Below are 458,429 nucleotides of genomic sequence, written 5' to 3' on the forward strand. Positions count from 1 at the left end.
CCCAGAGTGGAAGCTAAATCGGTTCCTCTCCGGTCCTGAAACGTGTCGGCAGCTTTTCCTTCGAGCCTCTAGCACGTGCGCTTACTAACAAGGAGGCCTGCAAAACTGCTCCTTGGGTCTGATTATGTTTCAAGCTTATTCTTCTGCTGTTTTGTTTTAGTTTTTCTCTTTATACTTATGGGGAAGGAAAAAGTAAATGTACGCATAGATCCTGAAAGATCATGACTCAATGAAAGCGCAAAAGATTTATGTCTACCCAACATCGTATGCCGTGAATGCTCCTTTAAGCAGCATTTTTCTGCAAAAAAACACACACAAAGAAAAAAGAAAAGTTTGCTCTAAACCCCCTCCACCTCTACAAAAAAAATTGTTTCTTAATCTCTACTATGTTGTAAGACAAGCCCGTGCATCTTGTGAGTCTTAAATAAAATTTAACTGGTGACTATGATGATGACATAGAAGAACTAAGGTTAGGGTCCATCGAGATTATGTTTGTATGCTCAGCATTAGCTCTGTTTATTCTCTGCAAACACTTCTCAATCTATGCTCTTTAATCCCACATAATTATAGGCAGAAGGAATACGAGTGGTCAGCTACAGAAACTCCCCTTTTTCCTTGCTCTCACCTATAATGGACTCTGCCAAGTTTTGGAAAAGCAGAGAATACTAAAAAAGGAAAATTAAAGAAAAATGGGGTAAAGAATCCCCTGTGCTGAACTTCAGTTCTTTTCCTACTCCCACCCCTCTTCCTCCCCCTGAGTCTTATCTTCCACAACTTCTTACTATCCTATGGTGGCAAGTGGGAAGGTGGAGGGTAGAGAACCATGGGGTAAGAGCAAGGCTTCCTTCCCGCCTCGACTTCCCCAGTCCAGCAGCAGAGGAGAGGGCGAAGGCAGGGAGACCACAGCCAGCCACCCCTACGGAGCTCCCCTTCCCCATCACCGCAAGGCGTGGCCTGTCTCCAGCCCATGTAAACCAGACATTGGCCCAAGAAGCACCCTTCCACTTCTGCCATCCCTCCCCTGCAGTCTGTGCCTACACATGCTTCAAAATCCAGCTCAAAACCACAGCTCTCAACTCCCTCCTTGATCTTCCCAGCTGGAAAGAGGCATCTTCTCATGCCAGTTGGTACTTTGGTCAATTCTACTGGTGTGAGGTGGCCCTGGTTGGACGTGTTTTATACCTCCCATTTCCCCTACCAGACCGTGTGGGCTCTGAGAACCAGGAACCAGGCCTCACTTCCCTGCACACCAAGGTGTGACGGTTACAACGTGAAACTTACAAGGCTTGGCTTATACCTACTTTGTAAGAAATGAATCTACTATTGTCCATTTTGCACAAAAGTGTGTGTTTTCACACCGTGTGGATGCAATGCCAAGGTTAAGGGTTTGGGCTTGTTCTGAGGCTATAATTAACACTCGTATGGACCTTCTGTGCACCTTTCAAAAAGACAACCATGGTAAAGCGGAGTCCCTGCGAGAGCCTTCAGGGAGGCTGACATGAAAGATTACCGCTCCATCAATACGTGATGGTTCAGATATAACCAATCATCCCTGACAGTGCCTGAAGCCAGAAACATTAGGAGTATTCATTTTAATTCAGCTTGAAACACTTGATCAGGGCAGAAAGATTTATATAATCACACTTAAGTTCCACACTTCCAGGTGACTAATACATTGTTTTATTTAAAAACCAGGAATTAACCAAGTGGCAACTAAACTTTATTTCAATTAAGAAACTGTCCCGGGTCTTGTTTTACCTTGCACGTCAACTGCACGCAGGCAGAAGTCCAAAGGTACTAAGCTTATAAAGTTCAAGTCTGATTACACGTTGTGACAACACACATTGCAGATAAATTCTTAAAGCTCTCGTTAAGAAATAAACTCAGAGAAGGGAAGAGGTTGTTTCCTTTTAAAATTATAACAAAAATTGATGTGTAAACAAAAAGTATACCTGGTTTTTATCAACACACACACAAAAAATCATGTTCTAAAATAATGTTATCTTTTGCAGATCAAAAAGGCCCTGACACCCTCCTTCTAAGCTATTAACAGACTAAAAGTCATAAAGGTTGGAAAGGTTGACTCGAACAAAGTCTCCTACACCAACCAGTGCTCCGACAGGAATATCTGCAAAATCTCATCGGGGGAGTTCAGTGATCTGGCAATGGCTCCTTCTGAATGGTTCATTCAGGAAGCAAATAATCCTTTATCTTTGCAACAGAATTCTTCCTGTAAGTCCTGTGACTCATCCTCCCACAGCCTGAATTCTGCCCATTATACACCGTATTCTTGCCCAGCACACTCCCCACACATTCTACTCCTTTCCTATTCAAGCCTCTCCGAGCACAGGATGTATCAGCTAAAGACCAGACTGTCCTGTGCAGCTACTAAGTTAATGCACAGAATGTAAACTGGATACAAGATAAAGCAAACCCCCTCATTCTATAAAACACTAAAGGAAAGATTCTTAAAATGGTAAAGGCAGTAAAGACAACCAGAATAACCAGACAGTTGTTTACAAAGTTAGCAGTCTACATAGCACAGTCCACTTCACAAAAACAAGAGACGAGACAGTTTTGACTCTTTTCTATATCTTATGTGGCCTATGACTTTGACTCGATGCTTGCTTCATTTCCATGAAGGACTGGTCTTAATTTAGGGTTAAACATCCTACATTGCCTTCCCAGAAAACCGTAGCCCAAGACATGGCATAAAAACTTCCTTCATGATCCTGCTGACTTTGTCTCCTGTATCCACTAAATACCTTGGTGGAAAGATCATTATTTTGCCTTTTTCCACTGTCAGCATGTTTAGACGAGAAATTGCTTTTTCTCTCTCTGTGAGAATCCCAAGTACTCTGAGAGTTTCTGTACTGTGCCTAAGTCACTGGAGAATACTGCTTTAGTGCTACAACTCAACAGAATTCATGGCAACAGGCTGTGCTGGGGTAACTTCCTGAAGATGAAAGTCAAACTCCAGTCACTTCCACCTGGCAACTACTGTGGCTTTCTTGGGGGTGGAGGGAAAGGCGGACATCTGTAACACTTTCAACAATAAAGATAAATGAAAAAAAGGGAGAGGGAAAATGTGCTATGGATGTTCGTGGCATAAAAATACTAATTCTGGCTTAAAGTTTGTGAGTTGGGTAGGAAGCAGATCAGAGGAAGTAGCTCAAAAGAGTAGGCATTTGAAACATAAGTAGATTCAGGCAAGAAACAGAAAAGCAGAAATGGATAAAGGAGATTTCAAACAGTGAAGGAAAGTGTATGAAAATCGAGAGACAGGAACGTGTAGACGGTAGTTGTAGTACCAAGAGTCTAGGGTACAACAAAGGAGAGTGGAGGAAAGAAAGGCAGAGAGGAGGTTTGGAACAGCGTGGAAGATCTTAAATGCCGGGGAGAGACCAGCTTCCACTGGGCAGGCTGCAGAGAACAGGAGCGGAGTGCTGAGCAGGGGAGCCACGGGGTTGTGCTTCGGGAAGGCAGATCTGGGAGAACAAACTGGAAGAAAGAGAACCGGGAGGCAAGAGAGGACTTCAGAAGACAGGAGCAGCTCAAAAGGGAGAGCAGAGCAGCTACCTGGGAGAGGGCAGCCAGGAGGGACAAATGAAGGTCTTATATTTGACAGGGCAGAATGTGATCCTATCTGGCCTCAATATTTCATATCTTACCAAAATAATGAAAAGTAAAGCACATTCATTATTCAGAAACATGACTGAAGTAATATGAAGTACGGTTACCATGCTAATAAACTAAAATAATTTACTCAACACAAAACGTATTTTTTCCAATCTGTTATATTTCTATGGTCCAGGCCAATTTTTCCCAATTTTTTTGTTTGTATCTGACTTGGTTCAACTTGACACATATTTCTCTGAGGCTAGGGAAATTTCTATAAATCCAAAGGCCAAGCACAAAATAGGACATGATACCTGTTAAGCATTCAAAGGAATTTTCCTTTCCAAATTAAACAGTTTTGTTAATACTGACAAAAATTCAGATGGCTGATTATACTGGTAAGAATTCTGATTATAGATTTCTTAAAGGGGTATACAATTTTATTATTCCCTTGACAACTCTGTTTTATATCCAAAGAACAATTATTACAGAAACCACTCAGTTTATTCCTCAGTTGAGTATAATTTTATTAAAAGAACACCATTAACTCTAAAGCACTGGAAATATGCCTAGAACATACCTCAATTATTCTGAAAGTAGTATGCTATAGAGCAAGAGTCAGCAAACTTTTGCCTGTGAAGGTCCAGGGAGCAAATATTTAGGTTCTGTGGGCCATGCAGTCTACCAAGTGATGCAACTACTCAGTTCTGCTACTGTAGCAGGAGTAGCCACAGTCAGTAAGTAAATGAATGAGTATGGCTGTGTTCCAATAAAACTTTATTTACAAAGGAGTGGTGGCCACATGTGGCCCTTGGACTATAGTTTGCTGACCCCTGCCCTAGCAGATAGCCCAGCTGTGGCAAACTGGTGTTGTCATTGTTCTTCAGTCTTCAATGTGCAAGCTGATGAAGTGAGGAAAAAAAATTACTTTGAGAAAATGGGTTCCAATGAAAATTTCCACTGCCAGTGGAGTGATACACGGGAAAACAACATAGAGAAGTTCGAAGGAAGTGATGGATTCAAGGAGACAAGACACGTTTTGGGTAAATGAAAAAAAGAGTGTAGAGTTTGTGATCCCTTACATCACTGCTAAGAGAGTCCAACAGATATTCTCAGTGGAAATATGAAAATGTGACTCATAAAACCATTTCAGGAAGTTTTCCAACGAATGCCAAAAAATACTCATTAATTGAGAGAAGACTTCAAGGAAAGCTTAACTTATTAAATAAAAATATCTTTAAGAAATGCATGAATCTTGACAGAATATTCATGTGAGAGAAAGCCAGGGAATTTGGAAATTTGCGCAAGTTTCAGATCATACCTTCCTCATGAATTCTGATGATCACACTGTATTTACTTAATAGAGCAGGGGGGAAAGTAACTAATATTATCATCAAAGCTTACCAATCTATATTTAAATCTTTAAAAGAGTTATGACAAGAACTATCTTAAGTCAATTACATCAGCTTAATAATGCTACCACTAACTTACCATTGAAAGCGACTCACCAGCCCTGCGGTCCTGTGTGAGTTACTCTGTGCCTCGGGTTCCTCGTGGGTAAAATCAGCTCTTTGAAGGGGATGTCTGAGGATTAAGCGAGTTAACCCATGTTAAGTGTGCGGAGCAGCCCCAGCACACAGGAAGCCTCAGAGGCATCAAGCTGCTGCTGCTCGAGTCTTTGCTCCCAGCCGGCTTTACTGAACACGCCTCCTTTGTCCTTTTAAGCCTTTCTCCCTCTCGGTTTCCCCAGGGTGGCCCTGTCTCACTCTGAAGGTTTCAACCTACCATTGCTAGAGACTGCTAAATCTCTCTCTCCAATGCTGACTTCTCTTTCGGACTACATTTCCAACTGTCTACTGGACATTTCTACTGGAACATAGCACGGGCACCTGAAGCTCAGAGAGCCCAAAAATCAAGCCCGGCATCTTTCTACCCTTGCCTCCTTCCTACCCTTGTGTCCTGTTTGAGTTAATGGCAACTTTATCTATCCTGAAACCAAACTAGAAACTACAATTACTTTTAACCATTCCATTTGCAGCCTTCCCATTCAACTCGCCCTCTCATTGCTGTCTCACAAATATCTTTCCTAGACATTATTCTCTTTTTGCCATCTCGCGATCTCTGGCTTAGATTACTGATATCTAGTCCCTGATGTCTCTACTCACAATCATTTTCTTGTCCAAGCCATCTGCCATTATCATCAGAGTCATCTTTCTTAAAACATATATTTGATTGTTGTTCTTTGTTCTCCGTTATTCTCTGCTGCTTGGAGGAAAGGGGACTATGGGCCTATCAGTGAGCTACAGAGCCCCGGGAGCCCTCTGAAATTGGATACAAAAAAATTGTGCATGTCCTTAATCAAGAACTGGTCAAGGAACACTGGGGGGACAATCTTAAAACTGCGCAGCAGGGTATGATCTGCATTCTTGATTGCATCTCAGTCACTCTCGTCTTCCACCCTGTTTCAGATACAGTGAACATCCTATTTTCCTCCAAACACACACACTGAATGCCATTTTACCTCTGAGCCTCTGCATGTGCTGTTCCTTTTAGCTGGAATGCTTTTTCCTGCCTGTCAAACACTGGAGAGTCCTTTAAATCCTAGCTCAGGTCTCAAATGTCACCTTTGTGAAGCTTTACTCAAGTGGACAACTATGTGTGGACAACAAAAGATGCTAAATAGATTTCTGGTGTCTGGATATCATAACACTGTCCTGACATTTCTTAGCTTCAAAGCTTCACACTGTAAAAAATAAATAGCCTTAAATACTTAGGCACATATTGTGTTTTCTTAAGTCTAGAGACATCCTTATTGGTGTCCCTGAATTTTAATGAGGTTAAGAGTAAACACTCTGGAGCCTAAATGCCTAGGTTTGAATCCTGGCTTGGCCAAGTACCAGTAATGGGATTCTGGGCAAGGTACATAGCTTCTCAACGCCTGTTTTGTGAACTGTAAAGATGGAGATAGTAACAAAATAGTCCTTTTAGAATTAATTTGAGGATTAAATGAGTTTATATATATGCACTATGTAAGTGCTTACTATTATTATAATTATTTATTGAAACCAATGACCACGACTAGAGGTTCCAAGGCATAATCACAAAGCAAAACTATCTGACCCTGCCACATAAGTCTCAAGCTTTAGTTAATGGAGTTAACTAGCTAGAGAATACTAACAAGGATGACCCTTTTCACTAATGCTTCTATCAATTTAAAATTGTTTCAAGTCTATCTGATAAAATTCAGATTTTTCTATTAGCCTCCAATAGCTAAAAATATCAGCTCAGACTATTTCCAAGGCACACCATAGGGTACATTAAAAAATCCCTTTGACTAGAAAAAATACAGAGATGCCTGGGAGGAAAATCAATGAGCCACCTCACTGCCTACCAAATGCCCAATAAAGAGGGAAAATGCTAAATAGGAAACTGGGAAGACAGATAAAGAAGCTTAATGACTCAGCTTTCAAACAAACAAGCTTATGTGCCAGGGAAATGGGGTACTGGGCATTTTAGCACCACCCACCTGGCCAAAAACAGAGGCTGTGATACGTAGATCCTAACATCACCGAACCAAAGGAGGAATCAAAATAAGTGCGTGATGTAGTGATGCAGCTGACTTTCATCTGAGTGATAGGGTTATGCGATATTTTTGGCAATGGCTCTGTGGAAAATTTGCAGCCAAAAAACAGCCATTTGACCAAGACCACAAACACTGCAGATGTGTAACAGTATTATTTGTTTTGCAGCAAAATGCCAAAAGGATCACTTTACTCTTTATTAATAAACACACTTAATAATCAGACCTTAAGTTAAAACACTTGTGTTAATAGAATTTAAAAGAATCAAGCCCAAATTCCTTATCCTAGTATTAAAGGTCCTCCATAATCTAACCCCAATTAACTTTCCAACTTTATCTTTCACGATAGGCTTCTTGAAACCTTCAACCAAGCAAACTTGCAGTTCTCCCTGACATACCCGCTCTGCCTACCCTGTGTGTTTCCTCCTCTAGCTATGGCACTCTTCCTGTTACATCTCCAGAGTCGAAATCCCATCCTTCCTTCAAGACCCTGTGTGGATGACATGGAGTTCTTCCCTATGGCTCAGCTAGAAGTAATTCTCCAGGCTCTTAACTTCCATAACCCTTGCTCGGCACCTCTTGGACTTTGCTCAGTCCATTTTGCTCTGAGATTTTGACACGTGTCTTTTCTTCCCTAGACTGGACTCTCTTTAGAGGCAATATCCACAACAGCTCCATCTCTGTAAGCGCGACTGCACCATGGGCATATCAGTACGTGGCAGGCCTCACGCTTTTCACTGAAGTGTGCAAGACGAATGCTGAAGTGCGCTAGAGCTCATTGTGCCTGATCACAGAAAGCAAACGGACAGGAACGTGCGCTCAGACAAGCTTCACTGAAGAAAGGCTTCAGTAAAAAAGATATGCAACAAGGCTTGTTTTCTTGTGGAGCAAGTTGAGATGAGAATTTTCATGCTACTTCCAGGGCGAGGAAACCACCACTTCCATTTACCATGCAGTGATCTGCCAACAACTGCTGACAGTGGTGCATTAAAAGCTTCCCCCCCACTCATGTAACTGATAATACACTTCCAAGTTAGAGACATCATAAGATAGCTGGTGCTGTGTTTCCCCTACTGCAGGCTCAAAACACTGCTCACCTCTGGGCTTTGGGATAGAGTTCTCAAGACCTGTGTCTATAGTGATCATTTCAATCACCATGTCTACTAGGCCTTAAACTCTATCCAAGGACCAAAATGCAAAAATCGGAGAATTTAGCTTATATCAGAGCCCACAAGTGCCAAGAGAGGGAAAGATGAACAGAAGAACCCCTAAACCCTGGCATCCTGAGACTGCTTAGGCAGAAGTTTGCTCCTCCGAGGCCACTTGGGTGGCATGAATTGAAGTGCTTACTGGTCACAAAGGAGAGGCTGACTTCACTCAGGGGTGAAGCTCCCAGGCTGTGCTGATCAGCATGTTCTCCCCAGACCACTGGGCAGCTGCCCATGGTTTGCAGCCCCATGTTCACAGATGGCATTTCTCTGCCAACTCAGTTCATAAACTTACATAAATGAGTTTTAATACACAGTCCTAAACATAAGTAATTTTCGTAAGCCCTACATCTTGAAAGAATAGATGACTAAAGTCCTACACCCAGATGAAAGAACACTCTTACGGGGATGTCTTAACTCAACACCATGTGCTAATGGGAAATTTTCTGGTGAGTGCTCTACCTGATAGGGCTTTTATTATCAATGACAACTGGAACATCCAGTCTCCAATGTCATACTGCTCGTGTTGCTTGGATTACTGGAATGGCAACTGAATCCTTAGAGCAGGGAGCAGGAGACTAAATGTTTAACTTACCCATCTTTAAAATAAATATTTATGTTCTTTCAAAGTACAAACATGCCTGCCACATGCAAATTGAGGTCAAAATAATATTAACAATTTTTTTTTTTTTTTAATTTATCTTTACGGTTGAAAGTATTACAGATTTCCTCCTTTTTTCCCCCCAATTGACCCCCTCCTCCCCACTCCCGACCCTTCCCCAGGCCTTCACTACACTATTGTCTGTGTCCATGCGTTATGCACATATGCATATTAATTCTTTAATGTCTTCCCACACCCCTCCCCCCTTTCCCTCTGAGATTCAACAGTCTGTTGCATGCTTCCATGTCTCTGGATCTCTTTTGTCAGTTTATTTTGTTCATTACATTCCACATATAAGTAAAATCATGTGATATTTGTCTTAAATTAGGTAAACATTGTCATTGGCACTGCCATAAATGACAGAATGTTTTGAAATGATAAAATAGACCCTAAACAAGTATAAGGTGGTATAATATGAATTTCTTCATATATGAATTAACTGAACAACTGACCTAATTTCTCTTTGTCAGTCTCTTTTACCTCCTGTGCTACTTGGATGGAATTATTCCAAGTGGCCCCATTTCTTAGGCCTCTGCTGTATCAATTCAGCTCGATTTCTATTTGGTATCCACATTGACTTACTTGTTTGCTCATTAGATCACCAGAAATTTTGACAACTAAATCAGGCATATTAGCATTCTTATGACTAAAGCTTCCTGTATTTTGATGGTATTGACAGTAAAATTGGAATATATTTTAAAATGTTGAGACAGTGAACAATGCCATCCATTATAATTCCAAAGTGGTCTTCTAGAAATTTAATTTGATGTCATACACTGATCAAAAAATGGATGGGGGAAACGGGCAGAGGATGTTATCACACAGGGGCAATTTCCGTGACACTGAGTGCTTCCTTTGCACAAGTGGAAGCCTGTGTTACCATGGAAAGAGCATGGGCCCCGGAGTTAACAGGCTTGGTTCAAATCCCAGCACTAAGGTTTTCTGGCTATGAAACTCTGGGCAGTTACTCAGCTTATCTAATCTTCAATTCCCTCATCTGAAAAATGGGGATTTGGCTAATGAACCCAGTTCAAGATGCTTTGGAGATTACCTGGTACAGCACATACCACCTGACAGGTGCTCAGGTGGTGATTATTCAAAAAGGTTTTTTAATTCACAAGTTTTCAGACTTTGGAATTATTCTTTAGTTCTCGAGCACATACACATAGTGTATGTAAATTTACAGACATGACTGAGTAGGATGTTTGGCTGCCAATGTACAGGCTTTCTGATACAGATCAATTAATTGAGCCTACATTTAAGAATTGTGTACTTTATGTATGTTTTACTTTTTTAACAAGCAAGCAAAAAACACACACACTCATATTTACTTTAAAACAATTAGTGTTTCCTAGCCTTGAATCCCCCCTCCCTCCCTCCCTTCCTATGAATGCCTACCACTATGCTAAACATTACAAACACGTCATACATGGGCTTCATTGTTAAGGAGTTTGGATGCTAGTGCAGAAAATCACTTATTCGGCAGCACTATTAATTTGGCAATAAATCATATACCACCTTCTGACATCTCACAGGTACTTTTCTTCAATTACTTGACATTTTATATTTTGTTTAAACTTACAGCTGGTCTAAGTTAAAATGTAAATTTTAACATTTGCTTGTTGCAAATCTTCCTGTACACTTAAATGCCTAGCACGGTGTCTTATACACAGCAAGTGCTTGATGATTTCCTGTTTATTAGCCTATCACACCACAGTACTTCTCTTGGCCTCAGGTTTCCTGGCCAATGTTCTTTTCTCCAGGTTTTCACTTTTCTCTTCCACTTATGAAGTCTGCAAATTGATAAAACACAAGACAGTACACAGCTATACATATACTATATCCAGCAAAGGAGTCCAGTAGGTAGCCTATGCTAGTCTATGTTTTCTTTCATTAACCCTCTCATCCTATAATAAAGCTTAAGAATATGGAAGAGGTAAATTGGGGAAAGTAAAGAGATAATTGACAGATGCATGTCATTGAGGAGGAAATGATAAACCTTGCTTTGATAGCTTGAGATGTACTGGCAAAAACAAAAATAGCCACACCTCCCCGGCTTCCCCTTCCAATAGAGCTCAAGGCCCTGCCGACGCCGTATGTAACAACATGTCCAGAAAATACCCTTGAGAATGACACGAAAGGTGCCTTGCATATTCGTCTCCCCAGGATTTTTTTAAAATGTGACTTTTCTGAGTGTCACTAATTTAAAAGTGCCAGGAAAAAGCATGAGCCCCACAATCAAATGTAATTAACAACAGTTAAAAACTGTTCTCACAAAAAGGGCAAGAACTGTGAATTAATTGCTTGTTTTGTAATTTTCTGCTCTGTGGTCTTGTTATATATAGCAGGTCTCAGGTGATTCATGAAGCTACCAGTATCACCTGAAGTCACGATACTGCACCTTGAAGTCTTGGCCTCCTTCCATGTGCTAAGGCTTCATCTTCACTGTCCCGCTGACCTGCAGCACCCCAGTGAGGGTGCCTCCTGCCCCCTCGCAAGAGCCATGCCCACATTAGAGAAGAGCAAGCTGGTCGACCACAGCCCTGCAGCTTCCCTGGAGAAAAGCGCTGACTTAACAGGACCGGTTTCTGACTGGTTCTCTCAGTGCTTTGCAAAGGAAAAAACCCAAATGCTGCAGGGCTTCACCTGCGGTCCTCTTCCAAGATACCTGCCCACATGAGGTATTGTCTTGGGGCAATCACCCAAAGTCATGCTCTAAGTTGTGACAGGTCAGTGTTATGTGCCTGCTGATTTCATATGCTGAAGCCCTACCCTCACCCTCCACCCCCTAATGTAACTGTATTTGGAGATAGAACATTAAAGTTAAGATCAGTAGTAGAAATGTGACAAAATGATGACAAAGTGCTCTTTTGACCAAAAAGGAGTACCAGACTGAGGGGCTTGTGGGCAGTAAAGTCTGTCTTGTTTTCCCACACCAAATTTTTCACTTCTAGACAAAAAGGCCCTTTCCAAGAATAACTTCAAAGTGAGACAACAGCTGAAGGTGGGTCAAGCAAAGTAGAAATTTGCTAAATACAAAATTCTCCACTTGAACAGCTACGATCTGTTTTCTGATCTCATGTTACATAAATCACTTCTCATCAAGCCCCCCCCAGCCATTGCCTTACTGCTGAAGCCAGTGACTATTAATTAAGCTTCACCTTCTTGAATCTCTTCTCAACTCAGACATGTTCAAAAGTAGCAGGAAAAACACACCATATATTTCAAGATCCCTTTAAAGTCCTATTTTCTATGATTTCATAATTATTCCCATAGCTCCTCCTATAGTATCTTACAGTCCTTAGTTATTCACCCCATATTTATCATTTTTTAGTAAATCTTCAATTTGAATTGAAATTTCAATATGAACTCATGGAGCATTTTACTTAAAGGTAAGATTTCCTAACTTCATTCCCTGAAAAGGCCTAGAAATACTGAATAGCCAAGCTGGAGTCACCACCTTTACTGTTCATATTGTGTAAGGAAACATTATTTGCATTAAAAGGAACTACAGCTCCTTGAAGAAATGGCTGATTCCAGGTCTGGAAACAAAAAAAAGACAATGAACAGGGAACAAAGACTAGTAGGACCATGTTATAAATAAATAGAAAGATAAATAGATGATTGATTGATACATGCACGCATACATACATACATACATACATACCATATGTACAATTCAGAAGCCAATTAGAAGAGGCTTCCCTAGCCAAAAAACAATTTGATCAGCAAGTAGAACAGCAATTTCAACCAGTGTGCCATAAGAATTTTTAAAACATGCAATACCTGGCTATTAAGTAGGGGAAATGACCTCTTTGCCCTTAGATTGTCCAATAAAAAATTACACCAGCCAACACAGCAATAGCCAACTGGTGTGAATGAATCAAAATTATACCTATTTTTTGTCAGATTGGCAAAAAATATATTTTTCGGTGTGCCACAGAATTTTAGTAATTAGTTTATGTGTGTCATGAGATGAAAAAGGTTGAAAATCTCTGAAATAGCATAATGAATGCAAATGAACTGAAACATATCAAATGTGTTTAAATCAGTACGTTCATGATTATCTTTAAAAAAATAATAATTGGCCACCTTTGGAGGAGGCCAGCTAACCATCTCATTTTGAAACTGGCAAGTAAAGGGAAAGATGCAGCATTTATCCCACTTCTCTATGACAAGCTATACCTTACGGTAATTGAGGCCTTGATACTGAAAAGTTTCTCTTTAGAGAAGCATTCCACCTAACTCTTGAAGAATAATAGAATTAAGAGATTACCATTCTGTATCTCCTAATGAATGAACCCAATCTTGGCAAAGATCGACTCCTAATGAATGAACCCAATCTTGGCAAAGATCGATCGCTGCTATGATTACCAGAAGCTAGTCATGTCTTCAAAGTTTTATGTGAGGAAACAAATCATCCAGTATTTACTCAAACTTAACACTACAGCAAAGGGAATAAAGTCAAAGCTAATTTTACCTTTTGGGTTCTCCTCTTTCCAATCAGTTAAAGAAGTAATTCAACAACATCAGGGTGTAAACTTTGTTTAGGAAAGGAATTGCTGCCTGTCAGAGGAGTCAGAGGCACCTACGAATTAGTGCATCCTTGGCTTCACTGCTCTACTTATGAGCCTTTCCTATATACATTCTTGCACATTTCTTCCCTAAAATCAAAGTAAGCATAATTCTGCCCCTTTTGGGTCTGTGTTGTCCTTCTCTAACCTAAAATAGAGATAACTCAGTTAAAGAATTCAAAGAAAATTCCCTACAGAAGAAAAACACATTTGAATCTAATTCTACTGTTGAGTCCTCACTGATTTCTTTTAAATGAAATGAAATGCAAGCTCTGGGTACAGTAATTTAACCACTATTTTGATCATTTCTCTTCTACTTAATTAGCAAAATTGAACCATTAAGTAATCGCATTAAAAATGACTAGACAGGTAAATGGCTTTCTGAATCTTAAAATTATCAATACTTGACCTTATAAAAGATCAGCACAACCTCAAATGGAGTTTGATCAAAAGGTCTCCAAAAACATATAGCAGATGCATCAGGGGAAATCAAGAGGATGTAAGGGGTCAGGATGCATCCCTAACAAGCAAATGACTCAGCTAGCTACAGGAAAATGACTTCATGGTGCTGCACCTCTTCCAACCACCAGCCTTCCAACCAGCATCGTCTGTCACTGAAGAGAATGATGGATCCTGCTTACGTAAAGAAAAACTGCTCCTCTCTCCATGTGAGCTCAAGCAATGATGAGATGAGGCCTGAGCCTGGATTTTCTCAGGGTATCACTCAGGGAATCACTTTTCTGTCACCATGAAATGGTGATACAGCTCCAGTTTCAACATAGCACTGAACTTTGGGTCAAACTACTAGAGCTTCATGGCCATGCTGCTGAACAAAAGAAGCCAGACTCAGAGATTCCACTCCTATGAAGACTACAGGAACAAGCAAACTGATTTCAGGTGAAAAAAATCAGAACAGTCCCAGGAGGGGTGCATGGGAGGATTTTCTGAGAGATGGCATTATCGTGATGGGGTGTAAGTAACACAGGTATACCCACTGGTCCAAGCTTTATAGCTAAGACTAGTGCTTTTCAGTGTGCGTAAACATAAAAAAAAAAGAATAAAAACCCTGTAAAAACCACCTGGTAAAGGTATAGGTGATATAAGAGGGCAGAATACTGCGTGGCCGTGTTAAACAGTGGTTAGAGCGATGGCTCGCACACCGAAGGGTCATGGGTTTGGTTCCGTCAAGGGCACATACCTGAGTTGCAGGTTCAATTCCCGGCCCCAGTTGGGGCTTGTGTGGGAGACAACCAATCGACGTGATCTATGTTTCTCTCTCCCCTCCCTCCCTTCCACTGTCTCTAAAAAGCAATGGAAAAAATATCCTCGGGTAAGGGTTAACAAAAAAAATTTTATTTTAAAAGGGGGAAGACAGAAAAAAAAATCACTTCGCTATTCTTTTGGATTAATCTTACTTATCTTTAAATAATAGGTGTGTGCACCAAGTGCCTACCTGCAGCATTCCAGCTCTTTACAAGCCAGTTTAGGGGCCGCGTTCCATTCGGCTCCCCATCCTGCAGGCAGCTCTGCACGCAGCGGCCCGGCACCCTCTGGCACGCTCCTCCGCCGGCGGCCTCGAGCGCCTGTACGTTTTGTTCCGCATGACTTCCCTAAAGAGCACCAGCCAACCCTGCTGACTGCTGGGTTTCAGGATGGCCCGAGGAAAACCATCTGAACTGCTGTTTATGAAATTACTAAGTAAAAATACAATTGGAACTGCTCACTTCTTACCCCTTTCTTATGGTAGAGCCCATTACACAACACTGCAGCGAAAGGGCTGGTCCCTTCAAGAAAAATCAAGGCTTCCTGCTAAAACCCCCATCCCAGCTATCACTGTGGTAGTAAAACCTTCACAATCGAATTAAATTATATTCTAAGTTTACATTTCCCCTACAGTCTAACATCTCCTATCCACGAAATAGGTCTTTGCTCTGAGAGGCTATGCTGCTCTCTCTAAACACCAACTCTCTGGGTTTTTTCCTCTTAGCACATCACAGAGCTGTACAGCTTTTCTGCCATCAAAAAGGAAAGCTTCCCTATGCTCCTAAAACCACATTAACTGCCCATGTGGTCCACGGAGTCAGGGGGCTGAGCTTAGACTACTTATCCCAGACTCTGCCCCCTCTTGTAGCAGAGACAGACATCAAGGTCAAACCACAGGATGTTGTGAACACCAAGGCTTGAATGGATTCCAAGGATTTTGGACCAGATGATTTCTTCCAAGGTCATTTTTAACTCTAAAGTTCCATCATTCAGAAGGAAACACTAAAAAGTGAGAGAACTGAGGAATTTGGTGAGAAAAGGGAGTTTGAAAGGAAGAGCCACAGGATTTTAGACTGAATCATTTCTCTGTCACCCCATCACCACCACCACCACCACCACCAAATCAGTTCACTTTATCAAGTCTGTTCCCCCTTTCCTCTAAACTCAGGCCCTGATGTCACACTGTGATAGGAAGGAAATGAAAGTAAGCGGCTGGGTAATTGGTAAGTAAACTTCAAGACAACCTCCACAGTATCCAACCCCCCACTCAATTGAGCAAAACCTTTACAGAGTCCCAGCCAATGGAGGGCAACGGTGTCATTACCAGAGAGCTACCTCCTTGAAAACTTCTGTTCCAGAGAGCACCAGCGAGTAAACAGTATAAAAGAGCAGGCCCCAAAGCTTTTCAGTTACTTGAGGGCATTGTTTAGAAATACTGATTCAGAGCCCAGGATGGGCCTTAAGCCCATCCCAGTACTACTGGTTCAGACTCTCTAGCAGAAGCCTGGAAATTAACATCATTAACAAGCTTCCCAAGTGGGTACTAGGATTTCTAAACTTGTTGCCACCGCAGCTGGGCTTTCTCAGTTCATCTTGTGTGCTTCTAGTTGGGTTGCCATATAAAACACAGGACATTCAGTTAAATTTGAATGTCAAATAAACAAGGAGTCTTTCAGTATAAATATGTCTCAAATACTGCATTTACTACTATACTTTTATTCTGAACATGATATTTTTAAATCTGAAATCCAAATTTAACTTGGCATCCTATATTTTTATTTACTAAGTATGGAAACTTGCAGCCCGACCTCCATCACGAGATAAAATTAACATGCACAGAACGAGCACACGAACTGTTATACCTCACTTTTGATTCACTAGTTCTGAACTGAACACACTGAATACATAGCATGTAGATAACACAGCAAATTATGAAAATGAGTATGATGATATTATGGGGATAACCTCAGTTTTCCCAACTGTGAAATGGAAAAGGTTGGACAGGATCTAAAATTCCATTAAATCACTGAATTATTAACAAACCTGTACCCACATCAAATTTAATCTTGAATGTCTGAAATTTTCACGTTTCCTGGGAGTTTCCTCACAAAAGAAAATGTCCAACCAACTCAATTTGTCATCCAATTTTACTTCTTCAGAAGCAATTCCTGAAACCTAAGCTCCCACAACTCATTAACGGTGACAACTTGTACTGAATGCAGTGGGTTGAACATTTTCCAATACTTGCCACCTAGATTCTGTCCACAGTCCACTCTATCAGAAACGTTCAGGGGCTGCAGAGAAACCAGTGGTTTCACACTGATCACACCAGGGGCCATGATCACATGAGGTGATCCTTAATGAACTGTTTAGCTAATGCTCATATTATTTTAGTGGAAGACCCTGAATTATTCTAAGACAGAGTTGGGCCATGATCTCATCAAGCCAGGAATGAAGAACAGCAGACATCTAATCCATGCTGACCAAAGATAGCCTCGAAGTATTAGCATTAACTATAAGTAATGGGGACAGGATTTATGTCTCTACTTATCTAGATGTGGTTCTATTCAAATGGGCTCATGTAACCAATGTTGTTATCTGTGATACAGACGGCATCTAACTCAGCTACATTTGAACAAAAACCACTGAGTTCCTCTCTAAAACCTGAGGTTAGGCACTGACCACATGGAGCAAAAGTCTATTTTTTTTTGTTTCATCCAAATCATCTTCCCTGATTTAAATGTTTTGATTTGGGCACTTATGCTAATTTCCATCAGCAAATCTTGAGCTCTCTGCTCATTTTGTAATAAAAATTCTACTGGACGACCGCCATACCTATTTATTTATATCCTGCCTATGGCTGCTTTCATACCACCACAGCAGAGTTGAGTAGTTGGTGACAGGCCACATGGCTTATGACCCCCTAAATATTTATAATCTGGCCCTTCAGAGAGAAAGTTTGCCAATCCCTGCTAGAAATTACTAAACACCATTTTTAAAAAGGAGAAACAAACTGATAACATTTAAGTCTCTATACCTTTTTGGCAACAATTATTAAAAATGGATGGTGGGCCCGGCCGGGCGTGGCTCAGCAGTTGAGCGTAGACCTAGGATCCAGGCGATCAGTGTTCGATTCCCGGTCAGGGCACATGCCCAGGTTGTGGGCTCAATCAATGACTCTCTCATCATTGATGTTTCTATCTCCCTCTTTCCCTCTCCTTTCCTCTCTCTGAAATCAATAAAGATATATTTAAAAAAAAATTAAAAAATGGATGGTGGCTTTCCACCCAGTAACTAGCAACCAACAACTGGGCCCTTGTGATCTCCAAGTGCCCAGGAGCATTTGTGATGCAGTAGCTCACAGCCAAGCGAAGTTTCAACAGAACTCCACTCTCCTGCCTCAGATATTCTTAAGAATCCAAAGGAAAAACACACAAGCATGGAAACATGAGAAAGCCCATTTCTTTCTGCACAGAGCCCAGCATTTCAGAAGGCGAAATCACACGACAAGCATGTTTTCAGGATGGTTGCTGCCACCATTATTTGTAGTCTGACCAGGAAAATGCAGGAAAGCAAGAATAGAGAAATTGTCTCCATTTGTCACCGGTGCGTCTGAGGGCACTGTCACTGGTACGGGAACGCAGAATTTAAAACATAGTTGTACTGCCTCACCGCTTTAGGCGTGATCAGAAAGAACCACCGTCTTTAAAACTGAAACTAACGTGAGCCTTAAAAGACGCCCACATAGGTGCCGTGGAGGACAGATTAGATTGCCGGAATGACATGCTAGTTTCGGAGAGGGGCTAGCTGAACACTGCCTCCTCTGCAGTGATCAAGCATGGAGGGTCCCCTACTCTGCTCCTGGAAAGCCCTCGTAAGCAGAAACGGCACACTCAACAGTTAATGAAATTTTATGCCATAGAAAATTAAACGCCCGATATTCCTCTAGTTGAAAGGAGGTGGAAGAAAAAAAACCCATAGTAACTGTTGCTAAGTTTGACTTTACAATATTGACAGAGTAGATGGCTTACTAAATAAAAACTTTTAAGAACTGGGTCTAATTCAATCCTTCAACCCCCATTAGGGATCACAGCAGGGTCTCCCACTGGGACAGGAGGAGAGCTGCGGCTCTTTCTACCCTCCACTGATTCTTACTCTTCCATCATGTATCGTCTTCTACTCCCTTGTTTGCCTTGCCCCTTGCCTGAAGTCCTTAGGCTCCTGGACAAACACAGATAATCAAATACACATCCACACCCCTGGAGAGCAGAAAAAACGTCCCAGCTCATCTCACATCCAGGTGCAGCCAGAGCTCAATATGTTTGCTTTCTTTTTTATTTAAATATTTGATGAATGTTTACTATGTGCCAGGGATCATGCTTAGGGTTAAGGTTCAAAGGTGAATAAAACTGCCACAGCCACAGCCTTCTGAGGGCACTGAGTGCAGGGTGGGGGTAGATATCAGATCAATAATCCCACAGGCTAAGATTATATTATAAATGAGTCTAAGTCTAAGGCTATAAGTCTATAAATGGTGTTCAGCTCTGTGAAGGTGAAGACCAGGTGTCTGAGAATGTCGGGAAGAAGAACCCTCATATATATCACAGGATCTACTCTGCCTCAGTGACAGAGGGGACCTAGAGGGTATTGTGCTAAGTGAAATAGGTCAGACAAAAAAAGACAAATACCATATGACTTCCCTTACATGTGAAATTTAAAGAAGAAAACAAACAAACAAAATTCAAACAGACATACAGAGAATAGACTGGTGGTCGCCAGAGGGGAGGTAGGGTTGGGCGAAAAGGGTGAAGGGAGCAAGAAGTAACTCTTACAGAACAGTCACAGAAATGTAAACTACAGCATAGGGAACAGAGTCAATGATATCATGATAACTATGTATGGGGCCAGGTGGGTACTTGAAATATCACGGGGATATGACTGTCTAACCACTATGCTGTACATCTGAAACTAATACAGAATAATATTCAATATAAACTGTAATTAAAAATAAAAATAAAATGAAATGAAACCAGAAAGAGGAGCAGAAGTTATTTATGTGTAGAACAGAGCTGAGGAGTACTTCAGGCAGAAGAAACAGCAGGTGCAGAAGCTCTGAAGAAGAGAAAGGGTGGGCCAGTCAAAAGAGGTGAGGTGAGGCTGGGAGGCAAAGCAGAGCCTCCGAAATCAGACAGGGATTTTTACTCCTTCTGACCACAGTGGGAGGCTGTGAACAGGGGTGTGAAGGATTAGATCTGCATTTCTAAAAGACCACTCTGTGAGGACTCCTCCTGAGGGGCAGGAACAGAAGCACACACAGGTTAGTTGTTGTTGAGGCAGGAAAGGAGGGTGGCCAGGCTTGGGGGGAAGGGTGCAGGAGGAGTGCAGAACAGTGGCATTCAAGATCTATTTGGAAGGCTGGAGATACTGACAAATGAGGGAGAAAGAGGCACCAAGGATGTGTCCCAATTTTCTGGTCTGAGTTTCTGGGAGATGGCGTACCATTTACCAAGATAAGTACTTTGGGAAGACACCATAGGGTAAAGCATCAAGAATTCTGTTTTATAAACGACACAGCATATCTGTAACGAGCAGAGTAAGATTTGCCAGCTATGTAAGCTTCTGTGCCTCTGTTTTCATCATCTGTAACCTGGGAATTATGGTAGAATTTATGTGGCTGTTGTGATAAAATAAGATAATGCATGAAAAACACCTGTCATGATTCCTAGCACACAATGATCTCAATAAAATGTTAGCAGCTATGGTTATTATTCTGCACTTGAAGTTTGAAATGTCTATTGGAGACCTTAGTGAAGATGTCCAGTAGGCAGGCAGATAACCCAGCTCTGTGGCTCTCTCCTGCTGGAAAGGAAGCGAGGCTGAGAAATGTTCAGGGTTTGAGTATGCTGCTACGAGATTATGAATCAAACATCAGTGTCTGCGTTTCAACAGCATATAGAAGGCACCCGAAGTTGTGGAAAACAGAAGAATTTTATGCAAAAATGAGCCCTGAAGAAGAAAAACTGAGAGGTCAAGGAATGAGTCCATAGAGAGTTCCTTAAATTCAAACAAGAAACAAAGATGAAAAGTCAAAGGAAACTAAATAGACATAGAAAAGTTTTGCCAAGTTTATTTCTATTTCTTCAAACAGAAAAATGGGGTAATCAATCTTAAAAGGAGAGTCAGTAACTCCTTATGTATCAGAGGTGTATACAAAGATATATTTGCAAGAATACAGTAATACTATCCTAGCAAAAATGACCTAAAGCAACCTAAATCAACAACAGCAGGCTGATTAGATAAAGTATGGCACATGCATCTAAAGGAATAAATTTATAGCTGTTAAACATCATTCCATAAATGATTTATCAGAAAAATGTTCAGATTTTATTAGTATGTCCAAAAATTAGGCTACAAACTAGCACATACAATATAATATTCTGTTTAAAAAATTATATATAGAGTAGAAAGAAACCACCATGGCAAACAATACCAGAAAATTAACAATAGTTAATTCTGGATAATATGATTTCAGGTGATTTTTTTCTTTCTTTGTACTTTTTTGTTTTTTAAATGTTGGGGACTCAAATCCCCAAACAGAAAGCTCAGGAGAAAGACCGAGACTGAAGACTTGATATGTCTCCATCCTTCTGCTCAGAGCAGGAGGAACCAACACTACTGTTTGCACAGAGTGGTATTTCCTGACCCTCCCTCAGTGAAACAGAACCCTGGTCCCTACCCCTGGCTGTCCTTTTCTAACATCGAAACTAACATCAGGGTTACACATCAGATTACATTCTTTGTTGATCTCCAACAATATGCATGAATAGAGTATCACACACAAAAATTTCATTTCATTGTAAAATAAAGCCACGCAATCATTCAGTTTGGAAATATTTATATACCGTCCCACCATGACCAGACCTGAAAGGTCTTTCAAAGAAACATTAAACATTTTCAGAGGACTTTCACTTCCCCAGAGTACCTTTAAAATGTATCAAGAAAATTTATATCACCCATGTGCTAAATCACAGATAAGCTTCCCAATAGGGGAGATAAGCAAAAGAGCAGGGTCTTTTGCTGATATCCTGGTACTTCGCATCTGTGCAACTTTGGCCAAGTCCTTTAGCTTTTCTGCGTCCTGGTTTTCTCATTTAAAGTGGGAGAGTATAACCTTCCATTGCAGGAGCTTTTAGAAGGACAACGGTGGCGGCATGAATCCAGTCTCTATATACATCCTTCCCCAAAAGACCACAAAATCAACAGGAGGGCAAATTTCACAAGCCCCAAGCCATTCAGCATTCTCAGGGACAGAGAATACCACAACCGTCAGGCTACCTCCGAGTGGAGAAACAAACGCCAATTTCCAAAAGAGCCCCTGAAACTCCACCAAGGGGGAAACGCCAATGGGCAGCAGGACAGAGGCCCAGAGGGATTTGGATGCAGCACAGACAAACCACCCCCAAGGGCAAGCCCTGCACTAAGTGCCCACATCTCACACACACCTGAGGCCCACCTGGCCGTTCTCGGCACAAGCTACGGTGGAAGGGCTCGAAGGTGAAAGGCCGGAGGCCTCGGAGCAGCGCTGCTTCGGGAGCGGAGGCGGTAGGAGGGAACCGGGTGGAGGGGGGAAACAGGGTACCGCAGGGACGAGACAGACAGAGAGAGACAGAGAGAGACAGACAGAGAGAGACAGAGAGAGACAGAGACAGAGAGAGACAGAGAGACAGAGAGACAGAGAGAGACAGAGAGACAGAGAGAGAGGAGCCACACCGGGCCCTGCCACTAGAGAAGCTGCACCTCACTGCTCTGACAGAAGCGCCAGCCCTTGAACTAGGAAAAACACCCCCGAAATGCCTAGAAATAGAAAGATCAGAAAACCAAACAACTGCTGAGAATTCTCCCACCAAAACACCACGGAGCGAAAGAAAACGGTGATGCCACACTCCACGCTGAATTAAATGCCCTCACACAAGCTGTCGGGGAATTAAAAAACATCCAGAATCAGTAATATAAAAAGTAACATCTAAGTGGGCAAGGGAAAAATGCAATCAACACAGAAAATTAAGGAAAATACCAAAGTACCTCTTCTTCCAAACTGAAGAATACGTTATGAGGTGCCCAAGAGAAAATAGAGTTAAGATGAAATTCAATAAGGAGCATAGAAGAAAAGTAGAAAAACAACAAAAAGCAGGAAATAGTAAAGAGCTGGATGGAGGTGTTGGGGAAATGGTGAGAAGCTGAGTATAAGACAGCACAGGGGCAGGTCAGAGATCAAGCTGACAAGCAAGACGGGAACCAGATTTATTCATCCCACAGATAATTTTATTTATTTACTTACTTACTTACTTATTTATTTATTTATTAAATATATCTTTACTGATTTTAGAGAGAGGAAGGGAGAGGGAGAGAGAGAGACAGAAACATCAATGATGAGAGAGTCATTGATCGGCTGCCTCCTGCACGCCCCATGCTGGGGATCGAGCCCGCAACCCGGGCATGTGCCCTGACAGGGAATTGAACCCTGATCTCCTGGATCCTAGGTCGATGCTCAACCGCTGAGCCACGCGGGTTGGGCCCGCATATATTTTTAAGTGTCTCCTGCACGCAGGGCCCTGGTGACTGTGAATGGAACTGGCTCTTGCCCTGCAGGGGAGACAAATGGGAGTCAGGGACCTTTAATCAGGAGAGTGATACAATCAGATCAAATTGAAAGGAAGGTAACTCTAGAAGGGAAATGAAAGACTTTGTGGAGTGAGGCAAGACTGAAAGGGAAGCTAATTAGGAGGTCATAATAAATCATTCTGAGATAAAAGCATCAAGGTTTCCTGGTGACCCCATATGAAGACGACACCAAGGCTTCTATTTTGGGAAACTGGAAAATGACTCCAACATAGACGGAAAGAATTTCTGCTCCGTTTTAGGCATGGTGTGGTATGACAGATAGAGCCTGGAGCCTCGGGAGAGTGTGGGAACTGGAGGCCTTGGACGTGGTTATCTTTCTGATGACAGGGCAGCTACGGCCCACGGGTACTTCAGTTCTCGCGCCCCAGAGCAGCATGTGCAACTCGGGGGGTTTCAAGAGAAGGCACCCAGAAGCCACCGAGGCGACCTTCTGGAAATGTGGCTGGTCCACAGAGGACTGCACGGAGACCCAGGAGAGTCAGGGCCGACAACAGGAGCTCAGGCACCGCTGCCGATCTTACCGATGAGCAGTGTCAGGTCGAGGACTGCACGGCGTTCATAAAGGAGATTCGGGAAAGGCTCCCACGGGGAAGGGAAGGAAGGAGACAGAGAAAGGAAACGGGTAGCATGTGGCACAGAAGGGAAGTTGGATCAAGGGACAAACGGAGTGGAGACAGGTGAGAATGAGAGCCGCAGAAACATGGAAAGAAGATGACGGAGTAAGGAAGGGGCCGGGTCTGGACAGAGGCCACGAGGTCAGCTCTCAGGGTCTCTCATAAAACTGTGACTGGGGAGTACAGGGGCTGTGTATGGGGTGCCATGGGCCAGCATCCCAGCGGCACATGAACACCTTTCCTTCCTTTGAAATCCTATAGGGTGCACTCCTAGGCTGGGGGCTTAGCGTCCAACACCAGGCTTCGTGTGCCACTTCTACCACCTACACCCTTTTGAACACATCATAACTCACCGGAAGCTCAGTTTTGTCATCAGTAAGTTAGGTGTAACAATACCAGCCACACGCATCTCCACTTAACTTGCTTCATGGGGGGAGGCCCAGAACACATAGTATGTATAAAGATGCACCTTGAAGACCAAACAGCCCTATGCATAAACCCTGGATCTAACTATTCCACATGTACTTGCTTCTCACTACAGGTAGTGTCTGTTCAGCCTGTGTGCATCCCACACAAGGTCTAGCACAGTATTCTGCACAGGTGCTTACCACACACCGACTTGGACTGAGCGCCAGCCTCCTCTTCACGAAAGGCACGTGGCTGGATTGTGTCATATGTCCCACACCACAACACGGCGAAACCATCATACTTAAGCCCGCGCTGGGTTCCCTGCCTGTTTTTAGTAAGACTCCTAGCAAACAACAGAGCCCAACACTTTGTAACAGCATTTTCAAATTAGCAGAAGTGCAATTATGAAAAGGTTGCCATATGTTTGAGTCAATGATTTTTTTTTTTTTAATTAAGTAAAAACCAGGAAGAAAATATGTCGCAAGTGCACTCGGGCACTGGATCTAGAAAAGGCATCTAGAGAAAATCAACCACCACATCCCGGCTGAGCAACGAGGCAGGCACTCCCCAGAGAGCCCCCATGCAGTCAAAACCTACTAGCGGTGGACGACAAGCTTGAGCTCTGCCAAATCATCAACTACAAAGCTGCTGCAGTCAAATCCATCCTGTCATTTCGCACGTGCATCCCTGTTACCCCCAAAACAGAGCATACTTTGCGAAACTACACTTTACTATGGCTGCCACAGCCTTACCCACTCAATCAAAACCTTTTTATTACAGCGATAATATGGCATCTGTATCTTAGCGCTTTGTCAGGGGAAATAACACATGTGGGGAAAATACATTTTTCTTCACTCCCAAAGCAGCAAATTATTTTTGCTCTTCTGCATGGTACAGTGAAGCTCATACATTTTAAAGCACCTAGATAAGTTCTTTTTTGCCATGTGAGGCAAGTCTCAGTAGTGATTTAAAATTAAATTGTTAACCAAGTGTCAGGCACCACGAAATAAGCATAAGTGGTGGTCTCTCTCTGAACACAAACACCAGGATATGCAGAATCCCATGGACCTCCTAAAGCATAGAGTAGTAGCACCAACTACTGAATGTCCTCAATTCAAGAAAGCTACTACCTTTAACACTCAAGGTGGAAAGGTAGAAATGTGATATTATTAATATTCTCTTTTTATAAAAAGACATTTATTCACTCATGCAATATACTATGTGTCAGATACAGTGCTAAGAATTGGGGTTATGGTGTAAAACCAAGAAGAGTTGTCCTTGCTCTCATGGACTTATGGTCTAAGGAGAGAGACAAAAAAATTAAATAAAGAATTAAGCATATGATTACGAATATCAAACGCTAGAAGGAAAAGGGCATGGTATGAGAAAAAACCAAGACAGAGATCTAACTTAACTGGAGAGGAGGAGACAGCTTCTCAGAGAAACTAGGTTAAGCCAAGACTGAAGAGACACTCCAGACAGAGGCAATGGCATGTGCAAAGGGTCTGAGGCTAGAAAGAGCTGGGGCATATCGAGGACCTGTACAAAGACCAGCGGCTTGTGAGCAGATGTGCAAGCGAGAGGGCATGAAATGAGATGGTGGTTGTACGCAGGAGGCAGATAATTCAGAGCCAAATAAAGGATGTGGGTTGGGTTGGGTTTTCATTTTGTAAGTGCAATGGGAAGTGGTGAAAAGACTTTAAACAGAGCAGCAACAGGACTGGATTGAAAGAATGGATGGAGGAGCACAAGAAATGGGAAAGCTATGGCAACGGGAATGAGAGAACAGGATGAGTCTGGGACATATCTTGGAGATGAAAGGACAGGACTGTTCAGTGTGGGTGGGGGAATGTGGTGAGGGAGAGAGGCGTCAAAGGTGATCTGGGCTTCTGACTGGGGCAACTGACTGAATGGAGAAAGGTGTCTCATACAAAGACAGGAACACAGCAGGAGGAGCAGCTTAGTCGCTAAGGAAGGGGTCGAAGATTGCCGTTGAGACCTCCAGATCACCCCACGGTCTTTTCCCATGCTAAAGAGCACGCGAGAGAGATGGGGATTCAGGTCCTAAGAATGGTAAACAGAGCTCACTCTCAAGTATAGTGATTTACATCCTGAGAAAGCAGAGAGGTCTTTGTAATAAGCAACTACACAGGGTTATAGATTTTATAAACTGTTATGTTATCAAGTACATATATCTTTACAAATGATATCCTTATATAAATGCATTAGTAATATATATTATATATATTAATATAATTTTAATGGTCTTATAAATGGATTTTCTGTAAGAAAATACAAGCACATTTTTGAAGGTTTTATGTATACATATATTGTGTGCATTTTTTTCATAGCTCTCTTGTAAAAAGTCTTAAAATTATAACTTTTTTAATGTTTAAAACAGGGCTTAGATGATTAAGCCGGTTCATCTACCATTTCTTTGATAAAAACGTAAGGCATCAATGCTATCTGCATCAGGGCCAACTCACAGTATTTTGAAAAGCACCAGGGACTCCTAGTCTGTATCTGATCCCTGGGTTGAATTTTATTTTTCTAACCAAATTGCCATGATTCAAAATTCTTAGTTCATTCAAAACTTCCACTGGTATGAGTAAGAGCAAAAACTGCAGAAGCAGGCTCACCACGCTGGCTTTCTGGCAGGGCGGCATTTAGCACCGGCGAGACTGCCAAATAAAGAGATGACGTCACCCACATCTGCTGATTCACCAGGAAAGGGGGGAAACAGGAGCGGGAGAGAGTGAAGCCAAGAGAGATGTGGGAATTCTGATTACATTTTACTGGAAAGTGGCTGCTGAGCTAGACAACTGCTCAAAAAGGTTACTGCAGCCAGTAAAGAAAGAAAAGGTAGCTACTTTGTGAATGTGATCAGAAGAGTCACAGAATATTGGTTAAGCCAGCAAGTTAAAGGCGGACTTTTAGCTGTCAAAGACTGAGACCGACTGTTCCCTTTTCTTTTTCTGAATGTACATTTTCCATGTCTAACCCACTTAAAAACATAGCTTCTCAATCACACTTTCACAAGATATACTTTAAAATCATCTTAAAGCCACTCTTGTCCAATGCAATCCTGTTCACTTGACACAACTTTATAAGACATCTTTTGAAAAGTCACAAAATAAATCTTTTTAAATGGCCAATATACAATATGTGGCAACATAATTTCTAGAATAAAAAATGTATCTAATGCTATATGTGCTTAACTGCCTGGAAGCATAAATTTCTACCATAAATATGCATCCATGCAGAGAGCCTTTAGTACAATTATGGTATCAAATAAAAATGAACTAAATATTTAATCATAAGCCATACCATTTCACAGAACTCAATCCCTAAAGTGAAAAGCAAAAAAAATGAATGTCATCTATTGTTACCACATCATTTATTCAATAATTATTTCTTGACTACCTACTATGTATAAGTAATTGTGTGAGACACAATGGGAACGGTGGCTGATTACTGAGTCAAAAGTAGAACACTGTCTGGGAAGGATAAATAGGCCCATGGGGACAATTAGCAATGATATTTGTATAAAAATAATAATAGCAATGATGAATAATAGCTTTTATTAAGTGATTATTATGTGACTTTCTCAACTAAGCTCTTTTTAAATTATTTTTAATTGTGGTAAAATACACATAACGTAAAATTTACTATCTAAATCGCTATTAAATACTGTGCATAACTCAGTGGCATTAAGTACCTTCACAGTGTTGTACAACCATCTACCTTCAGAACTCTTTTCATGGTGCAAAACTAAAACTCTGCACTCACTGAACAATAACTCCCCATCCCCTCTCCCTGACAAACTCCTGACAACCACAATCCTACTTGAAAATTATGATTTCGTAAGTAGCCAACAATACAGTTTTATTTGAATCTACATGTTTACAGGGCGTCTTTTTCAACTAAAACATTAAAAAGAAGACTCAAAATAAACTGTACTTACATTGCTGTATAACAAAGTATGAACTCTGGATTTTTAAAAATTAAGCATATTAAATTATTAATAATATTTTTAAGAGAAAAAGTTTTGACTTAAATTTTTAAATATCAATTTAATCTTTGTAAAATTTATATTTCATATGTATTATAATACTATTGTACAAGTATAAAGTTTATTAATAAATATCCTATTTTGGATATAACATGCCCAAAAGCTTTGTACTGAAATGGTGTAAAATGTTTGGGGAAACGATAGGAAGGACTGTGGTCCCATTAATGGGAGTCCATGAAGGAGGAAAAGTGAAGAGTTTGTTTTTGAATATGTTAAAGTAGCATGAGTGTAAAGTAGAAGATCAAGTGGAGATACACAAAAGGCAAACGGATATGTAAGCTGAGACATGGAATCTGTATTTAGGAGTCATGTACATAGTGGTGACCAGAGGCATGAGAAGCGATGAGAACCATGAAAGAGCACACAGCAGAGGCCCACACAGAGGGAGTCCCTACATTTAGAAAGTATAGAAAAAAGTTGATCTAAAACACACAGACGGAGAGAGAGGAAGAGACCCAAAAGAATACGATGGATACCATAAAATGAGGCCACAGTGTCAAAAGTTGCAGAAAATTAAGGAGCTGAGAAAAGGCCAGTTCCTGGCTTTGGCTGCCAGGAGGTCACTCTGGTCCCCTGAAGGCATTTCGGTAATGGGCAGTGTCAGAAGCCCATTCAGGACTGACTGAACTGTGAGGCAGTGGAGACAAGGAGTGTGAGTGGTCCCCAGGGAAGCCTGTGATGATGGGAATGAGAAGAAAAGTAGGATGGTGACAGATGGAATGGCTTGGTTGAAAGAAGAATTTCTAAGGTAGTTTGTTGTCAACTGGGGGCAATTCTGCCCCGTGAAAGGCAATTCTGGGAACGGAAAATGACTGTCACAATTGCAGAGTGCCACTGCGTCCAGTGAGTAAAGGCTACCATTGCCGCTAAACATCTTGCAATACACAGAACAGCCCCCACAACAAAGAACTATCCAGGGCACGATGACAGCAGTGCCCCAAATATCAACAGTCAACAGTTGAGAAATCCTATTCTAACAGATCAGAAAGATCTGAGCATTTTCATATGGTGAGAATTACCAAATTAAGTTATAAAAGGGAAGAATGTAACGACAAATCAGGCTCTCACAAGCCTGGGGAGATATATGATTAGGGGCAGAAGCAGGTGGCTCAGTGTTGGAAAAGAAAAGACATTTTCAAGTTGTTTAAAACTGGAGAAATGAAAGTAGAGACAATAAACAATGCAGAGAACTGGAGATCAAAAGGAAGAAAACTGAAGGAACTCATATCTGATGGCCTGGATCTCCTTAGAGAAGAAAGCAGCAAAAAGAGATGAGGAAGGAAGCAGAGATGTGGAGGCAGAAGTAGGATCTTCAGAAGAGAAGACTCTTGGAATAGCCCCTGTGGAGGCGGAATCAATTAGAGGAACAGGAAAGGTTTACTGAGTACCCATGAGGGCCCAGCCGGGGAAAAAATAAATCAACTCAGTTTCCTGAATATCAACAGCAATAAAGAAATTTATCTTTGGAGCACAAGGTAAGAGAATACATTAGGGTTTTCTCAAGGTCCAGGTTGGCCAGATGGATCAGAGGAAGGCAAGATAAGAAAATCTAAAGAGTCCTGCTGAATCAGCTTACTTGAGGTCCAGACTAAGGCAATGAAACCAAAACCAGATGAAGTGCGAAGACAGGAAGGAGGCTGGGTGCCACAGGAGGGGCAAAGATGAAGATGAGTAGGAGGAAGAATGAAGGGGAGAGTCGTAGGATGCTAAGGTCAAAGACGGAAAGCTCTCAAATCTTGCAGGATACCTTATTTCAAGTTATGACAAGGGCCAAGACAGCCTGTAAATGGCTGTGGACTAGCGATTTTCAGCTGGGTGCCACAAGAAACATTGACCTCTTTTCCCTTAGATTGTCAAATAAAAAAAATGACAACAGTCAACATAATAGCTGTCCAGTGTGAATGCCCTGTCTTGAACCATAAATATATGTCATATAATAGAGCTGCATCTTTTTGGTCACATTGCATAAGGTTGCATCTGATTGGTTAATTCTTGGTACCAGAAATCCTTACAGACAAGTTAGGCACTTGATTTTTTTAAAAGTCACTTTGGAGCAAAAAGAGTAGGTAATTACTATTTATTATTCTTGTAAATCAATCAAAATTATACATATTTTTTTGGTGTGATCGGCAAAAAATGTATTTTTTGGTGTGTCACAGAATTTTAGTCATTAGTTTATGTGTGCCAGGAGATGAAAAAGGTTGAAAATCACTGCTGTAGGCTAATTCTGACATCCAAGGGGGCCAGCATCCTGGATTTCACCATCCTTGATACATTCCTACTAGCATCAGTCTTTGGAGACGACTTATCAGTATGTCTCTGTTTACTTATGCCCATCACACTGTCACTAGACCACCTTATATATATCTCAGAGCACATGTCTGTGACGTGGCCATTTAAAGTTGGTGGAGCCCTGGCTGGCATGGCTCAGCAGTTGAGCACTGACCTGTGATCCAGGAGATTGCAGTTCGATTCCCGATCAGCGCCACATGCCTGGGTTGTGGGCTGGAACCCCAGTAGGGGGCACACAGGAGGCAGCAGGTCAATGTTACCCTCTTACATTGATGTTTCTCTCTCTCTCCCTCTCCTTTCCTCTGTCTCTAAAATCAGTAATAAAATAAAATAAATTTTTAAGAAACATTTAAAGTTGGTGGAGACTGTGCCACCAGCGCTAGGTGGCCTACATGGAAGTTATGCCTGACATCAAACTCTCCTGAGAGTTGCACATGTAGAAAGATGGTATCACAATAGAGTAACAGATAATATTCATTATTACAGGATGGCTATCATGACCCACAGCTACCGCTATTCTCTACTGTGGTAATAAGTGAATACAACTTTACAACCAAGGCAAAATTAGCTTTCCTTTTGAACTCTAAAGATACAAACACCATTAAGCACTATTCCCTAAACTTATCATTTTCTTCCAAGATCAAGATCTAAGAAACACAATTTTATGTCATCATCGTTTTCACTACCTTTTAGCACAGGCCTGTTCCAGCATGTCCCATCACCCTTTTTTTTTTTTTTTAAATATGTCTTTATTGATTTCAGAGAGAGGATGGGAGAGGGAGGAAGAGAAACAGAAACATCAATAATGAGAGAGTCATTGATCAGCTGCACCCCCCCCAACTACAACCCCCGCAACCCGGACATGTGCCCCGACCGGGAATTGAACCGTGATCTCCTGGATCACAGATCGATGCTCAACCGCTGAGCCATGCCCTGCTGGGTTGTCCCATCATCTTAAAGGGACAATTTCACTTTTAAAGAACTGCAGCAGCTAAAATTGATTGAGTAGAGCAAATGACTCAGGAGAACACATGAAATGAGAATTTAACTTGTAAAAAAATAAGTAAAAGTAGACTCCCTTTACAAAAATGATTATAAAATTGAGACATTCTAAAATTGACATTTTAATAAGTGTCCTAATTACATTTCAAAATCAAATGAAATATCCAGATATGAGACTGTCATTTTTCAGAGGGCTATTAAAGACAAACAAGGAATACTTCTTCATGTTAATGGAAAAATACTTTAAAAATGTAAAAAGAGCAACCAAACATCAAGTGCCATGAATTTCTCTGCAAATAGAGATTATATCAAATTATCTGCAATGAAGGAAAAAGGTACAAACCAGACTGAAAAGAAACAATCCCAAGATTATTTATATATAGTAACTAAACCCCTTTCCCCAAAATATTATATAATTAAGTAATTTCAGGCATCAGGGCCAATGTCTGGCCTTTTTGACAGATAATCTATAAATAATTAGGAGGGTTCTTATTCTACTACATCTAATTGGTCTAGAAAAATAACATCTAACTAATAACCCCGTTACTAAAGACCTTCTGTGTACAGCAGCAGAGAGTATCCAGACAGGCAGCTATTCTGGTTTCAGCAGAGAGGTTTGTGTAGAAGTTATCCACACGTTTGATAATACAAGTGGCAGGAATGAGAGGCGACGCAGACAAGGTGGAACGAGAAGAGAAGGAGCCAAGGCCAACCGCTCTGAACCAGTGGTTCTTTGATTTTAGGGAGCTTCTTAAATTATACAGACTATGAAACCCCATCCCCAAGTATCTGATTCATAATGTTTGGAGTGGGGCCCAAGCAAATGGGTTTTGTAATAAACACTTCAGACGACTGCAAAGCAGGTGTTACGCGAACCAGCTTTTGAGAAACACAACACTAGGCCATATAAAGAAAAACAATGATAAATTAAACCTTATCAAAATTAAAGACTATTACTCTACCAAAGATCCCACAAAGAGGATGAAAATACAAGTTTATAGGCAAAGAAGATAGCTGCACATCTGAATAAACTCTGTGGACTGTACCAATGTCACTTTCCTGGTTTACCTTTGAACTACAGTTATTATGCAAGATGTTCCCTTTGAGGGAAACTGAGTGGAAGGTACATGGGATCTCCCTCTATACTTTTTTTGCAAACTCCTGTGAACCTAGAATTATCTCAAAACAAAAAGTTTTAAAAAATGACTACCTGTCTATTTGGCTACCAACTATATTAATAGTAAGCCAGTAGATTGTTCTATACCTGAAATATTATTTATTTAAAAGGGCTGAAGTTCAGCAAAAGTTGACAATTCACAATTTATGAAATTGTTAACAATGTTAACCTGAATTGGACAGGCATTCTCTCCAACTCCGTATTAATTCAGACATAAGAGCAAAAGTCAGTATTGTTGTCATCGTTATCACTATTTCACTTCCCAAAGTAATGTTATGACGTGTACCATAGAGACTGAATAAATGATATGACTTGAGACACATTATAATTAACATTCAGAACTGTTACAAAAATATTTCCATTTTTCTACTATCAATGTAATATTGAGTAGGCATTAGTTTTTAAGATGATATAATTAGTATTATTTTAAAGCTAAATTAATAAGTTATAAAGAAAAGGAGAAAAACTGACACTATTACTCTCAGTATAGAAAGTCTGCCAGCAAGAGTATTTTAAGTGTCTCTGGAATTGTGCCTACTGTGAATAATAATACTAACTAACTGCTATTGCTTATAAGAGAATTACTATGTGCTATATACTATGTTAAGCTTATCATAAGTGTATCTTCTTACTTAATACAACAAAACCTGAGGTAGGTATTGTTACGAAAGATGGGAAAATAGGGAGATTAAATAACTTGCACAGCCAATCTCTTATGATGCCAAAACTCATGCTATAACTACTGGACATCCAACTGGAACCCCTGTCACTGCTTCCACATGCCATCACCACTTTACATATGCCAGTGAAAATCAGAAAGTGTGAAATAATAAAGCCAAGGCTAAACTCTAGGTTGCAAAGTAAATCAAATTGTATCCACCTGTTGTGGTGAGATTGCAAACTGTCTTCTTTATACGTTCTCCAATTTTTCCTTTCAGTAACAGAATTCCACCACCCCACCTCCACACGTTTTAGCTTGGCTGATGATCACCCAGCTAGTCTACAATTCCCAGCCTCTCTTGCAGCTAGGTAATGGCCACTTAGCTCTACTCAATGGGATCTGAGAAGGATGCATGAAATTTCAGGTCACTGCCCTTAAAAAAAAATAGCAATTGCTTGATCGCTCTACCCTCCTTCCTCTGTCTTCAACCTTCCTACAGGTAGGATGCAGAAGTGGTTCTCAACAGCCAGCCTCTACCCTGCAGATGAGGAAAATACCGTAAGTAATGCTAGAGCAGCATGGTAGACAGAGCCTTGGCTTCTGAATAACCTCTACTGCAGCAGTTCTCAAACTTTAGTGTGCATCAGAATCGCCCGATGACTAACTAAAACAAGACTGTTAAACCCACCTGCAGAGTTTGTGATTCACAATTTGCATTTCTAACAAATTCCCAGGTAATATCATTACTGTTGGTCCCATTGGGGACGAAGGGAGAGCATATCTTGATAACTAATAAACTAGACCTGTACTTTCGTTAAGGTGGTCACTAGCCAGATGTGGTTACTGAGCACTTAAAAGGTGGCTAGTAAGACTGAGGAACTGAATTTTTATATTTAGTCTATAATTAATTTAAACACCAATACTTGATTCAGCTAATGGAAAATTTTTAAGTATGTCTGGAACATCTTGGGTATGTGAAACTACTTATTTGAACAGTAAATTTTATGAAATCTAAATACAGAGGAGTGTTTCTGATGAAATTTCAGTGTCCAAGTAGAGGAGTGCTATAAGTGTAAAATACATATCAGATTTCAAAGACTGATAAGAGAAAAAGAATATAAAAGTTATCATTAATAATTTTATACTGATTATACAGGAGGGGGGAAGTGGGGAAAAGTTGGTTTACAGTTGTAATACAAATAAACATACAATAATATTAATAATACAATAACTAATAAATAATAATACAAGAATAAACTGTTTCACTGTAAACCTACGTTTGCCCACCCGTTAGAATAACATTTTGACTACACTGAGTTGTATGAAATTTATTAAAATTCATTTCATTCATTTCTTTTTCCTTTTTTAATGTGGCCACTAGGAAATTTAATATTTGGCTCACATTATATTTTTATCACATTATATTGTTATGAATGATAGAAAGAAAGTGGGAAGAGATCTCGTTTGGGAACTTAATTTTGTTTGAAGTCTCTTTGTAGTAACAGCCCAGCCTGTACCCTGACTGTCCTCCTATGCAAAATGTACAATTTCCAGATTCATGGTAGTAAATGCATTATTCTACTCCTGTTCCCTTTGCACTCATCCTAATTCTCCTTTCTTGTTTTATTCAACCTCGACTGCACAGAATTGGATTAATCACAATCTCTGACAGGAGACACCTTCACATCTCTGGGCCAGGCATGCTGCCCTCACTCACTCATTCTTCTACTGCTATAATGAGCGACCGTGAACCCATCACCTAACACGAAACTTAGACTCTGGCAAGAACATCTACCCAAATGGCCTCCCGGTCGCATCTTCCTGGTTCCCACTGCCTAAGGTACCAACCAACCTGGATCCTGTACTAAACGTTCCACTGCCTTCCTTTCTATATATTAACATCTCATCTATACGTATTCCTAAAAGCTACATTATGATTTTAGTTGCTTCTAAACTTATAGAAAATGACACATATATAATATGTTTAAATTTTTAAATTTTATATTAATAAAACTCATCTATGTTGCAGTTCTTTCATTATACTTTATTTTGATTGTAGCCTGTGCCACTGGGTGAATGTATTGCAGTTCATTCACCTTCTCTCTTGCCCACCGACATTTGGGGGTTTCCCAGTTTTTGATGTTGTGTATGGTGCAACCATAAACAATTCTGTACATATTTCCTGGTACATATGTGCAAGATTTTCTTGCACATGTATAATGAGAAGTAAAACGTTGGAAATATGACCAGTTAACTAAGAGATAATGCCAGAACCATTCTCCAAGGTAGTTCTGCCAGTTTACTAGCAGAGTAGGAGATCCTCTGGGTCTCCATCTGCCTTAGCACTTGATATTAACAGACTTCTCAGTGTTTCCAATCGAATGATGTAAAATAGCATCTCACTGTAACCCCAAGTTGTGTTTCCCTCCCATCACAAATGATGTTGAAAGCTTTTGATGTATTTCCTGGCCATAAGTGGGTCCTTGTCTGTATCTATAAAATACCCATTCATATCCTTTGCCCATTTTTCTAGTTGGTTGCTGATGCTTTTCTTCTGGATTGGTAGTGCTCTTTTGTATAAACTATTAATTCCTTTCTATTTTGTGTGCCTAGTATAATGGACCTCATGTACCCATCACCCAGTTTCAAAAATGATCAATTCATGGCTAATCTTGTTTCATTTATGTTCCTATTTCCCCTCTATTTCCACAAATTATATTGAAGAAAATCTCAGAACTCATATAACTTCAAGAAAGTTTCTTTAGATAAACAAAATTCTTAATTTTAATGTAGTCCAATTTGTTAATCTTTCTTTTATATTAGGTGGGGTTTTTTTGTATCTTAAGAAATCTCCTCTGCTCTGCCAGGCGTGGCTCAGTGGTTGAGCGTCAACCTAGGATCCAGGCTGTTGGGGGTTCGATTCCCGGTTGGGGCACATGCCCGGGTTGTGGGCTTGATCCCCAGTTGGGGGCGTGAAGGGGGCAGCTGATCAATGACTCTCTCATCACTGATGTTTCTCTCTCTCTCTCTCCCTCTCCTTTGCTCTCTCTGAAATCAATAAAGATATATTAAAAAAAAAAAAAAAAAAAGAATCTCCTTTGAAGACTAAAAGCCTAAAAAAATACCTGAGAAAATCCTATCCTACCCCCATCCTAAAAGTCTTAAAGTTTTCTTTTTGACATTTAAGATTTCTATCCTTCTGATATTTTAAAATATGGTATGAAGTAAGGGTCTGTTTTCATCTTTTCTCCTACTGATAACCATTTATTTTCAGCTCCATTCACTGAATAGCCCTTCCTTTCCCTACTGATCTGACATACAGATCAGTGTGTACAGGAATGTATTGTGGACCAAATTGTGTTCTCCCAAAATTCTTATATTAAAACCCTAACCCACAATGTAGCTCTCCTTAGATATAGGGCCTTTAGGAAGGTAACTAAAGTTAAGTGAAAAGAAAGAAAGAGTTAAATGAGATCATAAAGGTCTGGCCAGAACCCCATAAGACTAGTGTCCTCATAAGAAGAAACACCGGGGGGAACAAACATAGAGAAAAGGCCATGTGGAAACTGAGGGCAGGTGAGCACTGTACACAACAGCTGCAAGCCAAGGAGAGTCCTCACCAGAAACCAACCCTGACATCACCTTGATCTCGACTTCCAGCCTCCAGAACTGTGAGACAATACATTTGTTTAAGCCACCCAGTCTGTGCTATTCTGTTACGGCAACCCTAGCACACTAATATGGCATGTTTCTGGGTTTTTTATTATATTTCACTGGTTTATTTACCTGTCCCAATGCCAGTACACTAAACTTCTCTAACTTCATAACGAACCTTGATAGATAGGAGGGCAAGTCCCTCCTCCTTCTTCTGATCTCATAAATATTTTAAGGTGAAATTCAGATATAACTTATTCTATAATAGAACATCTCTTACCTGCTCTTCTCGGTATACCTGTGACGTTTGATTGGCATCACAATGCTATACAGTTTTAGATTGTTCCCCATACATGTTCCAGGGTCTCATACTTAGTATAAGGACCACTAAACATGTTGGTCACAGAGGAAATACTCAATGAAACTGTGACTTTATGGCTAATAACGAGAGCAGAAGTGTGTGGCCACTCACAGCGCCTAAGTTTTAGCTGGCAGGGAGCTAAGATTCGTGACTCTTCCCTTCTTTTCAATATAAAATAACAGTGCAGAGGACCCAGCACTGGAGATAGAGGATTAACTGTTTCATTATGAAAATTCGCTATGGAAGTAAAAAATTTATCCTGAAAAAGTCTACGAAACAGTCATTCCATCATTTACTAAGACAGTTTTACTGCATGCCAAGCACTAGGTTAAATGCTGGCGAGACCAAGACAAATAAAAGGAAGTTCATCACTGGAAGGACCTGAAGTCTAGAGCGGGAGACACACATGTAAAGAAATAACAGCAACTGCAGAATATGCACTAGACTCAGTGGAGCACAGACAGGACTGATCAATTGGGAAAATCATAACCCTGACTGGTGTCCCTGTTCTGCTACTCAGCTCCTCTAATGGGCATTGCTTTATAAATCACTTCTCTTCCAAATGCTTCCAAAGGACAAGGAGAGCCTTAGAGACAGAGGAACATTTGCACACTTTGCTGGTAATTCTCCATTCAGCCCTCCCCACCCCAGGCCCATTATCCAACCTTCTTTGACCTTCTCTCACTAAAATCTGCATCTCTCCTGTACCTGGTTTGAGATCTGCAAAAAGAGGGTCTTAAGAGGAGCTCTGGTGATTTCAAGAGTAAGTAACACACTTTTTCTTTTAATGTGACAACAAGTTAAGCACCTGACCGAGAGCTTTGAGGGCAGAGAACGCCAGCTCACTGAAATCCCCACACAGGCTTTCATCCCAGGGCTACACATGCCTTTCTGCTCAAGCCTGCATCCTCCTTATCTGAGCAGCTAAAACACTGCCACCTGTCATAACACAACCATCCTGCTATAGAGCTTTTGTTTAAAAAACAAAACAAAACCAAAAAAACTGACTTTATCTACATTAGTTTCAAATCTGTAACAGCTCTGGGTCATGGAAACAACAAGTAAAAGCATGGCCTATAATTCTGAGTGGCATCATTCTGATTCTGGAAGAATCACTGGTGATTTACTTAGACTACAATGGAGAGTTCAAGGAAAAAAGTGTTAGGCCCTAGCCCGGGTTTCTCAGTGGTCAGAGCATCGGCCTGTGCACCTAAGTGTCGTGGGTTCGATTTCCAGTCAAGGGCACGTACCTGGGCTGCAGGTTCCATCTCATGTAGGAGGTCTCTCTCACATCGATGTTTCTTCCCCACCCCCACTAAAAATCAATGGGAAAAATATCCTCAGGTGAGGACTGACCAAAAATCAAAACAAAACAAGCCATGTTAGTTCCTTAGAGCAGAGCTGATCGAACACATTTCACAGGCAAATCTGTTTCAGTGAAAAAAATATTTTTGTTGTATTCTGAGAAATCTCCCCCATTCCTTTTGCCTCCCCAGATATTCATTTATTGGCCATGGATTTTTTTTTCCTAAACATAACTTTTCAGTCTTCATTCTTGGTGCCTTTCTGTTCATTCTGTGCTACAGTGTTTTCTGATGAATGAAAAAACCAAACCAAACCAATTATTCATATTTATTACTCTGATTTCTATCATTGACTTGAGTACACCCTTCTTCCTTCCCACATCGCTTATCCCATTCTCTTTATTTCCTTTCCCTTCATTCTCTCCCCTCCCTGAGTTAATGGTCATACCAGGGCGTAACTCCCTTTCCTGCAACAGGAGCTGGGTCCTAAACCGACAAATGTACTTCCAATGCTCCTCTCCCAGCAGAGATCCTCTCCTCAGCCGTGGCATTCCCACAGGGACTTGGGTTATCCTTGGGGCATTTGATTAGAAGTAAGTGAAGCTGCCTAGGCAACGGCCCCAAACTGTCCTAGGACGCTTGGCAAGCGTGTTTTACGCAGCCTGATGTGAAGGTCACACTAGCCAACCCTGTGACAGTTAAAGGCGCAGTCTCTGTGCAGTCAGCCAAGGGCTCAGAGAACATCCATCAAGATGAGCCCAGTAACATTTGCATAATCATAAAATTGTCACACTCCCAAAGCCATAAGGACCCATGTGAACAGACTATTTCAAAGAGCCAACGATACCAGCTTTGAAAAGGAGTAACAACCATAGGTGAGTGTGCTGAAGTCATGAAAAAAAGAACACTAAAAACCAAGCAGACAGAAGCCAATCACTTAGCTGGTGCAAACACTTCAGCTACTCGGTTTTCTCAGATGATTCACAAACAGTTCTATCCTGAGGCAAGGCAATAAACTGGAGGGCCTGGAAGAAGTCACTCCATGCCCTTTTGCTTTCCACAATTTCCTTGGATGAGAGGGGTTTAAAACATCATTCTCAAACAGCAAGACCCAATACTGAAAAACATGCTCACCCATACCCACTAAATTAATGTTACATTTGACTAAATTTCAATCGAGATTCCAATCTAGTGGGAAAAACATCTATAATGCAGAGAAGAAATCCATGTCCCTCAGGCATGACGTGCCCTCACAAAACAATAAGCCTAAACACAGAGGAATAAGCCTACAGAGAAATGGGAGAAGAACACAAAACTAGCCAATTTACCACAAAAATTCAAATGGGTGACACAGTACAGAGAGATGCGCAGCCTGAAAAACAAAGATGCAACTTAAGACAATGAGAAACTATTGTTCACATAACACATTGATAAAGAGTCAGAATGAACTTCTAGGGAAGTAATCTCAGAACAAGTCTCCCAAGCCTTCAACATATGTTCTGCTTTGATCTAATAGATTCAACGTTTAAGAGTTTACCTTAAGTATATAATCAAGCAAGTGCCCAATCATGCGTACAAAGATGTTCCTCACAATATCGCTTATTATAGCAAAAATTCAGGACACAACGTATGTGTGCAGCCAATCTCTGCAGCCATTCTAAAGGGTGATATAAATATATAGTCACTAACATGGAAACATGATTCAAATACTTTCTCTGGTTGGGTCAAGGGGTAAGGAAAGATTCAGGTTTATAAAGTAGCAAAGGTCTATTTTTGTGAAAGGTAAAGAAACAATTTATAGAAATATAAATCCTGGGGAAAGAAATCTGGGTATTGAACACCAAATGTTTATTTCTAGAGAGTGGGATTATGTGTGATTTTTCTTTTTCGAGGCAGATTCTACCTTACTTTTTGTGTGTGCCATGAACAAATACTACTTCCCATAACCACATTTAGTTTCGAAATGTTAAAAGGAATTTTAATTAGCTTCCATGCATTCCAAGATTGTTTTACTTTTTTTCTTCCATCAAACTTTAGCTTTAGGCCAAGATTATTAAATCTCTTTGCAAAATCTGAGTCTCTGTGAATTAGAGTATAAAAAGCCGTTAAACATCTATGGATTTTAGGTAAGTGGATAGATGAGAGATTAAAATGACGTCACCAGTATCAGTTCCTGGAAGCGAGGCCGGTTACCTGGGAAACTGCAGCCTAGGGTTGCTCCCTGACATAATCACACAATCAGGACTTGCTGGAGTTGGATGAAACATGCTGCACATCACCCCTAGGTACAGTCTCCACAAGGGCGACTTCTTTAGCGGATGCCTTCCCTGTCTTCCCTCCATTCCCAATGCGTACCATAGAAAAAGAGAGAGAAAAGCCGACAATGCAACAGAAGATGTGCTGAGTCTCAGTGCACAAAACTCCATGGTGGTTTACTCCAGGGGGATGGTTTAAATGCTGTGCCTGTGATGGGTCACTTGAAGTTTTGGTCTGGGCTCAGGACAGCAAAACCAGGCACTTACACCTTTTCTGCCAAGTAAAAGTATCTAAAGCTGACTATTTTGTGTATCATAGACTGTGAAACTAGCCCTCCTTCCCACACCAGAAAATAAGGCTGGGTGATTGATTCAATTATCCAGTGAGTATTACTCACTGATCAAAGTCACACCTCTGCTGACTGAATCTGCATGTCTATAAAAATAGACTACACTGACTGATGGACGGTGCTAACTTTTATCCTCAAGCCTGAGGATCAGCTAATATCATTGTGGGGATATTTAGAAGTGTATTACTTGGAAAAGATGAGTGAAAATTTTAGAACACCGCCCCCTCAACAAACAGGTTTAGGAACAAATAATCTGTAATTTAACTCATATTTCACCATAATCATACTCGATAGCTTCTTCTACACTGCAGGTTGCTTCCCTTTAATTTACCCACTAATAACATACTCATTTACTAAAGGCTGTGAATTTACTTTACAACCTATTCCTTCACGTGGTACTGCATGCTTATCAGGTGTTTCCTGGAGATGTTTCCACCCTACGCTAAAATAACTGACAACCCATGCCCACCTGAATGTAACCAATGCCCCCAAATTATTTTTATTCAGGTTTATATTTCTTCTTTTTCTTTTTCATTTCTCTCTCTCTTCTTAAGGCGTATGCTAAGTGGCCACCTCTAGGTTGTGCACAATCGAGACTTCCAGAGACTATTTTGTGGTGGTTAGATTTACAGTCCATATAAATAGTCTAGTTGAAAGAGCCAAGCCTCAGAATGGAGGGGAGACAAAGAGGCGCTTTACCGCAGAGCGATCCTTGAGAGGCCTCGCTGGACTCGAGAGTCAATTACCTCCGAGCAACGCCCATCACAGGGGTGGCCGGCTTAATGGACACAGTCCAGCTATCCCACGAGGGCCATTCTTTTGACATGCTCTCACTGCTCAGCCACACTCCAGCAACATCCTGCTATACGCAGCGTCTCGGCAACGTGCGGAAAATCCAGACTCGATAGGAAAAGCCCGCTTCGGGAGGCAACCCTGGTACCAGCAACAGTGACAGAACCACCAGCGACAGAGTAAGGAGGCTGCGCACACGGCTCAGCGATGCAGCTTCTGTAATATATTCCACTTCCCCAAGAAAACTACATTTTCATTCCTGCACTTTTACTTATAAAATAGAATACAGACATGCACCTAGGAGATACAGTTTAGAAACGAAGATTTCAAATCTCAGTTAGAAGCTTGCTCATTTTTCAACTTAAAAAAAAAAAAGGTGGAAGATCCACTTCGCATTAATCCAAGGTAGCCCATTAGCACACTCGAACTTGGCTCCTCAAGCCTCGGCCAGACCTGTTTTCAAACCCTGGCTTTTGGTTAAGCGTGTGCCCGGGTGCCATGGCGCAGCAGTCGCTCCAGCGGGACCGTGTGGGAGCAGAGTCCCTGCGATCAGCTCGTCAACTGTACCGCATGACTTGTCCTCTGCCCGATACCTCTAGCCCCTTTCCTAGGCACTCAAAATCTGAGAACTTTCCAAATTAACTTCTTTCTCACGTTTCTGAAACCTCCAGAATACTAACAGGAAGAATGTCCTGAATGTGTTGCCTTGAAATGGCACTGCCCAGATGGCACTGGGGTGATGGGTGAAGGTGGTTAATTAAAACCACCCATCCTGCTAGGATCTCTTGACCACAGTTCAGCATATTGAAGACAACATGTCACCAGGTCACTAATTGCTCCTGACACGTGAGGTTTACCACTGGAACCTCTGAATATGAACTGGGTCTCGGATCTAATAGCACGTAATTAGTTCCTGTTACACTCCAGAAGGAAACTCTTTCCGGAAAGGGGTCCGATGGGATGGCTTTCAGCCATGTGCGCTGATTATAAGTAATTACTTGCCAAGAACCAGCCATTCAAATGCTGACACATGATTCAGGTGCCCCCTTTCCACTGCCACGGTAATAAGCAATAAAAGACTTGCTCTCTGTAGCTTCTTATTGATACTCATCTAAATGTCATCCTTGGCCCCTAGCGCACCTCGACTGTATGGAACTGATGCCCTTGTGCTATACAGTCTGTTTGAAACACCGCAAGTTTTGAAATTCACCTTGGATTATGAAACTTGGGTTTGCCCCCTACCAGTTTTGATTTTGGGTACGCTGTTCAACATCTGTGCTTCACTTCCCAATTCTGTAAAATGGGGATACAAACATCTACTCTAACATGCTGTTGTGAGGATTAAAGGTGGGTGTAGATAATACACTCAATACAATTCTCAACCCATGGTGAGAATTCCATAAACAGTAGCTATTAATGAAACTTCATTTGTTACCAACAGTCTACTGCTAAGTCTCTAATTCAGATTGGCCTCTCTCCTGAATAAAGGGGAATTAGAAACGTAGCATTGTATCTAGAATCCTTGAGGCTACAACAAAAAGGAAAGAAAGTCAAGGGAGCGGGCAGGGAACCAGACTGCAAAAGGGGGAGAGGAGGGGCAGAGGCAGAGGGGATAGAAAGACACAAGCAACACCTCTACAAGAGGGGCAAAATAAGGTCTGATAAAAGAAGGGGAGAGACAAAGAGAGGAAAGAAAAGCCAGTAAAAGAGAAAGAAGGTGAGAGAAGCATGCAAGAGGAGGAGATGCCAGGTGGGAGGGGCTATAATCAAGATGCGAAAGAGGAAAGATGAGAAACACGGGAAAAGGCACTTCCATTCGCAAACCACACCACTTCTATTAAGATCCTGGAAATAAGATCACACATCCCCATGCACCACTTGGTCAACAGCCTGCATTTCATTAGCATTCTCCCTTTTTCAAAAATGTTTCCATATTTCTCATTTTGCCCTAAGAAGGACCCACAGGACAGGCAGATACTGTTACCCTGAATTTACATTTGAGGGCAAAGAACCAAGACGCTGACTTGTCTACAGATGCATCACTTAGCTATTTCCTACTTTTAAGATCTTTAACATCCTTCAGTCCTCTTCTTTAAAAGCACATAATGGTTGGCCTCTCACAGCAGGAACAAAGTCTATTCTGTTCTAGCCAAACCAAAGGGAAATCAAAGTTAGTTTGGATTTCAGAAAAGCACTTGCACTTAAAAATAACAAAAACAAAAAAACTTTATTTTGAAACAATTTTGAACTTACAGATAAATCACCAGAACAGTACAAAGAACACTCATATCGCCTTCACCCAAAAACTTTCCTGAAGTTTTTCCAAATATCCCAATGATTTCTTTTATAGCAAAAAGATCCAATCCAGATCACTCACTGTGTTCCCCATCTGTCTCTGTCTCCTTCAGTGCAAAACAGTTCCGAGGTCCTTCCTTAAGTTTCAGAACCATTTCAGAGTAAACTGTGGATGTGAGGCCCTTCACTCCTGTATGTTCCAGTATGTATTTCCCAAAACAAGGCCACTCACTTCCATAACCACCATAATTCTCCTTCAATCTGGAACAGTTCCTCTGTCTGTCCCTGTCTCTCTCATTCTTAACAGTTTTAAAGAGTCGAAACTTTTTATTCTCTAGGAGACCTGGGTTACCCTCAATTCGGGTCCATCTGATGTTTCCTCATGACCAGACTCAGGCCATGCATTCCTGACAAGAAGACCTCAAGCCCTGGCTGATGTGGCTGAGTTGGCTGAGCATCATCCCATGCACCAAAATGTTGCCAGTCTGATTCCCAGTCAGGCACATGTCCAGGTTGCAGGCTCGATCCCTGGTCAGGGTGCATGCAGAAAGCAGTAGATTGATGTTTCTCTCTCTCCCCCCCTCTCCCTTTCTCTCTAAAGATCAATAAAAACATATTAAAAAAACAGAAGACCCCAAAAAGGGTGCTGTGCTCCTCTCAGGGCATCACGGCAGGAGGCACAGGATGCTGGATCATCCCATCACTGATGGTGTTAACTTTAATCACCTCTGAAGACTGTGACTGCCAGTCTTCACCAGAAAGTCACCATTTCCTCCCTTGTAATTAGTGAGTATTTTGTGGAAAAATACTATGAGACTATGCTAATATCCTGGTTTTCATCAAACCTGCCCCCACTTATTGACAGATCCTTCCTTTGTCAACCATTATTGTGATGTTCGCCAAATGGTGATTTTTCTATTTTCTCCCCTCCATCTACATTTATTGGTTGGCATTCTCCTGCAAGAAAGAGCTTTCTCTCCCCATTCCCATTTATTTATTTATCAATGTAGGTTCATTGAATCTTATTTCATTTAATGGCTTATAAAAACATTACCATCATTATTTATTCTGATCCTCCAATTTTCCTATATTCGGTCGGTGAGAGCCCCTTGTACTTGCTTTTTTACAAAGCAGGTTTGGTGGATACAACTTCATGTACCAAGAGGAATGCTCAAGGCCAAAACTCTGCATTTTCAATTTGCTTTGGGAGTTGTGAGATAACACAAAGAAATCAGCATGAATGTTTACTTTTTTTTTCTTTCCAAATATCTACCAGCTGACATTCATCTTTAATTATAAATAGATTTTCTCTTTGAATCAACTGTTGGGTACTTTTCAAAATGGATGGAATACTTATATTATCCTTATAAAAGACGGAAGACTTAAAAAAGAATCTTTAACACCAAGCCTGTTCCTCAAACGTCTCCTTTAGTTGAAGACATTCCTTAGTAGATTTCATACAGGCTAGAAGTCATACCAGCATCTCAACCAACATGAGATAATGTGTGTAAAACACCAGACCCAGAACAGATGCTCGGTAAGTGACAACTGTTAGCTTTTGTCCTTTCTCCTGCCCCAGCACTAAACATCTATCCACTCCCTCCTCTGGTACCACCCACTTCCATTCCAGCCTTGTCATCATTGCATCTTTCAAACAATAAACCTCGAAGTCATCTTTAAATCCTTGCTCTCCCTCACTCAACGGATACACTTTGCTAATGCTAGAATCCGGCCCCTAGTTCAGACTCCTGCCACTGACACTCTCTCCTCGCACTTCACCTTCTCCACCAGATTCCTCTTCCTAAATAACAGAATACGATGCCCCCAACAAGAGGACCTCTTCTCTCTCTGCAGAGTAACACTGAATCCCCAAGCTTGGCGCTCAGAGCCATTCACGCTCTGGCACCGAACAATGTCTCCTTCACATTTTATACTGCAGCCTCACTGAACTACGTGCCTGCAGTTATTGTGTACTTATCTCTCTACTTAAATCCACTGCAGGCCTCCAAATAAGGGAAAGTATACTGCTTCATCTTGTATCTCCACTGCCCAGCTCTGTGCTCAGCAAATGTTTGCTGTTCTAATAAAAAGGCACCTGTGGAAGACACAGTTATCCACTTATTAGAATCACTCCATATAAAAAGAGCCAATTTTCCTAGACTTTTATTACTGATTATAGTCAGTTACACATTTGTTTTGGATAATAGAGTAATGAGATTATTTAGCAGACTTCAGCAGAACTGACTTAAAAAACTCTTTAAAATAGACATTATTTCCATAGCTAACAAGAAGCCCACTGAATAAAATATTTAATTATCATTCTCAATCCTGGCCATGCGAAGTTTTCCGGTATTTTAACGGTTAATTTTGCTTTTAAACTGCTGTTTTGCATCAACTGTTTATTTGATGGTTTATTTAACTTGATGTGTTGACTTGGCTAAAGACTACACTCTCCAATTTTTCAAACACTAATCTGGGTGTTGCCATGAAGGTATTTTGTAGATGTGATTAAAGTCCATAATCAGTTGTGATGATCCTAGATAATCTGGGCAGGCATGATTCAATCAGTTGGCATGCCTGAAGAGGGGCTGGGGCTTCCCCTGCAGAAGAAATCCTACCTGTGAACAGCAGCTTTGCCCTCTGCCCAAGAGTTCCAACCTGCTTGCCCTTCCTGACAGATTTCATCCTTGCCTATCCAACCCCCTCAATCATGTAAGCTGATTCCTGCAATAAATCTTTTCTCTCCTACTGGTTCTGTTTCTCTGATAGAACCCTGAGCAGGACAATCTGCTTCCAGAATAAAGGGGGGAAGAGGGTGCAAGAGCTGAACAGTTAACAAGATCTAAATAAGGCTTTTACAGTATTGCTTCATTGTGGAGTGGGAAGTATTCAATCCTAGAACATCAGACAGCCCATATCAAACATAAGCACAAATACACGTAGCATATGCGACGGCTTCTGTCCACCTGCATTCATTATACATTCATTCGGCAGATACTTGTTTTGAAAGGCACTGGGGTAAGAGGAGTGAGCCAGACAGGCATGGTCCCCGCTCTCAGAGAATTTACAGGCTAGTAGGAGAATCAGGCCTCAAAACAGTAATTATACAAATATTGACTTAATTATAATTATGCTGACTGCTAGGAAGTACAGGATGCTGATGGCATATTCAATAGGGGAATCTAACCAACTAGGGAGGGCTTTTGGAAATGTCTCTGGGGAACAATACTGAAGCTAAGACTAGAAGGGTAAGTAGGCACTAGTAGCCTGGCAGAGCATAAGAGGAAGAGCATGTCAGGCCCAGGGAACCAACTATACAAAGGCTTTATGCAAGGAAGGATCTAGATGAATTCAAGCACCTGAAAGATGGCCAACGCGTCTGAGCTGCTGTGAATTAGAGATGAAGAGCATACAAGATCAAATGGCTGCACTGATGAAAGACACTGACCTCCAGCAGTGGGTTATCACTGCATACTTTACAGTAGATAGTGGTGGGATCAGATTTGTGCTTCAATTCTTTTCTAGCACCTGTGTATAACTTAGGAGGCGGCAAACTGGATTTGGGGGGAGCAGTTATGAGGCTTTTGCTATAGAACAGGAAGGAGACAATGGGGGGCAGGGACAAGGGCAGTGTGATAGGGATGGAGACAAATGGTTGCAAAAGAATCAACAGCACATGGAGTTGCACTGGACTGTCTGCCAAGGTCAGGAGCCAGGGCAGGTGAGAGAAGATCAAGGTTCTGTTTGGGGGAAGCACACATTTGCAATTCCTAAAATATTCACATGGAAATGGGCATCTGGAATTCAGAAGATACCTGGTCCAGATAAATCAATGTGCGGTTTGCTAAGAGAGTCAGAACTTGATGAGGTCAAATAGGGAAGGAGTATAGAGTGAGAAGACCTAGGACGGAGCCCTGGGAGCACTACTTTAAGTGGGTGGAAGTGAGCCTAAAGAGGAGCCATGTTCATAGAGTGAAAATTCATTTACATAAAATACTTTTCCATGAGCTGGTTCAGCCTCCAAGCTCAAAAAGCGTGCACATTTTCACTGAAAAGGAAAAAATTAAGTGTAAGGGTAACAACTTAGGGAAAACCCAATCTGAACAGACATGAATAACTTCCAGTAAGGGTGTTTTATACAATGGATACCGCCTCACTGGTTACTGCTTGTGACAGTTACTCAGTCTTGGGGTCAAACTGTACTTTCCAAAGTCACTTCTTATTAACACTAATGGCTTGGCCCTTTATGTGTAATTAGTTCAGGCAATTAGTTGTAAGGCTCACAACTGAACACATTACTTTAATCTTTTGAAAATCGCTGTATGTCACATTATTCTAAGAGTGCCTCACTTGAAAGAAAACACTGAACCGATAGGAAGCACTAATTTAAAAAGCTCTAAGAAGAGTGCCCCAGCCCCCAAAAGAATCACACAAATTAGTGCAGGCTCAGTAACCAAAAGAATTTAGGCTCCAGGAAAGGACATATTTAAATTAAAATCGCACTTCCTCAGACTAGGAATGCTTCTTGCCGTAATTCTCCCCATTAGTACAATACAAGATATTCAGAGAAAGCTCTACAATGTGCTGAGGTCCAGAGGGCAATTTGTAAGGTGGCCTTATTAGAGTTTATAAAACAGGCCCAGCAGAGGCCCAGAGATCACGCAGTCACCACAGCATGACGCACAAGTGGGAGCTTAATGAATATTTGATGATGACATTTTTCCTCCTTCGCCTGTTGTTACAAGGCAGCCCCCAACTACCCATGGGACTTGTGCCCAAAAGTTGGTTTTTCAAGTCTACTACTTGAAACTTGGAACATATTTTTCCTTAAAAATTGGGTTAGAAATGGTGGAGTCCAGGCTATGTGCAAAACCATCACTACGCTAAATGAAATAAGCTAGGCAGAGAAAGACAAATCTCACATGATCTCACTTATATGTGGAATCCAAAGAACATAATAAGCTGATGAACAAAGTAGATTCAGTGACACAGAAGCATGGAACAGACTGACAAATCTCAGAGGGAAGGTGAGGGGGTGTGGGTGGGGGGGGAAAGATTAACCAAAAAATTGACATGCATATATGCATAACCCATGGACACAGACAATAGTGTGGTGAAGGCCTGGGGCAGGGAGTGGGTGCGGGGTAGAAGGGGTCATTGGGGAGAAAAGGGGACATCCGTAATATTTTCAACAATGAAGATAAATTAAAAAACAAACCCATCATAGAGTTAAACTAGAGTTAAACTATAAACAACCATTTATAACAATGCTTTTGTGAAAAAATACACTGAGCACAGTTTAGCATTCCAAGGTTATGTTTCCTCGGCAGCAGTCCCAGAATGGACCAAGATGCCACTCTTCCTAGCAGGAGCAAAAGGACTCATCTGGCTCCAAGCCGGGAATCTGGGCAAAGGGGTAACAGAAGCAGCAGTTGGGAGGCAGGGCCAGAGGCTGAGACATGACAGACCCAAATCCCAAGATAAAGATGTGGGTAGTATTTCAAAGTGGGGAAGGTAAATGCTTAGGCCTGGCAGGGCTGTTGAGATAGAGGAGGATTAGGGATTCCCTACCAAAATGACATCAGACTGTGTTAGGAAGGAACTAGCAAGAACTGAAATCAATCACATTCTGATAGGAGCCCTGAGGGGAAAGGTGATTCTGGGACCAGAGACAACTTGAAAGGTGAGTCCCATGCAAGGTGAGATATTAATGGAAGACTAAGGTCCTTGTGCCTTCAGAACACACTGTTAGCCAAAGCTCTGAACCTGTATCAGAAATATACAGCTACTCTCCTATTTGTGCACATGCAGTTCCAATCTTCCCAGGATTGACTAGGTGGGTCAGGACCCCCCTGTTTTGTATCTTGGTCTATCCATGTAGTCACACCCCATTTGGAGTTGGTAGCTTGGGTGCTGATGACCAACCATCTTGACCCCAGTTCTTGCCTTGGGCTCTATCTATCCCAGGAGAGAAAGAGTGATTATTTATATATCCAATGACATGAGTTGTATTGTGTCTACAGTAGTCTCTCAAAATTGATATCCAAACTTGAAAAGCCATGAAGCCATAATATTTAAAAGATGGCAATCAATTAATATCCTTAGGTTGAATCACCTAATAGTAAGACAATAGTCTGTACCAATGCAGAAGAAGGTCTTATAAGTTCTTGTTAACTTTTTTATTTTTAAATTTACCTACAGCTTTTATTTTTAATACAGTTTCATCTTTCAGAATACATACAACAATAATATGAAAAGGGACAATAAGGAAAAAGGCTTATTATGTCTTAAAAAGCCTTTTATTTACTAGGTAAGAAAAATGGCAGCTGGGCCTATAGCGTTCAGGCGGAAGCTTGGGAGATGATTCTCTCTGAAATCTGCCCTGATCAACAGGAAAACCCTGAAGATAACACTGAGGCAGTGCGGCCAGGCTTCCTCACGGAACTGGCTCTGTCCGTGAAGGCCTCCGTTTAAGAGCCACACTTGAGTGCTGGAAGCTTTCGAATCAGTTCCCTGGGGTCCTTAAACAGAAATAAACAATCAAGGATCACCAGATATCGAGAGAAAATCTCTAACATGAAAGACAACCCAAAACAAGCAACTGTAAGGGAAGCCCGTGGAGGAAACAGGTTATACAGGGAACAAAAAGCATCAATATCCTTAGAGGGGTATGAGAAGATACTGTACCCATAAAGCAGGAAAGGAACGGTCTAAAAAAAAAGTAAATTCAGACAAGAAAAACTCTAGAGAAGGGCTGGAAAATAAGGCTGAGGAAATCTCCCAGAAAGTATTGCAAGAGGATTAAAAATGAAGAAATATGAGAAAAGAGAACCAGTCAATCCCGGAAGCCCACTACTCGAATAAAAATAATTCCAGAAGAAGAGAACTGAGAAAAGGGAAGGCAGAAAATCATGAACAAAAATAAAGATGTTTCAAAGCTTAAGGATCTGAATTTTCCAGACTGAACTGACTCACCAAATACGCAGACAAATTCGATTTTAAAAGAGAAAATACTACTGGGGACCAGACAGAATGCAAACTTGGATTAGATTCAAAGAAGGAGGTTTTATAAGAGCTTTGGCCCTCTTAATAGAGACACTGGAGGCTAGGGGACAGTGGACTTATGCCTTGAATATTCTGAAGAAAATTTATTTCCAATCTAGAATTTTATTCCGAGTCAAATCGTTAATCAAGGATGAGAATAATATAAAAATATTTATAGGCATTTAAGGTCTCAAAAACTTTGCCTTGGGAAGCTAATGAAGGCTGTGATACATTAAAGAGAAATGGAGGCGGGGGAAATTAGAATAAAAATTTTTTTAAAGCCTGGATTAATGCAAAGGAGAAGAGAGAGGAAAGAAAAAAGACACAAAAACTGATCTAATCCCAAATATATCGGTAATCATGTAAACTGTAAATGGGTTAAATACTCAAACTAACAGACAAAGGGTTTCAGACTAAAAAGAAAATTTTCTACTGGTTACAAGTGACAAAATTTGAATACAGAAAAGTTGAAAGTAAAAACCTGGATAAAGAAAGATGGCTTAGCAAGAGTAATATACAAAATAAACTTGAAGGCAAAATCATTAACAGAGATTTTTAAAAACTATTTCACACTGATAAAGAGGTCAATCCACCAGAAAGATAGCATAATCATAAAATGTATGCATCCAATAATATCACTTTAAATTTAGAAAGAAAAAATTGATCAAACTTAAAAGGAGAAATTGACTAATCCTTAAGTCTGGTGGGAGATTTTCTTTTTTTAACAGTTGAGAAGGCAGATGAAAAATGTTTTCTTTCCTTTTTTTTAGTTTTCAGTTGTTTTTTTAGGAGAGAAAGGAAGGGAGAGGGAAAGAGAAGGACAAACATCGATCTGCTGTCTCTTGCATACTCCTACTCAGATCCCGCCCGAAACCCAGGCATGTGCACCCTGCCCTGACCTGGAATCGAACCGGCAACCTTTTGGTGCACGGGACAATGCTCAACCCACTGAGCCACACCGGCCAGGGCTGTAATGGGAGATCTTAACATAACTCTGTAAGAGCTGAAAAACAAGCAGACACATTTACTAAGAATATATACCTGCACATTGCAATTAAACTTGTATCCTTTTAGTGCCAGATTTGACTGTCTTCATAGTTTTGGAAATAGTTCCTCATATTGTACCTATTAAATCTTTTGGGAGAGAAAAAAAAAGAAGGGAGAGATAGAGGGAGGAGAGACAGAGAGACAGACAGAGGGGAACTCCTGGATGACATAAAGGAGGAACCATATTGACAGATATGCTCTGAGCACAGAGAGCAGCTCATCCAGAGAGGTAAAATCCAGCACACCTGGGGTTCTACAGAGGACTTCCCCTACATTCCCGTGGCATCCAGATGTTCACTAATGTGCCTCTATCGGCATCTCCTGATGGCAGGTGTATTTGTAGCTGGAAAAACCGACGGTGGCAGGCTGAAAAATGGACCCTTACAGATAAGTCCACTTGCTAATCCCCAGAACTTGTGACTATTACCTTACACACCAAAAAAAGAATATTACCTTATATGGCAAAAATATGTAAGTTAAGAAGACTGAGAAGAGGTGCTTATCCTGAATTATCTGGGTGGGCCCTAAATGTAACGTATCCTTAAAAGAGAGAGGCAGAGGGAGTTCTATCACAGGCAGAAAAGGGGAAGACAGACGGACACGGCAGAAAGGGCAATGTGGCTGCAAGGCAGGGACAACCAAAGAAGGCCAGCAAGTCAGGAAGCTGGAAGAGACGAGGAATGGAGTCTCCCCTTGGGCCTCTGGAAGTAGACTGGCCCTGCCAGCCCCACGATTTCAGCCTAATAAAACTGATTCTGAACTTCTGATCTACAGTACTATGGGAGAATAAATTTGTGTTGTTTTAAGCCACCAAGTTCGTGGTCATTTGTTATAGGAGTCTTAGGAAATACCACCCGCTGTGCCAGAGCACACAGGTGCACAAGCCACCACTTAGATCACTTTCTCATTTAAAGAAAAACCCAACTCCTATAAAGGAGACTCGGTAAAGCAGTTACTAAAACCTTTGATAAATGAACTAAATCCTTTTGTAAGTGGCTCAACATGAATGCATTTCCTAACCTTCTCCTCACCTTGAAAAGCAAGGGAAGAGTAACAATATCACCAAATACATAGGTTACGCTACCATGGCTTCATGGTTTTGTGCTCTGACTTTTGGTGCCATTCGTCTCCTATATAGAGAGGAAAACTATCAAGCGGTGCCTCTGATTTTCACATGCTGCTTGTGGACTCAGTCTCATTGCTATTTTCTACTTCATAATCCCTGACCACACAGTATTACATAATCTGAGTTCTCCCTTTCCTCTGAGTTAACATAACACACAAAAGCTTTTTACCATATAAGAATCCAAGGAGGATCCTTTTTTGTTTCTTTCTACCTATTGGAAAACACTTTCATCCTTCACACATGACAATAAGATGCTAACTTTCTGAAAATAAGATGAATCCTAACAGCATGGCCGTCATATATTGTATTAATGAAATAACTGTGGAAAAATCAGGTGCATAATCTGATTAACCAGCATATTGAACAGGCTTGAATAGCTGAAGGGTACATACTAATTCAATTGTGACTGATTTCAACAGTTCGAAATGTAACTTTAAAAGATGGCAGAATTGCCCTGGTTAGTGTGGCTCAGTTGGTTGGAGTGTTGTCCTGTACACTGAAAGGTTAAGGTTCAATCCCTAGTCAGGGCACATACCTAACTTGCAGGTTCAATCCCCAGGAGGGCGTGTATAGGAGGTAACCAATCAATGTTTCTCTCTCACATCGATGTTTCTCTCGGAAAAAAAATCAATAAACATATCCTCAGGTGATGATTAAAAAATAATAATAAAAGATGGCAGAATCAATACTTCTTTGCCCAGCTTTTGATACTTCTACAGCCAAGAGCCAAATGCTTCTAAAGTATGACAAATGATGGTTCTAATTAAAACTGATCAAACACTTAGCTGTGCTGCTTAGTGGTATAATGCCCTTAAGAGGATTAGACAAACAATTCTGGACAGACACAAAGCCATCGTGTTTGTTAATGAATTTCAGAGAGAAAAAATAAAACAGTCTGGTGTTTAAGTAAGTGACTACAAGTAACTTCTCACTGGTTCGGTGACTTAAGAATGACTTGGATCTATGTATTAGAAATAACTTCTCCTTGCTCTGCTGCTTGTGTTTTTGCTCTCTGCCAGTGTTTTTGATGAAAAGAACTTTAATACTGCCTATTTTATCAATGTTTTCCTTTCTGATGACACTCCTTAGGTCTCGTTTAAAAATCTTTGCTTATTTTGTTTTACCTTTTCTGATCTACAATCAATCTGGAACTGTTATTAGAGATCTAGGACAAATTAGAAGATCAGGTAAAATTCTGGGGGCTTCTTTCTCCCACGTCACTTTCACTGTCATCATCCAGGGCTAACTCCAGGCTCCCCCCGTTTCTTTTAAGGCCATTATAACCATTGTCAACACCACAGAGATCTTGAGGCCTCTGAAACACTTTTCCTTCCAACTCATCAGCCTTCATCTTTGACTACTTCCTTTCTTGATCTAGTTCATCGTGAGCTGTCCCGGCAACCTCTCCCTTTTTATCACTCTCAATTTTTCAGCCATTTGCTCTGCACAATCTCAGTAATGGCAAGAAAGTAGTAAGGACCAACTGGTTTTGAAGCTACAGAGAACTGGGTTTGTAGTCTGATTGTACAATTTACAAGCTATAGGACTCTGGAAGTCACTTGACATTTCTATTTTCTCATCTGTGACACTGAGAAGGTCCAGGGCTGAGGGGAAGGGGAAAATGGGGTGAGGCTGGAGAAGGATTATCAATAACAATGCCCCTTGGATCTATTGTGGGGATGCGAAGTAATGTATGTCAAGACCGAGGCACAGAGCAGGCACTAAACAAACAAACAAGTAACAGCTAAAAAAGAGCAACCAATCAGTTAAACCACTGAGTTGCTCTGAACATTACTGGAGAAACTCTTGCCATCTCAGCCAGTCTTTCCCATTCACCACTTTACCTATGCCAACATTTACTGCAACCCCTCCAGGCCCCTTTTTCACTCCTCAGGCTCCTCACTTTCAACAGATCCCTGGGGCAATTCTACTGCTGGCCAAGATGAAATAACAAGGATCACATTTACCTTCTCATCTGAAACAACCAAGAAGTGGACAAAACATAAGAAGAAATGGTTTTCAAGACACTATCAGGCAACAGAAACAGTGATCTCTCAAAGATGGAAAAGTGAGGTGAGTCCTAAGATTGTACCAACACACTTCCTTGAGTTTCCACTGGAGGCACAGGGAGTGGTAGCCAAGCAGGGACCAGCAGGCTCCCAAGTTGAGGATCCAAGACGACCAAGGCAGCCATAGCTGAAAAGAAACAAGAGAGCTTCACAGAGAGAGAATTCCGGAGATATGCAGAGAATTCCCCTCAAGAATTCAGTTTTGTCCTGCTCACAGGTGTAAAGAAACTAGAGGCTGGAGAAAGAGCCATCAGAAAGGTTAGGGATTACAGTGCAATGTCCTCACACACAAAGAATCAAGAACAGTGCCTACGTGCGGCCCCCCACGCCTGGAGCACCTCATTTTACTTGGAAGACACTGGAGAGAGTACACAGAAGAATCCTGCCCAGTCCTGAGGAATAATTAGCCCTAAATTAAAGAGCCCTACCTAAAGTATCTTAAAGCAAGACCTCAAAGAATGTAACTAGTTCCTAGTATAACACAGAACAAAGCTCAAGAATATTTATAGGAATATTAAAATATCCAGTACCCAACAAGGTAAAATTCACAATATTTGGCATCCAATAAAAAATTGCCAGGTGTACCAAGAAGCACGAAAATTTGACTTATATTAAGGAGATTAATCAATCATTCCTAACTCACAGCTGATACAAATATTAGAATTAGGACATTAAAAGTTAAAATTGCATTCTGTATGTTCAAAAGTTAAATAGAGAAATGGAAGATATTTCAAAAGACCCCAAAAACCTAGAGATGAAAACTACAAGATCTGAGATGAAAAATACACTACATGGGATTAATATTTTAGACATTGCCAAAGTAAAGATGATTAAATGTGAAGATGGCAACAGTAACTATACATATTGAAACAGAAAGAAAAAAGAGTTGTTGTTTTTAATGAACAGAGTAAAAGTGAGCTATAAGACAACTTCACAGAGTCTAATAATATACTGATAAACAGAGTCGCCCAAAGGAAAGGAAAGGAAAGGAAAGTGAAGAAGGGATAGGAAAGAAAAATTCTTGAAGAAGTCATGGCAGAAAATTTTCAAATTCTTCAAAACTAAAACCTCACAGATCCAAGAAGCTCAATGACCCCCAAGCACAAGAGACATGAAGAAAGCCCATAATGGCACATCCTAATTGAATTGCTCAAAACCGGTGATAAAGAGAAACTCTTTAAAGCAGCCAGAGGGAGGAAAAGACACAGTATGTACAAAAATAAAAATGACAGCTGATTTCTCATTGGAAACAATTTAAGTGGGAAGCAACATCTTTAAAGTTTAAAAGAAAACAATACTATCTCCTCAGATTTTTATATCCACTGAAAAGAGCTTTCAAAACTGAAGGCATAGCAAAGATATTTTCAGACACACAAACACTGAAAGAATCCATCACCATCAGACACAAGAAATGCTGGCCCCCATGTCAAGAGAGCCCACAGCACAGTGGCTCTGAGGTGGGCACAGTGCCTTGGTGCCTCACACACACCTGGGCTTGCCAGGCCAGAGAACAGCTAAGGGTTCTGAATGAAAAAGGGGCTATGCAATAAACCTGACGAGCTCAAGGGGGACAAAAGATCCCTGACAAACTCGGTGACCAAAAGTAACCAACCAGGATGGTCTGATCACAAACTCGTACCTGGGCAGGTGCCAGGACTATAGATAGCTTCCTTAGCAAAGGTCAGTCTTTTCCTTAAGTGAGCTCTGTCCATTGCTCTTATGTATCCAAGATAACATACCTTTGAAATGCCAGAGTAATTTCCTTTTCCTACCCCTGGAAGGCACAACTGCAGACATCAGAGCACAGACCAGGAGCCCCTCACTGTTATCTTGTTCCCCAAATACCAACTCTATGTGCTGTAAACGTTAATTATTAACTATCCTGTACCCACCAATGTAAAAATGGTATGTTTCTCCATTTTGCCTTTTATCCAATTCTAGAGATTTCCCTGCTTTGCTTTCTCCCGCCCCCTTAATCTACTACCAATGGATTTCATGTAACTCTCCTAATATCTCCTCCTTTGATTCTACTGTATAAAATAAGCTGCAAAACTGCCCTGTTGAGATTTTGCTTCACGGCAATTGTCATCAATGTGTCTCAAATAAACTCATAAAAATTCTCAAAAAATAAAAATAAAAATAAAGTAACACCACTGGTCCCATCACTATTTTCTCTACATCTGTACAAATATTTGCAAATCAACCCTAATGTGTACCATGTACCAGGCCAGGATAACTTAATAGCCAGCACAGGATGGTCAGTACAAGTCTGGCTTGGCTTGGACACCTCACTCAACCTCTCAGAACCTCAGTTTCCTCATCTACAAAATGAGAGAGGTAGGCCAGATGATTTTTAAGATCTTCAGTGATTCAGTAATGCTGAAAAGGCTCATGTGCTAGTTAAGTCTTCATGTACTGAAACACTAAGAATAGACAATGACAGATACCTCTGGCAACTGTTAGCCACAAAATATTCTCAAAGTAATCGGAGCCATCCTTGTGAAGAATGGCCATTCTTTCCCTCATTATCATTCTGATTCTATGAAAATCAGCTGACTGCCAACTTCGACCTCATAACACTGCCTGGCTATATATATTTTTAATTGAGGTAACACTGGTTTATAACATTATGTAAGTTTCAGCAGTACAACACTATAATTCGACACTGGTACACATTACAGCATGCTCTCCAGCAAAGGTCGTCTGTCACCATTCAATTGACCCCTTTTACCCATTTTGCCCTTCCCCCACCCCCAATATTTTCTTTCAATACAATGGTAACCATATTTAACTATCTTAAAATCAGAAAGATGATTTTAATCTTAATTCTCAATAAAATAACAACACACAACTCTAACATATAATTTTAGGAATATTTTTCTAACAGCTTTCTGGAATTCCTAAAGAAAATCCATCTATTTTAGAAAGGAAATTCCAAAAAATTATGAAAAATAGCATAAAATTATCAAGTAACACCTCCCCCCACAAGACACAGTAATATATTCTGCCACAAAGCACCTTTAGGGGCAATATTATCATCTGAGTTGCACATTTAAACTAAAACTTGGGAGCAGATGTATGCGCTCGCTAATTTATCAGGGACAATATTCTACCCTCACCCTCAAAAAGAGGTTACTAATTTCCTGTCTTAAGTACAGTCATCACACCTATGCCAACAGAGGAGACAGGAAGAAAGTTATCATGATTTGTGGGTTGTTTAAAAATATCTGAAAAGACAGAACCTTACTTGCATTTAACTGGTAAGATATTGCTTTGCAGAGAAGGGTCCAATGGACTGTTTTATTTTTATTTGTTTTTAAATATATCTTTTATTGATTTCAGAGAGAGGAAAGGAGAGGGGGAGAGAGAGATAGAAACATCAGTGATGAGAGAGTCTTTGATCAGCTGCCTAGCCCGCAACCCGGGCATGTGCCCTGACCGGGAATCGAACCCCGAGCGCCTGGGTCCTAGGTCAACACTCAACCGCTGAGCCACGCCCGGCCGGGCTGAACTGTTTTAAACAAACAAAAAGAAGCAACTATAAAGCTCCAGCATCTCCAACTTAAAGAAATGAATTTTAACCTTTGTTTACTTTACTCCTGACTTTGAAAAATCTAATCCTTCAACCTCGTCATTTCACATTATGTGTCCTTCTTGAAAAGAATAATTAGGCATTCTTCTCAGAGTTTCTAAAAATATTTCTTACACAGAGAAACAAATAACTGTCAGTTAGCTACCCTATAATGGGGATATAATGGACATTTGAAACTCGAAGTAAAACACTGCTTTCCCAAGTGTTTTCCTTTAAAGCTCAAGGGAAAACTCAAGTTTTTTTCTTTAGTGATCCCAAAGATTAGAGCATAAATACAAACTAAAGAAACCTATGATTAGCATTTATAATAGCAAACATTGTACAGTGTAATTTTATATGAATCAATTAACAAAAATTATATATTCAACAACATTTACTGAATGGCCACTATGTACAAGGCTATGTGATGTGGGAGTTAAAAAGATGAATAGATAGAGCTTTCTACTGCTATGAAAAGCCCTTTTAATAGCATTAGTTTTGGGGATTTAACAAGTGAAAATAAAAAACAACCCTTAATGGTTATCAGTCCCACTGAGCCTCCCCATGATATCTGAGCAGTCACTCAAAGGCAGCTAAAGGTTGAAGACTCAATATTTCAGCGTGCCAGGGAACCACAGAATATAGCCCCAAACCCAGGCAGTAAAATCAGTCTGCATTCTTCTAAAAAGACCCAGAAAAATACTGAGCAGCAAATACACAAGCATCGTTAGGAGCAATTCAACAGAAAGAAGTGTGGGAAAGGGGTAATGACTGGGGGTTGGGGTAGAACAGCAGAGGGAAAAGAATGTTTATTTTTATTTGTTTAAAGCAGAATTTCCACATAAAGCTAAAAATTAAAAGGCCGCCTGTACAAACTAACACATGGTAGCTCTCATTTGATTTTAGAAAACTGGGTTTTATGTTTGTTTCTTTTCATCACCAATTGGGATTAATAATTTAGTTGTATTTAATCTGCCAGATAGTAGTTATACACTGAAGACAGAAAAACCACAGCATCCAACCCAAAATCCAAAGTGTCCAATGGACACATGCTATATCCAATTTTCTCTCAGAAAATTAAAAAAATTCATAAATTATCACTAATAGTCACTAAACATCAGTGATGTACAATTCCAGGTGCATTAGACAAAATTAAATTTATAAGAAGTCTTTCATTTAAATATTTAGACACTACCTTAAAAACTAAGAGCCAATTACATTCTCTATGGCTATTTCAGTTGTCACATATTCGATGCTACTACTCCGATAGCAGCGATGACATCCCCAGTAGCACTGCTGACATTGGTTAGTTTTTACTTTGGGCCAGAAGAACACAGAACTCGACACAACAATCTGAAAGTTAGGCCCCAATATCATCCCCATATTACAGTTAAGGAAATCACTTTGGCAAGTACTTAACCTCTGTGTGCCTCAGTTTTCTCGTCTCTAAAATGGAGCTAATAATAGTACCTAACAGCATTATTGTTAGGAATAAATGAGTTAATTCAAATAAAGTGCTTAACACACACAGTACACTGCACATGCATGAGCTATCACTGTCTGCATTTTCACAATTCATAGGCAATTCATTTTTTTTTCTTTTAATCTTCACCCAAGGATATGCTTAGAGAGACGAAGGGAGGGAGGCAAACAGACAGACATCAACCGGTTGCCTTCCGTATATTCCCTGACAGGGAACTGAACCGGCAGCCTTTCAGTGCACAGTACATCGCTCAACCAACTGAGCCTCTGCAGCCAGGCCATAGGCAATTCTTTTTACTAAGCTCTCTCATACATTCCTAGTGGGAGTAAAAAATGATTTTTTTAAAATGTCTAAATAGGCTGTTAAAGGATGCATGACAAAGGCCTGAAAGCGTTCATGTCCCTTAATCCTTAATCTAGCCACTCTAGTGAATAATCAGAGTTGTACACAAAGATCTCTACCCGAAGCCACTCATCAGGTTATTGATAATGCCAAAAAGCCACCTAGGCAACTAGACTTAAGTAAAACATGGCACACACATAAAACGGAATATTCTGCACCTACTAAAAATTAAATTTAATTATGCAGACAGTAAAAAGATCAAGGTTGCCAGGGGTTGGGGGAGGGAGGGAGGAATAGGTGGAGCACAGAGGATTTTTAGGGCAGTAAAACTACTCTGTATGATACTATAATGGTGGATACATGTTGTTATATATCTGTCAAAACCCATGAAATGTACACCACCAGCAGTGAACCATAATGTAAACTATCAACTGTGGTTCAGTGTAGGTTTGTGGATTGTAACAAATGTTCCACTCTGGTGTGGAGTGTTGATAGCGGAGGCTGGGCTTGTTTGGGGGAAGAGGATATATGGGAAATCTCTGTACTTTCTGCTCAATTTTGCTATGAACCTAAAAATGCTCTAAAAAGTAAAATCTACTTAACAAAGTTTAGGAGAATAATCAATGACACAAGAAATAGTGACGATATATTGCTGAGTAAAAGAAAGCAATTTGTAAAGAGTTGAAGGGGTTAAAATTTAGCTTCTAGACACAGTGTCAATCATTTTAAAATACACTTTTTTGGGGTGGTGAACACACAATACAATATACAGATGATGTATTATAGAATTGTATGCCTGAAACCTATATAGTTTTATTAACTGATGTCACCCAAAAATTCAATTAAAAAATAAAATTATATTATAGAATTGAAAAATACGCTTCTCTGTATTTGCAAATTTTCCTACAATGAACTTGTATTACTTTCAATACAAGCAAAATTTTTAAGACTTTCCTTTAAAATATCACCCAGTTTTCAATTCAGTTACTGAAAAAAGGCATATATATTAAATAAGAAACAATTGCTGACCTGAATGACACTTCTAACATCTCCATAACCCTAAAAAAATACCTCACCAATTACTTAAAATGCGGTATCTTTGAGATCTTATGCATTTATTCCAAATACTTATAGGTCACCCATCCTAGTATCTAAGGTAGAAACTGAGAATTGGGAGATCAACAACAACAAATAAATACATAAGGAAGATGTTCTCAGATTGGGATGCATTTGGCGGGGGTGTGGACATACTTCAGTGGAGGGCTGCCGAAGGCCTTGCTGACTTTCGAGATGACACAGGAAAGGTGAGGAGGAGCCCATTAGGCAAAGCTGTGGGAAGACTATTCTGAAGAAAGAAAAAGAACAAGTGCCACAGCCCTGCAAAGGGAATAACCCAGGTTTATTTCAGCAAGGAGGCCAGTGTGGCTGGTCATCAGTGAAAGCTGGGTGTTCAACTCTGCATCTAAAATGCCTTGAGGTTACTAAACAACTTTATCTAAAATAGTTGGTTAAGAATCCAGGCTTTGGGACCAGACAGGCTGAGTTCGAATCCAGCTTGGTCACTTCCTACAGGTGGATTGTGAGCTGGTCACCTCCCCTCTGGACCATGGCCTCCTCATCTGTAAAATGGGAGTAACAGTATCCACTGCAAGAGCATCTGGGAGGCTTTAAATGAGAGGATGATCATCTCGAATGTTTAGGAGAAAACTGGGAAGACAAAAAATGCTAAATGAATGGTAGCTGGTCTTGTAAGTGATCTTTAAGGAATTTTAAAAAAACCATCTCCCAGAAATTTCACTGTGTTTGAATCACATCAACGTAAACATATATATATAGACGATATCCTACCTGACCTGATGCTTTTTCAGTTATATGTCATGTTCAGAAATTCTATTACATATTATTTTGTCAAGAAAAGCCAATGAATCCCCAGCCCAATCTCTCTGGCCCCAAGGAAGACGAGGGGGGAATGCTTTTCATGGTCTCACCTTGACTTTCTTTAATATTTAGGATGACAGCCCATTTTTCCTAGAAATTCTTTCCTCTCTTGACTTGGGGACATGATTCTACGTCTTTTGCCCATTTATCTAACTATTCCTTCTCTACCTCAGGTATCTCCTGTTCTTCCCATTTCCTAAAAATGTCCTCAGTTCCTAAATTTTTACCCATGTGGCGCCCCTCTTATCCACCATACCTCCTCCGATGCTTCCTGGCTTCCAGAGGCACTTACGGTGCTAAATCACACTCTTGATGTGACACCTTGTTATACTTTGTATTATACTAAATTATGTCTTATCTCCCCTACTGGATGGGTAAGTTCTTGAGAGCAGGATTGACAGTTTAATCATCTTTCTTTCTCCCTTAAGACCTAACAAAATCTCTTGAACACAGTCATTGCTATAAGTAACTAAGTGGATAAGCATATAAAATGCTTTTAACAGATTATTAACATTAAAACAGAGCCTTACAAACACTGTTGGAAATTTTCTTATCTCTCTCAAATTAAGCTTATGATTTGTAACGGGGCATAAGAGATATTGACTGTATTTACATTTTACATGAGTTTTCAAATTATGAAAACTAATATATCAATTTTCTATTAGTATGCTAAGAATAATAACAGCTAGCACTTAATACAGCACTTACTATATGACCATTCTAAGAAGTGTAGATGCATTAAATCACTCTACCCTCCCAACAACCCTTTGTTCTAGGTACTATTTTTATATTTTTCATTTCATGAATGAGGTAACTAAGGCAGAGAAGAGTTAAAAGACTTACTCAAGTCACACAGCTGGACAAGGTGAAGCTAAGATCTGAACCCAGGCAGCCTTGGCCTCAGTTAGCTTATAATCCCAAACCTTACCTAAACAGTCATTCACTATAAAAATCTAATTCTACATAAGCATTTTTGAACTTATTTAGAACTTTTTATGGAAACTTGCTATTTACAAGTAATATATTTTTCTGTACTATAAATAATTATATCTGTATTAACTACATCAAAATTCTGGCTGAAGTACACATATATAATTTATTAATGCATATTTCATAATGTCAGTTCTGCATTAAATATTACAATATTTTAAGCTACTTTATCCTACTTCTGTATGCTTAAAGGTGTTACCAGTCTAACATGGAATCTTCTTGACTAACAATCTTGGGAAATTTATATTTCCATATAGATTTTTTGTATTCTGTATTGATTTTTTTTAAGATTTTTTAAATTGATTTTTAGAGAGAGAGAAGAAGGGGGAGAGAGTGAGAAAAACTAAAAATATTTATAAATCTGTAACATAAGTCATACTAATGCTACTTAGCATTAGGTGGGACAGAGGACAACCACAATGATGTTATAATCTTGTTGAAAATGGCAATTTAATATATGATGTTAGGTTTCTAAAGGCCTTATTTAGCCTTAATTTCTTACCACTAGAAAATAATCTCTACTATTACAAAGTCTGCTTAATTCTCAGATGTTGTTATACTTAAAGCTTTTAGGTTAATAAACCAAATATCGTGATTGAGAATTCTACTATTAAAATATAAAGTGAACTTTTAATCAACAAAATTCTTAAAATGTGATTAGCCATTGCCAGTAGGCCTGATTTCTCAGTAATTATTATTATTATTATTATTATTATTATTATTATTATTATTTTGCAGCCAAGAAAATCAGGATTTATTAAGGAAATGGTGCCATGCCCAGAGTCACGGGTAGCTAATGCTTCAAGACCTGGCTCCTCAGCAATTAATTTTTGAGAAAAAATTATTTCAGTCTTTGCCTGACCAGAAGTAAAAAGATCCAAGAGTGCTCAAAAGTAAAATCCCATCAACTCGAACTATAAATGTAATCTCAAACCAGACATTTTTTTGCCCTCTTTAAGAGTATAAAGTTAATGTGCATATCTTAGATGTCAACAGGCTCATCCCCCAGGTCCCTGCACTTGCTGGTCGCTCAGCCAGGGAAGGATCTACACCCAGATTTTCTTGTTTTCACAGCCTGCCCCTTCCTATCATTCAGGCTTAACTCAAATGTCTCCACCTAGCAAGACCTTGCGTGGCCAGTCCGCCCAAAGCAGCCCACTGTTATGGGTTGAATTGTGTCTCCCAAAAAGATACGTTGAACTCCTAACCCCCAAAATCTCAGAATGTGAGATTGTTGCAAGGTAATTAGTTCAGATGAGGTCACACTGGAGTAGGGTCAGCCTTTAATCCACTGTGACTGGTGTCTTTGCATGACAGGGACACAAACAGACACAGTCTCGAAGGCGAAAGCCATGTGAAGGAGGCAGAGGCCGGAGTTACACTACCACAAGCCAGTGAATTCCTGGGACTGCAGAAGGCAGAAGAGGCAGGGAAGGGCCCGTCTTGATTTTTGATTTCTGGCCCCTGGCATGTGAGAGAACACATTCCCACCGTTTCACGCCACCCAGTTCACGGTACTTTGTTCCCGCAGCCCTAGGAAACTACCATACCCACCACTACCACCCACTGCTCTTGCCCCATCAGTCACTTACTGCTGTCCTAGTTCTTAATATCCAAAACTGCAATGTGCTTTTACTGACTGTCTCCTTTCACTAGAAGGGCAGTTCTATGAGAGCAGGGTGCTTTTCTCATCTCAAAGCACAGAGCCTGGAATATAGTAGATGCCCAAGAAATACTCTGTGCAATAAATGAACGATCCTGAGAATGATAATCAGGCTAAAGAATATCAGAACGAGAATTCATTTCCAATATTTGGAGCAACTATTAACTCTCCTATAATCTAGTAACAAAGTCCAATGCCAGGTTTACCCAGCACTGAGACGTCGTACCATCTAAATGACCTGGCCCTGTCTAGACAGGGAACCTCTGAGCTAAAGGAAAGCAGCTTCAGCAGAATGCATTCCTCACTCACCACTTCAAAGATGTGGCTGAAATCAAATTACTTTTTCAACCAATGTTTTCTGTGTGTCGGGAGAGATGGCTCAACTCGTGGAAATACTGAAGTCCGACGGCTAATGAAAGGAGAAAGCAAAAGACCTTCAAGGAAAACAAGCCAGTTAAAAGTGACAAGAAAAGACTCCCGAGTTACTCGGTAAAGGAGCAGTCCGCGCCGTCCCACAGCCAACGCCATCTCAGGGAAGGAAGCTAGGCAATAAGGGGCGCTCTTAGCCGGAGTCACTGGCAGCACTGCAGGGGGCTCTCTGGTGTTGGGGTCTCTAAGAGCAATGTTTAAAGTGAAGTTATATAAATGTTATATAAAACATTCTGGAGAGATTTCCACTTTTTTAAAAGCTTTGCCGTTACAGGGGAAAGGTTCACGTTTAATAGGGATACGTGTCACCTCTGGGGAATATTTCTCTCTTGGAAAATGTCAGAAAAAAGAGGTGCTGCAGAGCAGGGAAGTGCGCCCTGAGGGAAGCAACCAGATGTCCAACAGAGTGGCTCTCAGGAGCTTTAAGGACAGAAAGAGACAGCAAAGAGGCCTGGCCCTGAGACAGGGAGGAAACACAGAGCAGGCAACCGCAGGAGGGCCCGCGGTGGGACAGGGGAAGGAGACGCTGCAGGGTTGGCAGGGACAGGGACTGCGGGAGAGGGGGTTCAGGAAGGGTGAGGTGTGGTGGTGCTAAAAGGGAGAAGTGGGCAAGAGAGGGGGTGCAGAGCGATGGCAGGGCAATGGGGGCTGACAGGGAACAAAAAGCCACCTGGTGGGGAGAGCAGAGGGCAGCTCCCTGGGAAGCAGCCAGAGATGGGCTGACCTTGGTGACTAATGCCTGCTTTACCCCAAACTGGTCAGAAATTAGGATTTCTACTTACATGCCACAGACAGTACAATATACTAATTCTGAAAGAACCGAAATGTTGACCATTAAAAACAACTAAATGTAATAAAACTGTAATTTTGTTTTTGATGTCCAAGACACTTCCGAATTTTATTGCACAACAAGGTGGGTTAGCAAGAAATCAGTTATTGCTGGACAAGTCAAAAGCAAAATGTAGTCATTTGGGTTTACTGGTGATTTGTATTCTAGGTAAATGGAAGTTTAATGTAACAATTAATAATTGTACTTCCTGTTTCTGAGGATTAAGTTAAAGAACTCGTTTAAACAACTCAATTTAGCAATGAGGCTCCCAGAGGTCACAGGGTGGCTGCTTAGTAAGTGGAGAGGCTGGGGACAGAACTTGAGGAGACATGATCCCTACTCCAGGGCTCTTCCTGTCAAATCCATACTGCTTCTCTGAAAAAAAGTGCATTGTGACAAAAAGGGCCACAAGATAGTAGCTATTTTCACAGCAGGATGTATGGAAAAAAAGAAGTGTGCGGTAAGAAGGAGCAGTTTAGCACAACACTGTTACCACATGTATTTAACATATGCTACCAAATCTCTTAAAGAAATGCAGTCAAATGTTTACTCGTGTCAGATTAAACCTGCTCCCCAAATACCATCGACATTAGATATACTAGTTCAGGATCAAATGCATCCTGAAATTTCAACAGCCCCGGCAAGTTAGGGGAAGGTTTTTCTAGGTATTTCCACACACCCTCCACAAAGCCAAGCTCCCAAAGGTCATTCCAGGGCTTCCTGTGTGGAGCTCCTCTGACCTTCCCCCGGCCGCCTCTATCAGCCTTTGCTCCTCACATCAGCCCCATACCTGAAGCTTCCCAGGGCACCCGCTCCGAGGCTGCTGCCTAGCCTCCCAATTTCCAATCAAGTTGTTGGAAAAAGAAAATTGCCACTAAAATATCAGAGCTTGCCAGAGAAAAGGAATGTATAGTATTTACTTGATTCATTCACTAGGATACATATTTAACCCTAACTTCACACCAGAAGTTAAAAGAAAGAGACTGACGTAACATTTTCCTCTGGATACTTTATTTCTGATTTACAACTACCAATTCCTAACGAAGGGCTATGTCTATTAATTTTGCATAAATATATATTAATGGTGGTAATTGAACTATTTTTATTTCTTTTTAGGAAAATTATTTTGCAGCATGACATTTCTGATCGTCACCAAGTCCTTCCTTTTCTTCAGTATAATTCATGTAACTCATGCTTATTAAGTTCATATCAGCAAGTACTTCTTTTTCCAAAAGTTATAACTTACCAACTATTAAGTTGCTAACTCAGCTTTCTCTTACTTTTTTTTTTTTAATTTTTATTTTAGAGAGAGAGAGGAAGGGAGGGAGGGAGGGAGGGAGGGAGGGAGGGAGGGAGGGAGGGAGGGAGGGAGGGAGGGAGGGAGGGAAAGAGAGAGAAACATCGATTTGTTGTTCCACTTACTTACCCGTTCATTGGTTGCTTGGTGTATGTGCCCTGACCCGGAGAGCCAACCCGCAACCTTGGCGTACCGGGATGATGCTCTCACCAAACAAGCTGCCCAGCCAGAGCTGTCCTACTATTCTATACCTTAATATTGGGTTCCCCTTTGTGGGCTCTAGGAGGACAAGGGCACCATGAAATAATCACTCTTATGAAAGCATGTGTTTAAAAGTAGAATACCATAAAAAGTTTTAGAAGTTATTATAAAAATATTATAAACAGCTATTTCAAGGGATGAATGGGGATAATCTCATTGATGAGAGGAGGGCAGAAGAGATCAGCAATTCCCAGAATGGACTCCCAAAACCAAGGCAACTTTTTAAAAATGCAGATTCCTGGACATCTTACCAAAACTCAGGGGTAGCAGAGGATCTCAAGGCTGTGACCCACAAAACAACATGTTTTTCTATTTTATCACTGCAAGTTGCATCTGATGGAGTTGGAGTACCAATTAATACTATCTCCATTTCTGTGTTCTCCCAGCCTCAGGCGTCTGCCACCACCTTTTTCAAAGTCTGGCCTCCCTGAACTCTCACCCCTACCCAGGTGAGTTCTAATCAATGTCCCTTGGGTCTCCCTCCCAGTTAAGATCAGTTAGCTGTGGGCACAGTGGCAAGGGCAGGGCACCTGCAAAGAACCAAAGAGTGCCAACTCCGTCCCAAAGGGCAACCGCTTCCATCTTCCCTCCTCCTTGAACTCTAGACTGTCAGGGTAGTAAAGGTGAGTCTTTACGGCAACTGCCATGGACCTAAAGTTGCAAAGGAATGCTACTGGTTACAACTACTCAACATTCTTCATCAGTACACATGAGCGTCAAGAAATTTAAAAATTATCTTGGTTTGAATAGATAAGTTGATATACTTAAAAATTCAAACAGTGGTAAAGGGTGAACTAAGTAAGTGTCCTTCCCATCCCCACTCCAACCACCAGTTCTCTTTACCAGAGGCAATTACTATTACCAGTTTCTTGGGTCACCTTCCGGAGACACTCTTAACAGTGACAAGTGAGACACAGACCTACAAACTCATATTAAACCCCAATGGCCATACATTACTCTGCACCTTGACTTGTTCCCTTATAATACCTTGGAGATCATTCCACATCAGCAAATATAGAATGATCTCATTCCTTTCAAAAGCTACCTAGTTTCATTTCTGCTAGTAATTTATTTAAGCAATCACGTATTGACGGATATTTAGCTCTCTAAATCTTCTGTCATTACAGACAATGCTGCAATGGATTCTTTGTACAAATTCATTTTGTGATGTACAAGTGGATCTGTAGAAAAACTTCTCAGATTTCCTGAGATGAGAAGGTAGGTAAATTTTTAATTTTGGCAATATTTCCAAACTGCTACATAGAGGCTAGACCATTTTGTACCCTTACCAACAATGCTTGAGCTTGCCAGTCTCCCCCAAAATGTTGCCACTATAAGGAATTAACAAACATCAAAATCTTTGCCAATTTAATAGACTAAATCAATGATTTTCAAACTTTTTCATCTCGTGGCACACATAAACTAAAATTCTGTGGCACACCAAAAATATAATTTTCGCCAATCTGACAAAAAAAAAAGGTATGAAAACCACTGGACTAAATAGTTTAAAATTACATTTCTCTTATTCTGAGTTGAGCATTTGTAATTCCTTTTCTGTGACCTGTCTGTTCCCTGCCTTTGCCCTTTTTCTATTAGATTAGCAGTCATTTTTCTTATTGATACACAGGAGGTCTCTGGATAGTAAAGAGTTACTCCTTATTTGTGACATGTTATAGAAGGCTTTTTGCTGGTGATGTTTATCTTCTGCCCGTTCTACATACTCTCTTTTCTTAAGTGGAGTTTAATTGATCAATCTCTTACCCAGTGCCTTCTGTATTCTTTAAGATTTTTTCAAAGCTTTTCATTTAAAGTGTAGAGACAGCCCCCTTCTCTAATATCTGACCTCCATACGCCTTCAGATCTATACTTTCATTTCCTCTGTTGGCAGTGTTTGAAGCGAGGCTGGAAGACAAGCTGGGATATGCCCACCAACCTCCCGTCCTGACCGTCCGAGTCCCGCGGACCCTGCCCTCCCCTCCTCCCTTGCTTTCCTCACGGAGTTTCCCGTGGACCCTACATTTGCTCGGCCTACCTTGGAGATCACACTCTTTTTACAGTTCTTGCCTCAATTACAAGTTTACTGAGATCAAAAAGAATTTCATTAATGTCTTTTCATAACATGCCGTTCAAACTGTGCTACTTTTTCTATTTCAGGGAAATCACACAATAGAAATTTTTCGGATTGTTGCCTATGGTGCGAGAATAGGCAAAAACTTGTCTAGCTGCTCCTGAGGAACAGAAACCAAAAATGTTATCTTAATTTAAAATAAAATCAGACTTTAGACTTTATCTCCAGAAATGATTTTTGTAACAAAACATTTTTATTTTAATGTTCTTCTAAATACTTTTTTCTTCAAACTTTAGCAGTTGATAACTTCAGTAGTTTACTTGTGGCAACATTATATTATGTATAAAAAATATCAAGGTAACTTCTTCAAATTTATGATAAAACTTAAGCACTGGTTTAGGAGATGTGAAATAAAGCCATTGCTAGAAATTGAGGCCAGGTTTATTTTAGGTTTGATTTTTGAAAAGAAGATTCTAAAAATACAGTGCTGTTGTTGTCCCCCCTTTTCCACGCTCTTTCTAAAAGGTAGGCAGGTCTGCCTCAAGAGCTGCAGTGAAAACTGCCTGGCTAGGAGGCAAGATAAAGAAGTAAGAGTTAATGTTCTATTTCTGACTCAACTCCCTCTGCACTTTGATTTTCCTCTCATATTAGTATATGGAAAACAGTAACAAAGAAAAAGAGATAGGAAAGTATATAGCACCAGATAATTTTTCTCTATCCTACCCTGGCTGTTGAGTTAAAAGTCATAGCTATGGGTATCGAAATAGCAAAGACCACAAAATTTTAAATACTGATATTTGCCATGTTTATTCCTCTCATAATACCCTTGAAAATAAAAGTGTTCCTCTAAAAACCTAGGGAAATTTAAAAATATATGTATGATTTTCACTTTCGACACCAGCCACTCAAGAAGGAAAACGATAGAAAGAAAGATTCAAATCCCACTGGGGAGGTTGCTATGGAGTGACTTTCCCATTCACCCACCTGTATTTAGGGAAGAGCTTTATTTCCTGTTACCACCAACAGAAGCAAACTGCTTGGCATACATCTCCTAGCGATATTTGTACATGGGCTAGCGCCTCACTGGAGAAGTCTCTGAGCCTCAGTTTTCCCACATGGAAAATGGATGAGGTTGGAATATAAGATTTTTTAAACCCCTTGCAGCTCTAACATCATGTGAATGTAATATAAAGGTCATTCAAGTATCAGCACATTGAGCAAATATGAGTATCTCCACTGTTTGGTATTTTCTGCATATATTTCATAAACTGACATATAGATTTTCATAAACAGAGAAACAAAACCCACCATATATAAAGATCATTTTTGTGTCTCAATCACGAATTAGTTGTACTTGTTCTCGTGACACTGGTGAAATATAGTCAAATGACAATCTGCCCATATTTTACTTAAATGTTTTTCACTTATTTAAACTTATTTTTACTTATATAAACTTACTTAAATGTATTTTAAATTTAAGAGTTAAGTTAAATACTTAACACTGTCTCTGACCCAGTTATCCCTTCGATAGTCCTGGATAAGCTACTTGGGTTAGCTTCCTTTCTAGCTCTGCCCTTTGTCAGCTTACCATATAGATTTTGAGATACTGGCCCTATCAGAAGGAATTCCTTTTTTAGTTTTCTTCGAATGGAGAACTCACATTGCAATCTGCAGCTTCCTAACTAGGGGCCCTGACTTGGATCCCCCCCAGTATCAACCAGTTCCCCAGATGTCTTCATGAGCCCTTCGAGCTGCTCACAGTTGGACAGTTTCACGTGGCTTTCTCCACTCTCTTCATTTCGTTTCCTCTGAGATCCTCCTCTTGCAAGGCTGCTCACCCTCCCCGCAGGTCTCCACCATGAGCTCTTGGCAACTCATGCCTGTACATGGGGACTGCTCCCTTACCCCTCAGCTGTCACCTTGTGGGTCTTTTGGAACAGTAGCCTGTTCTGCCTTCTGATGACCCTGTATTATCCTTATTTTCATTTTCCTTAGAACTTTAAAATTATCACTGATCCATGTATGACCCTCTTTTTTTTTTTTAATATAATGATTACCTATGAACTTACCACCAAACCTGAGTACTGTATCATTCCCAGTAACTTACACTCACCTATGTGTTCTTCCCCATGATATCCTTCTGGTCCTCCCAAAAGATAACTGTTAACCTAAGTTTAAAGTTCATCATTCTCTCTCTTTTTTTTTTTTTTTTTTTTGAAGTGTGTTTCAACACACATATAAATGCTTAATTGTATTTGATGATTTGTGTTTGCTTGTTTCCCTGGCTCATGTAAATTAGTACAATTATGGAAAATAATTTGGTTAAGTTAAATATTCGCACATCCCACAAATCAAAAACTCTTTACCTAGGTATTTGGCCAAGAGAAACACTTGCACATGTGCCCAGGAAACCTGAATGATCAGAGCAGCACTCATCACAATATTTTTTAATTTTTAAAAAAAGGGCCATTGGCAGAACAGGGAAATATTTTGTGTTATAACCACATAATGGATGAATCTTAATGACATAATGTTGAAGGAGGAAAAACAAACTTTAAAAAAGGGTTATAATTATTACTTAAACTTAGCAGTAAAAAAAGAATCCTTATTTTGAGAATTCATACCTACCTTGTCCTCCCAAACTAGAGGACAGACTCTTGAGGGCAGGGACTTTTTTTTTTATTCTTATGTGTATCTCCCACATGCCTAGACCAGTGTCTTGAACAGATGGTGCTCAATAAGTAATTATCCACTAAATGATTACTGAAGGCTACCTAACCCAGGCATTTTAATAAAATTTAAATCCTGTCCTTCATCCAAGAGGGTCATGAATAAAATTGCATAAAACTTTTATTTACTTATACATTAGCCTTAATTCTGTTTCTGCAGTGGTAGTTCAGCTCTCAGACCACAAACATTTCATCCTGGAAGGACTTTACCTTTCCTCTTGGAGTAAAGTTGACATACAGGTAAAGCAATCTAAGGACAAGAAAACTTATACGATCCTGTGAAAGTCCAACAGAATCATATTATACTACAACCAAGGGACATCTGATAAACCAGCATAATTGAAACTGAGATGTCCCAGAAGGAATGCATCCACTGAATGTATAATTGAGTTATCTCATCAAAATGGAAAATCTGAGCAAAAACAGGGTTTTTAGACTTTCTAAAAGCAAAAATTTAATTTCAAAATATTTTGTTTCTACTTTGAGGAAAAAAATTATTTTAAGAGGAAAACACATGAAATTTGGGATAAAATAATATGAATAATATTCCACCAATCAGGGCCTTCCTTATAACCCAATGAGGGCTATAACCCAGTATCGACTCTGTAGGTGATTATAGCCCGAAATACGCTGCAGCTTTCCTTCGACCTTGGGAACTCTGCTCACTCTGAGTTACTGTGAGGTCTTCTGTTTCATTTATTATTAGTCTTTGTATCTGCAATGCTGTAGCACTGGATAGGAATATCAACACTGTGAGCTTGCAGGACCTAAAACTAGAAATGCTTCCAAAAACAAAGTGGGGGTGGGGGTGGATTATAGCCAAGAGGAAAACAAAGTTCAGGATATTAAGATGGGATATTTTAAAATTTTACCTTTGAAGAAAGACCACGTTTAATTAGTCGTGTGATATATTACCATCCATTTGCATGCAGTTTTTAAATTTAAGAAAAGACATTCAAGAAAAATTATTTTATTTGGAAAAATATCACAACTGAATACGACATACAGTTTGCTAAAGCTAGTGCAGCAACTGAAAAAATGACAATTCTAATAGAGAAAATGGCTAGAGGACTTTTGCACCCAGGAGAAAGACAGGATCTGGCAACCTAGTGGGTTCACTTAGTTTCCTGTCATTGGCTTCACGTCCATTATGTAACGCTTTCCCCCGCTTTAGGTCTCTACGTTTAAGCTACCGCTCAGGTACATCACAGCACTGCCACAAAATCAGTACAGGTCGTAACTTTAAAATAAATAATAAATAATAAATAAATAAATAAATAAATAAATAAATAAATAAATAAATAAATAAATAAATAAGCAAGCTTAAAAGGAGTCGTGCGGGTGTGTCTTATATTGAAGGAGAGGCTTTTTTAAAAATCTGCCGCTGTCGCCCATCTCCCCCAGGCCCCGGCGGCTCCGCCCGCGGGCGGCGGCTGGCCGGCTGCGGGCGGCGCGTCCGGACCGCAATGTAGCGGTGCCCCGGCCCGAGCGGGCAGGCGCGCTCGGCCCCGGCCCGGTGCGGGCGCGGGCCGCGGGGACGGCCGCGGGGCGCCTGCAAAGGGTGGGCCGGGGGCCCGGGCGGGCAGAGCGCGGGGCCCGCGCACAGTGCCCCCGACGCACAACTTCGCGGCCGCTCCTCCCGGCCCCGCTCCCCGCAGGTGCGGCGGCGTCAGCGGGGGCGGCGCGGGCGCCCTCCCGCTCACAATTACATCAGTCCCTGCGCCAGCCCCGGCTCCGGCCCCCAGCAGCCTGGGGGAGCCCGCGCCGGGGCCGCGGCCCGAACCCGCGGCAGGAATTCCCCGACCCCGAGGGGGAGGGGCGGGGGGCGGCGAGCGGGGCCCGTCACCCAGACGCCCCCTCCCACCTCGGCCCGGGCTGGACGAGCGTCGCCAGCGCGGCCGCCGGGGTTATGGGGTCACGGAGCCCCCGGAGGACTGCGATGCTTCAGGGCCCCAGAGCCGAGCTGCCCACCCGCGCGCATCAGGGTCGTGGCCCTCCGGGCGCGCACAATGCCCCCGGACCTCGGGGCGGGCACCTTCACATCCGCTCCAGGATCCCCCGCGCTGCCAGGACACCTACCTGGAAGGCGGGCGCGGGCGCGGGCGGCGGGCGGCGGGCGGCTGGGGCGCGGAGCCGCGGTCCCGGCACCGGCGGCGGCGGTGGCGCTGCGCCTCCCGTGGTCCGCGGCGCCGCAGCCCCTCCTCTCCCGCGGGCGGGGCGCGCTGGCGGGGCGGCGCTCCGGGCTCCCCGCCCCCGGCTGGCTGCCGGCCGGGCGCGAGTGGATCCGGGGGGCACCCCTCGCAGCGCCGCGGGAACGCGGGGCGCCGAGCCCGCAGAGCGCGCTTCCCCACGCCTGGGTGCACCCTCGTCCGGCCCCGTGGAACCTCAGGTCCCGGAGGTCGCCGCCGTGGAGATCCGGACCGGGGGTCCCGGGGCCTAAGCGCCGCGGAAGCGCCCCGCCCTCGCAGGCCGGCGGGGGGACCGGCCGGGCTCGCGGCGCGAGCGCGGGTCCCGAGGGCCAGCCCGCGGCCTCTCCCGGGCGCGGCCCAGCCCGTCCCACGCCGTCCCTCGGGGGAGCCCTAAGCCCGCCCGGCTGCACCCGCCCCCGCCGCCCCGGCCGCCCCCGCCGCCCCCGACTCTGGGGCAAAAACTTTCCCGCCGAGACGCACTCGGGCTCCGCGGAGAGAGGAGCGGAGGCTTCGGGACCATCTCGCCGCAGACCCCGTCCCCTCGGACTCCCGCCCTAAACCCCTCCCAGCCCCCCGCGGCGGAGGAATCTGAGGGCAAATTTGGGGGAAAGAAGGCGGTAATTTAAATAGTTGCACAGACTTTTTTTTTCCTGTAAAAGGCTGAGGAAACCTCAGAAGTGTCTCAAGGCCCTTCTGCCATGACCCCGAGGGCGGGGGCGGGGGCGGAGAGTCCGGAGAACGCTGGTGGCCCCCGGAATTAGTGCAGAAACGGCTCTGGGGGTGCTCTGGGGGCTCTCGGGTCCATTGGAGAGCGGGGGGGTGCCTTCAAACACTGAGGATACTGCTACCCACTGGGGCAACTGCGGTGTCATTTCGCTGCTTCCTAGGCTGATAAATCTAATTTGCTATGAAACATAGTCAACTGTGTGCACTTTTTCTCACACGCAATTTCTCTTGGATCTCCAATCCCACCTTTTAAATTAGCTTCTTCCATCTTAACGAGCAACGTTCTCGTATCCTCTTGGCATAAAATCATAGATGCTGGGCCCTGCGACATGTGGCGGCTTCACCTTAACTGTCTCGCATATAACGTCACCTACGCTTTTTCAAATATATGTGAATGCTCTTGTGATTAATAAAATACTGTTCATTTAGAAGTACAACAAAGTCTGAAGTAGGCTTTGATAATGTCTTTTCTGAATTGATACTTTCATGAGTGAGTCCACAGTTCGTTTGCTTGCTTGTATTACTATGAGTCCTTCTACTGTCAGTGGTTGGGAAATGCTCGAGCAAATGACACTCGGAAGCATCACGCTGCCCTTGGTTTATGCTCTCAAAGCTGGTGCTAAGATGGGGTGAGGTTGATCAAACTCTTAAGATTGCACCATAATACCGAAGCCGTTCATTTGATGTAGGGACGTCTTGCCTGACATACACGATAAACAGAGGTTATGTGCTGTTGCTGAGTGCGTAATAACAAAAGCAGCAGCGGTATGTATCGCCGCACCAGCTACATGTGGCGTTATTTAGATACAACATTGCAAGTTCTTTTTCTCATTTTATCGTGTGGCCACTTTGTGAAATACGCAGGCAGGATTTTTCATTTGACAGTAAGAGGAAACCGAGGCGCTGAGAGGTCATGACCTGCTCGTAGTCACACTGACAACTGGAAGTTCTGCAGCTCTGTTCTCAGCCTCAAGCACTTTCCCATCCCCGGCACAAGGTCCGCTGCCCTAGAGACCTGGGCAGGAGTATGAACGGAGGCCCCCATACCACATAAATTTATATTCAAAAGTTGTAAGTCAAACAGACAGTTTAATAAAATATGTCCTAGTCTCCCACCTCGACAGCTGTATCTTTGCAATGACCTGGAAAGTATTCAGAATTTCCAAACCCGTACAGCTCTAAGCAGATGACTCAGCAGTGCAGGGAGATTGGGAACCAGCTCCTGCCCGGGTCCTCTTCTCTCCCACTTACAGCTCTAACCCATGAGATGAGGGTCTTCGTGCTCACACAGAGACAACCCAGCCCCACATCTAAACTCTGTCTACGCCTCCCTCAAATAGCTGCCCTTGGCACCAGAGTCCAGGTAATCCAGAGTGTGGTATAGTAGAGGGCAAAGGATTCTGGTGGGCATGCCACCTGGGTCCCACACATGTCTTGCCTGAAGGGAGGAGGTGTGTGGCTGGGAGAGGACCAGAAAGGACCTTTAAAGCGCAGGGCCCACAGCAATGGCTCCCTCATCTGACACGAGAACAGTTCTGGTCTGTACTTACATTTACTGTTTTAACATCAGCATTGCCTGGGAAGAAAAATTATAAACCAGTTGCCCCATAAATAGAAAACCTCACAACTTTCCTACTTTGCTATTAAACTGAATTCCATCATTACAGAACTGTAAAAATATTCAAGTCACTCTTTATATCCCGACTTCCAAAATGACAACAAAAAACTATTGCTTAAAATTGATTTGGAAAAATAAACAGTAATAGTTAAATTCTTCAACATGGGATAGAGAGGAAATTGCCAAAAGTAATTCATAAAATATAGATTTTTTTCCTCCAAAACCTAATTCACAGACTAAGCAGATGAAGACCAATTTCCCTCTAGGGAGGTGAGCCTTTGACATCTGAAGAATAAATGAATGTAAATGAGTAAAACAATATACCATACCCTCCAAGCTTTTATTAAAGAAGAGGTCCAGAAATAAGTGTCAAGGTAGGAAAGGGTCCTGCATCTCTCACCTTCCTTAGGTTTTCTCATTTTGATTCCCCTCACCTATCCACACCTGACCCCAGGCCCAAACATAAAGTGCTTTTCTTTAGTTCCATTTAGCAGAGCTGCACAGTTTCCAAAATATCTTCACTAAACAGTAAGGTCAAAGTAAGTGGATAAATTAGAGAAAAATACAAATAATTTAAATGTAGCCTCACTTTCAGAATATGGTTTCTGGTTCTGAGTTAACTGACTGCATTTTAAGACCCATAAGTTATAATTTGCCAGGTAGCTCACACAAGCTCTTTCCCCGAGGGCTTCCTGCTGTCTTGGCTGGGGGCTTCTGCCTCCCATCTCATCCTCCCAGCTCTCCCGGAGAATTTCATCATCCCTTTGGTGCTGTCCTGTGGGTGAGCACTATAAACCCAGATTCACATTCCCAGGTTCCTTTTGACCTCTCACAGAGGCCCTGTCTTTCAGTTGGAAAGAAAAGTCTCTTACCAAACTAATTGTGAAGATTTTGTTGATTGATAAATAAACTTCAGTGATCACCTCCCTCCAAAGTCAGAAGAGACCTTTCTCCCTTCCCCAAATACAGGGCAATGAGCCCATCCATTATCAGTTACCCATAAGGATATATTGACCACAGAGCAATGTGCAGGCATCATCAGAACATTAGCGTAGCCCAAATGAGCAGTGGCTAAAAATGGTCAGAAAGAAATTCTCTGAATTACTGTAGCCAGGGAGAATGTTTAATATTACTATGAAGATAGTGCAACAACCTTTTTTGACCCATCAGGATCTGCTTTTAAAGTGGAATACAATTTGGAACTGCTCTTATCAATACAGTAGCCACTAGTCACATGTGGCTATTGAAATCTTAACTGGTAGTACTTAAAGTTAAATAAAATTTAAAACTGAGTTCCACCGGCCACATTTCAATGCCCAACAGCCACATGGGGCTCATGGCTACACTATTGGACAGCACCAAATAGACCATTTCCATCATTACAAGTTCTGTGGGACAACACTGATGCAGAAGGCATCTGGAAAAGAAATAGAATTGAAAACATTTTTCCTGTTACCACCGTCCAGGGTACAATATGAAACACTCAGGAGCAAGATAAAAATGGCAGGGCTCACGGATAGAAAAGGGAGCTTTTTGCGTTTAGTACCTAACAAGTTTTAGGGCATTTTCAACATTTTTGGGAGGAAGCACCACCTATTTAACAATCAATGGACAGAAAAGAAGTTTATGCTGAAGGGGAATTTTAAGGTGCATAAATGGAGAGTAAGACTAAACATCGTGATGAGTGAAGCATAGTCCCAATGCAGCCAATTCAGGTGGAAAAGAGAAGAGAAAAAGAGAGGGAGACTAGACCAGAACAGATATTGTCACAGTACCCATATCTGGCTAAGACATTTTGCCAGTTCTTCAGGGAGAAAAAATTGTAAATTAATATTAAAACCTCAGTACATGCCTTTCTGTCTAGGAAGTTGATTCCTTTGAGGACCGGTTATCACTAGTCATATTTTGGTTACTACTGACCATTTCTCCCCTGTGTACTTGATAAACCTGTTGCTGCAGGATTATGGTCAGGCACAAGTCCACTCCAGACATAGATTGCTCGTTTTTAAAAAATATATCTTTATTGATTTCAGAGAGAGGAAGGGAGAGGGAGAGAGAAAGATAGAAACATCAACGATGAGAGAGTCATCGATCGGCTGCAGCCCGCAACCTGGGCATGTGCCCTGACTGGGAATCGAACCCCAATCTCCTGGATCCTAGGTCGATGCTCAACCGCTGAGCCACGCCCGGCTGGGCTAGATTGCTCTTGATGAAGGACTCAGAGCTTGATTCAATGTAAGAAGCAGGGTGGTATATATACATTGTTTTTTAAAAATTGTTATGAGTTTGAGCCAAACTGAGGACATATGCCATAGAGCAAGATTTCAAATGCTTTTTAAAAATTTTTCTTAAATAATGAAATAAAGAATTATACACAGGCACACATACACACAATCTGTTTTGAAGCCCCACTCCCCAGTGACATTGCATGTTTCATAATATACCTTGAATGTTCATGTATCTTCCAGTCCTCCACCCTCAATTATAGGTAGAATTCAGCAAAACTATTTCAGGACTATGTTGAAGTGAAAATAAAAATTCGATTTACATCAGTCTGGGTGCCACTGGGAGATAAGCAGAGTTTGATTAAGATGAGAAAAATATCAATGTGCACCTGACACAAGGATGCGTAGCCAACAGAGCCAACACAATACCCACTGCATCCGTCCCACCATTTTCTCACTATCCATTAATACCCTCCTGCTCTTCATGGTCCTTTTTGTCCAGTTTACATTACAGGGTCCACCACTATAATTCTCCGATAAAGTATCTTTGATTCCTGCACTGCTTTCTCTGATTGCCTAAACTCAAACCGGGTAAGAACCCAACTACCCCACCTTCGTTTGTCTTGCATCTGAGCAGCTGAATATTGATGGAGAAAATTACACACTGGCCTTCACTCTACCTTAATCCTCAAAAGTGCCCTACGTTCACACCATCATACTACTTTTCCTGGAGCTTTATTTTTCGCTCTCAAAAATACTATTTCATGCTTTCTTCTCCATCCTCAATCGGCCACCTCATACCACTTCCAAACTCTCAGCTGATGATCCTGCTTCATTCTTTGCTGAGAAAATAGAAGCCATCAAACAGGAACTTCTTGCTTTGCACCTGTACCCATCTACAAACCTGGATTCCTCTTGTCTCAGAGGCCAGTGCCCAATGTGTGTTCTGGATCACAGAGGCTCTAGTCAACCTCAAGGACTTTGCTCCTAGAGTTATCCCCTCTCTCCCCCAAGTTATCAACCACTCCCTTTCTCTGGGATCATTTCCAATAATATACAGACATGATCTGGCGTTGTACATTCTAAGAAACCTTCCTTGATTTCATCATCATCTCTCCAGCTACTGTGCATTTCTCTGTTTGCTTTCATGGCAAAATATTTCTACCTTCTCACTTCCTATTCCCTCTTCAATCTGACTCTTCAATCTGGCTTCTGTCCTACAGTCCACCCAAACTGCTCTTATTAGGTGCCAAAGGTTGTTCTTAGTAACTTCCACGTGGCCAAATCCAATGCACACCTTTCTATCTACATCTTACTTTATCTTTTAGCTGCATTTGACAAGTTTACCACTTCTTCCTTGAAACGGTCTATTCTCTTTCTTGATTTCTAGATCACACTCTCATGATTTTGCTTCTATCTCTCTGACTCACTTCCTCATGGTTCCACATCCACCAACTTCTAAATGTTGGGGCTCTCTAAGCTTTCATCCAGGGCCCCGATGCTTCTCTTCTCTAGGTAATCTTCTTTGAGCGATAGGCATTGTTTTCCAACTTCCTACCTAACATGTTCATTTAAATATTTCACAGGCATTTCAAATTTAACATATACAACACTGATTTCAATGATCTTTATCTTATCAAACCTCTAGGGTTTCCTATGTTGGTGAATGATACTACATTCCATTTAATGGCTTACGTTATACATCTCACTTCTCATATGTAATTAATCAAGTACTGTTGTTTTTACCTTCAAAATATATGTAAGATGTCAATGTGAAGTTGCCACTTCTCTCTTCTGTTACTGGAAATTATTCAAAAACAACAAAAAGTATGAAAAAAACATAGGAAGAAAGAAAAAAAGGAAGAAGAGAAAAATAGGAAGGAAACTAACAAGTTATATATTTTATTCAACTAAGAAAACAGCTAAAATCCCAAACCACAAAACAAGTGGAATGGTTCTGTCAAAGCAGGGAGATCATGCAGGACTGCACTCAGTGAGAACAATACAAGCCTTCCTACTTGGCAGAAGAAATACACAAGAAAAAATATCAAAGGAAACTGACTACTAGTGACATATTTTTAAAACAGGAAACAATGACAAAAACATGAAAACACTGAGACCAAATATATCTATTAAGTCAATGAATGTAAATGAACTAAGCTCACTTATTAAAAGTACATTTCAATGTATCACAAAGCAAATGCAGGGCCAAATTCAAGGGACAGACCTAAAACAAAGCGGTTCGGTAAGAGCAAAAAGAAAAGGATGGTCCAGAGTACATTAACCAAAGGCAAATACAATGAAGCAGAGACTGCGATCTCATGCCAGGCAAGATCGGGTGCAGGCTAAAAATTATCCAATAAAAAATATGGGCTCTTTATAACATTCAAGGGTACAAGTCGCTAGGAGAATATGAATAACTTACATCTATTATCAAATAAAATAGCATTGACATTGATAAAGCAAAAATAGAAGGTGACGCAAAAAGAAATGGAAACACATTGGTGGTGGGAGATTAATCACTTCAGTCCACAACAGATCAAGACGACAAAAAATAACTAAAGTTACAGCACAGCTAAATAATATCCTGAATAAGATAGTCCTTATTGTTAAAACAGATGACATATCTTAAAGTGTCCAGGTATATGCCCTGACTGGGAATCGAACCCCGATCGCCTGGATCCTAGGCCGATGCTCAACCGCTGAGCCACGCCCTGCCAGGCAGCGCTGAAAATCTTTAAAACACTGTTTTAGAGGTACTAACTAATGCAATTAGAAAAAAAAAAGAGATTAGATGGGGTACAATTATCCTAATTTGTGGGTAGTATCACTGTATATTTGGAAAATCAAAAAAAATCTTACAAACAATAAGAGAATACAATAAAATTGTTAGTTACAAAATTACTAGATAGCATTGAACACATATATCACTCTCCCTAAACCACATAGAGTGGCAAATGAATGGAGTTATATGATTGTTATAGGCCAAAGGGGCCCCATGCCTGCAGTTAGGAGGTAAATCCCTCAACAGCATGGGGTAGTTTCCCCCAAAAGAAAACCTAGGTGCTGTTTGAAGGGAGAGGAGGAATGGGTGCTGGCCGGGTAAGCAATAACCAAATGTCCACTCAACCAAAGGAGGATTAAACATTTTAGTTCCTAACATTAGGATCTGCTGTTAATCTCCTTTCATAAAATAAGACAATAACAAATAGGACAGTGGTTACTAAACAAAGGTTTTAAAAGAGAAGCTAGCAAGGGTAGAAGAGTGCTGGTTTTTGTTTGTTTTTTTCTAGCAATAGTTAAAATGAAGTAATGGTATCTCAAATCCTGATAAGTCATAAAATGCTGTGGTAGCCCTCACATTTCCTTGCCTTCTCTCTCTTATTCTTTATTTTCTTTTTTGGCACGTACATGTATCCAGATGAGTTGTCTGAGAAGGAGAAATAAATTCATCTGGGTGTATGTGTATTTAGGGCTTCTGAGACACACTGTAACATAAGGAATGTTAAATATCTGCATGCTCAAATCTATGTACGAGGTCAGTAACTTTTTTATATACATCATTTGGCTTATTGTAGATTATTGGATCCCAAAGGCCTTACTCATCAACAGGATACTCATACATTCCAATTACTCTCATTCTTCTCAAATGGTTTAAAATAATATTTTTTAAAGCCTAACTAAGCTATCTCTTATCCCTTTTATCCCAGATGGCTTTAACAATAGTAGTGATTGTATTGACTATGCATTCATGGCTTTTAAATACAAAAATTTCACAATTGCCTTTAGAAGTATACTTTGGAGAAGCATTTTTTTAACAAGTTACTTCAATTATCTGAGATATATTGGGAATTGCTTCTTCAGAATGGATTATTCTTCACTAGATTAAAATTCAGTAGCTGTTTAAGTTAGATGAAAAATAGAACCTTTATGAGCCACAACCAACTTGACTGAATTACAGTAATACAGCAGGGAGAGATGACAGGTGTGTCATTTGTGTGTGGGAAGAACATGGAAGCATGTTTTGATGTATTTCATTGTGACATTTGTCTCTAGCAAGTACTGCTGGAGGTGGAATGAATATTAAAAGTTCTTTCTGCCCCCCTTAGCTTTATTGAGATATAATTGACATATAACATTGCCAATGTACAGTGTGATGATTTGATATATGCGTCTATTGTGAAATGATTACCACAGTGAGGTTAGTTAATACATCCATCACCTCACCTGGTTTGTGTATGTGTGCGTGTTTATAAGAAAGAGAACTTTTAAGATCTACTCTCTTAGTAATTTCCAAATATATGACACAGTCTGTTAACTGTAGTTACCATTTAAAAGTTCTATTAAGCACTTTTAAAGAAAAAAGGACTACAAGAAATCTTGCCTTTATAGTAATAATTAAGGAAAATGAAGTAAACATTAAGTTGTGAAATATACTGTAACTACTGCTTGAATTTTACTGACTCAAACTTTAAATTACAAATATGTAAGTTTCATAAAAACATGTCTTTTTATATTTTATAATGTAGCTAATGCATATACCAATTTAATAAATTAAAATTACTATAATACTGTTTCAAATACAGAATATGAAAATTATTGTACACCATAACACATGACTCAGACTCAGATTAAATAAATTTTTTATTTTTAAATGATCTAAAATACTATTTCTTGTCACTTAACCCTCTCAAAAACTACATAACAAAGAATAGACAATGAAAAATACATTTGGCTTAAACTAAAATAAGACTATTTAAAAATAATCAATTATATTTTTGAATAGTTGATATAAGCACTTCATAATATCCAAAATGTAAAAAAAAACATAGAGTGAAAAATAGATTCCTTTTCCTGCTGCCAAGAATCTAGCTCCCTCCCTGGAGTAACTACTGGTATCAGTTAGTTTCTTGTGTCTTTAAAGATTTTTTTCAATATGCAAAGAAACTAGTATATGGATAGAATCTGTATATCACTATATACATGTTCTATACTGAAGGGTTTTTTATTGAACAATAAATTGTCCTCTTGGAGAATGTTTCAGATTAATGCCTATAGAAATACTATATTCCTTTTTAATAAACTTGCATAGCATTCCACTGAATGGTTGCACCATAATTTATTTAATCGGTTCCTGTATTAGTCAGGGTTCTCCACAGACACAGAACAATTGGGTGAGTATATATATTCAGAAAGAGATTTACTTTAAGGGATTGGCTCATGTGGTTATGGAAGCTGGCAAGTTCAACAGCTGCAGGGTGGGCTAGAAGGCTGGAGACCCAGGGAAGAACTGATGCTGTAGTTCAAGTTCAAAGGCCATCAGGCTGGAGACCAGGGAAGAGCCAATGTTGCATTTCAAGTCCAAAAGCCATCAGAATTCCCTCTTGTTCAAGCGGGATTAGTCTTTGTTCTATTCAGGTCTTCAGTTATTGGATGAGAACAACCCACATATGGAAGAAAATCTGCTTTACTCAAAGTCCACTGATTTAATGTTAATCTCATCCAAAAACACCCTCACGGAAACATCCAGAATAATGTTTCACCAAATATCTGGGCAGCCAAGTTGACATATAAAATTAATTACCACAGTTCTGTAACAATAGCTATTTAGTTTGTTTGCAACATTTGGCTAATATAATGCATATCCTAATACATAAATCATTTCACAGACATGCCAGTATATCTATAAGATAAATTCTGAGAAGTGGAATTGCTAGGTTTGTGGGTGTATGCTTTTAAAATGTTGATAAATATTGCCAAATTGTCTTCCAAAGTGTCTGTACTAATTTATACTCACAAAAGTTGAGAGTGTCAATTTCCCCAATTCTTTCCACACAGCATGTTAGGAAACCTGTTGATCTCTGCTATTTGGCTGCTTGTAACATTAGCCAGGTAACTAGTGAGAAGGCATTCTGTGCACTTTAACAGGGATGGCATTCCTCAGCATGCACACAAATTCAGGATGTACATGGTAGTGTTATCACAGTAATGATAGAATGGAATGGAATGTAGAATGCAAAATGCAATTTTAGTATTAGCATTAATGCTAAGAGTTTAGAAATAACCTTCATTCTGTATTTATTATTAAGAATCTGGTAGGGGCACTTAAAGTTCTCAGTTATATTTACTTGAGGCATATTTATAAATCTGGATATTTAGTAAAGTTCTCAGGATATGTCCCTTTTTAACATCAAAGCTCCAAGATTAAAACTGAAGGAGGGAACAGGTTTGACAGGCATTTGGAAAGTAAATAATTAGATTTGGAGGTGATGGGGGAGGAAAAGAGATTGAATGCCCTCCATTCTCTCACCTTCTGGCTCTGAAGATTGGTAAGAACCCAGTCTGTGAAGGGCTCATTTCAAAGAAAGACCGGGTGCAGACAGATTTAGATTCTTCATATTGTCCTGTGAGTACCTAGACTGTTGTCTCCAGTGGAGATTCAGAGCACGGGAGGTCCCTGTAGCAGAAACGTGGTGCCTCCTGGCATTCTGGCCTCTAGAACTCCTGTTTCCTGATGCTTTTCTCTATTCAAGTACATTTACCCATAATGAAAGTAAGAACTCAAAAGTTAAAATCTTCCTTCCTTCCTTCCCTCCTTCCTCACTTTTCTTCCTTTCCTCTCTCCCCATCTTTTTCCTTCTTTTGTTCTTTTCATTCTTCTTTTATTCCACACACATTTCCTGAGGGCCCTTATAAGCTGCAAGATGTGTTAGGTCCCGATCACACCAAGATGAGTGAGATGCAAAAGTCACAGTTCTCTGAGGAACTGACAGTTGCAAAGGGAAAAGTATAAATCAATAATTTCTCAACTCCTTCCATTTTCATTTCTAGCTTTGCTGAAGCCGCTGGAAAATGCTGTTTTAGTAGCTTATAATTTGAAATATAGAAGTATAAATCATAACACAATGAACATATTTTCAACAACAATGACAAATGTTCAAAGCTGGCCGCCCTATCACAACTCTTTCATTATATGTTACTGTAGGCATTTCTACCCAGTTTCACCTGAGAGAGATCTGGTCAGTGATTAGCATGACATCCTAAGCAAAACAGATACAGTTATAAGATTTAGGACTTCAATGATCACTTATAAAGTATGAATAATTAAATCAATAAATAATATTGACTACTGTATTGTTTCTCCCTCTAAGCTGGCTATTTATCCTTTATCTGGGAAGGCATCATCATATTATCCTGTATTTTAACACATTGTTCCTCCAAAATCTCATGCTCATTTTGCCTAATATTTAGAGGTGGTACAATTCCTAATAATACTATAACCAACATGATCTGGAACTGAATGGGGCTATCAAGACAACCTGAGTTATTTTCCCCTTCCGTTACGGGCCCTCTGTGAGACGTTGGCGTAGATGTTCTCTGCACCTTTTTCCATCAGTTAATTTAGAACAAGCATCATCACTGTTTCATGACTTTGAAGGTCTAGGATCTCAGAATCAGGGGTTAAATATTTTAATATATTTTTAAAGAAGGAATGTTAAAGAAGTTTATTTCTGATACACAGAAGAATATTAAGAATATTAACATTTAAAAAATTACTTTAGCGGTGAACAAGACAATGGAAATTTCCTTGTCATAAAATTAAATTTTGTGTCATTCTTTTTTGAAGAAGTAAAACATATTAATGCATTACATTTAAATGTAACTTGTATATGACAATAGCAATAGATGAATTGCCATTTCACTTAACAATAAACGAAATAATTTGGTTTCCTACTATGGAGTTTTTAAATCATGATACTTAAAAAACAGTCTCTTATTTTCTTAGTTACTAAAAGCTCTGTTTATCAGAACACGTACTTTCTGTTCAGAGAAACAGATGGTATGTAATATTTGACCTTCTCAGAGAAGACAGAATTGAAAAGTATGTGAACAAGAGTATAAGCATATGAATTTCAAAATGTTGCAGGTGAATAGACAATTTCTAGTTAAAAACTCTTAAACTAGAGCACACCTCTCATCAAATACTAGGCCTCGTTTTAGACAATGGGTCCGCAAGAAGACAGGCAGCTGGGCATGGAGGAAATCCCTCATCAGAGTAGTCCTCCCTTCTCTTCTGCACCCCCTGTGGAGAAGAGGAGGGAAATAGGACAGCAGGGGGTGAAGAAGTAAAACTCGAGCTGTCAAGGTTTCCACTGTGCAGTAGGCACAACGGTTAAGGCTTCTTCTTGTGTAGACAGACACACCCCGGGGGTTACCCAGCTCCGCAATTCTCCAAATGGCCATATTTGTCCCACTCAGCCCATCATTAACTTGAGGGATTGGTCATTCTCTCCGTGGTCTGACTGGGAGGTGCCATTCTATTACACAGTAACCCCCACCTCGAAAAAAGACATGCATATGACTCAAGAAGATTTAATTATACCCTTTGGGCTATGATGATTGGTCCAAGGGGTGAGTTTATGGTTTAGTCTATTCCAATCTGTGTCCTTCCCTGACATTTTTCAAGTTGGGGCCAAAAGGGAAGCATTTCTATTGCTGTTTGGTTGCGAAGCTATGAAGCTGAGCTTGGATCCATCAGAGGCCAAGTTTCTAGCTCATATAGGACACTGGTTATCATGGTGGAGCCATTAGCTACAATTTTCACACCTACTCGAAAAAATAAGGGCACACATGGAATGACTGAAAAAATGACCTATAAAGGACAATTTTAAAAACAGAAAAGATAATTAGGCAAACACAAACCAACAACTTAATGTCTCTGTTTAGACAAGACCTTGAAACTAAGTTTCAACATTAAAATATTTTATTGCAATAAAGAAAAAAAATGAAATAAGGGTATTTGCTTTAAAAAACAAATAGCATAACACATTTATATAACTTGAACAGTTAAAAATATTTAGTGATATCCAAGACTACCTAAGTTGTCAGAATTTAAAAGTTCACAGTCCTAAAATAATTTTCTTAACCTAAACATTGACTTGTATTGCCCAGGTGTACTAAAAATAGATGTTAAGAAACGAAATAGAGCTAACTTATGTCACTGAGAATTAAGTCTCACTCTGTTTCCTCAATAATCTGTCAATACTTGGAATAAACGATTTATAGCAATTTTTCAAATAGAAGTGGTTCCAAAAACTAGTTTTGGCTAGGATATTTCCCAAGGCTTATTATAAGAGAACTTTAAGTGATGTGTAAATGGGAAGAGAATTGCCTACATGGACAGTTCAGTAGGGTACCAAGAACATCCACCTTACTAATGCCAACAGGTTCATTACCTTCCTTCCGCCATTCTGTGGGAGTGCTGAGCTACAGGAAGCCTGAAAAAAATAAGATTCTTTCTACTGCAAACTCTTTAAGGGAATGGCACGTTAAGTCCTGACACCTCAGAGGGTCAGGACTTGCCTTCCCAAGACAGACTCTGGGTTCTACCTTTGTTCTTCCTGTTTCCATTCACTTAATCTCTCTATGTCATGCTAGCTGATAAACAGAGGTAGAGTAGGCAAAAGGGAAGGTTATATAATTTTAATGTTATAAATTATAGCCCTGTTCAATAATAATAAAACTGAAAAGTAATGATCCTTCTTGGCTCTAGAGAGAAATCATTGAAAGAGGGTGGCACAGTTTGGCTTCCTTGAGAAGCAGACTCCGAGTCAGAGTCAGAGATTAGAGGGCAGGAGGTTCATGGAGTGTTCTAAGGATCATCACCTACGAAAGGGAAGGCAAGGGAAGAGAACTGGCAGAGGAAAAAGTTGAGCTGTGATGGATTCTCAGTGAAAGACTTAGTCCTTTGGAGTGCTCTGAAGATGGGATGACCTTTTGAAATGCCCTGAATTGGGGCAAGGCCAGGCTTTTATACCTCCACATTGACCGGTGATTGGATGAAGAGCTCCTGGGAAGGGAGTGTCACCTAAGGCAGGGAAACTCTCCAAGAGAGGCAAGTCCTGAAAGAGGCTGACAGCTTTGTCCTGTCCGCAGTGCTGCTAGCAGCTGGGGGAACAAGGTCTTCAGTCCAGAAAGGGAAATTGGGTGGTGTCTCATGGAAAGGAAATTAGCACCTACCACAGCCATTTGTTGAATATATGAATATTCTTGTTTTAGCTTTCAAATCGCTCACCCTTTCCAACAGAAAGATAAATGTAATCATTATTAAAGCTTGTACAGACGATTGCCTGTCAGGAACCAGCCTGAAAGACGAACAAACCTGTGTTCGAGCGGTGGGAATTAAAGAGACAGACAAAGTTATGGGATCAGGAGGGCTGCCCTCCAGTGAGGTGCAGCACCAAATGGCTTCAACGCCTTTATTATACAGTGAGTAACAAACAATTAATAATGAGGTGGGGGTGATACAGAGTAGTTCCTTCAAGGCCGCATGAACACTCTTTCAGAGTAAACACCCTGCCTCCTGCCTGAGCTCAGACCTTGGTAATTATCTTTATCTCGGCTTCTAATGGGAACTTTTGGGGAGGATTGAGTCCTTGGCTCCAGAGCCTCAGGCTACGTGGACCATGTCCAGACACGTAGTAGGCTCTCAATATCAAGGGTCATTGTGGGGAGGGTCGAGTCCCTGACTCCAGACCCTCAGGTGGCGTGGACCAGGTCCAGACACATCACCAGCTCCCAACAATTGCCTTTGATACTAGTTTTTGTTATGTAAAAAAGACTGGCAAGACATCTTTGTAATGAAGCTATACCTATGGCCAATGAAAATGGCATTATGTGACGATTCTGTGAGAGTCTGCTGTAACTTAATGTGCATTTATTTTTGCACATTTTGAAAAAACCTTTTCCTTTTAAATCCGTGTCAAATGTACAGAAAACTTGCAAAAGGGGTAACAAAGAACTTCTCTTATGTACTTCCTAGCACAGGACGATGTTCCAGGTTAAGTTTGTACTTCCTCTGGAGTCGCCCATTTCTCTGAACCTCTATTTAAGGCCACCTTCCACTAGTCCTCTGGACTCATCACAAGGATATAAAAGAAAGGCTGAAGAGTTCACGAAAGTTATATAATGGATTGTTTTTTGCTCTTTGAATTCTAAAGATAAACACTCTGTGCTTGAAATCCTAAGCTCCAAAGGTACAGACTTCATAAGAGTTGATTCTAATATCTTCACCATATAGACATGTATCTTTAGGATATCTTGGAAGTAACGTAGTTAATAATACTTTGCATAACATAGTTTACATTTATGTAAACAAGGCCTGTAAAAAGTGATAAAACCGCACTCTGGTAAGATTTGTGACTGCCATTTTGGCAGTGTGGTTGGTGGACTTTAAGCAGATAACATAGGCTTATGTATCAGTGGAATCATTTAGTATGAAACTAATCTCTACCTCATTAGGTTCCTGTGAATATTAAATGAGATAGCTCCCATAAAATTATGTAAAGTATAAAGAGCTATTTTAATATCAAATGTTATTTAGAAATGTTAATCATTTAACTGTTAAAACCTCTAAAAATGACCTCCCTGGTTTTCTCAAGAAAAGAAAAAAGTGTGGCAAAAAAATCTACTTAGCTTTTTAAAAATGCAAGATTGCTTTTTTACGCCATATTTTTCCATAGGACCTTTAATGTATCTCAAATTGTGATTTTGCTAAAATCTCTCTGATTGTCCTATTATTGCTCATTAACTCGCTCACATACTTTGTTAAATTCAGAATGTTATTCTTTGGGGTCGTTCACAGATAAAGTGTTAAGCTGTTAAAATACTCAGAAGAAAATACCAATGAAAATAAGTCTGCAGCTCTTTCAAAATAAGAAAATGGTTTGTTAGACTATGGGTGGACCTGAATAATGAGCTGGGAAGAAAAAGGATGATTAAAGAATTCCTACTTTCTATTCAGTGGGAGTTTTGTAGGAGACAAAATTAATAAATTTCTGCTTTGTGTGTGTGTGCGTGCGTGTGTGTGTAAGAGTGGTATTGTTTTTTAGAGTTCTTATCTTTTAGAACATGTACTGAAATATTTTTAAATGAAATATGAAAATATTTTTACTGAGGGGAGTGGGTGAAAGTATAGTTCAGGGGTCAGCAAACTTTTTTGTAAATTGCTAGAAAATAAATGTTAGGCTTTGCAGGCCACACAATCTCTATTGTAACTACTCAACTCTGCTATTGTAGCCTGAAAGCAGACACAATACGTAAACAAAAGAGCATGGCTGTGCTCCAGTAAAGATGTACAGAAACAGGCAGTAGGCTGGATTTGGGCTGTGGGTCATCGTTTCCCCACCCCTGGTATAAATGAAACAAGATTTACCATGATTAATAACTATAAAGCACAGTCATAGGTACACTGATGTCATTACACTGTTCTGTGTATATTATATATTTGAAATTCCCGTATTTTATATAATAAAAGTAAACAAATCATGAAGGATGTAATAAATTGCCTAACTCTCCCCTCCCTGACCCAAACCCTACCCCACTGTAACTTTGCAGTTCTTTCTACAACACAGGAAACTCTTGGACCGTTTGCCTTTGGGTTCAGCCATGGGACCTGCTTTGGCCAGTGGGATGTTAATAAATGTGATGAGTTACTTCACCTCTCTGAATGTCCTTTAGCTTCCTTTCTATAAAACAGACATGACAGTACTTACTTCACAGGTTTTGGGATGTCTGTAAAGCATTTAGCCCAGTGCCTGGCAAATAATGGGGGCTTAATAAACTTAAGAATAATATTTTCTAAGAAGCAGTTTTAGACATTTTAGTGGTGTCACCAATATCTATTCCCACCCCTCCAGCTAGTTACTGTTTCAAGTAAACCCTGCATAATCTGAACAGCCCACATTTGCATGATTACAAGAATGGACTAGTACCAAGTGGATCTAGTTGGATCTCATTATGGTCCTATTAAGATATATAGTAGGGGACAAGTTTTTTCCTTAATGTGAACTGCTCTTACATCAAAGGATAACCCTACTTGGCAATTGTGTTCTTTGGGCATATTCTTTGTACTTTCTACTAGTTTATTTACATTTGTTTGCACCCATATTCATGAAGAACTAAAAATCTATAGCTTTCATTTTTGCTTTCAGTTTTGGTGTCAGGGTAAATTATTCAAAATGAATGTGTATATTCGCCTTTTCCTGGCTGTAGGGAAAAATTATATACCACAGGGATAATGTACTTCTCAAAAGTCTGGAAAAATGCATGAAGTTTATCAGGGATCTTCTGAGGAGATACAATTCACTGATAACTACCTGAATTTCTCCCTTGGTTGTTGACCTGGTCAGGTTTTCTAATTCTTCTTTAGTGGATTTTCTAAACTTGTGTATTGAACATTTAACAAATGTTTAAAATATAACTGAAGACATTTATATTTAAGACTCCATTTTTTTCATAACCTTCATTATTTCTGATTTTGATTTCTTAGAAAATGCATTTGCCAAGATGTTGCCTTTTTATATTTTTCTAATTTCCAATTAAGCTTGTTTTTGTTACTTTTGCTTCTAGTGTTGCAGCATGTTTAACTCATTCATTTTTCCCTCTCTATGCCTATCAAGTTGCCTTTCAGCATAGCTTTAAACACATCCTGTGTGTTTAGAAGGTAGGTTTTTAAATTATTTTTCTGGTGATTGTGCTTTATTTTCTAGTTTTAGTACCTTGTGGTCAAATAGAACCTATGCAACTTCTGTCCTTTCATATGCACTTCAGGGGCTTACCAGGTTCCAAGGACTGTCTTCAGCTCTTTTACACTCCACTCAGATGCTGATGGATGCTCAGCACGTGGGCACCAAATGCAGACCCACCTCATTCCTCCAGGAAACCCAAGGAGGTCCAAAGGATTTAGGCTTGGGGTAGAAGAGGGTAAGTGATTTCCTTGCAACTTGTCTTTAGAACAGAGTCCGAAAGAACAAGTTTGAGGGTTTCGTTTTTTTAAAACTACTGTAAATATTCTAAATCAGCTGATGTGCAGAACAGATCTGTCTGGGTCCTCTGTGCTGCCTGTTACTCAGCATTGCCACCTGATTGGCTTGTGAACTATTACATTTGAGAAGTTACATCTGCTTTCCCTATACATATTAATTTTGCTTTATATTTTCCATTCTTTTAGGGTAATTTCTCCCTTCTATTTAATTTGTTATGATACTCCACATAAAATGTGTTAAGACCCCCACCACCATCTTTACACCATTCTAAAAGCCTTTGTACTTCTACATTTTAATCCTGTATTATCCTAAATATAAATTACTAGGGTTTGTTGTCTTTGCTGATTGTAATTTGATTTTTAAACTGATTTTAGAGAGGGAGACACACTGTCATTCCAGCTATTTATGCATTCATTAGTTTTATACTGTATTTGCCCCGACAGGGTCAAACCTGCCACCTTGGCCCACTGGGACGACACTCTCATCAACTGAGCCACCCAGCCAGGGCCGACTGTAGTTTTATCAGAGAATGTGCATATACTCTCTCACTCAAATCATATTCTGAGATACCTTTTATGTTAGGTTTGCGTGACAGAATTTGATGTAAAGGCCTCTTGGAAGGAGCAAATCATTCCATTTTGTTTTTAGAATTTAAGCAGTTTTGGTCTTAAGTGCTTTTCTTTTATCAAAGTACTTCATTTGTCTTTGTCAAGGATTTGGACAGGAGACACTGTTATTAACTTTATTGTTAACTATTTTAACAGATTTCAAGATTCTTAAACTTACATTTAATTTTCAAAGTAAAAAAAAAAGTTTTAGTTTTTCCTCACAAAAGGATTTTACTGCTCACTGCACCCCCCCTAAAAGAAACTGCCATCCCTCCTTCGCAGCTTCCCTGATTTCAATACTCACCTATGGGCCTTTTTCTTCTTAATTTTGATTCATTTTGGTAGTGTCTGATTAAATGAGTAGCACACTGCATATCACAGAAAGTCTGTTACCTTCACACTTGGACGAGTAGAGAAATCCCAAACTACACAACACTGTGGACACTGCTCCATTCCAGTCGGCGTTCAATGTGGAAGCTCTTCAGGCGTAAGCCTTTTTATAGATTGAGGTTTCTTCAGGTAAAACTATTAATTTGTTTTGTTGTCTTGCTTGGGAACACCTACTATTCAAAGGAAAATCTCTGTAATTGGCCTTTTACACCTGTACCTTCTCTCTTAAACTATATTCATCTGAGGGTGCTGTTTAACTTTTACTCTGGCCTTTTTGGTTTATTATCATTGAAGCTGCAGGAATCTCTTACAGGAAAGGTTACTAAGAACAATATCCAACACTGACAGAGGCAGCTCTGATCTGGTTCCCAAAAGCTCTTCTTTCTAAATGCCCCAGGATAGTGCTCTTCTCACAACAGAAGTCTGTCCTGCCTTGTGTTGAGTTTTGCTTAACTCATTAAGAAATAAAAACATTAATTGAAGTACTATAAGAGAAATACAACCAAAATGCATAAACCATAAAAAGTACAGTTGGAAAAGTTAGTTATCACCACTCTGGTCAGATTACCAGCACACACCAAAAGGCCCTTTTGTGACCCCCCCTCCCTACTCTATTTGGCCTAAAGATCAGTTTTCTTTTGTCGGCTGGTTTCTTTTGTCAACATTACATTTGTGAGATTCATCCAAATTGTTACATGCAGCAAGAAGTAGCTCATTTACTTGTTATATAGCTATTTCGTGTATCTAGTATATATTCCGTTGATGGACACCAGGGCTGTTTCCACTTTGAGGCTATTATGAATAACACTAAGATAATGCTAAGAACACTCTTGTATATATTTTTGGGGTTTACACATGTTCTTATCTCTGTTGATATATGCTTAGACGTGAAATCACTAATTTGAGAGTAGATATGTTTCAATGTTAGTAGGTATTTGTCAAACATTTCTGAAGTGGATGAGACACCTCCATCAGCAGTTTATGAGTTCCTGTTGTGCCACACTCTCACCAACTCTTGGCATTGTCAATATTTTAATTCTTGCTGTTCTTACCAGTGTAAGGGTACCTTACTGTAGTTGTAATGTGCATTTTCTTGATGACTAATATGACCGAACACTTAACAGATTTAAAAAAGACTCTTCAACTTACACTAACTGTCAAAGTAACAAAGAGGTTTTAATTTCTTTACAAAAATAAGGAATTTACCCAATCCTCCCTATCTCTGAGCCCCCTCCCCCAAAACCCACCTAACCCACCTATGATCCCTTCTTGGCTTTCTTTGTGAAGTGCTGGTTCAAATCACTTGTCCATTTAGTTACCCATTTCTCAGTGAGAAAAGATTTAGCTATGAGGCCAGTTGCAGAATTGACAGACTCTGAGGATTGCTTTTAGCTCCTTAGCAGTCCACTCAAATGCTAATGTAGTATCTAGCAGATGGTAAGAAATGTTAGACTCATTTCAGTCCTCCAGGAAACCCAAGGAGGTCCTTCAGATCTAGGCTTAGGGTAGAAGAGTGTAAGGAAATTTCCTTGCAATAAGACCAAAGTTCTTAGGACAGAGGCTGGAAAAAACACATTTAAAAAAAATTTCTGTTGTTAAGTATTCTAAATCTGCCAATGGGCATAACTAAGAGATCTTTTTGGGTCACTTATTCTGCCTTCGTCATTTCAGCATTATTCTTCTGATCAGAGGTGGGATCTCTTTTATGACCCCTCTACCTAGGTGAATGGCAACTGTGGTTCTCTTGGTTAAAGAAGAACTCCAAGATTGTGCAGCTTCAGGGCCGCCAGTTAAAAACTACAGAATGGAGCCTCTTCTGATGGGACTCCCAATGGCTAAAGAGTTAGAAATGGGAAACTAAGGTATCACCCTGCTTTACCAAGTTGTTTCAATGTGAGTTTTGACTCAGCCATTAAAAAAAAATCTACCCATTACTGCTTTATTTAGTAAAAATTCCTTCTTGTTTCCACTATTCTTGCCTAAGTTTCTATGAATGATATTTTTTCTTATTTGAATGTTTTCAGGAGTGTTTTTTAAAAAACTGAGAGGACTGCAGGTGTGTGCATTTACACTGCCTTTATCTCTTTTACTTTCTACATGAGAAAACAAGTCCAAAGGGCAAAATTGGCATCATATATAAAACCTGCGGTTGGGGAAAACGAAGGCTAATCCTATCAACAAGATCTAGAAGACACAGTACATTCCTGTATTACAGGTAACTTAAAGTCATTAAGTAGAAGCTCGGTGTTCAGGCACCTTGCCAATCTTTCAGGATGATATAAAGATCTACTTCCATCTTTTGGTTGTTGTTGTCAAATTACTTTGAGTTACTGCAGTGAGACTGGGCGGGGTGCAAGATAGGACTACACTACAGTGCCAACAAATCCCAGATTTAGAGTTAAAATGGTAGGAAATAAGCCCCATTAAAGAATTTCTAGTGAACGGACTGAGCCAAGATGGTACATGGTGAGAGTGTGCGATGATAAAGCATAGATGGATGCTATCTTCCCAAGTATACTTTTTTTTTGGCCATTGTTTGGTCTAATTTTGACATTGCCGAAGCAGGTCAGCCAGGCCCAGTGCTCTCAGCAACTACTGTAGATTCTTCCTAGTCAGTCCTATAACAAATCGTCATTTCCTTCTCTACCTTCTGCCAAATGTCACACTGACACATTTCTCAAGTTACTGATGTACTAATAGGGAGGAGGCCAATGGATCAATACTATAAGGATCAAAAACTATCTTCACCCACTACAACAGAACCCAATTCAACAGACTTTGTTGATAAAAAAAATTATGTATTTTCATGTATCAGATCTTCCAGTAAATTAGATGACTTTAATTAGATGACTTTAATTCCCTTCTTTTAGCATTAAAAAACAGAAAATAACAGAACAAACAAAACCCCTAAGAACTCTGTGCTAAACAATGCTGTGACTGATGTATTAATGCTGGAAAATGATAATAATGTATGAGCAAGAAAATCAGTAGTAACATCATTTACCTCCAAAATTGGAAATGGAAAAAGAGGCAGGACAATTCAGAGTGTAGCTTCATAAGAGTATCTCTGAGAAAGCACTGTGGTTACCCTACTGTGCTCAATTATTTTTTCCCCAATTTCTGTGGAAACAGTACTTGCCTTTTCAGTTTCTGATTTTTCTATTTCAAATACAAATAATTTTCCTCGGTTTCCCGAGGTTTCCTTCCACCACTTCTGCAGCAATATGGTCAGAAAGGCAGTCTCCAGGCTGCCAGAGTAGCTGCAGCCTTGGTTGATTTGAATGTTAGCTAGCTCACGGGGACCTCTGCCATCTAGATATTGGCTTCAATTCATGTATGACAGTCACAGGACTTCCTTTTCCTGTAATAATCACTCAAATTGACTTTCACAGTGCTTGGTAACTTTCTCAAAGGATAGTGAGGCCTCCATATTCTCCTGAGGGCAAGTCTTTTTTATTTTAAATAAACTCAAAGCATGGTCATTGCAATGAATGAACTGCCAACCTCATATTTTAACTAAATATTTATATCTGATCTCCTAGCAATACCATACCTGCAGTTCCCAGGATCCATGTGTTCTTGAGTTACTGTTTCTAGAAAAGGAAATAATGCAATCCATTTATTAGAATTCAGGTATTAAAATGGAAGTTTTACCTAATAAGGATGACCTTTATGTTTTCTCTTTACTGAAATCATATGTAAAAATAATTGCTATAGTTTTTAATAGAGCTTATCATCCACACATGGAAGAAATAAAACTAGCATGCAGTTATATCTCTGTGTGAAAAGGCTATATAAATATTTCATTTATTCTTGCCCTCACTAATTTTTACTTTTATACATAAACAAGTTAATAAAAGTTAAAGTACACTTATAATCAACAGGTTTTTGGGTGCACCAAAAAAGCATTTAATTTTATAAGAGGATCCATTTTAATTGCAAGAATACTCACATACACGTCCATGTATTTCTATACCCTTATGGTTATTCTATTTGTTTTTTAGACACTGGTGATAATTATATTGCATTCATATCCCTTTGTCATTTAAAAAGTGACATATGCTTATGTAGTTCTTTAGAGCCAAAATCTTTGATAATTTATTAATAGAATTTGCTTCAAAATAAGTGAAAATAAAAAATAAAATTAGGTAGAAGCTTTGAATGGCATAAAGCAAATAATTACCATCCTTTACAAACATCAGAAAATATTTGCTAACATGTAAAAGCTGGCCTGACATCTTGCTATTTGTGAGACTGCTTTTTTTCAATTTCTTGAAAACAAGAAATTAAAACAAATGCTTAATTCTAAAAATGCCCAAGGTAAAAAGGCTTGGAAACTTCTCAATGTCTTACTGTTACAACAGTGTAACCTAAGGTCCAACATATGGAATCCCTTTAGGCCAGTATACTGCAAAGTCAATGCTATTGACTATCCTATCAGAATCACCTAGGGAGCTTGTTGAAAAACCCACCCCAAACCTGCAGAATCAGCGTACCTGTGTTTTAAACAAACACCTGAAGTGATTCTTGAAGACATCAAAGTTTAAGAACCACTGCTCTTCGGTTTTTGCGTGGCAATGGTTATCACAACTAGTAAAATCTCTTTTTCTTTTGGTTAATATTTAGTAGGTTTCCAATGAAAAGAGAACAAAAATCAGAGAAAGCTAAAATTTTAGAGTAATAATTTCCTTAGTATTTTGCACTAACTTTTTTTCTAGGGCGGGATAAAAAAGCTTAAAAAATAAACTTGTAAATAAAACCACACCATACCATATAAATAAAAAGAGTATATATTCTAGAAGAACCTTTCCTAAAATATATTTCTTGGAATATCAATGCCTTGTTAGTAGTGTGCCTCGCCCTAGCTGGTTTTGCTCAGCGGTTAGAGCGTCAGCCTGCAGACCGCAGTCCCGGGTTCAATTTTGGCCAAGGGCACGTACCTCGGTTGCAGGCTCAATCCCTGGGTCAGGGTGAGTACAGGAGGCAACCAATCGATGTGTCTCTCTCAGATAGATCTTTCTTTCTCTCTCTCTCTCTCTCTGAAAATCAATGGAGAAAATATACTCAGGTGAGGATTAAAAAAAAAAAATAGTGTGCCTTTAAGAATGCTTTCTATGGTATATAAAAGCAAACTACGAAAGTACAAACTATGGTTCTCTTTTGGAGATACCAGTGATGGTGTTCAAGAGCATATGAAAGCCTCGTTTCATGGTCAAAAACCTGCGGAACGAATAACTGAACATTTCCTAAATATATTTGACTATGAAAATTTCTTTCCTAAAGAACACTTACTGACTTCTCTCAGGACACTAGTATTTATTTCAAGGAATACGGTTTGGGACATGATGTTCTAGAAGCAGCAAAGTTGATAGCTGCTTTCAGCATCTGTAAACTACCATAAAAGACCAGACGTAATGAATTTACAGGAAAGTTTTAATCAGGATTTATTTAAAATTATTTATTAATTGAACCATGTATTTAAAAGATAAATTTATTAACTTGCATTGTTTAGCTTTTTTTTCTAAACTGAACTTACCTAACACAAACCCTGCTATGTTGGCAATTTTAGTAACTGACATTAAAAGTCTATATATTATGTCCTTAAATCCAAAGTGCATTTGAGAAGAAAACATTTAGCTGACAACATAAGCACTAGAATACTAATGCTGTTTCTCAGATCCAGAATTTCCTCATTTTAAGAAACATGTGACATTCAGGCTTTTAAAAATAAAGCTTTAGGGATGAACTGCAAGGAAAGCAGGAGCAAGGCTACAAGATTGAGAGGATTCAGATTAAATGCACACCAAAGCCAAAGTACCATTGTTCACTGAGACATGCAACTAACTGGGAGATAAAACTCAACAGAAGGTTGCACTGTGACCTTAAATGCAGGGTGGAGAAATTGGGATTATTTAATCTGAATAGAATATTTGGAGGGAAGAAGGGTGTATGATAGTTATCATAAGAAAGATTTGCCTTCTCTGCATGGCTCAGTGAAAAACTTAAAGACTAAGAGGCGAAAATGACAGGGAATCAAATTTTATGTCAATTTTGTAGGAAGTAGTGAGCTCCCTACTTTTAAACTGTTTAATCACCTGATGGGAATATTTAAGAGGTGGGAATTCAAGCATTACTTGGGTAGTAGAGCCAGATAACCTGTAGGGAACAATTTAATTCCAATATGTAGAAATGGAACTATGTATGCAGTGAATGAGTTTGGGATGACTAAATTTATCTGCTGGTAATTAATCCTCAATTCTCCTCACTTAGGTTTTCATTTATAAAGAGAGCATTTGCTTTCTTTCTAAATATGCCCTTTGGCTCACAAAAAGATACTTAGTTCAATTCTCAAACAGTGTCTTGCCTAGGAAGATAAGACTGAAATTTTCTTTTCTAAATTTACTAAAATTACTAATTCAAAAAGAGAGTTTTGATTTTTCAATGGAGAGATGCCTGAGTATGAAACACTCTATTATGCTCAGTAAATGTAATCTTTCACTAGTTTTAGTTTAATTGAGGATCTTAAAGGCATAATGAGGACATGATTAAGTGATATTTTAACAACTGTACAGCATTTATAATGCCTTTTTTTTTAAGGTGCCAAGTTCCTGACTTAGATATATTCTTTCTGATATATAGCATTCAGTGCAAGAGCTGATAAAAAAAACTTTTCTTGGATTTTCAAAATACAAGCAGAGTAGGTTTCTAATTTTTAATTTTCTGAAATAACTATTCTTCCTATCACAGTCTGTTATGAAAATTACTTACATGTCATATTTTTGGAGTGGCCATTACATTTCTGTATTTATAAAGGGAAAGTGTCCACCTCCAAAGCCAGTGACATTTATTTAAACTTATTTATAAAAAAATAAAAACTTTATTATCAACAATTTAATATTTTTTCTTTATCACCATTGCTCTATAATCTTAAAAGAGCGTACAAAATTACCAATAAATTTTGGTTTAACTGTAAAAATACAGTATAAAAATATTTCTAATGATACGTGTTTGACTCTTGCCTTAGAGTAAATGTAAACAGCCAATCTTCATATGTAGGCTGAGTAACAATTACCATATTTTATTGAATCTAAGATGCAACTGATTGAAAGAAGCATCTTTATTTTAGGCTCCTCTATGAAAGAAAAAAAGGCTGAAATTACACTATGATACACAATCAATAAGACATTTCCAATTGCAGAAGTGGAAAAATGTGCATCTCAAAATCAATGAAATATGTCATTTAGTCAAATTCTAAACACTATCTATTAAGTCTTTCATTCTCAACTTTCACATAAATAAGGCATGATTTAGTTAAGCAAAGAAAACTTTATTTCTGCTACACATAACAACATATTGCTCTAAGAAACAACTACTATATTAGTTTTAGCAATAATGTGTGGATTCAAAAACACATGTCAACAATCCCTGCTCCCCAGATAAAACAATGTTGTGCAGACTATCAGATATATGAAAAAAAAAAGCTGTCAACTGTCCACAGGGAGTGCGTCCAGTCACATTTTCAGTCAGTCAGCTGAGGACTATGTCATTATTTAGTCTTTGTTCTGTAGAAAGAACACAACACAAGTATGAAAATCATCACCTGAAAGGAAACAGCTGTTGTATATAGCACTCCTAAAATGTTAGGAATTGTTCCTTTATTTCAATATAACCAATGCCATCTGCTTGCTTAATCATAGATGCCCCCAAATAAGCAAAACCAGTTACCTGGAAGGATGATGCAAGCACATACTGAATTTCTGAAGGGAAAATGCTGTAAATTAATACAAAATCAGAATGCTATGAAATACTAAAATTTCTTATTTTCCTCAAATAGAAATAGAAACATGTCTTGTATATCAGCCTCCTCTCAAAACAGCACTCAACTACTTTCAAAGTTATATTCTTAGACCAGTTTCTTCTCCTATTTCCTAGGAGTGGCTCACTTAAATCTATTTAAACCACTCCTCCGAGACCAAAGGAAGTGGCTTTCTTGAGCAGTGTTTATGTCCTCTTGAATTTCATTCATCTGACCCTCCTTCTCTTTGCCCTAAATATGTATATTAAATAGTTCAATAAGGGGAAAAAATGACAGATATGTATTTCATGACTAGTCATGCTGAAAAATATGCACTTTCTCTAACATGGGGAATTGGATGAATGTACACCACTATCACAGGGAACATGTGGTATTATAAAGTTTTGTTCTCACAGCACCAGCTGACCACGAGGTAGTTTTGTATCATTGAACTTTTAATCTCTGATCATTTGGAGACGACATCTCAAAGGTTTCACTTAAGTGACCAATGCAAGAGTTTCGGCTCACACTTGAAAAGCATTTTAAAAATTTTTATAAGGAATTCTGCTGACTCATTTTCTCTTAATAATGCCATAAAAAAACCCTCAGCCTCAGAAAGGTGAAGAGATCTGCCCAATCACAGCCAGTTAAGTGTCAGAGCTGGAATTTGAACCAGACCTTCTGATTTTAAGTCTAATATTCTCCATACCATATAAACAGCCATTAGGAAAGGCTCAACCACAAGATTAACTTATGTTTTTCTGATACTAAGAAGATTTTAAAGTTTAAAGACAAAGATTCTTTGAATAAAAGACTTGTTACCTATATGTTGAAATATTCAGACATGAATAACCGTATTTTTCAAGCTATTTAGAAGATAGCTTGTCTAACAGAATTTGGTTCTTAACATTTTATTTGTAAACACAAATAACCGCTTTGTTAGAAGAAAGACTTGCTAATTCTTTTTCATTAGCAATTTAATATTTCTACATTGTATGGAGTAATGGAAGTGGTTCTGTAATCAGATAAAACATTTGAAAACATTTCTAAATTAGAATTACTCACAATGGGCCCAATGAACACTTCCTATTGTCAATGTGTTCTAGGAAGGAGGAACTAATCACTTAACTTGCTCTACTAGATGAAGGGTCATCAGCAGCAAGGCTTGAGACGATTCATCCTGATACTTGCTAGTTCTCATAATCAGAAAGAAAACCTGACGTGAAAAGAAAATTGCCTGCAAGCCAGTAACTTCAAGCTGCATCTAAAGTGTTTGCCAACTGCTACCATTTGACCAGCAGTGGACTTGGGAAGTTGGTGGGTGTGGGAACAAGAAAACGCTCAGCTTCCCCTGAAACTCAGAATGCATTTATAGAATAAAAATGTGAAAGAGCTGAACATTTCCAAATTTACAAGAATATTTCCCCAAACCATGAAGATATGAATTGACTGTCATAGGGGGAAAAAAATTTAAGTTTGATTCCTGAAAACGAATAAAAGGAATTTATATGGCTGCGTATATCATCATTTATGGTAAATAAAAGTGTTTTTGGTAAATTGTCAGGGTTATTTTTTAAATACATATATACACATGAAAATATTTTTCTGAGTGTGTAGCTTTAAAGCACAAACTCACAAATATCTGTCCAGGACAACACCAACTTTTAGGTTCAAAGGTCTATTATTTGATAGGCATTGTATTAGTGAGAAATCAAAATATTATCAAGTCTGTTATAAATTACCTCAATTCATAACTCAAGTCATTAATTCTTCAAGTTAAAATATTTAGAAGTATTTCAACTTTAATGTTTATGAAAGCATGTAGTAAAAGGTCCAAGTCTTAATATCTAAGACATTCATAAACCAAAACGTAATTAATTTTCCAAACTGAAACCTGATTTTACTTTATAGAAGGGCAAAAAATTCTTCCAGTACATATCAAAACCATTTCAATTTTAAAAAGTTTGTTTAAAAAATACTTTGTAAAATTAACCTGAACTGTGGTTTTATCAGCGAAGTTGTAAGCCATAATGCTTTTAAGTGACAACTTTTAAATTATGATAAAGAAACTCCTAATTAAAGTACTTATTATACATATTCTTCTTGCTATACTATTTAGTCAGTGTGTTTTAAAACTCAGATTAAAAAGAACTTACCTCAAGAATCAGTAAGTTCTTTGTCGTTTGTTGGATTCTTCTCTTGGGGAGTCTGCCAGCATAACTTTAAGTCTGACTCCATTTAGGATCTTTCCATGTAAAGTACTAATTGCATCATTAGCACTTATTCTATCTGCATACTTGGCATACCCCACATTTTTTCCTGACACAAGGTAAACTTCAATCAGGTTACCAAAACGACTGAAACAAAAGTAAATAAAAAATCAAAAATCAACTGATCTTAATAAATACTGCTGCTCAGGTCTAAAAGTTGGGGTCGATTCTGGACTCCTTTTTCACCCCTTTCCCCATATCCTATCTCCCATTCAAATCTCACTTCTTAAACATCTCCTCTCTGTTTCTCTTCATTCTCACTCAGGTTTCTTTCATGAAGACAATCATTACCTTTTCTTAGATTACTCTTAATTCCTTCTTCATTAGTTTCCCTGCCCCTCTCCAATTCATTCCCCACCCTGTCTTCTGAGTGATCTTTCTGAAACATAAATATCATTCCGTCCCTGAAAATCCCTTCAGCAGCTCCTCACTGATTGCCCCCAGAGTAAGACAAACTCCCTCAGATACCTTGTGAGCCTTTCCTGACAGTGTCCTTGTCCTCTCTAGCTTTACGTTCCCTCAGTCTCAAATTCCATATTCTAATACCCTCCTTTCTCATTCTCTCTGGCAGGAATAACCACCCACGCTCCCAGCTTTCTTCCAAGGTTAAATTATTTTTATCCTTCAGGTCTCCACCATACCTTGCTTCTTTTAAGGAGTCTTCTAAGATAGCTGCCCCTCTTATGTATTTCATAGCCCGTCCACTCCTTTACATAGCACTAATTTCACCACGTTGAAATTTCCTACTTATTTATCAGTCTCCTAAATAAGGTGATCTCTAAGACAACTATTTTATCTTGTTTACATAATATAATGTTTTGTTTATATAATGTCTTTAGCATTTAGCACAGTGCCTGCCTGGAACAGAGGACAGGTTCAAGAAAGAAACTAAAAGAATCAGTTGAATAAAAGTTAAAATACTTGAACCTCATACTTGATATTTTGAGCAGCTCTTTAATAAGCTTCCTAACCATCTTTTAAAGTTACTAACATTGTTATAAGGCAAATGGAAAAAAGAAAAAGTTAAGGAGTTATATTAAAAACAAATAAACAAGAGCCTTCCCCTTTTGACACTTATTATATACTCTTCTGTACAATCAAGTAATTGTTTACTCAATGAAGTAATTATAAAATCCTTAAGGATCCAACAGAGTGCTGACAAAACAGAAGATGCTTAGTAAACACTGTTCATTTCAATTACAACTACAATGGAAAAGCTATGTGATAAGAATTTTAGAAGACAGGTGTATGCAGATGTATCTTCTATCAAGAAGCAAATGATTTGTACATTCCATGCATGCAACTTTTCAAAACAATCCTATGGGTTTTATGCCTTCAGAACAACATAAGGCCCAGCCAGCGTGGCTCAGCAGTTGAGCATCGTCCTATGAACCAGGAGGTCATGATCGATTCCTGGCCAGGGCACATGCCTGGGTTGCAGGCTTGATCCCCAGTAGGGGGTGTGCAGGAGGCAGCTGGTCAATGACTCTCTCTCATCATTGATGTTTCTATTTCTCTCCCTCTCCCTTCCTCTCTATGAAATCAATTAAATAAATATATATACACACACAAAAAACAGGAAATTAATTTTGTATGGGAACTTAGATGTGTGTGTGAATAATAGAGAAGGAAATGATCATATATTTTAAAAGATGGTATCAATAAAGAGTTTTTTAAACCACAGAACAAATCATCTCTACCTGATAGGTATTGGACTTGAGAAGTTTCAAGATTGTGAGAGTGCTTAAATTACTAGTTGAAATAAAGTACATTATAAAATGTAACTGTGGAACTGAAATCTTACCAGAATATATCCTCTAATACATCTAAAGGTAACGGGTGAGGGTTAAACACGATAAAGAGTCTTTCTTTCACAGGAGTTTCAGGAGGGGCTTTTTTTTTGCACGATGGAAGTACAACATCTGTCTGGATTTGAGGCAGCTGTGATCCAGAACTTCCTCCAAATTGCTGTTGAAGAGGTGTGTACAAAACGAGAAAAAGAAAAACTACACTTTAGGGATCTTAAGCCAAGACCGAAAGAGATGTGTATAATGACCCCTATGTGGTCTCTTACTATATAGCTCTGAAAATGTTCTTATATAGGTAATAAACCAAGGCCATATTTACTCTATACCCTATGGATGTATTGTGAAGGTTAAATTCTTACCTACTTACCAGAAATTGCTGCTGACTTGGGTTATTCCACACCATCGATGCAAGCTGTGCAGCTACCATCTGCGTTGCCATTTTTCTAAGGAGACTGGGGATAATAACTGATAATTTACAGAAAGCTAGAAACACTCAGTTCCTTAACAGTAACTTGTTCTGTGCAGCCTCCTCACCTGAGAGGTCAACTGTTTTCTAACTTATTCTTCAGTCATAATCATGGACCCCCAAAGCCTGCTTCAGGCTCTCCTGGAATGGTACTTACTCTGTTGCATTATTCCCATCATCAATGAAGGAGACCCCGATTCGGTTCCCAGGAGGGTACTGAAATCCATGTAACTTGTATTTTGCATAAATAGCTGATGCTACATTGAAATACTGAACCACTCCATGACCTAAAACAAAGGTAAATAATATATAGGAGTTGAATGAGAAGTAGTAGAAAGAAGTAGGTACTTGAAATGAAGGAAAGGAGTTTCATTTCAAGGTATAAAGTTTAGAAAAAGAGACTTGGGGATGAAGAGAAAACTTTGAGTTTTAGAACTCAGCCTAGCATTAATCAAGAGTGCAGAGAGAGACCCTGCCGGGAGGTGTTTCTGTTGTACAACCAGAAACGGAAAATGCTCTACTTGTGGGAGTTAAAATATTTTTAAGAAATAAATGACTCGCCCGGCCGGGCGTGGCTCAGCGGTTGAGCGTCGACCTAGGATCCAGGTAATCAGGGTTTGATTCCCGGTCAGGGCACATTCCCGGGTTGAGGGCTTGAGGCAGCGGATCAATGACTTGCTCATCATTGATGTTTCTATCTCTCTCTCCCCCTTTCCTTTCCTCTCTCTGAAATCAATAAAGATATATTTAAAAAATAAATAACTCCATATAAAGAAGATATATTCCCAGGGGTTTATTTATCAAGGTACCACTGTATTTAAAAGTTTAAAGCAGATAAAAAGAAAAACTGTCACACAAACCATATCTAACATATAAAGCGTCATAGGAGAAAAGCCATTTTAACAAAACACGTATTTAAAAATAATATAGACATTATTTTACCATAATTTGAATAAGGGTCTCGTTGAACTTCACAATATTCCAATCCTGGAACTATATCAAAAATGCTGAAAAGCTGCTCTTCAGTGAAAGGAACTCTTGATACAACTGACAGGCGTTTGGAGATAGCTTCCTGGCCTCTGTTGTCATTCTTGTCAAAATTTGAAAATTCAGGTTGTTGCTCTCCAACAACATAGAAAAAAGTAAATCTTTAAATTTCTATACATCCAAGAATTCATTTAACACTTTAGGTACTAGAAAATAAAATGAACTTTCACTGAGTCTATTGCATGAACAAAGGCACTGTATTATGTAGAACGTTCTTGGTCAACAGCACTACCAAAAGGGACCAATGACAAGAAAACAGACAACTCTTCCCCAATGCCCAGCCTTCAACACAGAAACACAAGCAGAAACGTGCAGTCTACTTTCACAAGAATATGTTTAGTATGCAAAACTGCAAAATATTGCAAGTGTTTCTCCTAAAGGAACATTTATGCCAAATAGCATGAACAGCCCTTACTTTCATCACCCTTTTCCCCCTTTTTCTAGCTTTTACTTTTATCATTCCTCTCCTCTAGCTCTAATTTTAAAGCAACAGTAGCTTAGGGATAAAATTTTAGGATTCAATACTGAGGAAATATCTGTATGTGTCTTTCATACTTTTTTGGTTAGCAGCACAGAGGTAGAAATTCACCCAAAAAAGTGGCAGTCACATAGTTTAATATTTAGGAGGTGTATAAAAATGTATAACTACCCATAGAAAACTATAATTGGAAGTTAAAATAAGTGTTAAATATTAAGGACATGAGAAGTCATGACAAACTTAAAACAGAAAACCCCACTACAATATGACTTTTATTCACTAAGTGATATTTACAGATTGCTAATAAAAGAATATTTTTAAAAATTTAATTCAGATTGCATATACTACATACACTATAAAGTAAAGGCAGCCTGCTTACCAAATGGAAACATATTTACTCTAGGTTCATGTCCCAAAGTCTCCTGCCTCATATTACTATAATAATCTTGTTCTGAAGATTCAGATGCTTTATTTTTGGGTTCAGCCAAGATTGCCCTAAAACCTGAAAAGAGAATCCATGAATTTCAGGCTTCACAGCAAATTTAACATACCCACAAATATATTTGATTGCTAGTGACTGACTTAGCTTTATAAATATAATTGTATAACACAAAATCTACACAATGGCCATCTCCATCAGACCTACTTCTTTGCTTTTTGGAATATAAAAAAAGGTCAAATAAGAAACAGCAGGAATTCCAAATTATAGGTCAATGTAAGACATGAAGGATCAGCAATTCTATGCTATTCCTTCCAATCTCCTCCAAGAACACATTGTCCCAGGCTCCTCAACATCAAATCCTATAGGGATTCTTCACATTCAACCTGTCATCAAGGTTATTCCTTTGAAATATACTTAGATTATGTTATATTTCACTCTAACTTCCCTGACACTGTTTTTAATTTAGATTCTCGTCAGTTAATTACAACAACCCGTCAACTGTCTCTTTGCCTGTGGATCCAGGATTTTAAATAGGGGTCCAAGAATGAGCTTCAAAAGGTGGGAAGGTTCCATGAACCCTCTGAAACTTTAAACAAACTGTTTATGCCTATATGTGCATATGGGCATGTTTCAAGGAAGAAGGCTCATAGTTTCCATTGTATATTCAGTGGCTTCAAAAAGGATAAAAGTGGCCAGTTTGAATTCTTTCCCTGAAATCCATCCTTGATACTATGGTTACATCACCTGTACTAAAATAGCCTGTATTATTTTTCTTTTTTTAAAACAATCTACAAGGCGATCCAAATGTGGACCAAGCTTGAATTCTTTATAAGCTCCCACACATAGTTCTAGTATACCTAGTTATCTCTGTCTCATAATTCCTCAAAAGAAATATTATGCTTTACTCAGACTGCTGCCTTCACAGTATTGAGTAAAGACATGTTTATACCTAGCTCTGTGCCTTTGCTAAAAAATTTAATTCAGATTGCATATACTACATACACTATAAAGTAAAGGCAGCTCTCACCTTCTGTCCTGTCTACTCTCCACCAGATGCAAGTCCTACCTCCAATGCATTCCCATGTTCATTCAGTGCACTTGTTTTTCAACCTCTGATAGCCTGTACCACACACTTTTGAACATTTTCTTAATGTGGCAAATTTTTATTGAGGCTATTATCAATAGCAGTACCTATGACTAAGTTTTCAATAAATGTTTATTAAGGGTTTATTACTGTACTAGGTACTTGAGGTGACAGAAACAGACAAATAAGAAATACTCCTTGCTTTCAAAGAGTCTTTTAAAATTTGATTATTCTTTAACTGTTTTTTGCCTTTCAGATCTTGGCTATCCCCTATAGCTATAAATTCCTTAAATGGCAATACTGTTTTAAATTCCATTTGCATGCCTCCTCTTAACCTATTGACGAGCATACCACAGGTGCTCAATTAATTCTGACAGCAATTTAGAAGGCTCTGAGAGAAAATTTTGGTGTGTATCTTAGGGATATCTAAGAATTCTACTAATCAACAATAATTCTTTCCAGTACGTACAGATTTTTATAATATCCTGAAACCCACGAATTTAATTACTGCATATTTCATTTCTAAAGGTCAATACAGCTACGAGTATGACAATAAAGAAAACTTTCCTTGGCTTCTTTATAATTCTTATTCTCCATGATATATACCAGCAATAGCAGAAGATCTCATTAACATCACTCTAGCTTGAAATTAACTGAATGTATATTTACTTACCCACGTTAGCAAACCCAATAAATCATACCTTAACCTATATGCTTGTTAGTATACTAAATTCTATTTAGGGTTTAAGTCAAATATGAACAAATATTAGAGAAAACTTATTGAGGTTTTTTTAATATAAGAATAAATATTAAAAAAAATTCCTGAAAGGGTAGGTCGATTTCTTAATAATTAATATTCTAAAATACATACTCTAAAAAAAACTCCCCAAAAGCTATAGAAATAATAACCAAAATATGACAAAAACACTTTCATTTCCTAAGTTAATGCATTTGCTCATATTTCTTTCCAAGATGGTGCCTCAATGAAAGCTTAATCATAGCCCAAAATAATTTTCATCTGAGGGCTATATATATTTAAACTCCCACTGCTAAGATTAAATTAGCAGGTATGGCTATTAGCAAAAACCAGTATTAGATTCAGCTATTGAGAATAATTAGAATTTTAAAAAAGTTTTTAACAATGTTAAACAAATACATACTTACTTCGATCACAGTTTTCTATTGCTTGGGCAGCTTGTGATGGTTTTAAGTATCGAACATAGCCCAGACCCTTACTTTCTCCAGTGACTTTATTCTTAATAATGCTGCAATACTCGATATCTCCATATACCTATGAGAGTTAACAGAAACGATCTTACAGGAGTCAAAATTAATAACTGAACAGATTATTTCAGAACTTAAAATTTATTTGTAACTTTTATAAATATAACACCCCCAGAGGCCTAATTTTAGGACAAAAACTTTATAAAGAATAAGCCTTTCTGTGAATAAGGACAATGCTAACATACCATAGGCCTGTAAAAAATACAAGATAATACAATTCACACACTCAGACTTGCCTTACCTCTACATGAGAGGCAATACAGAGAAGTGGTAAGAGGGTGCTTAAAAATTTTAAAGAACAAGAGCAGGCTCTGGATTCAGACAGCCTGGGTTTAAATCTTGGCTCCAGCACCGAACTAGGTGTATAACTTTACTTAAAACTGAACTTTATCCTTCAGTTTTTTGAATCTGTATTTTCATTATGAAGGCTGGAGGGGGAAAACACCACCATTAATATTTTCTAGTTTTTATATATTCTGTAATTTAAAGTTAATTTATTCTAGGTATAATACTTAGAAACCAGATTGAAAAAGATAACTTAAGAAATAGTTATTTAATTCCCCCCACACACCAACCTAATGATCTAACTCACACCACACTTTAGATTTATTAACAGTACAACTAACTTAGGGTTATGAGTTATCACAGATGCTAGCTGATTAGAAAATATAAGTACCTTAAATTTTTCCCGTAGATCTTCTTCTGTGTAGGACTTTGGTATCATAACAAAGATTCTTGTAAGTTCTTCATCTTCAACATCTCGGTGACTTCCAGATGATCTGGACTGAGCAATAAAAACCTAAGAAACAAACAAAACCCACAAAATAATGTGAAAAAAATCAGTTGTTTTCCTATTTCTTAAGTACACTTAATTCATTACTAGTATGAAGGTCATGTTAGGTTAAATGTAATGTAATAAGGTCAAATAAAAAGAATTTAATCTTTATTGAAATGACTTTTTTTTTTAAATCCTTACTGGAGGATGTTTATTGATTTTAGAGATAGAGGAAAGGGGAGAGAAACATCTATCAGTTGCCTCCCATATGCGCCCCAAACAAGAATCGAACCCTCAACCTTTTTGGTGTACAGGACAATGCTCCAACCCACTGAACCACATGGCCAGGCTGTAGTCTTTTTATGTGAGCAAATACCAATCTCTGCAGTGTGTTTTTTCCAAATGTATTTTTACTTTGTATTCTGGTTTACCAAAATAGTGAATGCACTAAAAAAAATGTGTACTCTGCAGTTTTTGGGTAGTGTTCAATAAATGTCAATTTATAGTTGATTAATAGTGCTATTAAAATGTACATATCCACTGATTTTGTCTACTTGTTCTTTCAGATACTAAGAGTGTATATAAAAATCTGATTGTGAATTTACCTTTTAGTTCTATCAATTAGTTCATCTATTTTGAAGCTCTATTATTGGCTACATAAACAACAGGGGTTATGTACTGTTTGACTCATATTTTTTATATCTGTTAATACTCCTCTCCTGTTGAAGACCATTTTGTCTGATACACCAGCTATTTTTACCCTTTTATTTTCATCAACCGTTTTGTATTTTTATACCTAGTGTCTCTTATAAATAGTACTTAGTTCATTCTTTTTAAAAATTCTGACAGTCTCTGCTTTTTTTTAGATTTTTTTTCTCGTTCAGAGAGGGAGAATCAATGAGAATGTAACACGGATTGACTACCTTCTGCACGCCCCTACTAGGGAATCCAGCCCTAAATGGGGAACAGAACTGGTAACCTTTTGGTGCACAGGCCATTGCCCAATAGAGCCACACCACCAGGGCAACAATCTCTGCCTTTTAATTGGAGTGTTTAGTAATTTGTTTAATGTGATATTTGACATAGTTGGGTTTAATTCTAGATGGTCATATATTTAATCTTTAAAAAAAAAGTTGCCCTGGCCAGGTGGCTTGGTTAGTTGGAGCATCATCCTATACACCAAAAAGTCAGGGCACATACTCAGGCTGCAGGATGGATCCCTGGTCAGGGTGTGCATGAGAGGCAGCCAATCGATGTTCTCACTCTCTCTAAAAATCAATAAAGATATCCTCAGGTGAGGATTAAAAAAAAAAAAATTAAAAAAAGGGTAGTATAACCATTCTCTGAATCATCTCAGTGACTATCCAAATGATGTATTGAATAAGAAAATGCACAGAGTGACTTGATAAAAGACTCTATCTGATAAGACTATTTTTCTACTACTGACAATTCAGTTTTATTGAAACATCATGTATAACATTAGATTATTACTTGGAATTTTACATTGCTTTTATTTCATTTGTGAAATTGTTTTGGTTTTATATTATTCCAGAGGAATGTTAAAATCTCTAAATAGGATTGTGGACTTGTTTATAGAACTATAAGCATAAGAATTTTAATGGCTAATTTTATTTTTATAACTTCAAGTAATAAAATTAATATAAATTACCACACAAAGGGTCTTTGAGGGTTTTTCTCTTCTTCTTTTAAGTGTGTGTGTGTGGGGGGGGGATATGCCATTCAAGAATGACAAAGCCAGCAACTAAAAGAACCCAGAACTTACAAAGCCATGAGATTTTAGGAATACTGAAAAAGGTTATGTTTGCTTGGAAAACAGCTGTCATAGAGGTGTAGAACCTTGCTTACAAGACCTTGCATCCAGAGCTATATCCCCAGGTAGAGTCTACTTCCAATTTCAATAAATCTACACTATATGTTCACTATATGTCAGCCACTGTATGAGATATTAGTAACATTGAGTAATGAAGAAATGGCCCACTATAAAGTTAGTCTAGTGGATGTATCACTAATGAATAGTCAATAGGGAACCTCTATAGTATATGGGAAGATACCAGGGGGAAAAAGGAGTCTCAGGTAAGATTTGAGATTGAAGACGCCATCAGATCACAAATTTCTAAATATTAGGAGACTGGCATGTTTCATATATCTGATAAAAGAGACAGTTATCTAGGTAGAACACATGTATAATTAATCACCTAATGAATGATTTCTCCTGAGATTTTATGTTCACAGACTACGGGCTCTTAACTAAGAGACATTCTTACAAAGCTAAAAACCAAGATTTTTCTCTTCTATTTTCTAGGTTTACCCCTTTCCTCCAGATAATGTAGCTGGTCACAAAATGACTTTTACTGGGACAATCTTTTCTGGCTGTAGGCCTGGTGATGTAACTTTCTAATCTGTTGTAGATAGATCCTGTGGAACTTTGCAAAAGCAAAGTACATGAAAAAAAATTAAAGCTGAATTTGGCTGGGAATACTGAAAAAATTACATTCCAGTGGAAGATAGCTCAAGCTGCAGCAGCTGCAGAATGAACTTTGTCTAGGTAGGCACTGTAGTGAATGAACTCTGTGACTGAAAATGAGTGAACAAAAATGTGAAAAACAATTTAAATTTTAATTATCTTTGGAAATAATTTAACTTCTCTGTGGCTAAAAGAGAAGGTGCATTTCAGTGTTGGGAATTTTACTTCTCTTGTAGGAATTTAATGAAGGGAAGGAGGTCTATAGGTTTCAAATTTGGAGCACGTTTTTGGTTATAATCTCTATGGTTACGTTACACTCAAAAATATAAAAACCCTCTTCGCTAAGATCATAATTGGAAGGAGATGAAAATTATCAATCTAGTGCAGGAGTCAGCAAACCACAGCTTTTGGTTTTTCTACAGCCTATGACCTAAGAATTGTTTTTACATTTTTAAAGGGCCGCTAAAAACAAAGAGTATGTGACAGACTGTATGTAGCTCACAATGCCTAAAATATTTACTATTTGGCCCTTTAGAAAACAAGTTTGCAAACCCCCAATCTAGTACATGCTGTGGCCTTACAATTAATTTTGTTGATGATCTGCTGTCACCCATTTCAAAGGGTTGGGGATGTAGGAGAAGAAAGAATGTCTATTGTCTACTGTGCTGTTGGTGTAGTCCCGGGCTCCTCCTCTTTTGCGTATGGACGTAAAGGAAAGACCTCTAGAGACTGAAATATCTCTGAGTCTTTCATTTATGAAAGTCCATATTTATAATATTCTTCTGAGTTTTCTGCAGTAAATGGGGAAAAAATGAAAAAAATTTGAGGAAGAGAATTTTGTGGAAAGCTCAAACAAAATACACATACAGCAACTATTTCTGCAGGATACGTGAAGGGTACATTTTAAGCAACTGCTAGATTCTTAGGATTAGGCCCTGAACTGAGTTCAGAGCAAGTAAGGAATGACATCTTGGCAATAATAAGGATATACTGAGGGCTTACCTCGTACCAGGCACTGCCCCAAAAGCATAGATTAAGTCACATACCCCCTCAAAATTACCTTTTCTGCCATGTGTCAGTTATAATTTTACAGACAAGTGAAGAAACCTAATATAAATACCACCAGGGTGAACTAAGTACACAAAGAAGCGTTTAATACAACTACACTAGCATCCATCACAATGATTTGGCTCTTCTTAATGCAGTTTACTTTGGTCTGCTTTCACAGAAAAGCAGCAGTCTAACAAAACATATGCTTTTAATACCTTCACAAGTAGGGCTTATTTAAAATGGTTTTTAAAATCACAAAAGTGATGAATATGTAATAGTAGCAATGTTAATCACCTGCACTTAAATGTTATAGACACTTGTCAGGTAGTGGGAAAATGCCCAACACCAAGAGGGCCACAGTTTAATGGACTTTTATTAAGTTGTTAAACCCCATACCTAACCGTGGAAGAGCAGGATTATCTATTTTTATAATGATACACGGGGGGGGGGGGAGAAGGGGGGGGTTTGTTCTGAGAGAGGAGAGTCAAAGAAGTCTTCAAAGTAGGCCAGGGCCAGAGTTCCCCAGGGACCCAGAGCTCCCGATTAGTGACGGCGGGAGGGGGTGGCCCGGCCGCTGCAGCTCTGCCGCCCGACGCGCCGCAGCCGCCAGCTCACTCGGGGGCCGGTGCTCTCTCCGCACCCCTCCGAGCCCCGCATCCCCGTGCAGGCCCGCGGGACGGCCCCGAGACACCCTCTTCCCAGCCCCACGCCCCCCGCCCCCAGAAGGCCAGGCGCTGCTCAGCCCGCCCCCGAGAGCAGACAGACTACCACTGCCCAACCCTGACCCGGCCGCCCGGGCGGGTGAAGGGGGGCCCGACAGACGCCCACCCCCGGACGCCGTCCCCGCGGGGGCCCCGACAGGCACCAGCACCTTGATAGGCTTGGTGTCGTTGGGGCCGAGGCACCGACCGTGCATCTCTTCCATGGCCCTGCAGGCCTGCGAGCTGCGCGCGAACTTCACGAAGGCGATGCCCTTGGACTCCTTGGTGTGCTTGTCCCGCACCACCCAGATATCCTGGATCTCGCCGAAGGGCGAGAAGCGCTCCCGCAGCACCGACTCGGGCGTGTACTTGCTGATCACCAGGAAGATGCGGCTGTTGGGCGGCTCGTCCAGGCTGTCCACGCCCGGGCGGAAGCCTCCGCCGCTCGCACAGCTGCCCGCCTCGTCCATGGCGCTCCACCCCGACGCGGGAGCCAGGCCCGGGTCGCCTTCGGCCCTCCTGGCCTCCGCCGCGCCCGCCACCGCCGCGGTCGCACCCCGAGCCGTTGCGGGGCCGGCGCTCCGCTTCCGGAAGACGCTCGAGTCTGGCGCAGTCCGGCCGTGCCGGCTGCCGGCTCCGGGAGAGCAGCCTGCAGCGCCCCCTGGCGACCCGGGGGAGCCTGACCCAGCCCCGGTCTTCAATGCCGCGGGCCGCGGTCCAAACATCTGGTGTGCAATCCTTACACCCTGTGGCCAGAACTGCCTCATCTGCTGCGCGCGCTTGTCCAACTCTGGCTTTACACCACCCTCAGAGGATTCGTCCCCAAAACTTGCCATCTTGGTCATAAGCTCAATAGACGACCACCGTAGGACAGAATTAAAATGGAAAAGCCTTAGAGCTGAAAAGAACCCTTGTGCTCATCCAATTCCAGCTTCATTTGTTGAGAAAATTGGGATAAGGAAATTGAGGCCCGTGGAATAGCCATGGTAACAGAGATACACGTAACAGAGCCCAAAACTGGAACGAACACCTTCTGCGAATCAGCTCAACTCCCACAAGCACCCTGGGCGTTTGAGAGCAGAAAGGGTCGACTATTCAGCTGTGAAACTAGGAGAAATGGTAAGGTGAAAGCAAAGGGCATACTGACCTCTAAGGCTTTGAGGAGAGGTCGTCAAAAAACTAGCAAAAATCCAGAAGTAAGGCCTGGATACAGCATTGGCACTGGAATGAAGTGAAAGGAATAATCCAGAAAGTGGTTCTGCGGTTGGGCTCCTTGAACGTTCAAGTCCTGGCAGCTAAGATTTGGGTTGCTATGAACTCAAACAGAGAAATACTATTTATTGTATGCCAACTATGTGCCAGGCCCTGGGCAAGGAGCTAGACATACAATGTGGAATAGGAAGGACATGATTCCTGTCCTCAGGGAACTTTTCTTCTATTGTAAATCTTACATGTAAGTATATATAATGCAAAGTAATGTCAGATTGTGTTCAATAGTTTTGCCTGAATTGTGTGAGCTTGGACAAGTTACTTCATATTCCAACTTCAGTTTCCTCAACTATAAAGTAGAAATAATATTACCTATTAAATGAGGGAGTTGTCAAGCTTAATCAAATAATTCATCCATTCATCTAAAACAAATGTTTTTGACTGTCCCCTATGTTTTAGGTACTGCGCTATATTGAAGTGATATAGTATTAAACAAAACGGTCACTCTGCTTCCCTCATGCAAATAATAGTTTAGGCTTGTATAATTAGGATTATATGAGATAATATATACGGAGCTAATAGTTTAGAGATCCAACGAGATAATATATGTACAATGGCACAATGGAGATTAATTTTCTTGCTCTCTTTGACTATGGTGCTCACTCCCCAACTCTGGATATTGAATAATTGTGTGACAGCAACTAAAAGTTAGGGATCCTGGGTTCTCACCCTGAATTTAGCACAAGATTGTGACAGTTTCTCCTTGCATTTCATTCCACATTTGTAAAAGGAAGGCTCTGTTTACCCTGGAGCTTAGCAAGTCAAGGAAGTATTTTAGCTTAACTTTCCACTTCTCTTTATCTCATCCAGACCAATCAAAGTGAATGAAAACAATGTGGTAATGTAACAATTTTATTGATGTAAGGAAGTATAAAGATTCTAGCAATACTATTTGCACACCAGTGCCATCTGGTGGAAAATATATAATTTTCTTTAACCACTTACTGGATAATATCTGCTCTGTAAAACAAGATTACTTGTTGGTATCCTGAAAATATCGGGCTGATATTCAGAGAAGTTACTTTCTTTTCTTAAAGAAAGGATTAAAGATTGCATAAAACAAAACCAGGAACAGATATATTGGGAAATGATAAGAAAGCAAAATTTCTTCACCTCTCATTCATGTGAAAAACCACATATTCAAGGAAAATAAGAAGTGTACTTATAAATTACTAAAATACTCGAAATATTTTCATTGGCATCAACCTCTTATTTTAAATACAACTCTATTGAGATATAATTCATGTCATACAATTCATCCATTTAAAATGTTGAAATATTTTTATGATGTTCAGAGTTGTGCAACCATTAGCACAATCAATTTTAGAACATTTCCATTACTCAATAATGACAGTTGTCATGTTTCAAATCATATAAAATCATATTTGAACATGAATTACATGTAATTAGAACAGCTGAATGATTATTACTTGGTCTTAGAGAAAAATGTGCTGGGTATTTGCAGATTAAATTGTTTCAAGTCTTTAAAACATGTAGCATATAATACACAATTATTAGAATGATAAACATTTATTTCATATGAAATTCAGATTTCCCTTGAAATTTTTCTTGCAAAATTTTATTAAATTTTTTTAAGAGGTGATATTAAAATAAGAGGTGACTTATTTTTGAAATGTAAGGATAAAATAATAGGTTCTTGTCATTGTTTTTCAGATTTTCTTGAATTATGATGTAATTGCAATGAAGCTTACTGGTTATCAATATTAGTCCTCATATATTTAATTAAGTAAAAATGTTTTGCCTTTTTTGCTAATATTTAGTAGATTTTACCACTGACATTTGTTGTTGAATTAGAAACTTTCATATTTGCCTATATGAATATGGTCCAAGAGTTTTCATTTCCTACCTGTAAGGCTACCAGCTACTGATAATATATGCAAGCACCTCCCCTGGCCTGTGGTAGGCACTCAAAAAATGATAGTCTCTGTTTTTTTGAGTTTGCATGTCTTTGTTTGAATTTGAGAATAATATTTAACTCCTGATTTTTTTCCCCTCCAGTAGACCTGGTCCATTTGAATCAATTTGAAGTCATCTTTTAAATATATAGATCACAGGACAGAACTCACCCTTAGGTACCACTTAGAATAGTTTCGTTTAACCATTGGGTACTGTGGTTATTTCAATTAAATTTAAAGTAATTAAGGTTAACTATAATTAAAATAATTAAAAATTCAGTTAGTCACATTAACCACATTTTAAGTGCTCAAAAGCTACTTGCGGCTAGTAGACAGTGCACACAAAGAACATTTGCATCATGGCAGGAAGGTATTTTGGACTGAGCTCTAGAGAAAAAGAATATTGGGCAAACCTGCCACTTACCTAATTCAGAAAACTTTCACTGTCACTTTCTCAAGTTCCTTGATTGTTGAACAATTAAAAAATATTTCAATATTCCTATTTCTCTGTCACAGCCTTACCCCACACGTCTCGCTGAGTAATTAGAACCACAGGTCAGCTCCTGCGCCTCTCGTGTCTTCCTAAACACAGCGGGACTCTCTCACGGGCCTGCCTTCAATACAGTCGTCGTCTTGTAGCGTTCTCAGCCCTGTCCTCCACGTCTTTCCCCCTTGTTCCTTCAGGACTCCCTCTCCCTGTGTTTCTAGTCATACTTCATTCCACTTTTTTGGCAATTAGCAGGCAGGTTGCAAACTTGCTGTCAGTTCTTGTATTACCATATTTTTCTGTAGCTCACTTATAGTGATTTAACTTTTAATGTATTTAAATCTTACCCCAGCTTACTTGTAACTCACGGAGAATTGGGGCTGCGGTTCGAGTGTTACTTGGCACAGTGCCTGCCCATAGGAAGCTCTTGTTTTATTCTTCTGTTCGCTGATTTGATCTGCGATCAAATGCTGATGGACCCTTTACAAAATGTTGAGCTCCTTCCTCAAGCAAGAACTGGTACGTCCTGTGACTATACATAGATAATTTAACTCTCTGGTTAGGTAAAAGTTGAACGAAAGAAGAAAAGTCTGGCTTGGGACAGTGACGCTCGAAAGCCGTTCGCTTTGTCACCTTTAGATTCAGCCATCCAACTGCGCAACAAGCGCAAAGCTTTAAGCCCTGCGAGAGTTGCGATCCCGCGGGATCTGGGGGCCAATCAGCGGCGCGGATGGAGCCCGGCCTGCCATTGGCTGGCGTCCACCGGAAGCACATGCCTGGCTGGGTCCTTGCATAGGTCTCTGAGGGGCTGCTGTGTGGGTCCGCTAACCTCCAAAGCGGGCCGCGGGTTTTGGCCCGGCAGCCGTCAAGGTGACTGCTGAGGGGTCCCTGGAGAGGCGGAGGGCGGAGCCGCTGGCCGTGGGGTAGGTGTGGGACTGGCTGGGAGGGAGTGGGCCAACGGGTTTTGAGATCCGAGCGCGGTTTATGGGCAGATGCAGTTTGGACCTGGGCCCACCCAGAGAGGAGTATCCAACGGTGCTAACCCGTCCTACTTGTAAGAGCCTGGCCCTAGCTCCAGCCCCAGCCTTTTGGGGCACAGCTTTCCCTACGTGCAAAAGGAGACTTTTCCAAGCGAGTCTTTCAGATTTGTGGGTGAGACCGATTCTGAGTAGAGCCTTCTGCCCACGGTGGGCAGCAGTTAGCCTTGACATGGAGGTGATGGTATGGAGGGGTCCAGGTTGGGAGTTTGGAAAGCTGGATTCTTGTTCCAGCTCAGAGGTTCAATAGCAGCCTTTTAGAAGGGGGAAAGGCCTAGACACCTGTAGCGGGGAGGGTTCATGGTCATGAAATGATTCACCCAGGATCACATCGTTGTGTTGCACTGCACTTCATGACAGGGAAAATGAGAAATGACAATGGTGTGTACCAATATTAAATAGTATTTCACTTACTCTTTAAGCACTCTCATGCAGTGAAGCATCTGCAGTGTCAGAGTGGCGTTCAACACAGGGTTGCCAAAATCACTCTTAAAAGGGAATCGTTAACATTAAAATTCTAGGATTATAGATTTAATATTACTCTTCTTCTCACCTCTCTTTACTTTTCATCAACTTTTAACTTTAAACAAGTGTGCTTTGTTTTATCTGTAAAAATAGAGATATTAATATCTATCCCACAAGGTTGATGTTAGGTTTAAATGCATTAATAATACAGGGTGGGGCAAAAGTAGGCTTACAGTTGTGAATACGGGAAACAGAGTTTACTCTTGTATTATTATTTATTAATTATTGTATTATTTTCCATATGAACAACTGTAAACCTACTTTTGCCTCACCCTGTATAGAAAGAGCTTAGACTATGCCTGGCACATTGTAAGCATGTATAAGGGTTTGCTACTCTTATCCAGTCTATTTAGCGTTAGAATTACTTCATTCCTGGGTGAGTTAACATTCTCATACCAGATATCACATCTTTGCCAATATCAGTGAGATATTTCTTCTTAATTAATAAATACTAACAGAGTGCCAAGTGATTATAGGACAAAATTAATTCCCTTGGTATCCTTCCTAGTCTTCCTAACCCCTTCCTTTCTGCCATTGCTGAATCTATTGGTTTTAATAAACTTTCATGCAAAGGCCATAGGTACTTGCACAGCAATGGTTAAAGATGGCAGCAGTGAATGTTTTAATTGTGATCAAAACTGGTAGTTTCAACAGTGATAATGGAAATTTAATTGGTATAAAAATCAATCCAATATTTCTGCTTTATATAAAAATTCAAAATATTTGTTAACCCTTACCCAAGGATAGTTTTCCATTGATTTTTAGAGAGAGAGGAAGGGGGGGGAGAGAGAGAGAGAGAGAAAGAAACAGTGATGTGTCTGGTTGCCTCCCACACTCACCCTGACCAGGCCGGGATCCAACCCGCAATCCAGATACAGGCCCTTGATCAGGAATCAAACCCATGACCCTTCTTTGTGAGAGCCTGCATGTGGGCAGATGCTCTAACCACTAAACAACAATGGCCAGGGCAACATTTTGTTTTTATATGATACAAATATTCCTGTTAACTGTGATGCACTCAAGGGGCGCACTTGGTGAACACCAAAGCTCCACTGAAGTAAACCCTTCTCCATAGGGGTGTCTCCAGTACAGCAGCTCTTTGGCCGTAGTTGCAGCTGGTCCTCATAGCCAGTTGGCCTGGGGCTCAATTCCTCCCAGTGACACCAACAGCAACCAAGGCTCAACTACAACAGGAGAGTGCACACAGCCCACACAGGGGAACACCTAGAAGGCCCAGCTCAGGTGACTAGGGAGGCTGAGCCACTGGATCTTACAGTACACCTACTACGCAAAGCCACTCTACAAATTCCAGGAGACATAGCAGCTCTACCTAATACATAGAAACAAACACCTGGAAGCAGCCAAAATGTGGAGGCAAAGAAACACGTCACAAAGGAAAGAACAGAAGAAATCTCCAGAAAAGGAACTAAATGAAATAGAACCAAGCAAGCTACTAGATACAGAGTTCAGAATTATGGTTATAAGGATGCTTAAGGATATTAGTAAGACTATTAAGAAAACATGTGAGACTATTGATGACATAATAAAGTACCAATCAGAAATGAGGGGTACAAGAACTGAAATGAAGACTAATTTACAGGGACTCAACAGTAGAGTAGAGGACACTGAGAATCAAATCAGCAATTTGGAACATGAGGAAACAAAAAACACCCAACCAGAAAAGCAAAAAGCAAAAAGAATCCAGAAATATGAAGATAGTGAAGGAGTCTCTGGGATAACTTCAAGAGGCCCAACATTCATATTATTGTGGTGACAGAAGAAGAAAGAGACCAAGAAATTGAAAACCTATTTGAAAAAATAATGACAGAAAACTTCCCCTACCTGGGGAAAGAAAAAGACTTACAAGTCCAGGAAGCACAGAGAGTCCCAAACAAGAAGAACCCAAAGATTCCCACAGCAACACACATCATAATTAAAATGTCAAAGGCTAAAGACAAAGACAGAATCTTAAAAGCAGCAACAGGAAAGCAGTTAGTTACCTACAAGGGAGCACCCATATGACTGTCAGCTGATTTCTCAACAGAAACCTTGCAGGCCAGAAGGGAGTGGCAAGAAATATTCAAAGTGATGAAAAACAAGAACCTACAACCAAGATTACTCTACCTAGCAAGCTGTCATTTAGAACAGAATGTCAGATAAAGAGCTTCTCAAACAAGGAAAAGCTAAAGGAGTTCATCACCACCAGACCAGTACTATGTGAAATGTTGAAGGGTCTTCTTTAAGAAGAAGCTAATAAACAAAAGAATCTGACAAACTAAATAGACCCAGAGACATTGACGCATGCAACAGATGATCATATTTCAGAGGGAAGAGGGAAGGGGGGTGGAGGGTGGGAAGAAATTAACCGAAGAAGTTATATGCATATATGCATAACCCATGGACACAGACAATGGGGTGAAGGCCTGGGGAGGGGGTGGGAGCGAGGTGGAGGGGGTCAGTTGGGGGGAAAAATGGGACACCTGTAATACTTTCAACAATAAAAATAAATTTTTTTAAAAAATGGATACAACTCTGAAATAGAGTGCAACTTTATTTTGATTTGTTCTTGGGGGCCTGGAGATTCTTACAGTCCCAAAGTCCAGATCACTATATTACTATTTGGAAAGGTTTTTATTTTATTTTATTTTATTTTATTTTATTTTATTTTATTTTATTTTATTTTATTTTATTTTATTATTTTATTATTGATTGATTGATGTAAAATTCACATAACATACAATTAGCCATTTTTAAGTGTACAATTCAATAACATTTGGTGCTTTCACAGTGTGGTACAATCTCCACTTCTCTGTAGGTTCAAAACTTTTTCATTACCCTAGAACAGGGGTGGGGAACTTTTCTTCTGCCAAGGGCCATTTGAGTACATATAACATCATTCATGGGCCATACAAAATTATAAACTTAAAAATTAGCTATGAAAAAACTCCTAGATTTAATGAATTTCGAGTCCCACCTGCGGTTGCCTTGGCAGGGCCAGGCCAAATGATTTCTCTGGTGGTATACAGCCAGGGGGCCGGATGTTCCCCACCCCTCCTTAGAACTCTGTACCCATTAAGTAACCACTCCCCATTTCCTCCTACCTCTAGTCTTTGGAAACCGCTAATCTGCTTTCTCTCTCTACGGATTTGCCTATTCTGGATATTTCATATAAAAAGAATCATTTAACATGTCCTTTTGTGTCTGGCTTCTTTTACTTAGCATAATGTTTTCAAGGTTCATTGAAGTTGTAGCATGTATCAGTACTTCGTTCCTTTTTATGGCTGAATATTCCGTTGTATGTATTTATCACATTTTGTTTATCCATTGGTCAGTTGATAGACATTTGGATTGTTTCTACCTTTTGCCTACTGTGAATAGTGCTGCTATGAATATCTGTGAACACATATTTGCGTCCCTGTTTTCAGTTCTTTTGGATATATAACTAGGAGTGGAATTTCTGGGTCATTTGCTAAATCCATGTTTACTTTCTGAAGAAAAGTCAAATTGTTTTTTACAGCAGCTGCACCATTTTACATTCCCATAAGCAATGTAGGAGAGGCCTGTTTCTCTATATCCTCAGCAACACTTGTTCCCTCCCCTCCCCCTCCCCTCCCCCCCTCCCCTCCCCCCTCCCCCCTCCCCTCTCCCCTCTCCCCTCTCCCCTCTCTCCTTTCCTTTCCTTTCCTTTCCTTTCCTTTCCTTTCCTTTCCTTTCCTTTCCTTTCCTTTCCTTTCCTTTCCTTTCCTTTCCTTTCCTTTCCTTTCCTTTCCTTTCCTTTCCTTTCCTTTCCTTTCCTTTCCTTTCCTTTCCTTTCCTTTCCTTTCCTTTCCTTTCCTTTCCTTTCCTTTCCTTTCCTTTCCTTTCCTTTCCTTTCCTTTCCTTTCCTTTCCTCTCTTTTCTTTATTTTTTTAAAAAAATTTTAAATTGAATTTATTGGTTAATTGAATTTATTGGTAACATTAGTTAATAAAATTATATAGGTTTCAGGTGTACAATTGTATAATACATCATCTGTATATTGTATTGTGTGTCTCTGTCCTCACAGAGCTGTCTCATAAGGATACTAGTTATACTGGATTGGGGACCGATCCAATTCCAGCATGATCTCATTTCAACTTACCTAATCATATCTGCAATAACTCTCTTTCCAAACAAAGCCACATTCTGAGGTACTAGGGGTTGGAACCTTGACATATCTTTATTCAGGGACATCCAAAATACGTGTAAAATAAATACATAGGTAATTTATAAAATACTTATATTAAAACAAAATAGAATGAAATTTAATCTTTGTCGAATCAGAGGTGCTTTAGCATCTTTTAAAACACCTACATAGTTGTTATTAACACAATATTATTATATTTAGTATGTGCAAAACTTCTGGTTAGTAGGCATTCTATAATACTGAATTTGTCTGGTCTTTTCCCCAGGTTCCTGGGAAGGAATCTCTAAAACCTTGGGACTTCCTGAGTCATAGGAGTGTCTTTGTTATTCAAAGTTGGGCCCTGGGCTCAGGGCCTGACATTGTGCTAATAAAATGATTTATGGCTAGCAGTTAGTTTCAGGATTGGGGCTGGCCAAGCTGGAAAGATCAACCATGTGATTTGAGAATTAGGGCTTCTGGCTAGGTGTAATTAGTCAGACCTCCAGGGATAGGGGATAGGAGCTGGAGATTGATTTCAGTCACATGGCTAATGATTCAATCAATCACATCTATGAAGTGATCTTTATCTGGCTGGTCTTGATTTGTATCCTTTATAATAAAACTGTAATTGTAAATATAGTGCTTTCCTGAATTCTGTGAATTGTTTTAGCATATTATTGGACTTTAAGGAATCCTGGGACCCTTCAAATTTATAGCCAGTAGGTCAGATGTTTGGGTAACCGGGGGACCCTGAACTTGCAGCCGATGTCTGAAATGAGGGCAACATTGTTGGGGACACTGGAGTCTGTGCTAATTCCAAGCAGGCAGTGTCAGAATTGAGTTGCACTTATTGCGATAGGATTTTCAGTTAATGTTGAATGAATCAGTTTTAAGCTCGCACTTATTGTTTGCATTTATATGGCTCCTTAATTTTTAAAGTAAATTTTCTCTGTAGTGTCATTTTATTATTTTATTATCTTATTACAGGACCAGTCAACTTTTGAAGTCCTAATTTGTTGACTAGTTACATCCTAATATTTGTTTCTCTAGCAGCCAATATTTTGAGGATTTTATTGCTTATTAGCATTGATTTGAAATCATATTAAAACTTATTACAAATATATATTTTATTATAGGTTGTCAAAGATTAAAAGCTGGGTAGAAGGCTTGGCTTTAACATTATTTAAGAATTAGAACTAAAATTTCCCTAAGTCAGATAATTTAAGTAACATTTGTGACTTATTTGGGAACATATTCTTATTTGTTAGTTCTACTGATGAAAGAAGAATAATATGTAGCAGAATGAAACTAGGCCCCTATCTTACACCACTCACAAAAATTAACTTGAAATGGATTAGCTTGAATGTGTTATCAGCAACATCTATTCTTTTTGCTGCCATTTATGTCCTTCTGTTTTTATCATTTTCTCCTTGAGCCTTTATAGCTCTGCTTTAAGCCCTTGGTTCATAAAGACCTTTTTTGAATCTATGGGCATGGGGTCATGATTTTTTATTTGCTTATTGTGTATAATTTCTGATGTGTATTTTTCATGTAACGTTTTTATATCCCCTTGTGCTATGTGTGTGTATGCATGTTATATGTCTCTGTGTGTGTTTAGTGCTCTTTTGTGATGATTTCTTTTTGATTATTACTCCTTCTTGGATTGGTTATTTGCAAGACAGTAAAAGTGAGGGTCTGAGTGTTCCAGTTAGTTATGAGGTCTTCCTTATCCACAGTTATATGTTTAGATATGCTTATACATCTGAGTGTGTATGTGTGTAAGTTTGGTAGGTTATTATTTGGCTCTTAACTTCAGCTGACAAAGACTGACAGTTCTAGGGTTATTCAACACTTTCATTTTCTCTTCTGTCCTGTAATAAGGTAGAATCCTTCTTTTAAAGGTATCATGTCTGTGTTTTATTCTTTAATACTGGCACTCCTGGCCCACCATGGTATTTACATTTAAGGAGACTTTCACAGCCAGTTGATCTACACTCTGCTTTTTGGGCCAGAAAATTATGTCTTTGCACCTCAGGATTTGTCATTTACTTTGGGGGACATTTCTTTTTCAAGATCATTAATGACTGTCACTCTGATTCAAGTTTTATGTCCTTGGTATGTTCTAATTATATGTTCGGGGTTATGAGTTCTTCCTCAAAAATTTTATCAACAGTGGAGTTACATTTCTGTTTCTCTTTGTCCATGTTCTTTTCAACTGGCTTTAGAAAGGAAAATGTTAGAGGCAGCCATTCCCTCTGATCATAAAACTGGATTCCTGAAATCATATGTTTTTGTAGCGATCTAGACAGAGATAGCTTGATATGATTGTCAGAAAAAACACATGGACATGAGTAGTAGTCACAGATTCTTGACTCTTAAGTGGACTTGTCATCATAGAGCAAGTTATTTCCCTCTCTTGGGTCATCATTTACTCATCTAGAAAATGAGAGTCTGCTCTCAGATCTTTTCTAGAAGGAACTGTGTGATTCTAGGAGGATGGAGTACTGCTTAGGCACAACACGTCTGGGTCGGTAGTTCATTGGTGTACCTTTGATAATCCTTAACGGCATGTGAGTATTGGATTTCTATCGGGAAGCCAAAGAGTAGAGTAACAAAAGACTAATTTTGGAATTTTCTTATTGGTCAGAAACTGTAAGTATTCTCAGTTATGATAAATAGCTTTCCTCTTGAATCCAGGAGTACTATTTTGTTCTCTTATGTGGGTCACTTCAGAAAGTAAGCCCTACAAATGTAACTGCACAAACTTAAAACTTATTTTCACCTTTATAGGTGTTATCTGGGGAGAGAAAACTCTGATGGAGCATTTGAAGAACCCAAAGAAATATATCCCTGGAACTAAAATGGTCTTTGCTGGTCTAAAAAGAAAAGAGAGAGAAGATCTTATTTAGTATTTGAAACAGGAAACAGCTTCATGAAATGTTCTTGCAACTTAAAAAAAAAATTAGTTAAAATTTCCCAATTTCCAATAATTGCATGTTTAAGGAAGTCATATTTGACCTTTCTTGATCAGTCCGTAGTAAGTTTACGTTTTAGAATAAAAGTTGATGTTTTTGATTGTGTGTAATTTGATCAAATACCCTTCAGAGCCTGAACTTATTTTTGTCTGCTCACTGAGGATGTGGATAAGGTCAGGATGGAGGAGGAGAGGGAAGGAAACTGAAATCTACTGTGCTTCAGTAGTCTCTACATGTGCAAAATACTTTGTAAGCCTACCAACTGTGTTGATGATGGAGATAGCGTCCACATATTTATTTCTCTGTAATGTGAATGTAAATATAGCAAACATTAGCTTTAGTTTTTATTATGCTGTGTTTGGTTATGTGTTTGCCTTTTATAATAAATAATACTTTTAAAAAAGTAGGGAAAGTGAAGTCAAATATATGATCTTACCTTAGGAATACTACTGGAGGGAAAAAAAAGCAAATTGTTGACCATGGTTGACATAAAATAAAACCTAGAGAAAAGGAGAAAGTATGTTAATAAACATTTATATCATATAACAATCATTTTCATCTTTTTATGATACCTTTGTGATCCTGAGTAATGTAAAGCAGGACTGCAGGGAGGAATAGCAGAGACCCTGAGAGAGGAGAAAACAAAAAACAAAAAACGAACCTTCACCGTTAGCATGGAAAGGCCTCCCTCCTCACAGTAATTGGGAGTGAGGCATGGGGGAGCAGGTTCACAGCAGGGTCTGTGTGAAGCAGCCCTTGAAGTATCCATGCAATCCTGTAAGTTCTCTGTCGCCCAAGTGATATGCCAGTGCAAGAGGGAGAAGCTGTTTCCTTACCAAAGACAGAGGTGGCTAACAGACTGGTCAGAGGTCATTATGGGTGAGCATGGGACATCCATTATTTCATTTCCACTTTACAATCAATACCCAGTAAAGAGATTTTATTGTCTATATTGAGACTTAGAGAAATCTTTTGCCCAAACCAACTTGGCACTACTCTAATTCCTGGTGACTATTCATTACATTATAGCGATAATATGTTGCTAGTTAATTTATTAGTGGTTGCCGCTGCGGAGATGATATCCTAACCGAAAGTTCCCGAAGTGAGGGGAACATGGTTGGAAAAGTTATGATTTCCAGAAGGTTCTATTAAATCAGCTAAGAGCCAAACTCAGTTTTAGTGCTTTTGGCAAGTAAGAGAGAATATACTGTTCATGGAACCCAGTGACATCAGTATTGAACATGAGTGTGTGCCCTGGTGGGTGTGGCGGCAGGAAGACTTCAGGTAAAGTTAAGCTTTTTCCTCTCTCCCTGGAGGAATTCTTTGATGAGGGTAGAGACATCTGTAGGGACATCAAGAGTGTATTAGGGGTGTTATCAGTCTCAGAGCTGAGCTAGGTTTGCAAGGATGTAGATTTAGGTGACATATCTCATATCTAATTTACGTGAGACCTCTGTGAGAAGGAACTTAAACTTCATAGTTACAATTCAGATTTATACAATCCTGGCAGATGGACTTGGTGGCTTTGACCATAGCAGGAAGGAGCAAGAAAGCCTTATATATGGAATTTAAATTCTTCTGATTCAGGAGAAGTAGAAAGAAGACAGTATGAGGAGAGCTGAGATGATAAAAGGCAGTTGGGTGGAAATGGAGAAGTATTAAGTAGATTCCTTTCATTTTAAAATTGTTCAGTTAGTCATAAGATGTTGAATGCTGCTTTATATTTATGTTTATCCTAGTAAGAACAAAATAAATACCTCTTTCCTGGTAGTGATGTTCTTGGTATTAGGTAGGAAAAAATATTTGGAGAAAAAAATTGCAAATAAATGAAGTAATTAAAATTCTATACTATGACAGATTTTATTATTGAATGAATATATGTCATCTCTGAGAGGCTTAAATTCATTTAGGATCAACTTACAAAACAGGACTTCTGGGCACTGTGATAATTTTATCCTGTGCCAATTTAGCTAAGCTGGAACTGTGTTTGCCAGAATTCTCTTCTCTGTATGGTTCCCGGTTAGGCTGGTCACATGAAAAATCTGCCTGAGATTTAGAAAGCAGTGGACAGTTTCCTATGATTATCAAATCTGAAAGAAAAAAATAGGTATTCTTGTTTAATTAGGACTATTAACAGGAACCAGGAAACTTCACTGGCTAGGAAATGTTATGCTGATTGCATATCAACAAAAATATGTTATTCTGGAAGTATAAAGTGTTGTTGCATGTAATTAAAGTAAAAATGTGAGATCAGTTAACTTGGCAATTACTTGTGTGCTCTAGAAGGAAGAAAGCAGTGGACATTGTTAGTTCTGTGTTCTTAAGTTTTTCACACTAGCAAGTGAAGGACTTCCCAGATATGAATCTCTAGTCAGTGGTTCTTGTGTGGAAAAACATAACATTTATTTTTCAAGAAGAATAATTTTTCAAATTGCATCCTTGTGTCCCACAAGATGTTGTGTATAATGCAGCATGATTTTGGAGTATTTCATTTCTTATTCTCCCTCATCATCCCATTCTTCTAAAATATGAATTTAGAATCAGATTTTCTTCTCGGTATTTTTCAGTCAGTCATCATTATCATCAAGCTGCGAGTTTAAAGTCACAATTTCATGCAGTTGTTCAGCTTGAGTTCCTCAGTCCCCACAAAGTGGAGTTTGTTTAAGCACAGAATACATGGCAGGGAGGGCAGGTGGGAGTGGGGTGCTGCCGTGGGGGTGGGGTGTTGCATAAGGCACAAGAGCTCATGACAGACACTAAGAAGGAAGGGCGGGGGCGCAGAAAGGGGTGGACAACATGAATTTAAAATGTATGGGTCTAGCCAGAGCCCCACATAAAAAGTAGGAAACGCGGGTATCTAGAAATCAGGAGCCAGGTTCTAGTCCAGTTTTGAGGTTTAACATTAACTAGGTATTTGATTTTGGAAAAGTCTCTGGACTTCAGTTTTCTCAATTGTAGAATGCGAGTATGGGAATCACCAACTTTCTAGCCTCTCTATCCTTTATTCAAAAGCAGTTTTACTCATAGGAGGTAGGGAGGAAGGATGTAGGGGACGGGGAGGGTGTCCCACCCTTCCTCAATCAAAGTGATTCTGTTTTAAATACCAACTCTTCTTTGCAGGAGGATCACACTTAAACAAATGGTTCTGCAAATAAAGTATCTTTGAAAATGAGGGATCTGATCCAAAGAAGACTCAGTATTTAAAACAGAATCACATCCTTCCTTCCTATCTACTTCCTGACATTAAACTTTCCTTTATAAAAACAGCAACAATCACGGATTCAAAACCTTGTAAATAAAACCTTTCTGTATTAACCCTGTCAAGAGGTCTATTTTTGGTTCATTTTCCTTTTTTTGGTATGGTATTTGTAATGTTATGTGAAAATCATGGCTATATAAATATTATTTGATAACAAAAATAGGGTGATCATTTTAAACCATCATGTGCCCACCTCTCCCACAATAAGAATGTGATAGGCTGCAGTAATTAATTAATCACTAATTAATTTGTTTATTGAATAAGTTTTTATTGTGCATTACGGTAGCTGGTCTCCAAAGATAGCCCTCAGTAAACCTTGCCTCCAGGTATTTACGCCTTTGTGTGGTCCCCACTCTCATAGAATCAGGGCTGATCCTGATTTACTTTAATCAGTAGAATGTGGCAGAAGTGATGTTATATTGGTTCTTTAAGAAGGCCTGGCAGCTTCCACTTTTGCATTTTTTTGTAAGACCCAAGCCACCTTGTAAGAAGTTCAGCAGGCCTGCTAGACAGACCACATGGAGGAACCTTAAAGAGAGTGAGAAACCTGAGACTGTAAAGAAAGAGTAGAGGGAGAGGAAGGGGAACAGGGAAAGAGAATGAGTCAGCTGGGAAGGGAGAGTGAGAGAGATAAATTGATTTAGTTCTTCCCGAATCCCACTGAGTCCAGACTTCCAATCATCTCTGTCAGGGGGCCAGGCATAGTGAGCCATCGAGTTCAGTCAAGCTCCCAAATGACTGCAGACCAAAATTGTTTTTATACATTTAACAGTCACAGTCCTTTTTTAAACATGGTGGTACTTTTGATAGTACAACTATCTCAGAAAATCTCTTTAATTTGTATTCCTTTTGTTGCTGGTACCTTGTGCTTACTATTGGAGTCACATTTGTGCTTTTGTGTTTCATGGAGTCACAGTCTTTCTCCTGACCCTTTTTTTTTTTTTTTTTCTGCAAGACTGAGTCTTATTTGGCCTTTGTTGCACAGAGTATTTTAAAATTTTATCTGAAGTTGAGATGAGAAACAGTTGTAGCTTTTAGGGTGGCAATTCCTAGGATTTTTAGATTCTCTGTTTTCTCTCGCATCCTGCTTGTAGCTAGGCCAATTATTTTCCTGAGCGCACCTCTTTTGTAGAAACCTGTTAAATATAGCTAGTAATGACCAAGGTATGCTAGTAACATTTTGTTTTGCCTTCTCTCCACCCAAAGCTATAAATTCATTGCGTTTATTATCTGTTGTTTAAGTTATTGCAGGTGACAATTTCACCAAATATTTGACCTCTGTAACATGTGTCACCATTTTTCTAGTTCCAAATAAGTTTCCATGCCACCTTGCTTATCTGGTGCTGAAGATAGGGCCACTTCTCGGTACCAATTTCTGTATTAGTCAACTTTGCTATAGCTAGCTACAAAATCTTGGGGGCTTGCAATAACAAAATGTCATATATATACATATATGTACATATGTATATATATCACATTTTTTTTGTTAATCTTCACCTGAGAATATTTTTTCCATTGCTTTTTCAGAGAGAGTGGAAGGGGGGGGGGGGGGAAGAGAGAGAGAGAGAGAGAGATCCATATGAGAGAGACACATCGATTGGTTGCTTCCTGCATGCTCCCAGACCGGGGGTGGGGAGCAAATCACAACCTATGTACATGCCCTTGACGGAATGAAACTTCAGTACTGGGGGGAATGCTCTAACCACTGAGAAACCGGCCAGGGCACTATATATCACACATTTTAAAAATCATTTATCCATCAAGGATACTTAGGTTGTTTCCATATCTCAGCTATTATGAATAAGGCTGCAGATATTTCTTTGAGTTAGTGTTTTTGGTTTTTTTTTGATAAATACCCAGAAGTAAAATTGCTGGATCATATTGTAGTTCTATTTTTAATTTTTTAGAAAATTCCATACTGTTCTCCATAGTGGCTGCCCCATTTACGTTCCCACGAATAGTGCACAGAGTTCTCTTTTCTCCACATCCTCACCAACCAACCGTAGTTATTTCTTGTCTTTTTTATGATAGTCATTCTAACTATGGGAGGTGATGTCTCAATGTGGTTTTGAGTTGTATTTCCTTGATGATTAAAGATGTTGAGCCATGTTTTCATGTACCTGTTGGCCCTCTCTATCTTCTACCTTGGAAAAAATGTCTGTTCAGATCTACTTATTTTTAAATTGGGTTGCTTGTGGGGTTTTTTGTTTGTTTGTTTTGCTATTGAGGTATATGAGTTTTTATATTTGGATATTAATCCTTTCTCAGATTTGCAGATATTTTATCCCATTCAGTAGGTTGCCTTTTCATTTTGTTAATGATTTCCTTTGCTGTGAACTTTTCTCTATTCTTCTTTCTGGTTTCTATATTTGCTTATACCTGCCAGCTCCCATTTCAGACTTGCTCATGTCTGCATTCTGACTTGTGACATCAATAGCTTTATTGTAACTAGCCCTGAACTCATACTACTTCTCTAATTCTGATATGTGGCAAAAAACACAAAAGAAAACCTTTGAAAATTCCAGTTTTAGATTAATTATAGACTAGTCATCAAATTATTATGCAATTTTACTTGAAACATGAAAAATTAGTTAACAGGTTCTTTGATAGCTTGGACTAGAGGATTCTGTTTCACTGTTATACTAAGAACCCTGGAGAGCTACTCAAGAAGATAATTTAGCATGAGAAGATAAATTCTGATTTAGGAGAGAGAGTTATTTCTCTTATAATCCTGGATAGAATAAACATGGTCTTACTTCTTGGAATGTTAATTTTACTTGAAGATAAAAACTTTATTTTGAAAGTTTTATTTGTAGTGATGTGGAAGAATGTCTATAATTCACTCTTAAGTAAAGAACACAGATTTCAGATCAATGTTACAGAAAAGTTCAATTTTATGTATAATTTATATGCACACAAAAATATGTATATGTATATACCTATGAAGGTATCTATATAGCTATTTGTCTATTGATACGTATCACACTGGTAGGTATGTGTTTCTGGGGATTGGAAATGGAAGATCTTAATTTTTCCTTTATATAATCTTGTTATATTTAAGTTTTTACAAGCACATATTATCCTCATAAAAAAGAAAAAAGGATAGCTCAGAAGTCAGTAAAATTTTGTTAAAATGCAAAAGCAAAATTTGTGACACTTCTTGTGTGTGTCAGTAAATCTCATATTATTTTATGAAAATCAAAAAAGAAGAACATTTTCATGCACAGTGAGTCAATTGAAACTTATTTTGTATGTATTTGGGGAATGTGGTGTTATTAGTAGTACAGCCTCTCAAAAGGAACGGTGGCTGCTGTGTCAGGGAGAAGTAATGCTGCAGCTTCCTGAGAGGACTGGTTGTGTTGATCTGTAAGACTCCCCTGAACATGTGCTTTCTTGGCCAGTCAGTGGAAAGCAGCACAGCCAGTTCTTTTGAAAAGCAAGTGTGTCATCTTTGTAAGCAGTGTTTTTTGTTTTTGTTTTTTGGATCCTTAAGTTGATTGAATTCCCTGCCACAATTGTACTCCTTCAAATAATTGGTTCTCTTAGATCTACCTTTCTCTACAGTGATTTTTGTTACCCCTAACTAGCAGAAATTATAGTTTTTCAAATAATTATTCATGTCAGCATTTACTTCCCTTAAAAAATAGTGTAAGAATTTTAAAATTATATTTCTTTAAGGAATTTGGATTTGTGGTTAAAATAATAACAGCAACAGTAATAGAATGGCTAACATTTATTGAGAGCTTACTATTTGTCAGATACTGTCCTAATTGTTGTATGTATATAAACTCATTTAATCCTCACAACAACCTTATTAGGGGAATGATTCACATTTTACGGATGTAGATACTGAGGCATAGAGCAGTTAAATAACTTGCCTTAGTGAAAATATACAAAACAAGGAAATTCAAATCAACCCCAAATCTTTAAGGGTAGTGACAGAGATGGCCTCGCGCCTGAGACTCCCCACGGTGGCCTTCACTCTACATGATGATGATAGATAGCACCACTCCCACTTCATCAGGAAATCTTGGAGAGGAGAAGATCCAACATACAAAGTATTGGATACATCACTGATACATACTTAAAACATGAGTTTGCAGTCTAACAAAGAAAAGCCTGGGTTAGAAGCAATACAGTGATCACTACCACTAAGAAACAAAAAATGCTTATAACCCCCTTCAAGGACAGTGTCAGAATATCCCTGGAGGGTGAAGCTCTTTTAAAAGGGAAAACTTGGTGAAACCCAGTCTGAAGAGTGGAGAAAACAGTGCAAGAAAAGGCAGCCAGGCTGAGAAAGATTCGTGTTTTGGTCATTGTTAACAAATGATACATTTTACTGTGCTCAAAGGAGTATTTGGGTGAGAGACTGAAATGAACCGCATTCTTTATCTTATTGTATTATGGCATGAATTTAATAATTTCGCCACTTTTTTTGTTTACTATATTTATAATGATATCTGAAAGGACATTTAAATTGGTTTGTTTCTTGGTGGTAAAATAGCTGGTAAAGAAACTTTCTATAGGTACAAGAGTCTTATTAAGAAGCAGGTTTTATACTGAAAAAACAACAACCATATATACAAGTAAGAATATCTTTCAGAGGCTAAATTTTAGGAGAAATCTCCAGCATCGGGTTCTATCTTGTACTGACTGGCTGCGCAATGTACAGGGGTGCATTCATTATCTATTCTTATATAGCACATAACACTGATGTAATTAGAGCTTCCAGAATGATAGTTAATTATGTTAGCTACTATTTTACATTATAGCCTATCCTAATAAGATTAATTTGGCAAGAGATTTATAGTTTCTCAAAGTTCAATCTGTCTTTAATTTTGGTGTATTTATTTTGGAAAGGTAAATTCTGACATTAAAATGTTATAAATATTTTATGACTAACATGTAGTATATTTTAAAAATGTTTATTCATAACTTACAGCTGTTTGGCCTTGCTCTAGTCTCTCATTTATCATGATCACTGAAAAAATAAAATAAATAATTGAGAGGTGACATGTTTATTTTTTTATATTGCTTGCTGTTAAAATTACTCTTGAGAATAATATTTCATCTTTGAATCAAGCCATAAATAACAGATGAGACAAATGGAGGCTGTCTTTTAAATGATAAGGCATCTTTATTCTATTCTTATAGTATTTTTCCTGTAAAATATGTAGAGCAGTGCCTGGATGATTAATTACTTCTGATTTAGTGAATGAAGGCATGGCAATTAAGAAGAAAGAAAGGACCATTATTTAATATTTATTCCTACCCCTCTTCTTATATATTAGCTCCCTAAATGAAAACAAATCATCTATTCTTGAATTTCTCTTCCATTTTTCCTCCTTTTGTTCTGATCACTAGTTCTACACTTTCAATATTAACACTAATTATAGATGATTACTGAATATAAACAAAATCATATGGCATTTAAGAATATTTCTGATTTCTTTTATAGATTTCCTTGTCGATCATACTCTGTCAATGGTATCTTGTATTATCAATTGTGCTTTAATGTCATTAATCTATCTCCCTAGCTAGACTGTAAATGTTCTTTGAGGAAATAGATGACCCTTACACTATTTTATATCCTCAATGTCTAACTCAACACTTGATTGTTTAAGATATTTTTAGTAAAGTTACCTTTATAAAGATTCAAGGAATTTTTAAATATTAAAATTTCCCGTATTCTTCTAAGTTTGAGTCTCCAAACATAGAGAAAACAGTTTGAAACAGTTAAAAGCCTATCAATTTATTTTATCCACAAGTCATTCTTCAGAAAGATTCTTTGAGTATTCTTTGAGTAATGCTCTACTGATTTTAAGAAGAAAACAGAATATCTAAAACATTTATGCATGATATTCTTTCTGTGATTCAAGATAGGAAGAAGTGAGAGTGATCTTGGAAATGATCAATTTAAGATGTCTGTGAGACATTTAGGAGCAAAGGTCTTGTAGCAGTTGGATATGTAGGTTGTGGAGAGAAAGCTTGTGTGGCTGACTGTTAAATGGGTGACGCACACTTGGGAGTATTCACCTCCTTCTCCCTCCTCGAGCTGGCTCTGTGCTTCTCTATATGATTGGCTTTGGCCAATTGGACATTAACAAGTATGGTGCAAGCTTGATGAGCTCTTGCACATCGAGTTTATCCTCTTGAAACACTCCCTTTTGGAATCCAGCTGCCACCCTGAAAGGTAGGACAGGCTGTCCTACTGGAGAGAGAAGCTGCATGAAGAAGACCTGGAGGATGAGACACTATGTGGAAAGAGGCCTCCTGAAGGAGAACTGAGTGGCCCCAGCACTGAGGCCCTAGAAGTGTGCAAGAGGCCTTCTTGGACTTTCTAGTGCAGCCCAGCTGCCCACTGAATGCAGCCACATGAGTGACTCCTGCTAATACCAAATGGAACAGAAGAACCACTAGTCAACCTACAGAATTGTGACAAGTTAAAAAAAAATCTTTGTTTTAAGCAACTAAGGTTTGAGGTGGTTTGTTATGAATCTGTTATAGACTAAATGTTTGTGTCACCTCAAAATTTATATGTTGAAGCTCTTACCCCCAATTTAATGATACTTGGATATGGGGCCTTAAGGAGGTGATTAGGGTTAGATGAAGTCATGAGGGCAGCGACCCAGTATGACAAAACTGGTGCTCTAATAAGAAGAGATACTAGAGCGCTTGCTGTCTCTCTCTTTGCCATGTGAGGACACAGTGAGAAGGCAGCCATCTGCAAGCCAGGAAGAGAGCTCTCACCAGAACCCAACCATGCTAGCATCTGATTTCAGGCTTCTATCCTCAAGAAATTTGGGAAAATAAATTTCTGTTGTTTAAGACACCTAGTCTATGATATTTTGTTATGGCAGCCCAGCTAACTAAGATAGCATCTGTTGATAGGAAGCTGAATCACCTTGTAACATAATATATGAACTGGGGAGTATATTAAACAGGAGATGTTAATTGAAGTCATGGGAATGGACCTTAAATGAGTAATTACAACAATTAAGGAAGCCCACAAGAGGTAGAAAAATTAGTGAGATAAACTGAGGAACAATGGTTAGTCACTGTTTTTGAGAAAATGTAATTCAGATACATTCAAATAATAAAGAATCAGGAAGTGGCTCTGTTGAGAAAAAGCTTCAAGAGCAGAGGATTATCATAAAACTAGTATGAGGATTAAAATGGGCCATTGGATTTGGCATTTGGGAGGCCATTGATGACATCAGGGAATACACACAGAACCTAGGGCTACAAATGATCTGAGAACAACACTCTTAGATCAAACTTTCTAAGATGAAGGGAATGTTCTGTATCTACACAGTCCAGTATGGTAGCCACTAGCCATATAAATGTGACTAGCTTTCAAAGGAAATGATATTTTAATTTTATTTAAGTTTAATTAATTTAAATTTAAATTTAATCACCCACATGCGGCTAGTGACACCATATAGGACAGCAAAGTAGTGGGAGTACTAAATGCAAGGTGACTAAGGTCCTGAAGGCTGAGAATGAAAGCTGTATTTTGTTCAAAGGTAATTTGAGGAAAAAATGCTCAGAAATGGTAATGGTGAGGGGAAGGAAAGAAGAAAAAAAACAATTTAAATGGAGTAAACAAGAAAAATCAACATTTTGAGTGCAGTGGTACTTCGGTTTTCGAATGTGATCTGTTCCGGAAGACCATTCGAGTTCTGAAATATTCGAAAACTGAGGGATCCACAGCTGGCAGCTGGGCCTCAGGATCTTGCCCTCAGGGGAAGCTGTGTGGCATGTTCGATTTCCGAGGCGTGCTCGAAAACCGAAGCATTTCATTCTGAGTTTACAGTGTTCGTCAACCGAAATGTTCCCCAACGGAGACATTTGAAAACCAAGGCACCACTGTATTTTAAATAATAATTGTACAAGTACAATTTACATGATCTTGCCAAGAGCATAAGAGTTATTGAAGGCAATTTGCTAATTTGGTCAATGATACTAGGAATTAGTCAATTTTGCTTTACAACACAGCTATATTTGTCCAAGTAGTGTGTAGATACACACTTCAGAATTTACATGTTTATTTCTTCTCCTTCAGTGAAAGAAACACTATTCCCAAATGCCCAGCTGGACACTGCTAATCCAATTTATTCTGCCTGACATTTATTAATCCACACAGTTACTTTTTATGTTGATCACTCCCTTGTGAGTTACTATGGGTTACAAAATTCCACTGGATTAATGTGAAATCATTACTAGGATATGGAATGACAATTTAAACAGACACATGTTGAGATATTATATAAAGAGAGTGGGGGAAAACGTGCTTACAAAATTTAAAACCAGGTAGGGCACCTGTGATGGTTAATTTTGTGTTACCTTGAGTGGGCAATGGGGTGCCCAGATTAAACATTGTTTCTGGGTGTGTCTGTAAAGATGTTTCTGGATGAGATTAGTATTTGAATTGGTGGACCCAGTGAAATAGATTGTTCTCCCTGGTGTGGTTGGGCATCATCTATTCTGTTGAAGGCCTGAAAAGAACAAAAGGTGGAGGAAGAAGGAATTCACCCCTTGTTTCCTACCTTACTGCTTGGGCTGAGACGTCTCGTCTCGTCTCATCTCATCTCCTCCTGCCCTTTGACTGGAATTTATATCATTGCTTGCTCTCAGACCTTCAGACTCAGCCTGGCTTTCCTGAATTTTCAGCTTGTTGACAGCAGATCATGGGACTTCTCAGCTTCCATATTCATGTGAGCTAATTCCCCCTTATCCATCTATCTATCTATCTATCTATCTATCTATCTATCTATCTATCTATCTATCTATCTATCTATCATCTATCTATCTATCTATCTATCTATCATCTATCTATCTATCATCTATCATCTATCTATCTATCATCTATCTATCATCTATCATCTATCTATCATCTATCATCTATCTATCATCTATCTATCTATCTATCTATCTATCTATCTATCTATCTATCTATCATCTATCTATCTATCTATCTATCTATCTATCTATCTATCTATCTATCTATCTATCATCTATCTATCAATCATCTATCTGTCATCTATCTATCCTCTTGCTATATATAATCTTATGGTTCTGTTTCTCCTGAGAACCTCACTATTTACAGCACCTCAGGTTTGGAATCTGGCACAGATGATGACTATGTCTGATACTAAATTCCTATGAAGATTAACATCTCTGTGGAACTTACAGTTAAGAGATTGTAATCTTTTGGAATTGGAATAACCCATCTTTTGTTTGGTCCTATGGACCCCTACTTCCTAAAATAATAATATACCAATTATAATTTTTTTGAAGTAAATTTTTGTTTTGAAAATTGCGTCAACCTTTCTGATGATGCCTATTGATCATACAATAAAAGTCTGTTTTGGGAGATGAAATGATTAAAAAAGAAGCTTAGGAGACAAGTTCATTGGGCTTCAAGAGGTTGGTATCAAGTTGTGGGATGTTAATAAGGGTGGGATGGAGTCAGGAACAGATCATAGATTGTGCTTGGCAGGTGACGTTAGAGGAGTTACGTGTCTGCTGTAGGTCTCAATTTTCACATGTGCAAAATATGAAAGTGTACTATTAGATAATCTCTAAGGTACCATACACTACTAAATTGTAAAAGGCCCTCTTTGGAATAACAGAAGTTATATTGCATGTAATTCAGAGCTCTGTACATTGAATGCTCAATAAATGCTAATTGACAATGGCAGTGATAAGGTAATGAATACTTGGATCAAAAAGGATGCCCTCATTCTTGAAAACTACAAATAGGATGCCCCTTTATCTTCTACGAGGAGAGGCTACTTGTCAATGTCTATAATTTGGTGGAAAGAAGGAGGAGTGAATGGGGAGGGAGTCTGCAGAGCTTTTTCCTTGAGCTGACTGATTATCTTCACAGTAGCATATACTTACAGGGTGAGTGCCCTTAAAGGGTTCTGTTGACTGCAAATGATATTGTAGAATGTATTATAGACAGTTTTGATGGAATTAGCAGGTGAGTAGAAGAGTGTAGAATGAGACTATAGCTTTGGAACTATAGCATCAGTTATTTCTTAAGGGAACCTCTTCAAGGTTCCATACTGGGCCAAGTATTTTTCATTTGCTCTCAGATCTTCCTTTGTCTTCCCCTACCCTCTGCCCAGGGAAGACAACCAATACAGATTCCATTAACAAGCTCTAGTACCCTGTAGCTTCTAGTTGGGTCTGGTTATGATTGGAGGAAGGGAGGAGATTGAGATCAAGGTATTTATTCCCTATATAACCTCCCTTGAGGTCAACTTGAGCTGTCAGTGTCCTTTGGCATATAGGCTGCGACTGTTCCTCTCAAGGCAGTTGTCACTATACAAGCCTTTCTCCTTCTGGGTCCTGGTAACCTTTTTCTACCACCTCCTATAAGGTCTAGGGTGATGACTTCTCTGCTGCTGTGAGGCCCAAGTTCCTTCACTATCCCTGTTGTTTACTTTTATTCCATTTTATAATTACTTTGAGTGTGTCCTGTTTCCTGTTGGGACCATGACTAATACACATTTCATTGTACAAATTGAGATTAAGAGGAAGTAGAAATTGGGGCCATATCACCACACATCTGATTATGCAGCCTTCTGGACTATCTTATGAGTGCTGTCTGTCACTTTCTCATTTTCTTACTCAACTATCGATTTCTTGTGACCTCATGAATCAAACAGGGAACAAGGCTACAGCCAATTCAAACCAAGCCAGAAATGTTTAATTCATTTTTTCATTTTTCCACCCTTCCAGTATTATTCTCTACTCCCGCTCTTGGTGCTGTAGACTTGAGATCCCCAGTCAAAGGCAGAGGGTTTGTCTTAGATTTCTGTCATCCCTGGAGACTGGAACACAATAAATGCTAAACAACTGCTTGTATACTGAATACATGGAAGATGGAATTAAAGAAATGTCCATATATTCAGCCTCGCATTTCCAGGCAGCCCAGGGCTGATCTACTTCTCTCTTTTCCTTGAGGGTGCTCTGTGTTTTTCTTACCCCCATGCATGACACTGCTGCTGTATTCTGACCAGTTGTACGCTGGTAAATATTTTGTTGTTGTGGTTTTATAACAGCTTTATTGAGATGTAATTCACATACCATAAAATTTACCCATTTAAAGTGTACAGTTCAGTGGTTTTAGTGTATTCAAAGAAGTGTGCAATCATCACTTCAGTAAAATTTAGAATATTTTCATTACCCTAAAAAGAAACCCCATATGCATTAGTGGTCATGCCCTTTCTCTCCATCTCTCCTTTCCCCCTTCTCCTGGCAACCACAAACTTTCTGAATGTATAGATTTGCCTATTCTAGACATTTCATATAAATGAAATCATATAATATGTGGTTCTTTGACTTCTTTCACTTTGCTTACTGTTTTCAAGTTTTATCCAAGTTGTAGCATGCTTCAGTACTTCATTTCTTCTTGTTATGGCCAAATAATATTCTAAAATATAAATATACTATATTTTATTTGTCTGTTCATCATTTGGTAGATAATTGAATTTTTTCCACTGATTGCTGGTAAATGTTTAACAATGAACAATCTGGAAAAAAAACCCTGATTCATAGCATTTGTGGGTTTCCATGGTGTAAATACTCACATCATGGCTAATTGCATGCTACATAATGTCAGTGAACATGAAGTTGCATCCTCAGTGCCAAGACCATGCCCTTAATCATTTTGAACAAGTGCTTCTCTTCCCCCTCTCTGCTCCTCCTGCTGCCCTCAGAGGGATGCTTAGAGAACATTCTGCCCCAGTCCTGGCATCTCTGTTCCTGGCCCCAATCCTGGCACAGTTGGCACAGGTGGGAGACAATCCAGTGATGTGGCTAAGAGTGTGCCTCACTCTAAAGCCAAACTAAATCACATCCCAGCTCTGGCAACCACCAACTGTGCATCTTGGGTTAGTTACCCAACTTCTCAGAGTATCCCCATCATTAAAATGGTAAAATAAGAGTCCCCACCTCACAAGTCTGTTGTGAGGATTAAGTTAATATGTTAATGTAAAGTGATCAACACATACCAAATGTTCAATACACCTTGTCTGAGGGCCTCTTCCGGGAGTAAGCTGTGTTCACTGTAAGTCACCTCTGTGAACCTGTCGTGTGAAGCCTGTAGAAGTTGCTAGTCGCCTCCCCCACAGCTCTTTTCTATGACCCTCACTGCTGGCATCCTGTAAGAGTACTTCTAGATTGTCCTGCTGTCCCAGGGAACTGGATGGTTCTCCAACTGCTTTTGTTTCTCACAAAAGAGGAGACCCTGGAGCTTTAAGAAAGTGTTACCCTCCTGCTCCTCTTAACTCACAGATCACCTGGGCTTAACCACTAGGTTTGGAAAAGGCCCAAGGGAAACCTGATGTTATTCTCAGCCCTCCTAGCTGCGATTAGCCAGATGGGGAGCATCCCTAGTGAGGGAGAAAGAAAAGCCTCCCAGCCTCCCACAGAGGAGCAGCCCTGGGACCCTGAGAGTAAAGGAAACATTGGTGTCCTAAACAGACTGAGTGGAGAAAGAAGGGGATGGCAAGTCATTCATGAAAATAAGAGAAGTCACCTTGTATGCAGGACTGGCTTGGAAGGAAGCCTCTAAGGTCCTCAAGTCCACCTTGCCAGAGGCTACTGCTAGCAGGGTCCCTCACCCAAGTAACTGTTTTACACCCTCATTCCATGTACCATCCTTCCCCCCTCCAACCCCAGGTCCATGAATTTGGTTCAAGACATAAATTGCAGACAGGGGAACTTCATTTACTTATTTCCCGTAAGTCCGGTTCCATTAATACTGAATACCCACAAGGGGCTGGGCAGGTTAGCCGGCAGTCCCAGGAATCCTAGGAACCCATAGCCCACAGTCACATCCTGGAAAAATAACTGTCTGCCTCTGAGCACCCTCATTTCTTCGGAGTCAGCTTCTGGGTCTGATTCCTGCAAAACATCAGCACTTCCTTGTACTTGGGGCTTCCACTGGGCCCCCCAGGAGGCCTCCTAGAAATGCTGGAGGATTAAAGGGCGGGGAATGGGAAGGACTGGGGCAGTGAGGAAGGAAGGAAGGAGGGGGAAGAAACGAGGTGCGCTTCTCCCTAAATTCCTGCTCCAATCAGGAGTGGGCCACGTTCCCAGGTGCCCATTCATGCCGTCCAGAGACTCTCCAGGAACCGCCTGGCGTCCTGGGCGCTGGGCTTTGGCTGGTTCGGCGCCCGCGCCCCCCCTCCCGCTCCCCCCGGGCTCCGCGCCTCGCTCAGGGGCGTGTCCTGTCCTGCCTCCCTCCACGGCGGTCCACTCATCCGGTAACGGCGGCAGCGGCGGCAGCCTGAGCAAGAGCAGCGACAGCTCCGGTTTGAAGGGCAGAAGCTGTGGCCGGCAGCAGCTCGGTCGGGCACCTGTGCGGAGCAGGAGCTGCGGGACTAGGGGCTGGGATTCCTGCCAGCCGCTTTCTGAGCCCAGAGGAAGGGGCACTCCCAGCCCCTTAGGGATCCTCTGCCCTGCAGAATCTCTGCACAGAGCTGGGAATACTGGTGGGGTGGACATGTGCAGGACCAGCTAGAGGGCTGAGGAAGGTAAACGTTTGGTCCAAGTTTAAGAGGCAACGAAAGCTGTGGCTGGGACCATGACAGCGTCCCCCCTGGATTTTGGGGAGGTGGAAACTTTCCTGGACAGGCACCCAGACTTGCTTGAAGATTACTTGATGCGGAAGGGGAAGCAGGAGATGGTGGAGAAGTGGCTGCAGAGGCACAGCCAGAGTCAGGGGGCTCTAGGCCCCAGGCCTGCACTGGCTGGCACCAGTGGCGTGGCTCACGGAGGTGGCAGAGGCAGCAGCAGCAGCGTTGGTGGTGGCACTGGACCAAATGGTTTGGGCAACAGCCAGCCCACTCCTGGTGGCGGGGACTGTGGTGGGGTTCCGCTGAGTCCCAGCTGGGCCAGTGGCTGCCGGAGCGATGGGAACCAGCAGCAGAGAGCTTCTCAGAAAGAGCTAAGGAAGAGTTTTGCCCGCTCCAAAGCCATCCACGTGAACAGGACCTATGATGAACAAGTGACCTCCCGGGCCCAGGAGCCCCTGAGCAGTGTGCGGCGAAGGGCACTTCTCCGGAAGGCCAGCTCCCTACCCCCCACCACAGCCCATATTCTCAGTGCCCTGCTGGAATCGAGGGTGAACCTGCCTCAGTATCCCCCTACGGCCATGGACTACAAGTGCCACCTCAAAAAGCATAATGAGCGTCAGTTCTTTCTGGAATTGGTCAAGGATATCTCCAATGACCTTGACCTTACCAGCCTGAGCTACAAGATCCTCATCTTTGTCTGCCTCATGGTGGACGCTGACCGCTGCTCTCTTTTCCTGGTGGAAAGGGTGGCTGCTGGCAAGAAGAGTCTGGTCTCCAAATTGTTCGATGTGCATGCAGGAACCCCACTGCTGCCCTGCAGCAGCACGGAGAACTCAAACGAGGTGCAGGTCCCCTGGGGCAAAGGCATTATTGGCTATGTCGGGGAGCATGGAGAAACGGTCAACATTCCTGATGCCTACCAGGTAGGACTTTGCATTGTCCCCTGTCCAGAGCCCCATTGGCCTGGGAGCCAACCCTTTAGTTACCCTTCGGCATATTGTGATTTAGACGCTTTACAATATGAATCTTGCTATTTAAATTCCTCTAAGTTTAGACTACTTAGAATGTTTCTACACCATCTTTGATGTCATGGTCTTTCCCTAACGCACAGTGGCTTATGGAAAATTCATATAGCACAAGGGCTACATTTTATATCCATTGATGCTACATGTTCTATGTCAAGATGCTTTGTCTTTAAGAATATCAGTGTGTGGTTTTAGAATGCATTTGTTGATAGAAAAAGATGTCTACTCCAGAATTCCAGTGTTAGTCTGAAGAAAATGGGCATGTTGGTGTGTCTGATGTCTTTTTGGGACTGTAATGGATTTTTCTCATTCATGGTTGGAGAGGGAACAAAGTGTCTAACTACTTTCCTGTTCCCTTCTCTAGCTCACAGTTGCATGAGTTCCAAGGTAGGGAAGAAGAGAAAGAGAGGGAAAGTCAGGAGAATGGGCCTCTGACCCATTTGTACCTTTTAGCATCTATTTTAATTGTTTTTGTTGTTGAGTTTACAGAAGTTGGACAAGTAGAGGGGTTGTTTACTTTTAGGCTAGACTACAGCGTTATCTGAAATCAGTTTTTGATAGGACTGAGCAGGTTTTTAGTTTGTGAAACAAACAAAAGATTGATAATTTTCTAGCAACTCCGAAGGCAATGAGCAGGGTAAACATGCTAGTTTCAAGTGGAAAAGGAAACCCAACATGCTGTCATCTGGTATTTCTAAGCCTTTCATTTTCACAGTGATTTGAACTTGATATTACATCCTGGATCTGAAAGCCAGTCAGTTCTAATTTCTTCAGTGTCTTTCACTGAACCTGGTGAAACTGGATGCCCCTTTCTGTGAGCTTTCTTTAGGCTTCATAAGAATTGCTAAATGAGCACTTCTTCCAGTTGTCTAATAGAGCTACATGATTTTCTAGAGTTTGGTTGCTATTGATCAGAACAGCAAAAGTGGTGGGAAGGGCATTAAAGGTAAACTTTTATATTTCATCTGGAGGTTGGTGATTTTACATAGAAAACTGACTAGCTTGGACTAAACCAAGTTTCATGTTTTTGTGAGGTGTCAGTATAACACTTTAATATTAAGGGATACCTGTCAAAATGACATTTTTGTTAACCTTTTGGTATTGATTAGGTGCATTATATACTTTTTGAAGACTGATAGGTTTAGGTCAGGCAACCAATGAATATTCTTTAACAAGTGTCTTTCCTACAGTCCCAGAAAACCATGGGAAGAGATAAAAGCATTTAATAATTGATAAGTTGAAGATTCTGTAAAAAGTTGAACAATCATAAACTCTCTTCTTTCTCAGTATTTCCACATTCTTATTGTGTGCTTGGGCTAAAGCAATCCCTCCCTGGTCAAATGATACTTGTTATAGCTGGAATTGCAGTACTTTTTCTTTCTTGCCTTTGTTTTTCTTACTCTTCACCGATTGATTTTTCTCCCATTTATATAGCTTTTATTTCTTACCCCCTCCTTCAGCTCCTAACTTTTATTTTATACTGTTCATACCCTGTCTTTTCACCAAGAGCGTGATTCCTGGCTTCCGCAGCAGTCAGCTTGTCTTCTTGCTGACTAGAACTGTGGCCAGAGGTGTTATCACAGGCATAGGAAATCTGATTTCCAGCAGCTGATGTTTCTTCTGGGCCCTATTCTTACTCTGAAGACAGAGTATAAAGCAAAGTTGCCTTTTAATATTTGAAAGCTGACACTGGGAAAGGAGAGTTTTTGTTTTTGTTTTCTCCCAGGGTAGTAATGATGGCTATGAGACTGGATTGTTGGGAGGACCAGCAAAGGCAGGGAGGAGAAGGGTGTTATATGGGTCGAGAGTTTAAGATTTTAATTCACTCCTTGTATTCACTTCAGTCTGCTCAGGAAGTTTCTCCTTTCTTTCCCCCCTGGCCTCCACTATATATTTTTAACCTGACGTGTTTTTCATTTTACTTCTGCTGCTCTTTGATGAAACTACTTCTTTTCTTTGGTACACCATAGTCACCCCTAGTGTGACCTTGGGAGAATTTCTTGATCTCTGAGTCTGAGCTTCAGTGTCCTCTTCTGCAAAATGGGAATAACACCTACATGGCAGAGATTATTGTTTTGAAAATAAAATGAGCCCTGGCTGGGTGGCTCAGTTGGGTGGCTCGTCCTGTGCACCAGAAGGTTCCAGGTTCGATTCCCCGTCAGGACACATACCTAGGTTGCAGGTTCAGTCCCCGGTGAGGGCATATGTGGGGGACTACCTATCAATGTTTCTCTCTCACATCGATGTGTTTCTCTTTCTCCCTCTCTCTAAAATCAATAAACATATCCTCAGGTGAGGATAAAAAAAAAGAAACAAAATAAAACGAGATATTGCATTAAATTCCCTAACACATTATCTGGGACACTGCAGTTATTCAGGAATGGTAATCAGAAGTGATGGCTCTGATGATATCTAGTTTGCTAGCATTCTTTCTCTTTATCTTATTTTCAACTGTTTTTCTCCTTATCTGGGACTGAGAAAACCAGCCTAATCTTTCTCTGAGCCATGCTCCACCCATAAAGTAAGTATTTTAGAACCAGCTTTACATTCAAGGAATAGAGAAATATCTACCCTTCCATTCTCTACTTAAGATTTCTCTAAATGTGACTGAATACACCTGACCATAGCCTATCCTATCAAAAGATCTACACTTTGCTCCTCTTAGTAACTCATGTCATATAAACTTTTTATAGAGTTGTAGATGTTGCATCCTTCCCAAGTTCTAGAATTTTACCCCATCCATTTTTTCTACTGTTATAGATTTCTCTTAATGGAAACTGGCAACTTTTTAAATGCATGTTCTTTTGTCACAATGTTATTGTAATTTTGATCATATATTGTAAACATCTTGAAGTTTCTATGTAAAAATATAACCATCCTCCATGATTCTTTATTAACTACTATATTTTAAAGGTGTTTCTTGCCTGGCCAGGTGTGGCTCAGCGGTTGAGTATCGACCTAGGATCCAGGTGATTGGGGTTCGATTCCCGGTCAGGGCACATGCCTGGGTTGCGGGCTTGATCCCCAGTCAGCGGCATGCAGGAGGTGGCTGATCAATGACTCTCATCATTGATGTTTCTATCTCTGTCTCTCCCTCTCCTTTCCTCTCTCTGAAATCAATAAAGATATATATTTTTTAAGAAGGCGTTTCTTGCTCAGATTCAACTAGTGTACTTTTTTCTTCTAGGAGATGCAATTTTCACACAGGGCCTCAGAATGTAATCATTTGATAATTAGGTTAATGATCCTCTTGGAGGTTCAGAATGTGGGTGAGAGAAAGGCATTGAAGACACATGAGATTATGATAACAAGCATGGCATTCTGGAGTCAAGGATAGATGATTTAATGAAACACTAAAGTCGAATAAAAGCTTTGACAGCAAAAACACTTCTTAGTTTATTTCATTATTTTTCATTACCTTCCTCACTTGGAATTTGTAGACAAAGAATTGCAAGTGGAAAAAAATTCATTTTAGGTGCACAGTATGGATCACAGAGGCTGCAATTTACTTTTCCCCCTGAGAGTTGTAAGTTATTAAACAGCCCACTTTAATTTAGTAATGAAAAAATTGCCCTCAAGAGGTTGAAATGAGAGCACTCAAGTAACAGGTGTTCTCTTTGAGATTGTTCTAGCATACAGGACGTAGCACTTAAAACATTAATAAAAAGTGTGAGATGATGTTTTTGTTAGTGTTGATAATAATGACACAGGTGTTTGATGGGCTTTGGGCTTGAAAAGCAGCCAGGATGTTTTGTTAGGTGAACTGAAAGGAGGAAAGGGTTGCAGGAGGGTTGCAGGTGTGCCAGGCTTTCAGAAAACCTGATCTATTTACACAGCAGATTCATTCATTCATTAGTTTCAGCAAACATATACTGAGTGTCCATTGCACTCAAGGCTCAGATTGGGGGCCTGTGGGCATACAAAGGTGAGAGGACATGCTTCTTGCTTTCTACGTACTTACGGTCAAGGGGCATGTACTATTCACAAACAACTGATGCCAAGCTGTACTTAATGCATAAACTAAATGGGATTAGTGTTAGAGGAAAATGAAGTCACATGGAAGAGGTGCCATTTGAGCTAGGAAAAGGGTTAGATTTTACTGTTGGAGATTGTTGTAGCATCAGGAGAAGTGATCAAGGTACAGCAAAATGGCTTCAGCAGACATACAATGATGAACAAGCTCAAACTATGTATAGGGGACAGTGAGTGGTTTAATTTGGCCAAAGTATTGCATATACTGTAGAATTAATAGTCAAAAGTAAGGTGAGTGCAAAAGAAGAAGAGACCTGAGTACCTGACTAAAGAACTTGAGCTTCTTTAATAGTAGGCCACGGAGCCGTTAAAAATATTTTAGCATGATCAGAGTGATGTTTTGGGCTACCTGGTGGCAGTGGCTGAATGGATTGAACAAGGGGAGGCTCAAAGCTGTGGAAATAATTAGGAGTCTATAAGGGTGGTCTAGTAAAGCCACGATGAGCAACTGAACTAAAGCGGGAACAGTGGGAATGGACAGCAGGGGACGTGGGAAATGTCCTGCAAGTATGGATTTGGGCTAGGGTAGAGAGAAGTCAATGATGACTCAGGTTTCTAAACCTGGGTGATATGGCGAAGGGTAATGCTGATACAAAAACAGGAAAAGAAGCTGGGAAGGGGAAGATTTTAAGTCGAGCTACCTACACAATTTGTGGAACTCAGTGCAAAATGATAAATAAAGCAGGAACCTGGCTGGAGGAGAAGTCAGTCTTCCCTTCTTAAGGGTCTGCTGCCCCAACCCACAGCATATGTGTGACCCCCCCAAGTGATTTCAACTTCCATGCTGAGAAATTCTCAGTACCTGGATTGGGGTGGGTGAGAAGGTCCTGCTGTGTTGCCCGCCTGAATTGGCTACAGTGCTGCCAGCTCTGGGTTGGGATGACCACAGCCTTGCTCCTCCCCTTGGTGACATGGGTGCGCACATGACCTTCCTCACACTCCCACCTGGACCCCAACCAATGGCAGACATGGGCTGTGGATCTCTCCCCCAATCAGCGTGACCTGTTTGTGGCTCCTGATCTCAGGGCAGGGTTGACAAGTGGGTAGTCTGGGTGGGGCCCAGGACACCAGGGAGCAGGGAGCAGTGGCCAAGAACTAGTCCTGAGAAAGCAGTGGGAGGGGAGACTGAGTGAGCTGAGGCTTCAATCTCCAGGCTCATATGCCTTTGTCCCATTGGACTCCAAAGCACAGAGTCAGAGCAAAAATTCAAAGATAGAATTAAGCAACTACACTGGTCCTATGTCCGCAAAGCTGGCCCTGATTCTGAGTCATGCTCAGTCTTAGGTGGAAAAGTTTAATTTTATTCCAGCCTAGTGTCTACTGCTTTCACATGGCCTCAGCTCCATCCTAATTAAATTACGCGCCATCTTCAGTGTCAGGATAGTGCTTTCCTATTTCTGTGTTTCTCATTCTTTCTGCTAGGAGCACTCTTTCTTCATCTTTGCTCATGCATACCTTGCTCTGCTTTCTCATGAGGTAATAAAGGAGAACTGGCTGCTTATCCTTGAAGAGAGGAGATGGAAAACAAAACAAAAAAAATACACAGAGTTGTATTTAACAATGCATTGAACTGAATTTTATTTTTTATTTTATTTTAGAATAATCTCCATTGAAATAACTACATTTAGAAGTGTTTTGCCTCAGAAGGGATTAATTCCATGTAGCTAGAAAATCAGTGACGAAATGCTTCATTCCCTGATGAGCCAGTGCTGACAGAGATGGGTTTACAGTTCTGTGATTATGTTGCTGAGACTTGCTTAAAAGGCAGCTGTTGATCCCACTCCAACACTAGTATTATAAAAGAGTTTCATGAAATCTTACTTCAGCTTTGCATATAATGTTTGAAAAATTCCCCTAAGCCACAAACATGTTCACTAGCCCAGGAGCAGAATTGATTTTGTGCACAGAGCAGGAAACACTTGCTATTTCAACCCCTATTTCTGACAGACACATGATCATGATAAACACAGTGACAAATTGCATTTGCTGCTTTGTCCATGAGGATAGATTACAGAAGAGTACAGTTCCTACAGAATCATGGGGAGGTAATTTAAGGTTAACTTTATTTTTTCCCAACCCATAAGCTAAATGTTTACTAATCTGACCAACTTATTTTTGGGTCCTGAGGTTTGGGTCACCTGTTTATTTACAAGGCTGGCTTAATTTGGAAGTCAGTGTTCCATGTTTAATATACTGTTGAAGAGTCACATGAAGCTTTCCTTGGAAATAGCTTCGAGTCGTTTTATAGGAAAGTCAACATGATCCTGAGGTCCACTACTTGCTACTTTAGTCATTTATTTTGAGGGTGGTGTTTTGCAATATGACCACATTCTTCTGGAAAGTAGAATTTGAATCATAGGAAAAGCAGTTTAATCATAAAACAGTGGGTTGGATTCCTAATATTTTAGGAGAAAGTTTGGTTCCTAGTCATTTATAGGCATTTTGGCCAAATTTACTAATTTATTTTTGGGATTAAAATAGTAAAGAAGGTTTCCTGGCATAAAAAAATATATTTTCTATATTTCCAAGAGCTTCTTTTGATTGGTTTCAATGACTGAACACTAGTTTCACATATTAACGACAATTTCTGTTTCTTATAATAAAATATAGCATTAGGCTCTTGCAGATTTAGTACAAGAAATCTTTTTCACCTGAATGAAAAAATGAGGAACCTTTGAGATACCTCTTTGTGGTGTCAGTTTTTATTTATTTATTTATTTATTTATTTATTTATTTTTTAAAATTTATCTTTATTGTTGAAAGTATTACAGGTGTCCCATTCCCCCCCCCCCAGTTGACTCCTTCCACCTCGCTCCCACCCCCTCCCCAGGCCTTCACCCCGTTATTGTCTGTGTCCATGGGTTATGCATATATATGCATGTAACTTCTTTGGTTAATCTCTTCCCAACCTCCACCCCCCTTCCCTCTTTCCTCTGAAATATGATCGTCTGTTACAGGTGTCAGTGTCTCTGGGTCTATTTAGTTTGTCAGATTTTTTTTTTTTTTTTAATATATCTTGATTTTAGAGAGAGGAAAGGAGAGGAAGAGAGAGAGATAGAAACATCACTGATGAGAATGTCATTGATTGGCTGCCTCCTGCACACCCATAACTGAGGATCGAGCCTGCAATACCAGCATGTGCCCTGACTGGGAATTGAACCCTGATCGCCTTGATCCTAGGCCGGTGCTCAACCGCTGAGTCATGCCTGGCCGGGCTAGTTTGTTAGATTCTTTTCTTCATTAGATTCTTCTTAAAGAAGACCCTTCAACATTTCATGTAGTACTGGTCTGGTGGTGATGAACTCCTTTAGCTTTTTTTATCTGTAAAGCTTTTTCTGACCTTCAGTTCTAAATGATAGCTTTGCTGGGTAGAGTAATCTTGATGGTAGGTTCTTTTTTTCCATCACTTTGAATATTTCTTGCCACTCCCTTCTGGCCTGCAAGGTTTCTGTTGAGAAATCAGCTGACAGTCATATGGGTGCTCCCTTGTAGGTAACTAACTGCTTTCCTGTTGCTGCTTTTAAGATTCTGTCTTTGTCTTTAGCCTTTGGCATTTTAATTATGATGTGTGTTGCTGTGGGAATCTTTGGGTTCTTCTTGTTTGGGACTCTCTGTGCTCCCTAGACTTGTAAGTCTTTTTCTTTCCCCAGGTAGGGGAAGTTTTCTGTCATTATTTTTTCAAATAGGTTTTCAATTTCTTGGTCTCTTTCTTCTTCTGTCACCACAATAATATGAATGTTGGGCCTCTTGAAGTTATCCCAGAGACTCCTTTCACTATCTTTATATTTCTTGATTCTTTTTTCTTTTTGCTTTTCTGGTTGGGTGTTTTTTGTTTCCTCTTGTTCCAAATTGCTGATTTGATTCTCAGCGTCCTCTACTCTACTGTTGATTCCCTGTAAATTATTCTTCATTTCAGTTCTTGTGGCCTTCATTTCTGATTGGTTCTTTATTATATCATTGATAGTCTCACTTGTTTTCTTAATAGTCTTACTAATATCCTTGAGCATCGTTATGACCATAATTCTGAACTCTGTGTCTAGTAGCTTGCTTGGTTCTATTTCATTTAGTTCCTTTTCTGGAGATTTCTTCTGTTCTTTCCTTTGTGACGTGTTTCTTTGCCTCCACATTTTGGCTGCTTCCAGGTATTTGTGTCTATGTATTAGGTAGAGTTGCTATGTCTCCTGGAATTTGTAGAGTGGCTTTGTGTAGTAGGTGTCCTGTAGGGTACAGTGGCTCAGCCTCCCCAGTCACCTGAGCTGGGCCTTCTAGGTGTTCCCCTGTGTGGGCTGTGTGCACTCTCCTGTTGTAGTTGAGCCTTGGTTGCTGTTGGTGTCACTGGGAGAAATTGACCCCCAGGCCAGTTGGCTGTGAGGACCGGCCGCAACTACAGCCAAAGAGCTGCTGTGCTGGAGACACCCCTATGGAGCAGGATTTACTTCAGTGGAGCTTTGGTGTTCACTGAGTGTGCCCCTTGAGTGTCACTCGTGGATGTGGTAGGGTTGTAATCCAGCGTGGTTGAGTCTGACCACCAGGTGCACTGTCTCTGGGGCCTCCCAGGAGGTGCAAAGTCAGCCTCAGCCTCTTGCCCAGGGCCACCCAGCATGAGCTACACAGCAAACCGTAGTTGACTGCTACTTGTGCTGGGCTTGGAGGTGTCCAAGAGAGGCCAAGCTATGAACCAATGCAGACTGCTGCTAGTGCTAGGCCGGGGGCCACTTATCGAACTGTATGGGGCATGCTGAGGCCAGCTGCTGCTTGTTTGAGAGCTTTTAGGAAAGTCCTAAGCATGAGGCTCGAGAGGCCACTTGCACAGAAGAGCCCCTGGAAATGGCTTGGATGAGCCTGCAGGTAGGAAGGGGAGGGTCTCCAGGAATCACCAGGGCGGGGTCAAAGGTGTGAGTTAGGCACTGGAGATTCAAATATGGCGCCTGCCTGCTGGCTATGTGTGGGGAGGACTCGCCAAAGGAGCAATGGCCTCTGGCAGCTTTTCTGTCTGGGAGAAAGCTGCCCCTCCAGCCCTCGCCCCAATTTCAGGCAGGTTAGTTCCTCCCCAAGTGTCCCAGGTTCCTTTCAAGCTGCTGCCCGGCGCTGGGCTCAGAGGGAGCGCATCAGAGTGAGTCCTTGCGTGGGCCCTTTAAGAGAAGCTGCCTGGGACTCCTGCAGCCTCCACTACCCTCAGCCACAGTCCCTGCTGGTTTCACAGCCCGAAGGTGTGGGGACGTCTCTTCCTGGCCCTAGAGCCCTGGGCTGGGAGTCTGCTGTGGGGCTGGGACCCCTCACTCCTCCGGGAAACCTCCGCTGCTGAGATTCCCTCCTGGGTTTATACCTTGGCACTGGGTGTGGGCCCATGGCCGCATCTCTGGGATCCAGCCCGGATCCGCCCAAGTCTCCGCCCCTCCTACCCCTCTCGGTGCTGCTTCAGTTCCCTGTTTGTAGGGCTTCTGTTCAGCCAGATCTTAGGAGATTCTGAGTGATGGTGGTTCTGTATTTTAGTTGTAATTTTGATGTGGCTGTGGGAGGCGGCAGGTACCACGGCAGGTACCGCAGTTACCTACACTGCCATCTATGTGGCGTCAGTTTTTTGAAAAATTTAAACATAATGATAGTCAAAAGGGAAACTGAAGCTCCACTGTTGATTAATAGTAACTCCATTTATGGAGCACTAAACTATGAGCCAGGCATCAACTCATTTGCAAGTGTTGCCTCAATCCTTTCAGTGATCCCTGGAGGTAGCTATTATTACCCCCATTTTACAGAAGGAGAAGCTGAGGCTTGGAGAGGTTAAGTAATTTGGACAAAGGTACTCAGCTGGGAAGTTAAGGAGCTGGGATTCAAACGGATCTCCAGATTCCAGAAATTTCATGCCCGGCCACTCTCCCTGTGGCCTCTACTGACAATTAACTATTGTGTTCACACTTACATCTATCCCTTTGCCTTCTTTTTCTGCCAATTTAAATTTTTCCCCCCTTCAAAGCCCAATTCATGAAACTCTTGGTAATCCCTGCCCCATCCCACCCAAACTGGACATGATCTCTTCCCTCCTTTGAATTTCTCTAATGCTTTAATGTGCTCCTTTCTGTTTTCTAGTATTATAAGTATTTGGGTATTTAAATGATCTCATGTCTGTGAACTCAAGATCAAGATCATGATTTTCCATTTCTCATCCACTACAGTGGATCATATAGAACTTAATGCAAGGTTTTCTATTCAATTGAGTAATTACCATTGATATCTCCTTTATGTGGTCAGTTCAACCACCTCCACACAGAAAGTTCCCCCTAACCAGGCAATATAGACAGCTAAGCCAGGAAATTCATCCTCTGGACACATCTTTTAACTCATTGGAGCCTATTTGGTAGATTAAAAAAAAAAATAGGGCTTAAGAAACTCAAATAATTGGTGATTATCTGAATTGCTTTCTTCATTGATCAAATCTTCATGGTAATTTCTGGACTCCTATTTCTGCATCCCCTCCTTTGCTTTTTTCTTCGTCTTTTCTTCTATGTGGAAACCATGCTGTAGAGAAAGCAGACTGCTACTGACGAAATAGTAACAACAAGCAACAGCCACTGCCAGCGTCAAGGCAGAAGCATAGGATGGAGCATGTGTGTTTTGGCCAACTGCATGTTCTAGTTTTCTCCTGACTACCCTATCATATAATATAACTTATTGAAGGGAAAACAACCCTTACAGCCTTAGGTCTTGCAGATGTGAGGAATTTTTCTTTGAGAATCCTTTGAGATATGGGAGATTATAATGACCCACCATATAAGTAAGTATTTATAATAGGGCTTATGAAATTTTATTATTATTTTGACTAATCTAATAATTATTTATTTTTCAGAAACATTGCTCTTTCAAGTTTGTTGATTGTATATCTTATGTTTCACACACTCTCCAAAGGTCTCAGAACTTTGGAATGGTTGCATTTACATCCTTCTGTTTCCAAGGTGTAGTTATTAAGTGTCCGTGGCGCATATCCAAGTGTGAGCTGTCTCTTCCCCTTCTGTTTCTCATAGTTATCATCAATAAATTGGGTAGTTGCTGCCCCTTTCCTCATCCTGCCTCCCAGATGAAATAATAAAGCCTTTAAGGGCAAATAGTACAGCTAGCTTGTTATATAGAAATTAACTGCCACCCATAGACCTGAAGAGGAGGGTGCACCCACCAGAACCCCAAGAGAGCTAACACTGTGGGAGAGCCTGAGCTGTGGTGCTGGGGAGAGGAGCTCAGCCACTGGGAAACCATGACCCTGGAGGAGAGGGAAACACTACCTTACTCACACCCTCTCTCTCCCTCTCTCAATGCCACTCATTGGTTGACCCAGCCTTGTTTGAGGCCCAAAGGGCAAAGGAAGCCCTGGTGCAGTGGTTCATAGGAGTCAGCCTCCAGGCACAGAACAGGGCAGCAAAAAGTGGCAAGTGCGTCTGGAGAGCCAAATGGGGACAGTCACCAAAGATATTAGTTTACTCACCAGGGATGTAAGTGTGTGTAGAGACCAAGTCAGGTAGGAATATCCTTCTTTTATTTGAACACTTGAGTTTCAACAGTACATAGAGCATAATGATTGAAATCTATTGAAAATGAGCTCAGAAATGCCATAATGATATTCGGCTGTCTTACTCTCTTCCAGTAATTCTGTTTATTCCTGATGCTCTGTTTCTCAGAAGGAACTCTATGGGAGGTAACTTGGGCCAAACATGTGTACAGGGAAGAGATGACTTTGGTCTAGTTATAAATCTTTCCCTGTACTACCCGATTAAGCCCATTTGTTTGAGAATTAAATTCTTACATTACTAATCACTTTGTGAAACTGTAAAAGATGTGAGTGTAATAGAACATTTTCTAGACTGGGAGACAGGAATCTTGGATTCTATTTCCAGTTCTGCCTTAGTTTTTTCAGCTATAACATAGGGATAATATGCCCAGACATATCTGTCCATAAGATGTAAAGATATAATCCTTAAATCTAATCACTAGATTCTAAAAAGATCATGGGAAAGCACATTCAAAAGGATAAGAAATGGAAGGCTTTATTAGTATTTTAAATGCACAGTCCAGCAGGGCCTGGGCCTGGGGAGGACCTTACACATAAAAGGAGAACTTTGATTTAAAGTGTGGTAGTACTTGATTACTGACAGTATTTTCTTATTTTCTGTCTTCTTGATATTCTGGTATTTGGTACCTTGATCCTGGAGAGACTGCCCGTCCCAGGGCCAGCTAATAATTGCAGATAGTATATGACTCTCCTGCAAGTGTGCCTTTGATATATAAACCAGTCTATCTAGAGCCCACATCTCCAATTGTCTCCTTTATCAAACTCTCACACAAGCCACTATTCCCCCTACCGTAAGTCACCCTAAAGCCAGCCACTGGACAGCTAGAAATCATCTCTATAGCCCAGAACTGGTCAAAATTATTCAAACTATTGAATCCTAAACTGACTCAGGAAACCTAACCTGTCTCACTCATTCCTTCTGGAGAGAACCTCAATGAAAGCTCTGGGCCATGTCTGCCCTTTCTCCTTCTGCCTCCTGACTGACACTGGTCTGTCCCATGTGGCCCTGCATGGCCCCCTGTTTCTAAAGATGTGTGACTATGACCCTCCTTCTTCATGACAATCATTCCCATGTCTGTGTGTTGTATCATATCTGATTAAAACAAATCCCAACTACATTCTAACACAGCACCACGTATAAATGATGTTTTGTCCACAGTTAATGATTACTTTAAAATGTAATCAAATGCTTTAAATGAACATCAGACTGTCAGGATTTACTGGCCATAATACATAGTCTGCATTTGACAAGCATAAAAAGAGTTATGTTAGATTTCTTTTCTTTTTTAACAGTTGATCAATATGTCTATTTTTCTAGTATAATATGTAATCCCAAAAGTACTCATTGGGTTTCTGTGCTTTAAATTCCCATATGAAATATCCAGATTGACCATTTATAGTTTTATTCTTGAAACCCTAGAGATTAAAAAAAATGACAATATTTGGATCCAGTACTTGTAAACTAAATAAGTTCTGGGAACTGACATTAAAGGGTAAATGAACAATAAATCTCACTGCTTGTAATCAAGCTCTAATAATTTATTAGGCTAGGCGGAATCTATGACACAACTGTATTCTAAATGTGTTGGGACATGATGTGAATTTTATACTATGCATTATCCTTTTTCTACTTATGCTGCGTATAGTTCTTTATCAGGTTATCAGAATGTTTTAACCTTTACTTTTTTCATTTTAAAGAAATTAGATGGTACTCTTTTTTCATTTAAATGGCTGTGCAAGTTTAATGAGCTAATAGTTTTTATGGGTATTTGGCAACTTAATGTGCATGATTACATATTTAAAGTTTTAATAACGGCTGTAATGGAATTAAGAACTGTAGGCTTGGGATAGTGTGGGAAAGATGATCACAGGGTTGCTAAGGAAACCAGGCTAGGTTTTTATTTTCTTGTGCATAAGGGCCTCTGGAAAACTGAAGCTGTACTCCCATCTCTAATGGCCTCTCTATGGAGTAACCATATTTCCCCCCTAGTCCCTTTCTCCTTTTGCTTCTGGAGGTCTGCTGATAGGGTTTGTGTAGTTGTTAAGGCTGGCTCCTTTCTCTGTCTTCAGGTATGTATGACTAGGACCGGTTCTTCTCTCACTTCCTCTTCTTTGATCATTGTCTTTGGAAGCCCAGGACAGCCATATCATCTCCTTTTTATCATAGCCTGGTGATTACCATGCTGAAGGCAAGGAGGAGAGGAGCCAGTGCAGCTAATGTGCCGGGCATTGACCAAGCAGGCAGAGGAGCGCAGAATCTCTGGAGGAGAGGCCATAGCACAGCTGGGAGCGGAGGCATCTCTACCCACTCTCCTTTGCCACCCATTTCTCAAATGAAGAAATAAGAGGAACAACTTCTGGTTTGACCCCTCTTTTAATCATGCCTACTGCAAGTCTCACTGAATAGCCACAGAGGACAGGAACTGGCAATCAGGGAGATCCTACTAATTTAAAATAGGAAGTGCAGAAAAACATTTTTTCTACCTTTGAGTTAACCAAATTGAGGTGATCTGTTATGTTAAATTAAAGGTCAGCTGGGGAAAGAGGAATCACTGTCACTGTAGGGATGTTTTAAACTTAAGACCCTGAGTTTCTGTTAAAAAAACAACCAATTTTAGTCTTTAGTAATAGCCTTGAGATAATCAGGATCAAGTATTCATAAATGTAGCCATAAAACAATATTAATCATTTCTTGTAGCAATCTTAGGGAGTCTATAATTTAATGCAGAATTATATAGAAATCATTTAATGCAAAATGATATGGAAAGATATGAAGGTATAAAATGAAATAGATGTGCTTTCTCTCTAGCAAGTGAAGCTAAAATTTACTTCTGAGCTATCTCTTTACTCTTGGCTGTTGATCTGACTCTCCTCCTTCAATGCTAACTTAGCACCTACCACTGTATCTGGCATAGGTCCTTGGTAAATTATGTTTGAATGAATGGAAGAGCCCTTATTATAGCTTTTTACTTCATCTCAGGAGTGACATGCACTATTGGCACCATTATGTAGGTTAGAGTGTCTCAATAGTGACACTACTGACATTTTGGACTGGATAAGTCTTTGTTGGGGTGAATGCTGACCTATGCATAGTAGGATACTTAATAGCATGTCTGGCCCACTAGATGCTTGCCCAGTCATGACAATTAATAATGTCTCCAGTGGGGCAAAATCCTTCCCCTACCCCTTTAGAAACCACCGATGTAGGACAATTTGGCAATAATCATGTGCTGCCTTCAGAATAATCATAACTTCTGATGTAGCAATCCCAAATTGCCCTAAGGAAATTGTTATGGGTATGTGCAAAGATTTTTCTGTATCAATACTCATTACAGTGTTACTTAAAATAGTGTAAAATTATCAACCTGAACATCCAACTAGAGAGTTGAATAGACTGTGGTACATCATAAAATAGGATATTTACTCAGAGGAAATTGTTCACAAAATATTTAGAAAATCACATTTAAAAAACAGTAGCATTTCAGTTTTCTTAACTATAACAACAAAAGCCTGAGGGGAGGGGTTGAGTTCAGAATCAGACAGACTGGATTTGGTTCCCAGTTCTACCACTTAAGAGTTGTCTCATTTTTTACTCCTGCAATTGTTAGTTTCTGCATTTCTCAAATGGGGTAACGATACCTACTTTCAAAGGTTGTTGTCAGGATTAAATAAAATCATATATGAAAAGTGCTTAACATGCTATTTGATACATAATGAGGACTCAGTAAAAAAGTAATTGGAATAGTGCCTGGGGAGAGGCTGGAAGATGATATGCCAAAACATTAATAGAGGTGATCTCATAGTAGTGGGCTGATTTTTCTATTCACTTTTGTGTTTTCTTTTATGCATTTTTCCAAAAGTTTGCATATCTATCTATTAATAGAGTAACTATAGTTGCTTTAAGAGATACACCTCCTAAGCTCAGTGGCACATAGTGGTAACACAATGGAAGTTTATTTCTCATTCTCTGGAAGCTCAGCACATGTCTTTCTGTTGGCAGGTAGCTCTCCTCAACCAGTGGATTCCTTCCTGGGCGTCCACAACATCAATGTGGGGCTTCCCAGGTTGCCCTCAGCACCAACATCTAGTCAGCAGATGAGGGGGAAAGAAATGGATAAATGAAGTAGGAAATTTCTTGGTCAGGTTTGGAAGTGGCACCCATCATTTCCTATTCCTGTTTTACTGACTTTCTAGACTCCAGAGCTTAGACTCCAGGAGCTGTAGGGAAGCTGACAAATATAGCTCAGCCCTGCTCCAAAGTGGATCCCAGCCCCAAGTCCCATCCAGCCACTGCATGCTGCTCAAAGTACAGGACCTTCAGGTGGTGAGCCATTTTCTCCAGCAGGTATTCCTGCTTTTCACAGTCTGGGGCTCACATGTATGATTAATTCCCTACAACAAGATTTCAGGGGAAATCAGCTGGGCTTTGGAAGACAGATCTGAAAGACATGAAAGACACAGGAAGAAGATTCTTGCTGTTTTATTTTCCATTGTTGAGAATGGATTGGGGACCAGAACTTTGGAGGGAGGAAGTTTGCTAAGGAGATTGTTGCCTCTAAGCTCAAAGGTCGAAGGGATAGGGCCAGATCTGGCTACATGACTTATGGAACTCAGTGAAAAATAAAAAATGGGGGTATTGGCAGAAGCCAGGGAAGTCAATCCCCCCAATCCAGCCACCCCAACCCATGACAGAGGGGTAACCCCAAAGGATTGCAATCTCTGTGACAGGTCATGTCCTGTCCCTGGATTGGGGTGTGCAAGAGGCACCACAGAGTTGCTTACTGAATATGCCATGGTGCTGTCATGCTGGGATGGGGACAGCTAGTTCCTTGCCCCACCCTGAGACACCACAGGGCCTGTGACTCTTCTCATTCTAATGCCCATATCCTCACTGGGAATGGAGGGCAACAGCAGAATGTGGGCACCCTTTGTTTTCATCCCCAAATAACCCGACCCTGTTGCAACCCTGGGTAGAAAGAGGTAGAGGTCATGGGGCTTGGGCAGGGAGCAGAGGCTGAGAAACTTCAGGAGGCTGGACTGTGTGTGAGCCCTTGGGGCATGCTGCGTCAGACTTCAGGTACAAAACACAAATTCAGCTTAAACTTCAAGTGGTGGTGGTTGGGGTGGTGCTTCTCAGCACGAGCAGCTGTATGGCTGCACTGGTTGCACACCCATAAAGCCATTCCAGGGTAACGATACTATGACTTTATAAGAATAAATAATTAGGATGTCAAACTCCCCCTGGAAGTTTATTATTTTTCTACCTACTTTCGTAGTATTTTGCTCACATGACTCTTGATATTTATTCCATTTTGGTAATTTAAATTTTGGCTTACTTGTCTTTCCATTAAACTGTGAACTCTTGGACTGTAGATGTTATGACTTTCTCAGCTTTGTAGCACTCCCTTTGTGTGGCACATAGTAGTTAGGTACTTAGTAAATATTTGTTATACAAATAAGTAAGAAAAAGGAATGTAATTGAGAATTTGATCACAAGGGCAAGTGGCCAAGGTACTACTGCTAGGTTATAAGGTCAGATTAAGACCAGGGATTTAGCTAATAATACTGACCTTAGGCCAAGGGTCCTTTCCCTTTCTTATACATAGGGATGTGTTGGGTTCCCAGGCCCAGGACTATAGTGTTCCTGTCTGTGAGTGAGTTAGAGAAATGAAGGCACAGGGAACCAAGCAATCCATCTACTACCAGCAGGGAAGAGGAATGAACAGAGTTGGGAAGATGAAAGCAAGAAAATAGATTAAGCTATAACTAATATAATAGGCCTGGGGCTTTTGGAAAATAGTGATTATGAAGTTAATTATGGCAAGGGAGATGTATTCTGCTTTTGGAGCAAGGGAGATGTAGTCTGCTTTTCCTGTTTACTTAAATAGCAATAGTGATGTCTTTTAGGCAAGGCAGAATGATTGGCTAGGGATAGTATTACAGGCCAGACTGGGAGCTCTCTGATTAGTGGGAGGCTGAGGGGACATGTAATTTAAACCAAATTAACGTGTAGAGAGAACCTAGCACCAAGCCTTTGATGAAAGCAAATGAAGTAGCAGCAGCACCATCACCTCCATTCCTCCTCCCCAAACCAAAAATATTTATGTTTCTCTAGTCTGTGCTCGTCTCCAGGAGGCATCCTCCAAGATCGTCAGATTCCTTGTTGGACGCTAGATATTTTTATTTGTATCATCCATCATTACCGTGAAAAATACTCAACCCTTTGAGCAATATGCAATTCTTCTAAAGTCCTCTGTTACCAGTTGTGTTAAATAGTTAAATCACATTTCCAAAGACAGTGATCACAACTGTTAATGCTCCAAAGCTCATGGAACAACAGTGTCAACAAACATTTGCCAACACGTGAACCACGCTGGCTTGCCTCAGCCTCTTTCCTTTTCCTCTTGTGCTTTCCATTTCCCCTTTTCTGACATCCACACCTATCTTCCTTTGTGTAATTGCTTCCCCGTTGTCCCTCCCAACTTTCCCTAGTTTCCTTCCCTTTCCCATCCTCTCTCCCATCGCCTGTCCTCCATTGTGCCTGTTGTCTCTCTTTTCCCTTATTTTTTCTTCTCTTTTTGTCTTGTCCTCTTCTTGCCCTCTCTGACATGAATGACCCTAACATAAAATGAATATAACATGAAAATAAGTGTTCGTTCCCAGTTTTTATTTTCAAATCAAAATTTAAAATCTCATAGGCTTCCCTCAGAAAACAACTGAGTTTTTTTTACTTCCATATGGCCTGTGATTGTATCTAATTTTAAAACCAAGTACATGAAATATTTGTTTTTCTTTTAAAACACAGATTTTTAATTACATTTCAAACTGTTACCCCATGTGGCCCTTGGTTGTAATTTATTTTCTGTGGGTCAGTGCCTTGCAATATGAAAAAGTCCTTGCTCCTCAAATACATTCTTAGTAGAACAAGTGACAGGGAGATTAGTATTTAAAAACTTGGTGTACCAACATCCAAACTTTTATTAAAATGAGAACAATGATAAATATTATTTCTTTGATATGTCTTTTAGCCTAGTATCTACCAGGAATTCTCAACAATAGCATCACAGCAGTTACCATGGTAGCAATTCTCAGGCTGATTGATTGAGGTCTTGTCTCGTTAACCTAAAGTTCTTGATGATGAATGTCCCCTGGAGGGTTCTTTTTTTCCTTTTGTACACAGAAAAGAAATATTTTCCATTCACCTGAATCCACCAAGAAGCATGTGGGATTTAATCGCCTCTGTTATTATATTCTTTCTTCTTCAACGTATTAATGCTCTGAAAGTTGCTTAGTCATTTGTAAAATTCAGCCACAGTACTTGCTGCCTTTCATGACAATCCATCAAAGGCAAAGTCAACCAAACTTTATAAGCTGTGTGGCTTTGTGACATGCTCTCTTGACTGAAAACCACATCGAACCTTAACATCTGCATCTTGCTTCACTATTTCTAGCAGAACGCAATGCTTGGCTTGTGTGTGCAGTTTTTTCTTTCTTAATCACTCCAGTTTTATGAAAGATAATTTTTTCCTTTCTTGATAGAAGAATTCATTTATTATGAATACATTTCTAATTCTCAAAATCTATAAATGTACAAAGCTAAAGAATAGGTCAGGTTTTCAACATTTGAAATAGGAAAACTTGAGTAAATGAACATTAGACTACTCTTTTTTCTTGCATGCTGTCACCTTTGATAAACCACTATTTGCCTAAGGAGATGTTTAGTAAAATATCTATAATTATTATTATACTAGAAATATTAGTTTGTCCATTTTTTGTGTGTGTTCTCTGTAGAAATTCCACCTTTACATTTCTTAGTCAGTGCTTTTGGAACTAAAAGTAATGTTTCCTATATTTGAATATTAATTTGAACCTGGCACTTTACAAGATTATCTCGTGTGAGCTTCATAATAGTCTGGTGAGAAAGGTGGAGTGGGTGTTATCCTCTCCCTTTTATAGATTAGGAAGCAAGAGTTTAGGCCTTTGTCCGAGGTCACTGGGCCATACATGTTAGAGTTAAGACTCTATATTTCTTCATCACTGTTTTTCCCACTGTGGGGCTCTGAGAAGACCAATGAATAACATGTCTCTTCTTTGCACTGATCTAAGATGAGAAATAAGACAAAAGAGGAAACAGAACATTAAAATACCACATTTATAACTTATTGAGCACATATTCGAGTATGGGCTTATATTTATGGGCTTATAATTCCAGAATTAGATAGACCTACCCTCCCAGATACACAACGCTGAATACCTACAGTCCACCCCACACAAGGGGCCTATCCTTTTGAAACACAGCAGAGGTATGCTTCATGTGGACTGCCTGACTCTAGAAGATTAAGGCCTGGGCTCTGTATGCCCAGTCAGTCTCCTTAGCACCCCAATGATATCACTTACCCTGCTTCCATAGTGAGGAGCAAGGGGTGGGTCCAAAGGCTGGAATGGTTAAGGAAAGCTCTCCTCATGGAATCCAGAGAAGGGGAAAGAGTCATTACTCCTTTCATATATGCCATCTCTCAAATAGACTGTTATATCTGAAGCATTGGAGAACATTTTTTTTTTCACCACACTGCCCCTCAACATGCTCCTGCCCCATCTTATCTTCCTTATCCTGGGTTTCCCAAGCCAGAAACCTAGGTGTCATTTTTGATTCCTTCCTTTTATCCATGCACTGTATCAAAAGCACTATCAGAAAGTTCTTTTGATTCACTCTCTAAAACAGATCTCATGTCTGTCCATTTTTGTTCATGTCAACTGACTCCAGACCAAATCACCATTATTTTTCATCTAGATAATTGAATCTACCTCCTAATGGGTTTAAACCTACTCTTAACCATTTCCCACACAGAATGTGGATAGGAAGGTGGGGTGAGGTTATTTGAGGAATTTGTTATTTTAGTCACCTTCACTTTGAAGACAAAGAACCATGGGAGACCCATGAGCAGAAAGGAAAATATATCTGAGCTGCCCTGCACTTGTCATCCATGGGAACTTGGGCAGATGATCTGCTCTCTGTGGACCTCAGAATCTTCATATGTAACAGGAATGCTACAAAAATGATTTTTCTAAGACTCTTCCAGCTCTAAAATTTTATCCTAATTATGGAAGCAAAGAGAAGAAACCTTGCAAAACAATTCTGCTTGAGTTGAAAAATTAGTAGTTTTGTAGCAAGGTATGCTTAGTGTTGAATGAGCCTCATGTCTGAGCCACTCATAGTGTTACCAGTGGCTGCTCCAGATTGTTATAAGAGGGACTCAGCACTGCCATCTGGCTGGAAGTGTAGACTAAGAAACTTGTAATAAGCTCTATTTGCATAGTAACATGTTGTCTTTACATATTTTTGGGAAGGCTGGAGACATGCCATTCCTTGGTATTTCCATTGGGTGATATCTTTAAGAAAGAAATGATTTGGGTTCAGGTTTGCTTCTGGGTCTTCCCTTGCACTGCAGTAGAGGATATAGCCAACTATTATGTTGTTGGATTTGAGTCTCTTTGTCTTCAAGTCAAGTATCAGCAAAAGTTTTTATACATAACTAATCCAATCTAAGAACACTAATGATGAGCTCACAGGAACAAGGTAGGCCTTAGACATAGGAATAGTGGGCAAAAGATACTGGGTAATGAATGGTCTCTGCCCTGAACTAACAACTTCACAATCTGGAGGTCTACTATCATAGTTTAATCCCCTCACTATTTCTGGCTTTTCCAACTCTAAGAATCTCTGAACATCTCTGGGAGCCCATTAGCAGTGAACAAGGTAATTAGCGGTTAATACTAACAGAAATAAATTGATCACTGGGTAAGAACAATACTGGGATCAGGAAAGGTTCAAGGACTGAGAAGAGTCAAGGAAAGCTGCAAGGTAAGGAAAGAGGATCTGACTAGCCGGGTTTTGCCACAGGCAACCCATGTTGGCCTAACTTGACTGGGGTAGTCAACAGCCTTCCTCAACTAGATATCCTCTAGCCTTCTAACTATGATTTTATCATCCTGAAGTTCTGATCCCAATTCTTAAATTATAAAAGCAAACAAAATTAAGTAAAAAGGAAGAATTAATGATTCTATTACAGAGGTCAACCACTTTCTCAACATATTTCTATACATTTCTTAGACAACTACTCCAGGATTGTTTTATATTGTAAAGTTTATAATAAAATCTTCCAGAAATGCCTCTTTAAACCTGACATTTTAATGGCACAAGAAAACACTTCTGCTAGTAAAACTTCATCCTTATATTTTATAGGCCTTAAAGTATCAACTGTTAATATAATTTGTTTTTCAATTAATACAGGCAAAAACGCATATCAACTGAACTAACCAAATCAGGTAAAAATTAATATTAATAGCTAGCATTTATTGAGTATATGCCATGTGCTAGGCACTGTGCTAGATTTAGGTATCTCATTTAATCCTCAAAAGCTCTATGAGATAGATTCCATTGCTTTCCACATTTTACATAAGATCCTGGACTTTAAGCGGTTTAGTAACCTGCCAAGTTTACACAGCTAGTAAGTGGCAGAGCTAGATTGCAAACCCAGGTTGTCTGGCTTAGTGTCTAGACTCTATGCTTTTGCTACTATGGGAGATATTAAGGATTATACTGATGTTATGCTCACATATTCAAGGTTGTATTAGTCCTGTCTTTGAAAGAAAGTGACTCTTGGACAGTATTTGAAGTTCAAAAATCTGTTAGGATGCCTTTCAAAAGCAGTGTTAACAATTCACATCCATTGACGTCAGGTGATATCTATATGCAAAGATCCCAGCAATTGTATCATGCTTGGAGAGACTGGGACAAGTTGTCTCAGGTAATGCCTGTGAAGGCAAATAATAGTAGTAATAGCTAACATTTATAAGGAGCATACTATATGCCAGGCATTAACTTAAGCACTTTTTAATGTTAACTCATTTATTTCACACAACCATTGTATACGGTAGATCTATTATCAAATCCATTGTACAGTTGAGGAAACTGAGATAAAGAGAGGTTAAGTAACTTCTCCAGGATCACACAGCTAACAAGTTAGAGAACCAGGTTTTGAACCCAGATTGTTTGGAGCCACAATTTGTGTACTTAAATACCACAACCTAGTGCCTCCATTGTGGTGTATAAACAATGAGTAATGAGCTATTCAGAATCTTTTCACAATACCCTTTACCAAAGTTGTAAGACAACTTTGACATAGACTACACAGCTGATATTTCTGGAAGCTGGGTTGTGAGTGTGCAACATGGATAGTTTCTTTAAAATGAAAACATTTCATTTTTTGTCACAACTGGTCAGTTCGAGAACTTGCTGAGAAGATTTGTTTACATCATTAAGAATCAACTGGAGGAAATTGTTAACAGATTTCCCATGATATTTTAGAGTTATTGATAATTTTCAAGGCAGAGCTAGAGTATTCTCTGAAGATCTTATAATTGCATATATCCATTGTAAAGTAAGAGATGTACACTTGTCTCTGAGAAAAGACCTGGAGCTCTGGAGTATTATAAACAAGCAAATTATCCCAGAATAAATTGCACATTTCTCTTTGCTCTGAAACTTTTTGGAAACTATAGGTAAACTGTAAGTAGAACACTGAAGTTATAGCCATAACAGTCATTTATTGGTCCAACAGGTCTTTGCTGTTTGGCTGGAGGGGAAGCCCTTTGGGGATATTTATTGCTTTAGTCATGGATTGGTTTGATTGCTGGGGACAGTCACCCACTGAAGTAATAAAAAATAGTAAATGTGGTAAGAGATAACATCCCGGAAATAATATTTAGGGAAATCTCACAGAACTCAAAACAGGAAGTAAGTAAAATCTTTTGGAGACAGGATTTGGGAAATGGAGAGTTCTTAATGCTTCTAGCCTGGTTCCCGTTCTGTATTCTGAATGTGGTGGTATATGTATTTGTGTAGCACTTTACGATACATAGAATGGTTCAGCCTGTATTCGATTCATCTTTACTGTTTTGAAAGGTAGGAATCACTGCTCCCATTTTTAGAAGGTGAAGAAACTGAGGCTTAGAGAAGTTAAATGGCCCAGAATTTTGGAGCTAAACAGTAGCAGATCTGGGACAGGGAATTTAGGACTTTTGACATCACAGCCAGTGTTTTTTGTACTTCCAAAGAACTTCTTGTATGACCATGATCATGAATGGTTTACTCAAGGGAATATATCAGGAAATCATATACTTACACATCAACCTTCTATTTTTGGAAAATAAAGTAAAATCAGGATTTCTAGCTTCACTTTCTTTGGTCATTTCATCATTTCTGTGAAATGAGCTGCATTTGGGGAAAGATATTTGCAATTCATGTTGTGTCTACTCTTCATAAAGCAAAATCTTCAAGCTTCTGGGGGACATACTTGATTTGTCCTGTATTTTCCTTCTGCAGAATGCAACCTTTGATAATATATTTAACCACAGACTGGAAAAAAAGTGTGTGTGGTATTGAACTGGTCAACAAGAATGATAAACAGTATTAACTTCTGACTCTGTTCTAGTGCATTAAGTTGAATATAAAGTACTGTTTATTTCCATGGACAGATCTCTGCGGTTTTGGAGCTGCATTTAACAACATGGGTAGTGGCCCTAAGCACTAATGGCTAATTCTTCAAAATAGCATAGTATGGTGAAGAAAGCCCAAGCTATAGACTCAAACATCTCTGAGTTAGCACTTTAACTCAGTTATTGGTAAATTACTTACATTTGGTAAGTTACTTATCTTCTTTTCACCTCAGATTTCGCATGTATATGATAGTACCAGTCATACTCACTTTGTTTGGCTATTGTACTGTATGTATGTAAAACACCTGTACAGATACCAGGTCCATGGTAGGCTCTGAAGAATCAACCAGTTCCAAAATTACCTCAGTTGCTTTATGGTTTAAACTTCACAAGTCTCATTTAGTACCTCTTTTAAAGGCTGACTTACCACACGCAATGTTGGAGGGTTAGGTATGAGGCTCTCTGCTTTATGCTTGTCTACTGGCTTAGAAGACCAAGATTGAAAGCCAAAGTTATGAACTGTCTGCTGCTACAAAGCCAGATTGTGTTGCTGCTCTCCGAGGCAAGTTTTAGTGTCAGTAGAATTTGGACCTGTCCTTTCTGGGTATATCTATGTCCATGTCCATGTCCCCATGTCCATGTCTGTGTCTATGTCTATGTCTATATATTTGGTTAATATCTTGAATTTAGTGTGAAGGGAGGGCCCAGTGGAGAAATTTCCTAAGGAATTCATACTATTTATAAGGCATCAGTGTGAATCATCTGCTCATGACAGATACTGTCTGTGAGGAAAATGACATTGTTTCTTATCAAAAAGCATACCATTCCTTAAATTCCATTTCACAACTGTGCACTGAGTACTTAATATTAGCCAGGTATGGTTGTAATAGTATAAGGCCACATTGCATGAACCATGACTAGAAATTGTCTTCATGACAATATTGGTTAGAATCTATGTCTGAAAGCTGTAATTCATCTTTATACCATAAAAGGAAAAAAAAAAAACAACTATAAAATTTTCCTCTCCAGCATCTTAAATGGGTACCTTACCACCCACATGCACGGGGGCCAGCAGCTCTTCATTTCAGGCAGTTGTTTCAGGTTGCCTCCTGTTATTCTCTGTCTCCCACCAAATGCTCTGAACGTTCCAGTCGTCTTTGAAATAGTATACTTAGATTGTTCCTCTCTTGTTTCACCCTCTGACTGACTGCTTTTGATATATATTCTTCTTGGCTTTCTGATTTGGTCTTCTTTTCAATGCTAAATTAAGGAGACTAAATTTAGGAGCACAAGACAAAAAAACAAAAGGGAAGGGTTTCATTCCAATTGTAAGTTTTTGCTGGTTGCTGTGGATCTGAACCAAGGTCGTTGAAAAGTTTTTATAATTAAGTTTCAGACCACGTGACATATAAAATCAGAATGTGTTGTGGAGATTAGGAAAATCAAGCAGTCCTCTATTAATATCCAGGCTACTAACTTATTAGCTTGGCCTTGTGTGTATTGCTTAATTGCTCATTGGCTGAGTTTCTGTATATGTGAAATTCCTACATGCAGCTCCCAGGGTGTTCTTCCCAGTTGACAAGCACAGAGCCTTTAGAGGTACTACAGTCTCCTGTCAGTGGTGTTTTGGATATAGCTCCTTAGTATCATGAACCACAAAATAGAGCAAGCCTAAATGCTTTGTTAGCCACTGCTGTCAAAGTTGAGTTGAATTAAGTCCAAAAAATATATCCTCAATAATGCAAAAGCAGGATCAAAAAAGTAACTCATTCTTGATTAAAATACTATGCCAGCCAAGGGGGAGATGGGTGATACGACTGACTGCTTGGAGGCTTTGGGCTTCAATGGTGGTGAATTGTTCAGATTTTTTCCTCTAGTTACGTGTTACAGTGATTTAGTACAAGGTTGATACAGAGCACTTTTCAGCAAGAAAAAAATGTCTTGGTTACAGACCTCTTGCCCCTAACTGTTGTTTTTAAAAACTTATGTGCAACATAATAATAATTTAAGAGACTTCATAGCAGAATATCTTACATACTTGCAGGATTTTAAAATCAATTTTACCATTCTGAATATTACTTAACAAAATTACATAGTGAGGCCCATTGTGGGGAGACCAGAAAATATTTCATATAAAATTGATTACCTACACTTTAATATTTTCCAACATGCACACAAGATTATTAATTTTGATTAGTCACCTACCTTTAAAATTCTATATATAGTGAAAGTTGTTAGCTCTTTTATAATAAAAAATAGATAAAATATATAACTAGTGTGATTTTATTTAATTATATGTACCTTTAGAATTACTGCATATTTTTGCAGTATGTGAAGCCAGCTGAGTCTATACAAGAAAATTACATTTACTAATTGTCCCCTTTGATCACACAAGAAAGCATGCTCATCACTTAGACCTCTGTGGAAACAGAAAAAAGGATAGTAATATTTATACTGTTTCTTTAAAAATTTTTGAAAAGAAAGCAAAAACTTCTTATATGGGAACATTATTTTTGTATGATCATCTCAAGTTTTTGTTACATAATAAATATGGGTCTTATAAGAAACTTCTGCTTAATGAAGTCCTTTAATTCACAGGCATGTTCAGGTGATTGTATTGTAACTTCTAGGAAGAGGGCTTGAAATATTTTCTTTTCTTGGAGAGGATACAGGGCAGATGTGAAACTGGACAGATAGCAGTTCAAAAGGGGAATTAAGTGCTTTGGCAGCTTAACAGTGTCATCTGTCACACAAAATATTATGGAAAAACTGGAAAACCATTGCCATGTGGACTTAAATATTGACCTCTGCTACTTTTGAAAAAAATATTATTTGGTGTGAAAATAGTTCATTGTAGTTTTTATCCTATTAGTGGCTAATACTTCTTTGGAGAAATAACATAGTTTTTTAAAAAATGAAGTGGGCCCAATATCACAAGACTCCTTATTATTAATAGGGAGGCAGGAGGGCCAGAGTTAGAGAGGCTGCACTGCTTCAAAGTATGTTTGAAGGTGGAGGGTTATGCAATGAACCAAGGAATGCAAATGGCCTACACAGAAACTAGAAAAGGCAAGGGAATTAATTCTCCCTTAGAACCTCCAGCAGGAACATAGCCCCCTGAGTTTGATTTTAGGGCTTTTGACCTCCTCTTACAAGAGAGTAAATTCATGCTTCCTTCCTTTGGTCTTATGGGTTGAAAGACTTTCCCCTTGTATACCATGCCTCATACTCACTCTATGAAAAGCGTTGAGTATATTTTATGGAATGAATAAGGGCTCTTTGCATTAACATGTTTCCTCATTTGTATGTTCTAAAATTATAATTTCCATTATGGATGTTCTCAAACTTGAAGAGTTTGAGCACTTGGCTACAAAAGACCCAAGGTGGAATCGAGATTCTTGTTAAAACAATCACTCATATAGGTTAAATGGTGCTCAAGACTAGTTGGCTTAATCATGAGCCCTGGAAAATTTTACTATAAAATGCTGGAGAGAGAAGTCTTAAATACAGAGAGGATACAGTGGATCTTATGTGACCCATTCTTACCATGAGTCTGAGACCTGGATAAGATTTAAGCCCCTGGCTCCTACCTTGAGTTGCTTCTCTGAAAAAGTGTAAAGGAGAGAGGATGGATTCCCTTTGGCTTTCAGGCTTCTTATGTGCCTCTAAAATATATCTCTTTGGGGCTGGGGTTGCTGAATGCAATGAACATAGCTCTTTTCTCAAGGACCTGAAAGCTCAGAATGCAGGAGTTGGTTCTTTCTGCAACCTTAGGACCTTGCAAGTGGGTCCCTTTTTCTGGGTGTGCTCTGTGGCATCACATTCAACTGAGGAACTTACAGAAGAGGCTACAAGTACGAGATCCTAGATCAGAACTGTATGCAGTTACTATTCTCTGTGTAGTGAGCAGTTCCATTGCTAAAAATTAAAAATTGCTTTTGGCCTTATGACTTTGTCTTTTTAAATATTAAAAATTATAGCTGAGTGTCACATGCAAAAATAGGTCTGCACAAAAGACACTAAGAAGATCCCTGCACTTTTCAAGAGCAGTTGTAATTAAAATATCTGATGTAGGGAAATATGACATAAAAATACTAGAAGCTAGAAGAGTCTACCACAATCATAAGAAACTCATTCCAGATTTTAACAACCATATTAAAGAAGCCCTTACCTTATTAGAAAACTGTCCTGTTGTAGATCATTTCTTACTCTTTTGTCCTAAGGGAGATGCATAAAAATTGGACACCATTCTCCATGTGATATTTCATTATAAACCTAGAGGCATTCAAGTTTCCATTTTCAGCAATAAATAGGCTCAATATTTCTACATTCTTATTGGTCCTGTTTCCTCCTTACCTGGCATTCTATGAAGCTTTGCTGGTGAGTGTGGTAAACTCTGGAAGACCTCAGGTTAAAAGTTACTGAACATCCCTGGCCGGGCGTGGCTCAGGGGTTGAGCATTGATTTAGGATCCAGGCAATCGGAGTTCGATTCCCGGTCAGGGCACATGCCCGGGTTGCGGGCTCCATCCCCAGTGGGGGGCTTGCAGGAGGCAGCTGATCAATGACTCTCATCATTGATGTTTCTATCTCTCTCTCTCCCTCTCCTTTCCTCTTTCTGAAATCAATAAAGATATATTTAAAAAAAAAAAGTTACTGAGCAGAGTGCCTCAACTTTACTTACTTTCCATTCCAACTCCTTTTCCTAAAATTAAAAAAAGTATACATATATTTATATAACATATAATATATAAAAATACATTTATTTATATATCTCAAACTACTTTGGGGGGCAATACCACTGTGTGGATGGCTCATAGTCCATTAAACCTCAAAACATCCACAAGGGAACTTATGTTCCCCAGTCAAAATCTGTTCCTCCCTGCATTCCTCACTCAGCGATCACGCCACCACTCACCCAGTTACCTGTACCAGGTATATGGAGTCATTTTTGACTTCTCTAACTTTAACAACCTTTCATTAAATTAATCAGCAAGTACTTTTGATTCTACCTCCTAAATATCTTTTAACTCAGCCCATTTCCCATCACCCCAACCACCACTAACCATCATCCCGCTCCAGAGATAGCCTCTCTCTCACGTGAATCTCTTGCTTCCAGTCCATTTTTTACACATAAGCCAAAGAGGTCTTTCTAAAATGAAGAATCAGTCATACTGCTTCCACCCACCTTCTTAAAACCCTCTAGTGACCCCGCTTCCTTTGTGATAAATTTACAATTCTTAACCTGGTCACTAGGCCCCCTTCATCAGCCTGCAGCTGGTCTTTCCTGTCACATCTCTGACTCTTCCCTTGAAAGCCATCTTCATCTTCTTTTAATTCCTCAAATTTACAAGCTTTCTACTGCCAGTTTTGAATACTGTTTCCTCTTCCTGGGACACGGATCCTTTGGGTATTGGCTGAAACATCTCACTTTCTCGGGAGATTTTTTTCTGACCCACTAGATGCAGTCAGTCCCCAGCTGTGTGTTCCATCATGCCTTGTTTCCCCCATTACACTGATTTGTGGGCACTGCTTGGCCAGCAAAACGTATTTTTTGCTATGTTTTGTTTTTGCACTTTTATTCCCTCTGTAACATTAGAGTAATGTGTCTCTTCATCTAATTATTTCCCTAGTTTTCTTCATCTCCTACTATTAATTTATACCTCAATTTTGGGCTCAGCTTTCTTCATTTTATAAATTGGAAAATTAATCTACAGATTAATACACATTAGGAAAGTGTTTTATTGTATCAGCTCTTCTGATCTCCCCTTAGATGGATTATATCAAGTTTTGAGTGAATTTGTGAGAACTATCCTGTAAATCGTGTAATGGAGACATGGACAAACTGTATTTTAAGATGCATTATTTGTAAGACTTAATGAAATCAATCTTTCTTCTCAGCTTTTCAACAGTAAGATTACCACTTACCACATATATCAGCATAATTATTTTTTTCTCCTTAAGTTGCAAGTTTATCAGATGGGTGTAGAAAGTTGAAGAGATGATGGGAAGGGTTTATAACATTTTTGTGCCCTGTAGTCATGCTGAATCGTTCTGTTGTTTTTGTGTGGCTTTGGATATTTTGGCAAAGAATACCCCACAGTGTTGGTGGTTGGTCTACTCAGAATTGGGCATTGGTGGATGGAGCCCTTCTCCAGGGATGCAGATTATCACAAAGGTGAGAACAGACAGGCCATGCCTACTCCAGAGTGGATTTTCAAGTTCAGTCTAACATGGGCCACACCACTGGTATGCAACCACCAGAATTCATGTCACTCTTCCCATTTTAATACTTTCTATAAATGAATTTTATTGATCTCACTCATGATTAAGCTCTTTATCATTTAGGAACATTGCTCTCATATGAGAATCAACTATGAGCATTTAAAAAAATACCAATGCCCATTATTAATTGATTCAATTTGGGATGTGGTGGTGCTCAGGGATTGGTATTTTGAAAACCTCAGCTAACTCTCACTTGCGGCCAAGGTAGGGAACTACTGATTTAGGTCATAGGATGTACGTCACCTCGCTTACTAAACTGGTTTATCAACCTTCTTGACTTTCTTTATATGTAGACTCACCATCTCAATCTCCCCATTTCAGTAAAAGGTTTTCAAATTAAAACCTGAGATTCATTCATCTTTCTCTAGTCCCCCACCCCCAACCAATCATCCATCAGGAAACACTGTAGACTGAACTTCCAATATATCTATCTAATTCTCCTTACCTTCATTGCCTTTCTCTTAACCCAGACCATCCTCTTGCCTTACCTGGACCACTGAAATTTCCTAACTGGATTCCCCTATTCCAATCCTGTGTCATTTCCACAAAGTTCTTAATTTTTTTAAAAAAAGTCTTTAAATTTTTATTAAAATATATTTCAAACATTTAGATAAGAATAGGCCATCAATGTTTATAAAATTTCAACATTGTACTATATTTGCTTCATAGTTGTTTTTGTTTAAAGAAGGAAAATTTGTGGTTAAAGTTCAAGCCTCCTCCCTCTCCCTGATGCCATTTCCTCTCTTCCTCCCCAGAGGTAATCACTTATATACATTTAGAGTTTATTATTCCCATGTATGCTTTATAATTTTGCTTCATATTTGAATCCATGCATAATATTTAGTGTTGTTTTTAAATATTGGTAGTATTATAGAGGGGCTATCAGATTGTAGCTTGTTTGTTCCATTTAACATGTTTTTGATACTTGTTTACACTAATACAAGTAGCTTTAATTTATTCATTTAAATTGCATCGTATGCTATCTAAACAAGAGATCATAATTTGTTTATTTTTCTGTTGACCAATATGCAAATGGTTTTCAATTTTTTTTCATAATTGATGTCATAGTAAACATTGCTGTATCTGCCTTCTGTACATGTGCAAAGTGTCTCTAAATATACGCTAAGGAGTGAAATGTGGGGCCTTAGGGCCTTTTCAACTTTTCTATATTTTGTAATTGCAGTACAATCTTAAACAAACCTATTACCAAAAAAAAAAAATGTCATGGAGCACCTACCAATATGCCTTTATAAAGACATAAACAAGAGAAACAAACTTTCTGCTGTCTTAAATCATAGATATTAGTTGGGAGAGAACAAGTCAACTAATAAGATGATTTCAGATAATGCTGAGTGCTGGCTAATGAGTCATGCAGCCCTTCTGCTTTAAGGTCTTAAGTGACTTTTCTTTGCATTTAGGATTAATATAACTCCTTTCCAGGCCTGTAAGATTTGGCACCCCTCCCATTCTTCCTTTGCCTCCCTCTGCTCTCACCACATTGACCTTTGGGCTTTTCCAACTTGATTATTCCTGCTTCAGGCCCTTCACATGTATTGTTCCAACTTCCTGGAAAGTTCTTACCACCATTTTTGGGCTCATTCTTACTCATGATTCAAGTCACAGTTTACCTGTCCTGTTTTCTGAGACACCTTCCTTGACCTCCATAAAAATAGGTCCCTCAGACTAAGTCTCTCTCGGCACCTTGATCTTTTCCTCAGTATCACCACAATATATGATTTTACATTTATGTGCTGTCTGCCTCACCTACTAGATGCAAATTCCACGAGGGCAGGTTATGATTATAGCAATAGCTTTATTAACTGTGTTTCACGTACTCACAACTGTAAACCTACCTTTGCCCGCCTCTGTACATTTCTCTCTCTCCTCCCTACAATGCACATGCAGCTCATATTCTCTGTCTTATTTTTAGGATCGAAGATTCAATGACGAAATCGACAAGCTAACTGGATACAAGACGAAGTCACTATTGTGCATGCCTATCCGAAGCAGTGACGGTGAGATTATCGGGGTGGCCCAAGCGATAAATAAGATTCCTGAAGGTGCTCCATTTACTGAAGATGATGAAAAAGTAAGATTTCATGCCTTTTGTGACTTATACTCTCCTTTCTTGATCACTGATTGCTATTCTCTCTGAAAGGACAGGAATTATGTGAATAGCTGTTGGATTAGCCCATTCATGAATCAAAGAGCTTTTCCTCATGTCATACAATATGTAATGGGAGCTTTTGATATTTTACAGAATAATTGAAAATAATTACTTCGTTTTTTTCTTAGCTTGCTTCTCATTACAAGCTTCAGCAGTATTCTTATTATTCCCAGGTCTTTATCTTTCTTCTGAGTGAGCCTTTTAATCGAGGGCCATACCACCAGCACACGTGGTCCAAGGGAGAACGGAGATTGAAGGGTTACTGTGTCTCAGAGACTCAGCATTTCTCTTGTATTTTTATAGCTACTACGGAGTATCATTTCCTCAGTTCTTACATCAAAATCTCAATAAAATGAATGTTATTTAATTGTTATTTCAAATTGCTAATAAAAAGAACATTATTTTCATCCCTGAAGAGCAGTTGACTTTGGTAGGAGTGACGTGACGTACTTTGCTTGGAAATTTGAAGTTCTTTCACCAGTAGTTTATTCACCATTTCATATTAAAAGAGAGACTTTTCAGAGTTGAAGTTCTGTCTTTGAAGCTCTTATCTTCATATTAAATAGAATCTGGTGGGATATTTATAAAATTTGTGTAAAAGCAAATCTCAAGTTAGTTTGTTTAAGTCTGATGACTGCCATAATCCTATTTGATTAAAAAAGACACTTTATAATTTAACCTTCTAGATGTGAGGTTGCTATTTGCCAGTGCTAATTACTAATGCATTAAATTAATGCAAATATTCTGGTACAAAAGGCCAACATAATACATGATTATAAGGAAACAAGATTTTTAAGTGAAGAGGTCATTTCTATAGTTGAATTTGAACAGCCCAAATCTCGGGAAAGGTTTATAAACCTTTAGAGCATGATAAGATCTTAGACAATTTCTTATCAATTCACTAAACGATGACAATGTACAAGGCACATGTGTTGGTGTCATAGAAGAGATATTATAATAATAATATCTCATAGGGCTGTGGAGGATTAAGTGAATACAGGGGGAAGACTTGGAGCAGCACCTTGGACATAGTAAGTCCTCATAAAAGATTAGCTTTTACGGACAGCCCATTAATACATGTGAGATACAGTCAGGTCTCAGTTAAAAAAAATTGCCTCTGCATAATTTAAATCTATAGATTTTTATTAAGCATAATCTATATGCCAGTTGCACTGTTAGAGTTTCAACCATGAGAGATATACTTCTTTATAAATTCACAGTTTTCTTGTGTGGTTGTTAATGCATACACTGTTTTACTTGATTGTACAAGGTTATGCTTCCACTAATTTAAATTATATTCTACTTTTTAATGTGAAGTTATTTCTTACATATTCATCTACATATGAATGTAGTCTACATTGCCATTTGTAGGATTATGAAGTTTTCTTCTTTTTCTACATCACTTACTTTGCTTAGTCACTGCCCTATTACTGGAAATTTGGGTTGTTTCCAGTTTTTCACTAATACAAGTAACCCCTCAATGAACATCTGGAACAAATTACCTTTATCTTTGTGTTATTTCCCTAGGGTATGTATATTCCAAAGACTGGAATTGCTGAATCAAAGGGCAAGAAAAGTTTTATACCTCTCATTCAAGTTATCAAATAGTTTTCAGAATTATTGAACCCATTTCCAACGGTAGCAGCACACTTGTACCTCTTCCTGCAGAGTGATGCCATCTTTCTTCAAGTCACATTTTAAAGCTCGAATTACTTTTCCTTAGTGGGCCAGGTAGGCTGCAGACAACCTTCTCCCACATTCACCGGCATAAATTCCTGCAATAGTAGTTTCAATATTACCTACAAGTAAGGAAACAAGGAAGGGAAATGGAGCCCTGGTGTTTAGTGTTAAGTAAGGGGCGCATATCAGATTGCCTTTGAGGCAGGCTCAGGTCTTCATCCTGCTGTTTTTTAGCTGAGTGACCTTGAGCAAGTTGCTTAATCCCTCTTTTTTTTTTTTTTTTTTTAATTCTCACCTGAGGGTATGTTTATTTATTTTAGAGGGAGGGGTGGAGAGAGAAAAACATGGATTGGTTGCCTCTCGTATGTGCCAGGACTGGGGATCCAACCTGGAGCCTAGGCATGAGCCCTGACCGGGAATTGAACCTTTTGGTGTACAGGACAATCTTCAACCACTGAGCCACCTGGCCAGTGCGCTCAATCCCTCTTTACCTCAGATCTTCCATAGTAGGGTTGTTGTGAGGAGTAAAATACATAATAGATGTAAAGTGCTTAAGGAAGCACTAATTATCATTAAGTAAGCTTCATGAAATCTCACCATCTATTTCGAGGTCAAACTTCCCTTTTAATGACATTAATTTCATTATGCTCTTTAACGCTCTTGCATAATTAGCAAGAATTTAATCAGCAGTAGTTAGAGTGTTGTGTAAAATATAGTCTACCATATGCACATGTTAATAATTTAAGTTATATACCAACAAATTAGAGTTTGGTAATTCATGCTGGAAGTGCTCACAAAGGCTGATTATACAGAAGAGATGGTTGGAATTTTCTGTTTCACTTCATGGGTTTGCCGCCAGTGTTCCTGTTTTTCAGTGATATGTACAAGCTAGCTGATTTAGGTGGTATGACATCCAATTACTTTATCACTTCGTTATTCCTGGTGAGTAAAGGGAGATATTCTTTTGCAGAATAAAATGATGAGACCTGGATGGGAGCAGACTTCTGTTATTTATCAAGATGTATGGGCACCCCTAGATGAAACCTGGTATCTGGAAATGAGCACAGGCTCTTATCCGCCTTTACCAGGTTGCCTGTACCTGGGCCCCAAGGAGCCATTTCTTACTGCGGTTGCATGAAGAATATACGTATTGCAGATACTTTCCAAGAGCCGACATATAAGCAGTTGTGGCTTGAAGTTGGTTTTGGGTTAATCTCTATAGGGTTTCTTTAGCTTGTGATCACCTCTCTCCAGCTCATTATTTGGAGTGTTCAGCTATCTTGCTGCTGTCCTTTGTGCCAACATGTTCAGACACCCTGCAGAGCTGGGATGCAGCCAGCTGAGCCTGGCTGCCTCAGGACTGGCCATATTCCAGGAACTTGTTATGGGTGATGCTGCCCTGCCAACTGGTGTTGAGGATGGTGCATGGATGATGCTAATGTGTGTCACAGAAGCTGGAGTTCTGTTATTTGCAACAGGCCTGAGTCTCAGCCAGATAATGGGGAATATTTTATAAGCTCTTGGCCTTACATTTTTAAACTGCTCCTAACTGTGCAAAAGCTAATGTTTAGGATGCTGTGAGATGTGAAGGCTACACAAGGTATTAAAGTTCACTCTGGTGAGGAGGACGGGTGGTGAATGCATCATGCTGATAAGAGTTACAAATCGGTGGTCCCAGAAGACTGAATGCAGCTCACAGATGTGTGACTTGCATGGAATTTGACTGGCATAGGATTGATTTTTTTTAAAGCCCTTAGACATGGCTACAAGCTCTAGTTCTGTCATAATAAATGATACCTAAATAACTAGTCAGCTTAATAAAAACATAATGGGAGCAAAGATGGACAGGTTTCTTCTGTCAGCTTATGAAGAGTTAGTTTCTATACAAAGGTACTTTTCAAAAAGTTGTTTTAAAAAACTAGTTATACACATGGCTAGTGGGATTACAACAACTTTGTCAGACATGTTTATATGTTTTTCGATTAATACTCCAGTATCTTTTGGATATTCAAATGTAAATGAGCAGTGAATTAATTGTAAGAAGTGGCCTTTCATGTTCTTATGTCATTTTTCCTCTTTTCTGCCTATATTTCAATTAACTTAGATTTTCAAACCTGTTGCAATAAAATTATAATTAATAATCAGTGTTTAGCAAAAAGGTTTTAAAAGCCTTGCTTATGATTACAAGTTACATGTGATCAATAAGATTTCAGTCCTGGAAAAATTTGGATTGAATCTCGTCACTTGTTAATTGCAAAACTTTGTCTACTTTTAAATCGTCTAGTCACTGCACTCGTTGCTTTTTAACAGCTATTACCCACGTCCCATGTAATCACTGTGAAACTGCAAGAGCTTTAGAGACCCATGTGTTTATGTTCTGTGTGTTCACTGGCCTATCTCTGACCAAGAGATTCAGAAACAAGCAAGATTTATGAGAAGACCATTCCCAACACTGTACCTGTCGGAGCTCAGGTTAAGCTTTGGAGAGTTTTCTGTTGGAGAAGTGTTGTTGTAGACTTCTTGTCCTGTACTCTGTCTCTTCCTGAGGCAGAACCTAACTTCAGGGTAAGAAGGCAAGTCTGCTTGCCAGGGCCTAGCTTAGGGGTTAACACACAACAAGAACTGGTCACCCTGCTCCTGGTTTGGTCTGTGCTGCCCACTGCCATAATTTACTTATATTCTTATGTAATTGCACAGAACCCTCCTCTTCTTCTTTTGAGGCTTAAATCAAATTCTGTCCTCTCGGATTGAAGTATAGGCACTATTCCGAAAGTGACTACCGTTTGCCCTTAATAGGTCTTAATATTTTATAGTTTAACATTTTTTTCCTGTGTCCCCAGTGATTGCAGTTGGATTTTGACTAACCGGTCATTGAGAAAATAAATAATGACCAAATATTCAGGAAGTAAAAAAAAAAATCATTAATACAACAATTGACAAAATGAAGGGCAGTAGCGACAGTGTATTTTGTATTTCAGATGCAAATAATATGTGCTATGGCTGCCGATTTACAGGCCTCTTGCAAAATTCTGATGTCTTCAGATGGTTGATACGCTGGATTTATAATTTCCTGCTTCCTTAGCTGTTCTTTTTATGTTTCTAAGAGTTACCAAGGAAATGGTAAGTGCTTAGATATAGCATCCTTCTTTCCATTTCTTTTCATATACTTTGCAGAACATTGTCAGATAGTTTGCATTTAGCAGGAACATGAAATAGCAGGACCGTGAACTAAATGAACTTAATTGGCTACAAGACTTAACTGTTACAAGGCAGAATGGGGAGGATTTTGAGTGATCATTGATCCAAACATCATTTTTAAGGGCTGAGCAGTGTTCCATTATGTGGAAGAACCATTCATTCACTCACTGGTTACTGAGTTTCTACTCAGTAGGCACTACTATGTTTGAGGCACTGTGCCAAGTACTGGGGTTAAACTGATGACTATGACAAACAAAAACTCTTGTCCTCTCAGAGTTTACATTCTTGTGGTGAAGACCGACAGTAAGCAACATAAATATACAAATAAATAACATAACTTCAAGTAGTGATTAATAGTATAATTTTTAAAATTTAGATAATCGGACAGTTGTTTTCTATAGCTTTCATTCATGTGATTGTGCTTAATTAAGTCTAGATAATATCAAAAGGGCTCGCAGTAGAATGAGATCTTTCACTAGGGAGCAAGATTTGATCCAAAGCTCTGTCTCAAATAACTATGATAAACTGAGAACTCTTCAACTGAATCTCTTTCTTCCTCTAAACTCCAGGTGTTCACATAAAGTGTGTTCCCCTCTAGACTGCTTTAAGCACTAAAGCTGAAGTACGAAAAAGTGTTGTCTTTTTATTATGTTCACCTCAAATATCTTTGTGCTGCATCACCTCAGGAGCATTGAGCTGTAATCACAATACCAGTTCGCCGGGGAAGTTAAGGCCTCCAGGCTGGGCATGTTGGATGGTGGACAGACGGGACTCTGGGGTGTCTGCAAGGAAGGGTGAGGGGCTGAGGGGAGTTCGGTGCTTTCTGAAGTTCAGGGACCAGTACATCCACAACTTTTAATTGTTGGCAGGACATGAAATAAACTTTTAGTCAAGCCACTTCTAAAACTGTAAAAATGACCAAAAAACTGTCTTATAAACTCTTTCTCTTATTTATACTGGGCTTGAACAAGGAAGAATGATATGCAATCCCAGCTTTGAAATAAATAAGCAGTTGTTGGCAGAAAGAATTATTATTGAAGAACTAGAACAGGGTTTTGTGGATTCTTGCTGACTGGAGATTTCAAATTAAGACTGAGAACTGTCTTCTTTGAACAACTAGTGTAGTGTTGCTTCTTTTTACCTTAGAATGCTGAAATACTTGTATTGGAATTTTGAAAACGTAAATTATTTTTTACTGAAAATGAAATTTATTAGAATTCCAAATATATTTGGCTATCTTTGAGTTGGGCATTTCTGTCTTTCTTGGTTTATTTTCCTTTCCTTTTATGATAAGATTATTTCCTAATTATAAAAGTAACACAAGTTTATTATAGAAAATTTGCAAAGTACAAAAAAAAAAAAAAATGGAAAAACTAAAATCACCCACAACCCTAACCTTCAGAGATAATACAGCTAGTATTTTTGGTGTATTTCCTTATATTTACTTATTTTTACCTATAAAAAAAGATATATTTCCAAATTTGCATCATGTAGTACATACACATGATATTTCATCATGCTATAAACAATTTTTCAAGGATGCAATTTATATGTTTACATTATATTTTACCATGTAATTATGTAATAGTTTATTTAATTATTTTATTCTTCAGGTTTTAGGATGTTTCCAAAATCATGTTATAATAAAATTACAATTACTGAACTTCTTTAGAACTAAATCTTGGACTACATCTTATGATAGCTATATTAAGTTGCTATTTTGTAGGTCAGAAATATTGGTAATTTCCTATGGTTCAAACTGATGCTTAGGATTACTAGGTCAAAGAGTTTGAAAGGTAATTTTTTATAACAGCATTATTAACATATAATTTACATATCATACAGTTTGCCCATTTAAAGCATACAATTTAATGTTCTTCAGTATATTTGTAGAGATATATAACATCACCACACTCAATTTTAGAACATTTAATCACCTGAAAACAATCCCCATACCTATTAGCAGTAACTCTCTGCCGCCAGCTCTCTCAGTGTACCAGTCTATTTCCTATCTCTATGGATTTGTCTATGGACAGTTCATATAAATGGGATCATACAATATGTGGTCCTTTATGACTGTTTTTTTTTCATTTAGCATAACTTTTTCAAGATTCATCCACATTGTAGCATGTATCTATTACCTTATTTTCTTTTTGTGGCCAAATATTTCAAGATATGGATAATACCACACCCAATCATCAGTTAATAAACATTTGGATTGTTTCCACTTCTTGACTATTTATGAATTAGGGTGCTGTGTACATTCACATACAATTTTTTGTGTGAACATATTTATTTATTTGGATATTTTCCAAGGAGTAGAAATGCTGAGTCGTATGGTAACTCTGCTGTTTAACCTTTTGAGGAACTGAAAATGGCTGCCCTATTTTACATTTCTACTAGCAATGCATGAGTGTTCCAATTTCTCCACATCTTTGCTAATACTTATTACCTGTCTTTTTTATTATTGTCATCCTAGTAAGTATGAAGTGATTTTTCATTGTGGTTCATCAAAACCACAATGCCTTATCCTGATGGCTTATGATGTTGAGCATTTTTTCATGTGTTTATTGGTGGAATTTAAAATATATATGTTTTTATTGATTTTAGAGAGAGAGAAAGGGAGGAGAGAGAGAAACATCAGTGAGAGAGAAACATCCATCAGCTGCCTCTTGCACTCCCCCTGCCAGGGACTGAGCCCTCAGCCCAGGCATGTGCCCTGACAGGGACTTGAACCTGCAGCCTCTTGGTGCATGCGATGATGCCCAACCAACTGAGCCACACTGGCCAGGGCTGGGGGAACATTTGTTCTTCAGGCTTTTTATAAATTCCACCCATTTTCTCTCCAGAAAACTGTATCACTATAATGCCAATAGTAGTATATCAACTCAGTGAACCCTTACCAGCTTGAATATTATTATCTTTAAAAATTGTGTTTCTTACATTTCTGATTTCACTTTATTTCCACTTTTTAAAGTTATTCTGTGTGTGCATGCATTTCACAGGAATTAATTAACCATTGGTCTAAGTTAATATATTTTTTTAACTAGAAAGAATGTGTAGCGTGATGCAAACTGATCTAATCCAATTTGGTCACACACAGCTACTAGGCTGTTCATAATAGCTCTTAGGTGCATCATAATAGCTTCCAAAAAGTTTGACGAAGTTTAAAGTAATTGGGAGTTGACTACTTTCCTATCACTTTCCTGTTTGGTTTTAATGAAAGCAGATCTCAGACCAAATTCTGCTGCATATGAAGATATTTATTTAAACAAAAATTTATTGGGAAGTGTATCAAATATTTCAGGTACTCTGTTCAGTAAGCTTCTTGCAGTCTGAGCTCCCTTTGTTTTAGATGATCTAAACACCCCTGGCAATATTTCAGAAGCAGAATCTCCTTGCTCTTGTGGTGGGCATCAGGCAGCCATAATTTTTTAACCCCATGGCAGGATTGAACAGCCTCAGGGTCCATCCCTAAGGGTATAAATTTGGAACTTGCTAGATTTTTATACCTCACCAATACAAGGTTTGGGGGAGTGCCTCTAGAATATTATTGCTGATACACATATCTTGACTACTACTAATTTCAGTAATTACATTCCCTTTCTAATATCTGTTGTGCTGGTTAATTTCACAAGCTACTAATTTCACCAGTGACAGTCCATTTTTAACATTGGCAAAGCCCCACGCTATTGATGGCAGGTAAAGGTCTCTGTAGCATTTGTGACAGTCACATTTGGAGTAGGGCTTTATAATTACCCCTGAAGGGTAATTTCTTGATAGGGCAACTGTTTGCTCCTCGGTGGCATATTAAATCTATCTCCTTCCACATACACACAACATTTCACATAATCTTTGCTAATGAATTTAAAGCAAATTATGGACATCAAAAGAGAGAGTATGCAGTATCTCTTGATGTTTGGTTTTCTTCTTAAAAGAGAAAAGAACAGAAACCAAGACTGTGTCCAAATCACTTGGCTAATATGTAGCAGAGCTTTTATTGTCTCCATTTCTCCATCTCTTCATGGCATGTGGCATACTCGGGGGATGTTCAATCCTTTCCTCTTGTATCATCTTCAATTCCAGGATTCATGAATATATAGATTGGGCTGTAACTGATGCACATGTATAGATGATTAAATACAATTTGAGATTCTACATATTTAAAAATTTGGGGGGTGATTGTGTGACTGAGTGAAACATTATTTCTAAATTACATTGCCCGCTGGCATTTCAACATTTCATAAGTACCTGTAACCAAGTTTGAGCTTTATGTATATAAGAAAAATAGAAAAACTAACCGGCTCTTTCATTTTAGTTAAGTTTATTAAAAAATAATAATGATTTTGTATACATACAACTATGAAGTTGGACAATTTTAACATTTTTCTTTTATTCCATTTTTGTGTTTTCACTGCCAAATAACAAAATATTGTACATTTATGGCTTTTAATATATTTATTTCCCTCCTGAGGATAGAAAGGTGAGAATCAGTCTACCTGTAATTTTATTTTCCTTTAAAAAGTTGTGCTTCAAGTCAGAATTTGCAAATAGTGTTCAATTTCACTGAGCAGAGAAGTGGGGTTTCCCAGTGTAAATCACCCGGCAGCCCACTTAGAGGGTTTTAGTCTCTGTTTAGCAAAGTTATGACGTGTGCTGTGAAAATGAAGCCACATTATATTCCTTGTTGGAGAATTTCACATAGAACATAAAATGACTTTGTAACCTACTCCGTAACTCTTGTTTTTAACAGTGTATCGATTTTTAATATATACTTGGATATTTATTCTTTCCTTTTCCTCTTTCCTGTATTGGATACAGAAATGAAACCATTTCTTTTTGTCATTTTCCATTATTTCCTTTCATGTCCCCCCCACGCGCCCCAGATAATGTCCTGGCCAGCTAGGCTTGTAGGCTGTTTTCCCTGGCAGGTTATGATTTCATTGCCTGTCAGCAACATGAAGGAGCCTTGTGCCCACCTCTTCGTGCTCTGTGCCCTCCATTTAGAAATGAGAAAAGCCTCAAAGGTAGGCACTGCCATGTTACCAAAGCGAGCCCACGGCCCCCGGAGGCTCCGAGCCAGAGCAAGCGTGTGCAGAGGAGGAAAGAATGAACAGTTTTGAAAAATGAGGTTATGTAAGTTAGAGCTGCCCAGAGATGCTCTGAAGGCCTATTAGACACAGTTCTTGAAAAGGGGTTTAAATGAAACTGAAATGCAATAATAAAACTCTCTCACCAGAGAGAATTTCAAATGATGCCTCCCTGGAATTAACTGACACCATCAGAGGGCCAGAACGTGCTTTGTCTGTTTGAGGAGCATGTTCATTGTTTTGGAAGAACCGCTGTCTATAACAAGTGACTGGCAAATCAATACCTTTTCTTTAAAGGTGCCACGCAGTATTCGATAGCAGTGAACAGTTATGTCCACTGTAGCATTGGGGATGTCGTAGTCAATCTTCAGTGCTTGATTATTTAGTGTACTTGTTTCCAAAAACCTATACATATCTGTTTTCTTTTTGTCACTTAAAAATGTTTCGAATTGACAATAGTGTGGTGAAGGCCTGGGGGAGGGGGAAGGAGTGGAGAGGAGGGGGTCAATGGGGGGAAAAAGGGTACATCTGTAATACTTTCAACAATAAAGATAAATTTTAAAAATTAGCGATACATAAATAAATGAGTATCAGAAAGCCCTTTAAAAATAATGTTTCTGATGAATTTTTCAGATCTTTTAATACTGATGTCAATTTTGTTTGTCCTGATTTCTCAGTGGTTCTTATGGTTTAATTAACTATTTGTTATGGGTCTTTTGTCTAACTTTCTGTTTTAAAATCCAAGGTGAGGCTTCGAAGTAAGCCGCGGATTATATTCCCCTGTCATGAAGACAGAGAATTACAATCCTTGGGTGAACCTTGAGTGGCCATTGCTCCTTTTCAGTGTTTGACTTTAATTTATTTTTAAATCTCGGTGTAGCTGTTGACATGATACCGTCAGATTAGGACCTGATGGGAGTTTTGCTCTTCCTATTCTTTAAGCCCTGAGACAGAGTGATGGGAATTATTGTCTTTTTGAGACTGAAAGTAAATTCATTTTGCTCTAGATCCAGAAGGTCCATTGTGTTAAGATTTGAAACTGATGTTGTGGCTGGTTGCCAAGGGTGTTTTCATTGCTTTATGCTTTAAAGAACACATCCAGTTAAAAACAACAAAAGTGTACAAATTACGGCAAACTTCTGGCCTGCAGCATAGGTTTCTTAGGTAAAAGAAAACTGGAAACCAGATTGCTTCTTCCTCTCTTGTCTTGAAATTGTTGCCAGTAGGAAGATTGTGCACAGATCATTGGGTTAAGCAAGGGTTATTGTTCCCCCTGCCATGCACAGAGTAATAAGTCTTTCTTCTTGAAATTATTTCTTCACTAAGACCAGTATATAAAACACAGTTCTCTTTGTCCTGGAAGTACAAGGTCATAGCTATTCACCTGGAAGATGATCCTTCATAATTATTCCCAGAAAAATACTTTGGAAAAATACTCTCTACCCTTCATGGTTCAATGATATAAAATGTTTGTACTGTACTTGTTATAGAAACTAAGGGCAGGGAGCTCATCCAAACTGATAGACCTGTGGGCCTGGTGCTATAATTAGAAAGACAGTCAACCGGAAGATGGTAGAATACTTGCCAGTTATACAGTTTGTTACATTCACTGTCTTTGAAGCTATTGGAAGCATTAATTATTATAATAACATCAAAATTTACACTGGTGGAGCCAAGAATCTTCACACATGTATTAACGTATGTGATTCTCTCAATATTCTTGTGAGATAGGTAAGACAATTGTTAACTTTTTTTATAGATGAGGTAACTGCAGTCTGTCTTGTGTAGCAGGAAGTTAAGAGTGGAATTTGGAGTCAGTGCTCTTTTCTCTCCTCTGCTTGGCTTGTCATTTTTTATAAACAGTGCATCGATTATTCTCCCTCCTTAGAAGGGAGCTCAAAGCAAAGAGAATTCACTGAGTTAATTGTAGAAATGATGGCATTTACTATGCCAGAGTGTACAGCTCACTCTGTAAGACAGTGGAAGACTTGAACAAGGAAATCGCAGTTCTCCCGGACTGATTCACAATAAGCTTGTTAAAGAGATAAAGGTGGTATAAGAAGCTTATCTGGCAAATCCTCATGGAAAATTGTTAAGAACCATCTGCTCCGAATGTATGAGAATCATAGAAAGCAAGGATATGTCAGAAATTGTTTTGTTCAAGTTCTCTTTTTAGAGCAAAAAAAAATGTCCTGAGATTTTAAATGATTTGCTTCAGATTACACAATTAGAAAATGACAGAGCTGAGAGTTGGATCTGTGTCTTTAAACTCTGATGTTCCTGGGCCCCATTCTATACCATGTAGATGTTTGGCTGCCTATAGAAAGAGGGTTAGATAGCAGCGGTGGTCTCTTCAATTCTGTGTTTTTTTGGTGGGCAATACCACATGGGTATCCCATTTTATGTGTAGGAAAATCTTGGTTGAGGAGGGTCTCCAGAAGCAATTAGTATGTCAGTGGTTTATCATAAGTCTTCCAAATGCTTCCTTGCCTGTCTGCTAAGAGATGTGGGAGCCTACAATGTTTCTGCTTCCCCAGTAAAAAGAATTTATGAAGAATCATGTATATATTTTAGCCACAAGAGTTGAGAATTAAAAGAAAAGATTTTAAAAAACAAATATCTGTTCTCCAGCCATCATTGAAGTGAGGTGCACATTGTCATGTTCTATTACAATTTCAGTTATGCTGGAATCATGTCCAAATGCTAAGATGAGATTCTAGGCTGGCAGAATTCCGACTCAAGCCGATATTTGGATATTGGATAGATCAAGGTTATTTATGTCAGAAATTGTTATGTATATCAGTAGTTTGCTTGGCTCAAGAATTACATAACTACCTACTGCTGATCATTGATTTCTGACCACATAGTTAACACAGTGTATTTAAGAATAAAATTAACCGTTGGAACAAAACTCTATATGGAATGTACTCTTAAGAACCATAAGAATTAGAGATGTTAGTGGAAATGGGTTAAGAGTAAGTAGAAGGCAGATCTTTATTGGAGAAGCAGATAGTATGAATGGTAAAGATATTTTAGTAACATCTCTATCATCTATCTACATAGAACATTTTGGCTCACGTGCTTTCGATGCACGCATTTTAAAGTCGATAGAAATTAAAGTCAGCAGCCTCCCTGGAATCGTACTCCATCCTTAGCCCTGCCCCAATTCTGAGCAACTTTTACCTTCCACTTTGTTAATTTATACGCTATTTGGGAACTTTCAAACTTTGGGATTGTATTGCTTTTATTTCTGGCATGAATTCTGTTTGGTAGTGTATTATTGTTTTGCTCTATTGCTGGGTTCAGCTAGCACTTGATAAATGAGATTGACCCATAGCTTTTCACGTGCTATTTTTAATTCTACTATATTTTATTAACATTATGTTAGGCATAGTATTTTAGAGGAAAAAAAGCAGTAAAATATTGTTCAGTCTGTTATCAGTAGGAAGCCTCCAAGGGGTTATCATTACTCCCCCAAAAGCATTATTATAAATTAATTTTACTATAAGTGTAAATGTGTTATTTAGAGAAGAATTAGAAACTTAACGAGGGTCTCCTATGCAGTCAGAAGCTGAGAATAAGAGATTTTATTAAGGCCCCAAAGCCCCCCCCCAGTACATACCCAATTAAAAGAGAAACTCAGGAAACATAGGAAGAAGATAATGCTTTTCCTTTAGATAGATTTTTGCAGCATTTAAAAAATCATGTGCTCATGAGAATCTGCAAGAGCCCTGTCTTGACTAGCCAAGGAGAGACTTTCTGCAGGTTGTTTTATGAAAATCAGTACATATATTTTCATTTCCAAATATAAAACTATATTATATTTTAAATATTTTTCCAACTATATCTCCAGGAACTTGTAACTCTGAAAATTTACTGCTGTAAAATTTTAATGTAAAAACCATAGGTTCTGTTATTGATCAACCACATTATTTAAGAGACAGAAGTGAATGAGTGTCACTATTGTGACATTAGAGGTGGAATTGCAATCTGAGATGCAGAAAATCCAAGACAGAAGTGGATTCTTATTGACTAAGCAGTTATTTGATTAGAGTAATTCATATTTCCATCTAAGATGAGTGCCTGCTTACCAGTAGTTTGAACTTATTCCACCCCCATCCCTACCTATCTCCATTGGTGTTGGGAATAAATATATATATTTAAAGCTGAAACAGCAGTAGTGTGTGTTTTAATTTTTTTTAAATTTATTATTTTATTTTATTTTTTTAAAATATATCTTTATTGATTTCAGAAAGGAGAGGGAGAGAGAGAGATAGAAACATCAATGATGAGAGAGTCATTGATCTGCTGCAGCCCGCAACCGGGGCATGTGCCCTGACCGGGAATCGAACCCTGATCGCCTGGATCCTAGGTCAATGCTCAACCGCTGAGCCACGCCTGGCCGGGCAGTAGTGTGTGTTTTAGGTTGTATCAAATGTCACACCATCGATTCTCTTTCTCTCTTCTTCCTCCCTCTCTCCCTCTCCGTCTTGTTCCTTAAAGAATATGAGACAGCTGATAAGAAATATGGGGATGTGAATAAACATTTCATGGACAGAAGATGTAGACTTCAGGTTACTAGGATGTGATGCTAAGCTCTGACTACATTCAGTCTTGACCAAATGTGTCGTTGATCTACCCTGTCTTTCTGACACGGGCAGGGGCTGGAGTATTCCAGGGCATTCCTGGTATTTAGACAGATGCCCTTAAGTGTCAGGTAGAAGGAATTTCAGGTGAGGGGCAGTGACTCACTGAGAATGCACTGGATGCATAACGCCATTCAAGGAGACAAAACAGTTTTTAACCTGCCAGCCACAAAAACTGTTCTCTTTCAAAGTGGAGAAATTCATCACTGATAATGAAGAACCTTGCCAATGCAAACATGTAACTCTTACGATTTTGACCCCAGCATATCAGTTAATGGATCCATTTCCCCAATGTGTAAATGGAGTAAGTCCCTAGTTTGTACATAAAGGAATTCACAGAAAACAGTGTCCTCTGTTTTACAGAGGAAACAAGCCTTCATTTCCTTTGTAGCTTCCCTAGGGGTGAGATAGAAAGATTTAGCCCTGGGAAGAGTATTGCTCTGAACTTTATTCATTTAGCACTATGACTAAAAACCTTTCCTTATAAACACATCAGTAACTGATACTGCATTAGGAAACAGCATTCCACACCTTTAGGGAGTTGCTTGTCTGTCTTGAAGCAGAGCGAATTGCCAGCATTGTCATTCTTACGTATCTTCTGACGTAACAGAGGCACTCGGGCTATCGACTGCTTTAGACCATATGGCGGGTATTGAGGACCACTTAACAGGATGCTGTACAAAACACCTGAATCAGACCGTGAGTTCACCAAAGTTCAGCAGGCAAGCCTACTATGCTGTCCTCTCTGAGATATCGCACTGAAATTTTGCTAGCAGAAGTGATACACTTTTATGTATAGATAACACACTAACTTTGGTGCATCTTGATGACTCTGGTTAGTTTTGAGCAAGGAAAAAATAATAGAGCTACGGAAGACCCAAGGAGGTTCCGAGGCACTAAATTCAATGTACATCTTGTTGCTCGTACACTTGTTGTAGGATCAGGCTTTCCGCAGCTGCTGGCCCATGGCTCAGCTTGTCCTTTGGACTTCCAGCATTAATTCTTCCTTTAACCCCAGAGCCACAGACAGTGAAGAGAAAATGAGCTTCCACATGAGAAAAAACCTAGACAGTTCAGACTCTGTGGCAGGGCTGGCTATATAATTTGTAGAGCCCAGTGAAAAATGAAAATGCTGAGTTCCTTGTTCAAAAATTATTCAGAATTTTAAGCCTGTGACAGTAGAGCATTAAACCAAGCTCAGGACTCTTGGAAGCGTGGGGCAGTGATTGCGCAGGTCGCATGCCGGGGAGGCCAGCTTGGCTCTGTGGTCGGGAAATATAAAGGTGGAAAGGGATTCGCTTTGCATCTGCAGAGTTTAGAAAGCAGTCATTGGATGGATGAATTTTGTTTTAGCATCTCAGAATATTCAATTTAAGGAAACCATTGAAATCCTAAGATGGATGACGAGAGCATGCGCGTTTTCTTTGAGAAGTTTCACAGGGTAGATCCAAGAGTTTCTTATGTGTGCCAGCTACTGGGTCAAGTGGGGCCATGGAGGCATTGAGAGGTGACTCCTGAAGGCTCATCTGGTAGAGGCGACAGTCTCAAATTCCTAAGACAATCACAGAAGGCTAAGGGCGAATGTTTTGCTCCTGGCTCTAGACCTGGTTTGCTTTCATTAGTTAGAACTTTAGAATGAAGATTCTCAGAAAACTTAGAAGAGATGAGAAAACAAGATTTGGTGTGTGGCAGTGGTGGTGCCCAGTGACTTTTCATGTTTAACTCACTAGAAATTATGTTTGTAGTGGTTCTTCTCATTGACTTTAATTTTCCACATCTGGTCAGCTTTTAATGGATGGACTGTGACAATGGAGGGTAAAACATTCACTTAAGAAAGACTCTTCTGAGGGAGTTTTCTAGAGCCATTAAAAAGCTAGTAAAAGAATATTGCCTGGTTCTTCTAGCCATATCACAGAGTATTAAGCAAAAAGTAAAAACCTACAATAAATGAAAAAATTACAACAGAGAAATTTCTTCTGAAGTTCCATAAGAAGAGAGTAGATCTCATTTTTTTAATGCAGTAGTTATACATAGAACAACTGTTTCAAAACTACGTCTAGAGACTACAGTCTATTTTATATTCATCTAGCAGTTTAATAAAACATTTATTTCTAGTGTGAAAAAAATAACTCATGTAGGGATGTGAAGGTCACATTTATGGAGTTGCTCAGTGTATTAGACACCTTTTATGTAGCATCTTTATTTTACGTGACAACTCAGTTTGGTGTGTATCATGGTCCTCACTTAGAGATAAGGAAAATGCAGTTGAAATGTAAACATTTCACTCATGGTGCTTCTTAGAATAGTGCCTTTGTAAATTGATCCATGATAGTCAAATGCTTGATTTTATTGAGCATTAGGGAAGATAGGAACCTGGGAGTATGTAATTGACACTCTGAGGCCCTTTGTTTGTTGCCATTTCCCTCTTTCCCCCCATGAGGGTTCCATGGTCCTGTGGCTCTCAGTTCTGACTGTAGGAAAAGCTGCTCCCAGAAAGCAATAAAGAAAATAGCATCAACTGTAGCTCTGTAGACATCTGCAAGCTGGTGGGGGGACAGAGGGTCTTTGTGGAATCCCTAAAATTTTACAATGCAAGCAGATGTCAATGGGAGAATCTGCCTGTATTTGCAAAACTACCCAGAGTGATGTAGTTTCAGGAATGTTTGTTGAAAAAAACTGGACACTAAGTATTGTACTCAGTTTTCAAAGTTAACATTTTAATTTCCAAGATTTGAATCAGTTACCTAACTACAGTTCTTTGAGTAAAATAAATGTTATTTTAAAGTTGCTGTGTACTCTAAAACCTGAAAGATGTGACATATTAGGTTAGGTTGAATATAGGGTCACAAATGTAGAAGAAGGTGTCTTATCTGATAGTGTTACCAGTGAAAGTAGAGTTCTTGGGGTGTCACAGGGAAAAGAATTTCCTGAGACCCTCACAGGAGGATGAGGTAGCGTAGAAAGCTTTATTGATGATGTAAAGTTAAGGGGGTTCTTCATGTAGCAGTTTATAAAACTCCTGGGATCCCACCTGGATAAGTATTTTTGTCTTTGCACTGCACCAAGTTTTCAAATTTTAAAGTTCAAGAACAGAAATTCTCTTATTTTACATGACGGGAAACTGAGGCAGATAGTAATTTGTCTAGTGACACAACCGGTCAATGGCAGAGCTTAGATTAAGCTCAGTGTTTTTTAACATTGAGTTCAGTGTTCCCTCTACTACATTGCATTCATTGCCTTCTATACACTGATTAATGGGTTAATGAATTTCTCCGAATATGGTGGCTGAAATGCCTTTGACAGTAAGAAGAGAATATTATTCCTTACTGACTGTATTGGTTAAATGAGTCACCAGAAAGTGATAGGACTGCTATTATGCTTCTGTGTTCCCTGCCTTATGTAATATTAGTTCAAATCACAGATTACCCAATACTCCCAGAAGGCTATGGATATTTGGTAAATAAAACCAACACATAAATTAGGTGAAATGAAGGTAAGGGTAAACTGTGGCAATCCTTTAATAAGGTTTAGTAATGTTAAAATTCAGTACTCTAAGTTATCATTTTCCCCAAAGGTCTATTATTTACAGTCTTCATTTCAATTGCCAGCCCTGCTTGACATGTAGACATTTTAGTAGATTTGCTGAAGAAGAAAAAAGCACTATTTTGACTACAATAGCCTGAAATGCTAATAGTCACAGCACAGTGTCACCTATCAGAAGCCATCGAGGACCACCCCTGAAAATCAAACATACTCCTTATTTTAGTTATATCAAATGCCAGTTGGTTTATTAGTCTATTACAGCAGCGGGAATATGTTTCACAAAGAGATTTCTTTGTGCAGTTTGGAGATACCTGAGAGAAGTTGGAAGGTTCTTAGTAAGAGTTTTAATTTCTACTTTATGAACAGCTGGATGGTTCAATAAAAATTAAATTAGGACACAGAGTGCCTAAGTAATGTGCCAAGACCACAAAGCCAGCCAGCTTGGGAGCAGATAAACAGACTATGTGCTGTTAACCACCCTCCTCAGCCTCCACTCTACAGGCAAGCCGGGGGCTCTGGCATAAAGTATTCTTGGATTCAGAACTTGGCCTGCTTCTCAGGAGTTGTGTAAACTTGGCAAATTAACTTATACCTTCATTTCATCTTTATTAACAGAGGGAGCATTAGTATTACTCTCATGGGTTTTTTTTTTGTTGTTTTTGGCAAGGTTTATGTGAAATGATATCACAATACCTAGTATCTAATAAGAACTTAACAAATGTGAGCCTTTATTGTATTATCATTATTGTTATGACTGTGGGGACTTGAAATTAGAAGATACATTACTGAGTCTAAGGAGCTTTGATTTAATTGGGGACTGAAACAGATAAGTAGGTGCAAATTAATGTAGAATCAAGGATAAAAGCCCTTATTTGAAAATGTTTGAAGGAGGCACTGGTATAACTTGTATTTGTTTTCTTTCTGGGTTTGCTTTGGCTCAATTAAAAGTATACGTGCAATATACACAAATATCAAATTGTTATGTTATATACCTGAAACTAATATTATGTGCCAGTTTTATCTAAATTTTAAAAAAAGTATACATATGCCATTCATACCTTCAGCAATATGCTGTTGACTTCATGAGAAAAATATTAATTCTAGATTTTTATATATAAGCTACCTAATTTTTCATTTGCCCTGCTGTTATAATCTGTTTAGATGAGCAAACAATTTCATGCATTTTTGCTATGCATCATTTTTAGCTCTTCCATTCAGCATCAATCTAAAATCAGCGTAGTATTAAGACTCAAATTATAGTAGGTCTTTTATAGTAATGGGCATATTTCAAATTTTTACATAAACCACTTCTTTTCCCAAGCTCTCCAGCAACTGCACAGCAAGACAGTCATTTTGGTATTGATTGATAGCTGCTAAGTAGAAGTGAGAATTTCACAGAAGGAAATATGAAGATGTGCTGCTAATTTGTTTTATTAATTGGTGCTACTTTGGGAGTTGGCTCTGTCGTGCACTTCTGATAAGAGCCCCTCATCAGCTTCAGAATTCTTTATCTGGAAGGTCACTTTCTAAGCTGTCAATGTCAGTTGCCTTGCCTAGTTGACTGAAACAATCAGATTTCACAGAGTTGATGACTAAACTTGTTTATGTTATGGCTATAACTAGTAAACAAATAATTATTAGTTTCTGTCTATAAATCCACGGATGGTTCAACTCTAAATCCACTGGTGCCATGTATTTCAAAGTAAAAAAGGTTAACAAATGCAGAACATATGAAAGTTTCCATTAGTCCTTCAAATAACAAAACCCTCATGGGTTTATATTGCATTTGCAAGTAACTGATAAATTATAAGAGTCTTTAAAGTGGTTTCTTACAAATGGCAGAGGACCTTAACTGTGTTTTCTATATAATGATTATGGCTGTCTTTTTCCACTTACGTAATTTTTTCTCATCTCTGTTCTGCATTACAGTCTCAGAATTTTCCAGTTTTCTTTAGAGCACTTAGATTGGATCAATTTTTAGAGTAGGTGCTGATTAAAATAAGCTCCAATAGCCTTCTGCTTATAGTGCCACCTTGTGGCCTTGATCCATTACTGCCGCCCATTAGCAAGGACTGCAGGCCCCTCAATTAGGGCTAGGTCTGAAATGAGCAGTTTCTTTAAGAAATGTGTCCCTAGTGTATAGTTATTTATTTTCAGGTCACTGACTACTTGATAAAACTGAAGTAAAGACAAAATATTGTTAAAATGAGAAATGACTACTACTGAAGAAAAAGTCAAAATTCACACAAACCATCTCTGAATTATTTAATGGAATCAAAGGGAGTATGTGATTTGCTTCATGAAGGCTTCATATGAGCCTTTTTTTCTCTGACACATGATTCTGATAGAGGATGTCACTGATGTATTTGAATGTGTGTGAATCTATATAACCCTGAATTAAAAAATAAAGGTGCTATATACCTTACTGACTGGCATTTTGTTCTCAAATATTCCTTTTTTCCCCCCCTTATGTTAACTAATTTGAAGACTTTTTTAGGTGTACCCATGATTGCAATGTTAGAAGTTCAAACCTTTGTTTTTGTTTTGGACAAAAATATATGTCATTTTATAAAGCATATGAAGAAGTAGACATGAGTGTGTAGTGTTTGGGTATTATTTTGCATGAGGGAAGTAAGGTTAGAATTGGGGTCAAAGCAGAGATAACTGGACAACAAAAATCTGTTTTACTCATTAGAAACATTTAAGGAGAAAAAATTGGTTGAAAGGAATTCAGTTTGAATAATAAGTATGTAATTTATACTTATTTTGAGTCCATTGAATAACCATTCTCTTCTGGTTGTCATGAGTGCAATTGAGGTGGTTATATGACTAACACAGCTCAGGGTAGAGGTGCATGCTCTTTTTCTGTGATATATACTTTGTAGGTCTGGCTGCATAGGTTTGTGGTTGTTTTCCTTTCCTTAGGACCAGAAAACTATGGCTGGCAGAGGTGTCAACACCCAGCCATTTCAGATTCAGCTAAACAGGAAATTCTCTAATTACCTTTAAAAAGCCATTACCTTTAAAAAGAAAAACAGAAAATGAATAACTAATAAAGGATGTTCTACAATTTTAAAGTGCTTTACTTACTAAACTATCTCTTGCAAAATATCTCTAGCAAGAGAAGTGAAGTCCTAACCCCCAGTACCTCAGGATGTAACCTTACTTGGAAATAGGGTTTTATGACGGGTGTCTTTGCGAAAAGAGGAAATTTAGACACAGAGACAGACATGCCCAGAGGAAAAACTTCGTGAAGAGATAGGGAGAACACCATTGGGAAAGAAGGCGCTGCCACAAGCCAAGGAGTGTCTGGGGCTACCAGAAGCTGCAAGAGGAAAGATCCTTCCCCTACAGGTTTCAGAGGGTTTATGGCCCTTCAAATGCCTTGATTTGAGACTCTTAGCCTCCAGGACTGTAAGTACATTTCTGCTGTTTTAAGGCACCCAATTTGTGGTACTTTGTTATAGCAGCCCTAGGAAACCAATGCACTCAGGATATTGAACTAGTACTTACTGCATCGCCCTATGAACACTTTATAGGAATTGTCTCATTTGTGCCTAATAACAACCTTGGGGCATCTATTATCATCTTCCCAAAGCCCTGGCAGATGAGGGTACTAACTTACTGTGGTTAAATGATTTGCTTAAGATCACTGTAAGTGTATGATCTGGGATTTGAACCCAGGTCTGTTTAATTCTGGATTCTGCTGTGTGTGTGTGTGTGTGTGTGCGCGCGCGCGCGTGTGTCTGGTTCTCCTCACTGGATTGTTTAGGGTAGCAACACCCTCATGTTTCATCTAGAACCTCTCACTTCCATTTGGAGGAATTGCTCTTGGCATTCACTGGCAACCCAACCCTCAGTTTGCAAGGGCACGAGTAACTTCACTTCTCTGACAATAAAGGGTTGGTAATATTCTCTTGTCCTTTTGTAATTTGAAATTTATAACCTTACCGGCCTCTTCCCCCACACCTCTCCATTTCTTTCTGCCTCCTTCCATCACCTGAATGAGTGTTGTTTAATATGTGTAATGGAGTGGAAAACTACACTGAGTCAATTTTCTGCTTCAAAAGGATTTCTTTTTAAAAAAAATCCAACCAATGCCTTTGTCAAATACTAAATAAACCTGCATTGAACTGTGTAGATATAAGATAGTGAAAACTGGGTTAACACTTAAAATTCCAAATTTTATCAGTGAAACTAGTCCCATAATTCTGAGAGCAGAATTGTTTTCCTAAATGTTAGAATAGGTGCCTTCTTTTTATTAATAATTATTCTTATGTTAACAGTCTATCAGTCATAGGATATAAAGTAAAAACTATCAGAGTACATGGCACGTAGTAAGGGTAAGTACTGTTGTGTGACTATTTTGGTTACATATGCAAATGTGTGCTAGGTTGCTGATAACCAGTCAATAGAGGATGTTCCTACCTGACATTCTTCAACTAGGACAGATCTGTGTTTTAGTCATGTAGTTTAGTTTTAGTTTAATTTAGTCTTGTGGTTTAGTTTTAATTTAATTTAGTTTAGTGATGTAGTTCAGTTTTAATTTAATTTAGTTGAGCAGGATCCAAGTCCAGAGCTTTGTGAAAAGCCTCCTAAAAGAGAAAGGGTCAGTAGGGGGCAGGATAATTGCTGTTGAGCTTTCCTAGCCTCACTACTGCAGTCATCACCCAGCTGTGGGGCCTTGAGCAAGTCACTTAGCCTCTCTGAGTTCTAATCTCCCAATATGTAAAACTATTGACTTCTCCTCCCTACTTTATAAATAATGTGTTCGAGAAAAGAAAAAACAATTTTAAAAGAAAAAGTAAATGGACACATACTGTAGAGGGTTGGTGACTATTTTTTATTGTTATAAGACAGCCGGCTCAATATTCACCATGCATAGTGCCTGTTTGTGAGTCACCTAAGGTCTCCCTAAGGGATGGTTTGTCTATACAGCAATGTCTGTTGGAACAAGGAGCACCTACTAAGCAGTAGGGTTTTCTTGCTCTTCCACTTCTTAATCTTATAGAATCCAATGACTTTTATCCCTCTGACAACTGTATGACTCACACGTGACTGGACCTTCCCTAGATGACCGCTGGATCAAACAACAGTAAAACATTTGCTTTCATGAGTAGTGATCCCCTAAGTATCAAGTATTCTTAGTCGTCCTTTCAATCTCCCTGGAGCAGCTGAGATACCTGCCGTCCCTCCTCCTCGCAACCCCTCCCGTGGCTGCCACGACTCCTTGCTGCACCGCCTGGTTCCCGCTGCCTCGCTTCCGCTGTCGGACCCCCTCTGCTTCGTTTCCTTTACCTGCTCTTGTAGTGCTGGCATCTCCGAAGGGGCTGTCTTCTGTTCTCCACTCAGCTCCTTGGGCGTCTCTTCAGTGCCTGTAACGTCAGCTCTTGCTCTCTCCCATGCTGCACGTAGGTCACTGGACATATGTCATTTCTTAAGCTCCAGGTGCCACAGGTCATTTCTACTTGGATCTCCTGCTGGCTCCTCAAATACTACACATCCCAGACCAAACTCATGACCTTCCTGCCCTGGTGCCCTGGCTGTAGGCTTCCTCCTGAGTTTTCTGTGTTACTCACTAGCATCAGTTCTTTTAGCTGCTTGCCTAAGACCTTGCCATCGTCTTTGATTCTACTCCTCGTGCTAACCTCACGTCCAGTATCTAACTGATTGTCAAATTCTATCAATTTTACTTACAAGAGACTGCATCTACGACCTTCACAAGTGATAGTTTATATCTCCGCATCCTTGCTGCTTGCTCACTCTCTGGAATACTGTTGCTTGGGTTTACTTTTACAGTCCTAATGTGACCATGTCACCCCTTCAAGTCTTTGACAGCTCCTTATTGCTTCCTACACAAAATCCAAACTCTTTAGGATGGCATTTGAATCATTTTAGAGTTGAATTTCAATTACTTCTTGAGTCTCATTTCTAGACACATTACCCATACATTGTTTACACTTAAGTCACAATGCATCTTCCCAACTCCTGATACTTTATTAAATTCCATCAGCTCAGAATTCAGTTAAAGTCACTAACATTTATTAAAAATCCCCTATAATGCCACTCAATAAATGTTAGTTGGGTTGAAATATAATTATTAGCTTCTCTCCTGAACAGAAATATGAAAGTAGAGATCAAATCTTTTTCATCTTCTATTTCCAGCAATTAGCCAAGTACTAGATGTTATAGTAGGTACTCAAGAAATGTTTACTTGGAAACAAAAGCTAAAGAATTACTAGTCTGCATGGTTATATGTATTTTTAATATCCATATTTTGCCTAGAAGACACAAAGTAGTAAAATAACCAGTTAAAGAAATAAAATCAGCATTCTTTACTACCCAGCAGCATGAATTGTTATTCACCAGGAGAGAATAGCTGTTAACGAGATAGGTCCTGACATAAATAGTTGCACACCTCTCTTTTCATCACTGAGATCAGGTTGTTGATAATAATGAATGTTGGTAGTAATGAGCTTGCTTACAACTTTTCTCAGCATGAAATTTAGTACATGTAGGACCCTCAGGTTTCAGTATCATTTATTACAGGTAGCATATCTGTTTCTTGCTTCTGGAAGCACAGCTTCCCAATATGATGCACATGAAACCCTGGGTGTTTAAATCTATATTCTAATTAACAATGAAGTTGTGGCTATCATGCTAACACTAATCTTTATAATAGCTGAAAAGTTGGGTTATCCTATAGGAATTTACTTGACTGTGTATAACTATTTTCACCTGAATAGTTTGTGTTTTGAAACAGCTATATCCTTAAGCTTCAGTATATTTAGCTTTGTAAATAGTAATGCTTTTTACCTTCTTAATCAATCAGCATTTATTAGGAGAGCACCAGAATTCTAAATCTTTTTTAGTTTGCTATAGAAAAAACAATTTCTTCCTTAGGATAATTCTATGATACAGATTAAATTGGAGTCAGTCAAAGAATATCTACCAAATCAAGGAAATGTTTGTCTCTTAACTAGGTTTGCCTGAGTGAAATATTTTACTATTTTGAGAACCATAGGGAAAATGCATTGATTTTGGCATAAAAGTAAATGTGTACATTGATAAGCCTTGATTTTTTTTTTAGGAGCCATAATAATCTCTTACAATTAAGGGTTAAAATAAATATGGTCTCCCTGTCTTATTAGTCTGGTGGTATCAAATCTATATGGGATGAACCAAAATTAGCACCTTGTCTCACTAAATCACCACTCTTCATTTGAGAGAGTGTGGAAGAGTGGTTAAGAGCATGGCCGTTCGTATCAGTCAGACTGTGGCTTGAATCCTAGCTTCACTATTTGGTAACTGTGTGACCTTGGGCAAATGGTTTGGTCTTGTTCAGCCTCAATTTCCTCATTCATAAAATAGGTATTTATTCATTTATCTAATTATTCAGCAAATATTTATTGAATAATTACCATGTGCCAACTCCTGTTCCAAATAACAGGAAGTAACAGTGAACACAAAAGGCAAAACTCTTGGCCTTTGTTAAATTTATTTCTGGTGAAGCAATAGTAACAGTACCTATCTTCCTTGGTTGTTGTGGTAATTCAGAAAGCTGGGCACGGGGGATAAAAAGATGAGTAAGACTTGGGGCCTCCCCATTAGAAGGCGCTCACTGACAATGATAGGTCAGTGGAGAAAATGCCATGGAAAAGCACAGGGCACTTCCCCAGCACCTAACCCAACCTAAAGGGGTGGGCCCAGTTAATGGAGGCCATTGGAAACATTTCAAACTCGAGTTACAGAATGGCTCCAGTTCCCAACCAGCCACCTGCCCATTCCTTATACTTGGAGGGCAGCTAGATACTCTCTTGAAAGTTGCCCTATACTTGTGCTTTAAGGTAAGAGCTATTCTAGATATCATACTTCTGAAAACAGACATTGAGAGAGGAGCAGAGAACAGGGTAAGAATGAGTTGGATGTTTCTCTGGACCTGCTTGGAGGTGGACAAGGGGAGGACACCTGGGTAGCTGGACTGTGGCCCGAGTGGGCCTAGTAACTCCATTTGACTTGAGTTCATCTTTCAAAGTTGATAAAATTACTTCCTTTTTGGGGGGTCATTTTTCATATTTGAAGGAGTTTTGCTAGAGGATTTTCAAGATCTGTTCCTGCCCTGACATGTCATGATTCTCCAGGTAGGAGGGTCGGTCACTGCAGTGACACATATGTGTCGGTGTGTGGAATGCAGGTTACGTCAGCACGTGCTCAGGCACGGTTCTTGTCAGTGGTTCCCTGGAATCCGTGTAGAGCTCATCTCATAGATGCAGAAGTACCAGTGTGGCCAGTATATGACTTACAGAGTTGAGCCAGAACCCTTACAAACAGAGCAGAAGATACTTGATCATTTCAAAGCAGATTTAACTTTCTTAGTTTTCTGTGTTTGAGGTATAGGACATTGATTCTCAAAGTTTATTGACTGTTAAATTGCATTTAATTTTCTAACATAAGGCATGGGGAGCTGGGGTAATACCCATCACCTCAGAGAGTTTCCCTACTTTGTTTAAAAATTCTTGTAGGCAACTTTTCGTGTTGTTGTTGTTGTTCTGTTTTTTCTTAAATTAAAACTTTGAGCTTTGGGAAGTAACAGTAAAAAAAAGGATAACATATTAACTAAATCTTCATTTCAAATATGAACATTTTGGGGATTTTTGCTTTTTTAGTCTTTTCTCTCCCCCTGCATCTGTTTGTGTTTATTTTAAAGCACACCTTCATGTACCTAATAAATATGTTCCTAAAATAGGAATCAAACTATATTTAAAATGTGTAAGGACTTGCTGTTTAAATGGCTTCTACTGTAAATTTACTTTGCAATGTAAGTTATTTGACCCTAATTTATCTTTAATGTATGCTTGGATTTTAATCTATTAGATTTGTCTAAGTCAAGGCACATCAATTAACCATTAGATCTATTCCTGTTTATTACTCTCATAAAATCTAGAGCTATCACTTTAAAATTTAAACACCCAGAATCTCCTATGGTTAGCATTAAGTTACTAGTAACAGCAATATAGAGTCTTTCTTTATTTATGATGTATTTTATATCCAAGATTGTATACCATATATATAAATTCAGTATATAATTAAATGACCTCTTTAAGTTTAACTGAAGGATTGAGTATATTCATTTTACTGATTATATATCTACATACTGTGACTAGGGGATATTGACACATTTGTGATCATTTATTTATTCAGTGAACAAATATTTAATACCTACCATGTACTAGGGACTGGGAAAACACTGAGGAATGTAAAATACATAAGATATTATCTCCTTTAAGAACTTACAATTTATTAGGAAAAATAGATATAAACACATAAAAAGTTACATGATATAAGACAAATTACAGTATGAGACAATATAAAGTAGCATCTCCTAAATTGTGGTGTGAGATAATTTTAGGTGGTAGACATAGACAAACATTTTATTTTAATGGTTATATTTTTATTGTATATAGTTTTACAATTACCTTCAATTCACGTGTTGGCTTTTCATTATAGTCATGATTAAAATGAAAACATAACAGGGAGTACGTAGATATGGAAAAAATAGTGAAGGATTTGTGAAGACGGAGATTTGGGGGAATGATGAAGGAAATGCCTGCGGTGGTTTTGTAACAAGGCGTGTTCCCAGCAATGCAGCCTGTGTGCTGCCGCCGCGATTTTCAACCGGTGTGCCGTGGCGCACTGATGTGCTGCAAGAGGCACACTGGGGTGCCGCAAGAATTTCTAAAACATGCAGTACCTGACTGTGCAGTCAGGGCCACTGACCTCTTTTCCCTTAGGCTGTCCAAAAAAAAAAAAAAAATGACAGCAGCCAACACAACAATAGCTGTCCTGTGTGAATGAATCAAAATTACACCTGTTTTTTGTCAGATCAGCAAGAAATACATCTTTTGGTGTGCCATAGAATTTTAGTAATTAGTTCATGTGTGCCATGAGATGAGAAGGGTTGATAATTGGTGTGCTAGAGAAAGGAAAGGTCCTGGTGAGCTGGGGGGTCAAGCAGGCTCCATGGAGAAAGAAAGACTTACGACTGGATAGAGAGGAGGGAGGACATCAAGGGTGAGGTTCCCACAGAGATAAAAGAACCGGGAGCCCAGAATTCACATATTAAGGGACAGGAAAAAGACTTAGAGAAACTAGGAGGAGAGGCTAAAAATGTAGGCTGGAAGGAGGAAGATGGTCCAGGGCACTTAATGTTATGCTGAGAAATCTCGCCTATTTCTGCTGTTTATAAGAGGAAGCATTTTATTCCACTTGGGTCCAGCTTCCAGGAGATGACTGGGAAGGTTCTGAAAGCCTCTGGATTGCACATAAATCTCCCAGCATGAGATTCTCAGGCTCTGCTACCTGGGATTAGAATATCCTTTACCACCAACTATGGTTCTATAGCAATTAGTAACTTGAAAGGTAAACTAATCATAAGGCAACATTAAGATATGGGGTTCATTTAAAGGGGGTATGTGTAGGACAGGGCTAGAATGGCATCAAAATATGGGATGCCAGGCAGCCCACGATAGCTGTCTCTCAGTAGTTTTGCTTGGGGCCGACCTGTCTCTACAAAGCAATGTGGTGCACACACAAGAGTTGTAACACCATGTTATTGGATTTGTCATAATGTGTCTCTTTTTTCTTCTAGACGTGACAGCTTTTCTGTTTTAGACAGTTATACATGACAATGGCTGGTCTCAAGTTCCCTCATGCCTTAGTTCCCTCATGTGATTTTACCTCGGGGCAGCCTAGAAGTTCGTTTTCAACAACCTGGGAGTTCTCTGAAGTTTTTCCTCGAAATAAGTTTAAATGAAAAATTGACTTTACAAAAATAAACATGAAATGACTCTAATGTTTTATAATAAAATTCAATTTAGGAAAAATATTTGTAAATAATGAAAAACATTACTAATTTTGCTATTCAGTTGAAATTTCTTCATTCCAAATGATCTTACCAATGATCTATTCTCCCTACAGTGGCCAGAGAGATCTTTTTAAAATGTGTATCAGATCATGGGACCCTTTTGGTTAAAACCTACCCCTGCCTTCTCATGTTACCCAAATTCCCAGCCCTGTTTTACAAGGTCCTGCACAATCTGGGCCTAGTCTTCCTTTGAGGCTCTTCTCCTGCTGCCTCCTCCATGTTCAGTGCTCTCTAGACACAGGGATTTTTCTGTTCCTGGAACATTCCCAGCTCATTCCAGCCTTAGGGCTGTTACACGTCCTCGTTTCTCTTCTTGGAACTCTCTGTCCAAAGATCAGCTTCTTGTCACTCACATACCCCTTCCATGAGGAGACCTTACCCTCAAGTCACTTGTTTTTTTACAGCAGGAAAATTATTTCAAAAACCAACAAAAAATTGGTTTCTGTCTGTCTCTACCTCCCCTACCCTGGAATGTAAGCAACCTGATTTTCATGGAAACCTTACTCATTCCCAACAATTAGCACAGTGCCTGGAACATAATAGGGGCTCTAAATTTTGTTTGACTAGCTGATTTATGATTTCAGTATCTGCCCCCAAGCTTTTATTCAGTGAATTTAAGGAGAGAAACTTTTAGCTCTTTCTCTCAGATTCTGTTTGACCTCACCATTATATCAATTTCTGTTTAATTCTAAATGAAATGATATGGAGAGATGAAAATATAGTGCTTTCTTCCCCCGAACCCAGCTCTGAGAGTTGCTCAGTGTAAGGAATTAATGTCCTTTCCTCATGGCTTAATTCTGTTGAAATTCACCAGAGGTTTTGCATTTCTCCTTTACTGGCTGTTCTTTCCACTTCCTTCTTGAGGCAGAAACCAAAAGAGGGCGGTTAATTATTTCCAGTGTGTGCAAGGATGATTTTCTGTGATTGCCTCTTTAAAATTACAAGGGACTAATTTAACCCCTCTCAACCTTATCTTATTTCCCTTTGTAGATGTAGATTTGTTAGTCTGAATTTTCTCTCCACATCCCAAATAAAATATACTTATTAAACCATTAGGTAAAGTTGCACGAAAATTTAAAGTAGATAGAAAGATAGTTTTACAGAGGGCTTGTGCTGATCATGCAGCGCTCGTGCGGCCTGGAAGCCATTTCACCAAGCCCTGCTCTGTCTGCCTGTGCTGCAGGGGAAAAGCAAGCGGCAATACTTTATGGGCTGCGGGATTCTCATTATGATTAAAATGCATTGGAAGAACAGGAAGGGAAAACAGCAACTTATAGGTCCTCAATAAATAGTTTAGGAATGATAAATTTTTTTGTTTTGTTTATATCTTTTAATGCTTTCTAAGGTTTAAAATAATAATGCATTAGTTTTGTTTATTATTTTCATTACTCTTATCATCATAAAAAAAGAATATTCTTTGAGAGTTATTGGAACTAAAACCCCAAGGCTGGCTTCCAGCAGCCAGGCCTCCAGCACCTTTCTGTGTGACTGCTGCTGAGCTTCCGAGGCTTGTCTCTAAAAACCTGAAAGATCACGTAGCTCAGTGGGCTCTGTATTATTTTCTGGTTCAGAAAAGCTGGTTTCGGGTTCATAACTGATTCAAGTATAATTCTCTTCCAGACAAAACTGGTTTAAAAACTCACATTGTACTACATAACAGGATTTCATTTCTTCCTGAGCAACATCACTCGGGAAGTTTTTTGTTTTGTTTTGTTGTTTTTAGGATTTAAAAAAATTTACTCCCATTGAATTAGTAACTTTTGGTTCCATGAAAAGAAACACTATTGAGTTTAATAGTTCTAACAAGTGGAGTTCCGAGACCATTGAAACTAAAGAATTCAGTTTGCCATCTCCTTTATCCATTTTTGCTGGGAGAAATAGCATATGTTATGTACAATATTGGGTTTTCAAGAAAGGTGGAAATATTTGTACATTTATGTCCTTAGATACTATGAAAAACCAGTAAGGCCGATGATACACTTCTGCCTTGCTACTTCAAATATGGTGTCTGAAGCAGCAGCTTGATAGAAATGTGGACGCTCAGGCCACCCCAGACCTCCCGAATCAGAGTCTGCAGTTCACAGATCCCCAGGCTGTTCTCATGCACTTGAATTGAGAGGTGTGGTCCTAGTTCCAGGTCCCACTGCCTCCCTGACTGCCCTTCCTCCTGCTCCTTCTCTCTAGCCCCCCTGACAAGTAACCCACGGAGAAGCCCTTAAAGCACTGAAATTCGACATAAGATTATGTGTGCATATGTATACTCGGCTTTCATTAAATTCTCAGGAAGCCAAAAAAAAAGGTTAGCCATTCCAGACTATAAGAGCATAGATGCCATGTTGCCATGTTCTGCCTTGAAAGACAAAAAGACAGAATAGGATAACTCTTGTAATTATAGAATTACTATCCTTTCCTGGGAAAAATCTAGGAGAAAAAATAAACCTTTTCTACTGTTTTAATTAAAAGAATCCAACTGACCAGAGAGCTGATCACAGAGGTGAGGAATTTTTGGAAGCGGCTTTCTAGTTCCCCCAAATTGAATTCTGCTCCCCTGGTCCTGATGTGTTTAGGTTAGGAGGAAGTTGCCTGTTTAGTTCCCATAGGTCCTGCATGCTTTAGGATAATTAAAGAAGATGCACTTCTCCCTAATACGAGTTTTGTACCTTAACTCTGTTCGTGTGATTTTTGATGCCCTAGCACAGTACTCCTCAACCCTGTCTGCATATTAGAATCATCCCAGGCCAGACCAATTGCACCAGAGTCTCAGACCCTCTTGGGGTGAGGATCGGACTTACTGGGCTGTGTTTTGTTTTTTGATTTGTTTGAACTTTCCTTGGGTGTAGCTGGGTTAAGAACCACCACTTGTACACAGCAATGTGTTGGATAAATTCCAGGATGGCTTTCTTGGGGAATCGTGTGTCTGTTGTTATCTAAGGGACGCTGATTCTATTTCTTCTGGACAATGAAGTCCCTTTCTCTGTTGGAGTGTCATTATATTCATGCCCTGCTGTGCTACCTTCCTTCATCATGTCAGATGGAGACGGATGTACAAAAAAAGTTGTTCAGATCTGGAACTGATTCCAAGAACTATTGAATTTTCCAGTTTCTTATCTGCCACTCTAATTACCAGTCCATCCCATAAAAGCTCCTGATTTTTATGAGTAACTTTTTCAAATATAAATCTGAAAGGGACCGCTCTCCTGGGCTGCTTTATGGAGGATACTTGATATGCTGTAAGAATGATGGAAATGAGTGATTGTGCTATAATGAAATAATTGCATTGTAAGAAATTTGTTTTCCCCCCAATTATACATACTCGGCTGATACTGTAGTTATACAATGAACAGCTTCGGACATTCTGCAAACCTAAGAACACATAATCTGCAGGATGCAGGATTTCAGAGAACAAGGAAAGAGCATATAGAAGGGAAGTAATTTAAGTACTGCCAGAATGCCTTTAATCAAATAAAGGAAGTGAAGTCCTGCGAGAAAGTTCCCATTTACAAAGCTTTCCCCTAAGACACATTCACGGATTGAAGTGGAATTACATATTCACATTTCCATTTGTACTTCAAGGATTTCCAGCATTATTAGATTTTGCAGCCAGTCCTCTGAAAAATAACCTGAGTTTATTGTGTATTTTCCTTTTCTGAAGGAGATTTCTGGCAATCTGAGAACTCATCTTCTCACTCTTTGGGAGAGTTCTATGTGAATTAGTAGGATTTATGCTCACCTCTGTCTACCTCTGGAATAGATTCACCAAGGATTCATTTAATCACCTTTTTTTCTTCAAAATCATGAGAATTCATGCCTGAGAATGATAAATTAGCTTTAACATCACTCTGGAGGATGGGAAATGGAATTATAGTACAATTCAAATCTGATGAAGATTTTTTTGAAGTAACAGTTTGTACTCATTGTTAATGAAAAAATTGGAACTGACTATTTTCCTAGTATTAATGCTTCAGTGTTCTCAGCATGGAGAGAATAAATATTCAAAAGGATCTAATGCAGCTTATATGATACTCACTTGTCTTAACCTCTTTCCAGCTAAGGGATTTCTTAGTGGTTTTCTTGTAAATATATATATACATAAAGTGGTTTTCTATTTGAAATGGAAAATGCATGTGGTTTGTATTGATGCTTTTAATCTTTACATAGGATTGCTTAACTGTAGGAACTTTCACAGGAGGCTCTGTGATAAAGTGGCTCTTCTTTCCCATGTGCCCTGTGGCATCAGAATTTTTTCTCCTGGTCAAAGCTACAATTTGTGACAGCCAGACCCTTGTCTGATATTTCCTTTTCTCTTTTGCAAAAGAGATCCTGAGCTTGTGAGTGACCTGCCCTTTTCATTTAAGTCATTTTGATAGACTTTGCTCTTTAAAAAAAAATAAAAAAAATCTTTATTTATTTCAGAGAGAGGAAAGGAGAGGGAGAGACAGAGATAGAAACATCAATGTTGAGAGAGTCATTGATCGAGCCTGCAACCCAGGCATGTGCCCTGGCTGGGAATCAAACCCCGATTGCCTGGATCCCAGGTCCACGCACAACAGCTGAGCCATGCCCGGCCGGGTGACTTTGCTCTTAATTTAAGCAAAACTAAGACAATCAGGGATAGTTGGCAACAAAATTTAAAACATTTTTTCTCTTTTGGGGACAAGTGACTCTGAGTTGTGAAGATTTAATAATCATTCTAATTCAGCCCACATTTATGAATATCTAGAATGTCCCTTTGGTAGGCATTCCAGGGAAAACTGAACACCTGCCAGGGAATCACACATGAGAAAGAATAGAAAACTACCAACTATAGTATAAGGTTGTAAGCACAATGCATAGAGTGGGTGGTACCACAGAGAGATAGCAGAAATCTCTGAAAGAGTTAGAGAGGGCTCCATGGAGGAGGCATATCAGTTATCAGTAGTATCTGTTCAGTTTATGCAATGAAAACAAATTCAAGATAACAGCCAAAAGAGGGGGGAAAAAGACAGAGATAAATTTACTGGGAGGATATGGGTTTCTGACAAAATAGAGAGAGAGAAAGAGAAGAGCCAGGTCTCAGAAAGGACCTAAATTGGAGTGTTCTGGGTATCTAGGTAGAAGAAACTAAAGGACAGTCCCTAAAGGGAGTTGCTGAGGAATGAATCAATTCCAAATGTTTTCTGTCCCTGTGTCACTACTCTCAGATTCCCAAGAGAAAACCTGATGGGCCCACTGTGGGCCAAGTGCCTACGCCTTAGCTAGGACAGAACAGGACACTGATTGACAGCGCAATCAAGGCTGTGTGCAACGGGGGAAGAGTAATTCTCAAAGGGAAACTAAAGTGCCACTATTAGAAGAAGGTGGGATACACGCTGTTAAAGCAAAAATAACAGAGGTTTACTCCACTAAGGGATATTTAAGCCTTGGAAGATAAGTAGCAATCTCTTAAGTGCAAAATGGCATTCTATTTATTTATTTTTTTAATGTATCTTTATTGATTTCAGAGAGAGGAAAGGAGAGGGAGAGAGAGAGATAGAAACATCAATGATGAGAGAGGCATTGATCAGCTGCCTCAAGCCTACAACCCAGGCATGTGCGAACCCCGATCTCCTGGATCCTAGGTCGACGCTCAACCCCTGAGCCACACCTGGCCAGGTGAAAATGGCATTCTAAATAAACAAAGAGAAAGAAAGAGTCTAGCTTGTCATATAATGGCAGGGAATTTAGCCTGCTGGAAATAAACTATAGATGAGGAAGTTTGGGTGATTAGAAGTGGCAGGAGGTAAGGAAAGATCTCCATATGACATGTGAAAAGACTAAGATTCAGTCTTATAGATAATCAAGTTTTATTATTAATTTTTAAAATAATTTAAACTAGATGAAAAATAGGCAAAAATATGAACAGAAAATTGATAAAGAAATTTAATTGATATATATACATACAAAAAAAGTGACCAACTACCGGAAGTCTAAGTAATAAAAAAATAAAAACTATACATAAACTAATTACTAAAATTCTGTGGCACACCAAAAAATATGTTATATTTTTTGCTGGTCTGACAAAAAGGTATAATTTTGATTGATTTAAAAAAAAAAAAAAAAAGGGCGATTCCCTACCTCTTTTCCTCCGAAGTGACTTTAAAAAAAATCAGATGTGTATACTTGTATATAAGAATTTCTGGTACCAAGAATTAACCAGTGAGACTCAACCTTATTATGTGGCATGACCATATAATTTACCATCCAAATCAGGACACTTGTGCAAGTGAAAGGCAATGGGTCAACAGGCATAAATCAGATTACATAAGCAAACTGTGATGTATGGTCACTCCAGTTTGAGTGCTGTGGAAGCATTTACAACTTCCCTCTGCAGGAATGTGGAAAAAAATGCCTCACAGTCATTTTAGGGACATGGTAATTAGCCTTAACAGTCCTCCTAGAAACCCAAACCTTCAGAAAATTGCAGTTCCCAGCAATACCTGAGTGGTGTTCAAAATATAAAATGATTTAATAAAAGTGTTCCTTAATTGTTAAAACCCTGGGAATAAATAAATACGTCTCCAATCCAAGGCACTTTTTAAATATTCACCTATCGATTGTTGAGCACCTGTGATGGGCAGCTTCAGAAACCTGAACCCCTCAGCATGTTTCACATCAGGGAGACCTGCGAGCAGTGATGTGGTTAAGGACTGAATTACATGATGCTCTGTTTAAACTGCATCAAGGGCACAAGGATGGCTTTCTGTCCATGGCTTCAAATCACAGAAGAGTGACAACTTTTTCTAGAACTGAATGAAAAATAGGTCTGAGTGTCACCAGCACAATGTGAAATGACAGGCTGTGACTCTGACATAGTCACGCAAATGCCAAAATACAGCCCAGCTCAAAACAGACCAGGCATAGAAAACATTAGCAGTATGTTCTGGGACAGCAAGGAAAACCTAGTAAAAGAACATTCCTTATTATGGCTTGAGACTCACTGATAACTTTTAAGCTTTAATCTGCCTAGTGAAACATGCACATGCCCTTTTACTGTCTATACCTTACACTACTCAAATGACATCCCACTCATCTTTTTTCTGATTCCCTAAGATAGTAGGTTAATATAAATACATAGATATTTACTTAAGAAACTGAATTGCCCAAAGATTTCAAGGAGAAAATAAAGCAAAATTATATAAAGGTGAGACAAAGTATGTTAACAAATGACTTTGTGTTCCAAGACACCAAGCAGAGAAGGTTGAGAGCTGATTAGGTGTTTTGTTCTTTCTGACGTCGGCTTGAGATAGGGAGGTGGGTCTGAGATCCTTATTACTCCTGTTGGCCAATGTTAATTGTCTTAACTCAATGCCACATTTCTGGTAGGTGTTCTGGTCATGGCCAGGACTCAAACACATATCTTCTGGCTCCAGATCTCAAGCTCATTCCATCAGCATACCCCTGAGCAGCTGACCCAGAAAGATCTGCCTCTGGTTGCCTTTTCCCCAAGGATTTCAGGATATGGCCTCAGGCTGGTAGGGATGAGTGTGGAAGAAGTGGAGGAGCAGTCAGTTCAGGCAGTCTGTTGGGTATCGTCTGTGATTTGCTGTGTTGTGACTCTGAGCAAATGCAACGTTACACTTGCCATGGGCTTAGATGCCAATTTGAAATGATCTATCGTCACACCAAGAGCAAAAACACTACCTTGAAAATTTCATACCTAGATGAACATAGTAAAATGATTCACTACAGCTGAACTACTCTGGTTTTCTGGACCTAAGCAAATCTGTAGCTATTTTAGCCCAGTGATTCCCAACAAAGAGACTCCTGACCCCTTGCAGTCTGAAAAGGAAGCAGTAGTGGTAAGAGTTGGAGTGTTAATAAGTGCTTGCTAAGAGGTGGGATCCATGAATAATGTAAATAATTTAAAAAGACTAACAGAGATTAATCAGGGCTAAGCTACACAGATGAAATAAAACAAGGGTTTTTGTAATGTCTTTGGGGAAAATTTTATTAATATTCTTATCAGAAGGCTTGATTGGAATTCATGTATGTCTCTGATGAATAAAAAAAGAAACAAATTATTATTTAATAGTAGTAAATTTAGAGAAAGATGAAGGTTTTAAAGGAGGAAAAAAGAACAAAAGGTGTTCTTGATGGTGGAAAGTGTGGGGGTGACTGAATATGAGCCCCACGAGGAGCTGAGCTTGGCTAAGAAGCTGTAGTCCAGGATTCTCCTTGATGTGATACTTCTATGGTTTCTCCAGTTAAGGTCCAGAGACCAGTCCTGACCCCAGCTCCCCACAATCCTCTGTGGATCCTTACCAGGTCCCAGTCGGTTCATGGATCCTCTTTGGGATTCAAGTCAAATGATCAGGGGAACTAACATTTTTGTTCCATCCAGGGTTCCCAGAATGGCCCTGGGCCTTGTGTTAGTCCACATGCATGTAGCTGCTTCCTTGTAAGTATCTGTGGTGGAAGATTTCCTGCCTTGTCTCTTCTTCTCTCCAAGTCATTTCCAGGTAGAGAAAGGGTTGGCCACAGAGTGAGGTAGTTTCAGTATTCTATTTTTAACTCTGATTGTCCTTTACCTGAGCTTCCCCAAATAGGTCCTGAGACTTGTACCAAGATTATATTTGTTATCTTTCCTGATCTGGTTTTAGTTCATTGACTACTTACCCAGGTATTGGATATGGCAGTTGATTTCCTGCAGGGCAGGCATTGCTAGTACATGTTTTCCTGCCTACTTGAATGCAGGCCTCCACTCTCTAAGCATGTATGGGCTGCCTGCTGCATGCACTGAGAAACTTGTTTGAAGAATAAATGTTTAATACCATCTTCTCAAATTTACCAGAAAAAAGTAGCTTCAGAGACTCAAGTCATATTATGACTAGCAGCACACATATGTAATAATACTGTAAGATAGCTGTTAAATTGCACTTAATTAACCAATCAATTTAGACCTCACAGAATAAGCTTCAACTTGAGAAAAGAGAAATCTCAAGTATTAACTGCCGAATCACATACATATACTGACAGAGTGAACCGCCCTTTATTCTCTCAAACTTGTAAATGGTGATTCATTTCTATTTCTTGTCGTGGAGTGTGTTTTATTCATTATAATCATATTTATCCTGAAACTTTAGTCTATTAAGTAAATAACTTGCACTAAAGTGGGATTATTGTTCAAGTAGCAGTTACCTATTTATATATCTATTGCTGTCTTTAGATTCCAGCATAGAAGCAGGCTGGAAGAAAAGCAGCACTGTGCCCTGTGATTCCTGTGCTGGGAGTTTGGTGTCAGATTGGGGGATAGAAAGCTTTATAAAATTCTAAATGCAATTTATTCAACTACAAAGTTAGCTCTCCCTCCTCACAACCCACATTCACCCACACACAACCTCCTAAAGTAATGTAATTGTGATTAAATGTAAAATAAACCTAAGAAAACATCAAGCATTCAGATGTTAAAAGAAAGAGAAAGCAAATCACAGAAGCCATTTCACAGGAATTAAGAACTGAAATAAGAGTCTTGTCCTTGTACAGATGAAGCTTGAAATTCATCCCAGCAGGCTTTCAAATACTGATGCAGCCTTCATTTTATTTATTTATTTATCTTTATTGTTGAAAATATTACAGATGTCCCCCTTTTTTTTCTTCCCATTGATCCCCTCCACCCAGCGTCTGCCTCCCCCCCCCCAGGCCTTCTCTACACTATTGTCTGTGTCCAGGGTTAGGCATATATGCATATAAGTTGTTTGATTAATCTCTCCCCACCCACTCCCCCACCCCCGCCTTCCCTCTGAGATTCGTCAGTCTGTTCCACGCTTCTATGTTTCTGGATCTGTTTTGTTCGTCAATTTATTTTGTTCATTAGATTCCACATATGAGTGAGATTATATGATACTTGTCTTTGACTGGCTTATTTTGCTTAGCATAATACTCTCCAGGTCCCTCCATGCTGTCTCAAAGGTAAGGGGTCCTTCTTTTTCACAGCTGCATAGTATTCCATGGTGTAAATGTCCGCGAATATGCTTGATATGATTTCAGTCTTTTTGAACTTGTAGAGACTTACTTTGTGCCCTAATGTGATCTGTTTTGAGAATGTCCCGTGTGCACTTGAGAAGAATGTATATTCTGCAGCTTTGGGGTGAAATGTCCTGTAAATGTCAGTTAAATCCATCTGATCTAGTGTGTCATTCAGAGTCACTGTTTCCTTGTTGGTTTTTGTCTGGAAGATCTACCCAGTAAAGTAAGTAAGGTGTTAAAGTCCCCTACTATGACTGTATTGCTATTGATCTCTCCCTATAAAGTCCTCCAGAAGTTTTTTTTTTCCAGCCTGTGGGAGTCTTTTGTTCCGAGGTGGGTCTCTTGTAGACAGCATATGTTTGGGTCATGTTTTCTTATCCATTCAGCTACCCTATGTCTTTTGATTGGAGCATTTAATCCATTTATATTCAAGGTAATTACTGATAGGAACTTATCTATTGCCATTTTATTTCTTTATATCTGCGTTTCTCTTTCTCACTATTTCTACTTCTTATTATTATGTAACCCAACTTAGACAGACTCAGCTTTTACTTTTCAAATTCCAAATATATTCCAATTTTCACTAGAATAAAATTTATAGATTAATTTTAAGGGACAATTGATCTATTTTTATTATTGAGTCCTTTCATTTACAAATATGGCCTATTCTGCCATTTGAAAAATCTTCTTTAATGTTCTTTATAGCTTATTAAAAATTTCATGGCAAATGGGTAGTGGATTTTATCAAATGACTTTTTAGAATATTAAGGTGACATTACTTTTTTTCTTTACAAATTAATATAAACGTTTGTAATAGGTGACTTTGCAACATTGAAACAGTTTATTCTGAATAGAAAGTCTTGGTCATATTCCATTATTTTTTATTATTTGCATAAATTTAATTTCCTAATATATTATATATATTCAACCTTCTAATATTTTTATTTAGGATCTTGCTCATCTGTTTTAAAAAGAGACTTATTTTTGTGCTATTTTTATTAGGATGTACTATCAGGATTATTATGTCTTCAGAAAAACTTGAGGGCTTTCTGTCTTTCTCTGTCTTCTGAAATAGTTTGAATATCATAGGATTATTGAAGGTTTGAAAGAATTTATCTATGAAACTATCTAGACCTGGCACCTTTTCTGAGAATGACTTTTTTTCAACTCTGTTATTTTTGTGGCAATTGTTTTACTCAGATTTCCTCATCCTTCTGCATTTAACTTTGTTAATTGATATTTTCTTTAAAATTCACAAGTTCCCTTGCCCGGCCAGGCATGGCTCAGCGGTTGAACATCAACCCAGGATCCAGGCAATCGGGGTTCGATTCCCGGTCAGGGCACATGCCCGGGTTGCGGGGTGGATCCCCAGTCGGGGGCATGCAGGAGGCAGCTGATCAATGACTCTCTCATCATTGGTGTTTCTCTCTCTGTCTCTCCCTCTCCTTTCATCTGTATGAAATCAATAAAGATATATTTCAAAAAAAAAGTTCACAAGTTCCCATCTGATTTTCAGATTTATAAGCTTAGGGTTGTACAAAGAAGTCTATTATGTGCTTAAATTATTTTCTGTAGCTGTGATTATATTTTATCACTTTTGTTATAGAGTGACTTTTTTCCTCTGATTAAACTAGCTGGTGATTTGTCTTATATCTTTTCCCCTACAAGAACCATTTCTAGAATAATTTATCAGTTTTATTAGTCATTTTCCCTTTTATTATTTTCAACTTTTTAAAAAATTGATCCCTTCCTTCTGCTTTCTTTGGGTTTATATTTTGTTATTTTTGCTTACTTTCTATGGAATTTGGCCCTTAGAATAAATATTTGAATTAAGAAAAGAAACAGCAGCTAAAGCAAGTGATGAGACTACTACATTGCTGACAGACTGAATGGGTTGGTGAAAGACAAGAAGTGTGGATGGGGGCAGTAAAGCATTTTGGATTTAAAGATAGGTTCCTGGCTTGTTAGCTAGATGGTTCTAAAATAGAGACTGAGAAACCTTACTGAGTTATGATGAACCACATAGAAAACTTTCTTTTGCCTCTTTGAATTGATACTCTGCTCTGGTAGTAATGATTATACCTTCACAAAGTTCTGTTTGTTGTTAAGCCAAATTTTAAGCCCTCTCTGTCTTCAAGGTTGTCCATTAAGAATGTCCTGAAATTTCTAGGTACCAATTCTGTGCTTTAGTTGAATAGATACAACATACATATTTGATCCAGGCTTTTACATTTATAATATTCATTTTAGGGTCCTATTACATTAGTTAAATATTAATGCTCTAAGCATGTTTTTCATAGCCTTCCTGTTTCTTCTCCACTGGAGAATATTGCTGGAAATTAAAAAATACTATGGTTTATTATCCATGTCATTGGTGTTGCATTTTGATGATGAATTATTTTTGGAAAATGAAAAAAAGATATGTAAGTAGAAGAATCCCCTCTGGGTCTGCTGTGTTTCTCTGAATAGCAATTTTATATTTCCTCACTATATTTCCTGAGATTATTACATATCTTCCATAAGCATCTATAAAATACCAAGCCATAGTCTTAAATATTGGAGATACCTTCTGATGGGCTCCTAATGAGATTTTATTTTTTTATTTTTATTTTTTAATATATCTTTATTGATTTCAGGGAGAGGAAAGGAGAGGAAGAGAGAGACAGAAACATCAATGATGAGAGAGTCACCGATTGGCTGCCTCCTGCATGCCCCCCGCTGGGAATCGAGCCCGCAACCCTGGCATGTGCCCTGACTAGGAATCGAACCCCGATTGCCTGGATTATAGGTCGATGCTCAAATGCTGAGCCACGCCTGGCTGGGCTCCTAATGAGATTTTAAGCAATACTGTATATGGTGTAAAAATGCTCACACAAAAGTAGTTTTAAAAAACACACACCCTAGTTTTTAATATGTGTAAGGAATTTGTATTACGTCTTACATTCTTTAATTATAACAAGACACATTGGGACAGACAGCCAGTGGGTTTAAATTTATGACTCTTCTAGATGGAAAACCAAAGGTTAGTGAATTCTTGGTCCGTTGCAGTATGAGAGGGTCTTGGTTACTGTTACAATAATCTACAGATGGTGAGGGACGGCAGTGCTGGACCAGAGAAACTCGAGAGTATGGAGCTGGAGGTGTCGAAAGCTGCCTAATTGCTGACTTGCTTATGCCCATATGTGAGTAGCAATCTAAGGTGGCCTCGAGGGTTTGGAGCTGCAAAATTGTAACTCTACTGGTTCATCCGGCACATACAGGGCATTTTGGATGAGGGAGCTCTCTTTCTTCAGGATGAGAGGAGAACTGAGATGACAAGCCGTTTAGGAGTGCTGAATTTAAGGTAGTACGGTAGTCTCCCTTATCTGTGGTTTCGCTTTCCATGGTTTCAGTTACCCACAGTCAACCCTGGTCTGAAAATATTAAATGGAAAATTCCAGAAATGAACAATCCATAAATTTTAAATTGTAGCATGATGAAATCTTGCCTCATCCCACTCCATCCTGGGCTATGAATCATCCCTTTGTCAGCATCTCCGTGCCGTATGTGCTGCCCACCCGTTAGTCACTTAGTAACCATCTTGACTATCAGATCAACTCCTGCGGGATGGGAGTGCGTGTGCTCAAGTAACCCTTCTTGTGGCCTAACACTGCAGCACAAAACCACGTCACTCCCCTCGTTTCATCCTGTCACACAGGCACTGTACCAGCTCACGTCACAAGAGGAAGGGTGAGTACAGTACAAGAAGATATTTTGAGAGAGATCTCATTCACATAACTTTTATTACAGTATATTGTTATAATTGTTCTATTGTTATTATTAGTTATTGTTGGTGCTTGATTTATAAAATAAACTTTGTTGTAGGATTTCATAAGAAAAAACATAGTATAGATAGGGTTTGGTACTATCTGTGGTTTCAGGCATCCACTGGGGGTTTAGACCGTATCCCCCGATGGTAAGGTGCGACGACTGCAATTTTATTACCACCACAAGCCCAGCAACCACTAAGCTACTTTCTTTCAATATAAATTTTCTTTTTCTGGTCTATGCAATGAGATATTTTGCATCCATAGAAATTAGTGATAATAAGTGATAGCAGGTTATAAAAAGTGAAAAAAAGCAGGTAACAAAGTATGTGTAGGGATTAGCCTACTTGAGTTCATGTGGAGGGAGAAAGAGAGAGAGGGAAACTTGAATGACAGTCTCCAAAATGTTACTAGGGGCTACCCCTGAGTGGTAGAAATATAAGTACTTTGTTGTTGTTGTTGAAATTGATGATGAGAAACAACAACAACAAATTATCTTAGGACATGGCTCCTGAGATGAGTTCTTTCAAGGTTTTCCCTTCAGTGGAGTGTCTGAATAAGAGGTTGGGAATTTAGCATTGCCTCTGGACATGAGAGGCTTATTTTCCTAAAGCCTTAGGAGTTGGGGACGGGGCCAAATAGAAATAAAGTTATTGGATGCTATGACTAGTACCTGCATGACTTAGGTCCTCAGCAGACCTTTACAAAGTCACAGACAGTAGATTCTGATGCTTCAAGACTACCTGTTACTTGCAAGGCTATTTCCTCAGCCTTTCTACCTATGGGCTAAGCTTGGCCTCTTCCGGGTATTTTAGCCAACATTAGCTTCAAAGACAGAGGTGAGAATAGTGGAAGTGTGTTCACTCCAATTCCTCTGGGGTCCCAGCTTTAACACCTAGGGGCAGAAGCAGAAACATCTACATCCCCCTCTGCTAAGAAAGGGAAGTAGAAGATGAGTGAGCTTCTCCTTTAGTTACCTTCTTGATCTCCCTCATCTTTTGTAAATGAAATCTCCCCATTCTCTTTAGGGTGTTAATTCTTAGAGTGGACAATTTCAAAAAGTATGTAATCAGATCGTCTATTGCATGCTAATGTTTTCTTTTTGTTTTTAAACAAACTTGGTACTTTATGCCTCTGTGTATTTTTTTGAGGCTGTTTTCTTTGAAAGGGCACAGCACCACAGGCATGCTTTAGCCAAGAGCATGCATATACTTTGCTGTGAGCTGACAAGATTCATTTATAATCCTGATTCTTGATATAGAACCTGACCTATTGTCTTTACTGACTTTGTATAGAAACAAAATTGCAATGAACCAAACTATACCTCTGGAAGCAAGAATTTCCTTTGGAGTCTGGAAAACTTCAAACCTATTTTAAAAAAACTATATTTAATAGTCTATTTCTAAAAGATGTGGAAAATGTTTTGGTATGTGAAGATAATGTGACTGCTTCCATATTTTGATACCTTAATTTCCAAATTATTTGAAGAGTTAATTTAGCATTTGAATTACAACTATCCTAAAACATCACCAGTTTTAAATCAGTGGGGGCCCAGGTTAGTGAAGCTTTGCCTAATAGTTAATGCCTGAGGGCAGAAGGGGCACAGAGCCAAATTTCAGAATTTGCACTGAGGAAGGAGATGTTGCATAATGGTGGAAAGGCCTCTCTCACCCATTAATCTGGCTGACAGTGATGTGGTCTTCAGGCTCTTTTGCCTTCAGGAATGGGGTCCATAATGGGGATGGCCCCAGGCCCCTCACTGAGAATCTCTAATGTAGACCCCCCCAGTGTTCTTTAATGATATATAATTGGACCAGACCAGATCATGGGGCTTTAATAGCCTTCTCTGTGGTGTGTAAGTTGACAAAGGCTTGGTACCTACTGTCTTTCTTTAGGACCTTGATGGAAAGTCCCAGTGCTCACATTTTATGCTTATTAGTGATACTTCTCATGAGTTCCCAGGGCTAAAGTCACTTTTTCACACTGTTTAATGATTTTCAGCTTAACTCCCTTTCTGAGTGGGATGTTGTAAAGATTAATTAGCCAATGTTCATAAAGTGCTTTCAAGCTGAAAAGTGCTGCACAAGGGTGTACAGACTCATTAGCTTCTTAGTCATTATGGTTTTTTAGACCTTTTGGCATTCAGAAACTAGGTAGAGAGGCCAAATTAGTGTTTTTTCATGGAGGAGGGGGACTTCAGAAAGAGCAGAATAGAGCAGTAGATCTTTTTTTAAAAGACGTCTATTGCACTGAGACTGAAAAAAAAAAAGATATTAAAATATTTTGTTCTTTATTATCTTCTATTTTCTTATTGCTTCAGCTTTTTCTTATTTCCTGTTTTCAAAATGTATTTGCCCACTAGCCTATATATTTATTTAGAAATTCTATTGATTATATTATCATATGGCTATTCATAATGGAGTTGAATCTGGCCCCAGAGTGTTGAATTGTGCCAATGAATGACACAGGGTAGATCATTCCCTTTGTAAATAAAGATCCACTCTCAGTTTGCAATGTGCCATGAAGGTATGATATTGTATCCATCTACAGTAATCTTCACGTGTGTGTGTATGTGTGTGTTTTATATGATTCATTAAGCTTTTGATTGAGGCTAGAAATTACAATTTTCTACCAAAGACATAAAGAGCTCCTAAAAGAAACCAGAGACAAAGATGGATAATCTACAAATAAACTGACAGATGACTTTTTAGCAGCATCAACTGCACATGATAATGGAATAATATCTTCTAAGGACTGAGAGAAAAGAGCTGTCAACCTAAGATTGTATACCCAGCTAACTTACCTTTTAATATTATCATAAAATAAAGGTATTTTAATACAAAACAAAAACAAATAATTTACCACCAACATGCTAAAGGATATTCTAAAGAACTGTCTTTAAAAAGTAAGAAAATTATCCCAGAAGGAAGGAAAAAGATTCTGGAAGGAATGAAGAAGGAAAACTTGGTAAACATGTGGGTAAATATAAATAAGCATTGACTAATAATAATAATGTCCAACCTGAAGTAACAAAACAAGACAGAACAAGAAAAAAAGTAACATGTATACTAGGAAAGTAGTGCTGAGGGCTAACGTATTTCAAGGTCCTTATCTTATTTGCAAGGAGGCTAAAGATGTTAAATTTAGATTTTGTTAAGTATATACATAACTTTTTAGTTTAATCACTAAAGTAAAGAAAATGTAATATAGTAGAGGAGAGAATGAATGAAATAAAATAAATCAATCAATAGCAACTGGCTCAGTGAAAAAATGAGTAAAGATTTTTAACATGGATTTTAGTAATTATTCCTGGGGCTCTTACCTTACAATTACAAATACTAAGTAACTATGTTTTTGGAGCTTATATGTAAACTTATGGGACAAATGAAAACAAAGAAACAAACCAGTCTTAATATGTAAACAGGTGCTTCTGGCTTGGGATAAAATCTTTAGTAACATTATCACATAGAGTACACAGGACATGTGTTATAGGAGAGGAACCTCAAAGGTAGGGAACCCAAATCTTTTATAATGGAAAGTTAGCTTGCCTAAACTCTGCTCCAGAAGGTGATATTATCTTAATTATACTGCATAGTATTTCTGCTCTTGCTCTGGAAAAAAGATACTATCTTTTTGGCTGTTCACTATACAAGCACCTTCAAAGATAGAGCCAATACCTTTGTTTATCAGATGTGAGAAACCCATGAAGATTTATCTTCAAACAACTTTGGATAAGTTCATAAAGCCTTAGTTTTCTTGTCTGAAAAATGGAATGAATAGTATAATATATATAATTGTGAGATCAAATGATACAGTACATATAAAATGCCCAACATCATATCCAAGGACTTTATAAATATCAATCACTATTATAAATGATTATCTTGAATAAAATCTGAGCATGTTTATTGAATTATTTGTTTTCCCTAGCGAATAGAATATTGCAGTTCACCAATGTTTCTAATTATTCAAATCACCAAATATTAGAACCAAAGAGGACCAGAAAGATTATTCAGTTAAATCAGGAATTTTACAGATAAGAAAGTAAGTTCAGAGAGGTTAAGTGACTTGTTGACTTTCTCACAGAACAGCCAAATAAAAAACAATGGTCATCTGATTTAAAATTCAGATTCTTTTTAATTATACACAATGCTTGGAGCTCAATAAATAATGGTATTTCAAATGAATTGAAGCAAGCCTGTGATATATTAGAAAGCATTTGACATTTTATTTCGTCATTCTCTTCTTCCTATGTGGTTGACCTATAAACTCCACCTTAAGCTTGGCCCCTGGAGGCAAATAAACACAGAAAGGAAGGCAGGGTGGGAAGTTGAATTAAATAACCTATATCTCCTCCCCTCCACCTCCATCATAGTCAATCGCTCCACTGCAGAGAAAAAAAGAACAGAAAACTGAGAGGAAAGTGCTGTCTGTGTGTGTAGGTGATGTTGAAAATGGTCCCACTCTGGCTGAGGCAGGGAAATTCTGGAAGAATATCTGGCAGCTTTATGCCAACAGCTTTATAAAGGCTTATTGACAAACTTCTTAAGGCATGAGGGGGAGTAGTAAGGGAGGGGGAAAGGAGGTGACAGGAATAACATCTAGTTCTAGAAGCAACATGTTGTAGCAATGATCATCAGTTGTAGAATTAGATGAACCTGAGTTCCTGTGTGAGTTTGAGCAAGTTACTGAGTTTCCCCATCTGTAAAATGTACATAATGTTCCTCTGTGAGGGGCTGATGTGCAGTTCATATGAAGAAATGAAGTGAGAGTGTCTGGCATATAGCAGGTCCTCATTAAATATTAGTTTACTTTGAATCAAATTCAGTGAAGGAATCTATCCTGGAAAGTATCTGTAACAATGAAACCATTTATTTTACAACTCTACTTAATACCAAACCTAGTGTTTTTCTCCCTTCTTTAAGACTGGGGTCACAGTATTAGCTTCTACAGCATTCTGGAACATTTTCAGGGACCCAAGGTCAGAGTTGAGTATGCCCAGGTAGCCAAAGCAAGATTTTAATAGGAAAGAAATGATAAGAAATGTGAGTTTCCCTTCATTTTTTTGTCCACCTCAAGTACTCTGCAAAATCACCTTTCACTCCAGGAAATTCTGTTCTGGGTGTCCTAGGGGTGTCTCATGCGTGTCCCAGGGTAGATCTGCTCCTGCCCTTCTGATCCTTCCCCACAACTGTGAGCAGTGCACTGCCCTCTTCTGGGCATAGCAGGGACTGCTGGTTTTCAACTGCGCTGTATCTAGTTGCTGAGCCGGAAGTGTGGGATGGGCGTGGGGGTGCGCAGAGAAGAGAGAAGAGAGAATATGATATAAAACATTCCCTTATCACTCTGCTTTAGAGAAGTCCCAAAGATATGCCACTTGTCACAATATACAACTTTATGAAGAGTTTAGGGAAATAATGCTTTAGATTTTTACTTGGGGCATTCTCTCTTCCTCTGGAATTAGAGATTGTGGAATTGCATTTGAGAGTGCCACCCAGTACTGAAAATCCCTAGACCTAGACCCTTGCGGTGAGAAAGTTTTTGTTAGGATCAGGTCCATCACTCCTGTTTCTTCCCACAAGGAGGAGTGCTCTCTTAAAGAATCCCCAGCCTTTTTTCAAACAGACCTCTGTAGGACCATCCCACCAATTTGCATTCATGTCCAGTTATATCATCAGAGTAGTGGACACAATTTGAGCTCTTTTGCATGAGGCTACTAGGTCCTCTGGCCCCTAAGTTCCTGCTGGGCCCATCCTAACAGGAATACTTAAATCTGTAGCTGACAGAGTTCTAGGATCAAGCTGAGAGCCCTGCTACGGATACATATGTACAAAGAAATTTACTTATATCTTGCCTTCCTCTAAATTTGAGCGTGGGCACTTGCCTTAAATTCTCAATATATCAGAGCTTATTCATTTGTTCAAAGAAGGAATACAAGGATGATTTAGACACAGTTCCTGTGTCATAGCCATCACAATCTCTCGCGTCACTTTATGTCTTCAGATGTGACTGTCCTTACTTAAAGCTTGATTGAGACCATCTTATAGTTAACTCTGAAAAATATCCCTTCTGAAGTTAAGCGACTAGTATCAACAAATTTATACTCAATCTCTATGGTGAAAAAGAAAGTATTACAATCAGGTATATGCAGGACGTGTGGAATTTGGTTCAGTGATGTTCTTAAACCTCTCTTTGCCCCCAGGTTATGCAGATGTATCTTCCATTCTGTGGAATCGCCATATCTAATGCTCAGGTATTTGCTGCCTCAAGGAAAGAATATGAAAGAAGCAGGGTGAGTAGAAAGAAACATGACTGACAACCCACAAAGCTCTCTGTTTTTTAAGAGTATGAGTCATTATATGTTTTAAAAGCCGCAGATGCCCTTTGAATAGTCCAGGAATCCTTTTTATTTGTATAATCCTTCCAGTCTATGGTTGAAGATCCCTTTAAGCAATGAGCCCAAAGGGAAGTGGGTGCAAATTATCTGTTGTTATTTGGAGGAAATAGTATCAGCTTCTTTTAAAAAGGAAATTAATTGCACATCTATAATATAAGGTAGCAGATATAGTCTTGCTTAGTTATAGCTTTGAAACAATAACACAATTTAGTAATATTTTTACAATTTAATTTCTTTAAGAAGACAGGTATGTTACAAATGATTACACCGTACCTCGTAAATTTTATTTTTGAAATGAGAGGTTTTCTGAAAGACCATCATGAGATAACTGGACAATATACAAACACTATTTTATAGGATTATAAAGAAACACACACAGAGAGATTCATCTTATATAACTTCACCAGTCAGAGAGTTTAAAAGTTAAAAAAGACAGATGCTCAAAAGACATTAAATCATCAAATAAGGACTAAATTATATTAGGCTCATTATACTTTTAAATATAGGGAAATTACTGTCACAATTTAGAAATATATTTAACAAGATGTTCCCAAAGGTAGGAAACCCTTAATTAATTGGTAATCAAATTGATTAAAAGTTTCCTTTTAATTATGAAACTATGCATTATGATTTATGACTATTTCACAGTACACAAATAAACACAGTTCGCTACTGCAGCCATCTTCTTCAGTATAGCACGCCACGCCTTTTCTCTGACGTGGACCCATGTCTTATCATTCCCCTCCTTTCATTTGGCACTCCAGCAATACAGTCCCCAGTTTCCAGAAAACAATCTATTTGTTTCACTTTCTCATACTTTTACCCACATTTCTCTCTTTACCTTCAATACCTCATGTCCACCTTTTGACTCCCACTACCATTTGCCTTGAATTTCCTTCAGGTTCCAGCTCAGACTTCTAGTTACTCTTCCCCTCGTTGTTTATTGTTTTTCCTTGTGTATACTGCCATTGCTCTATTATGGATACTTATCACACTGTATGGTATTTATTGATGGCCATCCTCTCCAACTACATTTTGCACTCCTTAAGGGACACTTAATGTATTATTAATCTTTACATCCTCATGTACATATATGGCATAATTCATCTACTCATTCAACAAATATTTATTGTGTGGTACTCTTCAGACACTATCTGTTCAAAGTCCCTTCCCTCAGAGAACTTACTCTTCTAGTGGGAACAATAGATAATAGACAAGCAAACAAGTAAAAAATAATATAGGTAGTGATAAGTGCTATAAAGAAAAAATGAAGTGAGATAAAGGGATAGAGACTGGTTTCTGAAGGATAGTTTGGGAAGATGTTTATTTCAGAGAGCGATTAAGAAAATCTCTATAAGAAGATAATATTTAATTGGGGACCTGAGTGACATGAAGGAGCAAAGCCACACAAAGATCTGGGAAGAACATTCCAGGCACTAGAAATATTAAATGCAAAGGCCCTGGGGCAGGAGAATGCTTGGTCTGTGTGTTTAGAGAGAGAGAGGAAAGACCTAAAATAGCCAAAGCAATTCTGAAAAAGAGCAAAGCTGGAGGAATCACACTTCCAGATCTCAAACTAAACTACGAAGCTATAGTAATCAAAACAGTATGGCACTGACATAAAAAACAGACACTTAGACCAGTGGAATAGAATCTATAGCCCAGAGGACAGATTAACATATCTCACAGGGTAGGCCATGGTGGGTGGGTGGGTGGGAAGAAATTAACAAAATAACTTATATGCATATATGCATAACCCAGGGACACAGACAATGGTGTGGTGAAGGCCTGGGGTGGGGTAGAAGAGGTCAATGGGGGAAAAAAGAAGACATCTGTAATACTTTCAACAGTAAAGATAAATTTTTTTAAAAAAGAATCTATAGCTCAGAAATAAACCCATACCTATAGAGTCAATATACATGCTGTCCCCCCAAAATATATACACAGTTTAACAGCTGATAGCTCAATTTTGAAAATTAAATGTATTTTAATAAACACTGCCTTTATGATTATTCAAAATGTGTGTATACATTTTTTTGAGGCACCCTATATATATTTGATAAGGGAGCCAAGAATACTTAATGGGGAAAAGATAATTTTTTGCAATAAGTGGTGATGGGAAAACTGAATATTCACATGCAAAAGAATGAAATTGGACCCCTATCTTATACCACTCACAAAAGTTAACTTGAGATAGATTAAAGCCTTACATGTAAGACCTGAAACTGTAAAACTCCTAGAAGAAATTAGGGGAAAAGCTCCAGTGATTTTTTTTTGGATCTGACACAAAAGCACAAGCAACAACAGCAAGAATAAACACGTGAAGCTACATCAAGCTAAAAAGCTTCTGCACAGCAAAAGAAACAATCAACAAAATGAAAAGGCAACCTATGGAATGGGAGAAAATATTTGCAAATCATGTATATCAGATAAGGGGTTAATATCCAAAAATACACAATTCAGTAGCAAAACCCCAAATAATCCCATTAAAAAATGAGCAGAGCATCTGAACATTTTCCCCCTAAGAAGAGACATACAAATGGCCAACAGATACATGAAGCAATGTTCATCATCACTATTAATCAGGGAAATGCAAATCAAAACCAAAATGAGATATCCCCTCACACCTGTTAAAATGACTTTTGTCAAAAAGACAGGAGATCAAGTGTTGGTAAGATGTGGATAAAATGAGACTCTTTTGCACCATGGAAAACAGTATGGAGGTTCCTCACAAAATTAAAAATTGGATTTCCATATAACCCAGCAACCAGCTGCTGGGTATGTATCCAAAGGAAATGACGTCACTATCTTGAAGAGATAGCATTATCCACAATAGCCCAGATACAGACACAGCCTGTGTCCGTCGATGGATGAGTACACAAATAAATTATATGCACAATGGAATATCATTCAGCCATAAAAAGAAGGAAATCCTGCCATTTGTGACAACATGAATGGACCTTAAGGGCACTGTGCTAAGTGAAATAAGTCAGACAGAAAAACACAAATACTGCATGATCTCACTTACATGTTGGCTCTATGAGAAGCAGAATTCATAGAAAGAGAGAGTAGAATGGTGGTTGCCAGGCCTGGGATGTGGGGTAAATGGAGAAATTCTAGTCAAAGTGTATAGACTTTCAGTTGCAAGATGAATAAATTCTAGGGACCTAATGTTTGGCATGGTGACTATACAACTTATTATGTATTTGAACGCTGCTAAGAGTCAGTCTTAATGTTCTCATCACCAAAGAATGTAATTATGTGAGGTGTTGCATAATGTTAACTAGCTTTACTGTAGTAACCATTTTGCAATATAGTATACACGTATCAAATCTTCACGCTGTAGACCTTAAACTTTTTTCTTCTCTTTTTATCCTATTCTGGAGGTACACTGCATTGTTATTTGCAAAACTTTTATCATTTGTCAGTACAGCAGCAATTTTTAATTAGAAACAATAAAGTTACTATAATGTGATTTGTCAGTGCAAGACTCAAGGCAGAGTGTGTTTTTCCTCTGAGATAAATGTTCTTGTGTATGGGTCCCAGAGGCCCTATCCATGCCGTCACAACAAATTGAAAAGTTAAATAATTGTTCAGTTAATATGACCCATCTGAAGAAATAGTCTGGGTGATTAAAGAAATAATGTTTCTCCCTTAATAAGAGGGAATTTGGTTGGTAATTATTCAGACAATTGCCTCATCTTTAATGTTGTATTTGAATATGAAATTATTGCACATTGATCTCTACGGTAATTTGCTGTCCCAATGCCAGTTCGTCAGGATGCACTTACAACTTTTTCACCTCCTGGTGTTTCTCTTTGCTTTGGGATCATAGAGCAATCCTTATTTTCACAAGCTCTCTTTAGAGAAAGCACTGCCCAGGATGTTTGGGCCTCTTTTAGATGCTCAGTGAACTAGACTCATTTCATGGATCCATTAACTCATTCAAATGCTTTTCTGCCTGACTAGACTCAGAGAAAAAATTTTCAAATGGGTTCAGGACAAATCAAATTCATTACCAAAGTTGAAAATTAGCCAAGTCCCTGGGATGATGATCACCACCATCTCCCTGAATAGATGTGAACTTGAAAACCCATGAAATCCTTTTGCGAGAGATCAGACTTGAGAGGGCACATCTTATTAAATTCCATTGAATAAAGCACCCTCTGGCCAATTCACTGGCTGTGTAATTTTCTGGTTGCTCTTTGATAGCAGCATAATATCTACCACCTGTACATAGCCCACAGTTCTTAAATCTCTGGAAACACCAGTGTAATGAAAAACTCCAAACAAATATTGTTTCAATGCAAAAATTGCAAGCAAATTTAGCTGGGTAAAATAACAGGTTATTACAATTTGCTTTTCAAATGAGCACACAGCATTTAAGTTAGAATTTGGTTTTCTTTTTCTTTTTATTCTGCTGTTTTAAATTTAATGGTGTGTTCTTTCCTGAGATATATAATAGTATTTAAATGTTTTTCTGGACAGATTGAGATGAAGCAGTACTTCTTGTGCAGAAGGATTAGTGGGGGCTTTATATATATTTTGGAAAACTCTGAAACTTAATTAGCATTCGCTACTATAATTCTTTCAGACTTCTGTGAGAGATGTGTGTTAGTGAAAATAAGTCTCAAGTTTTACCACGAAGCTATTTCTTCCTGATGGTGAGGAAGAGCTGCCTTGTAATTTTCTGAAATAAATGTGCTCTTGAGAGAATCAGGTATTCATTACTTATAAAATGTTGGGTTTATACCTAGTCAAATTGCAGAAAAACTACTGTGTGGAGGTGGGGGGAAAGCACATAATTAATGACTATAAAGGTAATGTAGTCAGCGATATGGGATATAGTCATATAGCTATATATGGGATTATATGGGATTACATGGACTGGTGCTATGCTGAACTTGTAGTTTACAGTTCAAGACTCTGTTATAAAACAAAATTATGGAAATATGTCAAAATAATCATAAACACTTTAAAAATTAGCCACACCAAAATATTTGTATTTTATTATAGCAAAGACTAAATGGAATCTTGAGACCAAAAAAACACATTTTTATTCAGTTCTATATCCATGTAAATACATCCATTTTGTCTTTTCTAGGCCTTGTTAGAGGTGGTTAATGACCTCTTTGAAGAACAGACTGACCTGGAGAAAATTGTTAAGAAAATAATGCATCGGGCCCAAACTCTGCTGAAATGCGAGCGCTGTTCTGTTTTACTCCTAGAGGACATTGAGTCACCAGTAAGTCATCTTTCCTCTGTCATGGAGAGTTGGAGACTGCGTGAATGGAATAAAGTTCAGTTTATTTGTAATTAAGTGTGTGAAATTGGGACTTGAACCACTCTTCTCATGATGCTTCTAATCATGGGGTGACTTTTTATACAATTAAAGTCTTAAATTTTTTTACATGTATTTTCAGTCTTGCTTTGCTGTCACCTTAGAAACATAGGGACCTTAGACATCTGTACCAGTCCCGTGCGTGTACAGATGAGGGAACTAACGGACTAATGGTTGGCCCAGTGTCAAAGAGCTGAATAGAAGATGAGCTCAGGTGCCAGTCTCCCATGTCACTCACCCAGCCAGGCCTCACTATTGATGGGCATGGATTGCAGTCCAGACAATGCTCCAAGGGGGGAGGGAGCAAACTAACACTGGAGAAGTGGTGACTTGGCTCCTGGAGCCAGCACGGTTTGTACGTGAGCTGAGCAGGCTATGCTGTGCAGCAGAGGTTTGTCCTGTTGCTTCTGAAGTGCCATTCCCAGGTTCTTTTACTGCTGCCTTGACCTGTGGACACCTGCACAGAGAGCCTAGTCAGATGGAAGAGGCTCGTTTCTTCTTCCCCACAGGAGTTCCTGTCACTCCAAAGGCAGGCTTCTAGCTCAGGCCTGCCATACCTCGCCTTTCAGGTTCTGTTAAGCCCCGTGGCTCTTTGAGGGATATCTGCCGGGCAAATACACAACAATACCGAGAATAATGGTCACCATCAATCTACCTGCCTGGAAGTTAAATGTATAAACCCTCAGCAGCAAGTTAATATCTTTGCTGTAAACTCTCTTTGAAGACCAAGAATTGTCTAGCAATTAAGTGCTGTTTCAATACCTCAGAGAATGATATTTTACTCTACTTTACCTGGAAAAGGTTATTGACTTTTCCTTTCAGTTTGTGTTTCTCAAAGAATAAGAAACATAGGGCAAATTTTGGAGATTTAATAAGAATTGTAAAACTTAAACAGCATTAAAGTTTTAAAAAAATCTATATATGTTTAAAATGTTCAGGAGTGTTTTAGTAGAGCTCAGGGTTCTTTCTTTTTCAGAAAGTGTGGTCTAAACCAACAAGAGCCTCACAAGTATCCTCTGATTGTGCAAAACTCAGTGGAACTTTGGTAGAACACACACACACACACACACACACACACACACGCATGCACGCACGCACGCACGCACACACACGCACGCACACACACGCACCAGCCCCAGCCCATACTTACGGAGTGCTCTGGTTGCTCTGTGAAGCGCTTGAATTCACTGAATCCTCACTGCATCCTGATGAGACAGGTGCTGTTATTATCATCTTCATTTTATAAATGAGGGTGTCAGGCTCGGAGAGTTTGGAAGACCTGCTAGAGTCTCCCCGCCACCTGACCCTGAAGCCCCTGGAAGGAATGGGGAGGGAAGGGCTGTTCCCCGGTGCCTGGCAGGCTGAGCTCTCACTAAGCAGAGGCGGGAGGGCAGTTGCTGGGATCCCTTGAGTCTTCTAGGTCTCTGTGAAGGCAGGTGGCTGAGGGGCCTGGTAAAATCTAGACAAGACAAGCTCACTGTTCCCTAGTTCAGTTATAAACAGACATGGAAGTAATTTAAACCAGCTGAAGGTTTAAATTCTTGCCTGTCTTCTAACGTGGATGAGTTATACTGTGGTCTTGCTCTTTGGCAAATCAAATGAAAAAGTACAAATGGCAGAAGTTGATGGAAGGTGTGGGCAGAATTGGAAGCAGTAGTGGTGACAGCAGTAGCTTTGTGCTAGAGAGTGTGGAGGGCATCAAAAAACACTAGATCAAAGAGGATAAGCAATAAAGGTGTTGGTATATTACTGCAAATTTAAAAGACCTTTTTACTCTCGCAGTTGAACATTCTGACTACAGTTGTGGGGATCAGAGCAGAAATTCTGGGCCACTCCCCATCCCCCCTCAACATGAAGATGAACTTTTCTAATCCAGAGGGTCAGGGTCTGGCAGTAAAAGTGAGCTATGTACAAAAGGAGGAGACAAATCTGCTCAGTACCTTTTTAGAAGCTGTGGCTATATTTTGCCAAGGCTGCTGCTTGGACTTCAAATATAATCAAGAACGTTCTATAGGCATCCAGATAAAAGAATCAGATCATCTATTGGAAGGAATTTATTCTGGTGTTAGACTTCCTTGTACCATTCTCCAGCGCTAGGAGAAAATGTAGCAATTGCTACAGAGCCCTCAGGGAAAGAAAATGTGACCCCACAATTTTAAATCTAGTCAAATTCACATTCAATTATATAAGCCACAGATAGACATTTTTAAATTAGCAAGAAAGAGTTCAGGAAATATAGTTACAAGCTATCCTTCCTGAAAAGTATGAGAGGTTGAAATCTAGCCAAGCAAGTGATGCAGAAGACATGATAAGTAAGACTAGCATTGAGTATTGAATGCATTTAAATGTAGAACGAAGGCTAAAAATGATGGGCCATATACTCTACTTGTAGAAACAAGTGCAACCCTTATGTTATAAAACATTACATAAGGCTCCCCATCTCCCCAAAGTGTCACAGAGGCAACAGATGCCCGCACATGCAGTGGGTTGCATTTCCAAGGTGGAACATTGTGCTTGGAGAATCCATCCCTTTTCCATTGAGTGGTATCAAGCCTGCTGTTTGGAGAGAGATATTACCTCATCTCTCAAGTTAGCTCACTGCAGACACAATCCTGTGAAAGGAACCAGACAGAGAGAGAGCAGGGCCTTGCAGTGTTGGCAGAACAGGAAGACTGTGCACTCAGGGTTCATGTGGATTGCCTCTCCCAACAGGTATCTTGGTTACATGGAATATTTTAATTATAATATGTTAAATTTATCGATCTTCTTTTTTGATTTGTGTTTTATGGTGTTTTTTATTTTTTTTGATAACAGCTTTACTTCCATGTTAGAATGATTTTTCTCTTATATTTTCTTTAACCCATCTGGTATTTATATCTGTCTAGAATTTATTTTTTGTATTGTGTAAAGCTGTGTATATATGACCACTGTCTTAGAACTCTTTTCCCCCCACTGTGTAATGTTAGTTCTATATTATATCATGTTTCCATATATACCTGAGTCTGTTTTTGAGCTCACTATTTTTTCCCCACTGGCCTATTGGCCTGTTTCTGCGCCAGTATCACAATGTCTAAATTTCTGTAATTTTATAACACTCTCAGAAGCTGATAGGGCAAGCTCTCAGTGTTGTTCTCCTTTAAAATTGGCTTGTCTATTTTTGACTTGTTGCTCTTCCATACAGACTTTAAGAGCAGCTTATCAATTTCCATAAAAAATTCTGTAGAGATTTTGATAGAAATTGCTTTAATTTATAGATCAATTTTGGGGATTTCTGCAAGTAATAGAATGTATTTGGGAAAATGGCTTATACAATAAGATTTGTATCTTATATAAGAAGAAGTCTGCAAGGGGCGGTTCTGGGGATTGTGTAGCAGCCAGATGACATAATCAAGAACCCGGGCTCTGTTGTTTTCCTGTGCTTGTCTCAGTGGTCTGCCTTCACCAGCTGGCTCTTACCCTCAGGATCCAGGAAGCTGGCGCAGCTCCATGTCATCAGATAACTATGTGTCAGAAGAAGAAAGGGAAATTTCTTTTCCCATATCATTCTTTTTCTCAGGGAGGAAAGTGTTTTCCAAAAGGGGCTTTTCCCATTGACTTTCCATGACCCATTAGTCAAGAATGAACAATGCTGTTCAAATCATTTATAGTCTTAGTATTTGTGTTTTCATCTGTCATTCTCTGGTAGAGGTGTGTTGGAATCATCAGCCTGAGATGTATCGATATCATCCTATCCAGTTCTGAAGGCTGTGGGTTTAATTACCTGTATTAATATTTATTATGTATGTGTTTTTTACTTTGGGATTGCATCTTATTTTTGTGGGGAAGTGTTTTTGTTTATTTGTTTGTGCCATTGTTTTCTTTCATTCTTTCTGGTACTCTTCACTCCCTGTCTAATAGTTTGCACAGTTCCTTGGCCCCTAGTCCAGAACCAGGTCAAATATGGGTGGCTTGGGTCTCCTGCTATGTGATAATATTACACTAAACCAGAGGCAGCTTGGTTCGGTTTCTGGAAGTGAAGCTGAGTCATCTGCTCAAAGGAACACTTTTAGACACCAGGCTCCAGTAGGAGCTACCATGCCAGCCATTGCTGCCTGCCTTTTTCTGGACGTGGAGCACAGCAGGCCTCTGTCTCCAGGCTTGTGCCTTAGAAATCTTTATTTCCCCCTTCTCTCTTGGCTCCTCCTTTCCCTTCTCTTTTCCCTTCCTTTTAACCTCTAGATGTCTTTCTATATTTTATCAATCTTTGCTCTGTTTTTGGAAGAGAACAGATGTGTCAAAACATGAATTTATAGCATCATCTGTACTGGCATTACATACACTACTTTTCACAGTTAAAAAAAAAGTATCATTTCAGGAAAAATATATGCTCAAACTTTTCTTTTTGCAAAAATAACTTGTGCTTTTCTCTATTTTATTAGAATCATTCCATGAAATAAAAACCTCTAATTACTTTTTTGTGATTTGAATATTTTTAAAAGCTGGTTATTGTGATGTATGGTATTTTATGGCCTGCCTACATGTGAGGGGAAAAGGGAGAAAATAATTTAAATCTAGTTGTAGAAGCTTGGTTCATCACACTCTTAACTCAGTGTTGGGGGACTGCATGCATAGTCTGTAAGCTGGTCAGTCAGGTGTAAACTGATCCGTTTGCTCAGTGGATGCCAAAAATAGAAATGAGAAATGCCTTTCTAGCCCTCTCTTCTGACAAAATTAATATTTTACCCTTTTTTGCTTCTCCTGAGTGTTTCAGTGAATCGATTTCAAGTGACTTTGTCAATGCTCTTTTCCACTAGACTGAAAAAAATAAAACGATTGTTCCATAGCTAGCTGCTGTCAACACTAGGAGCTATTTAGTCCTTTGAACCAAATATTCCCTGGACCAAAAATTACTCCATTCCATGAATCTGTCTAAGCAATTTCTATCACTTCTTTGAGTTCCTGTCTAGCTTAGGTATTTACTATGGTCTCTATTTCTTTCCGTGCTTAGTCAAGGAAAACAAATGTAGCCACTTTAATCTATGTCCCAAGGCAATGTCTCAGCACCAGTGTTTACAGTGTTCCTCTTTCATGGATCATTCTGACGGCTGGCAGCTATTTCATTGTCCAGAACTCCATGAAATACTTCATAACTGAGTTTACAAATATGAGGCTAGTTCCTGGAGTTCATTTTCTAAATCATGAAACACAAGCTACACTTGTTTTCTAATATGTTCCTTAACTTCTTGGTTCTTATGAAATACACATACAGTCAAGCCATTGGACTGACTAGATAAGTTCCCTGAATCCAACACTCCAGAGGAAGAGGTGGGGTGATCATCATCTGACTGCTCTGGAACAGCCTATAATTCAGTCCCCTTCATCCTAAATGGATGGTAAAAATTGCTCCAGGCTTTACTTTCTACTGTATTTCCCTTTCTTTCCATTTCCTCATCTTTCTTTCTTTAACTTCTCCCTCTAAGGAAGCTAATGTAAACTCTGTTTGATTTTTGCTTTAAGTGCTTTTTCCAGAGTATAAAATGGAAGATATCTAAAAAGTCTCTGATGATTATTTGATGAGTGTATATATATATGTATATGCTCATCATTAATAATTAATATATTAACTCAACTCAATCATCAATCATTTATATTAAATATATGATATTCAACATATATACATGATTAATGATGTGAGTTGAGTGAGAAAAATAAATGATGTATCATTTATGTAGGTTAAATATATGTATATGTATACATGTTGCATATGTGTTAAATATATGCATATGTGTACTTAAATATATACATATATTTAACACATAAATTATATGTAATATATAAAGTATATAATAATGTATATATACAAAATAACTACTGAACTTCAATTCCCACTGCCCATCTCCACGACATCCTGCCCCAAATCTTCAGCACTTTTGAGAATTTTCTGTTTCAGTTAATAAAATCATCATCACATAGTAAGAAACTCAAGCCAAAAACCAGAGTAGTTTCTAAGCCTGTCTTACTGTCTACATTCAGTTTCTCTAAGTTCTGTTGCTTCTACGTTGAAACATCATTTCTAGGCTCGCCTTCCCATCCCTCCTACCTCTGTCTCTACTCTGCCTTTACTAACCTCTGGCCTTGATGTTTTCCTCCAGCTCATGTCCTTGCTCACAAATCAGGCACTCTTCATTTCCATCATCCTTAATAGTATTTCTAGTTTTCTTCCTAAAGCATGCATCTACCTCTCCCATGCTCCAAAACATTTGGGAACTGCCTGTTGCCTACACAGTAAAGTTCAAACTGCCCAGCATTCAAGGCCCGTCACCTCTGCCGTCAACCTAACTTTTGGTTCTCCTGTCTGTCCTCAGCCTTGCTCCCTCCCTCTCTCCTTCTTCTACCCCACCTCCCCTGGTTAACTTATGCAGGCATTTGCTTCTGTATCTTTGCACACATAGTTCCTGTGAAATACAAAATATACCAGACAATTAAGGACATAATTTCATCCAGGCTATTGCAATAGGAAGAACATTCACTAACAAGGAGCATGCCAAAGGAAAGGAAAGGTGCCCCGGGTTTTGCAGAAGCACGTGGACAAGGGAGTAGTCTGCATCTTTTTCGTGCATCTTGGGGGAGTCATGAGGAAAGATGGAGACAGGTCTTATTTTGAAATATGCTAGGGCAGGGTGGTTCTTTGAGGTTAGCCAATTCTGGAAGACAAAACGGTAGGATTTCTTTACCATTACTGGTTTTTGGAAGCACAGGACTCAGATGAAGTGCGACTCTGTACTGACCATTGTCTGCAAACCCTGCCTCTCCCCATCTGTTGTCAGTCTTTCTCTTTTTAGCTCGGTGCCGTGACAGCTAATCTCTACATACTGTGCCACTTGGGCTTTCTTGTTCTCTGGCTTCCAGTTGAGTTTTACAAACAAAAAGGATCAGCAGAAGATTCAAGGGCAGGAGGAGAGAGAGGTTGGAGGTACTTACTCCCCTTGTTGTCTCTCTGCCAGTTGTAGAGGTGGCTGGATTCTTCCAGTGCCCCTCTCCACAGCTCCAGCTCCTCCAGGGCACCAATAACGATTCCCTCCCTCCTCCCTGCCTCCTTCTCTCCCTCACACTCTCTTGTGTTCCCTTAGACCTAGGGCTGCTTTCCAAAGCTGCTAGTCCCTGCTTTACAAAGTTGACTCCAAATCAGTCCTTTTATGGAGTTAGGTTCAGTTAAACTCTTTCGAGTACTCTGTTTTTCTACCAAAATTCTGATTTTGGAAAACTTTCCTCACTTCCCAGTCTAGAGCACCCCTGCTCACCCTTCAGGACGTAGTTCACATGACCTTCCTTCAACACCCTCCTCTGCACTTCTAGCATTTTGAATATATACTGTGACGAAATGTTACATTTGTGAACTGTTTCCCTCTCTGCACTATTCTGTGAGTTAACAGTACCTGGTACACTAAGTATTTGATAAATGTTAATTGAGTGAATAAATAACTAAAGTACTCATCAGGATAAATGAGAAATTTATTAAGAAGGATGGTAGTAGATGATCATTTTATACATTCTTTTGCCCTTATAGAGTAGTCCTCTCATGGAAAAATGGGGATTAAGAAAACTAATGGGAAAAAGGGGGGGATTAATTAGATCATTTATATTTTCTCCATGGTGGCAGGAATATCTATTTGAGCATAATTTTTGTATTTTAAGTTACTTTTTAAATTTTTTTTAAAAATGGAGAGAAACCAGACCAACTAGTGCTTGATAAATATAAAATCAAAAAGACTTCTGTCCATGGAGCTTTTCCAAAGAACAGGCAGAGACACTTGGGGATACTGTTGACTTCACTGTGGCATGTGTACTGCCTTCCCGGGAGCAGCAACCAGCCAGCGGAGCTCGGAACCACTTGTTCAGTGTCACTGACCTATAAACCACTTCTGGTATCTCTTTTATGAGATTCTCTTTTTACATAGTGTATGTGAGTGTGTGTTTATTTAATCTATGTTCATTTAGTACACCTATAATCAGAATTGGATTTAAGTAATAAATTTTTTAAAATTAATAAAACTAAGAACCATACGATTGTCCAAGTCAAGAATAAAGCAATAAAGAATTTTATTTTTTTTCATTTATACTTTCATCTGTTTTTATTAGTCGTAATCCCCACAGTGACACTATATATATCCCATTAAGTTTTATCAAAGTAGTTTAACTGTTTTTGCTGTTTTGTTTTTGCTATTTTGTTTTTTAGCCCAGGTGTCTGACTGTAATTTCCTACTTGAATGCATCATATTTTTAATAAATTTCTAATTATTATCATACAAGGCGTGAAATTAGGAACATAGTCTATACTGCCTTTGCTTATGCCACCAACTGCAAATTTGGGGTTCCCCAAGACCACCCTCAACCTCAATAATTTGCTAGAAGGGCTCACAGAACTCACTGAAAGCTGTTATACTCATGGTTATGGTTTATTATAGGAAAGGATACGGATTAAAATCAGCCACAGGAGAGGCACGTGGGCAGATTCCGGCAGGGTTCCGAAAGTGGAGCTTCCAGTTGTCCTCTCTCCCTGGGGTCAGGGATAGCATTAACTTCTCCAGCCACAGTGTGTGACAGCATGCATTAAGTACTGCCAAACAGGGAGGGTCGCCTGAGCCTTGGCATCCAGATTCTTCACTGGGGCTTGATCACCAAAACCTAGTTGGTCAGCGACATAGTTGACCTCAGTCTCTGTCTCCTCCAGAGGTTAACTGATAGCAGGTGACCCAAAGACCCCACCCTAAATCACATTGTCCCTGTGGCTCAAAGCCCCACTCTAAATTACATTGTTAGTATCTGGCTGGCCCAAGGCACCTGGGTAAACAAAGATACTTTTATCAAGACTGGACATTCCAAGGGCTTAGAGGTCACCTCTCAGGAGCCAAGGGCAAAGGTCAACACCATGGTTCATGAATGAATCCAGTGTCTGACTTTGATCAGCACACCATGGGCTGGTTTACTAGGGGACACAACTAGTACTGTCCATGATATGGAGTGTGGAAGTTAAAAGATGCATAATCCTTGACTTTCCTTTTATTTATTAAACTTGAATTTAGGAAATAAAACAAAAAGACAAAACAAAATGTTAGACACCCCTCCCTGGCCCCCCTTTCCCCCAGCATGTGATTTATGTTGAAATGAAAAGTTCTAGCACTTTAGAAAAACAAGTTTCTTCCTTTTGGTAGTTTTAAAAGTTCCCCTTTTCTATTTCAAGAGCTCACACATTCTGACATTTCATCAAGAGGTACCTTTTAAAAAATCTTATCCATTCTCTTTATGATTCTAGATCTGTAAGTTTTATGGTTTTAAAATTCAGTCCATAGCAACAGCCTAAAACACATTAAAAATAAGAGAAGAATTTACTGTCCTCTAACAGAATAAAGGAAGAAATCACAAATGATGAGAAATCAAAGAGGATTTAGGACTAATTACATTTTTAAAAACCTGTGACAGTTCCCCATTCTGCAAACATAAACACATCTACCTTTCATCCTACTATTATTTTAACTTTAAAAATTACTTAGGGTAGAGTTTGAGGGATTTATTACTTGGTGATAGCAAATAGTCTCTTTGTGGCTTCCTGTCCTTGTGAGACCCAAAAATATTGCAGCTGGATCAAGATCTCTAAGTGATTGGTTTCTGTTTAAGCCCTCAAGATAAGTGTTCCAGTTATTCTTGCTGTGTAACAAACTCAAAATTTAGAGGCTTAAATCAACCATGCTATATACTCAGAGATGCTGTGGATCAGAATTTGGAGAGGGTATAGAAGGGATGACTTGCCTTTTTCCAGGATATCTGGGTCCACAGTCGGAAAGACATGGAGATCAAGGGCCACTTGATGACTGGGAACTGGAATCCTCTGAAGGTTTGCTTCGTATGTCTGGTGCCTGGGCTGGGATGGCTTCAGCACTGGAGCTGCTGGCCAGAGCATCCATGTGTCACCTCTCTGTGTGGTGTAGTGGCCTCAGGGTGGTTGGATTCTACATGGTGACCAGTGCTCCAAGCACAAGGATTCCATCAGATGAGGCAGAAACTGCACCACCCTTTATGACAACCTCACAGGCACATGGCATCTCGTCCACATACTCTGTTGCTCAAAGCAGTTAGAAGCCCATCTAGATTCAAGGAGAGAGGACATAGACCTACCACTTGGTAGGAAGGTAGCAGGGTCGTATGATAGGGATGTGGAATAGGAGATATTGTACCATCTTTGGAAAATATAATTTGCTATAATGAGTGATTTTGTAAAGGCTTAGTTCACATTAGAATATCAAATGAAATATGCTTTATAGTTGTCAAGGTTATTTTCTTGCAGTTGAGCTATTGTCACTGCTCTGCATTCAGCGAGTCACGTACAGTTTTCTTTGTGATGGGTCTTTCTTTTATCTTTTTCCTAATGTTGCATTTTCTTAGTTTGGGTTCATTACCTCACTGATTAAGCTTTTTAAATATTTAATCTATTCCCAGTTTTCAAATCATTTTCTCAGGTGCCCATCAATTTCCTGTAAGTGGTTAATTTAAAAGGCTTTTGAAGCATGACTGCATCTGGCAGAGGCAAATCTAAATCTAAATGTCATCCTTGGAAGCATCCAGTGACATTCAGCTGACTCCTTTCAGAATAAGGAGCTCCTTTTCCTATCATGTAGCATATCCTGTCAAAAGGGCAGAAATGGTGCCTTTCCCACTTGACATTTTCAGTGTTTTGGAAGGGCTGGCCCTCTAGAGTCACACAGACTGGCTTTAATCCATTTCCCCATTTAGTTGTGTGAAAGTGAGCAAGTTTTTAAAAAAATATGGGTCACTTTCCTCATCTATGTACTGAAGATAAAAATCCCTGCTTTACAGAGTTGTAATAAGGAAATTAAATAGTCGAAGCTCCTGATGTAGGGCCTGGTTTATAGTGAGAACTCAATAGTAGCTAATAGTAAGAAAAACGACCTTTACATTTTCTGTAACCTTAAATTTGCTTTCAGCGTAACAGATCTGATCAAGCTCGGTCACTGGGTGTGCTGGTTTCACTGGGCAGGTCAGGGAGGAAATGTTCACACTGGGGATGATCTTTAAAGAAGATGCCTTCCTCCTCATTACCCTTTGGGCAGTGGCAGCAAAATGTTCACTTGAGAACCAGGAAAAGCCAGGGACAGTAACTTCAGTAGCCTGGGGTTGACGGAGTGCATCATTTTTGAAGGGTGGTTTGTCTCCATTGATGGCGATTGGGTTGTTAAAAGAACAGTAAAAAAAAAAATTGTACTCAAGTGTGATGTCCCCTTGCCTGACCACCATAGGATAGTACACACCTGATTGTAAAAATATATACTTATTTAATAAAATGTAATAAAACTTTGAAATGTATATTATGTGAAAAGAAAATGCAAAATGTAAGATAGAATTTTCTTCTGTCCCTTGGGATTTCTTCAATTGACATCACCTCTTTAATCCCCAGTTATTGTAATGGCCATTATAAGGATGGAAACTGTTTGCTGCATTGTTTTAAACAGTGAGAAAACCTTAATTGACTTGAACTTACTGTCTTTCTGTGTGGCAGGTGGTGAAGTTTACCAAATCCTTTGAATTGATGTCCCCAAAGTGCAGCGCCGACTCTGAGAACAGGTAGGGCTTGTGAGCTTCAGGTTTGTCTTCTGATTCATGTCTTCTGTCCTTGCTGCTGGCAGCATTGCATATGCTCTTTGAGGACAGGAGCTGTTCTTTCTTTAAACCAGCAAGTACAGCCAAATGTCATCACTGTTCTGTATTTCAAGGCTTAGACAAAAACTATAATTTAAAAATACATGTGTATACGTCTAAGACCGTTAATGAATAGAGTCCAATTTTAGGTATTTCCTAACTACACAGACAGCCTAATTTTATGCTTTATTCTGACCCTTCATTTCTCTTCCTCCCTTTTGTTTCCTTGTATATGGGCAAGAGCATCCCCTGGGGAAAAGAGTAAGAGTTTCCAGTAATTCACTTTTTGTCCCCATCTGTATTTTTGAGGCTCTAACAGGCTAAAAGGGAGGGTTGGGAACAATCTGTGAATTTCTGTTAGTTTTGCACTGTCCTGAATAATAGCTGGGCTGCTACAAAAATGGATTCTCTTTACTTTTGTCACCTCTAAAGGAAAGGCTAAAAATAGTAAAATTGACCAAACTGCAAAATACAGAGACAGACAAATAAAGCACTCAGGACAGCATGATGATGCCGTGATGATGCTAACACCAATGTTAGTCAGATGAGCAGCTTCCTTTTTTTTTTTTTTTTTTTTTTGCAGCTTCCATTTTTTGAGTGCTAAGTGTGGCAGGTTCTATTTTAAATGTTTTATATGCATCTAATCCCCAAATAATCCTGTGAAGTAGGCATTGTACCCTTGCATGGCAGAGGAAAAAACCAGCATCCAGTGAATGTCTATTGGGTTAATATTGCCCAAATCTTGCTCATCAGTCAGAATCAAGCTTGGAGAACTTGGTAAAAACTAAATTTTCGGGACCCAAACTGAGACATTTTGATTCAATACGTTGCAAGTGAAATGCTAAAGATCTATATATATTCAAAAGGCTTCCTAAGTAATACCTGTTTCAAGAGTAAGTTGGTTTTATATATCAGTGCCTTTAAGTTCAGAAAATAGAAATGAGTAAGTTAAAATGTAAGGTATTTTGTTTAGTTACTTTTTATCATGAAGTTTAAAAGAAGCCTTTGCTACATACTGTACAATTCCATTTATAGGGCATTCTTGAAATTATGCAAAATTATAAGAACAGAAAGCAGATCAGTAGTTGTTAGGGGCTGGAGATCAAGAGAGAGGTTTACTGCGAAGGGGTACTGGGGAATTTGGGGTTGTGATGAAACTATTCTATATTTTGCTTGCGATGACAGTTGTACAACTGCATTTGTCAGACATGCAGAACTGTACATTAAAAAAGGTAAACTTTACTCTCTGTAAGTTACACTTTAAAATGAGAAAAAAGAGGTCTTTTATAAGAGGATTTTGTTTTCAGGAAAATGTATTTATGTCAATATCTGTATCTAAGATTAGCTAATCTATACCTAAAAAAAATATTTAGACATAGAAAATTACTGGTGCTGTAGTTAGCAATTTTTCTAAAAATTTTGTGTAAAATCGTGAAATACATTAGGAAAAAATATCTATTCATGTTTACTCTTTTAGCTAGTCATAGCCTCAAATAAGCTCTCTCTTTTATATGTGAGGGGGAAACGTTTTATAGAATTGTTAAAACACAACCTTTGAAATCCTAATACTTCAATATTACTGTTTTCTCTGCTGTTGAATGTGTCCTTATAGTCACTGTAGAGTTAAATATTTCTGGTCTTTTCATTATTTTTAATGCCAAAAGGACTTCTATGTCAAAATGAAATGACCCAAGGCCCTGACTGCCCTTGGCAAACTTTCTAATAATAAAGGAAGAAAGGTCAGATTTTCTTTAAAGAGACATTTGAAAAGTGCTTTGAACTTTGACATTATGAGATAGTCCTCTTCATCATTTTATTTATGGCCTTTAAATTACTGTAGAACATTCATTTATCTCAGAAGACCTTTCCTGCATTGTCTAGTAATTTTCCTCCTGTAGATGTGGGAGCCTTCGGTCATTTACTGGGAGTTAAAGGGAAGAAGACAAGTGGCTCTAGCATTTACTTTGCCAGTGGCCATGGAAGAGACATTGAGATAGGCTATGAGTCTACAAATCACAGCCTACTCTCAACACCTTGTAAATCTTTCCTTTAACCTTTCATCATTTAACATCTTCACTATAGATAATGTCCATTGGATACCTAGTCCTCTGGACATCATTCAGAGTTGTAATAGGATAGCTTTTGAAGGTAATGTCTGTGGCTTCATACAATGATGTTTTAGGGTACCATTTCAATTCTGATGAACTCTGGTTTAGGCTTGCTGAGTTTTATACAGTCCTTGAAGAGTTTTCTAAAAAGCAATTTTGTTGCTGTCTCATCATTTCTGTTTATTGTCTTGTGTGGCTAACTCTTTCATCATGGCCAGTCTTCTCTTGGTCTCCAGGTAATTAAATCCAAATCCTTAAGCCTTGGCCGGGTAGCTCAGTTGGTTAGTGTCATCCTGATGCACCAATGTTGTGGGTTTGATCTCAGTTAGGGCACATATAATAAACAACCAATGAATGCATAAATAAGTGGGACAACAAATCAATGTTTCTCTCTGTCTCTCTCTTCCCCCCCCCCATTCTCTTCCTCTCTCTCCCCCTTTCTCTCAAATCAATAAATAAAAATTAAAAAAAATTCTTGACAACTCCTCCAGTGATAAGATTATCCTGATGTCATGATGAGTTTCTTCCACTGACAGGGAGTTCTGATTTTTAGAAAGGTGTGTTAGAAAGGCATTTGAATTACAGTCCTATAATTTTCACCTATTTATTCTAAATTTGCCCATTGGATATAATTCATCTTTGATTAACTTTATTTCTTTATTAAACAGCCATATATATTCAGTCCCTACTCTGTGCTGGGTACTTTGATAGGTAACGGGGCTATGGAAACTTAAAATCAGCAGTCTCAACCTTCAAGGATCTCAAGGCCAATTTACAGGGATAGGAGTAGATTAAGAATATAATATTAGCATATCCAGATTTTACCAGGTCTCCAGACCATGACTATAAACAGAGTCCCATGAACAGTGATAATGTACACTTGGCTGCTTGGTCATTTTCCCCTGATAGTTTAAGACCCATAGCCCTTTGCAAAAGCCACTCGAAGTAGTTTTGAGAATCCCGGAGATTAAAAAACAAACAAAAAAACCACCAAAAGTTATCGCTAACTCTTCATTTCTTCCAAGTGCTCATCCTTAAATCCTCTCCCTCGAGACACGGCAGAACAGCATCTGCTGAGCACGGGCTGCCTTGCCCCCTCCAGAATTTCTGTGGGCATACTGAACCCCTCCCCAGTGCTGTGCCACAGCTCCCCCAGCACTGTCTCAGATACACTAGTGACCTTCCCAAACCTGAGCAAGGCTGGGTAATTTGTGCCGAAGCAGGAAGAAAGCTCACTTTCCCTACCACGTGCTATAGTTTGTTGATGGCCTCAACACAGCCCTCTTATTGAGGATCACTTGTACGTGCTGGATGGCATCTCACCTGTTGCTTTCAAGGTTTCTGTTTGTAACTGTGATACTTCTGGGCTTGCACGTTCCCTCCGCCACCCCCAAATAATCTCATTTCTTAAATACGCTCCATGACTGTAGTGGTGTATGTGTTCATGTCCCATTTGTATGATGTTAATTGTAAAAACTAAACATCAGTGAAGGACAGGAAATATCTGTAATGAAGTTGTGTCCCTTTAAACTCTTAAGAAACTCAAGAACACATATTTCCCAAGCATCTAACATTTACCTCTTAAATATATGTAATTTCCTTCTTTTCTTTTTCTTGCCTTTGAACATGAAAATCCAAATGAAAGACAGATCCTTTCATTACCCATATTCATTTCAGACCAGTGGGCTTGCCCCTCTAGGAACCTGTCACGGAGGAGAATGAGAGCTGTAGAAACATGCTGTGAATAACAGGATGTGTGAATAAGCACTGAGACCAAACAGAATCAAGTAGCCTGTGTGGGTCAGCTGCCCTTAGATTGATGCTCGCAGTAAATAGAATTATGGCAACTCAGAAGCCTTAACAATGGCTTTCATATTTGACTCTCTTACTTTCGGTGGCCTCTCATCTAACATGCTTTAGTTAATATTCTAACACATTGAGCCCACTTTTCCATTCTTGTCATGTAGACATATGCCCAGGACTTATTGGGAAGGTATGTCCTCAGTCCAGACCAGATGGATGGAGGTGGCCAAAGTGCTCCCAAGGAGAGGTGCAGAGGGGCTACTTGAAACATCTAGTAGGATATAATTTTAACTATGTGCTCCATTATCAACAATTTTTCAGCTAGCACATTTTGTCTTCAGTACCTCTCCAAATCTGAAAATGATGCCACAGTCAAATTAGTTACATCTCTCCTGCCCCAGGAAATAAGTAGTTAAACAGAGCATGTCTTACCTTAGTGTTTTTAATAAAAGGAAAATCTTTGTGGTATAAGCAACTGATTGAGAGGTTTTTATGTGCCATACATTCTTCATCATTATATTATTGTAGCCTCAAAACAGTCCTATAAAATGGGTTTTATTTCTCTTATTTTCCATTATGAAAACTGAGAATCAGAGTTATTAAAACTTTACCGGTAGTTTCACAACTAGGAAATGTTGGATCAAGATACAAAAAGAAAAACAACCCACAAAGAAAAGAACCCGCCCACAGGTTTGCTTGTCCGTGAAACCAAGCAGTTGTCACTATATGATGAAAATCTGTAGACACTAACTACCCACAGCAGTGCCATCTGACACCACTTGAGTGTCACAACACACTTCCCCAAAGTGACACCAACGCCTTGGGGTGATAATCTCATCCTTCTAATTGTACAACTTAAGGAAATGAAGGATAGAATGTGTGTTCTTTAGTTGCCATGTCTTAATTTCTGACAACACAGAATGCTTAAAATGAGAGAAGAGTGTGATGAAGTGTCCTCAGGCAAGACCTTAAAGGCAAGTCCATCTACAGGTCATGATAAGCTTTAGGAACTTCAGCAACTTAGAGCATCTTTCTGTCCTGCCACAGTGTAAGAACTGACAAGCTGGATTGCTTGCTAATTACACTTCCATTACTTTTTATGACTAAGACTTGTTTGGGAACCTTCAAAGATATACTGAAGCTGTAGGGGATTATTAATGTCCTAGTTCTGGGTGTTTAAGATTCTCCTGCTGAGGTCCTAGCTTTGAGTCCCACTGGTATTGCCTTAGTTTCTTAATCTCTTAACTGAAAGACTACTTCAAATAATGTTGCATAGCTCGAGGCTTCCAGGAGGGCCCAGGGATAGACAGGCTTACCTGAGAAGAAAATGTAAGGAATGGAGTTTGTCTTTGTGAACCAAAGTTCAGATAGACCTCTTGTCGATGAAGCAAAATGGCAAATAGTACCAGGAACAGCCTATAGATCAAAAATAAGTTTTTGTTTGCAAAGCATAAAAAAGAAATATCTATCCGAAAGAGTTCTTGGAGTTCCTGACTTTTTGCCTTTCTGAATCCTACTCCCCCTGGATAATACTCAGGCTGTCAGAGGGCAATTAATTGACAATCATTACTTGACAATGAGAAAATAGATTGTGTCTATGTTGAAACTAATGTCCCTAAACCAATGATCTATTTTTAGTTAATGAGAACAGTTTTTATTAATGATTGTTAGCACATCAAGAAAAGCGTGTTAATTCAATCTTGAAAATGTTAAATTTGTGGTGCCTGGGGATAATCTGAAGGAAGTGTCCAGAAAGTGCTTGTATATATATATGTAGGGAACTTACAGTGAGCTGCTGATATGGATGTGGGAATCATCAGTATACATGTGGTTGTAGATACAAAACATGGGCATGAAACCACACAATATGTTGGTTGGCCTCTTCTATTGTAGTCTTATTCGTCACTTCCTCCACGCATCCTAAGTTTTAGCTCTACCGTTTATCATATCAATACAGAAAACCTCACACTTCTACAGCTCTGCTCATGCTGTTGTTTTGTCTGAATGGTTTTTACTTTCTCTGCCACATGAACTCTTACTAATCCTACAAAGACCAGTTTAGACCAACTTCTTTTGTGAAGTGTTTCCCCAAACACCATTCCCAACCCAAATAGAATTGACCCTTCTTTTCTCTGTTCCCCTAATATCGTGTACATCCTTCCATTAGGATATTAATCACAGCCCATTGTTACTGTTTGTGAGCGTCCTGAATGTATGGGCCCTTTAGCTTCTGCCTCTCTCTTTGTATGTAGGTTAGGGCAGGACTGAGCTGACCATCACATACACGTGGGTTCCCATGTGCCAACTCCTTTCAGCAAAAAGTCAAAAACCCTTATTGATCACTTCATGCAAGATCCATCCCACTACTGCCCAGTACTTATTAGGGGCCCAACCAATGGTCATTCTTGAAAGAGTAAAGTACTGGGAGTGTATATTAAAGACTAGAGTAAACTCTAGCGCTGAGAACAAAAACGTCAATACAGACACAGTCTAATGATTCACACCATTTTATTCAGATATTTTGTCGTGTAATTTGGAGACTCGTTTTGAGAGTCAATTCTGAAAAATAGTCTTAAGTTTATTTTCACACAGTTCTTTATGTTTGAACCTCTAGCTGAGATAGGTTTTTCAGACAATGGAGGATGGGGAAGTTACTTGTTCTAGGGTATTTATTTTGTCTTGTTTTGTTTTACTTGTATTGATTTTTCTCCACTGCTCTGCAACTTGTCCACCCTGAGGTTTCTATCTACCTCACTGACCCTCACTTCAGGAGCAGCCACATTTTCTGCAACAGGGCAATTCCCTTTTATCTCTCCTCAGTCAATATATTTGAGCTCATGAAGCTCTGTTTGAAGTCAGTCTGAGTCTCACACTTGGAAGCAAGATGCCACTGAAGGCAAATGTAAACTGCAGCCCTTTATAGGAAACTTATTTAAAAACCTACATTTTCCTATGCACTTGGTTCCAGTAAAAAACAAGCTAAAGGTTTTACTAACATTTCATTTGTTATTAAAAATTAATCTTAGAGTTAAAATAAGCTAATGGTTAATTTTTACTTTTTAAGGAAGTATCACTCATGTTTAGGGGACAATTATATTTATTTTATTTTTCTCAGACTCTTAGTTCAAGGATTTTTATTTTGCTAATGTGTTGTTGTTGTTGTTTATGTCAGATTTTTAAAAAACATCCTCCCTGCAGATGTTAAAGTAGCATTATGTCTTGAATGTGAGAAGCTATTAAACATAGACATATTAAAACAAACAAACTTTGGAAATATTTTAATGGCTTCATAACCAACTTTTTGTTTTCATCAACAAATGAATGTTGTCCAGAATCCTAAGCCATTTTCCCCTCTCTCTATAGTTCACTGGTGCGCAGTAAGTATACTGGCAACATACCCACATACTCACCAATGCGCACACCAGACGTTCACTTACATGAGATGATTGATAAGCACCTTTTTCTTTTTGCTGAAAGGAGTTGGCCCACAGGAAACCACCTATAAATGGATGGTCAGCTCAGCCCTACCTCCTACCTGTACAGAGAGTGGTATGGGAAGAAGCTAAAGGGCTGTTTAACGAGGAAACTTGTGACAGTGTGGACACAAGCACCATGGCCTTAGGAACTAGGAGCCAAAGTACGTTGCAGAGCTTGGGGAGAGTATTCTTCCCTGAGTCCATGAAGCTTTGGCACTCTGGGAGCCAGTGTCTGGCCTCCCTCAAGAGGATTCCAAGCAGTGGGCTTTGACAAGGGGTCTCAAGTGAAAGAATCTCTCTCTAGAGACTGAGGGTGGGAGAGGACTTGGAGTTGTGTGTGGTCTTCAGTTCTGCACATGGCAGCTGAGATCCAGTGAGCTGACATGATCTCATTTGTACCCATAAACTGCAGAGTAATCAAATGATTGATGTGTTTCCAAACTTTGGTGACTCTCCTTATCTTGGTTCTGGTCCAAACTGAAAACCTTAGTGTTGGATTTATTGGTCTCTGTTATCTCTGATCAGATTTGGAGGGCTCTACGAAGTTGGGTAATTCAATTTTGGATGCTAATTTAAGCTTCCAAAAGCCTATTAAAAAATATGGCCTATTAGAAACTATTCATCTTGACCCTTTTGATTGGAAAGAAACCACACAGAATAAAGGGACCCTCATGAGTCTGAAGGAGTTGACCTGTCAGACCTTTAGGAAAGAATTGATCCTTCAAGCCAGATGTGTTCCTCAAGAAGCAGAAGTAATTTGGGCCCTTTCCTTTGTGATTAAATTCACAACACCATGTACAAAGGAGAACTGCCAGATGCAGAATTTACTTTAGAAGTTGTCAAAAAGTTGATACTTTAAAAAAATGTTTACTATGGGCTAGATAATGTGCTAAACACTTGCATAAAATATTACTTTAGTTTGTATAGTGTCTAAGTAGTATTATACCTATTGCATAGGTGAAGTGTAAGTAACTTGTTGAGGTCATTTTGCTAGGAAGTAGCAAAATAGATATTTGAATCAGGTATATCTAACTCCTAAACTCATGCATTTAATCATAAAACAAAATTACTTTGTTAATGAAAAGCGAGATTTTGAAAGCCCCAGCTCAGTGTCATGATTTGCATTACAGTAAAACATTAGGATTTGGAGCAAAAGCCAGAACGTGACATAAATACTGAGTGACAAATCAGTCTTCCTGTCTCTCTGAGCATTCTGTCATACTGGCCCTTAATTTATGACCATGTGTACCATGAAATGGAAGAAATGGAAAGGTGGTTTTCAGAAGATCTGATTGCACTGTTGCAGCTATAGGGTCAGTTCATCTCTCGCCTCCTTTCTGAAGCCTTAGCTAGATTACAGCACCTGCAGTGGTTTCTCCCTCCCTGTATTTCTTGCGCACTCATGATTGGTACAGTTGACTTGGCAACTAGTCAATGCAGCCTTGTGACACATTTTTCATTTGAAATGATATATTGTTTAATTGTCAGTGTGTTTATTTTTCGTCTCCCATTCTGGATGACAACCGCTGGGAGGGCAAGATCATAGTTTATACTTTCTAGAAACACCTCAACAGTGCGTGGGCACAGTGCCCTGCACACAGTCAGGCCCACTGTCTACTACACTGTTCAGCAATTTTATAATGATTTCAGTACATACGCAGCCCGAGCTAAACCAGACTGTAAGCATGTTTTACATTTAGAATGAATCTTTCGGGAGTCCCTGCCCAGTGAGCATTTGCATGATCACCTTCTTGGGCAGTTCCGTAGTAGGAACCTAAAGTGCTGGATCATCAAGTCCCAAGTTCCTTCCTCCCGCTTCCTTCACCTGCCCTCACAGTTGAAAGTGTTTCTTCTCTGCAGCATCTTCCTGGCTCCCCTTTTCTTTAGGTGAGAACCTAGCATTCTTGCTCTACTCCTACACATTGGCTCTTTCCCTGAGAGGTCACCAGATGAAGAGAATAATCTGGGGCTTCAGAGTCACACGTGGCTGAAAACCCTATCTGCCCTTGTGAAAATTATTTAGCATTTCTGAGCCTCAGCTTTCTGATCTGTAAAACGTAGAGAATTATACCCATCTCATAGGATTTATGTGAAGACAAGTTCATTGGGAAAAGCACCCATCCTGGGCCTTGGCCCACCAAGGGTGATGATGAATTTGTTTCCCCTTTGTAATTTCTCCCTTTAACCCCCACCCTTTATCACTTACTGCCTTTCTTACCCCTTCCCCTAGACATAGATTTCCTCACACATTCCCTCCCTGAGCCATCTCCTCCATTTTCTTCTCCCAAGAGATAATCCCGACTCTGTGTCAGTACTTTCAGTCCTGAAGATTTGATACAGATTCTGGTCCTGGATTTCCAGCAATGAACAGTGTGTTCCAGCTTCACAGAATGTCTGCTGTCTTTTCTCATCTCCCACTCCTCAGGCCACTCGCTTCTGCTGATAGTGCCACAGGCACGCAGGAGCGAAATGCCAGCCCTGCCGTCTCCCCGCCAAGCCCCCGGAACCTTCTGCGGCCCCTCCCGAGGGGGCAGCAGCATCGCCCCCCACCCAGCTTCAGTGGTGTAAAGGGACCTCTCCCACCTCCAGGCCCTTAGCCAATTCTTCCTGTTCTTTGTCTCCTAAAATCACAGCTGGAGTCATGTTACTGCCCTGGTCAGTACCCTTAAATGGCTCATTGCCTACAGCTATGGTTGTAACTCGCTCCTGTAAGCCCTGAGGCCCTTTCAGTCTCAGTCCCCCACAGTGTGCATCCTGTGCTCCCACCGAAGGGGATTAACCAGTGCTCCAAGAACACGCCCTTGTGCTCTGCTGCCGCCTTTCTGTCTTCTGTTCCCACTGTTTCCTCCTCTATCCGTACTTTCCTGCTCACCCCTCCAGCCTCTCGTTGCTGAACTCTCGGCCATCCTGAAAAACCCAGCTTGAAGACTTTTGACATGTGTTGATAAAACTGGCTCCTTCCTTGGTCCCCTTTCATCACTCTCTGCCTCTCCCAACCCAACCCAATCCATGTTCTTCGGGTTCCTTCCCTGACTCATCCCCAGAGTCCTGCTGCCGCTTTTCTTCCTACCACACACTAGGTCAGCACTTTCCACTCTGTTTTATCACAGAACAGTTCTTAAAAATTGTAGTGTGGAATGCAATACACGGCACAGAGTGAATTGACAGACCAATTAATTGCTGCAAGAAATTATCAACATTCAATCACATCCGTTTGTAAACTTGGAAATGACTCTAAGAAGTTGGATGGTCGTACCAGGTGCATTACCACGATCCTTCCTTATTTTCCTTTCCTTGCAGCACAATGTAAAGGTTCACTTCTCACAGGTATCATTTAACAAAGAGAAAATGAAACATGGACTTTTCTTTATTGTTCCTTTGTTTTTGTTATTTTAGGAAGTAAAAGCTTTATCTTATCTTTGAAGTCCTCAGCCTTGTACTACTTTGACTTAGGCACCGTCTGAGAAATATAAGACTCAGCTTTTTTTTTAAATTTCCATTTTTCAGGTAGAGATCCATAGAGAATAAGTTTGTGTACCAGTAATGTTTAATATGCAATAAAGGGTTAATAACATGACAAAAACATGTTGAATTTATCAGATACAGACCAGCAATCATTACAGGTGAGCTATATTAATGATGGCAAATGATGCCTGTGCTCCCACTCACTCATTCACGCATCCGGGGGCCTCTCCATGGTGGTTCCTGGCACTATCAGTGGGGCACGAATTCCAGACAGGCACATACGTGCGTAACCACAAGGACTGTGTATGGTGCATAGCATTTTGTTTACATATAATGCAGTTTAGATTGAACAGTCAATAGAGTAGTTATTCTTGCTATAGTGCACTCATTAGCATCTCCTGGAATCCACAGAATGTAGTTTGGAAAATATTGCCCCAGTATACTTGCTTTTATTTACATAATTTTAGTTATCACCTGCTAAGCCACAAATCTAACATCCTCCATGAAAATTTACCTTGATATTGCTATTTGGACAGCTCCTGGCAGTCAGTGCTCAGTAGGTACCTAGGGAAGAAATGGTGGAAGGAAGGGAGGGAGGGAGGGGATAGGGAATCTTACCGATTTTACAGCATTTCTGTTAATTTGATGTTTGTCGTGAAAATGATATAAAGGCAAGTTCACAAAATCATTTAGCATAAAATTCCTACTTCAAATCAAATATGAGCATAATACAAATTACTAACATGAGAGGCCAGTAGAGTTAAAACAGGCTTTCTAGTGAGAATTGGTAAGTGGGAAATGTGCTTTTGTTATGAAACACACTCTGAGACTACAAAAGTAGTTATCTAATTTTAAGATTACACATAGCCTAGATGTACTCTTTTGCTACATTTAAAATTTTGTAAATTGTCAATTTATTTTCTGATGTTTCCCCATTCTTGGGTTTAATTTTTCTTGCTCAGCTAAGGGGGAGGACTGGGGAGGTCAGTGGAATTAGTTATGTCACTGTGTTGATGTCCTGTCCTCAGTTTTGGTCATTACCTGATTATCTACTTTATGTCTACTTGCCTTGGGCCTCAATACAATCTGGAGTTGCTCTCTGGGTCATATAGACTCTATCATTTCTACCCATGGATTTGATTCTTTTACATTACAGTAGGCAAGTCTTTTTAAAGTAGATTCTAATAATTGCCTCACTATTGTTCTGTGACTAATATCACTTATCCCTTCTTAATGAGGCTAGATAGTCCTGCTTTAAGTGTAGTTTTGTAGGATTTGCTTTCAAGCAAACTTATGTTTCTCTCTTTTCTTACTGCCTGCCTTGGCGTTCTTATAGTTTCAAAGAAAGTGTGGAGAAATCATCATACTCCGACTGGCTGATAAATAATAGTGTTGCCGAGCTCGTGGCTTCCACAGGCCTTCCCGTGAACATCAGTGATGCCTACCAGGACCCGCGCTTTGACGCCGAGGTAAGAGGAGTCCTCTACCTCAGGAGTCTAAAGGTTCACTTGTCTCTCTGTTGATGTTTGCTGGATGAAGTAAAAAAGGGGCATCGTACGGACTGACAGAAACTACTCAGTTTACTGGCAGTACTTTTGCATCTTTCCCTCTGATCCGATTGTTTTCATTGCCTTCTGTTGACTGACAGGAAAACTTCCCCTCTCTACCCTGATTTGTGCCAAGTGGGTATCTATTAATGTATTAGTCTGATGGTCTCTTATGATTCTGTACAATTTTTATTAAATATACTCATACTCATGTACCCGTCATTAAATGTACCCATGTATATTTTATATTAATCATTATTTGTATTAAACTATGAAATAGCTAATAATAAAAATGTGTATATAACATAGTTATTTCCCAATAGATGTTAGAACAACTACCGTATTTTTTAAAATTGCTCCCAAGAAACAGTAAATTAATTTATTGTTGTTTAATGTTAATCATTGTGCTAATATACAGAATATATTAAAGCAATATAGATTCTGATTTGCAGAAGTTTAAAATTTGAGATTGTATAGAGTATCATACAGATAAATTTACACAAACTTATAAAATGTGTCTACGTGTGTGTGTGTGCATGCATGCATTCAATACACTAAAAATTTCCTTTTAATTTGGTGAGTTGGGGAACTGAGATGAGTTAATGTGGCTGAAGGGCCAGGTAGATGAGGCTGGAGAGGGAAACGGAGGCCAGATCACTCAAGAGGTGAAAGCCGTGTTAAGAGATTTGAGTATTTATCCCGGGCAATGGAGAACTAGTAGTTGAGTTTTAAATGGGGGAGAACCAGGAGTTATATTTTAGAAAGATCACACTGGCTACAAAACAGAGGGTATATTAGTAATAATACCTGAATTTTATGTGTCACCCTCAGAAGTAGGTGTCATCATCTCCCTTTTACAGACATTGAGAGCTGTAGATTCATTCCTAGTGTCAGACTCCACAGCCCTTACACTTAATCCTGCCCTGTGCTGTCTCCGATATGTGAGTGGAACAGGATGATGGCAGGGAGGCTAGAATCTAAATCTAATCTGTAATTTCAGTCAGATCATCTTTGCAGATCTCTGTAGGGAAATTTTAAATTCTCCAAACTCACCACTTCTCTAAAGTTGCCTGGAACTCTTTCTCCAGGCTACCTCCTCCACATATTTTCTATTAATTATTGAGCATCGGTTCCTTTCATGAACTCACAGTCTGGGTCGGGTGTCTCCCCTGTGTGCTCCTTTCGCTGCCCCAATGCTGACCGCCCTCCAGCTTTCTTCGGTCTGTTTCATTAAACCTGAATTTTGCGTTACCTTCCTTGGGAAAGTGCTCCACCACCACCTTGGTTCTGTGACTGGCAGAGTGGAAATGATTATAGATGCCAATATTTGTACACGTTAGCATTGTGACTGGGCTATGACTGATGTTATAAAGCTTGGCCTTTTGCTATGTTTCTTTCCTCCTTGATTTTAGAGAATATCGAAGAACAGATTTCTAAACACAATTTTTTGAAGTTCTCTCAGTCTTCTATTATTACCATCAGTAATAATTGAACAAAATGAAAGGCTAAGAGGCTGAAAACTTCTCTCACTACAAGTAATTCTAAAATCATCCTAGAGACAGAGGGTACCCTTTAGAACTGTGTTGTTTCCCTGCAAAGGTTTGAATCTTCTCTTCCAGTGTCTGGGACATGGGTTCATATTTTCCCCCAGTAATTGTAACTGAGCCATTATTTATCAGCAATAGAATGTAATGGAACAGTTTTTTAAAATCCAGGATTAATGAGTAATTGTTACCTCCACTGGGGAAAGCTCTTGCTTTTTTGTTTTCCGTACTCACTGACTTCCCTGAATAGTTTGACGTTGGTTACCAAGAATGATAATTTGCAGAGAGGTAGCATGAGGAATCCTTTTCAGAGCATTTCTTGTTTTTCCTACAGATTTTCTCATCACAGAGCTACATACTGCCAGAAACACAATTACCCTGAGCACTGGTATCTATACTGAATTTCTCAGTGGCTCAATGGCTAATTCTGGCCACCCGAATTTTCCTTACTGAGCAGGAAGAAGGACTCCAATTCATCTAACACAGTGGCCTGGGATAGAACGCCCGAAAGTGGATTGGTCTTATTCTGAGGTTTCATATTATACATACATCAACTTTCAGTTAATAGAAATATTAGAGATTTCTTTAATTTACAGGTGAGAAAACAGAAACTCAGAGAGCTGAAGTGACTTGCCTAAGGCCACACACCTTCCCTGAGGCAGGGCACAGAACAGACGCTGGACCTTCTGATTCGTAATTCTATTCTCGTTCCATGAGTGGCCTCTTGGGGGCACCTGCTGCTGAGGGTTGCCCGGGCAGTAGAATGACCACCCCTTCCTTCCTCTCTCCATACAGGCACATGAATTTATGCCTGGCAGACCTACCTGTTTGTCTCATCTGCTCCACTTACCAGCTGAGAAGTCTTGGGCATACTGCTTACATACATACATGTAACATGTAAAATTCTGCATAAATATTTTGTAAACCATGGAGTCCTGTATAAATATCAGGCAAAGGTATTAGTCTGATTGAGGACTAGTTTTTTAGTTCCAGGGAGATACTTTTAAGCAGATGCTTTTACACAGGGGCCTTTACACAGAACTGTAGACCAGCTGAATTTGGATCATGGGAAAGCCAAGGTCAATGTTCCCTTCCTCCAGGCACAGTGGGGAAGAAAGAGAAAAGTCTCTACGCAAGGAGGGGAGTTAAAGGTGATAGTTTGTTGACAGTAAAGAAGGCATGATGGCAATAATCTGACAAGCTGTAGGTCTTCAAGGAAGCCAGGTCTTCTCATTTCTGGTCAGAGGAGGAGCAATGGCAAATGTCCCCAGGTGGTGAAGGCTGGATGTATGTCCCATGGCCATGGGCTGCCTTAGGTAGATGGTCACCACCTTCTCCCTTAGGGCAGCCAGCAATATGCAGACCTAGCTCTTTACAATGTGGTCAGGCATCCAGGGGTCAGGTTACCTAGGTGTATTGGGGGTGTCAAATCTCAGGGCCTAAGTGCACTGCCCAGGCCAAGTAACCCACCAATCCTGAAAACATGTAGCTAAAAGCCAGTCACATTGGTCTGTGACTTAATCCAATAGCAGTTTAGTTTTTGCTCATGTTAAGCCTACATGGATGTTCCTGATCAGTGGCAGTGGGTAGGGTGTTCCCTTCTCCATGAATGAAATTGTTCAGCAGCAACGATAACTGCCTCACTCAGTGGACCAATTTGTAGGTTCTTCAGATCTCTCACTGCAGGTGCTGAACCCAATACACCTCTCATGTGCACTTGGTAGTTTGTTCTCCAATTCCGACGAACACACGAAGCTTGTCAGCTTTGGGGCTTCGTGATGCCAGTAGTTATTTTCTATTAATAAGAGATAATTTATTCTGTCAAGCTTTGCTTTAGCTGTACAGTTAAAGTGTAAAGCAGATTTCCAATTTCTGTGAATTTTCTGCCCCATACTAACTTCTGGGAAGTCTTCGGAAACTCTGCCCAAAAACATGCAGCATGAGAATGATCCTTACTTTGAAATCTGTTTTGAAACTGTTGGTCTTTCTTTTGATAAAGCTACAAAGGGATGTTTTTAATGTGATATAAAGCTCATCCCAGGTGGTGCCAGGTGCTTGCTGCGAGGCCTATGGGGCAAGTAATCATAGTTATCCACCTGCTGGGTGTTCCCTTTGTAATTGTGTTAAATATTTAATGGAGTCCCCTCCTTGCAGTGAACAGAGCGACTTAGAGGGCGAGCCACAGTGATTAGTTCCCTGCTGTCTGGCTGTTCAAGTTGACTCTTAGCAGTGGTACCTGCTGGGCTTGATAGCATACATGGTTTTATGGCCAAACTCCTTAGTTTATGGATGGAAGGTTATGACAGAATGGTTATATAAGATAGTCACAGAGCCAGAACTAAATTTCTGAGCTTTAAATTTTGCAACCTTATGAAGATCAGGGTATGTTTATTCTGTTACAAGACTCTGTGAGCCTTGAAAAGGATCGAAGATGGAAATTACTGATTAAATATAACTAATTATATTTATTTGTAGCGGATTAAGAAACACTCATGTTCATGGGTTATCATGTTTGTGGATTTTGTTGTTTTATAAGGCATTTGCTCCTTGTGAAGGGGGTATCCATGCTTTTAAATTTTAAGTCACATCATATCACAACTCTTCGAAGTCTGCTTACAAACTCTTCGAAGTCTTCTTATTTCACTAGAGTAAAAGCCAAGTTTACAATTTTTTCAGAGGCTTGCAATGCCTTACACACTTTGGTGTCTTATTATCTACCCCCTAGCCCTCACTCATACTTTTCTAGCCACACCGGTCTCCTTGTAATTCTTAGAACATGCTACTCACACATCTACCTCAGGGCCTTTGCACTGGCTACTCCATCAACTGAAATACTCTTCCCCCAATTGCTGCATGACTCACATCTTCACCTCTTTAAAGTCATTGTTCAGATGTTACCTGTTAATAAAGACTGGCATCCTTGGTGTTCCTAATCGCTTTTATCCTGCTCTATTTTTTCCCCTAATCCCAAACACCTTCTAACATATAGTTTATTTATGTATTTTTCTTCTTTGTTTACCACCTGTCTTCTCTCACTAGAATATAAGCTCAATGAAGTTGAGAATTTAGTCAGTTTTGTTCACTGATGTATCCTCAACAACTAAAACAATGTTTATAGTACACAATAGACATTATTGTTGAATATTGTTTAGCATTGTTGAATGTATTATCTGTGTCATTTATAAATATGTTAAATGCTATTAAATATAGTATAAATTGATGTATGAACATATTGTATATTTGTAGGAAAAGATCAGGAAGAACATATCAAACTGTTAATAGTTGTCTTTTCTAGAAATGGCAAGATCAGAGCTTTAGATTTTATTTTTACTTAAAATTTCACAGGAGTTTATGTTATTTTTGTATAATCAGGCAAAATTCTAGAGAGATTTTAAAATTTTAGACCTTTTATATTTTACAGGGCTACCATGAGACCTCTAAATTCTATAAACTATTACTCAAAATCAGAATTAAAATAATGTAAGACCTGAGTAAATTAAGTTACCTTGCTATATCCTTGGGGAATTCAGGTAGATTACTTTCTGTTGCCTTTGCCAGCATGGAGTGTTGCTTGAATTTTATTCTAAGATCCTTGTCTGAACTGTTCCAACAGCATCTACATAAAGGGCATTTGCAGATGACCTCCTATTACATCTGGTCGCTTCTTGGAGTGCATACTCTATTTACAAATCTCTTCATGAAACAGTTATTCTGGCCTCACTATAGTTGGCACTATACTTGAGAATTAACTCTCAATGGTTAGCTGCGCTCTAGTACATCATCTGTGAAGCTTTCTTCTCTTCTTTTCATACTAGATTCAAAAGAACACCTTAGAACAAATACACTAACACACAGCATGCCATTATTTAGTCAATATAAGGTACAGTATTCTATTGCTTAATTTAATATTTCCTTCCATTAGTGTAGTGATGGAGAGAATTTCAGAGCCATGACGTAAGGGGTTTGTTTGCTGGCTGCAGCAGGAACAAACAATTGGACCCAACATTTAAATAGGAAAGGTTCAACAAGGGGAATGGCAGAAAATAACTAAAAAGTAAGGCAGGCTTTATGCATGGATGGTTTGGTGGTCTGTGTATTTGTTACAAATTCAGGAGCAGTGGGAAACCCATCAGCACCCAGTTGTCCTCTGCCATAGTGGCCAATGCCCAGAATTGCACAGTCAAGTCTAAGGTGTCATGATCCTAAGTCTGTCGTTCTTCAGTCCCACACAGTTCTTCCACCTGAAGTTCTTTCTCTGACTTTTTAAGTTAAAGCCTGTTGTAGACAATTCAATAGTTCATACCCTTGTCATGAGCACTTAAGGATAATGGGCCTCCAGGCTCCGAGATCCTTCAACATAGAGCATTAAAGTCCATTTTGCCTGTCAGATCTTAATAGCAAAACCCTCCGGCAATCTGGGATGCTGAGTGTTAGCCTCAGGACAGTTCATTGTTCTCTATAATGCCTTTGTAATGCCTTCTGGGGTATCACTTGTGTTTCTGTTACAAAAGGAAATGTGAAAAATTGAAACCAGTAAGAGTTAGAGCTCTGTGGACCTGCTGAAATGCATTTGTTACTAGTAATCTCCCAGTTGCTGACACTTAGGGTAGGCCAGTTTGAGATTCTTTCCAGAGAGTAGGGTTTGGTAGAGAAGACTGGACAGTGGACATAAGATTTCCAGGTTACCAGGAGCATGAGGAAGCTTAGGAGGATTACTAAGATGTGAGTAAGATATAGAATGGGCTAGCTGTGGGTAGTGAAGACTAATAGGAGTCTATGAATCTAAGAGTCAAACAGGCTTTTCTACATAGGTTGTGGAGAGAGTGACTCAGTTCTAAGTCCAAAGGTCAGTTACTATTTTTTTTTTAGGAGTGCTTTTGTCAGGAACTTAAGGAATCCCTTGTAGGCATTGTTCTAGGGGCCATTAGGACTGATCCCATGTGCAGGTAAGGTAGGCAGAAAGAAACTGCCTCTCTCTTGTTTCAAGGAAATCAAATGGCTGACTGGAAACACCTCTGTCAGCTTGTTCTAGTACCATAATTTCTCTCTGGTAGATTGGCGTTTAGGGGATAAAGTTTTGTTTCAGATTATTGTTAAAGTTGTACATATCTTTCTAGGGAAAGGAAACACATTGCACATTAATAAATTATAACATAATCATCCATTAATTTAACATTTCCTTTGACCACCTTTGAGGGACTGGAAAATATGACAAGTATATTTTGGCGGCTCCTAGAGATAAGCCATCTTTAATTAGATCCATTAACTGGGAAACTGCAGTGATTTTTAGTAAAAAACAAACAAACAACAAAAACCTCTTTCATTTCATTGGCAAAGAGCCTAAGCTTTGTTTTCCTCACCACCAGCCCCTAAAACTGTCTCTGTCTTTGTTTCTCTCCCGCATCACATGTCCCTTTCTTTTTGGTCTGTGACCTCTTCCCCAGATGCTTCAGATTTCCTAAGGGAGGTTATCCAGAGCCTACAGTTGTCCCAGAGTTGGCAGAGGCAGTTGTGCCTGGCACTCATTGTTGGTTCAGGACCACTGACAATTCTAGTGCTGCTCTGGCTAGCCCGAGTCTGTAGATTATACCTTCCAGACCTTTCTAAAATGGACTTCCTTCTCTCACACTCATTAGCATTGCTGTAATGTAGACATTATCCTCGGGGAGAGGAAGAAAACCACTTGTTCTTGTGGAAGATAAAAGTTGATGGATGTGTTTATTATTGTCTGGCTTCCTTTGAGCCAGTCTCTCCACTTTCAAGGTAGTTAATTCCTCTAAGTCTTATCGGATAAGGGAGGCTGTTAACCGAACCTACCTCACAGGGCTGTTTTAATAAGTATATGAGATAATTCATGTGAAAGCCCTGAACAGGGTGCCAGACATGGAGCGAACATGCAGTAAAAGTTAGCTTATCATCATCACTGTCACCCTTGTCTTTGAAGACCCACTTTTAAGGATCTAAAGCTGCTCCTCATTCCTCTAACCACAGTCAGTTGCTGGCTTTACTATAATGTTTTGAACATTCTTTACTTGGGCTCTTATTTTGTCTTGATTATTTCTATCTTTATGAGACTGTGAGCTCATCAAGGATAATAACTGTCTGAATTCACTTTTATGTCCCTGACACCCAGCAATGTGTCTGGTGCATAGTAGGTGGTAAATAAATATACAGGGGTGGGCCAAAGTGGGTTTACAGTTGCACTGTGACGTTCTTTTCCATTAATAAGGCCATTGTAATAATCGTAACCTGCATGTCTTTTTCCCTATGAACAGCTGTAAACCTACTTTTGCCCCCCGTATGTGGGGAGTACATTGGGTCAGTGATTTATACCCATATTTTTTGTTTGTTTTAATCCTTCCCCGAGGATATTTTTTCCATTGCTTTTCAGAGAGAGTGGAAAAAGAGAGAGAGAGAGAGAGAGAGAGAGAAACATCGATGTGAGAGAGACACATCGATTGGTTGCCTCCTACACTGGCTCTGACCAGGGCCAGGGATCGAGCCTGCAACCCAGGTACTTGCCCTTGGCTGGTAATCGAACCCAGGACCTTTCGGTCCATAGGCCGATGCTCTAAATACTGAGCCAAACTGGCTAGGGCTATGTGTGTGTTTTTGGTTTGGTTTGGTTTGGTTTGGATCTGGAATTTTCAAAAATCGATCAATAGAATTCACCCTATTAACAAACTAAAAAAAAAAAAAAAAATCGCATGCTTAAAATCATATGATTAAAAGGCATATAATTTAAGAGTAAGAGGACATAATGATGTGCTTAGAAAATCCAAAACACTACAGATGAGATACTAAAATTAACAATTGAATTTGGCAAGATTTATGAATGCAAGTTCAATATACAAAAACCAATTATATTTTATATAGCTATAGAAAGCATTAGAAAATAAATTACTAATACCATTTACAATAACATGAACTTTTAAAACATGAAGTACAACTATAGCAAATTATGTGTAAGACTCTGCATAGAAAACTGTAAAAGTTTGCTTAGAGAAATTCTAAGGACCGTAAATAAAGAAATGTTTATGGATTTGAAGACTCAGTTTTGTAAAGATGTCAATTATCTCCAAATTGATTAATAGATTTAATAGAATTCCAATAAAAATCTCGGCTTTTCAGCTGTGTGTGTGTATGTATGTGCGTGCACGCATGGGCATGCGCACATATGCAAACTTTAAGTTTATTCTAAAATTAATATGGAAATGCCTAGGGCTAAAAATGTCCGAACAGTCTTAAGGACAGAGTTGGAGGATTTGTACTACTAGATACTAAGACTTATTATCAGGTTTTATTATTTAAGGCAGTATGGTATTGGCAGAAGGATAGACACATAGATCAGTAAAGCAGAATAGAGTCCAGAAACAGATCCAAACATATATGAGCGCTTGAGTAATGAGAAAGTGGTACTGCAGAGTGGTGGGGAGAGGTATTCTTCTCCCCCAAATAGTGCTTGGTCAGTTGGGCACCCACTTTTATTTTACTTATTTATTTATTTTAATTTTTTTATTGATTTCAGAGAAAGGAAGAGAGAGGGAGAGAGAGATAGAAACATCCATGATGAGAGTCATCTGAACCCGCAACCTGAGCACGTGCCCTGCCCTGACCAGGAATCTAACCGTGACCTCCTGGTTCGTAGGTCGACGCTCAACCAGTGAGCCACTCTGGCTGGGCAAGGGCATCCGCTTTTAAACAAGACTCTTGACTCTTAACTCACACTATGCCCCAAAGTCATTTTCAGTTAGATTGTAAATCTAAATGTGAAAGTTCAAACAATAAAGATCTTAAGGGAAGAATAGGAGCATATCTTCATGAGCTAGGAAGAAGCAGGGAAAGATTACTTGAACAGGGCCAAAAAAGTACTGAATGAAAAAGGGAGACCAATGATTGGTATCGAGAATAGAAGACATCTGGAAAATTAACTTCTCGGAGGAAAACCAAAAAAAATTGAAATACAAAATTTAGGTATGTAAATTAACTTCCAATTTAAATTTTTTTTTAATATGTAGTTTTCAACTTCTACAATGAGTATTTTAAGATATAAAAATATCCTTTTATCCCAACCATCATGGTCCAAAACCTTGATATATTGTTCTTTTCCTATAGTATTGGGATGACAGGTTGACCTTTTTCTTTAGAAATCAAGGTCACATGAACTAACTGACATCCTTTCAGTCCTTAGTAGCTCTTATCTAATAGTTCAAAATGGACCATTGGTTTTAATATTGTGGCACTTGTTGCTGAATGATGTTTGTTTGATGCTGATAATTATACCTTCATATTTTAAAAATGTCATCTCCTGACAATCTGTTAAGCTACAGAAAGATCTTTGAACTTCTACATTTAACTTATTTTTTGTAACTTCAATTGTTAGTATATGATTTTAGAACATACACAGTAAATTAATAATGTTAAAATATAGAGTATTTAAAGTAAGTATATATATGGCATTGTTATAGACTCAGACATTTTTACTAACGGATGTGCTCCATCGAATACAAATATTGACCCTGGTTTAATTAAAATGCTTTCAATACTCAGAGCAGAAACCGCTGCTTGAATTCTTGTCTGGTGGTGTGATTGTGATCAACACAGTTTTACATCCAGTTCTCTGTGGATCAGGAGGTAGCATTGGTGTGGGGTGTTTTCATTGATTCGTACTTGGGTAGGGCTTGATTTCCTTGGGATGTTTATTGTGAGGTTTGAAATTACAAGAGACAGGTGTGTATGCATTAAAAATTAAATTATAATGTGTCTTTTTAAACATTATTTTAAAATATTTGTCATAAAGAGTGGTAAGAGAGAAGTAAGTAGATAATATTTAATTTCAATTAACTACTTTTTTATATCCTAGGCTGACCAGATATCTGGTTTTCACATAAGATCAGTTCTCTGTGTACCTATTTGGAATAGCAGCCACCAAATAATTGGTAAGACATTACCTAAATGTTCAACCATTTTTTATAGAAATACAAATTTACTATAAAATACACACATATCTTTTTTTATGTGTTCCCCCCTTTTATGTCCAGGACTTATCAACTTATGTCTCATACTCTTGTATAGTCTTGTAAGTGCAGACTCCTGATGAGTCAGCATTAATCAGATCAATGAACAAATATCTATTCCTTTAAATAAGAACCAATAATTTTGAAGTTGGAAGGGATCTCAGAAAGCAACCAATAGGACTCTTACCTTATACCCTGTGGAAGCAGAGAGGGTGGATGGGGGAGTGCAAAAATGGGTAAAGTCACAGAGTGAGTTGGTAGCAGGGTCAGAACTAAAACTAGGACCTCCTAACTCCTCATACAAACTTTCCCACTACACCTACATATTTATATCTATGCGTTTACACATGGATTAAATGCAAAGAAAAAAAGAACATGAATTATTAAACATATACTGAACATATATCCTTCTCCCTGGGTGATTGTGAAATAAGCTACACTTTCCCCAGAATAAGGGAATTGTGGATCAAAGCAGCTTCCAATTTTTATCTCCCTCCTTGCACCCTTCCCTCCCCTCAAAAACTCAGTCAAGAAAAGCATTAAACCTAAGAAAGCAGTCTAGGCAAGAAGAGGTCAGTGGTTAAAGTAAAGAAGTCATGAAGGATGTTCAGCATTAATTAAAATTATTGAAATGCAATGAAAATTTGATATTTTCCTAAGAGACATAAGGTAGCTAATGCATTTCATAACCAATGCATCTATTGGCCTCTCTGCTTCCCCCAAGTTTGCCCCCTAAACTCTAAGACAGGCTACTTACCAATTTACTACTCTGTAAATGTTCTCAAGACTTGAATTCTAAGAGAAATTTTTCATCAGTTTGCTCAATTCGCAGAAAAACATTGCTACATTATTGAACATAGAGAATATTCTAAGATTTGGGAATCTGAGCCCCTAGTACAAAGCATTGAATTATATCATGTACAGAGTTTTAAATATATTTAAGTTGAAAAAAAAGAGAAGGTTCATAAGAAACACCATATGGGAGAGGATCATTTGGGGAGGACATATGTAATACTTTCAACAATAAATTTAAAAAAAACCACCATATGTTATCTGTTGATGTCCAATGGCAATCTTACATATAGTCTTTCATTTTATTCCTAACATAAACATCTGTTATTCTTTTGAAATTAAGACTGTAGTTTGCCTGTTATGTGTTAAAAGATTTGCATTTAATTATATATGTCTTTTTAGCGTATGATAACTTACCTCCCTAGTGGGAAGTTAGGTGTTTTAAAAAATAGAAACATGCTTTAGAATCACAGCTATTTTTGTTGTTGTTATTGTTTGTACTAAATGGGGATACAGGGGAGTGATTTTTAAGATTGATGAGTTTTTTTGGTTAAACTTGTAGGTTTTGATAGCTATGCCCCTAAACATCTGGTATAATGCTGGAAATAAACTTTGGAAAGAAGAAGCACATGTAAATTAAGTTTGTTAGAACTGTATGTACGCCAGTAGATGACAGCACTAACATTGCTTTGAAGGTTAACTGTATCATCATTCCTAACATAGTACTCCCTGTGGAATAATATGCTTTACAAACATGCAACGTTATCCCATTTAATCTTCATAACCCTCTGAGATAATTAACATTTCAACCCCCATTTTACAGATGAGGAAATATAGTGCTAAAAATTTAGGTAACTTGCTCAAGGTAACACCCGCTGATGGTGGAGTTGAAACCAAAACAGCCTAACTCCAGAGTCAGTGTCCTTAATCACTATGTCATACTGCCTCGCTCAAACATTGTGCTTCAGGGAACTGAAAAAATAAAAAATTATGTCTGTGTGTGTGTGTGTGTGTGTGTGTGTATACACACACACAAAGTTATATATATTTAGTTATATATGTGTGTATGTATGTGTATATATGCCAGGTTTATCAGAGTTATTGTGCACAGTCATCTTGAAAACCATTTTCAGGAAGTAGATGGCTGCCTGGTAGAACTCCAGGCTTCAGAGACCTAGTCTGGGTTTCACAGTCTGGAAAGCAGACTGCATTTCAGTGCACCTCAGATCTGCTGCCAGGGACAGAACAGGTACTAGAGAGACCAGAGCTAAACTGGGTGTCTCCAGTGACTGGAAGGAGGCATAGAGTCAGCTGGGGCTTACTGTATTTAGTAACAGTGTCCAGTGCTGAGAATGACCACATATCCCAAATTCTTCCCACAGGAGTGGCTCAAGTGTTAAACAGACTTGACGGAAAACCTTTTGATGATGCAGATCAACGACTTTTTGAGGTAAGAAAATAAACGAAGGATTATAGCTGAGATACGGGTAATCTCCTGGTTACAGCTTGCCCAAAGTTTTAAGGATAAGTAATAATTAATTATCATTAGACTTAAACAGTGTGATAGAATTTAAAGGAAGATTTAAAGAATATACTGATGCTTAGGTAGGACTTGATTCTATTTTTTCATTCATTAGATTATTTTGGGACAGTTGATTATTTTTATCCTAATTTTTTTACAGAACTGAATCAGCCACCTCCCAATTCAAAGTGATAATTGTCTTATCTTTGTCTTGTTTGAGTGTGTTCAGAGCTGTGAGACCTCTGATTAGCTCTGCCAGGTGCATTGTCATCACCTTTCCTCTGTTTACAAGCTTCCTCTTACTCCAGGCTGCCTTTTAGCTAGAGGTTGGCCTTGACGAGGCTTCCTTGGAGACTGTGTACTAGTGACCAACATGAAAACCCCATGGTTATTTTTCTTTAGCTGAGAATACCTCACAGCTGCTTTACTAATTGGTTCTAAATCAATCCTCCCTCCTCTTAACATTTAATGGTGGATATATTCACTTGGTTTCTTTACCCAAATATTTTATAGGCTAGATACTGAAAGAGGTTATTTTTGGTTAAATGGAATGGAATTACTGAAAGGAGTCCACAACCTAAGTAAAGAACACATTTAAACAGACTGTAAGCATGTTTTAAAATGTATGAAGTCCTTTCCTCACAATGACAGTAAATTAACATTTTTTCTCTTGTGCAACGTGAGCTATAAAGCTGTTACATGACAATAGTAATTAAGAATTTTAATGTGCATATTTCCCCAAGGCCTACCTCTGTATACAATAAAATTATATTTTCAGGCCCATTGCTGATGACTGCCTGCTTTAATATTAGATTATTCCAGTGAGTTATTGTAATTTTTAATTAGTGGGCTTTCTCTTTCTCAGGCTTTTGTCATCTTTTGTGGCCTGGGCATCAACAACACAATTATGTATGATCAAGTGAAGAAGTCCTGGGCCAAGCAGTCCGTGGCTCTTGATGTAAGTACAGTATTTATGTCAAAATTATATGCTAAAAAGCCCTAATTTTATGAGGGGAAAAATCCTTGTTATGGGGCTTAATTTCTCAATTTTTAATGATCTATTCATTGGTTCTTAATTATTTTAGAGTCATGGGTGTGGATTCGAAGAAAGCTAGAGACCCTCTCTAGAAGAATGCACATATGCACACAATTTTATATATAATTTAAGGGAGTTTACAGATTCTTTGAAACCTATCCATATATTGCTATATGTTTAAATACAGATTTTAAATATTAGGTTTATTAAAAGTTATGATCCAAAAATAATTTCTCAGGATTTTAAGTGTATTATGAACTTATTTTGTATACATATAGATATTCTGGAAATTCACAATTTTTCTTACCATAAGAGAAAACTGCCCTGTGAAAATGTATGACCCAGAACATCTCATACCTCTCCATATTCAGTAGATCTTCCTCCTGTTGAGAAGGGGCTAGAATAACTGGGTTGAAGCATGAATGGTCATTTACCAATGAAAGCCATCATTCTCACTGACACCACTTCCTAATCTTGCCCCCTACCCTGCCCAGGGAGCCACAGATCCCATTACCTAGAAAGTGCTAATATAGTCACAGTCTACTCACCCATGAATTGTTCATTGGGTTCATAGTGAACACCCTCTTGTTTGTGCAACTCAGATACCTTCTTTCTGTCTTTAGACACGTAAATTATTACTGACACTCCCAACTTTCCAGCACAACTCTGAGCCTTTGACAATATCAACCTTTCAGAAGTTGACTTATATATGTGGACTTGTATGTTCTGTGTGCATTATTTTGTGCCAGTGTCAAAAGTGGCATCCCTATCAGAATTTTGCTGTCACTTCCCACTTCCACTCAAATCCTACATCACCAAATACCAAATTCTTGACTCTGTTGATCAGGTGGCATATACCCCCTCTCTAGCCCAGGAATCTATATACAAGAATATATATGGAAAGATCCCCTTCCCCTCCCCCTTCCCCTTCCCCTTCCCCTCCCCCTTCCCCTTCCCCTCCCCCTTCCCTTCCCCTCCCCCTCCCCCTTTCCCTTCCCCTTCCACTTTGGAAGATCATTTCCTGCTTAACAGTTGAGCTGAAAACAGATCCCCATTTCCAAGTTCCTTGACACACCCTGTTTTACATCACTGAGCATCCCAGCAGCATTGCAACCACAGCAGCTATGCTTCAGCTCACTGCCGCTCACTACTGCTTATTCAATGCAAGCCCATTGTCTGTGGCCTGTGTTACCCTATATGTTTCTGCAGAAAAGTCCAGGGCATGGAAATACAAAATTCCGCAAGTCAAAAAATAGCTACGCAGGTCTTCTAATGCTGTGTTTCTCCAGTGGTAACTGGCCTTCTGGAAAGGACTTGCCATACTGGATGGAGTCCCCTCTCTGTTGCCACATATTGGCTACTTCAGCTCATTGTAGCCTAACCCAAAAATGGTGAAAAATAAAAATATAAGCATACAGAAAATATTTTCTGCTCTTCTGGCTTAAAAAAAAAAATGAAGTGACTAATATGTTATCTGGATTGTGTTTAACAATTGAATTATATACACAATTATCTTGATAGATGCTTTTCTTAATTTTTCATAATTTAGTTATGTAATTTTTTGTTAAAGTCCTTTTTCTCTGACTTCATAAAATTAGTACTCTAAAGCTCTTAGAGAGCAGAGATGTTCTTAAAGCTGAATACTGGAGCAAAGAGAGGAATTTACTATCATTTTTAATAACTTTAATTTTATGATCCTGATTTTTTTCCATTCTATGTGAGCAACCAAGGGCTTCAACAAGAAACATACTAATATATGTTCACATTTTCTGAAAGTACAGATTGAAGATAAAAAGGGGAGAATTTAACCCGTAAGTCTAGAATACAGAGAAAATACAGTACGGGTGTAGATGTGGAGTATTACATCTTCATTTTGAACATCAGGAATTGTCCTTTGGGGTGTCTTTCATAGATATTGCAAATGAAGCCTTGCCTAATACTGATGAGAAATTTTCCAGGAAATATAAGTCAGTGTATTAAGGGACACCTTATACACCTTTATGATCAGAAGAGGGAAGGAATGAGGGTCAGACAGAGGGTATGGAAAGGGCAATGCAATCAAGAGCCAAGCCCCATTTATTCTGCCTCCCCAAAGCCTCTCCCGTCCATTTTCCCCTTTCCGATTGCCACAGCAACCATCCCGCTTAAGGGCTTCATTACCTCTTGACTGAGCAATTTTAATGGCCTTTTATTTGTTCTTCCTCAGCCATAATTTAGATTGCATCACTCAGCCACTCATAGACCTTCAATTACTCCCCCATTACCTATCAAACTACAAACTTCCTGGCCCTTTGGGACCCTTGGAAATCTCATACCAAACGATCTTCCTATCCTGGCTTTCATTTCTCTTCTCAGAGTATTCTATGCTACTTACAAACTCAACTACAACTTGGTCTACAAATCAGCCACCTGCTTCTCTGATCTTCACTCTAACACTCTCTCCACTTTACCTATTCTCTATCTCAATCATAACATCTCCCTTCAAAATTATCCCATCACTCAAAGCCTGATATAAATGTTATCTTCTCTCTAAAGCTTTTAACCTCCTGGTTATTTGTTCTTCTCTTTGCCTTACAGTGTAGCTAATTGTTAATCTGTATGTTTTCCTCTGCTGGAACATATGTTCATTAAAATATGTGATCATATCTTATTGATCTTTTATTCCTTTCAGTGTTTTAAAATCATGATACCCAATAAAAGTGTGTTGAATAAATGAATGCATACAGCCACAAATAATTATTTTGGTCTGCCATGGCAATATTCCAAAAGGGAAAAGCTTGGGCTGTGTTGGAGTTGGGGGCAGTCACTCTGGCTGGCCACAGACTTGTGTAGCATCACCTCTGTGTTCCCTTCCCCCTTTAAAGGCCATGAGTGCAAAGTTGCTTTTATTTGTTTATTTTGGGAGGGACCTCATCCCAGATACCATGTCCCCTGGGGTATTTCCTTGGATGGTGATTAAGGGGCCAACCTGGCTTCCTAACAGTAAGAAAGATGATTCGCCCTTGAGGAATCTCCTAAACTCCAAGGAGAGAATCTTCTATGACCGGATGATTGAAAGAGCTAGACTCATAGGGCGCCAAAAGAATGCTGCGGCACTCTTTTTCACACTCTCCTTTTAAACCTACTCTGCTGAATCATTTTCCCCATGCCTGGGTGGGCTCTCTGCTAGATTCCACAGCTCTTCTGACACACTTAGGTGTTAAATAGTCTCCCAGATTCCCCCTTGCCTGGGATTCCAGGCACTTGGCCAGGAGAGGGTCATAGTGGGCTTGTTTACCTTCCTCACCAAGACAGGAGCAGGGAGCAACAAGGAGGGAGGCTGAAAGGGCAAAGCCTTACGTAACTAATGCTGTCCTACCCTGATTTCTAGGCCCTCTTGTCAGACACCAACATTGTAATTCTAGCTCTGCCACTTTCTACATGTGTGTCTCTTGGCAAGTCAGTTAATTTCCCCGTGTTTCATTTTTCTCACTTCCTAGCCTTGTGGAATTGTTCTGAGGATGACATGAAACAAGACACAGTGCTCATAAATTGCCAATAACAATCATTACTTGTATTATAACATCCCCCATCACTCAGTGCTTTATTTGCAGTGACTCTATCCCCTAAGATGAAGGGTAATATTTCAGAAACTGCTGTCATTCAGTAGAAGGTCAACTGATTAATTCTCTGGTTAGTACTGATCCCGAGTCTCTCAGTGAGAGCCCTGACACTTGAAAGGACCAATGCCTCCTGTCCGTCTCCTTTTAGACCGGGGCGTACATTAGGAACAACGCCGTCTGTCTCCTTTTGTGCCAGGAGGGCTGCTTTACTTGAGGCGGTGAAACGTGGTGAAGCTGCCAGTTATTTTTCTCAATCCAGCTGCATCTGCCTTCAAATTGGTGAAAATTCTCCCTAAAGCTAGCAATATGTTATCAGTTTTAATGATGGTTTCTGGGTTTTCATTTAGGTGTTTTGTGAGAAGTGGGAGAACCTATATTGAGAACCAGGCAGATAAATTTTTAAATAAATAAATAAATAAATAAATAAATAAATAAATACTTTTACTTTTTAGTACAGTACTAGATTTACAGAAAAATTGGGAAGATAGTACATGTACCCTGCACCTGTTTTCCTAATTAACATGTTGTGTTAGTATGTACATTTGTTATCATTAATAAACTAATATTGCTACATTATTAAAGTCCATATTTTCTTCAGATTCCTTAATGTTTACGTAATATCATTTTTCTGTTACAGAACCCCTCCAGAATACCCTACTACACTTAGTCATCATATCTCCTTAGGCTCCTCTTGTCTGTGACAGTTTTTCAGACTTTCTTTTTTTGATGACCTTGATAGTTCTGAGAAATACCGGTTAGGTATTTTGTAAAATGTCCCCCTTGGGATTTGTCTGATGTATTTCTCAAGATTAGACTGAGCTTATGGGGTTTTGAGGGGAAGACCACAGAGGTAGAGTGCCATCTTTATCACGTCATATCAAGGGTGCACACTTTCAATATGACTTATCATTATTGATGTTGACCTTGATCGCCTGGCCAAGGTAGTGTTTTCGGGTCTCCCTACTGTAAACTTACTCCCCACCCTTGCTTTCCATACTGTATTCTTTGAAAGGAAGTCACTAGGCAGAGCCACAGCCACACCTAAGAAATAGAGAGTTATTTCGACCTCCCTCAGGGGAAAGTAGCTACATATGCTATCTAGAATTCTTCTATACAGGATATTTGTCTTTTCTCCCATTTATTTTTTTCAATTATTTATCTCAGTATGGACTGATGGATATTTATTTTATGCTTTGGGTTATAATCCACTACTAGTTCATTTATCAGAGATTGTTTTATACCAGTAAGGTAATAAAGTAAGGTAATCTCTTAACAATAACAAAGAATTTATGGATATGAACAAGTAAGTGGTGCTTCCCTACCAAAATAATCAACAGTGAAGTTTACACAAGTATCTTAATAATATCAGCATTGTTTAAATATTTCCAAAACATTCTTATGGAAACTGTGAGGTTTATAAGAAATAATCATAATGCAGTAAGAAGATGACCTGCTATGTGCCAAGAACTCACATAACCCTCACCAAAACAACATGGAGTAGACAATATGTCTACTTGACAGGCCATCTACAATACCCCCAGTAATTTCAGTCTAGTAGAGGAGAGAGATAAGTGCACAGGTGTGGTTCCCATTGGGGTTTATGAGTTCCAGGAGACAGGGTAGGGACAAGGTTGGAAAGCATGGAAGAGGGTCATCTAGACCAGAGAGTTCAGTCAACATTGCTTTGTAGAGAAGATAACTTCTTAGTGAGAAGTGGCAATGAGCTCTACAGTTTTGAAAGACAACTAGCAGGATCATTCCAGGCAGAAGGAGGGTGGTGGGCAGAAGCAGGGAGGGCTGAGGCAGCATGCTGTTCAGGGCAGTCCCAGTATCTCAGTACAGCAAGAGCAAAGGGAACGCAGGGGGAGAGGCAGGGCATGAGGTAGCAGGGGGCAGATCACCAAGGTCACTTGTGCTAAACTTGATTCTAAAGGCAGTAGAGAATCATTGAAGAGTTTCAGCAGGAGAGGAACATGATCAGTTTGACATTTTAGAAGGATCATCTGGCAGTTATAGAGAGAAAATTAATTTCAGTACTTTATAGTCATACTTTGTTTTTAAATAAAAAGTTGATCATGTTTTCATTTTATTTCCTATTAAGTGATATTTGACGGTTTTCCAAAATCAAATCCACCCTCAAGTTATTTGCTGCCAGTGCCATGGTCTAAAGAATGTGCTTTGGGATCCTGGGCATGAATTCCCAAACCCAGTAGGAGGTTTCCAGTAACTTGGTATAGTCCCCATGGTAACTTGTTCAGGCTTATTTGTTAATTTTTTTTTTTTATTAATTTACATTCTTCTCCTGTTGCTGTTATTCTCTGATACTTTTAAAAATGCTACATGTATTAAATGTTTATCATGTGTCAGGTACTATGTTAAGTGCATATATATATATAAAATTTAACCTTCACCTAAACAGATCAGAGTAGACAGTATTATTACCATTTGACAAATGAGCAAAGTGGGGCTCAGATAGTTTTAGAAACTTTGAGAGAGAGTTTCTGTAGCTTGCATTGCACAGCTAGAAGCAGAGCCGGGATTCGTGCTCAGGTCTGTCTGTTTCAAGGGACCATGTTGCACACATTGTGCTGCAAGGAATACCAATATTCACATTTTAATCTGGCAACAACGTAGAATGATTAAGTTAAATCTTTGCTTTGGGTGAATAAGTAATGAATCCTTTCTTCATCCTAAATTGGGGGCTCTTTCAAACCATGGAGAAGTTAACTCCACAGCTTTGAATGAAATAAATGCAACTATGGCATTGTCTATTCTGTCAAGATTAACTAAAAGAGAATCCAGCCAATACGGGCAGGTCTCCTGTTGACTTAGAAGTCTAAGCTTCCTCTATGGCTACACTATTGTCAAGGTAGATTTCAGTACACCAAGCTCTTTGGAAAACTCCTTTTACTCAATCCCCTTGAACATAATTTGGCAGATGCTTTAATTTTCTTCTTATTTCCATATAAACAGGAAGCCTGTTTTTTCAAAACCAAAATAATTATCTTAAGTGCCCAATAAGATGGACTCAATATGAACTTGGTACTGTCTTTTAATTACAGTCAGTCTCTTTTCCCATCTATTAATGGGCCCTACTGGTCAAGTGGAGACTTTTAGCCTCTTACCCTAGAGGGTGACTGTTTCTTATAGCACAGAGGTCCAGAGGCTGGCTACAGAGCTAGCAGGCTTATTACCAGTACAAATTTCACCTAATCCAGGATGAAATTAAAAATCAAAATGGCATCTATGTTTTAGGTATATCCCTACTCAATTAAATTTAGACATCTATGATTTTCTCAAAATATATCTTTGCATCTCTTTCATCAATAGAGTCCTGGACTGAATAGTTTGACTCAGAAGGTCATTTGTTATTTTCCAGTGATTATGATGCATAGCACACAGGCCACTGCTCTTTCCAACCAATGCCTGTGGAAGATATCACTAATCAATCACAGCACACCTTCTTGCTGAGCTCCTCCTCAAGCCTCAAGAATCATTTTCAGCTCAGTGTTTCATACAACTACTAGCAATCAAAGAAAACTGAGGCCTTAAATAAAATGTATTTGCCAAGAGGAGAAAAAGAGCTAAGATGTGTACCACCATGACTTACACATAGTAGATACCCCGTAAGTGTATGTTGATATGAACTACAAGTGTGGTCCTTCTTTCCTGCATGAGTAGTTTAAAAGCAGCTGATCTTAAAGTTACCCTGACAACTGAGGATTTTACTTATTACCCCAGTTTCAGCAGATATCTTTTATTTTACTTTAAATTTAAAAAGTTTGTCCTTTTTTAGATTTAAAAAATATGTTATGACAGATATATTTGAAGGTCATGATAACAGATCACAAGCAGTTATCTGAAGTCCTTTTTTGAACATTTCATTCCATTAAACAGCAGGCAGTTTCTTAAATATTTGACAGAAGAAACATGATTTCTTAGTTTCTGCACATGCATCCAGTCACCGGGTCTTTGAAACCTATCATCATCTTGTTAAGAAATCCTGGAATGTGTTCTTCACTCAGTTAGATGGCACTTCTGTCAGGTCACTGGAATAAATTGACTTTTCACTCCCTGTGGTTTGTCACTGTTCTTGGCTGGAGGCCTGCTGCTGATAGCAAAGCTTCTTTATTTCTTTGGAGCTCATCAATATAAATTATTTGGGCTTTTACTCCAGATCAGTTTACATTAACTCTGGTATCAGTTTAGTTTCCAAGTACCACCAAGTGCCACTTTGCCACTAAGCCATAAACATCAGTAAATATCCATGCAGTCCTTTTCTGCCTGAGACAGCCAGTCTGGGTCCTCAGAGAGGGCTGGGCTCCTCCTCCCTAATAAATGGTTCTTTATATTTGTGATCCTTTCAGCCAGTATATGTAGTGGTCCATTTCTCATTTCTCTGCTAGAATCCAAAATAAATGAACATCCAGAACTATTGATAGGAGAGATTTTACTCAAGGGCAGTACCTAAGATTGCAAGGCAAGCATTTGGCTCTGGTCTTGAACCACATGTGGCAGAGGGCAAGTCTTGCTTGGCACAGCAGTCCTATCTCATAGCTCTGCTCATTGCTTTTCTTTTGAAATACAGTTAATTGTCTTTTCCTGCTGTGGTAACTCGACATAAAAACATGACTTCTCTACTCTGTTCTTCATGGGCCTGATAATTGCTTTACCTTGCTTTTTTTTGTTTTGCTAGAGGCAAGTTCAATCCAACAGTTAATTGAAGTTGGTAAGGTTTTGCAAATAGTGATTTATTTTTTAACTATAGAGATTTCTTATGTTAGAGCTCACCAAGAAAATAGAGTCACTAGTTTAAAAATTTTCTAAATTAATACAAACCAAAAATATATCTATCTGGGATAGAAATTTGTGTGTGAAAGTTTAATGTTTGTCAAGTGTTCTGTGGATCAACTTTATTTTTTATGCAAGCTTTATATAAGTTTTATATAGCTTTCAAAAGATTAACGAGTGTGTTTGTATGACTAAACTCTCATAACCTGACAGTGTTCCTCATAGAGCAAGTATTTATATAATTAAGATTTGCAAATGCTACTTTCTTTAAAACTCCTATGATGCATTCAATTAAAGCCTTTTTATTCTATCAAATATGTTATTACTAAAAAATGAATTGTATACCTAGGTCCTTGATATGAAATGTACAGTTTAGGGAATTCTTATAAAATAAATATAGTCTGGAATCATGGAGGAAGTTTTAACTTATATAAGCGTTTGACAATAGTAATTAAAAATATATAATTCTTTAAGATTTATTATCAACTATGGAATTTTGCCTGATTTTTAGTCATTAGCTGTGCCATATGATCATATATATATGTATATAACAGTAGTGACTCTCTTTTTGAATATTGGCTATGCTAAAAGTGATCAGGAATTGCCTTTGTTATAGTCCCTTCAATGGCGTTGTGGATTTGTCACTTAGATTTATGAGTCACTTAGATTTATTTGGCATTGCTGAAAATATCCCACACTCAAGGCATTTGCTAGGTTTGCCAGATAAAATACCGTGGAGAAAATGTCTCTGGGAAATGTTGTAGAGTGAGGGTAGGGAAAGGAACATGAATATTTGGGGATGTGGCTTGGAGTTTTCCATATTTGTTTCCAATCTTCTTAATTTGGAGCAACTAGAAGCAGGGTTGCCAGGTAAAAACACAAGACACCCAGTTATATCTGAATTTCAAATCAATAATAAATAATATTTTTAGTATAAGTATTTCCCAAATATTGCAAATATTAATTTTTTATTTGAAATTCAAATTTAATTGGGTGTCCTGTATTTTTATTTTCTAAACCTGGCAACCCTACTGACACTGCTTAGTTTATGCTCTAAGAGACATGATTCACTGAGAAAAAAAGCATCAATTCAAGGTACTAATAATATGGGAAATGGAGAGATTATTTTCTTTAAAGGTTATTCTATTTTTTAATTCCTTGATTCACCAAATATTTACTGAGTGCCAAGTAAGTATCAGTCATACTCCTAGGGACAGGATATACATTAGTGACCAAAACCAGATCTTCTCTTTGCCTTCAAAGTGTTTACAGTTTAGTGGGGGAAGCAGAGGATGAACAAACAAACGAATAGCTCCAACTGTGATACACGAGGTGAAGAAAATAGCTTGTTAATTCAGAATAACGGACAGTGAGGTGGATTCTTGAGATAGTAGGAGAAGACCTCACTGAAGAGGTGACATTTAACCTAATGTCAGGAGGGTGAAAAGAGCAATCAGGTGATGAGAGTGGGGAAGACTCTAAGGTAGAAAAGAGCTTGGTGAATAGAAGGACCAAAGGAGGTGAGTGTGGCTGCAGGACATAGAAAAGAGTGTACACAGTGTGAAGTGCGGTTTGAGAGCGCACTGAGGGCCAAGTTGTGCAGTCACTGGGATCTGGATGTTATTCTAAGTGTAATAAGCCACGGATGAGTTTCAGCTGGGGGATGGCAAGATCTGCTTTATACTTCTTAAATGTCACTCTGGCTGATGTATGCCAAAGAGACCGGGGGAGGGGGGCATGAAAGAAATTGAGAGATTATTGCCAGAACCCAGGTGGAGAGGTTGGTGCATTGGACCCAGGTAGTGATGATGGAAGTAGAAAGAGTCAAAATATAGGAGTGATAATAACATGTTTTTGATGGATTCAATGTGAGGGACAAGGGGAGAGAAAAATCAAGGCTAAGCCTCAGGTTTCTGGTTTAAACTATTGGATGGAATGTCATTTATGGAACAGGGGTAGAATAGGAGAGAAACAAATTTGTGACATTAGTTTCCTAAGGCCTTTGTTAACTTCCACAAACTTACTGGATTAAATGAACAAAAATTTTTATCTTAAAATTCTGGAGGTGAGAAGTCTGAAATGGATCTCTTTGGGCTAAAATCAAAGTATCAGGAGAGCTGCATTTATTCTAAAGGAGGCTATGGGGGATGGTGTTTCCTTGCCTTTTCCAGCTTCTAGAGGCTACTTTCATTCCCTGGCTCATGGCTCCCTTCCATCTTAGAGTGAGCAATGGCAGGTTAAGTTGTTCTCATGTTATACCGCTATGACTCTGACTTTCCTGCTTTCCTATTTGACTTATAAAGACCCTCGTCATAACATTGAGCCCATCTAGATATCCAAGATAATCTTCCCATCTCATCTGATTAGCAACCTTAATTCTATTGGCAATCTTATTTCCTCCTTGCCATGTAACATAAACATATTCACAGATTCCAGGCGCTGGAATGTGGACATCTTGGCAGGGGGTGAGGGGATCATTCTATCTACCACATATGGGGAAATCAACATGGGTGATTAGGGGAAATCAACATGGGTGATTAACCTATTGAGATGCGAGTGAGCTGATGAAGTTGGGTCAGTGATGTAGGAAGTTAGAGATGTAGGCAGTTGGATATACGACTCTGGAGCTCAAGAAGAGGTTAGGGCTAAATTTGGAAGTTGTCAACACAGAGATGATGTATAAAGCCATGAGAGTGTATAACATCACTGAAGGAGAGACTGAGCCCAGCAAACTTCTATGTTCAATAGTGCTGCAAAAGGCAGTTGCAGATTTGTGCATGGATTTGGCTGCAAGAAATTGGAAACCCTGAGACAAGCTGTTCCAGTGGAGTCATGGGGGCAGAAACAAAACCGATGCATGTTGAGGAGTGAATGAGACATGATCAGTGGCCACGGTGATGAGGAAAAGTCCTGCATGACCTCAACAGCACTTGTGAATGCTTGCTAAAAATAGTGAGGTGATCACATTGATCAGAAGCTGGGAGCTAAGCATATTTATATCTAGTCAGAATGCATGATAGCTGTGTTGATAGTATACATGAAAGGGGTATGTGTTGCTGGGTTCTCATTGCCATGCTCTGTGTGTAAAGCAATCCTTGAGAGTAAACTGGAGCAGGGAAGCATCACCTTCCTGAACACATCCCAGGAAATCCTTTAGGACCAAACAGTAGAAACTGCTTGGAAGGAGGAAATCACAGCATTCTGGAAATCCTGCTATCGGATCCCTTTTCTTGAGGAATCTGCTCCTCTGGCTGGTTGGCTATTCCAGGGGTTCTTAGAGGGGACAGTGCTGTGTCCTCCCAGACTGTGGTTAATCCAAGGGCCTACTCCTGCAGGAACAAGGTGCTCCTATTAGCTGATGAATCCTCCCTGCGCACCCACAGGCACTGTCCTTTTAGGAGAAGGTTGTTGAAAGATTCTTGTGCGAGGCCACTCCTCTGCTCCCTTTACTAGTTTTCAGAGTTCTACAAAGGGGAACAGCAACTCTCAGAACAAAAAAGTAAAACCAAAAGCTTCCTTATTGTTAACTTGGTTTAAAAGATAGAATAAAAAATTCTTATGGATGTAATAGATTAGCCGGTAGAAAGGCTAAAATCTCAGAATGAACTCTAAGAGGGTTTTAGCTCCAAGTTATGGTCCAGGAGAATTTAAGAATCATGACAAAGTAACCAAGGCATTTATTTTATTAAAGTCTTAATCTTATACCCACACAAATTTAGTTTCAGATTTATCGCAGACAAAAACATCAAAGATAAGACTATACAGTTTGTAGAAGATAGCATGAGCTATGTATACACAATATTGAGGTAGGTGAGATTTCTTAGAAAGAACACATAGTTAGAAATAACTAAAGAAAAAAATGACTAAGTTGTACTTGTTTAAAATGGAAAACTTTTGCTCATTAAAAGACATTAAAAGAAAATTGAGTTGGTAAAAGGGTACAAACTTTCAGCTAAGGATAAAAGGTCTGAAACTCTAGTATAAAACATGGCGACTGTAGTTAACACTGTATTATATAATTTAAATTTGCTAAAAGGGTGGAACTTAAATGTCCTCACCAAAAAAAATTGTTTTTAAAAAGATAAATATGTGAGGTTTCTGATGTGTTAATTAACTAGATGGTGGGAAACCTCTCATAATTAAAAAACAAAAAGAAAAGAAAAGAAAATTAATAGACAGCCACAGACTGGGAGATAATAGTTTCAATACATATATCTGACAAAGGAATTGTATCTAAAACACAGAAAGAACTTCTTCAATAATAATAAAACAAAAGAAAAATTTAAATGGACAAAAAATCTTAGTCTGCTTCACTGATTCAAATACTTTTAATTCAATGGAGTTAATAGCTTTTATTTTTAATAATAAAGGAAGTGGGAAAAGTTAAGCAAGAGGAGTGGGCAGCTTGCCTAATGTACTGAAAGCCAGGCTAAGCACCACCTGGTGGCACAGATTTTGAATTTCAACTTGAGTTTTTGTGAAAAGTTATTTTTTAAGTAAGTAAGAATAAATGTTGAAGGTTGAATTTGCAAAAAGAGACTTGTAAATTATAAGAAATTTTAATAAGATGACAGCCAAATTAAAGTTTACTGTAATGAAATCGAACCAAAAGAACAAAATCTATCCAGTTATTTTTGCGATGAAAATACCTGTTAATAATTATGAGACAATGAAGATAATATGATAACAATATTTTTCCAAATATTTATATGGTAGAATTGTAATTGAATATTAATACAATAAATATAAGTTGATTATTTATGTGCAACATATTTAACTTATATAATCACATTTAATCTTCCTAAGAACTGTCTGAAGTACAGGCCCACATCACAACCAGTATAAAAAAAATCTCTTGGTTTTTTATTACTAAACCTCAAAAAACATATTTATCTCTCAAAACAACATTTTATGCCTTTGTTTAATTGGAAAAATTAGATTTATATCTCCAAAACTCTGTTTAATTTTTTTTTTAAACAAAATGAGTCATGGGAAAAGTTTTCATTTACATTCCAAATTAAATTGGTCTAAAAATGTCCGAATCACGTGTAGACATTTTGAGAACCTCACGGAATTTTACAGTGAGGGTGTGCCTCTCAGTTGCTGCTGGCTCTGAGAAAGGCAGCTTGTCACCTCCATGCCTTTTAATACCCAGCTCTTGTTTTTACTTAGTATTTGACAGTCAGTCCCCTTGCAAAATATGAAAAAGTGTTGTGAAAACTATGGAAGTGGAGGTGAATGATTACAGTATTGACAATGGAAGAGAAGATACTACTGACGGTACTGACTGTAAAGCAACTTTTTGTTAAGAACTATATTGTTTATGACCAGGGTCAGCCTTCGAATTTCAGTGACACAGCAATTTATATCCAAACATTATTTTTTGTTCACACATACATATGAATTTTACTTTTTTTTCTCGTTAAGTTTTAGGATGTGGTTGCAGGTCCTATAATACCTTATAATTTTTTCCAATTAAAAAAAAGGAAAACGGGCTCCCTGTTGGTGTTTTCTGGTGGAATTTATGATTTTCAAGAATAGGTTACTAATGTTAATCAGGAGATGCCTGTATAGCATTATTATTATTATACTATTTTACAAATGAGACCCAAAGACATTAAAACACTTGCTCAAAGTCCAATAGCTGAGAAGTGGCAGTCTGACTTTAAATGCTGTGTTACTTTTTTTTAAGTCTCCTTCCATCACTATCCCCTCTTTACCCTTTCCTACCACCCTCCAACCCCCTTTCCCTCTGGTAATCACCATACTGTTGTCTGCATATGAGGTTTTATGTTTTTGGTTTTTTGCTCTAGAGTCTGTGTTCTAACCACTGTGAGACACCGCATCCATGGTGGCCCTGGTTCTTTCACACAGATGGTACATGCCTTGGGTCAGCATTTCTCAAAATTCTTGCTCAATAGGTTACTAGGTGGGAATGTTTCTAGATTAATATATAACCTAAAAGGGAGTTCTGTGGCTAATCAGATTTGGGAAATGCTGAGTTTAAACAAATAAAACCCTTACTTTTCAAAGTCAAATGTACACTAGGATTCTCTAAGGTTGGTAGTTGAAGAGGTATTTAGCATTTCCCAGACTTATTTGTTTGAGATTTGCATGGATTAAGAATGGGATGGGTAGCAAAAAATATATACCATGTATACATTATGTGTGTGTGCATATATAGGTATATATAACATACTTTATAACGTGCCAGTACTGACTCAGGCAAATGTGTGTTTATTTATCCTACAAGAAGCCTGAGGCAGGGCAGCCCACAGCCAGGCCCCTTAGTCTTCCCCTTTCTGCTGTACGATCCATAACAAGCTGTCATTCATACTCATGGTGGTTGTCTCATAAACACCAGATTTGGCTGCACCTCCAGGCCTTTCAGCTGTTCTCCAGGGAGGAAGAGAAAGGAAAGGACAGAGGCAACCCCAACACTCCCACTTGTATTTCATTGACCAGCATTGTCACCTGGCCACCCCATATGACCACCCCTAGCTCTAGGCAGCCTTCAAACTGGGTTATGATGGGCTGATAAACCACAAAGGTTGATTTATTGCTCCCGTGACATGTCATCAGCTGCAAGTTGGGCTGCAGCGGTGCTCAATGCGTCATTTTGGGTGAGTGCAGCCCATCTCGGGGTCCTTGCATGTCCCATGATTGAGGGAAGACAGAGATGGCAGGGCCATGTGATGGCCCTTAAAGGCTCTACTTAAAAGTGACATCTGTCACTTTTCCCCATATCCCATTGACTAAAGCAAGTCATATACTAAGGCTGATGTCAATAGGGCAGGGACATATAATCCTTTTCTAAAAAGCATTGCAGATGGTTAGGCATAATATAAGCTTTCCTGTATAATAAAAGCAGGCACGTGAGAGTAGACCAGAGATAGAAATCGAGTCAGCAATCTGCAGTGTCTGCCACAGTACACACACACGCACACACATGCACACACCCTTTTGATTTGTTTATGTCCCAGAGCATTTCACAGGGTAAATATTCACATCCTTTGGAAACTGTGGTCTTGAGCCACATCATGTTTCTTCGATAAAATAACTAACTATAAAAAACATTCTTAGCCTTTGATGTGGACTGTAGTCCATTCAGCATTATCATAGGTTCCACTGTAATTGCACAGATGACAATCTGTGTCACAGACTGTTACTGGAAAATTCTTGTCGTACATTAAAATCCACTATTTTGTCAAGGTGATATTCATGAACGACGTTTATTTTTAAGCCAGAAGAATTTCAGAAATAGTCATGTCTCGTTATTAAAGTTTTTTTTAATTCTTTTCTTCTGAATCAGGTGCTGTCTTATCATGCGACATGTTCAAAAGCTGAAGTTGACAAATTTAAGGTAAGGAAGCAAATGGTGTCCTTTTAGGGCATAAAGTTAAATTTTATGTGACTTCCTGACTCCTTGTCACTTGCTTCTAGAGAATTAATCCTGCCCATTGGATGTTGGGGAAAGAGAACTGAGGAAAGGTGTGTTTGGATATTTCAGTTTTAGAAGGCAGGATAGACATAGATAACTGAGTAGGTCTTTCATGATCATCTAAATAACTTCAGTATTTATTTCCATTTGTTAAGTAAGCAGGATATCAGGAAAAAAATCTGTGTAATATGGTGAGCATTGGTTTGGGCATTGATTTTACCTCTAACTTTCTGTTCACTTAAAATCGTAAGGCTTATGTCTTCATCTATAAAAATAAGTGAAGAAATTGGGATGATAATAGGTGATGTTTACCTATTATTGGACCAGGCACAGTACAAAACATTTTACCTGTATTCATTCATTTGAGTCTCACAATCGTGGGAAGTATGTAATATTTTACAGATGAGTAAACTGAGGCATGGAGATATTGAACTGTAAGGGGTATAGCCGGCAGTTTGGTGCTAGAACTGGAGTTCTTAACCAGCAGGCTTCACAGCCGCTCAGCATGACCCCTCTTCCGTCTCTGATGTCCTGTGAGTCTGTGAATGAGCCGTAGATATCCCTTTCCACCTTAGTCATCACCATTCCCTTAAAGGACGCTCAGAATTCTTGCTCCTCTTGCTGCACTTCAAACAAGGATATATGGAGAAACTGACATTTCTCCCATTTGAAAGCTTTGGTGTCTGCCTTCCTAAGCTTTTGTGGAGGGTTAGTCATTCATTATCAAGCAAGCTATCACTACCGTAAGAAAGGTAATGTTTTGCATTGTAATATTTGCATGTAATAATACTTGATGATGACTACTCTTCTAAGAGTTTCATTTGCCTATAGATGCATTTGTCTTCCCAGGAAAAATGGCACAGAGACCTTTGGCCTGATAATTGAGTCAGGTCATTAGAATTGAGTCACTCTAATAAAGAAAAGGAACAAGGGAAGACCCTAAACTCATAGTAGGGCTGAGGGAACTACTCAGAAGGGCAGGGAGCATACAGTGGGCCTCAGGTGAGCTGCTTGGGCTCCATCCAGGGGTATAGAAAAGACCTGTGGTGCTGACCCAGATCAGAAGGAGAGACCTTGTGCCAGCAAGAGGTGACAGCTGACAACAAAGGAAGGGGACAGAACAACCAAAACCATAGGAGTCAGGGCCTGCTTGTTGTAAAGATAAACATTCTAAATACCAGCTAGAATGTGAGTGCCAGCAAGGCAGCCCTATTGGTATATTTAATTCACTGCTCTGTCTCTACTGCCATTCGCAGTTCTCGAGACATAGTAACACTCAATAACTGTTGGATGGATGAATGAGTGAATGAATGAGTGAATAAACAAATCCAAACAGCATCAGTGTTCCATAACTCTAAAGAAGTATTCATTAAGAAAGTGTTAAAACTGTGGCTAGATGTAGTTATATTTTTTATGTATTTTATTAACATTTTCATCAAAAATATTTAAAGCTTTTTTACTTTAATAAAGTTCAGTTACCTAGAAATTCTACTTATGGAAATGATTTCCATAACTATTTTACTCTTTTATACTTTTTACTGTTATAATTATCATCATTGCTAAAAGAAGGAAGGGACAGTCAGGGAGAAAGATAGCAAAGCTCACAATGGACTAAACATGCCTTCAAAAGCTATTTGACAGGACATGTCGAGAGCTATAGCTGGCCAAAATCAATAGTTGTCTACTCTCTAAAGGTATTGCCCTGTGTTCAGGCTTAATTCTTCGCTTAAAGTAAGGAGAACACTGTTGACTTGCAATTTGACATGCTTTTCTATTGTTAGCTCACAAACATACTAAAAATATGAAGTATTTATATTTGAGAACAAAGGGTTATTTCTTCATAAAATTATCAAGATTATTAACTTAGCTGATTTATTCTAAATTTTATCCTGAAAGATGTTAGTGAGTATCTTATTACAATGTAATTGAGATATAGTAGATAATTTTAACCTAATGGCTTTTTTCTTGATATATAAAGTAAATAAAATATTATCATAATTGGTAGCTGATGTCTTATAACTACAGCAATAACATTAAAATGTAGTGGGCTTAAAATAATCCTGCCCATAGACACTAAAAAGTATTTACTGAAATTTCATTCAAGAGTATGTGGAGTGGCAGTTTTCTAACACTGTAAATAACAGCAAGTACATACTTTGTTTTGACCAATATCTACAGACAAGTCATGCTTACATTCAAATATTGTAACCTTTGCTACCTGCAATATTTTTTTAACAGAGATAATAAATAAATAAATAAATAAATAAATAAATAAATAAATAAATAAATAGAGAAAGAAAGACAGAGACAGAGAGATAGAGACAGAAGGAGACAGAGAGGGAGAGAGAGAAAGAGTTGAAATCTGGAATCAGAGTTATCCACAAGATCTCATGAGTTAAAGGATGGTTGAGTCTCAATGTGTTGGATTATTCCAGCTCGGACAGAACTAGTGGTCAGTGATTCAGAGATTAAGCCAGAGTTAGGGAAGAAAATGATCTTAATGTATTATCTAGTGCTAAAAAAGACCTAATAGTCAAATACTTGCATATACAGGTCAGACTCCAGTGGCAGCCCAAGGTGTTATAGATTTGGGATTCAGACATGTCTAAAAAACCAGTGAGATGTGGTCTGTTTTACATGAGACACTATGAGTCAAGAACTCTTCCTAATGAAAGTTGAGGCCTTAGTGTCTGGATGATTCCAAGTTCAGTGTAGGGTTTGTCTCTTGGATTTGTCTCTTACCCCAGCCTCCCATGGATCCACATTCTCAGCTAAGAATATGAGTGGACACAAAAGGGATGGACTTTCTATGGTTTCAGGGCATTAAGTGCCCCTGAGAGCACAAGGGTTCCAGAGTGTCAATAGCACACAACAGAAAGAGCAGTGCAATGGAAGGATGCATCCCTGTGGACCAGAGGCAAGGCACCTACCTTCCTATCAACATGACCAGCAGAGGTTGAAGGAATCAATGCAGCTGAGTAGTCACATTTTTAATGACAAATAAGGTATACCCTGAGAACTTCCAGAAAAAAGTAGGAGAAATGGAGATCCCATAATATTGGAGAGGGTGATGCATATCATTAATTACTTTCAATTCATTTTCATTTGTACTCTCAGATCCTATGATCTAAAAGAACACAGATTTCACATACAATAAACCTGTATAAATATTTAATAATCATTTATGATAGGCTGATACCACCTTACTTTTTCTCATAACTTGGCTTCCTATTTCATACCCCTCCATGTTTGGGGATTTCTTTTCCTGTTTTAGAATACCATAGAAGAGGGGGAGGGTGTTTTTGTTTTGTTCTGTTCTGTTAACCCTGTTTCTCCTACTGTGAAAGATTTCCTTGCGGGATATATGGTGATGGGTGGATAAAGAGTGGTTAGAGTGTGAAAACCTCTCTAGAAGTGTCCCTGGGTTGTCTAGCCAGAATAAGTAGACGAAACATAGAGTTGCTCAACCAAGAATATCGGAACTTTAGTTTATTTTTTGTGGTTCTGATATAACATTTATATTTTGGGAAACACTCCTTTTGTGTGGCTAAGATCACAGAACTTTTTGGAACTAATGAATTAACTTTTTAAAAGTCTGATGCCAGTTATAATGTTAACAATTTATCCCTTATGGGTTGGTTGCCCTATGCACTAAATGAGGAAGCCAGGGTTTAAAAAACAGTTTTTATGCTCATTAACATTTACTGATCTTCCTTGAACTTGAAATAAGAAAGGTGTGCCCAGAAAATTTGTGCAGACTTTAGTGCCTGTTTATATCTTTTCTACATCTCTTTGAAGGTGACTGGTTTAAAAGCTTTTAATAACCTGAAGATGCCAGTTGTGATAACATGAGAAAATGAGATTAGTACACCAATAATATGCTCCTGTAATTTTATGCACTTTCTTAAGGTTCTAATGCAGTGGACAGACCAAACAGTTATCACTATATATGCCAGTTTACCAATTAAAATCAACTCATGAACATGCTCATATTATATTTGTGCCTTCTGTCATCTCTTCTTTCAATTCCAAACTGCATGGGTTATGGCTGCAATCAAAGATGAACTCCTTTACAGCCCTGTTTAACTGCCTCAGTAATCTTTTTTGAAAAAAAAAAGTTTATTAAATTTAGTGGGGTGACATTGGTTAACAAGATTATATATGTTTCAAGTGTACATTTATATGATACATGATTTGTTTATTTCTTTGTGTGCCCACCACCCAAAATCAAATCATCTTCTCTCACCACTGGATTTTTTGCCTTCATTTCTTTTGTTTTTTCTCTCAATTTTATTTTATATTGGTTTCAGGTGTACATCTTAGTGGTTAGACAATCATACACTTTACATAGTGTTCCTCTCAATATTTCCAGTATCCCAACTGGCATCAAACATAGTTATTACAATATTATTGACTATGTTTCCTATGCTGTACTTATATCCCTGTGACTTATTTGCGCTTCTTAATCCCTTCACTTCTTTCATGCAGCCTAACATTTCTTTTTTTCTTTTTTTCAAAAAATATTTATTGAATTTATTGGGGTGACATTGGTTAATAAAATTATATAGATTTCAGGTGTCCAATTCTATACTAACTCATCTGTATATTGTACTGTGTGTTCACCACCCAAAGTCAAGTCTCCTTCCATCACCATTTATCCCCCCTTTCCCTCTGGTAATCATCATACTGTTGTTTGTGTCTATGAGGGTTTTTGTTGTTGTTTTGCTTAATCCCTCCACCTTTTTCACCCAGTCTGTGAAAAAGCTATCAGTCTGTTCTCTGTCTCTATGAGCCTGTTTCTATTTTGTTTGTTAGTTTATTTTATTCATTAGATTCCACAACTGCCTCGTTAAATGCCGGTAACTCATGTTGAGTAATTAAATGCCAGTAACTCATGTTGAGTGTTTGGGTTTCGACTACCTCTTTCATATTTCAAGTTTTCAGTGTTAATGCCTAGGCCACAAATTAATATCTTGATAAAGTAAATAAAATATCATAGAATAGATACTCCCCGTGGCCTTTCCATACCAAAATAAGAATGGCTACATCAAAAATAGGATCTTCCAGCCTCCTCTGAGACATGGATGGCAGGGGACAAGCTAAGCAATGGTATGTGATATACTAGGCTTGAGGAAGCATGTTTGATCCATGAATTACTCAAAGGTTTTAATAAGAAGCTTCCTTCCTCAGAGCCGCCCCTGCTATTATGCTGGTACATGTGTCTGTCAGAGGCCCTACATAAGGCCCCAGTGCAAGGAGGCAGGAGTTGGCCGACCATTTGGCTGACCAAGCGCATGGAATGCCTTTTATTAATTGATCCTCCAGAGGGCGCACCTTTTCTGATGGTACCGAGGCAGCATACACATTGGCCCCTGCCCTGCCCACTCTATTTCCAAAGCCCTGGAGGAGCACAGTCCCTCAGCAGCTTCTTGCAGAGGAAAAGTGCACTATGCGTGTGTCTGTGTGTGGGGGTGTCACACCATGGCATTTACCCAAACCCAGGTGACGCGGCCACGGCTGAGGAGGGGAGAGGTAGGGCAGGCGCCCTGTGGAGAGGCTCAGGGAGCTGGTGTCCCGTGCCCCAGTCGGTAGGGAGCACCTTTCAGCTCCTCTCCTGCAGGCGGGCACTCCGCAGAAGCACCTCCACAGCCAGGAAGGGTGGGGGTGGGGGTGTAATCCGGGACCTCGAGGTGTCAGGGAGGGAGGAAGAGCTTTCTGTTGTTTCTCTAGTCAGCCCTCGCAGCCTTCCTGAAGTGCTACCTTTGGAAGTCTCAACAACTAACGGCTTCCCAGTTCACCTCAGCTTATTTCTAAGGTCATTAAAAAGACGACCTCGAAGCAGCATGAACAGGATTAGGGCGCCTTCTTACACCTAACCTACTCTGCCTCCTCTCGTTCCTGCCTCTTGAATTGAGGGGGTTGTTTTGACTTTCAGTAGTATTTATGCCGAGTTTAATACCCGAGATTTTTTTAATCATCAGGGAAAGTTATTGAACCTTCAGCAGGAAATTGAGTGCAGGGGGAAGAGCTGAGTCAGCGTTCGAAAGGGCACCGGCTGCTCTAAGGCAGCAGACTGAGCAGGCGGCCTGCACCGCTTCGGAGGTGTCCGTAAATATGCGGGGTGCTTTGTGGCCAAATGTCCACATGTCCCCATGTGGTTCTCTTTATGAATTGTGTCTTAATCAACTGCCACGTCAGGAAAAGGGCGGTTGTACTTTGTCACTCCCGAGTATTGAAAACGTGGGGGGAGGGATGGGGAGGGCAACCAGGGCTGCAGGCTAGGCTGGCCCTGCCTGCCGCTCGCTGAACCAGCAGCTCTGCCTGGAGGCCTCTTCAGGGACCCAGCTGGCCAAAATACACGCTGTGGTGACCCTGACCTCCTCTCAGACCGACTTAAACAGCCACTGTTTATCACTCTTTTCATTTGAAAACAGAACAGGGGCTCTGTCTCAGAAAGTTCATTATGAATGTCTACTTCACCTGGGAGGAAGGATGGGCCTGGACATCTCTCTCCCACCTTCTTAATTCCACATGTTCACATAGCTGGGCTCACTGTATTCCGTGTCAGGCTTGAAGAACCAGGGAATCTGAGCCCGAAAGAATGAAATGAGGTTCAGAGCCATGATGAGATGAGTTCCAAAGGTCCAGGGAAGACAGGAGCAGAGGGCAATAGTGTGGCCCAGTTAGAGCCCTGACCACTGAACAGTGGAAGGGAACTGTAAAGGCCAAAGAGTTCAGGACCTCCCAGAACACCAGGGCATCTGGGACTGTATTGCCCTCCCGTCTTTGTGGGTTTCCTCTAGTTAGAGCCATCTATAACTATAGATATGGGACTGGGAAATGAAGAACTGATCGGCCCTCGCCTCAAAGATATGGGCTTGGGTTAGCTATCACATGGTTGCTTTTTTCTCTGCTTTTCCTTCAGGACACTCAAAACTACAAACTCCTAACTGTTATGCTCGGCTCACCCCCTCTCCAGATGCGCACTCGGATAAAGTCGCACAGCCTCTTTGAGTCTTCACACTCCCTCAGGCCCACGCGCTGCCCCCGCCACCCTGACTTCAGAGCTCCCATCAGCATCACTCGTTCAGATCCCATTGCCTCCTGTGCGGACGGCTGCTGTGCGGTGCCCTCCAGCCAGCCTCCCTGCCTCCTTCTCTTGACCTGCTCCCAGCTCATTTTGTACACAGCGACTAGGTTAGCAGTACTCTTCTGTTGGTGCCAGCTTCCTTCCCGCAATGCTATCTTCTGTAGGCGTCTAGATTCCATTATGTCAGATTCTTTAATAGGGTATTAGAAGTGCTCATAACTCTAACCTCCAGTTCATATTTTCATCCTGTTTCCCATGCTCCCCCTCACCCACCCTTCACATGAGCTCCATTTCATAGTTCCTGCCCTTTCTCTTTCCTTCCCTATCTTTGATCCCATCCCTAGTCCTATCTCTACATATTTAAAAAGCTTAATAGCCCCACCTACTCCTGCTCCACTGTACCCCTCTCCATGAAGTTGTTCTAACTGTCCTTCAGGCAACAGTGATGTGCTCATTTGCCATCCTTTTATTAGTTTCTACCTTGTGATATAAATCGTTGAGTACCTGTCTAATTTGCCTAGTTAAACTAGGAGCATTTTTAGGGGTTGACTTGTTTTTGTAACCCTTATGTCACCTAAAACCATGCCTTGCACCTGGGTGCCAGAGAAATTTCTACCAAGTTATCAAATTCATTGAACTGTTTGCAATTTTGATGGGAGAGGAAATTACAACATATGAATAAAATTTTGAAGCAGAGATCTGTGACAATGAGAGTGTCTAAATTCTGTCTCAACTCCTGTTTTAAGTTCTTGCTTGCTAGTTTCTTGGGTTTCCAATGAATTATAAACTATTTCAGAATAAAGGAATTCATTTTCTTTATTTAGATATTCTCCTTGGAATGTTCACTGTGATAGTATCTGTCCTTTCCTGCTGTGGGCAAAGGCTGCCTGCCAGTAATTCTTAGTTGATTCAACAACTTTTTTAACATTAAATATGACTACATTTTTAAAAACTCTATTTACTTTCTTGAATCTCAGCATACGTTTCTAATTACTTTTATTTGTGTGGTCCTGTATTCTGTCCCTTCTAACTATTTTTGAAACAAGGTACTGCTTTGATAGTTCTGCATGTTTTCTCTCAGTTGACAATGGAGCCATCCAAAAATCTGAAAAATGGCCCTGACTAGTTTTGCTCAGTGGTTAGAGTGTTGGCTCCCAGCACTGATGGGTCACAGGTTCAATTCCCGGTCAAGGGCATGTACCTGGGTTGCAGGTTCGATCCCCAGCCCCCGGTTTCGTTTGTGAGGCAACCAATTGATGTGTCTCTTTGGTATCGGTGTTTCTCTCTCCCCCCCCCTCTCCCCCCCCCCTTCTCCCTCTCCCCCTTCCTCCATTCCACTGTCTCTAAAAATGAATGGAAAAAATATCCTCGGGTGAAGATTAACAGAAACAAAAACAAAAATATCTGAAAAATGTGCATGAGTCATGATTCTGTTGGTCCCAAGGCATCATATGAAATATAAGGTTGAGAAAATGTCTGATCTTTTAGCCAGAGGTGGTCCCTTTTAAGCAGTCTTTCTAAGGCCACAGACACAGTCAGACAGGAGAGAACAAACATAAACAGACAAAGCAGCCACCAGACCTCTTGGTTCATTTAAAATTTCTAAGCCTCAGGTTTCCTCATCTGCAAAACAAAGCTATTTCCAGCAATACAATGGATAATTTTATGATCCTATAAAATGTATCTCTATGAAGAAAGAGGAAAATAAAACACAAAACAACATAAAGTTGACAAAACATCATGGGGTCCTTAAAATTTCTGAATACCCAAAGCTTTAAATGTAAGCTCTATTTAAAATTTTGGGTATTTGGTAGAAAAGTTGGCTTAGCTTGATTCATTTACATACTATAAGTGATTTCCAAAGCCCACCATGGCTATATTATATTTGAAGGGTAATAGAATAGAATAATGCTTGTGAGGAGGATTAGTGATTATTTCAGATAAGACAAGAGTCTTAATCTCATCAGTATAAAACTATACTTTAATACTACCTATAAATGTTTAAATAATAAAATGTCTTAAACAATATGACTTAGCATGTATAAAAGATTTTCATACCCATTATGTCACTTGAGCCTCTCTTGGTGAGAGCTGGGTATTATTGCTTTGTTTTGCATATGAGGCAACCAAGAACCAAAGAACTAGCAAGAAAAATACACATATTTGGCTTTGATTTTTCCACTCCAGTGTTTTGTCTTGACCTTGAAGACAGTTCTCGTTTTGTGACTGAATAGGAAAACATAAGCCGCATCATGGGATTTTATCCTGAAGTCATTTCTTTTGATGTAGCCATTATTCTTGGAACCTTCGTAGCATTTTGACAGTTTAGAGACCAAATAAGTATGAATGGTGATGATGTTTGAGAAAAACAGGATTTTGGCTGAACTTAACAGACATTTTAAAAAAGGCTTTTCATGGTACTCTCTGGACAATCAGTATACAATGCTGTTTTATAAGAAACTTCTTTTAGAATTGTGGTTATGCCATCCACGTGACTTCTTGCCCTGGGGTTGCAGACTGCTTAGAAACCTAAGGAAATTGGAAACAGCAAACATTATGAAGATATTGCATCATTCTTAGCAAGAGAGCACATGATCCATTATTCTGACATGCTGCTTGTCTTCCTTACAGTCTGATTGGCTATCTAGCTGTATAGAAATCTCTCGACATCTGGAAAGCTCAAAGGAAAAAGAGTAATCCCACTTTATTATCCTGCGCTCTCCGGGACTGCCAAGTACCTTGTAAGGAAGATAAGAAGGATATGAGATTGTGAACATCAGTTTAGTGATAAAGCACTTGTCAGGAGATACAGTCTTATGTTTAAGGCACGAGAACTCATGAACTAGAGACTGTTTGGGAGTGACATAAAGAACGTGAGACTGAGTTTATATTTGTATAATATTCCCTATAGTGATGCTGATTTTAGGGACATTATGGGTCATAATCTGCACATGTGAAATACGATGACTTTAACATAAGACTCTTAAGGTAAATTTAAGGATTTTTAAGTTATTCTGAATAATTGTATACTGCCTCGAGTGTGTGTGTGTGTGTGTGTGTGTACTTTAGCTTAAAGGGATAGTCAAGTGATTTGGAGTTTTAACTCTGGCTTTAGAAAAAGCTCTGCGGCAGGCAATTCATTGTCTCCAAAGAGACAAGCAAATCTGTGAGAAAACAAGATCTGAGATGAAGCACTTTGGCCACTGGGTGCCATCCTTGCTCCACGTAAGGATTTGCCGAGCCACATTTCTAGGAAAATGGTTAAAACCTGAAAGGCAGTAATTTAAAAGTAATTTCAAGATATAATAATGTTTGTGTGTGCGCATGACCTGGAATATGTTAGTGACACAGGCAGCTTATTCATTTGCCCAGGCACGAGGTGGAAGGACTGGGGAAATCTCCCCTCGGGTTCAGCCTGTCCACACAGCCTGGGTGAAGCCCTCCTGCTCGCCGCCTCCCAGAGAGGCAGCCCGTGGGTGCAGGACGGGCACCGGGAGGGGCTGGGGCTGTTGGGGAGGCGGTGCGCTGGGCGTCCGGGGGCAGCAGCAGGGCAGCTGTGCCACTGCTTTTGTTACTGCGTATCGCAGCATGCATGCAACAAGGCTGGAACCCAGCCATCTCCGTGGCTGTGCTGTGCCCCTTCCAATGCACCCCTTTCTTTATCAGAGCTGGTAGAGCTACTAAGCACTCTTCTCCTTCCTAGGAAATGTGCATGTTGGTGGAATAGCAGCTCTGTTTCAGGTGCTTTTATTCCCCTAGGAGCGATTCACGGAGTTTACAAAGACACCACCTTAGCCAGGCATCAGAACATCTCTAGTCAGTGACACATCTGTGCAGGACTTTGCTATCTTTGGTTCTGACACTCATATGCATAAAACCAAGAAATTAAACTCAGCGTTATGAACATGAACTGCCACAGAGAATACCCTAAGACTGTTGTGGAACACAGGCCGATTTTCCTTCCGGAGCCTCAAACGTTTGGATGGGACTAAAAAGAATTAAGGGGTGAACAACTAAGATTTTTAATAAAAATTGAAAATCCGGTACAGTCACTGTGCAACAAAAAACTCTAGAATCCTTTATACGAGACCACGTTGTGGAAGGGATCCAAACTCAAAACAGATTTTACCTCACACTCCCAAGCTGGGGGACATGTGGATGGTCTCACAGTTGGCCCTAGAAGGTGGCCCAAAGCAGTGGCTCCAGGTCCTTCTTTAGACTCAGTGTAACCAGATCCACACACCCATGAAAAGAGAAAGTGTGAGAAGGGCTGGTGAGAACTTACAAAAGTGCAGGCTCTTTTCAACCTCTCTGGAGATAAAAGGCTTAAATACCATTCTGCTGTTAATCATCTACAGGTGGGTGGACTTTGAAGTACATTTTCTGGGCTTACTGTAGTATAACATGATGCCACTCATTATATATTTTAAATATTGCTGTTTGCTACGAGTAGTGCTGTTATGGCTGCAGCGTTCTCGCTGATTCACAGTGTTTCCATAGCTCTTATTTCATTGACTGTCAAGAGAAGACGTTAAAGGAGGAATCAGTGGCTACATCCCATTGATGGTTCAGGCAGCTAAGGGGATAACACACTGCCATTTAGGAGGCCTTGCTTCTTGTTGCTGAGGTCCCTTCCTCGGACTCTCTTACACGGTCTATATCCTCAGACCACTCAGTGTGATGGTCACCTGGGAAATAAGAAACATTTGATGAACATTTACCATGTGCCAGGTCTGTTTTCAGTGCCTTACCTGTATTCTCATTTAATCCTCACAAAAACCCTACTTTTATTTTTCTTAATTTATAGATGATGAAACTGAGGTACAAAGAACTGCCCTGTCAATTATAGTGCACAAATTAGGCAACTGTGATATGGATAGGCAGGCTGAATTTGTAACGGTTCCCTTTCGAAAAGACACGGAGCCCCTTTTGATTTAGGTTCTTTCAGTCCTGGTGTGGCCCTATCCTCATGGTCTGATTATGAGCCCTTCTGTGATCGTGGTTTAGTCATTAACAGATGAGTTCAGGTTTCAACAGACTCTGCTGGGGGTGGTTTTATTTGTTTGTTTGTTTTTAAGCTTACATAGTTTGCAAAGTAGTCCAGCCCTACCGTCTCTCAGGTGTGCTTTCTCCGCCTTCAGCACTCTGGAATATCAACTTTAAGGGATAGGTTTGTGGGATCTAAAAGCAATTTTCCTACCCAAAGGGTAAATCCCAAACAATTCTTGGGCTGAATGATCCCATTCCTCTCTTTCCCAGGTTCATTTTCCTAACATCTATTATTCATCTCGGGCCTTTCCGGAGATAGAGGGGAGCTCTGTGAAAACCAGGCTTTGTGATGGTTTCTACAGAAACAGACGGCCATCCTCAGCCCTGGGCTTCCATTTGTTGGACAGCCCTGTGAAACTCCGAAGCTGGAGTTTAAGGAAGGACAGCTTTCTTCCCCTCACCACCAACAGGGAAGTCCTAGAACTCAGAAAAGAAACAAAAGAGGGAGCGAGGTTTTCTTTGACTGCATTGCTCTAATATGAAAAATCACAGGAATCACCTTCCCTTTAAGACCATGAATAAATTTACTGCCTGAAATTTGTTTCAAACTGTCAGTGATCTCCTTGAAAACAGCTTTCTTCTGGTTCCCTGAGGAGTCATGTGCAAGAGCAAAGGCTGGTCATTTTGATAAACCCCTTAAAAACCAAAGGTCCAAATATTCTATTGTTAGGGATGCCCCCGTCTCCACATGAGCTCTTTCTCCTCCTGCATAATTTACCCGCTAGGGTGCAAGGTTCCAGATGTAAAATCTTCCTCTACGTGATATACATAAGCCCAAAGCCGGCCCTCCCAGAAAGGGTTACAAACAGGGGTACGCTGAGTACCAAAGGAAAACCTGTCCCATAGAATGTGCTCCTGCAGAGCCAGTGCTGCAGGCAGGGCCGCCTGGCCACTCCCAGACCTGGCTGTAGCAGGCCCCTGGGTGGTCCCTTCAGTCACATGTGCAAAGCCATGTCATTGCAGCATTGAGCTCCCAGGTATGCTCACTGCAGCCTGGCTTTCCCTGCAATGGGCTCAACATGACCTCTGTCAGGCCCTAAGTTTCTCGTCTTTCCGCAGCCCCCTCTAGAAAGAACTATTCTCAAGTTCCACTTTGGAGGATCTCAGTGAAGTTTTCTGATTGGTCCAGCTTGGGTCAAGTGCCCATCCCTGGACGAATCAACTGTGCCAGGGGTGAGGTCATAGAAGAATATGTCAGCTCTCGGGTGGAAACACATGGTTGGAATGGAAGAAGGATGTTTTCCTAGAAAAGAGACCATACTAGGCAGGTAGTATCATAGCTGCCCTTCACCAGCGAGGTGTGCATGCATATAACTTTCCATCTCTGTAAAACCTGCCCAGGACCTCTCTTGTGGAAATGACACATTTCCTTTGGCACAGATGAGATGCTTGTAACAGCCCCTTCGTAATTCATAATTTGTAGACACTGGGTGTTACCCACAGGTGATCTATCTACTGACATGGTTTCCCAAGTGACTTTGTTTAAATCGCATTATTGAAAAGAATGTTCTATTATGTCCTTCAAGCATTTCTATTTCCACAGCTAATCCCACTGGTGGTCACCTTGATTTGGCTCTCAAACTCACCCAAATGTTATAAGGCAAATAAATGTAGCTTCCAGGGACGTGCCAATTAGCTTGGCCCAGGAATTGCTCCTTAACTGTCTCATTTGGTCACATCACAGCAGCAGCTTTCTACTGGACTTGAACATGGAGGCTCTGATGCAAAACCAGAAAAGCTGCCTTCAACTGGATCAGCCAGCAATCCACAAATTCCTTCTGGAATAGTCATCTCTTTGTGAACTAACTAGAACCTACTGGAGAATTATGCAGATCAAATAGGCCAGACGTCCCTATATCTGGTGTTTGAAACTCAGTAAAATAGCTCAATTCCTAATCTACTTCCTGGCCTCATTAGAATTCAATTAGTATAAGGACATTCTTTCCTAGAGGCTCTTTGGCAGATTTGTGTACGAACAGTGAACCTGGTGTTAGCAAAAGCAGTTACTTGTATCCCAGCAGCTCTCTCTGGCTGCAGAGAGAACCCCAAAGCTGTTTAGACAAGACCTTGCTTATCCTCTCACTAGGATGCAAATATTTTAAGTGGACACAGTGAGATAAAGTGCGGCCAGTGCTGATCCCAACACTGACCACATCCTGTGGCTGCCGGATTTTTGGACTTGAAGGTCAGGGGAGGAAGGTGAATAAGAGGGTGCTGGAGACAAGAAGACAGAGAAAAATTTAAAAGGCCTCCTTAACATTGTTTAAAATTATTTCCCTGAATTAACAAGTTTAGGCTTTAAAATGTATCAACACAAAACTATGAAAGGTATGTAGAAATGCACATATATTTTTAGATCAGGTAGAACTGCTCATCAAACCGTGAAAAGCAGGTATTTGAAGGTGAGACAGCCTCGAGTTGGGTTTGCCTTTTCTTTCCTTCCGCAGTGTTCCCCTAACTGTTCTTCAGATGCCCAAATGTAGACTCAGGGAGATTTGTTTTTCTTCTATCAGGGTGTGTTTTAGTTGTCACTCAGCCTTGAAATAGTTTTCCTCTCCAGTGGAACATCAGGCCAGTAATACATTTGCACAGCTATTCCCACCTGTCACTCTCCTGCCAGCCTAGTGCGTCAGCATTGCTCAGAGCGCCCACCCAGCCAAGGGCAGGCTTTTAAGCTGCTGCATTTAAGGGACATGTTTTCAAAATATTTGCAGTCACCCAGCAACAGGAAAAGGTATTTCATTGGCTCTCTCACTGTCAGCTAGAAAGGATCAGATTAAGATGAGGCATTGGAAAGGGGAGGAGCCAGGCGCTTGAACACACGAGCCTCTTGGTGGCAAATGTGGCATTTTATAAGTATCACATAAAGCACAATGGTTTCTTCCCCCCAGATAAGAATCGCGTTAAAGAATAACATATAACAGGGTAGGTAGCTTTCATCTGCAGTGTCATAGGATGCATACCAATGTCTTGGACCCCAGTCTTATCTGCCTGGTCAGAGGAAGTGCCGCAGAGTGTGGAGCCTCAGTGAGAAATACATTAGGGTGTTGGTGTGGAAACAATGAAGCCTCCCTCTGCTAGAGGTGGGATGCCATTTACAGTGGGTCTTCTAAAGTTGCTTTATCAGTATCTGATCTTGTGAATTTTCTTGCCCTTAAAAAGTTCTAGGTAACTCTGCAGGCCGACTTTCCCCGCAGAGAAAACCCAAGGAGAGCCGCGGAGCAAGTCAAGGTTTACCTGGGTTATGGAGCACCCCAGTCTCCTCTGATTTTCCCTTCAGGTGGTCCTGTGCAGTCCAGACAGGAAAAAGGGGTTTCCCTTTCTGTTTTTACTCCCTTTTTGTTACTATAGGACAGAAAATAATATTGACTGGGTGAAATCAAAGCAATTGGTGAATGCTCGGAAAAGAATGTGCTGTAAACCAGACAAGGAAACAAAAAATCCTTAAACTGACCCACCCTGTGCTCGCTGAAGGCCCAGCCTCTCCTCACTTCAGGGCGAATGATGGGAGGGTATACACTCTCAATAACTAAAAGCAGTTAAACTCCAGAGGCTTCATGCCAGGACTTAGTCCGATGCAGAGCAGGCAGTTTGGTTTAAGAGCTCACTCAGTGTAAACTCTTTCCTGCTGTTCAGGGGGGCAGCTGATCTCTGCAGGCTTAGAGCAGCAAAATGGGGGGAAGGGCTGTCTGCTCTTCTAGAGAATTAGCCAGGTTGGAAATGAACCATAATTATTAGTAATTATAATTAACAGTGGGCACAGTATTAACTATAGATCCAATACTATTTTATGCATGTTAATTTTAGACTCACATTATGATAAATTAGTATGTGAATATCACTTATGTATCTCTAATGGGTGTAAAATTATACAGTCAAATTTGCCTTAATTAGACTATAAGCTACTTGAAAATTAGTGTGTCTCCAGTGCCTAACACAATGCCTGGCATAGGGTAGGTGCTCAAGAAATATTTCTTGAGTGACTAAAGCAATACATTGAGGAACGAATTGATGAATCAATAAATGACACAAAACTCATGAATCTGGCTGAGTTTCACAAATGACAAACCTTGGAAAGCTGTGAAACATTCTGTCTTAGTTTCAATGTTTGGGTGTATGAGTCTAGAGTCTAATGAAAATTAAACTTAGGCGACCTGAGTTGTGATCTTGTTCAGTCACAAGTCTATGAAATAGATATTATTATCATTACCTTATTTTATGGATGAAGAGACTGAGTGCTAGGAAGTAAAGTAACTCACCCAAACTCACAGAGTTGATAGGCCACAAGTATAAGATTTGGACCCAGACCTAATCCCAAGCTCATGTTGCTACCATTCTCCGAGTCTGCCTGCACACTTAAGTATTTTTAAAGTATTAATATTTTTTGCTTTCAAAGCACAGAGTAGAACATCGAGGAGAAAATGCTTATGAGATTCAGACACCACTTTGGAGATGATACAAAATAAACCGAAAGTCACGATGCAGGAAGTATGGAAACCCTGGAACCTTCTGAGCTCTAAATAGGTCATCCAGCTCAAACTGGACCCCAGCCTGTTCCTTGTGGTGGCTCTGCAGAGGCAGGGAAATGGTTTAAATAGATGAAGTGTGATGACAATACAGAAAGAACTGAACTTATGCTGACACATTGCAGATGCTCAGTAAATACTAAATGCCTTTTCTCCTCCTATACCCTTAGTGAAAGGATTATGGATCTCACTTGCTTAGCAGATTATAAAATGAGTCCATAAAACTATACAGGTTTTTCTCTGGTCTTGTTTAATCAGTAAATTTTGGTTCTTTATATATAAAGAGGAAGAAAAATGCATTTCCTATTCAATAAACTCTAGAAAAGCTCAGAGACTAGATGCAATTTTGAGCTAGAAATTTCCTTTAGATAATAGGCTTTCCAAGGCTCCAGGCCTTGGCTATTATCAGGCCTTCATTTCCCAGGTAAACTGCACTAATGATGAACATTTCAGAGCTGCTTTCACCTATTGGTGCAAGTGGGAGACATAGAATGTCTTGGGGGTTTTACCTACAGCAGAAGTTCTCACCATTTTTTGTGAGGAAGAGCAATTACTCACTTACCTAAGGTCAAGATATTAGCAGGTGTGGATTTTCAGGAAAGGCTCTCGGTGAAGCAGTAGCCTGCCCATTCCCAGGTGGAAGTGTGATAGGCAGCAGGTTTGTGAAACAAGCACATCAACGTGTCGGCTAAAACTAAAGATTGCTTGGTGATCCAGATCCCATCTCAGAGAAAACTTCTTTCTCTGACACATCAGAACTTGGGAATTTTTTTTTCTCACTCACTATGGCTCTATGCACTGAGAAGGAAGATCATTGGGACACCTAAGTGTCATTAGTGGCAGGCCTAGGTCACAGGCTCTTAGCCCTGGTTGGACATTAAACTTGCCCAGGAAAGGGAGCCTTTGAAAACAATCCTGAGCCCTGGACATCACCCCAGACCAATTGAAAAGAAGTGGACAGAGGGCTGGCATTGGTGTGTGTGCTGATGAACCCAGGAGATTCTATTATGGAGCTAAGAATGAAAAACACAGATCTAGCTAGTGTTTCCCAAACCAGTCTCACAGAACACCACTCCCACTCCACAGAATAGGTAATAGATGTATCTCACACCCGCAAAAGGTGTTTTGGTAAATACTTGATTAAATAAAGTTAAATAGGTGACTTTACTATCAACTTTGCCCAGCCATTTTGGTCCACACCTTTTTGAAAGCAGATCTGCTAACTGACTTCTATAACAGCGTGCCAGGGAACACCAGTCTGAGCACACTCTTGCCCGGGCCCCCACGTTGTCAAAGGAAAGGCACGGGGAGCTCTGAGAAGAAAGAGTGGAGGCAGCCATGTACTGTGATTTGAAATGCCATAGAGCATGCAGACCCCGGCCCTGGCACTTCTGAGAATGAGCCTTTCTTTATTATCCTCATCATTAAATAATAGTTGCAGTAAAGACTTGTCTCAGGAATTTGCAAAAAGCAAGTCACTTTAATTATAGTAATGTATATTTCAAAGCTGCTCCATTTTTATTGTCAGTATTTCTACCCTGAAAAGAAAATGTGTTGCTGTTTTGAGTTGTAAATTGCCTCAAAGAAGGGGAGCTCCTAAAGATTCATACTGCCTTAGACTACCTGGAGACGCTCAGAAAACAGGCTTTTACCTCCAACCAGGGATCTCGGAAAGGAGGTGGAAATAAAATGGAACTGACAATAATACTGAGTTTGAGTATGTGCAAGAATTAACGATGTACTAACTATCTAACTGCCTAGAATAAAAGCGGTAGTCAGTGATTTGTGGTTTACTGGGCAGAGGTGGCGAGGTTCGGCTGGGATTATGTACTGTTGTAAATGAAACTTAAACTCCAGTTTTCAGGGTCTGAGAAGGAGCTCTCTGAGCCTGCATCTTCCCTCCTACCCAGGACATTCTCTGAATATCTGACCTATGCTTTTTTCCAACAGCCTCATCATTTTTCCATTTCCAGTTGGTAGTATAGAACAATCAGCAATTTCTGATTCGAGGTGAAATAGTGACCATACACCATGTCAGATAGCCAAGGGCCTTAGGAGTTATTCAAGTTAGGTATAATGAAAATAATAGTAATAACAATTATCATTATTATTATTATTTGTTGAGAGCCTACTATGTGCCAGGCATCTTACATGTGTTATTTCGATTTAATCACCTAAACAACTCTCTGAGATTAGTGACCTAATGGGGAGTACAGCTCAAAGAGATAAAAATACCATGCTCAAGTCAATATCAAAACTGGGATTGGAATAACTGTCTACAAAGGCTCTTTGCAGTAAACCCTGCTTTTAAATGTATACTGTACCTTGTTCCAGTAGTTAAGGGAAATGATACTTATAGAGAAGAGAATGATAAATGTCTATAATTTCATGTGAACTATTTCAGTATATTGATACTTGAATCTTTAAATATTTGTACAGCATCTTTCAACTTTTAAAGAATATTTGGCATCATATAATTATGGTTCCTATTTTCAAAATGATTTATGGGGCTTAGAATAACAGATTAGCAGACATGTATATATATATGGCTATAAATACACACACATATGCCAGTTTCTATTTTGCCCAATGATCATCTTGTGATGTCTTCATTATGAGGAGATGACTTTGCAGACCCATTTACTCCTGGTCATTTGGGGAGCTCTGATACTAGATTTGCTTTATCTGGCCAGATTTCTTTAATGAGCCTCTTCACACATTTATTGATGAGGAAGTTGGCTGGAGAGAGGACTACCATCTGTAGCCATAGAAAATAAAGCTCACTAGCTTCTTAATTCCACAATCACTCCCCAGAAAGAGAAGAATAATCCTTAACATACTTCATCTGAGTGAAATACGGGGCTAATGTTTGGTGACCTATGGGAAAGAAGTGTAAAACAGAACAATAACCAAAGTAAGAAAAGGACAGTAAAAGATGAACTCCTTTATCTTCTGCAAAAACAATGGTGGGTGGTTATGGAAAGACATTGTGTCTGATTGGAAAGCAGTCCACTCTGGCCTCTGCGTGCAAGTGCGCGCTCTGTATGCGGTGACTCAAAGAAAATAGCTCTTGGCACTTATCCCCATTATTTTTCACCAGCTAATTCAAAAGCAGAAAAAAGTTCTAGTTCTGACAAAAAGCTATTTCAATATTTTATTTTTATTCCTCAGGAAACAGCTTCCAATGCCAAAGAATAATTTTATCAATATAAATAATCTAACTTCAGGTGTTTTATATCATATCCAATGACAAAGTAGGAAATGTAACATTTTTTGCCTTGACAGCCCATGAAGTCCATCATCTATTTTCATAGCTCTTTCATTCAGAAAAAGATTTGGATTTTAAGGATTTATGGTCCAATCAGAAATATTTGAATGAGAGATTTGCAGCTTTTAAAATCAATATCAGGATTTACTAGTGAAAACCCAGAGTCAGTTGGTGAAATGTTATTGCAATCATTTACCCCTCTGTGACCTTTAAAAGAATAAAAAAATAGATGCTGTCTCATGCCCATAGTTTATCTCCAGCAGCACTAATAAGAGCAAGCTTTCTTTCTTCACCCCGCAGTTCACGACTCTTCAGGAATTACCCGTATACTGTTGCTAGGAGGCAGAGGGCACTGCGCGGTCTCAGCGTTGAACAGGACCCGAGCAGACAGGACAGGGAAAGGGCCGTGCTCAGCGGGTGCGTCTTTATCAGAGGAACTGGGTTCAAGGAGAGAGCTGGCAAAACTGCACGACGGGCCTCGTAGCTTTTCCCTGTGTGTGTGTGTTGGTTGGGTACGGTCACCTCCACTCACATTCCAGGGGCCAAAGCAAGTCAGGGCCAAGCCTGAGGTCGCTGGGCAGGGAAGTAGCACCGTCCCACGGGCCGCGCGGGGCACGTGGCCGGGTGAGGGCGCGAAGAGCCTTCTCATAGGGAAGGGAGTGAGCAGTCGGCAGTAACAATACCATTCATCGCAGCCACTGAGCAGGAAACATTCCTTTCCGAAGTTATCCCCATAAAGAGGCCCAAGGAGGAAAACCACCTGATAAGAGAGTGATTAAGTGGCTGAACCAATGGCCCCTGTGCCTCCTGGCTGGGGCCCCTTGCACCCCCCTCATGCTGGCTCTGCTGCTCCCCCTCTTACCTGGGGTCCCCCCTCTTAGGAAGGAGGCTAAGAGTTCAAGTTTCTGTTCCCTTTCCTGCCCACTGGAAATGGAGCTTTTCCTCAAACCTCAAGATCCTGCTTCCTCTTACTTTGCTGACCACCCCTTCCTTCCGAGGAAAGTGTTCTCCAAGAAAGTATCCTTTGACTCTGTCAGTGGAATTTAGCTAACTTCCATGGAAAGCCAGCCGAGTGGCTGGTCCTCCAGGTGGTACAAAAATGAAGCAGCTTCTGTTCTGTCCTGTGCTTGGGAGCCCCTGTCTAGTAGGATAAGTGGATACCTGCAGCACACTTTGCAAAGTGCCTGGCACGTAGTTTGTTGAATGGGTGAGTGAAAGAATGACTACGCAGTAACTTGAGCAGAGAGCGGACGATGGTAAATGCTGGAGGAGAGAAAAAGACAGAACATACTGGGAGAATTAATGCAAGGGGCTGGGTGGTTGGAGGCACTGGGGAGAGCACCATGAGGGGAGGCAGGTAAGAGCAGAGCCGTGCAGGCTGAGGAGGTCTGCCGAGCCCGGCAGGGGAGACAGGTTGAGGTTGGCATGCTGGGGATCCCTGGAAGTGAGAAAGCTTTCCTGGGTGTTTTCTCAACAGCATAGCCATGCAGCAATTTCCTAAATAAGGGAAGTACAATGATAGGAACGTGGGGTGGTAAGGGCTCGTTCCACAAGATATTAGGCTGAAGAATGACTCAGGATGGCCTTCCCTGGCAGAACAGGAAGCTGATTTCATATCTGACAAGTTTACAGCCCCCCTAATCTTTATTTTTGAGGTGTTTAACCTGAGATTAATGAATCATGTTTTCTTCCAGTGTATCTTGGATATCCCAGCACTGAATATATTTCTTTCCAAAAGTGAATATGGGGCAGTTGGCTGGGGAGAGGAAGCCTTTCTAGGTTGCCTTCTCTAAGGAACCAGGGAGAGAAAGGACTGGAATTGCAGTCAGGATACTTTTGAAAGGGACCACCATTCTTGAGTTTGCCTTAAATCATTTGTTTTGAATTTCTGGATATTTAGTATTCAATTAGTCTGCAATAATGATCATCATCTGTAATGAATGGAATTACGTCCCCACAAAGTTCGTATGTTGAAACCCAGCCCCAGCACCTTAGAATGTAACTGTATTAGAGATGAGGCCTTGAGGGAAGTAATTAAGGCTAAATGAGGTCATAAGAGTAGGGCCCTAATCCTAAAGGACTGTTGTCCTTATAAGAAGAGGAAAAGGCACCTGGGATGCCCACATACAGAGGAAAGGCCATATGAGGACACAGCCAGCAAGCAGCCATCTGCAAGCCAAGGAGAGAGGCGGGGGCAAAACCAAACATGCCAACATCTTGATCTTGGACTTTCAGCCTCCAGAACTGTGAAAAAATAAATTTCCACTGCTTAAGCCACCTAGGCTGTGATATTTCATCATGGCAGCTGGAGCAAACTAATATACTTTCATAGTAGATTGAAGGCCTAGTAGGAGCCTGGCACTGTGCTAAGTATTTTATGTCACTTAAAGATTTTAATGACTGTGATAAATGGTTATTGTTATATTCCTTTTTCAGAAGAGGAAATAGATGCCCAAAGCCACAGCTCTAGCAAGTGGCAAAATTTAGATTCAAAGGCACATCTGTTTGGCTCCACACATTATGCACTTAGCATACCACCAACCCACATTTATTAAGTACTAGCCGTGAGAGAAGTATTAGGCTATAATAATTGCTGACATTGGAGAAACCTATTCCTTTCCTTATGGAACTTAAAAATGATGAGAGACAGACTTACAAAGATAAGTAAGTAAATAAATGAATACTGCATGGATAAGAATGGTTGGATTTAATAATGCTACGGCAAAGCCACAGTGAATCTAAGCCAAGAGAACATCAAATAGTTGTGAAGACAGCACAGGGTAGAGGTTATGAACGTAGGGGCAGGAGGCAGATTTAGCAATTTTCTAGTTATATCTCCCTGAGCAAGTTATTTATGTTTTCAACCTCAGTTTCCTCATCTGTGCTGGGGGGCTAAATTGGTACTAATAATGGAGCATTACCCATAGGGTAGTTAGAGAATTAAGTGAGATACTTTAAAGTGCTTTGCATGTTGCGTGGTGTATCGTACACCTCAATGCGCAGCAGTGGAAAGAGCATTCTTCTAATGCGTAGTCTACTCAGCACCAACAAAAAGAGCCAATCCGTCTAAATATGGTTGAGCTCTTAACTGCTTAAAGGAAAATTATTAATGTTGAATTTCTGAATAAATTTAACATTAACAATTAATAATTAGAGTAAGTTTTCACTAACCCTTATATGGGGGTTTCTAAATTTACAATGCTATTTCCAAAATATTTTTTCCTACCCAGCACATTCAGCTTAAGTCAAGTGCCAACATACACGACCAACAACAGTGTGAGGGCAAAATTAAAATGTTTGTCAGTGCTGAGGACAGTCTGATAGAAAGGCAAGCCAGAAAGGACTAATAAGATATCTGATAGAAATCAAATAGCAAATTAGAAATCAAGTGTGTGTGTGTGTGTGTGTGTGTGATGACACTGTGTGCATGGATGATCTGTAAGTGTGTTTTTGGGAACACCTCCATCCATCTGAGAATTAAGTTCAGGTGTGATTCGAGATGGGGAACTGCCGCTGAGGAGCGGGCCCTGCACCCCTCTGCCTCACATGAGAGATTGCTGCTTCCCTAAAGGTGATCGCTTGTTCAGCCCCAAGAGTAGAAATGTTTTTATAATGCTCCATGTGCTCTTATGGCATAAATGGATACAAATGTTTACTGGATCTACCAGTAGAAGTGTATAAATTCTTATTTTGCTGCAGAGAGAAGCCGTGAAAAGTATGTGGAAGGTTGAGTCTATTTTTCCCCAAGCAGACAGGATGGGAAATAGTGTCTGTTGAATGCACGAACATTGAAATTTTCCCTCTCACTAGCTCACTGGAAAGTGATGATTGGGTGCCCAGGCACATATGACCGTGGTGACAGATTACACTCCTAACCCCAACTAGCAGGACAAAAGGATGGGACTCAAGGTATGGGACAAGGGGGAAGAGAGCATGGGATCAGGCCAGTGACGTGCATGAGAAACCCAAATAAAACCACGTCCTGGTCGGTGGCTCCGCACCATCCTCTTCAGCCCCTGGGTGGCCCACGGTTGCCATCATCTAATTCTGACCCCGTGGTGGGTGTGGAACTTCGTAACAGTGCATTAGAACCCATCATCCAGCACACACAGGGCAGGGGCAGGTGGACTTTAACCAAAACCATAAGAGGGGAAGCTGTGCTCAAGTTTCCTTTGATTCCCCAGCATCGCCCTTCTCTGCCACTCCACAGGCCTCCGGGCTCTGTGCCCCTTGCTGCCCCCTGTGCCTTAGATGTCACGGTTCAGCACTCGTGTTCGCTTGTCCCTGTGGATTCTTATTAGTGGCAATTCTTTTCATAAACCTGTGATTTCACACCTCGGAAACGGGGAGTATGATGTTCCTTAGTCTCTAGTTGTTTGTTCATCAAGTGCAGGACCAACTCACTGGTTTCCAAACCCCGAGGCAGCACCAGGGGCTGATGTCCTAGATGGCCTCACCTCTTTCCCCTTCTGTCTTTTTCTGTCTAGTTGTTGAAACAATTGTCAAATTGTTGTCTCATTCTTTAGGGTTTTCTGCTCGATTTATGAGCTTTCCTTCCACCTCATTGCATCAGAGGTATTTTCATTTTAATAGGGAAGAAACGTCTGATCTATATTGAAACTCTAATGGTGATTTTTCAGGCCTGCAGGAAAAAGAGCTCATTTGGAATTGTAGGTCTTTCCTCCAGCCTGGCACATCCACTCAGCCATGTTGAGATCATGTTTGCTTCCCTTATTTTACCAGTCACCTTGCCAGCCCAGGGTGGTATCAGAGCCCACGAACACTCTGCTGGCCGGTCGGAGCTTCGGCTGTCTGCCTGAGGTCGGCTCCTCTGAGCTTGTCCCTCAGAGGACAAGTTATTTTTTCAGGGTGGTCTTAGGAGCATGGAGCTGATTCTGTGTTGGTTCTAATAAAAAACAAAGTAGCAACTGGGACTTACTCTGTAGTCAGTTTTGACTTTGGAGATTTCCCCAAATGGATTCACATAAGTAATGACTAAAAGGTTGTCCCCTCAAATAGATCCAGGCTGCTCATTATGAAAATGGATTTACAGGCTCGTCATTTGGATCTGAATCCCAAGCACTGTCCATGGTGCACCCAAGACAGTGTGTGTCATGCAGGAATGGAGAGCCCGTTGGCTTGGCAGCAGCCCACGTTTAGAAGCAGTGTAGTGGTTCGGAGCCAGTCTCTAGAACCAGGCTCCCCAGGTGCAAATTCACTTCTGCCAGTCCCAACTGAACAAATTTGAACAAGTTGCCTCATCTGTAACATAGGATTAAAAATACTCCCTATCTCTTGAGGTCCTAGTGAAGTCCAAACGAGTTAATATGCAGAAGGGGCAACAACAGTACTGCCAAAACAAAGAACTTTGCAGGCCCCTCCCTGTCACCACAGCCCAGTCTCCTGTCTTCAATAACCCAAGAATCCTGAAGTCCCCGACTTCTGCTTTTGTCCAGAGGGGTGGGTGAGTGAGTGAGTGAGTGAGTGAGTGAGTGAGTGAGTGAGTGAGTGAGTGGGCTGGGTCGGCAACACGTCAGTTCTCCTTTGAATTGCCAGGTCTGGACCACCGCCCACTTTGTTATTTCTTTCTCTTTTCTGAGCATCACAAAATGTAATATTCATGTGTCAAAGGATCCAGGATTGTATTTTAACATTTTATAGCCTCTTTGTGAAGCTACCTTTTCAATTTTAGAGGAGGCAGTTTTATGACTCACTTTGATAACCACTTAGCTACTAAGACCCAAATGAAGAACAGGAGTGGTCAAAGGATATCAGGTGCTTCCAGCCAGATAGAGTCCTACTTCTTGAAAGTATTCAAATTAGCTCCTGGACTCATAATTCTGTGTTTTCATTTATTGCTGCAGTAAAGTAAATGGTTCTTTTATCCAAATGTTATTTCCTGGCTATTAATTCAGTAGTTATTTTGGATTGTAGCACACTCCTCTTTGATTTAAGGATATGGTGCCTTATAAATATTTAAAAGTTGAAGACTGACACTTAGAGAAATTGATTTTGATTTGTTTTGTTAATATCTTATGGCTAGAGTAATTATAGGTTTGGAGAAAGATACAGTTCCATTGTCTACTTATCAGAAGAGAAAGAGGCCTGGCCGGTCGTGGCTCAGCGGTTGAGCGTTGACCTAGGATACAAGCGATCAGGGTTGGATTCCCGGTCAGGGCACATGCCCGGTTGCTGGCTCGATCCCCAGTTGGGAGCGTGCAGGAGGCAGCTGCTCAATGACTCGCTCATCGTTGATGTTTCTATCTCTCTCTCCCTCTCCTTTCCTCTCTCTGAAATCAATAAAGATATATTTAAAAAGAAAAAAAAAGAGAAAGAGAACTTGTGTGTCCATAACAAGGAACTCTGGCAACAGAAGGCTCCTCCCAAACCTTTTGCAGACTAGACTTCCATGCACACCTCCTCCGGAGACTCGCTACTCTTTCTTCTCCGTAGCTTCCTCCAGAAACTGCTCTTGAATTTAGGAATGTGAATGCAAACCGTCCACCTGTCTCAAAATAGCTGAAAATGGCCATTCCTGAAAGGCCTAGGACCATCTCTGCATCTACAAGTGCCAGCAAGGGTTTACGACAGGGCTCAGGGTGATCTATAGACGGATATGATTTAACTGTGGATCAATCAACCTATTAGGGGAAAGACAAGGTCAATAAGGATGGGTCTTGGTGAACCAGAGGTCATCCTACATTTTTCAACCTAATGTTCTTATTTCCTTTCCATTAACATTTCATAATGGAAAAATGCCTATATTCTTTAATTTTCAAGATAATTAAGTGAATTTAGTGCCTTTGAAGGGTAGAGGATTTATGACGGCATCAGGGAATACACTGTTAATAATCTGCAAGACAGGGGCCACCTGGAGAGCAGCAGAGCCGTCTCCGTCACTATTTCTGCTCCTTGACGACAGAGAGCTAGGCCTCCTTTGCCAGACTCCTCAGAGACCAGAAGGACCTGTGCCTTTGGGGGCTGGGCTTTTACCATCTTGGAAAATGGTTCTCCAGTTGTATTTGAGTTTGAATTTAAACAGATTAAAACAAGCACAGATCATTCTAAGTACGTAGCATTCTCTGTACGCACAGCCCGGGAACGTGATGAAGACAGAAAGTCATCCTGGGGCTTTCCCGAGGGGAGGAAGCGCGGCGTCTGCCTCTAGATGTGACAGCCCAGTAAGTGAGGCCAGGAGTGATGCAAGTGGACACGGGCACAGAACGAGAGCAGGAGGTCTCCGTGGCGCACCCAGGCCCATGCACAGGGCAACGCAGGGACTCAAGGCCCAAGGCTGGCTTGCCTGAGTTCTCCAAGCTGGTCACTTAAGGCATTTAATAAAGATAATTTCCGTGATTTTTAGATAAAGGTGGTAAACACACTTGTTTTACTTTGTTCCATAACCAACCACACGAAAACAACAGTAAAAGGATATTTTTTAAGGCATAAATTCTCAAAGGCAAAAACATGGACAAGTATTAAGTAACTGAGCAAAACCAAGAAAGGCAACAAGCTAGCAATGGGAAAAGCTGAGAGGCAAACCGATTTACACCACAGACCCCTTCCCCCAAATAGCTCAGGAATTGGCTGGTTACCTTTGGAAGCAGGGTACAGGTGGGACTATAAGCAGGAAAACAGAATATAAGAAGCGATCAGATCTCTAGATCCTTTGTCTCACTGCTCCACTCCATGAGACCGGAGGCTCAGCCTCTGAAGTGGGTGTAAGAGCAAGTCGTGGGGTTAGGGGGACACCGGTGCAGAGCTCGAGGTGGCGGCACAGAGGGGCTGCACGGAGAGCTGCAGACCAGAGCTGAGGCTCGTCCTCCACTCCCCACCAGCTCCAGCCAGAGGACGCTTCTCTGGGGAATCCGAATAGCTGAAGAGCAAAGTCCTAAACATACCAACATTTGGTGGTTTCCCCAAGGAAAGAGTCGATCAGATTTCCGTAAGAGAGCCCCCAGAAGCGCAAATGGAGCTTTTAGAGCCCCACTTCAACAGGAGCAGAAAACGAAAGGTTACCGTGCAGCCAGGGAAAACCTCTAATGCCTCTAAAGCCTCTGCTCCGCAGATGAGTGGGTGAAGAAATGCGGTCTGTACATACAGTGGAATGTTATCCAGCCTTATACAAGGGAATGCTGTCACATGGTGCAGCAGGGGTGACCTGGGGCACATTGTGCTGAGTGAAGTAAACCTCTCACAAAAGACAAATAATGCAGCATGCACTTATATGAGGTATCTAAAGTAGTCAAAACTGTAGAAACAAAAAAGATGAATGGTGGCTGCCAGGGCCTGGGGGGGGGGGGGATGAGTTGTTTGTTGGATACAGAGTTTCAGTTGTGCAAGATGAAAAGTTCTAGAGATCTACTGTGCCACAGTATGCAGATAGTTAAGAATACTGTTCCCTACCCTGAAAATTTGTTAGGAGGACAAATTTATGTCCTGTGTATTTTACCACAATTTAAAAAAAGAGATTAAAACAGAATGAAGGGAGTGCAGTAAATTATGAAGGGAGAAGAAAATGTCAGTTAGAATGATCATTAACATCCTCTGAGAGGTAAGAGAAGATAGTGATCCATGAAACAAAATTAGGAAGCTATTTTTTTAAGATTTTTAATTGATTTTTAGAGAGAGGGGAAAGGAGAGAGAGTAACATTGATGCGAGAGCGAAACATCGATTGGCTGCCTCCTGCACACCTCAGCCGGGGTCGGGCCTGAACGCGGGCCATGTGCCCCGACCAGGCATCAAGCCAGCAACCTCTCGGCGCAGGGACACCACCCAACCAGCTGAGGCACACCAGCCAGGGCTAGGATGCTGTTTTTAAAAGATTAAAAAGAAATATCTGGACAAGAAAGGAAGAGCCTTTAGAAATAAAAACTATGATATTAAATATTGGTAATAAGGAGATGGTATATATCCCAGAAAATAGAGCAAAAAGAAAAAGAAATGAAATATAGGAGGAAAAAGAAAAAAAGACAAACCAGACCAAAAAGCAAATAAAAGGAATTACAGAAAAATAAGAGGGAAATATTTCTTTGATTTCATCAAAGAGAATATTTTAAAAATTTTAGTATAAGTAAAGGACTTGGCTTTCCATATTAAAGGGCTAAAAAGTACCTGAGATTATAAATGAAAATAAACTCACACCTAGACATGTTTTCATGACATTTCAGAACTTTGGAAGCAAAAAAGAAGATCCTACAAAAATGGTCCAGGAGAGGGAGTCATTTTCTAAGGATCAGGACTCTGAACAGCTTCTAACTTCTCAAAAGTAACATCCATACTGTCCCGACATGGAGAATATTATGCTAAGCGAAATAAGCCAGGCAGAGAAAGACAGATATCACATGATCTCACTTATATGTGGAATCTAATGAACAAAATAAACTGATAAAATAGATTCAGTGACATAGAAGCATGGAACAGACTGACGAATCTCAGAGGGAAGGTGGGGGGGGGGATTAACCAAAGAATGTGTATGCATATGTGCACAGCGCATAGACACAGATAATAGTATGGTGAAAGCCTGGGGCAGGGAGGGGGTGGTGGAAGGGCTTAATGGGGAAAAAGGGGGACATCTGTAAAATTTCACCAATAAAGATAAATTTTTTTAAAAAAGTAACATGAAAAGCCAAAAGAGCAATGCCTTCTAAATTCTAATGGGATTATTTCCAACCTAGAAACCTGTACCTGGACAAATTATCAATCAAATGTGACCATAATAGGAAAACAGTCAGACATGCAAATTTTCCTACCACACACCTCCTCTTGGGAAGCTGTTGGAGGATGGATCTCACCGTAATGAGGAGAGAAGCCAGGAAATTAGAAAGATGCGGGACACAGAAATAAGAGACAGAGACGCCCTAGAAGTATGGTGAAGGAGCACCGGGGGTGGAAGCTGGGTATTGGACCCAAAGCACTGACGGCCGCCCAGACTGCCAAAGCTCTGAGCCAGGGAGGGAGAGGAAAATGTCAAGTAGAATTAACATTCACCTCATCGGAGAAGTAAGAAGATGTTGTATCCATGAAGCACAATTAGGATGCTATTAAAAAAATTTTCAGATGAGACTTAGATAACTGGTGGAGAGTTTAGGGGTCGAATTAATGATAAGTACATAGGAAACTAAGCATACACTTAAAAAGATAATTATTAACTCTGCAAACTACAAAATGCTGTCAAGGAGAGAAAAATAATCATCGTAAATTTAATGATTTAGCTATGAATATCTTTTACAAAGTCATAATAATAGAACCCTGAATATTTCTCTAAACAAAGTTATTACATTATTATAGAGCGGGGCAAACATAGGTTTACAGTTGTTCCAATGGAAAATAATACAATAAGTAATAATACCAGAATAGACTCTGTGTTTCGAGTACTCACAACTGTAAGCCTACGTTTGCCCACCCTGTGTATTGGGAAGCAGGGAGAGTCAGTGCCAGAGTCTGTCACAGAGGCTGGCAGATAGATTGTAAGCAGCTTAATTTCCATCTTCAGTGTTGGGAACTTCATAAAAATACCCAAATCAAAATAATCAAACAATAAAATCACAAGCATCTTACTTTGTCAAATACAAATATATATATGTGTGTGTATATATACACATATACATATAGATGATTTGAAATGGTCACCTCTGGGTAAGAAAACATTTTGATACCAGAGGAGTTCGAGAGAGAGAGAGAGAGAGAGTGTGTGTGTGTGTCCAGCCTTACAGACCTAATTTACTCTTAAAAAATTACGTGCATGTATAGCTTTGATTTTAAAATAGTTTAAAAGTAAAAAACAAATTAGTGAAGGGCTTAGTGTGAGGCCAGGAACTTCAAATAAGGACATACACAGAGATGATTTCTACCAGCACCATGTTTGGATTTCACAAGCCTTACCTTTTCAATTCCAAGGAGCTGGACTCTACAAACGTGTAAATTATATTACAAGGATAAGCTGGTTAATTTTTTCATGAAAATCACCAACCTACAGAATGTAACTTGTAGTTTATGTATTTCCTCATCGTCCTTTCATGTTGAGTTTGGATTTTAGCCTAGAGATGTAAACTCCTGTGGAGGAAGGAGGAGGTGGGAAGAAAGGATTGATTCAGTGGTTTCTGGGATGCTTAGAGTCACCAGTGTTGGACTTCTGTGCAGCCAAACTAGTCCCAGGATATAAATTACTCCCTGGGTAATTTACACCCAGGGAATAGACTAGGAATATGAAAACAGAATGGTCCCTGATAATCTGAAAACACCGAAATTATTCCCTTACCAAGACTGGCCTCGTAAATCCAATGAAATCAGAAAAAAAACAACCCAAACCTGCATATGCCTGGCCCTCCATATCCAGGGGTTTCATATCTGAGGATTAAACCAAGGGCAGATGGAAAATATTGGGACAAAATGTTACATTGTTACATACGTGTAGTTAGGCCTATGATGGTTTTGTCTGAACTTAACATGTACAGACTTTTTTCTTGTCATTAGTCCCTAAACAATACAAGTATTTACATACCATTTACATTGTGTTAGGTATTATAAGAAATCTAGACATGCTTTAAAGTATATGGAGGATGTATATAGGTTTCATGCACATACTACACTGTTTCATATAAGGGACTTGAACATACTCAGATTTGGTACACATGGGGGTCCTGGAACCAATTCCTGGTGGATACAAAGGGACCACTTCATGTACACTCAGTATTGTAATTATGTTAAAATTATTGAATGGTTTAGAGAGAATGAAGCTAAACAATATTGCAAATTTATTCCTTCAAGGAAGCATATGCTTACAGTAACCCTACAAATATCTGTTTTGTTAAGAAAACACATTTTGCACCAGAGATGCTCTGTCTAATCCTTTCCATCCTTATGAATATACAAAACGTGTGTAACAAAGAGCACGTGCACAGCTACAGGATATAAGGAAACAAAAAACAAGGCAAAGCAGTGTATTCCCATGTCCTTCTCCTGAATAGCAGCAATTAAAATTCACAGCCGCTGGCTGCCCAGATGTTTCTTGCATTTAGTGCTCTGTAATATGCATCAGAATATATTGTGTGACTTCCGTTTCAGTAAACTAGACAGCTTTGTATTCTAAATTCTGCAGACTAGATCCAGAGTGTATATTTTTTCTTCAGATTAGCTTCCCTCTCCCCTCCCCCTTTCATTTGCTTGGGGTATTTGCAGTTCAGAAACAAAGGACATTTCCAGCTCAGAGTTTAGCTGTATCAGGGTGTAAGTGTAGGTCAGGTCTGATTTATGTGGCACATCAGATAAGCAGGAGAGGAGAGCAAGATGAGGGGTTCGGAAAAGCTGGTGAACTTGGCTTGACTTATGTCTTCTGCTTTTGTAGGCAGCCAACATCCCTTTGGTGTCAGAGCTTGCCATTGATGACATACATTTTGATGACTTTTCTCTCGACGTAGATGCCATGATCACAGCTGCTCTTCGGATGTTCATGGAGCTGGGGATGGTACAGAAATTTAAAATTGACTATGAGGTAAGATGTACTGTCTTGTGTGATTCCTGGAAGCAGCCACTCTGAGCCTCGGGTTTCCCAAATACAAACTAGGGATGATAATACTTTCCCCGCACACCCCGAGACAATTGTATGAGATGCCTGTGAAGGGATTTGAATCGTTGAGGATTCCTCCGACCTGAGGCATTGTTTTGGTAACGGTCCCCTGGACACACATGCAACGGCCTGACACACCCTTTCCTTTCCCATTTCAGACACTGTGCAGGTGGCTTTTAACAGTGAGGAAAAATTACCGAATGGTTCTGTACCACAACTGGAGACACGCCTTCAACGTGTGCCAGCTGATGTTTGCGATGTTAACTGTAAGTGTGTTTAGTGACGGTGAAAGGTCACCTGTCATTCACGGGGACCTCCAGGCCTCCTCCTCCAGGTTTCCATGTCTGTGACTCATTGCCATGTGGTTTATTTGACACTGGAACTTACCTACCTAGCTATGGGGGGACGTGTTTCACAGCAATGTCTGAGCTTTAAGGTTGTGGCATCACCCAGGTCTTGAAGCAGGTGCGGTCTTGGAATGATTACTTGAGCCTCATCAGTGTTTTATCTTAGGAAACCAGCTATTTTTACAAAAGAAATGCTTAGATTTTCAAAGTAATCTTTTTGCAGAGGATATGGGGATAAGTAACTAAACAAAGAGATCACTGGATGAGACTGGCTGGTGGAAAGCCAAAGCAAGGATGTATGAACATTACCCACAGCAACACGGAAATCCTGAGAGGACGCTTATCTGGGAGAACGGCCAGGGAGGCAGGGAGGCCCAGGGAGGCCCAGGGGAGGAAGGAGTGGGAGGATGTTCTCAGGGTTTGAGGTGCACTGGGCTTGAAATCTCTGTTCCAGGGGCTGTAACCCAGTAACGGTGGCTGGTCTTTTTAATGGAGATAGCTAGGGCAGTTTGCCAGAGTTGTAAGCCTTGGAATTTAATCTAAAAGCAAATGTTTGTGGCAAAGATTGAAACAAAATTCTCTATTCATCTCCATTTTCTGGCAAGAAATAAGGCTTGTTTTGGCCTGATTTTCCACTTAGACTGTTAAGCTATCATCTAATAAAATATTTCCTGGCTTAAATTTATTGATTTTTTTAGCCTCACTGTTATATATCATACATATGTATACATATGTATGTGTTTATGTGTATGTATATTTACTATACAAAAGAAAAGGAGAACATGAGTTTTGGATTCACATAACAGAAACCTAAATACCTTACATTCTGTGCCCAGATTAAAATTTAAATCCAAAATAGGGAACTCCAAAGGACATACGTTTTCCTTTGGTCCAAGTGAGTAAAGATCATTCTGTTTCTTCATGAAATTCTCCACCTATTAACATTTCACTCACCCTTTAAGGCATTGATCTCATGCCAGTTTTCCCATGAAGTCTCCCCTTTCTCCCCAAGCATCCTCCAACAATTACTTATTTTTCTGAACAATGTTTTCCATGTGCTTTAAGTTACAGTCTCCTAGTCTCTTATAGAACAGGCTTCTAGAGGCTGAAGAGATAATTTCTTGTTCTTTCAATAACTTGCCCTTATTGGCTCAACACCTGTGTATTGAGAGCCTCGCCAGCACCTTGCACTCTGTCATGTGCAGGGTAGGTTTTCAACAAATGCCTGTTGGACTGGCTTGAATGCAAATGTGCCTATACACAAGAAGATGGGGCCAAAATGTCTTCATTTTTACACTTGAGAACTTGTTTGTGGATCCTCAACTGCTTAAGGAACAAGCAGACTAGCCTGGAAAAACTGAACTGGCCCTGTCCTTCTAGAACATACAACAGGAGAGCAGTCAGCCAGTCATGTGAGGAAGAAAGGTGCTTTGAACTACCAGCCTTAATTGCTCAAGCGCCAATGTTGCTCAAAATATACCTGAACAAATCACTTTCATCTCGCTTTTTCGTACCAAATTTCAGTGGACAAGGAATCATTTTCTGTGTGCAGAGTTCATGTGTTAATAATAAATTATTAACCTGTTATTTTGGAGAACTCGTGGATTTGTAGTGAATTGCCAAAATAAGTAAACAGGAACCTTTTTCAACAGAGGAAAAGGAGCGGCTATGACATTCTGAGTTAGAGATGTCAAAGACAGAAACAGACTTTCATGACAGGCCTTCACGTAGTTGGGGTGGGGGAAGCTGGCAAGAGTGGCAGGATCGGGGGACACACAGGAGTCAAAGGAAATGCATACCCAGTTGTCATGAGTAAATGTTCCCATAAATTGGACAACCTTGATCCTTTTCAAGAGACTGAAGAAAGCAGAGCTCTCAAACGACGTCACCTCAGTGCGGGTACTCACACCGCCAGAGTATTTCAAGGGGATAGTTATTTTTGCAAGTCTGCTCAGCAACCTTGAGGGGTATCCCTGTTTGAGAAGATCTGGGTTTTGTTTTTTCTAGAAAAAAAGGAAGAGAAACTCTCTTGTGGTGGTTGAGGGGCGGGTGCTACAAAATAGAAACATGACTTTGGAAAGAATATGTTAGTCAGTGTTATTTTTTTTCTCCCTCACATTGAATTGAGTAACCACATCTGGAAAAAACCTTCTTTTCTGATCATTAAATTTTGCTGAACCTGACTATGGGTTACAATAGGGTTGAAAATGTCAACTTTGGTTTGTTCCTAACACAAGCAATCTCTTCTCCATCTTGACCATGGACAATCTAGTTAATTAGAATTTTTAACTAAGAAAATAATTATTTGATCAGTGAAGGAAAATGAATTTAATTCACTCATCAGTTCTAATTTCTGGAATATGACCTCAGCCTGTGGCAAAATGATAACCTACTTTTCCCATGAAAGGGCACTCCTGAAGACTGTTAGAGTCTTTCACTGTTTTGTTCTCATAAGTGATGTGTTTTGTTCTCAGAAGTGATAGTCATATTGTGTTCTATTTCCATGTGTTGAGATAGAGCCAAAATATCTATTAATCTGAAAAATCACGGTACACCAACCACTGGATTCAGCCTGAGTCTCAAAGCTAAGAAAGCATGAGGCATGTGTGCTGATTTTCCTCTAGATGGCGCTCCAAGGCAAAGTTTCCCAGCCAGGAGCCAGGCGGGGGGGAGGGGCACCTACCAACCTCCCCTTACAGTGCTGCTTTTCTTCCAGAACCCGAGACACTGAGGCACACGCCCCCACACCTTTTCTTAAAAGAGACACTAACAAAACCAGTCTGTACAAAAAGGCCCCTCCTATCAGAAGAAACTTGTATTATGCCTGCCTCCTTGCTTTCCGAGCTGTTAGCATGAATAATAAGGCATTTTCCGTGTGACTTTACATCTATGGATGTGTATTTTTTTAAGCCCATTGTCTCTGGCAATGGGAAAATGCACAGTTGTTTGTGTCATTACTCAGCAAATTATGACACCATGTACAACAGGACAAGCAAATTATAAATATATGCACGAGCTTCTTAACCTTGAACCCTAAAATCATTTCAAACACAGAAAATAAACGATTGACTGGGAATTAGGTGCTGCAAAAGTATTCCACCTTATGTCTAGGTAACAGCAGTTTGGCTCCTTTAGAAATTAAAAAAAAACTACAACAACAAAACGAACTGCTTTGTAGGCGAGGCAATTTTATATAAAATGATGGAAATTTCGTTCACTGGGGACCCTGCTTATGACTTATTTATTCCATGCCTCTGGCCTGAAAATCAGGTTTTTGAAATGAAAGCTTCAACATTATTCTTTGCTTCTAAAGGGATATTTAGGTAGCTAAAATTTACAAAATGTTTTAATTGCTCGGATAGAGTATATAGTGCTAATTACGATTTATGGTTAAAACAAGGAATAAAAACCTGCAGATCAAGAATAATTGTACAAATTTCCTTTATTTATGGAAGCTTGTAGAATAAATATTCCGTCGAGCACAAACATAATGAAAGGTGACAAACACATTTCTTGTATTCACAGTGTAGACCAGATAAAGGAAACAACCATTCTTTTGTTTGTATTCTGTAAAATAAGAGGCATGAAGTGGAGCCAAGGTTGCAGAGACATTTTTTGGTGTTTATAAATGATGTATGAGCGCTGACAGATTTTCCAGGGGGAGAAAAAGCTTTCCTTAAGAGTCAGTATTCTTTACTATCCCATAAATGTACTCATTAGCACTTTGGGCCGTGTCCTGCGTCCTGTAGGGCTCAACAAAGATTCAGTGAATGAGTGGCTTTAGTTTAGGGTAATATTATTCAAGGAACCATGTTGCTCAGTGTACAGTTTTTTTTAAAAAAAAAAAAAACACCTATTAAATGATGAACAACTATCACTGCTAGAAATCTTGTTCTTTCTTCCTATCACACTAAGGTTCACCTAAGGTTCATACAGAATATTATGATCTTGCAGAATTCACTGAATATGAAAAGAGAAGAGCACATGATCACATTAAAATTTATGGTGGTGCTGGCCGCGTGGCGCTGGTGGGGAATTGCAGTTAAACACTAATAATAACCAAGTATCACAGCAAACACATTGACACCCCTGACATTTACTGGGGGCTTCTTAAATCTTGAACGCGGAGGTAGTGTGTTTAAGTCCATATTTGTGTTGTCAACAAGGTTATTTTCACAGATAACTAGAGAGCAGGAGGGACGTTTAGAGAGAAAAATCCGTCCTATTCGCCAGCTTGAGGATAATGCGCTGTCTGCAGCCTGCAAGGTTTTCAGGGAAGTCCTTGGGTTTTGAGATGGCAAATTTCTTCTGAAAGATCTTAGAAGCACAGTAGGCACTCTTTTCCCCCACCCCATGAAGAACAGGACCAGTTAAATTTTAAAATAAAATATTTTTCTCAATAATCAGAATCCTGATTTAAAAAGAAATATAATTTCTTTCAGATTATGACATTGGAAGGTACAAAGAGAGCTACATATTTTGTTTTGTAAAGTAACAAACAATAATTATATTTGTAATCACCGAACATCTTTTTATATTGCATTTCCTTATCAATGTCAGTAGTAACTAGTTATATTTACTTTTAAATAAATGGTAGCATTATCATAATAATACAATAAAGTTTGCTGTTAGAAAAAAGAATTCTTTAATCTTCGTATGGGAAAGATCGATGTCTAGAATAACTTCCAAAATGGCAAATTTTTAACCTAGGTAAGGAGTGATTTTTAATGTTTTTGCAGAATATCAGCACAGGGCACTATAAATTAAATATGGAGCTAATCAATTTGAATACAGTGTTTAAATTATATTTAAGACTCTTGCCTTTTAATCTTTTAAGAAGGTTTCTATTTTTATTCTCTCTGGCCACATCTCAGAGCCCCAATCAGGCACTCCATGCTTCTAGCTGACATTCCTTTATCTGCATTTATTTTATAAAAAGAAAAAGGCAAAGCCGCACATAATTAAGAACCTGGTGTGCTAATAACCAAACATACAATTGGGCAGAAGGATAATCCAATCCATTTCCTCACACAGGAGAGTAACCTCCATAACTCACTTTAAGCGCTGCCATTCGTGAGTTATGGATCATTCCCTTTCTAGTGAAAATAAATTCTCCCGCCCATCAGCCAGGGCTGAGTATTTTTGTTAGGACATGTAAATTGTAAAACTGTATGAACATAATCATGTCGGGCGTTTGGGGAAAAGTCTGAGCTCTTGCTCATGGACTCGGGCTTGTAAGGAAATGTATGTGGTTTCTGGACTGGGGCTGCCTGGTTACAGTATAGGATTTTTGATTAAAGTGAATTTATTCTGGAGATTTTTATGGTGTTGGTAAACTGCTTAATCTGTCACTCTGTGTTTTATGATGCCAGCCGAGTCTGCCAGGTCAGGGAGACCCGGCGGCAGAGCCACATCGTTTATCACAGCCTCTGTTTCCATGGTTTATGACTCAGTAGTGGCACTTTCTTGGGGCTGAAACCTGCCACCTAAGGGTGTCAAGGTGGGAGCTTTAAAAAGTTTTAATCTTTTAAGAGTTTCATGTTTCATTTTGTCTGAGGGATGGCTAGTAAAAATTTGGGTAAGTTTTGAAGGGGCCTCATATTCTTGAAATCCATCAACCTGGCCTCTGGTGGCACTTGGAGAGGGCCATCTGCACAGTTAATGCTGACCAAGCGATCTGCTTCATTTTCTGCACTCACCAACCACAGGTTAGACTATATATCCAGTTCACTAGTAAGTCATCATAAAATATACACTGTATTTCCAAACATGAGCAAAATATGCCATCTTTGTCCTCAAAAAAAATCAAAACACAAATATGCTTAGTGGGGGAAGTTAAGTCCTTAGAATCTAATACAAATTTTCTTTTGTTTCTTTTTGAAATACAGTAGGTGTGCTCCATACACAGAGCTATGTTTATTGTACTATCTAAATTGAAATAGAAGCCTTATTTTGTACATCTCATTAAGATATTTAACCTGAAATTTTTCTTAAATCATTTGTATATCTTTTTGCACATTTTATCAAAATATGAGAGGAGAGATATATTGAACGTTTTTTATTTGACCACATCAGGACTTCTTGAGATTGAAATAAAGCTTATTGACAGGTGCCAGAGGTTTGCTTTGAAGTACTCTAGCAAACAAACAAAACAATGCATGTGAAAATATAGATGAAACAAGACTGGCAAAACATGGATTCCTGTTGAAGTTAGCTAATAAATACATGGAGGCTCATTATAGTATTCTATTTTGTGTATGCTTTTGACTTTCCAAAATAAGTACTTTTTTAAAAATTATGATAACTAGTAGGTTAAAAATTAAGTCATGGAAATGGTTAATAAAAAAATAAAATTTATTTAAATCCAAATTTTTTATTCATGCATCATTTATTCAACACATATAATTGTACCAGACACACCATTAAGTTTTGCTGCCTTGCCATTCTGAGACTTACATGGGCAAGCAAGTACAATATTGAGAGATAAGATATATCCAAAATATGACTTATGTTTTACCATTTGATAATAAATGCCTTGAAAAAGTTCTGATTGTAAAAGAAAGTATTTAAGTGTAGACTGTAGGGCCTTTCCAACTCTGAGCTTGGTAAAGAATGGATCATTGTAGATTTAAATCAATACTTAATAAATACCAAATCACTACTTGACTACAGAAAGACAAGAAAATTTTACAAAACTATCTTGCCCCCTTGGGTAATTAGACACTGTACAGCCGCTCTGTGTTGTACTGTGGCCTTTGGTGGAGAAGACATGTAAACATGGTGCCAGATGGTGGTCCCCTAACAGCTGGAGAGGTTCTGGTCTTTGGACCACAGAATGGGACGGAAGTGCCTCTTTTTCAGCCTAGCAGACCAAAATACAGGCAGACAAACATGACTGTAAACATCAAGGGGGCACGAGCATTCAGTCTAGATGCTGTGGTTCGTGCAGAGGGTTTTATTCATAGGAGAGGATTGTGGCTGTGAACACCTGTCCTTCTCTCCCGTGTGACTTCCATCACATGCCATCTCTGGTTCACAAAGATAGGATCCTTTTTTGAAAAGAAGATGGGATATAGCATCAAGTAGCATCAATTTATTTGTAAGCACTCTTGGTAAGCAACTGAAATCTGCTTCCACCTTAAACTTGATCAAGTCCTCTGCCTAAAATCATTGTTTTGGAGCATATTGATCAATACCCACCAGCCTGCCCCTAAGATTTACATGTTGAGAGGTGACCATTTCATCCTGAAGCAAACAAAATAGAGTCCCCCAAAAAGCATGCTGGGCCAGCTTTAAATGCCATTGGAGCCCAAACACTTACCGTAACAATTCTCTCCCCACTCCGATCCACTCACAGCTGGGATAGGTGCTGCAGGGGGAGGCGGTTGAAGGCACTCCTCTCATGGAACTTTCAGCCCTTGTTAGGAGATTCAGGTTTCACAGACAGACGCCTTATGTGAAAGGTGGTCTAGCAGAGCTGGGCCAGCCGTCAACATTGCAATTTGGGACATTTTTTTAGAAGACACAAAACACCACATGATTCTTTAAAGCCCCATTATCTAACGATCTATCATCACAAAGAGTATTTAAAAACTCTACAGCTGCACCTACACTTTCACCTTAGCAGCTGCATAGCAGAGTCGGTAAGAACCCAGGCTCAGCAGCCAGGCGGTGCGGGCCGAGGCCCGCCTCTGCCGCATCCTGTCAGTGTGCTCTCGTGCCTCCCGGCCTTGTGTATAAAACGGGGCGATGAGGGCAGCATCGCCCTTAGAGGGTTCTTGTGAGGACTGAGTGAGTTGATGTTTTTGAGTATTTAGAACCGTGCCTGGCATATACTAAGCACTATGGAAGTGTTACTATTATCATCAGTATTATCCCTAGCCTCTTTTTGCAGATGAAACCATTGCTTGATACATAATAAGCACCTAATAACAGTTTTGTTAAATAAACAAAGCTTCTATAGAACCATCTAGTGGTGACATGATGGCTGTTAGTTTTCACACCTTTTTAAGGATTCCACAGTCTCAAAGCCACAGTCACTTTTCTCTGGCCATGATACTCCTCTGTTCACTAGGATAGTACAGGATCAGCTTGGAAATAGGGGCACTTCCTAGCTGGTTCAAATTTTATGATGACTGAGTGATAGGAAAATACTGGGTAGTCCAGGGGACTCTTGAAGCAATCTTACTGTTTGGGCCCTTTGGAGTTCCAGTGTTGTATGCTATAGGCTGGAGGCAGGGTTATCCCGGCATATGTTTTATCCCAACAAAGGACGGTGGGAGCCTTCTCAGAGGGTGCTCCCAGATTCTCTGGAGAGGGTGATGTGGAAATTAGATCTACATGCCTTGACTGTCTCTTTACCTAGATGTATTGTATTCACTGCTTTACATTTCTGATCATGGACCATGAGGGAATCCAGGTGAGAAGACAGATTAAAATAAATAATTGTTGGATCAGGAGCAGAAAGGATATAATTTTATTTAAAAATAAAAGAATAAAATAGAGCCAAGCATAGAGTAAATGCATTAAAATATGCTTCCTGCTGCCACTCTGTTCTTTTTCCCCCCTGCAGATTTTATCCAGTATATCTTTTATTAAAATTTTAATTTACAGTTGTCATTGACTATTATATTAGTTTCAGGTGTACAGCATAATGATTAGACATTTATATAATTTACAGAGTGGTCCCCCCATAAGGCTAGTACCCACCTGGCACCCTATATTCCCATTTCAGTATTATTGACTATATTCCCTGTGCTGTCCTTTACAGCCCCATGACTGTTTTGTAACTACCAATTTGTACTTCTTAACACCTTCACCTTTTTCACCCAGTCCCCCAACCCCTCCTCCCATCTGGCAGCCATCAGTCTGTTCTCTGTACCTAGAAGTCTGTTTCTGTTTTGTTTGTTCATTTATTTTCTTTTTTTAGATTCCACTCTTTCCCCTTTTGAAAGTATATTGTCCCCAGCAGGCAGTTGGCTTTTTGTCCTTAATGTAAGTGGAGGTTGAATGGATGGGACTCGAAAGAAGATGGATGAGGGCAGGGAAGGAGCAAGTGGACATTTAACGGCAGGTGGGCACTTTTTAGGCCTGACCGCTCTCAGAAGCCATTTCCAGGCAGCTCTGAGTCACAGTCAGGAGACAGGTGCTGCTTCAGTAACTCAGGCATCACGGTCGAGAGAGGTAAGTATGCATTGAGAGACTGGGTGTGTGCTGTACTTCAGGGTTCCTTTATTCTAAGGACCCACAGGTGGGCTCGATAGTCTTTGAACACTGTAAAATCATCAAATGATTCCTAGCAAGGGGGTCCATGGCTTTCATCAAATTCTCAAAAGTATCTCTGATACAAATAGTTTAAGAACTGGGTGCTGGATTTACAGGAGTGGCAAGGGTGAGAAGGAAGGTGGCTGTGTAGGACTTTACAGTAAAATATGTTCCATCACATTATGTAGTGGGTGATAACTGATAGATTAAAAATAATTTGGGATTTTGATCTCAAGTCTGTTAGATGGCATTCAATTTTAATTGTTCATAAATACCTAGTCAAATTTCCTTAGTTTGACATTACCCCATCCCTATTCTTACTGCTGTAATTCGTCAGCTAGTTCTAATCAATAGCATTTTCAAAGGTGAAATCTTTCTAAATTTCTGCTCCATTGTTTACAGCACAGATTTCCATGGTATCATGAACAATTATTTCCTACCCGATAGACTTTGGGGATTTACTTAGTATTAGCAAGATCCAAACCAAACTAAACTCACTTACAGTTTCAAGATGACAGATACAGACATTTATGTCCCCTTTGACTTTCAAAAATCACCCCCAAATAGCAGGGAGAACAAGAAATGGACACAAATTCCACCTTCCGTGGAACCATAATAGATGAAGGCAGAAAATGGAGGGAGGATGGTTCATAGCTTAGCAGAGAAAAGGAAGGTCCAACCCAAGGGCCTTCAGGGTGAGTGGGTAGAGGAAGAGGCACACATCAGAAACAAGGTCCCCCAGAAGCCATCAAAGCTCAGGAACTGAAGGCCTCAGATACCCAGAAATGGAGTGAGGTGGGGTGAGAGGGCGATGAAAGCTCTGCATCATCAGGTCCCCACACCCTCTCCATGTAGTCAGAGGGCTACTCTTCCCTCATCAGCTTAGGAAACCAGAGTATTTGCTGGAGAAACTGAACCCCAGACTTGGGAGCACCAGCAAAAGAAAAGTTAGGGTTAGATACACCCTGAAAATAAGGGAATTAAGTGAAAGTCTAGGTCCTCAGAGGTGAGAAGCTGCATTCTCTATTCTCAGAATACCAAAATCTGTGTTTATGCCATTTCCAAACAAGAAATTGAAAAGTCCAGAGGAAATGAATTTAGATACAGACACATGGGTAACTCTAGCAAAAGACCAGCTGTCCACCTGCTCGCCCTGTGGTAGGGGCCCAGCAATCTGCAGACCCCATCCCCATACACTGGTGTGTGGTGAGCTCTATGCTCCGCTCACATGTGTGAACTGCCAGGCATGTGAGGAAACCACTGAACACAGAGAAAAAGAGCTCAGGGGAAACAGGCTGTCAGGGAGTAGAGAGACTTTCAGAGGAATTATAATTAATATCCTCAAAAATTAACAGACGATAATCACCCATGAGAGGAAAATGGCATGCTATTAGAAAAGGAACAGAGACAAGAAAATGCTCATAAATGAAAAATATTATTACTCCTAGAAAGTAAGAGAAAAAGTCAATATGGGCAATGGGAAAGGAAAGATGAAACTAGGTAATTGATACAAGAAGTCCAATGTCCCACCAGCTGGAGTTCTAGCCCAATAGGGCAGAAAAAATAATGAAGAGAAAATTATTAAGAAAATTATAAACAAGAATGAATGTGGCACTGAGAAAAAGGCTAATCAAACAAAGTGATGGGGGAAAGTCCCAAATCAAAGCATATCTGTGAAATTGCCAAACCCCAGAGATAGAGGATTCCAAAGAGGGAAAGTCAAGTAGCACTCGGAGTATTAGGAAGAAAATGGCCTGTGCTTCTCTTCAGTAACTTAGGAAGTGAGAAAACAAGGGAGCTGTCTTTCAAAATTCTGAGTGAAACTTTTGCAACCTAGAATTGTTAGGCAGCTAACAACTGAGCAGGAGAATAGATTAAAAACATTGTTAGTTATGCAAGTCTCAAAAAAATTAACTCCCCTAGTGTTAAAAAATTAATACCCTTTCTCACCAGAAGGTAGATGTGTTCCTGCAAACTGAGGGGGTAAATGGGGAAAGAGAGGTGTGGGATGCAGGGGATAGGAGATCAGCCCCAGGAGATGAAAGCTGGCAGCTGACAGAGAATCCGGGCCAAACAGAAGGATCAGGTGAAGGCAGGGGAGTCCCCGGGACAGGAAGGGATCTAATAAAAGGAATCTCCAAAGGTGTGACTCTTTGGAGAGCTGGGTAGGATGTGAGAAGACTTAGATGTTCAAAGAAACCTGAACTCCAGGAAATGAAAACATTTACATAAGAAACAATTACCAGAAAGGAACAGGTTTTGCAGTGACTATTTGTAGAGTGATAATGCAGTGGGTATTTATGGGGTGTACGAGACCTTGGGCACACAGGGTCTGCCTGCTTCCTCACACCTGTGCCTGCGATGGTAACCGTTCCCATCTCACAGGTCTGTTTTGAGAATTAAATAAGTTAAACAGATGCGAAGCTCATAGGACTGTATAGGGCACATAGGAAGGGCGATGTAAGTACTTGATGAATAACTAAGGGTTAGTCATATGTGAATACTATTTAGAAATGTGGTGTAAAATACCTACCAAATTAGATAAAGAAGAAAGTGGAAAGCGGTTGCCTTTGGGAATCAGGCCAAGAGGACGAGTAACTGCTGTTTATGGTTTTAAGTCCCTTTCAGACAGTTCAAATTTTTAAAAACTATTGCAGGTAATGCTTTAAGTAAAATAAAATTAACTTAAAACCAACAGCCAACTCCACATTTTAAAAGAAAGAGCACCACAACTTTGCTATGGGCTGTTTCCCCTCCAGACAATTTATTAATATTCCCATTTACTGTGCAAATGAAATTATATGTATTTCTAAATGTAGCAGTGGACCTAATTCAACTTTTAAAAATAAAATTCTCAACGCAGAAACTTATTATTCAGCTCCTTCTGCAATAAAAACATAATAAATTTAAAAACAAAGTATTGCTGTCAGAGAAGTGTCTTACAGCTACTTGCTGGTGATCCCAGATTTGGGGGAGAAACACACATGAAAAGGGGAGCAAGCTTAACTCTACTTTCCTGTCCTCTTGCCCTCTGCTAAAGACTGTAGTAAGTAACCAAATGGGACACTTACAAAGTAAAAGGGGGGCGAGGTATAAAGGCCTTGGGTCAAGAAAATACACAGACCTGCCTTTTCAGAGGTTTGCTGCCTCTTCTAAACTAACGAAGAGGCAGCAGGAACCGGAGAACCATTGCTGCTCTGGGTTACACATGTCCTCACACTGCCCCCAAAGAAACCACACACCTGTGCGTTGCACGAGCAGGCTGCCGGCGGACAGTCAGGAACCCCGGCGACGCCCCGCCTGGTCCTCAGACATGCGCTGCCTACTGTCGGTATGAATTTAACCTGTCCTCCAAGCTAACGAGGGGACGGTGTTTACGAGATAACTTCCAGAATATTATCACGTAACAGTCTCGGCACTTCTAGATTGCTTCTTTTAATAGGAAGAGGTGACGGTGGGGTGGAGTGTTTTCTTTGCGGGCTTTCGTTTGAGTGGCATCTGGTGGATGTAACATTCAGTTCCCAACTCACAGCCCCGCTCCCCTGCCACTAGGTGCTCGTCATTGAAATGTACAATCACAAAACACATTTTGCTCTGGGCCTTTGTCAAACCGTCACCGTGTCTGGATGGTGCAGCCTCTTCTCTAAAAAGGGAACAAAATAGTCTGAACTTTGTTCCGGGGGCCCTGTGACAGGGAGCTCATTCATCACTGCGCCACCAAGGCTGTGCAAGTGACCACCCAAGTCACTGTCGTCCAAGGGGGTGGCGGTTAATCATTTCCTTAACTGATGTGGGTATGAAAACAGAGCTGATTATTGCTCGGCAGACGAACCTTATCCATCCTTCCTGCCCTTACAGTGACTGCTGCCATTTTCTCTTCTCCCCAGACCGCCGGATTCCAGGAGATTCTGACCGAGGTGGAAATTCTAGCGGTGATTGTGGGATGCCTGTGTCACGACCTCGACCACAGGGGCACCAACAATGCTTTCCAAGCTAAGTAAGTGTTCTAATTGTTGTTATTTTAATGCATTTGCCTTTCTGTTCAGAGCCAAAGGTGACCGGTGCTAAAGAGTAAAGCATTAATTTCTGGCATCCAAGGCCAAGGCCACGCAGGCCTGGGCTTGTGTGCCAAGGGGCCCATCCATCTTTATAATTCCCTATTCTTCTTTTAATTGCAAATTTGCCCTTCATGTCATGCTTGTTGATTTGGTCTGTCTCTGTTGAGCTCAGTCAGATAACAAAGCACAGATTTTTAAAAGGCCTATTTTTTTTTCTCCCAGAATGTTTGCTTTCATTTGTAAGCCTTTTTATTTGGACTTGCTGTTCTAAAATCTGGTTTTGAGACTATTAAAAGAAAATTAGGCTTAGGACATTTTAAATTTTATGAAGCAAAATATCTCCCTTCCCCAATAGAATCTCTTGCAGGTTTTTTTGATGTTGGATATCATATAAACTGCAGTAAAGGAAAGCAACACCCAAGGAATAAGGCCTCTGCTCCTCCCACAGAAAGATGGAAAACAAACAAAGGAATTGCATCAGTACTGGGGTGTGGAAGCACATAATGTGCACACATGATCTCTTCCTAAGCGAGTCGGACTGGTCAAGATAGTCATGGCTTTGCGGCTCACTTTGTGGCCAAGGCCACAGAATATGGGAACTGGAAATAAGACCAAAAACCGGATCTCCTGAGTCTTATATTGAGGGTCCAGTTTTAATGTTCTTACTGCCTGTCTGCAAGCAAAGTGATAAGTGAGTTCAGAGGCTGGAGAGAAAAACTGGGAGATGGAGATGTTGAGGAAGGCTTCAACAAAGTGGTGAGATGAACTTTCAGATGAGCAATGTGAAAGCCCCCATACAGGTGTGCCTCCATGATCTGAAACATCAACAGACCTCATCCCTTTCTGTTCCCCAAAGTGCCTACCCATTGATGCCCTTGCATCCTGGCCACTTGCATTTGCTCCTGATCTAGCAAATGAATCTTGAGCGTGTGCCCTTCTCTATCCATCCTGGGCCTTACAGGCCATCACTTCGACCCTCCCTTCTCAGTATCCTATAATTTCTTGATTCTCTTAACTTCCTGTGGCATCCACTCTGCAAAATCTCAGCCCCAGTTCAACCTAACAATTCAATTTCGTGCTGCTCTGCCTAGACTTGTAAAGGCTTTAGTAGAAAAGGTCGCAGTCGTGAGAGTTTGAGATATACCAAACAGATATCCTCCCAACCTAGCTGGATGCTCAGTGCTCCCCAGATTCTGTGTCCCCCATTGCTCTTAGCAGTTCCAGAAGTTCCATATACGAAATAGTCTCCCTGCCTAAACCACCTCCTGTCCACCACCTCCCCCGCTCCACTCAGCAGATCACCTTGCCTCTTCCTTCCCTGAGAAAATTGAGGCCATCAATCGAGAACTCCCTCAATTTCCTCCCCTGCCACGTACAAAGTTATCTGTCTGGCCCCATCCTTTCCTCCTGACCTCCTATCTCAGTGAAAAGGCTGTCCTTCCTCTTGTCTGACGCTAATCCCTCCACCTCGCCTTTGGATCCCTTCCTTACTCCCTCCCCCGAGACCTTGCTCCATTAATCTTCCTCCTCTCTGCCCTGTAGCTCCCTTCCCCTTTCCTCTAGCTCTCAGCATCCTATTAATATGAACAATCTGCCCTGTTCTTGAACAAGCCCACCTCAATCCCTGCTTCTCCCTCCAGCCTCCCTTCTGTTTCTCTTCCTTTCTTCCCAGCCAGTCTTCTTGGAAAGTTCACTGTCTTCACTTCCCCAACCCCTGCCCTCCCACGTGGCTTCCAGTTCCGCCTCGCCAGGGGAACTGCCACCAACGGCCCCTTCTCCTAGAGCTGCTGGGCACTCTCATTGTCCTTCTTCCTGCCCCTTCCTGCCATGACCCGTTTCCCGCCCCCTCTGTCCTAGAACTCAGTCTTCCTTTGTCTCCCAGACGAAGGATTTCACCCACCTTTCTACCTTTCTTCTCAGTGTGCTTCCAGGCCCGCCCTGCTGTCGCAGCCAGCACGCTTGGTGTTCTCTCCTGTCCCTCTCCTGCTCTACATGGTCCTTCATACGGGGCCTCCACCCATCTGCTGATCAGCCCCAAACCCAAATCTCTTCTCTTCAGACACTTATTCCAACTGTTGAGGAGCACCTCCTGAGACAATGAGAGGAACTACAACTCACTTGTTGACTATATCAAGTGCTTACCCCTAGCCCTGTTAGGGTAGGTATTTTTGTCTCCACTTTACAGGAGTCCCTGAGCCTCAGGAAAGTCAGTAACTTGACCGAATTCATACATCCAGAGTGTGGCAGAGTGATGTTTAGACCTGGGCTATCTGATTCCAAAAGCCATTCTTTAACCACCATACCATACTCTCTTTCATGACTCAGTGATACTTATTTGGGGCCTTTGGGCTTCCAGTTTCTTGGTTGACTTGCCATATACATGAGCTCTGGAAAACTAAATATATCTGACACCCAGAAAATCAAGCCGTGGGGCTTTACAAAATCATAGAACTGAACTAGACTTTGGTAGTCATATTTTTCAACACCTTAATTTTGCAAAAATGGAAATAGAGATATCCAAACCTTAGGTAACTTGGGTAAGATTAAACAGTTTTCAAAAATATTAGATAGGTATTAAGTTGCTGGTACTAGAACTCAACTTCATCTTTTTAAAATTTTTTGCATCCTCATACCATATGATAAAATCTGCCTGTTCCAAGATGACCTGGTGTGTTTCCTCGAGATGACTAAGGGATGGGATACCTATCAGCCCTGCCCCTATCCGATGGAGTCACCTTTGAACTTAGGACACCGAATGCCACCACCACCCAACCTCAGTTAGAATTTCCTTTGACAATGAATGCTGGTAGAGACCTTTTACAACACAGTGAAGGAGCTATCTTTTTATTGATTAGAATAAGATTTATTCAGTAAGTGTGTGTGCCATTGTGTAGATTCCACCCCTAGGGAGGAATCTCCATCCTTATTTCCTCCCCAGCAGTTGAGTGCTTTCTAGGTGCAAGGCCCTGTGCTAGGCACTGTGGGAGAAATAAAGAAGTATAACAAGCAGTCCCTTCCCTTAAAGTATTCACAGTCGAATTTCAACCTTTCAAGTGATTTGGAAATAGAATTTAAATGCACCAATTATTATGTAAAGCAAAGCATATGCTACCTTTTCTTTCTTTTTTTCATATATAAGGCTATAAAAAAACAGAAGACATTTAGCAAGGGACAAATTACTATATAAAATGCAAAATGCCTCTACAATAAAAAGTTGTGACTTCAACTATAGCAGAGTATGATTTATTCTCTTAGCCTTTCTGATAAGTGAACCTTTGCATTTCATATTTTATTCTTAATATTTAAGTATTAGAGTACGTGCCATGAATGATCAATAGGGAGAGAGGGCAGCGATACCACAGGGCTTTGAAATTGCTCTGTTAACACCTCTCTCGGGTTTTCTCCAGGGACAGCGTTTCCCACTCATCCCCCTCTCCATTACAGCCGCCCCTGATGATTAAATATCAGTACCGAGCAGCTTTGTAGTATATTCTCTTAGGAGACTTCTATTCATTTCTAGCATAATCTCTTATACTCATTTCTTGGGAATGAAAACCCATCTTGTCGCTTTCGGCCAGGTCCCAGAAGTGAAATACCCGGGCACATTAATCTGCCGTGACAACCTAATCCCATTCCTCGCCACCTCCCCACAATTCGCAATCTCCTAATTACCTTTCACAGCTTCCCTTGGCGAAGTTTCCTGTAGGCCAGGGCTGGCCCTTTCACCGCGCGCGATCGGGGCGCTGGGAAGGCGCGCCTCCTTCTGCTCACTTTTTCTGGTGCCTGTGCAAAGTGCTGAGCCTGTAGGGACAGAATGCTTCACTTTGACTTTTCTTTTTAATAACTTTCTCCTCAGTGTGCTGCCTGTCCAAAAAGGAAAAACTTTGGTGTGTTGGGATGATCTAGTCAATAATGCGCATCACGAATAAGCACATGTGTAAATATTCCTGTACTTACGGGATTTAGAGACTCTTCCTCTCTCCTCCTCTCCTCTCTCCACACACCCTACATAAATACATATCAACATATGTAATGTTTTCACTATTAAAGTGTGTGTGCCCCAAAACTGCTTATATCATGGACAATTAAAATGAGGTGTGGTGTTAAAGTCAATTTGTTCCATATGTAATTGCTTTGAGCTCGGGTTTTTTTTCATACTTTATATGAAAAAGTGGACGTATACCTTTATATAAAGTATATTACATGAAAGACATGGCCTCTTAAAAAATGATTTTATGATCAAGTAATATTGGTTACCAACTGCATGTTATGTTCCCCTCCTGCAGAACCCAGCGCCTGTTCTCACGTTCTGGGAAATCCTACAATGAAGAAACAGTTTAACTTTTTAAACCCAGCATTTCCCAAAGTTATCTGACCATGGGATATTTTTTATTTCTACCCACAATGCCATTTAACATTCCAAATAACTCATGTATTGTAGAATACTTTTTGATAAAGTTTATCCTATAAGGTACGTTTTCTTTTTTGCATGTGTGTTTGTAATGCAAAGATGGTACTTTGCTTGTTGTTAGAACAAGTCTGGTCAGAGAAAGTCTCCTACACGATGCTAGGGGACTGTGAGCTCCCTGAGGGTAAGAGCCACATCCTTCTTATCTTTGTATTCCACACGCCCGCAGCCTGGCGTCATAACTATCATCAGTACTTTCTGGTTGAAGGAATGATTGATGAATAAATGAATCACAGTGTCTTCATTACATTTTCATAGCATCAGTCTGGCTCGAATGCAAAATCTACACATTTTCGTGATTAACTCAGTATTGTGTGAGGTTGGGAGAATGTAGGATGGAATTGTAAGAGGGAACAAAGAGGGAGTCTGAGGATGAAGAATCAGGTGGCTGCACCTCCACAAACGTCCCGAGAGTCCTGATGAAATGCAGCGGTCAGAAGTCATGTGGACCTGGAGAGAGGGAGAGGTGCAGCATGGCAGGCACCAGTGTATTTGTTATAAGCTGTTCCCTGCTTAAAAGAGGAAACATCTTACTCATACGGAAAAAAGAAAATATAAAGTGTTTTGTGATCATCTAACTGCTTTAACTTTGTGGGTTCTGCTAAACCAACCTGACGAAGGAAGAGACAGTATTTGCACTTCGACACTACTTTATATCAATGGCTGTTATCAGGACTCACACCAGTAAAGGCACATCCCGGCGTGGCTGATCAGGAATCTGAGCCTGCGGTTAGTAGTTATACTAGTAGAATTCTGAGTTAAGTTTTGCAGTCTTCTTTCATTGATGATAACATTATTATAAAATATGTCAACACTTATTACTGTCAACCTTCCAATTTTAATTATAATCTCTAGACTTATCACTGCAAGCTTATTAGCCAAGCAGCTAATATTTTTTAAGCACCTACTCCATGCCAAGCCTTCGGATGTTATAGGCATATAAATTTTACATGCATATCACATGTATATTTGAAGTATCCTAGAATTTCAAAAGCTAAGATGAATATAGCCAAGACACTATACACTGTGCCTTTTGAAAAATGTATTTTCATAAAAATGAACTCTATATTAAAAAAAAAATCTAACATTAGGTATTAATCACTGATTACTGAGATTAACTTAACAAATGTCCACTTATTAAATGATATAGATTAAGGCAAGATTTAAAGAAATAACACGTACCTGATTAAAATCTAGTGCCCTCTTTACTAGCCCTATTCATAATAACCCCGACAGAACTTTACTCTGCAATTTTTTTCTAACATATGGTCAGCACTGAGTCTTTCCAAGGGCCCCTGAACTGGCCATGATCTTGGACTGCCTCACACTGGAGGTGGAGGGCAGCTAATGACTGAAATCCTTCATGCTGTACTTAGATGCAGACTTTGCTCCTTTCACTAGCAGGGCTAGCAGGGTAGACTGTGAGCTGTCAATCTGCAGTGTTTCCAAGTTAAGGCCAAATTGCCCTTTCAGTGTCCAAACTCCTTGCAGTGAGCAAGAAAGAACACAAGGACCTGGATGGGTTCTCAGCCGAATCCCATGACTGCACTTTAAATCCTAGGATTCTCTGGGTCCCTCTTGACTCTTAAGATACTCTAAAGCCCACTCCAAAAGAATTGGAAATGATAACACTTGAACACTTAAATGAACACTCTGCCAAACTGAAATTTTTGAGGAATGGGTTTAAAGATAATTAAAATTAATCCTTTCAAGTATCAATTAACCTTTTATTTATTTACAATGGAAATATCTTTGTGGTTTAATTAACTAATAATTAGTATAGACTACAATCTACTACATGCCAGGAACTGATAAGCACTTTCAAGTATTCAGTTGTATTCTCATAAATAACAGGTGAAGTAGATAGTATTATCATAATTTTAGAGACAAGGAAACTGAGTTTTAATGTTACCAAGTAACTGCCCAAAGCTATTACCAAGAGCTGAGCCCTGACTCCAAATCCAGGGAACTTTCCAGAGGTCTACACTGAGATATCATAGCATGACTGTGGGTTGGAAAACCACAGTATAAGCTTGTCAGCCTTACACATGAAGTAGATTAAATGCAAAATATTCACAGGATCTTTTCCCATGGAGAGTCAAATACATTTGGTATGAGACAATTGTTCTAACATTCAGAAGCTGTGTAAGATTTACTTCATGAGGTCTCCCTTCATCCTCAGACCTGGAAATGATATCTCTTGTCCTCAGAGAACCCAAAGCACTTTGCTTGAACCTAGGACACTTTCTGTGGTGTTTCTGTGTGTGTTACGTGCCTTATTTCCCCTATGACCACATCTCACCTCTCTTACTGGTCTGTAAATATCTTGAAGTCGTAGACTGTGTCTTGTTCACGGTGTGTCATCTTCAGCACCTAGGCTAACACATAGAAGGTTCCCGAAAGGTCTGCTTAATAGATTAGTGAACTACCCAAGCAGCTACCTGTGAATGTGTTTGCTCACGGTCCTTTGCCAAAGCAGGAAAAGCAATTTGATCCCAAGAGCTGGTGTAGGGAATTGTTGGCAGTCGAGAGCCCTGGCCACTGACCCCTCTCCTCTTCCAGGAGCGGCTCTGCCCTGGCCCAGCTCTACGGAACCTCCGCCACCCTAGAGCACCACCATTTCAACCACGCCGTGATGATCCTGCAGAGCGAGGTAGGGCCCGTGGTCTGCTCCTCCCCGGGCGGAGAACCAACGCAGTGCTGTTTGCCGCCTCTCCGTGTAGGCCGCAGGGACACACCGAGAAGTGGAGCAAGTGTTTCAAGCCAAATTGTTGGACCTTTTTTTGTGGCTTTTTTTATTCACTTAGATGCCTGACCAAGGACCTTGTTCAAATTCTTCCTGAGCCGATTCACTTGGATTCATTCTTGGTTCGGAGGCTTTTCCTGTTCACTTAGCAGAGGAGACTGCCTGGAGCTTGTCTTACCTTCCTTAGGGATACAGGAGCCCCTAACGCAGGAAGTTGACCCAAGTAGTGAGTGACCCGACCTTCCCATTTTGTAAAACCAAACCACGTTAAAAGATGGTAGAAACAAAGACAGGGTGAGAAAGTTATACTTTATTAGCACAATTGAGACATCTATAAAAAATTAAAACTGAAAATTGCTGGTGGGACCAGTTTGAAAGTGAGAATTGCAGCTAAACTGGAGACCCAGGGCTCAGGCCATGTGCCTTATTTTGCTGCATGTGGCCTTTCAAGTACTTTTATGCTCTTAGCTCCCCACAGAGAAAAGGAAAAGCCACTTACTGACTCCGACCCAGGCGTGTATGAGTTTGAAATCACCAGGAAAGGATCTGTTTAATTTTCTGCAGGCGTACACACTTTTTTTGAGGCCAGGAAGGGATCATGTGTTCCCCATTATTTGTCAGTTCTCTAGCTGTGCCATTAATTATTATTATTATCATCATTAAGGCCCTGCTTCGCTGGAATAGCATCATTAAATAGGGAGGTTTTTTCCTCCAGCCTATCTTGAGAAAGCATGTCTTTGCAACATCATGAAGGCCTCGTTCGACCCTGTAAAGGAGAGTCAGCGGTGAGGCTGGGGAAGGGCGAATGGCTGGGAGAGATGTCTTTTCAGCTGGGAAGGAAACGTCAAGGGTGAGGCTCGCAGTGACTGACAGGAACCAGCATCCTGGCATCTGCGGCTCAGGGATTTTTGTATGAAAGCCATGCTTAGCCTAGTACTGGGGCAAAAGGAAGTGGGGACAGGAGGAACATGGGTTCAGGCTCTTTTCTACACTAGTAATAGGATAGGTTTATACCTCAAACCCCAGGACCTCCCACCCTTGTAATAAAGGATTATAAACAGGGTGTCGAAGTTTTCTTGAAAGGTCATTTGTTTGTTTGGGGAAACAAATCCCACTAACTCAGAGTTTGTCTTCAGACAAATAAAATACCTTGGCTGCCCTTCGCTCAGGAGTTCTCTGAATTATTCAGAATAATAATAATGTCATTATGCAGTAAGGCGCCGGTGCTGCGGCCCTGCCCTGGGCGTCCCCCACATCCTGCCCTGACCATCAGAGGGCAGAAATACAGGTGTCACTATCACCCCACCGCCCAGATGGTGCAGAGGCACAGAGTTAGGTGACCTGACAAAAGTTACCCCAGCCCTTTCTCCCTCCACTCACTTCTCTTCCTGTCAGTACCACCCTTCTCCCTAAACAAAAGGAAGCAGTATTTCAGGCAGACAAATCTATTTCAGGGACCAAACTCTTGAGGCATTGGAGAAAGCCAGTTTGCATATAAACGATACTCTGATTGCAAATTAATGTTTTTTTTATTAGCATTAAAACTGATCTGGTTAGCTTTCTCACTCTGTTAGCTGTAAACTGTGGTAGTTACTATAAGTCCTTTAAGAGTAGTAAAATGCACTCTCACAAAATAATCATGATCCTCAAATTCAGGCCAGCTTTCTCCTGGACTTCACTTTAGTTTTACTGTAACTTGCTCCGACCGGCTATGCATGCAGACCACAGAGATATCAGGGGCTCCATCCAGACCACTGCAACAGAGTGAGTCGTGATCTTTTCGCTGGTGGGGGGCCTTGCCTTCAGTTTGTAAAAAAACAAAGCGCAACATCTGTGAAGCACGATGAAGCAAAGGACAATAACATGAGGAGTGTCTGTATTTCTTTCCCTAGGAGATGCTAGATGTGTGGCTGGATCCCGGTGACTACTTGTCCATAGCTTCCAACCACCTTTTCCCAGGCCCCAGTACACCAGCCAGTGACTGATCCATGGGGCAAAGCTCAGGCAAAGAAACTTGGGTAGAATTATGGTGCAGCATTCATTTAGTTATTTGTTTCCTTCCTAATGGTTGAATTAAGAGTCTGGAAGAGTTCATTTGAAAATTATTATTAATATTGGACCTGGTCCCATGTGGAACCAATATACTCTAGTCTTTAAGGAGTGGCGGCTTCACCCAACAAGATAAATTAACTTGGGGGAGCAGATTTTCATCTGGTGCCCAGTAGGTGGTAATTTACTAATTTATATTCTGGTTCCCCGAAAGAATTAATTTACCTCTCATTGGAGAATAGTTCCTTCTCAGGTAGTCATTTCCCCCCTTCTGCACCATCTTCTGGCTCCACACTGGGTGTAAAACTGGTCCAGTTCCTGGGCCCCAGGTTTATGAGTTCGTATTTCATGCTAAGAAAACCTGATAAATGAGAAGTCCTGACTTTCAAAGCAAATTAAGTGGATTGTCAGTCACTTTACAAAAGAATTTTCCACATCACTAAAAACATTGTAGAGCTGCCAGTGTAGCTAAAACACATTTCAGCGAAGTGTGCTTTCCAAAGGTATGGAGATGCAGGTGTATTTGCAAGTGTTCCTCGGTGAAAGTCATCTGTACAGTCCCAAGAACTATGCCAGAAACAGTATCATATACACTCTAGCTACTCAGCAACTATGCACTGGATTTAATCTGCCACACGCTTCATCAGTGGGTCTGCACAGATTAACACAGGGTTTCTCAGCCTCAGCTGCTCCGCCACGGCGGGCCAGGTTTATCTTCGCTGTTGGGGCCATCCTGTGCACTGTAGATGGTTAGCAGCATTCCTGGCCTCCTCCCACTAGGTGCCAGTAGCACCCCTCACCAGTGTGACAATCAAAAATGTCTCTAAACATTGCCAGACGTTCCCATTGCCCCAATCACCCCATTACGAACCACTGGTCTAACGTTTTTTTCTCCTCCTTGAAATCATTTGTTGCCATAGCAAATACTTCCAAAATGCCAACTTAAGTCTTAATTAGTGAAATTAGTATTTATTTTAAGGTCATAAAGATTCCCAAATGTTTTGTTAACTCCTACATTCAGTAATAGCACAGGAAATAGGTAGTCAAATTGGGTTGTTGGCACAAATATATCCATAGTGAGACAAGGTCAAACATTTTTCAGACTTTGCTCTTTAAGACTAGACACAATAAAGTGTCCCTTGGTAGTCCTCCTCAGAAATGATTGCACTTTCTGGCTTTGCTGTTTGCCAGGGAATATGTTTGTATTTGCACAAAATTTCATTAAGCTTTTAAAAAATGGTTTATCATGTTCCTATATATCTATATAATATAGGAAAAGCATGTAATCGACAAGTCAGATTTAATGGGGTTTTTTGTGACTTTTTACTTTCTCATTACAGGGTCACAACATCTTTGCTAATTTGTCCTCAAAGGAATATAGTGACCTCATGCAGCTTCTGAAGCAGTCAATACTGGCAACAGACCTCACGCTGTACTTTGAGTAGGTATTGGCATTTGATCTATTTGACAAATGGGTGCTTAAAGTTTCATCCTGTAGTTAATTTTCAGGTTCGTGTGGGGGGCTGCCTGTTGTTCCAGCACTGATACCAATGTGTAAATGAGCTAAACTTTTCGCTGCTGCTTTTCCCACACCTAAATGAACTTTATCAAGATAGTGTCTGTGAGACAAGAAAATAGGGCTGCAATCATGAGGTTAAGAGCTTTCTTCATTTTTATGATCCTTGTGTGGGACTCTTGACTCTGAAACTAAATGATGGTCATTTTTATGTTAAAGATTAAGACTGCTCTTTTAGACTACATATTATTTCTCTTCAGATCTCTAATGGCTTTGCTGATGCTAATGAAAAAAATTGGTTGCTGAAAGGTTGACTAGAAATCCAAGAGTTCATTCCTTGCCTCTCTTCTACCTCTTTTTCTCAGAAAAGCTGTCGTCCCCCCCACCACCTTTTTTTTTTCTATTTTTTTTTCAGTTTTAGGCCTCCATCTGAGCTGGAGATTCCATCTCTCCCATTTCCTCTGAGACCTGCTCTATCAGGGATCACTTCTTTTGGAAGCCTGGAAATCTCTTCCTTTGCTGATATGCAGAGTTTTCTCTTTAAAGACCAAATAACTTCCCTTCCTTAAAAATTGTTTCACTTCACCCTAATCATGTTACTGTTCCTACAGGGAATCTTGTCCCTCTACTTCCCCATCTGGCTGAACTATCCTTTAAGGTTAATCTCTTCCACTACCATTTCCAGAAATCATATGTCACTCCTTTTGAAATCTTACTGCACTTTGGCATTGTTTTGGTTAGAATTAGATTCAATTATAAGGGACAAAAAAACCAAAATCACGGTGGCTTACTTCTCTGTCACATAGAAGAAGTCTGGAGATAAGCAATCTGCAGTTGGTAGAGTAACTACATGAAATCATCAGGGACCCAGTTTTGTCTTTCTGTGCTGCTACCTTCAACCCATGGTTTCTACCTTAGTCCACGATAGCTGCTCAGTGTCCACCGCATCCCAGCTAGCAGAAAAAAGGAAAAGATGGAGAAGAAACAAGGGGCCAAAAGGTGGTGCAAGTAACCTTTTACAGTTTTCTGGAAACTCCACATAGCGTTTCCATTTACATCTCATTGGTCAGAATTTAGTCATTTGGCCATGCTTACGTTGAAGGAAGGCTGGAAAGGAAGCCTTTATTCTGGTACAGTCACATACCGCATAATGACGTTTTGGTTAACAACATAATAGTGTAGGCGATAGTAGGGTACACCATAGTGTATGTAGTGTAGGCTATAGTAGGGTGCACCATAGTGTGTGTGGTGTAGGCGATAGTAGGGTGCACCATAGCGTGTGTAGTGTAGGGTATAGTAGGGTGCACCATAGTGTGTGTGGTGTAGGGTATAGTAGGGTGCACCATAGTGTGTGTGGTGTAGGGTATAGTAGGGTGCACCATAGTGTGTGTGGTGTAGGCGATAGTAGGGTGCACCATAGTGTGTGTGGTGTAGGGTATAGTAGGGTGCACCATAGTGTGTGTGGTGTAGGGTATAGTAGGGTGCACCATAGTGTGTGTGGTGTAGGCGATAGTAGGGTGCACCATAGTGTGTGTGGTGTAGGCGATAGTAGGGTGCACCATAGTGTGTGTGGTGTAGGCGATAGTAGGGTGCACCATAGTGTGTGTGGTGTAGGGTATAGTAGGGTGCACCATAGTGTGTGTGGTGTAGGCGATAGTAGGGTGCACCATAGTGTGTGTGGTGTAGGCGATAGTAGGGTGCACCATAGTGTGTGTGGTGTAGGCGATAGTAGGGTGCACCATAGTGTGTGTGGTGTAGGGTATAGTAGGGTGCACCATAGTGTGTGTGGTGTAGGGTATAGTAGGGTGCACCATAGTGTGTGGTGTAGGCGATAGTAGGGTGCACCATAGTGTGTGTGGTGTAGGGTATAGTAGGGTGCACCATAGTGTGTGTGGTGTAGGGTATAGTAGGGTGCACCATAGTGTGTGTGGTGTAGGGTATAGTAGGGTGCACCATAGTGTGTGTGGTGTAGGCTATAGTAGGGTGCACCATAGTGTGTGTGGTGTAGGCTATAGTAGGGTGCACCATAGTGTGTGTGGTGTAGGGTATAGTAGGGTGCACCATAGTGTGTGTGGTGTAGGCTATAGTAGGGTGCACCATAGTGTGTGTGGTGTAGGCTATAGTAGGGTGCACCATAGTGTGTGTGGTGTAGGGTATAGTAGGGTGCACCATAGTGTGTGTGGTGTAGGGTATAGTAGGGTGCACCATAGTGTGTGTGGTGTAGGCTATAGTAGGGTGCACCATAGTGTGTGTGGTGTAGGGTATAGTAGGGTGCACCATAGTGTGTGTGGTGTAGGCTATAGTAGGGTGCACCATAGTGTGTGTGGTGTAGGGTATAGTAGGGTGCACCATAGTGTGTGTGGTGTAGGGTATAGTAGGGTGCACCATAGTGTGTGTGGTGTAGGGTATAGTAGGGTGCACCATAGTGTGTGTGGTGTAGGGTATAGTAGGGTGCACCATAGTGTGTGTGGTGTAGGCTATAGTAGGGTGCACCATAGTGTGTGTGGTGTAGGGTATAGTAGGGTGCACCATAGTGTGTGTGGTGTAGGCTATAGTAGGGTGCCACCATAGTGTGTGTGGTGTAGGGTATAGTAGGGTGCACCATAGTGTGTGTGGTGTAGGGTATAGTAGGGTGCACCATAGTGTGTGTGGTGTAGGGTATAGTAGGGTGCACCATAGTGTGTGTGGTGTAGGGTATACCATCTAGGTCTATGAAAGTGCACTCTCTGATGTTCCCACGATGATGAAATCACCTAACAAAGCCTTTCTCAGAAGGGATCTCTGTTGTTAAGCAGCACATGACTATAATCATCGCCCCACTAAAAACTAGGTGCTCTATAACTAGGAAAGAAAGGAAGGAGAGAGATTGGAGTAGACAACTCCAATCTGCCGTGCCACACATATTTGTCATTGGCTCCTGCTGAATGTGTCATTGCATGGAAATCGGGGAAAGAGTAAAGGCTTTGGAGTTACTGGTCTGGATTTAAATTGCATTCTGGCCTCTAATGAACCTGCTGCATTGAGCCCAAGTGCTTGTGTCTTCTCCCCCCGAAGCTTTGCTGAATGGCAAAGGAATTTAAAAGGAAAAAAAGGATAAGTTTTCAAGGAAAAGAGAGAGAGGGGACACAACAACTGATAAGAGATGTCAATACGTTTGTGGAAATGGAAGGCCAACCGAGGAATGCTAACTGATCTAGCAGAGTAGAAATGAAAAGTAGGACCCAGGTAGGGGGACAGCTCCAAGAAGCAAACCAGTTTTCTTTGCAGAATGTCACTTGGGGCTTACGGACAAAAGTGCCATGAAAAGTGGATTTGATGCTCAAAGCTTAAGACAAGGTGATTACCAGGAAGTCAGTTTACAGAACACTCAGAGCCCTCGAAGTCTTCTACCAGCATAGCCAGATAACTCCCTTTCCCCTACACTCTGGAGAAATGAAAGGAAGAGCCCTGGACCAGGAAAAGTACAAGGTACAAATGAGACGCAAAGCTCAGAGAGGGGACAGAAAGAGATGGAAGGAGTCTCTGCATTTAAAACGCATAGCCACTAGTCCAGGCACCCGAAGCTGGACGTCTATAAGCTGCATGCTCAGGGCTGTCAGATTCAGCTAATAGAAATACAAGAAGTCTAGTTAAATTTGCATTTCAGGAAACAACGAATAATTTTTAGTATAAATATGTCCCATGCAATGTATGTGTGGGACACACACAACTCCAGCTCAACCTTTTAATGTTTTGCTGTTGCACACAAGTGAATAACAAGGATCACACAATATTGGTGAAAGCCTCCAATATGAAACACAGAGGCTAAAACAACCAACAAAAAAAATAGAATCAGAGAAAACAAGGAGAGGAAGAAAACAAAACAAAACAAAACAAAACCCTATTATTAATATCCTTAGAGAGCTAAGATGTTATGTCCATGAAACAGGATGCTTTTAAAAAAACACACAATAGGAACAACCATAGAAGAAGACAGAGCTCTTGGAAATTAAAAACATAATAGCCAAAATAAAAAAATCAAATGAAAACATTGGGAAATACAGTCAAAGGGTAATAAGGCAGCAATACTGAAAACACTGCTTTATTTTATTATACAGTTTACCCTTGAACAACACAGGTTTGAACCACACAGGTCCACATATACAGATATTTTTTTCAATACATACAGTCGGGCTTTTGCATATGTGGGTTTCACATCCCAGGTTCAACCAACCATGAATCTAAAACAGTATTTTCAGTCCTCTGTTGGGACTCCATGGATACAGAGGGCCAACTGTATATCTTGTTCTGCACCATAAGGGACTTGAACCTCTGCAGATTTTGGTATCTGCAGGGGCCCTGGAACCAATCTCCCAAGGAGCAATGGTTTGGAGAGTCAAAAGTTATATGCAGATTTTTGACTATGTGAGGTTGGCACCCCCTACCCCCACATTATTCAAGGCTCAACTGTATGCTTTTAGTACTGTTTGATTTGTTAACTCTGTCCATGAATTACTTTGATAAAGTTACATTTTAATTAATTTTTAAAATATATTTAAATATATATTTTAACTATATAAATATAGTTAAAAAATTAAAATCCCAGCTCTGCCACTACCTAGCTGTGTGCCATCAGACAAATTATATACCTCTCTGAGTCTTTTCTCTTCATGTGTAAAAGGGAGATAATTACCTATGTTATCTGTCTTACGTCCTGTAAATGTCTTGTATGTCTTATAAATGGCTCCACCCACAACCTCATCTGCTTTATAGCCTATTTATTTTGCATGTTTTGTGGCTTTCATGTTTGACTGAACTATCATGATCTGCCCTCTTTTTCTGAACGGATGCTCCTTGATTTGGGATTTGTGGAAGCCTGTATCCCTTTAATGTTTTTATTTCCTGTCTCTGACACTTGCAAGATTTTATGTTATTTTTCTCAAAGTGGAAGCGTTTTCCCAAGCCAAGTTTCCAAGTAACTTCTAAGGGAGAAAAAAAATCCCAAACAATTGGAGTCCATTTATCAAGCTCTGTTAGTGATGTGACGAATCACTGAGTGACCGCTGGAATGCAGTCAAGGAGTGGCTGCTGCTCGCGTCCTCATTACTCTGCTCTTATCTCAATGCTGCAGCCCCTGCTCATGTTTGCTGACTCCCGAGGAAGCTGGCTGGTTCTCTTTTTCTCAGTGTTATTGTTTTCTGAGGTTCTGAATAGCTGTTCATTCTCTAATCTGGACCTTCAGGAGGCTGATTCACTTGCCTGTCTACAGTTGCATTAAGGTGTTGCCGTATTTTTAGCCGAAACAATCCCCAGGGTTAATGAGGGGGAAGTAACTACTACAAACTGCTACCCAGATGCTTTTATTTCACAGCTATATAGTGTGGAACTGGAAGTGATGTTAGAAACTATGTAATCTAAGTCATCTTTTTCTTGTAGATCATGTACTGAACTCGGAAAAATTAAAATATGTGTTTGGGTCACATATAATTAGTGGCTGCACTGGAACTCACACTTTGAGAAAAATAACAAAATCTTGCAAGTGTCACAGACAGAAAAAAGCCTCCTCTTTGGGGCTTTCTCCACAATCACGATATTCCTTCCCTAATGGAAAATCAAGAAAGAGTTGTCATTTGAATTGGGGTTAAATTACATGGCAACATTGACCTTCCCAGCTGTACATTAATTGGTTTAATATGAAAACTGGCCAGAGTTCCCTGTGCCACCACCCAGAGCAGAACTGGAAACACAGGCTTGCAGGCAGGCAGTTTAGCTTTAGAAGTGACATCAGGAACAGAAGTAGGGGACAAGACAGTGAAACGGCAAGTAGGAAAGCTACTGGAAGGACACAGACCCTTGTTGGTCACCACTGTGCTCAGCCAGGCTAGACCTGTTAGGGACTGTCTGAAAAATCTCGTATGCTGCACCTCAAAATTATCCACCAGCCTCCCCTTCCGTCAGCCAAGGTTATTCCATGGATGCTAATCCCACGCACTCCCGGACATCCGTGCCCGATGCTGGGGACGCCTGCAGCATCCACGCGCACACGTGGGCTCAGAGCAGCGACAGGGCAGAAGGCAGGCCAGGCAGGGCCTGGGAGCCAGGAGCTGGGCACTGTCTGGTTGAAGCAGCAACGGCTGGAGAAAGGTGGGCCAGGAGGATGTGAGGCAGCCCCGTACGAAGTCTGGATCAGCATCGATTCTTCTGCCCCGACTGCTCAAATCAGAAGTCATGACACAGGAGAGGTCAACCAAAGAGGAAGCTCAGGACGAAGAAAGGGCCGGGCTGCCAGGACGAAGGTCCAGGCCTTTGGAGAGAGGGGTTTGTGACTCATTCCTGGGGACAGGATCTCCTGCATGTGCCAATAGGGAAAGATGTTAAGATTCCTGGAAACGTGGGGCCTCTTTTAAAATAACCACAAGAGCTTGTAACTGTAATTTCTAAAGGTTTTAGGTGTTCTCAAGATTCTCTCGTACAAATGACAGATAAAAGTAGAATTCACAAGTTTAAAAAACAAAAAAAATCTCATTGTGAATTTCTAGGCTTCATAACCTAAGTCTGGGGTTAATTCTTCAGCCTGATTTTCCAACCCACTGAAAACAGTTTCCAGTTTCTGCTGAATGATTTTCTAAAATTGATTCCTGTGCCTGTGTCTAAGTCCCTGCAGTGAACAAGGCTTTGATAATTAAATAGTAATTTCAGCATCGCAAGCAGGAATTAGCTATACCTTATTGGTAACCAGCCATGTGACTTTGAGAGAGCCACTCACTTAATCTCCCTTTGCCTTGGTTTCCTAGTCAGCAGTATGGGGACAGGCACATCACCCACACCATTCCAGGAGAGTCCTTGTGGCAGTCAAAGGAGATTACCTATTTATAAGATAATTTGGTAATTTAAATAAGTAAGATTTAATTATCTAAATAATGAATATTTAAATAATTTAAATTTGATAACTTTGATAATTTAAAGAAAAGAATCATTCAGCCAGAAGTTAAATAAAATTTCCATGATAAAAGATGAAACTTGGGGTCTGCAGAGGGAGAGAGATCCAAAATTACATGAGTTAAAACTTCAAAGGGAAGTCACAGTGCCCTTTGTCTGCACGTAAGTCAACAAAAATGACCTACGCAACTGTCACTATTTCTACAATTTTCACAACAATAAAAGCAATATTTCCTGAATGCTTACTTAGGAGCTTTATATACACATCTCATTTAATACTTAGAGCAGTCCCATTAGAATAGGTACTATGTTTGAGCTCGAATACACATGAGGAAACGGAAGTTTGGAGAGATTCAGTAAATTGCTCACAATGTTAAATGATAAAGCTGAGAGTGAACCCAAGTACTATAGTTGGACTCCAAAATGCTTTAACTACTCTGCCATTCTCTCTGCAGTCACAGGACTGTTAGTTTAAGAGCACTAATGGGGAAACTGAGGCCATTCCCAGGAACACTCAGGTGCTGAGGGCAGCAGTAACTTGAGTAAGCCCATGTCTGAGTCCAAGTCCAAGCACATTAGGCAGCAAGCCGTAGCTATTCATCTAACTACAGACTCCACCAGCAGATTGGGAGTGGGGGCGGAGGCTCCAGGTCGGAGTTGCTCAGGAGTGATTGGCGGGGCCCTGACTGCAATTAGAGGTTCCGTGATTGCAGTGGAGCTAAGCTGGGGCACCAGAAGTTGAAAATTCTTTAGCTTTAATACAGTCCTCGAAGGCGTTGCTGTCAGGTAGCAATTATAGCATCATTCCCCGGTAAGGTGTGATCACATAACATTGTATCTCTGGTCTCCCATGTGCCAGCTCTGTGCCCAGCCTTGCTCCAGGCATTACAGTATCTCCCTGTATCAGCACTAGAATGAGAGCTCCATGAATGCAGACATCTCACTCTGGGAGCCCCAAAACCTGACACACTACCTGACATAACAAGTTCTCAAAATATAAACTTTTTTGATAATTGAATTCTCAGATCTACCTGTAAGGTAGATATTGTTATCCCCATCCTATGGATATGGATACCGAGGCTCAGAGAAGGTAAGAATTTCCCCAGAGTCCTCAAGTTGTCTGTGCTCAGTCTCCATGCCACATTGGCTCAGACCACTCTTTAAACTGAGAACTATCCAGTGATTCAAATTTTATAAATCAAATGGGTGACTGATGCCTTTTTGGCTGGCTTTCTATTTAATCAGATTAATCTCCAAATTGAAATTTTTTTCATTTTCCTTTGTGTGCTACAAACACACATCAGCAGTTATGGAACATGCTCAGTCTAATAGTTTCTTGGTCTTTGTCTTTCCAAAATGAAGCAATAAGTAGCATTTCTCAAAAGCATCTGATAATCACAGCAAAATGTACTGACTTATCTAGGATGGTTAGGAGTCATCCTTTGACGATCTTTTAAAAATTAGACTAATATCTCAAACAATTTGTTTTTAAAAAATACAATAAGAACTCAATAAATGTTTCTACTCCTATGCAGACAGGAATATTCATCATTCAACAAATGTTTATTACGAGCCCACCATGTTCAGTGTTTTCAGCTCCCTGCACTGGACTAGCCACCATATTGGAAAGGAAGAGCACAGATTAATGTACAGTAAGGTGTAATGGCGTTTAGGGATTAACCCATTGCTCTTTCCCAAACAGTCTTATATTTTAACAGAGCCTGATAAATTAACTCATTAAGATAATAGGCCTTGTGGCAGGTTGATAGAGGAAATATTTTGCTGCTGTTTGATGCATTTCAAAGCATTTTTATATGTCTTCATCTCCATGTCCCATCCACCTAATAGCGCAACTATATTAAAAAAATAAGAAATGCATCCATTAACACTTACTATGCCTTATTTATGCCAGGTTCTGTGCTAGTTTCTGGGGATACAGAAATAGATAACACATGTTTCTTACCTTCAGGAACTCAGAGCCCAGTGCAGAAGAGAGAAAAACAGTAACACCAAAGTGCGACAAGTGCTGCAGCGAAAGTAAACGCAGGGGCGCTGGGGCTCAGGCCATCCAGCAACGCCCTAAACCGCTCCTGCTTGGTGATTGTGGTTGAACTGAACTGACGGTTAGGTCCTGGATTGTCTAACCCTCTGCCATTTTCAGCATTCAGAGGCACGCTAGCCTTTCCATGTCCTGCATTCCCCGGTTTTATTTGTGCTGTCAACAGCAGCACGGCATCAGACAGGTCATTTCGTTCTGAGCCAGGCCTTGAATTATCAGACTACTCAAGCAGGGAGGTCATTCGTTTTCCAAATTAAATATATGACTTTTGTTTCTTTAGTCATAATTACTGGAGTTAACATCTACATATTAATTTTCTATTCTTCTTGGGTGCTTTTACACCCGAAGTCCAGAGTCTGCATTTAGCAATAAATGACCGATGTATCATTTGCCTACTGCATGAGCTGTGAAAACACTGAGAAGACAACATCCAGCCCTTCCCCTGAACCCACCCAGCCCACCCACACGCCCTCCTGCCACCCCTGCCTGATGAGTCTCCTGAAATTGCAGGAGAGTCATAATAATGATTTGCCACCTCAGCTGTGAGACCTTCCTAACACTCATGGACTCTTAGATGCTTAGTAGATTCAGAACAGTTAGATAGATAAAGAATATGTGTATATATGCATAGATATATAAATTTACAAAAAATATTTCTGATTAAAATATACACAGGAATGGAGATTTTTCACTTCACAAATAAAAGGTGCCTTGCAGATAAATTACAAACCAGAAAGATTTTCAATGTACTGAGGGGTGACTGGTAACCAATCTTTAGAATTATTTTTGAGGGTAATTTTAGCAGATCTGTTCAAATGATGCTTTTGTAAAGACTGCTATATTTTTCTGAGTGGAACATATGTCAAGTAGCAGGATAAAAGCCTAATAAAAATATATCTGATTATAAATGAGATTTTCCAGTAAGTTGCTTTTCACTAGCTGAGGCATTTGTGGTTGTCCTTGAAAACCAGGGTTCCCAATGATCTACTTGAGAAAGTAATGATATGCTTCCTCATGGCAGTGGGGTCCAGATCCCGGGCATCTTCTGTAATTTGGGGGATTTTCAAATGTTCATTTTATCAGTCCCATGTTTTTAAAAGTGCTCCCATTTTTAACATATTCATATATGCTCATGCTGTTGACTCTGTAAAGTCCACATACACATACACATATAGATGCCAAAAGGCTATGTGGGCAAATTCATTTTTTAAAAGCACAGTGAATTTCACATTGTTGTTTTGTAATGATTGTCACTAAGGAGGTGAGAAATAAACCACCTGGAGCCATGGACTCCCAGCCTGGCCTGGGCTATTTGCAGCTCTTCCTTGGAGCATCCCCTTGTCGATGACGGAAAGACCTCTGTGCGGTGCCTGGCATGGCGCTTGGCACTGGTACAGCTGCCTGCGATGCTGTGACATCGCCTGAAGGGGCTCAGCCACTGCTGTCACATTCTCACAACACGGAAGGCCGCCTGGCGCCAAGGTTCATGCTGCACACCATTTACAAAACCAGTCGCAGAGGCCAGAACCGGGAGGCTGGGAACCTGGAATCTACCTAGACCTTCCCACAGCTGCCCTGGGACCCTGGGCAGCTCAGCGTCACCTTCCTTCACGCTGAGTTTCCTCACTTATAAAATGGCAGAATTTTCTCAAAGGTTTCGTACAGTGTGGGGCAAAAGTAGGTTTACAGTTGTTCATATGGAAAATAATACAATAATTAATAAATAATAATAAAAGAATAAACTTTTGCGTAATAACAACTGCAAACCTACTTTTGTCTCACCCTGTGTAGCTCTAACAGTCTGTAATTATAATGAAAACTCAAATTAAACATAGAAAATAAATCATCCTATGACCCAGTTATTTTTACATATACATAAGCATATATATATATACATATATATATATGAGAGAGAGAGAGAAAGACAGAGAGAGACAGAAAAAGAGAAGAGGCAGAGATAAGAAACTTACATGAATTCACAGAGACATGTACAAGGATGTTTATAGCAGTATTATATATAATAGCAAAAAAAAACACACATGGAAATAATCTAAATTTTCATCATCAGGAAATGGGTAGGTAAACAGGGATATCCTGATACATGGAATACCACACAGCAGTGAAAATGAATGGTCCAGAACTATACATCACAACATAAACGCTGAGCGAGAAAAAGCAGGCTGCCAAAGAATACGTACACTATGAGGATACCGTTTATAAAATTTTAAAACATGCAAGGAAATACTATGCATAGTTGACTGAGTAAAATTATAAGGCTACATGTGAAGGTGATTTATGAATAATTGAGAAAACAGCCATCCTGTGATGCGGAGGGCAGGGCAGGGGGTGGGGCAGAAGCAGCAGGGCAGAGAGGCACAGGGGCCTCAACAAGACGAATACGGCTGGGTGGCGAATAGATTCTCGATGTTTATTGTGTAATTTTATACCTTTTAAAATACATTAAATATATTGTTATGTGAACTTCACATATCATCACTTCAGAAATCCTTCTGCAGCCTTATGAAAATGATCAACCCCATCTCCATCTTTCAGGACATTAACTTTCAGAAACTTTTCTTTTCTTTTCTTTTCTTTTCTTTTCTTTTCTTTTCTTTTCTTTTCTTTTCTTTTCTTTTCTTTTCTTTTCTTTTCTTTTTTTTCAAATATATCTTTACTGATTTCAGAGCGAGGAAAGGAGAGGGAGAGAGAGAGATAGAAACATCCATGATGAGAGAGTCGTTGATTGAGCCCGCAACCCGGGCATGTGCCCTGACCGGGAATCGAACCCCGATCGCCTGGATCCTAGGTCGACGCTCAACCGCCGAGCCACGCCCGGCCGGGCTCAGAAACTTTTAAAAAAATTTAAATGTACTTTGGTTTAAACTTTAAAGCATCTATTTGGCATTTATGTGACCAAATATATTACCAGGTGTATGAGGTACATGGTCCCGCCAGTGACTGGGGCCCTTCCATGCGACTGCGCAATCCCGTCTCTGCCCGTTGCTGCAAGGTTGTTGCTGTGGAGATTATCCCACTCTGTGCTATGGTCTTCACCTGCATCCACTTTAAAGGCCTGATCCAGGACCTGTCTTGTGTCTCGAATTAGGAAGTGAGCCACACATTTATCTTCCTGAACTTCCCTCTTTTGGGTAATTCGAGTAGTCAGCCTGACCGGAAGACAATAAATCGATGCAATTGGCCAGCTGAATATGGGCATCCCAGACCAGAAACGGGGGAGCCAGTTGCACTCAGTATCTTGTCTTTTGTTCCCCAAACCACAGTGGGTCAGTACTAAGTATCTAAGATCCTACTCTGATTTCCACCATAAATGACGTGGCGGTATTTTCCAGAGTGTATTCCTTGAAACATCGGTGCTGTGGAATTCTGTGGTTAAGTAAGCTTAAGTAGGCTTTTCTGCCTATTTCTCAGAGACTTCAAAAGGCTAATGTGGGTGGTGACCCTCCAAGAAAGGTATGTTACAGGCGGCATTTCTCAAACCCACTTGGCCAGGAAGAACCTTTATATGGAGTATCTCCTAAGACTAGTATTTGGTGGGATGCACTTTGGGAAATGATATGTCAGGATTCTTTAAATAGCCTCTCATTAGAAAGTGCCAAGAAGGTGAAACCATGTAAATAATTCTTGAACTAAAATGATGTCTTTTTTTGTTTGTTTTTTTGCTTTGTCACTATAAAAATAATGAAGTCATATAACTAGATTAAAGTTTTGAAAATAGACATAAATCACCCTTGTTTTCACAATTTTTGAATATCCCTCTTGTCTTTTACATATCTGTACATCCCAAATGTGTATCCACATGTGTGTGTGTGTCCAGCACTTAAAACGTGAAGACACTATGCTAAATGCTTTTCATGTGTCATCTCATGCAATCCTTCTGATAACTGTGAGTTAGCAAATCTAACGCCCATGTTAGAGGTTGGGAAACTGAGGTTCAGAGGGTTTGAGTGACTTCCCAAACTTGCACAGCAAGTAGGTGACTGACCCATTGTTTAAACACAGTTATTTTTTACTCCATTGGTTATGTGTTTGAACACTGAAATGCTGAAATAGTTATTTTCTTACCTAGAAAAAAGTATTTGCCCTGAATATCAGGGAGCTTATCTTGGGTCATCATACAGCTCAGTTCTATGTGGAATGATAAGAGCATTGCAGTCTTCTTCCCGCCTTTTATTTGTCCTTGCTTTTCTTCTCTGACTTTTGGTGCCAGAGGGGCTTCCAGCAAGTATCCTCAGTGCAGGACCACGTTGTTCAGTTTTATGGCTCAATAATCTTCTCTGTTGTAAATACATTCAGAAACGATGGCGCCTTTTTCTTGAAGCCTCGACATTTTTTAAGAAGTGATTTATTTTGATAGTGCTTTAGCCTCATGATTTCAAATATTAAGTTACTTGGTTCAGGTGGTCTTATATTTTCCGATAAATGTGTTTATGTCACCCCGCAGACTGAGAAATCTCATTCCAGGTGTGTTTTTTCTTTCTTCATTTGATTTTGTGCAGGAGGAGAACTGAGTTCTTTGAACTTGTCAGTAAAGGAGAATATGACTGGAACATCAAAACCCATCGTGATATATTTCGGTAAGAGAAAGCTCTCGTTTCTGTTTCTTCATTATTTGAAGATTTAGGCCTGTTTTCCTGACAGTGGGAAGTGTGCACAAGTGATTTTTAAAGTAACAAATCTTAATTTACATTCAAACAGAGATTAGTTGAATAATTAGAGAAAAAATAGACAATGTCTTTTTGTCTCCTAATGTATTATATTTTCGCCCTTTCTCCATAAATTTGCATTCAAAATTAGAAAATGGTATTCCAATGGGCTTGGTTTCAGCAAACCATGACTTCATCTTTTTCCAGAGAAGGCGGGTGTGCAAGTTGGAGGGGAGAGGAGCGTTTTTGAACCTCAGAAAACAAAGTTACACAGAATGACTTATGCTTTTCTTCAAAGACAACAGGTTTTGTAGGTAGAAAACCAATCAGAACCATTGTGGTGGTGGAAATAAGAAGTCTGTTCTAGAGTTTTCACTGGATTTCTTCCTGGTTGTTTAGAAAAGACAGCCACAAACCATTATTTTATGTGGCAAATTTTAACCACTCGACTGCAGCCAATGCAGCTGGGGAGGCACTGATTCTCTTTCCGTCACACCCTGGCCTTCCGCTGGCCCCACCTCACCCATCCTTGGACCTTCTGCTGTTATTCCTGCTCCAGAGCTGTTGAGTATTTCTGGGAAAGCTTGTGAGGCTGGGATTATGGGTTCGCTGTGTCTGCTCCACAGCAGACAGCCCTGGGATCACCCCAGTAGGACCCCCACCAAACCTCCCCTCTCCCAGGTTTGCTCTGTGAAACCTCTGCCTCCACCTTTGGAACAGGAGCTCTGCCTGCCCCGGGCCTTTGCACTGATCTACTCGCACTCTCTCATTAGAGGGCCCCTCTGCTCCCCCCTCTCTGCATTACCCCTTTCTGTGTTATCTTTACAGACTTTTTCTATGCCTTTTCCTTAGGGCGAGGAACCTTTGAGCACCTCCACTTGTGTCCTAATTCCATTCTCTCCACCTCCCCTGTCTGCACCCTGACCTTGCTGTAGCAATTGTACTCTCTTGACTTGCATTTTCAAAATCTGTAGGGAGGTTTTCCACTGTGACTTTTCTAAAAATATGTTTCCATCTCCATAGCCAAAAAAATTCACCCCTGAAATCTATCTTCTTTTCAAGGCCCAATCTTAGTTCTCGCCTTCCCTTCAATTCCACGCTTCCTTCACACTCCTCTTAGCTTCTTGAAAGGCACTTTTTTAAGTAACTTTTAATTCTGCAAGTAATTATAGGAGTATATTTTTCTGTAACAAATTAAAACATTTAATAATTAAAACAAGATAAACCCCCAATTCTCCTTTGCGCTTCACTCCCAAGTCCCATACTGATGCATAGCTGTGCTGTTTGTTATCAGTTAGCAGTATCTTTCCAGACCATTTCCAAAGCATGTGCATACGTGTGTACCCACAGGAAAAATGCTAGCCTGTGTGAATTTGTCTGCTTGAACGTAAATTCTCTACTTACATATTAACCTGAACCTGCTTGTTCACTCAGCTATATGCCTTGGACTTCATTCCACGTTCATAAGCTCACCTTTCATTGCTGCGCACAGTACTCCAAAACGGAGACTTGGCACAGAGGAGCTGGCCATTCCCTTGCAGAGAAATTAGTCTATGAATGAGATTTCCGCTTCTTTTGAAAGTCATCAGTCACCTCCCAAAAATCTAATTCTACAGCCTTTGTTCTCTTCAGTTTCCTTGATCTCCTCACAAACCCCCACTCGCGCTGGCTTTTCCTTTCTCAAAACTCCCTCCTGCCCGGCCTGGCATGGCTCAGCGTCGACCTAGGATCCAGGCGATCGGGGTTCGAGTCCTGGTCAGGGCACATGCCTGGGTTGCGGGCTCAATCAATGACTCTCTCATCATTAATGTTTCTGTCTCTCTCTCTCCCTCTCCTTTCCTCTCTCTGAAATCAATAAAAGATATATTTTTTAAAAAATTGTTTAAAAACAAACAACAACAAAAAACTCCCTCCTGCCTTGGATGCGGTACAAACATGCTCTTCTGGATTTCCTTCTTTCTTTCTGGCTCTTCCTGTTCTCTTTGGCCTTTCCAGGCTTCCACCTCCCACTGCCTCCTAAATGTAACTATTCCCCAAGGACCTGTGCTTGGAATGCCCTCGTTTCTGAGCATCCCCCTGGTTTCAGCTGCCATCTCTTCTCAGATGACTCCCATCCCCCCTCTGCCCTGGGTCTGGCCTCTTGTGAGCGCAGCTCCTAAAATGCCAGTGCTTGTTCCTCATATCCACCTGCATGTTTTCCTGCAGAGGTTTCCAAATACTTTGGGCAAAGGACCCTATGTGCTTAAAAAAACCTTACCTGGAAGCCCAGTATGTAAAATAGAGGTGCTCCAGGAGATTGACTCCCCCCAGCTCTGCCCTCCCTCCCCATTTCACGGTTAGACTCTGACCATGTGCACCAAGGGGTGGGGCTCTGGAGGAGCCCTGTGTTAGAGAATTTTAAAATAGTAATAAAACCAACTGAAAGTTGGTCTGCTTTTTATCATCACCATGTGCCTGCAATCTAAACAATGTCGATGAAGAGATACTGTCCTCGAGAAAAATCTTGTGTTGGTACGAGTTATAAATAATTGCTGAGGTCACTGTTGAGTATCAAACTAATTTATATGAAAGCTTCAAATGAGCACGTTATTATTTATCCATTAATTGTACATGTGTGGTACATGCAAGTGAATTCCAAGGATGTCCAGGTGTACAGCCAGCCCCTGGTACAGGTAGACACGCTTTCACGAGTTGGTTCCTGTTGGTTCAGGGCCTTTGCACTGGCTCCAGGTGTCCTCTGTGTCTCCAGCCTTTGGGAATGTCTCATTCCTGCTTCCATATGCGGGAACGCAGTACATGCAGAATGAACAGTGGTAGCAGGGTGACGGTGAGAATGAGAAAGACGTAAGTGGAGTCCTTGAGTTCAGGGGTTTTATATGTGTTTATCATTTAAAACACTGAAACAGAGGGCAAAGTGCGAGGTGGAGTATTTTGCTTGGTAAGCGCGAAATTGAGTTCATGCGTGAAATCTTTAACTGCATTTGAATATATCTTTAACATTAAAATGTGTTCCTTGTAGGTTGCTAATTGTTTTAAGACTAGAGAGTAAATCACGAAAGCGTACTGAGCTGTTGCGTGGGGAGGAGAGGCGTGGCACAGGCGGCCTGCGGGGCGGCCGGCTGGCCAGGTGGCGCTGCTCTTCACCCGCCCGCCCAGGGCAGAGCCCTGCGCTCCTCGTGCTGACCCCTGGCCATCCCATCGCACCCAGCAGGTTGACACCACGTAACTGTAAATTAGGCTGGAATTTGCGGCCTCGGGATCAAAACAGTTGGTACAACCTCCCTCCCCGTTCTCTTCCTCTAAAAACACCTTTCATTTTGTGCAGAGGCTTGATCCAAGTAATAGAATAAAACTGCTCATTCGCCTCCCTTAGTCCCTCCTGCGGAATCTGTCACCCTATCCTTGCCCTTCCACCTCCCTGCCCTTCTTTGTTTTAGGCCCTTTTTTGACAACTTATGCCTGTCACCTGGTCTCCCTGCTTCCACTCTCTCCTCATTCAAACTGTTTTCATACCTACCACCTAAAGTTCTCTCCTTGGAGATCTAGCCAGGTCCCTCCTGAGCCCCCAACCTTAATTGACTCCCCAGGGCCAATCAGACAAAGGTTTTAGACACTCTGCCATCTCCCACCCAGCCCTCTTCTATCTTCCTTCTCTGTTTAGACTTTCTGCTCCACTATCAAGTATTCATTGAAAGTAGAGACTCTTTTGTCAGACTTTATGGATAGCAATCCTAGCTTTGATACTTTTTAGCTGTGTAACCTCGGGCAAGCTACCTAACCTCTCTGATCAAGGAATGCAAAACATGATTTGCTTTGTAAAATAGAGATAATAATGGTATCCCTACCTGTAGGCCTGCTCAATAAATGGTAACTATTAGAATGATCATCATTAGAGCACCTAGCAGATACCCCATGAACTTGTTGATTAACTGATTAATGGTGATATGAATGTGAATTTGAGAAGTAAGCTTCAAATTATCGAAGAGATGGAACCTAAGTAATTATCCAAGTTATGGTACAAATAAGCAAGCTTAGAGAAATTATTTCCTGCCCAGAAGAGAAACTGCAAAGTCCGATGCCTACAGTCTGGTATCAGCAGAACCTAAAATGAGAGGCACCTGAGTATAGCAAGAGGGGGTCTGGTCGCTTTGAGATAAGCACAGAATCCTGAATCCTTTACTTGCTTCAGGAAAGTGACTTATCCCCTCCACGTTTCCATTTAGCTCTCTGTAAACTTGAATCCGAGTGCCTACCTCCGAGGGCTGTGATGAGGATCATTGAGTTAGGAGTTAGTTGGTAAAGCACCTAGTCAGAGGTAGACAAGCCATGGGCTGCAGAAGTGCTGTTACAGGAGATCAAGTATGAAGAACAAACTGATGTGTCTCTCCGTATAGTGCTTACTTGGCACAGGGGCCTTGGGGATTAGATGCCGCCTGACTCCCAGAGGCTGCTGATGTGGGTGTGCCTGGCTGTGCTCTGAGTGACCTGTGTTACCCCACTCTGCCTTGTTCCCTGGAGGGGTTTCCTGGAAGAGTTACACAAACCCCACCACCATCTAGGTATGCTCTGCCATCTGGGAAGCAGACGTGTTTCCAAGGCCCTGGAATGAGGCAGGGTATGAAATGTTAACGCCTGACGTCAGGACTGCCCTCTGACCTGTAACAACACACCCTTTCTTCCAAAAGGAGCTGGCCAAGATGTGGTTTCCAGCTGGGGTCCCATTACATTTCATCACCTACTGCTGGTCTTAGTACAAAGAAAGCGGATTTGGGACAAAGAGTGTGTTTTATTTTTCCCCTTTTCACCACATCAAATTATAAGCACCAGAGCTCTCTACAATGTGACTTGTTCCCCATGTTTTATCCCCGGTTCAGTGTGAATTCTAGTTAAACCCAATAGAAATCTGCTCCTCAGTAATCGGATTCAGGTCCTTCCTGTGCTTTCTTACATGCTCACATTCATGAAAGCTGTAGCTGAATATGTTTCTTCGTAACCCTTATAAAACATGCCTGTAGCCAGGCAGTAAACTGGAGAGAGACAGTGTGGCCCTCACCCATAAATCTCAGCTCCACAGAGGGGAGGAAAAGGAGCTTCTCACTCGGCGTGTGCCTCGCTCTTTGTTGAGGGTTTTCTTCCGTTCCCATCAATCAGTGATAGCTGGTAATTAGATTCATCAGCTATGTATATAGAATGAATACTGATTCCCTTGCTGATAGTTAAAAATAGAAAGCATCGTCCATTACAAATTATTTTAGGCAGAGCGTGCTTAGCTCAGGTATAAAGTCGGGCTTTGCTTTCCTCCATCTGCTGCAGACAAAACAAAGGGCAGCCGAGGGAGGCGGTGAGCTTTGTCTTCCCGAGCCATGTGGCCACGGGCTGGAGGTGCTAAGCATGGGGTCCACAAACAGTGCTTCCCCTGTTGACGAAAAGAAGATGTGAGCTTGCCTCGTTCCATTTTATTTATTTATGTATCTAGGACGGGTTTGTTTAGCAATGCAACAAAAGATTATTCAGGCTGTTTTGTTTGGTTCTGTTTTTCAGATCAATGTTAATGACAGCCTGTGACCTTGGAGCCGTGACCAAACCGTGGGAGATCTCGAGACAGGCAAGTGGTGATTAATGGCCGGGCTCAGCAGAGGAGGGACTGGGGGGGACAATATTCCCAGAGCCCTGACTACCAGGCACTGAAATCCCAGTCAATTTGCATCAGTATTAACATGGTGTAAAAAATAGCAGGAGGCTCAGGCTCCACATAGTTTATTGCCCAGCCTTTCTTTATTGTGCTCCCACTGACTAAAAATATTTCTGACTCTGGAAGATTTTTGTTTTTAACGCACTAAATCCAAATAACACTTGGACCATTTCTTAAGGCAAAAGTTTCAAAAATAGTGTTTTTGAGTAGATAATTATGTTTTAGCATAAGGTTGTTTTTCACATCTGAAAAAAACAAAAATCAAAACCCAAGGAGGTAAAAAAGGAAATTCTATTTTTCTTTTTAAAGATTACTTAGAGATCAGAGGGCTCTTTGGCCAGAGTGTGCCATATCCAAATTAATTTGTACCCAAAAAGCATGCCTTTACCATCTGGTTTCTCTGTCAAAACCTGTTAGTTCTAAAGCAAGAATAGTTTTCAAGCCGTAACTACACAATTTAAGATCCTTGATTATTGATAGTGTTTGAGGTTAATATCTCTTTCAGTTTTATGAGGCACCTACTATGTGAACTACGAGGTCTAAAATAGTGACGTGGTATCTTAAGACTTGACATTTTAGGGAAATATGATACATTCATATAACAATGCATAACTAATATTTATTGATTGAATAAGTAAATAACTAATATCAAGTGACTGCTATATATGTGTTATCACATTTAAGTCCTCCAAACCCTCTTTGAGGTAAGTGTAGTTACTGTAATAGGCTAGATAATGGCAACCCAAAGATATCAGGTCCTAATCCCTGGAACCTGTTAACATTACATTAAAAGGAGAAAGGGTTTTTCAGATGTGATTACATCAATATTATTATCATCACCACGATCCTGAATTTTCCAGGTGGGCCCTAAATCCAATCACATGTGTTGTTATAAGAGAGGCACAGGGAGACTACGCATTTAGAGAAGGAGAAGGCGACGTGACTACAAGGCAGAGACTGGAGTGAGACAGCCACAAACAAAGGGATGCTGGCAGCCAGCAGCAAGTGAAAGAGGCAAAGAGCAGATTCTCCCCTAGAGCCTCGTGAGGCGGGGTGGCCCTGCCAACACCTTGGTTTCTGTCCAGTGAACTGCTGTTAACCCCTGGCCTCCAGAGCTCTGAGAGAATAAATTCCTGTTATTTTAAACCACTAAACATGTGGTAATTTATGGCAGGCCCAGAAAACTAATACAGTGATTATCCCTATTTCACAAATGGGAAAAATGAGGCTCAGTAAGTGGCGGAGCTGGGTGTTGATACCCTAGCGCATTAGGCTCCGAAGCCCTCATGCTTCGCAGCGGCTCATGCTTGCTTACGTGGAGGCAGCAGTCAGCAGCTGTAAGTGATGTATATATGCGTACACCCAGGGTGGGCAGCCTTTGTCCGCGGTCCCGACAGGCACTGAAGGGGCGGCCACCTTCTGGAGCATCACGGCAAATGGCATGTGGGTCTTGCACTGGCAATTAAATGCCCCCCAACAATTCATTGGCCAGAACTTGTCACAAAACCCTGCCCAACCAGGAAATATAATCCATGTGCTGAGAAATTAAAAGGCCAGAAATAATTATTGAAAACATGACTACCACAATTTGCCCTTTTAATCACCAAAAATATGATTCACTCTCCTTCCTGCAGGCAGAAGGCAGAATATGCTCACCCTCTCCCCAGGGGAGATGCCTGAATGTCCCAGCAAGTCATGGCCTCAAGCTTGAAGTCCAGGGTCTCTGGGTGATATATGCTAGTCTCTGCATCAGGCCTGAGGCACATTAAAGACCTACATACCCAAAATACAGCATCTAACACACCCAAACGATAAAGCACTCATTATTAATTACACTCCCATTCAGAAAGGGAACAGTTGGCAATGTCTAGCAGTTAGGGATCCACAGCAATTCCAAAATCCTACTGGACATTTACTGTGAGGGTCCTGTACTCTGGTGGGCCCTGATTCTCTGGGAGGAGAGGCTCCCTCGTTCATTATTTTCCGTGGCCTTCCAATCCACCCTGGGAAAGTATTCCTGTTCCATTGTCCTCCTTGACTACAGCCAAAGGCCAAGAAGATTTCTCAGCCTGCTTCCCACCTAAAGGAAGTCGAAGGCCCAAGGCTTATTTTAAGTTTTAAGTGGGCACAGGCTTGTGGTTAATTTTGGCACCAAAACTCTCTTAAACATCTAGTCAGTTTCTCGTGTCTTTGATTCTAGTTATCTCTATCTGCCAATAACCACATGCATAGTTCTATTCTGTACAAACTTTTTAGATCTGCTGTATTTCTTTTCTTCCTTATGTTCAGAAACAAATATGCATACACACATCTTTCTTTCTTTCTCTCTCATGGCTAATTCCTGGTTCCTTGGGCCTACCAGGCAGGAGTGAGAGAACCGTGTATAGTAGTTAAATCATTTCTCTGGGCCACTGTGTGCAATTGAAAGGAGATCCTGTGTACCACTTGATTCATTAAGAGTTTTGAACTGTGAGTGTACTGGCTTCTATCTGATTCTTGTTGCAAGGCTCAGTCTTAATAGGTCTTTGTCATTCAAAATGTATCGCAATTTTTATTTTTACAGTTTGGGTTAAGAAGCAGCTTCATCTTCCATCCCTACAAGACCCTGGATTTTTACTTTCTCTGTTTCATTTCATTCCTGATTACTAACTGCCAATCCTTTTCTGAGCTCACTTCTTATAATACCTAGCAAAACACTAAATAGCAACCATCACATGCTTCTAATATTTTATTTTCCCATCTCTTCCCCTAAGGCTGTAAGTTTATTTGTAGCCTTTATTTGACTTATTTCAGGGAGAACTGTACAGAATGGTTTGCCACTGTGTAACATGGATCATCGTCCGTACAGCCTCTAACAACCATCTCCTCACCAGCTTATACCTGGCCCCCAAGCTAATATCAGATATTTTAGGGTATTTTTCTTTCTTTGTTTTCTTTCTTTCCACCCCTTCCTTTCTTTTCCTTTCTCTTCTCTGCCTTTTCTTCCTTCTTACCTACCTTCCCTCCCCTTTTTTCTTTCTAACAGCAGCACCTGACTGCCACACCAATTTTTGTGTTAGTCAGGGCTAGGGAAGGCTTTGCTTCAGTAACAAATACATTCTCAAATTTCAGTTGCTTCACAAATAAAAGTTAATTTCTTGCTCATATCACAGTCCAATGCAGATTGGGCAATTCTCCAATAAATAGCTCTCTTCCAATTGTGTTTTTTGGTCTTCATGAAACAGAATAATTGTGAAGAATTTGTGTGGTTAGGTAGCTTATTTCTACATCTCTGTGCACCCTTCACTTCCCCAGTGCGGGACGGCCTCTCCTGTAGTAAAGTCTGAGAATAAACTGCAGAGAAGAAGTAGGCGGCTCTTCCGGGTATTGGGGAAAGTATAGTCCTGGGGTGGCCACTCTAATAGGGACAGCTTCTGTGGACAGGTGGAGAGTGGGAGAAAGTTAGGGGGACCAGAAAAAATAGAGAAGATTGGAAAGGGAGTGGGGTGAGGGATGATGGGATGATGCATCAGGGCCTTCAGGAACCCCAGTAAAATGCCGGGCGTGGCTCAGCGGTTGAGCTTCGACCTGGGATCCAGGCGATCGGGGTTCAATTCTCGGTCAGGGCACATGCCCGGGTTGCGGGCTCGATCAATGACTCTCTCATCATTGATGTTTCTATTTCTCTCCCTCTCCTTTCCTCTCTCTGAAATCAATAAAGATATATTTTTAAAAAAAATGAAAGAAGGAAGGGAGGAAGGGAGGGAAGGGAGGGAAGGGAGGGAAGGGAGGAAGAGGGAGAGAGGGAGAGAGAGAGAGAGAGAGAGAGAGAGAGAGAGAGGGAGAGAGAGAGAGAGAGAGAGAGAGAGAGAGAGAGAGAGAGAGAGAGAGAGAGAAAGAAAGAAAGAAAGAAAGAAAGAAAGAAAGAAAGAAAGAAAGAAAGAAAGAAAGAAAGAAAGAAAGAAAGAAAGAGAGAAGAGAACTACCAGAGGAGCAGCCCACTTGGGGGCAGTAAAGTGACAGGTTAAAGTACTAGGAAGGAAAAAGTTTCTACTTGACATTTTAGACCAAAGAGGCCAATGGCCACTTGTAGGTGGTCTTTTGATGGTGGTCTTTGATCACTGATATAAATATTATTTTATTTTTAGGGTGTGAACTTTTGCTGATAAGTACAGAAACTCAAGAGTTCAAGGGAATAAAACACAAAGCCATGTTTCTCCAAATGTTTCCATCGGAAATCTTGCCACACCTCTAAACTGGAGATCTCATTTGTGTTTGTCTCTAAATGGAATAGGTTAAGGCATTTTTAAAAACATAATCATTTCTATGATTGTAGGAAACATTTGGACCAAAACAACGGAAATTTCTTTTAAAAACATAAATGGCCTGGCCAGTGTGGCTCAATTGCTTGGGCATCATCCTGCGCACCAAAGGGTCGCTGGCCTGGTCCCAGCAGGGCCGTGCAGGAGGCAGCCAATTGATGTTTTGCTCTCTCCCTCTCCCTTCTTCTCTCTCTAAAAATCAATTTTAAAAAATCTTTAGAAATAAATAAAAAGATAAATGTATTTCTAATTTCCTGGAAGTTGGTTGGTTTATTTTTAAATTCCCTCTCAATTTTTTTTTTTTTTACTGGTGTCTATTCCACTTTTCCTTCTTCACAGACATGATTGTAAGCGTGTGGGTTTCCCCAGTGATCCCCCAACGCCTGATTAGCATCTCAATTTCCTTCTTCAGTACAAAATTCCATCAGGAGCCACTTAATGTTCCTGATTGGGGTTTTAAGTACAAAGAAAACAGTGGTACAAGTTGAGCTGTGAAAGAAGCACCAGGGAGATACCCAGGACCACTTTGGCAAGATCAAAGACAAGATTTTGTTTTAATTTATTTGCTTTCCAGGGGCTACAGACCTATGCAGGACTCCCACCTTGGGGTGACCTAATTGTACATTTACATTCTTTAGTGCAAAAGACCCACCTCAGAGCAATCTGAGGGACAGTTCTGGGAACTGAATAAATAAGGCCAGGCCCTTAGGGGACCATTTATTCTCTAAAAAGAAGGCCAGAGACAGAAGAGATGGGCCTGAGTACTAAAGTGAAAGGTAGTGGCAGACTGGAGAGCAGAGCAGTGAAAAAAGTCCTGGAAAAATTGAGTCAGTTCCAACTTATTTTAAGCTATTGAATGTTTTTAATGTTTAAAATCTGAACTATTTTTTTATAAATGACTGTATACTTGCTACTCTCAGATTTGTGTGTGTGTGATGTTTTTATGTTTTATGAATGTTCCAATTTATGGTTGACAAAGCTCTTGAAAGATATACTTAGGTTAATTATCTTAATTCTATGCACTTGACCAAAATAAGCCATTGTAGTCTTTGCCAGGCCTAAGAACCTTACCTTTATAAGAGCCTAGAACTGGGAAAAGTTAGTCTGGGGATCCAGATCTTCTGGTCATCAGGTTGTCTAGGATTTGTTTTCAGCTCTTCCAATATTTTGTAAATCCAGCTAGCTCATCTCAGAGATTTTCTAGATTCATACCACAGTTGTTGCAAATACCTGTTCAGCACCTTACTGTTATATCAGTTTGCTTCCCATAAAGCTACCCTTAGAAGCACAGGGCTCAGAAAAGAAAGTCCTTTAGCTTGGCAGTCATCAGTAGCTTCTGATCATCCACACTAATGGATGAAAAGTAGAAAACATAGGTTCTTACTCTGGGCAAATATCTATGGTTCAGGGTAGAATAGCTGTTTCATTGTGCTTGTACCAACTAGAACCTACCATAAATGAACACGTTTAGTACATAGATTCGCACAGCCTGAAGAGCAAATCACATTCTTCAAACTATATCACGATATATGGTAAAAGCCTGCTGTGAGGAGTGAATCTAGCATTAGTCCTGCCCCTGACTGAGCGCTCCAGCAGGAAGCAGAGGCGTGCCCCGGGGTTACTCCTTCCAGAGTGCACACAGCTACTGGTAGGGCGAGGCAGGTAAGGAGTTTTTGTGAGGGCAAGAGTAAACCAGGTTAAGATAAAAATATGCGACAGTGTGAAGGATCTACATAGGAACAACCAAAAGTGGGCTAAAGTATTATTACAAATATATTTTAATAATATAATAACAAAGTATTATTAGGTTATTATTTGCTTCATTTTATGCATAAGAACATTTCCTACTTTGAAGGTAGCAACCCAGGTGCTTCATCCCTAATGTGCCAGCTCTTCATGCTGTTGGAAATTGTCTACTGGCAAACATCTAAAAATAACACTGCACAGTGCTTCTAATTAAAAGGAAATCCGTTTCATTGATTAATTTCTGTAATACCTTCAAACACAAAAGGTTAATGTACTTCCTCATAAGCTTTTTAAATGATTGTCTGTGTTGAAGATAATTGCCATACACATAAACCAGAAATAACTTCTGAGTCTTGTGCTAAATTACACAGAGCCATAAATTAAAATCTTCACATGTTTCAGGTGGCCGAACTTGTAACCAGTGAGTTCTTCGAACAAGGAGATCGGGAGAGATCAGAACTCAAACTCACTCCTTCAGTAAGTTTGTCCTTTTATTATGATGTAGCTATGCTTTTGAGTGACTTTTTTTAAATTACTCCAAATCACAACTTGAAAGGGAGAAAAATTAAGGCTGGATTTAAGGAAGCACTGCTGAAGGTTTAAAACTTTAATTAAGCTTAGATGCTAAACGCTTATTCCCGGGTTTCTGATTAAGAGTGGTGAGCTACTTACCAAGAATTTCCAAGCACCCACAGGGGGACAGGAGGCGCAGGGAGGACCTGCAGAGTGGCGCTTGAATAACGCAGAGCCCGGGGCTGCTATCTCAGATGTGGGCTGAAAAAACAGTTAAAGGCAAGCTGTCCAGCCCATAAATAATGGGTAGGCAAGATTTTATTTTCCAATTTTGAACATTCCAAAATCTCAAAAGCAAATCCTTTCAAGTCTCTGCTTCTATTCTCTGCTTGCAAAATGAAAAGTCTCACCTGGGGATTTAGGTTCTGCTGATTGAAATGCCGTTTATAGTGAATTCCTCCATTCAAATATGATTTGAGGATGCTTACTATAGGCCCCGGATGGTGCTGTTTTTACTCATCAGGATACAAAAGATATAAATGCTTTGGTCACACCCTCAAGCAGGGGCGGCTTCTTTATTCTTAATGAATGGTTAGCTAAAAACCCAATGACACTGAGAACCCTGCAAAGTATTCTGCCTGGCACAGCACAGTAGATTCAGTGAAGCTCAGGAAATGTGTCAGTTATCAAGAATGTCTATTTATGAGGATTCTAATCAATTGAGTTTTGACTATTTTAAGACCTCCTTTCTTTGCTGACATTTAAAGGCAGGGAAAAACAGCAGAACTAGCTCTTAGCTTAAATAGTTTTACCTACTTGAGGTCAGAACTGACAGTCCTACTAATTTGGGCTGTTCTTAATTTGTTGCTCATCTATGAAAGGTTAGAAGACTCCATGGCAGCAATATTCACAATAGCCAAACCGTGGAAACAACCCAAATGCCCATCAACTGATGACTGGATAAATAATATGTGGTACATCTATACAATGGAATATCATTCGGCAATAAAAGTAAATGGAGTACTGATGCATGTTACAGGAATAAACTTTGAAAATGTTATGCTAAGTAAAAGAAGGCAGTCACAAAAGACCACATAGTATATAATTTCATTTTATGAAGTGTGCAGAATAGGTTAAAACACTCACCAATTATTTTAGTTTCCAAAACAACATATATTTATACTGTTTTTAAAATATGCATTTATTTTGAAAACAAACTGGTGTCATAAAAATAAAGATACTAAATTTGGTCATAAAAATAAAGATACTAAATTGGAATACATAGTTAATGTGTAAAACCTAGTACAACCCAAATCTCTTTCAACTATCTATCTATTTTCAAATAAAAGCTTTTCCCTTCATTAAAAAACGGTTTCAGAGGCCTCCTCTGAAGGGTTTACAGTGCAGCAATACCACAGGTCATTTAATTAAAAGAAAAATATACGGTCGGTTGTCAGCATTGGCGAGCCGGCCAATGCAGGGGCACAGCACTAAGGAGCCTTAGCAGGCTCAGGTGAGGCACTTTTTGAAGACATAAATGGAACTGATTCTGTGGGGGAAAGATCGCTCTCAACGCTACTCTCTCCTCACAAAAGGCTATGTAACACAGCTGAGGACTGGCCCCTGGCTGCTGTGGCAGAGGCATCCCTCCTTAGTGCTTTTCCAAAGGTGTCCAGAAAGGCATGCACCCAGAGGTGGCACCTGCTGTGTTCATTATTCCTTGATATTTAGGAAGAAAATGGTCTGGGAGCCACAGAATGTGCTCGAGCACCTCCAGGTTGCAAGCATGAAGCTGGGCACTGTGCATCTGTGCCCTCAAAAAGCTTGTCAACTTGTGGGAAATACAGATATTCCGTATTGATTGTTAGTAACCACTAACAATCAATTATAAGGTGCAAAATGCTATAAGGGAAAGCCTGAGAAAGTGTGCTATCTCATACTTCCACTCATCAAACATTTATTAAGAAGTGATTAGTCCAGAAATGAACCCTATTTACAGTTATGGTCAACTGATTTTTGATAAGGGTGTCAAGACAATGCAATGGGGGAAAGTGGTCTTTTCACCAAATGGTGCAGGGAAAATGGGATGTCACAGGCAAATGAAGTTGGACCCCTATCTCTTGCCATATCCCAAAATAGCCTCAAATGGATCATGGACCTAAATGTTGGAGATAAAAACAATAAAATTTTAGAGGGAAAACAAGGATAAGTCTTCTGGTTTGGATTTGGCAAGGTGTCTTAGATATGATACCAAAATTACAGGAGACAAAAAGATAATATAGATAAACTAGACTTCATCAAAATTAAAAGCTTTGTGTGTCAAAGGACACTATCAAGAAACTGAAAAGACAACCCCCAGAATGGGAGAAATTATTTGCAAATGATATATTTGATATGGGCCTACTATCTGGAATAAAGAACTATCACAACTTAACAATAGAAAGACAAATAGCCCAATTTTTTAAATGGACAAAGGATCTAAATAGACATTTTATACATATATCCAATAAGTACATGAAAAGATGCTCAAAAGTATTAGTCATCAGGGAAATGCAAATTAAAACCATAGTGAGAGACCCCTTCACACCCACTAAGATGGCTATAATCCAAAAGACAGACAATAGCAAGAGTTGACAAGGCTGTGGAGAAATTGGAACTTTATACATTACCAGTGGGGATGTAAAATGATGCAGCTGCTTTGAAATACAGCTTGGCAAATACTCTAAACATTAAACATCAGAGCTCCCATATGGCCCAGAAATTTTACCTCTAAATATATTCCCAAGAGAATGAAAACATACATCCAAATAAAAACTTGTACATGGATGTTCATAGCAGCATTACTCATAATAGCCAAAAAGTGGAAACAACCCATCCAATGATAGATAAAAAATTAGGAATTTATTAAAGAAGACAGAACCTTATTGAAGAACACACAGAACTGCCAAACCAACACCCCACCCTGAAAAATTCATACACATAATTTCTATTTAAAATGAAATTGCTTTTAAAGATCTATTCCAGTCTATCCCACCCTCTTTTGCTGTAAAAATAGAAGCCTGCATTGTTTTGGTGGCAATAAAACATATCCCCTTCCCCTTGACTTGTACCCATTTCCCAGTGACCTGATGACTTGATTTAGTGACAGTTACCGGTATCTAGAGACAATTTTTGGTCCTAAGGAGTTGCATGCTATAAAGTTCAAATAAATTCGCTTACAAATCTCATAAAAGAGGTGAAGATATTTTATTTCTCATCATAGATAAAGGAAAAGAAAGTACGTGTAAAGATTGACTGTGATTTGCGAAGTTTTCAGTTGGTAAAAATTGGGTCATTGTGGCAAAGTATTTGACAAAGCACCTGTAAAACTCTCCGGTGTAATAAAGCAAGGTTCTCCCCCCCATCCTAGGCTATTTTTGACCGGAACCGGAAAGATGAACTGCCTCGGTTGCAACTGGAGTGGATCGATAGCATCTGCATGCCTTTGTATCAGGTACTCACGATTCAGGGGGTTCTTTGTGTCCTGACTGGGCCAGAAGAGTGTGTGTACCGTACTTTCAACTTTAGTTTTAGGAGACTCCTGGGGTGTGTATGTTTCTAAGAACCATGGTGACAGTTGACCTTTTCTCAGATTTCTGATCACACCCTGAGAAAATTGGCACTAGAAGGCTGAGACCTGAGGACATAATCTTCATGGGCCTCAATTCCCTCATTTATAAATCAGGGATAATATTTTTTTCTCAGTATTTCTCAAACTGTGCCCCATGGAACACAAGTATCCAGCCATAGCCTAATAGATAATATCTCTTCAGAGAGAGCTCTCATTTTTTACAATTCTTCTTTTACTTTTATTAATATCATGAGGGTTCCATGATTCATGGTTTTCTGGTCTGACCCCATGGTCTAGGCCACAGAGTTTTGTGAAGCACCTTCCATCTTAAAATCCCTCTCTCTGGGTTGCACCTGACAAATGCCGACCACGGAATTCTGAGCAAGATGCACTAATGGCTTCTGGCTCTGCTACCTGATGTTCGGGACAAGTGCCATGGGCTTTGAATGTTCACACTCCACTTTCTGAGTATGGATTAAGGCTGGCATCAGTTACCATTCACAGTTTAGTATACACTGGCTTTTAATTCTACTTCTAAGCACTTGCTCTCATGTGTAAAATCTGGCAAGTTCTTTACCCCCCACCTAGCTCAATCAGACTGAACTTCTTTTCTATCTTCAAATGAGAAACACATGCAGGGAAAGCAAAACGGCTTTACTTTCTCACTCTGTGTAACTCCATTAAAAACTCAGTATTGTTTTTTAAGGACCTCACAATCATTAAGTTTCAGGCTTATCTACCACTTGTTTTTCAGCACTTTTAGGAACTGCTAAGTCCTGTCACATTAACCTAAAAAACAAAAACAAAACAAAACTTAGAATATTGTCTTGAAGATAGACGTGTAATTTTTTAATGATTATAAATAACAAAAGTAAATTCATCTTTTGTTTTATGTTATCCGTTCAATACATGATTGTATAAAGTCAAAGTTTAAAATAATCTAAAATAGATTATTTTAGTTATAATTGGAATATAATGTTCTTTTACTTAATAATGAAAGATTGGGTAACAAATCAAGAATGATATATCCTTTCCTCAACTCTCATTTCTTTCTGTCTGCTCCTTCCATCCTTGATCCTGGTGTCTCTGAATAAGCTGGGCAGCTGTTGGGTCAGGTAGACCTTCCTTTGCTAAATTGACATTGACAAGACATGTTGAATTTTTTTTTATGTTATTCAGTTTCTTGTACACATTTAGACAATAAATGGGATGAATAAATTATTCTTGCAATTAATAAATTCCTTTTATGTGGGAAAATATTAAGAGGTTGAAGGCATGTATTTGTGGAGCTGATACATTTTTGGTACTGATTTTCAAAGGTGCTTTGTAATGAACCCAAAGTCAACATATCCTTCCCATCTGATTAGTTATAGTAAATGCTAGAAAGGGCTCTCATGTGCCCTTTCATGTTAATTTAATTGTTTCATTACTGATTCACAATCATTTGGCTTATCTTTTACTTCCTACTGAACACTTTGAAATCTTCAGGTTAAAGAGGAAGTTACTTGAGTTTAAACTGAAAATAACAATTTCCAGAATTTAGAGAGTGATATTACCATATCACATTATTTATTACTCCTGACATGTCACATCTGTTTTACTTTACCACTTATCCATAAGGTTAGATACATGTGCTATTTTTACCCTCAGGGAATCAACATATAGAAATGTTAGTGGCAGGACCACCAAATTAGAGTTGTGTGCTGCTCACCCCGGGCCTTGGTTTTGGTGTGATGGGCTTTCTACCTCCGCTGGAGAGTCCGCCTCCTATCTTTTCTTATTGGACTAAGTGGGGGGAGCCCTGGCATCCTACAGGGGAGCTGTGTAGAAGGGGCCGTGTATAAAAGTTCGTGTTAAACCTGCTGCGTATCTTCTTATTTAACAAAGCGTGAAAACAGTGCTCTCTTTTGAATTCCTTACCGTCACTAACTTTTAAAAATGATCCCATGGATTTCATTCATAAATTCTCCACAAGATTTTGAAACCAACATTTCAAAGAGCCCACAGACTGAAACTTTGTAGAGTGATTTTAAGTATCCTCTTTGAAAGTCCCTATTTTATTCCATCTTTCACAGTGAATTTTTCATCATTGAACTAGATAATCGAACATAACCGTTGGTGCCTCAGAACTGAAATGGAATCAATCAGTGGGAAGGAATCGCCGTTAGTGCGAAGACACAAACCTTTTGGAAATTACCCACCAAGCCAGAAAAGTCACTGATGTGACACTGATTACTGAGGCAAAATGTTTGCAGGAACTTGGGTTGCTGTTTAGAATTTTGAACGTCAAAGTGCATTAGTAAAGGGTCTGAGAGGATAGAAGGCAGATGGGAAAGTAAACAGGTGGCAGGGATCCTGAATCCGAAATTACATGGTGTAAATGACAGTGCAAGAGAATCCGCTGTGGCCGTGCTAAGTCCCCGTGGCAGAGGGCAAAGGGAAGCAGAATAGGACATACGAGACAAAGAATGCCCCTTTCATTTCCTTTAATGGCCAGGGCCCTGACCCCGAGATGGGGCAGGGGCAGGCGGCAAGAGGCTCGTAGCGCCTGAGGGTAGCTCACGGAGAGCTGGAGTCCCTGGCAGGCGGAGCAGCGCGGAGAGGGTGCAGCGCAGGCCTCCACCGAGGCTGCCGGGTGCCCAGCCTCACCCCGAGTTTGGTGGGGGAGGGCGGCGATGCAGCTGGGCAGTAGATACAAATGTGGTTTTAATACGGCTTTTGATTTTACTACTTTCACTGGATCATTCGGTTTTACTTCGGGGTTCTGAAGGACTGAGCCTGTCAAAGAGTAAAATAGATCACGCAGTCCCGCTCGCGCTCGGGTTTGCGGAGTTGGGTCTCTCCTCCAAGCGAAGGGTAAAGGTAACAGCCCTCGGGTGCCCGGGGGCCTGCTTATTTGTGTGCCGAGGGGGACTCACAGAAAGCACACAGGCTCCTTTTGGCTGCCCATTACCTTTAACACTGCCAGTTTGTGAGTATGTTGAGGTGAAACAAGGAGAACCCTTTCTCCCTGCCCCCTGCCACCAAATCTACACATTAGGAAGTTACCTCAGTATTCTAGAGATTGGTTGAAAGTGACTGACAGAAAATGCATAAAAATGTCGCAGTAAAGGTGGGCGGGGGAGGCAGCTTCAGAGCACAGTCCCAGCTCCAGGGATAGTTTCATAATAGGGAGACAGGACATGTTTATAGGTGAATATACAATCCTCCAGAACATGCTCATCTTTTTAATCTTATGGTTCCAAACTTTCCTCTAAAAAAAAAAAGAAGAAAATGGTCCTAACAGGCAGAAGTCATGATTTATGTGACAGCATTTTAATCAGGAAGCATATTGGGAGCCAAGAGTGGGCAGGGAACCGGCAAAGCGTGTTCCCGGAGAGGACGGAGAGGACGGAAGCCCTGCCTAGCTGGCTCTGTCCTAGCAGGGTATCTGGGAGGAACACATTGACATCTGATTCCCGAGCTTTCCCAGCTTTCCGCTGTCTCTGCACCCTGCTGGGCATCCATTAGCCTGCTGCTCAGCATCTTCGGAGAGAGAAAAAAATAAAAAAAGAAATAATAAAATAAAAAAAAAGACACCATCAAACTTTGAAGTCATTGCAGCGCCAGCCTTAGGGATAAACAGAAACCCGATGTCCCAGCGTCACACTGAGCTTCTCTGTGCAGTAACAGGCTAAGTTTTTGCCCTTTATTTTCATTCTCAACTTAATGAAACCTCAGCGTACCTAGAATTTCAATGATGCACAGAGGCATTATAAATCTTCTGTTTGTTAAGGATTAAGGGACTTAATTTTCTATGAGCATCATCAGATTTTCAGCTCATCTCAAACTGGTCCTGATGTCGGAGTGGACTTTTTTCCATAGATAATGCAAAAGGGCTTGACTTGGGCAGGATCTAGCCAGAGTAATTCTCTCTCTCTATTAAAAGAGGGAAAAGTTTGGCAAGAGTAGTGTGTCTTTATAAAAATGTCATGGGGCTCCTGCAACAGGTAGGGCTTCTGATGTTACGATTATAGTAACTTTGCACTTTTTCCTGCCTTCAGCTGTAACGGTTGTTTTGGAAAATAAATTCCACTTGATGCAATTATGAATATGCTCTTGGAAAGATGGGAGAAAAAACTTGAAATTGTAGAGACTGGGGATTAGCATTGACAAACTGAAGGTACTACTACAAGACAATTTTTCTGGACACCAATAAAAACACCTTAAAAGCAACGCAGTGTTCCCCAGATGATTCATGACTTGGGTTAGGGTTGGGTCCAATTTTTTTTAATAAAGTTTAACTAATGAGCTACTGAGTGACTAGTTAGAATATAAGATCATCTCCTCTTAAAAGCCTATAAGGAATGGGATGTGGGTAGTGAGAAGAATAATTTTGTGAGATACTTAAAAAATGGATACAATTGACAGTTTCTATAAATGTTTTCTCTACAACCTTCAGTATTCTTACAGATGAGAGGAAGAATAGTTGGGGCTGATTTCTCACCTGTCCTTACAAAGTGGGGACATATATGAAGTGACATCATATGACTCAAAAACTTCAAGGAAGGAAGGAAAGAGGGAGGAAGGGAGGAAATAACTTTCTATAGTCTCTATAATTTGTCTATCTGGCTCCGCCTTTCCTTGGTGATGGGGGTGGCACTCAGGGACTGGTATTTAAACTTGACAATTAAATTATATCTCAACTTCTCCTGGTTAAAACAGGCCTTTGGGAGTAATAAAATGTGACTCTTCCCAATCAGAGCTATTTCTTCTCCGCAGCTGACATCTAGGTGCCAGGGGGCTCAGCTCTCCTTGGGACCATCCTGTGGCCATGGGGGAGAAGGACCCAGTGCCCATGCTGCCTGTGGGGTGTCACTGGGTTCACTGAGAGACAGCTGGCCAGTGTCAGTGTGACTGGGTGTGATGCCATGCTGGCCGCCATGTGATGGTGGGTGTGGGTGTGAGGAGCACTTTGTGCAGGCCTGGCCACTAGCTCTGGTGCTGAGCTCTGTGTCCTTGCCGTGGCCTCTCGGGGAGCCCAGCACCTTTCTGGGCAGTTCTAGTCAGCTGCTCCCTTACCATTTACTCAGCCCCTGTGGGACACCCATGAACTCCCAGCTATTTTCTCTTCACCTTGCTGTGCACACAGCCTCCCCAGTCCTTTCTAATATGCTGATTGGGTTATGCTCCCTTGTTCTAGGAAAATTCTGTCCTTTTCCTGAACTAGGCTTAGAGATTCAAGACTCAGGCTCTCCTCCCACCCCAGGCTTTGACCCAAGGAACACGGAGCCTGGATACTGTCTTCTGATCTCAGCCTCCCTCTCTCTCATCCCCCCTCCTGTCTCTCTCTCCCCTCTTCCTCTTCTCTCTCCCTCCTTCCCCCTTGCTTCCCACCTTCCCTAACTGCCACAGGGGAAAGTTTTAAAATTTCTTTTTTCTTATTGGATGGGAACTGCCCTTGTACGGTTTCCTCTGTGGCCTCCATCTAGAGCTTTGTAATAAAACTTGATGATCCGACTTAGCCAGACTTGCTTCTGAGTAGGGAGAGTCCTGGGACTTACAAAGCCCCGTTCTCACCACACAAAGCTGCAGCTGAGGGTTATTCTCTCTCAGAGCTGAATGAGGACAGCTTCCTATTTCCAACTGGGAACCACCATTTCTCAAAAGGAGGGAAATCAGCTCAGCTAATGCTTGGGGAGCCACAAGCCTCACCATTCAAGCCGAATGAAAATACATTGGTTTAATATTTTCAACATATTGTCCATGTTACACATACTATACCTGAGTCTTGAGAGTAAAATCTGAGTCTTGATAGTAAAACCTGTTTACTTCAAAAATTTCCATGTACTATGTAGTCAAATATGAACGAAAGAAAAATACATTCAAAAGTGTCAGTTTTATGTAGTTTGTAAGCCCTTCAACTGTAGTCTGTCTCCCAAACTTTTGCCAAAATGACTTCCTTTTTTAAAAAAAAAAATTGGACCTTGGCATTCCCCTGCTTAAAAACCTCAGATTGCTACCACCATCTATAAAATACCTTTTAGACCCCCCCCTTGGCCTCACCTGTCACCCCGCCCACCCCCTCGCCCATGCACTCTGCCCAGCGCACAGGACTCGCCCACCCGCCGTGCACCTCCCCTTGCCCGTGCCCACGCCTCCCTCCCCCTTCTCTCTGCCTGGAAGATGGGCGCCCAAGCTGTCATCTCCTCTGCTGACCCTTTACCCCCCACAGTGATTCTCCGGCACCCTGTCCTTCCCTCTGCAATCACACGTGGCACTCGCACTGCGATTATCTTTCTACCTGTCCGCGTCTTTCCCACATTAGACTAGTTCCTTGGGGCCACCGTATCCCTGGCATCTAGCACAGTGCCCAGCACAAACCGCTCACTAGTGTTTGCTCAACAAATGAGCGAAGAAACAGAAGAGTGAGTGATGGGATGCAGAACCGCAGAATTAATTACATGCAGTGGAATGAATGTACGAAGTTGGGTTATAATGTCATGTTAAATGATCACCTATAACTATATAAAGCCTTTCATCAGAGCATGCACTGTTGTATTCACCCATGATCTGAAGCCTATGGCCTATGATATCTTTTAGAAAGTGGTTTAGTTCTCATTGTGGTTGAATTGTCCCTTAATTCTAATGCAAAAGGTCAGGTTATAGCCATGAATTTTTCAGGGCTTTGACTGTTTCAACTAGGAAATACATGAAATTTTCTTTTATTCAGCATTGTAGTCTTCTAGTTATTTTAATATTCCAGTTAATAGAGAGAGCTAGCACATATACATAGATTTCAAAAAATTATATTATATATCGTATACATGATTTCAAGAAATTATAATACAATAAAGCACACTAAGTTTATCATGATTAAAATTAATCTTTCTTTGACTTGGAAGACTTTTTGGATCCTATAGTACCTAACAGTTATCAATAGAAACATCAAATAATTATGTGCTATGTAGGATGAAGTTTTGAATAGCAGAGGGCTCATTACTAGAGGACATCGAAGTTCATGTCACTTCCTGTGTTGTGAATGATATGTGGCCGGTGAAGGCATCTCACACCCTTGGCTACATCTCAGAGTTCTTCCTGAATACCTGACATGCCAGGATGTTTATATTTTGTAATGTTCCACCTCTAAAAAATAAGTTTTACTTGGTAAAGCAACCAGCTCTAGGTACATTTTTATAAATGAAATGGATTTTCACTGATTTTATTTCCTGCAACTAAAAATCAAACAACCTCTTCTTTATACAGTAGCATTTAATCCATTCCTATTCATATGCATTTTATGAGCTCAAAACTGCCATCATGAATCCATATTAAAATGCTGGAATCTGGGGGGGTTGGGAGGAGAGATAATACACTCCCTAATAGGGCTTTTGAAGGTAGAATTTAAGATAAAATCTAGTTCTCCTTGTCCAGCTGATCAGCATAAATAACTCTTTTAAAAGTGTCTCCACTTTGGAATCATGAAGCTAGAAGTCGCTTTACCCCAAGTCCATAAAAGGCTTGGCATGTGGTCTTTACTTGAGTCTCTTCCCGGTTCCTCTAGGCCTATGTTAACAGCTAATTTACCTCTTCGATATGGCGCTTTCGTTTTTTACTCCCTTCAGAAGAAAAAGGGAAGGGGGGGAGAAGAAAGGGAGGGAAAGGAGAGAGACAGAGAAGGAAAACTGCCTTTTTTAAAACCAGGAAATGAATCAAGGCCTCTTTCAAAGATTGGGTCTTTTGCACTGTAAGTGCCCTTTCAACTTTTCTGCACTTTAATGCGCATTTGGAGGGTCAGCACTGCTTGAGCTCCTGGGAAGTGAGGCATGAGATAGACAAAGCGCTCTTATTATGCCATTCCCCAGCGACCCCCAGGACTGTTCTCAGCGTGTTCTACAAGAATTCAAGGAGGCACCATTTCAGTCCTCAGCTGTCACCACTCATATTTAATTATCTGCGTTGTAGCTGTAAAAATATTAAGCAAGTCACTCAAGTCACATGGCCTCCATTTAGCAAGCAGATGCTATATGGCACTGTGATCAGAGAGAGCCACTCTCTTCACCTCGTGCAACAACCAATGTGGCCGCCCAGTGGTGAGTCTGTTGTTAGCCAGAGTCAGATGGAGGTAGAGACTTCTGTCAGAATGAGTTTTTAGGGAAGAGGTTCAGTATCAGAGTCCTACTGATACAGGAGTATCTTTATGCAGACTTAAGCAGATTGTATTTGTCACTGGATAAGGGCTTAAAATTTTAAGTTTACAAGGTGCTTTTATATACACAATTAAATTTGCCCCTAACTCTGTGAAGGAAGAAAGTACTTCATTCTGCATCCTATAATGTCTAATGGTCTAAGTTTTACATATGAAGAAACTGAAACCTAAAGCTAATGGACTTAATCAGAGTGAAGTTGTTAATACGTAGCAGATCCAGAATTTCATAGCCAAGTTCTCTCAGTCTACTTCGCTGCTTTTTCCCAGTGTTCAGCCCTGAGGAAGTGGAGGGCGATTCTCTTTGTACAGCAGTGCTCTACTTTGCTAAACCTCCCATATACAAAATAAAGCTCTAAATGCTTCAGGGGGAAGGAGACAGACCAGAGTAGAGATTCCAGGGAGGGCAGTTCCTAGAGGACTGAATGGGCTAATAGACTCTGTTTAGCTGGTTGCTATAGAAGACTTTCTCAGAAATACTCTCTGACAAGTTGTCCTTGATCTAACACTTGAACCCGTCAAGGTGGGTGGTGTTGCCAATTACACGCGGTGGGTGGACCTCACAGTTCGTGGCCTTGCATTTGGGACGCCCTCAATGAAAGAGTCGACTCTCGGCAGGATGCCCTTAAAATGAAGTCCAGTTAGTCACAGCTCCTCCCTCTTCCCCTCCCCGCCTCACATCTGCCTTGACCAAGTCTTCAGGTGCCTGCGCTTAAATATATGCGAACAGATAAGGGCCTCCGTACATCTGAGGAAAGCCTACAAGGTGAAGGAATGGAAGCAAGTCAAAAACATGAAAGAGAAAGGAAAGGAATCAGAGCACACAGTAAAAGCAAAAAAAAAAAAAAAAAAGAACTTCAAAAAACCTCTAATATTGTCAAAAAGACAGAAAATGTTATAAAACAAGAACAAATGCCTGCTTCTTTTCTTCTCTATTTTCGAGTTTTCATCCATGCTTTTTCTTCCTCCTTCAGGTTCCCTGTTCTAGGGGGCTCTCCTGACTTTGTCTCCAGTGCCAGCTGCTGCCACTGTGACCTTTGTCATGCTCAGCAGTCCCTCCCCAGGCTCACCCCTCAATTCCATCGTCCACATTAACACCAGACTTATCTCCCAAGAGCAAATCTGAATGCGGGTCCTTCAGACTCTCCCTCACCATTACTAGAGGGAAAAACCCTAAGCTGGCACATAGGACCTTCCCATGCTCACCTCCTCTCCCTCCTTCCTGTGTGCCCTTTGCTCTTGTCACAAGTGGCCACTCGCCATTTTCTAAATGGCTGCTCCACTAATGTTTACTCACAAGCTCTCTCTGCCAGGCCTACCTCTCCCCCTTCTCCCCCAGCAAATCCTACTCTTGCTTTAGGCATCTGCTCAGATGCCAGGCTCCTGTGAAACCTCTCAGTGACCCCAGGAGGTGGCTATCCCAGCCTCTGGGTCTCTGCATTTTCTCTTGTTTGCCAGGTTACTGATTTCCACTCATTGTCTCTGTTCCTCAGCCACACTAAGTGCCACAACCTCCACCCTCACCCAAGCTGGAGCAGCAGAGTGTAAGGTGTTACCCAGCTGCTGGGAGACCCCAGGGACTGCCTCGGCGACACAGCCAGTGTGGGAGAGTGACAGCGCAGGAAGGAGGGGTTAGCACATTGCTACGAGGAAGATCTTGCGTCCCCTCGGCATCTTTCAGCGTGCCCTGAAATAATCTACCATTTCTGAGTTGCCCTGTGGTGGGCGTTAGCATTTCTGTCTTTATTTCACAGCTGAGAGACTTAGGAGGTTATACTTGGCGCTCAGAATCGCCTCGGTGACTTGGGGAGTTTCAGCATGTGAGCCAATGCCTCCTACAAGCAAAGGGAGGGCTAAACTACAGAACCATAAAATAATAGCAAAGCAAGAATTATTCTCCAGGCCCTTGACTTAATGTTTCGTCCATGGTCTCTGTGCTATCGATGATTTGAACAGCTGAAAAATCTAGACAGGAAAGGAGAGAGAGAGGAACAGAGAGGGAGGGAGCCAGAGGGAAGAGACCTAAGATGAGAGAGTGAGGGCTGAGTGTTTTTATAATCATCCTCTCTCAAACCTGGCCTCCTAAAACCTAGAGTTCGTTATCATCTGAAACTGATGTTCGTTTCTTCTGAAGCTGATCACCACTGGAGTGTAGGTTTGACTGAAAGTAACTCCACTCTGCTGCTTTTTTAAGGTCTTTGGCCTTAGAAACTGGCTTTCTTCTTGGGGCACATGGAATTGATCGTAGTTAATATCAACCTTTCCAAGAGTCTGAATGAAGGGGGTGAGGGTGTGGAAATGCTCTAACATTATGTGTTAAAATCCTTCATATACCTGAGTCATTATTCTGTTACCATCATTAATATGTTCTCCAAATCTAGTAGCCTCTGTTGTAAATTTGGATAAAAATATCCAAATTGCCTGTCTCACTAAGATGTAGTGAGTTTACAACAACAACATTTCTTGAGCACTTACTATGTGCCAAGCACTATCTGATTTAATTCTCTTAGCAATATCCACTTATATACTCTCCTTACCCTCCTTTGCAGAAGCAGACTTTTAGAACATCTGTAGCTGAGGAAAGTGAAATCTTGAATGGTCACTGCGACCCAACTTGATAGTGGCAAAGCTAGGTTTAGAACCAAGACTTTTGAGTTTTATTTTCAGGTGTGTTCCAATACACCCAGCCATCTATGCACAATATTTGAAACATATTATCTCAGAGATTTCAAAGCTGTCCAGAAGGGACAGAATTTAAAAAGGAAATCTACATTAGTGGGGATGCAGATTTCCAACAGGCAGAAGGCGGACGGAGCCAGGGAGTTTGTTTTGAAGGACAGCATGGTGAACCAAGATGCCTCCAAGAACGGGAGCAATGGGATGAAAAGGCAGCGAACAAGGTAGAAAAGACAGCCCTGAAAGGGCCTGAGAAACTGAACAGGAACTCTGAAGGAAGATAAATGGATAATTTAAAAGCCATTCAGTTTTTAAGAAAGACAAAGAATAAGCTACATTGCATCAGAAAAGGCCTAGAAATGATGATGGATGGGGCCCTTCAAATGAGTGGTGAACACAACAGAATCACCCTTGCCTGCACAATTCCCAGCTGAGGGCAAATTTGAGCAACTAAATAAGGATATGAGACTGATACGGATTGAAGAGTTTTTCAAAATCTATTTAATGGCCAGGCAGGGGACATTGATCGCTTTTCAGGATCAATGAGGTAGTCGGCCTTTATTTGGGATGGGGATTGGTGACTGGGGTGGGGGGCAGGGTTATACACAACATCGCAACAGACATTAAGGTACCCAAGTAATTTTTGAATTATGGTGGTGAAGCGCTAAATTATTTTCATCTTTATGAAATGAGCCTTTTTTTTAAAAAAATATATTTTTATTGATTTCAGAGAGAAGAAGGGAGAGAGAGAAAGACATCAATGATGAGAGAGATTCATTGATCAGCTGCCTCCTGCAGGCCCCTTGTTGGGGATCGAGCCCGCAACCCGGGCCTGTGCCCTGACCTGGAATCGAACGCTCGGTCGAACTGGGACCTCCTGGATCATAGGGCGATGCTCAACCACTGAGCCACACCAGCTGGGCCCATTTCTCTTTTTTATTCTTCTCCTTGTAAGCTTTCTTTAACTATTAACAATCAGATGACTTGTTATTCAATAATTCTAACACAGGATCAAAGACTGCTAGTTCACTTTAAACTTTTAAATAAAATATTTTATTGTTAAGTAGTTTATACAACCCAGTAAACAGAATTCAAAAGGTACAAAAGGCACAAAAGCATTAGAGAAAAGTGTCCCCAGGCACTCAGTTCCTGCCCAACCACCAGAAACCAACTTCTTATGTATGTATCTAAAGACAGTCTCTGTAAAAGCACAAATACAGTGTTTTTATACTCTTAATGCACAGTGTTTGCACACTTTGTTTTATAGAGTGTACATGTATATTTATATACACACTGTGCTCATATCCATGTATCCATGTACATGTACATATATATTTATACATACATAGTATATATCCCACTTCATACCTTGTTTTTTTACACTTAATAAATTTTTGAGATTTTTTTTTTCAGTGTCCATACCAGTTGTCTCATTCTTTTTGATAGCTGTAGAGTATTAGATTTTATAGATGAATAAATTATTAACCCAGAATTAATTAATTATTTAAGGACACTGATGATGTCCCTAATACTTTGCTGTCATGAACAATGTGCGATAATTACCATTGTTAATGCGTCACCATCCTACTTTGTAGGATAAATACCCAGAAGTAGAATTACTGGGCATTTGGCATATGGGCATTTGGAATTTTGATAGATACTGCCAACCTTCCCTGTGTGGAGTTTGAACAAATTTATATTCCTACCAGCAATGTCTGAGTTGCCTATTTCTTTACATCCTTACTAACACAGTATGTTATTAAGCTTCTTGAATGTTGTCCATAGGATAGGTGCAAAATCTTTCTCGTAGTTTTCATTTGTATTTTCCGTATCATAAATTAGTCTGATCATATTTTTAGTACAGATTTATTTACTGAGGAGCCACTTGTATTTTTTCTGTAAACTCTTCACATTTTTGCCCATTTTCTGTTGGGCTGGTGGTCTTTTCTTACTGATTTGTCGGAGATCACTATATATTAAGAAATAGACCTTAATCTGTAGCAAAAGTGGCAAATGTTTTTCCCAAGTTGTCATTTATTTTTTTACTTTGTTTATGCTGTACAGGAATACATTGACTTTATGTCATCAAATTCATGAATCTTTCCTTTCTTTTGGCTTCTGGATTTTATGTCATACATAGAATGACTTCCCCATTCCAAAATTATAATATTTTTTAAATTCTCAGAACTTCTTCTAGTACTTTATGTCTTTGTTTTTATATTTGAATTTGTAGTTCATCTGGCTTAGCTTTATTTTGTTGGATGTAAAGTGTGAGGTCAAGGATTCAACTTTCGTTTTTTAGATTGCTACCCACTTTTCCCATCAGTTTTTGACTAATCTTTTTCCTTATGACTTAAAAGGTCACCTTTATCATATACTAAATTCCCTTATACTTAATTCTATTTTTACTCTTTCTATTCTGTTCTACTTATTTCTGCCTGTCTCATCATACTATTTTAATTAATATTGCCTTATAATATATTTTAATGATAAGCCTAGTTTCACCTTCCTGTTAGTTTTCAGTATTTTATGGATATTCTTGTTTATTTTTCCATATAAACTTTAGAATTTAGTTCAAGAACAAATCTAGTATTTCTTTTTATTGGGATAATTATTTAATTTTAAATGGTCAATTTTAGGAAGTTAAATTAATATAAAACTTTCCAACATTGAATAGATAGAATATGTTGCTGATTAGGAAGTTTTTGTTCATAAAATTCTAATGTTCCCTGTACCTCAAAATGTAATTTAATACACAGGGTATTGGACCTGCTGTCCCCACATATACAAACTTTTCCCATATCTTAGCCTTTTGGGGCATTAGCAATGTACAGAAGAGACACAGTAACAAACCCTCTACCAGGCCTTAAAGCAGACAGATTGGCCCCTTTCTGTGGACAAGAGAAGGCCAGCTAATGACACAACATTCTCCCCATACACCCAGGGGTATGTGTAAAATATTCCTTTCCTGTCTTTTTTTCTTTCTCTCCAAAATCTCACTTTTAAAATTATATTGTAAAGTTAAGAAAAAGAAGGTTCTCTTACCATATGGAGAAAAACAACCAAAATAATAGAGGATTTTTGTCCCCAAATATCTTTACCTAAAGACAGAGCATTTTCCATGGTACTTTAGGTCTGGCCCTCAGCAGATCTGGGGCATTGGACGCCGGGCTTTGATGGTCTCTCCCTGTCTTGGATCTGAGCACTGTTTGGTGCTGGGCATGAGGACCATTTTAAACTCTCGCAAGAAATGCTCAGTAATCATTGGATTTGATTGGTACTAACTAAGCGATTCATTAATGTAAATAATTAGTCTTTTGACTCTTCTGGGACTTTCAAATACAGTTAGCCTCCCATATCCACGAGGTCCACATTTGCATATTTAACCAACTAGGGATGGAAAATATTCAGGACAAACAATGCTGTGTTGTTGCTGATGTGTACTGTGTGGTTAGGCCTAGGATGTTTTCATCTGTACTGAACATGAACAGACTTTTTCTTGTCATTATTCCCTAAACAATACAGCCTAGCAACCATTTACATAGCACTTACATTGTATTGGGTATTATAACTAATCCAGAGATTATTTAAAGTATACGGGAGGATGTGTGTAGTTTCTGCGCCAATAGGTCACCATTTTATATACGGGACATGAGCATCTGCGAATTTTGGTACCCATAGGGGTCCTGGAACCAATCCCCTGAGGATACTGAGGGATGACAGTTTAAGCTAAAAAACAGAAGAGCAAATGTTAACAGAGTATTCTAGAATCCATTCTTAGAGGTCCCACAGAGGCACCCTACTCGCTTTGTTTGGAGAACCCTGGGACTCTAGGCACATAAGAAGTACACAAAAAATCTATAGTGTACAACTCTGTGCAGCTCAACAAACTAAATTTTAAGTATGGTCCTTTTTATACATAGAACTTTGCAAAAACAATAGATTTTATCTATTTCTATGAAATCTCAGGTGCACAGTTTTACCAGTTAACATGCTGGCGTGTGGAGAGGTGGATTGTTACCATGTGGCTGTGTTTTAGTTACATGTTCCGACCACCTCTTATATGAGGCCTCATTCATCAAGGCTGTGGCTTCTGGGTCAGCAGCCATTCCTTCCCAGTCAGCTGTTGCCTGCCCAGTGAGCATGATTGATTAGCTACCAAACTGCTCTGAAAACCCAACCAACAGGATAAACCATGACAAGATCCTAGAGGGGCTCATTATAACAGAAGAGATGGTCCTCTTTGCTTCCATTTGCTCTAGCAGTCTTTGGGCTTGCCGGTTATTTACTACTTAAAACCCTGGTTTTATTTCCTCAAGGCAGGATAGAGTGGATGAGTCACAAATAAAGATTCACTGTCCACTCCCAATGTTTGGGAGGTGGTGTTTCTTCATTAATTAAGGTCACCTCCATCCTGTGAATTTGTCTTGAAACAGAGAGTTGCCCCGCTGTCTGACACCTGGGTGAGGTGTAAGATGCCTGTCATTACCATCATCCCAGGAGAGATCTTTCCTGTGAAGACACTATGGGCTTTGTACTCAGACAGGCCTGGACTGACATTCCAGCTCTGCTGTACACTTAACTATGCAAACTTTGGCTCTTTTAATTTTCCCAATCTCAGGCTCCTCATCTGCCAAAACAGAGCCAAGAAGACTTATCTTACAGCACCGTTGTGAGGTCAGTCAGCTGACATATGGGTAGGTCCTCGCATAGCACCTGAAACATGGGACACAGTCAATACTCAGGTTAGTTCATTTTGGAAAGATGTGTTTTCCTGTCAATCACAGTGAGGAAGCCATGGCCAGCAGAACAGATTTGGCCCGCTGACTTGTTTTATTTAGCAGAACGCTATTTTTAAAATTGTAAAATGTACAGTTTGCCATAGGCCCCACCACTCCCAACTGTATTATGCAGCGTATTTCACTCATTAACTTTACTGGCCTGGCCCTGTAGATATTTGAGTTTAAGACTCTTTCCCTATATTATGGAAATAACAATGATATTAATCCAAGGAGATTAATCCCTGTCTCATAAATTCAGAATGTTAATGTCATTTGTAAATATCATTTTCCACAAAGGAATCCCTTAAGTGTATAAATAAAATAAGCTAAACAAGCAACCTGAGAGAACAGGAAGGAAATGGAAAAGGAAAGACAAGAGGAAGAGAAAATTACTTCAATACTTTGTTGCATTTTCTCTTTTACAGTCATAACTAATCTGCCTCAAACTTTGGCAGGAAAATGATCTCTTTCTAACTTATTACTAGCACTGTAATTAGCTTTCAGGGTATTAGACATTGATGCTGCAAACATCCATGTGACAGCCTGGCCGGACCATGCCCTCAGGATTCTGATTACAGAGCTGAATCATTCTTGCCGCGGATTCTAACGAGCTTGCTTGCCGCATACTAGGCATTAGCTCTGCAGCTTTATCATCTTTACTGCTACTTGGGTAACTGTCTCCCATTATTTAGGTTTTAAGATATTTTTTGGCATTTGCAACCTGACATAGCCAACCTGTTACTGCTGAATAGTAACAGATCCGCAGAGTAAATATCATATATAGAAAAACAGTTTCCCCACCTAGAAAAATAATCTTACCCAATATGATAAATACAGAATAATATTGAACTCCCACTAAGGAGAAAATAACATCTAATTGCTGTTTTTCCTTTTCATCTGAGTTTGCTTGGTCTGTAGAGAAAATCCAGGATAAATGGACGCTGCCACCCAAGTCCTTTGAGTGCTTCCTTGGAAGCCAAAATTTCGTAGGCCTGCTGACTTTGCCACCAGACGAAATTGGCATCTTCTATGAGTATTTTCTGAGTCCCCATAACATGGCAGGCTAACTTTTTAAAAAACTTGTAAAGAGTCTGGCAGACTGGGGATTCAAGGAAAAGGAAGATTACTGCTAGCTGGTCCCTGACTCACTCACTTGGAGGAAGAGGGCTGCTCAGCAGGTGCCAGCAGCAGCTTTTTATGCCGGGGAAGTTCCCTCCCTCATGCCAGCCACCAGTTCAAAGTCTAGTGGGGGTTTCAATCTCAAGTAATTCCTGGGGTGACAGAGAACAATAAATGACAAAGCAAAAGACCATTATTTGGAGCCTGAAAACTCACTCAACTTAGTTTGAACGGAAATTGAATTTCTTTAGCTCAGTAACTGGAGAGCTTAGAGGTACAGTGGGCTGGTGGCCTTCAGCTGCATCCAGGGGACTCAAAGGCACCATAAAACATGTGTCCCCTTTTCCCTGCCTCCTAAGTATGTTTTGGCTTCACCTAATCAGGCTTTCCTCACAGGTCTTGGCAGCTCTAAGGTCACATGTTTATTATAGTGATTATTCACACCAAAAAAGAAAAAAAAAGAAAGAAAACCTCATTTTCAGTAGTTCCATGTAAAATCTAGAGCGCACTCTGGTTGCCTTAGCTTGACGCCCAGCCCAATCCCTACAGCAATCCCTGAGAAACTCCCGTTGGCTGAGCCTGAATTATGTGCCTCCTCAGAGCACATGGAACAGCTTCTGTTGTAGCTTCTGGTGTCTACTAGTAGCAGTTCACTTTTGGGCCCACTGCCCCAAAAATGTTCACTTATTACTCCTCAGTGCAGGGGATTTGTTCAAGTACCCAAATGCCTAGAATCACCTGACACCTGCACAGGTAGGCAGACAATGGGGACCTACAATATAGCGCTGATTCTCTCAAGTAGGAGTTGCATGCAGCTGCTAGTGACAGAGATCTGAAATCAAAGTAGCTTACACAAAAGAACAATTTATTTTTCTCTTTGATAAAAAGTAATCCAGAGAAGTCAATTTAAGGCTGCTGTGACATGGCAGTTCCATAACCATCAGAGATCCAGGCTCTGTTTATACTCAAGGGGGCCTAATAATTACAAGATGGTCACTGTAGCTCCAGCCATCATGTTAACATTCCAGCAGCAAGGAAGAAATAGAGGCAAGGGCAAAGGATATCTCTCCCAGCTGAATAAACTCTCACTGAAGTGTTTTCTCAGAAGTGCCTCCCGGCAAGGCAAACTAGCAATCTCCATTAGAGATACCTTAGTCCTGGTGGAGTAAATGACTCTGTCCCCAAATGAACAGAAGTCATAAGCCTAAGAGCTCTTTAAACTCCACTGCAGTCTAGCCTGGGAAGAGCCCAATAGTGCACAGTGCTTGGCTTATTATATGTGTAACATATGTAAATGATTATTAATTTTCTCACATTAACAATTACACACTACAGACTTATTTTAAAGCTGCTTTCTTTAATGTGAATGTTTAAAAATATTTATCTGAAGAAGTCTTGGCTTGCTCTTGTGTTCACCATTAGTGTTTGATTATTTGTTTTTCAAAGCAAGTTTTAAAAACTGCTGGAAGCCTCCTATGGTAGTTAATACATTATCTTAAGCAATTTAATGCAAGTTAATTTTTACACAACCTTGAGTTTCAAAGGCCATTGAAGTGGGGAGGGAAGGAGTGAGGTTTCGGAGGAATCAGTTTGCTGCTTCCCATCTGGGCCCCACAGCCATCTCCATCTGCTCTCACGTGCAGTAACTAACACTTCAGCTATTCCCCTGCCAAACACACATGTGGAGTTTAGCTATTTTTTTTTTTTAACTAAGGAAAATGTTACAAGAAAACTTGATAGGATTATTTTTGGCATTTCTAAACTCTGTATTTTGTACCATAACCCAAGTTTCCATTGGGTTTTATGGTGTTTTTCTTCTTTTGTTTTGTTTCTGGATTTCATTCTCTTTTAATACTACAGTTCTCCTTTTTTGGTAGGGTCATATAGCACGTCTGTATCAAATGGGAGCCATTTGAGGGTAGAGAGTGGCAAGTGCGGACATGCGATCTGGAGCGACCACTCAAGGGGGCCACGATGTGGAGAGTGGATTGGACGGAAACAAGGGGAGGCAGGGAGCCTGGTGTGTAGGGTTAAAGCAGTAGAAGAGACGATGGTAGTCTGAACTAAGGTTGTAGAAATGGCAATAGACTGACACACAAATACACTTTGGAAGTAGGATTGACAAAACTTGGTGAGTTTGGATATGAGAGGAAAGGGAGATGTCATGAATGACCCACAGATTTCTGAGTTGGGCAGTGGGATGGAGACGGTAATGCTCAGTTCCCTGAAGGAGTAAACCTGAGAGCAGAGGAAGGTTTGGGGGAAGGTGACGAGTTCAGTTCTGTGCCATCAGTTCATTGGCCTTTATAACACAATGGGAGAGCAGAAGGTTGGCAAATGTAATTCTTAGCCAACTGCATCATTGCAGGCATATGAAATCCAGGAATATGTTAGATTAAACCATGAATATTCTTAACCTTTGGGAACCATGAAGGATTAGTAGTTCAATAGTTCACTAGCTTAAAGTTTGGATTCGCTCCCAGAATTGGCCACTTCTCTCTGAAGTCGCATACCTGAAGCAGAGGCTTCCTTTGTTTCTCAGAGATATCCTTTGCCCATGTGCCTGGCCAATCCTGTGGAGTCAAGAGCATTCCAGGGCCTCCCACCACTTGCACGCTCTCTTGCCCCTCCTGTTGAAGGTCTGAGCAGAGATGACACCAGTTGGTCATATCAGCAATGACTTTCCATTTCAAAATACCAACTCCTAAGTGGGCTTTTCACATTTTCCCTCAGAAAGTAAATAACACAGTAGTCAAGTGATCATGTCTTCATAACAGGAATATTATCTCAGATATTTGAGGTGGGCTCCAAGTCTATTTTTATATTTTATCAAAAGTAAGATATTTTTGAAAAATACTTTAAATTCTTTGTTCTCTACCATGCATTGTATCTCTTAGTTTCTGATTATTTCTTTTGGGTAAGGTACGGATGAGGGAAGGCAGAAAAGACTAAGTCTTATTGCCAGCCCTCTGGAAATATATAATTCAACAACAGGACATGGAAACCATCTCATTTCTTTGGCCTTAAAATAAATAAATGAATGAATAGCCAGCTCAGATGATTTCCTCAACATTTTTAAAATGTATTAATGGCACAATTGGACATCACTGGGTTCAGAGACAAAGCTGGTTTTAATTTGGTGGGGTTCCTCTATGCCCCCATCCAACTGCAGAGAATAGGAGTAGTAACCTGTTCTAAGAGCATGGTTGTCCCTTTGCTTGTTCCCTTGTCTCACATCTGCCCCGTGGATCCAGCAGTTGAGTTCCAAGAAGTGACTGTGAGCGCTTATGCGCCCGCTGATAGCAGATATGGGTCATGATGGCAGAGGGAAAGCAAGGCCAGAATCTGACTGTTAGCAGCTTGGTGAACTGATTAAAAACAAGGTCTCAGGAATAATGGTAATAAGGGAGAATACTACGTTCATTTCCCAAGGGGGTTATTCTGGGTTTGTTTTTACAGCAGGATTTTCCGCCACTGGCAGCTGTCCTGGCCTTACCACCACTCCCTGCCATCACCATGGGGGCAGATTAGAGGAGGGGCTGCTGTTCCCCAGAGTCACTGTGCTGGGAGCTAGAGATGTATAGAAGAAAGGCCTTGTTTCCACTCTCCCTGGGAACTCCTCGATAGTACCTAATACAAAGTTGTTTAACACCAATGATAAGCACTTCCACCCCTGGCCATGACAGAACAGGAGCCAAAAGAAAGGAAAATACTCGAAACAGTTTTCAGACAGTGGACAACAGGCAGCGTGATGCAATGATTCCAGAGAGAGGGAACAAGTGAAGCGAGCCCCACAATTGTCCCAGCTTACGACCTGGAGAGATGTCTAGGCCACGGCACAGGGAGGGGAGTCCTGGAGGAGCCCAGTGGTCTCGCTGAGCTGAGGAGGCGGAGCCAGGAGACTGGAGCTCCCAGGGCACAGCCCCAGAGAGGAGGGGTGCACTGGAGGGAGCTGAGGTCTGCGGAGGGGGCTCAGGTCCTCAGTGCTGTTTGCTGTGTGCACCTGAGGAAACTACTGACGCTGAGGAAAGAATCAGCAGAAAGCCCCAAATAGAACAATTCTCAGAGCTGACACAGGCTGGGGAATAGTCCATGTTCCCACCTGACAGAATATTAAAGAAAAACCTTGAAATATATGAGGTACTGGGTACAGTTCTCAGAAAATTATTATCTCAATAATGGGGCCCAGATTAGCCCTAGATTAAAGGCTGCTCTGGACCCACCTAGCAAAGCTTACAAGCAAGCCTGAAAAGGATCAGATTATTTCCAAGTAACCTAACTACAGTCCAGAAAAAAACTGAAAAATGTTTAAAGAAATACCAAAAAACCCCCAAAAAATCCAGCAGCCAACAACATAAAATTTCCAATCGAAAGTCACCAGGCATGCAAAGAAGCAAGAAAATAAGACACATAATAATAAGAGAACCAACCAATTACAGGCTCAGAAATTATACAGATCATAGAATTGATAGAGAGGACATTAAGACATTTATTACATTTTATATGTTCAAGCTGATAGAGGAAGGACTGGGATGACACAGAGTCATGGAAGGTATTAAAAAAGACCCAAATCAAACTTCTATAAATGAAAACTACAACTTTGGGGAGGAAAACTACAGTAGATGGAATTCACAGCAGAGTAAGATCTGCAGAAGGAAAGCTCAGTGACGTAGCAACGGGAAATTGGAATTTGGCCCCTCTCCTCCCGATACCCTCCAGATTCTAATTTCTACGCAGTACACTTGTTCTCACTCAAGCATCATAATAATGCTGCTCCACAAGGTTTTGATCTCACTTCCTCTCTGAAAGAAACACCCAAACTGGTGAGGGAATCAACGTAATTATACGTTATACATATATAATGTATTACACATAGGCATCATATGGATCTATATATACATTATATACGTCTACATATATACTGTGTGTGTGTATATGTATATATGCTTCCATATGCATAAAATATTTCTTGAAAGATAGCCAAGTTGCCTCTAAAAAAGAATCCAGGTGTCTGGGGCAGGGAATGAAGGGAAATTTTACACTGTACCTTTGTACCCCCTGTAGCCATTGGACTGGATACATTAACATATATTACTTATTCAAAACATAAATAAAATATGGCATCAACTGTACATGACGATCACAGGAGACTCAACAATTGAGTGTGAATGGAATCGGGAAGGAAGTGGGGTTCCTAAGCCACCCGGATGACTAGATGCCCAAGGCTGTGTCCCCTGGGGCGAGTGTCCAAGGTCCCTCCTGTGATGTGCAGGAGGGACTTTGGATACTCCCGGGAGGGAGCCGGGAGCCCCGGTGGTATCCATACAGTTGCCCCAGGGGTAATAAGCAGCACAGCCCGAGCTGGGCTGTAAGTCAGATCGAACCCTACCCTACACTCGGAGTCTTCAGTCCCACATTGCCAAGTAGATTCTGGTTTCAAAGGCGACCGCCACAAGGACTAGAACCATTAGGTAGAAGTTCCAGGGATATAGATTTCAGCTCATTGTAAGGAACAACATTCTAAAATCAAAACAGAAAATAAACTGAACCCCCGGGGAGGTAGTGAGTTCACTGCCTCTGGACACATTTAAAAACTGAGTGGCCACGTCACAGGGAAGCCACAGAGGAGGCCCGGCAGCCCATGGCCACGGCACCGCGTGTGAGCAGACAGGCGAGCGGACGAGATGGAATCGGGGCGCTCGCTCGGCCTGTTGGGGCGTCGCCCGCTGCCGGGGGCTTCTAGGAATAGGCCCTTTCCGAATACCCGAGCAGCTCTCCCCCTGAGGCGGCGCGGGCGCCGAGAGCCTTGGGGTTTAGGGGTGCGGGCCATCCCTTGCTTTCCTGATGCTCTGAAGTTGTTTCCTCTCCGTTAAGTGCATTTGTGCAACAAATTCCCGGTGTGCGGGAGCGATCCTTCGGGACTGGGGTTTGCTCCTTTGCCTCGAGCCGGCCCCTGCCGGGACGAAACAATATTCTAGTGTGTGGAGTTGGGGTTTAAGGAGAATATAAAACAAAGGAGGATTCTGAGAAATATGTGCCCCCCCAGGAGGGAGAACAAAGAGCTAGATAAAGGAAAGAAACCTCTTTTGGAGACTAAGCCAAATAAACTTAAATGGTTTAAGGAATAAATTGGTGGAGTAATATGAATCACGGGCAGGTGCTATGAATGTAATTTAGTAAAATGCTCGGGAACCTGCCAAAGAAGAGAAAAATGTGTTACTTTTGAGATCATTTCCCAGCAGCTTCATAAAAGAAAACTGATTACAGGAATTTAATAAGTAAAACAGAGCCAGAAATATAGTAATCAAATGAGTTTTTAATTACATTTCAGACAGAAAAAAATCCAATTTGTGCTCCTAAGATTAAAAAAATAATAATAAGTTCTAGAGAAATGCTTTTGTAGCAGGAAAAGAACATAAACACTAATTTCCATAGGAATTATAGGAGCCGCTTAATTAAAAGGCTGGAGCAGAGTGAAGAGGAGCCGGTGCCAAACTCCGCTGAACAAAACCGTGGCTTTCCTGCCGCCTCTCGCTGTTGGCTCAACAGAAGCAGGCGCGCTGAGCGGAGACGGGCACCTGCATTTTCCCCGCGGGAATAGATGGCATCGCCGCCTGAGCTGTTATATTGCTGTTTCGTTTTTGTGCGGAACCACTAATACACCTGGTTGCGTGTTGCTTGGTGTGATCAGTATCGCCCGTAAGGGAGAGATTATGCTGTGCGAGGGGCGTCGCCGGGCAGGAGCATCCTCGCAGCCAGGTTGGCGTGGGCACTCTCAGCGGGATGCCGTTCTCTCCGGGCTTCTCAATCCCCTCCTGCCTGCCTTCCACGTCTCTGCATTTCCCTGTGGCCCCGTAACGCCCTGGAGGGGGAGGGGGAGGGGCTAAGCAGGTGGCCGCAGCCACACTCAGCGATGAACGTCCTGACCTGGAAGAGCCTTCCTCCCCTCCGAGGACTTTGCTCTTGACTGCCCCCCAGCCACACGTCCTGCCTGGGGCAACTTTTCGGGAGCTGTGCTGAAGCTGCCCTGGTTTTGCTTGCCTTGTGGTGAATGGGACACACCTGCAAAGTGTCTGCACAGGACCGGGGATCTAATCCGTGGCCACAGAACACTGACCCGGGCCATGAAGTGGAAGCATGCATGAGCTGACACCCGCACAGCTCCACGATCCTCCAGGGCTTCGTTCCTCCGTAGCGGTGATCTGAGTTTTGTAAGGCCAAACGTTTATAACATTGGGAAGTAGGTGACTTTTAAAAAATATACAAAACTAAGTAAAAAGGAAATGTTTAGAAGGGTCTCCTGCAAGTAAGACCCTAAATCCTGAGCTTCATTAGCCTCACGGTCAGTCGGCTTCCGGCCACAGTTCCTCTTCCTCCGTCTCTCCTGCACCCCCCGCCTCTCTCTTCCACGCTCCTTTTTCTTTTCTCTTTCTCTCAGGTCTAGTTCCATACATGCTCTCACGGTGATCTGTACATTTGGCACAGTTCCAAGATCCTTAACTTTTAAAATGAGCACCTCTTGTTATAAAATTTCACCTGGCCATTCTTATTCAAGTAAATTTGCCTGGAGTCATCTACAGTGGAGCAAATGCTAAGCTTATTTGTGTAAAAATATAAGTTCATGGTCTAGTGAGACCTGGAGGCCTCCATGGCAGGCAAAGATACACACATTAGTAGACGTGTGTGAGCTAGATATTTTGTTTCCTGTCTTGCTTGATGTGGATCTAAAACAGGATCATAATCTAATTGGCTGGCACCCTGGAGTAGTACACAGCCACCTGTCTTTTTCGTTTTCTGCATAGATTCTAACAATATAAAACAATGGCACTAAATGCATATGTACTTCTTGTGAATAGCTCGTGGTTACCAAGTAATCACTTGCATTTCTTACAGCCTGTTTCCATTCTCACAAGTGAAAGCTGGAAAACCATGTCAGTGACTCCAGTTCCTCTCTCTCCCACCCTTTTATTGGTTTGTTTTAGGCCTTGGTGAAGGTCAATGTGAAACTGAAGCCGATGCTGGATTCAGTGTCTGCGAACAGAAGAAAGTGGGAAGAGTTGCACCAGAAAAGGTTACTGGTCTCAGCTGCCGCCCCAGCCCCCGCGGTGGTGGCCGGGGGCACACAGTAACTAATCCTTGGGGTCAGCTGCTGCTGCAAAATGACTGCATCCTGAAGGGCCAGATTTGGCCCAGCCACTCCATCCTTTTGTTCCTTTAAGCTCAGACAGACAGAGTCTGGAGGATGTGCTGGGAAGCAGGCCTGGGGTTTCACCTTGAAGTGTAGCCAACAGGGGAGAGCTGGACAGGAAGGCAGAGGAGGAAGTGGGGCAGGGAGCACCCAGGACCCTCAGCTGTCCCTGATGAACGGACGTGGGCTGAGACTGAGACTGAGACAGGCGCTGGGCAGGGGACTGCTGTGGATCCAGGACCCGAGGACAGCCGGCCCCCTCATTCTGAGCCAAGGGAGTGCGTGCGGAACAGTGCGGGTGCCTCTAGCGCTGCTTCATTTTGTATATGGCTCTTTTGTTACAAACCAACAATGGCTGCCTTTGTATTCTCTCCCCAGTGCCCTTTCGTGTAAGACTGTCCCGAGAATCCTGGTTTGTATTCTGTAGAGGTATTTTATTTTTATCCTAAAGTTTCTTAATAATGGCCCAGAGCCTGTAGACTTGTGTACGTAGAAGATAAATTATATTATCCTTACAAATACCAACCATTCCAACTTTTCCCCTAAAAAACAATCCATAGTAGAAATATATCAAATGTTCTGTTTATCTGATTAGTGTTTATACAAGGTTCATAACACTGCATTGGGATTGTGGTCCCCTTTTCCAGTTTTTTAATTCAACTTTTATTGTAGACCAAGTCTACTTCCAGAAGGAGTAGATTAATAGGCTTTAATTAAAGTAAGGGTGAAAGGAAATCTATAGTTGGATTTACCACAAGTGACATATGAACATTTAGGAACTACTTCCAACAGTGAGACACAGCAGCACCATGGAGAATGACCATTGACTCCCTTCAGTTCTCCTAGTGATGATTTTTGTATAAAATTGAAAGTTACTATCAGTACCAACCTACAGCCAAATGCAGGAGTCTCAAATTTGGGGTTTTTCCTTAATATAAGGAATAATGCTTGAAAGGTTAAGAAATGATGGTCTGGGCAGAGAACAAATATTCTATTGAAAGCCAGGGTTATAATGGGTAAGAATAAACTATATTAAAAGAATGCAATGACTAGAAAGCTACTTTGCTTCCTATTTTATCTGAGACTGAGGACACGGTGCTTTATCCAAAGAATGCTAGGCTAGAAGCGAGACTCATGCCCCTAGCTTTGGCACTACTGACTGGATGACTTTGGACAACTCACCTAACTTCTCCCAGTCTGTTTCCTCATTTGTCAAATGAGATTACACTAGGAAATAATTTTCAAACATGTTTTAACCTTGGAACTCTTTGTTCAAATAAATCTCACAAGGAATCCCCAAGATACAAAACATCCCCCATGCCGTCCTCCAGTGGAAGCCGGGAAGGGGATCAGAGCCCCTGCAGGTGCTCATGCCTTTGCTCCCAAAAAGGGCTCTGAAAAATGTAAAATTTACAAACCATTTCTTGTTCTTATTGCCACTGGCGAGCATCAGTTATTAACTTCATTTCCCAAATACTAAGGAAATAGGGGCCAAGTTCCACAGAGAACGTTGTTTCCTGGCACAGAGCCGGCTTCAGGAAAAGGGTGAGTGAAGGTGCCAGAGCAGGGACGAGGGACGAGCAGGTATTCGTAGGGAAAGAAGTCAGATTCTAGGGCCCAAGAAATAAAGTAACATCATAAACCAGGCGGAGGGGTAAGAGGCGGAGGAAGGGGGAGGGGGAGGGGCGAAGGAAGCTGGCCAGTGAAGAAAAGCTAGGGCCAGGCCGGAGGTCAGAGCTGCCGAGGGAAAGGTGCGGGTCAGTCCAAGGAGAGGACAGTGGCACTTCTGACCCAAACAGACGAGGTACAGAACCCTGTCATCAGTTGCTTAGGGAAGAGAGATGCTTGAGCAGGGAGGGCGTTGACAAAAGAGAGAAGGAAGGAGGGCGAGCCCTAAAAAATAATGTCCCTAGCTCCCCTTTGCAGCCGTCTCTGCGGGGAAGGCTGGGAGACTGGAGGAGAGGAGTGCAGGAAAAACTGCCTCCAGAGCAGGTAAAGGGAGGCTGTTCAGATTTATGGATTTTATTAAGCCAGTTTTCTGAATCGCTCTGCTATAAAGGAAAATAGCTGCTGCTGGGCTGCCTCTCCTCAAGGAAGGAACAAAGGGTGGGTGGAGCTAGGGCCGGGCGCGCTGCAGGTGCTGCTGGCTGCTGTGCCATATCAGGTTTATATCACAAGTGGGAATTGAAAATCAGTCCGTGAGGCAGAGATGAACCCACATCTGTTATCCTCCCCCGAAATAAATAAATAGCCCGGACAGACGGGTGCCAGTCTATCTACAGCAAAATTTTAAAGCATGTGCCTGATGATAAAACTAGACCCAGGCTCCAATGGAGACTGCAGGCAGCTACAAGCACTCTAGCTATCCTGAACACTGATGCTGCATATTGCTGAGGGGAACATAATTTATAGCACAAACCCTATGGCTTCCACTAAGGTTGAGTTTTCCTCTCATTTCCTTGCCTTTTTATTGGCTTCACTGCACGGTTGCCAATAGCAACATCCACTGGTAGCAAGGGGAGTTCAACATCATTGCAATCTGCCATACAGTGGAGCCCTGACAATGTCAACCATCAATCAAGTAGCTGTTTGTAATTGCCTCCATCTATTTTTCCTGTCCCCAAGTATCTTTCCTATTGCGGGTCAGAATTCAGAAACTGCTGACTAATGCCTTGGGCCTGTTCCCCCACAACCCTGAAGCAGTGGGAAAGGAGCGTAGCAGCCTCCCTGGTGCCCACAGCCCAGGGGATTAGAGGGTGAATTCTTGGAAGTTTAAGGTATTTTTAATCCCTTTTCTAAATAATGTATAATTTTCCAAGAATCTGAGGTATGTGTGGTTATCCATATATTCTGCTTTTCCAAAACAGAGAAAGAGAAATTTTCCCAGTCCTTATTATTAGTGTTTATTTCCTATTTGGAGGAAGGCATTTAAAATGTGAGTCTTCTTATAATACCTCCAACTGAACAAATGATGTTTGCTTCCTCGGGTCTCTTGGCGTTCCTATTTGAAATGACTTCATCCTGCTTTCTCCACGAGATGCATTTGTTTTTAGAGATGCTATTTATTTTCTCATTAGTCAGTGTGTGGGTGATACATGCACAACCTTCTATGTAGCTGGCAAGCCTGGACAATAGAGTCAGCTTGGCAAACTGTAAAGGGCACCATCCAGTGCACAGCAGGACCAGGCTCCATCCTGGCTTGGCCAAGGTCTGGACCTGTTATCTTGGGACTCTCCAGGCCTCAGGTCTTCTGTCTGTAAAATAAGAGCACTGACTTCATTTCCACACCAAAGGGTCAAGCTGTATTTAACTCTAAATTTTTCCAGATAGCTGTCTTGTTTACTGTTCTTGAATAAACTAGGAATAAACCTAAAAAGGCCATTTTCTCATTAAAGACAAAATAAAAAGTTATATATATGGGGCAGATATAAAAACAACCTTACCACAGATACATCTGAGCCTGTCTCTAGTGATCATGAAAGATATTGTCATCAGTACAATTTTTTAAAAATATATCCTTTTACTGCATAAAGGACAATTTTAGATTATCTCGTATCATAGATATCCCATAAATGGTAATCAATCTAATTTAGAAGTAAATTTATAAAGTGAGCCAAAAAAACTTAAAGTTGCATGTGCGTTTTCTGTTTTTAAAATCTGAGATGTCTATACATTTCCAAGTATTTACATATACGTTGGGTTAGAAATAACCTTTAAATTTTTGTTAGTGTAATAACAATATTATCGCTGCAGGAATTCAGTTGCTTTTTTTCATGTATAGAAATTTTTTATACTTTTTTCCATTTATCTTAGATCATTAAACAGAGTCTGCTTCATTTATTTTGCAGTACAATTATTTTAAAATCCATTTCTCCTGCCGACTCTTCTTGAATTGCACAAAGATAAGATGCAGTTTTATCCCCAGTAGTAAGGTGAAACAATTCCCTTCAAGTGGGACTGATATCTAAACAGATTTAAATCTAAAGAAAAGTGTTTTGGCTGGAAAAAAAAAAATCAGAAAGGATTCATTAAAACAACAGAAGAAACCTGATTTGGGAACCTAAGAACTCTGGCAGTGCCATGTAGTAAAGTTTCATTATCTGTTCTAACAGGTGCTGTAAAGAACTCCCTAAACTCAAATGTATCCAGAAATTTAAAGGTTGAGCCTGGCTATAAGAAGGCCAAAATGTCGTAAGTTTCATAAGTGAGCAATAATAGAATAAAACACATAGCTGGCAGAAATAAAATGCAGTGTGTCTGGAGAATTTCATGACGAGCACTTGGATTTAGTAATGACTGATGTCCTCCTTACATTGTTTACCTTTTCCTCAGCTAGTAATTTGGGGTTGTACATCTTGTCTAATTTAATTTTGAATGTTCTTGCATATTTGGTACATCTCTCAACAGTGCTAAAGATGTTTATCTGTGTATCAAATCTATACCAATGTCATTGAATGTATACACTGGTACAGGAATGTTTGTTTTATTAAGTAAATTAAGTATTTGCTGTGAAAAAAATGTTGAGGCTGTCATTTATCTTTGTGTTTGTTTTCTGTGTGTATATGTACCTGTGTTAGAATCTCATTTTTTCTTCGGATTTAGATTAAATCATATTTAGATGAAAAGAAGGAGGGAGGGAGGGAGGGAGGGAGGGAGGGAGGGAGGGAGGGAGGGAGGGAGGGAGGGAGGGAGGGAGGGAGGGAGGATGGTGTGGAAATAGGAGGCTAGGTTTTGTTTCCCCCATTCTTTTGGGGGAAAATTGCTTTTGCCATTTTCTTTTTATGTACAGTAATCTAAAAAGGATCTCCTACTGATTTGCTTCCTAATTATTGTTTTACACAAAAGAAGGGAAATATGTTTTCAATTGGGCTGTCTGAAGTTGCTCCCTTTGTGCAGATTCCCCAGCTGATGTCTCACTGGGAGAATACTGTATTATAGGCAGCTTGGCCACTTCACAAGCACCTAATCCACGGTTTTGAAACAGTCTGCTGTTTTAAGAGACCTAAATATCTTTGTTTTTAATAAAATGCTTAAAGTTTAACCAGAACTTTGGAATAATCTTTCTCTTGAGAAGGGTGATTTAAGGGCTGAAAGAGGCAAACATGTATCACATCTGAATGCCAACAATTTAAATTTTGACTGTCACTTTTAGGCATTCATCTTGTCTCGATCTGTGATGTTTGCCCGTGTGAGAAGGATACTGGGACAGCCCTGTCCGCAGAGCATTTCAAAGATGACCAAATAATTCAAATTATTGAAGTTTTTCTAGAGGGAGAAGAGTCTGCAGCCAAGTGCAGATTCCTGCGTCCTTCCAGATCTCTCAAATTTGCGTGGGCAATTGCACAGGGGGACTGCATCAGTGCAGGGCCGCCAGCCACACCGATGCCATACAATTACACAGTGGCTCCGGTGCTTAAACTTTAAAATTCTTACGCCATTGTGCCTGTTCTATTAGAACAAACTGCAGCAAATGACCCAAAGCCAAGTCAAATGACTGAAGAGGAGATGCGAGGGGTGAGGAAGAGGTGCAGTGTGGCCCCTACTGGCCGGCTTGGGCAATCGCCAGTCCTCTGCTGCTGGCTGCAGCAACCACTGGCTTCTTTGTGCTTTGTAGTCTGTGCTTTTCAAGTGGGGCCAACAATAAGAATCACCACATTCACAGAAGAGCTGTAAAGATTAATGAAGGAAGTTAGGCAAAGCAGGACCTGGTCCTGGTACAGAAAGTACCAGTTATAAACTCAGGGGCTAGAGTAGCTCTTTGTTTGAGTGGTTGGTTGATTACTTTTAAATGCCAGTCTCCACAGTTGTGCCTTTTCTATCTAATTCCTTCTATAAACCACCTGCTACTGTGATCTCCCTGATAAGTTAATTTAGATCATAACGCCTTAAGTCCCCAAATATAAACTGCTTGATTAAAAACAAGGTATATCCAAGAAGAAAATCTAAATAAAATATTAATAAAGCTGGAACTACCAGGAAAGAAGAGTTCACAATGAGGTTAAATGTCTCACCATCTGAATATAAATGTTACCAGGCATTGGTTTGGAATTGTCTTTCCAAAAGTCTTCAAAGATCAAACAGGTGCTCCTGAAAGTCAGTCAACTACATTACCAATTTGGCACTAATTTATTCTTTTCTTCCCTCGTTGTGGTGAAAAGTGGGGGGAGGGAGGAAATAAGATAACTGAGCCCTCCAAACTGGCCATCCTGCAGAAAATGGCCTGGAATGAAAGGGGGAAAGAAATAACAACTGGAAAATGGTTTTGCAGAGGTCTTCCTTTATTAAGGAAGGTGTCTGACCACAGCTGTGGTTGTGAGTTGTTCATAAATTACCAATGTTTACCAATAAGAAGTGGTCACATTTACAGGATAAATAAGGAGACATACCTCCCAACTAGTTTTAAAAGAGAATGACAAATAGATTAAGTACACAAATAGAATTTGATCATTTCACATTTTGGCAGGCAGAAACATAAGCATGTTAAGTAGCAAACATCATGCTTTCAGCTTCTACACATTTTGTCTGAATGGAATTCTTCTATGTGGCAAACATACTCCCCTTATGCTGCAAAATCCAACACCATTTGCAAGAAGTCTAGGTCCTTTCAATGGGGCACTAAATAATTTTATTGCAACCACTAAATGCTTTCTTGTTGCTAGGAATGGCATGATAGTTACTTTTTGATATATGCTTCAGATTTTCAAGATTCTGTTGTAAACACAATGATCCTTATGACATTTTATAATATCCCAGCCCATTTATTGCTTTCCAGAATTTCTGTCATTAATTAAAGGGTCTTCTTTCACCATCTCTCCCCCTACACACACACACACACACACACACACACGCCAAAAAAAAAAAAAAAGCCCCAAATCTATTCCCCAACTGCCTATCAGAGACTAAGTAAAAGTCAGTCTATCACAGCGGCAGTGGTGGTCACGCCAGTTTCACAGTGTGATTTGGGCACTCATTTCATTTTGAAAATGACCCTGTCCTCCATCTGTCTAAGCCGAATGTCCTGCTTTTTTCAAGCCAGCACACGAAATAAAGGGGACGACACAGAACGGCCTCCCTACTGCCCCCCTCAGCTGCCACACTCACAAACAGGTAACAACAGAAAGAGGGAAACCTCAACTGATGCCTGTAGGGATCAGAGAAATTTGAGGTGGAGCAGATAGTCCTATTTTTCATGTTTCCAAGAAGCCATTTGAAGGTGGATGCTTTCATTATGCAGCTCTGAGAAACAGACAGACTAAAGATATATAGGCAATTTCCTATACCCACGTTCTATCATCTTATCTTGATTTAATAGCAACTTACCCAAAGTAACAGTTCATATGTATTTTTAAATACTGAGCCTGAGTTTTCAAGAGACAAGTATAGTTAGGCTGCCACAGAAGTGAAGATCCTCCCCCACTCATCCTCGATTATTGAGCAGCACCAGCCAGCATTCCTCAACCCATGTGCCTCCCTGGGCTGAAGGCCCTTAACTGGTGTACATAGAGCCTGGGCTGAAAGAGGCCTCAGAGTAGGTTTAGGGCGATCCTCACCAACTGCTTTCTGTGGGGAAGGCAGGTGGCCCAGAGCCCTGCCCGACCCTGCTGAAGTGGGTGGTTTGTCCGTGTCTCGGTAAGCGTGCAGCGGGAGCTTCCTTGTCCAGTTCCACCCTTAAGAACACAGCTCTGCCAATTTCTCAGCAAAGGAAAAGATTGATGAGTAATAAAGTCAGCTGTTGTATGATAGGAGCAATCACATGTCTGTAAAAGTCCCCTCTTAGTATTCCAGGTGACTAGGAGTTATACCACCCACAAATTGCTTCCTACCATCTGCTCACAGCTGCAGTTCAGGCCTGGAAGCTCACATTTCTATTACCTGAACCCACTTGGTTGGTTTTTTTAATGGAGGAAAAAAAGACACTAACCCACTGTCATACAACTTGGCACCAAACACTGAGCCCTTAAAAACTCACCTATAGGAGGTATATGGAATAGATTATTCATCAGTCACTATTTCCTACTGAAACTAGCTGTTTGATATCATGGCACAGCACTGATGACTTGACTGTGTGGTCCCGAGCAAATTACTTGACCCTTTCTAGTAGACAGATTCTTCATCTGTAATGTATAGACTACAGGGTGGATATTAAGATTAGAATTAAGATACGTAAATAGTTTAATAGAGTGTCATCTAATATAGTCGCTGTTGGCTCTGAAATGTACATACAGAAGAGACGTGGGGGCAGCAAAACTACAGAGGATACAGATAAAGGACTGGCACATAAGTCTTTATATAGCAAAGATATGCTTTTATTCAAACACCGTTCCTCTTGGGTACTTGAAAGGTCAATGCTGATCATGGAAAATCAGAGGAAATATAGGGAAATCAAGGAAGACTTGTTAATTGCAGTGAAATTTGGAGGACCAGGGCAGTGAACATGTCCAAGTTTAAACACCAACAGCAGCTCAGTTAATACTTGTTGTTTATTAAAAAGGGGAGTGGGAGGCCCTTGGAGCTAAAATTTAACGTCTCCCATACCAGATAAGATTCACAAAACCATTTCCTGTGAAAATGGCAAAAATAAGGACTCTTGGTTTCTGCATATGATGTTCTTACAAAGCGTGCCCTCAAAGCAGCGTAAAAACAGAACCTACTCTAACTCTAGGAGAATTCCAAGGAAATTTTCCATTCCATGAATCTACAAAAACAAAACACGAAAAGACATCATTTGTATGCAGCACATAATGTATAAAGCTCATAAATGAAAGGGACAGTGGACCGTAAGCCTGCCGCCCCCGAGCCGGAGACCAAGGTGACACAACAGCAAGCCAGCAACCCTCACCCACAGAGGAACAGCCAGCCAGTGAAAACCTATCTGCCAGACAGAGGCTCTGTCCCCGCGGCTCTGTCCCGCAGAGACTACATCTCCCAGAAGGCCAGGCGACCGCGTCCCATGCGTCCTGGGTGTATTTGACCGGTGCATGCCGGGAAGTAGAGTTTCCGTCTCAAAATTACTAGGAGTAGATTCCTCTCTCTTCCCTATTCACGACTCCGCAGCTCGTCTTCGAGAACTGAATGACGTCAGGGATTCCTTCTTAACTGTCTCTTCCTGTCTCCTTCCGCTGCTAAGTAATCTCCGAACCAGCCGCTTTCCGTTTCCGGCTGGCGTGTTGCCTTGGTAACTAGGACGCGCAACCACCCTGGCAGTTATGGCGGGGCTGGGCAGCACGCCGATCCCCGACGGCGAGTTCACCGCGGCCGTGTACCGGCTCATCCGCGATTCCCGCTACGCCGAGGTGGTGCAGCTGCTGGGCGGGGAGCTCCAGCGCAGCCCGAGGAGCCGCGCCGGCCTGTCGCTGCTGGGCTACTGCTACTACCGCCTGCAGGAGTTCACGATGGCGGCCGAGTGCTACGAGCAGCTGAGCCAGCTGCACCCGGAGCTGGAGCAGTACCGCCTGTACCAGGCCCAGGCCCTGTACAAGGCCTGCCTGTATCCGGAGGCCACCCGGGTCGCCTTCCTGCTCTCGGACAACCCCGCCTACCACAGCCGGGTCCTCCGCCTGCAGGCTGCCATCAAGTACAGCGAGGGCGATCTTCCCGGGGCCAGGGGCCTGGTGGAGCAGCTGCTGAGTGGGGAAGGGGGAGACGACGGCGGGGGCGAGAACGAGGCAGACGGCCAGGTCAACCTGGGCTGTTTGCTCTACAAGGAGGGGCAGTATGAAGCGGCTTGTTCCAAGTTCTTTACAGCCCTGCAGGCCTCGGGCTACCGGCCTGACCTTTCCTACAACCTGGCTTTGGCCTATTACAGCAGCCGGCAGTATGCCCCGGCGCTGAAGCATATCGCGGACATTGTGGAGCGTGGCATCCGCCAGCACCCAGAGCTAGGTGTGGGCATGACCACGGAGGGCATTGATGTTCGCAGTGTGGGCAACACTTTAGTCCTTCACCAGACTGCACTGGTGGAAGCCTTCAACCTCAAGGCAGCCATAGAATACCAACTGCGAAACTATGAGGCGGCCCAGGAAACCCTCACTGACATGCCACCTAGGGCAGAAGAAGAGTTAGACCCTGTGACCCTGCACAACCAGGCGCTCATGAACATGGATGCCAGGCCTACAGAAGGGTTTGAAAAGCTACAGTTTTTGCTCCAACAGAACCCCTTTCCCCCAGAGACCTTTGGCAACCTGTTACTGCTCTACTGCAAATATGAGTATTTTGACCTAGCAGCAGATGTCCTGGCAGAGAATGCCCACCTGACGTATAAGTTCCTCACACCTTATCTCTATGACTTCTTGGATGCCATGATCACTTGCCAGACAGCTCCTGAAGAGGCCTTCATTAAGCTTGATGGGCTAGCAGGGATGCTGACTGAGCAACTCAGGAGACTCACTAAACAAGTGCAGGAAGCAAGACACAATAGAGATGATGAAGCTGTCAAGAAGGCAGTGAATGAATATGATGACATCCTGGAGAAGTATATTCCTGTGTTGATGGCCCAGGCAAAAATCTACTGGAACCTTGAAAATTATTCAATGGTGGAAAAGATCTTCCGCAAATCTGTGGAATTCTGCAATGACCATGATGTGTGGAAACTGAATGTGGCTCATGTTCTGTTCATGCAGGAAAACAAATACAAAGAAGCCATCAGTTTTTATGAGCCCATAGTCAAGAAGCATTATGACAACATCCTGAATGTCAGTGCTATTGTACTGGCTAACCTCTGTGTTTCATATATTATGACAAGTCAAAATGAAGAAGCTGAGGAATTGATGAGGAAGATTGAAAAGGAGGAAGAGCAGCTCTCCTATGATGACCCAGATAAGAAAACCTACCATCTCTGCATTGTGAATTTGGTGATAGGGACACTTTACTGTGCCAAAGGAAATTATGACTTTGGGATTTCTCGAGTTATCAGAAGCTTAGAACCTTATAATAAAAAATTGGGAACTGATACCTGGTATTATGCCAAAAGATGCTTCTTGTCCTTATTAGAAAACATGTCAAAACACACGATCATGCTTCGTGATAGTGTTATTCAGGAATGCGTTCAGTTTCTAGAACACTGTGAACTTTATGGCAGGAGCATACCTGCCGTTATTGAACAACCCCTGGAAGAAGAAAGAATGCATATTGGAAAGAATACAGTCACCTATGAATCCAGACAGTTAAAAGCTTTGATTTATGAGATTATAGGATGGAATGTGTAGTTGTGTCTGATAATGGGCGTTTATTATAATGGCTCAGTTATCTATATTTGGTATTCTCTCATCTGTGTTCATGTTTTGGCTTCTTTACATTTGTTGAAATTTTTACCCTTTAAAAGTTAAAATAATTTAATTGTAACTTTCCTTTTGAGAAATCTCATGAAATGAAATATACTAAAAGGAACTTGAGCCCTAGAAGATATGAAAAAATTCAAAAGTGAAGTGGGAATTGTGTTTAATAGTATTTCTAGTGCCTGTTCCCTATCCTTTGTATATTTGTGCTTTGCTATATCCTGAGGGAACCCTGCATGACAGTATTACATCAGGGAACAGGCGCTGTCAAGTCCAGGACTCAGTTAATGTATAGGACATCTGGACATTAATAATCATTTCAAGAATATTGTGCTCTACTCCAACCTTAACCCTTATAATTACATTAATTTATAACGCATACATTTTGCACAGATTTTAGTATGTCTTGGAAGAGCTTTTCAATACAGTTATAATGTTTTATCTAACAAAAATTCCTTATGTTCTAAGTGAAGGTTTTGATGATGATGATGATGATGTTTTTTTAATTTGTTTTTAAATGTGTTAGACTGGGGGAAATCTTGTGCCATAACAAAACTGTGGTGCTTTGGTGTGGATACAATAAACAATTGACAAATTGCCATGTTTCTTTTGCTCCACTTGTTAATAACTTGAATATACAAACATAAATAAGATATAATCATACTGTTTTCATAATTCATCTTTAACAGTTATTAATAGGTAGCTTTAGACTCAGTTTTTAATTCTTATCTTTGTATTTCTACTTAGGTCACATTAATGCTGGAATTTGTTTCCATGCTGTAGCCTCTTTGAAATGGAAAAATTTCATATGCTGCTCCAATGACCCTATCAATCTATCCTATTCACACAACATATAAGTGGTCTATCAGTGGATTGTGGGATCATATCTGGTAGATTCATAATATAAGTTTCATATTCAAAAGTCTCTCAATAATGTTTTGGAATTCTCACTATGAACCCCACTCATTCTGCTCAGGCACTTAATTTTCTATAATCTACAAGAGCTTTACTATTTGTTCCACATGTCTGACAATGGTCTTTGGCTTTGTTACCTATATTTCACACACTTTAAAATCTATAGTTATCCTTTGCATCTTTACATTTGTTATATATTGAACTTTGTACAATAGCAATGATAAATATTTGTTCTGAGGAAGTTTGCCATTTAATTAAGAGTAGGGAGCATGTATTATGAGCTAAATCAGTTTGCATTCTCTCTGCCAGTAACAGTTACCATGTCTTGCTCTCATGCAACAATTGCTAGAGTGGCATCTTTATATGAGCAAGGAACCCAGAACCCTAAGTAGAAGTTTATATTCTACTGTAGGCAGTAAAAATGAGTGTGACATGAGCCAATGAACTTTTGGGGTGGGTGTGTTTGCCTTCCTCTAATTGCTAGTCCATGGTTGGAGCATTTCTCAATTAAGAAAGAGTTTCATTGTGCCATTTCAAGATACACTGCTTCCAATAAGACCAATTCTTGCCTTAGTTGTATGCCTCCACTCCATTTTTTAATCCTTTAACAAAAGACTGGATGTTGGCCCAAGTTCTTTGAGAAGTACCGATTATTAAATGGATGATAATTTTTTTCTTGGTTCTTAAGAAGTTTGGTCCATGGTTTAATTTTCTTCCATAATTTGGTTGGTTGGTTGTTCTTAAGTTTTATAATCGATATTTCCCTTCATTTTCCATATTTGATTTTCCAGAATTGATTGTGTCTTCTTGTGAATACTGACAAATATCAAGTGTGGAAGCTTTCTAATATGTTCAGTGTAAGGAAAAGAAACACTTAACTGACAATGAAAAAACTAAGGTCTGAGTTCTAGACCCTCTACAGTCAAATTTTAGACCTTAAGAAATTCATTTATCCCTTGAGGTCTCACAGTCATTTGAACTACTGGATACTCTTAACAGTTACTTCTGGCTGTAACATCTGATTCTGTATAAGTCATGCAGAAGAAAATTGCCTTCTTTTATGACTTGGATATGTAAACAAGTCAGTCAGGAAATGAAATATATCATTGTATTTCAATGATTGGATTCTGGTACTGTGGCTTCCAGTAAATGTTAATTCCTAAGGTAAACATCTCTTGTTATCTTATTGTTGGATGCTGTAACATACTGATTACTTCTAGGAAATTTGGATTTTTGCCAGTTTTTTTACTTGGAGATTTTGCTTACAAAAGCTATGAATGTATATAAGGCAGCTCTCGTTCTCTGCTATGGTTGTGCAAAAGTTTGAAAATTTGTAAATATTTAGAAATTACTTAATTCTCTTGACTTTCCCCTTTAGTTTATCTGTTAATGTATATATTTTGGGGTGGGGGGACATTTGCTTTAATTCTTCCAAAAAATGATATACAAAAACAATATATATCCAAGCTATTATAATATGCACTTTTAAATCACCTATTCTTGAAATAATTAGAGCCTCTCCTGCCCCTGAGGTGAAGACCTCCAGCTGTCAATCTGCCAGAAATCTGGAAACAGAGGAACAGGTGAGGTGAAGATGAAACAGATTTAGTTGTGATTTACTTCACAGCCCACCCCAGATCCCCTTCAATTCCAAATCTCGGCTGTTAATCAAAATGTCTGCTGCCATTAATGGAACAGAAGTAATGGATAACAGAGTGAAAGTAACAGATGCCAGAGCTACTTCTGTAACTAACTCCCCAAATCAAATCATCAGTCCTTACACCCTCGTTTTATCTAATACAAGGAGGAAAGGTCGTGCAGACTTTCCAAAAGGACAAAGCCACAGGAACAGGAGGACAGTCCCTGGTTTATAAAGCTTCCTTCTGAGAGTTGCTTTTTTCTGCCTTCAAAGAATATATTTAGGAGACAGTAGTGTTTACTGCTGCAGACTTTATCACAAGATTAGACATGAAAAATCTACCTATCTTACCAACTCATTTTCTTTCCTTTTTTTAATCTTTTATTTTCTTCCTTTTGTCAATTATAGGGACATTTCTCTAATAGCTGGCAGTTGAGACCACAAGCAGGTGTAACTACTGCATTTCAACCTTTTAGCAAAGTGTCTGGTAAGATAGCACTCTGATTATCAAAGTGACTTTAGATACCATTCAGTCACATTTTTGCAAATCAAGATAACATTTATTAATTAAAAGTGACTCTTAAATTGGTAAAGCCAGAGAAAATTTTCAGAGTACACACCAAAAGCACTGGATCTATACAATTTGTAGAATACAATGAGCTTTATTTGGATACTTGTAATGTCTTTTTCTTTTAAACCCTTTGACCTCAATAGAAAAACAGTGATTGAAATTTTAAAGATGTGCAATATTTTTATTATTTAAAATGTTCTGTGACATTGGGAATTAAATATACTGTTAACTCTAGAGGACACTTGCCTTTTTTGTATCCATAATAATTTTATATTGAAAATAGAGCCCAGCATTAGCCAGACACTAATTAATTAATTAGCCATAGGTATAGTGTGGTATTGTTTTAATATTCTCCTGGGGGCGGGGGCAGAGCTTTACAAGGCAATTACTTTGTACTAGAATCCACAATTAATTGAGGATCTTTTGGTTGTTTAATTAAATCATCTCCCTTGGATTTGGGCCAAGATTGATCCATCACATACTGAAATCCAGTCTACAACATTCTAATGTATATATATTAGAAAATTATTAGAAAATAGAGTTCTATATATTTCTAGTAGGAAAGATATGCATTTGTTAGGTAAGTAGGACTGCCAATAACTTGATTGTGAATATTATCAGGTGAGCATGTAAATTGAGTTCAAGTCCTTTGTTCAAAATTGAAATTTGCACAGTTGTTTAATTAAATACATTATTATCAATAACTGGATAGCAGGTTCAAAACAGCAAATAGCTAAAATTGTACTGTGCGTCTCACCCAGTACAGTGTGTGAGAAAGCATTGATTGCTATTATTATTTTGTTTCCAATTATTTTAGTGCAAGAACCAAATGCTTAAGATAAAGGACACATGGCTAAAGATTTCACCAGCACTCACAACTGCTCTAACAAGTGTGTCCACAGACTCTTGAAGAGTTTGTCAAGACTCACCAGGGAATAACTGGCTGGTCAGTTTCTGTCTCTGCTGCATAAGGTCAGAGGCCATTCTGTCACTCAGTGTCTCGGCTCCAGTTGTTCCAAATTTGCCCAAGCCATCTCCTAGAGTTTATTCACTTCATCTATGGAAAGGAGAATATCTACGTTGGAGTATGAGATGTTCAGTCCTCTTTAAGTCAGGAAATACTATGTTTATAGCAAGAGATGGTCACACCCTGACACTGTAAAGCAAAAGAAAGCTTCAGGAACTGAATCATCACAGAAACACTTGGCTAAAAGATTCTGTTGCAATGCAATACCGCCTACCCACATTGCTAAAGAGTGCCTTTATTTTGTGTGTTTACTAGAAAAGGCAAAACTTTTCCTGTAGTTAATACGACATTTTTGTTTCCAGGTCTTGTTCTTGTACCGATTCATTACATTTAATGAGTGTTCCCACAAAATACCAAAGAACAGAGGTGAGTTATACATGATTTGACCAAGATGCTGAAAGGAGTTATTAGCCCCTTTCAGAAACTAAGGAAACTATTTTTTCTGACTGTGTATATATAAGATTTATAGTGAAATGATTGGCAAATTGTTAGTTATTCTGGAAGTAATCATGTGGAATATAAAATGGAAAAAACTCACAAATTCATTCTTCTACAGCATTTTAGATATGACAGATTACAAATTGGGCATTATGATAAACATTAGAAATGCACTTGCAATGAGCCCAGGGCTTGGACTAGCTCATCTCTTGAATCATAAAATTGAGACTCAAAGAAATTAATATGACTTGCCAAATAGTGGCAAAGCCAGGATCTGAATCCAGGGCTCCTGACTCAATTCCTGTGCTCCTTCCACTCTACCATATTCCATCCCTTAGGTTTTTTTCCAGATTATTCTGACTCTATCAATGCTAAGCATTTCTTTTTCCAGAGCTATGATTTTCACTACTTCTGTTGCTGCTGATTTAATTTTTGGGTTAATAAGCTTTTCCCAAATATACTTACTGAACACATTCCTTGGCTGGCCTAAATCATAGTTTTCAAAAGTGTGCTGGAGGGGACTTGAGTAGCCACCACACATTATTTGCAACAAGCACAGAGTTAGCTGTGGTTGGACGCAAAGATCATTGACCCACCTGTTGTTTCATCGCCTCTATTTTTTAAAATTACTTATCGTTTTTCAAGTTAGTGATTTTCTTCACGATAGTCTCTTGCCAACAACCACAATAAAAACAGCTGTCGGAAGTCTTCTCTGCAACTCAGTGCAAAAGGGTAAGTATGCAGTACTCATTCAGAAATCACCGTAGAGGGCCTGCTGCTTCCTCAAGTATTTCAGAATCCTTGGAAGCTTCATACAGCTTTGCCTTTACTTACAAAATCCATTTGAGCCAAGATGTTAAATGCATACACTTTTCCACAAGTCTGATTACTCAGTTTAGCTTAGATCTTGGGGAGGAAAAATTAAAAGCAAGCTAAGAACAAGAGAGCAGACTGAGTCCCTGCTATCTACCTTCTATTTCCCCTTTTTACTAATAACTCTCAATCCTCACTCCACATCAGAATCAGCTAGTAAACTTTTCAAAATTAGAGATGCCTGGTCCCTAACCCTAAAGCTTCTTTTTAATTTATGAAGATGGAAGTGAGAGGGAGTGATCAGTTCTTTAAAAGTCTCCCAGATAACTGTAATAATGTATAGCCAAGGTTGATAACCACTGTTCTATACAAACATAGCTGACCACGTGAAGGATGCATGCGGGACATGGGAGACGGGATGCACTCTGAGAATGAAATGATCCTGATAACCAACCTAAAGAAATTATACAGCATGAGTAAATAGAAAAAATCAGGGTATTTGACTTAAGGCATTTTAGGCTAGAATATTCTGGTTTGTTCATATGGAGCATTTTAACCAGTGAAACCTCTTTAAAAAGTGTTTACTACCATGTATTTAAGAATTCTCGCCCAGCTGCTGTGGCTCAGTGGATTGAGCGCTATCCTATGTACCAGAAGGTCACCGGTTCGATTCCCAGTCAGGGCACATGCCCTGGTTTTGGGCTCAATCCCCAGTAGGGGGCCTGCAGGGGGCAGCCAATTGATGTTTCTCTCTCATCAATGTTTTCATCTCTCTCCCTCTCCCTTTCTTTCTCTCTAAAAAATAAAATAAAATCAATAAAACATTTTTTTAAAAAGAGAATTCTTAAGAAATATTTGGCTTTCAAAGAAGGAATTTGAAAAATTCTCAAGTATCTAGAAGCTATGAAATTTGATAGTGGAAACCTTTTAAAGAGGGTTTCCAAAATTTAAGAGTACTCTCATACTTTTTTCCTTCAAAGACTCATAAGTATCATTTATTGCCATCACTTTTTAGTTTATTGTGCTTTGCTAAAGTAAAAAATAACTCTATATATGCATTAGCTTACCCATCCTCATAAATGGTTTTGATTGGCCTTGGATGCATCCTATTTGTTTTCCTAATATGGAGCACATTCATCTGGTCTCCCTGTAAATATGGATTCCTCCAAACCCGACTTCAATCCCACGTGTGCATTTATACGTGCACATACATCTTTTAAAATTTACCTTGAGCGTGGCCGGGCATGACTTGGCAGTTGAGCATCGAACTATGATCCAGGAGATCAGGGTTCAATTACCGATCAGGGCACATGCCCGGGTTGCAGGCTCCATCCCCTGTGGGGGGCGTGCAGGAGGCAGCCGATGAATGACTCTCATCATTGATGTTTCTATTTCTCTCTCTCTCTCCCTCTCTCTTCCTCTCTCTGTCTCTCTTCCTCTCTCTGAAATCAATGAAGATATATTTTTTTAAAAATTACCTTGAAAATGTAACATTATTCAATGAGTATGGTGGTTTATAATCCAATATCCATTCCCTACCTCTTCTTCGCCCCCAGATGTTTAGTCTAAATTTAAGGTTCTCAAGTGGCTCAACTGCTCATTAGAATCACCCAAGGAGCTTTTAAACCTCTCATTGCCCCAGGCTGCATCCCAGGATCTCTGGGGGTGGCACCCAGGTATTAATATTTTTCTCAACTTTCAAAATGAGCACCACTAGTCAAACTTATTGTTATAATCCCTTCTTTCTGTGATTGATTTAGGAATAAGCATGTGACCCAATCTTTACCAAGATATGAGAAGGCTTCTTTGAAGAGCTGATAAGAAAGCTTTCTTCACATCTTTAACAATATATATATATGAAGGATTCTTTCTTCTTCTGGTCATTGTTGATCTGAATCTGCTGCTACCATCTTATGACCATGATAGAAATCAACCTAAGGGTGGAGGTGACTTTGAAGACATCAAAGAAAAAGAAAGAGTTTGAGTCTTTGATGACATCTTCGAGCCATAGTTATTACCTACCCTAGAGCCTGACCTACCTCTGGATCTCTTGTACAATGGAAAAAAAGTTATCTTATTGCTTAAGCTTGTTTGACCCAGATTTTTCTGTTACTTGTGTCTAAAAGTACCCAGACCACACTCACCCTACTAAGGTCGTACATTTTGAGTGTTGTCAAGGAGGTGATGAAACCTTATGTTTATTCCCAGCACTTTAGTCATCAGTCTTCCTTAAGAACCAGCAACACTCCTTAGGTTCTAGTAAATAGGACAAAGTTGGTTGATCTTTGTAAAGACATTGCTTGAAACCTTGATTTCATTAGCATTAGCTGCTCATCCAGTCTTTTGAAATTGCAGCAGCTACTCATGAGATTGGGTATGCCTTCATATTCTTGGGTAGAAGTAAATGGAGAATTAAATTGTTCTACCCAAATGAGCTGTCCTAAGTCTAAGGCTTGGTCACTGCTTCTTGGCAAAACCACAAGATAAACAGCAATGCATATAGTGATTCAATGGAAAATACATTCTTCAGTTTTAGTATTTCCTTCACATTCATGTAAGGTTGTTTCAATAAAAAAACTCAATAATAGAAGTATAAATATGAAAATGAAAACAACAGCAGCATTTATTCATGTATAGTAAACCTGAGTGTTAAAGTGAGGCCACCTAATCTCTCCAGTGAGAAATGCTAACGTATGTGCTGCACTATTTCAGCTTTGCCCTTTCCAGTCATAAACCTGGTTATAGAAAAAGCTTCACAAAAAAACAAACATTTCAGTTCTTAATAATTCCCACAGCACTGTATTTCGCCTATCTGCCCAACTTATTCTAAATTGTTGGCTTACATCGGTTCTCTAGAAGAAAGAAGAAAGAAATTCAAATTCAGACCGGATGGTCCATATCACATCAGGGGACTGGGACAGTTGATTTACTCATATAATCTCTTTAAACATCTACCAGGAGAGGTTCTAAGACAAAATTTATTGCCTCCTCCTGCCATCTTTGGGCCTACAAAAAGCAAAGCAAAATCCTTCTATGAAATCTGAAACCCCAGTCACTGATTTCCTGACTGATGTCATTTGAAAGGCACCATGTAGCCCTGTGATAGTTGCAGCGGAAATCTGCCTCTCTCTGGGGTTTCCATCTGTTTGCCATCAGAAAGAACCTCTTTAGAGTGCCACAGCAAATGCAGAGCACCCATTCCTCCCCATGGGTCCTGGAGTTTTTTAGTGTTTTAAAGGTCAACTGTTGTTAGGATTGAATTTGCTTAAATTTTCCCAGAATAATAAGGTATATAGAGTTACATTGCTGTAACTTTAGTTTTCATTTATGTTTGGCTTATCATAGGCTATTTTGTAAAAAATTTTCCATATGATTTTAAAACTACTATGCAATCACTCACTGAAATTCTTTCTTTTTGAAGAAGAGTTTTCTAACTTTATGTAGTCCACTTCTTATTATAAAACAGCTTATATTTGAAGCAACTCTTTCTGAGCTCTTTAGATCCAAAGTTGCTTAAACATATAAATATTTTGTATCAAAAACCTATTTATTCACTTCTCACTACAGGCCAATCATATAATAAATTAAAGCAAAAAAATAGATTATAATGACAGGAGGTTTTAAAACTGACTTTTTACAGATCAGCTTCAATAGCAATAATCCACTGTATGTAAAGGGGAGTTCACAGTAGCCCCAAGTTATAACTAGCTGGGAGTTGAATGTATTCGCCCAGCAATAAATGCATAATGCTTGCCTTTATTTCTGAAGAAACAAAGCTTGAATTAACTCCGTAGGAATGTTTAATAAGGGGAAAGGTTCCATGAACAACAGCCTTTCTCTCATCTCCACTCTCCCCTACAGGTATCACAACTTCCACAGTGCCCGAACTGAAACAGACACTCCATTATATTCCTCGAGAAATAATTTATTAAATGTGTTTTTATAAATTGGACTTTCTGTGTTTATGTGCCATTTCCTCAGAGAAGCTGACTATAAGGATGAAATAGAAATAACATCACTTTTCAATATTTCTTGAGCCCCAGTTCCTAGAAAAAGACAAGAACACAAAGGTCTTTTTATCCGTCCTGTCGAATGCCAGTTTGTTTCAGTATGGTTTCCTGGAGTTCAGTATCAAATGAGGCACGGCCCGCAGTGGGAAACAGAAAGTTTCCCTCACCTAACTGGGCAGAGGAAATAGCCACAGGGAACCAAAGGACCGTGGAGGGGGGGCCATGAGGGGAGGCATCGAGACAGCGAGCACGAGGGACGGTCCGGGTGAAGGAAAGCACCCATGGCTCGCCCCTAGTGAAAAGCGCAATCGACTACTATATTTACGCGACTTGCCCGTGAGGTAGGATTACCTCAGGGTTTTCTAAAGCATGGTAAGCGCACGGGATAATTAAATGAGACCAATTAGTTGGCGCACACACACACACACACACACGCACACACACACATTACATACACAGGAGACATCAGACCTGAAATTTCATGGATTCTATTGCATGGAGTGAGACTCAAATAAAAAATGACTCGATTGAAAGAAAAATAATAACACACAGAGTGCTTAGCTATGGCAAGAAGCCTGCCGGGGATACTAGAATGACAGAGGTTCAGAAACCTTGGTTTAGGCAAATGGAACACAGAATTTCATGCGACGGGTGGGAGAACCCTATACTTCCCTGAGCAAAAGTGGGATTTTTGCCCATTTTTAATTCAGTATTTGTCAAGGCCCTTCTATTTTTAAAAAAGCTAACTTCAGCCCTGCCAGACATGGCTCAGCGGTTGAGCGATCAGGGTTCGATTCCCGGTCAGGGCACATGCCCGGGTCGCGGGCTAGGCAGCCGATCAATGACTCTCTCCTCATTGAGGTTTCTCTCTCTCTCTCTCCCTCTCCTTTCCTCTCTCTGAAATCAATAAAGATATGTTAAAAAAAAAAAGCTAACTTCACATTTTAATACAGAGGTTTTTTTTGCCACTTACTGTGAAAATTTCCTCAGAAGAATGTTGCCCAACAAATGTGTGAGAAAACAGGCTTAAAGATCATAGATCGTTTCCTTGTCTGAAAAGTTGAGATTTTAGAGTAGATATTTCTTCGTGTTTGCTTACAATTCGAATCTGTTCTGATCCTATTTTATTTATTTATTTATTTATTTTCGTTTCCCGGCATTTTGGCGAACGAGGAATCCTGCCGGTAGAGGGGTCTCGCTCTGCCTGAAGGGCGCTCTGAAGGGCACCGCCGGGGAACGGACGGCAGCCGGCTTGCTGGCTCACCCCGCGGCTTTCCGGCGCGGGCCCTGCAGGGGAGCCGGGGCCTGGGGTGGGTCTGCAGGCGGCCCCCGCGAGGCCCAGCCTGAAGCTCTCGGGGCGGGCCAGCCGCCGGCGCGTCTTGCTAAAGCAGGGCCTGTTCTAATCGTTACCACACTTTTCATTATGTGCGCAGGAGCTCTGGGTTGACTAGGCAGGGGTCCAGCTGTGTGTATTTTGAGTTAGAGTCAAAGTTTTAGAGTTGAAAGGATTTTTAAAAGCATCTGTTCCAACTCCCATATCACAAATGAAAGATAGACACTCAAAGAATTTATGATACCAGTGTGGAAATAGGAACTATTCAGCTTATGTTTAAAAAAAAAAAAAAGTCGTTTGCTGCCTGTGTAGTCCTAATTGTCTCTAGAAGCTGCCCAGCGGGTCACTTAACCCTGGGCCCCAGTTTCCTTTTTGGTAAAATAAAGGCACAAAACCAGGTAACCAATAAGGTCACTTCAGCTCCATTTTCTAATGACTGTTGCTTTGCCTTCCATTTGAAGGCAATTCTAAGACTTCTTGTTGTTGTTTTTGTCCATCCATCTTCTTTAAGTTTATAAATGTGTTTTTGTAAGTATAGAAGGCATTAAAATTCAACTATAGAACAAAAAATTATAACTCCATTATGAATGAACAATTAAAAATATAACCCAGGACAACAAGAGAATCTAGGAAAGTGAAAACAGTGGAGTATTAAGGTTGTAAAGTTATGAACGATTTGTCTTTAAAAAAAATTTTTTTATAACCATTGTGTAACAAACATAATTCAAGAGGATGAAAAAGTCCATCTACAAGGCAAAGCGGAGGTTAACAAGCATCGAACCATGGCCAGCCAGGGGCTTCAGGAGGCGGGATGCAAGTAATCAGCAGGCCCACAGCACTCAGCCCCGGCCCCACTGCTGGTGCACTTCAGCCTCGCAATAAAGCTTCCCATTTTTCAGGATATTAAATTTGAGTTCAGGGAAAGCCAGACATCACGTAATCACAGTTTGGAATTACAGTATATATCTAATAAAAGCCCACAGAACTTGCCCCCCAAATACTCAGAATCTGTTAAAGAGCTATGTGTTTGCTAAGAAGGGAGGTGGGAAAGAAATCATGTGTAAGGGAAGCCTTTTCAGAGAGCCAGGGTGACTCCAGACCAGGCAGATACTGCTAGACAGCTTGAAATAAGGACCCCCCAACCCCTCCCGCTGTAAAGGAAGGAAAAGGGACAGGAAATCAGTCCCCATTGCAGAGTGGAGACACCTTTGTTCAGACTGGACCTTAGGGAGGTCCCCCCCCCCCTCCTGCTGGCATGGCTGCTCTGAGGAGAGGGCAAAGTTCTTTCTTTGATTGCCACTTAAAATGAATGCAGAAGAGAGTTTCAGTGGCGCACCCTACGCATTTGGGTTATTTCTCTCGGAGACACATGGCCAACTTCATGGGTGGCTGTGCAGTCACATAGGGCTCTGCACACAGAAGGGCCCCGTGCTTGGTTTAATCTTCTGCTGTCGCTGTTTTGAAATCCTTGATAATTTACGAACAAGGGACCCCACATTTTCATTTTGCACTGGGCTTTGAAAATGATGTAGCTGGTTTGGGCTGGGCATTTTTGTGAGGCTGTTCACATTACTGCGTATGTTTCTTACCTCACTACTCCAAGGTCAACATTTTAAATATGCTTAGCTGGGGCCTACTGTGCACCACGAGCTGTGTTTTCCTCTGTGTTCCCTACTGCAGCCTGTGGTCTTCCTTCCAGGAGGGTTAGTCCTCGCTCCCTTCTAAATCCCAGGTCAGAGCCCAAGTCTTGTCATAGACCACCCGGCTTGTGTTTTGTCTCTCCACCAGTTTCCAGAGTCCCATGCTCTTTATGTGTGGGTGCTCTAAGAATGCGCTACCCTCTTAGAACCAACATTAAAAGCAGTTGATTACTTCTTAAAACTTTGCCTAGGGCAAATATTTGAGTAAACTCCCACTATTCTGGGCACCCCACATTGACCATAACCAGGTCTATGTGTGGCAAACAACAGAGGTCCCGTGTTCCATTGCATCTTGCCCTCAGTGGACTCTTAACACCTGTTTTCTGCAGGTCAGGGTCTGCTTTAAGGCTGACAGTGGTCCTTTCAAGTGGCTAAAATACAGCAGTTTAATTCAACTCTGGATTATTTGTGCAGCCAAAAGCCTATGGGCTATTGTAAGAACTGGAACCCTTCCCACCCCATCCTCACACACAAAAGGCCTGAGGAGGATGAGAGTAGCTCTGGGTGATGAAGCTCTTCAATATTCCAGCAATCTTCCTCTCCCTCCCCTCCAACCCCACCCCAACCAGGGCAGAGCAAAAAAGAAGCCAAGCACTGTTCTGCACAAAAAATGGGGGTCATTGCCTCAAGGGGGAGAAGAGGAGAGGGAAGAAAGTGGGAGAGAAGAGGAAATGAATCTTGCAAATTTGGGAAATTCTTCTCAATATCAACTTAGACTGTATCGTCCCTAAAAATTAATGTGGCCATTGGAGAGACTGGCAGACACAACATAAGAGGTAAAGTAATGAGTGTGCTTATAACTCACCTTGATAGAAGTAATAAAAAATAAACCTGACTAGAAGACTTCAGGTCTACTACCCCTCACCACACAAGGAGCCCTCGTCCCTGACTGTTTTGTGAGGTTTAAAATAGCAAGGGGCATCAATAGCCATTTTGCTGAAGTCCCAGACAGAATGACTGGGATGGGAGTGAAGGTTTTGGGGGGTTTTTTGTGTGTGTTTTTAAATGTATTTTTATTGACTTCAGAGAGAGGAATGGGAGAGAGAGAGAGAGAGAGAGAGAAGCATCAATGATGAGAGTCATTGGTTGGCTGCCTCCTGCGTGTCCCCCACTGGAGATCAAGCCCACAACCTGGGCATATGCCCTGACCAGGAATCGAACCGCGATCTCCTGGATCCTAGGTCGATGCTCAACCACTGAGCCATGCCAGATGGGCAAGTGTGGAGTTTTTGCAAAGGTGAGCACCTGAGGTTGGTGGGCTAGCTGGAAACCAGGTTGGGAGTGGGAATCCACCAGGAGTCACCTTCCTGTGAGAAGGCCTATATCTTTAAACTGCAACCCCTTTGAGGTACAGGGCAATGTCCAAACTAGCTAAAGTCCTGACTTTTCCTCTGCTATTGAAGGGGCAGAAACATTTTCCCTTCTTCCATTCTAGGTTCTTTGGCTGCTCTAATAATTAAATTGACATAAGATATTAACAGGAGAAAACCCATTTTAATTGTGTATGTAAGGGAGCCCCATAAAAATATGAGGCTCAAAGGCAAGTCACCAATGGAGGCTTAAATGCCATCCTGAGCTGTGGGACAAGTTTGGGGGCTGGGGGTTCAAAGAGGAGGTAAGTAATTCTGAGGAAGATAAAAGAGCAAACATTTGGTAACTAGATGTTTGCCCTGGAGTTCAGATAAGTCTTAGATAAAAACTTATCTCTGGTAATTGCTCACTTTCTGGTACAGGCCCCTATCTAAATTCTTTTAGGTAGTTAAGGGAGAGGTAAAAGTTTTTCCTGAGTCTGCTGGGTTTTCATTAACTTCAGATCAAAATAATTCACAGGCCAAAGTGGCACATTGTGGGGTGGCTTATTCTGCCCCCCTTTCACTATGTAATTATTTGCAAAATCATGGAGGCTTGGATGGACTCAAGGACTCAGATCTCTGGTCCAGGGGGGGAACATCACCTTACCAAGTGAACCAGGACTCAGAGGCCCAAGACAGAACGTATAACGAGGCTCTCTCCTTCCTGGGTCAGTGAGAGCCAGCTGCCCTCTGAAAGAGCGGAGGGCTGAGACTGGACACTTGGGTAACAAAAAGACACTGGGCTGCTGCCATGGCCTAGCAGGGAAACTGCACTGGTTCTGTTCACTTTCCAAAGGAACCCTGTGGCAGGAGCATTCTGTGTCAAATCGCCATCTAATTCCTAAAATACCAATGACCAAGATGGCCTTACCCTTTCCCTAAGCTTGACTAAACTTTGGATAGGCTTCTTTCTGACCTCCCTTTTCCTAGAGCATTTTCTTTAGAAAACTTGTATTTCTTTCTCTGCCTCTTTGAGATATATGTAAATCTTTTTAAAAGTCTCTTGCCAGTTTCTCAACCCAAAAATGTCTTTCTCAAGTAAGTACCTGGGAGCAACCTCTTTGAAATGTAATCATCAAAGGAGATCTATCTCCCAGTTCCTGTGTGGGAATAGGAGCCTAACTTCTGCAGGCACCTTGCTCCAATAGATATGAGAAATTTACTTTCCCTTGAGTCAAGCCAATTAACAACAGCCCATGATCACTCTCACTCCACTGTTTAAAGACACTACCACCCTCTGTTTCAGCAGAGTTGAGTTCAGAGCACTCTCCCCTATTGCAATAGCTTTGAGCAAAGTCTAGCTTGCATGTTTAACTCTGTCCGGTACAATTTTTGCTTTGATACCAACCATGTAAACACAGTTAAACAAAATGTGTTCCTGCAAATCCTGATTGCAGCATGAAAAGACCAGTGACTAAAATGCATGAGGCAGTGTCTCCTGGCTTGTGCATCTCCCTGGGACATCCTGGGAAGGCACATCTGGGTCAAAGCTGACACGGGAAAGAGGGGGTGTCACCAACCATTCTCAGCAACTGGGACATCATCAGGGAGCAGGAAGGAATTGGCTGGAGCTTGGCTGCTGCTGCCTTACTGTATTTAGCAAAGCCTAATAGAGCACTCGCCTTACACCAGGCACTGCTCTAAGCACTTTACAAACAATAATAATTTAATTCTTACAATAGCCCCATGAAACAGATTGTATTAACAACCCATGTTTTCAGGAAAGGCACACCTCTTGCACCACAGAAAGCCTGAGTAAACTTGCTCAAGCTCGCACTGCTGGTAAGCGTAGAGCCCTGGCATTTTGGTTCCAGTGGCTGTGTCTTAAGGCCAGATTCTGCAGCCGGAACCAAAGAGTAGGAAATCCCCAGGCGTGTTAGAAAGCCCAGTGAGACCTGATCAGAAAACTAGGTATGAGCTAGAGAAGCCTCCTAGTCTCTACCAGAGAGCAGTTCCCTATTTCAGAACTAAAGCCGCCCACGGCAGCCTCCACAGCAGCCACCCAGTGTCCTCTGTCCCATTGGATAGGACTGTTACACCCAATATCCCACCGTTCCCCACGGTTAGAGAGGCTTCCTACGCAAAAGGCACTGCAGATCTTTTCGTAAAGCAAAGCCTGTTTTTCTGCAAAGGGTTACAGAGAGGCTGCAGTGTCTGAGAAAACAATTGAACAATATCCAGGTTGTTCCCTCCCTGCAGTTCTGAAGCCCAGAGTGACCTTGGCTGATCTCTGCAGTATATGCTGAGAATGAAATGGCGGCTGTGGCTGCCATCAAGGACAAACCAGATTCCACATTCCCCCTTCGGGGTAGCTTTTCTCCTTGCCCCTTACTCCCTCTTCCAACCTACTTGCCTCCCTGCTGCTTCCAAAAGTAGGGGAGAAGATCTTTGGCTGAGGGGGCTGCTGTTTGCACAAAGGAAAGAAAGTGCAGCTTGCACTTCAGTTACACAAAAAACGGATACCTTCGCAGGGTCCCAGTTGGTTGTCCCCCTGAGGAGCCCAGGAGGTGTCTGCATGGCCAGCTCTGGGCTGGGTGGGAGGAAACCCAGGCTGTGGCACCGAGCTCACTCTCTGAACCTTCCTTTTTCCATCTGTGAGAAGTGAATCACGATATCTGCGCTTCGTACTCTCCAGGGCTGTTATGAGGCTCAAATGAGATAATGTATGTAAAGTGCTTTGTAAACTGTAAAATGCCCTACAAATGTAAGGGATTATGATAAATCACAATACAGCTATGTTTTATGCTTTTCTAAAACTACTGGCTGGAACTGCAGGAAGGGGAGTCCCTCTGGTGATTTTTATTTTGGAAACAGGAGGACTTGGGTTTGCCTCCTGGCCAGGAATTGGATTCCTGGCAGCAGCTGTTTATTCCATTTCGCCGGGCGCCGCCATATGGCCGCGGCGCGGCTCCGGCGAGCCCACGGCCTGTGCTACTTCGTTTGAGCACATCAGGGAGAGGCGCCTCCCCGCCTCCCTCGCTCTTTCTCACTTGCCAAGTCTGACACCTAGGAAGTAGAGGCTTTCAAGTCGCACTTCGCCACCTTAGCATTTGTTTTTTCAGATGAGATCTTTTTTCCGTCTTAGCAACCAGAAATTTACAGCCAGGCTCTCACCATAAAACGCGCGCGCGCACAGACACGCACACGCACGCACAGCCTTTCCTTGAGCAGATTAACTCGGATGCTGCTTTTATAAAGCTTGGCCGTGGTTAAAATGAACATGATCTTAATATTTGTCCCGGGACTGAGTTTGGACCAGCTGAAAAGGATTAAGCTGCGAACAGACCTCCCTTTTCCACGTCTCTGCGGCGCGCGCGGAGAAGCGGGGCGCGCGTGGGCGGTGGGGCAGAGCGCCCGCAGCTCTGCGCAAATGCCCACCCCGCGCTTTGTTGCAAGTAGCCGCTCGCTGCAGCCCAAGGTGTTTTGAGATCACTCTAGGCCTAAGAACTACTACTTGCTTGTAAATGTCAAGAGGAATTATGAACCTTTGTAGAAAAGTAACCGTTTCACTAATTTCCGGTTCTATGGAGCAAATACACTACCCTGTGTATTTAGAATGTGGTGCTGACAGCCAGGCCGTGGCAAGCTTCAAGGTTATAGGATCATAAATGGGATTAGATAACCCAGACAGTGTGGCTCAGACTCTAGCACTTTGAAAATATTATTAAAACCCCAGAAGAAGGCAAACAATTTTGAAGGGAAAGATAGAACAGACCCCAACAAAGAGAGGAAGGAATCGTGGAGATGGTACTAGAGACTTGGTAACCCCCCTGGAGCATTTCTAGAGTACATATTAGAATAAATAAATATTTTAGAACATAAAACAAAGAAACAGGTGGTGATTTATAGCTCTGGGAGATTTTTCTATTAGATTTGAGGCATGGCAAAAATAAATAAATATGAGAAAAGGCTGAAGAAAAACTTATTGAGAAGACCTGAACTGACAGTAATAATTTGCAATTCCAGATAGCAGAATGCAGTGCACCACCTGGAAGCCTTTGCATTTTAAATGACCTGTTTCTTTTTAATTGACTAGATTAATTATTTCCACCTTGCCACTTGGCAGGTAGGTCACTGTTCCTTTTCACAGCATTAATGAACCCATTCACTTTTTCTCCATGTAATTAAGACTGTGAGTTACAGATCACATTTTTAAATTGGCTTTGTGTACCGCCAACTCAGTCTTTATTAAACAAAATATATGACATCAGGTATTTCTCATTGAAAAAGTGTTGAGTTTCTACTGAGTTTTCCTCCAGTTGTTGTGAGTGGTGACTTTGTTCTTTTTATTTTTTTGAAAAGAAATACAGGCCTATAAAGATTATAGCATCCAAGGTGGTGTTTCATTCTTAATGTACTTAAAATCTGGAGACTTAAAGGACAGCTGATGGATTCATGTTCAAGTATTTCTATTGCCACCAAATTTTGACCAAGGCCTTTCATGAACTATTTAAAAAGAAATAACTTTGGGTATGCAGTTAAAGTTAGGTAAGTGAAATATATTGTACTCTTCTGTTAGCTTTATTTCTGGGCTATTTAGGAAACCCTGGGAACATTAAGAGTTACTCAGTGCATTGAATACAGTAGCAGAGCACAGTAGAGAAAGCTTTGTCTACGGCCCTCAAGAGAGCAAGCTTTAAGCCAACCCAAGCTGTCTCCCAAAGCATTCGGTTTCATTCAGGACTCCTAGATCTCAACTTTCTTCCCAGAGGAACTATATTTAGAACTAAAGGTTAAGGTGCTTTAATCTTTCCAGGATCTGAACGGGATTTTCTCCAGGAAAATGAATCTGGTGAAGCACCCAGTCAAGAGGAAAACTCTGGGACGGGTATCTTAATGGTGGTCATCTTTGCTGCTGGCGAAAGACAAGCACCACACTTTCAAAATATCAGTAATACTAGTGCATTGTTTTTACATATTGAAAGCTTATGAGAAATTCTGTTTGCATTGTCTGAATACAATGGGATTGAGATAAAAGATCTAACAACTGATGGTTTTCCAATTCTTAGGCCATTTCTTTGTGAGAATGTAATCCTCTCATCACAGGTAATAGCTAAGCTCTACTAATCACTCTGTGACAAACCTACCCAAGTATGTAATATAACTTATTTCCTAATTTTTTAATGGAGCCTACATTTTGCAATCTTTTGTCCCACAGTTGTAAAACTTTATGGCGTTCTCCTTTTGTCTACTGAGATTTCAGATGGTTAACTGCTGTATTTCCTTCCAACCTAAAATGCAAGTGCAGTAATGATATCCATGTGCTTCGATAAAGGCACGTTGGCCTGTGGTTATGTTTTAAATAAGTGCCTGAACACACATACTCACAAAGAGTTAGAGTCAGCTGGAATGGCATTTCATCTTGGGCTCACGTATGGCAGACTGTGGTTGTGACAAAAAACATACAAAGCTCACTGTAGCGTGGCTTAGTGTAGCTCTGTCTTTTGCAGTAAAAGAGAAGGCTTAAACGCCTCCACCCATTGTTGGGATGGCTTGAAACAGCATGCAGTCGTTATATGAACAGGGCATTTCAAATTCATGTCATAGGCATGTGTGGGAACAGAGGTAATGGGAAGAGAAGCATATCAATTTCAGGAACTGGAACACTTATACACACTGTAGGAATCTCTTTGGGCCTGTACCTAAATTGTTTTGTGCTGGATAAAACTGAAGGCTGGGGTCCTAGAAGAACAATATTTAAAGGAAAACCTGCTCAGAGAAATGAGGCTTTCAACTTCCAAGAAGCAAACCAAACAAGGGAACCACCTCAATGCATTATAACTCCTGGCTGGACAATTTCACCATGTGGACCAAGTCATTCTACATGAGTCCATCTCTCTACTCTCCCCGCCAGGAATAGGCTGCCAAGAAGCAATAACACCTGCCTTGGAGAAATCTTTGGGCATTGTAAAAGTTCCCTGCTCCCCCTTCAACCAGATTTTACTTCCTTGATGGCACAGAGGGCTGCCAGAAACAGTACTTGGGAAACCTGCATATTGTAAAGGCCAGCTCAGAGGCCCTCACTTCTGGCTCAGTTCTCTGGAGCCACATCCTTACCAACACCTCCCTTATTGCCTCCTTCCCTCCTCTACCCACAATTAGTTTATCTCATTCCAGGCTGGAGTCTGGATCAGGAGCCTTGGGGGCTGAAAGGGGAGAAAATGGAAACCATGATTGGACTAGGTCTTGAGAGATTATCCTACTGTATAAAATACTGGGTATGCCGTTTAAAAATAATAATCATGAGGGATCTACCCCATGATTGCAATATGGGTTTTCAGTTCTGTGATATTTGGTATATCATGCTATTTTATGTTCAGAAATACTGATATTTCTAATGGTATAATATTGTCATATTGGTCATCCGTTAATTTGGCTTTCTCTCTAATTCCAACCCTACCTGGCCCTTACCTATCCCTCCCACCCCTGTCAGTATGGCCCTCTGAACTCTGAGCTGCATTTTCCTTGACAAGGGAGTGGGATCCTGGTTGCAGGCTGTTCCCATAACAGCACCTGCTGTTAACTGGAAGTGGTGTAGCCTGTGCTGACGTGCCCTTAGTGGCTCTCTGCCCTCTCCCCACCTGAGATGTGAGGATGATTAATTGAAAACAACCCTGTTAGAAACCCATCATCTTGCAGTGCTGGACTATGCATTTGCATGCATTAAGCCCATCTCCATGCACCCCAGATCTTTATGGGAGTAACCGGTTTTGAGGAGGAAGTCTAAAGCTTTGACCTAGGCAAAAAATAAAACTCACTGGAATGCATGGGTATGAAATAATTAGATCACATACCAGACCAGGAGAATGGTTCCACTGTGAAACTACCTCTCAGGCTAACTGAAGAACTGTGCCCCATCAGGATGAGAGGATACAAGGTGGTGAATATGCAGCTATGCCAGCTACTGCTACGCAGTAGAATGCCATAGAGATCCCCTATTTTTATTTAAAAAACATTTATCTGCTCAGTAACCTTCCCCATAACATACCCCATCTTCTGGAAGTTCAACTCCACTGACGAGAGGAATGGGAATACGTGACATATTTTGGCCCAATCATACTACCTTATACACTTGTTTCTAAAAGTTGGGCAGATAATCCAACCAGGACTAAACAGAATCCTTCCCTGAGATTTGTAAATGATAGCTTACCTCCTAGATCAGTAAACTAGGTCTCCACTTGAGAATGGCTCAGATGATCTTGTGATTGGCCAGACATTCAATGGCACTGACAATCATGGAATTCAAGTGTGGCAGATTCACCTGGGTTTGGGTGGGGGGAGTTGGACAATGTGCTGGAACCACTGCTTATTACAACAGACTATGCCATTTCCCTCCAGTTCTGAAGCATATTTTATGGCTCCTTGTCCTGACTCATATTCCTTATAGTCTACCACTCTTCTTCAAAACCACTGGCACTTCTTGGCTCTGACTGGTTGCCATTCAATAGGCAAGGGCCATAGGAAGCTCTAGCTCAGGCTCATCTACCTGAAAACCTCTCTCAGCCATTTCTATCTTCTGGCATCAGGTAGGAGGTGGGGCCATGCCTCTCATGAGTCTCTGAGCTGTCCCTGAAGATACAAGGAATAATCATGCTCTTAGATGTCCCCCAAGCCTATCTGGATGTTCCTCTCACAACATCACCCACACAGGTTGGACCCCAAGTAGAGGAAGAATTAAGAATACTCATATCTGACCTTTTACTTTTCTTCCTCTTTCCAGTCTCAGATGAGCTTCCTACTTCACCTTCTTTGATATGAACTGCCCCTGTGTCATGTCTTCCTCCTCCTTCCCTAGGTGGCACTTGCCCTTCCTTTCCCTGGGAAACAACGTTGGAAAGTCTGCAGAGAAAATATGAATCTCCAAGATGGGAAAACACATGGGAAATAGCATCATTATTACTCCAGCAAAATCTCAACAATCTTAAATGATTTTAAGATTGCGTATTTTATTCATTCAATAACTATTTACTTGCCTACAGTCCTTGCCTACAATAAAATTACAGTATTATGGGAAGGTCAAGGAATATCTACCAATTACAAAGATCTCAGCACCTGTAATACTGGATTGCACACTCTCAATTGAATGCCATCCCTTAAAAGATGAGGAGACCTTTGGCCAGGAGTTGTATTTTGTTCTGTAGTACCTAATATATAATCTAACACAATGGTGTTGTTTAAAAAATATTTGTTGAATAGATGAGTCAATGATCAATGAAGAGGATAGTGTTGTAAGAGCATATGCATAGGGCATTCTATGAATACACAGAAGGGTCCCCAATTTTCACTGGTTTGGGGCATGGGACTCAATTGAGAAGACGACCCCGGGAAGATGGTGTTTATGCTGAGCCTTGCTGTTGAGCAGGTGTTGGGAGGTGGAGAAGGCACACTCTTATAGTTACACTGTGATGGGAAGAAGCCTGCCTTTTGCCAGCAACTGCATGTTGGATTGGCAAATTGCAACAGTCCTGGAGTGCATGTTGGGGACATAACGCTGGTGAGTGGGCAAGATCTAGACTGTGTAGGGCCTTGTGTCCATACAAGCACCCTCTAAAAGATTTTCACTGTATGAGGAGAGAGATTTTGTCTATTTACTCACCATGGTATCCCTTGTTCTTTAGTCACTTCCCCATCATTTCAGCTTACTCATGGTTTCAGCTGCCATGGTTCCAACCTAACCTCAGGTCAGTCTTACAACTTATGCTCCTGGACTGCCCCCATCTCTCCATATTTCCCAATTCAAATTTCCAGGAGCAAGGATCAGAGTGACACAGCTCATTTTTTTACTACCAGGCCATATTATGGGCCAGTCTATTGGATGACAGCTCTGGGTGAGGTGTCAGCCCAGGTCTAATCAGTCTGGGCTTCAGGGGCAGGTCACATGGTACTACATTTGCCCACCTTAACAGGAGGCCTGTGATTATGGTATTTCCTTAGGAGACTGGAGGGGGAGTCACTGAAGCAGGCACAGGACTGACCTATCCAGTATAGGTCTAAAGAGAGAAAGAAAGAAGCAAGGAATATTCTTATTCTTAGGTCCATCCTCAATGCATATACAGGGCTTCATATATGTTCCATGAATGGAAAAATGAATGAATGAACATATGATGGAATAAATGAAATTAATGAAGCAGAAGTAAATGCTACTCAGAAGACAGTTACTCTAACAACAGGACAAGAAGGAATCAGGACACCACTCAGCAGCCCTCCTGAACCAGAGCTGTTCTTGGCACACACTTGTGTTCCTAAACCCCAGATCTGCCCCTCGTAGGACACCCTCTTGGAGAGTGAGCAAGGAAAAACCTTGCCTGCCAGGTGTTTCATCCAGAGCCTCCCTCTGGCTATGAAAATTCCCCCCATGCCAATGACAGGAGCTGGACCCAAGAGGCCTCTGGAATGAGAAAGGACTTTAGTTGCACTGCCTAATTTATCTCAGGTTTGGCAAGAGTGACTGAGAGTGTCAAAAATCTCTAGTCAAACAGATGCTTCTCCTGAGCTTTAACAACAAAGTTGTCAATGATATTAGGAACAGGAAGTCATAATACTATTTAAGAGTCCAGTATGTTTGTTTGAGAGACATGGAAGGGAAAGTCCTAGGTTTGGACCCAAAAGAGGTGAGTTTGAGTTTGACCTTGTACAAATCACTTGACCTCTAAGGCTCTAACTTTCCTTTAAAATAAGGATAATCACTCTGTCCTCCCCATATCTCATTAGGTTGTAGTGACGATCAATTCAGACATTTGTGAAAAGAGTTTGTAAAGGGTGGACAGCTGTATAGATGTGAGAAACTGTTACGAGCATCAATAAGCAATTAACAAGTAAATGGATTAGTGGTGGGAAAATCTGAAGTTTGTAAAAAGTCATTGGCTGCAAGCAATGTTATCTTGAACCAAGGCAGAAGCAGTGGGAATGGAGAAAAGAAACAGGAACCCTCTCTTTATTACCTGGCCCATATGAAACATCTGTGTTCTTTAATAAATAAATGAATAAATTATAATCAGCAATTCTGATAAAAAAGTCATCTTATTTATCAAAACATTACCTGTTACAGTAATTGCCAAATTCTGAATTCCACTCCTATTTTTTTTAACACCAGTAAATTTAGTACATATTTTATTATTTCCTTTATCACCTCAGTTTAATGTGTTTGTTAAGTTTTTCATCTCCTCTTCTACACTTGAATCCCTGCAGTACAAGGGCCAGGTTTTGTTAATCATTGAAACCTCTCTTGTTGCCTAGTACACCACTTAATACATAATAAACATGTAATGTTGGATGGATAAATAAGTGATTATATCACTATGGATTAATTTATTACTTCAAATCTTCAAAATAACCTTGCAAGGCAGGTATTTTAATTGCCATTTACAGATGAAGAAACTAAGATTCAGGGAGGTGAAGTAAATAAGTCACCCAAGGTCCCATAGCTGGTAGAGGCTGGATTCCAATGTCCTGCTTCAGAGCCCCTCCGCCTCTGCGTGCTTCCTCAGTGCCCAGCTAATAATCACAGCTCTGGATGGGTGTGTCCTTGTGATTTCACATTTGTCTTCAAGTTGCTGATCTATCCAACAATGTGCTTGTCTTGGTCTGGACACACATTTCACTTTTGGGGAGGAGTGAAAGGGCCTCTGGGAGTAAGGCAGCACTGTGAAGACCATGGGAAGGATTGAGTATATAAGACCTCTTCTGAAAATGATTGGCTTCTTCTGGGCTAAGGTTCTCGGAGATAAATTCTGATAAAAAATTTTAAACAAAACTAAGGGAACTGCACATGGCACTGAGCCTGAAGAAACCCGGCATGTCCCACCTTGTCATGTCTTTATCATTTCAGGACAAGGAAAGCATGGAGAGGGTGGAAAGGGAGTCCTATCTGTGTAGGTAGGAAAGCACCTGGCAAAGATTGTCCAGGGAGGGAAGGAGGTCTCGAGCACCACTGGTAGCCCAGAATGTATAGTGTTTGAAGGCTGCTTGTCATTGATAAGGAAAACCAAACTGTTATTCTTTGCTTATGTCCCTGTTTTATTTTGTGTGTGTTTTTTCACATATCATAAGCACATCTGACCTGCCTGTCCAGCTAATGTACACTGACGCTCAAAAAAACAATACAGGGTTCATATTATAGATGTTCTTTTGTACTTTGGTATATCCACAAAATGCATGCTATATATAATATAAACTATTATTAAATGGTTTTGAATGAAATAATAAATGAATTATAAATGAATAAATGAATGAGATATACTATAGGCCTTGATATGCCCCTGAAATGATCATCTAGCTGTAAACTATCCATGGACCCAGCTCTTATTTCCCAATCAGTCCTATCTTCTGGTTTTCAAAAGGCACCCTTCCCTCATCCGTCAAGCAGGAGCATTTGTGAGTACCCCATCACCCAGAAATCCCAACCAAATGGTCCTGGGAAACAGAGGAGAAGCAGGTTTAGTTTTTCTTTGACAACCTAGGCACACACCTCTAAAACCTAATTTATTTGAAATGAGCCTGAGTTACAGGATAATTCTATAAAAGAATCTCACTGAATAAAGTTTAGGCCAAGCCTGCCTTAATCAAGGAAAAAGTAAGAATCATACGCTGTTTAGTCAGTGCCTTGCATATCAACTACAGATATTCTAAAGCCCACGTATCAGATTCCTTTTAATTACCTTAGCAAACACCTTCTGGGCAGCTGGAACAAAGATCAACTTCATTCCAAATGGGTCACTGCTCGGGAATGAAGTTTGACCACATTCCTGGCTGAACACAGGAGCTCTCAAGGCCCCTTGACCTTCAGGTTGCTCTTCCACTCCAGTCCCTCCATCCCAGTTCCATGGGGGTGGTCAGAGGGGAGTGCTAACCTAAGGAGGGGGCTAACCTGCAGCTGATCCCTTACAGGGTGCAAGTTGCCGTGGGAAATCCCTAGAATCTCAACCTGCCTCTGGGACCTCGGAGTGGGAAGCCCAACCTGCGGCTGGCTCCATGGTCCTCTTATCCTTGCTCTTCCCACAGGTGAAGTCCTGACTCCTCTGTGGCTCCCCCCACAGTCCCTAAAATGATATCTACCTGGCCAAGGAGCTGGGCATGCAGGCTTTTTGCCAGCAGGAGTGCCCTCTGCACCATCCATTCCAGAAACTTCCCCAATATGCCCATCTCCTCCACCCCATGCCACACAGAGAAGAGGACTTTAACCAATCCAAAGGCCCTGTGAGGAGAGAGGAACTGGTATACGGAAAGCTCTTCCCCACCCAGCTGATGATAGAACAGCTTACCTTTCCTCCGTGAAGGAGTCAGACACACAGGAGTTCATATCTCAGCTCCCTCACTGAATAGACGTGTAGTGTAGCTGATGAGGTTACTTGACTTCTCTGAGCCTCACTTTCACAATCAACAAAATGGGAAGGACAATACCTACTTTACAGGATTGTTGTGAGGACTAAACTAAATATAGCATAATAGTGCCCAATGACTGCTCGTAATACTGTTAGTTTTTGTATTTTGCTTTCATCTTCAGAATGGGACTCCTAACCTAGATCAAGAAAACCTCTCACCACTGATAATAATCACTCTTATAATGTACATGCATCATGTAAGGAGAAGATACACTGTCTGTACTTTAATGGAAGACAGGTTGGGTTTCTCCTTGTATAAAAAACTAGACAAGACTAGTTGTGGTTTTGTTTGTTTTTTGTCTTGTGCAGACATGCTCAAGCAGCCCTGTCTAAAACAGCAGGGGTTAGTGGAGTAAGCCCACTTGTTAAATGTGACAGTTGACCCAGCCATGCCTCGAACTTTGAAACTCATAAAGAGCCCTAAGGTGACCTCTGAAAGCCCCTGAGTTTGGCTGAGCCAACAAGTTCATCAATCATTGTACACTTTTTGAGGCATGAGATCAAAGGTGAGTCTCTCCCTGACCTCCCTTGTAAATCAAGAGACATCCATATACCTACAAGGAAAGCTGACCATTCAAGGAGGTATGGAAGTGCCAAAGAGTGGCACAGGCAATACTCTAATGGTACAAAACCTCTTACTATAGAGCACGAGGAATTTAGAATCAGTCCTTCCCTGCCACAACTTCTGTGTCTTGAGCTGAGCTTTAGACCTTGAGATCAGTTATTTATGACACTGTCTTTGTACCCCACTAGAAAGAAAACCAAGTCCCTGGAGGACTTTTTCCCATGGCACCAGGCACAATGTTTGGAATACAGTAGGTGCTCAATAAATGATAAAGTAAATTCACACTTAAGGCTATCAGTTGTTTGATATTTTAGACCAGATGTGCATAGGGGATAGACAGTGGGTGTGCCTGCTCAAGACAATGTTTATATTATTGTTATTGCTGCCTTTGATATTTCTTTGTAGAAATATAAGACACAAATATCTGCATATTAATGCTTTTTGGCAGCTGACTTTTGGAGGTAGGATGGGGGGTGGGGAAGGAAGTGGGAGGCCTTTTCGTTCAAAGGAAGAGCAAAGAATTATATATAGAAAGAGAAGTGAATCCTGATCTAACTACCGACAGATGTTCTGCAATCGCTCCTGGCTGCTGGAGACACTGAGATCTGAAGTCCCCAGTTGGCTGCAGACCTGCCTGAATATAACAAGGAGAGCCATTCATTAGAGCCTCAAACCACTGCCAGAGGCCAGTTTCAGGGTTTCAGGCCGGGTCTGCTTCTTTGGGCATGCCACTTGGACCATGAGGCCTGGAAGATAACCTTGATGGTCACATCAGTTTGGCAGAAATGAGAAGGCACTGGGATATCAGGCAAGCTGCTATAACTGGCTGTGTTTGTGATCTTCTGGCACTTGCAGCCCAGGCTGGCTGGCTTTCTAGTTTGCCTGGCAGGCAGGCCTGGCATTTCAGAAAGTTCTGGCAGCAGAACCTGGAAAATAGTGCCTTAAAAAAAAAGTGGAGAAAGCTAATGTCGTTTTGGCAAAGCTCACCTGGGGCCACCTCCATCTGTTGTTCCCTCTCTTTCTGGCTCTCCATTTTCACTTTCTCCTTAGTGGTCACAACATCTCTTGTCCCGTCCATGCCCTTGGTCTTCCATTGCCACTGGTTTATGACTCCCTCTTCCTTACAGTTTGACAACTGGGCAAGAAAGATGAAGCAATTCCCATAAGGGTTGTCAGCTGAGATTGTGGTGAGGGAAAATGGTTTAGATATGCACTGTGCATACCTAACTCCCTGCCACAGATGGGCATGGGGCCTGTGCAGAGCATGAGATGGCCATAATGGGGCAGCAGGAGTGGTCTCAGGTTTCCTTCTGTAGCCCAAGGCAGGTTGGACAGAGACAGTTGTGGGGTATAGGGCCTCTCCTGCTACCTTCTGGGCATCAGCTAGGGCTCTTTAGTTGCAAACAACAGATACCAAGTATGTTAAGTTTTAAAAAATGTAGCTCACGAAATCAAAGAAAGGCTGAGTAGCTTAGTTTTAGAAAGGGCAGGAAGAAGGGAAGGTCTTGGGATCTTCCCTTGCAACAGGGCATAAGCACATATTAATCCCTTCAGAACTTTTTTTTTTCCTTTTGTCTCAGTATCAAGCGTTTCAAGATTCCTGGTGAATCTGATTGGCTATGCTTGGTAAAATGATCCCAACAAAGCCAATCAAATTGCCTTAATTCAACTGACAGACCCATTAAAACTTCACAGAGCACAGTGGAGGGCTTGTTCCTGAAGGGTAACCAAGACTCTACCAGGAGAAAGCTGGACAACAGCTGGGTGGCCAAAAGCAACAGGTGTTCACAATCTCAATTTCTCTTCACTCCAACGTTTGCTCTAACTTGCCAGCAACTGGATTTTACTGTGAGAAAATGGTGGAAGAATTAAGAAAGTCAAGAATAGGCAGGACCCCAAATATTGTTGTCAAGTCAGAAAGACCTTGAGAGGGGAGCCCTGGAGCCGTTTCCACTTCCTTGAAAACCCGAATAGAGAGAGAGCATTCATCCAAGCCAAAATCCTGGGAGTCACCCAGATGCCTCCATTTTCTTTCCTCTTTCCCACAAATCAAATTGGACACCAATTTCTTTCACTTTATCTCATGAACATTTCTCATCTTTATACAACCTTTCAGGTCTCCAGCTTGTCACCTGTCCAGGGCCAGAGCCTCTTAACCAGTATCCTTGCCTTCAGGTTGCTCTCTCCAATACGCTCCCACATGCCAGCCAGAGAGATTTCTTGCAAACCCAAGTCTGATCACGTCTCTCCCTCTCAGGGCTTATGCTGCATTTGGGGGCATATACAGGGCCCCTTGGGATTAGCCTCTAGCTTACTTCTCCAGCCTTCTTGCAAGTTTCTCCTTTCTTCATGACTTTCACATGAAGTTTCTCAAAGCACTATTAGTGCCTAATAACTGTTGGCCTTAAGAAAGGGGTAAAAGAACTATCTTCCCCCAGTGTCTGAATTTTGGGTGCTATGGACAGAACTGTGTTTCTTAAAATTCATATGTTGAAGCCCTAGTCCCCCATGTGACTGTATTTGGAGAAAAGGCCTATGAGGAGGTAGGATGCTAATACACTAGGATTGGTGTCCTTATAAGATGATGAAGAGAGACCAGAACTCTATGTCATATGAGGACACAACAAGAAGGCAGCCATCTGCAAGCCAGAAAGAGAGCCCTCACCAGAAACCGATCCTGCCAGACCTTGATCAGGGACTTCTAGCCTCCAGAATTATGAGAAATTTCTGTATTTAAGCCACCCAGCCTATGGTATTTTGTTACGGTTGCCTAAGTTGACTAAGACAAGGTGCACACCATAGTCTACATAAACCTTGGCATCTCTTTGAAATCTTTTGTTTTAGAATAAGTTTTATTTTTGCATTCCACCTCATAATAGTCTTATTTTCTTTGATACAAATATATTGTCTTAAATCACATACTTAGTGAATCAGTTCCTTGTGATCTGCTGACTTATAGTATCCCCAGCCCTTTATACCCACACACCACACCAAAAGGATTGAGAACCCAGTTTCAAAGCCCAAGGCTTCTGCACTCTTTGCTCTCCGCTGGAACATCGTCTCCTTGATTTTCTTTCTCCACTTGGTGAATCCCTTAAAGAAAAAAACTCAGTTGTCAGGTCCTCTTTTAAGATGCTCCTGGCCTTACACCTCAGAGCAGAGCTGACATCCTCCTCATGTTCTCACTATGCCTTTGCAGATGTACAGCCCTTTATTACTTGCATGTATGTTTAAATGCTCAACACCTACTGAATTATAAACTCCTTGAGGACAGACGTGAGGTCTGATTTATCAGCAAATCCCCAGGGCCTAGCAAAGGACTGAGCACAAAGTACATGCTTGGTAATTGTTGAAGAATGAATGAATGAATGAATGAATGAATGAATGAATGAATGATTCCACAAATCAGTTTAAATTAAAGCAGGAGTCATCTCTGTGGGATATACTTGGGGATGGTGATAAAAATCTAACTGTCCCAACATTAACTGGCAGTGAAATTTCCACAGCTAAAGGGTGGCAGCAGGAAGGCAAGGAGAAGTTTGCCCCAGAAGGCACTTCCTGCCTCAGAGAGGAAGGAGGATGGGTGAGAGGGTCTCCTAAGATTTCTGCAACTTGTATTGGTGAGCCTGTTTCCTAAAACCCTCAGCTGCCTCTCACACAGACCCCCTTTCCAAGCTGTCTCTAAAATAGTTGAGTCCCTTTGTATCTCATACTTAGATTATCACATTTATTTCTTAATCAGGACATCCAAAAGCAATCCTCTGTTCAATCACTCTGCATATCACCCACCAGGTGTACCCATCTCACCCCAGCCCTCCACATATCTGGAGAACACTGTCTAAGGAGTTTAAGCTCTTCCAGTTTCTAGCCTCACTTTACCTCACAACCCTAGTTGTGAGGTAAATAAATTGGCAACAAAATAAATTGGCAACACCAGTTCTAGGTATTCACAGCAGTGAATTCAATGGACAAAACTCCCAGCCCTTGGGGCCCTCACCTTCTAACCTTCCAGCCTTATCTACCTACCTCCCTTCACCATCTTTCCCCACCTGCTCCCATCACCTGCAAACACCTCCTCATTCCCATTTTCTTGCCTTGCTCCTGCTGCTCCCTGGCCTGGAACATCCTCTCTACCTGAGCTGTACTTATCTGAATCTGTCAAGTTTCTCCTGTCTCTGAAGGCTTTTCTAAATACCTCAGGCCATAGCCATCTCTCTTGCGTTTCTCTGAACTCATGAGGCGCTTACTCAATCACCACCCACTTGCTATTTATATGTTGGCCTTGTTTCTGTGCATACACGTAGGCAGCTTTGTGTGGATATGCATGTATACTTTCTATCACTAGAATGTAAACTACCTAAAGCAGAGATGGGTTTCTCTGTCTCCTTCTGGGTCTTGCTTAGCGCCATGTACATGGAATTCAATGAGTACTAACAGAAGCAGGGAAGTCAGTTGGCAGCAAACAGCTCCCTGACCTCGTTGTCTTCATTTCCCACTTCCCAGATGCCCACTTCTCTCTGTCCCTCTGCCTGGCTCCTGTCAGCTGAGGTGCCGGTGTGGGTCTCTCAGTTTAGGATGATGCTGGTAATGGAAGAAGGACCCAAGTTTTGAAGGTGTCATAGGCAGACATTTTCCTTGAAGCGTGATAGAACTGGCCAGGTCCTTCTTCCTTTCTTGACTTCTCCAGAATGGAAACAGAGATGTGTCCTAACCAGTGGGGATTCTGTTTTTATTTTTGTGAGGGATGAGAACGTTAGAACGGGGTGGGGAAACAAGGCAGCAAGAGGACCTCCAAAGAGCTAGGGCATCCTCTCCAGAACTCCGTTACACATACATGTACACGTGTTTTCCACACATGTACACATGTGTATGCACACACATGCACCGTGGCACACAGGCAAGGGAGTCCACAGCCTGCACTGCCACTAGAATAGAGTCACAGCATAGTTCTCAGCAGCAGCATGTCCAGATGGTTGCCCTGGCATAGACAGAGCCTGCTCAAAACACGCAGGTTGTCCACCCATAGTCTCTCCTTCACAGTAGAATCCAAGGCCACCACCATTTCCCACTGCCTAAGGCCATTGCTACCGCAATTTGCCAAAAGGGAAGAAAGGGAGGCAGATCTCAGGCGTCATTATCACTAGCTCAGCAATGTGGACTCCTCCTCTAAACTGGCTCTCTTGTTTGCCAAATATGGCAGGCAGGGCAGCTCCTGAGCTGGGACCAAGACAAAGAAAAAAGGAATTTAAGGAAAAAAATTAAAATCCTCCTAGACAGCAAGACCCCCAATGCTCTGGGACCAAGTCTAATTAGCTTAAAGCCTCTGATGTCAACAGTTTCCAAGGCTGGCATGGTACATTCACAAACACATTCCAGGGAAGTCAACACGATCTAGTGTTGACACAGGCCCGTAACTGTCAGAAGCAGTAGTTTTCAATTTATGGACGCTGTAAAGCTTTGGCAATGTGATTGCTACAATGTGTGGTGTGTGCTTTTGACAATAAGCAGGAGGTTGGGGGTTAGGAAGTAATGGCTCCACATTTGGCCATGGACTTAGGCTCAGGAGGGCAAATCTGTAGTGATTTCTGCTACTGCAAAGCAACTACAATAGTACCTCCAAACAATGAACCCCAGAATGTTATGTGGTCCTTTACTAGCAAACTCTAGACTTCTTCATCAGACCCAAGGTTCATTATTGATTGAATTAACATTGTTGCCACCTATCATGTGCCAGGCACACAGTATAGAATCAGCTCAGTGGGAGCACAAGAAATGGGGATGGGGGTAGGTTTATCTCCACGGGACTCAATAAATGTTAGTTCTCCTTGTAAGGACAATGGTGGAAGGAAAAGAAGACAAAGGAAGCAGATGGTGAACACGGCTCCTATCATCCTGAGATGTGAGCGTCCATAGATGCAGGTGTGGAACTTGTTCATATGGGCTCAATAGGAATAGTGACTTTTTCATCATCTTAAACTCAAAGATGATACTGGGTCTGATAATTCATCAAAATAAAATATCACCAAAATATTCTTCATTTATTATCACTTATAGACCAAAGCCAACGTTTAGAGGTACTCTGAGTCTGGGGTTCAAAAGCCTGGGCAATATGGTCCCAAGCTGGTGCAGAAGAGTGCCTGTGGCTTTTGTGTGTATATGCATGTGCATGTGTGTGCATATGCCTACCTGTTGTTCTGAATCTCTCCAAATGGTTCTCAAAAGCAGAGGCAGACAGGTCATTGAGAGCCATGCAACCAGTAAATCTTTTCCAAACACCTACAGTGTGCCAAGAATGCTGCTGAAACACAGGGGTTAAAAGGCAAACTGTGGCAGTCAGAAGTTAGTGCACAACTTTTAAGAATAGAGAGGAGATAACTTATTTAGATTCACATTCACACACTCATTTTCAGGCAATTTCAAATAGAAAGGGCTTTAATCTTTGAGGGGAGGGGGGTTACCATTGCCTATGAGAATGGCTAAAATCCAAAACACTGACCACACCAAGTGCAAACAGAGATGTGGAGCAGCAGGATCTCTCACTCATTGCTGGTGGAAATGCAAAGTGGTACAGCCACTTTGAAGACAAGTTGGCAGTTTCTTATAAAATGAAACATTTCAGCAGTCATGCTCCTTGGTATTTACCCAAAAGAGTTGGAAACGTATGTCCATACAAAAACCTGCACAAAGATGTTTAAGCCAGCTTTATTCATATTTTGCCAAAACTTGGAAGCAACCATGATGTCCTTCAGTAGATGAATGGGTAAATAAACTGTGATATATCCAGACAATAGAATATTATTGAGTGCTAAAAAGAAATGAGCTATCCAGCCATAAAAAGACATGGTAGAACCATAAATGCATATTACAAAGTTAAAGAAGCCAATCTGAAGAGGCTACATAATGTTATGATTCCTACTAGATGACATTCTACAGGCAAAACTATGGAGATAGAAAAGAAGTCAGTGATTGCCAGGGGTTTAGGAGAAGGAGCAATAAATATGTGAAGCACAAGGGATTCTTAGGGCAGTGGAACTATTCTGTATGATATACTATCGTGGTGGATACATACCATTATATATTTGTCAAAACCCATAAAAGGCATAACACCAAGGGAGAAGTCTAACATGCACTGTGGGGTTTGGCTGATAACGATGTGTCAATGTTGGTTCATGAACTGCAACATATGTGACATTCTGGTGGAAGACGTTAATGGGGGGAGGGGTTGCTGCTGTGTGTTGGAGGTTATACATGGGAACTCTCTATACTTTCTGCTCAATTTTTGTGAACCTAAAACTACTTTTTAAAGTGTAAATAAATAAATGAATAAGAGAAAATGATGGTCCAAGCTGTGAACACTTCAAGAAAGACATCAGTAGATCTGATTCCTAAGTTTCTCAGCTAAGGCCCTTAGCAAATTTCTTGGGTTCTGTTTGACATGGAAATATTTTACATTTTTATACTAACATTATTACTTCTGTGAGTATATAGCCATGTTCAGAACTGGGATCATGGCTCCAATGAGCCTATACTCAGCCCTAGAAGTTGGGCCACTACGTCCAACCCAGAGCCAGACAAGGTCTGCACAGTGGTGTTGAAGAGTGAGAATGTTTGACCAGGCACAGTAACATGGTTGTAATATATTAAGTGAAAAAAATACTTTGCAAAAGAGCATAAATGGGAATGGTCCTAATTCTATTTGATTGTTGATGAAAGAGATATGAATTATTACAGTAGTTATCTCAGGATGACAAGTTAATGTGTGAGTTTTTTATGTCCTGCTTTGTGCATCTCTATGTTCTAAATTTTCTGCAATACATATGTGTTATTTTTTTAATCAAAGACAAGAGAGAAAATATGAGAGAGAATGATCATCCATCAACAGAGTTGCCATTGAAGGTATGAATTTATCAAAATAAAAAACGATCAGCAGAAAAAGCCTCCTTCATCTGACCCAGAGCAAGCTTCTGAAGGATTCCAGTACACTGGGGTTAAAATGAAAATTGCACATGAAAACATAAACACATATGTGTTATTTTTAAGTCAACTACTTGGCCATAGCAGTAAGGATCCACCCAGTTAGTGTCCACTCCCAGGAGAGGATCGAAAGAGTGCCAAGTATTTGAACATGGCAGGTTTTCCCTTCAACGCCCAACCTCTTCATGCATGGAAAGAAAAGCTCCCTCCAAAATTGTAAAGGGCAAGTATGGTAGTGTCTGTAGCCCCAAAACAGATTATGAAAAGGATAACCGGAGTTATGGGCCCAAGTGAGAGTAGAGAGGTGGGAGGAGGAGAAATGAAATAAACCTGAACCACAGTAAGGAATCAAAGCCTAACACCTTCCACTTGATGTGATGGCTCTTCCAGGAGCCTGTTAACACCTCATAACTTCACTTACACCCACAAAAGAAACCATTCCATAGGGGAAACACACAACAGTCCACACACCCAAAAATGATCATGGTCTGTGGAGAACACAATTCTTTCCAGAAGGCTCAGCAGTGAAGAAGATAAAATGGGGGGCATCTCTTTTATGTCCCTCAACATTCCCGGGTGTGGTTTTTCTGTTCAAGTGCTCAGTTTCCTGGAAAAGCATGTTTTTGTATTTCACTGAAGGGGTCCTGTTTGACATGTGAGGTAGTGGGTCCATTGGAGGGTTAGATAAGAACTTAAGGATGGTCTGTGAGTTCCTACCAAGAGCTGCTAGGTCCACTAACAGGGTGAGAAACATCCCGAATCAAGGTCATTACTGAGGTTAGGGGCTCAGTTGAAGGTCAGATTCTGGGAAGTCAAGCAGGTGTCATTCCCATCCTGAGCCTTTTATTTAAAAAAATAACTGGAGCTTAAAAATTCTCAGAAGTCATCTGAATTGGCAGATATCTCATCAAGGGTTAGAGAAGTAGGTAGGTTCATACATCATTCATATGATGTATGAATAATGTTGATATTCACATCTCCTTTACCCTTCACAACAAAAGAAGAAACTGAGCCCCAGGGAAAATGACCTGCCTAAAATGGTAAGCCAGTGAGTGACAAAGCTGGGATGTGAACTAAGATCTTCTCACTCTGCACTCTGTCCACGCTGCCCACCCAAGGGAAGCTGGCACAGAACTACGATCTTATAGCTACAAACGGACTTCCAAGCGGGGCTTGGAATGGCAGACTGACAGTCTGAGTCTTTTCAGGACAGGGGTCATGTCCTGTTTACTTTTGACTCAGGGTTTGGTGTGTGGAAGACTCTCATTCTATGTGGTGAAGGAAGGAGGAAGAAGGGTCAGGAAGGCTTGAGGCACCCAGTGGGACTCAGTGCCAGCTCGTAGAGTTACGGCGCTGGGTGAATCAACGTCCTTCCCACAGTGGGCTCCATCAGAAGGTACAGCAATGAAACGTCTTAGAGCACCCTCCAAGAGCAAATGTGGCGTGGTGACTGCAGCTGTGGGCACACATGCACCGCCCACCCTGCCACTTGGGGACTTTCAGAAACAACCTTGGGCCACTTGTAAGGTTCAGGGTATGGAGAGGTAGAAAGGGAGGAGGGAGGTTTGAGCCACTGAAGACTGAAGCAGGTGATTATTTAAATTATTTTTGTATAGCAATATACAAATATAGGATCATATCTGTTTTTAACTTATCAATCTATAGTGGGCATCTTTCTAAATCAGCAAATACAGAGAGACCTGTGTCATCATGGTTATCAGCTATATTGTTCTCTGTAATGTACAAGAATACAGTCATTTATTTTACTGACACCCTATTGATGGTCATTTATATTCCTTTCCATTTTTTTGCTTTTATAACCATGCTGCTGTGAACATCCTTGAAAAGACAGTTTCTGTACTTACTAAAGAGGGTTAGAGGGTCAGAAGAGAGCAGGTGCCTTTCAGCTTGGGGAGGAGGATCGGGGCAGGCTTTGTGGCGCACACAAGGTTTGAGCTGGACTTGATGGTTAGGTAGAGAATAGAGAACATGCAACGCAGATGGAGAAAAGGCAATCGAAGTAGACAACTGACCTAGAGCAAATGTGGCAAAGCATGGGGTGTGTTCGGGGAAAGAGAAAAATGTGCAGTGAGATTGGAGCAGAGTAGAGGAAGCAGAGGGGCTGGAATAGGTTTGTACAAAACCGAGGAAAGCTTTGACTGCCAGGCAAAGGGACCTATCATTGTAGATCAACAAGATGGTTTCATGATAACATTCATTCATCTTAGAGATCGTCCATCCAGGCTTCAGCACTCAGTGGGTAACTCGGAGTCACTGTCCTGTACTGGTTGTAAAGGAAAAAGAATGCCCCTGATTTTGGATTGCAAGGTCTGAAAAGAAAATTCACAGACTCAGAAGTTCAGTGATACATGTGTGAAAGAAATTTGCATGGACATGCCACACAGTAACTGCTCAATAAAAGCTGACTATTAGTCTGAACAATAACAAGAGGTCACTTTTAAATTCTGGGATTCTGCAGTTAGAAACTTAGCTTTTTCATGTTGACTTTGCTCTACCTGCAATTGTGTTAGTTTTCAATAAAGTTGCAGGGGGAGAACACAAGGTTGCTCAAGGAGAGAAAAGGAGAAGCCCCACACATCCAGGTGGCTAAGGGAATTAGTTTTCAGATTGCTTTATCTCTTTAGCATTCAGACCCTCACCATCAGATCATCAGATTCACTCCAGTCTAAACTGGCCTGGGTTTGGTTTTTTTTCCCTGTGTTTGAAGTTTATATTAGAAATTAAGATTTGCTGCATTTGCAGACGATTTTGAGCCTTTTTATGAAAAAAGTGGAGGCAATAGAGAACCACTTGTCCACTGTGTCATTTTAAACAGGGTGGGTGAGCAGAAGGTAGCAGCTTTATCTATCACCACACGCTGACTGGAGCGCTAGTAAATGGAATTGCTTGCTCTGCCAAGCACACCGGGGATAAGCACAGCACTGAGGCTGGGTTTCTACAGCAGCTCTCAGATCTTGAATTATGAAAGGATTAGACAAGGTTTGAGAGAAGGGAGGCTCTGTTGTTTTTCTTCCTCTTTTGTGAAGATTTGAGGGAGAGGAAAAGCCTAGAGTAAAGACAATAAAAAGTCTGCCAGATGACGCGCGTTGGAAAATGGGTTGGGAGATTTCTGATTTATTTACTCTGGTTATTTGCCAAGTCAGAAATCATGATGCAAATAACAACTTTTCTCTCTGGAATTTGGAATTCATTAGTGTTAGAACCAAAGCCCTGTTGGGCCCTGAAGCACTTGCTTTCACTGCCAACCTGAAGGGCCACACAGTTATTCCGCTCCCATGAATTTGAGAGTTGAAGCTCATGTCTGCTTAATGATGCAATGGTACGTGAACTATATTTTTTGGAGCTGTTTATTTTTTCTCTTTGCTGCTAAATTGTGTCAAATCCCAACTGATTTGCAAGCTGATAGCATTTGAATATCTTCCTCGTTAAAGAAGCTGTGGATACTAGTGCCATTTTTTTCTAGGCCAGTCCCTTACTTCTCTCTGCCTGCCTAACCTTTAGACCATGCCTCCAGGTACCTCTCTGCTTGCCCACCATCCTCAGGTGCCTCTGAAAGGAACGTGCCTGACAGAAGCCATTTTCCCAGAAACCTTTTCCAAAGGCCGTAGTGTAATGTGAGGCTCTGCCTGCAGATCCAGCCTCAGCTTATTTCACCATCCTCATTAGCAGCCACCAAGCTCTTTGAATAGGTCATGTTCTCTCTGATTTCTGGGCCTTTGCAAAAGCTAGTGCCTTGGAAAGAAATACCCATCTGTCTCAGTCAGCAAAAACTGTCATAACAAAGTACCACGGACTGGGTAGCTTAAACAACAAATGCATTTCTCACAGTTCTGGAAGTTGGAAGCCTAAGATCAGGATGCCAGCGTGGTCAGGTTCTGATGAGGATTCTCTTTCTTGGCTTGCAGATGGCTGCCTTTTTCCCTGTGTCCTCACAAAATGAAGAGAGAGAAACCCTCTCTCTTTCTCATTTTATAAAGACATTAATCCCATCGTGAGGGCCCCACCTTCATCACCTTATCCAACTCCAATAACCTCCCAAAGGCCCTATCTCCAAATACTATCACATTGACAGTTAGGGCTTCAACTTACGACTTTTGCGGGGATACAAACATTCCATTCGTAACACCATCCTACCACCTAATAGGCTTTGCTTCAGATCTCAATTTAAATGCTGTCTCTGCTGGAAGTGTTTTCTGAAATGCCCAAGGCTAGGCTCTCTCATAGAATCCCATGTTCATCTGGTACTTATCACACTATATTGCAACTGTTGGTGTAACTATGTCTTCTCCTAGCAGTAGGGATGGATCCCTACTACTCAATCTAATACCATGCATACAGCAAACATTTAAGTGCCTGTTGCCTGACTGCATTAGCCAGGGTGACGCTGTTTCAACAACAACAACAACAACATTTAAGGCAGAGAGGTTTATTTCTTCGTATGTGTAACAGTCCAGTGAAGTTGTTCTACAGGGTGATTCAGGGACTCAGGTTCCTTTAATCTTGTGATTCTACCATCCCCTAAGGCTTCAGTCCTATTCCAGTCAGCAGATGGAAAAGAAAGGATGGAAACAACACACCTACTGCCTAATCACTTCTGCCTGGAAATGACATGCTCCTCTTCCAATCATATCCCATTGGTAAGAACTGGCCCCAGCTAGATATAAGGGGTAAGAGGGTCAGGAAGGGAGTGCAGGAGGCTAAGAAATATGATCTCAGATAGGCAGCTGCTTCCAAACCACCACTCCTTACTATGGAATGAATGAAATAAAAGATACACACAGTGGAAAGAACACAGGGATACTGGGACCAAGACGGAAACCATATTAAATCACCCATCACCTGATTTCATAGGAGAAGCAGGAAGTCCAGAGTAGGTAAACGAATGGCCCCCAAATCACACTAGTGGAATACCTGGGGTTTGAATTCAGATGACCTTAGTTCTTGCCCTAGTTTACTAAATGGAAAAGTCACCCCACACATGCCTCTCTGAACCTCAGTTTTTGTCACCTATAGAATGAGAGTTCTGTGCCAAATGCTCCCTAAGATCCAGCCCAGCAAAAGGACCACAACCAAGACCTCGGAGGTTTGTTCTGAGGAAGGTACAGTTCAGGTCCCTGGGATTACACTTAACAAGAAATGAAAATTTATACATCAGTCATTGTATCTGCCATTGCCTATTGATCAGAAACCATCCTTCGATGAAGTGAGCCACATTGCGAAGATGTTCAGAATTAGGTAGATAGAACACTGTCCACATTCCTTTATCCAACCAGAACGGGCCTGGGCTTGCACCTGAGGTCAGTGAGCATAGCCTGAATGCATGTGTCTTAGAGCATCGCACAGTGAGAATGAGAGTGAGACTGTTATTTGAGATGAGAATTTGGCATCTGATGATATTGCGATTGTTAATATCAACCCTGCCCTTTCTTTTTAAATAGTTCTAATCAGGCATTTCATACTATTCAGATGTACTTTGAAACTAAAATTTTAAAACAGCTGAGTAGCACACTGACTTCATTAGGAGCTTATTTTAGGAAATAAAAAATAATAAACTTGAATAATAGGAGTTTTCAAAAGTGAACTTCAAATGAAGACAAACTTAATTAGTCATTTTTTAGAAGATATTGAGAAACTTCAAATGTTTTTGGCCCCAAGACTTTCTCTTACATATAGTGACTTTCTAGAAACAGCGGGTTTTTTTATGTTTTTAAATTTTATTTTTGTTTAAAATATTACAGATGTCCCTTTTTCTCCCCAACGACCCGTTCCACCCCGTCCCATCCCCCTCCCCTGTCCCTCTCGCCACTATTGTCCATGTCCTTGGGTTGTGCATATATGCATATAAATTCTTTGGTTACTCTCTCCCCCTCCACCCACCCGCCCTCCTCCATCCCTCTGACATTAGTCAGTCTGATCTATGCTTCCATGTCATTGAATCTATTCTGTTCATCAGTTTACTAAGTTCTTTAGATTCCACGTATAAGCGAGATCATGTGATGTTTGTCTTTCTCTGCCTGGCTTATTTCACTTAGCATAATACTCTCCAGGTCCATCCATACTGTCCCAAAAAGTATGAGATCCTTCTTCTTTACAGCTGCGTAGTATTCCATGGTGTAAATGTCCCACAGCTTTTTTATCCATTCATCTACTAATGGGCACTTGGGCTGTTTCCAGATTTAGCTATTGTAAACTTTGCTGCTATGAACATCAGGGTACATATATCCTTTCTGATGAATGTTTCAGGATTCTTAGGATACATTCCTAGGAGTGGAATCACTGGGTCAAACGGCAGCTCCATTTCTAATTTTTTGAGGAAGCTCCATACTGTTTTCCATAGTGGCTGCCCCAGTCTGCATTCCCACCAGCAGTGTACTAGGGCTCCCCTTTCTCCACACCTTCGCCAGCACATGTCGTTTGTTGATTTGTTGATGGAGCCATTCTGACAGGTGTGAAGTGATACCTCACTGTGGTTTTAATTTGCATCTCTCTGAGGATTAGTGACGTTGAGCATTTTCTCATGTGTCTCTTGGCCATCTGTATGTCCTCTTTGGAGAAGTGTCTATTCAAGTCCTTTGCTCATTTCTTAATTGGGTTGTTTGTCTTTCTCTTGCTGAGTAATATGAGTTCTTTGTACACTTTGGAAATTAGCCCCTTATCAGATACATCCTTGGCAAATATGTTTTCCCAGACCGTGGGGTTCCTTTGTATTTTGAGGCTGCAACAGCGATTTTTAACCAGTGCACCATGAGAATTTTTAAATCATGCATTGCCTGACTACTTAGCAGGGGCACTCACCCCTTTCCCCTGAGATTGCCAAGTAAGAAAATGACAGCAGCCAACACAACAATAGCCGCCCAGTGTGAATGAATCAAAGTTATACCTACTTTTCATCAGCAAAAAATACATTTTTGGCGTGCCGCAGAATTTTAGTCATTAGTCTGTGTACCACGAGATGAAAAAGATGTACAATCACTGTTCCAGACTCTCCTATAACTAAAGGACTGAGGCGTAAGTCCTCCAATTGCAAATCAGTAAGATTGTCCTAGAAATCTTACAGGTTTCTATTTTCAATTAGAGCGTTGTCTTTCCTCAGGAGAAGGTGAAAGGGCTCCCCGCGTTCTGACGGCTGCGTGCCCGCACTCATGTAACTCAGCCAACAATCCCCACGCTCTTCCCTCCTCCCCCGCCCAGGCCCTTTCACTGTGAAGTCCCGCGCTCACTGACGTGCCCTACCCCTTGCCTTTTATCCCGTCGTCCTCTAGTCCCTCTGACAGAATGCCTGCTTCCTGAGGGTGGCAAAGGGTGGCAGGGGAATGCCAGTGCTTTGGGAGTTGCCAGCAAAGCGCTCTCCAGGTTCCCTTGGGCGAGAGGCCCCCCGCCGCCCGCGGCCCGCGCCCTTCAGCCCACCCCACCCCACCCCACCCCACCCCACCCCACCCCACCCCACCCCACCCCGAGCGCCAGGCTCCGGAGCCCGGGGGCAGCTGTCTGAGCGCCGCAGCCCTTGTAAAGCTGCGCGCCGCTGCAGCTTCTGCCCTCGGGGGCTGGAGCAGATGGTTTTCCCCAGGGCTATTGTGAAAGGCTCACAGAGCCCCGCGAGGTAACTGCCCTAAAGGTAGCTAACGTGTGTGGCAGGCTTTACAAACGCGGGCGCCGCAGGGTTCGCTCCTCCCCGGCCGGGAGCTGGCGGCTCCCCCCCTCCTCCCTGGGCGCCCCGCCAAGGTTAGGGCCGCCCGCCCCGCCCGCCCCGCCCCGCCCGGCTGTGGCGCCCCAGAGAGCGCAGGGCCCGGGGGACGCGCTCAGCCGGCACGCTGCTTTTCTGTGCTGGTGGCAGCTTTACTTGTTCGCTTGTTTTTCCTCTTCGGGAGGTAGCTCTTCTATTGTTTTTTGTGTGTGTTTTTAATCCTCAACCAAGGACATTTTTCCCATTGCTTTTCAGAGAGCTGAAGGGGGAGGGGGGAGGAAGAGAAAGGGGGGATAGAGGGGGAGGAGAGGGAGAGAGGCTGCCTCCCACACGCGCCCCGCCCTCCGTGCCGGTGGCCGGAATTGAACCCGGGGCCCTTCAGTCCGCAGGCTGACGCTCCAAGCACTGAGCCACACCGGCCAGGGAGGTGTGTTTTTCAAAACATTTCTCTCTGGGCCATAACAGGTTTTCAGGGCGCCTAGATTCCATGAAGACAAGAAAAAACTAGCGCGGTCTCGGGTCTGCAGTCCCTGTTTCTGACGTGGAGGCCGCCGATGTTACTAACCTGCCTGTTAAAAACGGAGGAAAGAGATCTCTGATCATCTACAGTGCAACGCAGAGCACTGCCATCATTTCCTTGGCAGGAAGTCATTGTCTCTACATCCCCTGAACTAGTGACATCCATAGTTTAAAAATCGCATATGGATGCACTTCTCTTTACACACCAGATGTTACTTCTCAAAGTGAGGATGCCTACTGAGAAATCCTTTCAGGCCTAGTTAATCAATGCCTCCTCCTTAGACCCAACAGCCAGGTGTGATTTTTCCCTGGCTGCTCTTTTGTCACTTGTTCTAATGTCCCCTAGCCATGGGGGATCCAAAGGGCAGCCTCAGAGGGGCCTGAGAACCAGCCTGTTAATAGGAGCACCCCAATCCTTCTTCAGTAGTGGTTCCTGCTCCAGCTGCCTACACCCAGTCTGAAGAAGGTACTGCCCATTGGAAAAAATGCCATTATCTGTCCCAAGTACCAGCAAGAGTTCCTGTGCTCCAGATTCCAGGAATCTGGGGAAGGTCAGGGAGGGCCTCCTCCTGTCCCCTGAGATTTGCCTTGTTACTTCACTTGGGAATCTCCATCTTGATCCAGCGACATCTCTTTTGGGCAGCTCCAGTAGCTTCTGATCATCACCCCTCTTTCCCAGTGGCACAAAATTAATTCAAAGGCCCATGGAGGGACCTTCCATTCTACTGGTTCAATTGCCATTTTTGATCCCCATTTCTCTCCCCTTTAATAACAGCAGGGCGGAGGAAAGCACTGTTTTAGGAGCTGGTAGCAGAATTCACCTGATGAAGACCTGACTGGTTTACTAAAACATTTTGATAAGCCACTTTGGCTCTAGCACAATGGTACCTAAGACATGCGCTGGATGAGACAAGAAGGTTTATAAAGTGAGAAAAGATTTCGAATTTCCAGAAGCAGTGCCGGAGGATGGGGGCCTGAGAAAGGGGATAAGCTAGGAAACATGAGAAGAGGTGACAGGAAGGGATGACCAAGCAAGAGAGTGGGGAATCCCTGGCTCCAGGAGAAAAGCAAAAGAGTGAGAAATTCCCAGCATAGGATATGACAGATGGACTCTTTAGACTAGGAATAGCTAATCTTTTCAGTATAAGTTGTTTACTCTTCCATGGACACCATGGATGTCTTATATTAAAAGGAGTGGAATTAGCCCAGCTGGGCGAGGCTCAGTGGTTGAGCATTGACCTAGGATCCAGGAGATCCTGGTTTGATTCCCGATCAGGGCACATGCCCAGATGCAGGGTTATCCCTAATCGGGTGTGCAGGAGGCAGGCGATCAATGACAACTCTCTCATCACTGATGTTTCTATCTCCCTCTCTCATTCTCTCTCTCTAAAATCAATAAAAACATTTTTTTTTAAAAAAGGAGCTGAATTAAATTAATTTGATGAAACAAACTATAGGTTTAAAAATAATGAAGATAGTTATTAATTCATGAAGATCATTGTAATTCATTCAATATATCAAAACATTGCATATATAGGCTGAACTGAAGTTCTTTTTCACACACAGCCACATATTATACTGTTTTACTGTTTCTCTAACACAATTATTCTCACATACACCCTCCTCCCCAATGTTATTCCTACTCAGTAGCTGGTGGGAATGGTATCTGGGGGAAAATAATGAAAATGAGTGTCTTCCATACTTGTATAATTATAAACCTAAAGAGGGGATATGCAACAAGGAGTAATATGTAAGAAAAATTAAAAAGTCAGTGGAGAGTGAAAAATCTGAGTATGAAATATTTATCTGTGTCGCCAGATAAAATACAGGATGCTTAGTTAATTTTGAATTTCAAATAGACAAAAAACTTTTTAATATATATATCCCAAATATACTTCTTCTATACTAGATGTCCTGTAGTTTTATTTGCAAAAACTGGCAAACCTAGAGTGGTGGAATTCTGAAATATGTTAGCAGTAAAAAACATATTAAATGTCATAAAAGAGTATGATTTTAATCCAGACATTCATTGGGTTAATGTCTAGGTTAAATAATATTATACATTTTTCAGAGATACTGTATTTAGAATCAGGCTCAAGACCCTTCACAAACTTACATTAGTTACATCATATTTCAAACTATGAAACACATACTCTCCCAAAATTAACACTAGCTATGAGACACTGTCTTACTAATTGTCTAAAAAAATAGCTATGTTATTCTTACAGGGAATCTTTAAACTTATAGAGAAACTAATTACTAAAGAGGCAAGCAAATAACTTCCCCCTATATTCCATATCTCTAGGGTCAACAGAATGAAATGCAGCCTGAGGACCCCTACCTAACAAAGACTGCAGTTCTCACTAGGCCAGCTTAGTCACCATATAATCAAATTGGGGCCCTTTCTCTACTTTCCTACTGCCTGCCTTTATCAGGCAACAATAATCATGCTCTTAAAAATGTCCAAAGTTTGTTTTACTAAAGATCTAAGCCACCCACAGAAGCAAAGTGAAACAATAGGAAAAACCTTCAATTAAAAAAAAAAGGTTGTTAAAAATGTGCTTAATAAAATACAAGTTACAGCTTAAAGTGAAATGTGGGGAGCTGTTTCATTTTTATTAAAGGTGGATTTATTGCTTTGGTTTATTGGTTTATGTTCTCAGAACTTAATTTAGTCTCTAGATGATTTGCCCAAAGGAAAGCAGATGGATCAGCTGTATGTTGGACTATACCAGCCAAGGGGTTGTGATGTAGGTATTAACTAAGCATGGCCTGCACCAGCACCCCCTAAATAAATAAAAACATTAAAAAAAATCTTTCCAACTTACTTCCAACTTTGTCAGATGAACTTTCTACAAACATACCTTGTGACTGTTTACCTTTGCACTGAAGGTAACTTCTACCTCTCTGTCTCTGTCTTTGTGTCTCTCTTTCTCTCTCAGATCTGCTACCTTAAATACTGCCTCTCATTTAAGAGCCCTTTATGGTATCACCTCACTCCTTTAGCCTGTCAGCTCACAATGGCGGCTGCACTACTCCAAGGGAGCATTCTGAATATTTGTGAGGATGTTTTTCTGGTGTTGTCACAACCTAGCACACATATATATTAAACTACATACTATTTTACTAAAAGCATTTTCCTTTATTTTTTTTCTTTGTATCTTGGTAGGGACATTAGGTTGATTTTTTAAAAATGAGGTATGTAATGAAATGTGAAGGGTTAAGAATAGCCATGACACTTCACTTCTGAAAAAGGAAAGTACAGATGAAATAATTGCCTAGCCACATTTAGATTTATAATAGAGATATGTATATCAAAGATAAGGTTGTATTGGTCCAAAACTTGATAAACTGTAATAGACTAGAACGGAGAGTCCAGAAACAGCCCTATGCATACATGGAACTTTGTATATTACAGAGGAGGAACATGCAATCCAGGTAAACTGAAAAACTATTTAACAAATTCAGCTGAGGACCTGAATAGCCACAGCAATCTTGAGAAAGCACAACAAAGTTGGAGGTATCATGGTGCCTGACATCAAACTATACTACAAGGCCATAGTAATCAAAAGAGCATGGGACTGACACAAAAACAGACACATTGTTGGTGGGATTGCAGACTGGTGCAGCCACTATGGAAAACAGTACGGAGGTTGCTTAAAAAAATTAAAAATAGAACTACCTTATGACCCAGCAATTCCACTTCTGGGTATTTATCCAAAACACTAATTTGAAAGAATATATGCACCCCTATGTTCATTGCAGCATTATTTACAATAGCCAAGTGTCCATCAATAGACAATTGGATAACAAAGTAGTACATATAAACAATGGAATATTACCAGGTGATAAAAAGGAATGAAATCTTACCATTTGTTACAACATGGATAGACCTAGAGGGTATTATGCTAAGTGAAATAAGTCAGGCAGAGAAAGACAAATACCATAAAATTTCACTTTCATGTGGAATCTAGAGAACAAAATAAACAAAACAGAAACAGACTCATAGATACAGAGAACAAGCTGATGGTTGCTAGGTGGGAGAGGGAGGTTGGGGCCAGGGTGAAAAAGATGAAGGGATTGAGAAGTACAAACTGGCAGTTATAAAACAGTCATGAGGATGTAAAGGACAGCATAAAGAATATAGTCAATAATATTATAGTAATTATGCGTGGTGCCAGTTAGGTACTAGACTTATTGGGGGATCACTTCATAAATTATACAAATATCTAACCACTATGCTGTACACCTAAAACTGATATAATATTGAATTTCAACAGTAATTGAAAAATAAAAGTTAAAAAACTAAAATAAAAAATGTTGAAAACCCACAAAAAAATTAATGAAGCTGAGGAAAAAATGGTTATTCATTTTCACATATGAAAATCAACTCCAAACATATTATAAATTTAGATGCAGAAACAAAATTTTTAAATTATATGTGAATATGAATCTAGTCCTGGAATAAGAACATGTTTTTAAAAGACACAAGATACACTGAATATGAAAGAAAAGATTAACAAATGTGACTACATTATACTTAAGACTTTGTCTTAAAGAAAGTGAAGTCACAAACTATAAAGAGATGCTTTCAGTAAGTGATAAAGGGTTAGCATAATGAG

General features: G+C 40.3%; 3 protein-coding genes across 6 annotated transcripts; 2 read left to right on the plus strand and 1 right to left on the minus strand.

The window, feature by feature from the left end:
- Window positions 1–102,597: 102,597 nt before the first annotated feature.
- Window positions 102,598–117,511, minus strand: RBM45 (RNA binding motif protein 45). 4 transcript variants are annotated; one of them, XM_087819744.1, is made up of 11 exons: window positions 117,147–117,226; window positions 115,807–116,016; window positions 112,642–112,764; window positions 111,846–111,972; window positions 109,535–109,657; window positions 108,573–108,752; window positions 107,788–107,917; window positions 107,532–107,616; window positions 107,161–107,324; window positions 105,243–105,443; window positions 102,598–102,853 (listed from the first exon to the last, which is right to left on the minus strand). In XM_087819744.1, exons 2-10 carry the CDS (start codon window positions 115,837–115,839, stop codon window positions 105,251–105,253), a joined length of 1,158 nt encoding a protein of 385 aa, XP_087675870.1. In that variant the 5' UTR covers window positions 115,840–116,016; window positions 117,147–117,226; the 3' UTR covers window positions 102,598–102,853; window positions 105,243–105,250. The 4 variants fall into 4 exon arrangements, with proteins under 4 accessions (XP_087675870.1, XP_087675871.1, XP_016080630.2 ...); XM_087819745.1 differs by having other exon boundaries at window positions 117,185–117,203; XM_016225144.2 differs by lacking the exon at window positions 115,807–116,016 and having other exon boundaries at window positions 117,147–117,511.
- Window positions 117,512–146,191: 28,680 nt separating this feature from the next.
- Window positions 146,192–399,621, plus strand: PDE11A (phosphodiesterase 11A). The gene is made up of 20 exons (XM_016209449.2): window positions 146,192–147,106; window positions 179,511–179,669; window positions 228,821–228,910; window positions 234,120–234,260; window positions 245,908–245,972; window positions 258,236–258,368; window positions 268,854–268,929; window positions 271,182–271,249; window positions 272,187–272,279; window positions 288,063–288,113; window positions 320,472–320,618; window positions 320,852–320,959; window positions 334,192–334,301; window positions 341,393–341,483; window positions 344,966–345,066; window positions 358,636–358,713; window positions 364,324–364,387; window positions 370,924–370,998; window positions 374,444–374,527; window positions 399,388–399,621. Exons 1-20 carry the CDS (start codon window positions 146,192–146,194, stop codon window positions 399,532–399,534), a joined length of 2,796 nt encoding a protein of 931 aa, XP_016064935.2. The 3' UTR covers window positions 399,535–399,621.
- An 8,993-nt stretch (window positions 399,622–408,614) lies between these two features.
- LOC107534420 (intraflagellar transport protein 70B) lies at window positions 408,615–411,667 on the plus strand. Its single transcript, XM_016209550.2, has one exon. It carries the CDS (start codon window positions 408,800–408,802, stop codon window positions 410,795–410,797), a length of 1,998 nt encoding a protein of 665 aa, XP_016065036.2. The 5' UTR covers window positions 408,615–408,799; the 3' UTR covers window positions 410,798–411,667.
- The last annotated feature ends 46,762 nt before the right edge of the window (window positions 411,668–458,429 follow it).

Source organism: Miniopterus natalensis, chromosome 8 (genome assembly GCF_054644295.1).
Source record: "Miniopterus natalensis isolate mMinNat1 chromosome 8, mMinNat1.hap1, whole genome shotgun sequence".
Classification (NCBI taxonomy): Eukaryota; Metazoa; Chordata; class Mammalia; order Chiroptera; family Miniopteridae; genus Miniopterus; species Miniopterus natalensis.

Bases quoted from the DNA above. Each gene is read 5' to 3' on its own strand.
- PDE11A (XM_016209449.2), top strand. From the start codon at position 146,192: ATGACAGCGTCCCCCCTGGATTTTGGGGAGGTGGAAACTTTCCTGGAC. The intron at 228,911-234,119 runs GTGAGTAGAAAG...TGTCTTTTCTAG, and splicing joins AAGAATATGAAAGAAGCAGG to GCCTTGTTAGAGGTGGTTAA. The intron at 341,484-344,965 runs GTAGGGCCCGTG...TTCTCATTACAG, and splicing joins TGATGATCCTGCAGAGCGAG to GGTCACAACATCTTTGCTAA.
- RBM45 (XM_016225144.2), bottom strand. From the start codon at position 117,446: ATGGACGAGGCGGGCAGCTGTGCGAGCGGCGGAGGCTTCCGCCCGGGC. The intron at 108,753-109,534 runs GTAAGCAGGCTG...ATGTTGTTGGAG, and splicing joins AGTAAATATGTTTCCATTTG to AGCAACAACCTGAATTTTCA. The intron at 107,325-107,531 runs GTAAGTAGGTAA...CCTCTTCAACAG, and splicing joins CAAGTCAGCAGCAATTTCTG to CAATTTGGAGGAAGTTCTGG.
- LOC107534420 (XM_016209550.2), top strand. From the start codon at position 408,800: ATGGCGGGGCTGGGCAGCACGCCGATCCCCGACGGCGAGTTCACCGCG.